Source organism: Heloderma suspectum, chromosome 7 (genome assembly GCF_057233095.1).
Source record: "Heloderma suspectum isolate Gila_16-S chromosome 7, 16-S_ref, whole genome shotgun sequence".
Classification (NCBI taxonomy): domain Eukaryota; kingdom Metazoa; phylum Chordata; class Lepidosauria; order Squamata; family Helodermatidae; genus Heloderma; species Heloderma suspectum.
Window position 1 is genome coordinate 33,220,802 of NC_139464.1, and position 561,758 is coordinate 33,782,559.

The 561,758-nt window shown below is 43.9% G+C and overlaps 5 protein-coding genes across 13 annotated transcripts; 2 read left to right on the forward strand and 3 right to left on the reverse strand.

The window, feature by feature from the left end:
• The first annotated feature begins 34,423 nt into the window (after positions 1 to 34,423).
• On the forward strand, positions 34,424 to 387,687 carry TBXAS1 (thromboxane A synthase 1). 6 transcript variants are annotated; one of them, XM_084809555.1, is made up of 14 exons: positions 34,424 to 34,467; positions 54,866 to 55,063; positions 113,137 to 113,230; positions 147,166 to 147,218; positions 197,915 to 198,011; positions 246,267 to 246,383; positions 268,713 to 268,801; positions 273,300 to 273,448; positions 274,787 to 274,917; positions 299,155 to 299,469; positions 373,844 to 373,932; positions 375,462 to 375,599; positions 376,406 to 376,568; positions 377,036 to 387,687. In XM_084809555.1, the coding sequence occupies exons 2-14, from the start codon at positions 54,966 to 54,968 to the stop codon at positions 377,108 to 377,110; spliced, it is 1,608 nt and encodes a 535-aa protein (XP_084665681.1). In that variant the 5' UTR covers positions 34,424 to 34,467; positions 54,866 to 54,965; the 3' UTR covers positions 377,111 to 387,687. The 6 variants fall into 6 exon arrangements, with proteins under 6 accessions (XP_084665681.1, XP_084665683.1, XP_084665682.1 ...); XM_084809557.1 differs by lacking the exon at positions 34,424 to 34,467 and adding an exon at positions 54,502 to 54,690; XM_084809556.1 differs by lacking the exon at positions 34,424 to 34,467 and adding an exon at positions 54,701 to 54,775.
• LOC146339501 (uncharacterized) lies at positions 322,292 to 339,919 on the reverse strand. Its single transcript, XM_084809561.1, has 2 exons — positions 326,004 to 339,919; positions 322,292 to 325,410 (listed from the first exon to the last, which is right to left on the reverse strand). The coding sequence occupies exon 1, from the start codon at positions 338,249 to 338,251 to the stop codon at positions 337,232 to 337,234; it is 1,020 nt and encodes a 339-aa protein (XP_084665687.1). The 5' UTR covers positions 338,252 to 339,919; the 3' UTR covers positions 322,292 to 325,410; positions 326,004 to 337,231.
• Positions 377,834 to 412,693, reverse strand: LOC146339502 (protein mono-ADP-ribosyltransferase PARP12-like). Of its 3 annotated transcripts, none has more exons than XM_084809554.1 (12): positions 412,425 to 412,693; positions 409,498 to 409,633; positions 405,088 to 405,352; positions 403,835 to 403,936; positions 400,887 to 401,010; positions 396,564 to 396,759; positions 395,113 to 395,233; positions 393,679 to 393,775; positions 391,179 to 391,260; positions 389,079 to 389,209; positions 387,032 to 387,183; positions 377,834 to 386,448 (listed from the first exon to the last, which is right to left on the reverse strand). In XM_084809554.1, the coding sequence occupies exons 1-12, from the start codon at positions 412,577 to 412,579 to the stop codon at positions 386,189 to 386,191; spliced, it is 1,821 nt and encodes a 606-aa protein (XP_084665680.1). In that variant the 5' UTR covers positions 412,580 to 412,693; the 3' UTR covers positions 377,834 to 386,188. The 3 variants fall into 3 exon arrangements, 2 of the variants coding, with proteins under 2 accessions (XP_084665680.1, XP_084665679.1); XM_084809553.1 differs by having other exon boundaries at positions 412,248 to 412,693; XR_014784258.1 differs by having other exon boundaries at positions 387,032 to 387,179; positions 389,079 to 391,260; positions 412,248 to 412,693.
• A 7,676-nt stretch (positions 412,694 to 420,369) lies between these two features.
• LOC146339503 (uncharacterized) lies at positions 420,370 to 427,970 on the reverse strand. Of its 2 annotated transcripts, none has more exons than XR_014784259.1 (2): positions 427,606 to 427,970; positions 420,370 to 422,484 (listed from the first exon to the last, which is right to left on the reverse strand). XR_014784259.1 is itself a non-coding variant. In XM_084809562.1 (2 exons), exons 1-2 carry the CDS (start codon positions 424,153 to 424,155, stop codon positions 422,472 to 422,474), a joined length of 1,152 nt encoding a protein of 383 aa, XP_084665688.1. In that variant the 5' UTR covers positions 424,156 to 424,412; the 3' UTR covers positions 420,370 to 422,471. The 2 variants fall into 2 exon arrangements, 1 of the variants encoding a protein (XP_084665688.1); XM_084809562.1 differs by lacking the exon at positions 427,606 to 427,970 and adding an exon at positions 423,017 to 424,412.
• A 31,260-nt stretch (positions 427,971 to 459,230) lies between these two features.
• Positions 459,231 to 469,673, forward strand: SPIC (Spi-C transcription factor). Its single transcript, XM_084809563.1, has 7 exons — positions 459,231 to 459,258; positions 460,732 to 460,783; positions 464,838 to 464,931; positions 465,850 to 465,959; positions 466,493 to 466,601; positions 468,051 to 468,460; positions 469,416 to 469,673. The coding sequence occupies exons 2-7, from the start codon at positions 460,781 to 460,783 to the stop codon at positions 469,443 to 469,445; spliced, it is 756 nt and encodes a 251-aa protein (XP_084665689.1). The 5' UTR covers positions 459,231 to 459,258; positions 460,732 to 460,780; the 3' UTR covers positions 469,446 to 469,673.
• Positions 469,674 to 561,758: the final 92,085 nt, after the last annotated feature.

Consider the following 561,758-nt stretch of genomic DNA (forward strand, 5'->3'; position numbering starts at 1 on the left):
GTTTTGAGATTATGCACACAAATGGCATAGCGGGCATAATTTTAGAAGAGTCATTCCTGCCTGTTTAATTGATGAAATGTTGCCACCATAATAATAATAATAATAATAGCACTGTACTAAGTTTAGAAAACAGTAACATAATCCCTCCCTGAAGGCTTACAATCTACTAGAAATGATACAAGAGGGATGGTGAAGTAATAGCAAAATGTATTATAAATAAATAGCAAAATTTATTATGAATAAATAATTATTCATAATTTACATAATAAGATTTTGAAAGGCAGAAGATTTTTAAAGGCACACCCCCTTCCAGAAGTGTGCTACCTGGCAACCGAGGCCAGGTAGCAGCAGATGCTTTGGTCCCGAGGGAGCAGGGCAGCTCCTCACCTAGACAGCTGGCCTAGAAGCAGCTCCTGTAACATCGTTACTAACATAGTCTTTAGAGTGCTTCATATACATCATCTCAGTAACCCATACAACAATCCTGCAAGGCAGGCCAGCATTATAATCCCCATACTGCAGAAGGGGAGCTGAGGGAGAGTGGCTTGCCTTTGGGACACCAAGTGAGTTCACAATGAGATTTGTGCAGGCTGGGTATTCAAGGCATTGCATTCAGTAGTTCTGCTTCTACCTCACAGGTAGATGTCAGGTGGTGGTGCTGTTGTTCCTATGCCATTTGTCCTGCTGGATTCCACAAGGTGCAATGTTATCTCCCAAACCATGCCTGTTTCCTGCCGCCCCATCATCTACCACCTCTGTCTCCTCTAGCTGGCGTACGGGGGGGGGGGGGGAGTTTGTAGAGGAGCCGCTGCATCAGATCCAGATGAGGCAATGGATTTCAGGCATTGCCAAATATGCTTGAAAGAGTTTCCCAAGTGGTAAATGTGTTGCAGCAAAAAGAATGAAGAGCGTTGTGGCACCTTAAAGGCTAACAAACGTATTATACCATAATAAGCTATTGACTACTTGGTCTCTAGTCCACAAAAGTTTAGCCATAATATATTTGATAGCCTTTAAGATAGGCGTGGGCAGCATTGGAGGCTCTGGGAAGTTACTTCAAACCCACCTACCCTGGAACTCCCCAAGGGCTGCACCACAACCATGTGCTGCTGAATTTCAGCAGATGCAGCAGTGAAACAACTGGCAATTTGCTGCTGAATTTTGGTGGCAAACCACGACAGTGGCCTAAAAGGGCCAAAATTAGTGGTGGGCTGAAAGAAGGCACGCTTTTAAAACAAGGTGATACATTTTTAAAGATGTGTTTTTTAGAATTGTATGGCTGTTCTTATATATCTAAAAAAATATATACCAAGAAAAGCAAACCAAATATATTAAAAGACGGAGGGCAGGAGGTGTGTGTGTGTGTGTGTGTGTGTGCGCGTGAGGGAGGGAGGGAGGGAGGCAGGCAGAGAGAGAGAGATGATTGTGTCATGGATGAGTCCCCAGTGGAAGCCAGATTTGTCTCCAATCACTGTGACCTGCCCTATGACTTCACGCTGAAATCATTATGATTTCCTGACTTATACTTCCAGCAGGCATTTTGTTAATCTCATAACTCTCTGCTTCTATGATAACTGGAAGCCAATTGTTTGTCTAGATAATCAGTATTTTATATTTAGCTCTTACTTCAAGACACCTTCTGGTTCCTGAAACCTGCTTAGATCAAGAGTAGTAGGGGAGATCTTCACTGTTGCAATGAGAATTTAGCATGTCATGTGAGATGGCTGGGAACGGTGAGAAGCAAATTGAAGCTCTCTTCAGATCAACATTTCTGTGGAGCTGTTATCAGTGAATTTCTCCTCATTACTGCTAGAGGACTAGCCTTCATCCACGCCAGAAGTGTTTTGAGGGCACAATCCTAAGCGTGCCTGGCTAGGGCATGCCGAGAGTTGTAGGACTTTCTTCTGTCTAAAGATGCATAGGATTACACCTTAAATCAATGAAAAGATGATACATTTTAGAGACTTAGTTTTTAGGTTTTTATAGCTGTTCTTATATATCTTTCTATTTATCTCTTCCTGTGCTGTTTGTGGTTTTGTATAATTATTTGTATTGTGTTTTATTCTTTTTTACTATTTCCATTGGATTTTGTTCTTTTAGCTGTTTGTAATCCGCCCCAAGATGATTGACCCAGAAGCTATTTGCGATACTGTCTATTCTTGGGGAAGGCAACATGGTGCCCACAGGCACCAATGCTTCCCCTGACATCTTTCTCAGTGCCCACCAAGATGTCTTGTGGCTCCTGTTTTAAAACACACATGCATACATTTTTCTGTGAAATAGGCTTCCATTGTTGCTGAAAACTGTGGGTTCAAAGGAGTTGTTTAGTGTGTTGGGGCTCAGACCCCACCTCTGCCTTGTTCCCAGTTTTCTAGGCAGGTTGCTTGTCCTTTGTCATGTCTCTTATGGCAGCCATTTTGTGGTAGTGCCCAGGACAGTTTATCAAATTGCCAAATGTGCCCATGCCCCCAAAATGGTTGCCTGCCCCTTGTCCAGTTAATTTCTATCCTAAGGAAAACTTACACACTCAAAATTCTCAACATAGTGGGGCATAGCACTTGAGGAACATGCCATTGTAACTTTTTTTTTTTAATAAAGGGCTATATGTCCAAACATGTTTAAACATCATGTGCTTCCAGGTGGACAACTCCTAGTGCTACCAATAAAAAGGCATTATGGAGCTATTCTGTGTTTCCCTGTTCAGTAGATTTTTGTGGTAAGGAGTGGGTGGAGGGGGAATGGAAGAAGTGGGTGGGAAACACAGGAAGGTTACAAATGGAAATTGCCATCGACAGAGGCATACAGGTGGTTAAAGAGGCTTTTGTGTGTAATGTGGTCTCATTACATGTTCAGCTGAAAAAGAGAAGATGTACCTTTAGTTCCACACTTCATCTGTTTACTGGAAACAACGATCAGTGTTTCTTGCAACAAGTGTAAATTTGCAGAGGTAAGCTTACCTTAGGTAAGCTTAGAAAATAAGGAAATAAAGACAAATAAACAAATTATAAAGGATTATAATGGGGAAGGAGAGTGTCAGTGTGGACATAGTGTTAGACTGAACGATTTGTCCACTGCTGCATTAAGATAAGTATAGAGTAGCCATTGTATAGATATACAAGTGAAAAACATGTTTAAGGGAGTAATCCTATGGCCTCTAGATGGCCATAGGATATCTGGTTTTCCGGAAAACCGACCCTCCCCACTTCTGAACTGCCTCAGAGGAGCATAGAGCGGCTGAAAAGGGGCATTCCCGGAGGGTGTTCTGGGGCGGGGAGGGCGGAAATGCCTGTATGACACATCCAGTGTGTCATAGAGCAGCCTTCTCCCCCACTCAGCTCTCCCGAAAATGCAAGGCAGGAGAGGCACGGAAGGAACGATCCCCTCCATGCTTCTCCTGCCCTACATTGGATAGGCAGTCGTCTCTGAGTTCGGAGGCGGCCGCCTACCTGAGTAGGATTGTGCCCTAAATCACTAACATAGAACAGATCTCTAAAAGCGTTTTGCAAATAAATAAGGAGATCTTTCCTACTAAATATACGCAAGCTTTTTATTTAAATGATCCCTGCAGTTACAGCCTGGATCATTTAATGAAAATGGAGTTATTACACACAAGTATCAAGGGAGCCTATTTTATTTGCATCAGAGAGTCTCATATTTTTAAACAATGATTCATCTGCCATTTCAGTTTCTGTCCTCATAACGCAATCAGCACACAAAATAGTTACTGTTGTACTGAATGCATTGATTGTGATTTTCCCAGGCGGAGGAATGACTGCTGTGCATTTGGCTTGCAAGTGCCAGCATAGCCAGCTGTTGTGGACTGATAGCCAGTGCTAACCCTCTACAGTTTACATGAATAAATAGCAAGGAACATGGGGAATGATACGCAACAGCCTAAGCTACTTTCAGGGAGGACAGAAGCAGCCCAGGTTTAGCCGTCCTTTCAGGCAGGAGTTTAGGAGACAGTGGAACTGGATGGTCTAATTCAGTGAAACAAAGCCACCCATCCCACATCTGACTGGCTGATCACACCTATCTGCACAGAGAAGAATGGGCCCATAAGTTGTCCTGCATCTTTGAACATGATTACCTGTGACACTGAAATGCCGTGTGTTTGTGTGGGGGGGTGACTTAATGGGAAAGCTTTAACACAGGGATTGGCAACCTGCACCCCCAGGGCTGCATATGCCCATCAACCTAATTTCAAAAGCCTTCTGCAAGCAATCAGTTCAAAGGACTGGCAAGAGCAATTTGTCCCTCCCCTGGCAGCCCCTGGGTAGGGAGGAAGAGGGAGAGAGAGTGGGAGAGAAAAGGGGGTGTTGGAAAGAGAGAGAGAGAGAGAGAGAGAGAAGGGCTGGCTCTAACTAACTCCTTTGCTATCACCCTGCCCACTGCTGGCTTCAACCCCACCCACTGCTGGCATGCGGCCCCCAACAGATTCCCCCAAGGGAATGCAGCCCTTGACAGAGAAAAGGTACCACCATGTGCCTGGTCAGCAATCTAGAAAATTATGATAGACAGTAACCTGAAAGAACATCTTTCAGCCTGAGGACCACTTGGAGAAGCTCTTGGAGGCCACATTCCAGTGGTGGGTGGGGTTGAAGGCAACCAAAATACCCCAAATACCAGCCTATTTTAGCTTAAAGTTCTTACTGCCAATACCTAATCCTTAGGAGACACATTTCAACCTTTTAGAATGGGAAAAATGTGCAAAACTGGGAAACCACCAAACCATCAGTGGTTGGGGGAAAGGGGAAGAGGTGTGGCTTCTGGGGAACCCCAGAAGGTCAGGTCTGGCCCCCAGGCTTGAGGTTGTGTACCCCTGTGTACAGCATATAATCCTCATAGAGAGCCATAAAATGAGCTTGGAAAAAAGGAGGGTAAGGGGAGACATGATAGAGGTGTATAAAATTATGCAATGTGTGGAGAATGTGGATAGGGAGACATTTTTCTCCCTCTCTCATAATACTAGAATCCAATGGGGTCATCCCATGAAGCTGATTGGTGGGAGATTCAGGACAGATAAAAGGAAGTCCTTCGCACAGCGCATAGTTAAACTATGGAATTTGCTGTCACAGGATGTAGCGATAGCCACCAATTCCGATGGCTTTAAAAGGGGGTTAGACAAATTCCTGGAGGAAAAGGCTACTAGTTTTGATGGCTATGTGCTACCTCCAGTACCAGAGGCAATGAGCCTATGGACATCAGTTGCTGGGGAACATGGGTGGGAGGGTGCTGTTGCGCTCATGCCTTGCTTGTGGGTTCCTGGTTGACAGCTGGTTGGCCACTGCATGAATAGAATGCTGGACTAGACGGACCCTTGGTCTGATCCACCATGGCTCTTCTTATGTTCTTATGAACATTCTACCATTCATCCCCCTGCTGCATGATATCACTACAACATCGGTCACTCCTGCTCTCTGTCCATAACGTACCATAATCTGGATGACATAAGTGGTTATAAGCATAAGGCATAGAGGACCTGCCTGAGTGCACAGATGGGACTAGACAATCTTAACCAGTTACATCCCATATGAATCTAATCCCCCATACATATATAACCACTGAATCCGGCACCAAAATCAGGATGGAAGTTTCTGTGTTCGGCTGGCTTAAAACCAGACTCCATTAAATATTCCATGCCACAACTGGAAAAAATGATTTGAAATTAGGGTCATTTATATTTCCGTGTGTTTTAATTTGTGTAATACAGGGATAGGGAACATGTGGCCCTCCAGATGTTGTTGGACTTCAGCTCCCATCATTCCTCACCATTGGGTATGCTGGCTAGGGCTGACGGGAGTTGCAGTCCAGCAGCATCTGGAGGGCTACTCATTCCCCACACCTGGTCTAACACTTGTACAGGAAATGAAAACCGCTGCTGTCAGAAATGCTGCTAAGTTTGCAGCCCATTTTTAAGAGAGGCCAACACAACAAAAATTGTTTTAGCAGGTCATTAAAATGCAGTAACAGACTTTTATTGATCTCTGGGCTTTTGTTTTAACCTGGCTCCTTTGTTCATTTTGTGCAGTTTGAACACAAAAGATCCCCCCTACCTCTTCTACTCGGTTATATGGTCATACTATCAACCCACCTGGTGCAGTTCATTCCCATACACACGCACACACACAAATGAAAAATACAAAAACTACAGTAGTTTTATAGGTTCTACTTGTGTAGAACCTATAAAAACACATAAATCCCCCCAGTACTGACAACACAAATACAAGAGGTAAAATTCACCGTAAGTCCTACTTAGAGTAGACCTATTAAAATGAATGGGACTTGACTAACTTAAGTTCCATTAATTTTAATGGGTCTCCTCTAAGTAGAATTTATGTTGGATTTCACCCAAGATAATCAGCAACAGCAAGATTACCAATCTGTGGTTAAAATGAGAAAGAAAGCAAAGCACAAGCAAAGGGTCAGAGAGATTAGCACAACATAAGATCAAATTCTGAACTTGATTTTGCCATGTCAGTGAAACAAGCTGGACTTACATGGCACTTATATGGCAGTCCTGTCATCCTGCTATGTTCGATGGCCTCTATGCAACGCTAAGGCTGGCATAATGTAATCTGATGCTCGGCCAGCAGCAAAGTCATAATAGATGCAGAAATGTATCAACGCAGCATCACAAATCAACACTCACACAGTGTCCCTGCTGGTAACCCTGTCTGCATCCACCTGTTGAGGGAGATAATGTAGCCATTAGGACAATACTCACCCATCCTATGAAGGGGGTTGCAGTGGAACTTTGTCTGCAGTTGTCTGCAATACATAAACAGATACTGTTTGCCTTGGCTTGGACACTACAAGGAAGAATATATCATGAATGTTGGGCTAGTAGTACCATAGGTGGAGTAGAGTGTTTGGTGCCTGCCAACAAAGGTGACCTCGCTCGCCAGTCTTTCACCATCGCATGGTGGACATTTACCTGCATTGGCCTGGTTCGCCCACAACACTAATCCAGGTTTATTTAACCCATGGTTTGTTGCCCTACCCAGGGGTTGTCTGGCAGATGATCAAAGTTTGTTTGCTCAGTCCCTGGGTTGTTTCCCTCCTCCTTCACTTACTCCCTCCCTGTATCCCAAATGCCTTTGTGGCTCTGTAGTAGTAGTGGCATGTAGAGTGGCTGGGATTTTTGACCACTCTTGCCTGACGTCTCTGAAGCCTGGCAAAACAACCCATGAACTAGGGCTGTGCATGGACCCCCTGATCTGACTCGGAGGCAGCTCCGGGGCTTCGAAGGTGGGCCCAATTTGTTTTGGGCTGATTCAAGGGCCCCCTGACCTGCTTCAGCCCACAAAGCCAAAGCAGGATTCGGACATCCGAATCCTGCTTCACCTCCACCCCTGCAACGTGCCGCCCAGCCCTCAGCTCCTTACCTAGGCCCTTCGGCTTGTTCCGGGGTGGGGGCACCACTGCCACTGCTGCCACTGCCACTCTCTGGACACATGCCAGCAGCTGTCTTGTTGTTCCAGGGGATGGGGGAGCCATGTTTAAAATGACTACTCCCTGTATTTCTGGAAATACAGGGAGTTGCCATTTAAAAAATGGTTCCCCCCCTCCAGAACAACAAGACTGCTGCTGGCACATGTCCATAGGACCCAGGTAAGGAACTGGGGGCTGGGTGGCAGCGGTGGTGTCGGTACAGCGGCTGGGCTTCTGGATGTGCTGAAGTGCACTGAAGCGCTTCAGAGTGACCCAATCCACTTCAGGCTGCTTCCTACCCCCTCCACCTCACCTTGGAGGCTTTCCCATTTTGACTCGGAGCTTGGGCTTCGTGCCGAAACGGTACACAGCCCTACCATGAACAACCGTGGCTCTGGGTTTGCACATAAGAACAACACATGGTTTAAACAACCCAGAGCTCACAACCCAACAATAAACCATGGGTTGTTCTCTTTATGGGTTGTTTTGGCCATGTTCACACATCATGACAACCCAGAATTCAACAACCCATACTATGGGTTAACATTATGTGCGAACCAGGCCATTGAGGGGTTTGTGGCCAATATGGGCATATACCCTCTTTGCAACCTGCAGACGTACTTTGTGTTGGCAGGTTAGAGACACTGCTACAATCTGTGGAGGAAGAGAGAACTGGTAAACCAGCACATGATTTCCCTAATATTTGAAGGAGGGAGGGAAGACATTTTGTGGAGATGAATATAAAATGTAAATGTAATAAACAATGTAATAAAATGCAAATAAACTATACTGTAGACCTACTTTTGGGCTACTCTGTATGTGTACTTTGAGTTTTATAGAGTGTTGTGGAGTCCCACTTTGATGTAAGGGCTCTTCCTCCTTTGCTTTCCTCGGTGGGCTGCCTTTTTCTTGCAGCCATAGTTGTACTAGTGGAGTTGAGATTCTTGGTGGGTAATTTTTACATGTCTTATGCTGACTCAGACAGTTGGTCCATCTAGCCCAATATTGTCTACACCAGAGCTGTTGGACCTCTTTCAGCCGGGGGCGGGGGTGTTTTCCATTCTGGGGAAGCTCTTGAGAACCATGTTGCAACCGTGGGCAGGGCTGAAGGGAAACAGGGCAGGGCCGAAATAGCAAAAATAAGAGAGCATATCCCTAGGAGAAGCATTTCAGCCTTTTAGAATGGGGAAAAACTGCACAAAAGCTAGGACACCACCAAATAATAGGTGGTTGGGGGAAAGGGTTAGGGGTACTGAGAAGACAAGCTGTGACTGGCATTCTCCATGGGAGTCTGAGACTAGCTTTGCCTCAGAGGGCACAACTCTTGGCATATGCTAGCCAGGTGCATGTATCCACGCGCCAATGCCTTCTGTTCTGTTGGACGAGGGCTCGGTTCATCATCAGTGGGTGGCCCTTGCCACTGGTATATAAGATCAGGTTTTCCTGGCTTTGTCTTAGATATCCCAGTTGTCTTGCTATTATGTATTCTGGGGTGGGGGGTGAGGGGGCACTGTGGGTTAGCTATTATTTTGAACCTTGGCGGCTCCTGTAGAGTTGGGAGTAGCAGCAGTGGGTGGAGCTTCTGCTAGTTCTGCAGTTCTGTGTGTGATAAATAACGGACAGTTGTGTTTGAGGCCTGCTGAGTCTTACAGTCATTCTCTCTACCTATGCAACACTTGCCACGATTGTAGCAGAATTAGCAAGAATCCTATCCTCCCTTGCAGCTGTGAGGGCAGAGAGGGAGTATGTGAGTGGGTGATCATCTGAAGCTGTCTATTTAGTTCAATGGGAGTGTTTTAACTTACATCACCTCTTTTGCAGGTGTAACATTACGCTATTGCCAGGGGCAAGAATGAGACCCAAGTGTGCTGCACAGGATTGTCCTAAGGTCTATTCTTTCCTTGCCGTGCTCTTGCTCTGCTCACTTTTTCCCCTTATGAGGTTGAACTCCATAGCTGTAAGGGTTACGCCAACAGTAGTGTCCCACTGGCGCAATATTGCAACACTAGTGCCTTTCTGTTTCAGCTGGAATAGTGCTGTGCTCTGTTCTGCCAGCATAAGATAATTGTTTTGCTAGGGTGAAATCCTTTGTCCTCTTACTAGAAAGTAAGTTGAGGAGAACATACATAGTCATACAGGCTGTTAGTTTTTGCAAACCTGGGAGGCTTTTCAGAGAAGGTTGAAGTACTTGCCTGTCTTCTAATTTTGGCAATTGCTTCATTTAATACTAAATTTTAACTGTTGCTTCATTTAATATTATTGAGGGCTTAGATTCATTGGTTCATTCTCTCTCTCGCATGCACACACACACACATTTTATATATAACTATAGGAAAAGCAACTAAACAGCATTGCAATCAGGCAGACCTGTGGCAAAACACTTTAATTATGATGGCCAGTCTTTCAGGCACGACAATATTTCCAGTAGGACAACCATCTAGTCCAACCATCTAATCCAACAATCCTTGAAACAAGGGAAAACTTTTGGATTTATAGGCTGAACACAGTAACTCCAAATGGCCTGACTTGGTGGATAACAGCACCTCCTGTATTTTTCTTGCAATCTGGGAATTCCATCCACAGCATGAACATTCTATAACTGTTACCCTGGAGGTCTGTGTTTCACCTCTTATACCATTACTGATGAAGACAGAAGCCAAAACGTTTGATAGAAACTAAAGAATATATATCCCTGTTTTGACAATTGCTCTGTGTGTGTGTGTGTGTGTGTGTGTGTGTGTACGTGTGTATACATGCACGCATACACATTTTCTAGTGCAATCAAATTGAAATTTTCAAAAAAATGCTTATCAGATAATGGAATTCTAACTGTGGTCAAATCATTTAAACATTAAGGGCCACGATTTAATTGGAAGTAATTATAGTCTTGTCTGAAGTATAATTATAAAGTATTCTTTCCCTTGACATTTCCACTGCAAAAATGAAAAATAATATGTCAGAATCACGCCATTCCAAGTGCGTGATTTCAATCTGTCTTCAAACAATAACAGAGGCCAAGTGTCAGAGAAGGAAGAAAGTCAGGGAAATCCTTTGAAAATAATTTCAGAAGAGAAGATGGTATAAAGGAGTTTGTTATATATACAAGAAAAAACAGGGCAATTTCTATTTCTCAGAGCTTACTAAAAAAGTCCTCCAAAATAAAACAGGAGGAACGGCAGACGAACTCGTATGGCCTTCCTACAGAATTTGGTTTTGTGCAGTTAAGCACTTTTGTTACTCATTGGTTGTGCATAGACCAACCAATGGACTTTCACTGAGTTTGTGTTTCTCTTATGGGTATGACATGTGAAGACTCGTGCAATCCATTTACTGGACAAAAGCAGGAGACATGGGTGAGGTCTTCTCCACAGTCTGGAATTGATAAATGATCTGGAATTAGGAGCGAGAAGTGAAGTGGTCAAGTTTGCCAATGACACCAAATTATTTAGGGTGGTTAAAACAAAAAGGGATTGTGAGGAGCTCCAAAAGGATCTCTCCAAACTGGGAGAATGGGCATAAAAATGGCAAATGTGGTTCAATGTCAGCAAATGTAAAGTGATACATGTTGATGCAAAAAAAAAAAACCAACTTCAAGTATAAGCTGATGGGATCTGAGCTAACGGTGATTGACCAAGAAAGAGTTCTTAGGGTTGTGGTGGGCAGCTCGATAAAAATGTCAACCCAGCATGCTGCTGCTGTGAAAAAGACAAACTCCATGTTAGGCATAATTAGGAAAGGAACTGAGAACAAAACTGCCAATATCATACTGCCCTGATACAAATCTATGGTGTGACCACACTTAAAATACTATGTACAGCTCTGGTCACTGCAACTAAAAAAAAGAGAAAGATATTGTATAGTTGGAAAAAGGGCAGAAAAGGACAACTAAAATGATCAAGGAGTGGAGCAACTCCCCTATGAGGAAAGGTTATGACAGCTAGGATTGTTTAGCTTGGAGAAAAGGAGAGTGAGGGGGCACATGACAGAGGTGTACAAAATTATGCATGATATGGAGAAAGTGGATAGGGAGACATTTTTCTCCCACTCTCATAATACTAGAACGCAGAGTCATCCCATGAAGCTGATTGGTGGGAGATTCAGGACAGATAGAAGGAAGTACTTCTTCGCACAGCACATATTTAAACAATGGAATTCATTTCCACAAGATGTGGTGATGGCCACCCATTTAACCTGCTTTAAAAGGGAGTTAGACAAATTCCTGGAGGAAAAGGCTATAGATGGCTACAAACCCTGATGGCTATATGCTACTTCCTGTATCAGAGGCAGGATGCCTATGTACACCAGTTGCTGGGGAACATGGACAGGAGAATGTTGTTGCATTCATGTCCTGCTTGTGGGTTTCCCGTGGGCAGCTGGTTGGTCACCGGCATTTAACTGTTTTTTTTAAAAATATCATCATATGGTTATTTAACTGTTCCAATTGTATTTTTTTAACGGCATGCTTGTATATTGGTATTTGTAAGTCATTTTGAGCACCTGTGTTTAAAAGTGGTATAGATAAAATGTGATTTTTAAAAACAACAACAAACAAATAAACCAGTCTGATCAGTTATTAAAACTATATGTGCCAGGCCTATCACAATAACTGATACTCAGGATAATTCAGCTCAGTAACCTAACGGAGTTTCATGGGCTAGAACAGATATTTCTGAAAGATAGAAGTTTCTGGGTGCCCTTCCAACACACTTGAGAATGACTGATAAACAGCAAAGCTCTACAAACTTTATTTATTTATTTATTTATTTATTTATTTATTAGCATTAATACTCTGTCCTTCAACAGGTTCCTAAGGTGGCTTACAAGAAGTTAAAGTACAGTAAAACAATTAATTTTTTTAAAACATCACAGTATAAAAGAGCATTATAGAAGCAAGCAACAGAAATAAAAACAAACACCAAGCATCATAAGAACAATGCACAGAGGATGAAAATGTCTGGGAAAATATAAAAGGTCTTTCCCCAATTCTCAGTGTACCTTGAGAAAAACTATGATAGTTCAACTGGTTTATGCTCGTAAACATAGATGTGCTCTTACAGTGAGCACTTAAAAAAAAACTTTGCTGTAAAAGTATCCCTCTCCTTCCTCCACTGTAAAGGTAACATGATATGCCTCAGAACATGTGGGAAGAGCCCAAATTATAGTTCCTCCTCCTCATCCTCCGATGATGTGAAGAGCAGCTGTAATGTGGGCTTATCCCACACTGTAGTTGTGAAAGGGGTGATGAATTACGTTGGGATGCCAATTATTTGTCTGGTATCAGTGGTGCCATTAGGGCAGAACTTTGGGGCAGATGTCCAGGTCCCGCAAATGCAGCAGGGCTGGCTGACTACACTTGTTGAAGTAAGTGAATTAATACACATTATTTATCACCTAAAGAGGACTGCTGGTTTGGGAGGGAAGAATCTCATGGTAACAACATGCTCAAGCAATACTAATCTTGTTATTCATTTGATAAGCCACAGCTCTTTTAAGCAACAACATACGGTCTAAGTGTTCTGTGGGATCCATTTTGTATAGTTATGGGCATATTTTACTTGGAAACAAAAACTATGTAAGAGCAATCCAGAGCTGTACTTAGCCAAAGGTCGGGGAAAACTGTTCCAGCATGCTGCAGGGAGGGCAAAGAGGGATGGGGGGAATGTGCTAGACAAATGAGGACCAATGAATACTGGAAAATACACAACAGAGAAGATACTCAGCCATAAACAATGTGTGTGGGGTTTTCGTTACTGTTCGAGAACACTGAACTGACGGAGAGGTTTCTGAAATTGTGTTAAGGAAACGGTTCTGTACTTAAGTAAGGACAAGGTTGCTACTTGCTAGAAGGGAAGGGAGAATGAGAGGATGCAACCAAAACTTGCATTCCTAAAAGCTGCAATCCTGTGTACTCACTTAACTGAGAATAAAGCCTATTGAACTCAAGTGGGGCTTACTTCTGAGTAGGCATGTATAGGATTGCACCGTAAGTAAAATCTAGCTATCCATTTAGTTAAAATATTTGTAGCCCACCTTTCCTTAAGAGTTCCAGGCAGCTAACAAATTTGAACTCAATAGAAGCATCATAGATAAACATTACAAAAAAACTAAAAGACAAAAGCAGTACCATAAAACCATAGGGTGTTTCCAGACGGAGGATTCCTAGTACTATCAATTAGAAGGCATTGTACATGTATTCCAAGTTTTTTTCCTTAACGGATTTTCTGTGGTAAGAAAAAAGGTGGAAGAAGCAAAAAGATGGAAGAAGATAGGAAAACACAGGAGGGTTACAAGTGGAAGAATCAAAAAGATGGAAGAAGATAGGAAAACACAGGAGGGTTACAAGTGGAAGATGTTGTCTGGAGCCTGTGAAGGAGGCATGGTGATGGCGCCATAAAAGCCTCATCTGGAAGCACCCGTAGACACAATACAAGGTGCATGATTAAGAACTCCCATGTTTTCCTAATGAAACTACAAAAGGCATCAGATGCACCATTAGCAAGACATGATTAAAAGAGGGCTGGCAAACATATATTTCAAAGGCTTTTAGTGTCAGACTGAGAATTAAGCTGAGAGTCTGTGTTAGTGGTTAGAGTGTGGGATTGGGACTCTGGAGAATCGGGTTCAAGTCTCCACTCGGCCATGAAGCTCACTTTAGCGCACTCAAGACCACAGAACACTTTAGGCCATTCATTGGCTAAATTCACACACAGCAGTTATATCGTTACCATACCGTTATCATAACTATTGGTACACATGGCACCAGTGGGCACCAATAGTTATGATAATGGTATAACTGCTATGTGTAGATTAATCCACAGCGTAACCTACCTCACAGGGATGTTATGAGGATAAAAGGGAGAGGAGGAGGATTATATATGCTGCCTTCAGCTCCATGGAGGAAAAGCCAGGATATAAATGTAACAAACGAACAAACAAAGGCGGTAAGGGAGGGAGCGAGATGACCCTCCCTTAGAAGACAGTTCTAGAGCCAGGGTGTAACTATTGAGGAGGCCCTCTCCCTAGTCCTGGCTGAACAGGCCAGCTGGATAGATGGAACTTATATGAAGGCTGCCGGTAATGAACTTAGGAAGCAGGTGGTTTCATACTGGGAAAGGTGATCCTTCAGATGTTCTGGTACTAAGCCATAAAGGACTTTCAAGATCATCACCAAAATTTTGGAATGGGCCATGAAACTACTGTGGCAAGGAGAAGCAAGATTTTATGTATTTATTTAATTTATATCCCACCTTTCTATAAAAAAAAAAATGGCGCTCAAGGCAACTAACAATAAAATACAGATTAAAAACAAAATCTTAATTAAAACGTAAGAACAAACACATTTATAAAATGCAATTAAAATACACAATAAAAGAAATAAGCAGGACCCATCAACTTATAACCTCCTTCAGCAACAAATCAGCTTAAAAGGAAGAGTTTTGCCATTTTTAAATGTGGGCAGAAAAGAGCTGCCTGGCCCGAATGAGGGGATCTGAACGTGGCTGTTGTTTCTTAACCGGGGAAAGAGGAATACCATTTGCTAACAGGGCCTGTTCATCTTGCGGGTCTCTGCTCCCACCTGCTCTATCTGTGCAGTTCATTGTAAAAAGCACAGTAGCTGGTCTCAGGTACTTTTGTCTCTCAAGCAAATTTGCTTTGCAAAGGTGCCTCTGGAACTTCCTGTCACTGGGGCTGTGGGGAGTGTGAAACACAACCATCCCTGAAGGAGGCTGATTAAGATGTCATGATCAGAGCTCCATTTCGTAGAAGCCATTGGAGTGATTTCTTGAAGGCTATTATTGAAGGCAAAAAAAAGGAAGAGAAAAGTGGGGCTGCAGTAGCTCAAGGTAATTTGCCTCATTTTGGCAGCAGATCTGCATGGCTGCCTATCAGAATTCATCCCACATTTAACTGCCTTTTCCAATCAGCAGCAACATTATTTACAGTAATGAGGCTGCTGGGGGGTATGGGGATAGAGGAAAAGGTTATGTGGTTGTGTCCATTTGTTTTATGTCTCTCTGCTTGGCAACAGGCTTTTACTTCAAGCAGTGCTTTGTTATCAGAGGTGCGCATGCAAATTCTGTGCTCTCCTGTCTTGTGGAAAGGGTTTTTTATGTATGTCTGTGTCACTGCAAAGCAGCTTGTAATGACTCAAGTTCATGCATTGTGGCCTAATTAAGTCCGCTCAGATCTATAAAGCTTTTAGCTGACCTGCAACCAGCTGTACGGTGCATTTTGAGTCTGGAAGCAACAGGCATTAAACTGGAAAGCTTCAAAATCTGCTGGGTCTAATTTTTAATCACTGGCAACACGAAGGTAAATATAGCTTTAGAGAGCACACGGGGGACTGTGTTAAGAGGATGTCAGGGTGCTGTGAGGAAACTTTCTAGTCTGATAAATAAGGACGCCAGGTTTTAATTTCAAAATACTTGTCCCCTAGATATAAAAAAAAGGGGGGGGTGTTTGAGAAGGAAGGTCAGGAAAGCCATAACAAAGCTTGGATGAATCTGGTGCAGTGCTACTGAGGTATAGATTTGCAATCCTTGCTCCACAACCTCAACATTTTTGTTCAGAATCCTCACATGGGGAAGGCGGGAAGAGAAAATCCATCCTGGGTTCATCCTGCACCCACTCGTTTTTCTCTCAGGCTGGAACAGTGACCCCAGACATATCAGTTGCCCCACATACCTAATGTAGTTGTATAGGGGACTGTGGGATTCCCCTCTTCTCTTTTCTCTCCATCTTACAAGAAACAACCAACCAAACAAAATCTCTTCCTCTTCTTCCTCTGTAGTTTCCCATGTTTTGAATTTTAGATTGTAAGCCCCTCGGAGCAGGGAGCTAACGTCTTGTATTCTGCTTTTTTTATATAAAGTATTTTTATTCCACTCGGCAGCCAAAAAGGCTCCTTGAGCACCTTCCATGCAATCAGTAAAACAAGACAGTCCTTGGTCACAGGCTTACAGCCTAAGAAGACACGACATAAGAAAAAAGGAATGGGGAGGGAAGAGGAAAAAAAACCTAAGCCAATGGGGCTCATGGAATGGCCCTGCTTCCTGTCTCATATCACCTTATACACCTTGATGGAATGGCTGTGGGTTCTATATAATAATAATAGTAGCAGTAGTAGTTTTGTTGTTGTTGTTATTATTAGTAGAAACTACTCCTCCAATTACAGGAAGAAGCAGAACTTTCATTAAATGGGACTTACTGCTGAGTAAACATATAGGAACGCTGTTACCTTTCCCGCTGAGGCGGTACCTATTTATCTACTTGCAATTTCTTGCTTTCGAACTGCTAGGTTGGCAGAAGCTGGGACTGAAGACGGGAGCTCACTCCCTCACGCAGCACTCGACCTTCCAGTCTGCAGTTCAGCGTCTTTAACCACTAAGCCACCGCGGCCCTTAATACGTAACAGCGTTCCGTGCACCTCGGTGTTCAGTCATGCCGGCCACATGACCACGGAAGCGTCTTCGGACAGCGCTGGCTCTTCGGCTTAGAAACGGGGATGAGCACCGCACCCTAGAGTCGGACACGACTGGTTGGGGACACCTTTACCTTTACCTTACCTTAAACATATAGGAAGATCTTGCTGGAAACTATAGCATTGTGTGGAACCACCCTTTTAATTCCACTTCCAGCCAACAACAGAAAAGGTATGGCTCAGCTGCAATAAAGGGTTGTAGTGTTGAAGCAAACTTTGAAATAGTCATAATTCTGATCATATTCTCCAGGAAAAAAAGTCACCTGGTCCTCGTGATATGTTGATTAGTTGAATTATAAACTGAACAAGAACTCACTGAAATCACTACGATCTTTAAAATAAATAATTTAGATTTGATTTTAAAAATAAGAAACATTTTGGCATATGTGGGGGTGTGGGGAGAGATTGCCTTTTCCTTGTTTATAAACCTAAAATGTTTCAGAAATATTGGATGTGCAAAAACTGGCACAAGACACAGAGGAAAAACTTCACAATCCCTCTTTTTAGTTCAGTTATGGGGAGAGGAACAATTCTTTTCTTTCTCTCTTAGCTCAGAATAACTTCATCTGCAATTATGGATAGAAGCTGATTATAAGCCTGCAAAGAAAATATAAACACAATCACTTTAAGCATTTGCAAATGAAAAAGTGCTCTATAAAGTGTCTGGGTGATCTTCTTACTTATCCTTAAAGCTATTTCATCTGCCAGAAACTGTCCACCGAAAAGACTTCAAGCACATTTTACTACACTAATACTTGATTGTTATGTAAGGCCACTCGGTTAAGGATATTAACAGAGCAATCCTATTCTCAAATTATGCCAGTTGAGGAGCCATAGCGGGGCTTCTGTTCAGGTACTAACTGTTGATGGGCATCTGTTCTAATGTTTCTTTGTCTTTAAATTGGAATTGGACAGCCTTCAAGCACAGGGCAACTTTGAACAGAGCCTGTCAAATAGAGGAGTGGCCTCTGTAAAAGGCACATGGCCACCCTCAGCCTCTGCTAGGTTCTAAAGAGTTGGATACACCATTGAACTGACTAGAAGCCCCACCCATGTAACTGTCACCTGCTGCTTGGTTTCCTGGTAGCCATTTTCAGGGTTTGGCTATTTACCTTGGGCCTGCCACAGCATTAAAAACCAGCAGCAGCACCTTGACCACCTGGGCTGAGGTAAGAACGGCTGCCATCTTGTTCCCCGGGCCCTTTCTGCTGCTTCATGCTGATATGGAGAGGAAGATTCAGCAGCCTGTGGCCCACTGGAAGAGAAGTTCCAGTTCTTTAACTGTTGCCTTTAACTGTTTCTGGGAGTTGCACTATCAGGGGTGGAACAGGGATACACAGGTGAGAGCTGGCAGTCACGTCTGAGGAGTCTTCAGCAAGAGGGAAGGCTAATTAATTTTGTCCTTCTAACTAGCAAGTGGTCCTGATTTTGCACAGGTTGTAATAGCCCTTCCTTCAATGAACTGAAGCCTTCAAGCAAACTTCCAGAGCTCTCAGAGCTGGACGTATTGTGCCTGCCCTGTCCAAGTGAATCCATGTCTGCTGACACCCCAAGGCGCAGCCCCTGTTATAGTACACCCTTATTGCCCCCTGAGGGAGGGGTGTGTCCATTCGATTCCCCTGGGGGTGAGGGGGGAGGAAGCCAACTGTCTCCCCTGGCTTCAAACTGTATTGGCTGCAAAGCTGTGTGCTGGTTAGGAACTCTCCCCCAGTGGCTGAAGATGTACTGCAAGCTTCAGCCACATGGATACATTAATTAGGATGCTATCCTAACTAGATAGGTGGCTGCCTCTGGCCTCGGAGGCGACCGCCGATCCAAAGCAAGGCAGGAGAAGCGTGGGGGGATCGTTCCCTCCGCACCTCTCCTGCCTTGCTGTTTTTCGCTAGACAGCCGTTTTCAGCTGTCTAGTGGCGGGGGGCCCGACCGGGAGAGGAAACTGCCGTACGACACATTGGATATGTTGTACGCACAGCTCTGCTCTCCCCGCCCTGGAACACCCCCCCCCCCCCGGAATGCCTCTTTTCAGTCGCTCCACACTCCTCTTGGGAGCATGGAGGATAGGGCTTCTCCACGCTGCCTCAGAGGCAGCGCGGACGGGCAGGGACAGTTTTCAGGGAGCCGACTTCAGAGCACGGGCTCCGAGGTCAGTTCCCGGAAAAGAGCATATCCTATGGCCCTCTGTTTTGTTGTTTATTCGTTCAGTGGCTTCTGACTCTTCGTGACTTCATGGACCAGCCCATGCCAGAGCTTCCTGTCAGCCGTCACCACCCCCAGCTCCCCCAAGGTCGAGTCTGTCACCTCCAGAATATCATCCATCCATCTTGCCCTTGGTCGGCCCCTCTTCCTTTTGCCTTCCACCTCTTCCTTTTGCCCTCTAGACAGTGTCTAATGGCCATAGGATTGCTCCCTAAGTGTATTTTAAAAACCATATAACCCTGTGTTGCATACCTCTAGCATCCCCTTAATATGCATTTCAAGTATTAGGTGTCTAGGTTTCATGATCTTGACACTATGGTCATGAGACTGATACAAATCCTCTTATTATTATAGATTACTTGTTACAAGTTGCTTTGGAGGCCTGTATCAGTGAAAAGATCAGATAAAAATATTATAAAACAAACAGGCAACAACTAGTAGGAAGGAAGCTGGAAGCAGACAATCTACTGTCTCCCCTCAGCAACAAGTTACCCATACTGAGGGAGAGCAGTGCGGTGGAGCTATAAAACAAGCAACAGCAAAGGATTGGCTCTCCTGGATCATGTAACTCCTGCAACAAGAGAATTCTGATTGGTGCTGTATACTGTGAAATGTTGGTTTGAAATGACTGCAGTTTGTTCTCTGACCTACCCATCCATTTTTGTAAATTGCCTTAGTTGGTTCCAGAAAGATGGTATAGCAATGCAATGCATGCATGCATGCATAAATACATAAATAAATACACCCTGCAGATTCAGGGAGGAGAGAATCAGCACGTGACCTGTACAGTTCCCAGTTTCATCACTGCAGTAGCTGACACCCATATCCAAATGCAACGCCTTAGCCACTAAACCACACTAATGGTGAGGCTACCTGTGCAAACAGAGAGTGAGGTGCTGAGAAAGAAACTGGCATTATAACTTCTTACAGCCAATGTTCACTTTGGAAAACTACAGAAAAGGACAAACGTAGGAAAGCAGCACGCAAAGAAAAAGGCTGGGACATTGCATCTCTTCTTTAGCTTCCACTCTTAGTCTGGCTCTAGTTCTGCCAAACATGCTTGCTCTATTAGGTTCGCAAGTGTTATTTACTGGAAAAGCAATTAAAAAAAAAACCCAACCCCTCCTCCTATCTTAACTCCAGGCACCGTTGGAGGATCGTAAACACATGCTAAACTTAGCTCGACCTGATAACCACAAAGAGGAAAAGCTTCCTACTCCACCCAGTGTTGCAGTTAAGTGCCTGGCCCCTTCACCCCACTTCTTCCCATTAGGGAAAGCCTGGGAAAATGGACAAGCCAATGTTGGAATTCTGTTAAAACAGAAAGCAAATGCCAGTGCTACAAGACAAGGGAGAGTTTTCTAGGCTCTCCAGTAAAAGTAAAACACACACACACACACACACACACACACACACCATGCACACAAACCTGATTCACACGTGATGACCACCCAGAGTGTGGGTTGTTGCCTTACCCAGAGTTTACCCATGATTTGTCTGCAAAATGATCGCACAACGCGCAGGTAGTATTTTTTTTAAAACCCTGACTTATTTGATTCTCTCCTCCTTTGCCTGCTTCTTCCCTGTATCCCAAAAGCCTTTGTGGCGCTGTAGTACTGGTATGTAGATCAGCTGGGTTTTTTGTTCGCTCTTAGCTGCTGCCTCTGTAGCCTGGTGAAATAACCCATGAACAACCCATGTCATCACATGTGATGACAACTCTTAGTTAAAACAACCCAAAAGCAAACCATGGATTCTCTTCCTGAGTTGTTCATGGTTAGCAACCCATAGTTAACCCATAGCTCCAGGTTCTCACATAATGACAACCCAGGATTCAACAGCCTATACTCAACCCATAGACCTGGTTCACATGTAATGATTACTGGATAATAGGAACAACTCTGCATGCTTCCAAACACTAGGGGGTAGTAGAGAATGCGCTGTGGCTTGATCACTTCCTATTTCCTTCTCTGTCCCCTTCTTCCTCTTTCTTCCTTTGCCTCTGCAACAAGGAACACCATGTGGCTCTCTCCCTGTAGGAAGCAAGTAACCTGTCTCATGCCTTCACTAACTCACACTCAAGCACCCAGCTTTAGGGGGTGTTTGTAGTTAAACAGTGCAAGATGGCCTTCTCTGACAAAGTGTATAAAAGTAGTAATAAAGTAAGGGTGCAATCCTATGGCCGCTAGACTAGGGATGTCAGAGAATTCCGGTGCGGATTCCAGTGAGGCCGGATTCTTTAGAATCCAGTGCCCCGGAATCCGTGGCAGAACGGCCTCCCACCCCCCGCCACCCCACAGAATCCCCCTGGGACGGAACTTACCTGGAGAGGATCCGGCGGTGGCCGGGCTGCTGCGGCCACCATTTGCGTCCTTGCAAGCAGCCGTGATAGGCTACGTAAGTATTTATGTAGCCTATCACGGCATACAGGAGGGACACAAATGGCGGCCGCTACTCCATTTGCGTCCCTGCTCTTTGCCGTGATAGGCTACATAAGTATTTATGTAGCCTATCATGGTAAAGACAGACATGCAAATGGTGTAGCGGCCGCCATTTATGTCCCTCCTGTATGCCGTGATAGGCTACATAAATACTTACGTAGCCTATCACGGCTGCTTGCAAGGATGCAAATGACGGCCGCCTTTTGTGGTCACAGCAGCTCGGCCGCGGCTGGAACTCCGGCTGCGGCTGGCCCTGGCCCGCGGCTCCACGGAGCCGCTGCAGAGCGGAGCCAGCTGGAGAGGATTCCGGGGAGAGGGACGGAGCGCCTCCCCCCCCACCGCAGATGCCCCGGTGTGGAGCCAGGTGAGTATTTCGTACATCCCTACACTAGACAGCGTCTAGACAGCCATAGGATTTTTTGGTTTCTGGGAAACAAGCTCAGAGCCAGCCCCTTCCCCTGCCATCTCATAGGAGGCACAGTTCATCCCTGACTCCGCACTCATAAGAGCAGCATGGAGTGGCCAGAAAGAGGGCATTCCTGGGGGTGGGGAGGGGAGAAGAGCATGGAAGCGCTGTCCCCCTCCCGACATGCTCTAGGTAGTCAGCCAAAATCGGCCATCTAGCTCAAATGCAGGGCGGCCAGAGCATGGAGGAGAAGATCCCCTCAACATTCTGCCCGCCCTGCATTGGATAGTTCACCGCCTCCAAGTTTGGAGGCAGCCAACTATCCCCATAGGATTGCACCCTCCGTTAATTTGAACTTCTTTTAAACTAGCTCAAGCCTCTGTTTATTGCCTTCAATACTAAGTGCTGTGTTGCCACACTTTCTTTGAATAAAGCAGCTCTGCTATAAGTCATATCAGACTTTCCAACAATGACAACCCATTAAAACATCAAATTTAAATTAAAAACCAATGGGTGCGCATGAGTGGGCCCACTGGTTGTAGTGTGCCCACCTCTTCTGCTTTACTGCACGACCCATGATTGGCTCCTTTGTAGGTTGTGCAGCATGATGTGTAAACCCAGAGTGCTGGGTTGTTTAGGGATTAAACAACCTAGTGGTTAACCCATGATTGGTGAACCCAGGGCATCTGGGTTCACATGTCACACTGCACAACCTACAAGGAGCCAATTGTTGGTTGTTCTGGAAAGTGGAACAGGCGGGCGGACTGCAGGCGGTGTGCCTGCTTGTGCACAAGGTTGTCATTAGGTGCGAACAGCTCCACTCTCTGGGTTGTCATTATGTGCGAAACACTTCGCATTCATTATTGGAGCAATCAAGCCCTTGGCATTAGTATAAATTATGGCTAGGAACTCTCAGGAGAAATTAGTTGCCCTTTCTGACGGCTGTCCTAGTCCTAAGCAATGAATTTCTGTATCAATTCCTATTTTGATTCTTGGATACTAATTAATTATATGTACGTATATCCCACCTTTCCTCTGACAAGCTCAAGGTGGCATACTCTGTCTTTTGTATGCACCCCCACTCCATTGTATTCTCATAACAACCCTGTGAGATAGGTTAGTCTGAGAGATAGTGACTCACCCAAGATAATAGAGCTTTATGGATGAAGGGGGATTTGAACCCAGTTCTCCCCTTTCTTAGTCTGATCCTCTAACCAATATACCACACTGGCTCTAAAGGAACACAGCATCTCAGTGGGTTCTACCATGTATTTTATCTCAAACCAATAAGGAGCCCACTGTTTTACTAGCCTGGGATTCCAATAGGGCATATTTGATACTTTGCAGACCTCTTCTCCATCTTTCCAAAATGTAGCTGTGCTATTCAAATCTCAGGTGAAATGGGAAATGTTGTTTAAATAAGAAGCCAGTCTTTCTAACTGCTTCCAGTATCACCAGTTTCTTATGGCTTCCTGCATGTGAGCTTCAGAGATGGAAAACCCAATAGCCAATTTGTTAGCATCGGATTAAATGTGTTACATTTATCCTGGCAAAGAAATTAACTTGATCACACAGACAAATACATTTCAGGGCACAATCCTATGCATGTTTAGGCAGAAAAAAGTCCTACAACGCCCAGCATGCCCCAGCCCCTAAAGGACTGTGTTTGCTCGCTTTTTTGACGACTGCATTTTCTTACTTATGAAAGTCTTGTGGGAGGGTATTTGAAAAGTCCTTTCCCTAACTGCTTTCTACTCTGGAATCTAATCCTTTACACTTAGCTCAATACGTCATCATTCTACTCTTTGATTTTCTACTGCACCCACTTGCACTGCAGAAGGGGCAAGCCACTGAAATTTACACTTGTCTTTTTAGCATGGAGTATAAACTTACCAAAAAATCAGGCTCTTCAATATTCTCTTCCATTACTTTATGGTCTCAAGGGCAACCTTAAAGTGCACAAGTGCCTATCTCAAGGAGCGCCTCCAGCAACACCAGACAGGCCGCTTAACAAGATCTGCCTCAGATGGCCTTCTCTCTTTCCCATCAGCCAGGACAGCTAGGCTGATGAGGACGAGGGAGAGGGCCTTCTCTGTGGTGGCCCCCACTCTGTGGAACTCCCTCCCTAGGGGACTCCGCCACGCACTGAAAACTTGGTTAATCAGGCAGGCATTTGGGGTGGGTTAGGGTATTTTTAAATCATGTTTTAATGTATAATTTTACTGTTTTAAATTGTACCATTGTACATGGCCCAGAGTGGCCGGGTGATCGGCCAGATGGGCGATTAAGAAATTTAATAAATAAACAAACAAACAAGGGACCAGCACTTTTAAATTTTTTGTTTGATTTTCCACTGAATTATTGTAACGTACTTTTTTCAGAGTTTTGGCCAGCTGGTTATAGGCTGATTCCTGAAAATAAGGATGAAGACAAAATTGAGAGTTTAAGGTTTATGAGAGACAACACAATACAAGCAGAGGTTATTCTGACATTGCAACTCAAGTCAAGACAGGCATGTTGTATCACATCCAGGAAATTGTTGTGAAAGATTGTAATTCTTGGAATTGTAGGTCTTTTTTCCCTGTCTAAATAGAACTCTCCAGATGTTTTGGGCTTCAGTCTCAGTTGGCATGGCCAATGGTCAGGAAAGCTGGGAGTTGTAGTCCAAAACATCTGGAGGGGACCAGGTTGAGGAAGGCTTCTTTAAGCACTGAACAATTTTTTTCTTCATTGTCTTTCTCAATGCATCATGCATTTTGCATAAAGTGAATGTGTGGAAACTTAATGGGTGGGGCATCTGTTGTTGATCCTGGACAGATCACTATCTGAATAAGACTGGGCTTATTGCAGCAACAATTAAGGCAGTCCAGCTTATCGATCAAATGGTTTCTGGATAGTTTTGAGGGATTCTCAACGCTGATCTGGTCAGCTGACCTGTCAAAACCTTGACTGACTCCTGGAATAGGGTGTTATCATTGGTGATTGACATGATAGCTCTTGGGGGTTCTTACCTGACTGCTAGAGTTTGGTCCTCTTCAGGGTGTAATAAGGGGTTGAGGGCAACGAGTCAGCAGGGATGATGGCTTCAGCACAGCTGGAGGAATACTTGTGGTGAATCTGATCAAACACAGCATAGAGCTCACTTGAAGGCCTATTCCCAGGTAGTGATGGAAGTGAATAAATCTTATTTTTCCACCATTGTTGTTGTCACCATACAGTTTTGTCCAGCTGAAATTTTCCATGTGATTAAAGGGCTTTTACATTCTGGCCCCCATTCTCTGGAAATGTTAGATTTCTTGGAAAGTCACTATGAACATTTTGCAGAGGTTGTGTATGCATGAGTGTGTGTTCACACACATAACTTCTCTCGCAACCATTCTGACGTTGATCTCACCATTGTTTCAGAGTTAATAGCAGAGGCATCCAGGGCTACCTTCTAGCCAGATTGTATTGGATAAGTTTCATTTACTAATTATTGAAATTAGGAACAGGATACTTGGCTCTGGTCACTCTACATGTCTGCTTAACTGATGCCCATCCTAACTAGTACTGAAGAACCAGGAGAAACTGCTGCCCTGTTCGTTATATGTAATCAAACAATCAGCTGTCATTAATGGATGCGATTCCAGTTACTTCAAAAGAGACCTCTGCTAAAATAGCCTGGGGAGCATCTTCTATATGACAACAACCCTTTTGGTATTTGAAGACTGCTATCATGTTTCTACTCAGTCTTACGTATGTATTTTCGATTTTGTCTTTCTGCCAAAAAATGACACTTCAGGTGGTTCTCTTCTCCAGGCTGAATGTACCCAGTTCCTTCAACCTTACCCCTCCTCTGCTGTTGCTCCCCATCAACAGAGGCATACTTTTTCATACTCCACACCATCTTTTCTGCCCTCCTCTGAACCCATTCCAACTTGTCTACATCTTTCTTAAAGGGCAGTACCCACATGAGATCTCCATGTGGAATAAAGTGAACCCGTTACTTCTTGTAGCATAGAAATGATGGTTCTGATAATGCAATCTAAAATTGCATTAGCCTTTTTTGCAGCCACATCAGACTGCTGGCTCAGGTTCACATTCTGATCTACTACAGTCCTGAGATCCTTTTCATTTGTACTAATGCCAAGCCAAGTGTTCCTTCTCCTATGTCTTTGCATTTCATGATTATTATTGTAATTATTTTCCCTAAATGCAGATCTTTGCATTTGTCTGTTGAATTTCATTGTCTTCGTTTCAGCAGGACATCCCTGAAGGAGGCCCTTTGACAATTCGTGGAACTGGCTGGCCTTGTTTTTCCACTTCTTTGCTTTCACTGCCTGTTCACTTGTCATCTGCAGGATAGCCTCTTATGAATCACCAAAAAAGAGGAAATGCATCACCAAAAAGAGGACAACAATTTGCATAAAATTTGCATATGCTAGTTTATATGTATAATAACTGTTATAATTTAAATAGAAATACAGTACGTCTCACCATAGTGTGGAAGATTGTGACCAGGTGTCCCGTGTGCCTACCTGTTCAATCTGCTGTTCAGGTGCTTGCTGATGGACAACAGTTCTTATGGTGGGTTACCTTTAAATCAGATTTGGACAGGACAGCCCTTCAAGCAGAGGATGCCTAGAGGACTGTCCCCTGTAAAAGAGGGCACATGGCCACTCTAGCTCTGTAAGCAAGAGATCAGTGAAAGGGAAGCCGCAGCCTTCACTTGCATTGCCTTCTTCCTCTGAGCAGCAGGGCCCGAAAGAAGAGGCCAAGTGAATGGTCAGTGGTGATTGCAGTGAAGAGGAGATGAGTCCCTGGTTCAGTCCCTGCCAACTCCAGATAGGGCTGGAAAAATCCCTCCCTGAAACCCTGGAGAGCAGCCGCCAGTCAGTATCGACAATACTGGGCTAGATGGACCAGGGGGCTGACTCCATACAAGGCAGTTTCCTATGTTCCAGCTTGGTGGGGCACTGAGGACATTTAGCTGAGGGACCCCCCCCCTCACCAAAAAAAACCCACCTGGAGCCAGCACTGCCTTCTGTCAAGAGCCTCCTTACCTAGGTTCCGTGTTGCCATTGACAGTAGCAGACCTCCACAGGAAAGAAGGGATGAAAAAGATCCTGAGAAGGGCACAGGAAATTGGGACTTTGCCTTATGCAGGTCGAGAAAGAGAGCACAGATACAAGATGGCCTAGTGAAACACCAAAGCTGTGGCAGGCAAGGGACTTAAAACTTAAGAGAAAGGACTCTGCTGGATCACACTGAAGATCTATCTAGTCCAGCATCTGGTTTCTCACAGAGGCCAACCAGATGCTGAAAGGATATAATAGCAATAGCCCTCTGCGGTTGTTCCCCAGAGTCAATAGTATTCAGAGTCAATAGGGTGGACACTTATGAATTGCCAAAAAAGAGGACAAAAAGGAGCCTACTTTGCATAACATTTAAAAAAAAAGGTAAAGGTAAAGGTGTCCCCAACCAGTCGTGTCCGGCTCTAGGGTGCGGTGCTCATCCCCGTTTCTAAGCCGAAGAGCCAGCGCTGTCCGAAGACGCTTCCGTGGTCATGTGGCCGGCATGACTGAACACCGAGGTGCACGGAACGCTGTTACCTTTCCCGCCGAGGCGGTGCCTATTTATCTACTTGCAATTTCTTGCTTTCGAACTGCTAGGTTGGCAGGAGCTGGGACTGAAGACGGGAGCTCACTCCGTCACGCAGCACTCGGGTCTCGAACTGCTGACCTTCCAGTCTGCAGTTCAGCGTCTTAACCACTAAGCCACCGCGGCCACCGCTGCATAACATTTACACAAGCTTATTTAGATGTTTAGACACACATTTAGAAATAGCTATTATAATTTGAATGGAAATACAGTATACCTCACCATAGCGAGGAAGACCCATGTGCTTTGCTGAGTCTGCTGTCCAGGTGTTGTTGATGGGCACCTTCAAGGCCCAGCTCTTCCTTCTGATGCTCCTTTATTTTTAAATTGGACTCAGACTGGACAGCCCATCAAACACAGGACTGTCCTCTGTAAAAGCCATGCCACTGCCTCTGTTCCCAGAGGCAGTATATAGCCATCATGACTAGTAGCCATCGATTATCTGGGGAGGAGCCAAAGCTGAGCAGTAGAGCAGATGCATTGCATGTCGAAGGTCCTGGATTCAAATCCTATCATCTCCATTTAAAAGGATTGGGTAGCAAGTGATGGAAAAGATCTTATTCAGCCGGAGACCCTGGAGAGCTGTTGCTAGTTAGAGCAGGTAGTACGGGGCTAGATGAACAAAAAGTCTGTCCTGGTAAAAGAACTCTCCCTATGTACCTGTGAACTCCTGCCAAGCAGATCAAATCTTATTGACTTCCCTGCAACCGTGTTCCAAGGTTTGCTGACTGGATTGTGGGCTATAGAGACTGGGCAGGATGGAGGTGGCAAGCTCAGCCCTTAAGTCAAGCTGCCTTCTCATTAGGCCAATATCACAAGAGTTCTTTGTTCTCCCATATCCCACGTTCCCCACTCTGCCCTGCCCAATGTAGACAGATACTTTTTAATGTGTTGGAAAAATACTGCTGTCCACAAAAATAAGTGTATTTGACTACATCTCCTGTTAATATTCCTCCCACCCTCACTGCTTGGGTAAGGTTTAATAACATCTGCTGTCTGCACATAATCAAGATGAAAAGCTTTCATCACAACGTAAAAATATCAACCAATTCCAGTGTGCTATTTCAACCAGTCATTTCGAATTCATTCCCCAGCTTTTGCATTTAAAGGCATCAATTCCATATTTTTCTACATTGGTCTAGTTACAAAACCTATTAATATTCTACATTCAGAAGAAAGATAAATGAGACCTATCTTTGCTTTTTCAAAACAAAAACAAACAAAGGCCGGTGCAAATCCTCTCATGTTTTACAGTACAGGGATGAACTTCACTCCTTGTGGCTAATCTTTGCTAAGGTTTCAGTTTCTCCATAGATCTGTACAGAAGTGCAGTTCGGGCATAACAGAGAAGTTGTTCAACCAGCAGTCACAAGGGTAATTTATATATATAAATATATATATTTATATTTATAACTTGCCACAGTGAGTTGTTTAGACAATGGTGCCCTTTTCCTTCTACCAAAGCAGCTTGGATAAGCTGCAACACAAGAGATAGGTGATTGGATGTGTGTCCTCCGCTCCCCCACCCCCAGCTAAGCCATTAGGTTACAACATAATTTACATTTGAAAAATAAATATTTAAAAGGGAATACAACAGAAATTGAAACAAAGAATCTCACTTTCACACACTCGTGAATCAATTAGTTTGGGGTCCCTTGCATGCAGATGTTGTTTTGGTCCGAACCCTCCAATATTTTATTCTTGCCGACATTAGTTTTTTTAATACCCCATAAAAACCTATAAACTATGCCATCACTTATTGTCTACTCAGCAGATGGGGGAAACAACTATGTCAACAGGATTTGGAGAGTGTGGTTTGGGTTGCAGGCTTTTCTTTGCTGTATCGCAGTAATCTGATGAAACTATATGGATATTATTTTACAAGTCTGTTCCTGTTTCATAGATCTGATGTTTAAGGTTCTCTTTTCTTTCATTTTTCTTAACCAATATAATTTCCGATTTTCCAAATAAAAATGCATAAAAAGACAGCCAAGGAGCAGTTAAATCAATATGCAAGGCTGGTTAGCTGTGTGTTGTCCTCAGATGTATTGACTATTATTAAGCAAATGAGAGACACTGGTGCATTTTTCCATCTGAAAAGCTCCCATTCACCTTGGTGGCCATAACACAGGGTAAGACCTTAATTGAAAATGGTTAAGGTCAGAATGGGTAAAACACAAAACAGCTGCTTTTATTTATTCATTTAATTTTAAATGGGAAGGGGGAGAAAAGCTCTATATTTCCCACCCTCGGGGATTTCATCATCTTAATAAGCCCCCACAACACAGTTTATTTATTTGTTTGTTTGTATAAAGGAGTTCCCACTAAAAAGACACAAAGTGTGTAAACCTTAAAACAATCAAGCTAAAGCAGCCTTCCCCAACCTGGTGCCCTCCAGATGTGTTGGACCATGTTGACTGGGGATGAAGGGAGTTGTACTCCAACAGGGGAAGGCTCACCTATAGCATACATATCAACTTCAGTATACAGCAACAGCAAAAGGTAAGTTAAATTAGGTTGCGCCTACATAGGGAGCACTTTGGTTCACACAAGATGCATGTTCAGCATTTCTTGACTGTGGCATGAGCTGCAGGTACGAATTCACTATCCAAGCATAATCTCAACAATAGATGAGCAGTGGCAGTAGTTGAAAGGAGGAAGAGGACAGATGGACAGCATTTGCATTAGGCTACCTTGGCCCACTTAAGGAGGCTTGACGCAGCTTGACTTATTGCTGGCTCAGGTCAGCCACCACCACCCCATGGTGGCAGAGGCATGCTCAACTCTCATTGCAACAGCAAAGGATGCCCCCTACTGCAAGTGTCCTAAGTAGTTTTCAGGAATCAGTAGGTGTCTTGAGGTGAGAACTAAATATAAAATACTGGCTATCAGGACAAACAGTTGGCTTCCAGTTTTCTTAGTTATGGGATTAATGCCCACTGGAAGTATAAGTCAAGAAATCATCACGATCTCACAGTGGAGTCATGGGGCAGGTCACAGTGATCGGAGAGAAACGTGTCTCCCATCGAGGACTCATTTGTGAAGCAGTCATCTTGTCCCCACAGCCTCTCTGTCTTTAATGTATTTGGTTTGCTTTTCTTGGTATTTTTAGATTGTATTTTGTTGTTTTAAAATGTTGTTTATATCACTTTGAGTGCCTCCTCTGGAAGGGAGCAGAAATGTTGTTAATTTACAAACTAAGATAAATAAATTATAGGTATAAAGGACTTGGGATTCTTCCTGGTGCCCTTTTACATTGTTGCATTAGGAGGATTAAATTCAGAGAGGAGCATCAGATTCTCTGTATGTAAGTGAGCAATCTCTTGAAAAGAAAGGGCAGGTACTACCTTTCAAAGACAAGGAAATGCAAAGCATCATGGCCTGTTCAGATGATCAGCTTATTGTGGAACAAATGTGCAACTGTTGCAGTGTTCTTTCCTGCAACATCTTTCCCAAAGCAAATGCTTCCTTTTCAGGGATACATCAAAGAGTCTTATGTGTACAGGGGCCACTTAACACACTATAAGAAAAGAGGAAATGCATCACCAAAACAGAGGATAAAGGATGATAAATTTGCATAAAATTTGCATTTGCTGATTTATAGATATATATTCAAATTTAGAAATAATTACTATAACTTAAATAGAAATAAAATAAATTTCACCATAGCGGGAAAGGGTGTGATCAGGCAACCTGTGTTGCCTTGCTCATTCTGCTGTCCAGGGCCAGATCTACACGTTGTGTCGTACCAATACAATCCCATCATGGTGACGTTATATCCCTCTTGCGCATTTATACTTCACAGTGCGCACAGTGACATATGCTCATTGGATAATATGCAATAAAAAGCATGAAGTAATGCTAAAAAAGCAGTATATGGAATGTGTCGTGTGCTCCAACAATACCAATAAAAAGCACTAGGATAGATCTTGCCCAGGTGCTGTTGATGGGCAACATCAAGGCCTCTAAGCTCTCCCTACTCATCATTCTTTATCTTTAAATTGGATTTGGACCAGTACTAGAGAGGTTACACCATGTACTTGAAGGACTACCTGTCTCCATAGATGTTACCCGTTACATTAAGATCTTCAGGTAACAATCCTATGCCCCCCAGACAGTGTTGGTGGGGGTGGGGTGAGGAAATTGGATAGTTCCGTTTCCTGGCTCTGACCTTGGAGACAGGAAACTACCCTCCCCTTCCCCCTTGTAGCCGGCATGGAGAGAACTGAGCTGGCTACCTCCCTGCACTCGAGAAACAGAGCACAGAGATGGGAAAAGGCATTCAGGGGGGAGACTGGGGTGGCTGTGATATGATGTATCCTATGGCCACCCCAGCCTCCTTCCCACCCCCTCCAAGGTGCCTCCACTAGATGGGCAAAATCACCTGTCTAATAGAAATGCAGGGTGGGTGGAGCGTGGGAGGATTGCACCTTTGGTGGGGGGTTTCCTGCAGCTTTTCTCATCACCTGAGAGGAAGTAGATTGTTTCCAAAGATAGGGCCTTCTCAGTGGTGGGACCCCAGTGGTGGAATGCTCTCCCCAGAGAGGTTTTGCTTAGCACCCACTTTATTGTCCTTTTGGCACCTGACAAAGACATTTTCTATTTTCCCAAGGTCTTTGGATGCAATTTGAATCCTGCTGATTGTTTTATGCTGCTTTAATAATTGTGTGTAGGACCTCAGTGGCTTAGTGGTTAAGACGCTGAACTGCAGACTGGAAGGTCGGCAGGTCAGCAGTTCGAGACCCGAGTGCTGCGTGACGGAGTGAGCTCCCGTCTTCAGTCCCAGCTTCTGCCAACCTAGCAGTTCGAAAGCAAGAAATTGCAAGTAGATAAATAGGTACCGCCTTGGCGGGAAAGGTAACAGCGTTCCGTGCACCTCGGTGTTCAGTCATGCCAGCCACATGACCACGGAAGTGTCTTCGGACAGCGCTGGCTCTTCGGCTTAGAAACGGGGATGAGCACCGCACCCTAGAGTCGGACACGACTGGTTGGGGACACCTTTACCTTTACCTTTTTAATAATTGTGTGGCTTTTAGCATTTTTGGTGTGTGTGTGTGTGTGTGTGTGACATTTTAACATTTAAAGTGTAATTGTTCCCTTCTTTTTGTAAACTGCCCTGGGAACATGATTGAAGTACTGGCTTTTGGCACAAGTGGAACTCACATGTGAAGGTCCTTTATGTTAAGTACTCAAGGAATGAAATAGGTAACTGGGGTGCCAATAGAAGAGCACTAAAGTGAGGCTAGGATGGTTAAAAAGACACAGGTTTATCAGTGCTGGCTCCAAATTTGAAGGGGCCCTTGACAAATGAGCCCTTTCCTATGTGAGTGTGTTCCTAGGCATGGATGTACCTGGCAGCAGCAGTGGGCAGCTATGAGCTGCTATTTTATATTTCCCACAAGGCCCTGGAGCTATGCTACACTGGCAGGCATTGTGGGGAACTTAAAATGGTGGCTTATGGATTCAGGGTCCTGGAATGGAGGCTCCAGGTCAGGAGTCAGTGCCGGTGGACTCTGCTACGATGTTGGTGCTCAGGCCTGGCTTTGCTACACAAGTGCAGGTTTTGCGGAAGGCTTTATGTAGTAACTGTTTGTTCTCATGAACATGTGAGAGTAGGGTGTCCAGTTACGGATAGGCAAAAAAGAGGACAAGAGGGTAGATAGGGCTGCATAAAAATTGCATATGCTGATTTATCTATAGAGACGCAGATTTGGACAAAAGGACTATAATTTAAATAGAAATACAATGCATCTCACCATAGTGGGGAAGATGTGCCCCGATAACCTGGTTGCCTGCTGGCTCTGTAACGAGGCGCTAACTGTTGATGGGCAACTTCAAGACCCCTAATCCCCCTTCTTATGGTCCTTTATCTTTAAATCTGACTCGGACTGGACGGCTCTTCCAATAGAGGACACCTTCCAACAGAGGACTGACCTCTGACAGACCACCCTACATGAAAATCCAACATCTCTTTTGCTTACCCCATTGCCTTTTGGTCACCCTACATGAGAGCAATATATTAATTACATACATCGGATACTTTAAAAATGGAAATGGCATTGACTCCTAATGTTAACGAATAGGAAGCTAAAATATAAGGTCATGTGGTTATGCTTAAACTGACTAATTATGGAAGAGTAGAAGAAGGAAGACAAAACCAGAATAGGTTCTTACTAGTTTGGAAACCTTTTAATGAGTATTGGCAAAGGAAGGTGCCTGCTTCTAATCACATAACTCATTTATTTTAATTATTATAGTAGAAAAGTATATTTTGTATTAAGGCAGGTGTATGCATTGTTGTGTACTTTATTTAAGAATACAAAATAATAAAATGACTTAAAATAAGTGAGTTTTTTTTTTTAATGGACGGAGGTTGAGAGTTTTTTAAAAACCAAATAAAGTGCAAAGAAAATATTATAAAATTCCAGCACAATTGAGACATTATTTTTGAACTGTAAAAATACATGCAAAATATAATTGCAGTCTCCCTTACCCATGCACGGATGCAATCTGGTTTTGTTTTTTAACAAAACGTAGTAACGTATGATATTTTCCTCCTTTTATTTCCTACAGAGTGTGGCAATGCTAGCACTACAACTCCCACAATCCATTGTGCACCGAGGGAAGAAATTTTTTTTCCACAAAGCATGCTAGGAACAGTAGTTCCAGCGTTTTCTTGCTCTTTAGCCTCGCGTTACGGTTAATTTCGAAACACCTGTCCCTCATCAGAGAAAGCTTTTTCTGAAAAAGAGAACCCAGAAACCATCCCACTTTCTTCGCCACTCCTTCTGAGCATGCAAATAATGCATTTCCTAGTCGAGGACCAGACAACCAGGAACTTATGGACGAAACGTGGTGCAGCTTTCAAGGTAAAGGAGCTTTTGGAGGCTTGATGAATTAAGGAGTCTTGCATTGGAAGGCGTCGGATTAAGGAGCCAGTTGGTGTTCTGTTCGTTCAGTGGGATACAAAATTAACGATATATTTCAGTGGGGGAGGGGGGTTTAGAGAGTTTAATGCCTTCTTTTTTTATGGGAACACGTGGAAGAGGTCCTCCAGGGATGCCCTGTGTCCAGTAGCTGGAAGAAAGAGGGGGAAAGGGGGGGCTCCACCCACTTCTAAATCACTTAATAAGTAGGACAAGAGCAAAACTATCCAAAAATGATGATTATGGTTGCAGCACTTTGTCCTGGAGAGTGAATGAAGTTGAGTTAAAGCTGCGTGATGTAGGCTTATTCTGTTGTTTTCAAAAAATGATTTGCTTTCCCTTGTGGTTGGTTTGCTATGCTTCTAAATTAAATTGATAATTATAATAATTATTGAGCCAATGTGGTGTAGTGGTTAGGGTCATGGACTGGGGCTCTGGAGATCTGGGTTCAAGTTCCCACCTGGCCGTGAAGCTCACTGGGTGACTTTGGGCCAGTCACTAACTCTCAGCCTAACCTACCTCACAGGGTTGTTATGAGGATAAAATGGAGAGGATGGTGATTATGTAAGCTGCCTTGATTTCTATGCAAGAGGAAAAAAGCAGGATATAAATTTAATAGTAAGTAATACTAATAAGGACACGTTTGCTTTAATGGTAGGTTACTTGTGCTCCTGGCTGAGCGCTGTACTGTTGATATGTAGTGTCTGAAGAGGGAGGAAAGGAGAAGAGAAAGCGTAACTTCTGCAAACTTTCTGTTTTTGTTTCTTTGCCACCTGGGGACAGGTTGAGGTTGTTTATCTCTTGGGGGACTTCTCATGTTACTTTTGCAACCAGACCCAGTGATGAGGTTCGCATGATGAAGCACCCTACAGTTTGTTTCATGTGGGTCGTTGGGGAGCAAGTGAGTGTGTTGGCTCTCAACCACTCGCCCGCCCCCAGTGCGCGAAACAACTCAGGGACACCCCATCTGTGGGTTGTTCTCCCTGACATCTAAACCCAGGACTCTGGACTGTTTTTTCTTCAACAACCCAGAGCCTGTCTGTGGTCTGTTCTTGGGTTGTCTCATCCCGAGAACCGGATCAGTGTGATGTACTGGCTAGCGAATGTTGGATTAGGACCTGGGAGACCTGAGGTTGTATCTCCACTTAGCCATAAAGCTCACTGGATCGCCTTGGTCCACTTAATATCTCTCAGCCTAACCCACCTAACAGGGTTGTTGTGTAGACTTTAAAAAAAAAAAAGATGGGAGGGGAAGACTGTCCTGAGTTGCTTGGTGGAAGGGTGAGATGAAAATGTAATAAATAATACTGCTCCATAGTATTGTTCCAGTTTTTGGGAGGGGTGATCTTGGCATTTGGAGGGGTTGCAGCAAGAGTTCCTCCCACATGGCCCTAGGCTTCTTCTCATTTTACCTTTGGCGTTGCACTGGTTCCCACACCATGAAGATAACACAGGAAGGGGTACTCTTTCATTTATTTATTTATATTATTACATTTCTATACCACCCCATAGCTGAAGCTCTCTGGGCCGTTCACAAAAATTAAAAACCATTAAAAACACATTATGTAAAGTGTAAAACCATTTACATAAAAACATATAAACAGACAGCACACACACAGAGACAATATATATCTAAAAACAATTTTAAACTATCAGCCAAAGAGTCCAGGACCTGATAAAACTCATCGTATGCTGCCAAATGCCTGAGAAGAGGATAGTTTTAACCTGGTGCTGAAAAGATAACAGTGTTGGGGTCAGGTGGGCTTCGCTGGAGAGTATTCTGTAACTGGAGGTCCACCACCGAGAAGGTCCTCTCCCTTGTTGCCACCCTCAGAGCTTCCCTTGGAGGAGGCACCTGGAGGAGGGCCTTATATGCTGAACGTAGTATACGAGTCAGTTCATGCCAGGAGAGGTGCTCCATTGGGTATTTATTTATTTAAAACATTTCTATCCCTCCCTATATCATTAAGATCTCAGGGCGGCATAATTAGGACACGAGTGTAACAGCACCTGCTTTATGCTGCAGCGGTATTTGTGATGGTTACACTGCTGTTTCACCCTTGCCTCCCACAACATATGCATAAAGTGAAGGAACCTAGGAAGTTTCCTTTGGCAACAGCTCTCCAAGGTTTCATCCAGACAACCTTCCCAGCCCTGTCTGAAGATGCTGGAGACTGAACTTAGCACCTTTTGCATGGAAAGCATGTTTTCTTCCACTGACTTTTCCTCCATGATGTTCTGTTTATGGGTGCGTATGAGCAAGCGCAGTGGGAGGCTGGTGGCTCCAATGTCAGTGGGGTGATGAATCCGCTCCGGGTTTCAGTCAGAACTCTAAAGGAGCTATCCAAGGTGCCCTTTGGATAGCTCCTTTGGAGTTCTGACTGAAACCCAGAGCGGATCTACCGCCCCACTGACATCAGAGCCACCAGCCTCCCACTGAGCAAGTGTGAATGCGAGGCATGTATTTGTCCTTAAACATGCATGTACACACACATCTGAGAGTCCTGGTGCCCTGTTTTTAAGTGTTTTAAGTGACCCTGTCTATCTTTCATATTTTATAACAGCCTTCCCCAGCCTGATGCCCTCCAGATATGTTGGAATACAATGTCCATCACCCCCAGTCAGCATGGCCAGGTTGGGGAAGGCTACTTCACATGTTTGCTGCTGGAAAATAGTGATATGTGCATATGGTGAGCGCAATTGCTGTATAGAGTGCAGAGCTACTCTCAGAGTAAATTGCTAATGGCTGGCTGGGGTATGCTGGGAGTTGTATGACTTTTTTAAAAATATGCATAGGGTTTGCACCCAAAAGGGGTGATGTTTTCACATTCTGTCCTGATTATCTCACTAAAGACTTAGAGGAAGGGGAGAAAAAGCCCATTTGGGGTTATAAATGAATAGATGACAAAACGACTCTGCTGGTATTACGGATTCTTCCTTTTTCCCTTGGGGCTGGCAAAATTAGGGAAGGAGCAGGATTGTACAGGCTTGTAGTATGCTTTTAAAGGCCTCTGGCGTGGGAAGGAAAGAACATGATGAAAAGGACTCAGTGCAACCAGTGGCTAATAAAATTGCCAGCTAGTAGCTACCCACCCACCCTCCCAGGCAGCAGGGCTCCCATGCTTTTAACTGTTGCCCGACAAGCAGAAATTTAGTAGATGAAGATTTTCCTGTCATTCCACCTCCATGTCAACTGTGTGTGAGGCGGCTTTTAAAAGGTAAGAGCTCTGCTAGGGAAAAACATAGAGAGTTGCAACTTTAGAGGGTTATCCGGAAATTAGTGAATGGATGATCCATCCTAGTTTTGAGTTCTTGTGCAAATCCTTCATCACATTGCCTTTCAAAGACAATAGCGTGATATAAATGTGCTTGATGGGCGACTGGATGGAAGGTATTCAGCTGTCTTTGAAGGCAAACCAAAAAAGAATGCGTCCCAGTAATGAGGGAAAACACAGCCGTCCAAGAACTAAATTAAAATGGAGGTGAAAATTTGTTAAAGAAGTAATATAAAAGGTAATAGGGGATGGCATGATATTAACACCCAAGCTACTTCTCTTTAATTTAAGTTACACTAGAGGCTGTGTAAGAAGAACACTAGGTTTTACAGCCCAGTCCTATGCATATGTACTCAGAAGTAAGTCCCACTCAGTGGGACCCAAGAAAGTTTATGTATAGGTCTGCAGCCTTGGAAACGAACATTTTAATAGTGACAAAAATGGTTGCACCCCGCCCCCTGAAAAGTAGCAAAATACCTTTGTTTAGAGATTGGCTTCAGAAGGATTGGTACGTTATGTTAATGACTAATACTCCAGCAATTTCTCATAGCCATTTAAAACCATTCAGAAATTTTTGGAGGACTAGAACTTATTTATCAGTTATATGGAACAAGAAGTATATAAAAGATCCATGTTTGAAGGCAGCAATCTGTTGATGTTACTTTTGTGTACTAACTTAAAAGTTGATATTTAAGTAAATAATTCAAAATAAGTTTTGTTTATTTTTTCTTAAGTTAATGTTGCTTTTTTTACAAGGTTGTTTTAACAAATCAGTGGAGGTGAAAGATTCACAAAATGGTAGGGCATTCTTGGGGATCTCTTTGCTGGTATTTGCCAAAAATAAGAGTCACACAGTAAAAGAAGGTGGAGCCTGTAAAACAAGAAAGTAACTTTTTAACAAATTAAGAGAGCAATCCTATGGTCCCTGTGAGAGCATCCCAGGGACTATAGGATGGGTCATAAAACCCCTCCGCGACTGGAGACAGTGCTCCGACCTCAGAAGGGGGAGTTGGAGATCTGACCTCAGACTCCTCCGCATCGCCGATGGTGCAGAGAGAATCGTGCCGGCTGCCTCTCCAAGTTCAGAAAAGCAACCTTGGAGCATCAGGAAAGGGGGTGTTCCAGTGGGCAGGGAAGGGAGGAGACGGAGAGGCCAGGATAAGAGTTATCCTGAGCCGCTTCCAGCTTCCTTCCATTCCCCCTCTGAAGCAGCCTCACTAGATGGGCTGAAAAGCTCGTCTACTGAAAATACAAGAGATCAGAGAACAGGGAGGCGAAGATCACTTCCATCGTTCCTCCTGCCCTGCTGGCTTCAGCCCAGCAGGGCATACGAAGCTCAGAAGCTCCCGAGTTCAGGGCTTCCGAGAGTGAGGGTCCTAAGAGTCAGAAAATATGTGCATAAAGGAAGGTGGAATTGTGTCCCTTGTTACCATGCATGCCATAGTAGGTTCCTGTTGCACTTGCACAGCATACAGTCCATACAGCAATTACGAATGCAATGTATGTGCTTTCTTGGGGAAGGGCTGATATTTTCCAAGGTACAAAATATAGTGCATTCAGTTGTGGGGAAGTGCAGTTATCACAACAAGGAAAGTGTTTATCCTGAAAGGGAAAATACCTTCCAGACTGCTTGCAAGGAATGGGTAACAGCTGTGTATTTAGTGTGTTTCAAAAAAAAGCGTGTCTGAAAAACACTGGTTTGAAGGCGTACAATTGGGATAAGAGAAATGGTCCCACCCCCTCCCTTGCTCTGTGCATCAGAATCTGTGGCCAGAAGCATTGGCTTCATGTTGCTTTACATTAAGGCCGGCCCTGATCAGTGCAAGGTCACCAAAGTCCCTAAGGGCTGAATTAACACACACATTATAAGAAGTACCAATTGCAACTATCTAGTAACCATTGGTCCAGGGTGAGATGTGTTCTAACTGATGACAGAAATGATAATGGGAGCAACTTTACTTGCTTCACGCTAAGCAAATGTATGAGATCTGAAACCACAGCATAGTGTTTATTGTGTTCAAAAATGCTTTGACAGTTCTGATAGCTTAATTATTTTTGGTATTAAACAGCAGGCGAATGTAAAATAAGATTTGTGTGGGAAGTAGATAAAATTGGTATGAAATAACTCAAATACACTGAAGTAGTAGCACCAAGGCGGCAACAGCAGTCATAAATAATAGTAATATGTGGCTAATGTTTGTATACAAAGTTTGGGTGTTTTACTATTTGTGCCTTTTCAGGCATAAGCCTATGCCAGCTTGTTCCATGTGCCAAAAAAGGTAGTTTTTTTGATGTTAGGCTATTTCCTTCAAGGAGACCTATTAAGCAGAAGATGGACAATGTACATTGGAGTCAGAGTGCCCTTTGGTGCATGAACATACATCTGGCACTCTACATAAGGTGACTGAGGTGCCATGCCATGGTAGCAAATAGCTGAGTGTGGTTTCATGCGGCAAGTTGCTTCTTACAGCTTCTACATGCATTGAGATGGTTCACACATAAAGGCAATTCCTGGGTTATTTAACCTAGCAATTGCCATGCCCGAGTGGGAGTCAGCTAGCGGGCTGCCTCCTGTGTGCTTGCCACTTCTGCTTTAAATCAACAACCCAGGAATGCCCAATTCCAGGGTTGTTAACTGTGACATCCGAACACAGGAAATCTGGGTTGTTTATGGGTTAAGCAACCCAGTGTTCTTGGGTTGCTGGTTGAAAGTGGAAGTGATGAGTGTGCGGGAGGCAGCAGTGTGCTTGCTCGCTCCTGCTCAGCTGTGGCAATTCCTAGGTTAAATAACCCAGGAACCGGGGTTACATGAGAACCAGGTCAGTGACTGAGGTAGAAGAGCCTTGGACATTATCTTTTCAAACTGCAGGTGAGGGGTGTATCATATTTTTGAATGCTTCCCAATGGGAACATGTATTCACTGCAAGTACAAACTAGCACATTGGGGAGTAAGTTATGCTAAACCTTTCTTCTAGGGTGCTAATTTGCTACGCACAAGGATTTTATTTTTATTTTTATTGGGGGGAGGATAACTCCAGCCTGCCCTCCCCTCTCCTGATTTGAATTCTGTTTCTTCATTCTGTGTAATGTGTAGTTTGCTGTGTGTATGAGGTCATCATTTCTGGAGCCTCAGTCTGTGAACAGCTGTGCTAGATTAGACCAGAGGCCTGTATAGTCCAGTGTTCTGTTGCCACAGATGCCTATGGGAAGCCCACGACCAGGGCAACAGTACCCTCCCACTTGTGTTCTCCAGCAACTGGTGCTGAGAGTCACACTGCGTCTGATCTTAGAGGAACTATATAGCCATCATGACTAGTAGCCACTGGTAGCTCCATGAATTTGTCTAATCCCCTCTTAAAGCCATCTGAGAGGGTGGCCATCACTACATCTTGCGGTAGCGAATTCCAGAGTTTAACTATGCACCGAGCAAAGAACTGTTTCCTTTTATTTGTCCTGACTCTCTCACCAATCACGTTCATGGGATTCTTTGTCTGTTATTGGAGTACTATGAGAGAGAGAGAGAGAGAGAGAGAGAGAGAGAGAGAGAAGCTTCTCCCTATCTACTTCCTCCATGCTATGCATAATTTTATACACCTCTTTCAGTTGCCCTCCACCCACCTTTTTTCTAAGCTGAAACACACCAAACATTGTCGAAAAAGATTTTAAATGGTATCAGGGTGCCTATTGATTCACTTTATGCTTATTACCACACCTTTTAAATGGGCAAAGGTGAACCTATACAAACAGCACAATTCTGTGAAGGTCTACCCAGAAATAAGGCCAATGGGTAAATTATTCCCGGGTAAGTGTGTATAGGATTGCAGCCTACCTCTGTGTGTCAGATGCTGATCCCAGTGGCTTTTTTCAAAAAGAGGGAAAAAATTAGAGTAGTGGATTTTTGGATGCAGCTGGAAGCAGTGACATTTACCATATGCCTGTAAGATAAACACAGGGCTTGTCCTTGAAGTCAGTACACTGGTAAAAACTCCAGCACCAGGTGACTGGAGAATGAATTCATCATCTCCCTCTGCAGCTCTGTGCACGTAAGAAACATCTTTTCATTGTTGAAAGACAACAGGACACAGCTTAACTGCCAAGGGACACATGGACAAGCCCCATTTACCTGTTCATATACCTGTTGCCTACAGGGGATTCTCATTCAAGGCTTATGTTAACTGCATGGCTCTGAATATGATAGTTGATGGGAAAAATGCATGTTTGAGTTTTTATCAGCTAAGCTAGCCTTTCCCAACCTGGTGCCCTCCAGAGGTGCTGGAGTGGAATTTAAATCATTCCCAGCCAGCAGGGCCATTTGGCTGTATACAACATTTCAATGGATCTAGTTTAAGTAGGACTAACGTTGGATACAACCCTATATTTCAGAGCTGGGTAATCTATGGCCTCCAGATGTTTTGGCCCACAACTCCCATTGTCTCTCACCATTGGCTATGCTGGCTAGGGCTGATGGGAGTTGTAAGCCAAAGCATCTGGAGGGCCACAAGTTGCCCACCCCTTCTATATTTGTAACAAAAATGAGAGACATTGCTAGTCCTTGGTGTCCAGGATAAGAAAGATCCAATATCAGTGGGTGTCCAAATTTTTATTTTAAGAGCAGAATTTTTAAAAGCTCAGTAGCAGAGCATATACTCTGCATGCAGAAGATCCCAGGTTAAACTGCTGGCATCTCCAGTTGAAAGGACCAGGTAGCAGGAGATGGGGAAAGACCTTTCTGTACCAGTCAAACAGAAAGGTCCAAATTAGAAAAGAGGGCAAATGTGTGGCTGCCAATTGAAAAAGGCAATTGTGCGTGTAGCTCCCCTTCCGTAACATCTAGGGCAACACACTCTGCTGGAACTCTAGGAGACAGGAGCAAGAATCTGAGCTGAAAGGGTAGATGTAGAGCAACAGAGGGCGAGAGAGAAGTTTCATCTAGAACAGTTGTAGGCATACTAAAGAAACATTCAAAAATTTCACAAATAAGAACATAAGAATCCTACTAGATTAAACCAAAGATCTATGTAGTCCAGTATCCTGCTTCCCATGTTGGCTAATCAGATACCTCCTGCTAATCAGATACCTTCTTGCTTCCCAACACATTTTATTCAGGGACATGCTGTCTTGAAACTTGGATATTATCCTAGAGTGGTGGGCCATAGGTTACCCTAGTCATTAGACCATAGCTCAGATGCTTTGCATGCCGAAGGCCTCTGGTTCAGTCCCTAGTAAAAAGGTAAAGGTGTCCCCAACCAATCGTGTCCGACTCTAGGGGGTGGTGCTCATCTCCATTTCTAAGCCGAAGAGCCAGCACTGTCCGAAAATGCTTCCGTGGTCATGTGGCCGGCATGACTGAACACCGAGGTGCACGGAACACTGTTACCTTTCCCGCCGAGGCGGTACCTATTTATCTACTTGCAATTTCTTGCTTTCGAACTGCTAGATTGGCAGAAGCTAGGACTGAAGACGGGAGCTCACTCCGTCACGCAGCACTCGGTTCTCGAACTGCTGACCTGCTGACGTTCCGGTCTGCAATTCAGCGTCTTAACCACTAAGCCACCGCGGCCCCTCAGTCCCTAGTATCTCCAGTTAAAAGGATTAGGTAACAGGTGATGGGGAAAGACCTTTCTGTACCTGGAGAGCCACTGCCAGTCAGAATAGACCCATGATCTTCCCTGCAAGGCCCGTGGGCTGCTGGTGGCTCACCAGAGCTCAGGTGGCGGAGCGGGAGGAGTGGCGAACTGCACACTCCTCCCAACGGGAGGACCAGCCGCCATGCTCTCTCCCTTTGTGGAAGGAGGGGTGTCCCTGGACACTGCCTGACACTGAGAAAGGACCCCTTGGAGCCAGGCATTTGTGGGTGGTCACCTCTCTGAAGAGCTGTGCTGGCCTCACCTTTTCAGAGAGCTCAGCTGCACTTCAGAATGCGGAGCAGCAGTGCAGTAAGTAGGGAGGAGAGAGAGGCAGATGCAGAAGGAGAGGAGGGAGACAGGACTGACTGGGCAGCCAGGGGGAAAGATGAACATGGAGGGAGGGGGAGACAGATGTGACTGGAAGGTGGACGGGGGAAGGAGGGAGACAGAAGCAAGGGAGGGGGGAAGAGCAACTCTCACGCTGATTTTGGGTTTTTTTTTGCCAAAGTGGCTCCCACTATTGAAAAATAATGAAGACCACTGGAGTGGGCAATACTGGGCTAGATGGACAAATAGTCTGGTATAAGACAACTTATTTAGTGCACATGTCTGCTTTCTTTGCCTATAAGACAAGGATGTGGGGGGCGGGGCGGATCTAATGGTTCCACAAAAAGGAGTGTACAGGGTCAGAAAGCAGAACCTGCACCTCCTCCCTGCTGTACCTCCCTTTACTCCATTATGTACTCCATTGCTTTAAGCAGTGTCCTCCCAGCCCAGTTCACTTCTGGTACTGGAGAGCCTAGCTGAGAGAAAGATTTATCTCTGTCATTCAATGTTGGCGCACAATTATTCTTACTCTTTTTCTTATTTGCAGGTTATAAAAATGGAATGAAAGCTTTTCAAAAGCACATTTGTATTGCAAAAAATTGATTGAATTGTCTCACAAACACACTTTAGTCACTGTTTAACTTGCCTAGCTGCTCAAGATCTGCTTTGACTGACAATTGCGACTGCTATAATTCTGAGTTGGCTTTTGCAGTCTGTTATTGAACTTTAGGGTATTGTATTGTTAAACAAGTAGTGCCCAAGGACCCACGCTCATCGCATTAGAAGACAATGCAGCAGCTCCAGCTTTGTGTTGATTATGTAGAAATATATCCCTCTAATGCAAGCAAATTTGACATTTACCAGCGCATTGCTGTTTTCATGCTGTGACTGCCATACACCAACGACACAAAAACAAGATGAAAAGTTTGTTTTTCTCTTTTGAACCCTTGTCTTCCACCTGTGGAACATGCCAACAAGACAGCAGTCCTAGGTATAGTACTATGGTGTAAAGAGTAATATAGACATCTAGAGGTGTCGAAGCAGAGATATGTCAATCATACCTTGTAAACATGTATACTGGAAAACCGAAGCTGAATTTATGGCAACATTGTCTTTTTTCTCCTAGTGCTGCTGTAGTTAAATGTGTATTGGTGTTTAGCTCTGTTTATAAAGCTGTGTTTTCCAAGGTTTACAATGATCTTTAAATGTCAGCCTGCTGGTCTTGATTTGTAATATGTCACGGGGGCGATTCACATACAGGTTTATTCCTATTGATGTCATTGCAAAAGAGGTGAATTGGTGTAACAGCATTGCTTGAACAAAATAACAGCAAGCGGTATAAACTTAGCATGCTCCTATTTTTCCTACAGGTTTAATTGGAGTTATAGACCTTATCTAAGGGAGCACATTGATATAGTTTGCTCCTTTTTGTATTCTCAAGCCCTTGTTGAAATGGTCTGAGCCCAACACATGAGGGTGGTGGTTAAACTTGAATTTTTAAAGTGAGAAGCTTGTTTATTTGAAGTAACTCCTGTGTGAAAAATGGGGAAGTAACCAAGTTGGAGAAAAGGCTACTTTTGAACAACTTTTGAGACATAAAACAGCCCCTTCTGTGAAAATGAGGTGGTACAATCATGGCACAAGGACTTTACTACCTCAAAAATAAGTCTGCAAATCAGCTTCTAGTCATGGATACCCATAGCTAATAGTTTATTTAAGCATCTGTATCCCGCCTTTGCTGCAAGGAGTGCAAGTTGGCATGCATATGGTTATCTTGGGACTAAACTAGACATGATGTTACATGCATCTTTGCATTTAAGGTGCAATGGATGTTTTGTTTAAGTAAACAGCCGAGATGGGTGATGTATCAGGGATTTCAGCTGGCAGGGAGGGGGAGTTTAACCCATTCCTCTGCCTGCTACAGTCCTGAGGAAGATTCCTCTTCTGAAGATGCTTTTTGCATTGGGAGGAAATCCACCATTGGTGCCATATTGGCTTCAGAAGAGGGACTTTCCTCAAAGGAGGAGAGGGTTTGGTTTCCCCTCCACCCCTGGTGTGACCCTGGCAATTATCAGCTCTGACAGCTGATGTTTACATAAAAACACACATTTAATACTGTGCCTAGTTTGGCCCAGTAAAACAGCCTTCCCCAATGTAGTGCCCTCCAGATGTGTTTGGATTACAGTGTCCATCATCCCTGACAGTATGGAATGCTGGCTGGAGATGATGGGAGCTGTAGTTTAAGATAGCTGGAGGGTGCCACACTGGGGAAGACTGCCTTTATCAACATTGGGGAAGAAACTGAAAAGAGGGGAGGTGAGAGTTCAGATAGAATTCTGGCAGGCTTTATCCAAGAGCCTTGGGCCTGGTGCCCTCCAGATCTTTTTGACTATAACTCCCAGAATTCCTGACTGTTGGCCGTGCTGCCTGGGGCTGGTGAGAGTTGAAGTCCAAAACTTCTGGAGGGCACCAGGTTGTCCTTGGGGATGAGTGTGGATTGCCATCAGGTTTATGGCTCCGACACGCTCACAGCAATCAGCACATGAGGGGTGTGTATGTGTGCGCCAGTTCTCAGAAATGAGACTTCTGTGAGCACTGAGCCAGTGGAGTTTTTTTCCTTTTACTAGTGAGCAGAGAGGAGAAGGAAGAGATCTCAAGCTGCTGCCCTTCTTGCCCCTAAAAAGGAGGGCTGTCAGGAGCCCCCCGCCCCCAAGCAACTTGTCTGAAGCCAGGGTTGTTGTTAGAGAAGAGCTCACCTGGGCACGGGCCCTGGATCTTTTTTTGAGCTGTGCCCTGGATCTTTTGAACTGTCCTAATTGGCATTTTTTTGTACATTTTCCCATTGATTTGCATTGGAAAACAGAAACGGCCATAACTTTTTTAGTTTGTGTGATAAATACATGAAATTTGGAGACCTGGTAACCCCTGATGGAACTGATTGAATGTGCCCAATTTCAGGCAGTTAGGTCTGGTGGCTTTTGTGTTAGTCACAGGCAAAATTTGCTTTTTTCAAGAAGATCTGTCACAGCAAAGAGCTATATGTTTTTTGTGCTTCCACATATGTGCATGGAATTTGGGGACCTGGCAGCCTCTATGGAGCTGACTGAGCCTGCCAAGGTTCAGACAGTTAGGTCCAGTGGCTTTTGTGCTAGCCATGCGTAAAGTTTCCTTTTCTCAAAGATTAAAACAAAAAGTAAAATATGTCAAAGCACAAAGGGGATTAGAGATCCTAATCAGAAGATGTGAGGTGCAAAAAACCTCTCTCCCCCTACTTTTCTGCTCTTACATGCCCACTGTTGGAAGCTTTCTTGCAATTAAATTTTGAAGAGAGAGAAGGAAGGGAAGAAAGAGCTCCATGTGAAATACTGGTATTTCACACAGCATCTGATTTTACTGCCCCAAGCTGGAACCATTGGCTTCTGCAGAAATTTAGTAGCTTCAGTACAGCAAAGGATCCAATCAGTTCTCTGGAGCACCCACCCTCCCTGTTTCCCTCACATCGCCCTTCTCTTCCCCTTACCTTTGCAACTGTGGGGCTCTGGAGAGACCGGGCTGGCTAGCTGAGCTCTTGCAACAGCCCCTCATCCAGGAAAGGTTGAGGCTGGGGAGAAGGGGCACAAGGTAGGGGTGCGTATTTTCGCCTCAAGCCACAAGACATGTTGGGCCAGGGCTGTAACCTTTCCTCCAAGGGGAGTTACTCCAGCCCCTTGATTACTTTGGTTGCCCATTTCTGGACCCTTTTCCAAGGGTGTGGTGAGCAGAATTGTACACAGTATTCCAAGTGTGTTTGCCCCATACATTTGTATAAGGGCACTGTAACACTGGCGACTTTATTTATAATATCAGGCAGTAGGGCTGGGCAAGATGTCTGCCAGAGACCTAGGAGAGCTGTTGCTGGTCAGAGCAGGCAGTACTGGGTTGAATGGACCAAATAGTCTGGCACCATATAAAGCAACTTCCTATTTCCATTCTGCCAGTGTTAGCGTTATCTTACATGGCTCCTGAGGATCCTACGGGATCAAAGAGTGCTGGCCAATTTCAGGCCAGGGACATAATACAGAAGCTGTAAAGATCGAAGCTGACTTCAAGAAAACCTTCCTGGTTACAGATGGGGATGGGCTTGTCTGATGCAATTTTCCTGTCTTGAGGTTTAACAGGGTTGCTTTCTGGACAGCCTTAAAGTGGCAGAGCATTTATTGATCCAGACTAGCACTGGCATTATTAATACAACAGTGTGTGTGTGTGTGTGTGTGTGTGAGAGAGAGAGAGAGAGAGACAGAGACAGTGTGTGTGTGTGTGTGTGTGTGTGTGTGAGAGAGAGAGAGAGAGTGTGTGTGTGTGTGTGTGTGTGTGTGTGCAGAGCTGGTGAACTGGTTAACCCTTTTCCCTAGTCTGTGGAGGATGCTGGAAAGGTAGTTAATGTAGTAGCATAGCACAGGGAACAAAACGTGATTTGGTTATAGCAGAGCCCAGTCTTCTTAGAATTAAACTCTTTGTGTTACTGATCTTATATTTCTTTTATGATAAAAGTAGAAAATGCAATAGAGAGATATTGGAGAAACTGTTAGTGTTAAATAAAAGCTATTACCTTGGGATAAACCATATTTTCTTCCATTCCTTTTATAGTTATGGGAATACAAGGCGCAGAATGCCTGTTCCTTAGAGTTGCTAGAGAAAATATAGAAACCTAATTCTTAAGAAATACGGTAAAAATACATAACTTTGTAAAAGAAGTCTTTAAAAAGCTGCCGCCACCTGAATGTCTAGTGCATGTTTTGGTATATGGCCTGCAAGCCAGCTGTGACAGCTAGTAGGATTTTAATGGAACGGTGTACTTTGTTCTCCCAAGGTGATGGTTAAAAGTGTACGGTGGCTTATTGTCATGGTGCTCAGACTTCTTCGAGTTTGGTGCAGACATTACTTTCCCAAGCAAATAATTACTCAATCTACAGGCATGTGCAGTATCATGTAATGTTAGAGGAGGGGAAGAACTGGAGAAGTGAACTTCTGTGGCTTCTCTCTATAGATGAAACAACTTAGTCTAAGAGATGGTCTCCTTAAGAGCTCCCATTTTTTCCATCAGGTGTCCAACCTGTTCCACTCCCCCGTCCCTCTTGTCTTAAGCAAGCACCAGCACACAGGCAAACAATCCCCCTCCTGATTGATCTGTCTGCTAGGAGGAGCTTTGCATCATCATCTTTCAGTTCTCACCTTCTTTGATTTTTGGAAGGTGCCTATTCTGCACTGGCCAGGCTGCATCTGGAGTGCTGATGCACAACATTTTAAAAAGGACATTGACAAAGTGGAGTGCATCCAAAAGAGAGTGACCAAGATGGTGAGGGATCTGGAAAGGCAAGCCCTATGAAGAATGGATAAAAGAGCTGGGTATGTTTAGCCAGGAGATGAAGAGGTGTGTATGTGATAGCTGTGTTCAAATATTGCAAGGGCTGTCACACAGAAGATGGAGCAGGCTTGTTCTCTTTTGCTCCTGAGGGCAGGTCTAGAACCAATGGGTGGAAATGGCAGGGAAGCAGATTTTGGAACAGTCTCCTTCTGGAGGTGGCTGGATGGCCATCCCTCAGGAATACTGTCACTGTATCCTGCATTGTAGATTCTGCTTTGAACTCAACGGTTGGACTAGATCAGGGGCTCCCAAAGCAGATCCTGTCGGGACCTCCAACGGTGTCCATGAAGCTCTCCACTTAAAAACATTATTTTAAATAAAAAACTTGAAGCACATTAGGGTGCCAGGTTCTCCTTCCTCTTCCTGCACCTGCCGCAGATCAGCTGTGGGTAGGCAAGCATTGAAGCAAAGAATTGATTCCTGGCCCCATCCAATCTTCTTCTACCTAGGGGTGGACGAAAGTCCCTTACCTGTCCTCAAAGGTTGTTCGCTGTGGGGGGGAGGCGCTTCGCTGCTTCCCCCGCGAAGTTCAGGCCGGGGGGGAAGGCTTCTCGCCTCGCCCCGGCCGAAATTCAGGCCGGGGGGGAGGCTTCCCGCCTTGCCCGGCCGCGAGGCTTCCCGCCTTGCCCGGCCGCGAACTCAAAAGTTTTAAAAAAACAAACAAACCCTGATAGGCTACGTGACGATTAACGTAGCCTATCATGGCTAGATTTGCAAAGTCAGCCGTGATAGGCTACGTCAGTCGTCACGTAGCTTATCACGGGTGACTTAAAAAAAAAAAAAAAAGCGCGTACGCTAATGGCGGACCCCATAGGGAGCCGCCATTCGCGTTCCTTATTTGGTCGCTGTAGTCTACGTAAATCTTTACGTAGACTACAGCGACCAAATAAGGAATGGGAATGGCGGCTCCCTATGGGGGCCACCATTATCCGTACGCGCTTTTTTTTTTTTAAGTCACCCGTGATAGGCTACGTGACGATTGACGTAGCCTATCACGGCTGACTTTGCAAATCTAGCCGTGATAGGCTACGTTAATCGTCACGTAGCCTATCAGGGGGCGTTTGTTTGTTTTTTTCTTTAATTGGAATGGCGGCGGCGGCAGCCGGTCGAAAGACCGGCTGCCGCTCCCGCCCCGCTCGAACACCCGCCGAACCGCCGGCCGGACCCGCCGCCGGGAGGGACATTCGGCGAAGGTAAGTCCCGTCCCGGGGGGGGGGTGCGGGGTGCGGGGGGGTGCGGAGGATTTCTCCCTGAAACTTGTTCAGGGGGCCGAACACGTTGGCGCTCGGCCCCCCGAAGTTTCGGGGAGAAATTCTCTGCCATCCCTACTTCTACCCACACAGACCTTTCCCCTTTGGTCTCTTTCCCTGTATTCCCAGTCTCTAGCCTCTCTTTTTCTCCCCCTTCCCTTCTTCTTTCCCTCTCTTTCTGGCCTCTAGCCTTGTGCTTTCTCTCCCCTCTACCCCTTTGCCTTGCTATTTCCCCCTCCCTCCCTGTCTCTAGTCTTGCTGTTACTCTCACCACCACCTCTTTAGCTTACCTTTGACTTTCCAGGCCCTCACAGCAGCCATTATGTGACTAGCGCCATCCTTCATGGGAGCCATTTTGTGGTGGTGCCCACAGCAGTTTCTCAAATTCCCAAATGTGTCCATGGATCCAAAAAGATTGGGGACCCCTGGACTAGATGACCTCCAAGGTACCTTCCAAATCTATGATTCCGTGGAAATATATATGATAGTACACAGGCAATCTCGGGTGTCAAAACCTTGCCCTAGGCCACCTGATGATGGGAATATTTCCTGCCATTGGATCAGGTCTGGAAGCCCCTTCCCACTTCTTACTCCTGATCAGTGGATCAAACTCCCCTTCAGAGCCTTTCCTGAGTCCACAAGATTCAAAAGTGGTGTTTTTTGCGATGAAAAAGTTCCAGCTTTGGACATCCTAAATGAAAGTATGAATTACTGGATCTACTAGTCACTAGTTTTAATGTCTAGGATTGGTTAAAGCATCTTCTTATTTTGTTTAAGATTATGCTTATCTGATCTTCTCTTACTACACATTTACTCCCAGTTTTTCTCCCCCTTTTAATCCTAAATAAACCTTCCTTAATTTGAATTTTGGGTTTGATTGTTAGACTTCTTAAGATCAAGGGAATTTTGTCTCGCCTGCTAGACTGCTCATTCATGCTACAGGCTGAGACCAAGGATGGGCTTCATGTGTCTCACAGTGATTAAGGAATTTCAACTGGCTGTTACTCCCACTCTGGTTGAAAGATAACTTGGATCCCTGGGGCACCTTCTGTCTAAAGGGCTAGCCTAGCTTTTCTCAACCTGGTGCCCTCTATGTGTGTTGGACTGCAACACCCATTGTTGAACACCAACAGATCTGGAGGGCACCAAGTTGGGGAAGGGTGATGAATAGCTAATTAAACACAGAGAGGCGGCAGTGGTATTTCTGCTAAGGAAGTTGGGAATCTTTGGAGCTGGGAGCTAGCTGTGACTCAGGAGTGCTTTTAATCCACTAACTATGGGGCACCCTCCCATACACTTCTTGAATATTACTTAATTTCTATCTTCCTGATGATGGGGAATTGGTTGTATGAACTGACTCCATTAAAAAGTAGTGACCCAGTTTGCTAACAACACATGGTTAGCAAACCATGGGTTGTTGAAAATGCAGTGGGAGCAAGTGTGAGTTCTGGTTCCTGCGTGTCCACCTGCTTCCACTGCAATAAACAACCCAAGGATGCCCTGCCCTGCCCCTGCACACTAGACAGCCAGTGTGGCGTAGTGGCAAGAGTGTTGGACTGGGAGCTGGGAGATCCGGGTTCTAGTCGCCACTCAGCCATGGAAGCTCACTGGGTGACTTTGGGCCAGTCACAGACTCTCAGCCCAACCCACCTCACAGGGTTGTTGTTGTGAGGATAAAATGGAGAGGAGGATGATAATGTAAGCCGCCTTGGGTTCCTTGCAAGAGGAAAAAAGGTGGGGCATAAATGAAATAAATAGATAGATAGATAGATAGATAGATAGATAGATAGTTTTTTACCTGATGTCTGAACCTGGAACACTTGAGTTGTTGGGTGACAACCCAACCAGGAAACCATGCATTCAGACTGGGTTGTTCGTCCCTCAACAACCCAGAGTTCCAGGTTTGGATATCATGTAAATAGCTGAGAGACAGAGCATCGCTCAGTTGTTTATTGCAGCAGGAACCAGCTCGCACTCCCTCTGCATTTGCAGCAACCCACAGTTTGTTAACCGTGGGTTGTTAATGTTGTGTGAACTAGCTCACTGTGTACAAAGTGACATGATGAAAGTACCATCTGTGATGGTAGCCTCTTCACATGTACAAATTGTTTCTGGATACTTTGGTCATCAAGTGATAAAGATGTATCTGCTAACCATACTTGATGTTGCAGTGCCCGCGTCAGTTGTCCATTTGTGTGAGCAGCTATTTCTGCAGATGTGACAGCTGCAGTAACATCTGTGGAGTGGATGCTTCTCATCTTACCTTTTTGTGCTAGGAATATTCAGTATGCGACTACAAAATACACACAAGAGGACATTGCTGTTCACATGCATCTTTCAAAGGAATACCTGCAGTTGGGATTAGTTGCTTGGAACACTTCCTGTGTGCATCACAATTTGTTGTTAATCAGTAGTGCCACAAAAAGGCCACCATTGATTAGATGCAAAGGTCATGGCAGCATGGAGACCTCCAAAGTACATAAATCCTTTTGGTATCAAAGCCTTGAAGTGTAACCCAAACTTGGGGCCAAATGAGATGTTAATTTTGTGAAAGCAATTACCATGCAGGTTTTTAAATGTACATAGCTGTTAAGAACATAAGAGCCATGGTAGATCTGAGCAAAAGCCTGTCTAGTCCAACGTTCTGTTCCCACAGTGGCCAACCCAGATGTTCCAGTGGGAAGCTCACAAGTAGGATAAGAGTACAATAGCAACTTCTCCTTCCAAATAGCTGTTGCAGGAGTTGAGTAGTTGTAAGCAGGATCAGGACCATGGCATTGGGGTGGCAAATTTAACTCTTTCCTTCACATGCTGCAGTCCAGATGAAAATTGCCCCTGCCCCCTGAAGCCGCTACTGGCCCCAGGATGGAAGCTCCTATTGGCACCAATGGGCCCTTTCCTGCTAGGAGTAATAACAGCTTTTGGGGGGCGGGGGTATGGATTTTCATCCTTATCTATCATGATCCTGATTCTGTTTCCCTGCCCAATACTGCAGCTGCTGTCTACCTTTAAAAATGGTGCACATTAATTACTTTTATGCAGTTAACATCCCTCCTAGGATTGGCCCTTATAGAAGGCCATTTTAGGCTGTGGAGTAATTTATCAAGTCTGTAGGTGTTGTACTTTATGAACGAAATGAGTGAAGAATCCAGTAGGTTCTGTAATAGACTATGGACGATGGCTTTGGGGAGCTTTCCTGAGCCTGGTGCCCTCCAAATGTGTAGGACTGCAACTCCCATCATTCTCAGCTAGGATGGCCAATGGCCATATGGCCATCCTGGCTGGGAGTTACCATTCTATACATCTGGAGGCCCACAGGTTAGGGTAAGCTGGTCTTGGGCATCTATGTCTGAAAAATCCACAACAATTGGAGGGTCATAGCTCAGTGGTAGAACACGAGCTTTGAATGCCAAAAGATTCCAATTCAGTCACCCAGTGTGTCCAGTTAAAAAGGCTCTTGGGTAGAAAGTGGTTGGGAAAGTGGTTGGCAACCTGCTGCTAGTCAAAGTACACAGTACTGAATTAGATGGACCAGTGGACCACAACTGCCCAATTTTCAGGGGCTGAAAAAAGAGAAGAAAATAACCCCCATTTGCGTACTCCCGAAGCACCGTAAAAAGAATAATAAAATGATGGAGAATGAAGAGGAGTGGTGATCGGAGCAGAGACAAGGTGGGTTCTGCCACAAAGGACACTGGGATATGTGCCAGAGCTGGCAGGAGGACTGAGGAGGAAGGAGGGGGAGAGTAAGCCATGGTAAGCCTGTTAATTTGTTGGGTGTACTGTGAGTTGTTCAGCAAACAACCAACCCACCATGGATTATTTGCAGGGTGGCTTAGCATGACATGTGAACCCACTCAATACAACACACCTTCATATGCTCGCTTGCCACCTAATCAGATGCCAAAGATTGTATTGCCATGCAGACTTATTTATTCTTCCTTTATTTCCAGAGATGAACCTTATTAAGGCATATTAACAGATTTGTGAAGAGGGAAACGTACCTTCTCACTGCCTGCCTGATGCTTAATCTATGGTAGCACATTTCTAGGGCTGTCTGTCTAGCAACATTCATATTAATCAGCTCTACTGTCCCAAAGTCTTCATATTGCCTAGGATGTTTTCTATTAAATAGAGATAAAGAAGTGTCATCAATTCTTTGCCCACTGCCCTCTGGGCTTTTAAATCTATATCACCTAAGAGAGGATAGCTCGTTCTTATCTTTTATTCAACCCTTGCTGCAAAACCTGTGGGCCAGCTCTGATATCTCAAGCAGCAGCTATGTAAATATTTATTGATGCTGCAGTCATTAAAGGGGGAGAGCTTTGCTTTGGCCTCCTGATGCAGGAAACCTTTAATTCTGCCTTTGTAAGGCAGCGAAAACAGGAAAAATTGGTGTGTTTGGGTTTGGAGTGTGTTTGACGTAGCCTGACTTCCTTGGTTTCTTTTTTCTTGCAGATTGCCATCTGTATAACGGTTGGAAGTCTTTCCTCTCCTAACCAAAGAGACTTCCCTCTCTTTTTGCCCACTCTACCAGCCTATACTCCAATAAAAGAAAATGAGGCTTACAGATGTCTTGAGGCTTGGCTTTGTGGAAATTAAGGTTCCAGCAGCAACAGTGACCTTCCTGGTTGTCCTTTTGGTCCTACTTTATTGGTAAGTGAGATGTACAATACTTCCAGTATGAGTACATTTTTCAGGCAGCATGAGTTCAGCATTGATTAGTTTCCAAAGTAAAGTTGCAATCCTAAAGACAGTTTTTGTTTGAAATTTCCAGTGACTTCACTGGTAATGCCAACTTAGGGTAACGTTCCATCCATTTGACGAAGTGTATTTGAGCCCGCAAAAGCTTATGCCATAATATACATTTTAGTCTCTTCGGTGACATAAGACTCTTTGTTTTGAATTGGATCTCTTTTATGTATTTACTGGATGTTACATCTTCTTTGAAGAAGATGGCAGTTCTCACTTCTAATGGGAATTAGAAACAGTAAATGTGTGGCTGCAAGAATTAATCAGCGTGATCAGTTGATTGCTTGTTTTAAAATGTGGCAATCGAATTTTAATTAGATCTTTCCTCTGTGAATTGGTTTCAGTGCCAATGGCTGGTGTAAACCATCTTCGTACATCTGAGTCAAACAAGTTGTTCAAGAGGATTTCCATAACAATAGGTTGTTTGTGTGTCTCACTGAGAGAAGCTGTTAGTATAATTAAGTATTTTGATGTGCTGTAATATTGACACCAATGAATAGGTGAAAAACTAGACAGTGGATCGACTTAAAAATATTTAACTGGCTCATCAGCCTAAATAAAGCAAAGTATATTGGAAACTCATACTATGCTTATTTATTTATTTATTTATTTATTTATTACATTTATATCCCGCCTTTTTTCCTCCAAGGAACTCAAGGTGGAGTACATAATCCTCCTCCTCCTCCTCCATTTTATCCTCACAACAACAACCCTGTGAGGTAGGCTGGGCTGAGAGTATGTGACTGGCCCAAAGTCACCCAGTGAGCTTCCATGGCCGAGTGGGGACTAGAACCCAGATCTCCCGACTCCCAGTCCAGCACTCTAGCCACTACACCATGCTGGCTCTCAGAAAATCATGTTCTTGATACTTGTTAAATTGGATAATCAAAACACGCTTTTATTAAAGGATATAGCTTGCCCCCACTACCACCAAAAGAAGAATCTCCATAGGTCTATTATATTTATGCTGAACAATTTGATTTTATATATTATTTGGGTGAGAATCAGCTGTGTTCTTGGGCTCTAATCCACTGGCAGTGTAAAGTTACCTATGAGGGGTTTGGAAATAACATGCTGAAACAAAAGCAGATTTGAGCAGTATCAGTGCAATGGGTGTAATCATTGGTGTGATCCTGGTGGCAGGATGTGCGCTTATATCAGGAGCAGCATGTTAGTCCTGGTGCATCCTGTATGACATGATTCCTCTTTTAATGGATACATTCCTTTGTGGGATGGTTCGCTCTGACAGAAGTGAGGACACAGCCACAGGTTCAAACTCAGGACCAAGCCACATGTTACTTCAGGAGATCTGTGGTCTCCAATGGTTTTTATCAAAGGCTAAATTGGATTGGGACCATAGTTGTAAATACATATAGGCCCATGCCCTAGTCATCTCTCAATGAGATTATTGGAAACTTCTCTCTGGTCTTCTGTTGCCTCACCTTAGTTTCCCTCACATCAGTCCAGGAAACCATAATCTCTCCTGCCACTCTTTAAATTCCTGTACTGGCTTCCTGTCTGATCATGGATCCAGTCCAAGCTCCTCAACTTTACCTTCAAAGTCATTCATGGCTCCCCCTGCCACCTCTCTGTTCTTACCATGCTACATCTGTGCCTGGGCTCTTTGCTCTTCCTGCTTTGCTACCCTCCACCATCAAAAGGCCTCCTGTGCCCTCAAAAGATTCCCTTTCTCTCCCTTGCTGCCCTGTATGCTTGGATTCACCTCCCAGTGATGCCACCTCTCTCTCTCACTTCCTTCAAATCCCTCCTCAAAGCCTAACTTCAGCCCAACCTCCTAGTTGCCATGCTTTACTGCAGGCTTCCTCCACCTGGTACCCAGCCATGTGGGCTGGGGAAGGTGGAAGTTGTAGTCCAACACACCAGATTAGGGAAGGCTGCCTTGCTGCGGCTCTCTTGGCAACTAAACTTGAACAGATGCAACTGAAACAACTGCATATTGCTTCCATTTACTTCCTCTGTTTTCCCTGTGTTGAATTTTAGATTGTAAGCTTCTCAGGGCAGGGACCTGTCTTCTTGTACTTGGTGATGCACTGTGGGCACTAGCGCTGTATAAGTAAATACTAATACTAAGAATACTTCAATGGGAGGAAAATATCTTGTCAGCTTCCTTGAAATGCTCACTTATGTTCTCAAATGCTTAGAAAGCTCTATTTTTTTTTTTCCACAAGGTACATCCATATGACGCTTACTTTGAGGATCTGGTGTACAGTACTTAATTACCCACAAAACTGGAAGCATGGTTGTAGGACCAGTATAGATAGTGCCCCTGAGGCTATTTCCCCACCCTGAATGACTGAAGACAGTGTAATATTCAAGGGCCACTGCGCCATAGTAGTTAAAAGTGTCAGAATGGGACTAGGACAACCTTGGTTCAGATTCCTACATGGACACAAAGCTCATTGGATGAACTTGGACCAGTCATTCTGTCTCTCAGCTTAACCTACCTTGCAGGGTTGTTGTGAGGATAAAATGGTTGTGAGGGACAACCATGTGTGCTACTCTGAGCTTCTTAGTGGTAGGGTGGGATAACAATCTGATAAATAATAAAGGGGCACATATCAGGTTTTTTGGTAATGTTGCAAAGGATTCTGAAGCACAATTTTCAGGTAAAGTGCATCAGCCACCAATGAAGCAGCATGCATGCAAGATAATTAAAAAGTTGTGGTCCAGCAACATCTCTGACCTTGCAGAGGATGCTGGAATGCAACCTCAGACTTCCCAGTGCTTCATTTTGCTGCTGGAAAAATATGACATCCCACAGATAAGGGTGCCATTAAGTATGAAGAGCAACAAGGTTTTCAGGGGAGGTGCTCAGCGTGGTTTTAAATATCCGTACTAGGATGATAAGGTTAAATTGCAGGACCCCCCCCCCATATTTTAAGAGTGTGTGTTGTGGTTACCTTTCTGTACCTCATAACTGTAGTAATGTTAATTACTTAAGTTAAATAGTCAGCTCTGTATAAGGAAAATGGGATTCCCAGTGGATTGAAACATGGGGGTGAGGCACCCCTTTCCTAAATGGTACCTCTGCCTACGCATTTGCTTTTGCATGAACTCTTTCTGGATATAGATGTCCTGGGGAAGAGGTAGATCATAGAATAGTCATAGAATAGTAGGGTTGGAGGGGGCCTACAAAGCCATCGATCTTCAAGGCTGATCTGTGGGTGGAGAAGTAATGGCATGGACATGCCTAGGGCAGAAGTAGCCAGAAGATAGATCTCCAGAAGTTTTGGATTTCAACTTCCAAAAGCCCCTGCCAGCATGGCCAATGGTCAGGAATACTAGGAGCTGAAGTCCCAAACATCTGGAGAACTACTTTCTGCTCATCCGCGGCCTGGGGGGTCTGCTTTAGTACACTGTGCTTAAGCCGGGCACTTTTGTTGGTGTCACTTTAAACCTTTCCTAAATTCAGATCATGTTGAGCCATTTTCAAGAAAACGGAAAGACTCTAGCTACTTGGTTAATTATGGAATGGGACTAATGGCTTGACCCTGCTGGTCCTTTTCAGAAAATGTGGAGCAGTCAATTGAGAAGTCCCCACTAGCCTGAAAGCATTTGCTCCGTGATTTCCCAAACTTCATCCAGAGCTGATTTTGTATTTACTTTAAAAAGTAGCTTAATTGAGGCTTTAATGAGGTTTTAATGAGAAAGTGTGAGGTTTGCAAAACTTTAATATCTTAGGATGGCAGATGCTGTGGTTCATTGTGCAGAGTATTATTAGTATAAATAATAGTGGGTTTTTTTAATCTTGAGTTGCATATTGAGTCAAGTCTCCCATGCTTGCCTGTGGGTGTGCATATTCCTTTTGCAGCTTTCCTGTTGCTGCCTGTGAATGTGTTGATAAAATTAATGCAGGAACTTACCATCCTTTTTAAGGTTTAATGTACCATAAGCTTGGCATTATGAAGGAACTGTCGCAGTTTTGAGATATCTTGGTTCAAAGTGGGTCTTCACTGGCTTGTCCAAACAAACCTGAGTGTTAGAAATCTGGAAATAGAGGGGTAGGTGTCTGTATATACATGTGTGGGACATAATTCAACTGCATTGTTTCAGGATTCTGAGCTGGGTATTTATGATGCTTGTCTGGAGTTATTATCTCACAGTTATGTTTGGGATGAAGTTCCCCTCATCATTTTTAGCTCATCTTTCAGCCCATGTGCAGGATTAGCCCCATTCCCTTATCTGATCCTGTAAAAAATCTGTGCAAAAGTCAACTTTGGAAGTTGGAATAAGCTAACATCTTGTAGTAGACTATAACTACAGGAGTACTTGACCTAGACAACCTGCTGTGCTTCTTTCCAGTATGAAAATAAACAGTGGGCAGCGGTGTGACATGTCTCCATGGTCTTTGAGAGATTAGCACAAATGGAGCTCGTCCTTAAATGGCTTCTTTGTTAGGCACATGTCATGGAATGATGCACTCTCCTTCATGTGCTAGCTGGTAGAAGGATTTGCGAAAAACAACGATTACGTGCTTGGGCTAATGCTGGTAGCAAAACATTTGCGTCACTTGGCCCGCATAGATAACATTCATGCCTACAGTATGAGCAACATGCTGGACTGATTGTGTATGTGTGTTTTGTGAACTGTTTAGGCATAGAACTTGAGACTCTTCCCTATCCTTTCTCTTTTCTTTCTTTCTTTCTTTCTTTCTTTCTTTCTTTCTTTTTTTTTTTTTGTTAAAGGAAGGTTCTAGTATATCTTCCTACTTAGAAGGTAGAAAATATGCAGCTAATGGCACAGAAGTGTAGGGCTAAATACCTGTCTACAAAAATGAAAGGCGCTTGTCTCTACTTTGGCAAAAGGCAATAAATGCCCACCTACCCTTTACCACCAGTTTTTCCCCTAAACTACACTGAGAGGCTATGGGGGAATGGACCATAGCTGAGTACTAGAGGGACATGCTTTGCCTGCAGAATGCCCCATCCTTACCACCTCCAGCTAAGAGGGTCAAGTAGCAGGTAATGGGAAACATCTCTACTTGAGACATCGAGGAGTTGTTGCCCGTCCCAATAGGCAATACTGGGCTGGATGGACATAGTCTGTCCTAAGGCAGTTTCCTGAGCTCATCACTAAGAAGCTATCCTCACTCCGGGTAGGTTCCCAGCTGCCCTTGTACACAAACTGTTATCACACTAATTTTGCAGGAATTGGGCTGTGAGAGACAACCATTACCAACATGATCCGAAACATCATTATTATTGTTGTTGTTGTTGTTGTTACCAGCGTAAAGCCCATGTTGTCATGGGTGCTAGTATACAGTTTATTGCTTTTTAGCCAATCGGGCTGTCCGCACACAAAACAAATAGAATTCTCACATCAACCCAAAAGGGAGACCAAAGTACAAATTATTAATAAAATAACTAACAAGAGCAAGTTAAAAACATTTTAAAATCCTAAAACAATATCTGCCAGAATATTATTACCATGTTTACGGATTTAGTTTTTTTATAACAGTCAATGACTTTCGCCTCTCCAGGGCTCGACTGACAAACTTAGCAGTCCTATATGATGTATAATGATCTGTTCCAGCTAATAATAATCGAGTTATACTTGCACCAGAAGTATCCTCAAGCACAGCTAATAGGGGCTCAAGATATTGCTTCCTCAAATCGATATACAATGGGCATTCTGCTAAAAAGTGTACCATGTCCTCTACCTTGGGGCAACCAGCTGGGCAATCTGCACTCATGCCATGATGGATCCTATAACGTGCCTTCACCTCCATCAATTGGAGTGAGTTCAGTCAACACCTAGTCATGAGCCATCTCAATTCATGTGAGGTGATGGAAATCAAATACGGGGGAGCCTTCCCCGGAGAGGTCATGATGCTTTTATAGATCTTGTTAGAGCGACTTTCAGCAGCAACAGCCATTGTTGTTTGAATATCAACATCCTGTAACCTCTTTGAAATCTCATCCCTAGCTCTATCATAGCCCCTCGCAAGCAAATATGATTGTGAAAAGCCCAACTCAGAGATAGATGTGGTTATCTTGTCTGCCCATGAGCCCCTTCCCATAGCTTCATGTGCTAATAAGACCAAGGGGGAGGCCAGCTGGAACACTATCTTTAACCAGAAGAAAGTGGCAGCTTTTTGAACAAGCATTCCCACTGAGTGACAAGCTGTTTCTAGTCGGACAATGGCCTTAGACGTGGATCTGGGAACCCCGAGTACTCTGGATAGACATTTATGCTGCACTGACTCCAATGAAGCAATGTCAGCATGGGTCCAGGCAGGTGCCCCATATAATATTTGTGGAAGTAATTTGCCCTTGTATAGCTCTATTAAAGGGGCCACCATCTTACCACCTGGTCCAGCAGCAAAACGAAGAATGGCATTACTAGTTACATTAGTTGTCAGGGCTATTGCATTCAAGTGCTCCGACCAAGATCCTGAACTTTGAAATGTCACTCCTAGGTATTTATATTTGTTGACCTGATCAAGCAGGTGGTTATCCAGCTGCCATCGGTATTTCTTCCTCCTTTTGCCAAAGACTAAGATTTTAGTTTTTTCGTAGTTGACCTGAAGGGCTTCTCTCACACAATATGAGCTTAGGGCTCTTAAAAGCCTACGCATCCCCACCTGGGTATATGACAGGAGAACAGCATCATCTGCATATAATAACACTGAAATATTCCTGTCTTTTAAAAGAGGTGGGAAGAAGTCTGGATTAGATAAGTAGGGAACCATATCATTAAGATATAGATTGAATAAAAGAGGTGCAAGCAAACATCCCTGGTGCACTCCTTTGTTAACAATAATGGGGCCTGAAAGATCACCTGAAGACTCTCTCACACGCAAGATAGAATTTTCATACAGCCCCTGTATTCTCCTGAGCAATTTATAATCCACATTTAAAAGTGTAAGCTTCTGCCAAAGGCGAGGTCTAGATATAGAATCAAAGGCTGCTCGAAGGTCTACAAATGCAGCAAAAAGTGAGTGATAAGGGGGAGATGTATATTTCCCAGCCAAATATTTTAGTAGAAAACAATGGTCTACTGTAGATCTGCCACATCGGAAGCCTGCTTGTTCTTCAACAAGGAGATTCTCCCTGAGCACCATGGGTGCTAGTAGTCCTGCTCCTTTCCTGCTTTTTTGCACCCCAGTCCCCTCACCACAGAGGGGCTGATGAATAATGCAAACGTGGCTTGTGCACAGTGAATCCCCCCTCCAAAATTGCATGTGGCGCAGCCCCGTCCCCTCCCTTGCACACCGCGATTGGCCGCCTCTGTCTTCTTCCCCCTCCATGCTGGCAGCGATAGCCTAACTGTACAGCTGCGCCCAGCGCCCACCTTTGCATCACACTGATTGGCTGAGCAGGGCTGTCCTTCATCCTGCTGGTGGAGGGGTTGTCCTGCCTGTTTGGCATAGAGGAAATTAATTGCTATTAAAACCTGAGCTTTGAACTTGTGCAGAAAATGTTGAAAGATCAAACGTCTGCACTGCTCAAGCTTCAGTGTAAAACAAAAATGAGCAAAATTGATCTGATAGGTCTCGAGTAATAAGCCTTACACTACCACATTCTTATATCAGATTATTATTATTTTGTATATTATTGTTCCAGGGCTAAGCACTGATGCTCATAACATGCCATTGGATTGAACCATTTTTCAGCTTGGTGGCTCCCCTGTAACTCAAAAGAGCACCATCACAACAGATCTTTTCCAGATGTTTGAGAGAGATGTCCTAATACAGGCTTCCCCAACCTGGTACCCTCCAGATGTGTTGGGCTACAACTTTGAATGGGCATGCTGGCTGGAGAATGATGGGAGATGTATTATAACACATCTGGAGGGCAGCAGTTTGGGGAAGGTTCAGTGTTCTTTCAAGAGTACACATTGCTTTTGCATGGTGTGAACAAAACTAGTGATAATTAACATATTCAGAATGGATTGATTTCCTTTCCTAAAACCATGACTTGGTTCCCATGATGCGATAAGCCACAGTAGGTTATCACTCTTGTTTGTTTCAGAGTGGCTTCTCATGATGTTCGAACCTGGTGTGGTTTCTTCCATGTGGTCTGTTAACCGTGCACAAGCCACCCTAAACACCCATGGTTTCTTGTTGGATTATTCGGGGTGGCTTGTTGTGACATGTGAACCCAGCATGATGGCTTGTGAGTGGCTTTTCCCAAGCTGCAACAAAGCCACCTGGCAAGAGCGGTGAAAAATATGGCCACTCCTCCCCATGTCACTATGCTGCCTCCCTCCTCCCTTGTCAGTGCCATCCACCCCTCCATTGTTACAGAAATGACACTTGGGAATGTCTGTAACTCGTTCACAACCTCTTAAAAAAGTTAATTCTCAGTGCTTTGGAAGTATGGAAATGGATTTGGTTTTTTTAAACTTGTCTGTCATGCGGAAGTGCACATATTTGTCTGTCCGCTATTTACTTTCTTTTGTCTTATCAGCAGTACCGATCAGTATCTCCTCTGTACCTGTTGAAATCCCACTTGTCAATTTTATCCTTTCACTGTATTAAGTCTTGAACTGACACCTGTCAGTTTCCTCCCCCACTTCAGGGCTTCCCTTGACTCTTAACTCTGAAAGTGGCGGCTGAATGAGACAGAGCTAGCTGTTGGGGTGAGTGGGTGTAATTACTGTGGGAACATGGGTGTAATTACTGTGGGAGTATGGGTATACTTACTGTACAAATAGCTTCAGGGGGCTTTTTTGTCCGCAAGTGTGCACTTGCGAACAACAAGAAGAAAAATGAACCCATTTGTACAGAAAAGGGATCGCGATCGGGGCGGGAAGCTGGAAAAGTTTCCTTTTGTAGGGACGAAGATGGTTGTGTTGCAAAGGACACTAGGATATGTGGAGGGAGGAGGCTGGAGGACTAAGGGGAAAGCAAGCCATGGCAAGCTGCAGAGTCCCCAATTGTCTGTTGGGAGTAACACGGGTTAGCGAGCGAAATCACCTTACTCATCATGGCTTATTTTCAGGGTGGCTTACCATAACGTGCAAACTTGCCAAATATATAACCGTCTCCTCATGGGGAAAGGAAAGGTGACTTCTTATGGGCAAAAGGGTCTGTCTACATACTGTAAACCAGCAGTTTTGGTCAGGATCTGTTGGTGCCCAGACTCCAGACCTGACAAGACTTCCTCGAAATAGAATCCTGCAGTTGTTGTCCATGCCCCCCATGCATAGACAGATATCCTAGGGAGCCAACACCCCTTGAATGACAGACTCAGGTGCCTCTGAAGGCAGGAGCATCCTTTGAAAGGCCTTTGAAGAGGATCTTCAAAGGACTGGTGAGGTAGAGAATGATCCTTTAGATACCTGGGTTATATATGTCTGGATGCACCCTCTGTTTGTTAGATTGTAAACCCTGATCAAAACAAGTCTCAGAACTAGTTCAGGGCTTCTCAGACTTCGTGGTTTTTAGATTCCAACCGGCAGTGTTTGGTGCAGGAATAAGAAGGTATTTTAAACCAGAAATACCTGGTTCATTATCTCAGCTCATTAGCTCATAACAAAGTCATAGATCTGAACCTGTTAACAGAACTACTGCTATTTAAAGAAATTGAGTCCTCCTTTTTAATGCTTGCTAATAGGTTGTTTCTTTTATAAAAGATCCCTCCTACCCCTCCCCCAAATTCCACTGGTATATCTTTTCACATGTTCTTTGCAAACCCCTCTTCTGTTCCTTCCCCTCTGCATCTTACTCCAGCTTGCTTGTTCCTTAGCTGCTGCTGCATCTCTGAGCAGAGAGCCCTGTGCCATGGCAACATTTTAATATTTTGAGCGGAGATTTTTTTTTTAAAAAAATCTTATTCCATCTATAAACAAAATAAATCAACAGATGGGGCCCTCGAGACCCATTTCTCTGTAGCCATTTTCCTCCAGCTGTTCTCTGTTCCGTGCAGTTTGTACCGCAAACGTATAAAATAAGTCAGCCTACCTGCTTGGGTGTGTTGAGCATAGGTTTCCTCAAGACAGCAGCGCTGTCATAAACATTGTGGGGTTTTACAATGTGGGTAATAATAAGATTACTAATAGCGCTGAGATGTTTGCTTATTTAATAGCCTATCATTTAGCAAGGAGAGAATGTCTTGCTGTCACAGCCACTGACGTTTTGCTGGGAATAGCATTGGTTATTTAAACCTTTTTTTTGTGGGAGGGAAAGTGGTAGAGGGAAAATAGGAGCAGGTGTTTTAGGGAAATATTTTATGTTGTAAAGGCTTGGAGGGAAAGCAGACTGAACTGTCATGTATTGCAATTCCTCTTGTCCATGCAGACATGTTAATCTAGACTTGTATTTCTTTGTTTTTTTAAAAAAAGATTACTCATAGACTGCCTTATTTCATTGGGTTTGGGTAGATGATGTCAGTTTTCTATAAAAGAGTATATGCAGGACCCTCAAGGACTTACAACATAAGTAGTAGCAATATTGTGAAAGGAATAAAAGAAGGGAATAAAGGACAGACGAAATATACTGTCTTTTTGTTGTTAAAGACAGGTCAGTTAGTTCTTCATATAATTGTGAAGATGCTTGAGCCATGGCAACAGAATGGGAGGAAGGGAGGAACTAAGCCCAGCAATTCCACCAGGAGGTGTAATGATAGCATTTTTTTTGTTTTTTCTTTCCCTTTGCTGAATTTCCCACTGGGCAGTTGGTTATGGTGGGGAAGGGGATAATTTAAGCTTCAGTTAAGCCAGTATCTGAGAGACTGCATTCTCCCATACAAGCCTGCTCAGGTTTTTAAAGATCCTTAGGAGAGGCCCATCTTTCTCGCCAACATCTGAAGCGTGTTTCGCAGGAACTCAAGATGGCTTCTCCCTGGAATGCCTGGCTAAAATGGCCTCTTCCAACCAGCAGTCCTAGTACTGCAGAGAGCAAGGAGCTAGCCCCACTCTGCTTGATAACCAGCACTGAGGGCCAAACTAAATGTTCCCTTAAGCACTCATAGTGGAGCTATGCATGCTACTTTTATTTATTCTCCTGCAAGCACGTGCAGCCCCAATTTGGAATCAGTGGAGGTTTCTTTTTCTTTTGTTAGCCCCACCACAGGAGGGTGGAATTCCAGGACAGAAATAGGTGGTGGTGAGTGGGGAGAAGTTTAAACCCTCCTCTGCTCAAGTGCCATGGCCCTGATCTGAATTGCGGGTGCGCATGCTTGCTGGAGAGTAAATAAAAGTAGCATGCATAGCTCTACTATGAGTGCTTAAAGGAACTTTTACTTTTGCCCAGTTCTCCAGGGTTCCTTGGAGAACATGGTGTGGAGAAAGCAGCTTGTGTTTGTAGGTTGGAATCTGGTTTCGTTTGGGGGCAGCGTAGCAATAGGAAAAACTAGTGTGGGCCAGAATAAAGCAAAATAAGATAAAATCGTTCTTATTTTATAGAAGAGCTCTGTGTATTTTGGGTGTTTGAGGCCTTTCCATATCTGGCCTAAGGCATGCCAGGTATTTTAAAACCTGACAGTCAGGGAGATTTGTCATTGAGGCTTTACTAGTGTCAGATTATATATATACAGGATGAAATAAGACAAATTCCACCTAGGTTTAACTCCCTACACATCATGACTTCCCAGGTGTTACTTTAGTTATGAGACAATGACTGCTTTATGGCTCAAGAATTTTGGATTCTCTACTGACCCGAAATTTTGATGTCAAACGTATTTTTTCTGCTTAACAATGTTGATCATAATATGTTAGTATATGAGCTAAATTAACAGAATTCCTTTATAAAAGGGGGAAGTATACAATTTCTTGAAAACTATTTGCAACAGTTATGTAAAAAGCAGGGTCTGTTGTATCTTGTAACTGATGTCACCAAAATTCACCCATGTATGATGGCTGGATATGGCTTGCATCCCGTTTCTGAAGGTTTGTAAAAGAAACAATCTAGACTTTATTAATGTGGCTCACTTTTGACTCAGTATATGAATGATTGGAATAAATTTAGTTTTGCTATCTGGTAAAAACATTGCTGGGGTGAGTTTGTGAGGAAGGTTGTTGCATTTTGTGTTAGCTGAGTACAGTTGCCCTCTCTTTTCATTTTAGACGAGTCATCCTGGTAGTTAAATAATGCAGGTAGCGCCACAAGGTACATGGCATTGTACAAAGTTAACACGAGGAAAAAAGGCAGACCCCTGCCTTGAGGAGCTTACAATCTAAAATTTGACAATGGGACAACCAAAAGTGGGAAGCGAAGGAAGGGGAAGGTGATGTGAGCTTAATGAAGGATGAATGTGTGCAGATGCAGTGACACATGCTTAGGCGTCCTTTATAAAGATATGAAGCTGCCTGGTCCTATGCCGGTCAATTTCAGCAGCTGATCTATGTTGTATCAGGTTTTTTTCCAGCGCTGCTCCTTTTGAGACGCCAGGAATTGAACCTGGAACTTTGTGTGGTCAAGGGGGAGGTACCACAGTTCAGAGGGAGAGCACCTGCTTTGATTGTGGAAGATCCCAGCTTCAGTCTCTGGCATCTCAAGTTAAAAGAGATGCCACCAGCCAAACTAGACAGTAATGGGCTAAATGGTCCAATGGTCTGAATCCATATAAGAGAGCTTCATACGTACTCTCAGCTATGGGCCCTGGTGACTGGAGTTTAGGGCTAAGGGTTTAAGCTATCCTGTAATAAACATGGTTGCAACCCCTGCAATTGCAACATCGGTTATTCAGCAAAAACTCTTGTTTTGGGTCTATTGGATGCCGCAACGTCCCTTTAATAAGGGTTTGTCTAACTCAGCAGATTGTTGGAGGTTCAATACAGTTAATGCTTCTCTTAACCATATGGTTTGGAAATGCCTTTTGGGAGGAAGTTTTTATATGGATAAACTTTGCACTGGAACAGTCTTTCATATTTGCTGATGTACAGGTTCTCTTAAATTATTTACCTGCTTCCTGGAAGTTAACACATGGTCAGTGTAAATGGATTCTTTGTGCCCTTTTGACAGGCAAAAGATTCATACTACAACATTGGAAGGATACATTCTGAACCTCCTATAATATAATGGATTGAGGGCCTAACAACGCTATCAAAATTTGAACGGGTGGTACTCATGAATGGACCCATGTATGGGTACTTGGTCTGTTTTTCCTGAAGTGTATATATAATTAACTCTCTCTATAATGTTGTTGCCAATTGAAATTGATAAATTTAATGTATGTGGTTTCTCTCTCTCTCTCTCTCTCTCTATATATATATATATATATAGTATATCTCCTTATTTTTTCTCCCTTATTTTAACGGTCTGTTTTGTTGAAATTTACAATAAAAACATCAAAATCTTGGTTGCAACCCCATGACTGAGTGTCACCTGGACAGCTAAGTTTGCTCTTATGGATCTTCACCCCAGCCGCAATGTGGGATCTAGTGCCCAACATTTGCTAGATCTGTCTAGCTTGTCTCCTGTTTCGTTACCATGTTGCATCATCACAGGAATTACTACTGTAAACATTGATAGGTCTTTGCAGAGTTGTATTGAGCTGTCTTGTCCCACTGGATATTTCCATGCTCTCTATGATGCTGTTGCTGCTTTTTAAAGCTGTACTTCTGATACCTAGTTATTTAACCTTGGAGAAGCAGTTAGACTTGCCAAAGTTGTTGTATGGAGCAGAAAATGGTGTGTTGTGTGGCATAGTGGTGGTACAGCAAACTCCAGTTGTGATTTGGAGGAGTAGAGAAAGGGCTGTGAAACTTTGGGGAGATGGGTATTGGCACAATAATTTGGCGAATATGGACGAACAGAATCTGTTGCTATAACCTAGGAGACCAGGAAAGGTAATAGAGAAAAGATTACAGGCTATGGAAAGTAACGGGACACTATTTGTACTGGTGTGTAAAATTCCAGAGCAAATGGAAATGAATTTGTAGGGCAAGGAGAGAGCAGTATTTATTTATTACTTTTATATCCCATCTTTTTTCCTCCTTAAGGAACCCAAGGAGTTGGGAGACCATGTGTTGTAAGTGGATGTAGATGGGGGGTGGTAAGAAAGATGGCTGGAGAGTTCTTGGGGAATGGAAGCAAATATTGGCAGCATTCTTTGATCATTTCCTAACCCTTGGGTCTTGAAGTTGATCACCATGGGGAATGGGATAACTTGCAATGAAAGTCACTGTGATAGGTGGAAATACCTGTAATGAACCTATTAGGATACAGATTGTGTAACTTTCTGTTCCTATCATATTGGAAGGGGGAATAGATGTAGATCAGGGTTGGCAAGGTGGCGCCTGGGGGCACCCTGGCCCTTGCCAAGACCCCCAACAGCACCCACTGAGACCTCTTTGCACTCGCTTCCCTTGTGCACCAGATCTACCAGCTTCCTTCTTACTCTTTAGGGCTTCGGTGGTGGTGCAGAGATGAGGTAGGCTGTGTGTGTGTGTGGGAATCACAATTAGGGGTTGGGGGAAGGTGTGCATCCCCCCCCCCCGAAAATAGAGATTCCAGGTGGGGGAAGGTGAAAATGGAATGATTCCAGGTGGCAGGGGGCAGCATGGGGGGGAATAGAGATTCCAGGCCAGTGGGGGCAAGAATTCCCCTCTCCAAGTACAAATATGCCCATGGACTGAAAAATATTACAAATGTGCCCTTGGCACTGAAAATGTTGCTTACCCCTGATGTAGATTGTATACATTGGTAAATTATGATGGAATCCATCTGGAAGGGAAATAACTATATCTAAATGAAAGATTGCGCTAATTTAAGATTGGCCAATTTGTGAAGAGCAGGCTGAGCCATTCATGGCATTTTCTCTGGGAATTGCCTAAAACTGACAAAGCTTCTAATAAAGATATTGGGCAGAAATGTTTTCTTTCTCTCTCTCTTTCTCTCTCTGTGCCTGTGCACGTGTGTGTGCGTGCGTGTGTGTGCGTGTGTGTGTGTATTTCAAACCTCCCACATATTTTAAAAATGCTATTCTGAAGACAATTGGGAACAAAAATAAAATTATAACACTTCCTTCCTTGGCACTGAAGAGCTGCTTTTTATGAAATGTCTAAACAGTGAAGACTGTATCTAGTTGCAAAAGCGATCCAAGGGCAACAAGGAACGGAAGGTCAAACAATAATAAAACGAAGGAGGGGAAATTATAGCCTTTCTTCTGTTTTTGTGATGTGCTCCTTGGCAGCTGTGAAGGTTCTGTGCTTAAAGAATTTGTCACACAACTACTTGTGATTTGTACTTTAAGGAAAGCAAGGGACCATGAGGCTCATTGGTAGCCGCTGACAGAGGCATCTTGCTGAGGTCTCCCCCCCGCTTCCAAACAAGGGTCTTTAAGATGCAGTCAAATATTGATAAGTATTTATAGACATCTTGATCACTCCAAAGTGTTACCTACATGTGTGGCTGAGTGGGCAGCACAAGGTTCTCCCTCTACTTTGATTTATTTATTTGTTTATGGATTACATCCCGCCTTTTCCTCCAAGGAGTCCAAGGTGGCAGGCTGGAAGACTGAACAGGAGCACTCCACACTGCCTTATTTTGCTGCACGTCATACTTGCAGACCTATGATGTCAACATATGTGGAATCTCAACTGTATGTACTGTAAATATAAACATATTTATTTATTAGTTATATTTCTATACCACCTTTTCCTCCAAGGAGCCCAAGGCAGTGGACGTAATCCTCTTCCTCTCCATTTTATTCTCTAAACAACCCTGTGAGATAGTTTAGGCTGAGAGTCAGTGACTGGCCCAAAGTCACCCAGTGAGCTTCATGGCCAAGTGAGGACTAGTACTTGAGTCTCCCGAGTCCCAGTCCAACACTCTAACCACTATACCACATTGGCTCTCCAGTATGGTGGAGCCCTCTCCTGGACTGGTATGGCTAGCAAGCAGAGTGGTGTGGCATGTTCTTTTCTACCCCTTAATAGAATGTATCTATGCTTGGAGAATGTAAGCTGTATCCTTATTTTATATAACCTGATGCTAGGGTGGATGTGTCCCGTACTTTACAGAGGGAAGTCTTCTATTTGAAGGGCTTTCAGAGGACGCTTCTCTATCTGAAGGTGTCTTCTATTTGACAGGATGTTGAGTCCCAGTCTGGTTTAAAGAACTGTCAGAAGTATGACCAGTGGTTGCTCATAAACTGTTAGCACCTAGATGGCAGGCTAAGCAGGCACATAGGTTGTCTGGTCACTATGGTGAAATGTGGGCCATCAATCAGGGATGGCCCATGAACCACATGCAGCCCCCACTGCCCCTCAGTCTGGACACTGATGCCTGCCACCACCAAAATTTGCAGCAGTAAGCCCCCTCCCCTGCAGTAAACACACATTTAACTTGAGAGCAAGCCAAATTTGGCCTTTATGTTGCTCCCTTGTGGTGTGCCAGCAAAATTTTGTGGCAAACCACTGATTTTTCCCCACTGCTGCCACTGAAATTGGTGGTGACGGGTGTGGCCCGCAGGGAGGTCCCAGGCTGCCAGACCCACCAACGTTGCAGCAAAGTTGCAAATCTAAATGATAGTAATTCTAAATGTGCATCTATACATAAATAATCACCCTATACAGATTTTATGCAAATCCAGATCCTCTTTTTTGACTGTGTTTCCTCTTTTTGGGGTGATGTGCAAGCGCAGACCTATGCCCAACTCAAGCTGTGCTCATTGCTAGAAACAACAAGTAAGCCACCTTTGAATGGCAGCTTTCAGCTGGATGATGCTATATTGTTGATTGGCAAATGCCACTAATAATGACCTGGCTGTCATTCCCAGCAGAATTTCCAACAAGAAAAACTGGTGTAAATTCGGCAGCATTTTCTTTCCAAGCAAACAAAAATGACTGCTCCCTCTGCTCCAAAACCCACTCATTTCCCTTAATGTGCCACTCATTCCTTTCTACCCAAAATTGCATACACACAGTTAAATTACAGGCCTGCCTATAAATGGGCCTTGCCACTTTATGCTTGTGCAAATCCTAAAAGTGCTAGCATGAGCGTTGTTGTGATTGTCTGTGCCAGTCCAGGCACCTGAGCCAATCCTCTGTTGTTAACTGGCTTGACGTTTTGCATAGTGCTGTTTGCAAACAAAAGTTGTTTTCCTAGAAATTCTGGTTAACCGCATATAACTTCGGCATTGCGCTATGGCTGAGGCTGGGTGTCACAAGTCACGCAACCAGATAAAATGGTGGGATACATTCACTCAGCTGGTTTTGTTGTTTTCTTTGTTTTTTGGCCTTTCTTCCAGCCATCGCTTGATGACATCCACATGGAACTGAACTATGGAAGAGTCCAATATATGCTTTCAAACTGTGGGCTAATCTTTTTAGCGCTGGCTGAACTCCTGTTGCCGCGTGAGCTGGATTGATCTGCATTTCTTTTTTTGTCCGGAGAGAACTGTGTTTGAATATATTGGTGCATAAGGATCCCTATTTGAAAGTAGTGCCCTCGGATTGTTTTCTACGGAGCAGTGACTTTGTCAAGAGAATCGGATGAATTCAAAACATCCTGTTTTCCTACAAATGTGCTCAGTGATAATGAGGAAAGAACATTCCATACCAATTATGGTGTTTCAGTCGAATTGTTTTCAAAGAGCATATTTTTCGCAGTCTTGTGTGTTATCTTCAGTTTCCTGTAAATGCAGACATATGCATGTGTATGCATGTTTGTCCAGAAGAAAGCCGCACTAAATCCAGTGGCACTTGCTCTCCATTAAATGTTCACAGCATTGTAGGTGTAAGGAAATATCTCCTGCACAACTTTTCCTTCCAATAAATGGGAGCTGAACAGACCACAGGCTGGTTATGTGTTCCCATTCACGACAAAGAATATTAAAAACAAAAATGACACGCAGTGGCTTCTTCCAGTGTTGAGGTATTGCTGCAGAGGAGAGGATAGGCTTGCTAACTGTTTTGTGGTGAGGCTGTTGTGCCTTTAACAGCCTTGTGAGAAGCAGAAATTCCACAGGGGATGCTTTTCCCACTCTGAAAATGCAGATACTAGCCAACACTAAGGGGGGCTACGTGGTTTCGCTTTTATTTTATTTATTTAAAACCTTTATATACTGTGCTTCTATCAATTACATTTTTATTCCTTCAGTCATTTACTCTTGTTTATGTCTAGATTTACAGCCCATTTTCTGGCTATTTCCCCAATGCAGCTTTCATCATTTACAAAAATTGGCTAGATTGGTATTTTTGCAGCAGGAGTTGTGCGGTATGGGGGTTTAGAACTTCCAACAAACGTAAAAAATAGTTTAAAAACTTTGTTTTAAGTTTCAAAAGTAATGGCAAGGGAATACTATTATTGGGGCCTACTAAATGGTCATAAAGATGTGAGCAGCCTTTGATGTTCAAACTTTCAAATGCATCTTGAGATCTTTTTGCACCAAGCTGAGGGGAAAAAGAAAGGAAGCTGCAGCAACTGAGATGAGATATGCTCCCTTACCTCCAGAAACAGCACAAACATTTTCACCTCATTCTCCCCCCACTCTTTTGTTTCCTGAAGTCACCCAGACTTAATATTAGATTGTGAACCCTTTGAGGACAGGGAGGAATATTGTAGAACTTGTTTTAACCTCCCGCTCCCCCCCAGCTCCCAAACCAATGGGTTAGGTCAGAGGACAAATACTGTATATTATCTTCATCAGGCAGGTAGGTCTTGTGCTAGGTTGAGCAACAATTGAAGTGGTTTAAACAATTCTGGAACAGTCAACGAATCATAAGAATTGGTAAAGTATTTTGGTTGGTATAAGGAAGAGGAAATGTTGGTATAAGTTGACTGTGTAGCATGTTGTTTATTTATTTATTTATTTACTTGACACCCCCTCCTTTCTACCCAAAAATGGCACTCAAGGCGGCGCTCTGTTGAAGATCCCTTTTTCCTTTGGAAAATTTAACGTTTAAGATAAATGACACTATGCACAATAAACACAAATAATATCTTCTGGTTAGCTATTCTGAATACAGTCTTGTAGAAAAGTGGGACAACTGTCTATTAAGGGAGCAATCCTATGGCCCCTGGACAGTCTGGGGAGCCATAGGATAGTTTGGATTCCTGGATCTGAGGCTGGAGTCCACGCTCCTACTTCAGAGCCAGAAATCTGAGCTCCCTGCCCCTCCCCCTTGCCCTTGTCGCCAGGTCAGAGAGTACTGCACTGGCTGCCTCCCTGAGGTCACAAAGGCAATTTTGGAGAGGAGGGAAAGGGGGTGTGCGGCTGACTGGGGAGACCAGCTTATGTTGTATCCTCAGGCCTCCCCAGCCTGCTTCCCTCCCACTCTACAGAGCCCCAGTTAGATGGGCAAAAAAGCCCATCTAGCCAAAATGCAGAGCAGGAGGGGTGTGGAGGCTGAGATGGCCTCCGCCGCGCCTCCCCCTCTGCATTGGATGGCTGTAAGCCCTCGAGATCAGACGCCTACAGCCATCCCGATAGGATTGCACCCTAAATTAATAAACTATTGTGGCCAGCTAGGTGCTTGATGACTGCCCTTTTTTTGTGGTTCTTGTTGGGAAGCAAAACCAGGAAGCTTATCCTGCTGAAGGTGGGACACCATACCTGATTGGTGAGCTGCATTCAGCTTGACAGTTCACAAGCTATGCAGGGCTGTCTTAAGTCATCTTTCTGCCTTTCCTCCCCATCAGTAAAATGTGAATACCTTCTAGAAAAGCGTCTTGTGAGGATGAAGATAAAAGCTCAGAGAAGCCATAGCTTAGTGATAGAGCACATGCTTTCTAAGCGGAAGGTCCCTCGGCAACTCCAGTTAAAGGGTACCTTTCCCTGTTGGCAGGGGCATTGCTAGGCACTTCAGAGATTTGGGGCCTAGACCCATAGGACTCAAATCCACACAATATTTGCATATGCTAATGTATATCTATATATGTACATTTAAAAATAATTATTAGGATTTATTTAAATTTCACGGAAGGCAAAGCCAATGAACTTCTCATCCAAATCACTTCAAATAAAATTGATTAATTTGTACACTGCTGCAGATCATTCCAAATCAGTAGTCCTGCTTGAATTACAATTAATTTTCAATCTCTCGCTGTCCCTTCTCCACTTCTCTTTCCCTCTTCCACTTCTCCCTCTTTCATTCTTTTAGGAAAAGTGCTCCACACTACATGCAAGTAAGCTTGAACTGCTTAATTGCTATGCAGGGGTGATGGGGGTGGTAGTGTTCCAGCATGTAGGGAAGGTAGGGTTAACCCTTCCTTCCCGAGCTACAATCCCCCTAAAAATTGCTCCCTGCATGGCAGTTAAGATGAGGAAAAAATCCTCCATTGGCATCAATGGGCACTCAGAGCTTTTGGGAATACATCCGGGGCCCAGGGAAATAGACTTGGGGCCAGGCGCCGGCAATGCCCCAGCCTGCCAGCGATGAAAAGCAAACCCCTCTGTCTGATATCCTGGAGAGCAGCTGCTAATAAAAGTACATCAGCCCTCTCCAATCTGATGCCCTCCAGATGCTTTGAACTAAAACTGTCACCATCCCTGACCATTGACCATGTTGGGTGAGGCTGATGGAAGTTGTAGTCCAAAACATCTGGAGGGCACAAGGATGGGGAAGGCTGGAGTAGACAATACATGGAGTGATGGACAAATAAACTGACATGGAATAAGACAGTTTCCTCTATTCTTAACCCATTTAAAGACATCTTACCTGATTAATCATTTGAGTTGTTATAGCTTAATTCAGGGGTCTCTGACCTTTGGGGGCTGGTGGGCACATTTGGAATTTTGAGAGAATGTCATGAGTACTCTCTCAAAATGATTGTCATCAGGCGAGGGCTCGCCCATTCACAAAAATGGCTACCGTGGTGGGCGTCACCGGTCACAAAATGCCCATTTTCCCAGAAGCCAAACTGGTAAGGCTAAAAGAAAAGTAACTTGCCCAAGAACCTAAGTACAAGGCAGAGGGTGGGGTGTGATTCCTAAAACACAGATCCATTCTTTTGATTCCGCAATTTTCTGCTTCATTACCTATTTCACAGAAGGCAAAATAGTGATGCTCAGAGGAACACAGATGCTCGCACATGCGTACACATAGCACTACACAGGCAAAACAGCTCCTCTCTCTCCTCACTATCCCCTTAGACTGTTCCCTACCATTCCCCAGCTTATTTTTGGAAACAATGATGATGCTAGAGGCTGGTACTTCACTTTGCAGCATGCTAGCCTCCCAGTTAAAAACAAATTAAAAATAAATCAAAAATAAATCAGGAGGGCAGGGAGACAGGTGGATACCAATGCAGGTGTCTGCAGGCACATTGTTGCCCACGTCTGCCACATTGGGGACCTCATGATTAATGGAATAAATCTGCATTAAAAGCTGTGTGAAAAAGAAGAGTTTTGAAGGGAACAGCATGCTCTGTTGGTTTTAAGATGATCTACATCCACATCTTGGAAGAGGTATTTTTTCCAGTGTGATGGAGGAGTCCTGCCCCTTCTAAGATGGCATCAGCTGCCCTCAGCTTTTGTGAAGTGTTTATTTTTTAAAACACTGCTACCCACTTAATTGAGGCATTTCATTTTTTAATTGAACAAAAGGTTTTTAATTGGTTCATATACACAACAAAGGGTTGCCACCCTGGCAATAATGCAGTTGTAAGGTTGGCAGTGATTGCTAAACATTGTTGCATGATTCCAAACATGGAATGGGATCTTAGCAGGGCTTATGTAGGTAAAGTGGGGTAGTGGAAAAGAAGAAGAGGAGGAGGCATCATTTTTGACATCTTTCATGTTTTCATCCTTCAGAGCACTATAAATGCAAAATGTTCTTGAAGAGAAACCTTTCGAAATCAAAGAAAGGGCAGGTTCTTTTTAAGGCGCCTGTTGTAGATAAAAATGTTATATAAACGCTCTTAAATAGCTAACGCTAATCTGTCCTGTCACATTGTATAGCTTTTGCTTAGAATGGAAATCTTTGACTCTTGTAATGTAGAGTTGAGGAAAAAGCTGTGGACTCATAAAGTGTGCTTTGTATGTACCGCTTTTATAGGTAGGCCATGCATCAACTCCATTGTCTACTTAAGGCATAGAGGAAAGTAGAGACGTTGCTGTAATTGGCCAGGTTTTATTTCCAACATGGATACTCTCCATCATTTTTGTGCAGGCAAGTATCCTGAACCATATGTCTGATCCAGGTTAATTGCCATTGTGCAGGGAAAGTTGGGAACTGGAGGCAAAAACTCTTGTGCGTGCTACATTCTATGTCACATGTAGCATGCAGCTATGTACAGGGGATTATTTGTTTGCAGGGTGTACTGGGGGTGAGGGGATTTCTGTCCCACTTGCAGCGGGGAGGGGAAGAATAAGCCTCCCTGTGTACTCTGATCCGGATAAGAAATCAACCTCCCTGTGCCTCTAATTAATTACAGAAAAAACAAGATGGGGCTGAATGCTCTGCATTAAGCATAATGTGTAGTTTGGTTGGAGAGAGAAAAAAATTGATGCAGTTGGATGTGCGACCTCTTGCGGAGATTTATGTACAGAGGCTCTAAAGGAGGAGAAGTGAAATCAACAATCTCTACGCCCCCCACCCCTGAGAATTCTCCAGTTTCGATTTTAATCTGTGATGGAAAAAATTGGGATATTGTATAGCCCACCATTTCTTTTTAGGTGACCTTTCTGAGGCCCTGTAGTTTGTATCCAAGCCTGAGGTTGGAGAATTTCACCGGCATCTCTGATTTCAAAGGATTTGGGCTGATCCATACATCATGATAAGCCACGCTGAAAACAAGCCATGGTGGGTTGGTTAATCTCCTGCTAAGTCACGCTGCTCCTGACAGATGATTAGGTGCCTGCTGGCTTGCCATGGTTTGTTTCCCTCTTCATCCTCCCGCCCACTCCCAGCACATTTCCCAGGGGCCTTTGCAGCACAACTCATCTATTGTCCTGCTGTGATGAGTTTCCCCCTCTCCCCTTGTGAAGCACCTCTGTTGACATACATATACCATAACTTCAGAGTGGAGGGGGGTGGGGCTTGCCTTACTTTTTAGGATAAGATCGATGAGGGTTTTATTTATTTTCTTTCTTTAACACTTACAAAAACAAACCCTCCTCAGCTCGTCCTCACTGCCCATTCCTCTTCCTACCACAGTTATGCCTGTAAGCAAGATTGCATTTCAGCATGAAACCTGGAGTAGGGAAAGCCCCCTCCCAAATCAAATGAAACAAACAAGGATGACAACCCACCGTGGGTTGTCGTGTCATGTGAACCAGGTCTGTGCCTATGAGAGCTCACGTGATGATGAACATAACCCCACCAAATAAAAATAGAATAAATATTTCACAAAAATAAAACCCCACTTTTATTTTTTTGAAGTTTTAGCTTAATAATTGCCTTTCCTTTACAAAATGTGTTTTAATGTTATTAGTGGGTGTGCAGTTCCTTGCTGTGTGCATTCATAGAATCATAGAATAGTAGGGTTGGAAGGGGCTTACAAGGCCATCAAGTCCAACCCCTTGCTCAGTGCAGGAATCCAAGTCAGAGCATCCCTGACAGATGGCTGTCCAGCCTCATCTTGAATGCCTCCAGTGTGGGAGAGCCCACTACCTCCCTAGGTAATTGGTTCCATTGTCGTATTGCTCTAACAGTCAGGAAGTTTTTCCTGATGTTCAGCCGGAATCTGGATTCCTGTAACTTGAGCCCATTATTCCCTGTCCTGCACTCGGGAGTGATCGAGAAGAGTTCCTGGCCTTCCTCTCTGTGACATTCTTTCAAGGACTTGAAGAGCGCTGTCATATCTCCCCTCAGTCTTCTCTTCTCAAGGCTAAACATGCCCAGTTCTTTCAGTCTCTCTTCATAGGGCTTTGTTTCCAGTCCCCTGAACATCTCTGTTGCCCTCCTCTGAACCCTCTCCAGTTTGTCTGCTTCCTTCTTAAAGTGTGGTGCCCAGAACTGGACACAGTACTCCAGATGAGGCCTAACCAGTGCTGAGTAGAGGGGAACTAGTACTTCCCGTGATTTGGAAGCTATGCTTCTATGAATGCAGCCCAAAATAGCATTTGACTTTTTTGCAGCCACATCACATTGTTGGCTCACCTTCAGCTTGTGATCTACAACAATTCCAAGATCCTTCTTGCTTGTAGTATTGTTGAGCCAAGTATCCCCCATCTTGTAACTGTGCATTTGGTTTCTTTTTCCTAGGTGCAGAACTTGGCATTTATCCCTATTAAATGTCATTCTGTTGTTTTCTGCCCAGCGCTCCAGTCTATCCAGATCACTTTGAATTTTGTTTCTGTCTTCCAAAGTATTAGCTATCCCACCCAATTTTGTGTCATCTGTAAATTTGATCAGCATTCCCTGCACCTCCTCCTCCAAGTCATTAATAAAAATGTTGAAGAGCACTGGGCCCAGGACTGAGCCCTGCGCTCCCCACTCGTTACCTCTCCCCAGTTTGAGAAGGTCCCATTGATAAGCACTCTTTGAGTCCGATTCTGTAGCCAACTGTGGATCCACCGGATCGTTGTTTCATCTAGCCCACTTCGAGCTAGTTTGCTCATCAGGATATCATTCTGCATCATACACAAATTGATTCTGGCAAAATAATATTGAAAAGTTCTACTGACTTTAAGCCATTTCACATAGGGATGGGGGAGAAATTCGCTCAGTTTGCATTTTAATACGAACTTATCTAATTTCGCACTTTCAAACCACTGTGCAAACCAAAACTCGGTTATCCTTTGAAATCCACACTTCTCCATATTATGCAATGGAACACACCAGTCAAAAAATGCATACAAAAATGCGTACATCTAGGGAAATAACACAAAAATGCATTATATTAGGATGCAAATATTATTTGCTTGCACAAAATCTGCATATTAGGTCAAAATGCATACAAAAATGCACGTATTAGGAGAAAAACATTTACGAATGTTCATGCAAACTTACATAAATTCTCAAAAGTTTGGAATTAACTGAATTTAAGATTAAATTATTTAAATTTAAAATATTTATTGGCTGCCTTTCAGGGCAAAAGCCCTCCCAAGGCAGCTTACAGAAGAAACCATAGAGAGAATGAGAAATTGACAGATTCATCCATTCCTAGTTTCACATGTTGCACAGCAACAATCCCCCGTAGACCACTCAACGAACACTCAACACAGCCAGTTTTGGCTGTTAGATGAGTGTGCCCTGCTCCTGGCACTCCAGGTGGAGTCAACGGTGAGTGCCTGTTATCAGCTTCAGCTGATATGCCAGCTGTTCCCATTCCCGGAACATGTGGACCTGGTAACAGTGGTACACATGCTGGTAACCTCTAGGCTTGTTTTCTGTAATGCGCTGTACTTGGGGCTGCCTGTATATTTAATTCGGAAACTTCAGCTGGTACAAAATATGGCAGCCTGGTTGGTCTTGGGGACATCCTGTGGAGAACATATTACACCAGTTTTAAAATCTTTACACTGGTTGCCAATTTGTTTCTGAGCAAAATATAAAGTGCTGGTTCTTACCTTTAAGGCCTTACATGGTCTAGATCCAAGGTACCTTAGGAACGCCTTCTCCCCTACGGCCCAGTCTGCCACCTAAGATCCTCTGCGGGCTTTTTGCTGTGGCTGCCTAATGTGAGATTGGCAGCCACACACAAGAGGACCTTTTCTTTTGCCTCCCCTCAGTTGTGGAATGACCTGTCAGCTGAAATGCGCCTGCTGACCGCTTTGAAGGTTTTAAAGCAGGCATTAAAGATGCTATTATTCTGGCAGGCCTTCCCTTTTTAGAACTCTTATTCCTTTTACTGACTTTTGTATACTGTTTTTAAGCTGTGTTGTTTTAAACTGTGTTGTTTTATTGTTGGATTTTTTAAAAAAAATGTTTTTAGTTCAAAGTTGTTTTAGTTATTGGTTATTTAGTTATGGAGGGAGCAATCCTATGGCCGCTAGTGAGCAGCTAGATGGCCATAGGATACATCGGTTTCGAGGAACCGACCTCGGAGCCCACGCTCCGAGGTCAGTTCCCTGAGAACTGACCTTCCCCCCTCCCGCGCTGCCTCATAGGCAGCGTGGAACGGCTCCATGCTCTGCACTCGGAAGAGGCGTGCGGAGCGGCAAGAACGGGGCGTTCTGGGGCGGGGAAAGTGGAAATGCTGGTATGACACATCTTATGTGTCATCCAGCAGCCGCTTCCCTTGCTCCGCCTTTCTGTGGCTAGACAGCCGAAATCAGCCTCTGAGTTCAGAGGCGGCCGCCTATCCTGGTAGGACTGTGCCCTTAGTTACTGTTTCTGGTGGTTCCACATGGAGCCAAGGCCTGGTTGGAGTCCACCAGGAAAAGAGCCTTCAGTGTGGTGTCCCCCTTCCTGTGAAATTCCCTGCCTTTAGAGGTCAGGCAGGCACTTGGTTCCTTCTGGCGCCTCCTGAAGACGTTACTTCGAGATGCCTTCCTTGCGTGACCAGCCACGGTTTATTAAATTCCACCTTATTGGGATTTGTCTTTTTTAAAAAATGTTTTAACTCTTTTAACATGGTGTTGTATTCTTTTACCTTATAGTTCACTGCTCTGAAGTCTTCTGATGTGGAGTCGTATATAAATGGTGTAAACAAACAAACAAATGTTGTTCATATATATTGTCTGCATGCTTTTAAGGAAATGGTTTTAAAACTTTGTATATTGTATTTTAAGGTTTTAATTTTTGTAAACTGCTCAGAGACCTTTGGCTATGGGGCAGTATAGAAATGTAATTAATAATAATAATATGCGTTTTTCAAAAACACGCACACTTTTTGGAGTGTTCAGTTTTTAGGTTGTATCCTTTTGAATCTGCATTTTTTTAAATAAAATGTATTTTAATGATACCTTTTTGCTACATTTCTCCTCTTCCCATTTTTAAAAACATAAATATATAACTTTCTTGAATTTAAATACTGCTTTTCTACTTGTTTAGGTTACTCCTTCCAATATTTTTTTTCATGCATTCATTTTGTAACATATGTATATATTTTTTAATAAAAACATTTTACAGCACACCCCTGTGCATGCCTCGTCAAAAGTAAGCCAATGCGGCTTACTCCCAGCTTTGTGTGTATAGGATTGCAGCCTTAATTGTTTTTGCCAAACACTTACATTCTTTTTTCTTTTCCTCTTATTTTTGATATAGTTTTATTTTGCTTTTTTGAAAAACCTTCTCTAAAACTTTTTAATCGTTAAAACTTCTTAAGCGGTAGAAATATAGTAATTCTTCAGAATTTTTACACTCATTTTCATGTATTCTTTTTCCTTTTCCTTTAAGAAAAGTTCCTGCTGAGTTCTTCTAAAGCTGCCTTCCCCAACCTGGTGTCCTCCAGATGTGTTGGACTACAGCTCCCAGCACCTCAGGCAGCTGGCTGGGGATACTGGGAGTTGTAGTACAACACATTTGGAGGGCACCAGGTTGGGGAAGGCTCTTCTAAAGCCTCTACAGGCTATTCTCAAATATAAGATAATGGGCTATCACTTTTTTATAGTATTCATCCTCAGTTTTGTATATGTCCATCATTTTGGCAAACTTTTTTCACCTGCACACAACCCCTCAAGCTCTGCAGTTTGCATAATACCAGTCTTTCTGTTTATGAAAAAACCCACACATCCTGATGGTTCTATTTTTCATTTTTTTTCAACAGATACAAATTAGAAGAACTCTAATACATAATAAAAGGTTATGTTTTTCTGCCTAAATTTGTTGGTGTGCCATTCCTGCAAAGAACTTTATATTCTGAAATGATAGGCTGACCCCTATGGAATACAAATGTCTCAGGTTCCCAAGTTTGCGTTTCCCTTGTAGCACTAATTTGGGGGCGGGGAGCACTTTCTGGAGAGACCTGGCAGACAGGAAGGTGCTCAACTCTTCCTCCACCTGCCAGATCTCATCTGTAAACACCCTCCTCCCTCCCCCTGGGCAATTTTTAATTATTTTCCACCCATTTCACTGTAAGTTAGCCTGGCCAGAAGGGAAACAGTTTCAGAAGGGGCTTGCAGGGAACAAATATAGGAAGCTGTCATATACTGGGGGTGCTTCTAGACAGAAAGCTCCTAGTGCTACAAATGTAATGGCGATGGCCACCTATTCTGCTGTTTCCCCCTTAATTATTTTTTTAATAGTAAGAAAAAAGAGAAGAAGAAACAGAAAAGCATGGTATGGTTTGGTTAGAAATGGAAGCCATCATTTGGATCCCTTCATAAAAGTCTTTGTTTTGAGGCAGGACAGTTGGAGGATAAAAACCTCCTCTGGAAGTACTCCTCACTGGTATTTACCCATTCTGCCCAGTGTTTTCTTCTGTGACTGGCAGCATCTTTCTAGGTTCTCAGTAGAGGCTTTTTTCAATACCTGCTACCTGAGAGCCTTTGAATGGGAGATGCCAGGTATATTTTACTTAACTGTTTTTTTTAAGGTTCCAATATAAGACAGTGTTCTTTCAAGGCAGCCTGCAGACATAATGCAAGAAATCACAATTTTAAAAAAATCTTGCAAAAACCAGACTCACCAGCAAACAATAACCTCCTTAACATACTCTTCAGCCTGGCATAAAAAAATAACCATCGAATTCCAGCTGGAGAACTTTCTGCATTCAAAGCATGTGCATTACTGCTGACCCAGGATCATTTCCCTCTTCCCATTTTTTAATGGAAGCCCTTTTTCTCCTTGCTTACTTGGACTTGTCTGAGGTTAAAACCTGGGCATTCTTATAGCCAGACTTATGGCTCTAGACTAGCAAGCCTGATGCTGTTCAGCAGGAAATCAGTAAGTGCAGGCAAGTTTAAGCACTCCTCCCTCCTGCTGATCACCTGAAAATGCCCCCCTCCCCATTCCTGTTCTTTCTTTCTTTCTTTCTTTCTTTCTTTCTTTCTTTCTTTCATTTCTATACCGCCCAATAGCCGAAGCTCTCTGGGCGGTTCACAAAAACTAAAACCAAACAACACACAATAAAACAATTTAAAATATATAGAACATTAAAACCACAATATAACAATACAACCACAATAAAACCTAGCAGCAGGGCAGGAGTTTAAAATACAGATTTAAAACAGCAAAGATAAAAATTTGCAGAAGTAGGACTGCGGGCTGCTTGTTCGTCAGTTTAACTTCTATTTCCTTTCTAACTGCTCACATAATCAAATTCCAAGAAGCAAACGTGATGGTATGGCCCAAATGTTCTGTTCTTTTTTTTTTTTTTTTAGGCCTTATTTGCACATTCTTTTATCTATAGTATTGCATCAGCCTAGAAATGGTCAAGCAAATGCCATACATTGCAGCATAGCCCAGGCTGCTAGCTGATACATTGCTCATTGGACTTGAGAAACTCTCGTCCCTAGTTGAGCATCAAGAGGCAAACCTGAATCTTGACATTTAGCCCAAGCTGTCAGACTATATGCTGGAGAAGTCAGAAAAAGAAAAGGAAATATTTCCCACAGCTTTGTTGAGGCTAGAAGTACAAATGCCAAATGACTGGGCTGAGAATGGGAATAAGAAGAGCATGTTTGAAATTCTTAAAAGAATTGCATCAAAGGGTACATCTTAATTGCTATGGTACAGGTATGCAAGAAAAGTTGCACAGGGTGAACATTTTCATTTTGACACAACTCGCACATATTTACTCTGGTTTTGTGCTCTTCTGTTCTAGAAATTAACCAGGCCCATAATGATGGAATTTTGGTTGGGTTGGCAATTCTATTGGCCTTTCATAACCACCAGAAAACCTTGGGAAATTGGGTGCACCATTCTAGGGGAGCATTCAGCAACTAGGCTCCTTCTGCCACCATTCTAGATGCTTTTAAGCATCCCCAAGTGGTACATAGCCATCTATTTCTATCCTTTAACTCAAGTACCTGTCTGTAAGAATATACCTTAAACTGGTAATTCCCAAGGCTGCATGAATGAATGGTTTGATTCTATATAAGCCAGCTTCTGATGTCCCTATGCCTCCATGAAACTCACAATCAGAGCTTGAAGGCCACTGGGAGACAGGACGCTGGACTAGATGGACCTCTGGTGTGATCCTACAGGGTTCATCATGTTCAGGTCTCTTGTGGCATATAGCTTGGGAATCGCAGTTGTGAAGCCATGTTAAACCAGTGGCTGTCATACCTTGTGGCAACAAGTTCAATGAATTAATTACATGCTGTACGAGAAGTGCGTTCTTTTTGTCTGTCTTGAATTGGCTGCCAATCAATTTAATTGGGTGACTCTGAGCTCTACTACAGATGACTAGTGTGCCAAGATAATTAATTAATTAATTAATTAATTAATGGAAGGGCCCTGTGAAACCTAAGTGCCATCTACAGTAGGGACTGCTTGCTGCCTCTCTGTATGATTGACTTCTCTGGCCTTACCTCCCTTTCCAAGACTGGCTGCTGTTTTGGGCTTGCCTCCCTTTCTAGTCAGCCTCTACAGGAGGTGAGCTGTATTTGGAAGAACTGAATGCCCAAACCACAGCAGTGATGCATCAGAATTGCCTGTCTTCAGAGTTTTCCTGGCAACTGGCCAGGACACCTCCCCCCCAACGAGTCTAGCTGCCTCCTGTACCGTTTTAAAAGCTTGGTAAGCAGGAGAAATAAACTGTGTGCCCCTGCCAAATGAGATGGGGTGGGTGGCTACTAAGGAAAATGCCTTTTCAGTGGTGGCACCTTGTTGTGGAAAGACCTCCCCAGAGAAGCTTGACTGGTGCCTACGTTGTGGTCTTTTCAGCGCTTGGTGAAGACCTTTCTATTCTTGCAGGCTTTTTAGTCCTTTAATTCTTAAACATTGTGTTAGCCCTTTTAAGATCCTTTTTAAGGATCTAAAACTTTTTAAGGTTTTACATATGTTTTATTAGGTTCTCATATCTTATGGTTTTCAGCTTTATTTTGTGAATCTCCCAAAGATGGTTGGCTATTGGGGAATACAGAAATTTCAGAAATAAATAAATCTGCTAAAGCTTTTCACAGCACGTAGAGAAGCATTATGAACTATCTGTGTGTGCAGGTCAGATTCCTGCTAAACAGGATTGAAGCTGATGATAAAAATGGGAAACCTTACCTTAGGGGCTTTTTGTCACATCTCTGTATGAGTCAGTGGTCTTGCTGCATTCTAGTCAGGAGCCATATGTAGAACAGTAACTCATGCAGAAAAATGGTGTGTGTTTGTGTGTGTGTGTGTGTGTGTGTGTATTCCTCTGAGGGTAGGTAGTTCTTGCTCCTGAACATGCCACAAGTAAACCTTTTTTGGGATGTAAGAGTGAAGTGTGCCTCCAATATTAATTGTGAAATTAATTTTTTTTTTTATCAGATGTCAGAAGTTTGGGAATGCTGGCTGACCTGGCCATGGTAAAAACTTCCAGAAGGCTAGCCATCTTAGTCTGTTGCAGGAAAAACAGCAAAGACTCTTCTAGCATCTTATTCTCACAGGCTTTTAAAACTCTGTATATCTGTGTTGTAATGGTGTGTTATAGGGCAGTTCTAACTGATTTTTTTTTAAATCTCTGCATTTTGTTGCTTGTTTGCTTGTAGCCTCTGCTTCTTTTTAAACTGATTGTTTTATTATAGTGCTGCTCTTTTGAATTTTTGTGTGTGGATTTTACTTGTGCCATTGCTTTTTTCATGTATAAAGATACATTTTATGCATCTGATGAAATGGAACATAGTCCACTAAGGCTTATGCTATAATACATGTTTTAGTCTTTAAGGCACTACAAGACTGTGGTTATTATTACCTTTTTTAAATAAGACGTTAAGCAGGGTCAGCCCTGGTTAGTACTTGGATGGGAGACCGCCTGGGAATCAGGCTTCCTGCATTGGACAGGGGGTTGGACTTGATGAACTTGATGACCCTTCCAACCCTATGATTCTATGATCCTAGCATTAAAGATAAATAATGGGCTTCATGTCAGATATACAGGGCCATATCAGCCAGTGTTGGAAATGGGACGTACCTTTGGTCTGATCCACAAGGGCTCTCTTAATCTGTTCTTTCCACCTGCCCTTTTGAATAGGCTTTAAAATTTATTTTCAGTTGCAAACATTGGCCCGGCCCACCCCCACCCCCGCCTCTCCATCCCTGTTTTGCCAGTTGTAGTTTGTAATGGTCTGTTTGTGCAGCAGGTTTTGCCGTGCAAGTTTCTTTCATTCTGCCTCTCTGGTCAAAGCCAGCACAGCAAACTACGTGTGGAAAACATCCAGCAATCTATTCTGAGATAATAGTGTCTGCTTGCTGCTGTATGTATAAATGCATTATTTGCATTGTGTAAATGCAGAGAGAGAGAAAAAACATTTTAGCAAATATATATTTTTAAATTTCCCATTATACCACATTGGTTGTGTTGGTTTTTGAGCGTCGCTTTAAAAATAGCCTCTTTGGTCCTTTTGTGGTGGTCACTTCTCAAGAAATATTGGATGTGCTGGGAGCTCTGGACTGGTGCCATATTTATTACACATGTACTGTAATACACAGCGGCACCTGTGAGTTACATAAAAGGCCTCATTCATATGAAAGTCTTGTGTTTGTGCTCCTCATGGAGGCCAAGAACAAGTTCAAACTGTAAAGGAGAGAAATATTGAACCAGTGGCAAGAAAGAGAATGATTTCTGAACACCAGTAAATTTCTCTCTCTCAAGTACAAAGTCCCTTGATTTTCAGTGACCTTGTTTACACGTAACCACAACTCATGGCTTAATTAACCCACCGTTTGTTGAATCGTCAATTGTCATTACATCAGAATCCAGAACTGTGAGCTAACTGTGGGTTGTTAACCATGAACAACCCATGAAAAGAACCCATGGATTGTTGTTGGGTTGTGAACTGGGGGTTGTTCAGACCGTTATGTCCAAACCCAGAATTGTGTTTTTTGTGTGTGGATTGTTCCATCAGGCAACAGAAGTGGATCTTTGGCATCTCAAAGGCTTCTGGGATACGGGCTGAGAGCCAGTGAGGGGGGCAGAACAAAACACTGCATGAATTGGAAAAACAACCCACAGTATGGTCACTCGTCTGGCAGCTGATTTGTGGGTTAACTCAATAAGCCATGAGTTATTTAAGCCATGGTTTGTCGTTAACATGTGAGCAGGGTCGGTGTGTGTAAAGTTTGGCTGTGTCCATTCACCCTTTTCATCCTTGGTTAGTCCAGGGCACTTACATGCATCTTTTGGACCAGCTTTCCCTAACCTGCTGCCCTCCAGCTGTTTTGGACTTCAATCCCCATCAGCCCCAGCCAGCATGGCCAATGGTCAGGAATGCTGGGAGCTGTAGTTCAAAACATCTGCAGGGCACCAGGTTGGGGAAGCCAGATTTAAACAGGAAGTTATCTTATGGGCCATCTAGTCCAGTACTGTCTCCTTCGACTGGCAGTGGCGCGCCAGGGAGTGGCCTTTGCCAGCCCTGCTACTTGAGAAACATGGACTATTCTGTAGGCAAAGCATGTGCTTGACCACTAAGTTGACTTGCAAACCCAGAAGGTTTTGAAGATGAGGTGTTTGCTAAGGCTCGGCTCTGGAATATCTTTTGAGTGGCAGGCCTCAGCCCTGGACTGATGAAGCAATTCTAAATCAGGGTGACTCTGAAGAGCATGTTGCTATTGCTACTTTAGACATTACAGCTTGTCACCACACATCTGGGATGAGGAGGAAGAGCTTCCAAGTAGAATTGAGCCCTGGCATTCTCTCTCTTCCCCCTCTTTAAAAAAAAAGAAAAGAAAAAGATAATACTGGGCAGATTAGTAAATGGCACAATAGAATTGCTCTGAGTTGAGATTCGTGTTTTTGCCTTGCTGTTTATGAACTTGTGAGAAAAATGTCTGCCCGATTACAGAGCTGTTTACGGAAACATGACACGAGGATGGAATCATTATACCCATCACCAGTTATTTTTATTTACCTTGATACGTGTCAGTTACATGGCACTGTTTGATTGGCAAAAGCACTCAAGAAGTTCTCTTATGGCACCCTTGCATAACATTCTGTAGGCCTATATTTTCGCTCTCCCTTTTCCACACACCAAGCACACACACACACAGTCTCTCTGTCTGGTGGATGGGAAGCAAATGCTGTACAAGAGAAGCACCTTCTATTGTGAGATGAAAGGCACAGCCTTGGTGACAGCAGAAGCTCTTACAGGGGGTTAGACCTTTATTGTACAACCTATTTTGGCCTGTTTATGGCGAAGAGAGTATGGCAGGTTTGGTTGGCTCTCTTCCACCACGCTGAAGTCAGTGCTTGTGGAAAATGTTAATATCTACCTGAGCCTTTACTATCTCAAATATTTACTAGGGAGTAGGCCGCATTGAACACCATGGGTTTATTTCCATGCAGTCGTGCATAGGATTGTGTTGTAAGGCTGAAGGCTTAGTTGAGGAAGTACCATAGTGGAAAAGCTGATGCTCTGCGTGCAGAAGCCCCAGGTTCAATTCTTGACATCTCCACTTAGAAGTATCAGGTAACCATACCTGATTGCTGATGGCAAAGACTTGTGCCTGAGACCCTGCAAGTCAGAGTAGACAGTAGATCAGAGTTGTAGAAGCTCAGGCACGTGGGCCAAATCCAGCTTACTTGGGGCCCCTATTTATTTCATTTCATTTCATTTCTATACCGCCCAATAGCCGAAGCTCTCTGGGCAGTTCACAAAAATTGAACCCAAAAAGCACAGGATAGAACTATATAAAATATAAAAGCATTAAAACCACAACATAACGGACTTCCGGTTGGAACCAGCGTCGCCCTCGCAGCAGCCTGCAGAGCCTCGGCGGGATGCTATCTCAAACAGCTTTTTAAAAGGTTGAAAAACCTTTTCATCTCCCCCCAGAATTAAAAGGGGGGGCAAGGCAGCAGCTGGATGAGATCTTGGAGAAAAGTACTCTCCGCAAAGAAGCGGGGGGGGGGGGGCTGGATTCCGACACTACCCTCCCAGAGCGTAAACATCGCAAAAAGCTGTTCTGAAACTCCTATCTAATAGGAGAAAACAGGGCTGATGTGTTCCATTGTAATATATGGATTGAGAAATATCAACAACATCTGAGGGATGGTTTAAGAAATATCAACGATATTTGAGAATATCTGAGGACCTGCAAGCTTTGTTTGAAGAGAAGCATGGCTACAGCGAGGAGAAAGAAAGGAATTGCATCACCGCCCACTCCCCCCCTGTACCTCCATTGACAAAGGCTCCGAGAACCGAAGATATAGGGGAATTATTTACTTTGATAAAAACTTTATCTTCACAATTTGCTGAGTAATCTAAGAGGTTGGATTCCATCCAAAATTCCATCACCACCCTGCAAGGAGCTGTGGATTTAATTAACACTTCTTGGCAAAAAATGGAGGTGAAGATTAACGAGCTGCAAGATAGGCTGACAATGAACGAAACTATGACAAGTTTTTTTCAAAAATTTCTCTGCCAGAATTTCCCAGCTGGAGGCCTTCACACACAGATCCAATGTACATATTATTGGTATTAAAAATCTGCCTAGAGATGTAAATTTGCCTACCTTTGTAGACAAGTTTTTGCATGAGATACTCCCTGTGCCATCTGATTATGTATTTGATATTGAGCAGGCATTTTGTGTGCCAAATGCGAAAGGGACTGGCTATACGATTATAGTCCAATTTGCAAGAATCTCCACAAAGAATTATATCCTGCGTTTGGCAAGAGAGGGTGGAAATCTTTTTTGGAAACAAGATAAAGTTATGTTATTTCCGGGTTACATCAAAGAGGTGGCTGATAAAAGAAGGCAGTTCATCAAGGCGAAAAATATGGCAAAACAAATGAACTTATAATATCACTTAAAATATCCGGCTACATTTTGCATTGTTTCTGAAGGTCAGATGAAGAAGTTCCTAAATCATGAAATGGCGGAGGCATGGCTCAACGTAAAAATGCATGAGACTTGTGTTCCAGCTCCATGAACTGGAATCTTTAAACAAGTTTTGTTAATTGTTTATGTTTAGTCTGCATGATTCAGGCTAGGTCAGAGATAACTGATTATACATACATTCGTTTGCTCTCTTTCATTCTTTTTTATTTTTCTTTAAATTCTCGTTATGATATGCTGTATTTAAATATATTGTTTGAGGGTGTATTGTGCACACTCATTTATATATCTAGTATAAAATATATTACTGACTGTTGTAAGGTTGCTTTCAAGCTTTATTATTATGTAACATTATAATTTCATCTCTGTTTTTGCTGTTATTATTATTATTACTATTATTATCATTACCAGAAGACTACTAAGTAAGATTTTTGGTTGGTTAAACTGTTAAGCTTTATTATTACTATTATATTCTAACATAAGGGCAATATATGGTTGCTGGGAATGAATTGTAGGCTTCCTTCCTTGCTATAAGACTGATGATGTGATATTGAAATGTAAGGTTGATTATCAAATTGTAATATTGCTAATGTTATAGGTATAGTTTCTAAATTAGAATGGGATCTGAAGCCCGTATGTATTGGAGTTTAAATTTAACCCTTCAAAAAAGAAGGGGAAAAAATCCCCCCCTTTTTTCCTCTTTTTCCTTTTTTCTTCTTTCCTTTCTTCTTCTTTTCGGTATTGTTGTGTCCTCCTAAGAATACTGTATTGTTAGGGAATTGTAGTTATTGATCAGGTTGTTGGTATTGTTTATTTCATTTATAAAGACAAAAATAAATAAAAAGTATTCTCAAAAACAAACAAACCACAACATAACAATACAAGCAGAATAAAACCTAGCAGCAATGCAGAGATTTAAAATACAGATTTTAAACACCAAAGCTAAAAGACTAGGAAGCTAAAATGCCTGGGAGAATAAAAAGGTCTTCACCTGGCACTGGAAGGAATGCAACATAGGTGCCAGGCGAACCGCAGTAGGGACCTCATTCCACAGCTGGGGTGCCACAGCAGAAATGGCCCTCTTCCTGGTAGCCACCCGCCTCACTTCCTTTGGCAGGGGCTCATGGAGAAGGACTGCTGAGGATGATCTAAGGGTCCCAGCAGGCACATATGGGAGGAGGCAATCCTTCAGATAACCTGGCCCCACGCTGTTAAGAGCTTTGAATGTTAATACCAGCACTTTGAATCGGGCCTGGAAATGAACTGGCAGCCAGTGCAGCTGGAAAAGTATCTGGTCCCTTCAGAGTTTCCTGGATGACCATGCCTCCTTCTCCCCAACCACCAATCATTTGGTGGTTTCACAGCTTTCCCCCCTATTCTAAAATGCCTCTCCTAAGGCAGTAAGAGCTTCAAGCTAATATATGCCTTTGGCCCCGCCCCTTTTGCCTTCAGCTCTGCCCACCCTTGGAATGCGGCCCCTGAGAGCTTCTCTGAAATCTAATTCAGCCTCAGGCTGAAAGAGGGTCTGCATCCCTGCAGTAGATCAGCGGTCCGCAACCTTTTTTGCACCACGGACCGGGGGGGGGGGAGGTTTCGTGGACAGACTTCCGGCTGCTGGGATGCAAATGGCGTCCGCATAGCGGCCTCCATTTGCGTCCCTGTTCTTTGCAGTAATAGGCTACGTAAAGATTTACGTAGATTTACATAGCCTATTACTTGAAGAACAGGGACGCAAATGGCATCCGCTATGCGGATGCCATTTGTGTCCCAGCGGCCGGAAGTCTGCCGGCGGCCGGGGCCGGCCAGCAACTCTGTGGACTCACCGTGGAGCGGAGCAGGCCGGGACCGGCGAGGATTCCAGGGGGGAGGGACGGATCGCCTCCCCCCCCCCGTGGACCCAAGGTAAGGGGGTTTCACACACCCCTTCGCGGCCTGGTTCCTAATAGGCCACAGACCGGTCCCAGTCCGTGGCCTGGGGGTTGGGGACCCCTGCAGTAGATGATCAAGCAGCCTGCCCTGATATAAGGTAGCTTTCTGTGCATTAAGTGTGTGTCTTGACAATGCACAACTGATCATAGCCGCCTTGAGCACCATTTTTTGGTAGAAAGGTAGGATATAAATGTAAAAAACAAATAATCCCATACGACTTTACATATTTCTTTATTTTGCCCTTTGTGCTGTGCAGATTATCATTACATTGAATCTCGCCCCCCCCCCCCTCTAAGTTACAGATCATCAAAATGTTTTGAGCTCTGGGAAATTTTTAAGGCAGCTGGATGCTTATCTCTGTATAGGTCCATTCTCCAAGGAGAGACACTCAGTTAATTACATAAGAGACAAGCACCTCCCCTCCCAGCTGATCTGTTCCATACTATAGCGTATTTGTCTACTGACCTCACCCTGGAACACTGAGGAATTTCTGTTCATTATTCAAGATTGCAAGGATTGTTATACAAAGAAAATTACACAAAGGGCACTGGGACAGCTTCGAAGTAATTCAAATGTACATGGTATTTAAACTAGAAAAATTGATACTGTCCTAGGGACAAAAAACTGTAAAACTGGAGTGAGGAAAGAAATATCGCTGGATGTCTATTGAGACAAGTTCTCCAGTGCACCTGTAATGCTGCTTTGAAAAATCTGGAGCTCTTCAAATGCCAGGATCAGCCTTAAAGGAGGGGCTACTTTTAATCCAAGCATGAAAGCCCCAAGTCAGCACAACATAACCAGACACTTGTTCATGTTATCCTGCTGATCTGCATATTGGAAAGATTTTAAGAGGTCGTAGGTATACTGCTGACTTGTTAGCCTGAAGAGTTTTGTTCTTAAACCTGGATAAACTAAATATAGATCATGCAAATGTTCTCTGAAGATTAGCTGCAACTGCTTCATTTACACAGGGTGAAACTCTTTCACCATTCTACAGCATGAAACTTTTGCACTGTTTTATGTAAATTAGCATATTGCAATGTACAGTATATTCTTCAGCTTTGTGTAATTTGAACATTTCCAGATATGTTTAAATAGTACCTTTTAATTTTTAACGTGGCTTTGCTAATTAGTCTGCAAAAGTTACTAGTCCACAGACATTTTTACTAACGCAGCTATGTTAGTTATTTAAAGCGTTGGTATTCAACTGGTGGGTTGGACCGTACAATATAGTGGCTAAGTGTTAGAGCTGGTGCAACCTTTGAGACTCAGGTTCAAATCCACACTCAGCTATGGAGCTCACTGGATGACCTTGCTCCACTCTGCTGTTCCCCCTCCCCTGTTACAAAGATGCACACTGATGCCTCAGGGTTATTCATGCGTGGGAGGCACTAGTCAACAACACAGAGAAACAACCCTCACAATGTCACACAAACCAGTATATACCTCCACTCCCTACGTAATGTTCCACACACAATGCACAACCAGGCATGGTGTGCACATATAGTCCATAGTGCCTTTTCCTGCAGTTGTGGGCTGTTAATGGGGAACCCTGATGCACCTCAGGATAGGGGTTTGGGTGCTCCTGCAGGAACAATGTGCACACAATTTCCATAATACCATCCACAACAAGTTCATGTTTATGTCTTTATGAGGGGAATAAGCTGGGAGAGGATGGGGAGCCACATAGAAAAGGAAAAATGGAACCTACCACAGGGAGCAGGAATTGGAGCCTGAGTAACATCGTCTTGCCATTAAGTAACCAGAGTCTGTCCTTGGATTAGGGGTTGTCAGGGCCAAACTAGACATGTGGGGCAATCACATGTATCTTAAGCATATATTTGTGCTGTTCACTTATCAAGTAAGGGTGAGTGGGTTAATGAGACCCTACTTCTTACACAGAAAGAGCACACGGGGGACAGGAGGAGAGTGAAACCGTACTACTCCTCACTCCGTAGCTTTAAGCTAGGGGAGGGCAGCTTGTGGTCCTCAAGAAGTTTTGGCCTACAACTCATATCATCCCTCATTATTGGATATGCTGGCTAAGGCTGATGGGAGTTGTGGCCCTCCAGATGTTTTGGCTCTACTATCTTCTGATGTTGGAGTCAGGTTGGGGAAAATGTATTTATTAAATTTATTAATCGCCCATCTGGCTGGTCACCCAGCCACTCTGGGCGATGTACAATAATAAAAACAGTTTAAAACAATGAAATTCTACATTAAAAACATTTCTAAAAATACCCTAACCTACCCCAAATGCCTGCCTGAACAACCACGTTTTTAATGTGTGGGGGAAGCTCATTAAAGAGGGGGCATGGTGGAGTTCTCTAGGGAGGGAGTTCCACAGAGTGGGGGCCACCACAGAGAAGGCCCTAAAAGCTGCAGAGTACAGAGCAATAAGATGGTGATGATTTGTATACCATTTAATAAAATCTCTAAGGTCTTCTCTACACAAGCGTTTTGTAACACGATTGTCATTCTTCAGGCATGATATTTTCCAGGTTGTTTACATGATGTATTTCTCCTCCAGTGTTCATCCTGTGCCCTCTGTGTGGTTTTCCTGTGTTTTCTCTGAATGGGAGAAGTGTGGTATTTTCTGCAGTTCCAGAATGATACCATGACTGCCTGCACTTGTACTTCTGCGATTGCATTAGACCTGCGCTGTGTGGGTGTGATGTCAGCAGTGATGAGGCGGTCCACCTCCTCCCCCATCAGCCACTTCGGCTGCGGCTGCCTCTGCTTTACAATGGGATTGGGAGATCGCTCCGCTCTGCAGTTGCTGTCCAGAAAAGTTTTAACCCCTTTCCACTCAGTCCCCATGTACACCCAAATGAGAAAAGTGTAACTTGCTTGGGGGTGGGAGTGCAGAAGAAGAGCTAACTTCCAAAGTTGCGAAAGTACCGTGGATACATGCAACCTTTTTCAGCTGCTTCCTCCTCCTTTCAGCGCTTTATAATGGGATGGGAGGGGGGGGGGATCGTAACTAAGGCTTTGGTCCACTCTGCATTTGCTGCCCAGAGAAGTTTAACCCCTTTCCACTCAATCCCCATGTAAACATTAATGAGAAAAGGGTAATTGCTTGCTTGCAAGGGGTGGGGGAAGCAGACTTCCAAAGTTGCAAGAGTACTGTGGATTCTATTTAAAAATGGCCAGGGTAGGGATCAGAAAAGGGGAGGCAAGGAAGTTGAAATGGAAAAGTTCGTGCCAAGAGGGGGAAGGGGCTACCCCAGAGGGAGTGGACAGAGGCAGTACAAGGCTGCTGATATCCGATAACATCCTGCCAGGCTCCACCCACCAGTGTAAATGGCAGGTCGCATTAGGCATTATGCATTTAAAGAAAAACCAGTTGCGTAAAGAACCGATCTTGTTCCTGCAAAGAATCTGGGAGGAGAAGGTGCGGTAAAGGTGCGGGATAAAAACCTCATGTAGAAGTGTCCTAAGTTGGGGAAAGGGGCTGGGTTTTACTTCATCTCCTTTTTGTGTGAAGAGATGTGGCAAAATGTGTTTCAGATGCACATCGTTTCTCTGCACATCTAGTTTGGCCCTTGGAGCCTATTGCCGTGTTTTTAGAACTTGGCCTCTGGCCTTTTATTGTGTGGTAATGCTGCCCTGAATGGCTACTTTTTAACATTTTGGAGAGAGAGATTTATTCCTGAGTTGACACAGGGTACGTCGCCTATAATATGTGAAACTCCAGACAAGCATGTTTCTTTTTATGATGCCTCAGCTACTTGTGTCATAGGCCTGGTCACATGCTCGGTAGAAGAAGGTGGTAGTAAAATGACTACACCACTTCAAGTTGCAGGTGTTTTTGAATGCTGCCCATGTTTTTTAAAAAAGGGAGGGAACCTAAACCTAACCTCACTGCAAGTAACTCTGGTTGCCATAGCACATTGGAAGAAAGAAGTTCAAGCCCAGCCTACACACTGCAGTGGGGGATTATATTAAAAAAAACCCCGACAGATCGCCTCCCTCCTGGGCGGATTCCCCACCGGACCAGAAGGTAGGGAATCCGTTCATCCCTAGCTGTAACTGATCAGTACCTCCCACAAAGCTGCTCTGAGGCCCTTAGGAGAGGGATGAGATAGAAATATAATAAAGAAATGGTGGCTGTGAGAGTAGGGAATCTTGGTGTTCACTACTGTCCATCCTTTGCCAATTCAGTGGTCTGTCAGACTATATTTGATCTCCAACACTGGTACTTTAACAGAGCTATACCCAATTACCCTTTGTACTGGTTTATTATCGTCACCAGCTGCAGCTTGCTCACAAAACAAAACAATGGGGAACAACAGTAACTTCAGATGATGAATGTGTATTTCATAAGGGGCCACTGAGTCATCTCTCCGGTTTGTTGTTCTGTTTCATAGACCAGGTGCCTGTAAGTGAGAAAAAGCTCAGCCTTGTACTTGCCAATAGGCCAGCAGCCATAACTGAAAAAAGAAACTGCTTTTTGTCTGCCCTCCTAGGTGGAAAGCATTTTGGCTAATGTGATTTCCTCATTGGAAATTCCTGTTTTCCATTATGAGAGACGTTTTGGGCCCCATCTACATGGGAGATTTACTCTGGAGCTACTGCGCCTCACAGTATCTCATGGCACATGACATATGCCCCTCTCCGCAGCAAGCAAGGTTTTTCCTGCTGTAAAAGTTGCATTTTCAGAAAGATTTCCCCTTTAACGTGGCTTCTGTGTGGTTCTGTTTGAATGTGCCCTGTATCTCTGAAGTAAATGTGTGTTAATGTGCATGGCTAGGGGTGTGGCTGTGCCTTGATGTTGCGTTACCATAAGTGGGCTGTTCTTTTCTTTTTCCTGCTCAGTCCTCTGCTCCTCTGCTTTCCGCATTTGCAGCTTCGCATAATGGTGGCTGCACCTTCAGCGAGGTTCAGCGAGCAACAGCTGTAGCGTTTGTATGTCCACCCCTTTGCAGCTTGTGTTCGCTGTTTATCATTTCCCAAGAGTTCTTCCTATGACTTGACCTAAGTTGACCACCCCCTGTCAGGAGATCGAAGATTTCTATTTAAACGCTACAGCTCACTGCAGCCGTCATCATGCGAGGCTGCTGTGAAGGGGTAAGGGGGGGGGGCGGGAATAAAAAAATGTTTTGCCTCCAGTGAAGGGTGGACTCTTCAGAGGAAAGAAGTTAACCCCTTCTTCATCGAGTCCAACCCCCACTGACCAAGAAGGTTTTTGCATTGACTAGGAAGTAAATCACATTGTTTTCCACTACACTTACTCAGAATAGAAGAGAGGGTTTGGAACTGGAACGTACATTCGGGATGACTTTAAAAAAAAAATCAGTGTGGGTAGCCTCTTTTAAGACATGTCTACTCAGAAGTAAATCACACTGACTTCAATTGCACCTACTCCCCCTCTCATGAGACACCTTTCATCAACACTGCAGACCGGGGAGAGCCACACAGAATTGCCGAGCACGGCAGCTTCCTGGGAGGAGACTGAGCCACTGAAAGGTCGCTCAGCGCCTGCGCTTCCCCGAGGAGATTCAGCTGGCAATGGCAATGGAGTTGCACTGCTGCGATCTTTTGACATGCCGCTACATTGGAGGGAGGAGGGGCGGATGCACTTTTCCTTTAATTTGAGAGTGGTGGGAGGGGATGGCTGTAGGAGAAGAGAGAGGATGGTGGAAAGAAAGAAATGCAGCTCAGATCGGATCCTTTCAGCTACATTTACTGCCTGCACGGTATGCCCAATTGTATTGTTGGAAGCTACCTGCTCCTGCTTTAAAACCCAGCAAATCCAGCCTAATACACACATACACGATGCATCACTTATCTGGAGGAGCATACCTGTGTATACAGGGTTGTGGGTTGTGGATTGCTTTGCCTTTAATCTCCGCTTATCTGGAGGAGCGTACCTGTGTACAGGGTGGAAGGGGTTGCTTTGCCTTTTGTTTTTGCATCTACTCAGAAGTAAATCACATTGTCTTACTCAGCACTGGAGAGAGGGAATGGGGATTGCAAATTGTTTTGGGGATAGTTTTTTACTCTCTGCTCACCCACTGCACTGCACCTACACAGTCGATGACGTTCTGTTCTACTCGTGGGATTCCACCCACCCAACCCTGAACTAATGCAGTTTCAGGTGCTGCTTGCCCCATTAACACAAGTTTTTTCCCCAATGTATACACCACGTTAATGGCACCATGTGCCATGGTTGAAACAAATTCGCATTCAGGAAAATCTGGCTTTAAACAGAATCGTGTCATAAAGCATCTCTGTGTAGATGGGGCCTAGGAGAGTGGGGAAAAGGAAAATGCCTTGGTAAGACAGAAGGGGCCAGTCCTTATCCAAGAAAGAGGATTTGGGTAAACTAAACACAAACAACAAAACACTGCTGTCTCTATTTCACTAGGGCTGGGCCAAAAGTTTCCTAGTTCACTTTTTTTGGCTCAAAAGTGGTGCCACCCTACCCTCCTCATTCACTTGTTTTGTCCTTTGTCTTGGCTTCTTCAGCGTTGTGACAGCAGTGGCTGTGCTTCCTACACCTGCTTGGTCACATTTTTTAAAAACTCTCCCGTCTGTACACACAATGCCAGATTAAGGGCAGGAAACATTACCCTCACTCTGATTTGGCTTCAGGTGTTATCACATTTTAATTTTATTTATTTATTTAAAACATTTCTATCCTGCCCTATATCATTAAGATCTCAGGGCAGCGTACAGATAAAATAAATTTAAACAGTATAAAACAATAATGTAAACACCTAAAACATATTAAACTATTAAAGAAACTAATACCATTTAAAATCTAAAACAATAAAACAGTTAAAACAATGTGCTAGGGAATGCATTTAGCCCTCAAAGGCTTTGGTAAAAAGCCATGTTTTTACTTGGCGCCGAAACGAGACCAATGTCTGTTCCAGTCGGGCCTCCAAGGGGAGGACATTCCACAACCGGGGTGCCATAGCAGAGAAGACCCTCTCCCACATCCCACCATAGTGTATGTCTCGTACTGGTAGGATGCAGAGGAGTGCCCCTCCAACAGATCTCAGTTCTTGGGCAGGCTATATACATAGAGAGATGCTCCCTCAAATATCAAGGTCCCAAGCTGCTTAGGGATTTAAATGTCATCACCAAAACCTTGAATTCAGACTGGAAGTGTATTGGCAGCCAGTGCAATTCCTTTAAAACTGGTGTTGTATGGTTTTTATGAGGTGTTCCAGTCAGCAGTCTAGCTGCTGCATATTGCACTAGCTGCAACTTCCAAGTCGTCTTCAAAGGCAGCCCCACGTAAAGTGCATTGCAGAAGTCTAATCGGGAAGTTACCAGCTCATGTTCTACTGTGGCTAGGTTATCCCTGTCCAGGAAAGGCCGTAGCTGGCGGATCAGCCGAAGCTGGCCCCAAGTACTCCGGGCCACGGGGTCCACCTGGGGTTCCAGTGACAGGGATGGATCTAGGAGTACTCCCAAGTTACGCACCTGCTCCTTCAGGGGGAGTGCAACCCCATCCAGGACAGGTCGTTTACCCAATTCCCAGACTCAGGAACCATCAATCCACAGAGCTTCCATCTTGACAGGATTTAACTTCAGTTTATTGGCCCTCATCCAGCCCATAATAGCCTCCAGGCACTGGTCCAGCACCTTCACCGCCTCAGCCGACTCCGATGACAAGGAGAAATAGAGCTGAGTATCATCAGCGTACTGGTGACACCCCACCCCAAAACTCCTAATGACCTCTCCCAAGGGCTTCATATAGATGTTGAACAGCATGGGGGATAGAATAGAACCCTGTGGCACCCCACAACTTAATAGCCATGGGGTAGAACAGTAATCCCCCAATACCACTCTCTGGAATTGTCCCTGCAGGTAGGAGTGGAACCACTGTAATACAGTGCCCCCAACTCCCATCCTGCAGAGCCGATCCAGTAAGACACCATGATCAATGGTGTCAAAAGCCTCTCAGAGATCCAGGAAGATCAACAGGGCAGCACTCCCCCTGTCTTTCACCCAGAGTAGGTCATCAGTCAGAGCATCCAAGGCCGTTTCAGTGCTGAACCCTGGCCTGAAACCAGATTGAAATGGGTCCAGATAATCAGTTTCCTCCAAGAACGCCTGAAGCTGCCCAGCCTCCACAAGCTCAAGCACCAAAAGGGGATACTGGCAATGGGGCGATAGTTCTCACACACCTCTGGGTCCAGTTAACCAGTTAACCGGGTGGGTTTCTCCTTGACACAAGGTAAAAGGGCTGAAGCTTTGGGATTCAGTGAGGACAACTGGCGAAAGCTGAGGCAGACGTCCTCGGGTTATTTTTCAGCTTCAGCATGTAGTAACAGAAAAACCTGGCGACAGGAACATCACAGCCATAAACAACATGTGGATGTTGGGGGTGGGGCCAGGAACCACAGCCAGGCGGAACAGCCCTGCTCCATCCCCCATGCATTAGCCCTGTGTGTGGAGGGCACGCCTGAATAGGGCTATAGTGCCTTATTGTTCATGCGCATACAACTTAGATGCGTGTGCACCAGATTCAAGAAGAATCTTAACTTCTAGAGATTTGGAGGATGGCAAGAACTATAATTCTAGGGCATGTCGCATACACTAACACATTTTTGAAAGAAAAGACACCTCAAAATCTCACTCTAAAGTAACATAGAAATAAAATAGGGTCAGATACCAGAAAAAAGGGACAGTTGAGGCATTTATAGGAGTCAGACTGGATGACCTTTCAGTCCCTTCAGATTCTCTGGTGTTCAGGCACTGGCATTGTTCCTAGAATGCACCCATATCTTTCCAAAGCAACGTAAAACTGATTCATGGCGGGAATGATTGGGGCCTAGGCTATCATGTCATTGTTTCTGAGAAATGCCAGGACAGCATTTCTTCACTGTCAGATTGATGTAAAGCACACTGAACTATGTGCAAATGTGCACCAGAAATGGGGAAACCACTAGCAATAGACTCTCTGGCTTTCTCAACCATGTTTTAGATAAGGAGTTTACTTGCCATGCTTTGTCAATTGTTTAGTATGAGAGAGAACAGGGCCGGTGTAAGAATGGAGCAGCTTCATTCAAATTAGTGCTTTTCTAAGGAGAAAAGAACCTTTCTATGTGCAGTATAGATAATACAGATGGTGTCACATGAGAAGATGCAGAGTAATATCCATCAAATAATCATTGCAAAATGGAAGTCCAGTGCTGTGATGGAAAAGTACTCCTCTTCAATAAGCTATAATGTATTTTAAAAGAAAATTTCCTGTGCAGGGGAGGAATGGCTGGAACAGACGTGAAGGGAAGATATGCTGGCATTGTACGGAAGACAGAAATAACCCAGGCAGAATAAGCCAAAGGATGTTGTCACTTTGAAGTGATAGTCAGTGTTTTTAAAAGCCTATTCTAGGAACTGCAGGGTGATCTTTTGCTCTGTTCAGTGGAGTTCTGCTAGAAACTAGCCATGCTGCACAACTCTACCTACACGTTCTACTTCAAGAACAACCAAGAGTCCTGTGGCACCTTAAAGAGTAATGAATTTATTCTGGCATAAGCTGGCAGGCATCGATGGGCTTTTCTACACAAGGCGTTTATCGTGAGCTTGTCATTCACTCTTCATGGTTGCTCACGGGTTCTTTAGGCGACAATGTGACCCTCCAGTTTCACTTCTGTGTCTAACCAGCACTTTCAGTGAGGTTTTTTAGAGCAGGGAAAATGTGGCATTTACTTGTGGACATGAGAAAAAGTGGGTTTTCTTCTTGTGTATTTGCATTATTCCGCTGTACCACAGTCCTACCTAGAGGTTATGGAGCAGAAAAGCAGGAAAGGAAATGCTCCTCGTGTAGTGCTCAGATCTGCAACGAAACCAAAAGTAGATATAGCAGATGAACAGCCTTGTGTAGAAAAGCTCAGTGGAAGCTTATGCCATAATACATTTGTTAGAACTTAAGGTGACACAAGATTCTTTAATATTGTTGCTGCAATAGACTAACACAGCTATTCTCTGGAAATTCTACTTCAGGTGTCTGAGCCTATATAGATGACCAAACATTCCTGGGTAGCTTGATAGTTTGTATCATCCTGCCAAATGGAACAGAGGCTTTTTTGTTTGTTTTTTAGCACACATGGTACAGAGCAGATGATAAAATAAAATGGTGATAAAATGGTCATCTGTACCTCCACACATAGAGGAAAATGTACCTCTGCATAATTGTTGCAAACCAGTAAGGCAAGGATGGGGCCCTCCAGATGTTCTTGGACCTCAACTCCCTTTATCCCTCACCATTGGCTATGCTGGCTAGGGCTGATGGGAGCTGCAGTCCGAGAGCGTATGAGGGGCTACATGTTCCCCACCCCAGCCCTAAGTTGACAAGTCTTATGAAAGTTCTCCTTTACAATGGTTTATCTTCCATATGCCTCCAGTGCTAGGCTGTGTCTCATTGGCTTGTATCTAAATGAATGTTTCTAGGAGCACCAGTTAAGGGAAGGGATGTTGTACTGCAGGGTCTTGATCCAAATCAGGCTCCCTTTGCTTCACTAGTCCCTTGACACACTCACATGGTCATCTGTTTGGTCCCACCCATGTGGTCTGGCCCCAGACATGGGCCATTTCAACTGGGGATGGAGGTTCTTAGGAGACACGGCCAGGGCTTGGTTCACAGAGTGTTTGAAGGAGCGGAACTTAGGGCACAATCCTATGCACGTTTAGACAGAATAAAAGGCCTACAACCATGCTAGCTGGGGCATGCTGGGAGCTGTAGGACATTTTTTCTGTCTAAACATGCATAGGGTTGTGCCCTTGGTGTTTCACTGGGAGAGAGAACTGGTGGCTGCTCCTGATAGTAGGATGGCTGGCAAATGTCATGACCCTTCTGCTTCTACAGAACATCCCCACTGAGGAATTTTGGAAGCAGACCTATAATGCATATTTATTAGATACAAAGTTGGAACATGACAGCAGCTAATGCATGTAGTGAGAAGATAGATACTGTACTTGTTATAAGGGTGTTTATGATCAAATTAATAGGATACCAACAGCAGCGTTACTTCTTCCATGGGTGGGCCTGAGGGGAAACTCTGACTGAGTGTGATAAGCCCAACAGAATGATGCCTCTTGTTCAGTTTCCTGACAGGCTGGCACCAGAGGCATCCTTCTGTCTGTGTGTTTGTGGTGGTGGTGGTGGTGGTGGGTATTGTATAAGGAGAATTGTCCCTAAGGAAGGGTTAAATACCCAAACTCGTTAGTCTTGCCATAAGGAACTGTTTTCCTGGCATCTAATTAAAGTTTCCTCCCCTCCACTTTTCAGTGCTCTTCTCCTACGCCCTTTGCTTCTTTGTGGCTGCTCTCATGCTACCTGAAAATATATTTGAAGGCAATTGCTTGTACTGCTTATGTTGGTGATGTGGTTACTCCCCACAGTAGTGTCCTTACCCTCAGGATGTGCAGCACAGACTTGAGAAGTAACCATGTCATCAGCCTAGCCACGTGAACCACTTCCTTCAAAAGTTACCGCTGCTGGCATGACAACAGCCACGTCACAGCAGCTACCACATCTCAACCAGCCCAGTGTGAATTGAGTACTATCATGGCAAGATGCAGGGCCTTTACATTCATTGCCCCAAGGTTATGGGATTATCTTCTTCCTGAGATACACAATTCCTCCTCCTGTAGGCCTTCCAATAAGAGCGTGCATGCACTTCTCTTCCACAACACGCATTGCTTCCACTTGGCTGTTCCTTTAGTTGAGTAGCTCTTTGTTTTTATTATTTATTTATTTATTTATTTATTTATTTCATTTCTATACTGCCCAATAGCCGAAGCTCTCTGGGCGGTTCACAAAAATTAAAACCAAACAACACACAGTAAAACAATTTAAAATATATAGAACATTAAAACCACACTATAACAATACAACCACAATAAAACCTAGCAGCAGTGCAGGAGTTTAAAATACAGATTTAAAACAGCAAAGATAAAAATTTAGAAAGCTAAAATGCTAAAATGCCTGGGAAAATAAAAAGGTCTTCACCTGGCGCCGAAAGGAATACAATGTAGGCGCCAGGCGAACCTCACAAGGGAGCTCATTCCAGAGCCAGGGTGCCACAGCAGAAGAAGACCTCCTCCTAGTAGCCACCCGCCTCACTTCCTTTGGCAGGGGCTCACGGAGAAGGGCCGCTGATGATGATCTTAAGGTCCGGGCAGGCACATATGGGAGGAGGCGATCCTTCAGGTAACCTGGCCCCAAGCCATTAAGGGCTTTGAATGTTAACACCAGCACTTTGAATCTGGCCCGGAAATGGACTGGCAGCCAGTGCAGCTGGAAAAGTACTGGCATAATATGAGCTCGCAGGCCAGTCCCTGTTAACAATCTTGCTGCCCTATTTTGGACCAGCTGAAGTTCCCGGACCATTTTCACAGGCAGCCCCATGTATAACGCATTGCAGTAATCCAGACGAGAAGTTATCAGAGCATGGATAACTGTAGCTAGGCTATCTCTGTCCAGATAAGGGCGTAGTTGGTATACCAGCCTAAGCTGTTAAAAAGTGCTCTGTGCCACTGAGTTCACCTGTGCCTCAAGTGACAGTTCTGGATCAAAGAGCACCCCCAAACTACAAACCTGATCCTTTAGGGGGAGTGCAACCCCCTCCAGAACAGGTTGAATATCACCTAGCCGGGCAGATGAACCACCAACTAACAGTACCTCCGTCTTGTCTGGATTGAGTTTCAGTTTATTAGCCCTCATCCAGTCCATTACCGTATCATTTTTAACTGATGCTGCTCTTCTGTCTTCTCGCTAACTGTTGACTTTGTCTTGATCTATTTTTAATCCATTACTGTAAGCCGCCTTGAGTGCTGGAAAGACTGCTAATGAATGTTATTTATGCTAATAAATAATAAATATTAGGATATTCATGTATATAAAAGCAGAGGTGTGCACAGATGGACACCGACTTGTAAATGTGTGAGATATTAGACATACGAATGATCAAGCGCCTGAGCATTTGTGTGCATGAGAGAGAATGTACAAATACAATCTTGTTATGGCTCCCTGAGCAGTTTAATATTTGCAGTTGGAGCTTCATTGAGGCCATAACTTATTCCCTGTCCATGTGTTAAAGAGGGATACCTTCATCACCCTCGCTACCTCTGCTCTTTCTAAGGGATGGAAGGATACAGCCCCACTGTACTTGCTGTAATGCAAAGAATATTATTCAATCATACTACAGGGGCAGGTGCTTCCTTCTGTTTATGTGTGTGTGTTTTGATGTATTCAGATCGGAATGCATTCATCCTATTGACATGTAGAAATGGCTGAAGATATATCTAGGAGCACTCGTTCTACATTTGCAAAGGGGGATCGCAATGCTAGCATATGAACATGCATAATAATTAGGATGTCTAATTAAGCTGAAACATCATGTCCTTTTAATTATACAATTAAGATGTCGAATTACATAATTAAGGCATGTAATTACATGATGAAAAAATGTTTTGAAATTTTGTACTGCTTAGTGAAATTGCATTTTAAACTTTAAAAAAGCCCCAAACAAAAAAAATCACCTTTCAGTACGTAATGCATTTCATTTGCTCCTTACTAAAGCAAAAGCCTGTATGGCTAAAGTAACAACATATCCTAAAATTAACCAGGGAGAAATCGTACTAGGCATTTACTTCTGGAGGTATGATGGAAAGATTATTTTTATGTTTTAGGTATTGGACTGGGATTCTGGGAGGTCCAGGTTACATGACTAGTTCTGTCATAGATTCCTAGTTTGCATATGAGTATGTTCCTAATAGAGGAGATGTCCTCTATAAATTATGGTGATTTGGCTGGCACAAGACTCTGTATCATTTTTGATAGCTGAAGACTCCAACTTTGCCAGTGCATACAACAGTTTAACATTCCTGAAGTTACTTTAATATTTAGAGAATGAGATCTATTTCAGTTAAACTATGCAGACGTTTGCAAGTCCAATGTCAAATGTGGTTTCTTCATTGTAAAAATAAGATGTAGTTGGGCATTAATAGTTCACAAATTCTTTGGGGTTTGTTGCCAGACCTCACAGTAATGGTTAGCGCATTTTGGTTTACTCACTACCATACTGCTTACTGCTGTGCTCTTGTTTCACTTAATATACAGCAACCAAGTGTATCTGTTTTCCTCTGTCAAAGATCATAGGATGTGTCAAACTCTATTTTTGGATTTGATATTATTTAGCACCTCGTACATTTCTGGCACAATATAAATGAATGTTTTGATATTCCCAGTCCCAAAGGCTCTGGTGGTTGAGAACACATTCATTAAAACACATACTAAGCAGAGCAAGGGAAACTTAGCAAAAGTTGACCCCATTGTCTCTGACCCCATTAAAAGAAATAGTTACCTCTATAGTTTGTATGTGCTACATTTCCTTATTTCATAAGGCTTTGACATGAGATGTGGCCTAGAAACAACCAAATATTATTGCTGTCTGATGGGTGATGCTAGTCTTGAAACAAAAATTGGTGGTCCCAGTTGGGATGTTTAGTAAGCTTATGATCTATTATAGACATAGCCATGGCTCATGTAAAGGTACAATTACTGGCCGTACTTACTAGCTTGCAGCCAAGAGAAGGCAGGCTCTGTGCATATTGTAAAAACTGAAGATTTTTTTGGTCTAGTTTGCTTTTGATTAGACATGATAATAGATATCCTGCCACTAGGATACCTACTTAGCTAGGGCTAAGTCTGGTTTTTCTAGTGTAGCCTTCCCCAAACCGGTGCCCTCCAGATGTTTTGGACTTCAACTCCCATCAGCCCCAGCCAGCATGGCCAGGAACGCTGGGAGTTGTTGTGCAAAACACCAGGAGGGCACCAGGTTGGGGAATGTTGTTCTAGTGATTTGGAGGAATTGTTACTTTCTCACACTCCCTTGAAATTCCACTAAGTAAAAGCATAATATTTTATTATTATTAATAATAAATAATTATAATATTATTATTCTCCAAAGGAGATGTTACAAAACATACATTCTGCCCTATTCAGTAACATCAGCCAGTGCAATGTTACATGGGGGCGAGCTCAAGATTTCACTTTTCAGTTCTTCATGTTGTGCCTTATTTTAATTTGCTGATTAGTAGCTGAGCAATCATTTAGTCAGCACATCAGGCATAGCTGCAATATGCAGTGACAGTATTTTGGCACTTTCACTGTTGAAACTTGAGGGTTTGTACCATAGCTGCTTCTTACAGTATTTGAAGGACAACATGAGGATGATGATAATAATAATTATTATAAATGATGAAACAAATGACTTGTCTTTTGTGCTCCTTTCCTTTCAAAAGCTAAATTATTATTTCAGTGTGCATCTTTCACATCAGTGCATCTTTCTGTTCTCTCTGATTTATATTGATGTAGAGTTAGATTGAAGTTTCTAGTCCTTATAGCTCTGAAGAAAGGCTATAAAATTACTCCTATGTATGTACAGCGACAATTAAATTTATATAGCTGCCCATCAACAAACAGCCTTTGGGCAGCTTACAGAGCAAAAAACAAAACAGATAACATATTAAAAAATACAATGTACAATAATTAAAAACAGAAAACCATACCTACGCAGCATAAAACTTTCCTTCTAGTTGGAGACAGAATAAAATATTTAGCAGCTCGGATACTACTACTAGTCAGTACTACTGGGGAAGAGCAGAGGGAATTTCCAAGTAGCGCCAGAAAGAGTGAAGCGGCTGGGCCAAAGCCGAAAGGACACTCAGCTGTGGATGTGTCTGGTGGTGAAAAGAAAGTCCGATGCTGTAAAAAAACAATATTGTTTAGGAACCTGGAATGTAAGATCAATGAATCAAAGTAAGCTGGAGGTGGTCAAACATGAGATGGCAAGACTGAACATCGACATCTTGGGAATCAGCGAACTCAAATGGACAAGCATGGGCGAATTTAATTCAGGTGACCATTATATCTACTACTGTGGGCAAGGATCCCTTAGAAGAAATGGAGTAGCACTCATAGTCAACAAAAGGGTGGGAAAAGCAGTACTGGGGTACAATCTGAAAAATGATAGAATGATCTCAGTACGAATCCAAGCAAACCATTCAACATCACAGTAATTCTAGTCTATGCCCCAACCACTGAGGCCGAAGAAGCTGAGGTTGATGGGTTCTATGAAGACCTACAACACCTTCTAGAACTAACACCAAAAAAAGATGTCCTCTTCATCATAGGGGATTGGAATGCTAAAGTAGGAAGTCAAGAAATCACCGGGATAACAGGCAAGCATGGCCCTGGTGTACAAAATGAAGCAGGACAAAGGCTAATAGAGTTTTGCCAAGAGAACATGCTGATCATAGCAAACACTCTTTTCCAACAGCACAAGAGGCGACTCTACACATGGACATCACCAGATGGTCAATATCGAAATCAGATTATGTCCTTTGCAGCCAAAGATGGAGAAGCTCTATACAGTCAGTAAAAACAAGACCTGGAGCTGACTGTGGCTCAGATCATGAGCTGCTTCTTGCAAAATTTCGGCTTAAATTGAAGAATGTAGGGGAAACCACTAAACTGTTCAGGTATGACCTAAATCATATCCCTTATGAATATACAGTGGAGGTGAGGAATAGATTTCAGGGATTAGACCTGATAGACAGAGTGCCTGAGGAACTATGGACGGAGGTCTGTAACATTGTTCAGGAGGCAGCAACTCAATCCATCCCCAAGAAAAAGAAATGCAAGAAAGCCAAGTGGCTGTCTGATGAGGCTTTACAAGTAGCTGAGGAAAGAAGGGAAGTGAAAAGCAAGGGAGAAAGGGGAAGATCTATCCAACTGAATGCAGAGTTCCAGAGAATAGCAAGGAGAGACAAGAAGGCCTTCTTAAATGAACAATGCAAAGAAATCGAGGAAAACAACAGAATGGGAAAGACTAGAGATCTCTTCAAGAAAATTGGAGTTCTCAAGGGAACGTTTTGTGCAAAGACGGGCATGATAAAGGACAAAGAAGGCAGGGACCTAACAGAAGCAGATGAGATTAAGAAGAGGTGGCAAGAATACACAGAAGAACTATACAGGGAAGATCTGAATGTCCCTGATAGCCATGATAGTGCGGTCACTGAACTTGAGCCAGACATCCTAGAGAGTGAAGTCAAGTGGACCTTAGGAAGCATTACTAACAACGAAGCTAGCTGCAATACTGCAGATGACAGTATTCCAGCTGAGCTATTTAAGATCCTAAAAGATGATGCTGTTAAAGTGCTGCACTCAATATGCCAACAAATTTGGAACACTCAACAATGGCCACAAGACTGGAAAAGGTCAGTTTACATTCCATTTCCAAAGAAGGGCAATGCCAAAGAGTGTTCAAACTACCGTACAATTGCGCTCATTTCACATGCCAGCAAGGTATGCTCAAAATCCTACAAGCTAGGCTTCAGCAAGATGTGAACCGAGAACTACCGGAAGTACAAGCTGGGTTTCGAAGAGGCAGAGAAACTAGAGATCAAATTGCCAACATTTGCTGGATCATGGAGAAAGCAAGAGAATTCCAGAAAAACGTCTATTTCTGCTTCATTGACTATGCTAAAGCCTTTGATTGTGTGGATCACAACAAACCCTGGAAAATTCTGAAAGAGATGGGAGTACCAGACCACCTTACCTGTCTCCTGAGAAACCTGTACGAGGGTCAAGAAGCAACAGTGAGAACCGGACATGGAACAACCGATTGGTTCAAAATTGGGAAAGGAGTACGACAAGGCCATATATTGTCGCCCTGCTTATTTAACTTATATGCAGAGTACATCATGAGAAACACTGGGTTGGATGAATCACAGGTCAGAATTAAGCTTGCCGGGAGAATTATCAACAACTTCAGATACGCAGACGATACCACCCTAATGGCAGAAAGCAAAGAGGATCTCAAGAGCCTCTTGTTGAGGGTGAAAGAGGAGAGTGCAAAAGCTGGTTTGAAACTCAACATTAACAAAACTAAGATCATGGCATCTGGCCCCATCACTTCATGGCATATAGAAGGGGAAGAAATGGAAGCAGTGACAGATTTTATTTTCTTGGGCTCCAAGATCACCGCAGACGGTGACTGTAGCCATGAAATTAAAAGACGCTTGCTCCTTGGGAGTAAAGCTATGGCAAACCTAGACAGCATAGTAAGAAGCAGAGACATCACCTTGCCAACAAAGGTTCGTATAATCAAAGCTATGGTTTTCCCAGTAGTAACGCGTGGCTGTGAGAGCTGGACTATAAGGAAGGCTGAGCGCCGAAGAATCGATGCTTTCGAACTGTGGTGCTGGAGAAGACTCTTACGAGTCCCCTGGACTGCAAGGAGGTCAAATCAGTCCATCCTAAAGGAAATCAACCCTGAGTGCTCATTGGAAGGACAGATACTGAAGCTGAAGCTCAAATATTTTGGCCACCTAATGCGAAGAGAAAACTCCCTGGAAAAGACCCTGATGCTGGGAAAGATTGAAGGCAAAAGGAGAAGGGGACGGCAGAGGATGAGATGGCTAGATAGCATCACCGATGCAATGAATATGGACTTGAGCACACTCTGGGAGAGAGTGGAGGACAGGAAGGCCTGGTGTGCTATGGTCCATGGGGTCACAAAGAGTCGGACATGACTTAATGACTGAACAACAACAAGGTATATATGGGAGAAGGTGATCTTTCAGGTAATCTGGTCCCAAGCTTTCAAGGACTTTATAAGTTAAAACCAGCATTTTAAATTGAACCTTGAACTAGAATGCTGGAGCAACCAAATGTTGTGATCCTAAGGGACCAGAGGAAGCTGAAACACATCAGTGATGGGATTCCCAAACACCCCCACATTCACAAATATTATCAATTTCAGTCTCATCTGAGTTTAATTTTTAGTTTTCCTGCATCTAATAATCACACGTAGCTAGATGCCAAAATAACACTGATGTCATAGGACCAAGGGCAAAGGGCAAGATATGTAGGAGGGGAAGGCTATCCTGGGTGAGATGGCTATCAATGGCTACCAGTCCTGATGGTGATATGCTACCTCTAGTATCAGAGGCAGCATGCCTATTTACACCAGTTGCTGGGGAACGTGGGCGGGAGGGTGCTGTTGCACTCATGTCCTGCTTGTGGGTTTCCTGTGGGCAGCTGGTTGGCCACTGTGTGAACAGAATGCTGGACTGGGTGGGCCCTTGGTTTGATCCAGCAGGGCTCTTCTTATGTTCTTATGGGACTGTGTATTATCAATGAAATGGTAGTACTGGATTCTGCATCTCCTATGAACTTATTTACTGGCATCCTGCATGTCAGTCAGGAAGAAGGACAATATAGAACCTTGTGTATACCATATAGTTGTCTGAATAATTATTAGATCCTACAGTTGAGTCACTGACGCCTCCTCAACAGACTCAAAGGCAGCAGAATGATCTAATAGGAATCCCACATTGATCACTATATGGAAATCATTTATCAAAGCCATGAGCATAGTCTAAGTCAGTGTTTTTCACTGCAAGGACTGAGGGCCACTGGTGGCTCCGAATCACCTCTTGTGTGGCTTTCTGTCTCTCTCTATCTCTCACTCACTCTCTCTCTCTTTTTGCAGTAGCTGCTCACTCTCAGCAGGGGCTCTCTAGTTTTGCCTTGTTGTTTGCCTTAGCAGTGGACCAGCTGCTGTGATCTGGGCTATCAGAGGAGGCTTCAGGGGTGGGGAGTCAGGAGACCTGCCATTCTTCAGCTGTAAGGGGTGGCTGGGTGGTGGTGACAGGAGAGGAGAATGCAGGAGTAATCAGCCAATTAGCTGTGGAAGGGGAGGAGCCCAAGAGGCAAAGAGCAGTGTGATAGGCTGGTTGCAGTGCGGTACCACCCAGGTGCTGATGGTGGAGGGGGAATTGAATGTACGGGCAAGAAAGAGAGCAACATGCACCTACACTGACAGATTTTGCAGTACCGAGTAGAGCAGAGCACGCTTTTAGTGACGAGAAAAAGATCCATGCCAGTCCAAGAATCCAATGAGTCTGTCGGAATTTGCCTGCCTGGTGACTGAGTGATAAGCTCTTGCTTGGATGAAGTAGAGAGGGGTGGGGAGGCATGGCCCTCAGTGGTGGTGGTGCCGGAACGAAAGTGGCTCCAGCTTGAAAATAGTCAAAATGGGTTAAGTGATCCATGACTGCTAGAGGTCTAAGCAACTGATTTTATCCAGGTGTATTTGGAACTTGAGTGCTGGCACTTGGTCCCAGACTTTTGTTTTGAAATAAGTTGATACCAAGCCTGGGAATCAACATCCAGTGTAAGGTTGCTGACAGATGCCTGCACAGTCTTCTACTGCAGACATCCCAAGGGAAGGGATTTCACACTATTGCTCTACCTCTTGTATTCCAGAGCTCTCCCACTCTTAGTCCCGGGGTTCCCCCGACCCCATTTAACTAAAAGAGTGGCTTGGTGCTAACCATTTTCCTTTGTTATTTTGCAGGTACTCCACCTCTGCATTCTCCAGGCTGGAAAAGGTGGGCATCCGCCATCCTCCACCTTTGCCTTTCATTGGAAACCTGCTATACTTTCACAAGGTTAGATGTTTTTTGAATGGTTTCTATTCAAGTATGATGTAAAGAAAATGGATGCATATCTCTACCAACTTCCTGCCTTTTGACCATGTTGCAGATAAAAGTAACATGAGTCCACGGGATAGGGATTGAAAGTTTTCAAGTTCACAATGATCTTATTTTGTTTAGCTCCAAATCTGGTTAAAAACAACTACTCTTGGAATCCTAGAAATCAGTTTTCATTGAGGATTCTAACCACTGCAGTTATACAGAGACAGATGGAAGTTTGCAGGCTGTGTGTTCCAAATGCTGAGAAGAAACCGAAAAGACTTGGGATGGGACTTCCAATGGTTAGAAGCCAGATTCCTACAAGTCACACACTTCCCTTGTAGGTCTTGCAGCCTTAGTGCTTCTGCACTAACATGTTAGTTAAGCTTTATTCCTATTTTTTTAAATTCCTGGCCCATTGGTCTGTGTCCCACCTAAAAAAAGGTATACTATTAAGGCTCATTGCTCTAATTTGCAACATTTATTCTGATTGCAAGACCTTGATTTCATAGATGTGGAAGGGGTTAAATTCTCAGGCTTCAACTTAAAGCCTGGCATTCTGATCTTATTTCTATGGGGGTAAAAAGTGCTTTATATTCTTTTAATTCCCAACAAACCCTTGTAGTAGGTTACACTACCTTCAGTGCCTGATAATTAGCCCTATTCAAAAGTTACACTGAATGTATACAGGTGGGTGTGGTGGGGAGAAGCGAGACCAAGCGCACTATCCCTGTTACCAGCCTCCACACATTCAGTTTAATGTCAGCATAGAGCCTGCACACGTACACCTACAGATCTCTCAGTCTAGCATTGATGTTGGAACAGGGCTATCACTTCATACTAGCTCAGTTTAGTTAATTTCACACAAATGTGCATCCATGAAAAAGAACTCCAAAGAGTTCAAAAAAGAGATGAACGGTCTGTATAAGCTCTGTGTATTTCTTTTACAATTTGCGTCCTGCTTTAGAGCTAAAGCTTTCAAAGCAGCGTACCGATAAACATCATATAAGGGAAGGGCCATGGTTCAGTGGTAGAACGCATGCTGTGATGCACATCCCAAGCATCTTCAGGTACAGCTAGGAAAGACGGCTGTCTAAAGCCCTGGAGATCCACTGCCGATGGGTGTACAGTAGACAATACTGAGCTGGGTGGACCAAAAGCCTGGGTTGGTATAAGGCATCTTGCTCTGTTCCTAGCCACCACGGCACATGAGGCAGTAATGTGGCAGACCACCCCCCTCCTGCCCCTAGATCTCAAAAATATAAAATATCAATTGGCTTTATCAGGATAACTTCCATGTAAACCCATTAGCTGATGCTTATAGAGAGTCTCCAACAGTCCTCAGTCACAAAGATTTAAAGTCTCATGAAGAATGGCCCAGATGTTCATCCTCCATATAGGCAGACATTTGACCATAGTCAGATTCCAGTGTCAAGCTTATACGTGCATTAAAGTCTCCACGTAATACAAGATCCGCACCAGGATAACATACGTCCAGAATAAGATGCAGACTATGCCATTCATTTGCTGGAGGTATGTAAAGACTGATACAAATCACCCTTCTCACTTTGAATCAACTAATTCTGAAAATATTGGCTTGTGTCATAGAACCATGGAAGTGAGTGGGCAGGATGTTGCATTTAGACTGAGGTTCCATCCTCCCTCACCCATGAAGCTCACTGGGTAACAACTCGCCTGTCAATGCATCTGTTAGACCTACCTCGCAGGATTGCTGTGAGCTTCAGTGCAGGAGGTGCATGTATACCACTCTGAGGAAGGGTAGGATCAAAATGGTAATAAATAAAAAATGGATAATAAAACCACCAACATTACAATCAAAACAAAACTATAGAGCCATCTGTGCAAAACATGTTATCTAAAAGATGCAACACAGCACACTGACTAGGAAAATCCTGCCTCGAAAGCCATATTGGAGCCACCAGCCTCAGAATTGGTCTTTTGAACACCACAGGCAGAGCAATCCTATAGGTGGGATGGAGAGAGCCAAAGGACCTGTCTTATCCAAGTCCTGTCAGGCTTATGCAAAAGAGAAGGATTTTCCTATTTTCCTTTTCCATTCCCTCCCCACACTTAAACCAGGGGTGTCCCTCCAGATGTTTTCACCTAGAACTCCCATCAGCTTTAGCCAGCATAGCCAATAGTGAGGGATGATGGGAACTGTAGGCCAAAACATGGCCACAGGTTGCCGACCCTTTCCTTAAACAGTTTCCCTCCCATTGACTGCAATGGGTGGGGAATGAACCATGCCACCTCCAGACCTGGTGTAGTTCTTCTCTTGTTCCAGGGACATGGAAGGATCTTGGATCCTGCAGATTTTGCTCTCTGACATCAGAGTTCTGGACCTTTCTGCAGCTTCCTGGAGGAGGCTTGTCAAGGTCAAATCTCCCCTTCTAAGGGTTGGTTGAGGCCGGTGGCTTCGATGTCAATGGGGCAGTGAATCTGCCTCAGGTTTCAGTCGGAACCAGTTAGAACTCTGAAGGAGCTATCCAAAATGCTGAATTGAGCCCCCAAATAGGTTCAGCACCTTGGATAACTCCTTTAGAGTTCTGACTGGTTCTGACTGATACTTGGAGTGGATTCACTGCCCCACTGACATCGGAGCCACCAGCCTCCACTGGTGAGGGTGAACCTCTCTCTCCACCCTCAGAGGGGGTGATTCAAAAAATCCTGTGACCCCTGGGGTCCCCTCTAAGGGACCATAAACATGCAACCTAAATATGTGCCCCATAAATGTAGATTGCGAGTGCTGCAAAACTGTGGCTTGTGGTGATTGCACGTGAGTGGCTCGCCGTAGGCAAGGAGCCAATGTGTGCAGGAATTTCAAGTGACCCACATGTGCAGAGATGCCCTTTGTTCGATTTGACTTGATGAATGAAATTATTACACTGTAAAGTGCCCGTCAAGTGGCTTTTGGGTCTTTCTGCATCTACACATTATCATATGTTTTCCTACATTCTCCACAGTAAGCCTTTCCTCCTCTCCTCTCTCTCCCCCTCCTCCTTTATTTTATTTTATTTTATTTTATTTTATTTTATTAGCCAGGCTGTTGACAGGCTGCATGCCGCTTCCCTGCCTTGAATTTTAATGGAGACATCACTCTTTCTTTAGCCTCTCCCAGAGTGGACAGGATATTCTTTGTTTGCTCTGTTTATTCCTGTCTGGCCTACTTGTAGCTCCTGTGCTGCTGCTTCTGAGTGGCCCACTTCGGTTGAATGGAAAATGGGGCTGTTGTCGGGAGTGGGGGAGGAGAATGGGTGAGCTTTGTCTTATTTAGTTTTTGGTCTGGCTGGGCTGAACTGTTTTATAGCTGTTGGGAAGATGGAAGGGGTGAGAGGCGGGGCAGGAAAGATAAAGAAAATGCCTACCCCTTCCTCGCTCCACATCTGCCAAAAAACACCCTTTGATAAGGGAGTAAAGACAAACAAAATGCAAAGCGGTATGGAGCAATTGAAATCAACCCTGGCATAATTTTGGAACTAGAATGCTAACGCTTCCATGTTCAAGGGACAAGAAGCTGTGGAAACTGGATACTAGAAACAGTAAACGGAATAGGTCTGTAAAGAAGCAAATTGTGAGCTGAAGGGGAAGAAGTGGAGAACATATTGTCTGCGTTCCCAGTTTTAATTACAGAATACAAAGAGAGTAAAATGCCCATATGTGGTTTGGTGTTGCTTTTGCAGAGACGGACAGAATGGAAGTGAGGGGAGAGTACTTATTTGCCACTTGTTCTGATATTTACATGGAAACTTGGAAACAGCAAACTGTAAAGCTCTCGTCTCCCCCATTTGGGGGAGAGCATGCACTAAAGCTTCATAACCTTTGCAAAATTGTGTGAATCAACAGAGTCACTAGACAATTCATTCTTGCTACATTGCCATATCTGTCTGTCTGTCTATCTATCTAGTCATCATATATAAATTAATGTTTCTAATTTATATATAGGGGAGGAGAATGTACCTAAATTCTAACAAAATCTTCTCGGCCAGCTTGGTTGGAAGATGAGTGTTTCAACAGTTGTTCTTTGTGTACTGTTAGCAACATGAGAGATCTAAATACCCACCATTTTGATGTCTTTCATTAGCAGATGTTTATCAGACTTCATAGTGAGGCTCCACTTGTGAATACAAATTCAACTGGTGGATACAACTCTGAAAAAAGATTTTCAGTGTCGAAAAGTGGGGGTGATTCGCACTTAAAAATCACAGATTCTTTAGGGGGGAATTTTGGAGGGATGAATATGAGACACACCTAACAGGCACACTCTGCATAATTACCTAGAATAACTGCTACCAGGAGTCTGCTTTCATGAAGTAAAATATAACTGTCCAGTCAGTCATATTAGGCCAACTCCCAGGTATTTTGAGACTGATGCTGTCTTACATCCCTTTGGTTGTGAACACACAAATTTTTAAAAGTGCATATCACAATACCACATGCTCTTCTGGCGATTCTGAAATCTTACACTGTGTTTTCTCCCTTGTCTCTCCAGTTCTGTCTGCAAGAGCAGCCCCTCTCAGCCAATGCTGTCAGTTTTAACTGGGAAACAATTTTACTTCCCCTCTGATTTCTGTGATGGCCAAACTTCACACAGCACTAGTACCCATCAGGAAGTTAATGAAGTGTGTAACAGAAACATCCTTCCAAAGGATGTCCATGATGCTCTTTGGAAGAGAGAAGCAAGATGACTAGTATATTTAATACCACCCAATGTGTAATAGTCATGGTTTAATTTAGTAATCATTAGCATGGCAATTTGCTTTTGTAAAGTGCTTTATTATAACCCTAACTGCATTGATTCTCAACAATGCCCTGAAAAGAGGCCTTCACTGCTCTTTTACAAATGGACATTCTGCACCTCGAATTGAAGGCCTCTCAAATCCTAGTCCAGTTCTCTGAGAACACTGGCTTTCTCTAGTTGACTGTGAATGCATGGATCTTTCCTTTCCCGCAGTTGACTATGGGATCAGGGCTCTCCATCTTTTCGAGGGCCATCTTTTGGAGGGCCATGCTGGGTCAGACCAAAGGCCTATCTAGTTAGCATTCTGTTCACACCATGGCCAACCAGTAGCCTGTAGGAAGCTCACAAGTAGGACATGAGTGAAATGGTACCCTCTTGCTTATGTCACCCAGCAACTGGTATACAGAGGCATAGTGCCTCTGATACTGGAGGAAATAAATAGCCATCAGGACTAGTAGCCACTGATAGTCTTCTCCTCCATGATTTTGTCTAATCCTCTTTTAAAGCCATCCAAATTAGTGGCCATCGCTACATCTTGTGGGAATGAATTCCATAGTTTAACTATGTGCTGTGTTAAGAAGTCTTTCCTTTTACCTGTCCTGAATCTTCCATCAATAAGCTTCATGGGATGACCCCAGGTTCTAGTACTATGAGAGAGGGGAAAAATTGTCTCCCTATCCACATTCTCCACACCTTTCATAATTTTGTACACCTCTGTCATCTTGAAGAATTGTTCCATCTCTGCTTCAAACTCTGTCGCAACTTCACGATGTGCATCCTTAACGCACACCCATCAAAATTGTAATGTGTGAAGTGGCCCTCAGGAGCAAGCAGAGAAATATTCTTCGATCATATAAACTAATATTGAACTTAAATGTCTGAATGCCAATCCTTAAGTAGTTGAAATGGCACCAACCACACACAAGGGGGGAAGCATCCACATACTCTGGAGAAACCCCGAGGTTTGCAGAAGTACAAAAAATCTTTAGGAAAAAACCCAGTATCCTGAAGAAGGGCATGGCTGACTGGCTGGCATCCTGAACAGGAGCACTCCACAGTGCAACATATTGTTGTGGGTGCAACAGATATCCTGAATTAGTCAAGCCAGACAGATACCTCTTTTGTACCAGCCCACTTAAAGGAGAAATTGCCCTGTGAATGAACATAGTGGAGTATGTTAAAGAGATGCCTTGAACATTTTAATCAGTTAATAGAAACAGAATGATAAAGGAGTCTGATATATATATATTTTAATGTTTATGTCAGTGGCTGCAGAAATATTGACTTGGCTGAACTGCCCCAGGGCAGATAAATATATTGGGACAGGCAAGTGGCTGGGCAGAATACTAATAGCCTGGCAGCACAGAAAGGAACTACTTGTAACAAGTTGCCTAGACTGAAGGAGTGCAGCCTAATTGAGAGCTTTATGTCAGGCAGACTAATAGGATTGGCCCTTGGGTGTCACTTGATTCCTCAGGCCAGGAGGATTCTGGGAAGTTTCACAAGCATCCCAGGTTAAATTACCTCCTTTTCCCTCCTTCAGTCACTGGTTCAGAGAGGAGGAAACTACTGCTATATCCAGAGGGTTCCCAGTTTGATTTCTGCAGTGCCTGACACCAAACTGCTCTGACTGTACTTGTGAAACTTGGTAGGTCCAACACAAGTTTTTCAAAATTAGGACACCTTTTTTTAGAAAAGCATCCCAAATAGCAGTCATACAGCTAAAATTACTGTCAACCTTGATTTGCTGTTGAGTACAGTCTTTATCTGTCAGCCAACAAATTTAGCTGAGGCTTAACTTCATTAGTGATGCCTAAACACATTAACCATATGCTCCTCGGCATATGGGTAAATACATATCAATTTATTTTCATTAGTGTTTTATTGCGAGAGGTGGGACTGAGCTAGGTGCTCCTGGCTTTACTGAAGTTGCTGTCACCAGGTTGGCTCTGAAGAACAAGAGATTAAGTGCTGCTACTCACACTCATTAAGACTGCCATGTGGAGACCTGTGGAAACTGTCTCTGCATGATGGCTGCCCACACCGCAAGGCATTTTGTGTGTACTGCCTAGCCAGGTGTATCCTAGGAAGCTGCCTTCTACTAGGTGAGGCTGTTTGTCCATCTAGCTTTAGCACCGTCTGTTCTAACTAGCTGTGGCTTTCTGGGGTCTCTGGTAGAGGTCTTTTTCATCACCTAAGTTTGGCCCGACAAGCTGCTTTTAATTGTGGATTGTTTGGGGTAATTGTTTTAACGACAGGAACATTTTTAATTTTTTATGTTTTTCAAAAAATATTTTATTTATTTATTTATTTGTGGCATTTATATACCTCTGAATGTAATAAAATTTCTCAATAGGTTGACTAGTTTGAGTGACTCCTTTTGAGCAGCAATGTGAAACTGGGATATAAATATTTGTATTAACAGCAGCATCAACAACACATCTGGACAAAGCGCATGGACAGACAAAGCCCATGTATGTGTGTGTGTGTGGATCCCATGCAGATGTTATTCTGGATGTGCATGGGGTGAGGCCAGAGCATGTGTGTTACTTGCTCTGTATATGTGTTTCAGTTCACACCAAAGCTACGTATGTCTGCACAGTCCACACATGGAGGCAGGTTTAGGTGGCTTCCACTTGGCAGCTTCAGTGTATGCAGTGGCCCTGTGTGAGCAGCAACTACCCAAACCTGCACTATTCAGCTAGGTCAGGCCTCTTTACTTGCCTGTGATATTATGAGATGTTTTCTTTCTCCGTCAAAAAAGTGAGAACCTCATCTATTACCTTTCCTGTAATGCACTCAGAGGCTGACGGGCATCCTATGCTGAGTGGGAGGAAGGCGGAGGTGGTCTTTGCCTCTGCGCTTCTCCCATTCTGCATTTTTGCTGTCAAGGGCTCCTTGGAGGCCTCTCTCAGTCTAATCCAGTAGCCAAGTCCAGACACAGACAAAGGGATTCTTTTCAAAGCTTTATTCTTCTTTTACAACTTAACAACTCTACAGGTAGCAACTAGATCTGAGCAGCAGAGTACCTATGCCCTAAGTTGGAACAGTTGGTCCCCATTTGAAAGGGAATTACTGGCAGACCCCTGAACTTAAGGACTAGGGAGAGTCCCTCCCCTTTTCCCTTGGATCCTCTGGGCGCAGCCGTTGTTTGCGCGCCAACCGGGCACTACGCCTCCTTTCTGTGCCCTCCATTTGGTGCCGCTCTCTGCGTCGGCGTCACACGTCCATCAAGTCTGCTTCCTGCGCTCGGTCACTCCCTGGACTGCTATCTAATCTAGGAATGCTGGTGGGAGGAATCTCCGTCAGCTGTGGGCCCTGGGAAAGAGGAGCGGGCTCCTCTCCCAGAAGCGACTGCTCTTCCTCAGAATCAGAACTACTCTGGGATTCTATGAGCTCAGTGTCCACCCTGACATTTGCTAGATGAGTGTTTTTGCCTGTCTAGCTAGGGCTCTGCAGAGGGGCGGGGGAGGAGGCAGAGTAGAGCTGCTTCCCCTCCCACAGAACCATCCCCTTTCCCTCTTCTCTGAGGCAGCTTTTGTGAGCTCAGAGAGGCAGCCAGTTCAGTTCTCTCCATGCTGGCTGAGGGGGGGAGGAGGAGGGGAGGGAGCGCGGACTCCTGGGTCTGAGATCTGAGCGCTCTCTCCAGCCTCGGATCCGGGAATCCAAACTATCCTATGCCACCCCCCTGACACTGTCTAGGGACCATAGGGTTGCTCTCTTACCTTCATAACTATAGTGCTAGCCAGTGAAGCATTATTAGGCCCACAGACACGTGAGCATGATAGTAGCTAAGGGTGCTTCCACACAGAGGGCTCCTAGTACTAGCAGTCAGAAGGCATTATTCTATCTTTTTCTCCTTAATGGATTTCTTCCATTAAGAAAAAAAATGGAAAAAGTGGTGAGAAAATGGGAGGGTCATGAGTAGAAGCTGTCAATGACTGGAAACCCCCCCCCCCCCCCGCTCCAATATACACCTCCGTGAATGATGCAGGATGTTGACACCACAAAGGCCTCATTTGGAAGCACTCTTAAATGTTATTGTGAGGAATGTGGACTGGATCAATAGATTTAATGCTGGCTCCAGTTTTTAGAGGGCCTTTGGGCAAGACATCCTCATTTGATCCCCTCTCTCAGCGTGTCTACCTTCTCACTGCCACCAGCTGCTATTACTCCTTGTCCTCTTTCTCATCATTGCCACCATTTGCTTGCTTGCTTGACAGGCAGTGGCATCTGCTGCTGCTCCGTCTGACAACCACCACTGACTCGGCCAGAGCAAGAGGCAGGTGAACAAGCAGGTTGCAGTGGTGAAAAGGAAGAGCAAGTCCAGGAGGCTCTTGTCACTGGGCCCCTGCCAGGGTACAGGCCCTCAGCAGATGCCCAACCATGCCTACCCTTGACACAGGCCCTGAATAAATTGATTGATGATTACTAATTAGAACCTGTGTAGCCTATAAATGCATACTGTAGTTCAACATTTCAATAACCAGACTTGTGGCTCAAGTGGGGTTTTTTGTCTTTCTTTCCTTACTATTCACTTACAACAAACATAGTGAAGAGAACTGTCTGTTCATTGTTGAAATGGTGTCACACTTGAGCAGGGTGTGCCTGCAGTGGCAGGCAAGCTGTGTTGCACAGGAAGAATATCTTCATAACAAAGAAGACAGGAGGGTAGTTCATAATGGAGTGGCATGGATCACAGGTAGAGTGACCTTTCTATCAGAGGCCATCACCTTAATAAAGAGCTCATGGGCAGAATGAATTAAGGCATACATAGATTCTCATATTTGGATTTATTTACATTTTTCATCACTCCTTTTTATGTTCTCTGTTCCCACCTACGTGACCTCCATAAATATGGAACCTCACTTTTATGACACTTAATTTCTGGAAGAGGGGATAAAACAGGGAGAGACCGGAATATGCAATTACACTGACCCCATGAATGTCTCCCCAAGGTAGAAAAAAGCAGGCTCTGCTGCAGAGCCACAAACAGGGCAGTCTATGTGTTCCTGCAGAATTGGTATACGCTGGTCTAATTAAGAGTACAATTCAGTTTGGCACAAATTATTCAATTAGTATATCTTTTGTATTTCCGCTTCATTTCTCTTTATGCCCCATTTACATGCATATCCCCACCAAAGGAGTCCCTGATGTTGCTTTTTGTCTATTGCAGAGTCCCCAAAATACAGGTCTGGTATGTATGGACCCATGTTTTCTGCTGAAGGCTGCTCAGAGCCTATCAAGTAGATGTGTGTTTATGAAAGGGCTGTGTTTTCAGGCATCACAAAATCAGTCAAGATCATCTTTGTCTTAATCACGTTGGTAATTAAGTTAACCGAATTTGTGCTTAAAAAAAAAAAAAGTAACTGAGTCTGGGTGGGGAAATGGGGGGGGGGGTGTTCTAAATGCTGACAAGCCTAGCAGGTCTTTAAGAGTATTCCAAATGCCACATTAACATTTGTGCAGGTTCAGCAGGATAAAGAAGAGTGAAGGGAAAGGCTAGGAGGAATCATATGTTGGTAAGCACTGAGCTTGTCAGGAATGATTCTGAGTGTGTGGAGATAGCAGCTCAGATTCAGATTGGGAACAGCCAGAACTGGGGGAGGTTTCCTCCCTAGTGAGCTTAGATATGGATAGGCGTTCTTCTCAGGAATTTAGCTTGCAGATGGCTCGAACTGAAGGCCCTCCCCTTTCCTCCCCCATGAGAACCCAGGTCTTGGAGGAGGAGGAGAGCACGGGGTGTGAACTGAAGGATGTTAGAGTCCAGCACAGAGTGAAGCAGGAAAAGTTAGAGACAGAGCTCAGACATTCCACCCGGTTGGCTGTGTGTGATAGCTTACATAGGGGGGCACAACTGTAAGGGAGGAGCATTCCCCCCTAAGTTATTCTGGCTGGCAAGTTCTTGTTCAAACCTCCGGCAGCGTCTCTGATTTCCACTTGGCTCCTCTATTGATATTTGTAATTATGTGGAGTAGCTGTTTTCCTTTGTAGTCTGACAGTCTCTGAGGATTTGCATTTGTAAGGAACCTGGTAGCTAACTAATAAAGTAGTGAGCCTGAAGCCTGGTGCCTTTGGAGTGTGTGATTGCAAACGGAGAGGACCAAGGGACCTGACAGAGCTTCAGTCACAGAGGACTGGAAAGAATGTTATAGGTTCAACCTGCTCAGCATCACAGGCAAATTAGACTAGGCCAGGGGTACGCAATCTTTATGGGCAGTAGGCATATTTGGCAATTTGAGAAACTCCCAGGGAACTACCACAAAATGGCTGCTATAGGAGGCATGGCAAAGAACAAGTAACCTGCCCAGAAGATGGAGTACAAGACAGAAGTGGGGTCTGAGCTCCAACACACTAAACAGCCCCTTTTGAACCCACAGTTTTGAACATCAACAGAAATGTATTTCATAGCAATCCCAGCTCCTGGTAATAAAATGTGTTAATTTTTTTAAGTGGGAGGTAAGGCCCCTTGGCAGGCATCAAGAAATGTGTCTAGAGGTGCATTGGTGCCCATGGGCACCATGTTGCCCACCCCTTGGCAAGGCTGACAGTGAGCAGAATAATTTGAGCAACACTCACCATGTCAGAAGAAGTGTGCTCCTCCAGAATCTGCTCCTTGTTCTGGTATGGTTGTCTGCTCATGTGGACTGTGTGTGCACCCAGAATCCTCTGTGATGTTGCAATGGAATCTAGGCAATCATTTAGTCAACTTGAGGATGACTGTGCCTTGTCCCTCAACTATATTTCTATAGCTAGGACAATACAAAACAAACAAAACACCTGGGAATAAGCGAGGGTCAAAGAAAATAACAAGCCAGAGTACTGATTGAGTCTTGGAACACATCACAAGAGAATCGCATAGCAGACTGTGTTTTGTTCTGTGATCCTCCACCCCTTCCCTTGTATGCCTGGGTTAACAGAACACTGGTTGGTTTGTGAAACCAGAGTTTGGTGTGACACACGAATCATCAAACTGTGGTTTGAGTGATCTTTGCAGACCAGGATGAAACCATAATAACAAACCCAGTTTGGAGGGGTTACTCCAACTGCAGTTGCCAGTTTCTGTTATGCCAGCCATTCACGTGGAGGAAGGAAGGGGAAGGAGGACAGCGCACATAGTTTGGAAGAATGAAGAATGTGACATCAAAGCTTTTTTGATGATATGAAAAAGGAGCATTTGGGACCTTGTGCTTAAGTATTTAATTTTAAAACATATACCTCATTTATAGTTTGAATAGAGCTCTCTTGGAGGCTCACAACGTATTAAAACTATTGCAGAAATAATATCACAATGTTTGATACAGAAATTAAATTGCATATAAAAACATAGAAATTACAAACCATAATAGACCATTTAACAGCAGCAGCAAACACATCAAACCCGTCTGAAATATTACAGCTTTCAACAAACTTCTAAAGCTTGAGTGGACAACTTGTGGCCCTTCAGATGTTTGGGCCTACCTCACCATTGGCTGTGCTGGGTAGGGCTGATGATAGTTGTAGGTTAAAACATCTGGATGACCACAAGTTGCCCTTTTCTGAAGGAATAAGAGAGTGAGCTTCATGGGTCTCCTGGTGAAGGGTCTTCCTTAATGGGGATATCAATTCCAAAGGGGCCCTTCTCCTGCTGCTTACCAGCCTAGCACTGAGAACAGGGCTCCACCTTAGCACATGGGTTGTGGGGTGTGGAGCTCTTATACCAGAGAAGTGATTCCCTCAGGTATCTTATTCATGCTTCAAATCCATTTGACTCAAGAGTATGAGTTTTGCGTATGTTTATTTCACTGTTTATTTGCTTAGTTTTAATGGAATTTTCAAAGCCTTGGATTGCAAAATATACGGTTGGCCTTCCTGAGGAGCTATGAATATTTGCTAGGGAAGGTGCAAGCCCCTCTTTGAGCTCAACATCCTCAGTCTAGCTGTTGAGGGTGTCACCATCCATCCACAAGATGATATGGGAAGCATGCTTCTCTCCAAGCCAGTAAGGGACCAAGTTCACAACATGTAGCCTTTTTGGGTGGTGGCAGTGAGCTGACTTCCCAACAAAGCTCTATTACAGAGAGAACTGGAACATGCGTATCGAAAAGAAGAGTGGCTGATCTCTCACGTTAATGAGGTTAGTATGAAATTAGGCTCATTATGGGAAGCAACTAACCATTGCTTTGGACAGAAGGTTGAAAAAGCCGACTCTTGCAAGTCTGTAATCAAAATGGATGTAGGAGGTGCAACAACAGCCGCATTGATGACAGCTCCATAAAATCCCTCATGGGGAAGCTGCCACATGTATCTGTCTGGAATGAAAGATAATGATAAAGCCATTTCGACATATGAAATGCCAGCTCCTTGGAGTCAGTCCTCACTAAAGCATGCATTCTATCTGTTCCTATTTATTAGGGAAACAGTCCCTATTTTCTGCTGCTTTGTCCTGGGTAAATCAGTGCCCCCGTTTTGTCTGTTTTTGCCTTATGAGACTGCATTGTTAAAACTCTTAATGTGAGTTGCTAGACTTCTCATCTCCCTCCCCCAGGCCTCTAACAGTTCAATTTTGGAGTGGATGCAGCTTGACTTTAGTGTCAGTACCTGTACATGAACACTAAAAGCACCATGCAGTGCGCAGCCTGCCACGTCTCACACCACAGCTGCTGAATTGTATTTTGACACTGTTCATAACCTGTGGTTGGACAACAATATTTTTCTAGTATAACTTTAACCAAAGGAACAAACATTGTCCTGGCTTAAATTGGTGGAAGGCAGCCAATAGCAGACTAAATCAATACAGCATACAGAAGATGGAGAATGGCCACTGTTAATAATGTGGTTGTCGCTGTCAGTACTTCTTGCATTTAATTTCCTTCTGAGTTCACTGTTTACAATGTCCTCACCACCACATGTACAGTATATATACCTGAAACTCTTGATAATGCTCCATGCATTTGATGAAATAGGCTGTAGTCCACAAAAGCTTATGCCAGAATAGATTTGTTAGTCTTTAAGGTGCCACAAGATTCTGCATTGTTTGTGTGTGTGTAATAATTGAGAGGGGGGACTTGGCAAGTCAGTGGCAACCACTGAGAGATTGTATTATATTCAGCGGTACATATATGCCACAAATGAATACATAATAAATAATAATAATCTTTGAATTGTGCTGCTGCAAACGTGTTCTTTTTTTTTGCCTGTGAAATTTTGGAGGACACACTGAAAATGAGGATGAGGATGATGGGTCATCAAAGGCCACTCCCCAAAGGGGCTTGCAGTCTAAAACGCAAGACAGGGTGACATGAGACCAAGGAAGCAGTTCTAATGGTTACACAGGGGAAGAATATATTTTTATTCCTATTACATGTACTTAGGCTTCATTATAGTATGACAGGGGGTCCCAACCTTTTTGGACCCATGGGCACATTTGTGAATTTGAGAGACTGCTGTGGGCACCACCACAAAATGGCTCCTACAGTGGATGTGGCTAGACTCATAATGGCTGCCGTGGGGGCCTGGCTAGTCAAGATTGAGCTAAAGATGTGGGCGGGGAGAGAAATAGCAAGGCTATTGGCTGGAAGGGAGGGGGAAATAGCACTGCTGGGCCCTTGGTCTGATCCAGCATGCTCCTGTTCTGTTCCTAAGGCAAAGGGGTAGAGGGGAGAGAAAGAGAAAGAGCAAGGCTAGAAGCTAGAAAGGGAGTGAGAGAAGACTACCCTACGTTTTCCAAGGTTTTCCTTAAAACACTTTTTAAAGAAGTGGGCAGGGAAGGGAGAGCTTCGTGGGTGCTGTTAGAGGTCCCTGAGGGCACTGTGGCATCTGCAGGCACTGTGTTGGGGACCGCTATAGTATGGTATGGCAAATAACAACAGGTCACAAAAGCTTCACAGCAAAGGTGGATGTATTAGGAGGGACCTGAAGGAAGCAAGAGAAGTGGATGTTACACTGGTGTTCTGGGAGGCAATTCCTGACATGGTGCAGCAATGGAAAAAATGGTAAAACTGAGTCGTTTGAGGGAGGAAGAGCCCTTGGGACAGCTGAGAGTGTTGGTGCTGGAGTGAAAGTCAAGCATAGGGTGATATCAAGGTATAAGAGCTGGGAGAAGTGTGTGTGTGGCGGGGGGAGGCAGCAGGCAGATGTCGGTCTTGTCGGTCGGTCCTGTGGCTCCTGAACCACTGGAGCATTCTAAGGCCTCCTGTGAGGCCTTGGCAAGGCACTTTGCAGATAAAATTTATCAGATTAGGTGTGTTACTCTGCACGCTGTGGATACAGTTAGTGAGCAAGAGGCGGCCTGTGGCAAACCGGTTTTGTGGGATTGGTTCCAGCTTCTTCCTCCTGATGAAGTGGACAAGGTGCTTTCATCTGTAATGCCGACCACCTGCTTACTTGATCCTTGCCCATCTTGGCTCATTATGGGCTGCAGAGAGAGACTGGGTGAGGGGATCAGGGCGGTGGTGAACGCCACCCTTGAGGAGGGAGTGATGCCATCAGCCCTCAAGGAGGCAGTGATAAGACCGCTCTTAAAGAAGCCCTCCTTGGATCCTCAAGTTCTGAACAACTTTCACCCAGTCTTGAATCTGCCATTTTTGGGCAAGGTGATTGAGCGGGTGGTGGTGATGCAGTTGAAGGCACACTTGGAAGAAACTGATTATCTAGACCCATTTCAGTCGGGCTTCAGGCTTGGGCATGGGACAGAAACGGCCTTGGTCGCCTGGGTAGATGATATGAGGAGGGCTCTGGATAGGGGTGAATGCTCCTTCCTTGTTCTCCTCGACCTCTCAGCAGCTTTGATACCGTTGACCACGGTATCCTCCTGGACTGCCTGGAGGGGTTGGGCATTGGAGACACCGTATTGCGGTGGTTCCGGTCCTTCCTCTCCGGCAGGTACCAGAGGGTAGCACTGGGAGAGGAGGTTTCGGACCCATGGCCACTCACTTGTGGGGTGCCACAGGGTTCCATCCTCTCCCTGATGCTATTTAATATCTATGTGAAGCCGCTGGGGGCTATCATCAGGAGGTTTGGGGTGCGGTGTCATCAGTATGCGGATGACATGCAGCTCTACCTCTCGTTCAAATCTTCACCAAGGTTGGCCGTAGAATCCCTGTCCAAATGTCTGGAGACGGTGAGTGGCTGGATGGGGAGGAATAAGCTGAAGTTGAACCCTGACAAGACTGAGGTACTTTTGGTGGGAGACAAGAGGAGGCTGGGGGATGTTGACCTGGTGTTGAATGGGGTACGGCTACCCTTGAAAGACCAGGTCCGCAGCCTGGGGGTCATTTTAGACTCCCAGCTGTCCATGGAGGCTCAGGTGTCAGCTGCGAGCCAGACAGCACTGTATCAACTCCATCTGATATGGCGGCTGCGCCCCTGCCTTCCCGACCATCTGCTCCCATCGGTAGTACATGCCCTGGTCTCTTCTCGTTTAGACTACTGTAATGCGCTCTATGTGGGGTTACCCTTGAAGACGGTTCGGAAGCTGCAGCTGGTACAGAACGCGGCGACTCGCCTGATTAAAGGCAGCCGCCGGCGAGATCACATCACTCCAGTGCTGAAGGAGTTGCACTGGTTACCAGTTGTTTTCTGGGCCAAATTCAAGGTGTTGGTTTTTACCTTTAAAACCCTATATGGTTCCGGCCCAGCCTATCTCAAGGAGCGCCTCCAGCAACACCAGACAGGCCGCTTAACAAGATCAGCCTCGGATGGCCTTCTCTCTGTCCCATCAGCCAGGACAGCTAGACTGGTGGGAACGAGGGAGAGGGCCTTTTCTGTGGTGGCCCCTACTCTGTGGAACTCCCTCCCTAGGGAACTCCGCCATGCCCCCTCTTTAATGAGCTTCCGTCGTGCATTAAAAACGTGGTTGTTCAGGCAGGCATTTGGGGTGGGTTAGGGTATTTTAGAAAATGTTTTTATTGTAGAATTTTATTGTTTTAAACTGTTTTATTGTACGTTGTACATCGACCAGAGTGGCTGGGTGACCAGCCAGATGGGCGATTAATAAATTTAATAATAATAAATAAATAAATAGATAAATAAATGTGGCCATGATGGACTTTGAAGGTAAGGATAGGGAGCTTGTGCTGGATCTGAGAGTGGACAGGAACTCAATGTAGGGATTAAAGAGGGACATCACATGGCCAGAGTGATGAGAAAGGTGAATGATTTTGACAGAAGAGTTCTGGCCAGAGGTGATGAGCTGGGCTGAGAGGAGAAGGTCTCAGTAGTCAAGGTGAGAGATGACCAGGGCATGAGCTAAATTGGAGCAGGGAGGTTTAGAATTAATTATGGGTTGTGGTCCATAAGTGCAGTGCCACACCCATGCAAGTAGGGCTGCCCCGCTGAAAGAAAGGGGAGGAGAAAGTAGTGGGTGCCCCATGCACGTATGGTGCATCACAGCCACGGTCCTCTTCCATGGAAGCCAGTAGCTGGCTCAAGAGTCTAAGCCAGCGGCGGCCGACCATTTTGGCAAGTGTGCCAAAAGTGAAGCCGTAATATCAGAAAGTGCCCTTGTACTACATAAACACTTCCGCGTATGTCGGTATTGTTTTCCCTCTCGTTGACTGGGTTGGAGATCATAGCAGCATACAAGGCAGCACAGGAAAGGCAGGAAGAAGTTCAGATCTGACCTGATGCTGTGACAAGGCCTCTGGGCTGCTCTGATTTCTGTCCAGTTGTGGGATGGACCATAGATCAGTGTCAGAGCAGACACGTTGCATGCAGAAGGTCCCAGGTTCAATCCCATTTTTGGGAAAAGAAGAAAATAAAAGGGAGCAGGGAGCAATTGTTGGGAAAAATGGCTGCCTGAAGGCCTGGAGAGTTGCCGCCTGTCAGAGTGGAGACAATTCTGGGCTAGATGGACAGATGGTCTGCCTGGAACAAGGCAGTTTCCTATGCTAGAAACACCCTCTGCTTCTTGTGTCACTGTGCTACCAGTTGGCCACCCATGTTCTTAATCTGTTTGATTGGAATTCTCTTTTCTTTTTGCACATGTGTGGAGAGACATCTGGACACGGGCTGGCAATTTTAGTTAAAGCCCTAGTAATCAGAAAAAAATGTGGGCACAGCTTCTAGTGATAGGATGTCTTTCCTTAGCACAGCCACCAGACTTCTTTATCCCCCACCCCCCAAAAAATCTCAGTCTTAGGGTACAATAAGTCCTACATGCTGGCTGGGAAATGCTGGGAGTTGTAGGACATTTCTGTCTTAGCATGCATGGGACTTTGCCCTAAGTCTCCACTGCCATTGTTCTCCCACCTTACAACTTTTTAATTAGTCCCCAGATCTCATCCTATATTTCCAGCTTTCTCTCCCTCCCCAATGCAAATTTCCAAATGTTCCCCTCGCATTCTAAATTATACAAACTGCCCAAACATTATGGGAATGTGTGACAATATTTAGGTAGAAGTGCCCGTTCACAGAAATGTATTCAAAATGCATGATGTTTAGCCCAGCGCTACCCATTGCTTGAGCAGTTGTTTCTCAACCAAGGGATACCCAGATGTGCAATCTTCAGGTGTTGCCTGATATGAGTGGGATGTTAGCAAGGTGATGTTAGGAAGGGTAAAAGACACTAAGTAAAACTTCAGTGAATATTTAGAACTGGAGGTCAAACGACACAATCAATTTGAGTTTCTTTCTTTCAACCAGTTTAGAATTTGTATATGAAGGACTGATAGAAGTTTTAACCAAATCTCAAGGGAGTAAATTGGAAAATAGCTGCATGTGTTATGAATAAGTCATGCCAAACCAACCTAATGGCAGAGTGGTATGGCCTAGCATGACTTTTCCTCTATATGTTTATAAAATATGTCTATGTAATAAAAAATACTTGGGGCTCCATTGGGGTAACCTGCCATCCAGGTTACCAGTCAGGTCCGCACCTGTAGCTTCAGGTGCTCCTAGACCATTCACTTGGCCTTTCCATCATCCCATCTGTAAATAGATAAGGATATTCCAGGACTGAATCAGAGACCACCTAAAGATTTGCTAAACTAGGTGTAAGGGTGTGTTGACTGGCAATTGACAACTCTGAGGGACAGTTCGGACATCACAATAAACCCTGACTTAATGTGATGTGGATGAGCCTCAGTGAATTTCAGACTCGATCGGAAGCTTTTGCTTCAGTTTTTGATTAACCAGTTTAGCACTATGACTCTGAACTGTGATTAATCTTAACTATAGTTTGTTGAAATAAGCCAGCTTCATAACCCTTGGTTTGAAGATGCCTTGTTTCACGCAAACATAGTTAAGGTTACCCACAGTTTGCTGAGTTCGGACAACACAATTAATCAAAAATGGAAGCAAAAGCTTCTGTCTCCTCCTTGTGGCTATGCTGGAGGAGGAAAGGAGGGGAGTGTGTACCCAAACCTTTTTGAGGTCTGCTGAGGTTTCAGCTTGTAGCAAACTGCTCGGAGGATCAGTATATCCTCCTCTTTACCTTCAAAACTGATTGGCAGAAATTACTTTGAATGCATAATGTGAATTGGTCTATGGTTCTGACTGTTCACTGGATTTATGGATTACATGAGAACTGTGAGTAAATTGCTATGTACTGCATGGGTATATATCAGGTAGCATCCAATGCCGTCTATGAATAAGTTATTATTTCAGTGTAATTTTGGGGAACTCTTCTCCTGGTTTGAATATTCTATAAAACTGAATTTGTGCTGTTGTTGCATGTCAAAAACCCTTGCTAGATAGTTTTTAGTTTCCTTTTTACATTAACATAATTTAAAGTAAAGCATAAAAATGAAAGCACGAGTCTTTGACCTTTTAAAATTATCCTAAAATAGCTTCTAAATTGTCTAAGGATCATTGGCCCTTAGACAAACTATCCTAAAATAGCTCGCTAAATTGTCTTATTGAGAGCAAAATTACGCATAAATGCATGTGCATGCACAGTTCTGATGCAGTGTTTTTGATTATCAGTCAAGGAAGCAAGATTATTATATTACATGTTGTGGAAAGACCACAGTGTGGTAATTATTCCAAAAGGCTTTCCACAAAGCATGGCTATTTATGCAAACATTATTCTGATATTGATTGTTACTTTGGAAATGATAGAATCAGTATGTAGTTACTGAACTGATGTTGTAAAAATGTATTACTAGCACATTTCAGTATAGAGTAAGAGTTATCAAATGTATTAACAGGTTTTAGTTGACACATGGCAAAATCTTGGAGGCATTAGATTACAATACATCTCTTCTATTTTTATTGCATCCTGACCCATAACATTAAAATGTTTGCTGAAAAAGCAACTTTTAATTGAAACAAACAATTAAAAATGCCCCTTATGCAGGAAATTCTTTTACATCATTGTTTGAGCCTGTTCTTACTTATGCTTCCTTCTTTTTTCTTAGGGCGTAAGGGTAGCAGAGTGTACTGAGACAAAAAGTCAAATTAACTGGTTCTTTGTGGTATATGACCTTTTGTGGACACACACAGGCCCCACTAGCCCTCTTCATGGGTGCAGTGTATAAAGAGGAATCATGCACAGAATGGGGGGCTGTGGGGCCCCACCCCTAAGATCCAAGCATGGACATCTTAAAGGGAAAGCCTACATGCACAAGCTTTCCAGATATGACTTGGGATCAGGCTACCTGAAAGACCACATTCTCCCATACGAGTATGCCTGGGTTTTAAGATTTTCTGGAGAGGCCCTTCTCTCAGTACCACTGCCATCAGAAGCATGTTTGGTGGGAGCGTGAGAGGGGGCCTTCTTAATGACTGCTTCCAGCCTCTGGAACTCCCTGCCAAGGGAGGCTAGCTTGGCTCCCTCTCTGTTGTCCTCCTGTGGGCAGGCAAGGTAGATATTATTCAGGCAGGCCTTTGGCAGATAAGCTGGTCTATTGCTAAAGGGGGGTTTAATTGGTTGGTGCTGTTTGTTTCTTTTATTATTGCGTTTTTAATTGTGTTGTTAATTTATTTGTGTTTCTACTATGTTTTACTGAAGATTTTGTTAATCTGGATTTTATTGTTAGCTGTCTTGGGTGCCATTTTGTTTTTGTGGGGGTGAGGGGTGGGCAGAAAGGCAAACTAGAAATTAAATGAAATAAATAACAATGTAGAAAGTCTATATGTGTAGAGTCCTATGTGCATAGGCTCTCCCTTGCAAAAGTTCGAACCTAACACGTGGATGTTGGGAGTGGGACCAGAGGTGTAGGCCTGCAGCCCCATTCTGTGCATGATTCCCCTTCACATGATGTACACATGAAGGAAGCCTTTGACAAGTTTTTGCCCTGAGACCCGTTTTCACTATTTGGGTTGAGTATGTGAAATCATAATGAAGAGGGTACCTCTGAACTTGTGCAGTCTGTGTTGCTTCTACCATTGAACAGCCACGTACTGGCTCAGTTCGCACATCACAACAGCAATTCCGGAGTTGTTTAACCCAAGGATTGCGAGGACGAGTGGCGCAGTTGTTGGTTTAACTCTGAGTTGTTGAATCCATAAACAGCCCAGAGTTTCTGGGTTCACATGTCATGAAACAACCCAAGAAAGGGACATTCCTGGGTTGTTAATTAAAAGCAGAAGTGGTGGGCACATGCCTTGCACACTCCTCTTGTCCCTACAGTTCCTGGGTTAAACAATCCAGGAATTACATTGTGACTTGCAAACCAGCCCACTTTCTATATAGGATCAAGAAGACAAAGCTGCTGCTAGGTATTAGGGGCATCCTGGCAAAGTGGGCCCTCCAACCCTCTGCAGTCCTCCATCCCAGTGCCTCCACCCCACCATAGTGCAGCCCTTCCATCTAGCTGACTTACCAGAAGATTACAGTGGGTAGAGGCTGCACTGTTGCTACCTGTTGCAGGTGGCTATGAGTCACCACTTATTTTGATATTCCCACCATGCTCCATTATGGTGTTACTGTAAGGCACTGTGGGAACACTGACATTGACTGGGTTCGCACAACATGACAACCCACCATGGGCAGCCAGCCATGGTGGGTTCTCATGTCACATGAACCCAGCACATTCTCTGCAGGGTAACTTAATTTTCACAAACAAGCCACCCTGAGAACCTGTCAGGGTGGAAACTGAGCCAATAGAGCCCCAGAGCAGTTCTGATTCTGAGGAGGAACAGCAATCCGTGGGAGAGGAGCTCGCTCATCTCTCACAAGCACAGCAGCTGGCAGAGATTCCTCCTGCCAGCATTCCTGGGAGAGATAGTGACCCTGGCAGTGAGAGAGCACTGGAGGGGGGCTTGCTGGATGCTCGGCACAGACGCAGAGAGCAACGACAGATGGAGGGCGCGGAAAGGAGGCGTAGCACTCGTTTGGCACACAAACAACGGTCGCATCCTGAGGACCCAAGGGAAAGAGGGAGGATCTCTCCCTAGCCCATAAGTTCAGGGTCTTCCCGTGATTCTCCTTCAAACGGGGACCAACTGCCTTACCTGGAACTTAGGCTACTCTGCTATCTATCCCCAGTGCTGTTCCTTGCTTTGGCGCTAGCAACTAGTATTCTGAAAGAGTCATAAAATAATAAAGGAATAAAGTCTTGGAAAGAATTCCTCGTCATCTGTGTCTTGAGTTGGCTATTGGTGGGGACTGCAAGAGGCAGCTAGGGCCCTCCTGACAGAACCCATGGCTTGTTGTAGGGTTGTTCATACCCATAGTGGGTTGCTGTGGCATCCAAACCCGGGAGAGTAATTTTATCATAGAATGCCGGGATTGGCTACAGAGCTGCTTGGCAAAAGCAGCAAAAAAGCCCATGCCATTCTTTGCGATCTTGCAAGTGCTGACTGTAGCCTCCCTCACCAGCGACTGCCCCTCCATCGATGCCCAAGCGGCACTTTGGAGGGACCATCACTCATTCACAACCTTAAAAAAAAATTGGGGGTGCTTTGGGGGTATGCAAATGTGTTTGTAATTTTTTTTAAATTCCCCCATTCTTTCAGAAGTGTGCAGGAGCTCACTTTCACCTGTGAGATATGCGAAGCCTTGGCTTGTCAATTTCTTTGTATGTTTCAGCTGTCAAAGGGAGCTCCAAAGTGAAGTAGGTAACATACAAGGAAATTGACAAGCAAGGCTGCATATAGGCTAATTTGCACACAGTTGCAAAGGACTGGAGGGGAAATAATAGTAAGAAAAAAGAGGGACCCAGCAGTGCAATTCAGAAGACCGAAAATGGGGGGAAAAGGCAAATGGAATAAGTGCACCAAAAGAGGGGAGGGGACACATTCACGATATCTTCCCCTTGGCAATGTAATCCTCTTGCTTTTAAGTGTTGAACTGACACATCCCAGTGCCCTCCTCCCATTCAGTTCTTCTCCAAGTCTCCAGCAAGTCCAGAAAGAGGACTAACTGCAGTTTGGTGTTACATCCAAACCAGACCAAATTGTGGTTACTTTAAACTATGGTTTATTAAAACAAGCGGAGATCTGGTTTCTGTTTCTCTTCCTGTCTTGCTTCAGTAAACCATAGTTTAAACTGACTGCAGTTCCCAGTTCAGTTGTGAGGATAAATTGCAGTTATTTTAAACCAGGAAGTGGATGCTTCCAATCTCCTTTTCATGGCCATGCTGGAAGAGAGGGAACGAGGAGCAATGTAAGCTGGAGGCTCTCTTGGGCTTGTTCACGTACCGCTAAACCAGGGTGGGCAACTTGTGGCCCTCCAGATGTTTTGGCCTACAGATGTTTTGGCCTGTGAGCTGTAGCCAGCATAGTCGATGGTGAGGTATCATGGGAGTTGTAGGCCAAGAATCTGGAAAGCCGTAAGTTGCCCACCCCTGCACTAAACTATGGCTGATGTCTAAGTGGGCTGAACAATTTGTCTAACAATATTAGGCAGCTCCTTATGTTCTTCGTACATTCATATATTCCATGCAGGTTTGAGCTCTGACTGTTCTTTTTGAAATTAACCACTGTAATGCAACAGCTTCTCTCACCAGATGCAATCAGACTGCCTTTGTGATCTTGCAGTAAGAGGATACATAAATAGCTCTCTGTTTAGCTATGCTTTACCCTGTAAAATGTCATATACATTGATGGTTGGATTCCCATCAAAGGGAAGCCCTCTGGATTTGTTTCCATGAGTAATACCTTTGACCAGAGTTCTCAAACTCCATTGGAGTGAGCCTCACCAAAGCTCAAAGCTAACTCTTTTTGCCACTCCCCCAATGTAACATGAAAGCATAATATGGTATTTACTGAATTACTGGTAGATCTCCAAAAGGAGGAAGTTTCATAATACCACGTCAGCTACTGAAAATGTTTCACACACTGTGTCCTGGCATCCTTTTTTTAAACCAGCCTTCCCCAACATGGTACCTTCCAAACATTTTTGACTTTAACTCCTATCAGCCCCAACTAGCACGGCCAGTGGTCAGGAATGCTGGGAGTTATACTCCCAAACACCTGGAGGGAATCAAGTTGGGGAAGGCTGTTTTAAACATTGTTTAATTTGTTTAATTATCTGATTTGATTCTGTTCCCTATTGTATCCCAACAAATGGATTGCAATTCTCTTAAAGGCAGTCGTACCCCCCACCTGTGGTGCTGGTGGAGGGGAATGTAACACTTTCCCTGCACTGTTTTCAATATTACTTTTGTTCCCCCATCCCACCCCAGCTGCTAGTTCCCCATTAAAGAATACATACATGTACCTGTTTGTTTTCCTTAATGCAGGGGTGGGCCCTCCAGATGTTTTAGCCTACAACTCCCATCATCTCTCACTCTTGGCTATGCTAGCTAGGTCTGATGGGAGTTGTAGGCCAAAATAGCTGGAGGGCCACAAGTTGCCCATCCCTGCCCTAATGGGATGTATAGCAGCTGGTGGGGTGGGGTTATTTGATTTGGGAAAATGGGATGGGATGAAGTCAAATTTAACCCAAGCCAGAGGCCCAAGCCAGTTCCTCCCCCAGCTCAGCATGGCTGCTTCTGAAAGAAATTTAAAAGTGACAGAAATCAGATAGGACTGTAGAACTCTTTGGTGAAATGGAGGCATACTCCTGGGCAGTGGTGAGGTGCAGAACTCAGAGATAGGAAGCAACAGTATTTGGGATGGGAGGCAGGATGAAGGTGGAAAGCATTTAATGATACTGAAAAGGCTACTCAACGTTGACCCAATTTGCCAGGGTATTCTAATTGGTATTTGGAAGAGAGAGAGAGCGAACAAACGAACACCACCACCTAAATTATTTCAGTCCTTGGGAGTTCTACGGAAGGCTAGATGAGAAATTTGAGGAGCCTCTTTTCAACAAAGTAATTTGCATTCACCCTCCGGACTGTTGAGACAGCACTGATGCCAGGCTCCTCCTCATATATCAACCTGTTCCTTGCAGTTTCTTCTCAAGCTGCTGCTGCTGCTGGACTTTTCTTGCTGTTTCCATTCACTTCCCATGACTCCTCCATTGTTAGGACAGGAGTCTGCTTTCACTTCTTCAGCAATTCTCTCCCTCCCTGCAGTGTGGAATCGTGCTGCACCATATGATGTTAGTAGATTTTTTTTCTTCATTTAGTAATCATGTCTGTCTGTCTTCCTCTCTCTCTCTCTCTCTCTCTCCCCCCCCTCTACCTCCCTCTGCCCATTCCCATTCCTTTGTCTCTACCATTCCCTATTTTCTTATTTTTCTTATTTTTCTGACGTTAAAGTTAGAAATGTTCTATTCCACTTCTTCTAAGGGACATTTGCCAAGGAAATTAGCTAAAGCCTACATGCTTAGCACCCCTAATTCATTTTCAGAGCGTATTAGTTCTAGTTTACAAATATATACGTAAGAACATAAGAGGAGCCCTGTTGCATCACACCCAGGACACAACTAGTTCAGCATCCTGTTTTCAACAGTGGCCAACCAGATGATGTTGTACCCTGATGTGGGCTTCCCAGAAGCAACAGCCCTCCTCTGATGTGTGCCGTCCTCTTTCCTCAACAAATGGTTTTGTTATCCCCCTCCCAATTCTCCAAGCGGTGAGAACTCCAGGGAAGCAAGGGGTGTGCATGTGAGCGCACGTACGCACGCACGCACGCAGACGCACACACGATGAACATAGGTGGCGATTCACAGTTTATTCACAGCATAAACAGTCCTTGAGGCTTCTCAAGGTGGCTTGTTTGAGAAGAGCAAGCCACACTGCATGGTTAACAAGCCACCCTGCAGAAAATGTCCGGGGTTCAGACAACACACTAGCCCACGGTTCAACGAACAACCCACACTTAGGGAGCAATCCTATGGCTGTTAGTCAGCTGCTAGACGACCATAGGATATGTTGGTTTCTGGGAGAACCGACCTTACCTCCCTCTTGCGCTGCCTCACAGGCAGCTCAGAATGGCCCCACGCTCCATGCTCAGAAGACGAGCATGGAGTGGTGAAAACAGGGCGTTCTGGGGTGGGGAAGGCAGAAATGCCGGCACGACACATCCTGTGTCCTCCGGCAGCCACATCCCCGCTCCACCTTCCTGCGGCTAGACAGCCAAAATTGGCTGTCTAGCCGCAAATGCAGGGCTGCTGAAGTGCGGAGGGGATGATCCCCTCTGTGCTTCTCCTGCCCTGCATTGGATAGGCAGTCGCCGCTGAGTTTGGAGGCGGCCGCCTATCCCCATAGGATTGTGCCCTTAACCACTGAGCGTGGGTTAGCATGTTGTGCAAACCCAGGCAATGACTTGCTCCCTGATCCAGGGAGAATGGTCAGATATAACCTGACCAGTAGATCATATAAGAGTATGGGGGTGCTTCCAGACAAGGCTTTTATTGTGCAATCGCCCTGCCTCATTCACAGCATTTTACTGGGAGTCCAGATGTTGTCATCTTCCACTCATAGCCCTCCCATGTTTTCCTACTGCTTCTTCTGTTTTCTAACCAGAAAAAATCAGTTGAGGAAGGAAGGGCGGAATAGTTGTACAGTGCCTTTTCAGGGGTAGCACTAGCGGCCCTCCATCTGGATGCATCCCTCTGAAATAAGGAATATCCATTTTAAGGAAGGTTATAGTTCAGAGCTCTGGGTAAGTCAAACAGAGAAACTCCACATATGGGCTACTGTATGCATTGTTTTTTATCAGTTGTTGAGGTTGATGCTGTGGTTCGTGAGGGCAACAGATGGTTGGTGATATATCGGGTTTCCCAGCTTTCAGATGAGGCAATATTGCTAAAGCAAAGGTGATGTTTAGCTTAGAAAGCTGGCTTAACTGAGATATTTGAGTGATTATACAGGAATGGGAGAACTAATCGATTATTTTGCCCCTCAGGAAATGCCTCAGTGCTTTCCAAATATTGATCTTTGCAAAATCATCAGCTGCCATACTGCAGAACATGCACTGAGATTCAAACTCGTTTATATATATATTTCCTCTTCCTTACAAAAGAAGAACCTGCATTTTCCCCACAGTATCGTTTAGCATTTTCACGTTAACAGTGTTGCCTGAATTCAAGGATGATTAGCTTTTGTATGTTTTATTGTGACTGTGTTTCTTAAATGTGAAATGTTTAGCATGTTTTCCCACACACATATAACAAGGAGGAGGAATAATTTGTAAAAACCACAGCAACAGGAGCTGCAGTGAGAAAGACATTCTGTATGTTCTTACAAAAGAAAATATTTTGCACAGTGTCTTAGTTTGCCAATTCAAGGAGGTAGAATAGAATACCGTATAACAAGAGATGGTTAAAAAGTCTTGGGTAAGGTTATGATTAATTACATTTATAGTTATGCACATTAAGGTAAGGGTAATTGAACTGCAGGCTGAACATTTAAGCAATGGGGAATTTTTCCTGGCACAGCCCATGTGAGTGTCAATACTTTTTCCTGCAATGCTGTTTGTTTGAGGTTTCACTGACACAGACACTTCTAGGAGAACAATAAACATGAACTTCTGGTGGGCCACCATGTACAAAATCATTTGTTTCTATCATGCAAGAATAGTTGCATTAGGAAATCTGTAGAAAACCTGATACCTATTTCTATTAGGACAGGGGAGAGTGACCTCTAGCCTGCAGGCCTAATCTGCCCCATGGAAGTGCTCAATCCATCCCACAGATGGCTGGCTTGGCATTCTCCATGGGCCCCTAATGATCAAGATTTCAGATGAACCAGGGGGGAAAAGAATCCTAGCTATAAGTTTGGCCAGGTTGCTGGTATGCTTTGAGTAAATGTCAGTAGCACCATTTCAGTTGTGTATCCAGGTTACTGAGCGTGATCGTCGGTGCATAAGACTGTAGAGTACTTGTGTGCGGTCCTTGCCCTCCAAAAGGCATGACTCAAATCTAAAAGGCATGTCACAAAAGGAAAAGGGATTGGGAGGGAGGAGGAAGGAAAAAGCAAACTCGGTCACTAGTTCTTAGTTACAAAGTTCTTACAAATGTTATTTCTGGCAGGGAGGAGAGAAGCAAGCTGTCTTCACCTGCCCCCTCTCTGCCTGATGGATGGGGCCAGGGTGATGTTTGCCTTTACCATGGTTCTTCCTGGGAGGAAGGGGGAGCAGGGGGGCCATGGTTACCATGGTTCTTCCTGGGAGGAAGGGGGAGCAGGGGGCCCTTGGTCTGATGGCAGAGGCCAGTACATGCTGCCTTTCAGCTCCGCAGTCCCAGGGCACCCATCAGTTGGAGCAGCGGAGGCTGGTGGCTCCGATGACTGTGGGGTAGTGAGTCCACTCCAGGTTTCAGTCAGAACTCTAAGGAGCTATCCAAGGTGGACACTTTTAGAGTTCTGACTGAAGCCCCACTGACATTGGAGCCACCAGCCTCCACTGAGTTGCAGCTGAGCCAGCGTGGCATGTTGGATAGAGAGTTGGCTTTGGGTGTGAGAGACTCAGGTTTAAACCTGCCTTCAGCCATGAAGGCTGGTCTTGGGCTAGTCAGTCTCCCTCAGCTTAACTCTCCTGAGAGGGCCGTTCTAAAGGTAAAGTGGCATAAGCATCGTTAAGCACTTCATGCACCGAAAAGGGTGGCAGTCATTTTTCTAACACCGAGTGGGGAAGGTGGGTGAAAGAAAACTCCACCCAGTTCCCATTCTTTGATCATGATACAAAGCAAATTTAAATGTGCTGCTTTTAATGGGCCTCAGAATGTACGAGAGGGATTCCTTGCTTAAAAGTTCCCCACCCCAGTTCCACCTCCAGTTTTTTAAGGGCCTTTGGGAAAGACATCCCTCAATGGGCCCCCTCCCTCAGTGAGTCTATCTTCTCACTGCCATTGTCACCAGCTGCTATTGCTCCTCATCCTCTTTCTCATGTTTCCTGTTATTTGCTTGCTTGACCGGCAGAGAGCCAGTGAGCGAGTAGGCAGTGGTATCTACTGCTTCTCCTTCTCATCACCACTGTTAGCTGAGCTAGAAGCAAGTGAACAAGCAGGTTGCAGTGGTGAAGAGTAAGAACAGCTCCGGGGGATCTTGTCAGTGGGAACCATTGTCCCTCAGCAGTTGCCCAACCATACCTACCTTTAACGCCAGTCCTGCCCCCATCAAAGCATCCTGTGTGTGAAATGCTAAAGGGTCAAATAAAATGTCCTTCAGAGATGATTCAGACTGATGAGAAGCCTGCGCCAGCATGTTTGAACTTACTCATACTGGGGAGGAGGGTGGGGTGAGCTCTATTGCACATATCTGTACCTTTCCCTCATTGAGACGAGAAATAAATACTGAAGACTTTTTCATAGCATTTGTCTCTTGGATACACATGACTATTTTATCACACACTTCTGTGGTAAAACCTTCCTTATCCTGTGGTAAAAGATGATGATCATGCTCCTGTTAGTTTCGCCAGCTGCGTGAGATGTCTTGTTTTGTGGAAGTATGTAGAAACTGTGGGAGGCCCTCCTTAACCACCCTCCCTGCTCACTGGTGACCCAGGCGCAACAAGGGTGTGTTTGTGAAAAAGCTGGAGGAAAATACATCTCTATGTGTGGTTCATGGATCTGAGGACAATGGAGGAAGGTGAAGTACATAGACTTTTGATTGTGGAGGAATTACTCAAAGTGGAAACGTGACCAAGATGCTAAAAAATGTTACTGTAATCTATCTTGGTGTTGCCACCTCTACAGCTTGAAACCATTCTGACTGGTTTTGCTTGGATTGGGTGGCTTTTGTTTGGCCTCAGTCTAAAATGTGTGTGCATTTACAGCACAATCCTATGAGTTTCTAATGTGAAAAATAAGTCCCATTGAGTTCAGTGGGCTTACTCCCAGGTGTGGGTATAGGATTACAACTTAATTGTTTCCCCAGTGGCACTTAGGGGCATATGTCTGAGCCCACACAGTCACCACCCCTCCAACAACTGCCAGAGATAGCAGTAGATAATGGGGGCGGGGGGTGCGCAGAGGACGGTGGGAAACAGGAGTGACGTCTGCAAGAAGAATTTCTGGGGAAATAAAGTTGGCATGGCTGGAGCCTCAGAGGAATGAATGTAGGCCATAGCCATAGATTGCAACTTTAGCTAGTCAGATGAAGCAAATGCTGCTACTTGAGAGCAAAGAACCATGATATTGCACCAAAATATTCCCCTCTTTTCTATAAAAATCTTGAAAAGGTACAAAATAATTTACAGTTTGCTTGGTTTTAGTCAGGGTAATTTTTTAAAATTGTCTAATGAGAACACATTGTGCTAATTTTCATATGCAGATTCAATTAGCATTTAGTTAATTAGCCTTTACAAATGAGGATTAACTTAATTACATAACACTAACCTCTCAATAACTCTAAAGGGTAGGAAGGCTGCTTTTATTAAATTCAGAAGGCCTATATGCGTGTGTAAAAATCTGAAATGGCATACACATAAATTAAAGAATATTACCCACAGAGGACAGCTATTAGAGATGATGATCAAAGGAAACAAACTATGTACATGGCTTTAAAGAAAGAGAGAGGGTCTTGGATACAAATTCACACACACAACTGTCTGCTGGCTTCCAGAGTGATTTCTGCTTTATGGTAGGTTTACTTAATTAAAGGGCTGCCAGAAATGGTGTGTTTGTGTGTCTGTCTCTGCTTGTGTTATGTATAACGTGAAGGTAATATGTATTTATTTATGTTTACAATAGGGGCTGGCATCAAAGGTAGGCATGGGCAGGCACCTGTCAAGAGCCCACACCCAGCAGGCACCCACTGGCAAGAGTCCCCTGGAGTTGCTCCTCCTCTTCATCATTTCAACCTGCTTGTTTATCAGCCTTTCACTCTGGCCCAGACAACAGTGGTGGTGAGAAGGAGGAGCAGTAGATGCTACAGCCTACTTGCTCACTACCACTCTGCCTATCAAGTAAGCAAGTGGTAACAATGATGAGAAAGAGGATGAGGAGCAATAGCAAGTGGTAGCAATGGTGGTGAGAACATAGTCTCCCTGAGGGAGGGGACAATTGAGTGTGTCTTGGCCCAGGGCCCTCAAAAGCCCGGAGCCAGCACTGTTTACAATACAGTTGAGATGCCATGTGTATTGACATTAAATGGGATGTGCAACAAAATATTGCAGTGTGGAGTGCTCCTGTTCAGTCTTCCACCCACACGCCGTGCCCTTCCCAAGATTTTGAGGCTGCAGCGCATGTGCCATTTTGAATATGCATCCATGCTTGGGGGTTGTCATTCATGCAAACCTGGCATGGTTTGTTTAACTCTTGCTTAACCCACATTTGCTGGGTTTGCATGACACAGCAGCCCTTGAGTGAGGGTTGGATATGTAATGTGGCACCCACAGGCACCGCAGCTTGTCGTGGCTCTTCTTATGTTGTTAGGCTGCCTGGCGTAGATAGCTCTGTCCTCTAACACCGCACTGTCTCTCCCTGACCCCCAGCATCTACTGCCCAAAGTGGCCACCTCACTCTACCTAATGGTAGGGCCAGCCCAAGCATTTGCTATAAAAATCCACAGGAAGCCATATTATTCCTTCCCAAGGTAATTGCCACAAAGTCAGCAATGCATTATGTGCCTACTGCATGGCATGAAACCAGTGCTTGGCGGGGCCCATTTTGCAAGCCTGGATTGCTTACAAAGTGAAAATCAGGTGTTGGAAACATATCCCAGCTGTTCTTGAGATGCCATTTGCATGGAGAATGCAATGCGTAAACTGGCCCACCCTCAGATACAAGCACAGTAATCAGGTTGCAATTTCTGGGTTCATAACAGTGGGGGGAGCCACAACAGCTCTATCAAGCTATCTCAGTCAATGACATTGGGCCAGTTCGCATGTAATGGCAAGCCACCGTGGGTCAATTTCCCCCGTGGGACTTGTCGTTGCATCCCAGCTGACATTTTTAAAATGCAAGCCACAGGGAGGTGGGGCACTGTGGCTTTTCGTTACATGCTAACTTGGCCAGGGTGAGTTGTTGGGTTAGTTAACAGACCACCCACAACCCTAAAACAAGCCATGGGTTCTGTTCAATCACAGGCTCATGCACCAGTCCCTATGGCTCTGCCTGCGTTGCATGAAGCCAACTTTTTTTTATCATGGCAACTGGCCCTCCATTTCCATTTGTTCTTAAGAAAATATTTATTTAGAAAATGTTTATCCTGAGTTTCTTGCAGTAACGCAATGGCTTACAATGAGTAATGAATGCATCATCATGCAAATAAAGCGTTCCTTTGGTAAACGAATGCTTTGAAATTCTTTGCTGACTCTCAGTGTATCTTCCTAGTGCATTTATTTTCCTTTCAGTGACTCTGCTGCCAGCTTTATCAAGCTGCTGTTTCAGTGCCTCTGGAGATTCAAATTCCAGCTTTGACAATTTCATCTGAATATCTTGTGGGGTTTTTGGAAATCACAAATACCATGAGAAACACCTTTGTATTACGAAATGCTTCAGGAAAATAAATTGCAGCAGATGAATGAAACGCCTCAGAGGTTCTTAAACTTTGTTGTACTTCGGGACTCAGCTTGCTTTTTTGACAATTGCATTTTCTTACCTATGAGTGTCACATGGGAGGATATTTGAAAAGCCTCTTGCCTGACTGCTTCCTACTCTGGAACCTCATCCTTTATACTTGACTCAATACATCATCATCCTACTCTTTGATTTTCCACTGTACCCACTTGCACTGCAGAAGGGGCAAGCCACTTTCCAGTTTAAGTACTGAAACTTAAACTTAAAAGTGGCTTGTCTTTTTAGCACTTTAAAAACAACTGGCTCTTCAGTATTCTCCATTACTTTATAGTCTCAAGGATTACCTTAAAGTGTATAAGGGACCAGTATTTTTCATTTATTTGTTTGGTTTTCCACTGAATTATTGTAAGGTACTTTTTTCAAAGTTTTGGCCAGCTGGTTAGGGGCTGATTACAATAAATAAGTCTGAAGACAAAATTGAGAGTTTAAAGTTTAAAGAGTTTAAATAATACAAGATACAATACAATACAATCAGAGGTTATTTTGACATTGCAGTTTAGGTCAAGACAGGCATGTTGTATCTCATCCAGGAAACTACATGAAAGACTGTAATTCCAATACCAATAAATATGATTCCGAAACAGGTCATATCTCTGTACCATATAGTAAGTCTGGTCTTAACCAGTTAAAGTAATGCTCTGAAATTCACTCACTGTAAGAATACAGTATAAAAAGAAAAATACCATAATAACCTCCAAGTGAAATGTTTAACACTTCCCAAGACAACCTTTTTCAGTGTTTCCTCCTCTCCCAATGGATAGATAGCTTTGTAGCCAAAGCTCTTGCACTGTTAAGACTTCTGGGTTCAAAACTATCATTTCTCAGTGTTTCAGAAAGTGGACAAGTTTATGCTGAAATGGTTGTGGGGAAGTGTGTGGGATATGTGTCAACACAGCCCTAGTTATCGTGCAACTACTGACTTTTCCATCCATAGTGGCCAGAGCGAGAAAGTATGTCCTAGTCCGTCCAAACTGGAGAAGCAGGATGTCAGTTAGGAAAAGCCTGCAGGCCTCAGTGCACAAGCAGCCTAAGCAATTATCTGGGGTACCAATATTTCTGGATGCTCAAATGAAGCAATGTGCAATCTGAGAGTCGCACTCCAGTACCCCTTGCAGTGTCACTGGGACACAGTTATTAGATCATGCAGTGCAGGTACTTGGCATGGTACAATGTCATAGGGTGGGTGGGGGGCTGCTTACAGAGGCCACTCAGGGGAGAACATATATGGAAATGTGACTATAAGAACATTCTTCTGATTTGGGAGCAGAGGCAACTTTGGTTTCTGAATGACCGTTAGTCAAATAATGGGTCGTTTAGAGCCAGAAGTGCAAAGAATCAGCTATAATACTGTGACATCTGTTTATGTCCATACAGGGCTTTTGGGAAAACCACAACAAACTGATACATGAATATGGACCTGCTTGTGGGTAAGATGCTGTGACTTTCATTCACTTTTTCCTTGTTGTTGCTTTTCCTGTTTTCTAGCTGGCTTAGTTGCATGGATTTAGTACTGAATTCTGGCATGTTCCCAGCACCATTGATGACCATATTGGCCTCCTCCAGATGTTTTGGACTAACCACCCCACCAGCCCCCACCAGCATGGTCAGGGTTGATGGGAGTTGTAGTCCAAAATGTCTGCAGTGACTCAGGTTGGGGAAGGCTGATTTAGAATGTACAGCAAGGCAATATGCCGTAAGAACTGGGATTATTAAGCAATGTTTGAATCCAGACGTTTTCCAGAGGCAAGGGGAATTCAGATCTGTGTTTTAAAAACTGCATCTTTGCCACTTTCAAATGTGGAATGTCTCTTTGGCTACAAGTAGGGCAAATTGAACCCTTTGCTTGGCAATGTCATCCATTTACTCACAGGTATTTAGGTATCCTTGTGTGATACTGTTGTACTAGTAAGAGGCCTGTGAAATGTCATGGGTGAAGGGGGGGGGTTACTTATTTATTTCTCAAATTTATATACCACTTTCCACTGAGCTGGCAAAGCGTGAACATAAAATGTAATGCCATCAAAACAACAATAAAATCTAACAATAAAACAACACAGTAACAAGTTAATCAGTAAAACCGCACAGTCTGCTGTGTGCTACAGACCGTAGCTGGCTGGGTCAGACTGCAGGCAAATCCCTTGTGAAGAGATGGATCCTGAGAAGATGTCTAAACGTCAGAACTGTGGGGGCCTGTCTAATGATAGTTGGTAAAGTGTTCCAGAGGGGGGTGCCGGTTGGGGTGAAGAGAGGGTTCCAAATGCCCCGCCTCAGCCTTTTCTAATCCATTCTTTTGCCCCACGCCTCCTCAGTCTAGCACTCATATCACATATCCAGGAAAATATTCCTGGCACTCTTCCTATCCACCCAGACACCTCTCCCCCTGCCCCACTCCCTTATCTTTCTCTTCCCCAAGTACTTTATTTTTCCCTGCAGGAATGAATGGCAGCCATTCATTTATGTAGGAAAAAAAATTAAATGATGCATTCTGGGGTACAGTTAGAGAACTAATAATCTTTCCTCCTCCCCGATGACCCCAGTAATTAAGAATCAAGCCTGCTCCTTTCTGCATAGCCCCATCCTGGGTTCCGTTTTTTGGTCACACTATAGGTTGTGACAATGATTGCTTGGAATGGGCTTGAGAGAGGGAGGGAGGGAGAGATGTAATATCCCTAATATGCAGAATGCAGTTGCCTGAGTTTTTTGGGGATGGTGGAGGTGAGGTGGTCAGATCATAAAATGCATATACTGTGCCAGCTGCACTAGTTACCAGTGTGTTTCCGAGCCCAGTTCAAAGTGCTGGTTTTGACATTTAAAGCTTTAAATGGTTTAGGACCAAATTACTAGAAGGACCGCCTTCATCCATATCAGCCTGCCTGCACTTTAAGATCAGCAACAGTGAGGGCAGTTAAATGGGCAAGTACATGACAGAGGGCCTTTTCTGTAGTGGCCCCACACCTCTGGAATGGGTTGCCATCTGGGATCCATCAGGTCCCACCATTACAGGCTTTTAGGAAGGCCCTGAAGACTGACTTGTTCACACTGCCTTCCCCTGATTATGGTTTTTTGAATTGTCCTGTTTGTAGCTGCAGTTGTTTTGTAGATTTTAGTATTGTCTAGGCTGGATATTTTATTGCTGGTGTTTGTTGCATTTATGAATTTTTGTTGTTTTATCTCTGTATTGTTTTTTACTATGTGGGATTTTGTTGTTGTAAGCCGCCTTGGGGAAGTTCCTGCCCTGAACGGCAGGCTAGAAATATTTTAAATAAATAAAATAATATTAAAATGCTTTACCAAAGAGGGTGTTTTGCTCAAGGAACTGGAGATGGAAAGCGTGGTATAAGCTATGCTCAGCAGTGCAAGCCATCATTGGTAAAAGTGATGAGATCTGCTTAAAATCTGATAAGATTTTGACCACATCTGCTGGTATTTTGTCTTACCTCTCTCTGACCTGCAGATTTCTGCTCTGTATTAGACTTGTCATGTCCTTACTGAATGCTTAAAACCTTATTGAATGCTTAAAACCAGAAAAACAAGATGGAGCATTTACCCCTCCTTCTAAGAAGGTAATATTCAAATGTCATGCATAGATTTATGTTTCTAGCAAGGGAGATTATTTAATTTCAAAGCTATATACTGGAGTTTATTCCAGTCCGTAACCTGAAGTCGAAACAAACTTAGTGTCCTGCAAAGCCTCTCCAGCTAATCTTAATTAACTTGAACAGCTGAAGCCCTACAAAAAACTGAAAGGGTGAAGACAGACATAATGGGTCTTATCCAATGTAATGCTAGTGGGAAAAGCACAAGAGGGGTCGTTGTTCTACTAGCAGTTACACAAATGCTAATGGAACAACTAGCACAAGCAATATGTAGGTTATTTTGGCGTGGTGTGTTTTCCAGTTTTCCGGTGGAGGATTGGAGGTCTTTTGCCTGTGTGTTGGTGCTTTCTCTTTCCCTGAGCATCACCAGTTTGCCTTCTGTGAAATGGGCATTTTGTTGTGCTTTGTGGGGGCAAATATGCGATTACAAACTGTGGGTTCAAAAGAGTAGTTTTGTGCTTTGGAGCTCAGACCCCACCTCTGCCTTGCTCTTGGGTTCTTAGGCAAGTTCCTTTTCTTTTACTCTCACCAGTTTTTCTCCTTAGAAATGGGTGTTTTGTGACGGGCCACACCCACCATGACAACCATTTTGTGTATGGACACAAAAGTCCCTCTGCATGGCATCCATTTTGTGAGAATGCTTATGACACTCTCTCAAAATTCCAAATATGCCCAGCAACCCAAAAAAGTTTGGGACCCCTGACCTAGGGTAATCAAGTTGTAATGAGTTGCAAAAGTGCTTGCACAATAGCGTGCACAAGCAGAATCAAAGCATTAGATTTGACACTTGTGAGAGAATGAAAACAGAGTTTCAGCAAATGGTAGATGCTTTGTGCTAGCAGAGTGTCACCACTGAGTACAATCCAATATAAAGAAAGCTCACAGTACATCCCTGAGCCACAGGATGAGCTTAGCTTCCTCCTGGCTTCACAGCTGAAGTGACAGATATGCACGCTGACAAGTTTAATACTGGCTCAGCTGTTAGTCTTTTTGTTGTTGTTTGTTTGTTGTATTTATATCTCACTGACTGGGTTCAGACAATCACGGGGGTAAAAGAAACCATTGTGGCTTCTCCCACCAGCCCCACATGTTCTGTGCATGCGACTGCAACTTGGATAATTACCTGCAATGCAGCGTGGGTTGCCATGTCATCCAATCCCACACTGGTGTGTGTCAGGGTGGCTTATTACCCATGCTACAACCCATGGCTTGTAATAGGGTTGTGGCATAGGTGATCGTCCAAACATCCCCACTCTTTCTTCACGGAGCTGAGGGTGGCATACATGATTCTTCCTGAACTGCCCTCAGGTGAGGTTGAGAGGCAAGTTAGGCTGAGAGATTGTGACTGGCCTAAGGACACTCAACAGTCCTCATGGCTGAGTGGGGACTTTAATCTGGGTCTCCCCAGTCCTAATACGACAATAAGACCACTATAACACATTGACCTGGTTCGCACACAACAACAACCCCTTGGATTAAAAACCGATGGGTTGTCGTGCACAAGCCGTTTCACTCCCAGCAGCGCGCCCACCTCTTCCACTTTACCACACAACCCACGATTGGCTCCTTCGTAGGTTGTGCAGCATGACGTGTGAACCTGGACCACTGGTTTATTTAGGGCTAAACAACCCAGCGGTTAACCCATGGTTTGTTTTTAAATCGATGGCTTGTTGTTATGTGCAAACAGCCCTGTTGGCTCATTATGCAGTCTTACCCCTTACCCCGCGCTCCAGGTGAGCTGTCCCATTTTCTTTCATTTGTTGAAAGCACTGTATGAATGTCCTTGTGCTTATCGTTCCATTTACCACCTTATTATTTAAAAAAAGATTTTTTAAAATGAAGTGGAGAAGTGTTCTGAGTATTTGGCACTGCAGGGGGGAGTTTCTTGGTAACATCATGAAGTTGGGTAGCAGCGGTGTGGTGGAGCCTGGGCTCACAGGGTCGAAGTGCAAGGATTCTTTGATTCTCAGGGACAATGATGTTATTTGCCACCCCCACCCAAACTTCCCTGTTCCCTCTGAAGTTTGCTGTGATCCTCACAGTACCTGGGGGAAATGAATTTTCCCAGCAACAAAATATTGTTCTAAGCTATCCCTGTTGTAATGCAAAGTATTCTGGGGTGGCTCGTTCTTCAATGGGCAAATAAGATCCATTAGCTTTACAAAAGTCCTGCTCCTGGTGGAGATGAAAACTGCTAGAATTGGTTTGTTGATATGGATCAACATAGCTGCATGCATTTTTGGACTCCCCTTGGAGGCATGGGTGTGGGGACTGTCATGATGCTCTCACGCACTTCAAAATTGACCACTACTGACTTGGACTGAACACAGTAAGGGCATTTCCATAAAAATGTTACATTTTCCTTAACCCTAATTTCAAGTGGCAACGCACTGTTTCCTCAAGATATACATTAAGAACATAAGAAGAGCCATGCTAGATCAGAACAAGAGTTCATCTAGTCCAGCATTCTGTTCACACAGTGGCCAACCAGCTGTTGACCAGGAACCTACAAGCAGGACCTGAGCGCAACAGCACCCGCCCACCCATGTTCCCCAGCAACTGGTGTACATAGGCTCACTGCCTCTGGTACTGCAGGTAGCACATAGCCATCAAGACTAGTAGCCACTGATAGCCACTGATGTTACTTACCTTAGGGTGCAATTTTATGCACATTTAGACAGAAAAAAAGTTCTGCTTGGCTGGCTGGAAGGATGCTGGGAGTTGTAGGACTTTTTTCTGTCTAAACATGCATGGGATTGCACCCTTAACCTCTGGAGTAGATTGTGTGAGGACCTATGGTATATAAGAAGCTCACCTCTTTGAAAAGCTTATTTGACTCATCCTAACTTCTAGTAGCTGTGTTTGGTATTTTGATTTACCACATTTCAGAGGTGGGTGGGGGTGACGGATTTTGTATGAGCCCTAGCCAGCATCACCCATAGACAGGGATTATGAGAATTGTAGTCCAAAACCTCTGGAAGGCACCAGGTTGCCTATCCCTGCTTTAGATAAAACTGTTTTATTTAGAACAAAATAAAACACAATGTTAATAGGTAAGACTCAAAAGCAAAAGAGAGGGAGAAGGGGTAATATTGCCAGCCATAATACTGGTGGTCCTCAAGCTAAGGAAAGCAGAGTAGGATGTTATATAATGAATTAGACGGGGTGGAGGGAAGCAATGATCACAATTTGACTTTGCATGTGGGAAATTCTCACTCAAATTCTCATGGTCATTGGAATTTGCATGAAGCGTTCTGACAATCATAACACTGGTTTTGAATGTGATATTTTAATTTTAAGTTCTGAGTACATTTTCATTTTTAAGGGTATATTTCATGATTTCACGAGCTTGTGCATGTCACTGTGAGATGACGGAGCTTGCGTTTAAGCCCGTTTTAAAAAACACTCAAATGTCATATCTCTATGATCTTGAATACCAAACATTCCCAAGAAGTACACGTGTAATCATTTTAAGCCTTTTCTTGTGACAAAAAGAGACATGCTAATTATTTTAAGTGCAATTTCCTAGGTATTGCAATGTTTTAATTAGTATTGAAATGTTGGGAAAGAAATTCTCACTCACTTTAATAGGTTATCTTTCTGTTATCTCAGTTCAATTATTATGATATTAAGGATTTTACATAAATATAATAAAAAGCCTCAATATTTGAATTTATTCAAAATCTTAGCTTCTTGTTGTTCACCCTTTATTATTTTGCCCATGCCACCTAGTTTTTACAGGAAGCTTCCATGTTTGGGGTCTTCTTCAAGTCCCTGTTTCTGGAATCCCAAAGCTGTAACGCCTGATCTGTTTTCCATCCTCATCTTTTTTCAAAAGAGTGGATTGATAGCTCTTTGTTTGGCTTGTGAAAGGTTTTGAACACCCTACTCCATTACAATCATTTCCTCTATTTCTGAAGGTCAGAGGTGAGTGTTGGTTCTTATGTAGCCAAAATGGCACCATCCACACATAAGATGAGGTATCATCAGTGGAGGTTGGTGGCTCTGATGTCAGTGGGTGGTGAATCCACTCCGAGTTGCAGTCAGAACCAGTCAGAACTCTAAAGGAGCTATCCTAGGTGCAAACACCTTGGATAGCTCCTTTAGAGGTCTGACTGGTTCTGACTGCAGCCCGGAGCAGTTTCACCACCCTCTGACGTCGGAGCCATTAGGCTCCACTGGGTATCAACAGGCTTGGAGGAGAAACACAAGGTCTGCAGAAGTACAAAAAATCTTTAGGGGGAAAAAAACCCCAAAAGAGAAGGAAAGCCCTCCAAACAGCCCAGTGAGGACTGAGTGTCCATGGAATGCTGGGTGAGCATTGTGGAGGGGAAAAAAAACCAGAAAGCCGGAGTAGGACAGGTGTCCCCAGTGCGGTGGGTGCCATAGAGCTCATGGCAGCTCCAGTGGCACCCAGAAAGCTCTTCACTCCCTGCCCCCTTCAAAAAAAAAGTTAAATTGAAAAACTGAAAAACGTTCGTGTACCAGGTTCTCCATCCTGTTCCTGAACCTGCCACTGATCAGCTGTTTAAGGGGCAGGAAGAGAAAGCAAGGCAAAGGGGTGGACTAGGGTCTAGGAAGGGAGAGAAAGAAGAAGGCTAGGGATGGGGAAGGGAGAGAAATAGCGAGGAAAGGGGTTGGAGGAAAGAAATAGTGAGGCTAGAGCTAGGAGGAGAGAGAGAGGAAAAGGTCTGTGTGGATGGAAGAAGATTGGGTGGGCCAGGAAGCAACTCTTCCATTTCCCCCTCCCTCCCAGACTCTAGCCTTGCTATTTCTCCCCCCCCCCCGCCGCCTCTTGATTAGCCAGGCCCCCACAGCAGCCATTATTGACAAGGCACATCCTGCATGGGAGCCATTTTGTGGTGGTGCCAACAGCAGTTTCTCAAATTCCCAAATGTGCCCACAGGTCCAAAAAGGTTAGGGACCCCTGGGGTAGGAGGAGGAATGCAGTGGAATATCCTGGAAGAGGGCGTGCCTGAGGGACTGGAACAGTGAACAGGAGCACTCCATACCGCGACATTTTGTTGCAGGTCCCATTTGTTACTGATGATTTTCATTAATTTTGCTTACGTCAGTGCCACAAGTCTCCTCACTCTCCTGAACATTTCTGAGATTTGGTTGTACTTACACAGAAACAATTCAGAGACTTCACACATTCCGTTTTCAGGTGAGTACAGCTAAGATTCTTAAGTGTGCACCTAAAAATGTAAACTATGAAAAGGAACGTAGGAAGCTGCCTTATACCAGGCCAGATTATTTGTCCATCTAGCTTAGTATTGCCCACTCCCAGGGGTGGGCAACTTGAGGCCCTCCAGATGTTTTGGCCTACAGCTCCCATCAGCTCTAGCCAGCATAGCCAATGTGAAGGAGGTTGAGAATTGTGGGGCAAACATCTGGAGGGCCACAAGTTGCCCACCCCTAGTCTGAATGGCAGTGGCTCTCCAGATTCTTAGGCAGAAGTCTTGCTCAGTGTTTGATTTCCTCTGTTGCCTTTTTACATTATTCACAAAATAGAATTTTAAAATTTAATATTTCTCTGAGTGATACAAAAATGTGTTGACTTGATAAAAGCTTTCTTCTCCTTACCAGTATATTGTCTGTTGGTATAGACACTTCCCCCGAAGAAATCACCTGCGTTTATTGTCACTCTTCATTCATTAGAACATTGGATTTGGATGAGGCTGTATGGAGAAAGTGCTTTATACTCTTGCTTTAGTTTACTCAAACTCAGCCCACCAGATTGCTTTTGAAGTTTGATTGTTGCTCACCATTAAGCAATGAGGCAGGACTCAAAATGTAGGGGTTATTCTTAAAAAACACATGAGCACCAACTATTGGAACCATGAACAGTGATGTGATGTGCATAGTAACTGCAAAATAATTAGTTTTTAATAAGAAATCTGTTATTCCCTCTCGGCCTTGTTAACATATGTACCCCTTAGAGGACTTAAGGAGGCCATAGTGTCCTACTTTTCAGAGGACGGTCCTCTATTTGAAGCTGTCCTTTGTTTGAAGGGCTACCTAGTCCAAGTCTGGTTTAAAGAAGGGAGAGTTCAGGGGCTTTGAAGTTGCCTGTCAACAATTAACACCTGGACAGGACACCTGCTGGTCACAATAGTTCCCAGGATGGTGAGATGGATGGTATTTCTATTTAAATTAGAGTAATTATTTCTAAATTAGCATGTGCAAATGTTATGCAAATCTGTGTCATCTTTTGCCCTCTTTTTTTGTTATGCATTTCCTCTTTTTGTTCATGCATAGGTGGCCACCTTAATACTCACCCTGACACATAATAGCTTTGCTGTTACTGTGGCAATGTAATTAGGTGTGTGACCCAATTAAAATACATTTTAATCAACTTAGTTTTAATCAGTCAGTTGAAGTGATTAAATTGGCATATCACTAGCATTATACTTCTGAAGAAAATAATACTTCCTTTGTTTTTAGTGCCCCTGTGCCACAGCAGGTGTGAATCTTAGAAGCAGCATTCACTTCTGAGTGAGAGTGATGTGGCAATGCCTTTTCTAAGATGTTACCTACTCTTACAAATAAATAACTTTTTAAAATGTGATGCCTGATTACTCAGGTTGCATTTTTAGTTGATTTTAGCAGTTTTTCATTGATTATTCTAACTCAGAGCTGGGCAGATCTCCAGTTGTTTGGGACTTCAACTCCCATAAGTCCCTGTGAGCATGGCTAATGGTCAAGAATGCTAGGAGATGAAGGCCCAAACATTTCGAGATCTACCTTCTGAGCACCGTTGTTTATCTGATTAATCGAATAAAGGTTGCAGCCCTACTTGTAATGCATGTTTTTTTAATTATTATTATTGCAAATGGCACCACGTTTGGTAAACACACTCACTCTTCTGTACCATGGACCAAGCATGACAAAGAAAAGCGTGGGGTAGGTAATAAAGCGAGAGTTAGGGGTGATCTATTTGTTGGAAACAATCATCAACTGTGACATTGTTCCATCTTTGTGAGGTGAATCTTTGACGCTGGCATTCAGTGTGGAGAATAAACCTCACACTGGCTAACAAATTGGTTGACGTGGCTCAGTCCAAAGTGTCTCTAAATGGATCTGGGTAGTTTAGACAAAGTACAAAACAGCAGCAGTCTCAAATGGAATAAGCACATAATACAAGTGAATTGTTTAAAAGAGAAGTATAAGCAAATGAATCATTCCAGCTGGGCACTAATTAGTAAAAAGCTTTTTCTACATGGGGAATGCCTGCACACAGCAAAGCCGAATCTCTGATCGAAATGCCAACTTGTGGAGTGCCCCTCCAGCTGGCACTTCTGTTGGGGGCGGCTTCAGTGTGCAGTTAAGCCAAGTCCCTGAGTCACTGGGAAGGATGCAGGGCACAGTAAGGGTACCCCTGCTGTTATCTCTGATCAGTGACTGGAGATAACAGGAGGGATTCCCCTTAGTGTGTTGCTCACCCTTTGATTGGGAGGGGGAGCGTAGCACAGGGGAATCCCCGCTGTTATTTCCGATCACTTATCAGAGGAAACATCAATGATTCCTCTCCTTGCTAGCCCCCAGGGTGCAGGGCAAGGGAGGGAGCCTCAGCAGGCCAGAAGGGAAACCTCTGTGGGCCAGAGGTTTCCCATCTCTGCATTAAAGGCACTTTTTGGAAGCATTGGATTGAGAATAATCTGTTGTTCTTGTCCTAGTTGTCTGGAAAATATTTATTTATTTATATAAAGTATTTGTAGGCTGCCTTTTAGAGTCAAGCTGTTCCATAGAAATACATAATATAAAATCAGTAACAAATTTACAACCATAAAACAACATAAGAATACAATTAATAAGTAACAAGAACAGCTATAACACAAATCACACGCAACGTTCTGCTCAGTAGAAAGAGTAAAAAAAATCAAATAAATAATTAAAACTATGCAGCGTCAGATATACAGCACCCCAATAAGATATTTTTTCAAGAACAGGCAGTTGTAAACAACTGTGTATTTAGGGCCTCCATAAAAGCCTGGAACTAGAGGGGCTTTACATTTTTCCACTGGTACAGTGTTCCACAGATATGAGACCACTGCTGAGAAGGCCCTTATCTCTTATGTCTGCCCACCTGCTTGTTCTCAGGTAACTTTGTTCCAGACCATTTAGGGCTTTAAAGGTTAAGGCCAACATTTTAAATTGGTCATATCAGTTCAAGAGTTCCCTGGGATGGCTGGATAGAAATGAGATGTAGAGCTGCATGTCATCAGCAAATTGATGTCACTTCACCCCAAACCTCTGGATACTTTCCCCAGAAATTTCATGTAGATGTTAAAAAATATGGGGAACAAGATGGAACCTTGAGGCACCTCATAACCAAAGAGCATGAAGTAGAACAAAAGTCCCTCAGCACCACTTTTGAGACCAATCCTGCGGGAAGGACTGGAACCATCCCAATACTGTGCCTCCTAAGCTCAACCCAGATAGTCAGTCTAGAAGGATGTCATGGTCAATGGTATTGAAAGCCACTGAGAGGTCCAGGAGAACCAATAGGGTTGCACTTCCCTCACTCTTCCCCAGCATAACCCTTCCACTGGGGTGACCAAGGGTCTTTCTGTCCCAAAACTGGGCCTGAAACCAGATTTGAATGGATCAAAATAATCAGCATCATCTAACAGTGCCTGGAGCTGAGAAGCCACCACGTTCTCCAGCACTGTCCCCAAGAATGGAAGGTTAGAAACTGCTGGGTGGTAATTATCCCAAACCATTGGATCCAAACTTAGTTTCTTTAATAGAGGCCTTACCACTGCACACTTCACCCATCTCCAACGCATATACCTACAGCCCAGCCCTGGCAGGTTTCAATAACCAGAAGGAGTAAGGAGCAAGAAAACGTGTGGTAGGCTTCAATCCTCCAAGCAGTTTGTCCACATCCTTAGGTTGCCTAAGATGAAAAATATCTATAACAATATGAGTAAACAGTGCTCTAGCCCCAAGGAACCCAGACTCTGTCAAAACTATGGCATCTAAGTTGGCACAAATGTGAGCATCTTTATCCGTAAAATGCACAGCAATTTGGTCATAATGGTCCTTCAAGGATTCTGATTCTTGCAAAACAAGAGCCTTTAGCAAGGAGACCCTTCACCATCCCAAAATTCTCCACTGGATAACATTGAGCAGACATAGCGGTGGTGGAGAAGTAGAAGTCTTCACCACCATCACCACCACAGTGTAAGATCATAAATAGATTCTCACCTGTGTTTGATTGTACTTGTTATGAGTCTTCTGCCATTTGCATTTGAATCATTGGCCCTGACATTTCAGCACAATCAGCTCCTCAGAATACAGAGGAGCTGACATAGCTCCAAGACTGGGTTGAGGACCTTTCGGAGTGATCATATTGATAGCCCAGGTCACTCCCTCATTCCAAGCGGAGAAAGACCTCTGCAGAAGCACCAGCTAAACCTGCAGCTTCAAACAATTTGACCTTTTATGAACTGAGTTTAACCTCCTGATCACACCAAGCTGGCAATAGATTCAGTTGGAATGCTTTCTTAAATCTAAATTTGGCCTAGAGGCTCGTGGGGCGTCTGAGACTTCCTCTTGCCTTTCTTTGATTCAGTCCTCTGAACCAGTTTTGAGGCATTCTGCAATAATTTATAGTTTTAAAAAGAACCAAACCAATCCTACGTTTGATAACGTTTGCCACTGCTCAAATTAAGCACTCTACTTTAAAAAGGTAACTGGGCTATGCTAGATCTGCATTCATTTTAAAAATGTGTTTGTATGGTACATTTCTCCATTCTGGAATTATTGAGTGTGGTAATTGTTGGTGCAGTCAAGAATTCAGTGCTCCCCCCCCCCCCATATGTTTTGGAGATGCACCAAAGCAGCACGGTTTTGGCATGACAGAAGAGCTAGTATTCACTTAAATTGTTTGCTTCCTTACCATTTTCATTTAACAATTTAATCCTAGGATGTAAACCTTCTTTCAGTGCACTTTCCAAACTTAAAGTATTCTGGATCCACAGGGCTGCATTAGAAACTAAAAGGATCATTTTACAGCATGAAATCTCATATCCTGCTCTCAGTGAACCAGTGAACCAATCTCACTGTTAAGAAAAAAAAAATGCAGTGTAGGAGGGACACCCCCCCCCCCGATAGCTTCTCTTTCTTATAGCAGGATTTTCTATATCTCTTTGAGCAGTCATACACCAATACTTAACTGTCTCTTGAAGCTTGGTTTCTATTGTTGCCATGCCTTCCCCACTTACCTAACCCCCTTCTTCCTTTTCTTAGGTCTCTAGCCTTTTCTCTTTTCTTCATTTTCCTAATTTCCTGTTTTTTTTGTGTTGTTTTGCAGCCTCCTAGGTTTCTTTCTTTCTTGTTTAGTCAATGGATTGGGGTGGGAAGACTGGGGATGGTAGAAATTTACTTTGATAGTTGAAATCTAGAGAAGTCAATAAAAAGGCTTAATGATCATAAGCCCTGCAACACCATGAGGAGGTTTTCAAACATCCTGTAATATTGTCAATCTTAATTCATTAAGGGTGGTAGCGAGGGTGTGTGTGTGATAACTGGGCACACAGACATTGGAGAGGGGCACAAAACAAGACAAACCTAAATACTGGTAGTTTTAGAGTTATTTAACCTGCTCAATATGTTCATCAAATAAATAAATGAGTGCCATGTGCTTGTCAATTATCCCCATTGTTTTCACACTCACTGACAAGAACCCTGACCTCTTTGTGACTGTGATCCTGGGTGCATTGGGAACTATTTTTTAAAAATTGCTTCTATACTTCATTTCAATCAGCATGTGGGTATGGACAAAACAGTCTATTCTGGTTTTTGTCACTTTCATGTGTGTTACATATAACCCTGTTCTGTCCCACTTCCATGTTATTCTGTGAATGTTTTTAAATCCACATGAAAATGTGCATTTAAATATGTATTGTTAGACATATTTTCCCTCAAACTGTCCATTTCTAAACATATATTCTCTCAAACTATGCATTTGAAATAGTATTTTAATAAGTTTTTTGAGTGGAGCACCATGTTGGAACATTCTGGAAGTGCAACATACCATGAATAACTGAGTATTGATCCATTAATTGGTCCAGGAGGTGTGGATCAGGTCAGTTTGCATCAGAATTTGTAAATTTCAAATTCCTCAAGCATCCCTACCACCATGTATAGTTTTGTGTTCCACCATCAGGAATGCATAAGAAGTACCTTTTCATTTGTCCCATGGGGTGCTCCTTCAAACTGTATCTGCTGTACAAATGGTCATTTCCAAAGAAGAGATCACCCATAGCTCTTGGAATATAAACAAATGTTCTAGCTGGTGCCTGATTATCCAGTATCTAGTTTAGCAGAGGTTTGGTGTTTGTAGCATTTTGAAATATGGCTGCTAATCCTCCCATCATGTCCTTATTCTTGCTGAAAAAATGAACAGGTCTAGTCTAATTTATATATTGACCTACATTTCTGCACAAGTACTCAAGGTGGTTTGCATAAAATAAATACAGTTTAATATCTTATAATTCAAGAGACACGATACAAAAGGGGGAAAATGTTACGCAGTGAAATTACATGATTATTAGGTGGAGTGGCCACTGCCAGAGACAGTTCTAGGAGGAGAGGAGCCAAGTGGCTTTTGGTCCCACCCGAGGTGATAGAGGGGGCCTTGCTGTCTCAACTCTCCTTCTGATGCAGCCAGGTGCAATGGCTGCTGCTGGAGACTTCTGGGGGAGGGGAGGAGCCAGTTGGCATTGGAAGGAGCCAGATGGCCTTGCTGCTTCAGCTCTCCCCAGTGGTGTAGTGGTACATTTTGAAGTGCAGGCACTCATCATGATGTTCTCCCATAGCCACGTCTCCAAGGAGATTCCAAAAATGCAGGCAGATCTGTTGATCCGTATTGACAAACCAGTTCTAGCACTTTTCATCTCTGTTAGGAGCAGGTCTTTAGTAACACTTTGCATTATAACAGAGAACAATATATTGTTCACCAAGGACGGCCCAAGACATTTAGCTGCCAGAGGCGGAGGCCAAGATGGCGCCCCGTCCCATTCCATGTACAAAAGCCAACTGAACTGGCAGTTGAATCTTCCTTCAACATTGATGATCGGACACCATCCTTCATTGCACCTGAAGGCAGCAGGCTAACTTAGGAAGGACACTGCAGGCCACATGGCACACAGGCCTTTCCCTCAACATCTTGCTGCTGCCTCCCAGCATCTGCTGCCTGAGGCAACTCCTTCACTCTGCCTAATGGTAGGGCCAGTCCTGTTGTTCATGAAGAAAATTCACACGCACACCCCCAGCTACTGGAAGGATTGCAGCTAGGCTCAGAGGGAACTGGAAAGTCTGATGGAGGTGGCAGATGAGGTCAGCATCCCTGCTAATAAAACAAAGTGCTGGTGCTGAGTTCTTGTGAGTCCTGGCTCCACTACACCATTGCCTCTCCCTTTGAGGAAGCTGAGATTGCTTTTGGATTGGCATCCCTGTGATAAGCCTATCCCCACCCCACCCGGCCACAGTTTAGTAGAAATCAGCATGTGAATCTTCCATATTCAATACTGAGTTTCCCTATCCTCACTTAACATCATCATCAGCCACTGGCAGTTGAGGGGGAAATTCACCACATAGTGGGTGAATAAATAGTGTAGTCTGAGGGTGGGAAACTCACCGTGGGGAGGCTGATTACTGCAGGAAGGGTCTTGTCCATGCCAGTTCAATACTGAACATTTTGAAATCTTGAATTTTGGGGAGCAGAATAAATTATACAAACTAATAGAATGCAAGCAGATGCATTTGCATTTCATCTTTTTTATTCTTGGCACACAAGTTGGACCTCTTGGCTTTTGTAGAACACAGAGAGCCTTGTATACATGTGGTATTATCATGCCTGGAAAATGACTTGAACGTCATCCGCCATCACTCAACAACTCTCCCACCCTATTTTCTGATGGTATTGAATCTTATGAATGCAGGTAATGAATGCTATGTGGAAGCATCATATGTATGACTGACTTCAAGGGGTTTGACCTGACGGTCTTGGAGGAGATACACCATTTTACTCATTCCAGATCGAAAACTGCTTCCAAATGAATATAAAGAGCAAAGAGCTTTATCACTCCCCCCCCCCCCCCGTGATGAATACGTATCTTTGGAAATGGAGCCGTCATTATTATTTTTTTCCTAAGGTCACTTGAATCATTTGACTGATACCATCACAATTTGTTTTCTTTTTGTGTGAACCAGTTTCCTTGACAACAGGATGTCAAATCAACTTTTCAGCTTTAATCAAGTCAAAACAATATATTCCGTCTATTCTGAAAGCCCTCAAGTCTTAGAGAATTATATTTCAACCAAGGTTCTGTAGGTCACAGTAGTAGCCCCCCACCCAATAACCTTCAGTTCTCATTGTGTGTGTGTGTGTGTTTTAAATCATATCTGTATTGATATATGGAGGGTCCAAACAGAGAGAAGGAAAGAAATTCACTGTTCAGCTCAGTAAAGAAAAATGAATTCATGTAACTGCATCAAAACATATGGCGAGGAAACATAGCTTAGTGATTGATCACATGCTTTGCATGCAGAAAGCCCCAAGTTCAGTCTTCGGCATCTCCAGTCAAAAGGATCAGGTAGCAGGTGATGGGAAAGATCTCTGCTTAAGATCCAAAAGAGCTGTGGCCAGTCAGAGTAACCAAAACGGACGGTAGATGGACAGTGCTAGCTCCAGGTTTTTGAGGGCCCTTGGGAAAGACACCCTCAGTGGGCCCCCTCCCTCAGTGAGTCTGCCTTCTCACGCCATTGTCACCATCTGCTGTTGCTCCTCCTCCTCTTTTTCATCATTGCTATACCATTTACTTGCTTGACAGGTAGCCAGTAAGCAAGTAGGCTGTGGCATCGGCAGCTCCTCTTTCTCAATACCATCATTGTCTGGGTCAGAGCAAGAGGCAGGTGAACAAGCAGGTTGCAGTGGTGAGGAGGAGGAAGAACAACTTCAGGGGGTTCTTCTCAGTGGGCCATCCTTACTCTTGCTGCTGGCCCTGAAGGTGGACAGATAGTCTCAGCTGTTTTAAGGCTGCTTCCTTTGCTCATCATGAAGAAGCTATCCCCATTGTAACCAGGCTCCCACTTGCCATTGCACATGAGGAGTTATTGCACTACTCTTGCAGGAGTGGGGCTGTGAGTGACTCTGCTTGAGACCCTGGAGATACGCTGTCAGAATAAGGCTCAGTTAGCAATACTGGGCTGGAAGAACAAAGAGCCTAATCTGGATGAGGCATTCTCCTGGGTATATGCGATTCTGTCCTTCTTAAGAAATTATTTTAATGTTTAGATCTGTAAACTAAATCCAGCCCTCCCAGGGTCCCAGTCCAGCCCTCCACAATTCTCCAGATGGTTACGCATCTGTCCCTCAACCACCGATCATTATTTATTTATTTATTACATTTCTATACTGCCCAATAGCCAAAGCTCTCTGGGCGGTTGACATTAAAAAACATTAAAAATGCAGTATACAGGTATTAAAAGCCATTTACATAAGAAACACACAAACAGACAATATACACAAAAGAACATATATCTAAAACAACTTCAAACAAGCAATTTCAAAACAAACAACCATAACTATAAGACATTCCAGGATTGATTAAAACTTATCATATGCTGCCAAATGCCTGGGAGAAGAGAAAGGTCTTAATCTGGTGCCAAAAAGATAACAACGTTGGCGCCAGGCAGGCCTCGTCGGGGAGATCATTCCATAATTTGGGGGCCACCACTGAGAAGGCCCTCTCCTTTGTTGACGTCTTCCAAACTGGTTTCCCAGCTTTTGTGCAGTCTTTCACCATTCTACAAGGTTAAAATGCCTCTCCTGGCAGCAAGAGCTTTAAGTTACAATATGGTGGTATTTTTTGTATTTTGATCCCTCCCCCTTTGCCTTTAGCCTGAACCACCACTGGAATGCAACCCCCCCCCCCGAGAACTTCTCCAAAATGGGGTTCAGCCCTTGGGCTGAAATAAATAAATAATTCTAATATAGGTCCCTGAATCTCTCTCTCTCTCTCTCTCTCTCTGTGTGTAGAATTAATTTTCTAAAACACGCAGAGTGATTCTTTTTTCTCTTGATTACAGTATAGCTAGCAATTTTCCCCTGCCCATGAAAAAATGATCCCCCTTTTTTCAAAAGCATGTCTTTGAAGGTAGAATTTTGTTTGTGGCTTCATGGCCAATCAGGCTTGTGCAGGTTGTGGGTTAGTGTCATCTGTAGATTTGGGACCAGCCAGTAGCAGGGTTAGAACATCAGAACATAAGAAGAGCCCTGCTGGATCAGACCAAGGGTCCATCTAGTCCAGCATTCTGTTCACACAGTGGCCAACCAGCAGTAGACCAGGAACCCACAAGCAGGACCTGAGCGCAACTGCACCCTCCTAACCATGTTCCCCAGCAACTGGTGTACATAGGCTCACTGCCTCTGATACTGCAGGTAGCACATAGTCATCAAGACTAGTAGCCCTCTATAGCGTTTTCCTCCAGGAATTTGTCCAACCCCCTTTTAAAGCCATCAAAATGGGTGGCCATCACTACATCCTCGGGTAGCGAATTCCGTAGTTTAACTATGTGCTGTGTGAAAAAGTCCTTCCTTTTATCTGTCCTGAATCTCCCACCAATCAGCTTCATGGGATGACCCCAGGTTCTAATATTTTGAGAGAGGAAGAAAAACATCTCCCTATCCATTCTCCACACTGTGCACAGTTTTGTATACCTCTATCATGTCTCCCCTTACCCTCCTTTTTTCCAAGCTAAACAATCCCAGCTGTTGTAACCTTCCCTCATAGGGGAGATGCTCCAGCCCCTTGGCCTTTAGTTGGCCTTTTCTGCACTTTTTTCAGCTCTAGAATACCCTTTTTTGGGTGTGGTGACCAGAACTATACACATTATTCCAAGTGTAGTCGCACCATAGATTTGTATAAGGACAGTATGGTTTTGGTAGTTTTATTGACAATTTCTAATTATTCCTATCATGGAGTTTGCCTTTTTTACAGCAGCTGCATGCTGGGTTGATATTTTCATCAAGCTGTCTACCACAACCCCAAGATCTCTTTCTTGGTCAGTCACCGCTAGCTCAGATCCCATCAGGTTATACTTGAAGTCTGGATTTTTTGCCTCAACGTGATTCACTTTGCACTTGCTTACATTGAACTGCATTTGCCATTTAGATGCCCATTCTCCCAGTTTGGAGAGATCCTTTTGGAGCTCTTCACAGTCCCTTTTTGTTTTAATCACCCTAAATAATTTGGTGTCATTGGCAAACTTGGCCACTTCACTGCTCACTCCTAATTCCAGATCATTTATGAACAGGTTGAAAAGCATTGATCCTAATACAGATCCATGTGGGACCCCACTGTTTACTTCTCTCTATTGGGAGAATTTGCAGTTTATTCCTACTCCCTGCTTTCTATTCTTTAACCAGTTACTGATCCATAAGACGACCTGTCCTCTTACTCCATGACTACTATGTTTGTTCAGGAGTCTTTGGTGAGGGACTTTATCAAAAGTCTTTTGGAAGTCCAAGTAAACACTGTCTACCGGATCACCCCTGTCTGCAAGTTTATTGACATTCTCAAAGAGCTCTAAAACAGCGGTCCCCAACCTTTTTGGCACCAGGGACCGGTTTTGTGGAGGACAATTTTTCCACGGACCGGGGGGGTCAATTTGTGTCCGTGTTCTTTGCAGTAATAGGCTATGTAAAGATTTACGTAGCCTATTACTTGAAGAACAGGGACGCAAATAGCATCCGCTACGGACGCCGTTTGCTTCCCAGCGGCCGGAAGTCTGCTAGCGGCCGGAGCTGGCTGGCAGCTTCGCAGACTTGCTGCGGAGCAGAGCCAGCCAGGGCCAGTGAGGATTCGGGGGGGGGGGGGACGGATCACCTCCCCCCCCCTGCAGAGCCCCGCGGATCCAAGGTAAGGGGGTTTCCCACACTCCTACGCTCACCTCCTGCTGTATGGCCCAGTTCTTAACAGGCCACAGACCGGTACCAGTCCATGGTCCGAGGGTTGGGGAACCCTGCTCTAAAACATTAGTGAGACAGGACTTACCTTTGCGGAAACCATGTTGATTCTTTTTCAGCAGGACTTGTTCTTCTATATGCTTACTAATTTTATCTTTAATAATGCCTTCAACCAATTTATCCAGAACAGAAGTTAAGCTAATGGGCCTGTAATTTCCCAGATCACCCCTGGATCTCTTTTTGAAAATTAAAAGACGCTTGCTCCTTGGGAGGAAAGCTATGGCAAACCTAGACAGCATAGTAAGAAGCAGAGATATCACCTTGCTGACAAAGGTTCATATAATCAAAGCTATGGTTTTCCCAGTAGCAACGTATGGCTGTGAGAGCTGGACTATAAGGAAGGCTGAGCGCTGAAGAATTGACGCTTTCGAACTGTGGTGCTGGAGAAGACGCTTACGAGTCCTCTGGACCGCAAGGAGGTCAAATCAGTCCATCCTAAAGGAAATCAACCCTGACTGCTCATTGGAAGGACAGATACTGGAGCTGAAGCTCAAATATTTTGGCCACCTAATGCGAAGAGAAAAGTCACTGGAAAAGACCCTGATGCTGGGAAAGATTGAAGGCAAAAGGAGAAGGGGACGGCAGAGGATGAGATGGCTAGATAGCATCACCAATGCAATGAATATGGACTTGAGCACACTCTGGGAGAGAGCAGAGGACAGGAAGGCCTGGCGTGCTATGGTCCATGGCGTCACGAAGAGTTGGACACGACTGAATGACTGAACAACAACAAGCCATTTTCAAGTCCTCTGGTATAGAGGCTGATCTTAGGGACATGTTGCATATTTTGGTTAGAGGATCAGCAATTTCCTATTTGAGTTCTTTGAGAACTCTAGGATGTATACCATCTGGGCCCGGTGATTTATTTGCTTTGAGTTTATTAATAAGGTTGAGAACCTTACGTCTTTTGTCACCACTATTTGCCTCAGTTTCTCAGACTGCCTTCCTGAAAACATCAGTTCAGGCACAGATATCTGTCCTATATCTTCTGCAGTGAAGGCAGATGAAAAGAATTCATTTAGCTTCTCTGCAATGGCCTCATCCTCCTTCAGTATCCCTTTAACTCCATTGTCATCCAGCGGTCCAATTGCCTTCCTAGCTGGTTTTCTGCTTCTGATATATTTAAAGAATTCTTTATTGTTGGCCTTGATATTATTAGCAGTATGATCTTCAAAATGCTTTTTTGCCTCTCTTACTGTCTGCCTGCGTCACCTTTCTGCAAGCTTGTGCTCCCTTTTGTTTTCCTCAGTTGGGCAAGATTTCCATTTTCTGAAGGAAGCTCTCTTTTCTCTACTAGCTTCCTTGATGCTGCTCATTAACCATGCTGGCGACCTCTTGGACTTGGTACTACCTTTCCTAGCCCATGGTATACATTTTAGCTGGGCTTCTATTATTGTGGTTTTGAGTAATCTCCAAACATTTTGAAAGGATTTAATCCTCTTGACTCACCCTTTTAACTTCCTTTTCACCAGTTCCCCCATTTTAGAGAAGTTTCTTTTTTTGAAATCAAATATGACTGTGTTGGACTTCCTGGCCAATTTTCCACTTAAATCTTAAATTATTAAATCTGATAGAGCTGTGGCCACTGTTTCCAATTGGTTCAACAACATTTACATCTCATACTCGGTCCTGGGTGCCACCACTTAGGATTAAATCCAAGGTTGCCTCCCCCTGGTTGGTTCCATGATCAACTGTTCTAGGGCACAATCGTTTAGGGCATCGAGAAATTTAACCTCTTTGTCATGACTGGAACATGCATTTATCCAGTCATTGTGGGGGTAATTGAAGTCACCCATCATCAAACACTTCCTTGTTTGGAGGCTTCCCTGTTTTCCATCTCAAGATCGCTCTGAGCATTCTTGTCTGGGGATGATAGCATGTTCCTAGCACTTAATTAGTTTTGGAGCCTGGTATTGTCACCCACAGTGCTTCTGTGGAAGAGCCTACCCCTTTTAGGTGTTCTACTCAGCTCGACACTATGCCCTCTTTGACATACAGGGCAACGTCTCCCCCAGTACGCTGTTCCTTGTCCTTCCTGTAGAGTTTATATCCAGAGATGACTGTATCCCATTGGTTCTCCCAGCTCCACCAGGTTTCTGTAATGCCCACTATATCCAGGTTCTCCTTTAAAACCAAGCACTCCAACTCTCCCATTTTGGCTTGGAGGCTTCTAGCATTTGCATTGAAACACCTATACACGGTGCGCATCTTTTCCTATTTTTTGAGACGTTGGCCCCTTTGATTGGGGGTTACATTCTACCATGTACTCCTGGCCTATTTCCTTTTCGTCTACATTTGGGCAATCAAAAACATTTTCATCTTCATCCCTTTGGGATGATTTAACCCAAACTGGGTGCTTCTCAGCTCCTGTCAGCTTTCCCCCAGGGTTTAGTTTAAAAGCTGCTCTGCCACCCTTTTTATGTTTAGCGCCAGCAGTCTGGTTTCATTTTGGTTCAAGTGGAGCCCGTCCCTCTTGTACAGGCCCGGCTTGTCCCAAAATGTTCCCCACTGCCTAACATACCTGAACCCCTCCTCCCTGCACCACCATCTCATCCACACATTGAGACTCCTCAGCTTTGCCTGTCTAGCTGGCCCTGCGCATGGAACAGGTAGCAATCAGAGAAAGCCACCTTGGTGGCCCTGGATTTCAACCTCCTACGTAGCAACCTAAATTTGGCTTCCAGGAACTCCTGACTACATTTCCCCACATTGTGGGTACCAACATGGACCACGACCACTGACTCCACCCCAGCACTATCTACTAGGCTATCTAGAAGGCGTGTGATATCTGCAGCCTTCACACCAGGCAGGCAATTCACCATGTGATCTACACACCCATCACAAACTCAGCTGTTTATGTGTCTAATGATCGAATCTCCCACTCCCACAAGCGCTCCTCCCCCAGAGGCACATCCTCAGTCGGAGAGGATATTTGTTCATCTACCAAGGAATGGATCCCTTCTAAGGGATCATTTCCCTCTTCCTCAGAATGATGCCCTCCTCCCCCAAGACCTGCATTCTCTGTGACAGCAGAGGAGCTGTCACCCTGGGAGTTAGACACACCTAATAGGTCCCTGAAGGTCTCATCCACCAACCTCTCTGCCTCTCTTGGCAACCTCTCCAGGTAAGCAACCTTGGCCTTAATGGAATAAACTCGTTCCTTGGGAGCCAGGAGCTCATTACACCGAGCACACACCCACAACTTCTGTCCAGCAGGCAGATAGTCATACATGTGGCACTCAGTGCAATACACTGGATAGCCCCCGCCCCCCTGCTGGCTTTCTACCTTCATAACTTTTTTTTTTTTTAATTTGGGTGTGTTTTCCCTGTAAAACTTCGTTGTTTACTACGAGAAGGCGGGGAAATTATTTACAGCTATTTATTTACAGTTACTTCCTATGAGTAGGGAGAGAAGAGTTCACCACCCTAGCTTCCTCACCCTGCTGCTAAACTTGCACAGTTGCTTAACTCGCTTGTTTGCTGATGCTTTGTCCTTGGGGCTGAGATGCTTCATCCTTGGGGCTCCTCGTGCTCGGAGAGCTGGCTCCCTCGCAAGCGTGCCTCCTTATAGAGAAGCTTTGAAGGTTAGCTTTGAAGTGGACCCTCCCAGTGGGTTGCTAATTACAAAAAGCAAATAGGGCAGGGAAGGATTAACTACCTATCAGAACATTAATTTTTCTTAATGTTCACAGTTACTGAGTATTTACCCATTTGGAAGGGACTGAGAGGGCAGCTGGACAGCCATCTGTCAGGGATGCTCTGACTTGGATTCCTGCATTGAGCAGGGGGTTGGACTCGATGGTCGTATAGGCCCCTTCCAACCCTACTATTCTATGATTCTGTGATTCTAATTGGAATGCAACAGATCTCAGAAGTCTGCTCTTTCCTGTAAAACAGGGGTGAGCGATATGCAGGCTGCATGTGGCCCCCCTGGCCTTTAGTGCAGCCACCCTGCAACCATTATAGTGCTGTTAAAACTTAGTGGTACAGTGGCAGCAATGCAATCGGCGATGTGATGGAGACTGGACAAATGTAGCTTTAAAATGAGCTAAATTTGTCTCTTTTCGGCCTCTGTTGTGCTGCTGAAATCTGGTGGCAAACCAATTCATTCGCTGCTGTGCCACCATCACAGTGCCTGAGGTGCAGCCCTGTGGGCAGGTCTGGGGTGTAGAAACTGGCCTCCAGAGTCCCTGAAATTGCCTACCCTGCTCATCAGCCTACTCTCTTGGAAGTCTCAGGTCTGGTTTTTAATTTATAGACAGCAGAGGTCTCAAGTGTGACAAAAAATAAGCTTCTCCACTATGGAGCTCTGCCACGAATCTTGATGGTGAATGGAAAATGTCAAATGTGGTTGTCCTGTTGTTGCTAGGCTACGTAGACGCGTTCAAGGTGCAGCACCTAGGGTGCTCATGTGTCCTACTTTACAGAAGACAGTTCTTTATTTGAAGGGCTGTCTGCTCTAAGTCTGGTTTAAAGATAAAGGGCCACAAGAAGAAAGAGCAGGGGTCATGAAGTTGCCCATCACCTAGACAGCAGACTGAGCAGGCACCTGGATCACCTGGTGATAGGCTTTCCCACTCTGGAGAGAGAGATGGTATTTATATGTAAATTACAGTAATTATTTCAAAATTTGCATCTGTCTATAATATATGGAAATTATATGCAAATCTCTCACCTCTTTCTTTGGTTATTTATTTATTTATTTGTTTGTTTATTTATTTATTTTATTGACAATATTTGTATACTGCTCCATATCCAAAACAGATTTTGGAGGGGTGAAAAGAGTAAGAAACAGTAAAAGAATAAAAACATTAAAACACCACCATTAAAATCATGTTTTAAAAAACACTGAATGCCAGTAGATACTGTGACTGGTCAGTTAAGGAATGCCTCCTGGAAAAGTGCCCTCGTGGACTCTGATCGGCCCATAGGTCCATGTGGAACCACCAGGAGCATGCTCTCCGATGCCCTCTGTGGCTGGGCAGGTTGGTAAGGGAGAAAGTGCCCTCTCAGGTATCCTGGTCCCAAGTTGTTTAGGGTTTTGTACACTAGTACTAAACCCTGGCCCGGTAGCGGTTAGGCAGCCTGTGCAGTTCCCTCAGCAAAGGAGTTACATGCTGATGCATTTCCTCTTTTGGGACAATGTGTAAGAGGTCACCCTGGGGGCACAGCACTCAAAATTTAAAATCTACTTAGGAGGTCCTGCTTGAAATACCTTATCTGATTGGAGTCCAGCTTTGCCTCCATCAGATACAGGGCCTTTCCTGTCATGACCCCAATACTTTTGAATGCCCTCCTGCTGGAGGCCCAAGCAGCTCTCACTCTGTCAACCTTTTTGAAGCAGGTTAAGACCTTCCTTTGCTTTTGTACTTTCAGAAACAGCCTGTGTACATGCTTTTCTTTATTCTGCTCTTTGTGTATTTATTGAGTTTTGCTTTTATGGAATTTTCGGTTTTTAATTGTTTATGGTATTTCATGCTCCCTTATGATTTGATTGTTGTGATTTTATACTGTACACTGCTTTGGAAATTTTACATTGAAACTGATATAAAAATATTGTAAATAAATAATGACACCCTACTGTGTGAGAAATATAAAGGTAGCACAATAGGATCTAATAATCTTTAAATAATCAGCGGCTTGACCTTCTGAAAAGTGAAATGCACAGTTTTTAAGCTGAAAGGAACAATATAGAGTCTACACTATAGACAGTCACTTTTCTCCTTTAGTCTCCCAAATTGTTTCTCAAAATGCAACGTAGTCTGGCTGTTCTTCATGTTAATGTTTGTTGCTAGGAAAAAAAAGTTTCTTTTAACATCTGTTGTGAATTGGGAATTTGAAAAACTAATTTCTGCATTGTAATATCCATGTTGAGCTGAATACAGTAATTTCAACTGACTTTTTTAGAAATAGCATTTCATATTTTTCTGCTGTATGTCATGACTATTTTATGGAGTTTACTTTTTGTGCTCATATATAAGATTTAGATTTCCTCCTTCCCCTCTCCAATCCCTTGATCTTATTGGTCCAGAATTCTTTTCTTTGCAGCAGCATTATAATAGTAGTAAATATAGGGCAATGTCCTCCTGTTCTATGACCTTTGCTACACTAGGCTGTTAATCATTGTATCTACTTTCCGTTTCGTCACAGAACTGAGATCTGAGCTCTACACAACGAACTTTTCCTTTCCTGCTTTTCCATAACATAACCTCTAGTTGGCACTGTGCTATAGCAGAATAGCACAAATACACAAATAGGAAAATACCTTTTCGTTTGCCATCAGAAATAATACCCGATTTTCCTTGCTCTAAAAATACCTGGGAAAGTGCTCTTTAAAAATGGAAGTGAAACTGGAGGATCATGGCATTGTCTAAAAAACTGGAAACAACCGTGAAATCACCAGTATGCAAAAATGCCTCATGTAGAAAAGCTCTATCTCTTTTTGTTGGGATAGGAAGAAGAAATCTCCTTTTAGGATTATGACTGGATCCTTTGAACATGGCCCTTTGTGCTGGTGTTTAGTCTGAGCCTTAGCTTTATTTAGCGCAGCAGCACCCATTAACACTGCTGTCCCCGTGTTTTCCCTTCCCCTGGGGGCAAGCAAACTGAAGCCCAACGATAAAGAAGATGCAACAGACGCATGCCAAGAGTTGGGATGTGAAACGTGAATGCAGTGATGATGTACAAAACTCTAAATGATCTGGGCCCAACACACCTAAGAGACATCCTCTACCAAGGCTCTGTGATGACCCTAAGATCAATTTAGATCCTGCCCTTTTAGTACCTGTGCACCACTCAGAGTGGATCACAATAATTTAAAACCACACCACACTATAAAATCATGCATTTATTAAAAATACAATAAAAAACAAAGTCAGGGACCATCGATAACCCCCTCTCCCCAGTGCCACAGCTCCAGTCAAATTCAGCACCTTTCCCCATGTCTGCTTTTAAGTCTACATTGTGACTATATTGGCTCCTAGTTTTGCAGTTCTTTGGATCTCACACTTATCCTTTAAAGGGCCACAGGACTGTCTTTTTACCACTAAATGAGTTTCAAGCAGAGTCTTGTGTCGAGGTTCCCTGAAGACTGAGCCATAATCCCTCCATCTTCTGCTTTCTCTCACCCTGCAGATGACCTTAATAATCTAGCTTTAAAGGTTTTTTTTTTTTTTTAAGTATATGTATTAGCTTTACAGAATCTCTGTGTACAGAGGCAGCATGTTCTGAGTATCAGATGCCAGGGACAAAATGGGGATTGTTCACCTTTGTGCCCTTCCTGTGAACTTCCAGAGATGTCTGGCAGGCCACTGTTGCGAACAAAATGCTGGACCTGGGTTTGATCCAGCAAAGCACTTCTTACATTCATATATTCTGCTCCGTATTTATTGCTCTTTTATTATCTATCCCAGCTTTCCCCAACCTTGTGCCCTCCAGATGTGTTGGACTACAACTTACATCATCCCCCCACTAGGACATTGATTCATTTAAAATAATTATACCCTGCCTTTCTGCTTGGCAACAGGCCTTACATACTTCCTCCCAAATATGTGTGCACAGGATTGCAGCCTTACTCCATGTTTAGAGGTGAGGCAGAAATCATATTTGAGGCCCAGTTGCTCTGTTTATATAAAGTTTGGGAATATTTATTTATTAATTAAATTTCTTAATCGCCCATCTGGCCAGTCACCTGGCCACTCTGTGCGATGTACAACAATACAACAGTTTTGAAACAATAAAATTCTCCATTATAACAAAATATTTCTAAAAATACCCTAACCCACCCCAAATGCCTGCCTGAACAACCACGTTTTTAATGCACGGTCGAAGCTCATTAAAGAAGGGGCATGGTGGAGTTCCCTAGGGAGGGAGTTCCACAGAGTGGGGGCCACCACAGAGAAAGCCCTCTCCCTCGTTCTCACCAGCCTAGCTGTCCTGGCTGATGGGACAGAGAGAAGGCCATCCGAGGCTGATCTTGTTGAGCAGCCTGTCTGGTGTTGCTGGAGGTGCTCCTTGAGATAGGCTGGCCTGGAACCACACAGGGTTTTAAAGGTCAAAACCAACACCTTGAATATAGCCCAGAAAACAACTGGTGACCAGTGCAACTCCTTCAGCACCGGAGAGATGTGATCACGCCAGCGGCTGCCTTTAATCAGGTGAGCTGCTGTGTTCTGTACCAGCTGCAGCTTCTGAACCATCTTCAAGGGTAACCCCACGTAGAGCGCATTACAATAGTCTAGACGAGAGGAGACCAGGGCATGTACTACTGATGGGAGCAGATGGTCGGGAAGGCAGATGGTCGCAGCCGCCATATTAGATGGAGTTGGTACAGCTCTGTCCGGCTCACAGCTGATACCTGAGCCTCCATGGACAGCTGGGAGTCTAAAATGACCCCCAGGCTGCAGACCTGGTCTTTCAAGGGTAGCCGTACCCTATTCTTCACCAGGTCAACATCCCCCAACCTCCTCTTGTCTCCCACCAAAAGTACCTCGGTCTTGACAGGGTTCAGCTTCAGCTTATTTCTCCCCATCCAGCCACTCACCATCTCCAGACATTTGGACAGGGATTCTACGGCCAATCTTGGTGAAGATTTGAACGAGAGGTAGAGCTGCATGTCATCTGCATATTGATGACACCGCACCCCAAACCTCCTGATGATAGCCCCCAGCGGCTTTACATAGATGTTAAATAGCATCGGAGAGAGGACAGAACCCCGCAGCACCCCACAAGTGAGCAGCCACAGGTCCGAAACCTCCTCTCCCAGTGCTACCCTCTGGTACCTGCCGGAGAGGAAGGACCGGAACCACCATAATACAGTGTCGCCAATGCCCAACCCCTCCAGGAGGTCCAGGAGGATACCGTGGTCAATGGCATCAAAAGCTGCTGAGAGGTCGAGGGGAACAAGGAAGGAGCATTCACCCCTATCCAAAGCCTTCCTCATATCATCCACCAAGACAACCAAGGCCGTTTCTGTCCCATGCCCAGGCCTGAAGCCCGATTGAAATCGATCTAGATAATCAACTTCTTCCAAGTGTGCCTTCAACTGCATCTCCACCACCCGCTCAATCACCTTGCCCAAAAATGGCAGATTCAAAACTGGGCAAAAGTTGTTCAGGACTTGGGGATCCAAGGAGGGCTTTTTAAAAAGCAGTCTTATCACTGCCTCCTTGAGGGCTGATGGCATCACTCCCTCCACCGCCACCCTGATCCCCTCACCCAGCCTCTCTCTGCAGCTCATAATGAGCCAAGATGGGCAAGGATCAAGTAAGCCTGCGGTTGGCCTTACAGATGAAAGCACCTTGTCCACTTCATCAGAAGGAAGAAGCTGGAACGGATCCCACAAAATCAGGTTGCCACAGACCACCTCTCACTCGCTAACTATATCCACGGCACACAGAGTAACACTCCTAATTAGATCAAATTTATCCGCAAAGTGCCTTGCCAAAGCCTCACAGGAGACCTTACAATGCTGCAGCGGTTCCAGAGCAACTGGACCGACCAGGCTCCGGACTACTTGGAACAGCCTCCTGGGGCAGCACTCCGCAGATGCGATAGAGGCAGCATTGTATTCCTTTTTTGCTGCCTTCATCGCCATGTGATAGGCTGAAGATACAGCTCTAGCTCGTGTCCAATCGTCTTCAGAGCAAGACTTCTGCCACCGGAACTCTAGCCGTCTCACCTCCTGTTTCAGGGCTCATAACCACGGACTGAACCATGGTGCAGTCCGAGCCCTGTTCGGGGGGAGAGGGTGTTTCGGAGCCACCCGATCTAATGCCCCAGTGATTGCAGCATTCCACCCACCCACCAGGGTCTCGACCGAGTGGCCGTTTGTACGCTCCGGAAAATCCCCAAGCGCGTTCAGGAATCCATTCAGATCCATAAGACGCCTGGGGCGGACCATTTTAATGGGTCCTCCACCCCTGCGGAGGGATTGTGGAACCAAGAAGTCCAATGTCACCAGATAGTGATCTGACCATGACAAGGAGGTGGTGGATATACCCCCGACTTCCTGATCACTCCCCGCTTCTCCAGAAATAAATACAAGGTCTAGTGTATGACCGGCTACATGGGTGAGCCAAGTCAGAATAGGGTACAGCTCCCAGGAAGCTATGGTCTCCATGAAGTCCCGAGCTGCCCCCATGAGGACAGCCTCTGAATGTACATTGAAGTCCCCCAACACCAATAAGTTAGGGGACTGCACACGCACATCAGAGACCACCTCAAGCACCTCAGTCAGGGAGTCAGTCATGTAGCGGGGTGAGCGGAACACGAGCAGAATCCCCAGACTGCTGTTCGGGCCCAACCTCCAGTACATGCACTCAGCAACCTTGGTCTCCTGGAGAGGGGGTCCGGTGAAGACCAAGGACTCCCGGTAGATAACAGCCACTCCCCCTCCTTGATCCCCAGCCCTCGGCTGCTGTGCATACTAAAATCTGGCTGGGCACATGGCTCCAGAGTTGGAGCAGCAGCCTCAACCAGCCAGGTCTCCGTAATACATGCCAGGTCTGCACCCTCATCCCGGATCATGTAATGGATGACAGATGTTTTCTGGGTAACAGACCTGGCATTGCAGAGCAGCAAACGAAGGCCAGAAGGTGGAGTCAAGCCTCCCCCATTCATCCTTTAGCTCTGGACAGGCCTGGAACAGGGGACAGATATTACACATCTCTCCCTTGTTCCCCTTACCTGGCATGGCCTGCCCCTAGCACTCCGCCAACGCCTGCCGCCCTGCCTCGGTATAGTCTGGCCCCCAACACTCCCCCCACTGCCTCCATCAGGTGGACACATGCCCCCTCACTCCCGCCTATCAGGCAGGCTACCCACCCCTAAAACACAACAGAATCCCCCCCAAACCCACCCCCCACCAACAATTAAACAAACAAAAAAAAAACATCCCCCTTACAAATACTGCCAGGCAGAAGTCCACAGAGAGAGCAGTGGTGGTGGTGGCAGCAGGCGAGCCCCCTTCCCTGGATGGTGGCTGCTTTTGCAGATACTGGCTCTCCCCAATGTTTGATCATTTGTAAGAGCCTAGAGGAGCTGTTCTGGATTAGACCAAAGTCCTATCTAGATCATCATTCTGTCCCCACAGTGGCCAGTCAGATGCCCCAATGGGAAGCCCACAAGCAGGACATGAGTGTAATACCATTCTCCCATTTATGTTCCCCAGCAATTGGTACCAAGGGGCATGCTGCCTCTGATACTGGAAATAATATATCGCCATCATGACTAGTAGCTGTTGATAGTGTTATCTTCCATGAACACGGAGGAGAAAGCAGGAGAGAGACATTTGTCTTGTAAGCAAGCATAGCTAATGTAGGGTTTATATTTACACTACAAACTAACTGCAACAAGAAGCATACGTGAAAACAGCTTTCAGGTTTCTTCCACAGTGGGTATCCTAGAGATAATTCAAACAAAAACAAAAAAACTTACAGTAAAAACAGCTAGGATATCATCTGATACTGTATTGAAAACTGCTGTTTACTATGATTGATCTATCCTGCAATTAGATGGAGTCACTGTATCTTCTCCCTTCACATCTTTGCCTACATAGAAAAAATAGTTCTTTGTAATAAAAGTGTAGTGTGCTTTCTAATAAAGCTGCCAAAATGGGTGGGGCCATGTCATGCTGGACTTAGACAGGAGACTAACCATGTGACCAAAGTAGGGCTACAAAGTTTTGATTTTCAAAAATACTGACTCCCTGAGTAGGGCCAGGGTTTACCAAGGCAGGGTTAGAGCCAAGATGTAATCTGATGGGTTGGATGGCTGAGATGGAACTCGCTAGATTCTGGAGTTTGCTGGCTTTCCAGATCCCAATACTGGTCACCCAATGCAACACAATTTAACTGGTCAGACCAGTAAAATATAGGCTAGTTGGCCTTCCGATAACAAGGGGTGACATTGTTTGAAACAGGAAACATCTTCAACAAATTAGAAACAAATAAACATTTTATGTGAGAGAGTGAAACAAACTGAAAATTCAGAGAACAGTGGTCTCTTGATCACTCCCAGCTGTGGCCCTTTTGTAGTTTGTCTTGGGACTGGCTATATAATAGTGGTTTCTTCCAGAAAACAGCAAGGGAGTTTGTACAGTTTAGAATTACGTGTAAACAGGCTGCATATGAGAGACACTGTTCTCCCTATGTCACTATTTCTCAAACTTGGGAGGCTCGGGGTTAAGCGAACACATGCGCTAGGGGAGTGCGCAGGGCAAATGCAAACCATTTTGCATGTCTTTTTTGCAGCATTAAGAACAGGAACAGTGTGTATGTATGTGTGTGGGGGGAGCAGCCCAATGGGTATGGAAGCAGCAATGTGTGTAGCCCAGACTTCCCCTAACCAGTACCCTCCAGATCTTTCAGACAACAATTCCCAGCATTCCTGACCATTGGCCATCTTAGCTGGGGCTGATGGGAGTTGAAGTCCAAAACATCTGGAGGGTACTAGGTTGGGGAAGACAGGTGTAGCCCTTCTCACATGTTCTATAAATGAAGACACTTAAGTGATGGAGGGGAAGCAGGATCATACCTCCTGTCCCTACGTCCACATGTTTATTGTTCTTTTTATTAATCATTGTACAAATTGTACATGTGTACACTCTGTATGGGCATACAGTGTAGTTGTGTGCAAGTGCACTAATGTGAATTGGTAAATGAATGAAATTCTTGTAGAAAAGATCCACTTCTGTCAAAGAATGGACAACAAAACAAAGGCCGCCTGACAATCTGCGAAACACAGCCGGAAGGGATTTAATAAAATTCATACATCCCTACCCATGTCTCCCATTTACATTGCCAAAAAGGCATGCAGTTTCCTCCCCCCACCTCCACTCCACACAGCCATCCTCATAACACTGGGCGGTAGACTAGACTGAGAGAACATGACTGGCCAATGATGAGCTTTGTGGCTGAATGGAGATTTGAACCCAGGTGTCCCCAGTCTCCATCCAGCAGTCAACCCATCATACCACACTGGCTCTGTTCACAAACGAACAATATACGTGTGGAATTTGGGGGGTGAGGATAGTGTGTGGGCTCCCACTCTGTGAGTCTCTATGAGTTCATTGTGCACTATACTATGTGAAAAGGCCGTGGTGGGGGGGGGGGATGAGAACACAGGGAGTGGAGCATCTGAGAGGGTATCCCTGTTAAGGTTTCTCAGAGTGGGGAGTTTGCACAGAAGATTTAGGAAGTGTAAGAAGGAAAAGTACAACCTGATAACATTTGGGAAGACTCTGTGCTGCATACCACCAGTTTCACAGAAACACTCAAGACTCAAGGAATGTCTGCTGCAACATCACAGGAAGGTCAGTCAGGCAAACACTATGTTTTTAAAAATGCAGACAAAACAAACTCCAGTCCAGCTGAGTGAAAATGTCACAGCTGAGGCATGGGTAATAAAACGTGGGCAAATACAATGGCAGCTTGGTGGGAAAAGCATTTAGAAATGCTCTGCTTGCCAGTGTTTGCCAAGATAAAGTACTGCAGACGGTTTCATTCTCTCCCCGAGCAGGAGAGATGACCTCATATCTTATTAGGATCACGTTCCTATTCAATTGGAGTAGTAGAGAAGTACAATCCTATTAACAGCTTTCATTGTGTATTAATGAAATGGAATACTGATTCAGCTAATCAGCAGCAGCAGCAATATATGACATATGCTCATGGATGTAGTTCTCATAATCAAGTTAACCTGTTAGAATAAAAACAAGCCAAAATAATCTTGGGATACTAGGACTTCATCAACTGAACAACATGTCATTGGTTGTGGTGGTATATTTCCTAATCCTATCCCAACCAATGTTTTTCAGCTATGTCCGTGAGGTGATTAAACAGTAATTTGACAGTCCCTCAGAGCAAATTCAGATGACCAAATTGGCATATTGAGATTCTGGTGGTCCAATTCATACATTGTTCTGGCATTATACATGCTGCTGGGGGCAAGTCTTGATCTCCTGAAGCCTCCTGCATCACATATAGGGCTTTTCCACACCAACCTTTTTATCCCACAACTTTACCAGGGCTTCTGCTTCCGGATTCTTTGCAGGATTAAGATCGGCTCCTTCACACACACTTCCTCTTTTTTTTCTCTCTCCAGGGATTGCCTTTATCTGCAAGTTCTATGTGGTTCATAATATAGCCACTAGATGGCACTGCTGTTATAGTGCAACTCCGTCATTGCACACTTAGATTCAAACCGCCATTTTTTAATAGCTCATTATCACCGTTGCAAATAAAGCCATGAAAATGGTCACAAAGCACAGGAGAGGTCCTGGAGAGTGATGATGTCATGTAAAGGACCCGCAAATGCTGCAAGTAACCAATCTCGATCACAGGATAAAAGCCCTGTGTGGAGATGTCCTTAGAACCTTGAATGGGAAAAGGGATGGATGGATCCCATGATTAGGACTATTATTATAGGCATAGGTTTTACATGCAGCAATGCAGAAATTATAGGAGCCTTGGAAGCCAGTTTATTCCCCCGCCCCCCGAGTATATATTTATTGACAGTAGAATTTATATATACATTAATACAATAAATGTTATAATTACTTCCAGTATTCTTCATTAACATTTAAAAATATGTAAATAATAATGCTAATAATAACAATAGCAAATGATAATAAATTAACTTAATTTAAATGAATAAGAAGCTTAACAGGACAGAGTTCACTTGATAATGAGTGAGACTGAACTGCATTCTGTACCTTACTGTTCCAATAACAAATTTTAAAAACTTGGTTTCTCCATAAATTGATAATTTTGTTGTCTCCCCTCTCTGTAGATTTGGTCATATAGGCAATATCCCATATTTTTATACACCACTCATCAATACAGGGTGGATTAAGCTTCTTCCATCTAAAACGTGTAGCCAAATGTGTCACCATTAATAAAGGTATCACCATTTCTATATATTCTGAGGGTATTATGCCTTTTACATATCCTAATGTAGTAACCAGACCGTATTCTCCCTTATGAGCCTACTCGTGCCCTGAGATCTTCAGGGGAAGCCCTTCTTGCCATCCCGCCATCATCACAGGCACGCCTGGTGGGAACGCGGGAGAGGGCCTTCTCGGTGGCTGCCCTAAGGCTCTGGAACTCCCTTCCCAGTGTTCCTCTTTAGTTTCCTCTGTGAAAAGAGTAAAAGCGGCAAGAAGAGGAGTGAGATCAAGGAAAGATAATGGAAGGCTCAGATACGGGGAGAAGGAGGGAGGAGGGGGAAGGGGGTAGGGGGAAAGGAAGCAGGTGAAAAAGGGAGTCGTAGTGATCCTGCATTTAAAACAGAAGCAGAAAGCCCCATTTTAAATGCAGGATTTTAGGCTGGTGTAGAGATGCCCTATATCAGTCAAAGCTGCAATTCTACATGTAGTTTGCAGTGGAAGAGGAATGACTGAGTAGCATTAAGCGCCCTCAGTGTGAAAGCACCCGTGAATTAGCAACTTTAGCAGGCCAGGCATTCACTTGCTGACTCTTAAGATTAGCAATTTATTAAAGGTCCTTCTAGAAAGACTACTTTGAGAGAAACTATACAGATAGCGTTTACTGAGGTTTTGCTTTTAGTAGCGTCCTGTCCTTAAACAGGACAGAAGAGAACAGGTCCTGTCCTGTCCTCTTCTCAGTACCTTTGTGCAGTTCACAATAAGGATAGTTTTGGGACAGTATGGGAATATGGAATGGCAGAGACTCTCCTTTTTACAGCTGAGGAGACAGCACATTCAGTCTGGAGTACAAGAAGAGAATGATGCAGTGATAGCTGTGCCAATGCATATAGTGTATGGAATAGTGGAGAGTGACATTTAAAGCAGAGAATTGAAAGAATAGTTTCCCATGTATAATCTCATGTAAAGCTGTTGCAGCCTTGTGTGTGTTTTTATAAGGAAGGAAAGCAACAGTAGAGATGGATGGGTGGGGCTATTTTTGGTATACTTTATTCAATCATCACAGTTTGTACAGTTTTGGTACACACTTGACATCTAATATATGAATGCTATTAAGTGAAAGTGGTGAATCATGGCAGCACATATACTACCAAATGATCATCTATCCATAGAAAACATAGCAATCATATGCATACTTTGGAGTAAGTCCCACTGAACTCAGTGGGACTTAACTGTAGAGTAAACACCTATGGAATGTGCATAATGCTGCAGAACATTTGTGATTAATATTTTATATGGCTGTTGCTTTCTGCTAGTGAAACCTGTTCATGTTCATTAGCCAGGCTGTTCCAAAATGAGGGGCAAATTTTGTGTGTGTGTGTGCACGCACGTGCATATGCTAAATAGTATGCCCCTTGCCCCTTGCTTCAACTTGCAGTTCTAACTATTTTAATTTGTTCTAAATCCTAATCTCTGTTCCTGAGATAGCTGCTGCTGAAATGCTGGATGCATTCGCTGACACAACAAATAAGTGAGAAGGGCTGAAGGGTATGTTAAATCCTCCTAAAAAAGTAAATGGGTCTTCTGGATGGCATGTTGCCATTGGTGCAATTAGGGGAGAAAACCCTTGAATGAGTTAATAATAACTGTCAAAATGCAGAAATTGTTGTGTCCCTTTGAAGTCTTTTGAGGCTACTGAGTTATGGCTTTTTCTGTTGGCCCATTGTTGGGTCTGCTGAGTAGATTATGGCCCAAGCAGCACTTGATGGACATCCATACATTTTCACACATTAATCTGCTACTAAAAGGCAATGCCTTCCTTTTTTGTAATGCAGTTTCCCCAGCACCTGACAGACATGGAGCTGATTGGCTCCTGAAATGTCAGGAAATATGAATACCTCATCCAACTAATGATAAATAGGCTAGCAAACCATTAACAAACAACAGAAGAACTAATGGAAGGTTTCTGTGGAATTGTCTAGGCCAAACAGTATGACTAAGGCCTTATTACAACAGGACATCACCATGTGAGAAGCACTTGTCTGTATTGGTCAGGTCTGGGCTGTCAGGTCTGGGCTGTGGGCAGCACTCTTGAATTAAGCCAGGAGCTAGGAACCAGAAACCGTGGGACAAGCCAATTGTCAGGGCTGATGGACAAAACTGAGGCAGGACTGAGGAATAACCAAGGATCCAGGATCACACTAGAGCTCAGGAAAACTGTGTTGCCCCTGGAACAGGAAGCCATTCATACTTGACATTCCTGTCGAGAAGGATCCAGTGACTAGCCTGCATGGGTAGAGTCAATTCAGGACTGGATGGTTCTTCCCTGAGAAGGCTGCCACCTGCAGTTCAGTGATTTACCACATGGAGCAACCACACAGAGATCCAGCACTTTTTGATAGTGTAGCAAACCGCTACCAAGTTGTAGAAAAAGCAAAATTACTCTATAAGCATCTGTATTTCTGGACAACTCAGTGGTTCTACATATTAAGGGCCAAACTAGATGTGACAGAGCAGCTGTTCATGTGTCAGTCCCTTTCATATATTAAGTAAGATTGAGGGATCTATTATTTACTTTAAAAGGATGGGAATGAAACCTGCCCCTTCCTACACCTTGCCTTGCTGTGATTTGTTGCTTTCTAAGCAGTTTTCCCCCAGTTTGGTTCTAATACTGGAAGTGAAATGGGTTGGGAGAAGATTGCGTAAAGCAAGAGTACAGTAAAGCAAGACAGGAGAAGGGACACCTTTCACTTACCTCCCTCCACCATCCCCAGTCTCCTTTTCATGTGAAGAATAGACCCTTCCATCTGTCTTTAGACGTGAACGAGGCATATGTGTGATAAAATACACGTGGCTGCTCTGTCCTGAGTTACTGTCATAATAACCAGTTAAAAGGGGCTGAGTTCTCGATATGCATGCATATCCCTTCACTTTAAAAAGGATGTGACCAACCTGTGTTGCTTAACATTTCTATAATTGTGATATATACAAAAAATAGTAATGGTCTTTAAAAAAAAATACTTCTTTTTCAGGCCTCAGATCTTGCAAAGAATCTTGCTCTTTTTCCCCCCACTTCCCTGCTTTCTGAAATCTGAATTGGTACTTCTGCTTATAAAATAATTTTAGAAATCTACGAGATAATACAAATACTGATATAAAAATAAGAATGCAACTGTGCTGTGGAGGGAAAAGATGCACACAAAGACCTCGGGTTCAGAACTGGTGTCTCTAAAGACCGCATCTGTGCTGTGTGTTGCTGTTTAGTCACATACCATGTTGTGCCAAGGAGTCAATATGGTGCACTGAAAGTGGATGTAGGCTGTGTTCATGGTAGATCAATTTGCTGACCTCTGAAATAATTAGGCAAGTGGTGATGGCCTGATGTCTATTTTTAAATGAGTAAACATGTGTTTTACTTTCTCCATGTTTCACCTACCTGCTGTGAATGTCTAAAACATGTCTAAAAATAGGGGAGAGGATGGCCTAGCTTATTCTTCTGTTTTCTTCAGAAATGAATGGTGCTTAAGAAAGTAGCACTTCCCTTCAGTGTGCTTATTTCCTACTGTCTTTTAAAAGTCCCCCTCCCCTTTTCTCAGTATGTTTTCTTTTTCTCTTAGCCAGGTAAAAGATAGCATTTTCTTTTGCATTTGGTTTTTCAGATGATCTCTGCTTGGCTGTAACAGGCATTGGTCTAAGAACAAAACAAAGCCTTGTTTTAAATCCCCTCAATGCCCCCTCCCCTCCCCTCCCCTCTTTTCTTTTTATTATGATTCATGCAACATGTTTGAAATGCATAGAACTGATAACAGGCAGATCAAAGCCTTCTGCAAGTTGATGGCCTGGCTATAAACAGAGTGAATGGAGCACAGGTGTTTTCCCACACAGATGCCATGTTGAACAAAAATGTTCCTTTATGTACTTTTGTCCTCTAAAGCGAGGCAAAATTTGAATAGAGACCATCCTGGTGTGTTAATGCACATTGTTAAAGATTTAACATCTAATGTAGCATTAATGAATGATAGGAGTCATTAGAAAGGCCAGAATTACAGCTTTGCGCAGGTGACTCTCAATTAAACCCAAAAGAGATTTTTTTTTAAATTGTGATTATTTCCAAAGTGGCCAATGACATTTATGCATTAAAGAGATGAAACATTATATAAAAACATCCAAAACATTGCAAAATATTCAAAAGAGAGTTTGCGTAATGCAGTTAAGAGGCTGACCTGTGAATTAGGAAACTCCAGTTCAGATCTTATCACGGACCCACAGGGAAGCCTTTGACAAACCATTTCTCTCAACCTCAGTCCCCCATTTGCAATATACTGACCTACTTTACAGGGTTGAAGGATTACTACAATAAAGATCACTAAGCTAATGTAAGTGAACTGTTTTGAAAACACAAAGGTTTTATATAAATGATCACTATAATCATATCCACCAGATTATGCTGCTGTGGAACAATGTAGAAACTGAAATTTGTAATCCAGGGTAGTCCCTTTGTAGCCCAAACTATTCTATGCACAGAAATAATAACGTTGTGGTTTGGAAAATGATGAATGAGCACAAGTTGGATGGATGCTTATTTAAAATGTATAGACTAGAAATTTCAAGCAGCGAAAGCAGTACATCATTATGGAGGTGGACAGCTTATTTGGCAATAAAAGACACCTTGGATAAATTAACTGGAGAATGACAACTCATTAGCAGACATATAATTAAAAAATATCTAATAATTTGCATCAATAGGTGCCAGGCTATAGTTGGTGGATATGCTACACTTTTAAGGTGTGACTTATCATGAGCCACAGTATTTGACTCCATTTATTGTGTAGTGTTGCATTTCAAGAAAACAATTCCTGGGAGGTGTGATATTTCCATTCAACTGGCTGGGGTGAGCAAAGCTCTACAGTACCCTAATGTTTACTGTGTAAACTCCAATGTTCAAATAAATGAGAACACATGCCAAAGGTAAAACATGCAACAAAAGAAGATATCTATACACATATTGATCATTTTACTTCATTTTTGTTTTTTGTTCTTTTAGACATACTGCCAAAATATTTCCAAGGTTTTGAATATAGTGTTTTAATGAAAGCTGATATTCATAGAGCTCTCTTACCAGATTCCCTGGGACACCAAAAACAACAACCAACCTTAGTCTCTACACAGAACAGACAGTTGTTGCTGTGTTGGTCCCAGACAATAACAGATAAAAATAGTTAAGGTACTTTACCGCTTTGGGGTATAGAGTGCTTAACCTTCCTGTTTATCCAAAACAGTTTAGAAAACAGTTAGCAAAACAGAAAGGTAGCAAGTTCTCTAGACAATGGCTTAACTGAAGAATCTTGCCTCAGATTCTTTGGTTATTATAAGGGTGTTCACGCCCCTGCCCCCCAGTGTGAGGAGGTTGCAGGGCTGTGTAAGTTAGATTAGCAGTGTACACATGTACAGCTCTTTCATGCAAGGGGGGATTGTGGGTAGGGGTGCAGTGGAGCCAGGGCTCAAAGGGCCCTGCCACACACGCCCTCCCTTCAGGCTTCCCTGTTCCTTCTGAGTTTAGGTGCAATCCTCACATTAGCTGAAAATTATTTTCCCCCCAGGAACAAAATACTGTTGTGAGCTATCCTTGTCGTAATGCAAAGTATTTTAGGGTGGCTATGTCTTGAATGGGTAATTAAGACCCATTAACTTTACAAAATACCTGTAAAGGACACATATCAGAGAAAGAGAGAGAGAGAGAGAGAGAGAGAGAGAGATGGATGGATTAACACACCTGCCTGCTTTTTGGATTTTCCTTGGGGGTGTGGCAGTGGGGGCTCTCATGATGAGCACTTGCACTTCAAAATTTACTACTACACCACTGATTCTAGGCCAATCAGAACCCTGCCTTGCATGGACAAGCTCTATGTATGTATGTTGGTATGCACATAGAGCCCCTTCTCATGTGTGCCGAGCACATGTATAGCAGAGGGTGTGACTGCTGGGCATGTCAGCAGCAGGTTCAGGGCTAGACTCATCAGGTGTTTTTTGAATGTGTGAAGGGGGTAATTTGACTCCCCTCCCTTATGAGATCTGTAACAGTTTTGTTGGTCAGTGTGCTTCATGTTGATTGGGTTTTCCTTGTTCTGAGGATAGTGCTTGGATAGTTTGAAAGGGGTTTGAGGAGACTGTAGGAGCAAATAGTATTTTCAGAGATGAAAAACACCCCTTTCCCCTTCTCAAATTACTCTATATAGGTGCAACATCCTTGGGGGGCAGGGGAGGTTCCATATTACCAGTTCGTTGTTGTTTATTCGGTCAGTCGCTTCCGACTCTTCGTGACTTCATGGACCAGCCCACGCTAGAGCTTCCTGTCAGCCGTCGCCACCCCCAGCTCCCACAAGGTGGAGTCCGTCACCTCCAGAATATCATCCATCCAACTTGCCCTTAGTCGGCCCCTCTTCCTTTTGCCTTCCACTTTCCCTAGCATCAGCGTCTTCTCCAGGGTATCCTGTCTTCTCATTATGTGGCCAGAGTACTTCAGTTTTGCCTTTCATATCATTCCCTCAAGTGAGCAGTCTGGCTTTATTTCCTGGAGTATGGACTGGTTTGATCTTCTTGCAGTCCAAGGCACTCTCAGAATTTTCCTCCAGCACCACAGTTCAAAAGCATCTATCTTCCTTCACTCAGCTTTCCTTATGGTCCAGCTCTCGCAGCCATAGGTTACTACGGGGAAGACCATTGCTTTAACTATGCGGACCTTTGTTGTCAGGGTGATGTCTCTGCTCTTCACTATTTTATCAAGATTTGTCATTGCTGTCCTCCCAAGAAGTAAACGTCTTCTGATTTCCTGGCTGCAGTCAGCGTCTGCAGTAATCTTTGCGCCTAGAAAGACAAAGTCTGTCACTGCCTCCACGTTTTCTCCCTCTATTTGCCAGTTATCAATCAAGCTGGTTGCCATAATCTCGGTTTTTTTTTTGAGGTTTAACTGCAACCCAGCTTTTGCACTTTCTTCTTTCACCTTCGTCATAAGGTTCCTCAGCTCCTCCTCGCTTTCAGCCATCAAAGTGGTATCATCTGCATTTTGGAGATTGTTAATGTTTCTTCCAGCGATTTTAACTCTAGCCTTGGCTTCATCAAGCCCAGCACGTCGCATGATGTGTTCTGCGTACAGTTGAATAGGTAGGGTGAGAGTATACAACCCTGCCATACTCCTTTCCCAATCTTAAACCAGTCCATTGTTCCGTGGTCTGTTCTTACCGTTGCTACTTGGTCGTTATACAGATTCCTCAGGAGGCAGACAAGATGACTTGGTATCCCCATACCACCAAGAACTTGCCACAATTTGTTATGATCCACACAGTCAAAGGCTTTAGAATAGTCAATAAAACAGAAATAGATGTTTTTCTGAAACTCCCTGGCTTTCTCCATTATCCAGCGGATATTGGCCATTTGGTCTCTAGTTCCTCTGCCTTTTCTAAACCCAGCTTGTACATCTGGCAATTCTTGTTCCATAAATTGCTGGAGTCTACCTTGCAAGATCTTGAGCATTACCTTACTGGCATGTGAAATAAGTGCCACTGTTCAATAGTTGGAACATTCTTTGGTGCTTCCCTTTTTTGGTATGGGGATATAAATTGATTTTTTCCAATCTGTTGGCCATTCTTGTGTTTTCCAAATTTGCTGGCATATGGCATGCATCACCTTGACAGCATCATCTTGCAAGATTTCAAACAGTTCAGCTGGGATACCGTCATCTCCTGCTGCCTTGTTATTAGCTGTAGTTCTTAAAGCCCATTCAACCTCACTCTTCAGGATGTCTGAACATGGTGAAGCAATCTAGTTAAGAATTTGAAGAGGGGGAAAAGTGAATGATACTTATTTGAAATCACAGGAAATAAATATATGAATACCTGAGGTTTACTGGTGATATTCTGGGTTTTACTGGTTATTTTATTCCACAGTCTCCAGAAGCTCACTGACCACACCGTCAAATCTATCCCCGATATTATTATCCTTCCTATACAGATCTTCCGTATATTCTTGCCACCTTTTCTTGATCTCTTCTGCTTCTGTTAGGTCCTTGCCATCTTTGTTTTTGATCATACCCATTTTTGCCTGGAATTTACCTCCGATGTTTCTAATTTTCTGGAAGAGGTCTCTTGTCCTTCCTATTCTATTATCTTCTTCCACTTCCACACATTGCTTGTTAAAAAACAATTCCTTATCTCTTCTGGCTAACCTCTGGAATTTTGCATTTAATTGGGCATATCTCCCCCTATCACTGTTGCCTTTTGCTTTCCTTCTTTCTCGGGCTGCTTCCAGTGTCTCAGCAGACAGCCATCTTGCCTTCTTGGTTTTCTTTTTCTTTGGGACGTTTTTTGTTGCCACCTCCTGAACAATGTTGTGAACTTCTGTCCATAGTTCTTCCGGGACCCTATCTACTAAATCTAGTCCCTTAAATCTATTCTTCACCTCCACTGCATATTCATCAGGAATATCAGTGAGCTCATATCTAACTGATCTGTGGGTCTTCCCTATTCTCTTTAGTCTGATTCTAAAGTGTGCAATAAGAAGTTTGTGATCTGAACTACAATCAGCTCCAGGTCTTGTTTTTACCAACTGCATAGATGTCTGCCACCTTTGGCTACAAAGATGTAGACAATCTGATTTTGGTATCGACCGTCTGGTGAAGTCCATGTATAAAGTCGTCCCTTAGGTTGATGGAAGAGAGTGTTTGTTATGCACAGTGAGTTGTCTTGGCAAAATTCTATCAGCCTATGTCCTGCTTCATTTTGTTCTCCCAGACCATGCTTGCCTGTAATTCCAGGTGTCGTTTGACTACCCACCTTAGCATTCCAGTCTCCTGTAATGAAAATAACATCTTTTTTTGGCATACTATCCAGTAGGTGCTGCAGATCCTCATAGAACTGATCTACTTCTGCTTCTTCAGCATCTGTGGCTGGGGTGTATATTTGGATCACTGTGATGTTAAATGGTTTACCCTGAATTCGAATTGAGATCATTCTGTCATTTTTTGGATTGTATCCAAGCACTACTTTAGCCACTTTATTATTAATTATGAAGGCTATTCCATTTCTTCTGTGGTCCTCTTGTCCACAGTAGTAGATCTGGTGGTCATCTGATATGAAGTGGCCCATTCCAGTCCATTTCAGTTCACTGACACCCAAAATGTCTATATTTAATCTTGACATCTCCCCAATAACCACATCATATTACCAGTAGGCCTTATTATATTTCTTGGATGAAAATGTGCCTGTTTACCTCCTTCTATGAAGAGAGTCCAAACTGAACATAAATGGATTGTGAAAAGCCGAATTATAGCAAACAGAATTGCTGCACAAGAATAACTGGTTTGCTAAAAAAAAAAGAAGAAAAAAAGTTTAAATTGGAAATATTAATAAAATGAGATTTCCTCAATTATCCAGTAATCCAACATAATATTTTGCCTGAAGGCTTCTTATCTCTCAAACATTAAAACATACATATTCTTTTCAGTAACATACCTTTTAATATTTCACAGATGATAATTCCCATACCATGGTGTGTGTCCTCCATCCCCCCCATTTCACATTGCTGAAGACCTTCTATGTCTTCTGTATGCTGGATTCATTTACTGTGCCAGTTTAAAAGCCAAGAGTTTGTTTGATCCTTTGGTTAAAAGCCAAACTAGAAAAACATAATTGTCCTGCAATAGGTTATCAACAGTTACCTCAGAAGCTGCAGTGCCCAGATGTGGTTGGCTTAGGGTACATTCACATGTTAGAGACAAGAAACCACACTCCCTACTCCAAGGATTAAGTTCAGGAGATCCTGAGAAGGGAGTGGATCTCTAAAGAATGACAAAAGTAACAACTCACATTAAAAAAAGAAAAAATAAGAATGTTTACCAAATGTTAAAAATATGGATACATTTCTCAGGGAGAAGCATATAGACAATATTTAAAGGAGACTCATAGCACCTTTTTGGTAGAATCCGTGGTAAATTCCTTCTCCCATCTTGGGAGAAAAGGAGGGTAAGGGGAGACATTATGCATGGTGTGGGGAATGTAGATAGGGAGACATTTTTCTCCCTCTCTCAAAATGCTAGAATCCTATGAAGCTGATTGGTGGGAGATTCAGGACAGATAAAAGGAAGGACTTCTTCAAACAGCGCCTAGTTAAACTATGGAATTCACTACCACAGGAGGTAGTGATGGCAACCAGTTTGGATGGCTTTAAAAGAAGGTTGGACAAATTCCTGGAGGAAAAGGCTATCAATAGCTACTAGTCCTGATGGCTATGTGCTACCTCCAGTACCAGAGGCAATGAGCCTATGTACACCAGTTGCTGGGAACATGGGTGGGAGGTTGCTGTGGCGCTCATGCCCTGCTTGTGGGTTCCCAGTTGACAGCTAGTTCGCCACTGTGTGAACAGAATGCTAGACTAGGTGGACCCCTGGTCTGATCCAGCGTGGCTGTACTTATGTTCTTATGTTTTTGTTGTTGTTCAGTTGTGTCCGACTCTTCGTGATCCCATGGACCATAGCCTAGCTATGATGGAGGCTTGGCTATGGGGATGAGAGAAAGGGCCTTCTCTGTGGCTGCACCTAAACTGTGGAACTCTTTGCCTGCAGAGGCTTCATTGGTTCTCTTATGGTATTTTGCCCTATAGCAAAAACATTCCTGTTTAGACAGGTTTTTGTTTTACTGGATAGGTATGTTTTTATCCAATATCTCTGTTTTATCTGCTGCACTTGTCTCTGTTTTATGCTGTTGTAGGGGTTTGTTTGTGGGGGTTGTGTTTGTTTGGAATTTTGCTGTTTTTCATGGTTGGTTTTAATTGTTGTTAGCTGCCTTGAGTGATACATAAGCACTAGAAGGGCAGGATATAATGTTTCATATAAATAAAATCAGAACAGTATCAGATGTTGGGATTAAGTCGATCAAATAGTGTTTGGGAGTTTCTTGAGCCTGTGACCTAGGCAGGCTGAAGTAAACAAGATCAAGCCTTAGCATCCTTAAGGGAAACAGCATACATTGTCTAACACACAGGGTCTTTCTCCACCTCTTTTACTCACAAGAAAGCATACACAAACCTTACGGTGTATCCCAGCAACCTGGTTTGTGGGAACAAAACCTCTTTGGCTCCCTCCAGAGGTGAAGTGAAAGAACTGAGAGGAGCTTGACAGCTGTGATGCAAATTTTCATAGGTCCTGCTCTCACCTTTTAGATAAATGGGGAAAACTGAAGGTTTCTGTGCCTCCTAGATGTATAACTCGGCCTAACTCTGTTGCTACTAGTATATATTACAACCATTTGTATATCATCTAAGCTAAGGCAATCTCTGCTTCCCCCTAAAATGACAGTTAATTTGAGAGAATTATCTTTCTTGGGGTAAGCTACAGTGCTGCAGACCTCAGTAGCCTTGTATCTGGTACTAACAGGGTGCCAGTAAGGAAGATGGCCAGGACCATTGCCCCCTCTACCCATCCCTCCTTGTGTTTCAGACTACATGTGATTATACCTCAGGAGCATCTATGTATATGGCCAGCTTATTGATTCTATACATGGAATGCCAGTGAGGTGCAGTGGTTAGAGCAGCCTTCTCCAACTTGGTGCCCTCCAGATGTGTTGGACTCCAACTCTCACAGTGGCTGGCTTGGTCATGATGGGAGTTGGAGTCCAACACTTCTGGAGGGCACCAGGTTGAGGAAGTTTGGGTTAGAGTATGACGCCAGAATTGGGGAGATCCAGGTTCAAATCTCCATTCAGCCATAAAGATCTCTGGGTGTCCTTGGGCCAGTCACACTGTCCCTCATCTATCTCACAAAACTTGTTGTTAGGGTAAAATGAGCAGCCAAAACATTGCTGGAGATCCTTGGAGGAAGGGCAGGATATTATAAATAAATGAAACCTATTGATCAGAGCAGGAGCGGGTTGGGTGATATGATCCCTTTCTGCTGACTGGAAACAAAAACGGGTGTACACATAAAACTTTTGAATGGTACTTTATCATTTTGAACATGGTGAAGCAATCTAGTTAAGAATTTGAAGAGGGGGAAAAGTGAATGATACTTATTTGAAATCACAGGAAATAAATATATGAATACCTGAGGTTTACTGGTGATATTCTGGGTTTTACTGGTTATTTTATTCCACATTCTCCAAAAGCCACAGTCATCACTTCACCTGGATTTCCCCCCCACCCACTTCTCTTGATTTCCCAGTTGAGGGTAGGGAAAATGTACTAAAAGCACTGAGTGAGAAACTAGGGAAGAACCATTGAGGAAGCAGCCATTGCTGGAGGTGAAGGAAAGTGCTTGGTATCTTATGTTTCTTTTCCCTCCATACATCTTTTCTTAAATGCAGATTGAGAACATAGAGGCAGCTGTGAACCTCACATAAAAGCAATTTCAGTGGCTTCCCCTGCATATTTTTAATTCATTTGTGCTTTAGTGGATTTTTTCGATGTTCAACCTTATTCTCCCTCCCTCAGCACCTCCCTCTTAAATAAATGAATTCATCATGACATTGGAAGGTCCTATGATTCATTACAACAGAATAGCTTTTAACTTCATTGTAAACTGACAGTGTCCTCAGAAAGACCTGTTATGGATGATGAGAGGAGATGTGCAACCAATTTGTTCATTCTAATACATTTTGATCCAAATATGATTCAGGCTTGCATAACGACGTTTGTTTTATGTTGTCTTTAAAGTTTATTCCATCTCTCTGAAATACTGCTAAGAGACCATCTCTTACAGCTGAAACTTTCCAGGCCCTAATGCAAGACAACATCAGGGCCTGGATTAATTTTCAGAATTTCCTTAGCAAGTTTCACATATCCCTAATTGTAGTCTTGTTAGAATTTGGTGTGTTTGTGTGGTTTTGATGTCTTTGTTTGGCAGAGTCCTTAGTATGTTTGACCATGTGGTGAGCTACTCTAAACCTGTTGGCATACTTTTCAGTCCTCAGATCTGAAAATCAGCAACATGGCTCTTTGAAATCAGAGATATAATGAGGAATATCAAAGCTTTAAATGAATGCCTTATTTTGTGTCCCTAGGCAGGGAGGAAGGGAACAATGATACTTTTTCTCTCTCCCCTCCCTCGCCATTTAATCCTTCTTCAGATGTGGACAACATGATGTCCTCCAGATGTTTTGGACTACAACTCCCATAATTCCTGATTTGTCCATGCTGAGTAGGGTTTATGGGAATTGTAATCCAAAACACCTGGAGGGAACCAGGTTGTCTAACCCTAAAGGGGAAGGTAGATGGGATGCTCCCAAGGGGCTGTGGAGTCCCAGAGTAAAAAATAGCACAACTCTATGGAAATGGTGGGAAAAGCAAGACAGGAATTATCTTTCCTGAGGTTTAAAAAAAAAAGAAAAAAGTGGGCATTCATGGTAGCAGCAATCGCAGTGCTCAGCATACCACTGCTCAAGACCCGGGTCTCCTTTTTCTCACAGCGTTAGATTTTGCTGCATTCTAATAGCTGAATAGTAGGCTAGTGGCTTCCTTGCTCACTTACTGCTACCTCTAGTCATGAAATCCCAAGTGTTCTCCTGTCCTGAGGTGACTAATGAATGGGGATTTTCTCTCATGTATGAATTACTGGCTCATAAGATAGCCTCCCTCTAACAGCTGTTATCACTACCTTGAAGGACAAATAGCTCTGGGATCTTTCATTCAGTGCAGACTGAAGCATATAGGTAGGATGGTCACACATACATTGCCAAAAAAGGAAATGCATTACCAACAAAGAGGACAAAAGAGGACACCAATTTGTATAAAATGTGCACGTGCAAATGTATATGTATGGGTTCAAATGTATAAATAAGAACTATAATTTAAATAGAAATATGGTACATCTCACCATAGAAGACTGACCAGGTGAGTCAGTCTGCTCAGTCTGCTTTCCAGGTGCTAGCTGTGGGTGGGCAAGTTCAAGCCCCTTGCTCTCCCTCCTTGTAGTTTCTTTAACTGTAAATAACACTTGGATTGGACATCCCATCAAGTAGAGGTCTGTCCTCTGCCAGCACTCCAAAATAAGAGGACTGTCCTGTAAAATAGGTATTTTACTTGCCATCCTACATATAGGCCTCACTGGTCTCACTGTATCTTCTCTCCATTCAGTAGCAGCTGGTTCAGTTCTGGCCCATGTTTAAAGCAGCTGAGCTCTACTTCCCATACTGTGGCGAGGAGGGCTGCTTTTCTCTTCCTTAGCAATGCCTTGTGTGCTTCTAGTTTAGGGACTGAGTTCTCAGTTCTGGAACATGAGGGCCAAGCTGCATGTTATAGTTCCCCCGTGTGTGTGTGTGGGGCAAAATGTTTTCATGCTGTTATGGCTTCATGCAGGGGCCATGTCTGTTCAGGGAGATGGTGTTCAACTTGTTTTGGATAGGGTTATACTCTCCCTAAAGCAAGGGTTCCCAACCTTTTTGGACCCTTGGTCACATATGGGAATTTGCGAAACTGCTCTGGGTACCACCACAAAATGGCTCCCATGGCGGATATGACTAGTCACATAATGGCTACAGCGGGGGCCTGGCTAGTCAAGAGGTAAGGTGGAGAGAAATAGGGAGGCCAGAGTCTGGGAGGGAAGGGGAAATGGAAAGCGTTGCTGCCTGGCCCGCCCAATCTTCTTCCATCCATGCAAACCATTTCCCTTTGCATTCTCTCTCTCTTTTAACAGCCTTTAGACTTGCGTTCTCTTTCCCCCAACCCCTTTCCTTGCTATTTCTCTCCCTTCCCCATCCCCAGCCTTCTTTCTCTCCCTTCCTGTCCCCTAGCCTTGCTTTTTCTCTCTCACTCAGCCCTTTATCTCTCCTCTCCCAGCCTCTAGTCTTGCCACTTCTCTCCCCTCTACCCCTTTCCCTTGCTTTCTTTTCCTGCCTACTGAACAGCTGATCAGCAGCAGGTTCAGGAAAAGGAAGGTGACACTGGCATCCTAACATTTTTCAGTGTTTTATTACAAAAGTTCTTGAAGGCAGGGAGTGAAGAGCTTTGCAGGTGCCATGTTGGGGACCCCCTGCCCTAAAGGATCAAGTTCTCAGTTTGGAGGTGCTCTTAGATTCAGTGCTGTCACAATAGCTGCTCAAGTTACCTCAGTGGCCCAGAACACATTTCACCAGTGTAGGCTGGTGGACTAATGACAACCTCTCCTGGATAGAGACAGTCTCGTCAGAGCTATCTATGTTTTGGTAGCCACCCCTTTTGACTACTCTAATGAGTTTTGTGTGGAGCAGCTCCTGAAGGCAGTCTGGAAACTGCAGTTAATACAAAATGTTGCTGCTACAGTACTAACTGGGACCGCTGGGCAGGAGCACACCTCACCAGTGTTGAGAGAACTCCACTGGCTCCCAATCCATTTTCGAGCTCAATTCAAAGTGCTGGTTCTTGCCTACAAAGCCCTATATGGCTTGGTATCCAAGTACCAGAAAGAACATCTGCTTCCACATCTATCTGCTCATGCACTGAGGTCATCTTTTGGTGCTTCTTTTGGGTGAGTTAATTGGGCAGCAACTAGGGAGAGGCCCTTTTCGGCTGAGGTGCCCCATTGTTGGAACTTTCTCATCAGGGAAACATACCTGTCACCCACACTGTTAATCTTTTTGGCACTAGGCAAAGACCTTTTAATTCCCCCAGACTTTTAAAAATGATTGAGCTGTTTGTTATGCTCTTTTTAATTGTTCTTTTTGTTTATTTTTACTTGATGTTTTGTGAACTGCCCCAAAAACTAATGTTGAATGTGGCATAGAAATGGTTTTTAAATAAATAATTGTGTAGCATCACTTATCGCATTGTTTCTCAACATCACACAGTTCAGATGATCCAGCAACCCATGGTTAACAAACCATGGGTTGTTTGTAAGTGTGCGGGAGCAACCTAGATGCTGGCTTCTGACCGTTTGCCCACTTCTGCTTCGCTAAACAACCCAAGAACACCCCGTTCCTGTATTTTTCACTGTGGTATCCGAAACCAGAACTCTAATGTTAGAACTCTGGGTTGTTTCTCCCTCAACAACCCAGAGTTCTGGGTACGGATGTCACAGCAAACAACCCAGGAACAGGGTTGTTTAGCAAAGCAGGAGGAGGCAAGTGGGAGTCCGCACTCTCGCTTGGTCTCAACCACACACAAACAACAGTGGTTAATAAACCGTGGGTTGTTCAGATGTCCAAACCAGGTCAGTGTTTTCATGGTTGCCCTGCATATTCCTGGCAGCGGTTGGCATGGAGGTTCTTCATGTAAGGCAGTGGATCCATATGATAAACAGTACCCCCCCCCCCGGCTATGGGCTCTATATAGTACCATTGTTGCACAGAATTGTTCTTCGATGGCCTTTGTGTGTATGCTATATCCATTAGACTGTGACAGAGAGTGTTATTGGTAATTTGGAGCAGAGATAAATGTCAAGGAAATAGTGTAGCATGTGAATAATATTTTTTTTATTTAGGCCAATTGAGAACCCTGTAGTTGAGTAACTCAGATTAAGAATCTCAGTAAATGTATATTTCTGTTATGAGGGTGGACTTGCTGAAATGGAAGATAGTTTTTCCAGACAGACAGCCAAACACCTTTTCTGTTCACTGTTAATATTATCGTTCATTTCATGTACAGGTATTATATTGGCCGTCGAATGTACATGGTGGTTTCGGAGCCAGATATGATCAAACATATCTTAGAGGATGACTTCAGAAACTTTAGTAACAGAATGGTAAGTAACTAGATCAACGTTTGTTGTTGTTCATGAGGGAACAATAAGAAAGCAGAAAAGTACATTTTGTCATTTTCAGTATTTAGTGATTTTCAGAGTATGAGGAAGACCTCTCCAGAGAGATGTAAGCATCTCTGACATTCCCCCCCAACCCCCTTGTGGCATGGATGATCACTCCAAAGCTGGTACTGTGTAGTGGCTAAGACTAGTTAGAGCAATCAGTCGGGCAATCCTTCATTCAAATTTTTCCTCAGCCACACTCTGGGTTCTCCCAGGGCCAAACTAGGCATTCAGTTGTATGAATGGCTTTTAAAAGTAAATGGCAGACACAGGAAGGAGGGTGGCTGAACCATATTAGGAACCGTGTGTGTGTGTGGGGGGGGGAGTAGGAGGACCTTAAACCTTTCCCTCGTTGTGGTCCTGATCCAGATTGCAACCCCATCCCTGCTATTTGCATTGGGGAATAAAAATTGCCTATTACAGCAATGGGAACTCCCCTCTTCCCCCAAAGTTCCGATTGCTGTAATAGGCAGTTTTTATTCCCAAATAACAAATAAAAGGCAGCCCCCAGTTGGGCAATCTGGATCAAGACCAAAGTGGGGAGTGGGGGTGCAAAAGGTTGAAGTCTCTTACCTCTGCCAGGGTCCCAGTCTGTATCCACCCCCCACACACATACACACTTGCAGTTTAATTTTTTAAGCCGTTCATGCAATTGCTAATTGTGTGTAATCTTATTTACTTTGGCCCTCAAGCAAGTCAATACCTTTCAGCTCTGTTCAGTCCCATCTTCAGTATGGTGATAATAATAACTGATCTATTTTACAGGGCTATTGAAATAAGGATCATTTAGATAATGTATGTGGAGCACTTTGACCATTCAAACAGTGTCATATAAATGCTAAAGTATGATATTAGTGCCCTAGTCTTCCCAGTCAATACTGTTTAGACAGGTTGCACGATCTATTAGCAATGGTCAGTGCAGGTGATTTTGAGGGGCAGCCCCTGTTTGTTTTCATCCATTTGCTTTCTGCAAATGTGATAAAGTCCTGCTCCTGCCATTTTTCTTTATTTTTCTGTAAGATTGCCAGCTGTCCTGATTTTGACAGGGCAGGAAGCACATTGTGTACCCCAGAGTCAGTTGCTACATTCTCTGCTCTGAAGCAGTTTGCATGTTCTAGGAAGGCTCAGAGCCTTTCTGCTGAGTTGGCAGCAGAAAGTGTCACTGGCTGAAACTCTGAGCCTCTGCCTGCCTCCCTGCCTCAACAATCAATAACATTTAAAACTGTCTTTGACATTGACTCTGAATCTTTGTCACCGTCACCTAACTCAGGCTTGCTCCCTACGGCATTTCAGTCCATAACAAAATGCCCTGAATTTGCCTGGACCCAAGAAATAGCATTTCTAGAATGGGCAGCTCTCTGTGGTTTCTACATCTTGCTTTGCTTCATCATCCCCTTCAGTATAATTTTAATTGTGTCCTGAATTGGGCAGCTTCTTTATTTATTTGATTTATTACCTTTGTATGCCATCCTTCCTCCAAGGTGCTCGTGTGTGTGTGTGTGTGTGTGTGTGTGTGTGGTGGGGTGGTGGTTATACCATTTTATAATTCTAGCAACCCTGGAACGTAGACTAGGTTGAAAGATGATCACTGGTTTAAGGTACCATAGCAAACATCAAATAGTTTGTCCTGTAATGGTAATGAATAAGATACCAGCAATGATTCAAAAAGTATAGTTCAAATTGTTCTTGAAAGATTACTCCTATTTACTAAATATTGGGAAGAAAAAATTCCTCAAGATGATATCTGTCATCAACTTTGGCAATGTTATACAGACGTGGGTTTGTTTTTGTTTGCTGCTATATATTTATTGAGTTTTTGTCAATGAGGTGTACTGCTGTTCCATTTTATATTCTTTTACGTGTATACAATTTCATTTTTTAAATTTTGGAACAGATTAATGTTTTTTATCATTAATAAACACTGAAATGAATAAATAAATAAAAGGAAGAACTAGATTCAAGTATATTTATAAATAAAAAGAAGACATACCCTTGAAGTATCATGACTGAACAGAGATTTGAATGACCCCGTTCTCCCCAGATTAAGCAATGCTCTAATTATTACACCACGCTATTCAGGCCCAGCAGAGACATATTACCAGCAGACTTTCTCTCTGCCCCCACCCCATTTGCTCTTGGCTACTCTAGGGGAGGCTCAAACATGTTCTACATTAATTAGCAGAGGCTCATTATAACACAATTGACAACCCTTGTAGTATTAACAAAGCATGCTTTAAGAATCAGTTTTCTTAAAACTTTTTTGAAGTTGATACTCTCTTTCTGTATAACCAGTTTTTTATGGGTCCCCCTCACATTTACAACTCCTAAACCAGTTCCTTGAAATAAATACCTAGATGCTTAGGAAGACCATGCATGCCTTAGGGTGAAATTCCATCTCTGACCAGCTACCCATCTCTACATGATCCTTCCTCGTTTCCAGTCTTGGCACACTTTGCTGGTGTCTACATATACAGCATTAGGTTCAGTCATTGACACCCTTTTTTCTCTCTCTATGTCTTGCTTCTGAATTTTAATTACTTAATTAACTAGGACTTCTATCCCTATCCATCCAATGATTTGGGATGGGGTGCAATATTAAAATGCACATGAAAACATGTGTTTTTTAAAAAACAAGTTGTTGGGTTTTTTTAACCGTGGCCACTTCCCAGTTAAATATCTAGAAGAACTTTGCAATGCTTTTGAAAGAAGCTTTCTTGCCCTACATCAAGGGCAATGAAGAGAAGAAGCCACTTGCTCAGTGGTTTCCCCCAAACTCAGTGCTATAGCTGTTGGCCAGAACAAGGACAGAGCTGCAGCAATAGCGATGGTGTTTCCCCCTCCTCAGCATGGGGCAAGGTAGTTAAGTAAGGATGAAGACAGATATAAGATATGTAGGACACTGTGGAAGCACATTCACTTCATTCAGTGGAAACGTGATGGTTCTTCAGGTCTGCAGCAAAAGCATGGCATCACCTGCTCCTTCCACTACTAATCCCTACCAGTTTGCAGTTGTTTTAAAAATATTTCAAGTTTTAAAAAAGAAATTGCTGATCCAGGGCAAACTGGATGATACATGAAATGTATTCATGCAATCTGTGTTTTAAAACTTAAATAGCATAACTGGGACTTTGGTGCATGGGGAGGAGGGACTTAATCCTCCCCAGCGCCACTGCAAGCATGATGAAAATCCACCCCCTGCTGTAAATTGCTACTTGTCCCAGGAGGGGAAGTTGCCATTCCCAGTTCTAAAGGGTGGGGGTGGCAGCAGCGGCTGCTTCTTTTCTTTTCTTTTTAAGAAATGTGAAATGCATTCCTGTATTTCACATAGTTTTACCTCCGGTGTTCAACTTAATAGATTCTGTCAGCCTTCGGAAGCAAAGCTCACACAGTGGGTGAAGAACCCACCATGACTTCTTTGTAAATATTATGTCTGTCTCAACCTAAATTAGCCCTGCAAGACTGCTCTTCTCTCCCTGCTTGTGTTGGACCCAGTTGGAGGAGACACACGATTCCAGATGAAAAAGAAGTAGACTCCAGTACATGGGCCAGTTGTAACGCCTGAATTGGATAAAACACCTAAGGAGGAGAAAAGGGGAGCAAGATTAATTAAGCCAAAATCTTTTCCGTTGACTGAAGGTGAGATAGACGACAGGAGGGAAGGTCTCCACAGAAGAGGATGCAGCACCCCAGTAGTCTACAAAGTGCAGTGTGAGCACATCAAGTGGGGCATGGAGTTTAGGGTAGAGATAAGATCTTGAGGCAGGTGGTAGCGTCCTTCCTCCCCGGCTAAGACCTGGGCCGGCTGAATGCTCCCTAGCATCGGAATCCCACTGATACACATTGGATTTGTGTGAGTGACTGCATCCTTACTTAACCCATAATCCCAAAGTGATTTGGGAAGAAAGGAGTTGAGAAAAGAGACCAAGAACTACTGCAGTGCTTTCTTATGTTTCCTGTGCTTGGCTTCAGAAGGGGATTGGTATGGGATTACTACTACAGTCCACAGATCTTTGTGTGCCGCAGCTGTGTGTGCACATGGTTAAGAACAGATGAAGCTGCCTTTATATTGTGTCAGGGCATTGGTCCATCTAGCCTAGTGTGATGTACTCTGATTGGCAAAGCTTGCTAGGGTCTCTAGCAGAGGTCTTTCCCATCACTAGCTATTTGATCCTATTAAGCTGGAGATGCTAGGGATTGAACATGGGATCTTCTGCATGCACTGTACCACAGAGCATGATCCCTCACCATATGGCCCACCGTGTGCAAAGATTGTTTACTTGTGGAACTGATTGATGGTGCTGGGTTAGTAGGAGGGCCCAGAAGACAGTGTAAATATAGAAAGGGAGGGGGCTAAGTTCAGGCAGTCTGGAAAACACTAAAGTAGCCTAAATGAGAAAAAGATAGTTTGGCCATGTCATCTGGGGATGATGGGAGTTGCAGTTCAACACATCTGGACAGCAACAGGTTGGGGAAGGCTGACTAGTCTCTTGCAATATGGTATTGCCTCCCATTTATCACTGTTCAGCAACTGCAGCTTGGAGAATGGCAGAACCCTATACAATTGATTCATAGAAATGCCAACAAAAATGCAACTATTAGTCTGCAAACATAATTGTGTGAGAGACAGAGAATGATATGGGAGAACCAAACACATTCTAGCCAGTAAGTAGAAGCCGTTATATGTGGCTTTTATAAATGTGCAGATAAAGCTTTTAGGTGAGAAGGTTTATATTTTTGAAAATCACTCCAAATAAACAAGTCCTTTTGCTGCTCTTATTTAGAGATTCTGTTTGTGGGTGTAGAAGTTATTGTGCAAGAATAAAACATCTCTATATTGCTTTCCCCCACCCCACCCCACCCCACACTATGCTGATGAAACTGAGAGAATAACGCATTGGGATTTGGGGAGCAAATGCTGACCACATAGCTCTGATAATGCAGCTTGTTCCCAAGCTGGAACATCCCTGCTGTTCTTATGCCAGGACTTTTTCCAGGAGACATTGAGGACAGCTTCTGTTGTTACAGTTTTTAAAAGTGGTCACATCATCTACCTGATTTTTATACCACCCCTCCTTCAAGGAACTCAGGGAGGCACACATTGCCTCCTGATATCCTCACAACACCTGTGACATACGTTAGGCTGAGAGTTAGGTTGCCCATGTGTCCTACTTTATGACAGTCCCCTATTTGAAGGGCTGTCATAGGACAGTTCTCTGTTTGACGGTGTCCTATGTTTGAAAGGTTTAAAGAACCATCCGAAGGGAGAGCCGAGGCCTTGAAGTGGCCCATCAACAGTTAGCACCCAGACAGCAGAGTGAACAGGCTCACGGTCTTCCCCACAACGGTGATATGTATTGTATTTATGTTTAAATCATAGTAATATGATTACTATGACAATTTTAAGCAGATCTATAGTCTATTTTGTACTCTTTTCTGGTGATGCATTTTCTCCCTTTTGGCGATGTACAAGTGCCCACCTTACAGAGTTTTAGTTCAGTTTTGTTTGGAATTATATTTTATCACATGGATTTAGCTAAAACAGCCTTTCCCAGGCTTAGACCCCCAGATTTTGTTTGACTACAGCTCCCATCAACCCCAGCCAGCATGGCAAATGATGATCAGGGACTAGTGGAGTTGTAGTCCAGCAACACCTGGAGACCCAAGGTTGGGATAGGCCGATATAGACAAGACGCAAAAATCCATGCAAACACGTTAGAGGTTTAATTTCTAGAGACCCTGGGAAACATGATAAATCCTAAGCAAATCACACTAACAAAATTTTAACAAGGTATCCCCCAAAGGCAAAAATGGGGATAAAAGAGGGGCAGCAATTTACCAAGTACAGGAACTATTAAAACAGGTATGGTCTCTGGTAGATAGCAACAGTTGGAGTGTTATGCAGCCATCCTCAGGAAGTAAGTTGTGTGTGTGTTGAGGGGGTGGGGGGAGATAGGATGTGGTGTGTAGAGGGTTACGAAAAGGATTTGGGTGGGGTGGGGGTGGCCAGGATGTTCAAGGCGGGGGATGCCAGCTGGAACTGTCTGACCTTTCCCTGGGCAGAAAATGCCCTGGACGTTGAGCAAGTATATCTTGAAAAAGATATTAAAAAGGTTGTTTTCAAAGAAACTTGAGATTTTTGTTTACAAGTGGGTTATTAATAATCAGATGAAAATTCAATAAACCTTGCTAAAAGGTTTGTATGTTTTATTTTTTATCAAAGCTGTCTGTAATCTGGTGTCAAGTCTTGGTGTGTTCATGAGAAGAATGACCTTAATCTGTTAAATGTGCACTTGCCAGAATACCTTGCTTGCTGGAAGGTATTCAGAAGAAATCAGTTTAGTTTAATCTGATGAGAGGGCTCTTGGAAGATTCTAATTGGTTTACTACCTGGGAGAGCAATTCAGTGGTTAAAAAAAGGGACAAGAAAAACCCTTGTGGAGCAAAGTTATAGAGCTTAACCCAGTATTTTCCTGGATACATTTTGCAGAATGCATCTAAATAATACTGAAGAACAATTTCTGCATCAAATTGGATATCAGAAGCCTTTTTTCAATATTACAAGGTTGAAATACTTGAATAATTGCACAAGGATAACTAGCTACATGGAAAATGTCTAGTATTTTATTCATTTATTTAAATTAATTTATTTCCCATAAAGGGATGCCCAAGGAGGTTAACAAAGAAAATTATGCAATTTTAAAACTCCTTCATACAATTAAAATATAATCATAAAAATAATAATAGAAGACAAGCAGATAAAAAACACACACACATCAACTAGACAAATTTAGAAATGCTTGCTGGAATGAGGAGACCATGACAATCAGTGGGGAAAAGAAGTTCCTTTTCCCCGTCCTGCATATGCTGCTTGCGCACCCACTATTTCCCTAATTATGCTCGCCATGGTGCAAGTTGCCATGTCATCTGAACCCAGCAAGGTGCACAGCAGAGGTGGCTTCCAAACCACCCCACAACCCATGGCTTGTTGTATGGGTTATGGGGTGATTTGTAACCTCACCAGGTTTGGATGACATGGCAGCCCACACCGTGGCAAGGGTAATTAGGGAAATGGCAAACATATGAGAAGCCACCATGACTTCTTTTCTTCCTCTGATCGTCCAAACTCAGTCACTGAAAATTTATCAGAGAGGGTGCCTCCTATAAGAGAGGGTGCCTCCAGGACACAAAGTCCCGCAAATTGGGCACCATCACAGGGAAGGCTCCCTCTCACATTCCCTCCAACTGTGCCTCCAATAAAGGTTGGATATGTAGAAGAGCCTTCTCAGCCAAACTTAGGGGGTGGAAAAGTTCATACAGTAGGAAGTAATCCTTTAGGAATTCCGGGCCCAGACCATTTAGGATTGATGCATAGTATCATAAGGAAAAACGGTACTAGGACTAGGGAACTAGCAGCTTCTGCAAGCGGTAAGTGGCTAATGTAGATGTCAGCTCTGGAGCAACAGATCTAAGCAATGAGCTTGCCTAATCTGCTGTTTACTTGAGTAATAATTCTACTGTATGAGCATTTTCCCCTGTTTGTAGTCCTTATCCTGCAGGAACTGTTACTTTGGTTGTCCCTGCCTTCAGCTATCAGTCTGGAATCCCTATGTGAATTGATAGGAAGTAATCTGTTAGTGTCCATCCCAAAGAAAAAGAAATGCAAGAAAGCAAAGCGGCTGGCTGATGAGGCTTTACAAGTAGCTGAGGGAAGAAGGGAAGCAAAAAGCAAGGGAGAAAGGGGAAGATATACCCAACTGAATGCAGAGTTCCAGAGAATAGCAAGGAGAGACAAGAAGGCCTTCTTAAATGAACAATGCAAAGAAATCAAGGGAAACAACAGAATGGGAAAGACTAGAGATCTCTTCAAGAAAATCGGAGATCTCAAGGGAACGTTTTGTGCAAAGACGGGCATGATCAAGGACCAAGAAGGCAGGGACCTCACAGAAGCGGATGAGATTAAGAAGAGGTGGAAAGAATACACAGAAGAACTATACAGGAAAGATCTTAATGTCCCTGATAGCCATGACAGTGTGGTCACTGAACTTGAGCCGGACACCCTTGAGAGTGAAGTCAAATGGGCCTTAGGAAGCATTAGTAACAACAAAGCTAGCGGAGATGACAGTCTTCCAGCTGAGCTATTTAAAATCCTAAAAGATGATGCTGTTAAAGTGCTGCACTCAATATGCCAACAAATTTGGAACACACAACAATGGCCGCAAGACTGGAAAAGGTCAGTTTACATTCCAATTCCAAAGAAGGGCAACGCCAAAGAGGGTTCAAACTACCGCACAGTTATGCTCATTTCACATGCCAGCAAGGTATGCTCAAAATCCTACAAGCTAGGCTTCAACAGTATGTGAACCGAGAACTACCGGAAGTACAGGCTGGGTTTCGAAGAGGCCGAGAAACTAGAGATCAAATCGCCAACATTCACTGGATCATGGAGAAAGCAAGAGAATTCCAGAAAAACGTCTATTTCTGCTTCATTGACTACGCTAAAGCCTTTGATTGTGTGGATCACAACAAACTCTGGCAAATTATTAAAGAGATGGGAGTACAAGACCACCTTACCTGTCTCCTGAGAAACCTGTACAAGGGTCAAGAAGCAACCGTGAGAACCGGACATGGAACAACCGATTGGTTCCAAACTGGGAAAGGAGTATGACAAGGCTGTATATTGTCGCCCTGCTTATTTAATTTATATGCAGATTACATCATGAGTAACGCTGGGTTGGATGAATCAGAGGTCGGAATTAAGCTTGCTGGGAGAATTATCAACAACCTCAGATAGGCAGACAATACCACCCTAATGGCAGAAAGCGAAGAGGATCTAAAGAGCCTCTTGTTGAGGGTGAAAGTGGAGAGTGCAAAAGCTGGTTTGAAACTCAACATTAACAAAACTAAGATCATGGCATCTGGCCCCATCACTTCCTGGTATATCGAAGGGGAAGAAATGGAAGCAGTCACAGATATTTTTTCCTTGGGCTCCAAGATCACCGCAGACGGTGACTGTAGCCATGAAATTAAAAGACGCTTGCTCCTTGGGAGGAAAGCTATGGCCAACCTAGACAGCATAGTAAGAAGCAGAGACATCACCTTGCTGACAAAGGTCCATCTAATCAAAGCTATGGTTTTCCCAGTAGTAACATATGGCTGTGAGAGCTGGACTATATGGAAGGCTGAGTGCCGAAGAATTGATGCTTTCGAACTGTGGTGCTGGAGAAGACTCTTACGAGTCCCCTGGACTGCAAGGAGGTCAGATCAGTCAATCCTAAAGGAAATCAACCCTGAGTGCTCATTGCAAGGACAGTTACTGAAGCTGAAGCTCAAATATTTTGGCCACCTAATGAGAAGAGAAAAGTCACTGGAAAAGACCCTGATGCTGGGAAAGATTGAAGGCAAAAGGAGAAAGGGACGGCAGATGGCTAGATAGCATCTCCGATGCAATGAACATGAATTTGAGCACACTCCGGGAGAGAGCGGAGGACAGGAAAGCCTGGCGTGCTATGGTCCACGGGGTCATGCAGAGTCGGACATGACTTAACGACTGAACAACAAATCTGTTAGTGAAGTGGCTTTCTGCCATGGAACCTTTTACATTGCAGAGGATTCTGGATGGACACACACAGTAGGTAGGGTGATGGTCGGGCCTGTTGGGACTCACCCACTATTACCTGCATGAACCACGGGTGGTTCCCAGAACTCTTCTCTGCAGCTGCACATTGCATGTAAAGATAGATGATTACCACTTAGCAGGTAAACTGAGCCAAACTTTCTTAAAAGTAGTGTTTTTGGCTTAAATGTAGGGACTGGGGGAGTGGGGAAAGATTTCCAAATATTCCTACCAAGAGTGAAAGCAGGAAACATTGCTTTCTGCTCCTTCCATCACTCTGATTTGACTTCAAGATAGTACAGAGTAATGGCAAAAGAAGGAAGCAGCACTTTCTGTCTGGATGGAAGGAACTTGGGGGTATGGGGGAGGCAAGGAGCAGCAGTCAGGAGAGTAAATACCAGCAGGAGTAAGTAGAATGAACACTTGGATCCTGTTTGCAATCCCCTAATTTTGAGATGTCCTCCTCCATTTTGCGGCCTGGAAATAGGGTTAGGAAGGTGAGGGGTGGCATTTCAGCTAAGCTCTGTTTTCAGCGAATCTTGTCCTATGGTACTGGTGTTCTATTTAGGAACCCCTGAAAAGCCTCTAAGGAATCTCAGTTTGCAAGGTCACTGCATTAGTGTCACAAAGAATCAAGTCCACAGATGCTGGCTAAGTAGATTTCATTTACTGATTTATTTAAAATATTTGTAACCTGTATTTTGACTAAATGTCTGCAAGGCAGCTTATAAGACACAGTAAAAATAATCCAAATTCATGATATTTAAAAACACACTAGAAATTATTTTAAACACCCTATAAATACTAATTAGCAGCAACATTAATCGTAGCAGCAGAATTGAGAGGAAGCTAATCAGGACTAGGGATGGGGGAGAAATCTGTTCAGTTCTCATTTTAATGTGAACTTACCTAATTAGCATTCTCCAAACCAATTCACAAACCAAAACATCGTCATTGTTTGGTATTCATAGTTCTAGGAATTTTGCAATGGAGGTTTTTGATTTAAAAAAACAACACATAGAGAAATGGATATATTAGGTGAAAGCACACACTAACATACATATATTAATGAAAATAATGTTCAAAAAAGCATTATTGGGGGAAATTGCTTGCGAACAATGTGTATATTAGGGAAAATTTCAGACAAAATCTGTACATTAGGAGAAATGCGCACAAAAATATGTAAAAATGTTCACATACCAATGCAGAAACAAAATGGAATGAACACAAGATCAGGAAAAGATAGAAATGATAGAAACTGACAGATTTGGCCATCTCTAATCAGGACAATCCAAACAACTTCATGAACAGGGCCGCCTTGGTTTGACATCTAAAAACCAATAAGGAAGGAGTGATAAGATCTTCCCTAAAAAATGTGTAGAATTTTTGTTGGTCCTAGTAAAGATATTGCCCAACTGTGGATTTTGGATGTTATTTTTCCGTAGGGAAGGAGTTCCACAGGTTTGGTGCCCCTGCCACTCCAGAGAAGGTCCTGTCCTGTATTACCTTCATATTTCAGACAGAGGTGGCGGCGAGGCGCACAAAGTAGCGCCTCTGAGTTACATGCGAGTAGGTTCACATTGGAACAAGAGGTCCTTTTGCTGCATCTGAGTTGATATTTTGAGTGCTTGAGCATGGTAATAGATGTGATTGGCAGAACTGAGGCTGCCATTAACACCTTATAAAATGAGGAGGTGGAGGGTAATTTAAAGCTCACTATATTTGGTGAGGAGGGAGGTAAATCCTCCCCTCACCATGCTTTTACTCCCACTTCCCAAACAGCTTTCTCTATTTTTCTCCCAGTCTGATTTTGAGAGTAACCCCTGCTAGGAGAAAAACAGCTATTTAAAAAGAGGATTTGGATGTAAAAGCAATCTGGTGTGGGCTAGAATTCAGCTTTAAACCATACCCCTCCTTTATAGGGAATGGGTTGGAATATGTTGCCATCATGTTTACTTGTGCTTGGATTTTGCCAGATCTTCAAGGAAATCGCTTTTGAATGTTCTTTAAAAGTGTTTAGGCTTTCCTCCTACTCTTTTATGGTGATTTTTGGAGCTGCTATTAATACTTTTAGTGCAGTATTTGCAGCAGGAACAAGAGCAGGCTGTGGATCCAAACTGCAGTGAGGTTCCCTGCTGACATATCCACTTCATAAAGGCAACCAAATATAGCAAACCCAGTGTTAATTTCCTGTGGGGCTAAATATATTTCATTTTTACCAGTATAATCACTAGGTAGGCAGTAATGACTTCATATTTTTCCACTTAATATACACTTGGCTAAACAGAATGCGGGTCCCATATTTTTATTTTATGTTAATTAATGTAGACTTGAGCCTTGAAACACATCCAGGTCTTGGGGACAAAGTAAGAATTAGTACATAGCCCTCATTCCAACAAAGCAAGGCATTGATTTTAATTTAGATTAACACAAACATTTGCTGTAAATCATAACTGGCTATTCAAACCTAGTTCACTTGTTACTGGTTCGTGTTCTGTGCAAATGTTTTAATGTTCAGAGCATGGAATTTTCTTTGTGTGCATGTGTTTAGTTACCACAGACTGTTCCATTTATGATTCCTGCTGCTTAAAGAATTCATATGATAAAAGATGAGAGGTATAACTAGCATAGCTTGTTTCCGATTCCCTCCCTGTCTTGCAGCCATGGACTAATCCAAACCAGTTTTCTAGTTATCCTAGCCAGTGTTAGTTTTCAGACTTTTTACAGCTAATTGAACTCATAACTAAATAACTCATGGCCAAGCTAAACATAATATGGAAGGTTTGTTAAATAGAATCTCCACCTGTAGTTTTGTAATATCAAGTGTACCTATGTGGGGCAGGGGGCCCCATTCAGATTGGAACTGTGATTTTAAGAAAGGTGGTTTAACCCTTTTCCCTGCATGATTTTCCCCATGACCTCTGCCAACTGCTAGTTTTCCTCATGGAGCAAAACATATCATATAGGGCTGCAAAACCTCTTTGGCCCCAAGGGGCACATGCAGTGACTATTTAGAGGGTTGAGAGATGCATGCACACACACATACATATATACACACGTATAAGAGGAATCTCTATGGGGAACGCTGGGGAAGGGAGTGGAGAACCAGGGAAATAGATGGCAGGGGTGTGCATTTAAATTGGCGGTGGCCCAGTGGGATGCAGTTAAAGGCCTTGGAGGACTGCAGGTTATGCACCCCTGTTGTATGTAGTCTTGATTTGAATTCACACACAAAGACCCAAACCCACACAACCCAGCAGCAGACTTAGTCCCGTAACGTATGATTGGGGGACATGATCCAGTAAAATTAGTCGCAGCTAAATCCTGCTGAAAGCAAATGAATGAGAGATGTCTTTGTATGTTTACTTGGAAGGCCACCTCAATGTGTTCAATGGGTTTTACTCCTAATAAGTAAGTGAGCATAGGACTGCAGACCTACTTGCACATGAATACCATTGCTTTCACTTGGACATAGATTGTGCCCAATGTGTTTAACTTTGGCCAGATTCTGCCCCCAGTTATGTGCAAAATTAAGCCAAGTTTCTAGGACAATTCAAGTTCCACAAAACAGGAGAACGCAAACCTGAGTAATTCTTGCCCTAATTGCCAGTATCCTTAACTTTGCACCGTGACAGGAGGTAGTAAAAGGGAACTTTCCCATAAACTATTTATTAATTGGACACCAGCATTAAATTTCAGTTATGATTAAATAAAATCCTAGTTTTAAAGTGCCTGATTTATTTTCAGCTCTGCCACCCCCAGAATATTAATTACATGAATGTTAAGCAGAATTAAGTATACATCTTTACAACTGGTAGTAGTGATTCTAGGCTGTGCTTATACAGTATAAAATAATGATCTAATAATGTATTACAGAAAGCAGGACAGGTTTCCAGGTAACACATTTTTTTCTCAAAGGCCCCAGCTCTTGAAACATTGCTGAGAGGTTCCACAACCATCTTTCCCCCTTAAAATTAACAACAGACTTCAGAATATGGGAGAGACTATAGCTCAGTAGTGGAGCACTTGCTTTTGCATGCAAAAGATCCCAGGTTCCATCCCTGGCATCTCCCAGTTAAAAAAGACTGGGTAGCAAGTGGTGGGAAAGACCTCTGCCTAAAAGGCTGGAGAGCCACTGCCGGTCATAATAGGCAATACAGGGGTAGATGGACAAATAAGTCTGACCTGGCAAACACATCTTCCTGTGTAAGTTTTTAAAAGTATTTTTGAATAATATGACTATTTCAAATACAGTTAAGATTTTTGTAACTTTTCTTGTTTTTATATATGTATACAAATGAGAACAATTCCATTCACATCACTGTTACGTAAGAGATCATATAAGAATATGGGCAGAATCATTCTTATCGGACTTCCCCCTTTTTCTCCCTTCCTCCCACTCCCCCTTTTCCTATGCAAAGCTAACTTATTATTCATGTTAATAATATACTCCTTAATACTCCTCCAAAAAGTCTAATTTCCAGATCTGATTATATTTCTCCATATAGTCATTGGTGGAGACGCTAGGTACTTATTGGTCTTATGAGGGCCCCACTTAGACAGCCATATGTATTATTTCACTTGTGAAGCACACAGTTAACATTTCTCTACCCCGCTCCATGCTTTCAAAATGCTTCTATATTTCTGACATGTTAGAACAACAACAAAACTGTTTGCCAACCCCTCTATTTTGCAGTTTTGCATTTGAAACCCACTTAATCCATAGCACCATCATGACTACATGAATAAAATGGCATTTGTTTCTGCACCTGCCACTGTCTGACTGGTCATTTGGAGGGGAGAGGAGGAGGGGCCGGGATGCGGGGCCATGGCCCTAGCTGCACCATCTCGATCATGCCATCAATCCAGATATCCGTTGTTCAGTGAAAAAGCATCCTTCTAAGCAAATAACACCAATTTGGGGGGCCTCTAGGGCTTCTCTCCATTACAATCTTTTCTGATGTACGTTGAGACCCCATATCGCTGGAATATATCCTAGTGACAGTACCTTAACTATTTAATATAGATTTATGTGAAAAATATATTAATTGCACATTTGTCATTTTTTTCCATAATGAGAGTTGCCAAAGGTTATCATCTTTCAGACTGGAAATCATTTCTCAATTATTTTTATTTATTTAGATATGTATATACTGCCCTTCAGTCACTCTTCCAGGGTCGTTGTCATTGTAAAGGCTACACATTTATGTTGGCCCAGTCTAATGATCTGTTGTGCTAAGACAGCACCACAGAAGACTGCAAGAAGGCAGCCTGTCCCCTTGAATAACCAGTTTAACTACCTGAACTATTTCACTAGTTCTCCCTCTTTACCCCACCATAACTCTTGGACTATAAGTTAACAGGCTGTAGATGTGTAAGCAAAATGGAGCTAAGCTCAAGGCTGTTCCATACTTTACATTTTTAGAAACGTGCGCTTAAAAACATGCACTGTGAATTCAGTACATTCAACATACAAGTACACTTGCCAGAGAGCCAGGATTGGCTGCTCCTTCCAGTGAAAGATACATTCATGGCAGACCCAGATTTTCTGCCATATAATGTGTGAAATGGCCCTCTAAGTAAGGAATTTTTAAATGTTTTATATGGGTTTATAATTATTATAGTAATTTATTATTTCTATCCTGCTCTTGAACTGATGTCCTTAGAGCAGCTAACATCATAAATTAAAAACAGTAATCATAAAGTACAATATAAATAAACAATTAATTAAAAGCAATAATAGAAAACAGTAAAATTGGGCAGCAGCAACTGAAAGCTTGCCAAAATAAAAATATCTCCAGCTTCTGGTGCAAAGGTCTCAAAGAGGGGACCTGACAGATCTTGATTGAAAGAGTATTCCAGAGCCATGGCATTGCTACAGAAAAGGTCTTGTCCTCCCGCCCCACTGCTGTAGAAACCAGTACATGCCTGTGCTGCTTCTTTGCTTGCAAACTTTCATTGAGCTTGTCTTTGGTGACAGGAGGCTAGCTTTCCCTGAGAGGGAAAGCAGTGTTGTTAAGCCGGCATTTTCTTTGTGGAACTCCTGACTTCATTCCCAGGGTGCGTGCGTTGCAACAATATATAATAAACCTTCATTGAGCAAACAGATGACTAGAATGGTATGTGAGAATCTTACAAACATATTAGATGGCAAGTTTTTTGGAACAGTAGCTGAGGAATGCTTTGAAAGCAGGTAATATAATATTTGAAATATAATCCAAAGAAGTAAACTTCTTCAGTAACAGCAAAACAATATTGTAGTCCAGTGTGCTGTTGGAATCCTGTTTCCTTCACACACCCTGCTTACATATGAGATGGTTGGGTAAAACTTTGTAACAATAGCAGTATCTCATTTGTTTTTCTGGAAATGCTCTTACAACTGTTTCCTTTGCCTTCTCTTTAAGGGAGAGTCAAGCGGATGCCAGCGACATTTGCAAAGGTTTTGGAGTCAGTTCTCTTTTTCTGTAGGGGCTGCTTTTTCACTCCAATGTTTTGTTTTCTGAAGATAGCTGGGTAGCTCATGGATCCCAGTTGCAGCAATACTACATTAATTAATCCAAAATAATTGCTATATAATCTACAAACTGTTGTTGATTATGATGCCCACTTTACCCATAAGCATGCATTGAAAGGGCAGGAAGAAATCCACCCTTTTGCCACTCCAATTGTGAGTACCACAGGCTATTTAAAGCGTACCAAGGGTTAACCAACTCTCCTGAAACCATACTTCTGCTGTATCCCATATTTACGTGTTAGGCAAATACAGTCAGGGCCAGAAATATTGGAACAAGGATAACTGTTTTGGCAGGTGGCCTCTGTACACCACCACATTGAAGTTGAAAGGAAACACACCCAGATGGGAGCGAAGTCAGGACTTTCAGCTGTAATTCAAGGGGTTTGACAAAAGTGGGGCACTAACCATTCAGGAAGTACAGCCAGTGGCATACACACACACTCATCATTGATGGCTCATAAGTAATGGAACGAATGGCTGACAAGCAGCTGCATGGCCAGGTGTGGCCTGTTTCCTGGGTACCCCATGACCAATCAAGCAGATAAAAGGCCTGGAGGTGGTTCTGAGTGTGACATTTGCATTTGGTAGCTGTTCACTGGAACCCCCAACATGAGGTCCAAAGAGGTGTCCATGTGAGTGAAGGAGGCCATCATTAGGCTGAGGAAACAAAATAAACCCATCGGAGAGATAGCAAAAACAGTGGGAGTGGCCAACATAACAGTTTGGAACATCCTGAAAAAGAAGGAATTAACTGGCAAGCTCAGCAACAGCAAAAGGCCTGGAAGACCATGGAAGACAGCTAATGTGGATGACTGCAGAATTCTGCTCATGGTGAAGAAGAACCCTTTCACAACATCTAGCCAGGTCAAGAACGCTCTTGAGGAGGTAGGCATGTCATTGTCAACATCTACAGTCAAGAGACGGCTTTATGAATGTAAATACAGAGGCTTCACAACAAGGTGCAAACCACTGGTAACACTCAAGAACAGAAAGGCCAGATTAGCCTTTGCCAGCAAACACCTAAAAAAGCCTGCCTAGTTCTGGAATAAGATTCTTTGGACTGATGAGACCAAGGTTAACTTGTACCAGAATGATGGGAAAAGAAAAGTATGGGGAAGGAAAGGAACAGCTCATGATCCAAAGCATACCACATCATCTGTCAAACATGGTGGAGGCAGTGTTATGGCATGGGGATGTATGGCTGCCAATGGAACTGGGTCACTGGTGTTTATTGATGACCTGACTGCTGATGAAAGCAGCAGGATGAATTCTGAAGTGTACAGGGCTATACTTTCTGCTCAGATTCAGCCGAATGCTGCCAAAGTGATAGGACGCTGCTTCATATTACAGATGGATAATGACCCAAAACATACAGCAAAAACTACCCAAGAGTTTCTCAAGGCAAAGAAGTGGGATGTTCTTCAATGGCCAAGTCAGTCACCTGATCTCAACCCAATAGAGCATGTTTTTCACTTCCTGAAGACAAGATTGAAGGCAGAAAGACCCACAAACAAGCAGCGGCTGAAGGTAGCTGCAGTAAAGGCCTGGCAAAGCATCTCAAGGGAGGAAACTCAGCATTTGGTCATGTCCATGGGTTCCAGACTTCAGGCAGTCATTGACTGCAAAGGATTTTCATCCAGGTATTAAAGGCGATCCTTAAGTTTGAAATGATGTTGGTTTGTTCCATTACTTATGAGCCACCAACGATGGGTGTGTGTGTATGCCACCGGCTGTCCTTCCTGAATGGTTAATGCCCCACTTTTGTCAAACCCCTTGAATTACAGCTGAAAGTCCTGACTTTGCTCCCATCTGGGTGTGTTTCCTTTCAACTTCAATGTGGTGGTGTACAGAGGCCAACTGCCAAAACAGTTATCCTTGTTCCAGTATTTCTGGCCCTGACTGTATATTCCATTTATTGTAGGCTTATAATATAATAAACATTTATTACCTCTCTTACTTCAAATCTCTCCCCCAAACCCACCTTTTCCCATGAAGCCTATGGCACAACCTCATACAGTGGAAGCCTATGCATATTTACTTGGAAGTAAGTCCAACAGCAGTTCGAAACCCGAGTGCTGCGTGACGGAGTGAGCTCCTGTCTTCAGTCCCAGCTTCTGCCAACCTAGCAGTTCGAAAGCAAGAAATTGCAAGTAGATAAATAGGTACTGCCTCGGCGGAAAAGGTAACAGCGTTCCGTGCACCTCGGTGTTCAGTCATGCCGGCCACATGACCACGGAAGCGTCTTCGGACAGCACTGGCTCTTCGGCTTAGAAATGGGGATGAGCACCGCACATTAGAGTCGGACACGACTGGTTGGGGACACCTTTACCTTTTTAAGTCCCACACAGTTCAATGTGGTTTACTTCCTACTAAGACTGCAGCCCTACCCACCTACCTTCTCAGTGGACATGTATAGGATTGCACTGTAAATATGTTTAGGGCTGCAACCTTAGTCCCCCTTACATTAAATATGTAAACACAATAGATGAAATAAATAGGTATAGGTGAAATAAATGCATCTTCTTCCATTGTTTACTTTTGTTTTCATTTTCCTCCCCTTCTTCCATTGTCTCCCCTGTGTCAAATTTTAGACTGTAAGCTCTGTAGAGGAGGAACCAGGCCTCTTGTACTTTGTGAAACATCATGCACTTTGATGACTCTATATGCCTAGTTATTTTTATGTACTTATAAAGCTCATTTCTCTCTTCTCTATAAAGTACTTGAAGCAAGTATAATACAAAAAATAATCGAAACAACATATCTGCTTAAAATGAAAACCACAATTAGCAGCAATAAAATGACAGTTTAAAATCCAGCTGAACTCAGACATCCAGCTTGCACTATTTTCAAAAGGTTATTTTTTTAATGTTTTAACTTGCCAACAAAGTGTATCAGGGCAGAGCCTGGGTGTACTCTTCTCAGGATAGCAAGTTCCAAAGGGAGGGTGTCGCAACCCAGAAAGCCCTGCCCTATGCCCTCATAGTCATTATTTCAGTAAAGGCGGTTCTGTAGAGCAAGGCAAAGCTGCTGTTCTGATGCGATGGGACGGTGCATATAGGATAGGATGCTATTTCTGCCAGCTCTTCTGAGCCTTCATGTGCCCACAATAACACCCAGTATTTTTCCTGTACTGCACTGAATGTTATTGTCAAGTGATTAGAGTGCCTGGCTGTGATATTTGGCTGTGGTTTAGGATTGCCTTGTATGAAAGTATTGGCTGGAGAAGCTGTATCATCATGTAGTGGGCATATCATGGGAGCCAACTGGTCTTCCCTCTCCCAAGAACAGGAAGAAATGCCTTGATGTTAAAATATTTTTGGCTGCACCACGGTCATTACTATGAGAATGTCAGCAAGTTAGGAAACACTTATTCAAACAAAGGCTCATAACCAGACTTCTGAGGCAAACCCTGGATAGAAAAGCACTTTAATTATGTGCTTAAGTCCCATTAGTTTCAGTAGGGCATGAAGATTTGTTTAAAGCTAAGCATGTACAGTTGAACCTCATTTGTCTGAATGGCCTGGAGGACATCCAAAACATCTGGATAATCAGAGGCTTTGGAGTACTGTTTACATTGCCCTATGGTCTCAAGAGAGACATCTAGTGAACTTGAACAAGAACTTTCTAGTTGGGATTTTGGAGTTCCTGCAAATTGCAGTTTGCTGATATGGCTGCATTTACTTATTTTGTAAATTAGTATTTAGCATTCATTTAGCACCAGCAGTGTTCTAGGTACTGTAGAGAACTTGCGACATGGCTCCAATCCAAAAAACCTGCAATTAACGTTAGATCAGCCTCCCCCAACCTGGCGCACTCCAGATGTGTTGGACGACAACTCCTCCCATCTCCAACCAGCATGTCTGTTGACTGGGGGTGATGGGTGTTGTAGTTCAGCACATCTGGAGGGCACCAGGTCGGGGAAGCCTGCATTAGATGGACAAGATAATTGTGGGACAGGGATTGGAAAGACAAATTGAACGGAAAAATTCATGTGTCCCCTTCTAAATTGGCACTGCAAGCATTTTGCAAGTCTTGGAAAGATACAGCACTAATTTGTCTCCTTCAGGCTGTTCTGAATGGAAATATGATCCATTTAAACCAATGGTACTTACAGCTAATCTATATATTACTTTATCCCTCTTGGAAGCTGCTACCTCATGGGGTATTTCATCACTTTTCTGTAATGTTTACTGTGGTTTGCCACATGGATTCTCTGGATCGCATGGAGAATTTCCACACAAGTGATGGACACTTCTTAGAACATTCAGCACTGGTGAGCAGCCTCCCTATACGGTCAGAAGGAATCTTATGGTAAGCCCATGCTAGATTTTATCGCAGGGCGAGGAGAGCCACCCTGTGGAAGCAGGTTGCCACAGAGATAAGGTAATGTATAGACTGGCCCTTACATCCAAATAAAGAATAATTTGGGGGCCATTTCACACATAACATATTTAGGTGTGAGCCTAATATTTTTAAAGTGTACACCTACAAATTTAAAACGTGAATTTGAAAAACAGGTCTAACAGATTCATTCACCAAATGGCTGGGATTGATTGTACCTCCCTTTTGAGTATAAAGTCAGTGTCAAATCCAGCTTTGTTGCTGTGTAATTTGTGAAATAACTCTGGGTATTAGAGAGCTTTGGTCTTACCAGCAAAGATGCCCCATATTTTCCTGGGCCTGTATTGCCTTATGAAGCATCTGAGCCCTACTGCATTGCTAGAGGAATCCTCCTGTGAATTGACCCATGCCTGTTTGTTGCTTACATCAGTAGCTGGCAGAATGGGTTAAACCAGCCTTCCTGGACCTGGTGGCCTCCAGATGTGTCTGACTTCAACAGAGTCAGTCTCAGATACTTCATAAAGCCATATAGAAATGGTGGGTCATCTTTGCTGGTCCCAAGCACTCCATCCTCCCCATCTGAATTTGGGCCCTAAAGACCAAAAAAAAAAAAGGGTGCATGGAGGGGAAATTGTAAGCAAGCACCATTTGTGACATTGCACAACATCATTACTGATGATGTTTGGTTTAAGTTACTTAACTGATTACTTCAGTTAAGGCATCAGCCTTAACTTCCCATTTCTTGGCTTTGTGGAGGTTGAGCCAACATGAGATACCCTTAACTCTGGTCTTAAACCAGCAGGTTTTTTGATCACTGAATTCTTTCAGAATCTGTACTAATAGTAGCATTTAAAATCAGTGCTACTGTGTCTTCTTGCCTTACATGGCTGTTTACAGAGGATAAATTCATTAATCTTCTCCTTTCAGGGCAAACAGAGATTGCCCAAATGCAAAAGTTGACTGGATGCAGTTAAAAATCTGTTGGTATTTTTCTGCATGAGAAAATAACCTAGTCAGTGGGGTGGCTTTGGAAGGGTTCCCCCATTCAAAGTGGAAACCTTTATTTGACATTTAGCTTTTATTGTGTGTCTGCTGTTTGCCTTGCTTTCTCAAAAGTGTTTGCTCTGCAGGTGGGTTGCGATCTTTAAAGTCTCGTCCAGGGTGCATTTACTGAAGAGGCCACCCCATACGATACGTTTATTGATTGTTATGGCAGCTAAGAGCTACGGAGCCAGCTGTTTAAGAACAGCATCAGGATAGCTTTAGCAAAGGTCCTGTGCTTATGGGTGCCTGTTGAGCTGGTGGCTTAGTGCAGCTGGGAAAAGGGGGTGAGGATTCTCAGAGCTGAAACCTGTAGCAGCTGTGCTTGTGGTGGCAGGTTTGTTTTTAATTAACATAATGTGGATCAGCTCTTTCTTTTGGTGGTGAATAGAACATTGTCTTCCCCATACACCATTAGCAGAAGCTGGAGGTTTGCTTGTCATCACTTAACCCACATAGAGCAGGTTTGTGCTGGCTGAGCACCTCTTACAGCAATAATTCCCAAACAATCTGACTAAACCGTGACAATTCCTAGCAGTGGTGCAGCAAGGTAATTTTAGAGCCTAAGAAAAGTATCTCCACCTCTGCCTTGTATGCAGTTTCCCAGCCAAGTTACTTGTCTCTGAGCCTCATTAGTTTCTTCTCTGCGAAATGGGTGTTGGAGCAGAAAACGATGGGTTCAAACAAGTAGTTTTTTGTTTTGGAGTTCAGACCTCACTTCTGTCTTCAATTTGAGGTTTTTAAAATCTGCTGTTTAAAAATACTTAGGTTTTATCCACCATGAGGTCGCTGCAGCGAGCAGCCAGCCCCAGTAGGCCCTGGTATGCCCATGCCAGCCCAGGTGCTGACTCTGGGCTTGTTTGCCACTGCCCCCATCACCTGCTGCTCTCTAACAGGGTCCAGACAGGGTCTGGACTGTGAGGGCCTGGATTTCAGTGCCAAAGTCCAGCTCTAGCTACACCACTGACTCCGAGTGTGCTACAACATATAAATTAATTAAATAATGAAAGACTCCTGTGAGCCCAGGACCCCTCACAAAGGAGGCTGCCCACTTATATGAGTCACTCCTCTGGTCTTCCAATCAGCCTCCAGTGAAGACAGGTATTTCAACAGATCTCCTACGCCAAATGTTAGTGGATCACTCCTGATGCAGAATTACCTGTGCTCCAAAGAAGCTGCCTGCCGTCTGTCTGCATGACGTGCATTATTGCTTTGAGCTTTCCTCCTTCCAAAGAAATTCAGGGCTAGGATCAATAGTAAATCGTGCTTCAATAAAGATTTATTTACACAACCTGTTTCAAAAGCAAAACAAATTGCAACACACCAATTCTTAGATGCCGTCAAAGTCATCTTACAATAGCTCACGAAAAATCATTAGTTTGTCAATCTCAGAACCAAACTAAATGTTCCTTTAGGCACACATAATGGAGCTATATGTGTTACTTTTGTTTACTCTCCTGCAAGCACACGTGCCCTCAATTTGGATTGGAACCATGCTGCTTTGGGAGAGGAGGGTTTAAGCTCCCCTCACACCTGTTTTCATCTTGAAGTTCCACATGCATCCCTGCCGGGGGCAGGGGATAATTTTTAAAACATAAAAAAAAATCTCAATTGGAATCAATGGAGGCTTTTCTTTTTCTCCAACCCTCCCATAGCGTGTGTGTGGAATTTGGGGCTGAAAACAGATGGTGGTGAGGAAGCTTAAGCCCTTTTCTCTGGAAGCGCCATGGTCCCGATCCAAATTGGGGCTGCATGTACTTGCAGGAGAGTAAGGACAAGTAGCATGGGTCCACTATATGTGCTTAAAGAGACCACCCAGCTGTGAGCCCTGCAGGACCTGGACCCTGCTTCTCTGCCTGGCTCTTTCCACCAGGCCTGGGAGGGCAGGGCCCCAACCTGGCTCCAGCTGTAAAGGCTGCCTACTGCTGGAAGTGCCAGGAACCACCTAGTTGTGAGTGATTCAGGACCTGGACCCTGTTCCTTTTGTGTTTGGGAGGAAGGATATTGGGCCAATTGAGGGCACCTGAGGTGGGAGTCAATCAGTGTAGTTTTGTTTTGTTTGATTTTTGTTTAACTAGGGGGTGGGTTTTTTGGGGGGGTTGTATTTTTAAGGGTGGGTTACCTGCCTGATAGGCAGAAGCAAGGAGGCATATGTCCACCTGACGGAGGCAGTGGGGGGAGTGTTGGGGGCCAGACTATACCGAGGCAGGGCGGCAGGCGTTGGCGGAGTGCTAGGGGCAGGCCATGCCAGGTAAGGGGAACAAGGGAGAGATGTGTAATATCTGTCCCTTGTTCCAGGCCTGTCCAGAGCCAAAGGATGGCTGGGGAAGGCGTGACTCCACCTTCTGGCCTTCGTTTGCTGCTCTGCAATGCCAGGTCTGTTACCCAGAAAACATCTGTCATCCATTACATGATCCGGGATGAGGGTGCAGACCTGGCATGTATTACGGAGACCTGGCTGGCTGAGGCTGCTGCTCCAACTCTGGCAGCCATGTGCCCAGCCGGATTTTAGTATGCACAGCAGCCGAGGGCTGGGGATCAAGGAGGGGGAGTGGCTGTTATCTACCGGGAGTCCTTGATGTTCACTGGACCCCCTCTCCAGGAGACCAAGGTTGCTGAGTGCATGTACTGGAGGTTGGGCCCGAACAGCAGTCTGGCGATTCTGCTCGTGTTCCGCTCACCCCGCTGCATGACTGACTCCCTGACCGAGGTGCTTGAGGTGGTCTCTGATGTGCGTGTGCAGTCCCCTAACTTATTGGTGTTGGGGGACTTCAATGTACATTCAGAGGCTGTCCTCATGGGGGCAGCTCGGGACTTCATGGAGACCATGGCTTCCTGGGAGCTGTACCCTATTCTGACTGGGCCCACCCATGTAGCTGGTCATGCACTCAAACTTTTGTTTGTTTCTGGAGAAGTGGGGAGTGATCTGGAAGTTGGGGGTATATCCCCCCCCATCATGGTCAAATCACTCTCTGGTGACGCTGGACTTCTTGGTTCCACAACCCCTTCGCAGGGGTGGAGGACCTATTAAAATGGTCTGCCCCTGGTGTCTTATAGATCCAAATGGATTCCTGAACGCGCTTGGGGATTTTCTGGAGCACGCAAACGGCCACTCGGTCGAGACCCTGGTGGGTGGGTTGGGTGGAATGCTGCAATCACTGGGGCATTAGATCAGGTGGCTCCGAAACGCCCTCTCCCCCTGAACAGGGTTCGAACTGCACCATGGTTCAGTCCGTGGTTATGAGCCCTGAAACAGGAGGTGAGACGGCTAGAGTTCCGGTGGCAGAAGTCTTGCTCTGAAGACGATTGGACACGAGCTAGAGCTGTATCTTCAGCCTATCACATGGCGATAAAGGCAGCAAAAAAGGAATACAATGCTGCCTCTATTGTGTCTGCAGAGTGCTGTCTCAGGAGGCTGTTCCAAGTGATCTGGACCCTGGTCGGTCCAGTTGCCCCGGAACCGCTGGAGCATTCTAAGGCCTCCTGTGAGGCCTTGGCAAGGCACTTTGTGGATAAAATTGATCAGATCAGGAGTGTTATTCCGTGCACTGTGGATACAGTTAGCGAGCGAGAGGCGGTCTGTGGCAACCTGGTTTTGTGGGATTTGTTCCGGCTTCTTCCTTCTGATGAAGTGGACAAGGCACTTTCATCTGTAAAGCCAACCACCTGCTTACTTGATCCTTGCCCATCTTGGCTCATTATGAGCTGCAGAGAGAGGCTGGGTGAGGGGATCAGGGCAGTGGTGAACGCCTCCCTTGAGGAGGAAGTGATGCCATCAGCCTCAAGGAGGCAGTGATAAGACCGCTCTTAAAGAAGCCCTCCTTGGATCCCCAAGTTTTGAACAACTTTCACCCAGTCTCGAATCTGCCATTTTTGGGCAAGATCATTGAGTGGGTGGTGGCAATGCAGTTGAAGGCACACTTGGAAGAAGTTGATTATCTAGATCCATCTTAATCGGGCTTCAGGCCTGGGCATGGGACAGAAACGGCCTTGGTCGCCTTGGTGGATGATATGAGGAGGGCTTTGGATAGAGGAGAATGCTCCTTCCTTCCTCAACCTCTCAGTGGCTTTTGATACTATTGACCACGGTCTCCTCCTGGACCGCCTGGAGAGGATGGGCATTGGAAACATCATATTACGGTGGTTCCAGTCCTTCGTCTCTGGCAGGTACCAGAGGGTAGCACTGGGAGAGGAGGTGTCGGACCCGTGTCCGCTCACGTGTGGGGTGCCAAAGGGTTCCATCCTCTCCCTGATGCTATTTAACATCTATGTGAAGACGCTGGGGGCTATCATCAGGAGGTTTGGGGTGCGGTGTCATCAATATGCAGATGACACACATCCGCATATTCCTCTTGTTCAAATCTTCACCAGGGTTGGCTGTAGAATCCTTGTCTAAATGTCTGGAGACAGTGAGTGGCTGGATGGGGAGGAATAAGCTGAACCCTGTCAAAACCAAGGTACTTTTGGTGGGAGACAAGAGGAGGCTGGGGGATGTTGACCTGGTGCTGAATGGGGTACGTCTACCCTTGAAAGACCAGGTCCGCAGCCTGGGGGTCATTTTAGACTCCCAGCTGTCAATGGAGGCTCAGGTGTCAGCTGCGAGCCAGACAGCATTGTATCAACTCCATCTGATACGGCGGCTGCGCCTCTACCTTCCCGACCATCTTCTCCCATCGGTAGTACATGCCCTGGTCTCCTGTCGTCTAGACTACTGTAATGCGCTCTATGTGGGGTTATCCTTGAAGATGGTCTGGAAGCTGCAGCTGGTGCAGAACATGGTGGCTCGCCCTATTAAAGGCAGCTGCTGGCGTGATCACATCACTCTGGTGCTGAAGGAGTTGCACTAGCTACCAGTTGTTTTCTGGGCCAAATTCAAGGTGTTGGTTTTTACCTTTAAAACCCTATATGGTTCCGGCCCAGCCTACCTCAAGGAGCGCCTCCAGCAACACCAGACAGGCCGCTTAACAAGATCAGCCTTGGATGGCCTCCCCTCTGCCCCATGTTGTAAGATGCCTGACTCCCCTACACCAGTCTCATTGGAGATTGTATCTTAGGCAGTTCCTTTAACTTAAACCAAACAAATACTTGGGGAAACTATAAATTATTCATGTCCTGCATAGTTTGGGCCTTAGATCCATGAGTAGGGAGTGAACGCAAGTAGAGTTAAAAAGTGACCGCTGTGAACAGGGTAGTTATGGCTACAGCAGGAGTAGGCAACCTGGTGTCGTCCAGATGTTTTAGACTATAGCTTCCCTAAGCCTCACCCAGCATGGCCAATGGCCAGGGATACTGGGAATTGTAGTCCAAAACATCTAGAGGGCACCAGGGTGCCTACCTCTAAGCTACAGTCTTTAGAGGTGCAAAAGTGGGAGCGCATCCAAAATAGATCCATGAATGGAAGAAACACATTGTTCCAGTATCTTGAGACGTTTCTCTTATAGTCTTTAGAGACCGGAATTCCCCCGTCTCAGTTCTAGGACGAAGTATAGCCAGTGTTGTGAATACCTAAAAAAACCCACAAAAGTACAAAGCAAGGGTCTTCAAACTTTTGGGTCAATGGGCACATTTGGAATCTTGAGCCAGTGTCATGGGTGCTGTCACAATGTGGCCATAGGCCTTGACCATTCATAAACTGACTGTCATGGTGGGCACATCCAGTCAGAAAACACTCATTTCCCAGAAGACAAGCTGGTGAGACTAAAAGAAAAGTCACTTGCCTAAGAGCCCAAGTACAAGGCAGAGGAGGGATCTGAGCTACAAAACATAAAACCATTCTGTTGAACCCAAATAAAGAAGGCACTGACTGGAGTGCAACACTTCACTTCGCAGCAGGCCAGCCTTACCTTTAAAAAAACCATTTAAATTTTAAAACATCTTATGAAGTAAAAGTAAAAATCAGGAGAGGGAGGGAGCCTGGCAGCCACTGAAAGAGGTGTCTGCAGGACATTGCCCATGGAGACTCCAGCTATATAAAATAGCATAAAGATATTTTTTCTGAAGGTAAAATACTTTTTCAGTTCTAACCAAGCAATGTTACATCGATGCCTGCTAATAATTGTGCTCAAGAACATCAGATGGATTAAATACTGAATAGCGCTAATAATAGTGGCTGGCAGTTTGTGCAAATCTCCCTTTCAGTGGCAAGTCAGATCAAGTACAAGTTAGATCAGAAATACTTGGATGCAGCTGCACAAAATTACACTGCATTTTGAAATTGAGCAAGCCTGTGAACTACCAGCTCCTAAGAAATGATCAGAATTAGTCAATAACAAAACAAAGTAGATGGGGGTTTGTCTTTGTGTGTGTGCAGGCAAGACATTAACAGGGACTAGCAGACGGAACTTACCTTAAAAATGAGAACATCATGATTAGAAACAGTGTTCATATATAGTGTACGATTTGCTTAAAATAGTTTCAGGATTAATCCCCCCTTTCTTTTATAAGAACAGAAGCAGACCATTTGGGGACTGACGTTACAGGCAAGGAGACAGATTATGGCTTAAGGATCAGACTGTGCAACAAGATACAAAGACACCAAGTTAAAAACAATTAACATTAAGTTATAGATTTGGCAGATGAGCTTAGACAGTTTGACCCTCTTCACACGAGGCTTTTATCATGCACTCATGGTCACTCACAGAAGTTTGCAGGTCCTTTTCACAGCGTCATCAACCTACGGTGCCTCTCCTGTCATTTTTAAGCTTTATTCCTCCTTTTTTTTAAGTCGCCGAAACTGCAGTAATAAATATAAACTGCCATCAAAGAGGTGGTGTGTTTCCGGAATCACGCAGTATTGCAGCACCGTATACTGGCTGTATAAATGAAACGTATGGAACTTGCCTACAAAGGAAACGGCAAAAAAAGTGGGAGAAGTGCATGTATCATATAGTAATCCCACAAAGACTCTGGAAAAAGAAGCTCTGGAAAGGGTGTGGGATTTTTGCTTCATGTAGAGATCCTCTTTGTGCTGTTATTGCAATGATGATGTGATACCTTACATATTTGCAAAGGCAAAAAGAGACAGGTCACTATATATACTAGACAGTGGAGAAGATAATTGAAGGAGAGAGAGAGGAAGGGAGGGAGGGAAGAACATGGGCCAAATGTAAGCACTTACACTTTTGTTTACTGTTGGGAATGAGGATTAAGAGGACAAACCAAAAGCCATTCAGAAAAGGTAGGTTCTGAGAGATTTGAAGGAAGGGAGGGAGGTGGTTCATGTTCCAGGGAAGGAGATCCATGCTTAAGGGCCAGCACAGGAGAATGAGCAGAGTTGTTTAACAGAGCAGGAGATCTTCGAGTGACTGCGAGTGTTAAGAGCTGTATTTCATCTGCAGAAGAACTCCCAAGGCCCCATCTACACAGGGATGCTTTCCAATGTGATTCAGTTAAAACCGCATTTTCATAACATCGGATTTGCTCCTCCTGTGGCACATGCAGCCAAGTAGAGTGGTGTATACAAAAAAAAAAAAACACCGCTTTTGCGTGGCAGACGAGAAACGGCATTAGTTCAGGCATATGTGGGTGGAGTCTCACGGTATCAACAAGCGTCCTTTTTAAAAAACGCAGCTCTGTGCTGAGTTAAGTGCAGTGGAAGTCAATGGGAATTACTTCTGAATAGATATGTTTAGCAGGCTGTTTTCAGTGCAGAAGTGGAGATTCGAAAGAACAGAAGTCATCAGCAAGCACAGGCTCATTTGGGGGAAAACAAAGCACGTTAAAGTCAATAACATTATGCAAGAAGCTGCGTTCCTCCGGAAAAGCAGAGATTCAAAGCATCGGGCTTCCCAACCCCTCTTTCGGTTCCATGCTGAGTAAGTGCAGTGGAAGTCAATGGGAATTACTTCGTAGTGGACATGTTTAGTGGGTTGTTTTCAGGGCAGAAGTGGAGATTTCAAAAGAAGTCATTCCACAGCAGTGTGCTGATGTTAAGGCTCATTTGGGGGAAAACAAAACCTGATCACCTCTTAAAGTCATTAACGATATGTGAAGGTCCGCTCCTGTGCATCTTTCCCCTCCCAACCAGACAAATTAAACTTCCAGTAACCCCCTCTTTGGCCAGGAAGGAGGGGATAAGCCACAGGAAACTGCTTGTAGTGGCAAGCAGCTGCCATCTCTTTCTCTCTCCCCTTCTTCCTTCCATCCACTCCTGGAGTACTTCCTGTTGCTGCTGCTCCTCTCAAGGAAGTTTCCTTCCTCCAGTCTACACCTCCGCATGGTGCAGCAGCCTGACTCGCACCCCTTCTCTGCCTCCGCCCACCTCCGGGACCAGGACCCCACCAAGCACCACCACCACCAGGAGCCCCGCCGCCACAGCCAGGCCGCCAGGGAGGTGGTGGAGAGGGCAGACAGCGGCAGAATGCGGGCTCCTTCCAATGTCCCTTCGCTGCCTTTTTGCTCACTTTCTCACCATCGTTCCCCGCCACTGCGTCCTGCTGCGTCATTAAAGTTATGCAAAGGCTCCCTCCCTCCCTCCACTGCACATACTGCTCAGTATGTTCAGTGGAAGTCAGTGGGAATTACATCTGAGTAGACATGTTTAGCAAGCTGTTTTTAAGGCTCATTTAGGGAAAACAAAGCACAATCGTTCACTGGTGCACACCTCCAGAAAAGCAAGGTTTAATACAATTGGCTTCCCACCCCTGCTCTCTGCTTATTGTTCTTAAATGCAGTAGAAGTCAATGGGAATTATATTGGAGGAGACATGTTTAGTGGGATGTTAAGGTTCATTTAGGAAAAACAAAGCACGCTCATTTGCTGGTCCACTCCTCTGGAAAAGTGCTTATGATGCAACTTTCCCTTCCTCCTATTAGCGCTGTTCTCCCCATCTGACCAAAGGCAGTATCCAGCACGACAGGAAAATCCATCACAAAACAACTTTGCAAAAATGCAGGTTTTCTGGCATGAAAAAGTGCAGGTGCTGTGGGGAGGGGGGAATGTCATGTGCCACGATCATTTGGGAGGCACAGTAGAACTGGGGTAAATCCCCCGTGTATATAGGGCCCAAAATTCAACATGTAAAGAAAGGTTCTAATCTTGTTCTTAGGTAAATTCTGCCACATGACTGCTAAGTTAGGCATCTTGCTGATATAGCTACAAGGACTGGAATGAGGAATCTGAGGTAAAGGAGCAGATGATGTAGGCTTCTTCTACATGAGGCATTTATTGTGTGCTCGTGATTGGTCACTTATGGAGGCTTGTGGGTCCTATACACAATGTCGTCATCCTCCAGGGCACCTTCTGCTCTTTGCAATCCTTATTGTGTTGTTTTTCATGACGACGAAGGTCCAGCAGTTTCCCTCCTCCTGCTATGAACCACAGTAAATCTATGGTGTAGTGATGAAATTGTGCTTTATCACAAATAATACTACAGTGCCATCTAGTGGCTTTATAATGAAACATATAGAACTTGCCAAGAAAGAAAATAAAAGGGAAAAACACATGGAAAGGAGCCGATCGTGATCCCGCAAGGAATCTGGAAGCAGAAGCTCTGGTAAAGTTGCGAGATTTTAGCCTGGTGTGGAAATGCTCGTAGTGGAATGTGGCAAGGGTCCCAAGAGACTGAGAAATAGAAGAAGCAGTAGGGGCTAAGGTGAAGAAAAGTAAGAGAAAGCCAAGGACATTAAAGATAGATAGCACCCAATAACCCACTCAACAATAGGCCATGTGAGCTTAGGAAAGCAGCCTTATACCGAGTCAGATCATTGGTCTGTCTAGCTCAGTATTGTTTACACTGACTGGCAGCAGGGCTCCAGGATTTCAAACAGGAGTCCAGCCCTACCTGGAGATGCCAGGGATTGAACCTGGAAACTTCTGTATGAAAATCATGTGCTCTGCCACTGAACTATGGGCTGTCCCCAAAAGACCATCTCTGTCACCACATTTCCATTTGATGGATAGCTCCTTATTGCAGGGGTGGGAAGCCAATTGTCTCCTGTTTTGTTTTTGGTCTCTGTAAATTTAAATTTTAGGAAAATAAAATTTAAAAATTTCACAGCCTGCCTTGTCAAGTGCCCCTGTTGTTTGTAGAGATCACAGTCTAGGCATCCTGAAATGATGAACTTTGCAGAATTAATCAATACTGGTTTGAGGTGTTAATGTTGGAAAGCATTTTTTAAAGTTAGCTAGATTTTCAGTTTGTCTGTGTTATCTCAATAATACATTGCAAAGAGAACTATATATAAATGTCCCAATTAAAATAATTTTTGAGGCAAGTACAATGATGAATTTCACTTCAGAAGACTTTAGCACAAAATTTTAGCACAAAACTTAACTGAGCCTTGTAGTCACCTTTCTTAGGTGTTCCAAAAAAGCACCCCTTTATATAATGGCTCCCTATTTTAAGAGCCAGGTGTCTTTGTATTTCCTTGCTTCTGCCAAAAGTGATAGCAATAAAAATAATTTGTGAAGTTGTTCTTTCACTTAAAAATACTTAATGATGCAGGATACATAACTTGTTCCCTTAAATTTGTATTTGAGCAAATGCTTGAGTGCTTATCCTGAGCAGGGTTTAGACCAGGGATAGGAAATCTGCAGCCCTCCAGATGTCATTGGATTCCAAATCGCGTCAGCCCCAGCCAGCATGGCCAGTGGTAAGAAATGATGGGAGTTGGAGCCCAGTAACATTCGGGGGACAACCCCTGGTTTAGACTATTTAGATATACAGATTAAGCACTTTGCTAGTACACATTCCTCACTCTTAAGATGGTATAGAACCCAGTTCTGCACATTATCTAGTTTTATGTAGTTTCGTTATTCTTTTCTCTGATTTCTTTATCAGGTAAATGTGCATGTGGCTTCAAGTTGAAGGGAGGTGGGGAGGGGGCACACAGAGACTGTTTAACCCTTTCGTTTCCAGCCATTTCTGTCCCTCTTGCTGCTTTTCTCATTGAGATATAAAATATACAAGGGCCTTTTCTGTGTTGGCACCCTGGTTGTGGAATGCCCACTCCATCCAGATTTGCCTGTTGCTGTAATGCCTATCTTCTTTTACATCAGACTAAGTCTGTCCTGTTTCTGCAAACTTTTAATGAAATCTGAGGCTGATGTGCTGTAACTTGTTTTGTTTTTGGTCTCTGTACTTCTGCTTATTCGATATTTTAAAAAATCATTCTTAGTTGCTTTATTTCTGTCTGTTGTTGGTATTTTAGCTGCCTTGAAGGCTCTGATGATGGAAAGGTGGGATAGAAATCTCCTAAATAAATAACAGTAGATTAATATGAGAGTTTTTTCCCTACTACAATGTTCATTTTTTCAACCAGCTTATGCTAAGATTCCCCACAGAGCCTGACTACTCAGCCACAGCACACTGGAAACATCCTGGGGCACATGGATATGGCTGGATTTTAAAACTTTACCTTCAAAGTTGGATTAAGTCACTACCTCAAAACACTAGAAAGGTGTGCTGCCCTCATATGATCATGTGAATTTTCTGGCTTAGGGAGAGATAAAGCCATGAGAGGAGGGACATGATTATTTGGGTAACTTCCAGTTTTGTGATGTGATTTTTTTCATGCTCCTTTAGGGGAAGTGGATGGCACACATTTTAAAGAAAGTCACTGAGCAACTGGCTAGTCAATAAATCAGCCCGACATAGTAACCATTACTCTTCCAAGAAGGGTTATTACTTTCCTTCAACGGTAGCTCATCTGGTTTCCTCTTCAGTGTGACATTTATTCACTACATATGTTCCCCATTGGAAATGTTGTGCAAAAACATGCATCGTAATTGTTTTCTCATTGTAGGAGGTGTTTGCCATTAGAAAGAATGAGGAGACTACTTGGTGGACTAGCCTAACTTTTTCCCGAGTGTTACCTGTTTTAACCTGTTGCAGCAAAAACAACAAAGAGTCTTGGGGCTTCTTAAAGAATATACAAATTTATTATGGCATAAGCTTTTGTAGACTACACTCCACTTCATAAGGTAATTCACACTGTCTGTACTTTCAGCATTTCATTTCTGTCTGACCTCACTGTTTACTGTTGTCCCCCCGACCCCGACCATATGTATATATACTTGTACCTCTGATGCATCTGCTGAAGTAGACTGTAATTCACAAAAATGTATGCCATAATTAGTCTTTAAGGGGCCACAAGACTCTTTGTTGTTTTAGCATACTGTTGTCACCAATGCAGACCTCTTATGACAAGGAGTTGGGGTATAACTCTTTCCTATATTTGTTGCATTTGGGGCCTGAAGAGATCCAGTCCATTTTACCATAGCACTGAGGATTACTTCTTCCTATCAGAGAAGGAACATGGAAGAAGGACAAATGTCTCTGTTTATAAGAATTTAAAGGTTGGAAGCTGAATGGCTGAAGGCTATGAGTTGAGAGATTGAGAATAATTGCAAGACAGCTGATTGATCATGAGCATGGTAAAATGGACAAACTGAACATCAATACTGCAAGAAAAGAGCTGGCTAATAACAAGGGTTGTCTGCATGAATCCAACTTTACCAGCAACAGTGCTGATTAGCATCATGAATGTGGTGTAGTCCTTGTGGGCAGCAACCTATTTTTACAAAACATTGAGACTCCAGTGGAATTACCTGCAAGGATTATCTCACTCCCATTATCAACTGTTGGAGGCCCAGTTGTAACTCTCCTTGCAGAGAATTTTACAGAGGGTCCAGATGATGTCATCTTCCATTTGTAACCCTCCCATGTTTTCCCACTGCTTCTGTCTTTTCTCTTACTACAGTAAATCCATTAAAGAGAAAGAGATGGAATAGCTGCACAATGCCTTTGGACTGTTAGTGCTAGGAGCCATCCGTCTGGAAGCACCCATAGGCAAACATCAGGTTTACAATGCCCTGATACACTTGAATGTATACCATCAAATGAAAAGGAGTTTCTCCTTGGTGATTTTAATCCAAGACTAGGACCAGACCACAATTCATGGTCAATATACAGTATATTGGCTGTCAGGGCATGAGCCAGATCAACAAGAATGGCCAAGGATATGGGTTTTGTCTGTGGTGGTGCCAAGGTTCTCACATAGTGCTAAACCATAGTTGAGCACTATGTACACAAGCAGAAAGGAACCTGTGCAAAGTGCTGGACTTGAGCACTTCTCCTTCCCTTCTCCTCCTCCCACATGGCCAAGAGGAGGAATAAACTAGCTTTCTGTTTCACTTTGCCCAGTTACTGGCTTCTTGAGATGTGCAAATCAGGAATCATTATTTAAAAAAAAAAAAAAACCCACTCTAATTTGTTAAACAAGCCAGCTATCAAGACAGGGTTTGAGGCTGAATTGTTTAGCAATTGACTAGAGTTTATTTCAAACCAGGATTCCCAGTTCATATGTAAAAACAAGCCAGAAAGAGTTCGAAGTTAAAATGGTTTATTATTCCTCCTGCCTGTGTGGAAGACGGAAAGGGGAGGGCGGAACCGACAAGCCTGAGGTTAAGCTTGGATTCTTTTCTGCTCATTCACATACTGTTAAACCATGCTTAGTGTTATGTGCAAGCCCTCCCAGTAGAATGGCTTCCAAAAAGACGTTTTCCTGGTCCTATCACTGCTGACTTTTCAGCAGGCAGCTAAGACATACCTTTTACATTGCCATTAAAAGTCATAGTCATATGCTTATCATAAATCTAGAAATACTCCTTCTGAGACAGTGAAAAAGTTAGGCTCTCTCTGATCTATAATGATTTAAGAGACTCTGGCATCCACAGAGGTAAACTCTAGTAAGAATATCCAGCATCACTGAATCTGTGTTGGCATGCAAACCTATGGTAAACAACAGTTCCTATAGCTCCAGAACTATTGACTAAGAAGCAGAATATTAGTCAGGGCTGGCCCTATCATTAGGCAAAGTGAGGCAGTTGCTTCAGGTGGCAAATGCAAGGAGGCAGCAGCAAGGTGTTAGAGGAGAGAGTTGTGTGTGCTGTGCAGCCTGCTGTCTACAGGTGCAGTGGAGAATGCAGTCTCCTTGCCAGCGTTGACAAAAGATTCAAATGCCAGCCCACTCTGATTTTGTACATGGAATCTTGTACTTTGTCTCAGACAGCAAAATGCATTGGGCTAATTGTGGCATCAGTCATTGTTATTCAAATTTATGCATTGCTTCCCACCACAAAAAGCAGTCTTGAAGTGGCTTACACACACAATACAGAAATTTGTCATTAATATAACAGGAAAGCAACAGCAGCAACAATAACCCCCAAATCAATCCAAACCATAATCAGCAGAATAGTACAAATACAAATAAATACCATAAAAACGTAATCTAAAACAATACGGAAAAGTGTTCATCTACAAATGCACAAAATGTTCCCCCATTGACAGCCTATAATGAACACCACAAAATCAGCCCACAACAGTTGGGCTATAGCTACTGTCCAAATGCCTGGGAAAATAAGTACGTCTTTGCCTGGCACCAGGCGAGCTCCCTTGGAGAAAGCATACCATAAACACGGGTCTATCACAGAAAAGGCCTGTTCCCAAACTGATACCCCCTGAGCTTCTCTCAGAGGGGGCACACAGAGAAGGGGCTCTGAAGCTGATCTCAGGATAGGTTTAAATGGGGAGGGCAGTCCTTGAAGTATTGGCATCCCAAGCCATGTAGGGCTTTATAGGTTAAAACCACCACTTTCACTTTGGCCCAGAAATGAATTGGCAACCTGTGCAGGTGAGCCAGGACTGGGCTTATGTGTTCATGTTGCCTAGTCCCAGTCAACAAGCTCCTGTCCCAGTTATGTCCTTTCTACAGAACTTTGCAGATCTGACACCAGAAGCAAGGCCTGCCAATCATGGGATTTTTCTCTTCTGCTAGGCAATAGTAATAGAAATAAAACCAGGCCATGCAATGGGATACTGCAAATCCATCATCCTGAGGAAACAGATGAATGACATAGAGCAGCAAGAAAAGCCAACATCTTCCTGACTCAGCAAATAGAGGCTGAGGTACCTTCCACATGCATTGAGAAGTGACAAAAGTACCGAGGAGGCAGGAGGGTTTTCATCTAACCTGACTTTAAACCAAAACTTTTTTGAAGCATTAGACTCTGCTAATTAGGTACTGTGACTCCCATTAAATTTAACTCAGCTGAAACCTGGACACCTTTTGAATTCTTAAGTATGAATTTAAAAGGATAGGCAACCTCCTTTGAAAATCTTGGCATTGTAATTTATAATTCTCAACTCATTTTTCCTCTCTATTAGTGTCAGCATTTTACCCAGCCTAGTATAGCTTATTTAATTTTTAAGTTATGTTTTTAAATTAGTTTATATATTTTATGGTACTTGCTACCATTATTAGCAGCATGTGAGTTCAATGGAAGTGAGTTTTAAAATCCTGAAATTATTTTTCTTTACATCAAAACAAAACCTTTTATTTTTAGCCTTAAAATTGATAATCTTTTTTTGGCCTAGTTAAATCTATTCATCATAATAACACACTGATTAAAAATAAGCTGTACCTGAAGAATTGCTTTCATTTAGACCCAGGGTAAACAAAACCTGCGGCCTGCAGGCCACATGTGGCCCTTGACTGCGGGTTGTGTGGCTGTGATCCACTTTTCCCCACAGTGCAGTTGATGAGCTAGACTGTGGACAAAAGATGGCTGGGACAGCAATCCAGATTGGGGTCACTGGGGGCAGGGAAGAGGCTTTTGTCAGCTCTAAGCAGAGAAAACCTGTTTTTATCTCTGATCTGTGATCGCACTGCTCAGCTACAACCAGTGAGTGGCAGCTGAAAGGGGGATCAGGGTAGCTTGCATATCAGGGTTCGCTAACAGGTGGCAAGAATGAACCGAGGGCTGAAATGGAAAATGCAGCTACCCTCATGGTACACCTGCAGAACATTTATTACTGGGTGCAGACTGATGACATCAGGGGTTCATGTGACCTCTAAAGATTACTGAGCAGGCAGGCCATGATGACGTTTTCATTTCCTGATATGGCCTGACTTCTGATCCTTTACTGCCCTTCTGTCAGTACTGCTACCATCAGAGGCATGTTTGGTAAGGACACTAAATAAGGCCTTCTCAGTGGCTGCTCCCAGGCTTAGGAACTCCCTGCTGAGAGAAGCTAGGCTGGCTCCCTCTCTGTTGTCCTTCCACCAGCAGCCAAAGACATTTTTTAAAATTCAAACAGGCCTTTGGCATGTAAGCTGGTCTGTTGCATTGGGCACTGTTTTTTTATTTTTTAGTTTTGTTGTTGTGTTTTTTAAATTATGTTTTTAAGCCTCCATGGAAAAGGTGGGTTTTAAAGAGGGATTTGAAGGAAGAGAGGCAGCATCCCATAGGGAGGCAATGCTAGGCAACTGAAGCAACAAGGGAGAAAGGGCAACATTATATGAGGAAGCAGAACACCTTCAGATGTCCAAGACAGTGGTGTAGTGGTGCCAGGGCTTGCAAGGATTCAGCTCTGGCACTTTCTGATTAGCAGGGACACTGATGTCATCTGCCACACCCCTCAGAATTCCCTGTTCCCCACTGAGCTTAGCTGAAATCCTCACAGTAGTTGGGGGGAAATGAATTTTCCCAGCTACAATAGACAGTTTTGAGCTATCCCTGTTTAAATGCAAAGTACTTGGGGGTGGCTTGGTCTTGAATGGGCAATTAAGACCCATCTGCTTTACAAAACACCTGCTCTTGGTGGAGAGGAAAACTGATAGAACCTGTTTGTTCATATGGATGAACACAGCTGTCTGAATTTTTGGGCTCTCCTTGGGGGCGTGTCTATGGGAACTGTCATGATGAGTGCCTGCACTTGAAAATTTACTACTGCACTACTGGCCCAAGGGATATTTCCATTGCCATACCCACATCTCCTGATACTGCCATTGGGTCACTTTTAGCAATATCCGCCCACTACAGTATCCTCAACTCCCTTACCCCACCAAAGTTATGCTTTGTTATAAGCCTCTTTATTGCCACTGGTGGCAGTAGCATTAGAGTGCTTCCAGAAGTCAAGCGCTGGCATTGTTTTAAACCAGCACCACCTTAAATCACTCCAGCCATTCTTTGTGAATCAAAGCATGTTAACTCACCTTGCCGTAGGGTTATCAATGTTATAACCTTTTTTTCCATTAGACATGTTAGCAATGTCTAATGGAAAAAGAAGTGTGATGTGATGACTTCTGAGCACAGTGATGTCACAGACCTGGTTCGCATGTAATGGCAATTCCTGGGTTATTTAACAAAATATTAAATAACCCAGGAATTGGTGTGGCCATTAGGGAATGAGCTACTTCCTGCCTGCTTGCCACCTTCTGGTTTCCGAAACAACCCAGGAATGCCTGGGTTGTTGTCATGACATGTGGACCTAGCATTCTGGGTTGTTTAGGGTTAAACAATCCAGAGTTTTAACTTAACAACAAATCATGAGTTAAAACTCTGGGTTGCTTGTTCCTAAATGGGTTTGCAGATCATGACAACAACCTAGGAATGGGGGGTTTCTGGGTTGTTTCAGAAAGTAGAAGAGGGTGAGCAGATAGGAGCCAATGCACTTGCTTGCTCAAGCTCAGGACATTGTTAACCATGGGTTGTCTGATCGTACAAACTGGGCCAATCAGTGACAAGCTGATCAGGAATTTTAGGTTTTCCTAACACCTAAACCCACTGCGGTCACCCAGTACACCACACTGATTATATTTTTAATTGATAAAGTATGCCATTTTTAAAATCCAAAATATGGTTTGCTGCTTTTGTTTTGCAAAGGAAATGTGGGTTACAAATAAAGAAAATGAAATGAAAAGTGTTTATTCGCTGCAGTAGCAAACATCTCCTAGTTCTTCTTTTCGAACATCTTTTACAAAGGCAAATGTGTGAAGCTGTTTGGATGCCTGCCTCTTTGTAGCATTGCTATAATAATAAGGGGCCATCTCTATGGAATGCATTAAATAACTATTTAGCAATCTCTCTAATAGTGAACTCAGGTGGTGAGTACTGATAACTATGTAGGCCAAACTGAGAAACAATAGGAAGGTATCACCATGCTCAGTGAAAGCCTGAAGTTGGCAGGAGTGTAAAACAATCTTTTTAGAAAGATAACCTAAGAGGGCAGCCACCCCTAAAATAGCAAGGACTGAGCATGCTCCGTAACCCTGAGAGGGTGGGGAATGGAATGGATTGGCATATCTTGGAGAAGGGAATGGCTGGCTGGCTTCCTCCTAGTAGAACGGAGGATGCACTGCAGCATTTTATTGCAAGACCTTTACAGCACCAAGGCACATTAGAAAAGTACAAGAGGATGGGTCCCTGTCTCAAGGAGTGTGTGATCTAAAATTTGACACAGAGGGCAACAGATGAAGGAGATGGAGGCAGGAGTAAACAGGAGAAAAAAATGTGTTTATTTTTGTACATAGAATCATAGAACAGTGGGGTTGGAAGGGGCCTACAAGGCCATCGAGTCCAACCCCTACTCAATGCAGGAATCCAAGTCAGAGCATCCCTGACAGATGGCTGTCCAGCCTCATCTTGAATGCCTCCAGTGTGGGAGAGCCCACCATCTCCCGAGGTCATTGGTTCCATTGTCGTATTGCTCTAACAGTCAGGAAGTTTTTCCTGATGTTCAGCCAGAATCTGGCTTCCTGGAACTTGAGCCCATTATTCCGTGTCCTGCACTCTGGGATGATCGAGAAGAGATCCTGGCCTTCCTCTCTGTGACAACCTTTCAAGTTCTTGAAGAGTGCTATCATATCTCCCCTCAGTCTTCTCTTCTCAAGGCTAAACATGCCCAGTTCTTTCAGTCTCTCTTCATAGGGCATTGTTTCCAGTCCCCTGATCATCTTTGTTGCCCTCCTCTGAACCCTCTCTGGCTTGTCTGCATCCTTCTTAAAGTGCGGTGCCCAGAACTGATGAGGCCTAACCAGTGCTGAGCAGAGGGGAACTAGTACTTCCTGGGATTTGGGAGCTGTGCTTCCATTAATGCAGCCCAAAATAGCATTTGCCTTTTTTGCAGCCACATCACATTGTTGGCTCACCTTCAGCTTGTGATCTACAACAATTCCAAGATCCTTCTCGCTTGTAGTGTTGTTGAGCCATGTATCCCCCATCTTGTAACTGTGCATTTGGTTTCTTTTTTCTAGGTGCAGAACTTGGCATTTATCCCTATTAAATTTCATTCTGTTGTTTTCTGCCCAGCGCTCCAGTCTATCAAGATCTCTTTGAATTTTGTTTCTGTCTCCCAAAGTATTAGCTATCCCGCCCAATTTTGTGTCATCTGCAAATCTGATCACCATTCCCTGCACCGCCACCTCCAAGCCATAAATAAAAATGTTGAAGAGTCCGATTCTGTAGCCAACTGGATCCACCGGATCGTTGTTTCATCTAGCCCATTTTGAGCCAGTTTGCTCATCAGGATATCATGGGGCACTTCATTGAAAGCTTTGCGAAGGCGAGGTATATTATGCCTACAGCATTCCCACAGCCCACAAGGGAGGTTACTTGATCAAAAATGGGATCAGATTAGTCTGTACATATACTTAGGGTGAGTTAAAGTAGCATATGGAGACGTAAAGAGTTGTGCCAAAGGCTTCACAGAGGGCTCCTTCACACAGAGCTTTTATCCTATAATTGAGATTGTTCCTTCATGGAAGTTTGTGGGCTCTTTACATGACACCCTGGTCATTCAAGGCGTGTCCTGCACTAAATGCCCTTTGTTCTGTTTTTAAATAGATCGCAAATAATGAGCTATCAAATTACCCCGTTGTGTTCCACTTGAGTTTCCTCCGTGAAAAGAGTTAAAGTGGCAAGAAGAGGAGCGGGATCAATGAAAGATAATGGAAGACCCAGATATGGGGAGAAGGGGGTGGGGGAAAAGGAAGCAGGTGGAAAAGGGAGTTGTTGAGATCCTGCATTTAAAACAGAAGCAGAAAGCCCCATTTTAAATGCAGGATTTTAGGCTGGTGTAAAGATGCCCAGAGAAGGTGGGTTTTACGGATGAAAATGAACAGTTGTTGAATATTCAGGTGATAAGAGTCAGAATATTCACCTGATTGCATTTGACTTGAAAGAAGGTGCAGGGGAAGAGGAGGGGGAGATGTGGCAGAGCACCTGCTCTGATAATTTGCAGTTGCTTTCATGGGATCAAGAATTCTGACTTGCAGCATTTACTACTTCGTTTCTCTGTGCAAAAGGAAATGCTTCATCCTTCACTGAGACACTTCTGGCTCATCCCTGTACTGAAGTCAATTTTGTACTTGTTGCGTGGAGCTATAGTACAGATTATGCAAGTAGCAGCAAAAGTGTTTGTGGAGAAGATAAGGCAAGCTTCATAAGCATAGTATTTGGTGCAGTGTCAGTTCTGTGGTTTTTTGCCCAACAGAAGCTTGGTTCAGGTCTAGCCTGGCAGAGACATCAATAATTTTAGGAGCAGCAGTGAAGCACATTTGAGGATCCCTTGCAGAGAATGCTTGCATGCAAGGGCGTCGTTAGAGGAGGGACCACCTGGGTACAGGCCCCAGATCTTTTGAGCTGTCCTAATTGCTTTTTTTTTTTTTTACATTTTCCCATTGACTTGCATTGGAAAACAAAAATGGCTATAATTTTTTTAGTTTGTATGATACATACATGAAATTTGGCAGCTTGGTAGCCCGCATGGAACTGATTGAATATCCCAAATGTCAGGCAGTTAGGTCTAGTGGCTTTTATGCTAGTCACAGGTAAAATTTGCTATTTTCAAGAAGATCTGTCAAAGCAAAGAGCTATAATTTCTTTGTGCTTCCATATATGTGCATTGAATTTGGGGACCTGGCAGCCCCCATAGACCTGGCTGAGCCTGCCAAATTTCAGACAGTTAGGCCTAGTGGCTTTTGTGTTAGCCACAGGAAAATCTGCTTTTTTCAAGAAAATGTGTCAAAGCAAAGAGCTATAATTTCTTTGTTCTTCCACATAAGTGTATGGAATTTGGAAACTTGGCAGCCCCCATGGAGTTGATGGAACCTGCCAAATTTCAGGAGGTTATGTCCAGTGACTTTTGTGCTAGTCACAGGTAAAGTTTGGTATTTTCAAGAAAATGTGTCAAAGCAAAGAGCTATAATTTCTTTGTTCTTCCACATAAGTGTATGGAATTTGGAAACTTGGCAGCCCCCATGGAGTTGATGGAACCTGCCAAATTTCAGGAGGTTATGTCCAGTGACTTTTGTGCTAGTCACAGGTAAAGTTTGGTATTTTCAAGAAAATGTGTCAAAGCAAAGAGCTATATATGTATATAATTTTTTTTGTGCTTCCACATATGTGCATGGAATTTGGGGACCTGGCAGCCCCTATAGAGATGACTGAACCTGCCAACATTCAGACAGTTAGGTCTAGTGGCTTTTGTGCTAGCCATAGGTAAAATTTGCTTTTTCCAAGAAAATCTGTCAAAGTACAGAGCTGTAATTTTTTTGTGCTTCCACATACATTCATGGAATTTGGGGAACTAGCAGGCCCTATGGAGCTGACTGAACCTACCAGATTTCAGACAGTTAGTGTCTGAAATTTGGTAGTGGCTTTTGTGCTAGCCATGCGTAAAATTTCCTTTTCTCAAAGTCTAAAACAAAAAGTAAAAACTGTCAAGTCACCCAGGGGATTAGAGATCCTAATCAGAAGGTGTTTAAGGTGACCATTAGGTGGTCACTCTTTCTTTCTTAATTGATTGATTGATTGATTGATTGAATTTCTTAATCGCCCATCTGGCCAGTCACCCAGCCACTCTGGGCGATGTACAATAATACAACAGTTTAAAACAATAAAATTCCACATTAAAACATATTTCTAAAAATACCACCCCAAATGCCTGCATGAACAAATCTATCCCACAATCCCTAATCTCTGGTGTAGGGTTTTTTTTTGAGATGCAAAAAACCTCTCTCTCCCCTACTTTTCTTTTCTACTCTTAAATGCCCACTGTTGGGAGCTTGCCTGCAATGAAATTTTGAAGAGGGAGAAGGAAGGGAAGAAAGAGCTCCATGTGAAATACTGGTATTTCACCCAGCATCTGATTTTACTGCCCCAGACTGGAACCATTGGCTTCTGCAGAAGTAGCTTCGGTACAGCAAAGGATCCAATCAGCCTCCACAAACTTCTTTCTCCCCTCCACTTTAATTTCTCCTAAATAGCTGTAGGACTCAAATAATCCCAAAGGGAGGGTTAGGACTATGTGGCATCATGATCGAGAAACTGCTGGGGCTTTTAAATAGGTTTTACAGTTTTAAAAAAGCTAGAAAAAGCCCTCAGCCACCTCACCTCATAAAGTTCATTTAAGTACATGCAGTGCTTGCAAACCCTGCACAGCCTCCTAAATTCCTCTGAAGTACTATTTCTCTGAAAGGAGCCACTTGGCTTAAGGAAGTCTCTCTACCCCCCACCCCCGCACACATTTCCAGTCACCATTCTTCTTTTCTTGTTCCCTCCCCTATCCTGTTAGTTCGTTCTCTCTCTCTCTCTCTCTCTCTCTCTCTCTCTCTTCTTTATTCCACCCAGAGCATATCTTGTGGAATTCTTAAAGAGAATTCTTTTGGGTGGGCAAGAGAAGTTCTGAACTGTATTTGACTTTATACAAACAGACAAGAGGGCTGGTTTTCTCCTTTTCCTTACTCAAGTCTTTGAGAAGAGTGGGTTCACATGGTTGCAGAGAAACAAATCTGAGGCTGTTTTGTTTGTCTGTTGCCATTATCTAGCAATGGGAAGGGCTGTAGCTCAGTGGCAGAGCACATGCTTGGCATGCAGAAGGTCCCGGGTTCAATCCCCAGCATCTCCAGGTAGGGCTAGGAAAGAATCCTGCCTGAAACCCTGGAGAGCTGCTGTGCCTGTCAGTGTCAACAATACTGGGCTAGATGGACCCATGGTCTGACTCAGTATAAGGCAGCTTCCTGTGTTCCTATAAACAGAAATCTTTAATAAAAAATAAATAGGAGTTTTTGGTTTGTTTTTTTAAGTGGAGGGGAGATAAATATTGCTAATTTATGCAATCCTATGTATGCCTACTCAGGAGCCCTATTATGTTTAATGAGGCAAGAAAATGTGCATAGGATTCCAGCACAGCTCCCTCCTTTTGCACGGAGGTTTGCACCTTGATGTTCTGCATGTTTACTCAGAAATAAGTCCTGAGTTGTGAGCTTGGTACTACAAGCTTCATACAGTGCCTACTCAATTCTGTCTAATGAATTGCCTACCCTTTCAGCTCAGTCCTATGCATGTTTTGTCATTTGTGGGTTTGGGGTTGTTGTTTTTTTGCATGAACTCTAGCTTCAGTGGTGAGGAAAAGGCACTAGTACATGCTCAGAGTTTCTCCATAACTTTGCCCTAGTTTTGAAAACAGACTCATTGGCTGCATCCTGGTGAAGTCTTGGCACAAATGAAGTTATGGGGAGGAAGATACAATGAGAGCTTGTGCATAACAAGGAGGAGGTAGAGAGGAGTTGCACGAAACAAGACATCTGTTTTTATGAAGAGTTGCTGGAGAATGGTAGGATGAGGAGGGATGGCTGCATGGAGGGGAATAGAATTGGTAGGGGAAGAATGTAAGTGCTCTGTGGTGAAAGAAAAACATTCTGCACATGCTCAGAGGCACTCTATATTTAAGAACATAAGAAGAGCCGTGCTGCATCAGCCCAAGGTCCATCTAGTCCAGCATTCTGTTCACACAGTGGCCAACCAGATGCCTATAGGAAATCCACAAGCAGGACATGAGTGCAAAAGCGACTTCCCACCCCTGCTGTTAACGTTGGTGAAATGGAAATAAATTCTAGTAATTCTAAATTTGCATGCATGTATATCCTTCAGAAACTTCGCAGGTTTCTTGCCTGGGGGACACCACAGGGGACCTGTGCATTTTCACACAAATTTACCAAAAACTATTGGGGAAGGGGTGAATGGAAGGGAAAGCAAATCACTCCCTCCCCCAAATTGGAGAACTCCCCTTCCACATGAACTGCTGCACCTATCCTTCTGAAACTTTGTTGGTTTCTTACTTAGGGACAACTGTAGGCTGTCTGTAACTTTCAGAATAATGGGCCACAAGGAACATAGGGAGATAAGTATATCCTCTTTTGGAGACCTCAAATGTCAAGGCCACCCTTGCACAAAAACCCTTGTGGCTAGTATTCTGAAATTTGGCAGACAGGATCTCCTCTGATGGGGCCATGAATCCTGAATTTTTTATCCAATTCTTCCAAGGAATTAAAATGTTATTGGCAGTTCCCTTTAAAAGAAAATAAAAATATAAACCCTGCACCTATTTTTCTGACATTGGGCAGGTGTAATCTCCTTCTAGGGGGCTACTATGCCTGAAATTATCATCCAGTTCCGACCAAGATAAAAAAGTTACAGTTTGTTTTTTCATTTCCCATGGTAGTCAACAGGAAGCATAAAGACTCATTTTTCCAAACCTTGACTCAGGTTTGGTGCTGAGCTGAAGTGGTCCGACTACAAATTGGCCCGAGCAGAAGCGGGATGTTTTCCAAAATGCTGAATCGGGGTCTGAGTTGAAGTGGGGTGGGGGGGTCACTGCACACTTCTTATGTATGTATGTATGTAATCTATACACACACGCAAGCACACTGCGTGCATACACACCACACACACACACACGCATTAGATGTGCGCTTAGACTCGTGTGTGTGTGTGTGTGTGTGTGTGTGTATGTATATATGAAAATGTGTGTTATGGGCCTGTGCCGCGCATCTTTTAAGAACCTAGTAACGCCCAGGCTTGAGTGAATTTACTAGATCACATGTAAGCATGATATGAGATCTGTGCCATAGCTTTATCTGTGCTGTAGGTTTTCCCTGCAAAGGATTCTGGGGTGCACTTCTTAGCAAAGCAGCTTCTTAGGGTGGCAAAAAGTCCTTAGCTCAGTTTAGGCTTAGCTTCATATCCAATTAAAGAAACAGCTTCAAAGACTGTTTTCACAAGCCTTCAGTTCCTGCATTTGAGTGTGAAACCTAGAATGTTCATCTATTTAAAGCGGGCTCTCTCCCACTTTCTAATTTCCCTTAACAATGTTCACAAGTTATGCATTCCAGATTAAAACATGTTTATCACTTATGAAAAGTGCCTAAAAAGTTGAAGTGAAAATTTTTCTGGCTGATTTAAGCCACAATCGGCATTCTCTGTGTCTGTGCCTACTTTATGTTCAGTTATGTCTATGGAATCATAGAGACAGAAGTATTCTGTTCACAAGTGAGACCTGCAAGAAAAGGATGTAGTGTGGAGTGTTCCTCTTCTGAGTTCCAGCCAGGTGGCTAGCCAGCCATGCTATTTTCGAGAATATTCCATTCCAATCCCTGCCATCTCCACAAGTCAGCATTCTGTTGGCTACTGAGCATGCTCAGCCCTTATTGAACAGTGGGGGGAGGGGCTTCAGGGTCTCATTTTTGGTACTTCTGCAAACCTTGAGGTTCCCACCATCATGCTGATACATCCTTCTTGTATATGGATGATGCTATTTTGGCTTCATAAGGCTCTGTACCTTCTCAGTAGCTGTAAAGCCAACAGGCTCATAGGCTTTGCATGCCTAATAATTCCCCCAGTAATGTTATAATGGTCAATAAATGAGCCTTTGTGTAAGTTACACACTTCTATGACATTTTTGAGTCCATGATCTTTCATGGGCAACTAGAGTAGCCCATGTGTCCTACTTTACAAGGACAAGCCTCTACTTGAAGCCCTTCGAAGGGCTGTCCAGTCCAAGTTCATTTTAAAGATAAAGAACCATTAAAAGGGAAAGCAGAGGCCTTGAAGTTGCCCATTAAAAGTGCCTGGACAGCAGACTGAGCAGGCATACAGGTGACCTGGTCAATGTCTTCCCCCATATGGTGAGATTATTGTATTTGTATTTAAAGTATGGTAATTGTTTATACATTTGCAGCAGTAAATTAATATAAGAAAATTTTATGCAAAGCAGTGCTCCCCTTTTGCCCCCCCCTTTTTAGAGAGGAGGAGTGTAGATGCAAATTTAGAAATAATTACTTTAAATAGAGGTACAGTACATCTCCCCAATGGTGCAGAAAAGTCTGAGCAAGTGACCTGTGTGCCTGCTCAGTCTGCTGTCCAGGTGCTAACTGCAGATGGGCATGCTAAAGGCCCCTGGGCTTTTCCTTCTCCCAGTTACCTTTAAACTGGAATTGGACTGGACAGCCCTTTAAATACAGGACTGTCCTTTGGTGGCCCTTCATATAAAGGACTGCCCAAGTAGGACAAATGGCTATCCTAGTTCAGTGCCAGTGAAATCACACCCACAAAGAAACCATAGTCCTGATAGCTATGTGCTACCTCCAGTACCAGAGGCACTGAGCCTATGTACACCAGTTGCTGGGGAACATGGGTGGGAGGGTGCTGTTGTGCTCATGCCCTGCTTGTGGGTCCCTGGTCGACAGCTGATTGGCCACTGTGTGAACAGAATGCTGGACTAGATGGACCGCATGGCTCTTCTTGTGTTCTTACGTTCATTATTGGATCAACATAAGCTGTGCTAGTAGCTGCTTGATTGGCAAAGGAGTGTCCCTGGAAAAGATGCACCTGCCTTTTTCTAGGACCTTTTCTGCACTTCTAGTATCATGCTACAGCTTGAACCAAGAGTGTGGGAGGCTGCCCTGAAGACACCCTCTAAGAATACTGGAATTTGAATGTTGTCATTAACATCGTTTTAAATTATTTAACTGCTTTTTATATTTCTGGTAATCGTTACATTGCTATTAAAAGTGGTGGATTTTTTGTTTTTTTTAAATATATGTCTATCTTTATATTCAATTAGACTCCAGACTTGGTTTCTAAGCCATTTGCAGACAGCATTCTCATCCTGCGTGATGAGAGATGGAAAGATGTCCGAAGCCTGTTGACCCCAGCCTTCAGTACTGCAAAGATGAAAGAGGTAAGATGCCAGAAGCAGGTGTTGCAATTCTATGTACAAGAACCTTTTCTTTTTCTTTGTGCTGGATGTTTCCCAAGTGTGTGATGTTTAAATGACTGCGTAATGAATGAATGTCAGTCATCCAAACTGCCAAACTGTTAATGCCTCACTGGTTTGCCTATGTAAAGTCATTGCTCCTTTGGGGAGAAGGTTTTCCAGTATATCAGACTGGTTATCAGAGAGGAACTGTGAGTTTTCTTTTATCAATGCCACTGCGAAGTGCTATTTGTCCGTGCTGTTACAGAACGCAGCAAACTTTGGATCTTGAGATCTCTATGAGTTGCCAGAAAGAACAAATGTTACGTCAATAACAACCATTCTCTGGACAGATTACAACAATAGGGAGAGCAATCCTATGACCCCTAGACAGCATCTCAGGGTGACAGAATAGTTCAGATTCCTGGATCTGAGGTTGGAGTCAGTGCTCCGACCTCAGACCCAGGGCTCAGAGCTCCCCAACCCCTCCCCCTTGCAGTCAGCATGGAGAGAACCATACCGGCTGCCTCTCTGAGGTCGCAAAGGTGACCTTGGAGGGAAGGTAAAGGGGGCATTCCCATGGGAGGGGAGGAGACTTGGGGGGGCTGGCTTACATGGAATCCTCTGGCCTCTCCAACCTCCTTCCCTCCCCCTCCCTGATGCCTCAGCTAGATGGGCAAAAAAGCCCATCTAGCTGAAATGCAGAGCAGAAGGAGCGAGGAGGCAAAGCTCGCCTCTGCCAGTCCTCCCACTCTGCATTGGATGGCCATAAGCCTCTGAGTTCAGGTTATGGCCATCCCCGTAGGATTGTACCCTATACAATATAAACGCTTAAAAGAATAAAATAGAATACAGTTAGTTAAAAGAATAAGATACAATGCAGTACAACATAGCAAATAGCACAGGGTATATAAAACAGCTGTAAAATCTAAAAACCCAATCTCTAGAACAGAGGTCATCAACCTGGTGCCCATCAGGATCCCTGTGTGTGCCCTCCAGGCCCCCTGTTGCCCCCCCCAACTTCCAATGCTACATCTGCCACTGCTTCTGCCTCCCATTACACTCAGCAGCTAGGAAGCAGGAAGTTGGCAGATTGGGAGATGGGGGTGAGTGGGGCAGAACAATGGGGGTGAGGAGGGGGTTGGCGGGGGAGCAGAAGCAGCAGGGTGGGAATAAGAAAGGAGAGGCAGCGTGGGAAAGGAGAGGCAGTGGGGAAAGAAACCCCAAGCAGGAAGGAAGGGCAGGAGGAGGAAGGTGAGGTAATAAAAGTGGGAATTCTAGAAGGGGGCACAAGAAAAGTGGGAGTCATGGAAGAGGGGCAAGAAAATGTGCCAACAGGCCTGAAAAAATGGTTGCATGTGCCTGCAGGCCTGAAAAGGTTGCCTACCCATCCTCTGGGTGAAAACAAAGATCTTTGCCTGGTGATGAAAAGATAACCATATAGGTGTCAGGTGAGCCTCCTTAGGGAGGGCATCTCTGTACAATGGCAGGCCTCCATCTAGTGCATGTGTAGGATTACAATTTATTTCTTCAGAGTAGCACAGTAGCTTGAGATGCTGTATATTGATATAGTTCCTTTGGCCTCCTATGTATTTTATTTACACCAACTCTGGATCTGGTTTCTCACCTTCTGCTAATAGGAAATATTCCTTTCTTGCAAGAGTGGAGTCACCTGGGGCGGGGGGAGAATGGTAATTAATGTTTACTTTCATGAGTAACTTGGCCCTTAACTATTGCCTGCCACAGGAAAAGACCTTTGCTCTCTCCCAAACAGATCATTGCAGACCTAATCTCTCCAAGTTATAGTGCATGCACCTCTGAGAGAGAGAATTTCTGTGTGTTCTTCTTATTCCATATTCTGATAGCAAGACATTTCTGGAATATAATGCAGTTGCAAGACAAATTATTCAGGCTGGACAGAAGTTGCCTCAGCACTCTGCTGATGTTTTTTTCTTTACATTTTTCAAGCAGTTGGAGACCGAATTTATGCTGTGATAAACTTTCAGCCCATTGATGCTTTGTCTCTTAATTAAAAAACACAGTGATGTCTCAATTGTTTCAAATTCATCTCAGAAGGAAACATAATAATTCTTTTCCTTTATAATTTTATGTTTAAAAAGTAAACACATTCCATACTCCAGTGCCCATTCTTTGGTTGTAAAAATTTTCCACTAGGCAGAAGTCTATGTTGTTTTGACATGTTGCTGTCAAAATCCACAGTAGCATCTAAATGTGTCTGGCTCCTTTAGCTCTATAGACAGCTGTTGCTTAGCAACACCAGCTGTCACCTCCTTATTATGGTAAATTCTAATTGGCCAGAAGCCTGGCAAGGACTGTTGATTAATCAGAACTGACAAGATCATTGGTTATGCACCTAGACAATTGACTCTTTTCCTGGTTTGGTAGCAAATTTCATAAATCCTTGGGTTTTTGAGAGGAAAAAGCAATACGTTCAAATGCCTGTTGTGGGGGGTGGAAGGAGAGAGTTTTGCATTGCCTTGGCAGAAATTAATCTCCCTTACTGTGGGTCATCAGCTCAGGGCAAATCCTTGCCTTGACTTTTCCTCTGTTAAACCTAACAAAAAAAGATAAAGCCCCCGGTATGTATAGAGCAACCCCTGCTGGCATGAGCTGGATGCATTTTAGTAGCACAAATGGCTACTGGACATTGTGCTTTGCAAGGATGGATGTCTGTGTTTCCAGAGTTAATTATTTAAGGGGAGAAGAAGACAATACACACTGTTGCATCTCATGCTCTTTGGCTGTGATGGAGCTGTACCAAATGCTAGGGAGAAAAGAGATCAGAGGCTCAATTGCAAAAGGTTTCCTTTTTTAAAAAAAGCCCACCACCACTACCACAAATAGACTTGTGGCACTTTAAAGACTAACACATTTATTGTGGCATAAGCTTTTGTGGACTAGAGGCCGCTTCATCAGATGCAACATAGACTTTAGTCCATGATAGCTTATGCTATAATAAATCTGTTAGTCTTTAAGGTTCTACAAGATCTTTTGCTGTTTTTGCTGTGACAGACTAACACGGCTACCCCACTGGAAATTGTATATTTTTAGTTATAGTAGCAGCTCTACTCTTAGCTCCCTGTTTTAAATTCAACATCTTAAGACTGTTAACAGGAGGCTATATAGATACTAGCAAATGGGGCTTTCTCCCACCCTCATTCTGCTCTAAATTTAACAAGTGAGAGTGGGGAAGCCAAAACAGTCATTCCAGAACACGTGGAAGGATATTTGATGTACCCTTCTTTTTTCCCTCAGAAGAATACCATTCCCAGTATAGGAAGTTTCCACAAGTAACCACTGCAGAACATATGGATGATATTGGCATGTCTGCACTGTAGCGTTACAACCCAAAGGACCTTTGGAAGCTATCCTGAAAATGTTTCTTACAGCAATTTTTCCTTTCTCTTTTTGGTGTATTCCCTCTCCCTTTTTAACATTTTCTAAAGCAGCTTTAAACAATGTCTTTTTCTTCTTCTTTTTGATAAGGCTAATGTTTCATTTAACAGCCCTTTTAAATTCATTTAATATTACTGACTCTATTTAATTTGTGAGGCATTTGTTCTTGAAAAGGTTTTGTTTAAAAATATTGTCCTATATGCTAATAGCAAACTCACACTCTGAGTGCCGATCTTTATGTAGCCAGAATGGCACTATCTGTACACAAAAGGGAGATATCAGCGGGAAACACCAAAGTTTGCAGAAGGACAGCAAAAAGTTAGGGGGGAAAGAAGCAAAACACACAACAGCCCAAGAAGGACTGATCATGCTCAGTGGTCATGTCTCTTGAGGGGCAGGGGGAAAGAAAACAGGCAAAGGGGGAATGGAATTGACTATCTTGAAACAAAGTGTGGCTGGCTGGCACACTGGGCAGGAGTGGTTATTAAATTTGAAATGATCTAGGAGAGCAGTTGAATGTTTCCTGTTCAGCTGAACCTACAAACTCAGTCTTTTGAGGTCTGCGTTTATCAGTACACCGGCTGCCATTTTTTGCTTGGGAAGCACAACAGACTCTCTTCATAGGGAAGTTGTGGTTAAGGTTTAAGGCAGGGTCAGTAACCCGCAGGACATATACAGCCCATCTGGCTGTTTTTGCAGCCCCTCCTCACCCTCACCCTGCTGCTGCTGAATTTGCAGCAGTGATGGCGACAAAAAAGATGTGATTTTCCTTTAAAATGAAGCACAATTTTGTTTCTCTTAAAGGAGAATTGCTGCTTTTTTGCTGCTGTCATTCCATCACTGAATTTTGGTAACAAAATTGGTGATGTGGCAACAGTGACAGCACTGATGGATGTGGCCCCAGTGAGTTATGGGGGGGTGGATAATTGGCCCCCGACCTCTGGAAGTTGGCCACCCCTGGTTTAAGGAGATTTAACTTCTCTCATTTGCTTTGGTCTAACCACTATTCAGTTTAGAAGTCAAACCAGAATTTCTCCCAAGAAATCAATATTCACTCATTGCTCTAGTCATCTATCCCTCTTCTTTTTTGATCCCCTTGCTATTAGTTCTATGCTCAGAGCTTGCTGTGGGACAAGCCAAAAGTCAGGGCCAAAGGGCAAGTCAGGGTCAAGGAGCAAACCAGGTGTCAGGACCAATGAATAGCGAAGAATTCAGGAATATAACAGAGCACAGGAAGACCATGTTATTCAAATAAGGCTCTCTGGAACAGGAAACCCTTTATATTCCTTCCTGCCCAGGAGGGTCCAATGGTTAGCCTTGGTGGGCGGAGTCAGTATGGAAGGTTCTTCACTGAGAAGCTGCCACCTGCAGTTCAGTGTTTTGCTATCACCATGGGAGCTACGCACAGGTCCAGTAGATACAGGAATTCATCTGCTTCCTAATTCATTCTTTCCCCAAGAGGTACTTGCTTCTTGGCTACATAAAGTCTGGCAATAGGACAAAAAATATGCTGCCCTGCATTGTGGTGCTCTCTGGATTGCTTTTTTTCACTATGTTATATTGCTGTAATACATTGTGCAACCCCAGGCTGTTGTTGTAGAACCGGACTAGGCAGACTGGAAGAATTCCAGTGGATGCATGAATAAATGCTACAACTCCGTTCCAAGCACCTTAATAGCTAACTGTGTGGAGTTTAGAGTTCTATGCTAAAATTCCCCAAATTCTGTCAACCAAATGTACCCATGAATTTTGTTTATGCTCTCCGCTCTTGGTCTTTCCAATCTTGCCAGCTGTCTTCAGAAGTCATACGCCTGATCTGACACACTCATTGCTGCACATTTTCAGAATAGACTCATCTGTGGAATGATTTTGGCATGAACAAAGAAAAGCTGGCGAGAGGGGGTTATTCCGTGAGCATACACTCTATGTAATCCTCATAAGATGATTTGGTCTAAAACTGATTTTCAAGAGTTCTGTTGTTGTTTTCTTCCTTCTCTAACCCTTCTGTTCTTGGTGGGGGCGGGTGTGGGTGGGATAAAGCAACTTGCTTGGCCCTCACATTATGTGAACCAGCCTAATCTAGCTTTTTACAATAGAAACCAACAGAGACCATGTTGCCAGGGGGTAGAATCTTCTGTGGACATAGGGGAGAAATTTTGTTTAGAGACTGAGGTTGGCAGAACCAAAAGGCCCTGATCTTGCTCCCCCCACCCCACCCCGCCCGCTTCAAAAGGGAAGGGGCATGCTGTTACTAGGAAATCTACAAAGTATACTCGTGGAATTTTACTTGGTTTGCTGTTAAAACACGAGTACTGGAAACAGCCAAGCATGGAAAGTTTCAACTAGAAAGGTTACAGTTTGACAATATGGGGGAATCGAAAGCAGTGGGTTACGTGAAAAAGTTAAGCAACCTTCATAACAGGAACTGTTAGGCTTGCTGACTTTGCAAAACAAAACATATTTATGGATCTTACAAACTTTCCCAAGGCTTCTAAGGTATCTGAAAATAGGTTTATGAAGAGATATTTTAAGAGTGTTTATTTTTTTGATAGATTTATACACCACCTTATCAATAAAATTATTTCAAGGCTGCAAACTAGATTCCTGTGACAAAACACCCAACCTAAAAACATAAATACAAATATATAAGCAATAAAACAATATAAAAAAAGAATAAAAGGCAATCCAGGTTGCATTCCTAAGAGCAGCAGGTAGATAAAAATAACATGAGTTCTGAGTGAAAGGAGCTGGAGAAATAAAATTGTTTTACCTGGCACCTAATACGAGGCCGGGGGTACCAGGCACACCATCCTGGGGAGGGCATTCTAAAGTTAGGGCACCACTATGGCATCAGAATCCATAGGAATGGTTGTGTTTGTGTGTGGGGGAAGAGAATATATACACAAATATAATATATAAATACAAAATATGTAAATAGAAATCTATACACATAAAACAAGCATTTAATATGGGGGTGGGGGAACACATTTTCTTACTTCCTTCAAGTCGCTTTGCTATTCTCTCTCTTCAAAATATTGAACTGTCTCTAAAAACATTTTATATCATCCAATGTTAAAGGGGATTTCTTCTCTTCAAACATGACATTAAATAAAAAGATATAAGCCTATACAGCAACCGCTGAAGGTCATCAACATAGTCCAAACAATGACACAAATTTAATGTTCTTTACTTCAAGCATGCTAATAAACCAAAAGGCATGAGCCCAAACAGTGAGATGGATTAACATTCTTCATCTTCTGTAAAACAATACAAAACAAAAGACGCCAACATACCAGGAGACTGGATAACAACAATGGACAACAGGGTTGTGACATGCATAACTGTTAACTCCCCCTTTCCTCCAGCAAAATGTGTATAACAACACTGGACTATTTTGCAGGGCTGACGTAACCCACACTCGCCCAGCTATACCCTGTAAATATGCTTCTAATAATGATGGCAGGTTAATTTTTTAAATGACTATAAACTCAGGGAGAAAAAAAAACTATTTTTGGTATGAAATAAGACCTGCGTTAGAAAGATCATGAACTCCTGTCTTTGCTGCTACCTTTTCTATTGGGGTATACACACCACTGCCCAGTCATAGCTAGACTAAATTTCTGGATTTCTGAATTGTTTAGAAATCAGTTCTGCACCAGGGAAGGCTTAAGAAAAAGGCTTACAGTGAACCACAAAGTTCCTTTCCAGACAACGGAAGTGTCATTCTAGCCTTTTGTTTATCTATATGGCTAGCTTTGCTTTCCTAAATGTCAGCCTCATCTATGCCTTAATTCATTGGCTAAAAACACTGGAAGGTGGGAGCAGGCTGGTGTCTTACAAAATGAATGGGCAGAATTGTGCCTGCACATTTCACCTTGTATCTCAGGTTCTACGAGGGCTAGAGACTTTTTTTTAATGAAAACTGAGCATATGGGAACAACGGCTGAGTCTGAGTGGATGGGAGGCACCCTTGCCCCACTACAGACACCCATGCACTACAGAGGAGGCCTGTTTCCTGGACACCACCAGAGCAGAATAATTATAATAAAAGATCACTTTTCCTAAGTCCTCAAAGCCCGTTACATATTTTATCATTGTCTTCCTTATAACTACCATGTAAGTTAAGCCATGTTATTATCCTCATGTCACAAATTAGGGCTGAGAGCCTAAGGCTGAGAGATTGTGGCTTACCTAAGACCACACAATGCACCCCCCCAAAACACACACACACACAACCCTGGTAACATAAACAAGATATTAATTGTTAGATTAACATCCAAGTGCAACCCACAATGTATTACTAAGATATCACAATTTCACAAATTGTTAATAATATTCATGAAAGGAGGTGGAGTCGGCTTGCAACCAAGCTGGCTGCCTAATCCCTGAGCTCTGTACCCACACCACAAAATAATAAAAACCGCAAATAGCATGCCTGCAAAAGCCTAAAATGAATACTCTGTGAGGAAATGTATCAGGGAATATCACAGAATAAAAACGTAGATCTTACCTCCTAGTTTGATGCAAAAAACACAGCTTCAAATTCAGGCCTAGATGAAGAGGAAGAAGGGTCTATGAAGGACACAAAAAGCACCTCACATGACGAAAGAAGGTATGGCCCCCCTACAAATAGTAAGTACTTAAATACAAAATCTCTGTGAGGAATGGGTTGAAGCACTACAGCCTCTTGAAGGAAAAATAGACGGAGTTGCTGCCAGACTTGATACAAATGGGAACACATCTAATGAAGCAATGGAATCGGGGTTAGAAAACAGGAGGGCTAATACTAGGCATGAAAAAACTCATGAAGAGCTGCAGCAACATATTGAGTCTTTGGAAAGCTACAGGTGCAGACCCAGTATCCGTTTCAGGGGGATAGCAGAATTGGGGGAAGGCTGAGATGCAGCTGGCTTCCTAGTTACCCGTCTGTCAGAAGTAATACCTGAGCTCAAAATATCCCAAAGAGATATAGAGAAGGGGCATAGGGTGTCAGGCAGTTATCCACTGAAAAGCAGTAAATCATGGGACCTATTGATCTGCTTTGCAAACCTGGAAACGAAGGCCTCAATTTTATCTCATGCCTGCACTGGCCACAAGTTTTATTATAATCAATCTGACATAGTGCTCTTCCAAGATATCAGCCCAGCAACTCTTCAGAAGTATAGAGCCTTCTGATACTGCACAGCACAGCTGCGAAAAAGTGGAATAACATACCGCTGCGGTATGTTAATATCCTTAATACCCTTTAATATCACAGTGTGGCTTGACAATACAACTACAGTAATAACTACCCATTGAAAGGCAAAAGAGTTCTTGATCCACATGTATGTAGGTCCCGGAGAAGATCAGCCACTAAACAAAGAGGATGGACCCTATGGTCCACAAGAAAAAAGAAACAACCCCTTGGAAAAATAAGTCTGGCAAGAAATAAAATTGTCATAGAGGCTATGCAAGTCTTCAGGATTGTCAAATAGGCTGTGGAAACCCTTAAAAGTTATAGCTAACTCTTGTTTTTGAATACTATAATTAACATATGCATTAAGGGGATGCTGTGTATGGGATGCATTATGGCTGTTATGCCCTCCAATAACCAGATATTATGGAGATGCAACCAGAAACAAATCAAATTAATAAAATACTATCTCAGGCAAATATTAAAAAGATGTCGGTCGAACAGCAAACTCACTTAAACCAGGATATTACAGATGAAGAAATAAAAAAAAGGTCATCAAAAAATTATTAATCACCTGGGACTGATGGCTTTATAGGAGCCATCAACAATTATTGGGGTGGGGGGTGGGACGGGACACAGGGATACCTGTGGAGACTAAAGAACTAAAATATTTAAAAGTAATTATAGCAGTTGACCTGTCAAAAGTGATAAAATTAATGACCAACCAGTAACTAAATACATTAAACAAAAATTGAACCAACGGTCCAAATTGAACTTAAAATGGTTGGAAAAAATTATGTTGATTAAAATGAAATTATTGCCAAAACTTTTTACAGAATATGGCATCTATTTATTGAATTTGTTGATTCTGAGAAGAATACATGACAACCTCCTAAGACACAAGGCATAATCTAGTAGAGTGATGAGTAATAGGTTTATCAGTTACTCTTGCTTGTACCAAATAGAGATCCTGAGTGATGAGAAAGCTTATAAAGAATTTGACTCACATGCAGTGTACTTAAATGTGTTACTGTTACTTTGAAAAATCCAGTAAAAAAGAAATAATAATAACATTCATGAAACATTAATAATATTCATAAATTCAGCTGCAGAACATTAAAACATACACACATTTCAATACACAAAAGCTTATTCAGGAGCAATGCTGTTGGCAGTTAAGTGTATAATAGAGGCATAGTTCAAAATATTCAGGGCAGAGTAAATGTATATCTTCTGTGGCAGAATGAAGTAGGGATGAGGTGGAAGAATGGACTGCATCATTTCAAATAGCAAGTGGGGGATATCATTATTGACTGCTCTCCTATGTAAAGAAGAAGAAAAGACCCTCCCTGCAAGCAGAAAACATGCAGAGCAGACTGAGGGCAAGATAGAACCCATCTCCCTGCTATACCAGTTTTCTTTGGATGGAGAGCTTCTTACATGGGAGAGCATTTAATAATGGTATCCCACCTCACCTGCAGTCTGCGGTGGTATAGTTCACTCTGTCCCCATCAGGACTTCACCACCTCATTCTGAGTGATGTATAGACCAGCCCCAATAGATTTGGAATGTCACAGTATCTCCTAAGGATAGGGACTTGTATCACCCTTCCCTAAAGTCAAATTCTTCTCCAAGCTGCTATATAAACACTGGTTCCATAGGTCCCTCCCTGTGGGAGGGAATGAAAATTAAATTAGCTGAAGTCTGAGAAGTAAATATGCCTGTAGGTCCTTAACTAACAGTGCAATCCTATAATGTCTACTTAGCAAGTCACACTGAGTTCAATGGAGCTTATTCCCAGGTTAGCGGTTTTAAGATTACAGCGTAATTCCTTCCTCAGTGGCATTGTTAGGGCCAGATTTAGGGGCATATGTCCAGGGCCCCACAGCCCCCCACCCCACCCCATGATCTCCAGAGATAGCAGATAATGAGGGATGTAGCACAGGAGGAAAATGTGGGGGGTGTCAGCACCCAGCATTTCCCCTCTAGGGAAATCAAGTTGGGGCCACGGCTGGAGCCACAGTTGGTGCTTCACTAGGCAATACCCCCAGTCGCACAGGGAAAAAAGAAAATGGAAGCCCTTCTCAAAGCTGGCAAGCTTATGGAGAGGAGGACAGCAGAGTGGCAAGGGACAGGGAGAACACAGTGGAACAGCTAGGGAGGTGCAGTGGTGGAAATAGACTGGTAGGAGTGGAAGAGTCAGGGAGATGCGGTGGTGGAGAAACTGGTAGCAGTGGCAGACTGGCCAGAGGAACCTGGCAACACTCCTGTCTACCCCCCCCCCCACCGCCACGACCAAAGAGAGTTAGCCCCTCGGGCCTCTAAGTGTACTTGAGAATTATAGCCTGTCTATTTCCAGTGCAAAAAGGAATCTGGATTGTTATTGTCATTATGTAGTGAGGTGCTTTACATTCAGATAAAATGTACTGTAATATTTCACAATGTCCTCGTAAGTGTTTGCCAACATATTTTAAGCCCCTCCCTGGTGAAAATAAGGCAAGGAAGTGTGTTAGGAATAAATGTTTGATTACACTGAACCAAACTAAAGGGAAGCTTTATTTAGTTGTTTTGGGACAGAAGAGAAGAATGCAACTAGGTACATCCTGCATTTTAGGATCTTTGTCAGGTTTGATAAATAACTTTGCTCCCTCTTTCAGCTGACACCATCCAAAGCCTACTGATTTTTATTGCTCCTGATCGTGCTGCTGTGCTCTTGTCGCCTCCTCCTCTCTCTCAGTCTCTCCCTCCCTCCCTCCCTCCCTCCCTCTCTCTCTCTCTCTCTCTCTCTCTGTGTGTGTGTATGTAGCCCAGTGTTCCCCAACCTGGTACTCTCCAGATGTGTTGAACTAAAACTCCCATCATTCCCAGTGCTGCAGTCCAACACATCTGGAGGGCACCAGATTGGGGAGGGCTGGTACAGCCCTACCCATCCCACTCCTTCAAGAACATTTTAAGTGAAGGTATATAGCGAACTTTTGCATGGTCCTAAACACTTGGACGGCGATGGTTACGGAGCTAAACTTGCGATGTATTAACTGTAAAGACGAAATCCTTTAAAGAAAAATGCACACATTTGGATCTACCAGAGCAGATTCAAATGTAGAAGACCGTGAGCAGAAAAGTTAGGAATGCTGTGGACGATTTGTTTTGCATGCTGGAGGGGAGGGCACATTTGGAAATTTGTCATCATTAGCCAGACGCTCTGACCCAGAGAACTGCTGATGATTTGCATAGCGTAGGACGATGTTCAAATTACTTCACAGATCATTTTGTTACCTTTCCGCCCCATTTGTCGGAGTGGTGAGAAGTTCTAGGTGTGCAGTGCATACCCAAGTTTGGCTAGGAAGGAGGTCACTGGAGACTTACGGTGTTCTGTATTGTTTTCAAACATGCAGGCTGAGCATAGATTGAGGCAGACAACTTAAAGCAGGGGTGGGTGGGGACATAGGAGAAATTTGGTTCAGTCCATTTTTTATCAGGATTTACTCAGTTCCAGACTGAACATGAACTTGAACACAATCTGCAGTCAAAGTCTGTACATTTACGAGCTTGCAATGAGGCTTGTGGACCAAAAAAAAATGTGTTTGACACCACATATACATTTAAGAAGTGCACATGAGAAAATGCATACTTCTCAAAAATGCACAAAAATACATTTTAATCAGTGGTGGAAGAATGCATGCACGTCAAAGTTGCACACAATTCATGTGTACATTTGGAAAAATATGCACGAAAATACGTAAACGTTTTCATGCAAAAAGAAAAAAAAATTCAAGGATTGAAATCTGATGCAGGCATGAGATGGAATGAGCTTCCAAGTGGAAAGTGGAGAACTTTGACAAACTTGAGTTTGGATTGTATGCCCATCCCTAGGGCTGGGGAACCACTTCCAGCCCGAGGGCCAAATTCAGTTTTGGAGAAGCTCTCAGGGGCCACATTCCAGCATGGGGTGTGACCAAAACACCACCAATATCAGCTTCCTGTAACTTAAGGCTCTTACTGCTGGTAATTAAGCCTTAGGAGAGGCACTTCAGCCTTTTAGAATGGGGCAGGGGGAGCCACGGGAAACCACTGAACAATTGGTGGTGGAGGAAGGGGGTGAGGCCAGGGAAAAGGGATATAGCTATCTGGAGAATCCCAGAGGGCCAGATTGGGACCCCAGGTAGGCCAGATTTGGCTCACAGGCCTGAGGTTTTGCACCCCAGTTATATAGATTTCTACCCTGTATTAAGGGTATTCACCTTCCCAAGGTGCTGTCCTGAGCAAGGAAATTGGACCAAAGAGCTCAAGGAGAGCCCAGCAAACGTCTGGCGGAAGACTCGAGCTCATCTACAGGCAGTTCCTGATTCAGCAGTTGCAACTGGGTCTGCAATCTCAGTGGCTACACCTAGGTCACAAATAAACCTGGCTCCCAAGTAAACCCTTCCAAGTAAAACCTGGACGAAAGGGCCTCCTGGCAGCCAGGCAAGCCCCTCCAATGGCAACTCAGTGCATCCTGACTGGCTCAGGACACCAGTATTCTGGTGAGCTGTGGAATCAGGAAGAGAGCAAAGAACCAACAGGGCTCAGGATGGGGTTGGAGGGTTTTGGGGGGACCTCAGGTGGGGCATCCTTGCAGCAGGACTGCTCAGGTTGTCCTCTGTGGTAGTGGAGGGAATCCCCATCCTCCTCCTCTGAAGAGGTCTCCCCTGGGCTTGGGTCATCTGGAAGCCTGACAGGTGCCTTACAAAGCAATTGGTAAAAACAACTATATAATAAAATCATACATTATTAAAACTAAAAAACAAAACAGCATAATTAAGGAACATGTAAAATAGCAGCAGATAAAACCATTATTAAAAAAAAACAGCATAATAAAATTTCTTGAAAGCAGCCAGGAAAAAGAATGTTTTTAAGATACTTTTCAATGCCAGCAAAGAGGAGGGCCATATCTTCCTAGGGAGAATATTGCAAAGATGGGGTGCCACAGCAGACAAGGCTGTGTTCCTAATACTCATCAATCAGATAGTTTTCACTGGTGGACCAGAGAACAGGGCCTCAGAAACTAATACTGTGTGAACTGCCCAGAGAGCTTCAGCTATTGGGCGGTATAGAAATGAAATAAATACATACATACATACATACATACTGCGGCAGAATGAGCGTGTCTGAACACCCAGCTCCTACAAGCATTCCTGTTGTGCCTTCTCTACCAATTGACGCTTCCAGACCATCCTTAAGGACAGCCCACATAGAGTGCATTACAGTATTCCAGACTGGATGTAACCAATGCATCACTGTAGAAAAGTCTGTCTTCTCTAGATAAGGTCATAGTTGGCAAACTAGTCAACACTGGTAAAAAGCTCCCCTGGCTACCAATGACACTGGTGCGTCCATAGAAAGCATAGAGTCTAGGACCGCTCCCAAACTGTGTACCTGGCCCTTCAGGGGAAGAACAACTCCATCCAGGATCAGCTGCAAACCATCATCCAGATTGGCAGGTTTCTTGACCCACAACATGTCCAACTTGTACTGCGGTATTTAGATTGGGGGGGGGGGGCAGATCCCAGGAACTCTCAATAACCCTAGAGTTCTCCACCTGGAGAATAGGGTCCTCCCAATTATTTGGCAGGCTGATAAAGGTTTTGTTCCTTCTCTAGGAATGATGATGCCAGGGTGGTGATTGTGAACAACAGATAGATTGTGGGCATGGTGGAACCACTGAGACAAATCACTCTTGTTTTTTATAGGCTTTAGAATCATGGAGATGTAATGCTTCTGACTGCTTAACCAAAAGGCCAAAACAGACATTAATTTAAATCTGTATCTAGCAGCTTCATCTCTGATTTTTGTTTTATTGTTTTATTTCATTTTTATGCTAGAGTTGGACCAGAGTCCCTGATCTGGATCAGGACCCAAACATAGGAAATACTGGGTCTTTTGAGATCTGAATTGGGGGCCCTGTACCTACTCTAGAATAAAAATGAAAGAAATTATAGCTGCTAGATACGGGCTTAAACTAATGACCCAGTTCTCATGTAATGGCAAATTGTGGGTTAATTAACCCATAATTTGTCATAATGAGCAGGAGAGAGCTAGTGCACTGAGTGGGCGTGTTGGCCACTTCCGCTTTTAGTCAACAACCTACATTCAGCTGGGTTGTGGGTTGTTGAGCATGACATGGCAAACAACCCAGTGATTGTTGTTTGTTGTTGGGTTAACTGTTGGGTTGTTTAGCCCCTAAACAACCCAGTGCTCCGGATTTGCACATTATACTCACCAACCTATGACCCAGCTGATTGTAGGTTATTGAGTAAAAGCAGAAGTGAGGAGCAGCACACTCACTCCACTAGTGCGTGGCAAATCAAGCATTAATTAACCCACAATTTGCTATTATGTGCGAACGTCTGTTTTGGCCCACTACTGTAAACAACGCTCCCTCCTACTTGCTTCTGCCATGTAAATTGCCCTTCCTGAGCCTAGCCACGGTTAACTATTATGTCAGCGATTAAATTAACTGTGGTTAGAGCTAACCTGGTTCCGAAGTCACTATGGTTAGGCCTGGTAAGTAAATTGAGGCTCCAGGAAGGAGGGCATATGGAGTGACTGGGGGTAAAGACCATGTGATCCTGTGTCCTGTTCCCATGGTTAAGAGATTGGGTGGCCACTCATGAATTACCAAAAAAGAGGAAACAAATTACCAAAAAAGAGGAAATGCATCACCAAAAAAGAGGACACCAATTTGCATAAAACTTGCATATGCTAATGTATATGTATAAATGTAGACATAATTACTGTAATTTAAATAGAAATACAGTAAATCTCACCATAGTGTGCAAGATTGTGGCCAGGTGACCTGTGTGCTTGCCTGTTCATTCCAATGACTAGGTGCTAACACACCACGTTGGCTGCCTCCTGAACTGCACGGGGAAGGGTTTATCAGAAGCCATGAAGGCCCACCTTTGAAATATTACATGGGGACATTCTGTTGGTCACAAGATGACCAGCAAGGCCTCCTCTGAAGCTCTTAAAGGTCAGTTCAGTATATATAGGGGAAGATGATCTGCTAGGTATCCTCATCCCAAGTTTTTTTTAGGGCTTTTTATGCCAACAACATAACTTTGAAGATGGCTCAGTAGCTATAGGCAGCCAGTGCAGTTCTTTTAATACAGGTGTTATATAAACATAGCTGGATGCTATGAGCAGCCTAGCTGCTGCATTCTGCACTAGTATCCGAACCAAATACAAGGGCAGCCCCACATAGAGCACATTACAGTACTCTGATCAAGATCACTGCAGCTAGGCTGTTGTGAGGATTTAGCTTTTTTGTCTTTTTCCAGGACAGGGCACATTGGATTTTGTCCGTGCTCACTTTAGATACCCCTATTTTTGCTAGGCAGCTGCTAATTTACACTAATGTAGGTAAGCCCTCCCAAGGCATTCTTTTGAGATTGCAAAGATGGCTTCATGGCAAGCTGGTATGACCCACTAGAATCACATTGTTGAAAACAGGTAAAGAAATACAACCCTCTTTTTCTGGTATAAACTGGGGAGATATATGCAAATTTCTAGCTCTTATGGCTGATAAGGAAGATGTTTCCTCGAAGGTGAGCCTTCATGGCTTCTGATAAACCCTTCCCTGTGCAGTTCAGGAGGCAGTCTGGAGTGATGTTTCCAATCCAGGTATGCAGTTCTGAGAACAAACCCCAAAGCTAGTATTTTTATTCTGGTTTAAATAATCCAGAATAAAAAAAAGATCATTTGGGGAAGACAAATTTTGTAGGTAACAGTTTAAGAATTAACAAGAATATTTGTGCTCTTCTAATCAAATACTCTTGTTAATTTTTAAACTGGTGCCTACAACATTTTTATTTGTTGGCATTACAGAGAGGCATAAACAAGCACTCCCAAGAAATGCACATATGCAGTATGAAGTGCCAATGCATGTACTGGCAGGATTATGCCGCAGTGTTTCTGATACCAGGAGACTCTGCAGTCTTGTTTGGCAGATCTGAGTGAACCTCAGTGCCGAGATAGTAGTGACATGAGATAACTGGCGGATCAAATATTTGCAGTGAACATATTGCTTATGTTTTATTTCATTATGTCATAAACAACCAATCCAATCCCCAGAAGCTGAGATCATTTTCCCATCATGGCCAGGTTATGTGGCTGCTGCTGCATACTGTTAGGCAAAATCTGACAACTAAAATGGGAAATACACACTAAGTTTCAATGATATCATTTTTGGACCATCCTCTGTTAGTAACAGCATGTGAGCTTTCCATCCTTTAAAGAACAAGATGATTCTGGGAAGTTTGATATCCCCTACCATCTTTTTTTTAAAAAGCAAATTATTACTGTTTCCTGTCCTGGAAACAAGCCTGACTGCTAGTGATTCCTGAGCTGTCAAGGAACATGATTGAATAAAGTATCTGTGCCAGGTGGACATGACTGGCAGATGAAAGGGGCTGATTATGGAAGCATTTAAAAGGGGTCAACTGGAACAGAGCCAGGACAAGGATAACTGAAACAAAAGAAAAGCAGAAAGCTAGCAGCATGCTACTGTGTGTGACAGGCACATTAAAAGAATAGGGAAGGAGCAGAATAATTTCAGTAGTGAGGTAATCTCACATCCACAAGGACCAAAGGAAGTGGAAACCTGTGGTTTTGTGTACAATTAATTAGTTAAGGGACACATTAACTCTTCTAAAGGCATGTAAAATGAGTGCATAAAGGGGGAGGGGATTGCACCCGCTATCCCCTCCCCCTGACCTCCATACGTTGATTGGGTCTGTGTCTACAGAACCTACATGCATGTAACTTGTACATGCATAGTCTCCTTAGCATGATTGGGGACCCTGCTTTTTGTACAGCTCCCAAACTGGTGTACCTTTGTGCTCACAGAACTGATCCATGGGTGGAAGATGGGGTAGAGACAATGGGTGTGATCCTTCTCCCCTTCCGTGTTAAGAACATAATAAGAGCCCTGCTGGATGAGACCAAACTAGTCCAGCACCCTGTTTCTCACAATCATCAACTCTGAGAAGTCCACAAGCGGGGCATGAGGGCAAGACCTCCCTCTCACTGTTTCGCAGCAACTGGTAGATCAGAGGCTGACTGTGAACGTGGGGGTAGCATGTAGCCATCATGACTTGAAGCCACTGATAACCTTATTTATCCTCTATGAATTTGTCTAATTCCCTTTTAAAGCCATCTGACCTAGAGGCCATCACATGTGGCAGGGAATTCCAAACTTCAATTTGTTATTCTACGTGAAGAAGTACTCATTATATATGCTGGTAGTAGAAGTGGTGGTGGTGGTGGTGGGAATAGTATTTTGAAGCACACACAGTTTTAACTGAGTTTTCAGAAAAATCAAGGAACATCACAACGTCATGGGAATTCAGTGAGATCAGCCACCCATCATTACAATATATGAGTATTCGTATGTTCTATTGCTTACATATGGATCCGTTCATGTTGTATTCTTTGAACCCAGTAAATCTTTCCATGAGAAGGTCTAAAAAGAGCTATTCTGTCTTAACTGTCAGACAGCAAAAGCTTGGCTTAATTGGAGGAATTTGCAGCTCCTCCTTTTGAAATTGTTAGAATTTAAGCTATGCAAATAAAGCTTTGGGGGATATCCATTTCAGTTTCCAGATATTTCAAGTGAAGACCCTGAAGGCTAGCTATTGGCAAAAACAAGTAAACTTAGCACATGTCCCCCAGAAGGTAGTAGGTAAATTAGCACTGATGTGGCCAGGTGAGTCTTTGGTGTAGGCTTAAAGACTCACCTGCTTGCTTGGGGTAGCCCAGCAGTTGCTCCGAGGTGAGAACACAAGTGGCAGTCTGCTCTCGCTTTCATGCATTGATCTCCCTCTCTCTGCCTCCTCAAAGGAGACACTGAGCTGCGCGTGCACTTGTCTTTTTGTTGCTCAACCCAGGATGGTCCTGTGGCAAGTGCACATAGGGCTCAGAATCTCCCTGCCACATGGGAAACTGGCCAAGTGTGCCCTGATCTCAGCAGCCTCAAAAAGGCAATGCTGAGGCTTTGATCCCTCCTTCCACTTTTGTTGTTGTTGTTCAGTCGTTCAGTCGTGTCCGACTCTTCGTGACCCCATGGACCATAGCACGCCAGGCCTTCCTGTCCTGCGCTCTCTCCCGGAGTGTGCTCAAGTTCATATTCATTGCATCGGTGATGCTATCTAGCCATCTCATCCTCTGCCGTCCCCTTCTCCTTTTGCCTTCAGTCTTTCCCAGCATCAGGGTCTTTTCCAGAGAGTTTTCTCTTCGCATTAGGTGGCCAAAATATTTCAGCTTCAGCTTCAGTATCTGTCCTTGCAATGAGCACTCAGGGTTGATTTCCTTTAGGATGGACTGATTTGACCTCCTTGCAGTCCAGGGGACTCGTAAGAGTCTTCTCCAGCACCACAGTTCGAAAGCATCCATTCTTCGGCGCTCAGCCTTCCTTATAGTCCAGCTCTCACAGCCATACATTACTACTGGGAAAACCATAGCTTTGATTAGACGGACCTTTGTTGGCAAGGTGATGTCTCTGCTTCTTACTATGCTGTCTAGGTTTGTCATAGCTTTCCTCCCAAGGAGCAAGCGTCTTTTAATTTCATGGCTACAGTCACCGTCTGCGGTGATCTTGGAGCCCAAGAAAGTAAAATCTGTCACTGCTTCCATTTCTTCCCCTTCTGTATGCCAGGAAGTGATGGGGCCAGATGCCATGATCTTCATTTTTTTAATGTTGAGTTTCAAACCAGCTTTTGCACTCTCCTCTTTCACCCTCAACAAGAGGCTCTTGAGATCCTCTTCGCTTTCTGCCATTAGGGTGGTATCGTCTGCATATCGGAGGTTGTTGATAATTCTCCCAGTGATCTTAATTCCGACCTGTGATTCATCCAACCCGGCGTTTCTCATGATGTACTCTGCATATAAGTTAAATAAGCAGGGCGACAATATGCAGTCTTGTTGTACTCCTTTCCCAATTTTGAACCAATCGGTTGTTCCATGTCTGGTTCTTACTGTTGCTTCTTGACCCTCGTACAGGTTTCTCAGGAGACAGGTAAGGTGGTCTGGTACTCCCATCACTTTAAGAATTTACCACAGTTCGTTGTGATCCACACAATCAAAGGCTTTAGCGTAGTCAATGAAGCAGAAATAGACGTTTTTCTGGAATTCTCTTGCGTTCTCCATGATCCAGCGAATGTTGGCGATTTGATCTCTAGCTCCTCTGCCTCTTCGAAACCCAGCTTGTACTTCCGGTAGTTCTTGGTTCGCATACTGCTGAAGCCTAGCTTGTAGGATTTTGAGCATCACCTTGCTGGCATGTGAAATGAGCGCAATTGTATGGTAGTTTGAACACTCTTTGGCGTTGCCCTTCTTTGGAATTGGAATGTAAACTGACCTTTTCCAGTCTTGTGGCCACTGTTGAGTGTTCCAAATTTGTTGGCATATTGTGTGCAGCACTTTAACAGCATCATCTTTTAGGATCTTAAATAGCTCGGCTGGAATACTGTCATCTCCGCTAGCTTTGTTGTTAGTAATGCTTCCTAAGGCCCACTTGACTTCACTCTTGAGGATGTCCGGCTCAAGTTCAGTGACCGCACTATCATAGCTATCAGGGACATTAAGATCTTTCCTGTATAGTTCTTCTGTGTATTCTTTCCACCTCTTCTTAATCTCATCTGCTTCTATTAGGTCCCTGCCTTCTTTGTCCTTTATCATGCCCGTCTTTGCACAAAACGTTCCCTTGAGATCTCCAATTTTCTTGAAGAGATCTCTAGTCTTTCCCATTCTGTTGTTTTCCTCGATTTCTTTGCATTGTTCATTTAAGAAGGCCTTCTTGTCTCTCCTTGCTGTTCTCTGGAAATCTGCATTCAGTTGGATATATCTTCCCCTTTCTCCCTTGATTTTCACTTCCCTTCTTTCCTCAGCTACTTGTAAAGCCTCATCAGACAGCCACTTGGCTTTCTTGCATTTCTTTTTCTTTGGGATGGATTTCGTTGCTGCCTCCTGAACAGTGTTACGGACCTCCGTCCATAGTTCCTCAGGCACTCTGTCTATCAGGTCTAATCCCTGAAATCTATTCCTCACCTCCACTGTATATTCATAAGGGATATGATTTAGGTCATACCTGAATGGTTTAGTGCTTTTCCCTACGTTCTTCAATTTAAGCCAAAATTTTGCAACAAGAAGCTCATGATCTGAGCCACAGTCAGCTCCAGGTCTTGTTTTTACTGACTGTATAGAGCTTCTCCATCTTTGGCTGCAAAGGACATAATCAATCTGATTTCGATATTGACCATCTGGTGATGTCCATGTGTACAGTCGTCTCTTGTGCTGTTGGAAAAGAGTGTTTGCTATGATCAGCGTGTTCTCTTGGCAAAACTCTATTAGCCTTTGTCCTGCTTCATTTTGTACACCAAGGCCATGCCTGCCTGTTATCCCAATGATTTCTTGACTTCCTACTTTAGCATTCCAATCCCCTATGATGAAGAGGACATCTTTTTTTGGTGTTAGTTCTAGAAGGTGTTGTAGGTCTTCATAGAACGGATCAACCTCAGCTTCTTCGGCCTCAGTGGTTGGGGCATAGACTTGAATTACTGTGATGTTGAATGGTTTGCCTTGGATTCGTACTGAGATCATTCTATCGTTTTTAAGATTGTACCCCAGTACTGCTTTTCCCACCCTTTTGTTGACTATGAGTGCTACTCCATTTCTTCTAAGGGATTCTTGCCCACAGTAGTAGATATGATGGTCACCTGAATTAAATTCACCCATGCCTGTCCATTTTAGTTCGCTGATTCCCAAGATGTCGATGTTCAATCTTGCCATCTCATGTTTGACCACCTCCAGCTTACCTTGATTCATTGATCTGACATTCCAGGTTCCTAAACAATATTGTTCTTTACAGCATCGGATTTTCTTTTCACCACCAGACACATCCACAGCTGAGTGTCCTTTTGGCTTTGGTCCAGCCGCTTCACTCTTTCTGGCGCTACTTGGAAATACCCTCTGCTCTTCCCCAGTAGTATATTGGACACCTTCCGACCTGAGGGGCTCATCTTCCGGCGTCATCTCTTTTAGCCTTGTGATATGTTCCATGGGGTTTTCTTGGCAAGAATACTGGAGTGGGTTGCCATTTCCTTCTGCAGTGGACCACATTTTGTCAGAACTCTCTGCCATGACCTGTCCGTCTTGGGTGGCCCTGCACGGCATAGCTTATGGCTTCCCTGAGTTACGCAAGCCCCTTCATCACAACAAGGCAGTGATCCATGAAGGGGCTCCTTCCACTAGGCAAGTCTTAACGTGAACAAAGCTAGCCCTAGCTGTGCCCTGATATAGAACTTGGATGAGGAAAAAATAATTCTTCATTGTTGTTGCAGCTTCCTGCTCATGGCAAATGGATTGTGCAAAGTGGCAGGTTCCATTTGTCACAAATGTATCAAACTCTTCTTTCAACCAAGAGCAGGGAGCAGCCGCCACAGGACAAGATAGCAGAGAGACCATGTACTCTGGCAATCAGTGTGCAAAAGAGCATGTAGAACTGAAATGTACATACGTGTGTGTGTGTGTGTGTGTGTGTGTGTGAAACTTAGCTTTCTTCCCTGAAAAGATGACTTTATCCACTGATCAGAAGCTCTTGAGAGCCCTTACCTCCTGCAGTATATAATTAATGTGGAAAAATCTATTGCATTTAAAAAATTATGTCATGTGCATGTGCTCCTTTTTAGATGACTCCGCTAATCAACCAAGCATGTGACATCCTGCTGAGTAACTTAAAGGTCTATGCAGATTCTGGCACAGCTTTTGACATCCAAAGGTACTTTAATAAATTAGAAATCAGAGAAGTTTTTACAGGTTGCCACGGTATCCTAAATATGCAATTATTTCACAAATTGAGTTTTTAATTTTTCTCTCTCACCTGTTGTGGATTCCGTCACTTTCAAAGGAACATATATTTCCTCCATTTGTTTTATTACAGTAGCTTATTTAACAGCAGCAATTACATACAAAAATAATGCTAGCTGAGTATCCAGTCTTTGTAGCTGTCTGTTAATGAAGTTTAACAGCTGGAAAGGAAAAAAAGGATGTTTTCAGTGGCGGAATTCACACATCACTGATAAGCCATGGTTTATTGTGATGGAAATGAGCCTAAGTGAGTCTCAGGCTCATGCACTCCCCTCTCCTCTAGCACAGCTGTGAGGAGGAGATTGGAAACTTTTGCTTCCATTTTTTATTAACTACAGTTTAGCATCATGGTTAATCATAAATATGATTTGTTGAAACAAACCAGATTCATTAAGCAGTGGTCTGTTTCTTTGCTTAAAGCAGGAGTAGTCAACTTGGCACCCTCCAGATGTTTTTGATTACAATCCCCTTGAACCACAGTCAGCATGATTAATGGTCAAGGATTATGGAAGTTGTAGTCCAAAACATCTGGAGGGCATCAGGTTGCCTCCAGGTTGCCTTGGAGGCAGCGCGGAAGTGGGGAGAGGTCGGTTTTCTGGGAACTGACCTCAGAATGCAGAGTCCGAGGTCGGCTCCTGGAAAACAGCATATCCTATGGCTGTCTAGCCGCTGTCTAGCAGCCATAGGATTGCTCCCTTACATGCTGCTTTTCCACCAGTCAGTGGTCTTCCAATCAATACACAAATCAATACAGCTCACAATCAATACACAATAATATACAAAAATAAAACCCAAAATACAAATCAATTTATAACATTACATAACATCCATAATAAAGCAGAAACTATAACAAAACTAACAGGGAATCATAAACAATACATATCAGGAATCACTTTTCTTCCTGTGTACATCCTATCTAGCACCATTCCAAGAGAGTAGTGAAACATAACTAGGGCCTACAGGTAAACAGGATGACAGAGATTATAATTTCACAGTAGATGAAAACATGCTTGCTTGGGAAAATCCTATACTGACAATTGTTGGTTTGCCCTCCTTTAATTCAAGACAGGCTTTCAAATATAGGGGGCAAGAATGGGGGTGCAGTCCAGAAGGAATTTTATTCTCTTGCCAAGGATTTTTGAGATTGAAGGAGGTATTGCGGCACCGTAGCTCATGATGTTCATACTTCCTCTCCTCAAACTAGCTGATGCTCTTGGAGGTAGGGAGTTTGCTGTGTGGCAACCCTCCATCATGCCTGGATGCACACACTCTTTTTTCTCCTGCGCCTTTATGTGTTATGACTTGTCTTAGACTGTAAGCCTGCAGCTAGGGACTTAGGTGCCTAACAAGTCATATATGCTCATTTCTTTGCCCTACTATTACTTCTGATTAAACAGGGCTTGCAGGATTTTGAAGCACTATAAAAAAGCATGAACAGGATAGTGGGATATGAGTGCTACAGGAAACAATGCCTCCATCATACCAACACTATGGTGAAATTTTCTGTCTGCATGCATAGTTTGACACAAAGAAAGCTACCAATAGAATCTGTTGCAGTCAACAAGATCAAAACCTAGTGGACATAACCAAGGATTAGAGAACAAACCAGTTTGTGGTTTATAGACCTTTGGTGGCCCTTGTGGCATTTGTACAGACGATTTACACATATGTTCTGGGTTATTAAGTTTTAATAACTTAACAAGGAGAGATCTCATTCTAAGTACAAAGTTCCCTATTCAGTACTGAATAGGCTATTCAGCTGACAGGTACACAGGCCTGCTGAGCTTCTAAGAAGAAACTCCTGCGTTCTCCAATCAGCACATATTTATACTTTTTGTGTAGATATTACTTCAGAACTAATATTATCTACTGTCCCATAAATTAGGGCTCACAGTCTTAATTATTTCATTATTATTAAACATTCTTTAAAAATTAAAACATACATAAAAGGCAAACATGTATACCTTTCAGGCTAGATAAGATCAGTTTTGAATTATACCTTTGAAAAGATAATTCCTTACTCAAAATTTGCCAGTTAAACTTGAGTCTATAAATTTTTCTAGACATCTGTCTATCAAGCTTTTTGATGTGTATACCTTACACAATATTTTTTGCTCATTAATTGATACGCGAAAACTTTGAAGTACACTTTTGACCTGGAATAATACAGTCTCACACCTCAAATAACTTTTTGGCCCAAATGATAGGGCTTTAAATCTGCATTTTTTCTTTGGATACCATCCAGGTCATCTTGACCATTATTTTGATGCTAGCTACCCAGACATCATGGTGAACTTGCTTGTGTCTTCTCTATTGGTATCAGTTACTTACCTTCTATACAACATGATTAATTGCCTGGAGCTTGCAGCTCCAAGACAGGACAGCTTTTGCTTTTTTGTCAGGGGGAAATAGTCACTTTCTTCAGTAATCATTTTCAGCACATTGAGAACTGTGCCACCAACGTTTTGTGGTAGATCCATGACACCACCACTTTCGTTTGGCTCTACCGCCCTTTGTCTTTGGCCTTGCCCACCACTGGAATGTGGCCCCTGATAGCTTTTCCAAGATGGAATTCAGCCCTGAGGCTGAAAGAGGTTCCGCATCCCTGTCTTAGAAGGACAAGAGATCTTAGAAGAGGAGATCTTGATTAGATATTAAAGTGTTAACTGGACCATATGGCCTAGTAAAATAATTAATTGTTCTCATATATTTATTTTTATTTCCTTATTCAAATATTTACACCCTGTTCTTGGGGTCCAAAAAGGCTCTACAAAGGCATCATCATCATCATCATCAAAGTGATTTGCATATATTATCTGAGGTTGCTTCCACACTAGAGCCCCATTGCACTGCAGATAGGGATGCTGGGGAAATTCGAGATGGACTATAATGAACTCGGATTTCTAAGAATCTGACCTGTGGAATCTGCTGTGGAACAAGACACACAAGGCTGTGTGGAATCTGTGGGCTTTCAGATTTTTTTTTACTTTCCCGAAATTTGTGCATATTTATTCATAGGAAAGTACACATGTTTCTGCTGAGGAATAGTTGAATGGAATGGGGACAATACGTTAAATGTTACGTACTAAGGTAAATTATATAAATTCTTACAAAACCTCTTATGCAATTATTTGTGTACTTTTCCGTATGATGAAAAAGAAATCGCATCCGTCTGTGAGCAGACGATGGAACAAAAGGCATCTCACAATCCATGAACCACAGATGGAGCGGATTTTGCACATTCCATACATCCCTAACTGCAGAGGCATCTCCCCCCAGCCACCGCCCCATAATTCACTTAATTATGGAATTACGTTCATTCTACACAGCACTTAATATAGTGCTATATTGTCAAGCAATGCCATTTCCCATGGTCAAGATCCTTCTGTAATATTTACTCACAAATAAGTCCCATTCAACAAAGGCCTTTGTTAATTAAATTATTCCTGTTTAGAGGACCTGCCTCTTCTATTGCTTTCTGTTGATCATGGCTGTGGGATTATTATAGCCACTTGATAGTGTCTTGAATATCCCTCTTAATAGTTCCAGCATCGGTTTCTCTTCCTGCACATTATTTTTTCTTTTTTCATTTTTATAGCAAAGTAGGGCTATTTTAATGTTTAAAAAATGAAAAAGAAACATGTTAACAATTTCAGTTTCCAGCTGCTTTTAGATAGCATGGGCTAGTTGTTTAGCACTAGTTCCCAATAAGCTAGTATGAATATTGGCTAAATCTGAACTCCATTTTTCTAGATCAACACTGACATCGTGCTATTTGGTGGGAGTTAGGAGTGGGAAAGGCAACCAAGTGAATTCTGTTAACTAGATCCTGTTTCACATATGCATGTGCCTAATTTGATTTCTGTACACTCAGTTCTGTATACCGGATGGCTGGCAGCTGAATATGTTAACTGGTTCCATTGTAAAACATGCAATATGAGGTCCGATGAAAGTTTTATCCCTGTATTATATCTACAATACAGGGCCCATTCACAAATGCAGTTATCACTTGATGTAGCAAGTGAAGAACACTTTTGTGTGAACCAGCCCTGGAACTTTTTGAAAACTATGATTCAGATAATGGGGAATTTATTGTATTTAGAACCATTCAGAAGAAGGCATTGTCTTCCATTTTGTAGTTTAAAAGTACAGTGAAGTATAAATATTGTTCATAATCAGCTGCAGAGGAAACTGCGCATACATTTGCATGTTGTTATAAATATCTCTTGACACCATGAAAGGAGTTTTTAAAAGGCTTAATATATAAAAACTCAAAACCTCTTAAATAGACTGACTCAGATGTCTGCAGAAATAGAAATCCCAAGATAATTGTGCAACAAATGCAGGAACAGAAATGTATAATGATAGAAAAGGCAGTTTTAATAGCAACATTCTTGAATTTGATATAGGAATTATGGTTGCTTCACTCTGGACGTTGTTGCTAGTGTGGCTTTTGGTACCAACGTAGACTCCCAGAAGAACCCCAATGACACTTTTGTTAAGAACTCAAGAAGATTTTTTGACCTTTCATTATTTGGACCCATCTTCATCTTAGTTGGTAAGTATACCATCACATTGTTGACTGTATATAGCCTAATTGTACCTAAACCTTTCCTTAAGCAATAGTATGTTCCAAACTGAAAGGTGTTCTTGGTGGGATTTTTTGGAATGCAGTCTGTAGGCTAAGCCGACCTACTCACACGATTTCTTGAAGGTGACCTGCAGCCACAGTTGTTTTCCATACAGATGTATTACTTCCTGCAAATTCTTCCCTGCAGTCACTGATTCCTTGATTCCTTGAATGTATAGATTTTGTGTGTTCCACTCTGATAAGGATGCCAAGTATGGGAGCTGTTATATATGCATTGGACTTTGGATGAGACCACGAAAAATTTGCCAGAAGTAAAATTTGGAGGTTCTGTCCCAAAACAAATATCTGTGAAATTTCAAGGACAGCCAAAAAGAGTTTCGATCAGACTCATGGAATTCTTCAGTGGAGCTCCATGCATGACTCTATCTCTGGATTTTGCCTAAAGCAAATTTTGTAGGTTTCTCCTCAGGGTGCCCCCTGAAAGGCACATATATCTAGAACATATTTCATTGTTTATAACAGTAGCCACTCAGTGTGTAAAACTGGAATTCATTGTTCTCTACTTTGATTTAAGGTAGTAACCATTTTACTATAGGAACCATTGATCAAGGCTCATATTTGTGCAGTGAACACAACTAAGGCTTTATGAATATTACGCAGCAGGGTAGTTGCTACAAAGGAAAAGTACTTCAGGGCAAATTCCTCATATGAAAAAGCCTTTAGTGACCTTCTACTTCATGGTTCACTTACTTAAAGGGTACATTTACACACAACTTTCCTGAAGCCATGAGACAAATCTCATGATCGCCTCAGGAGTCTGTAAATATAGTTTGGTGCAGTTAGTCTCTTTGGAGAAGGATATGCTAACATAAATAAGGCATTCAGTGAGGCAACCTGGTTTCCAAAGCAAGGCAGGGTGATGAAAATGGAATTAATGCAGCCTCCCAATCACATTTTCAGAGCCACCTTGTCATGCAATTTGGCTTGTACAATTTATTTTTAAATAAGCCTCATGAGGAATTAAATTCATTGCTGCACTGCTGTAGAGTCCTGAAGTCACACTAAAAAAATTATTTCTAGACAATGTTGTAAATTAAAGCAGCCTCTGAGAAAGCATTTTAGAATGAAGTGCTTTCCCAATAACCCGAGTTTAGAAAGCATGTGAGAACCTCTCATCAAAAGCGACAACGTAAGAGAAATTAGTAATGTAGACATTTCTCAATAAAGGAGAGAAAAAGCATAAAGTTTGGGTTTGGAGATGATTGCATAAATTGCTAATGTTGCTTTTTCAAAACTCTCTTGAAGTTGCTTTTCCATTCATAATGATCCCATTGCTTCGGATTTTGCCAAATAAGAAGCGAGATGAGGTGAATGGATTTTTGATCAATGCCATTAAGAACATGATTGCTTTGAGAGACCAGCAAGACCCACATGAGGTAAGATATTTTTTGTGTTGGGAAGATCCCTGCTAGACCATACCAAAGGTCCTTTAATAGAGTCATGCTGGATCAGGCCAAGGTCCATCTAGTCCAGCATTCTGTTCACACAGTGGCCAACCAGATGCCCCAATGGGAAGCTCGCAAGTAGCACATGTCTGCAATAGCACTCTCCCAGTCATGTTCCCCAGCAACTGGTATACAGAGGCGTACTGACTCTGATACCGTAGATAGCATATAGACATCAGGACTAGTAGTCATTGATAACCTTTGAAATTCAGCATCCTGTAACCAACAATGGACAGCCAGATGCTCCTGGAAAGCCCATAAGCAAGGCACACATTTCCTAATTTTGGTCCCCAGCATCTTGATATTCAGAGGCATACTGTCTTTGCTAACTGTAGGAATTATGCCAAAACTGGCACTCTCCCCAATTCTGAACAGTTCAGCTGATAGTTTTGAACTTGACTTCTACATGTTTTTGCACTTCTTGATGTTCGTTGCAAGTGGAACTGTGAAAAGGGTACAAGGAAGTTTGCTTTTCTGGTGACTGTGTGTTCTCATTAAAACAAGTATTGAAAATTGCACTTAGAACTTAATCTTGCAAAATTTCCAACCCAGTTATTCCATCCACTTAAAACCTTGACATTTCTTCAAGCATCCATTTTTTTAAACACTGAATGCTTTTGTTTTGTTTTTTGTTTTTTGCTTTTAACTCTTCTCCCCATGTGCTCCCTTATTATATTTATTATTCTCATGTCACTATCACCCTTGATCATACCCTTGATGCCTGAATCGCCATCCTTGAACTCTTTTGAGCTGTACCTTATTTCCTCCAGTCCACAGCTAAAAACCCATCTGTCAAGCCTTTAGTTCAGGGGTGCAGAACCTCAGGCTTGGGGGCCAAATCCAGCCCTCTTGGGGTCCCAATCTGACCTTCCAGGGGTTCTCCAGTGGGCTACGTCCCTTTCACAGGCCCCACGTCCTTTCCCGCCAATCACCAATCGCTTTGTGGTTTCCCAGCTTTGGTGCAGTTTTTCCCCATTCTAAAACGTTGACATGCCTCTCCCGAGGCTTAGTGACTGGCAATAAGAGCTTTAAGCTAAAATATGCTGGTATTTTTGGTGTTTCGGCCCCACCCCTTTGGCCCTGCCTGGACTGTGCCCTGCCAGAGTTTCTCCGAAATGGAATTTGGCCCTTGGGCTGAAAGAGGTTCAATACCCCTGCTTTAGCTTAACCCCTCAGTACTCATCCCCAGCTGAAATGGAGCCTAAAGACATATATTATCTTCATCTGTGCATATTCAGGATTTGATCATCTCACTCACCCCTCTTCCTACTGTATGAGAGCAGCCAGGCTCTGGTGAATGGAGTGAGCCTGAAACTGGAGCTACAGATAGAGGAAAGCCAGTGGGCATTCTAGGCTCAGACTAGCCACTGGGCACAGTAGCAGAGAAAGCCTCTGCCCCCCTTCCAGCTCTGAGCTGTTAGGGGACAAGGGCTTGTCTTCTGCTGCCACCACCACCACCCCACACACAACATCAATCTTAGATTTGGAAAGAGGAGCAGATTTTCCCTTGACTTTCTGCTGCGTTTGACCCCTCAGGGACAATACCCTGCCCCATGTGGGAGGGCTCCTGGTGGAGCCAGGCAGGAAGGCTAGCCTAAACTTGTCCACTCCTGTGAATATTCATCTCTTGTTGGGGATCATTAGGAAAGGAATTGAACATAAAACTACAAATACTGTAATGCCTTTATACAAATCTATGGTGCAGCCACATTTGGAATACTCTGTACATTTCTGGTCACTGCACCTCAAAAAGGATTTTGTAGATCTGGAAAAGGTGCAAAAAAAGGCAAACAAAATGATCAAGGGACTGGAGCAATTCCTCTAGGAGAAAATGTTCTCCTTGGGGAATAGGAGAACAAAAAGGTGAGTAAAGGGGGACATGATAGAGGTATATAAAATTATGCATGGTGTAGAAAACGTGGATAAGGAAATGCTTTTCTCCCTTTTTCATAATACTAGAACTCGGGATCATCCAATCAAAGTGAATAGTGGGAGATTCAGGACAGATAAAAAGAACTACTTCTTTGCACATCACATAGTGAAACTATGGAATTCAAACCACAAGATGTAATGATGGCAGCCAACGTAGCTTTAAAGGCTGTGGTGGGGGTGGGGGGTAGTCAGATTCGAGAAAAATAAGGCTGTCAATGGCTACTAGTCATGATGATTTATTTATTACATTTCTATACTGCCCCATGGCTGAGGCTCTCTGGGCGGTTTCCAAAGATTAAACACATTTAAAAACAGTATGCAAAGTTTAAAACGGTTTACATAAAACAAACAAACAAACAAACAAACAGTATACATGAGGACAACATATATCTAAACCAACATTGAGCAATCAGCCATAACCATACCCATAACACAAATACAAGACCAATTAAAATCTCGTATATGTTGTCAAATGCCTGAGCAAAGAGATAGGTCTTAACCTGGCACCAGAAAGATAACAGTCCTGGCGCCAGGCAGGCCTTGTCAGGGAGATCATTTCACAGTTGGGAGGTGGCTATATATATATATATATATATATATATATATATATATGAGATGGCTATATAGTACCTCCAATATCAGAGGCAGTATGCTTCTCAGTACCAGTTGCTTGGGAACAACGTGAGCAGGGGGGTGCAAGGAATTCTTGCTCATTCCTACCCAAGAGCTTGCCCTTTCCTGCCTCTCTAGTCCAAGTGGCTAGCTCCACCCTCATCCTTTCATAAGAGGGCAGAATGGGCCAGCTACACCCAAGACCACCAGGTTTTTGCATGTGGCAGCAAGGGTAAGGATTTTCTCTGTTCCTCCCTGGACCCTGAAGAGACCATGGTAAGATATGTGCAGGTCCCTGTGGGGTGGGGGAGGGGCATGACATTTAGTGCTGTGCCACTGGTGCGGTGTACATTGATGGCACTAAAATAAATAGATGATACCTCCTTGGCTTTCCTCCTTCATTCTCTCTAGCAGCCATGCCTAACCTCATCTTTCCTGTGATTCACTGCCTTGTCACATGCCATCCTTGTGTTTCCTTTTAACCAGCCCTCTGAATTTTGCTAGCTTTGACCTGTGAAATATTATTCAGCTCTTGACTGGTATGGTGGGAAAAGCTTTCAGGCATCCTTATTCAGGCAACATTCTATGAAGCTGAATAACAGTTTTTAACCAACAGCACCCAGCACTTTTCATTTGCGAAAGTATGAGACAAATGCCTTTGTAGGTCACTTTCTGTGAGACCGATATCAGAAGCGCAGTCCCTTCTGAACTGCAAAGTAGGCTTCTTCCGTGAGATCCAGAAGGGACTAGAGTGAAGATCAGCAAACAGACACATTCAGGTGATGCAGAACTACAGCACAATTCCATGCTCCACTGTGAGATCAATACGACAAAAATCAAATCTAACAGAATTGCCATGTTTGTGATTGCCTAAAATTATAGAGAATCATGAAGTTGGAAGAGACAAAAACATTGTCCAAGGTTTAGGAACAGCACCTGTGAAAATAACCTTATACATCATAATGTATTTTCTATTTTTAAATTAACAAACAAAACAAAACAAGAGAACTTCAAATCTACAAATTGAATTTGGATACAAATGCCAAAGTAAATAGCCAAAGTCAAATGCAAGATTCAGATATGAGCTGAACTGATTCATTTCAGCTGCTTCTGTCTTTTCCCAAGGTAATATAAGTTTACTAATCAGTGAGTGCCAGAACTGCAGAAATGGAAAATGAAAATATAATTAATTTGTTCAAATACCGGAATAAAAATGGCTTTACAGCCAGTCTAAAAGTGGGAAGGGAGGGTATTTCAGAACCTAACTGGACTATTGGCCTGACCTAGTATAAGTGATTTTTTTAAAAAATCCTTAAAACACAAATAAGTATTCCTAAATCATCATCATACTCATACTCAGCTTTTTAGGGCTCCTGTAAAGTATTTTTTTTAACAAACATTTGCTTAAGCCTCATGGCAGATAATAAAAAAGGATTGCCAGATAAGGGCTGTCATAAATTTTAAATGAGTTTCATAAAAGCTACAACCAAATGTAAACCAGCCCAAACAGGGAATTTCTAAAACATACAATACCTCCACAGTTTTCCCATTGCTTCCTATCATAAAAACTGTCATGTGGATTAATAATTCAGTGTTCTTGGATCAGGCCTGGAGGAACATTGGCCGCAATGTCATTTCCATCTGAGTGGTTTTTTAAACGCAAAAAAAAAAAAATAAAAATTGAGCTATATGTCTACTTGCTGTGTAAAATCACCAGAACATGTAGGTGAGAACTTAGTTTAATTGGCTCTTTTGCTGTGACTCTGTATAAGAGGAAAAAGTCTTAATGGCACCCAAAGACAAAAAAAAACAACAACTACCAAGACACTTATTGGAGCACAAGGTTTCAGGGGAAACAAAATGCCTATGAATTATGTTAAAAAAAAAAAAAGTCTTGCTATTAATTACAGTTCAGGTTTGGAGTGGCTTTTCCCACCAATCCCTTTTCCGGGATTGTTGTCCATCTATCTCCTCTCTTGCCTACTGTGGCAGCGTGCCTGAAGTCTTGCTCCTTTTAGCAGGCCAGGAAAGGGAGTGGATGATAGGAAAGGAGTATGAGGGGAAATAGCAGCTGCCTTGTCCCCTACTGCAGCAGAGCATTTAAAGGCATAGGTTTGGGCTGCAACCCTAAATATTTCTCAAATCCAAACAGGGAAGGCCTTTTTCTATCACATCGGATTAAAAAATAAATAAATTATATATTCTCTTATTCTGCCTGGAATACGCTCCCCTGAAACGCGTGTAACTTGAATTAAAAGTGTATCAATTAAAGGCCAGCCTTGCCAAGCCTGTTAGATAAACAAGAAGTCACAACTAATATCACCAGGAGAGATTCCAGAGAACGTTCTGTGGCTTTAATGAACATAGAAATGTGAGTAATTGTTTTTATGCTGCAAACCTTCATTAATTTCTTAATGAATACTGCAACGTTTATAAGCCTGCTCCAAAAATCTTGTCTTATTTTGTGGTGGTTTCAGGCTGCAATCTTATGCACACTTACCTTCAGAGAGGGAGAAAATGCTGCGTTTTCTCCAGTGGGGCCTACAATGTCGTTCAGCGAGGGTGTGTAATTTAACTGAGGAAATGGGGGGCGGTGGGGGGCAGAGCTTTAAATCCCCAACACAGCTCTTCTCATCAAAATCAGAGCCCCCATTGCTGCCTTTAAGTAAAAATTTAAAAGTATATTTAATTTATTGTTACGCTTTTAGCCTATCCTTTCTCTAGGAAGCTCCGGGTTGCATGTGTGGCCCTTTCCCTACGCGATTTTCTTTATCCTCACAGCAATCCTGTGGGGTGGGTTAGATTACGGGAAAATAATGATTGGCCCAAGGTGAGCTTCATCGTTGAATAGGGATTTGAACCCAGATCTTCCCAGTTCTAGTCTGGCAGACTAACCACTGCACCACACTGAATCTTACACTGAGATATTTGAGCACTGATCTTCTGTAGCATGTGTAGTTTAACCTTCACTACCCATTGCCAGTTCATATTAGGCTTGTTGCAGTGAAACCTATTCTGTGTGCACTGACTATTGATCTGCATGTTGCAGGGTCCATGAATTATATGACAAATAACATACCAGCTTGTTTGTTGTGTTTTGTCCCAGCTATTTTGGATGCGGAAGTACAATTTGCTGTCTTGAAAAAATAAGTATCAATGAAGGTATTCTTTATGGATCCAGTGAAATTGGTGCTCAGGAGTGGCATATTTTCAAGTAACTGTCTGAAGCTTTTCACCCTTAAATTATGCCCAGACGTAACTGCTGAAGCCCCTTACACAGCCTGGTTGTAATGTCTTCCAACCCTTCTGTAAAGTTGGATACCCTGTACCTAAGCTTGTTTCCTAAACCCTTTCCCCCTGTTCTTTACATTTCGAATAGAGTAGAATGAAGTTCAAACCACAACTTATGTTTTAAATCTATGCTTCACTATGCATAAATGTATGTGTATTTTTTATGTGTGTCTATGTCTTCCCACCACATCCTACACACACAATACAGCTGATAAGAGATTATAGACTTGTCACAAGATTCCTTTTATTTAAAAAATAAACCCACTTAGATTTATTTGCGTCAGAGCGCTACAAAGAATGTACTACTGTACTCTTTATTAAAAATAAATTCATTATTGTCAAATTTTCATCCTGTTTACAGTATATAAACACACACACACACCACATCAGCCAGCTGCAGGCATTAGAAAACAAAGCAAGTTCCATGCCAAGCCAAATCGCAAAACAAGCATTTTGGAAAGAGCCTGAGCTAAAACACAAGACATTGAAACATGGCCTGAAGTTTAATAAACTTGAAGCCTAGGGAGTAAATTCCAGAGCTGAGAAAGTGCTGCCCTCAACCTCAGTTATGTGCAAATCTAGAGCCTGTCAGTTCAAACACTATAGCAATTTTCAGTATCTGCACTTGAAATAGGCAGCGAGGGAGATTAAATGCTAAAAAGACAGAATTGGGGTGAATTCAGAGGTACCAGCAATGAACAGCAATGAACGTGGATTTAAGCTATGAAGTGAGCTCTGTTCCCTTTGCCTTCAGTTCTATAAAAGATGCACGTACCACCTGTGGATCAAAACGTAATCGCCTATTCCTGTTAGTTCCTCTGCTCATGCCTCAGTTCAATCACTATGAAGCCATGTATGTCTGCCTCTTGATTTCTTACATTTATAACCCTAACACTTCAGCCAAGGAGCTCAGCACACATTTAAACTGCTCAGCTACACTGTGAGATGGATTAGGATGAGAGGGAAATGACTTCCTCAAGGCCATCCAATGAGCTTCACAACTGAGTCAGGATTTGAACTTAACTTTCCTTTATGTGAACGAAAAACAATCTAACCACTGAACTCACAGTCCAGCCAGATTTAAGCATGCTTAAATCACACTGAAATCAGTGAGAAATAAGCAAGACGTTTAGCCCTCGTTGAATTCAGTAAGACCTAAATTTGCTTGGGTGAGACATCACAGGTGGTTCTTTGCCCGTGGCTCTGTGTAAAGGAAAAAGGAGAAGCTTCCACCTGAATAATTTGATCTATCATTGTGACCTCCTACAGATACATTTTAAGTATAGTCCTAGTGGTGATGTCTCATTAATCATAGTATTTCTTGGTCATACTACTGAATGCCTGTACTGACATTGTAATAAAAAAAATGAACATTCAGGCCTAGAAATTGAAGGTTCATTTGTTAAAAGGGCATTCAGTACTTTCAATTAAAGATAGATATCAGAATTCAGTTTCAAGAAAGAACTTGAAACTGACACTCAATATGTTTGACCTTGGAGAGAAGAATTGTGTTGCATCATGTGCTCAAGTTTCATACTCCTATACATTATTGGATACTTATGAACTTAGAAATGAGGATTTAAAGAATGATTATTAATGCGGTTGAATATGCCTTGCTCGGTATGGTCTGTATTCATTCTTCCAATGTGTAACACAAAGCTTGCTATTTCCATGAAGAATTGCTTCTCAGAATGACCAGACAGTGTTTAAAAAGACTAATGAGCAGGAAAGACGTGGCCCAGAGCAGCTATGTCGCAAACTATAATGGAAGGTGTCTGTCTTAGACAGACAGGAAAGGACTCCTACCTACAGCACCACAGAGTTAGGCTTTTATCCTCTTGCAAAACTACGTTGAGCAAGAGCCCTTCACATAATAACTACGATAGCAACACCAGTTGGTTTTGTGATAGATGCTTTATTGTGCAAAAAAAGGAAAAATAATATATAATATATAACGAGCATCTATCCTGCTGACATATCTCTCGGTTTGCTGCTGGTGTAGCATTTTTCCGCAACTCAATTATTCTGTAGCTAAGCAAAGCTGAATAGACTATGAAATGCAGGTGTCTTTTTGCAATGAGGAAAACTTTTGGTTCAGTCTTCCAGATATGAAGCCTTCCCCACCCACCCTGGCCTACCTACCTACCTATCACATTTGTATCCCACCTTGTTTCCAAAAGAGCTCAAAATGTCCTATGTGGCTGTTGCTCATCTTATCTTCACACAACCCTGTGAGGCTGGGAGACAGCTGAATCTGTTTGCTTGAGAAAGCTGTTGATATTGAACTGATTTCATTAATGTTTACACCTGACCATAATTGATCTTCTCTCCCCTATCACCCCTCTCATACCTATGAATTTTGGGGCCTTCTCAAATGTAACAGTCAGTAGTGTGGTGGCAAATTCAGAAGTGCAGGTTCCCTTCATAGCCACACCCCTCACAGCCACGCCCCCTCACAGCCATGCCCCCTTCTAAGATAATTCAACCTTGTACAATTATACAATAAAAATGAGCTTTCATTCACTTACTTTATCTCTAAGCTGTAATTTCTCCCAATTATGTTTGTTCAATGCAAATCAGTGCTATGCCTGTTTACTCAGAAGTCTCATTGAGTTCAGTGGGTTTACTCCCATGTAAGTGTGTGTAGGATTGCAATCTTCATCGTACTTCTCATCCCTGGTATGTGTAATATAATGATCCAGAACCATTCTCCAGCAGTGCCAACCACTTGCCTCCGGGAAGCTCACAAACAGGGCAAGATGGCGAAAGCCATCCCCTTCTGCTGGAACCCAGGATCTTGTGGCAATCAGAGGTACCCGGCTTCTGATGATCAGGGGTACTATCCTGCTTCCCAGTAGCACTGCTTGCACCAAGGATAGTTAACAGGAAAAACAAAATCTCACCCTCTCCTCCACGACATATTCTTATCATACAATGAGTGCAAGTGATTTACAAAAGCAAACAATTAACAAACAGAATTCCCTGACACAAAGATGTGGAGATGGCCACTCTCATTGGCAGCTTTTACTCATGTAGGATGGTTCCATCAGCAGCTATTGGCCATGTTGAACCTCCATGCGCAGAGGCGGTATACCTCTGGAGACCAATCACTGTGGTCAAACCACAGGGAATGTTGGACTTGTCTAAGTATGCATTGGATTGTACCTTTAATAGAAGGACTGGAGGCTGGGTCAGAGACTCAGGCAGAAAAATCCCCTTTCAATTGACTTGTTCACAGATTGCTAAAGTGGAAACATCTGAATATTTCCTCCCCATGGTTTATTTATTATTATTTAATTTATATTCCACTTTTCCACCAAAAATGGCACTCAGTACAGCTGATAATAAAATACAGATTAAAAATAAAATATTAATTAAAACAGAACATAAAAATAAATACATTTAAAACAAAACACTGCAAAAAAATAAACAGCATTTAAAAAAATAAACAGCATAAAATTCTGCATTTTAAAGAGCTAGCAAACAATAGTATTTAAGCTGCAATCTTATATACACTTACCTAGGAGTAAGTCCCATTGATTAATTGGGGCTTACTTCTGAATAGATATGTAAAGCACAGCTTAGAAGCAAAGCAAAGCAATTCTAGCACCTCCTCTCAGTCTACCACTTCATTCTGCCTAATAGCTCTACACAGTAGGGAGAGGATGATGATGATTTGAGGTAGTGCTGCGCTGCCCATACAAAAAGGGCTATATCACACATTGCACACATAGACACACACCATCCTCCTCCCAAAAGTGATCTTGCCCACCGATCTGAGAAGCTCAGTCCCCTTCCTGCTTCCTAGGTCACTTCTACTTCACCTTCTTTTCCTCCTCCTCCAGCCGCCGCAGAGCGGGCTCTCCCTGCTGGGCTGCAGCCACTTCCCCTAAAGCTCTACTGCCTCCCGCAGAAGCTGGCTCTGGAGGCCATGATCTTCACTCGGGGAAGGAAGGCATGCTTGGCACACTCACACTCACACAGCCACAGCTGCCACTGCCCAGCGTGTCACCGGACGAACTCAGCTGAATGCAACCAGGCGGCGGCAGTGCCACCCCCACCTCCCCTCCTCACGCCCCTGCCTCCCTCTCTCTCTTGGGAGGCTCCAGCCAAGGGGGGAAAACAAAAGCAGGGCCAACAGCCAGCATATGCGGTAGCTCCCTTCCTTGCTGGCTCACCGCTGGGAAAGTGGAGGGGAGCCAGCTGGGACCCATCTGCAAAAATAGTACTGAGTTGAAGACCCAGTGTGACCTGTCATGACTGCAAGCCTGGTAACAGTGCTTCCTTCCCATCCTTCATTCACAGCAATTTTTGCTGATTTTGCTCTCAGGTCCTCTAATAAGTGTGTCAGGCCTCAGCAGGATTTTACTCTTGGTTTCTGGCGCTGAGATAGGGGTGTGGTCCAGGAGGGCAAGGACAAGGCTAAAACAAGCAGAACAGGGTCTGAGGGGCCAGAGGCAGGAACGTAGTCCAAACAGACATGGTTGAGGCCAGAGCAAGCAGGTCACAGTCTGAAGGGCCAGAAGCATGGGTGTATGTCAAACATCCAAATAACAGAGGAGGCAAGGCGAGACATCAGAAGTCTGTTGTTGCATGTTAGTCAGACAGATAGGCCAGCTCTGATGACAGGACTTTATAGGCCTAGATGAGCTGGTATTGGACGTGTGGTTAGATGATGATTACTGCATGCTAGGTGGCATCCTTACACCGCCGTACATAGCCAGGTATGCAGAAGGTAAAGCACTCAGTCCTGGCTGCTCGTTGTTCCAGGTCAAGATTCCCCCTTGCACCTTACTGAGGGCTTCCAATTTAACCTGGCTATTATCCTTGTTTTTTCAGGAAGTTTGGTGTTATTGTTGTTGTCTGTTCTCTGGTATCCAGTACAGCTGGTTGAGCGTTGAACCTTCTGAAGGTTTGCAAACATGAAGCACTCACTGATCATATGAATTAAACCAGGAAAGAAAAGTATTCGATTTTTTTTTCATAAATATGGGACAAAAAATGTAGCTCTCCCTTCCTTCCTTCCTTCCTTCCTTCCTTCCTTCCTTCCTTCCTTCCTTCCACTGACACACTTCTCAGTTCTTCAGAGATTTTTTTCAAATTCTTCAAACAGCGTCAGAACAAACCATTGAGAGCCAGTGTGGTGTAGTGGCAAGAGTGTTGGACTGGGAGCTGGGAGATCCAGGTTCTAGTCCCCACTCGGCCATGGAAGCTCACTGGGTGACTTTGGGCCAGTCACACACTCTCAGCCCAACCTACCTCACAGGGTTGTTGTTGTGAGGATAAAATGGAGAGGAGGAGGATAATGTAAGCCGCCTTGGGTTCCTTGCAAGAGAAAAAAAGGCGGGGTATAAATGCAATAATAAATAAATAAATAAATAAATTAAAACCAGGGTTCAGTGAAAGCTAAGGGCACTGTTCAAAACAGTGGAACTTCAGCACATCAGTTAAAGTGCTTACATCCAAATTGATTTTATTTAATTTTGTCTGGTTGTGCCCTAAGGCTAGACTCGAATCATAGTTTGAAAGAGTATAATATTGTTTCCCATGGTGTGCACACTCCTTTGTCCCACTGTCATCTCTGTTCTGAAAAAAGCTATCTGTCTCCAGCTTTAGAAGGGTCTTCTAATAGCATCCACTGTCCAGCCCAATCCTAAGAAGAAAACCAAAACATTTGGACATTTAGACGTCTGAATTCATAGGGATGGGTTTCCATGATTATGGGACTACATAAATATGAATTTCGGATTTTAGAACCAAGTAATGCAAGTCAAACTATATGTGACACTAAAGTTCCATAGATGGAGAACTTTTCCTTATAGAAAAAAAGCTGATGCAGTGGATGAGAGATTCAAAGTGGCACCATGGTGTGGAGAGAGGTTTTGAACCCTTCTTTAATTGTGCCATTTCCCCACTGAACTCCCATCCCCATCTCTTAAAATTACCAAATCTATTCCCATAATGCTTACCAGTATAGGCAAATAGCTGCTATGGGGAGGGCAATTTTCATGGCAAAGTAGCCACAGTTCTGATCTGGATCAGCCCCCTCGCCCCATACACTGCGTTTTGTAAGAGCAAAAAGGCATTGGTTGGGTTCACACAATCAGTGGGGAAAAACCATGCAGTAAAGATTGTCTTCCCTGGCCCCTTGCATGCCTGGCATTTGCTTAATTACCCGTGCTGCATCACGGGATGCTGTGTCTTCTGAACCCGGCGCACAGTGTGGTAGGGGTAGCTTCTAATCCACCCCACAACCCACGGCTTGTAGTAGGGGTTGTGGGGTGGGCTAAAAGCCACCCCCACTGTGCTGCATGCCAGGTTCAGATAACACAGCAAGCAGTGACATGGTGTGGGTAATTAAGCAAATGACAGGCATGTGAGCAGTACATGTAGGGGCAAGGGAAACAACCCAAGGTGCGTGGCTTCCCCCTGCAATTGTGCAAACCCAGCCATTGAGAGTTCCCGTCATGGAACTCCCATACCACAACTATTTTAACTCCCTAATCAACAGCTTATAAAGTTCTTTGATGTTGACCTTGTTGAGATAATCATATCTTGGCTTAATTATTAAGATAGGAATGACTCTTGTGCCTGCATGTGCAGCCCTTTTTTTTTCTTTCCTTCTTGGCACAGTGCCATTAAAGCCAGAACTCTTCAATTAACCATAGTTTCCTGTTTTGTCAGAACTGGGAAACTATGGTTACCAGATTTGAAACAGGCCAGGATCTTAAACCATATTTTGAAGTTGGTTAAAACAGAGGTAGGCAGCTTGATTCTCACAGGCACTAATGTACCCCAGGACTTCTTTCTTGGCACCTGTCAAGGTGCTCTACCCTTCCCACTTTTTTATTAACACATTTTCTTATTGGCAGCTGGGATCACTTCTAAGCAAAGCGAGGGCCTCCAGCTGCTGCCATCTTCATTTCCAATGAATGCCTCTGGCTGCATGATGGGGGCTCAGAGACATACTTGGGAAATGAAAGCAGCGGGCAGCTGCACACCAATGCTTTCCTCTGCTGCTCGCCCAGCCACCAAGAAAAAGAAGGGGAAAATTTTAAAAAGGCACTGAAAATTGTGGGTTCAAAGGAGTTGTTTAGTGTGTTGTGGCTCCCTTGTACACAGTCGTTTGGGCAGGTTACTTGTCCTTTGTGACTAGCCGTGCCTCCCATGGCAGCCATTTTGTGGTGGTGCCCATAACATTCTCTCAAATTGCTAAATGTGCCCACAGGCCCCAAAACATTGCCTACCCCAGGTTGAAGATCTTGGCTTGTTCCAAGACTGGTAACCTAGTTTCCTAGTTTGGATGTAATGGGAAACTATGGTTAACCGTAGACTCCAGATTTATGCCGAGGAGGGAAGGGGCATCATGTGCAGGCACAAGCCTCTTTCATATCTCAGTTTATTAAGCTCTGAGATACAATAATCTGAACTGGGCTGTTGGCAGTTCTTCTTCGTGGTCTCTGTGCATCACACATATGGGCTCTGTGCCTGCACGGAGCCTCAATTCGGGAAACTTTTAAAGGAAATTTTGGCAGGAACCCTTCCCCCACCGTCCAGTGCACATATTCCTAGTGGGTACCCACCTCCTCCCTCAGTTCTCTTCGACCTCCGTTGCATGCACCTTGTGGGGAACTTCTCTCTCTTTGTCTCTGGCAAAGTGACCTTAAAATATATAAAAAATGCTGAGTTTTTATTCAATCTTTTTCTCTTCTATCGTTTTTCTGTCTTTTTAGTTTTAAATTTTTTTGTTGTTCTGTTTGTGTCTCGCGCAATTGCCCTCACAGGCCTATGGCCCCTCGGGCGCCCTTCAAGAAGTGCACCTGTTGTGGGGCAGACACAGTCTTTGTCTTTTTTGCTTAGGGGAAGGGCATATTGTAGAAACCCTCCATCACTGCAATACCTTCTCTAAGCAAGCGAGGAAAAATCGCTTTGATCTTAAAGCCGCTTTGTGGAAAAAGACGTTAGAGTTGTTGAGGGCCCTAGCAAAATGGCGGAGGCTGTTGCTACTCAGCCGGTGATATAGGGGTCCAAATCCCCTGAACACTGTGCTTCACTGGGCACCTAAGACCCCCTCAACACCGGGTCAGTCTTTGGCATTGACATTGGCAAAAAGACTTTCAAAAAAAGCAAAGGTTTCGAAAAAGTCTGCCCTGTCAGCTTCTGAACGTAAGAAAACGAAGTCGGGCAAAGAAGTTTCTGACACCACTCTGGACCGAGTGAAAGCAATTCATTCAGAATTGTCACCTTGGGGGCATTTGTTACCACCAAAGGGCACACCGGTTCGAGATGAGTCTCCTGCTCCCATCCCGACAACACCTTGGGATCGACACATGGGAGTATAGACCTCAACGGCACAGCTGCCCATACCGACGTTGCCGCTTCTGTTGTCTCCTCTTCAGATGGTGTCGACAACACAGACGGAACCCCGTTTAACATCTACATCAGAGGGTGAGATTAGGGACCGTTCCCCTTTTCAGCCCCCTCCAGGTCTGCCTCAGCCGAGGCAGGAACTGTATGAACCAGGATGGGATAGGCGTCCATGTTCGCCTGAATCTGCATATTCCATGGCATTTTACCATAGGTCTTATGAATCGAGCAGACGTCATTGGTACCGAGATCACTCTAGGTCACCGCATTCTGAATGGGACAGACCTCAGTATCACTATCTTTCTTTATGACCAAGACAATGGGTTGAGAATGGTGACAGTGGGAGGCACTATTCTCCCTTGATGGAGCACCCGAGATGAGAAGAGAGGCGTCCTCGTCATAAGCCGTCTGCTACTGTATCGATGGCTTCAAAAGAGCCTTTACCGCCTTTGGCAGAATTGGTGCAGCCCTTTCCACAGGTTGGTCTGCCTCCTCCTGTGCATAGATCTCCTTTGATTTGACCTCTGGCACCAGAACAACAGGATCTAGTCCAAACCTTGTTTCAACCGGTGCTGCCTCCGACAGCTACAGTACCTCAACCAGCTTCTAAGTCACCACCACGTGTGTCGGAGACCGAGGGCTATGAGTCAGACTCATCTCGGTCGTCCAGACCATTGTATACTCTGGGGGGAACCAACAAATCCATTTCCCCCTTGGAGTTTTTGGGTCAATTTGCTGACCAGGTTCTTAGAACAGCACGAGCCCTGGGACTTGAAACTCAGCAAGTGGCACCTTCAGTCCAGGATCCTGTATTCGACATCATAAATATAAACGCACAAAGGCCGGTGGCTATTTTGTTGCTTCCTATTCTCAACAACACCATAAAACAATCATGGAATACCTTTTCCACTGTACCACTGGTATCGAAGCGGTTGGAGGGTATGTACCATCTGCAGGACTCTAATGCATAATATTTATTCAAGTACCCTGCACCTAACTCTGTGGTGGTGGAAGCTGCACAGGGCAGGTCAAAGAAAGCACATTCATCTCCCACCGATAAAGAGGGACAAATTTATTTATTTATTAATTAAATTTCTTAATCGCCCATCTGGCAGGTCACCTGGCCACTCTGGGCAGTGTACAATAATACAAACAGTTTAAAAACAATAACATTTCACATTAAAACATCATTTTCTAAAATTTCCCTAACCCACCCCAAATGCCTGCCTGAAGAACCAAGTTTTCAACGCGTGGCAGAAGCTCATTAAAGAGGGGGCATGGCGGAGTTCCCTAGGGAGGGAGTTCCACAGAGTGGGGGCCACCACAGAAAAGGCCCTCTCCCTCATCCTCACCAGCCTAGCTGTCCTGGCTGATGGGACAGGGAGAAGGCCATCTGAGGCTGATCTTTTCGAGTGGCCTGTTTGGTGTTGCTGGAGGCACTCCCTGAGATAGGCTGGGCCAGAACCATATAGGGTTTTAAAGGGCAAAACCAACACCTTGAATTTGGCCCAGAAAACAACTGGTAGCCAGTGCAACTCCTTCAGCACTGGAGTGATGTGATCACACCAGAGGCTGCCTTTAATCAGGCGAGCCGCCGCGTTCTGCACCAGCTTGATTTACTCGGCAGGAGACTTTACTCATCTGTTTCAATGGGTCTGAAAATCGCTAACTATCAAGTGGCTATGTTGGGTTACCAATTCCTCCTGTGGGATAAAGTGGGCAAGCTCCTAGATTTTTTGCCAGATGATAAAAAGGAGCTGGGTCGCCTTTTTCGAACTGAAGCTTTCAAATTATCGAGGCAGCAGATAAATACATCTCGCCATCAAACAGAGTATAACTCAAAGGTTCTGGTAAGCTCAATCGCTCTTAGATGCCATGCTTGGCTTCGATCCTCTGGCCTCTCGCAGGAAACAAGGGCGACAATAGAAGATTTACCATTTGACAGGCTGGGTCTCTTTAACTCTAAAACAGATGAATTGCTGGACACAGTTCAAAAGGCTTGGACTACAGCCCACTGGATGGGGTTCTTACCGCAACAACAGCACCAGCAACAACACCCTCAGTATTGACACTGGTACCAATCTTCTGCTCCTCGTTACCAACCATACAACACTGGAGTAGGTCAACAGCATCCACAGCCTAGCTGACAAGGAAGCCCCTTTCACCTTTCCAGATCCCGTGATTACTGTAGGAAACCAGACAACAGAGGTAAACGTTGTAAACTGCCAGTTCATCCTCTCAACCTTCAGACTTTGTTGTTTGAAACGCGCTTGGCGTGCTACCGTCATGCGTGGTGCCACATCACAACGGATGCTTGGGTGTTGACTGTAGTCTGAGAAGGTTATCGGATCGAATTCGACACCATCCCTCCACTTGGTACCGTGAAGGTTACCGCTCTGTCTATACCTCTTCTTGCAGAGGTTTGGATGCTTCTGGACAAAGGAGCAATCCAACTCGTACCAACCAACCAACTGATGGATGGGTTTTACTTCCGGTACTTCACGGTACCGAAAAGTGATGGTGGCCTTCGACCAGTAATGGACTCGAGGCAGATAACAGTTACATCTCACCTCAAAAATTCCGCATGGTTACACTGGCATCTATTCTTCCCCCTCCTCTCCTGAGGAGACTGGTTTGCCTCTATTGACCTCAAAGACGCTTACTTCCATATTGCAATAGAGTGTTCCCATCAGCTTTACCTGTGCTTCGCCATCGGTACTAATGCTTACCAATTCAGGCTTCTCCCCTTTGGCCTTGCCACCACTCCAAGGGTCTTCACCAAGTGCATGGCAGCCATATGTGCCCATCTTCGATTGAGAGGCATAGAAATCTACCTTTACATTGACGACTGGCTCCTGGTAGCTTCAATGAGGTTGCAACTTGTATGGCCTATAGAGGTGACTTGCAGTCTCCTCAACTCTTTAGGTCTATACATCAATGTGGAGAAATCTCAACTGACCCCTACTCAGAGGATAACATTCATAGGGGCACTGTTGAACTCAGAAGTGGGAAGAGCTTTCCTGCCAGTCACCAGGGTTGAGACATTAGTCGCCTTTGCCTCAAACATATTGGACAGCAAGTTTATGTCAGCATACAAGATTCAACGGTTGCTGGGCTTCATGGCAGCAGTAGTCGTGGGGTATGCACGGTTACGGATGAGGACCTTACAAGTTGGTTTATCCGTCATTTGAACAATGAGTTGGACACTCACTGAGTATGGCTAACGCTTCCACCACCAGTCAGGGACGCGCTGCAATGGTGGTTAGTACCGACCAATTTAAATCAAGTCCTACCTTTCCTCACTCCTTCTCCATCTGTGGTTCTAACGACTGATGCCTCCCTTTTGGGATGGGGAGCACATTGCCGAACTCTGACAGTGCATGGCAAATGGTCTCCCAGCAAAGCCATTTTCCACATAAATGTTCTGGAGCTAAGGGCGGTGTTTAAAGCACTGCACACTTTCGAGTTGGACTTGACGGGCAGGACAGTTCAGATAGCATCGGACAACACAACTGTGGTTGCATATTTGAACAAAGAAGGAGGAACCAGGTCACTGCAACTCGTGGCTCTAACACTCCAGATATTCGATTGGTGCATACCATGTCAAATAGCATTAGTGGTGATTGACATAGCAGGTGTGGACAATGTTCTTGCCGATCAGCTCAACTGAAATATGCTATTATCCCATGAGTAGGAAATGGACAGGATGGTTCTGTGCAGCCTCTTCCAGCAGTGGGGAATGCCACAGATCTATCTATTTGCAACACCAAACAATGCAATCTGTCATCGTTTCTGCACCAGAGCGGGACAGGGCAGGACTTCCATGGGAGATGCCTTTGTTTTTGCTTGGGTCAGGATTCTGTTTTACATTTTTCCTCCCTTCCCACTTATGACTCTGGTTCTGGAAAAAATTGCGAAGGACAGTATGGCTTGCATCCTGATAGCCCCATGGTGGCCACATCAGCCTTGGTTTGCTCCTCTGATGCAGATGGCCCAAGGTCAATACCAGCGGCTACCATTGGCTCTGTCTCTCCTCACCAGGGAGTGTGGTTGGATTCGACACCCAGATCTGTCCACTCCTCGCATGACAGCTTGGAGAATCAGGTGACTGACAGTCCTGTGATTCCCCATGGGGTGCAGAGGATACTTGACGCTGTGCGTAAACCATCTACGCAATGTTCTTATTCAAAAAAATGGGCTACTTTTGTGGCATTTGCTCGACAGCAGTCCTTCCATCCCAGACAATGCTCATTGCATCACGTCCTGCATTTCCTTGTTTTGCTTTTTGAGAAAGGACTCGAACTTTCCTCTCTTAGGGTTTACTTATCAGCTGTTTCAGCATTTCACCCTCCAGTTGAGGGTTTTTCAGTTTTTTCACATCCGACTGCAGAAAAGTTCTTGAAGGGGATTAGGAATTTAGTGCCTCCACTAGACTCTACGGTACCGAGCTGGAGTCTATTGGTTGTGCTAAAAGCATTTTCTACGAAACCATTTGAGCCTCTCGCTACTGTGGACTTGCGCTTACTTGCTTGGAAGGTGGCATTTCTGGTCGCTATAACATCTGCATGATGTGCTAGTGAGCTCTGTGTGCTCAGGGTCGACCAGTCATATCTTCAATTTCATCGAGATAAGGTGGTGCTTCGACCTGACCCAGTTTTTCTTCCAAGGTTGTTTCGGAGTTTCATTTAAATCAGGACGTTGTGTTACTGGCTTTCTTTGCCTCCCCATCTACTCCTTCAGAATCGACCTGCACACACTTGATGTGCGTTGTGCCTTGGCCTTTTACAAGGCGAGGACTGAACAATTCCGACTGTCGCCTTGTCTTTTTGTCTATTATGACAGTAAGCGGAAGGGTCAACCTCTGTCCGTGCAACAGCTTTCTTCCTGCATTATCCAGACTGTTGAGCTTTCGTATGAGTTGACTGGACTCAAGCTTTCTGCCCCAATCAGAGCTCATTCCACTCATGCTATAGCGACATCTGTCTCGTTCGACAGAGGGGTTTCTATTCCTGAGCAATGTTGTGCAGCTAAATGGTCGACACTGTCCACCTTTGTCAAGCATTACAGATTGGACATTTGGGCGAGAGCCGACTGTGCCTTTGGTCGTGCCGTCCTTTCATCAATATTGTAGTAGGACACCAACCCACTGCTTTTGTAGGTAAGCTTGTTATTCGCCCATATGTGTGATGCACAGAGACCACAAAGAAGAAAGACCGGTTGCCACCTGTAACTGTAGTTCTTTGAGTGGTCATGTGTGCATTCACACAACCCACCCACCATCCCCACTTCAGTGTCATACTCGAGTTCAGTGTTGGGTACCAAAGTGCACACTTCTCTTGCTTACGAGGCTGCAATGTCAGTCTCAATGAACTGAGGGAGGAGGTGGGAACCCGCTAAGAATATGCACACTGGACGGTGCGGGAAGGGTTCCTGCCAAAATTTCCTCAGCTTTAGAAGTTTCCCGAATCGAGGCTCCGCGCAGGCACGGAGCCCATATGTATGAATGCACAGATGACTACTCGAAGAACTACAGTTACAGGTGGCAACCTGTCTTTATTGCCACATGGCTTCAGAAATAGTGGTCTTGCACATTGCTATGCGGATTTTGCAAGAGATATTGCTAGTGGATCATGCCTTCTTTTTTGTAAAATGAAAACAACTGTAGAAACACAATTCCTTGATATTGCTCAGGTATTGTTAGAGTGTTATCCTGCCATCACAGGACACAATAATATGGCACTGCTTACTTCATCACCATGGCATATCCATGCAGGATGTTTGGAAATAATGCAGTTCCTCTGGGGAATTTTTTTTGCAGGGCTTGGGAATGGCCAACACAATGAATTCCCCACAATTTAAATGTAAAGACAACAATTGGCTGTGGTGACCTGCAAGTAACTTATTGGATGTCTTTTTTCTTCTAACACTTAGCTAACTGCAAAGCCAAAGCACAGTATGTTAAATATTCCTCCTCCTTTATTTTTCACTATTCCCATGTCAATGATCTGATGAAGTCTTTTGACATATATCATGAACTATTCCGTTTGTGCTCTTATTTCATTTGCCCTTTGCCTCTGCCTTCACCCCTCCCTCCATTTTATTTCCTTTCATGGCTCCAGGAATAGAATTTAAAAGATCTCCCTTGATCGTAAAAAAATAGTAATGCAGATTAAATTATTTTAAAGAAGCATTCTGGCGTTGTTTTTCCTTTCCAGTCTGTAGCATCTCAGAGCGTGGACACTTCTGCATCTCTTTTTCTGCTCGGTCAGATTATGCTGGTATTTGAGGAATTGAAAATATATGTGATACCATAATACAGTTAACCCTAGGTTGCAAAACAGACAACCCAGAGTTAAACAACCTAGAGTTAACCCAACAACAAACCATGGGTTAACTGCATTGTTTAACCCTTAACCGCTAAACAACCCAGAGTTTCTGGGTTTGCACATCATGAAACTCCGGAATGGGGTGTTCCTGTGTTGCTCACTCACCCACTCCTGCGCATTCACAGACACCCCATGGTTAGATCATGCAAACTTCGTCTATATGTCCAAACCAACTTTAATAGAGTGATGTCAAGTAGAGTTTTGGTGAAAGTCACCATTTTCAAGGATGTATATTCCACACTTTAGGAACTCTTCAGTACGAAAAATGGATGATGCGTTCTGTTGCAGTCCATGGCAAAAATATGAGGTGACACCTTTGTAGTACACGTAGAATATCAGGAACATTTGAAGCAATAGCCAGGATCTAAGAGTCAAACTATCTGTTACACTATTTATTTATTTATTTATTTATTTATTAAATTTATTAATCGCCCATCTGACTGGTCACCCAGCCACTCTGGGCGATGTACAACCCACCATAAACAATTTAAAACAGTAAAATTTTACCATAAATTTTTTTTTAAAAAAAAATACCCTAACCCACCCCAAATGCCTGCCTGAACAACCACGTTTTTAATGCACGACGGAAGCTCATTAAAGAGGGGGCATGACGGAGTTCCCTAGGGAGGGAGTTCCACAGAGTGGGGGCCACCACAGAGAAGGCCCTCTCCCTCGTCCCCACCAGTCTAGCTGTCCTGGCTGATGGGACAGAGAGAAGGCCATCCGAGGCTGATCTTGTTAAGCGGCCTGTCTGGTGTTGCTGGAGGCGCTCCTTAAGATAGGCTGGGCCGGAACCATATAGGGTTTTAAAGGTCAAAACGAACACCTTGAATTTGGCCCGGAAAACAACTGGTAACCAGTGCAACTCCTTCAGCACTGGAGTGATGTGATCTCGCCGGCGGCTGCCTTTAATCAGGCGAGCCGCCGCGTTCTGTACCAGCTGCAGTTTCCGAACCGTCTTCAAGGGTAACCCCACGTAGAGCGCATTACAGTAGTCTAAACGAGAGGAGACCAGGGCATGTACTACCGATGGGAGCAGATGGTCGGGAAGGTAGGGGCGCAGCCGCCGTATCAGATGGAGTTGATACAGCGCTGTCCGGCTCACAGCTGACACCTGAGCCTCCATGGACAGCTGGGAGTCCAAAATGACCCCCAGGCTGCGGACCTGGTCTTTCAAGGGTAGCTGTACCCCATTCAACACCAGGTCAACATCCCCCAGCTTCCTCTTGTCTCCCACCAAAAGTACCTCGGTCTTGTCAGGGTTGAGCTTCAGCTTATTCCTCCCCATCCAGCCACTCACCGTCTCCAGACATTTGGACAGGGATTCTACGGCCAACCTTAGTGAAGATTTGAATGAGAGGTAGAGCTGAGTGTCATCCGCATATTGATGACACTGCACCCCAAACCTCCTGATGATAGCCCCCAGTGGCTTCACATAGATGTTAAATAGCATCGGGGAGAGGATGGAACCCTGTGGCACCCCACAAGTAAGTGGCCACAGGTCCGAAACCTCCTCTCCCAGTGCTACCCTCTGGTACCTGCCAGAGAGGAAGGACTGGAACCACCGCAATACAGTGTTTCCAATGCCCAACCCCTCCAGGCGGTCCAGGAGGATACCGTGGTCAACAGTATCAAAAGCCGCTGAGAGGTCGAGGAGAACAAGGAAGGAGCATTCACCCCTATCCAGAGCCCTCCTCATATCATCCACCAAGGCGACCAAGGCCGTTTCTGTCCCATGCCCAGGCCTGAAGCCCGACTGAAATGGGTCTAGATAATCAGTTTCTTCAAAGTGTGCCTTCAACTGCACCGCCACCACCCGCTCAATCACCTTGCCCAAAAATGGCAGATTTGAGACTGGGCGAAAGTTGTTCAGAACTTGAGGATCCAAGGAGGGCTTCTTTAAGAGCGGTCTTATCACTGCCTCCTTGAGGCTGATGGCATCACTCCCTCCTCAAGGGAGGCGTTCACCACCGCCTTGATCCCCTCACCCAGTCTCTCTCTGCAGCTCATAATGAGCCAAGATGGGCAAGGATCAAGTAAGCAGGTGGTTGGCCTTACAGATGAAAGCACCTTGTCCACTTCATCAGGAGGAAGAAGCTGGAACCGATCCCACAAAACCGGTTTGCCACAGGCCACCTCTTGCTCACTAACTGTATCCACAGTGTGCAGAGTAACACACCTAATCTGATCAATTTTATCTGCAAAGTGCCTTGCCAAAGCCTCACAGGAGGCCTTAGAATGCTCCAGTGGTTCCGGAGCCACAGGACCGACCAGGCTCCGGACCACTTGGAACAGCCTCCTGGGGCAGCACTCTGCAGACGCGATGGAGGCAGCATAATATTCCTTTTTACTAATCACATAGCGTGTAGCTGAGGCTTATCTTTTGTTTTGTTTTTTACTCTAGTGTAGCCCCAATCCAGATCTGAACCACCATGCTCCATGAGGGGAGGATTAAACCTTCCTCCAACACTGTTTTTTTCCTGAAACCTGCCCTGCAGCAGGCTGAAGAAAAGTAAAGGCTCTGTTGGTGGGGGTGGTCTTTTCTGAGGGCTTGGTGTGGGTGATGAATGCAAAGTGTGAAGGAGGAGCTCTATGTGTAAATTCTGGGCATAGGTTCCTAACCTGTACAGATGCCAATGAGTGCTAATGTGTTAACCAGTGGTGGCAGTGCTTTGGCATTGAGACATCCCTCTTCACGGTTCTGATTGGCCAGTGAAGAGTATGCCTTGAATGGCTTGACTGGGTTAGAGCCTGGGCAGGAGGAAGGCCTCTGCATATTCTGTATGCCCCATGCCCTTTGTATAGGACTAGAAATCCCAGGTGTGATATATATCAGCCTTCCCCAACCCAGTGCTCTCCAGATGTTTTAGACTACAACTCCCAGCATTCCTGACCATTGACAGTACTGGCTGGGGCTGATGGGAGTTGAAGTCCAAAACATCTGGAGGGCAGCAGGTTCAAGAAGGCTGGTGTATACCAAAAAGGACAGCCTGTGTGCATCTAATTTACTGCCCTTTTACTTGACATACCTTGCCTGGGTAATGTGGAAGTTTCATGAGTCAAAGCTTTAGCAAAGCTTTAGCAATACTTAAAATGGCAGCATGAGAACCACTGGGGAGCGGACTGTTTAATCCTTTGCCTTTCTTCTGCGTACCTGCTCAAAATTGCCTTCAGCTGCTGTTCTTCCCATGGGAGAAGAGATACAAGGTCCCTGTATCTTTTCCCCGCAGGTGGGAAAGAAGCAGGAGGAGAGGGATTTGCGAGAACAAACAGAAGAAAGGGAAAGCATTAAGCAGCCCCGCCCCCGCCCTCCAACTAGTCCTCTGCTCTCCATTTCAGGCTGCCTGGGCTGCTTTTCAAAAATAGAAAACTGGCCATTCGATTCTGAATAGAGGGAAAATACCATCCAGCCTATATGATAAAGGCCAGCATGGGAGTAATCATCAAGCAGTGCCTAAAATAAGGCTTGTCCCTTGTTCTAGAAAAGACATTTCATGCAGCTGTGTCAGAGCAAATGTCTGTCCACATGCTCCTTCACTTATTGTTCACTTACTAACTCCTTTCACTATACATTTTACAGAGACGCAGGGACTTCCTCCAATTGATGCTTGATGCCCGAAGCTCTGCTAATGACACTATCATGGAACATTTTGACATGGTCAACCAAGCTGACCCTTGCACCCAGAAAAGCAAGACAGCTGCCAGCAAAGGCCTACCTAAGAAGCAGCAGAAAGTGTTGAGTGATGATGAGATAGCTGGCCAGGCCTCCTTATTCCTGATTGCTGGCTACGAAACCACCAACAGCACCCTTTCCTTTGCCACTTACCTGTTAGCTGTCAATCCTAAGTGCCAGGAAAAGCTGCTGCAAGAGGTAGATGAATTCTTTTCCAAACATGTAAGTAGACAAGCTGCTTGCTTTTAAGCTTTCATACATAAAGGGGGTGGGGTGGGTGGAAGGGAGGGATTCTTCAGCCAGAGAGAGTAGAATGTACTTGACAAAGTCAACTGCAGCAGATTATCTAAAACAGGAATTATAAACTCAGTGTGACAGCTAATAAAATGCAGATGCGAGTCAAAATCAAGCACTGACCAAAGCTGTCTGTCCTATCTGGGCCCATATTCCATATATGCTGTGAACTTTTACATAAAAGGAAGTGACGTGACTAGTGGCCTCTTCACCTTCTTAGGTACCCTCAGCCCAAATGAATCAGTGACTGGTGTACTTCTGGGTGGCTTGTGATATGGAGGGTCTATCTCACTGTTGGGGACAATGCTTTTTATAATTTCATGGGCTAGTGACAACTCTCTGTTGAGTACCTTTATTCTGACATAGGTACATAGGAAAATGACTTATACCAAGTCAGACCACTGATGCGTCTAGCCAGTATTGTCGACACTGAGTCGCATCAGCAATCCAGCCCTACTTGGAAATGCCAGGGGCTGAACCTTTTGCATGCATCACGTGTGCTCTACCACAATGTGCTCCACAATCCTTCCCCTAGTAGTGCAGCCAAGGATGGACCTTGTGGACACAATCCTTCAGGACAAAATGGCAGCTGAATAAAGTTCAAAGCAAGATCCACAGGTAAGGCAACATATATTGAAACATGCAAGGTGTATCACAGTTGATCATAAAATTAAATAGAAAAGAAGCCTTTCATGAGTGCTTTAACTGTGCACTGTCTCCTTAAGTACAACCCGATCTCAGTCCCTCCCTCCCCCCTCACTTTTCCCTTGAACTAGGAGAAAACCCTGCTGCAGGCCCGTGTTTCAAGCCCTGTCCAAAAGCTGTATTTAACCCTGTTTAAAATAGAGGTGTTAGCTATTAATGCCTGTGTAGAGCTTGAATCCAGTAGTCATAAGAACATAAGAAGAGCCATGCTGGATCAGACCAAGGATCCATCTAGTCCAGCCTTCTGTTCACACAGTGGCCAACCAGCTGTTGACCTGGAACCCACAAGCAGGACACAAGTGCAGCAGCACCCTCCCACCCATGTTCCCCAGCAACTGGTGTACATAGGCATACTGCCTCTGATACTAGAGGCAGCATATAGCCATCAGAGCTAGTAGCCATTGATAGTAGTTAACAAGAAACACTGGTATCGCAAAAGGAATTGGATTTGCGAGGGTGGGGGGCAGCTTTCTTACCTTCTCCTCTAGTACTTTTAAGTCAACGTACCAGGATAAAATACCAAAAGTGATAGTGGCAAGGTAGAGCAGTCAAGCAGCTCCTATTTCCTGCAGAGCCATCATCACCAAAATGTTGCTTTTGCCCTCTTACTTTGCTAACTCTGTTCACTTCAGAGCCTGGGTTACTTCATGGTCCATTCTAAATTGTCTAGACTCAATCCTCTTAACCCCAAATCAGTCCAGATATTTATTTGAATTTCAATCTCAGTGCTGGATACTAACATGGCTTGCATTTCAGTGAATTAATATATGGAATTGAGCAGTAAACTTATTCCTGTTTGGGACCAGAGCCAAAATTCAGACCAGTAGGAGAATGCTCACTGCATGAGATCCACAGCTAGTCATAGACTGCATTCACATGATCAGGGGATAAGAGAAGCCATCGTGGCTTCTCCCCCTGCCCCTGCACATGCCAGTCATTTACATAATTACTCTTGCTGCAGCTCAGGTTGGCATGTAGTCCCAGCCTCCGACCCCCTGCCATGCCGCACTGGGTTTGGATGACACACCAACCCTCTCTGCAGCACGGGTAATTATCTGAACAACTGGCACGCACACGGCACGTGCAAGGGCGGAGGGAGAAGCCATGATGGCTTCTTCTACCCTGCTATCATACGCACCTGGCCTGTTGACAGGACCACTAAAACTACCCGCTATTTCAGCCTTCCTGAAACTAATGTCCGGATATTTTGGACTATAATTCCCATTGTCCCTGATTATTGCCCATGCTGGCTGGGGCTGATTGGAGGTATAGTCTAACTAAAGCATCTGGAGGGCGCCAGGTTGGGGAAGGCTTTTCTATTTGAACTTGGGAAATAATTCAAGAACTAGGAAGGTAGGGACGAAGTCAGTCCATTGTTCTGTCTTGCTCAGTATAGTTTTCTACAACTGGTAGTGGCTCTCCAGGGTTTCAGGCAGGAGTCTTTTCCAGCCCTACCTGGAGATGCCAGAGATTGAACCTGGGACCTTTTGCATGCAAAACATAGAATCATAGAATATGTGCTCTGCCACTGAGCTACAGCCTTTACCTTTGTACTAATCTAATGATTTAAATGAAATACAACCTCTGGGAACTGGAAGCAATTTATACAGATCCCTACATTTTTCCCCCATGGGAAGAAAAGCAGCTTGGAGGGTTGTTGAGTGGGAAACAGCCCAGGGGGGAAAAGCTAATTTTCCACTCAAATTTACATCCTCCTGTGGACACTTCTCATGTATAAATTATATCTCTATTTCTATCTATCATCCATCTATTCTATCTATCTATCTATCTATCTATCTATCTATCTATCTATCTATCTATCTATTCTATCTGTCTGTCTATCTATCTATCTATCTATCTATCTATCTATCTATCTATCTATCTATCACTGTTGCATATCATGTAGTGCTTGGCCATAAATTCATGATGTTACTGGGAAAAGAGAAAGAAAATTGTAATTTTACTCAGCTTGGACTAGTGGAAAAAAAAGGCTAGGGCTGGAAGCTTTAGTCCTGGGTGGGGAACCATTTTTGGATTCAGGGCTAAACTGGGTCCAGGTTGGGACCTCAGGGGCTGCATACCAGCAGTAGGCAGGGTCACAGGCCAAGTGATGAGAGAGGAGTCTGCAAATGGAAGATAGGTTCCTGCGCCGAGAGACGGATAAGCCCTTTCCCATTGGTCAGTGCTGAGGCAGGGGAAAAAGTTTATCTCCAATCTGCAGCAGATCAGCAATAAGCCAGTGCTGAGGAAGGGAAAGGGGATTATGTCTGATCTGCTGTGGATCAGAGATAAGCCCATTCCCCTCTCTCAGTGCTCTGGCTGAGGAAAGGGGTGGGCCTGGAGGAAGAAGCTTAGCCACCTGGATGGGGCACCCCCATGGACCATATTCACCCCGCAGGCTGGAGGTTCCCCATGCTGGCTTTCTTCTGTTTAAACTGTTAGAAAATTCAGGTTTTACTCCAATAGTAAAATTATTAATATATTAATTAATTATTAATTGATTTTATTATGTTAAATATAATAAATATTAATTAATTATAAAAGATTAGATCAGAGCCATGCCACCTAGGGGCATACCACTTTGCCTGGTAAAATATCCCCACAGGCAAGCCCTTTGATAAATTCATCACACAATCCACTCTTTATATAGCTTCCCACATTCCAGTCTTTATGTAATGTGTCGTGGTGGCTGGTGTCCACAAAAGTAAGGGACAGCACGGTGCATGTTCCCTCATGGCTTTAATACCACAGGTATTGTGTCTGAAAGAATATTCCTTAAAGAATAGCACTTTCCCTTCCACATAGTTCTCAGCCAACAACGAAAGGCAGCAGTATTTGTTTTGGTGCATCAGCTCACCTAATCAAATATTTTATATTTTAAGCTGTTTTTATGCAGTGAATCCCCATAGCAGAATAAGCTGCTTTCCCCTAGCATTAGAGAAAATGCAAGTGATAGTTGCAGAGACACTGCTGTCAAGAAACTACCCACAACAATTTGCATGTATTTGGTGCCTTTCATGAAATCTCTCAAGGCACTTTACACTCAGAAGTTGGCAACTACAGAGACTAAGCTTTGCTAAGCAAATATGCTGACAGAGAAGGCTTGCATTTATCAAGAGAGAGTGCAAGATAAATAGAATTGGAAAAAGAATTCCACAGGTGAAAGATGCTATGGCACATCCAACGCGCCCACACACACACTTACTGAAAACAACTGCAGCCAGTGGAAATCATTTTGCTGTCAACGTTGTTAAAAAATAAAATAATAATTGAGCCATTTTGATTTCTTTATTTGTGCAAGAGAAGTATGTTTCAGAACCGCTGGTGCCAGCAAGAGGTTTTGTAACTTAAAAATAAAGGAATCCTTTCACAGGGTAAACAAATGTCAGTCTCTACTTTCCTAGCGATATCACTGGTTAGCCGCATTTAAATATTTGCCTCTATCTCTGGGAAGGTTTACATTTCAGGGCTGAAGATTGCCAGAACTGGAGAAGAAAAGTGTCTCTCCTAAGTCCCCCTCTAGTCTTATTGGCAGGAGGAAAGTATATTCTGGCTGTTGGGATGAATAGTGAAGTCTCAGAGATGGGTTTTGACTGGCAGATATTTCTACTGTTACCTTCCTATCACCTTGCACAGTTGTACACCTTCCATAGTATTTGCTCTTTCCAGTGTTATCCAAACCAGTTTACCCCACTTAGAAAACAAAAGGCTTGTGTGAATTCAGTAATGCTCCATCCAAGAAAATGCATGCTCACTATAAAAAATTACTGAGTCAGGGAGAGTATTGCAAAAGTATAAAGGCATATTTGTAGGTTGATTCTATACATGCTTACATATGTTCCACTATGCTCAGTGGGCTTATGCATAAGTAAATATAAAAACATATTTCTAGCCTGATCCTGTGCATATTTCTGTAGACATTTATCCCACTATATTCAGTGGTGCTTAGTAAATATGCGTAAGGTTCCAGCTTTGTTTTCTTAAATGACTGTACAATTCTCTCAGATTTCTAGGAAGTGTGGGAAATTAGATATTTTAAGATATACCAGTCTTCCTCAACCTTGAACTCCCCAGATTTGTTGGATTTCAACTCTCATCAGTCCCAACCAGCATGGCCAACAGTCAGGAATGCTGGAATTCATAGTTCAAGACATCTGGAGGGCACCAGGTTGGGGAAAGCTGCTTTATACTCTCCGTCTGGAGGAGTGATATATACATTTTCATTTTCTGACTTTTTTTTTTTTTTAGCAATCAGAGTATCTTGGATTACACGTGTACAAATTGTAAACTTTTCAGGTGGTGTAGAAATACCTTAGACCTTTTGAAGTGTGCTTTGAGTCTCCCATTTTGAGGGAGATAAATTCAAATGCCCCATTTTCAGATTATCCTAGTAGTTGGGATGTTTCAGCTCTCTAAGTCATACAGACATATCCTAACACTGTTGTTACCCACATATGAGTTAGTGAGAAAATTAATCTGTCAGTCTGGCCAGAGCATTTTTACTTAAGTATCATTGGCATTATCCAGTGGTGTCATTCTGCAAACTCAAATAGTGCTAGTGGAGAGCCTCTGAAACTTTCCGTTTTACAAGCAGTCGCCCATTACGCTTGCACAATGGGTTGTGCAAGCAGTTGCGCTACCGTTGCTCAACCGGTTGCACAAGAGTTATGCACAACCTGTTGCACAAATGTAACTTCAGTTGGATTCTCCTCTTTTACATAGTTTGGAACCTAGTTTCCGCTAGTGCAACGTCATTTGCGCTGACATAATTCCACAGTTGGATACTACCTTATAAATGCACAGCTGTCCTGTAAAATGTTAACTAGAATAAATATTGGAAGGCTGAAAATTTTCTGCAGAAGCTGAATGCTAAGTTTGAATATTAGTTATTTCCTGCTTAAGAGAAGGTCCCTCTAATCCTGCCCAGGCTCAATTAATCATCACATTCCTTGGGGACAAAGAGGGTTGTTCAGCTGTGTTAGTGTAGTCTGTTTCGTGTATCACCATCAATCCCTCTTATTCTGAGGTGTCATCTTCATAGGTGTTGGGAAAAGGTGGAGCAAGAAATCATATTACAATAGCTCCTTTTCTGGCAAACATATTTGTGGGCATTTGAGATTTCAGAGGAACAGGTGTCCCTTATTTGAGTGGAATCTTTCTTAAAAGAAAGGAGAGATAGCACATTCCACTAGTAAGTACTCACACATATGTGCATGTCTCTGTGTGTGAGTGAGTGAGTGAAAGAGAGTGAAGAAGTGAGAGCATGCACACATGAATAAGGAAAGAAAGAGTGCTCAGTAACTAAAAAACCAACTCCTAAATTATGCACGTTCGACTTACAAGGTCTGAATGCTGATGAGTTGAGAATGCTTGTCTAATTTATTAAGAAATATTAAATCCCCAGGAGCAATCGGTGATGGAATTAAACTCCTATTTAATGTTGCTGTAGCTTAAAAAATGATCTGAGTTGTTACCAGTGTTAGGTCAGAATGGAATTTTTCCTCCAGGTATGTACATAAATTAGGGGGGCATTAATGGAAATCAACCAGTCCATTTATTTGTCAATAACTATGCAAAGTGAAAACTGAATGACCGATGCCAAAAGCATAGAAACTCATTTGTACGTGATGGTTATGTAAAGCAGAGCCTTTAGTGAACTGAACTTCTTTTGACTTCACTTTTCTTCTGTGCCCCACCCCACCCTCTCTGGCTGATGGTACTTAAGTATTTAAAGTGTGTGTGTGTCTAACATTTTATTCATGCAATTACACTCAACAGCAGGAAGCATTTGTAATGCATGTTTCATCTAAAATGTTGAATTGAATACAGGAGATAATTATAGCTCAGTATTTGTGGGATTCTTTTTATTTGGGAGGGATGATCTTTGTGTGTTGATTTCTCAGATACAAAAGGTTTCAGATGGAATTATTTATGGGTCCACCTAAGTTGGTGGGTTAATGAGCTTTAGAATTGCACCACAATCTCCAATACAAATGTGGTTGGTTGAGCAACTTCATTTAAAATGGTCCTTTTAAAGGTGTATATACACAATCATCTGTGCATGTGATAGCCATAAGAAAAATACTTGAAAAACCTGTGCATGCTAGAAACTGGACCTTGCACTTAGCAGTGGGGTGCATATGATTGTGTGTGTGTGTGTGTGCACGCACGCCACCGTGCTCAGGTTTTTCCTGTGGTCATCCTGCACCCAGTTCATGTTGGATCCTGCTCTTCTTGTTCGCACTACACTTCCTTGACTTTGAAAACTCTTTTTCTTCTTCCCTGTTCCTGTTCATTCAGGTACCTAATCCTCTCTCCATACCTGCCCCACCCATCTGTACTGCCTTCTGAGGACTGACTTTATCCTGCCTCTCTGACCAGTCATATTACTTTGTCCTTCAGTGAGGTGACTTGGCCCAGCCCTTCAGAGGGAAAGGCCTAGGATCCTTCCACGGCTTGTCAAACAGGAGATGTTAAAAACAAAGTGAAATTTAAGTTGGAATAACACTCTAAGCTTAACTATTCTTTTATCCACTTAAATCAAGCTATTAAAATATGCCTCTTGCTTGCAGAGCATGTTTATCATACAGCACCTTGATAACGTATACAAAGTGAATCATAGATACTGAAGGATCTAACTGACGGTGGGTGGGTTAGTTCTGTGGTTATGCCAGGGCAATGTAAAGGCCAAAGGTGAAATATTTTAACACGATGCTGCCACGTTCCAGGGACAGAGTTTCTTTTTTGCAGGTCCACTTTTGAACAAAAGATTAATTTTGTTTTCTCCTCCTTGATGTGGGTGAAAACTATATAAGAGGGCTTTAGAAAATTTACTTATTTTTTGTCCCAAATCTTTTCATTCTCTAATTAACAAAATCAAGCTTGCTTTTTTGGCAGACTGTTATCTGTGTGGAAAAGAAAAAAAGGATGTTTTAAAACAAAACAAAACCCCCTCTGTACAGCTAGAGTAATTAGGCAATTGATCATGGGAGTAATTGGATTTGTGCAAAGCAACCTTGTGTTTCACATGTTTGTATTTCTCCTAGATGGGTGTGAAAACACATCTGCATTGATTAAGAAATATCTCTAGTGTTTTCTGCAATATCCATTAACCAGAGTAGTCCTGTTCAAAGTAACTGCTCTTTCCAGTGGCTTTTCATCTGCTTTCTTCCTGTTTCAGGGTTGTATCCAGTGTTAGTCATACTTAGGGTACACCCATTGAATTAATAAGTTAGACTAACACTGGATACAATCCTCAGCTTCCAAGTTCTAAAATCCAAAACTAAAGTCCTTATTTATTTATTGTTGTTGTTATTATTGTTGTTGTTGTTGTTTTCTGTGCAGTCCCATGTATAGGTTCTGCATATGCACAGATCTACATTTGGAACACTCTGGAGATAGGCAATGAAAGCACTTTGGGGGAGACATGCCCCCAGGGGCTCATTTATTATACCGCTCTCCAGGCTGCAGTGAAATTCCCACAGTCACTTACAGTCAAAATAGTAAAAACACAATAATTTCACCAACATCATAAAAATACATTAATTAAAAACACCAGAAAACAGCATTAAAAACAGGAGTATTAAGAGCAGATTAAAAACCAGAATTAAAAGGCCTGGGAAAATAAAAAGGTCTTTACCAGGCACCAGAAAAACGCCAACCAGGTGAGCCTCTCTGGGGAGGGAGTTTCTGAGATCGGGCACCACCACTGGGAACTCCCTTTCTCCAGTCATCACCCACCTCCCCTCAGAAGGTGGGGACACTCAGAGAAGGGCCTCCAAAGATGATTTCGGTGTTTGGGCAAGTTCCTGTAGAAATAGGTGTGTATGTGTTAGATATTTGGTTAATGATACAAGTTCCCTTTCCCCACAAGAAGGGATATTCATTTAAGGTGCAATCGTATGCATGTTTAAACAGAAAAAAGTCCTACAACTCTCTGCATTCCCTTAGCTTGCAGTCCTATGCATCTTTAGACAGAAAGAAAATCCTACAACTCCCAGCATCCCTTTAGCTAGCCACGCTGGCTGGGCATGCTTGGAACTGTAGGACTTTTTTCAGTCTAAACATACATAGGATTGTGCCCTTAATATATTAAATCTGTTGCTGTGTTTCAAAAGGAAGATTGCAAAGGGATAGCACAACCTACTCATGCTGTCAACTAGCGGAAATTCTTACGTTAATTTTTTTAATTCCAGAGGTGGGGTCCAGAGCACTTCCCTTCTTGAAAGATTTAAAACCAAAACCAAAATTAATTATCATTTCAGTTCTCCATACTACATAGATATTTGTTAAAAGTTGATTAATGATTAGGTTTATGAGGCCCAACTTAATCTAAAGCCTGTTGGCTCTTTTTTTTTTTTTACCCTTATCTCCAAATTGTCTTCATGAACGTCACTGTTTTGTTAAGTTAATATTTTTGTTTTGTAATGTGGAAGTTGATGAATAATTCCCTTTGTTTTCTTGACCAGTTTCCACAGATCTCAGTATTTTCTACAGATTTCCCTCCATTTACAGTGCAATCCTATACACACTTACTGGAATAAGTACCATTGAACTCAACAGGGCTTACTTCTGAGTAGACATGTATAAGATTGCACTGTTAGTGAGCCTCATTTTGTAAGATTTGGGGCAATGGTGGGGGGAGCCCCTTCTTTGTTATGGAAATAATAATTTTATCAACTCCTTCATCTCCTCTCCCCAAAATGAATAGCTTACTAATGTGTGATGATAATTGTGCAGAAAACCTGTTACAGTAACGCTGTAGTGTCACTACAAACTGACTGGGAAATTGGTGCCTTGTGTCTGAAATTGCATGTTGCAGTTACTAGGCATCATTTCAGATTAGTTCTACCTGTATCATGGGCAGCTCACAAGGTGCCACATCACTGAGTTGGGGAGTGGAGGATGGGGGTGAGGGAGGCCTACCACAACTAGAAACTAAGGCAGAAAATACAATTAAGGAACAAACTGAAATAAAACAACAAAGAAGCTGTCTTTGAGTGTTCGAGTCCAGAAGTGTCATCGAATGCTGGTGTCACTATGACATATCGTGTCTGTGCATTTTAAAATACAATGTATAATTTTCAGGATGTGCAGGAAGGTGAAGTAAAGCACCTAAGTAACTTAGACACTTTTCCTGGCTCTGTATGTGTGGAATATGTTTCTGTCTATCTCTCTGTCTGTCTGTCTATAATATATCAACATAGGAAGATGGGAAACTGCCTTATCATGAGTCAGACCATTTGTCCACCTATCCCAGTCTTGTTGACGCTGACTGGCAGTGGCCCTCCACAAAGTTTTAGGCAGGAGCTTTTCCAGTTTTGCCTGGACACGTCAGGGATTTTATCCTGGGACCTTCTGCATGCAAAGCATGTACTGTACCACTGAGCTAGAGCTATAAATAGTTATGGGACCCAGCTACCAAGACACACTGAAAGGCATGAAGAGAAGGAGCACACCAGGAGAGGGGAGCTAACTAGAGCTGCAACAGGATGGAAAGTCTGGTGCGATCCAGTCAAAGTCCAATAAGCCAGGGGAGAGGCTGCCAGGCTCTGAAGCTCCACGTTCCAGTTTGGGGGAACCAGATGTGCCAAGTATTTAAGGTTGGACCTGCCTATGAGTGTCTCTAGAGAGCAGAAGGGGAAGAAAAAGCAGGAACTCAGCAGTACAAGAAAAAGACAAGAGGAAGCCAGTGTAGTTTATTAGGCTCAGCATGTTTCAAATTAGAATCTTCGGGGCACCCTTAAACACCCAACCAATCTCTTTAGTCTCCAATGATTCTGTTGCAAAGTAGTTCTTTGAGGTACAATCAGGATAGTCTTTTTAAACCCAGGGAGGGGGATCCATAAAAAGACTACCTTGGTTGTACCTCTAAGGACCATTTTGCTACAGAGTTACTGGTGACTCAAGATTAAAATGGGATGTATTTAAGAGTACTCCTGAAGATCTTAATTTAAAACATGTTGGGCCTAATAAAGTACACTTCTGTGCACCTAGAGGTTTTCTCTTCCCTTTTCCCAGAGAGCAGAAGGTATCTTTTCTCCTACAGGTGCTAAGCATTACATTTTCCACACGATTTGCACTTTTTCTCCTTAATCCTTCCATTTTGACTGAAGTCTAATTACATGTTGCCTACCTCTTAAGTATCAGTTTTAACAATAAGGCATTTTTCACACACTCTTCTAACACTTAATGTGTCTCACTATGTATTGTAAGTTGGATGCAATTCAAGAACAGACGATGGGGTGCCTGGCTGTTTTCACACAGGCTGTCTTCAGAGGACACATTTATCTTTTGGCAAAGCAATGGTAATTACCGCTGTCATGATCCACAGACTAGTGGGTAACTGTAACCTGGAGGACTTTAAAATGGAATTAAATACATTCATGGAGGAGGGGGCTATCAATGGCTACTAGTCACGATGGCTATGTATTACCTCTGGTATCAGAGGCAGTATGCCTATGTATCCCAGTTGCTGGGGAATACAAGCAGGAAGCTGCTGTTGCACATGTCCTACTTGGAGGCTTCTCTTTGAAGCATCTGGTTGGTCATTCTGTAAACAGAATGCACAGAATCATAGGGGAGTTGCTGTAGCCCTTTGATCATTTTGGTTGCCCTTTTCTGCACCTTTTCCAGCTCTATGCTGTCCTTTTTTAGATGTGATGACCAGAATGGTACATGGTATTCCAAGTTTGGTTGTAAAGGGATTATGATATTGATAGTTTGAGTTTTCAGTTCCTTACTCTCTCTATGTGTGCATACACACACAGGCACACACAGACACACTATATATATATGGAGCTTTTCATCTGTGTGCATTAGTGTATGTCATAAATACTCCTTTTTAGTTAACTCCCCGCAACAGAAATAAAGTGTTTGCACACTGAGACCTTTGGGAACAGAGATGGATATTGATGAACATAGAATACACCAGATCCTGAGTCCACAAGATAAGCTAGGGTATAAATATAATAAATTAATATATAATATTCCAATAAAGAAGTAGTACATGAATGTAAAATATGATATGAATCCAAAGTATTTTGCAAAAGCAATCTCATATCCTTATGCATATTGGTATATAACGCTGTCACATGGTCCCTGTCTGTTTTCACATAGCATGTCTTCAGGTGAGACAGTTACCTTTTTCAAAAGCAATTACCTTGCTGTGGCCTGTTTGTTCATGGTAATTTGTTTATGTATCAATTTAATCAGATGATAATATCACCAAGGTCAAGCTAATTTTTTTTCTTGAGTAAAACTGTAAATGTGATCAATACATGTGCAGAGATCTGTTTCACCTATGTTCGCAGTGCGGTGGAAATTAAAATGACAAGAACTACAGATAATTCATCTCTCTCTCTCTCTCAGAGAATCAGGGCCGATATCAGAGGCTGACATTATTGGGCAGCTGCTGAGGCCCACACCACAGCAGCGAGTCCTCTGGCAACCTCTGGGGCCCTTTCTTCATCGCTGATCTTCCTTGCTATGGCTGCCTGTTCACCCTCCCTCTGTGAGGGTGCAAGCAGCAACAAGAGCAAGGAGGAGGAGGAGGAGAAGCCTCCATTTGCCTAGCCCTCTCCCTCTGGATGGTGGGCACAGGCCTGGCGTCAGTACCTGGCATCCTAGGACTGCCCAATAGGGCCCACCAGCACCGTTGCGTGCCCCTCACCTTCCACATTGGGCATATGGGTCCGGCAGCCTCCATTTTAATTTTCTCAACACCCCAGAATAGCAATACACTAGGTGCTTTGGAGCATTGTGGGAAATTAAAATAGCATCTTCTAGACCCTGAGTGTTGGAGTGCTGCTGCCTCTGCCAACTAAGCCTGAGAGGGCTCATCACTCTAAGAAGGGAACTTTGCCCAAGACCCCTCAAGCCTGGTGCCGGCCCTAGTGGTGTAAAGTAGGCCCAGAGGGAAAGCACAAGAAAATGGACAGTTGTGATGGTGGAAAGAAGGTGGACCCGCTCAGGTAGGTCTGACAGTGTCTTGCCCCCCACCCCCAAATTTGGAATCAGCACTGCATGGAGTAAGGTGGAAGTGGAGGAGTGGTAGTCCAATTTAGGCATTAAAATTACATCACAGTGGTGTCGATCCTCTTTCAGCCCAAGGGCCAAATTAAATTTCAGAGAAGCTCTTGGCTAGCCTTCTCCAACCTGGTGCCTTCCAGATGTTTTGGACTACAATGCCCAGAATTCCTGACCATTGGCCATGCTGGCTGGGGCTGATGGGAGTTGGGGTCCAGTACATCTAGAGGGCACCAGGTTGGGGAAGGCTGCTTTGGAGGCCCATTCCAGTGGTGAGCAGGGCCAAAACTACCAGCCTATTTTAGCGTAAAGCTCTTACTGCCAGCAACTAAGACTTAGGAGAGGCATTTCAACCACTTAGAATGGGGAAATAAACTGCACAAAAGCTGGGAAGCCACCAAATGACAGGCGGTTGAGGGGAACGGATGGGGCCAGGTGAAGGAGGCGTGGCCTTCTGCGGAATCCTGAAGGGCTGAACTGGAATCCAGCCTGCAGGCCTGAGTTTTGGCATCCCTGCCTTACGATAATAGCTGATTCCATCAATTAAGAGCCTTTTCAGATGATCATATTTCAGTGCGATAAATGGTTAGTTATATATTTTATAAAGCCAGATCCAGGCATCTTTCTTCTAAGTTTTATTTCTACTGTAGTACAGTACCTGACATGTTTGTCCTTGCCTTGCATTTATTAAAAGATTGCCTTTGGCCGGCTGTTGACAATTTTCTAAAACCCTTTAAAGCATCCAAACGAAAAACAGAAGTACGGTACTGCTGGGTATTCCCAAAACATCACTTGTCAAATGTAGGCCCTGTGGTGGTAGGGATGGCAGAAAACCAGTGTTAAACTATCGGTGTGAACGTACTTGCACATTCATTAAATTGCAGTGGCAGTGCAGTTCAGTGGCCACCTACATTTAACTGGTTCCATTAACTTTGCCAACACTATCCTGGAGGGATTAGTCTTCAAACTCCTCCCTTAACCTATCAGTTGGAGGTGCAACAGACTTTGCTCATGCAAAGTCCCTTTGATGATGATGTTGATGGTGATATTCATTATGAATAAAGCATCTTAAAAATCATAATGACGGTAGGGCAGGAAAGAGGAACCCCCATCCTTACCAGAAAACATTGTGGGGTGGACAGTGGAGGCATTTCTGTCAGAGCACCATGGAAGTACTTGTTTGCTGACTGGCTAGCTGCCCTTACTGACTGCAGGCCTTTGCAAGTAGGGATGGAAGAACTGGGGACGCGCAAGCTCGCTGAAATTCTTGAACTTCACTTCAAAGCTTGGTTCAGTTCAGCTCACTCCTGTTCTAGTTCACAACCTGTTTTTTCAGTTCGTTCATTTGAACGAACAGGAAAAGCGCTCATTTTTCAAAAGTGCACAGTTCCCTCCCACTGACTAGAGCATGAAAATACGAGTGTTTAAAAGTGGTGTTTTTTAAAGTGTGCATTTTTTAAAGTGTTTTTTTTTAAAAAAAAATGTGAATGCAGGTTCAGGAATTTGCAAACGTTTTCAGAGAACATGCACTCCCATTTGCATTTAGGGGCATTTTTGAGTGATTTGTGAACTGAAATTATTTTTTTTGTACATCCCTACTTGCAAGGTGCTGACTGCAGTGCCCTCTGCCTCCACTGCCACCTTCTGATGGTTCCTGGTAGGGATCACAGGCATATTAGAGGAATAAGAAGCCCTCTTTGGAGAAGGAGTATAGAAAGAGCATATGCAGTGGCCATGAAATGGCAGAATGGTTTGTATACTTCTGCCTGTTGATCTCGTATATACTACTTTTGAATGGGGAAGCAGAGGGGATCTGGAAGCGAGGAACCAGAAACCAGGAGTTGTGCCAGGAAGCCAGAGCCAAGGAACTCATCCTTGGAGTTGGAGTCAAGGGGCCCATGGAAATGTAGCAGAGCCAGGAAGACCATTGTTGCTCAGGCAAAGTCCCAGCCCAAACAGGAAGCCTTTTATATAGCCCTTCCTGTATAGGAGACAGCTTCAGCTATTGAGCATTATAGAAATGCAATGCATACATACATACCGAAAGTCAATATATGCATACATATATACACCAGTGCTGATGAAGACTTCACTGCCACGAAGATGCTCTAAGGGCGCAATCCTATGCATGTTTAGAGAGAAAAAAAAGTCTACAATTCCCAGCGTTCCCCAGCCAGACTTCTTTCTGTCTAAACTTGCATAGGATTGTGCCCTGAACTACCATTTTAGTAGCTCACACCACATGGGGCAGCTGTATAGAGAGCCAAAGTTTCCTGGTTCTAGCCCTGGTGGTTCCTGACACGACCCAGCTTTTTTCCTGTTGTGCTAATTTTGTACTTCAGGGAGTTTTTGGTTTGTTGTTTTTGTTTTAAAAAACAAAAATGGTATCTCGCCTGAAGTTTGAAGTGGAACAACCCATTCTAACCCATCATTCTGCTGCATATGTAGACTAGGGCTTTCTTCACAGAGATTGCTCCTTCACGGAAGTTTGTGGGCTCTTCACATGACTCTGTGATCATCCAAGGTGTCTCTTGCACTAAATGCCCTTTGTTCCATTTTTAAATAGGTCACAAATAATGAGCTATCAAATTACCCCGTTACGTTCTGCTTGAGTACCCTCTGTGAAAAGAGGAAAAGCAGCAAGAAGAGGAGCAAGATCAATGAAAGATATGGAAGACTCAGAGACAGGGAGAAGGAGGGGGAAAGGGGAGGGGGGAAAGGAAGAGGGTGAAAAAGGGAGTCGTTGTGATCCTGCATTTGAAATGGAAGCAGAAAGCCCCGTTTTAAATGCAAGATTTTAGGCTGGTGTAGAGATGCCCTAGGCTTTAGTAACTCCTAAGTCCATAGGATCAGTCCTTAACATTTCTGCCAATTGTCTCTTGACTCCAGCGACTCCAGCATTCCCAAGTTATTTATGTGCCTAAGAATCTGTGCTAGGAGATCCTATGGGTAAAAAAGCTTTGTGAATAAAATAACAGATGTTATTAGCATTATTATAAATCCTTCATCTCTTATGGCAGGTGCGGAAACAGAACATTTTGCCATCACTGTAGATGGTCCCAAGACATTTAACAAATTGTTATAACAATTTTGTCTTCTGTGAATATTTCAAATTGTTAAATATTTAAACATCCATTTAATAGGAAGACTGTATCTGTTGCAGGGAGAAGAGTAGAGTTGAGCAACAGAAAAATGCCATTCCCTCTTGTAGGAAATGCCATTCTTTCCATAGCTTCTCTAATGCTATTCACTTGCTGATACCATAAAGATGCAAAATGTTAAATGGTCAAGCTAGATATTGTATAGCAAATAAGTGTACCAGTCTCCCAATTATTTTTATTCATGAGATGCAGTCGTGAGAGGCTGAGAGTTTAAGCAGAGCAATGGCTGGGAAGGAGGGATGTATGGGGAGGGAGCTGTTTTTCTGCTCAAAAATTTCCCCTCCTCCCCAGTTGCTTTTCCACTTATGGGAGAAAGATATGAGTACACTGCTGTGGTTTTAAAGTTTATTTAATGTATTTATTTATTACCCTTATATCAAGCTTTTTTTCCTCTTGCAAGGAACCCAAGGTGGCGTACATGATCTTCCTCCTCTCCATTTTATCCTCACAACCACCCTGTGAGGTAGGTTAGGCTCAGAGTCAGTGACTGGCCCAAAGTCACCCACCGAGCTTCATGGCTGAGTGGGAACTAGAACCCGGGTCTCCTGAGTCCCAGCCCAATACTCTAACCACTATACCACACTGGCTCTCAACTGTTACACATGTCTGCCATGTAATGTTTACTCTAGACATGTAAAGAATGCTTACTCTTTTGTCTTTTTAAACTGTATGGTTTTGACATGGGTAATGACTTATTGGGCTGCTGAACAGCTCACCACACATTCACTATACCCTTTGCAGTGGGCACCATTTTTGTCCCTATTTATTTTTTTAATCTGTCTTTTAAGTTGCGCTAAAATAGTGTGTGTGTGTGTGTGTGTGTGTGTGAATGATGGTGAGGGGGGGGACTTTCCCATCAGTACTCTTTTAACACGGTGGTTAATGGTGGAAGTGACCAGAAAGGCTTCTTTCCAAGGTTTTTAAAATTAGCATTCTAGACATATAGTGTTATAGAAGGACCGCGGTGGCTTAGGGGTTAAGACGCTGAACTGCAGACTGGAAGGTCGGCAGGTCAGCAGTTCGAGACCCGAGTGCTGCGTGATGGAGTGAGCTCCCGTCTTCAGTCCCAGCTTCTGCCAACCTAGCAGTTCGAAAGCAAGACATTGCAAGTAGATAAATAGGTACCGCCTCAGCGGGAAAGGTAACAGTGTTCTGTGCACCTCGGTGTTCAGTCATGCCGGCCACATGACCACGGAAGCGTCTTCGGACAGCGCTGGCTCTTCGGCTTAGAAACGGGGATGAGCACTGCACCCTAGAGTCGGACACGACTGGTTGGGGACACCTTTACCTTTTTATAGCACTTATACCCCTATAATGCTAATTTTAAAACTCACTTTAAGAAAAAGCTTTTCTGATCCTCACCACTGGCAGTATTTGGAAAGGGGTCACCCCACATTATTTTTGAAATGTATATATTGCATGATAGCTTTCACACGACATTATATGATGTTTTACTATTTTAATTTTTTTAATACCCAGAGAAGTACCTTAGTGTTACTTCTAAGACTGATTAGAAATAAATAAACAGGTGATACAAATGATGGCCACTGCAAAGGTTATACTGAATATATGCTGAGCTATCATTGTTTAGCTGCTCAGTAGGCCACTGCCCATGTCAAAACCACACCTTTTAATGGAAGACTAAAGGCAAGGGCATCTACACCTGTAAAGTTGTACTCTTCCGCCCTTCTCAAAAAAGTCAGACTTTCTCTACTAAGAAAAAAGAAGGAAGCAGCACAGGGAAAACTTGGGAGAATGAGAAATGGATGACATCATAAAACGTGAGTGAAACAGCCATGGTGATTCCACAATAAATCCTCGTCTGGAAGCAGCCTCTGTCAGGCTGTAGCAACTGTTGTGAATGAAATGCTACCTGAGAGCTGTGGCAGCCCTTCTCCTTCTGTTCATTATAATGTGCTTTACTGTGCACTAGCCTGTCCTGTCCTGGCTTTTGAAGTCAGGTGTGCTGATAATTGACTATCACAGTTTCTCTTTTTGAAAGAAAATATTTACGCTCACAAGGGTGCTGTTGCTTGTGGGTTTCCCATGTTGGCCACTGTGTGAACAGACTGCTAGACTAGATGGACACTTGGTCTGATCCAGCATGGCTCTTCTTATGTTCTTAAGGGAATTGGATGTACTTACTGTAGCAGGAGTGCAGAACCTCAGGTCCCGCAGGCCAAATCTGGCTCTCCTGGGATCCCAAACCTGTCTTCGGCATTCTTCAGATGGCTACTTCCTTTCCCTTGACCACTGATTGTTTGGTGGTTTCCTGACTTTTGCATGATTTCTTCCCTATTCTAAAAGGTTGAAATGTCTCTCCAACTTAAAGGCAGTAGGGGCTTAAAGCTAAAGTGGCCTGCCATTTTGTGTCCTTTAGTGTGCATTTACATGCATTTGCACTACAGTCAAGATGCATCCACCCCCTCACTCAGAATTAACTTCTACACACCCAGCAAGGAGGGGATGTAAACTGTAAGGCATGTGTGTGCACACCAATGTTCTTTTTTAAAAACCAGAATCCCAAATGTCTTCCTGAAAAGCAAAACATGAACCAGGTTTTACCAGTGACCAGTACTGGGAAGTTGCGACTGTTCCTGGTAAAAAGGGACTGATGGAATGTATATGAACCAGTGCTAAGCAAATGCTGTGCATTCAAATAATTTACTTCCTTTCTTAGCGCACTTTGTGCTTTTGCAGCACTGTTCTCTAAAAGTGCAATGTAACTGAACTCTACTGACATCTCTTCCTGATGGGTCTTGAGTTAGGAACAGATCATTGGCAAGCACACATACATGCATGCATGCATACCCACACGTGCGCGCACACACACAACCCCTTGTTAGAAGAGTTGCCAGAAAAGCCAACTCTGTTTACAGTCTGGTACCACTGAAAAATCCACCCTTTCTGCTTTCAGCAATTTGGTTCCCAGACGTTGTTAATTAACCACATAATCATATGTATGTTTTAGAAGTGTGGGGATATCTGATGGCTTTCTCTGCTTCACTCTGAGTTGGTTACCTGTTGGAAAGCTACCCTTCACAGTAGAGGAGCTGTCATTTGTACCTGTTTTTTTTTTTTAAACAAACAAACAAACAAAACATTCAACATTTAGAGCTCAAGTGATAGAATGACAGCCCTGGGGATTTAAAGCTCTCCCCCTCCCCTTCAGAACGTAAGAGAGAAATCAGTGGAGCTTGAATTTCTTCCATGATGTCAGGAACCAGAATATACAAGCATTCTTGCTAGGACTAAGACAGGAGTTAAGACTCTGGAGGAGCTAAGTCATACTTTGTGCATCCACACTGCAACATGCATGGGACTGCGGCTGGATGCATGTGGCATTCAGACAGTGCAACTAGTGCAGAATGCAACAGCCAGATTGTAAGCTGGGGCTGGCCACAGCAAACATATTATGCCAGTATTAAAAATCTTGGCCTTTAAGGCTGCAACTGTATGCCCGCTAACCTAGGAGTAAACTCCACTGAACTTTATAGGACTTCTGAATAAACAATCATAAACAAATTGGGGCTGAGATATCTAAAACTGCGGTGGGCCTAAGGTAGATTGAGACCTACTAGTAAATCTTAAAGTGATTAGCAGTACATTGGCAAGGGTTTTTGACTCCCAATTCTTTAATGACAAGAAGAACAAAATGTCTCCCAACTCACCCACCCACCCTAAATTATACTGCTGAAATTGAGAAAGGTTTGGGTAATCAGGAGTAGATTTGTATGTGGCAGAACGGTGAGCTCCATTCAGTTCTGGTCCTCAGAACAAATTCCTGGGCTCAGAATTCTTTCATTCTGAGTTTAGTTATTTTGAACCAGGCTCCGTTTGCTGAATCTTGGGGTTCTGGTAAAAAAAACAAAGCTGATCCCACAAGCCTGCAGTCTGTGTATCCCTATAGGAGCTGATTCATAGATGTGGATCTCCCAGCAGTAATCTGCAGTGGTACAGTCACAGAAAAGCTGTACAGTTTGACTTTGCTGATCATATAAGCCAGGGGTGGGCAACTTGTGGGCCTCTAGATGTTTTTGCCTACAACTCCCATCAGCCCCAGCCAGCATAGCCAGTGGTGAGGGATGATGGGAGTTGTAGGCCAGAACATCTGGAGGGCCACAAGTTCCCCTCCCCTGATATAAACTAATCCTCATTCTTAGGGCCCCTTTCCTTCTGTCATTAACTACATGGCATGGCATCCCCTCAGAGTAGAGCTACTGGAACTGTGAAGGTAACATCAGTAGATCCTGGGCCAAGTGGGAGGAGCTCATAGCACATCACCTCACATCATGCCAGCATGGCTCCTCCCAAAGACTCAGGGGTGGGAGGAAACTGATACTGGAAGGAGCTGCACAATGAACTCCTGCCGTTACCTTTGCTGCACAGAAAAGAAGCTATGCTGCAGTTGCTCCTACACCACATAGATGTCAGAAGTGGCCTTTAAAACCCAAAGGGATTGTCAGAGGAGAACAAAGTAGCTGTAGCTTGGAAATTGTAGAACATCCTCATAGGTGGCCTTACAGAGGAGCAAGAGGCGTACCCATCTTGGAACCTGTATTCATTGTTGTTCCGTGTAAGTCGTGTTCAAAGAACAGGTTTGCCTCATACAAACTTCTCTATGCCCTCCTAGCTCATTGTTGTCTGTGCTGACTAGCAGTGGCTTTCCAGGAGGGGGTCTTTCTTAGCCTTACCAGGAGATGCCAGGGATCGAACCTGGGACCTTCTCCATGTGAAGCAAGTGCTCTGCCACTGAGACATGGCTCCATACCACTTCCTGTGCATGTACAATCTCCCACTACCTAAACTGATTGCAAAGCAACTGCCCCAGTGCACTAATGAAGCATATAATGTGTCGTCGTTCATGTCCTCCCTACAGGGAGCTCAGAGTGGTATTTTAGCCTCACAATAACCCTGTGAATTGATATGGGCAACGGCAGGTGGTGGTGGTGTTAAAGTAGCAAAACTCGAATGGGGACAGGAGAGAAGTTGTGCGCTATATGCCTATGGCAAAAAGAGTGACAAGTACAATTGGCTTCCCAGAGTTCACTTCTGGATATTTAGCTATTACAGGGCAAACTCCCAAGAGCAGTGCTAACCTGCCTGGAAGCAGGTAGGCTGCTGTGATCAAAGAAACACATTTGCTCGCCCTTCTGTGTAGTCAGAGATAAATGAACACGTATGACACCGTAACATATGAGTAGCTTCTTGGACTGAGAACAGCTACTCTGAAAATGCATCTGGGACCAACTTAGAGGAGTGTGGGAAGGAATATGAGCAGATTTTGGCTGACTAGATCAGAACAAAGTTGATGATGTTGTGGAGTTAACGTGGGGGAGCCATGTTCTTGGGGTACATGTTTAAGTTTGCAGGATATGTCCCGGGAAACAAACCGATGCCAGTGCACTCTGATGCTCTGTTTCCACAAGAGCTACAGAATAAAAGGCTGTGCTTATTGCTGTACACATTTGGAACGCCAAACCAATGAACTTCACTTTAATGGCAATGTGTACATTGGTCTCACTTTGCCTTTGAATGCTACCGCCCACGACCGTAATACCAGCATTGAACTGAGACATGGGAGTGAGTGAAGCAGGAAGGGCGGGGTGTGTGGAGAGTATTTGGCAAAAGGGAGAATTTAATTTAGAAAAAGGAAAATACAGCAAGCCCTTTCAGGTGCTGCTGTTTGATGCTATTTAGAACAGTCACTCATCTCTCTCCGAATAAATAGTAATGACTGTTTCCCGCAACTCCACTGTGAACCGTATTCACTCCATGCAGGGAAGCACAAAATAAAGCCACATGCAACTCACACAAGATGATGGCTCTTGTAATATTCAGCAGTCAGGCCTGGTTAGAAGCATTTCATTATCTCAGAATTACGAGGGAGCTTCCTGCTGTTGCCAGGGCTTGTTTATCCCTCTGCTCCATCCTCCCTTTTTCTTTGCCTTTCTGTGAAATGCCACGCTTATTGATTCTGAGCAGAGTTGCAAGGTCAGATTGCGGACATCTGCCCTTAAAACTATGATTATTTCATTGTTTTATTATAATCCTTTTGATTTAATACAAACCTGACTGGGAATTGTTTTTCAAATCTTTCCTCCCCCACCCACACCACCTCCTTTCTCTTAGTTTATACTGAAATAACTGGCAGACGAGGTATTCCTTTGAACATCAAGGCTCTGTGTTTTAATTAAGATCTGTTTTGCCCTCTCACTGGGCCTAATGCTACAAAAGATCTCAGGTTCAATCCATGGCATCTCCAGTCAAAAGAATCAAGTAGCGAGGTTTGTTTGTTTGTTTGTTTATTATTCATTATTGTTCATTCATACCGTGTCTTTTTTCCTCTTGGACGGAACCCAAGGCAGTTTACTTTGTCCTCCTCCTCTCCATTTTATCCCTGTGAGGTAAGTTAGGCTGAGAGTCAGTGATTGGCCCAAAGTCACCTAGTCAGCATCATAGCTGAGTGGGGACAATAACCCAGTTCTCCCAAGGCCCAGTCCAGCACTCTAACCACTACACCACACTGGCTCTCAAATATTATTAGTATTATTGTTGCACCTTCAGTGTGCATGGTGCTTTACAGAGTACAAGAGGACTGGTCCCTGCCTCGAGGAGCTTGCAATCTAAAATTTTACATGGGGGAAATAACAGAGGAAGGGGAAGGTAGTGGAGGCTGGGGTAAACAGGGAAGCAATGTGTGTATCTCCCCCCCCCCCAGTTCTATGTGCATAGATTCGGTTACAGGCTGCATTGTTGCAGGGTATGAGAACTATGGTGCTTTGCCTGAAGCATGGATAAGATTTGAAGGACATCAGAGATGTGGCAGCATGCAGGTGTTCTGTTTTGAGAGTCAAGCAAGGGAGAAAGGGCAGGGTCTTTTGAAGGAGTGAAAAACCTTTGATTGGTGGAGGATGATGGCCCTGGAGGAGCAACAATCAAGAGGTCTGCCTGAGATCAAGACCTCTGCCAGAGACGCTGAAGATCCTTAACACTCAGATGATGCTGGACAAATATTCTAACCTGGTATATGTAGTTTGCAATAGTGGCCAACCAGATGCCTCTGGAGGCTTCAAACAGAGCATAAAGGTGATGGCTATCCCTATTTTTGTCCCTGATATTCAGTATTCAGAAGCAGACTGTTTCTGTATATGTCTAATACCTGGTTCCCCTCGGATCAAGGCCAGCGTCAAGGGTAGGCATGTTTGGGCACATGCTGAGGGCCCCAGTAGGGGCCCACTGACATAGCTCCCCCTGGAGTTGCTCCTCTTCTTCAGTAGTGCAATCTGTTTTACACTTGCCTCTCGCTCAGGTTGATACAAGAAAGGAGGAGCAGTAGATGCCACAGCCGACTTACTCACTGGCTCTCTGCCTATACCCAAAGAAGTGGTAGAAATGATGAGAAAGAGAGTGAGGAGGAATAGCAGCTGGTGACCATGGCAGTGAGAAGGTAGACTCACTGAGAGACGGGGGCCATTAAGGGTGTCTTGCCCAAAGGCCCTCAAAAATCTGGAACTGGCACTACCCCAGATGTTTTGGGGCTATAACTCCCATCACCCATGACAATTTGTCATGCCGGCAGGGGCTGATGGGAGCTGTAGTCCAAAATATCTGGAGAGCACCAGGTTGGGGAAGGCTGAAGCCATCTACGCTAGTGGCCATCACCACATTTTGGTATTTGTGAGTTCCATAAACTGGTGGTGTGTTGTGTGATAAATACTTTTCTCAATTACAAACCTGCAGGCATTCAACTTCTTTGGGGGGATGTCAAGTTCTTGGGATTCCAAAATCCCAGGTTGGGAGAGAAAGAAGAAAAAAAAAATCCCTCTCACAACACTATTTGTAATTTTATAAACTCTACTATTTCCTCCCACCCAGTTATCCCTTTTCTAGATTAAAAAGCCCCAAACTCTTTAGCCTTTCATTGCAGGGAAACTTCCAGTCTCCGGATCATTTTAGTTGTTACTTTTTTTGCTACCTTTTCCTATATTTTCCCTTTGAAATGGGACGCTGGCTCAAAGAGTTCCACATACGGGTCCCAGCACTGACATGATCCTTCTACTGGCAGTACAACCCCTGTTGGTTTATTTATTTATACTACTTTTATACCGCTTAATATCCTTAGAGCACAATGCTGGCTGGGGAATGCTGGGAGTTGTAGCACTTCTTTTCTGTCTAAACATGCATAGGATTGCATCCTACGTAATCTAAGTGGTTCACAACACACACACACACACCACAGTTTAAAAGCAATATAATAACAGTGAATAATCAAAACTGTGTTTGATCTCACAGCACAGTACTCGTTACCTTTAGTGCTGCCTGTGCAGCTCCTCTCTTCTCTGGCAGGGGTGGGAAAGGGGTCCCCTCCTGACTACTGTAAGGCATTCAGTGGGTCATTTTGAACCACATTTGGTTATGGCCTCTAAATAGGAAGGGAGAGAAGATAACCTTTCTAGAATGGAGGTGGTGCTGTTGCACATGTCCTACTTGTGATTTTCCTGTGGGCAGCTGGTTGGCCACTGTGTGGACAGAATGCTGGACTGTATGGACCCTTGGTCTGATCCAGCATGGCCCTTTCTGTCCTTCTTCACTTGCATTTCAGTCGCAGCAGAGGAACGTGTTGCTCCCCTTAGAGCCTTTCTACACGAGGCTTTTATTGTGTGCTTGTAATTCCTCACTCACAGTAGTTTGCTGGTCCTTCACATGACGTCATCGTCTTCCAGAGCCTCTCCCATGCTTTGCAACCATTATTATGTCCCACCCCTTTTTTTTCAATGGCGTTACAGAAGCCTTGTGAGTTTCTGCAATTCTGCTATACCACAGTGCCACCAAGTGGGTGTGTAATGGAACATATAGAAAGACACAAAAAGAACCCCCCAGGAAAAAGACGTGTATAAAGGAGCAGAGCTTAATCCCACAAAGAATCTGGAAGCAAAGCCTCAGTAAAAGTGCGGGTTAAAAGTGTCCTGCAGAAAAGCCCTTACTGCATGCAAAGTTGAGCCATGTGCCAGATGGTCTTTGGAATGGCTTCATTTTCTTCTAAAACCTTGAAGCCAGAGCTTTAAGTTCAGCCATGAAGAATGGCCTGACCCAGTGCTGGGCAACTTGTGGCCTTCCAGATGTTTTGGCTTACAATTCCCATCATCCTTCACCACTGGCTATGCTGGCTAGGGGTGATGGGAGTTGTAGGCCAAACGTTTGGAGGGCCACAAGTTGCTCACCCCTGATATAAACTTACCCTTATAGCCTAACCAAAGAGGAAAGCTGTCTCCCATCCTTGCTTGCGCGCCTGCTTGCGCTCTCTCTCTCTCTCTCTCTCTCTCTCATCTAGACTAGGCACAGTTTGGTGTGGCTAATCTACTTCCTTCCACCTTTCAGTCAAGACTGAATGAAGACAGGAACATTTTTATTGTACAGAGCAGCTGCCAAGCTATCTGATTTTGCTGTTACAAAAATATTTAATTCTGTTATATTTGTGCTTTCATAAATAATTGTGTTTAACATTAAGTAGAATTAGCTTACAAGGTGTGTGCTGCTAGCAAAAAAAAGAAAGGACAGAGACGCTTACCTCTGTTCCTTTCCAGAGCTTACCTTCGTATTAAGACAAGCAAGATAAGCTTTGCATGGGATTTGATAAGCCATTAAAATCAAAGCAACGCACAATAAGACCCCAAGCCAAGCAAGAAGAAAAGCTCAGTCAGTCCTTAGTATGACAGTACAAAGTGTCTGAAACATTTCATTTGTTTTTACATTTGACAGTTATTCTAATTGCCAGCGCAGTTGAACTTATTGAGCCTCCAAATCAAGTCTTAAGATATATCTGCATATCATTAATTATTCGGAGCCTTTCTACATGAGACTTTTATTGTGCGCTTGTGATTCTTCACTCACAGTAGTTTGCGGATCCTTTACATGACATCTTCATCTTCCAGAGCCCCTCTCGTGCTTTGAAACCATTATCGCATTTTATTCCCTAAGGAGGAATAGTATAGTATTTTTCTCAATGTACAGTTCTGCTATACCACAGCAACACCTAGTGGTTGTGTAATAGAACAAATAGAAAGGCAGGGAAAGACCCCCCCCCCCCCCCCCCGGAAATAAACATGCATAAAGGAGCTGCTCTAAAAGCCTCATATAGAAAAGCTCTTGATGAAAGCTTGTGATAGTTGAGGAAAGGGCATGCCAATGGGGATATGATGACCTGTGGAGTCATGTGAGCAGGAATAATGAGAAACAGACATTTATATTTCTCCCACTAACAAATAGAGGCCCTTTCAGACCTGATTTCCCAAACAGTTACAGTTTTTTCTCTACATCCTGAGGGCTAGAAACTTCTTGTTTTTTTAAATAAGGAGGCCAAGATTCTCTTGATGCCAAATTCCATTTCAGATATTGGATTCCATGCTTACACAATTACCAGCTGAGAAAACCCTGTAGAAAGCTGTAGAATGTCCTAAACATTTGGATAATTCAAAGTTTGAATAAATGGGAACCCTAATTAAAAGATATGCAGCATTCCTGGAGGGCACACAACACATTCAGATCATATAGTGAGTTTGCAAGTACCTGAAGTAGGGTAAAAGAGGTTTCTGCTGTATTAACATCAGAAAAGAGGCATGTCATAAATCTGTAACTGCATGCCGGGCTGCGCTGGGTTTATTCCTCATAGCTGCTGTAAAGAAATCTTGTTCAGCTTTTCAAGGCTTCTGTGCTAGGTAAACAGTTGAGAGTTTTCCCCCTATAGAGATGAGCACCTTCATCCCCACTGTTTTTCAGATGGAAATAAAAACACACCATAACCGAAATTTGCTTTCCTTAAGGAGATTGGTGTGCCCCTTTCTGAGAAGTGGATTGCACTTGATTTGTGAAGAAGGGGCCCGAGAATTAAATGAAAAGAGATGTTGCTGTTTCCTAAGGGAAAATTGATATATATAAAGTCACACACATGCACACACAGTTAACCGGGTTTGTGTTTTATGTTAGTTCTATAAAAAAGAAAAGTATTCTCTTTGCTGTAGTCAACTGTTGTTTTTTTTCTCCCCCCCCTTTTTTTTTATTTTATTAAAAAAGGCCTTTTAGTTCCCAAGGTGACTGCAAGCGGGTTTATAGTTTCCTGTGCCTCAATTTTACACAGCAATAGAAATGATACACATATATAGGCAGCGCTTTAGGCAGAGCCTTTTAAGTTTGAAAAGAGAGTGTTTTATGCTTTAAAAATGTCAAGATTAATACAAAGATGCAAAAAAGCAGGACTTCCATTAACTCTTCTCACCAGCCCCAACCTCCCCACTCCTGTCCATTAGTTCTTTATTGGGGTCCCCCCATCACATAAGGCATTGTTTGCAATATATTACTTTCACCTTGTAAATTACATTTTGTTCCCCCCCCCTTTTTTTTTTCTTTTGGTCTTAAAAACAAATTAAAAACTTGAGGAGTATAAGGGGAAGGGCTCTACCTTAGCCATCTTGCTGATATTTTAGTTTTCTATATGAATGGAAGGTATTTGGGGAGGGGGGTCCTTTGGGTTTTTTTTTTTTTTAACATTGGGAGCATTCAGACATGCAATGCTCTGAGCTGGTAGACTCCCAAGAGTTCTGTACCACATGACATTCTGAATGGGTGATTTGGCTTAAAGTTTGAACAGAAATTTTAAGTGAGGCACTGCATGCAGGAAAAGCTATTTCTGTCTTCTTTTGAACAGATCTTGGTTTGATTCCAGTTAAAATTGGGGTGATTCCACACTTTATAAGGTAAATGCAATTGCTACATATACATTGGAGCTTCTTGCAGTTCATCTGTAAACTGAGATGCAAGACCCTCTTATTAAAATACTGTACACATGTCTGAGAACCATGTCCCAGTAAAGGTTCTCCAATGTGTGGCTATTTAAAGGTGTTGTTCGTTGTCCACACTTTACATGTTTGCTACAGAAAACACTGTTGTGTACACACAACAGCCGTGCACCACATAAAGCGTGGAGCTGCCCTTACACACTTTATGGCAGGAACATAACGTGAATTCTGGGGTTATCTTCAGAGTTTGAAAAAAAATAGGTACTGAAAAGAGAGCACAGGTATATGTTTGTTAGTTATGGCTCCTGGATGACTTTCCTTTGTTAGGCTAATAGGCTGGGATAGTTGCTTGCTGTTTCCTCTACAAGAGATAAATATCAAGAGATGGTCTTCTGATAGCTGGAGGTCTCTCTTGAGTGTTTTGTTTTGAGAAGGAGAAAGCTACCAGAGCTTGGAAAAAGCAATACCCTTCCAGTGGAGGGTGTGTGTGTTTGTGTGTGTGTGTGAGAGAGAGAGAGGGAGGGAGGGAGACAGAGACAGGAAGACAGGTTTTGGAAAAGACAGAATAAGAGAGAGCTGAAAATTGGCTAAAGCCACCTTAGAAGTGTATGTGGAGATAGCAGGTGTGCTGTCTTGCAGGGTTCCTCTTTGTCTCTAGTTATGCTCCGCTTGTTTATTTGTAAGTGAACAAATATTAGGAAAAAGTGCCACAAGCCTCCAGTGCTGTGTTGTCCAAAAGGACCCATTCCCAGGTGGCACCGCCTTTGAAACTTATCACATCCTGGGGAGGTGGAGAACACATACCAGTATGTAAGCATGCTGAGAACTGAGCATATCTGAAAAAAGAAGTGTGTTGTGGTATATACAATTTCAGGCAACAGAAACATTATTCACAGTTCATGCCTTCAAAAGTCTAAATATGAACCATGCTCTCTCTCTCTATGGCAACTTTATTTAAAAAAACAAAGGCACTATGACAACTGGGCAAATGCGCACATCCTGGCTGGGTTATTAATACTTGATGTGGCCTCAAGGAGTCCGAGTGACCCTGGTTTCTGGATTAAGTGGTCACAATCCCAAATTGAGGTCAGAGGAAGGCACAGTTAGAAAAACAAGGGGAGAAGTGGGAGGTGGGGGGAGGAAAAGCCACTGGCACCACAAAGTAGCGTAGACAAGCTGTCAGTCGCCTGTTCAAAGACTGGTTCCAATGACCTTTTAATTCCTTTGTGAAATGAAAGCAGACATTCCAGCAAGCTCTGTGCCTTGCTGCCTCAGCAAAGAGGAGCTGTTTATATTATCTGAGGATGGGCTTTTGCTGTTACACAAACAAAATACTCCCCATAGTTTTCTGCCTTCCTTCATTCTGCAGCCATTTCGTCCACCCGGGTCCCATGTTTGAATGTTGCAAACAGTTTTGATTTTATCATGTATCAAGTAGCAACAATTCCCACCCCCACCCCCACCCCTGCCATAACATTGCTAGTTCCTGGCGAGATAAAGCACATACAAATAGAGACCTAAAGTGCTTGGGGGGCGGGGGGGAAAGCCTCCTGTTTTTGTTACCATAATCTCATGATTTGAGTGGGTTGTCTTGAGTATCAAATGCCTAGGAATTTTGCTACAGTAGAATTCTCCATGCCCAGAACTTTGACCTTGGGGCAGCCTGACCTTGTGGTTTGCATAAGGCGGCTAATGCTCTTCCTTTACTTGCACCAGTGAGTGTAAGGGAATGATCTTCACTATTTTTCAAGAGGGAGCCACTTTGGTTCCAGGTATTGCTGCTGAGGCCACACTCAGCAGTCTCTCTCTCCTCTGTGCATTCCATTTTCTCTCCACCTTCAGCAGCTGTGCAGTGCATCACTGCAGCTAGTCAATCATGTTGCTCTTTGCCTCCCCCCCCCCGCTAATTGGCTGAATGCTCCTGTGTTCGCCTCTCGATGTTAGGGTGGAAACTGAGCTGATAGAACCCTAGAGCAGTTCTGATTCTGAGGAAGATCAGCAATCCGTGGGAGAGGAGCCAGCTCATCCCTCACAGGCACAGCAGCTGGCAGAGATTCCTCCTGCCGGCATTCCTGAGATAGATAGTGAGCCTAGTAGTGAGAGAGTGCGGGAGGGGGGCTTTCTAGATGCTCGACGCAGACGCAGGGAGCGACGAGCGATGGAGGGCACGGAAAGGAGGCATAGTGCCCGTTTGGCGCGCAAGAAACAGCTGCGTCCCGTGGACCCAAGGGAAAGAGGGAGGATCTCTACCTAGTCCATAAATTCAGGATCTACAAGTGATTCTCCTTCAAACAGGGACCAACTGCCTACCTGGAGCATAGGCTACTCCGCTGTTCATTGCTTAGTCGCTGGTGATAGCATCTGAAAGAGTCATTAAGTTGTAAAAGGATTAAAGCCTGGAAAAGAATCCTTTCATCTGTGTCTTGACTTGGCTATTGGAGTGTGCTGAAAGAGGCCACTAGAGCACTCCTGACACTCTGCCCCCTCCCCCAGTCACCTTATAGCAGATGAGCAGCAGGTCTCCTGACTCCCCATCCCCAAAGTCTCCTCCAGTAGCCCTGATCACAGCAGCCAGCCCACCTCTAAAGCTAGCAACAAGGCACAGCTAGAAAGCCCCTGCTAAGAGTGAGCAATTACTGCAAAAAAGAGTGAGTGAAGGTGAGAGAGAGGCGGAGATTGGAAGCCACCACTGGCCCACGTACCTTGCGGTGAAGTACGCTGGTGTAAGGTAAGGTGACACAATGGGCAAGTTTGGATGATATGGCTCTGATCGCTCCCCTGTACATGGTGGGAAGTCAGAGCACACCTTACCTCCCCACTCAGCCAGCCCACCTGCCCCACCTCTGTCACCAGCTATCCACATGGAGCACGATGTTCAAATACGGCCTCTGTATGTAAAATTCAGTGTGCAGGTCACATAGCCAATTTCCTAATCTGAACCTAAGTGCACTGGATTTTGGTGCATAGGATCTATCTGAACAATAATCCCCCGTTTGGCTTGCCGGTGGCATCAGAGATTGAGCCGGCATGCTGGGCAGGCAGAGAGGTAAGATAAAATAAGGAATGAGGGGGGAAAGAGCGCCAAACATGGAAAATATACTCCACCAGTAGCAAATCAATAGTAATTGCATGACTCTTCTGCAAAGCATGTCCTCATACCTGGAAGCTTTCCTTTCAACTACGTAGGAAAAGCACCAGTCATCATGTAGCAATGGCACTTCTGTGTTGATGGCAAGACTTACAAGCCAATCTTATGCTTGTTCACTCAGTAGTAAATCCCACCAAGTTCAGCAGAGGTTACTTCCAAATGAGCCTTCATAGGATCGCAGCTATAGCCTATTCTCCACCCTTCCTTGCCAACTCCAGACCATGACTGGTGAGAGTAGCAGGTGAGCTCTGGCAATGTCAATCGCGAGTGCGGCAAGAGGAGGTAGAAGATTTGAGGTCAACCTGGTGAATAGATATTAGGAATTCAGAGGCTCTTCCGAGACAGCTGGTATGGCTCAGAAAAGCAGGAGAAAAGCACATGGCAGCTTGGGGGCCCCATTCCCTTCCATCCAACCAGCAATTGTTTGGTGGTTTGTGCCCATTTCCTCCCATTCTAAAAAGCCTCAAATGCCTCTGCTACGACTTAGTTGCTGGCAGTAAGAGCTTTAAGCTAAGATATGCTGGTATGTTTATTTTCACCCCGCCCCTTTTGCCCTTGGCCCTGCCCACCACTGGAATGCGACCCCCAAAAGCTCCCCTGAAATAGAATTCAGCCCTTGGGCTGAAAGCAGTTCTGCACCTCTGCTTTAGCCGCTCTGTAGCTTCAACCCTTCTTTCAGGGAAGTGGCTAAAGTGCATCATCAGCACACGCACCTAGGAATTTCGTATCTGCCTCAGCGCCATTACATCCCTTCCTTCTGAGCTGGCCTTGTTAGCTTCTGACAATTGGATTGTAGAACCACTGGGAGACGATGAGTGGTATGGCTCTCACAAGGCAACACAGCCATGTTTTTCTGTGTACCCACCAGTATTTTCAAGTTCTTTTATGGTTGAGGCAAAGGCAAAATGTTGGCTTTCTCTTGGCAGGTTGCTGGGCATAAGGGGCTGGGAGAAATGTCACCCCAGTATTCTTTGACATTGTTTGGGGTTGCTTGAGGAGGCTCAGCCTGGTCCCATGCAGAAGGACAAGTATACAGGGCTGGTGAGAAGGTCTATCCAGCTCTTGCCTCGTGGGTCATGCTCACACCACCTACACGGGATGGGATTCAGTGATATAACTTACTTTGCCACACTAAAATGAGTGCCGCACAATGGGAACTGAGGTACCTTAATCAGGCGCTAGGTATGAATACACCCAGTCAAAGAACTGCATCTCCCCTGGCACAGCTCCTCACCCGTGGGTGCAGCACTACAGGGAAATCCTGTTTTTATTAGATTTGGCAGTGGAATCCACCCTGTTAAGGCTGGTATTCATCCTGGCCAGGGCACATCCCTTTTGTTTCGTTTTGCTTAAAAATACTATATAAACCCAGGGCTCTGGTACCCATTGTTCCAGTAGTTCGAATGCCATTCCTGTTGGCTCTCAGACCCTTGCTCCCTTGCTGAAATCTCTTTGCTGAAATGGAACCTGGGGCTTTGCCAACCCTCATCCCCTGGTTCTGGCAGCCTGAGCCTCACTTTTGCTGAAGTGGGAGACTTACCCAAGGCCCCTTTCCCCAACAACAGCTGCAGGAGCTTCCCTCAGCTTTGCCTTTCAGATGCTCCAATGGGATCCCTAAAAAAGTATATTTCGAATTTTGTCCTGTCATCAGGCAGTCCTTTCCCTACAAACTGTAGCTTCCACCTCTTTTGCCCACTTTCCAGTTGTGTGATTGTGTGGGTGCTTGGAAAGGCTTGTTCAATCTTTGGACCCATCTTTTTTTCAGAAGGCTAACCCCAGAAGTGCAGCCCTTCCCTGGTGTGTCAGTGGATGGGATTGTGGCCAGGCTCCCTTTCGGTTCTCCCTTCTCTTCTCCCATTTCAAGTAGTCTTTTCTTCTTACTGAAGAATTCTACGGGATTTCGATAAGATAGAAGTAGTTCACAATAAAGTTCTGGAAGAAGACAAGAAGCCAGGCCTGTGTGTTTGTGTTAAATTAGCTTTCCTTGTAGTTCTACCCACTCCTTTGTGTCACTGCGATCCAGCTAGCCACTGGGTTACGCACATGTCTTAAACAAACTGCTACATAACTCTTTTCCTCTCTTGATTTTGAAATTCTTTTCCATCTCTTTCTGTCTTCCAAGTTGGATGGTCTTTATTTGGTCCTCTGCTTCATATGTTTAGTGTGCATAGGATTGTCGGTTACATATGAGCTAATCAATTCCCTGTTGGAGGTCATATAGCAATATTTGTGACTTAGCTGTCTTATTACAGGCCAGCTAATTCCCAAAGTGATCATTGTGTACATTTTGATTGTTGTGTAACCAATAAACCAGCATCTTTAGAAGTAGAACCTGTGTGTGTGTATAACAAATTTGCTAGAACGCACTATTACCAAGGTTAAAATTTCTTTTTTGACACATGGATCTCATATCCTGTGTAGGATTAAACACATATCTTTTTAATCTCATTGGCACCACCTCTTCATAATATTTGTTAAGGGCCTTATATTTTTAAGAAAAGTTAGGATTAAATTAAATAAACTCTATTTTCTGGACCGCAATTAACATAAAAGGAAGTATTTTTATTATTGTTTATAATAATGTTCTAGCCTTCATATTTGCATTGTTGGCAGTATGACCCCACTATAATGGTTCAAATCCAAAATTAAAGACCCCAATAATCTAATGCTTCCTTTAAAAATACACACACATGTGCACAAAATACAGTGATTTAAAAGAAGGAGGGGAACACTCCATGGCTTTTGTTTCAGGGCTGGCAATAGTGGGATTTTTATCTTGGTGTTGTGTGACAAGTAGGAAAAGGATTTTGGGTATTAGCCAGGCCTAATATCATAAAGCTAGATGTTTTTAATCAAAAGAGACTTAAGGAAGAATTGGAATGCATAATCCCAATAACAATGCACTCTTAAATGCTGAATGGTTTGTCTGGAAGAGATGCACAGCTGTAGTGGAAGAATGACATGCAGGGAAAGGCTTGGGCCTAGAATCCAAAACCCAAGAGAGGTCAGGAGAGGTTGAGTAGTTCACATTAAAAATATCATTTCCAGTCTGAGGAAGAAGATGCCCCAAAGTCTTTGGGGTGTTTTAGTTTAGCAAGAAAGACAAATAAAGAGGGAACATGATGTTTATAAAATTATGCAAGGGATAGAGCAGGACTGGTACTACCACCTGGCTTCCTTAGGCAGCTGCCAAGAACAGTCCCCCGCCCCATGGGGCCCACTCCTGATGGGCCCCTGTCCTAGACAGCTGGGCCTGCAAGCCATCTGTCATTTTAATTACCCAGAATGCACTCGGACTAGCTTTTACTCCTAGGCATTTGGTGAGATTAAAATGCTGACACCTGCTGCTCCCTGCCAGCAGGTAAGCTCACTGAGGGCACGAGCTTACCCATGTAAGAGGAGACCCACCAGAGGGCACTTTGCCAGGAGCCCCCTCAAACCTGAAGCTGACCCTGAGGTGGAGAAACTGGACTGAGAGATTTTTCTTCTCCTCCTCCTCCTCTCTTTTTATGATAATGAACTTGGGGGTCATCCAGTGACACTGACTGGCAGAGGATTCAGGACATACAAAAACAAGTACTTCCTCACACAATGACTGGATTTGCACAACACACTAACCCACACTCAGTGGTTAAGTGTGGGTTGTTGCTGAACCGTGAGTTGTTGTTGAACCGTGGGTTAGTGTGATGTCTGAATGAAGTATGTTTTCCACATGGTGGCTTGTTAACCATGCAGTGTGGCTTGTTATCAGCCCTGAACAACCCAACAACAAACCAAGGGTTCTCAAGGTGGCTTGTTCAAGAAAAATAAGCTACACTGCACAGTTAACAAGCCACCCTGCAGAAAACATGCTGTGTTCAGACAACATGCAACCCATGGTTAGCGTGTTGTGTGAACTCAGTCAATGTATAATTTCACTGCCAGAGGATATGTTGATGGGCACTGGCTTAGGACAAAATGATGTGTTACACAGGAGATCTGTGATTGGGGCACCTCTCATAATTGATTGATTTTAAAAACTATTGCAGGGGCCCTCAATTTGGATCAGGGCCAAAGTCTGCAGGGTAGGGGATTTGACCCTTTCCTCCCAGCCCCAAACCAAATCCCCCCCCCCCCCGAGAAAGCCAATGAAGAGAAAACATTCAGGCACAAGATTTGCTAGTGAGGCCCTAGTCTAGGTACCTTCCTTTAAGGAGGGAAGATTTTCATCTATTATAAGCAAGGTCTTTTTCTGTGATGGCCCCAGCATTGTGGAAACTTCTCTCTTGGGAAGCAGTATGTGTCCTTCCATGGTCTGCTTTCAAAGATAAGCAAGATCACTTTTATTTAAGCGTGTGGAGATTCTCACTATGTCAGTTTTACTTTTTTGTTTTTATTAGCAGAGTCGTTTTTTGTTGTTTATTCGGTCAGTCGCTTTTCGACTCTTCGTGACTTCATGGACCATCCCACGCCAGAGCTTCCTGTCGGCTGTCGCCACCGGTTTTATTCCCTGCTTTTAATGAGTTGTCTTCATTTGCATTTTTGTTGTAAACTACCCTGTGAATAATTTTCTCATGAAAGCTGGTCTATAAATGCTATAAAATAAATAAAATTCTCCTCACATGACTGAAGTGCTAATTTCTGACAGTTGATGTGATGAGCAGAACACAAGTTGGCAATGCGTATGACTGGCTTGGGTTTTATAGCAGCATGTTGTTGTTGCTTTAAAACCCTACCAGTACTAAAATACACTAAAGGTGCAATCCTGTCGGGATAGTTGGCCACTTCTGAACTCAGAGGCGGCTGACTAGCCAATGCAGGGCAGGTGGAGCATGGAGGGGATCCTCGCCTTCGCGCCCCAGCCACCCTGCATTTGCGACTAGACAGCCGATTTCGGCCGCACGGCGCATGGGAAGCATTGTAACAATGCTTCCGCATTGTCTTTCCTGCCCCCGGGAGCGCCCCCTTTTCACCCACTCCATGCTGCGGTTATGAGCACGGAGATGGGGAAGAACCATGCTACCTATGAGGCAATGGGGGAGGAGGTGGGGAGTGTGGTTTCTGGCTCTGAGCTCAGTTCCCAGAAGCTGAAAAATCCTATGGCCGTCTAGGCACTGTCTAGTGGCCATAGGATTGCTCTCTACGCATCTTGTTTGGCATGAATGGAGCGCATATTACAAACTAGAGAGCCAGTGTGGTGTAGTGGTGAGAATGTTGGGCTGGGAGCCGGGAGATCCGGGTTCTAGTCCCCACTTGGCCGTGGAAGCTCACTGGGTGACTTTGGGCCAGTCACAGACTCTCAGCCCAACCTACTTCACAGAGTTGTTGTGAGGATAACATGGAGAGGAGGATAATGTAAACTGCCTTGGGTTCCTCGCAAGAGGAAAAAAGGTGGGATATAGATGCAATGGAAGGAAGGAAGGAAGGAAGGAAGGAAGGAAGGAAGGAAGGAAGGAAGGAAGGATATTTGGTAATGCTAATTAATATATAGCACAGAGGTTAAGAACCTCTTTAAGCCTGAGGGCCAGATTCAAGTTTGGAGAGGCTCTCAGAGGCCACATTCCATGGTGGGCAAGGCCAAAGGCAAAGGAGTCGGGGGCCATGGGGCCAAAAGTACAAAGAAGACCAGCATATTTTAGCTTGAAACTCCTCCTGCCAGTAACTAAGTCCTTGTTTTTCAGTCGTTCAGTTGTGTCCAACTCTTCGTGACCCCATGGACCATAGCACGCCAGGCCTTCCTGTCCCCCGCTCTCTCCCAGAGAGTGCTCAAGTCCATATTCATTGCATTGGTGATGCTATCTAGCCATCTCATCCTCTGCCATCCCCTTCTCCTTTTGCCTTCAATCTTTCCCAGCATCAGGGTCTTTTCCAGTGACTTTTCTCTTTGCATTAGGTGGCCAAAATATTTGAGCTTCAGCTTCAGTATCCGTCCTTCCAATGAGCAGTCAGGGTTGATTTCCTTTAGGATGGACTGATTTGACCTCCTTGCAGTCCAGGGGACTCGTAAGAGTCTTCTCCAGCACCACAGTTCGAAAGCATCAATTCTTCAGCGTTCAGCCTTCCTTATAGTCCAGCTCTCACAGCCACGCGTTGCTACTGGGATAACCATAGCTTGGATTATATGGACCTCTGTCGGCAAGGTGATGTCTCTGCTTCTTACTATGCTGTCTACGTTTGCCATAGCTTTCCTCCCAAGGAGCAAGCGTCTTTTAATTTCATGGCTACAGTCACTGTCTGCAATGATCTTGGAGCCCAAGAAAATAAAATCTGTCACTGCTTCCATTTCTTCCCCTTCGATATGCCAGGAAGTGATGGGGCCAGATGCCATGATCTTAGTCTTTTTAATGTTAAGTTTCAAACCAGCTTTTGCACTCTCCTCTTTCACCCTCAACAAGAGGCTCTTTAGATCCTCTTCACTTTCTGCCATTACGGTGGTATCATCTACGTATCTGAGGTTGTTGATAATTCCCCCAACTATCTTAATTCCGACCTGTAATTCATCCAACCTGGTGTTTCTCATGATGTACTCTGCATATAAGTTAAATAAGCAGGGCAACAATATGCAGCCTTGTCGTACTCCTTTCCCAATTTTGAACCACTCGGTTGTTCCATGTCCAGTTCTTACTGTTGCTTCTTGACACTTGTACAGGTTTCTCAGGAGACAGGTAAGGTGGTCTGATACTCCCATCTCTTTAAGAATTTACCACAGTTTGTTGTGATCCACACAATCAAAGGCTTTGATGTAGTCAATGAAGCAGAAATAGACGTTTTTCTGGAATTCTCTTGCTTTCTCAACATCCAGTGAATGTTGGCAATTTGATCTCTAGTTCCTCTGCCTCTTTGAAACCCAGCTTGTACTTCCGGTAGTTCTCGGTTCACATACTGCTGAAGCCTAGCTTGTAGGATTTTGAGCATAACCTTGAAATGAGCGCAATTGTATGGTAGTTTGAACACTCTTTGGCATTGCCTTTCTTTGGAATTGGAATGTAAACTGACCTTTTCCAGTCTTGTGGCCACTGTTTAGTGTTCCAAATTTGTTGGCATATTGAATGCAGCACTTTAACAGCATCATCTTTTAGGATTTTAAATAGCTCAGCTGGAAGACTGTCATCTCCACTAGCTTTGTTGTTAGTAATGCTTCCTAAGGCCCACTTGACTTCACTCTTTAGGATGTCTGGCTCAAGTTCAGTGACCGCACTATCATGGCTACCAGGGACATTCAGATCTTTCCTGTATAGTTCTTCTGTGTATTCTTTCCACCTCTTCTTAATCTCATCTGCTTCTATTAGGTCCCTGCCTTCTTTGTCCGTCTTTGCACAAAACATTCCCTTGAGATCTCTGATTTTCTTGAAAAGATCTCTAGTCTTTCCCATTCTATTGTTTTCCTCGATTTCTTTGCATTGTTCATTTAAGAAGGCCTTCTTGTTTCTCCTTGCTATTCTCTGGAACTCTGCATTCAGTTGGATATATCTTCCCCTTTCTCCCTTGCTTTTCGCTTCCCTTCTTTCCTCAGCTACTTGTAAAGCCTCATCAGACAGCCACTTTGCTTTCTTGCATTTCCTTTTCTTTGGGATGGATTGAGTTGCTGCCTCCTGAACAATGTTACGGACCTCTGTCCATAGTTCCTCAGGCACTCTGTCTATCAGGTCTAATCCCTGAAATCTATTCCTCACCTCCACTGTATATTCATAAGGGATATGATTTAGGTCATACCTGAATGGTTTAGTGCTTTCCCCTATGTTCTTCAATTTAAGCCGAAATTTTGCAAAAAGCAGCTCATGATCTGAGCCACAGTCAGCTCCAGGTCTTGTTTTTACTGACTGTATAGAGCTTCTCCATCTTTGGCTGCAAAGGACATAATCTGTTTTCGATATTGACCATCTGGTGATGTCCATGTGTAGAGTCGCCTCTTGTGCTGTTGGAAAAGCATGTTTGCTATGATCAGCGTGTTCTCTTGGCAAAACTCTATTAGCCTTTGTCCTGCTTCATTTTGTACACCAAGGCCATGCTTGCCTGTTATCCCGGTGATTTCTTGACTTCCTACTTTAGCATTCCAATCCCCTATGATGAAAAGGACATCTTTTTTTGGTGTTAGTTCTAGAAGGTGTTGTAGTCTTCATAGAACCGATCAACCTCAACTTCTTCGGCCTCAGTAGTTGGGGCATAGACTTGAATTACTGTGATGTTGAATGGTTTGCCTTGGATTCGTACTGATATCATTAACTAAGCCCTAGGAGAGTCATTTCAACCTTTTAGAATGAGTGTGTGTGGGGGGAGCTGCACAAAAGCCAGAAAACCACCAATCAATCAGTGTTCATGAGAAAGGATGTGGGACCAGGGGAAGGGGGCATGCCCAAATGGGGAACCACAGAGGCATGGATTAGGACCCCTGGAGGGCCAGATATGACCCCTGGGTCTGAGGTTTCCCCACCTCTGTCATAGCAGATAGTGGCCATGTTTGTCAAGTCTACACAGAGTAGTCTACCTAGGTGTAGGCTTGATGCTGATTGGTGAATTGGGTTGGTGAAATGCATCTGCTGTTTGTTCCCATATTGGAAGTTTCAACCAGCATCCATAGGCAGCAGCTGGAGCCCAAGTGCCCCAGGCATGACCCGCTGGTACTGATGCCTACCTTGGCCCCACCAGTGCTGATGCCTACTTTGACCTTCTTACCCACCAGTTTCCCTGGCTACAGTCTGATCTGGCAACAGAAGCTGGTTCTGGAATGCTGCCCAGCATTTTGAATTACCCACAATGCCCTAGAAAACCAGATGTAGCATTCTGAGGCATTGTGGGAAATTTAAAAGGCAGGGGCCTTCCCAGACCCTGCCTCAGCTGCCAGGTGAGCCCGTGGACGTGTTTGTGTGTGTGTGTGTGGAGGGGCACAGACTGGCACCTTTCTGCAGGCCCCCTCAAACAATCATGATCAAGTAGAGAAAAGCTGGATACAAATAGCCCATAGATAAAAGCAAGCAGTCAGCAAGGAGTGATTAGGCTCAGAGGCAGGGAAAGCAGAATCAAGTGGGCCTGGGCTGAAGAAAGGACACAGGCCTGGTCCCAGGTCAGGAATATCCATGATCAGAGCCAGCCTGATTCAGGAAATGTACATACGTTTCCAAGCGGCCTGGAAAGCTGAGTTAGAGAAAACAATCAGAGCCTAAGACTATTTGGTTATACTACTTGCTGGCAGTGGTGTAGTGGAGCCAGGACTCACAAGGATGCAGCAGCAGCGCTTTTTTTATCAGCAAGGACACTGACACCATCTGCCACCCCACCCCACCCCACCTTTTCTGTTCCCTCATTTCCCAATCCTCACAGTAGCTGGGGGGAATTGAGTTTTCTCAGCAAAGATATATCATTCCCAGTTGTAACGCAAAGTATTTTGGGGTGGCTTAGTCTTGAATGGGCAATTAAGACCCATTAGATTTACAAGAGACCTGCTCCTGGCAGAGATGAAAAGTACCCATCTGGATTTTTCATTCTTCTTGGGCGTGTCGCATGTGGCTATGGAGACTCTAATGATGAGTGACTGCACTTAAATATTTACCACTACACCGCTGCTTGCTGGCCTTTCTGTGCTAGCAGAGGGGTGGAAGCTCAACCCCTGGATTGAGGTTCTGGACCCCAGATCCATATTTCTTTTGGGATGCTCTTTAGACAAGGGACTGAGGGCTTTGGACAATTTGTACTAAGGAACCGAGGGCTAATATGTGTGAAACGTGCTATGATAAAGAGATTTTCCCCACATCAATTCCACAGGACAAATACATTTAGGTCACAAAACCGGGTTGCAAGGTTGGCACCCTTGGGGACACTGTGTGGTTATGGCCTAGAGTCAGACTATTTTGGACAAAATTATGTCCAATGCATCCCAAACTTGCAGCCTCATAGTTGGGTCTCATGACTTTCCTGCAATGTTTGCATCTGTTTCCATGGAGTTTGCTTCCCCACTGCCTCAGTAACCTGTTGACTGTTCTTTAAATAAAAATCAAATCCTGTCGTAGAAAAGCCCCATCTCGCCCCATGGAAAATCAGGCTGTCAAATAAGAATTGTGCGTTTCTGAGTTGTTTTAGGGTTAAGTTACAGCTGTTCTATTTGCTGAACATAAATTCTTCCTTCCCTTGACATCCTGTTTGAGGTCCCCCTAAATTTCCCATTATGCCTGCTTTCTGTGTCATCAGTTCTCTGAACAATAGATATGACAGATTACAGCTGGCATAAAATAATAATAATAATAATAATAATAATAATAATAATAATAATACACACTGCTCCTTTTTCCTTCTTGCATGCTTTAGCTGAATGTTGCTCAGTTAAATGAAGGAAGTTACTTTGAGCAGGAAGCTTAAATGTGCTCAGACAGTTGTCATTTTCTTTTCTTTTGGGGTAATCAAAGTTGGCTTCCTGCCAAGGCAGTGTAATTAAAATTATTCTTCATAGCGAGAGAAAAACAGATACAAAAGGGAGGGTTCCTGTCTCAAAGTACAGGAAACACAAACAGCTATAAGTCACCCACTGCATACATGCGCTAATGGCAGGCTTTCTGGGATATTCTAAAAGGGGATGATGATTGCAACCTTGAATAACTACTATATGGAAGTGGGTGGGATGGGAAGGGTTTCTGTTGTTGTTGCTTGTTTTAAAATTAAATCATCATTGAAAAAATTAAGCAAATGTGTCCTGTTCCCAGCTGTATTCCCTAAATTACAGGGTTTCAAAAATTACATATGGTTACTCATACACCACCATTACGTTAATCCACCAGGATGTAAAGATATTTTTAAAAGTCCTGCCTGATATGAAATTAATCTTCCAGGGTTCTGAATGCCTGCAACTCCCACTGAAAGCAAATGGAAAGTATATGCGCTCAGTAACCTTTTCAAGATGAGGATTTCAACTTCAAAGGAGGAGTGTTGCGGGCTTCCCTGCAAAAGTGTCGTCCTGGCTGATTTGGATGAGGACAGACATACTAGGAGATTTCCAACCATTTTAACACTCATTAGAACTGCATGCCAAAGGAGGAAGAGTCTCTCTTTAAGGCATTTGCACATACTGCACGGACAAAGCAAACTCTGTCAGTCATGATAGGAATGATAGGAACATGGGAACCTGCCGTATGCCGAGTTGGACCATTTGTCTGTCTAACTCAGTACTGTCTACACCAGGGGAGACGAGCCTCTTTAAAGTCGAGGACTGCATTACCTGGGGGCTGGCGTGGGGCTGGCGTGGGGCTGAGCAGGGCCAAAGCTAACAGTGGGCAGGGACACCCCATTCTCACCCATCCCCTCCCCATTTGCACATATGTACATGCAGTGTACACTACAGTGACAGGCAGCAGTTCTCCACGGTTGCAGGCAAGGATCTTTCCTAGCCCTATCTGGAGATGCCAGGGACTGAACTGGGTGGGACCTTCCGCAGTAGTTAGTCCCATTAATTCAGGCTGATTGGGATTAGGACAGCCCACTGTACACTGATGCTGGTGATCATTTATAGGGGAACAGGCCATAAATAAAGGTAATAAGACCTCCAGTGAGAGAAAGTGGGAGGTGCAGCTTGTTCAATAGAATAAATAATGCTTGAACAGTATTAAAAGTTGCCTTGTTTGTGCAGGATTCTTTCCTGAGCTACAGTCAGGGCCAGAAATATTGGAGCAAGGATAACTGTTTTGGCAGGTGGCCTCTGTACACCACCACATTGAAGTTGAAAGGAAACACACCTAGATTGGAGCGAAGTCAGGACTTTCAGCTGTAATTCAAGGGGTTTGACAAAAGTGGGGCACTAACCATTCAGGAAGGACAGCCAGTGGCATACACACACCCCCATTGTTGGTGGCTCGTAATGGAACGAATGGCTGACAAGCAGCTGCGTGGCCAGGTGTGGCCAGTTTCCTGGGTACCCCATGACCAATCAAGCAGATAAAAGGCCTGGAGGTGGTTCTGAGTGTTACATTTTCATTTGGTAGCTGTTCACTGGAACTCCCAACATGAGGTCCAAAGAGGTGTCCATGCGAGTGAAGGAGGCCATCATTAGGCTGAGGAAACAACATAAACCCATCAGACAGATAGCAAAAACAGTGGGAGTGGCCAACACAACAGTTTGGAACATCCTGAAAAAGAAGGAATTAAGTGGCAAGCTCAGCAACAGCAAAGGGCCTGGAAGACCACGGAAGACAACTAACGTGGATGACCGCAGAATTCTGCTCATGGTGAAGAGGAATCCTTTCACAACATGTAGCCAGCTCAAGAACGCTCTTGAGGAGGTAGGCATGTCATTGTCAACATCTACAGTCAAGAGACGGCTTTATGAATGTAAATACAGAGGCTTCACAACAAGGTGCAAACCACTGGTAACGCTCAAGAACAGACAGGCCAGATTAGCCTTTGCCAGCAAACACCTAAAAAAGCCTGCCCAGTTCTGGAATAAGATTCTTTGGACTGATGAAACCAAGATGAACTTGTACCAGAATGATGGGAAGAGAAAAGTATGGAGAAGGAAAGGAACAGCTCATGATCCAAAGCATACCACATCATCTGTCAAACATGGTGGAGGCAGTGCTATGGCATGGGCATGTATGGCTGCCAATGGAACCGGGTCACTGGTGTTTATTGATGACCTGACTGCTGATCAAAGCAGCAGGATGAATTCTGACGTGTATAGGGCTATACTTTCTGCTCAGATTCAGCTGAATGCTGCCAAAGTAATAGGACGCTGCTTCATATTGCAGATGGATAATGACCCAAAACATACAGCAAAAGCTACCCAAGAGTTTCTGAAGGCAAAGAAGTGGGATGTTCTTCAATGGCCAAGTCAGTCACCTGATCTCAGCCCAGTAGAGCATGCTTTTCATTTACTGAAGACAAGACTGAAGGCAGAAAGGCCCACAAACAAGCAGCAGCTGATGGCAGCTGCAGTAAAGGCCTGGCAAAGCATCTCAACGGAGGAAACTCAGCATGTAGTCATGTCCATGGGTTCCAGACTTCAGGCAGTCATTGACTGCAAAGGATTTTCATCCAGGTATTCAAGGCGATCCTTAAATTTGAAATGCTGTTGGTTTGTTCCATTACTTATGAGCCACCAACGATGGCTGTGTGTGCAGGCCACTGGCTGTCCTTCCTGAATGGCTAGTGCCCCACTTTTGTCAAACCCCTTGAGTTACAGCTGAAAGTCCTGACTTCGCTCCCATCTGGGTGTGTTTCCTTTCAACTTCAATGTGGTGGTGTACAGAGGCCAACTGCCAAAACAGTTATCCTTGCTCCAATATTTCTGGCCCTGACTGTATATGTGAATCTATCTATCTATCTATCTATCTATCTATCTATCTATCTATCTATCTATCTATCTATCATCTATCTATCTATCTATCTATCGATAGGACAGTACCTTATAATGGGTCAGACCATTGGTCTATCTAGCCCAGTAATGTCAACACTGACTGCCAGCAGTTCTCCAGGGTTTCAGGCAGGATTCTTTCCTAGCCCTACCTGGAGATGTCGGGGATTGAACGAGGGACTGTCTGCATGCAAAGCACGTGCTCTGCCACTGAGCTGCAGACCTCCCATTGAGTGATGGCCCCTCCCAACATTTGTATTCTACCTTTCCTCCAAGCAGCACCGGGCAGTATATGTGCTATCTGCATCCAGCCCCTCTCCCTGACTTTTCCCTGAACCCACTGATTTACAATGACAATACAGACAGCACGTGTTCAGTAGGGAAATCTTTATGACCACCATCAGTTTGCTTCAGCCCATTGCTGCACATGAAGAAGATCTCTGGATTGAGGGCGAGGATGTTTCCTACATGAGGCTGTTAATCAACTATTAATCTCCTGTATCTACTTTTGGTTTCGTTGTAGAATTGACATCCAAGCATTACACAAAGAGAATTTCCTTTCTTGCTTGTCCACTACATAACCTCTAGGTGGCACTGCAGTATAGCAGAATAGCACAAGTACACAAGAGGAAATCGCTTTTTCTTTTGCTTTCACAATTAAATGCCACATTTTCCCTGCTCTAAAAAAACTTGCCAAAAGTGCTTGTTAGACACAGAAGTGAAACTGGAGGGTCTAAACAGCCTGTAAACAACTGTGAGTAGGGAATAATGAGCGCAGAATAAATACCTCATGTAGAAAAGCCCTAGAAAAGCTCAAGGGGTCCTACACTTACATCCCCCTGGATAAGTGCTGTCCGCTGTTTTCCTTTCCAGGTTTTCCTTTCCACCATCTTTGAGGAAGGAGATTCAAAACCAGGTTGTCCCATTGATCGGCTTATGCCTCCCTCAGCAGCTTGTCCCATTGATCAGCTAATTACAAGGTTCTTCCTAATGTTTATTTGTCTATCATTTTTATTGTCACTCCCCAAAGAGCAAAGTGTTCAGAATTTCAAAATCCAGCACAGACTTGCAAAGCAGAAAGACCCACAAAAGGCAAACAGAACTCTGCCAGCCCAGTAGGTTGATAGGAAAAGTAAGCTTTCAACATACACCCAGCAAACTGGTCCTCATAGTAAGAAACTAGGAGTAGAACTGGTTTGGAATTGATACAAATGATGTGGCAGGGGAAAGTGTCAGTACCCATTATTCTAACGAGATGAGACCCATTTTATTCAGTGGAGGCTGGTCATGCCAATATCAGTGGGGCAGTGAATCTGCTCCAGGTTTCAGTCAGAACTCTAAAGGAGCAGATTCACAGCCCCACTGATGTCAGAGCCACCAGCTTCCACTAATTTTATTACAGGTGAACATTTTAGAAAGCTTGTGAATAAGAAAATGTTCCTGCATTGCTTTTCAGGCTGAGGAAATTATTTAGGCATAAATATCCCATTGTTCAAGGTAGTTATCTTTATCAGTTCTCCAAGGACATTTGCTTCATGCTGTCATTTCCTATTGAACCAACCACCAGAGAGAAGCAGGAAATTCTGCTTTCTTCTGGGGTTCAGCTGATGGATCAGTTAAAAAAAAAAAAACACGTCTTGGTAGTTTCAGTTGGGTTTTTTGTTTGTTTTGTTTTTTACTATAGTTCCTTCATTCTCTTCTATCCTCTTATTTCAGTACTCTGGACACTAAACCCTTTGTGTGGGGATCCTGCACCTCTAGTTTATTGACCTTCTGGTACTTAAACGTTATTAAGAGTTGACAAAAGGGCCCGTGTGCTCTTTCATTTCCCATTGAGCAGTGGCTGCCGTATGGTATTGGCAGCCTTGTCTCATGCCTGGCCGGCGCTCCAGGAGTATGAGCCATCTTTCAATTGGAGCAAGGATGTTGATGCTGATAAAGAACACTGGGCCTCCAGTTGTTACTGTGGCAACACCCGTTCCGTTGAGCACCTAGCCAGTGTGTGTGTGTCAGAAGTCTGCCTGCCTGCTTTAATAGGAAATGCATGTTGGGAGTGGTGGTGGTATTGAGCAGAAATGTGGCAGAGCTTCCCAGTAATAGTAGATTTTGTGACAGTACAAATGCTGCATTTTCTTGGCAGTTCCCTGTGTCTTGGTAATTGGTGGCAGCTCTAGATTTTAGGGGGCTCTTGGGCAAGATGCCCACAGTGGGGGCCTTCCTCCCTAAGTTCACCTCCTAATTGCCAATATTATCACTGCTCATTCACTTGCTGTTCTCCCTGTGGGCCCAACTTGCACCCAGAGGGAGGGGGTAAGGCCAACGGAGGCCGCTTCTTGTCTTTGCTGTTGTCTCTCCTCACATGCTCTGAGAAGGCCTAGGAACAGGCAGCAACAGCAAGGAGGAGGAGCAGGGCCAGAGGGGTCCATGGGTTGTCTGCGAGCCCTCTGCTGAGGAGGGGGCTTAGCTAGTGCCCAACGATGCCAACTTCTGATGCTGACCCAAATGGATACTGCTGGGTGGGTGTCATGAAGGAACATGCGATAATAACTGCTGAAATATGGGGAAGTGCATATGCAAAAACTACAGCCAATGAGAAAAGTGACATCATCATTAAAGTTATTGTTATAGGCAGCAATCTTGCAGACAGGCTGGTTATGGATTTAAGCAGGCTGTGTGCAGGATGAGAGCGCTATAGCTATTTTAATTTCATTGACTCAACTTTCCTTTAAAAACTCCTTTTTTATTTATGTATTTATTTTATTTAAGCAGCCTGTGTGCAGCATGCTAGCCATAGCTATTCTCATTGACTGAACTAAAACTAAAAAACAAAAGTTGCTGTGTTTGTTTGTGTGTCTTGAGGCCCAGATGGGATTAAACTATAAATGCATTCTGCAGTCTGCTCCGGTACATAGCAGCAACAGAGCATACTTTCTCCAGGGCAAGAATTGTAGCCACAGCAAAAGGGTACATCTCCTCCTCTTGCCCTGATACTGCACAAAGGCCTCCTGTGCTGAGCAAGCCTTCAGGACCACTGCTCTGGCATTTGGTGAAATTCCCATGCACTACAGAAGGGGCTTTTTGGTGAGACAGGACCCCTACCCCTCCACCCACCCCACTCCCACAGGCCTCTGTGTTCTGTCAAAAGGCCCATTACAGTAACCCTCCTGCCATCTGTCCAGCATTGGTGCAATTCCGACATTGGCCAAACAATGCTGTAAGGTAGGTTTGGGATTTCTGATCGTTTGGACGAAACAGAGGCAGCCACGTTTCTGTGCAGTAGTATGCCGCTTTGCCTGTTACGGTACAAGCTTCTGTGGCAAATGTGGTTCCTAGCAGGACAAGCCTCAAGGGTAGGTATGGTCAGGCACCTGCCAAGGGCCCACGCTGACAAGAGTCCCCTAGACGTGCCCCTCCCCTTCACCATTGCAGCTTGCTTCTTCACCTGCCTCTTGTAGCAATGCTGAGAAAGAGCAGGAGCAGGTGACAATGGCGGTGAGAACAGAGGCTCACTGAGGGAGGGGGCCCATTGACAGTGTCTTGTTCAAGTGTCCTCAAAAATCTGGGGTCAGCACTGGTGCCTAGTGTGTACATTTAACAACAGCGATGATCACTTGCACATCCTTTCAGAGATTGTAATAACAACATACCCATTGCTGAAGGCTCTTGTCTGCTTGCTGTGTACTATATTTATTTATGAATTTATTTACAATACTTAAGCCTTCCTCAACCCCAGGCCTATAATAATGAGGGTGAAAGAAAAAGTTAACTTCGATTTCTAATCCTACTCAGGAGGCAGTGGCACAATAAACACATTAGAGAAGCAAGGAGGCCTTTAAAACCTTCAATTACACCTAGGCCCCTCATCCACTCATCTCTGGAGATTCCCCCCCCCTTTTTTTCCTCCAAGAGATCATAACAACTCATTCTGTGTCCTCCTCGCCTTATTTATTTTCTTCCCAGTGCCTGCTCATCATGAAGGAAGCCTCAAGGGAGCGTGAGTGGAAAAATCTCTGCTTTAAAAAAGAGTCAGTCATTTTTATGGCTGGGTGGGGAGGGGTTAAGTCTGTTTTGGGTTTTTGGTATGAGCAGCTGATGTGTATCCGGGGCGGGGAATAGACAGATGACAATGAAATGGAAGAATAAGCATAGTAGCTGAGGCTGGCAAAAAGAGATAGTGTCTTATTACTGCTATTATATTACTAGGGAGTCCTCCCTAGGGAACTCCGCCATGCCCCCTCTTTAATGAACTTCCTCTGCGCATTAAAAACATGGTTGTTCAGGCAGGCATTTGGGGTGGGTTAGGGTATTTTTAGAAAATGATGTTTTTATTGTACAATTTTATTGTTTTAAACTGTCCTATTACATACCTTGTACATCGCCCAGAGTGGCTGGGTGACCAGCCAGATGGGCGATTAATAAATCAAATGAATGAATGAATGAATGAATGAATGAATAAATAAATAAAATATTACACTAGTGCTTCCATACAGGTCACCTGTAGCATTGGTCTTCAGATAGTGGGTTGGATCACACCCTGGCTAAGGGCGCAGTCCTATGCATGTTTAGACAGAAAAAAAATTGATCTGGTTTTCTCAACTGGGCAGGAAGATGGTGCTCTGAAAGTGGAGGAATTAACATCTGACCCTTTGTCATGGTCAGATCACTTCGTGCTGAGATTTAGGCTCTTGGCAGCCTTTCCCCTCTGCAAGGGTGGGGGACCTATTAAAATGGTCTGCCCCCAGAGGCTAATGGATTCTGATGGATTCCAGAGGGCTCTGGGGGGTTTTCCTGCTGGTATGGCTGGTGCTCCTGGCGAAGCCCAGGTCACTCTGTGGAATGCAGAGATGACTCAGGTGGTTGACATGATGGCACCCAAGCGCCCTCTCTCTCTGAGCAGAGCTCAGATAGCTCATAGAATCATAGTGGGTATACACCCGAGCTGAGGGCAATGAAGCAAGAGGGGAGATGGCTAGAACGCAGGTGGAGGAAAACTCGTGTTGAGTCTGACCAAACACAGGTTAGAGCTCATTATCAAGCCTACTCTATGGTAGTGAGGGTGGCAAAGAGACAGTTCTTTTCCACCAGCATTGCATCTTCTTAGTGTTGTCCAGTTGAGCTTTTCCGAGTGGTTTGCGGCCAGTTACATTCTGGGCTAAGGAGAGAGACTTTGGAACTCTTGGTTGCACGCTGTGACGAATTTGCACGGCACTTTGAAGATAAAGTCGCTCAGATTCGTCATGAATTGAACACCACAATTAATGCAGTTCCATTGGTAGAGGCATCCAGAGCACCGTCTGGTCCAGTTTTATTGGATGAGTTTCAGTTATTGAGGCCTGAGGATGTGGACAAGGTGCTTGGCCATGTCTGATCAACCACTTGTGTGCTTGACCCTTGCCCTTCATGGCTTATTACATCAAACAAGGAGGGGATGTCTGGCTGAGTCCAGGAGGTTGTAAATTCCTTCTTGAGAGAGTGGTTCCCACCTCTTTAAAAGAGGCAGCAATTAGACCATTCCTGAAAAAGCCTAACCTGGACCCGGAGGATGTCAACAATTATAGGCTAGTGGCCAACATCCCCTTCCTGGGTAAGGTGCTTGAGCAGGTGGTTGCAGGACAGGTCCAGGCTCTCTTGAAACAGATTATTTAGATCCATTTCAATCGGGCTTCAGGTCTGGTTTTGGAGCAGAAACTGCCTTGGTTGCCCTGTGGGATGACCTCTGCCGGGAGAGGGACGGGGGAGTGCGACCCTGTTGATTCTCCTGGACCTCTCAGCGGCTTTCAATACCATCGACCATGGTATCCTTCTGGATAGGTTGTCTGGGTTGGGAGTTGGAGGCACTGCACTGCAGTGTTTCTGCTCCTACTTAGATGGCTGATTCCAGAGGGTGGTGCTGGGGGATTATTGCTTTGTGCCATGGCAATTGTGCCATGCGGTTCCACGGGGCTCTATTTTATCCCCCATGCTGTTTAACATCTACATGAAACCGCTGGGGGAGGTTATCCAGAGGTGTGGGCTGAAGTGCCATCAATATGCAGATGACACCCAGCTCTACCTCTCTTTCTCATCAAACCCAGGTGAGGTAGTGGCTGTTCTGAATCAGTGCCTGGGCATGGTAATAGACTGGATGAGGGCTAATAAACTGAAACTCTATCCAGACAAGACAGAGGTACTGTTAGTTGGTGGTTTGTCTGCCCAGCTAGGTGATATTCAACCTGTTCTGGAGGGGGTTGCACTCCCCCTAAAGGATTAGGTTCCTAGTTTGGGGGTGGTCTTGGACCCAGAACTGTCACTTGAGGCACAGGTGAACTCAGTGGCACGGAGCACTTTTGATCAGCTTAGGCTGGTATACCAACTACATCCTTATCTGGACAGAGATAGCCTAGCTACAGTTATCCATGCTCTGATAACTTCTTGTCTGGATTACTGCAATGCGTTATATGTGGGGCTGCCTTTGAAAATGGTCCAGAAACTTCAGCTGGTCCAAAATAGGGCAGCAAGATTGTTAACAGGGACTGGCCAACAAGCTCATATTACGCCAGTACTTTTCCAGCTGCACTGGCTGCCAGTCCATTTCCGGGCCTGATGCAAAGTGCTGGTATTAACATTAAAAGCTCTAAACGGCTCGGGGCCAGGTTATCTGAAAGATCACCTTCTCCCATATGTGCCTGCCTGGACCTTAAGATCATCCTCAGCGGCCCTCCTCTGTGAGCCCCTGCCAAAGGAAGTGAGGTGGGTGGTTACTAGGAGGAGGGCCTTTTCTGCTGTGGCACCCCAGCTGTGGAATGAGCTCCCTAGTAAGGTTTGCCTGACACCTACATTGTCTTCCTTCCAGCGCCAGGTGAAGACTTTTTTATTTTCCCAGGCATTTTAGCATTTTAGCTTTCTAGACTTTTAGCTTTGCTGTTTTAAATCTGTATTTTAAATCTCTGCATTGCTGCCAAGTTTTACTCCGGTTTTATTCTGGTTGTATTGTTATATTGTGGTTTTAATGTTTTTATATTTTATATTGTTTTACTGTGTGCTTTTTGGTTTTAATTTTTGTGAACCGCCCAGAGAGCTTTGGCTATTGGGCGGTATAGAAATGAAGTAAATCAATCAATCAATCCTAAAACTCCCAGCATTCTCCAGGGTCCATTTCTAAACAGGGGAGGTTCTGTTTTGCCATCATGACCAATAACTGTTGATAGACAATTTGAGTGATGGCACATGCCCTCTTCATACTGGATCACATGTAATAAAGCTTCAGATCAGGAGCACACTAGAACAATCATAGCCTAGATGTGTGTCCCAGCACTTTGCAAGAGGAGGCAGCTCCATTGACCAAAATTCAAGAATTATCTCTAGGACTTAGCAAATATCTTCCATGTGCTTAGTTCAGGCAAGGGCATATCTAAGGCTTGTACAGGCAATACTTTTTTTATGGGCCCTGGAAATTGCTTCCTCCTTAGTACTGCAGTGGTATTAGCCTCTTCTTGCAATAATAATGCAATGACTGGACAAAGGTAATAGAGAAGAGTAATAGCTGTGCTGGGGTGGGGAAGGAGAAGCCTATTTGCTTCAAAAGGAAGATATATATTCTATTTCTGGAGAAGGACAACACTCATGCTTTAAAAAAAATGTTTGAATTGGTTGGTTGGTTTGCTTTTTAAAAAGGGAAAGGATCTTGAGATGATGGAACATTACTGTAGGAGTGGGTAGCTTTGCACTGTGCTGAGATACTTGAGCTCTCCTCTCTGCTACTGAAATAAGAATTAGTAAATCATAAGTAAATAGTAAGAACCGTAAGAAAGAGAAGGTATGTATAGTGGGTGGAATGCAACAACGTAAAATTTATGGTTGCTATTTACTTTTCTCCTTCATGCCCTCATTCCTTTATTGTATTGAGCCAAACTCATTAAGATGACAACTGTGTCTCCAACTTCTTTCCTTTCCTATGGTATATCTTCATTTTGAATGTAAGATATTTTCTCTAGTTTTTTAAGCCAACTCTTCTAATGAGCCAACACATTATTGCGACTTGTAATGCACTGCTTCTGAACACGACCATTGAGAGTGTGTGTGTGTGTGAATGCCCATCTGTCTGTCTGTCTATCTGAATAAGCAGCTTTCGAACTCTTACAGTGCCATAGGCATCTCTTTGTTTGAAACAACCCTAAATAAACAAGCCTAAAAATACTGTTCAATGTTCCACAGTAGAATCCCACACAAGCAGTGAGTGATTATACTGTGTGCTCTCTAGAGAAAAACCCTTTGGGTTTTTTCTTCATGCTCACAACACTAAAGAAATAATAAGCACCCTTCATCAGTCTGATGGGCTCTATTTATATATCAAGTCAGGAAGAAGGGGGAGAGGTTGAAGAGCTCTTTTTTCTGATTTAGGATTTTGACTTTTTAATTAAATTTCCTCTCTCACAATCACCCAGCTGTCTGGGTTTGAGCCACAGATAAGTGGGGCTAGACCTAGGTCCAACAGCAATAACGGGAGCAGGAATTTTGTTGGGGGGAAGGGGAGATGAAGTACCTAGCCGAAGAAAAACGCTGTGTGTGTGTGTGTGTGTGTGTGTGTGTGTGAGAGAGAGAGAGAGAGAGAGAGAGAGAGAAAGAGAAACACAATTTTCTTAACTTGGAAGGCTTCCTTGTCAAGGTCAATGCTGGATTAAACTACATAAGAGATTAATACTGAACAACATTCTGGGCCTTCATATTTTTTCTGACTCCCATGTCCCACATCCTGCTTTGTCTGTATGCAAAAAGACGCAAACGTACTTAGGGCCACTTCAGAGGTGCTTCAGAAGTGATGGGAGAGGCAGGATGAATTACCCGTACTTTATGCCTCCACGCTTACAGGTTACATCAGAAAGGGTACATCTTCCTGATGTAGTTCTGCTACTGCGTTGGAAGAATGCAGATTTTCCCACAGGGAATATGTGCATCTCCTCCTTTCTGATTCCTATAGAATCTATAGTATATATTCGTCCCTTCCCTTTACATAGGACTTGGAAATATGGAGAGATGAAACACGAGTCATAGAATCATAGAATAGTATGGTTGGAAGCGGCCTATAAGACCATCGAGTCCAACCCCCTGCTCAATGCAGGAATCCAAGTCAAAGCATCCCTGACAAGTGGGTGTAAAGCTTAATCTTGAATGCCTCCAGTGTGGGAGAGCCCACTACCTCCCTAGGGAATTGGTTCCATTGTCGTATTGCTCTAACAGTCAGGAAGTTTTTCCTGATGTTCATCTGGAATCTGGCTTCTTGTAACTTGAGCCCATTATTCCATGTCCTGCACTCTGGGATGATTGAGAAGAGATTCTGGCCTTCCTCTCTGTGACAACCTTTTAAGTACTTGAAGAGCGCTATCATATCTCCCCTCAGTCTTCTCTTCTCAAGGCTAAACATGCCTATTTCCTTCCGTCTCTCCTCACAGACCTTTGTTTCCAGTCCCCTGGTCATCTTTGTTGCCCTCCTCTGAACCCTCTCCAGTTTGTCTGCCTCCTTCTTAAAGTATGGTGCCCAGAACTGGACACAGTATGAGGCCTAACCAGTGCTGAGTAGAGGGGAACTAGTACTTCACGTGATTTGGAAGCTATACTTCTATTAATGCAGGCCAAAATACCATTTGCCTTTTTTGCAGCCACATCACATTGCTGGCTCATATTCAGCTTGTGATCTACAATTCCAAGAACCTTCTCGCTTATAGTATTGTTGAGCCAAGTATCCCCTATCTTGTAACTGTGCATTTGGTTTCTTTTTCCTAGGTGCAGGAACTTGGCATTTTTCCCTATTCAATTTCACTCTGTTGTTTTCCTCCCAGTGCTCTAATCTATCAAGATCACTTTGAATTTTGTTTCTGTCTTCCAGGGTATTAGCTATGCCGCCCAATTTTGTGTCATCTGCAAACTTGATCAGCATTCCCTGCACCTCCTTCTCCAAGTCATTAATAAAAATGTTGAAGAGCACTGGGCCCGGGACTGAGCCCTGCAGTACCCTGCTCGTTACCTCTCCTGAGTTTGAGAAGATCCCATTGATAAGCACTCCTTGAATCTGATTCTGTAGCCAACTGTGGATCCACCAGATTGTTGTTTCATCTAGCCCACTTTGAGCTAGTTTGCTTATCAGGATATCATGGGACACTTTGTCGAAAGCTTTGCTGAAGGCGAGGTATATTATGTCCACAGCATTCCCACAGTCCACAAGGGAGGTTACCTGATCAAAGAATAAGATCAGATTAGTCTGGGAGGATTTGTTCTTGACAAATCCATGTTGGCTTCGAGTAATCACTGCATTGTGTTCAAGGTGCTTCCAGATGGATTGCTTTATAATCTGCTCCAGAATTTTCCCAGAGATTGATGTCAGATTGACTGGTCTGTAGTTCCCATGTTCCTCCTTTTGGCCCTTTTTGAAGATAGGGACAACATTAGCCTTCCTCCAATCATCTGGCACTTCACCCGTCCTCCCTGATTTCTCAAAGGTAATAGACAGCGGTTCTGAGAGTTCTTTTTCCAGTTCCTTTATTACTCTAGGATGCAGTTTATCCGGCCCTGGAGATTTGAACTCATTCAAAGTAATTAGGTGTTCCGTGACCATATGCCTATTGATCCCAAGCTGCAATCCTGCCCCTTCAGCCTGTACTTCGCCTTTGCCAGGGGGTCATAGATCCTCTTTTGGGAGAAGACTGAGCCAAAGTAGGAATTAAGCACTTCTGCCTTTCCTTTGTCATCTGTTATCATTTTGCCATCCTTATTTACCAGTTGAACCACCACTTCTTTCCTCTGTCTTTTATTATGTATGCAACTGAAGAAAGCCTTTTTGTTGCTTTTAGCATCCCTCGCTGACCTCATCTCATTCTCAGTTTTAGCCTTCCTGATGCCATCTCTGCAATTCTATGCTACCTGCCTGTACTCTTCCTTTGTAGCTTGGCCTTCCTTCCACTATGTGTCCTTGTTTTCAGGTCATCTTCACATCTTTTTGTGAAGCCACATTGGCTTCTTCTGTTGTCTTCCACTTTTTTTCTTGTTGGAATTGTTTGTAATATTGCCTTCAGAATTTCCTTTTTTAAAAACTCCCACCCATCTTGGACTCCTTTTTTCATTGGAGTTGCTTGCCATGGGACCTTACTTATCATTGTTCGGAGTTTATTAAAATTGGCTTTCCTAAAATCCAGGGTACACGTTTGGCCTTACTTGGCTTTTGCTTCTTTTAGAACCAAGAACTCAAGTATAACATGGTCACTTTCCCGCAGAGTTCCTGTAACTGCTATTTTATCCACTAAGTCATCTCTGTTGGTTAGGATCAAGTCAAGGATAGAAGATCCTCTAGTTCCTTCCTCCACTTACTGTAGGAGGAAGTTATCAGCAACACAAGTCAGGAATTTCTTGGAGGGCCCATGCCTTGCAGCATTTGTCTCCCAACAAATATCAGGAAAATTGAAGTCCCCCATTACTACTATATCATGCTTCCTTGAAACATTGGCAATTTGCTTTTCAAAAGTTTCATCCTTTTGGTGGTATCTTCTCCTTGATTGGGTGGCCAGTAGTAGACTCCGGCCACCATGTTCCTTTTATTTTCTGCTCCATTTATTTTAACCCAGATGCTTTCGATGGGGTTACCAAGCTCATCCTCCTGTATTTCTGTGCAGAAATATGTATTTTTAACATATAGTGCAACTCCACCTCCCTTTCTGTTCCTCCTGTTCTTTTTGAACAAGTTATACCCTTCAATTGCTGTATTCCAGTCATGGGAGTCATCTCACCAAGTTTCAGTTACACCTATCAAGTCATAACTTCCCCCCTGTATTAAGAGTTCAAATTCGTTCTGTTTGTTTCCCATACTCTGGGCGTTATTATATAGACGTCGAGGACCATGTGCTTTATAGTCTGGCTTTCTTCCTACATGTTTCTGAAAACTATTATTGGGCGCTATTAGAGCTGTTCTCTCTGTTTTGGTGCATGAGCCTTCATCCATTGTTACCCCCAACTTTACATCTTCCTCCCCCGTAGGATTCAGTTTAAAGCCCTCCTGATGAAGTTCTTCACACTATGGCCAAACACATTCTTCCCAGCCTTTGTGAGATGTAACCCATCCCTTGGCAACCGTCTATTTCCAGGAAGTATAGCCCGTGGTCCCAGAATCCAAATCTCTCACATTGGCACCACCTTCGTAGCCAGTTATTCACCTGGAGTATTTTTCTTTCCCTCTCTATCCCTCTTCTAACTACAGGAAGGATGGATGAGAAAGGGGCCCCAAAGTTATTGAGTTTCCTTCCCAAAGCTTCAAAGTCTGATGCTGATTTCTTCGTAGCGCTGCTTGTTAGTATCATTTGTTCCCACATGGATGAGAAGAAAGGGATATCTGTCAGAAGGCTTTATGAATGTAGGCAACCCTTCAGTCACATCTCTAATCTGTCCTCCTGGGAGAGAGCATACCTGTCGAGTCCGTGGGTATTCGTGACATCCTTGGGTTTTGATCCCACACAGCATGGAGACACCCACTACCACTCTTCTCTTCTTCTTGTTGAAGGCCTTGGTTTCATTGCCTCTGCTTGACTGACCTTCAGCCTCTTGCTTGCTGTCATGTATGTTCCCCTGTAATTCTTCCTCTGCAGGCTGTCCTCCAGTCTCATCCTCAAGTACCTGGAAACGGTTCCCTAGTTCCAGTGCTTCCACTGGTGTAGAGCGGCTTCTAGTTCTTCTGCTCCTCTCACCCATGTCCAAGGAATATCCTCTACTTCATTTTTCCTCACCTCAGCATTTTCCTCTTCTGCCTCAGCTTGCTGTTGCTCTTCTAGCTTCTGTTCTTCACTTTGCTGCTGTAGTTCCACCTTTCTGTCCAAGAACTCTTCATGTTCTCTTATTCCCTGGAGGATCGCCACTCGCCACTCCAGTCCTCTTTTTCTTTCAACAGTGTATTTCCTCTCACTTTCTGAAGAATGTACAGAGTAGCAGAGAGAGGAGGGTGGTGGTGGTGGCCTTTCCATGTTCTACCCCTGCAATCTGCCATGAGACAAGATTTGGCAATTCTGCTCCTTATGCTTCCAAGGCAACAAGTTAGTTTAAATTTCCCTATAACTAGGTATGCAGAGTGCTGCCATCCTTCCATCCATTACATTACCGGTCTAGTCAGTCAAATCACATTCTGACAGATAAAGGGGCTGATAAAACAGCAAGCCTGGTAATGTCTGATTGATTGATTTCACTTATCGCCTGCCTTTCTTTCTTCATGGAACTTGAAAGCTATCAAGGATGTTGAAGAGATAACACTGTGAATGGGCTCTCTTAGTGGGCCCCTCCTAAAATATTTCCAGTTACCTCAAGACTAGTACCATTCATATTGTTGTTGTTGTTCAGTCGTTCAGTCGTGTCCGACTCTTCGTGACCCCATGGACCATAGCACGCCAGGCCTTCCTGTCCTGCGCTCTCTCCCGGAGCGTGCTCAAGTTCATATTCATTGCATCCGTGATGCTATCTAGCCATCTCATCCTCTGCCGTCCCCTTCTCCTTTTGCCTTCAGTCTTTCCCAGCATCAGGGTCTTTTCCAGGGAGTTTTCTCTTCGCATTAGGTGGCCAAAATATTGGAGCTTCAGCTTCAGTATCTGTCCTTCCAATGAGCAGTCAGGGTTGATTTCCTTTAGGATGGACTGATTTGACCTCCTTGCAGTCCAGGGGACTCGTAAGAGTCTTCTCCAGCACCACAGTTCGAAACCATCAATTCTTCGGCGCTCAGCTTTCCTTATAGTCCAGCTCTCACAGCCATACATTACTACTGGGAAAACCATAGCTTTGATTACACGGACCTTTGTCGGCAAGGTGATGTCTCTGCTTCTTACTATGCTGTCTAGGTTGGCCATAGCTTTCCTCCCAAGGAGCAAGCGTCTTTTAATTTCATGGCTACAGTCACCGTCTGTGGTGATCTTGGAGCCCAAGAAAGTAAAATCTGTCACTGCTTCCATTTCTTCCCCTTCTATATGCCAGGAAGTGATAGGGCCAGATGACATGATCTTAGTTTTTTTAATGTTGAGTTTCAAACCAGCTTTTGCACTCTCCTCTTTCACCCTCAACAAGAGGCTCTTTAGATCCTCTTGGTTTTCTGCCATTAGGGTGGTATCGTCTGCATATCGGAGGTTGTTGATAATTCTCCCGGCAATCTTAATTCCGACCTCTGATTCATCCAACCCGGCATTTCTCATGATGTACTCTGCATATAAGTTAAATAAGCAGGGCGACAATATGCAGCCTTGTCGTACTCCTTTCCCAATTTTGAACCAATCGGTTGTTCCATGTCTGGTTCTTACTGTTGCTTCTTGACCCTCGTACAGGTTTCTCAGGAGACAGGTAAGGTGGTCTGGTACTCCCATCACTTTCAGAATTTGCCACAGTTTGTTGTGATCCACACAATCAAAGGCTTTAGCGTAGTCAATGAAGCAGAAATAGACGTTTTTCTGGAATTCTCTTGCTTTCTCCATGATGCAGCGAATGTTGGCGATTTGATCTCTAGTTCCTCTGCCTCTTCGAAACCCAGCTTGTACTTCCGGTAGTTCTCGGTTCGCATACTGCTGAAGCCTAGCTTGTAGGATTTTGAGCATCACCTTGCTGGCATGTGAAATGAGCGCAATTGTGCGGTAGTTTGAACACTCTTTGGCGTTGCCCTTCTTTGGAATTGGAATGTAAACTGACCTTTTCCAGTCTTGTGGCCACTGTTGAGTGTTCCAGATTTGTTGGCATATTGAATGCAGCACTTTAACAGCATCATCTTTTAGGATTTTAAATAGCTCGGCTGGAATACTGTCATCTCCGCTAGCTTTGTTGTTACTAATGCTTCCTAAGGCCCACTTGACTTCACTCTCGAGGATGTCCGGCTCAAGTTCAGTAACTGTACTATCATGGCTATCAGGGACATTCAGATCTTTCCTGTATAGTTCTTCTGTGTATTCTTGCCACCTCTTCTTAATCTCATCTGCTTCTGTTAGGTCCCTGCCTTCTTTGTCCTTTATCATGCCCGTCTTTGCACAAAACGTTCCCTTGAGATCTCCAATTTTCTTGAAGAGATCTCTAGTCTTTCCCATTCTGTTGTTTTCCTCGATTTCTTTGCATTGTTCATTTAAGAAGGCCTTCTTGTCTCTCCTTGCGATTCTCTGGAACTCTGCATTCAGTTGGGTATATCTTCCCCTTTCTCCCTTGCTTTTCGCTTCCCTTCTTTCGTGAGCTACTTGTAAAGCCTCATCAGAGAGCCACTTGGCTTTCTTGCATTTCTTTTTCTTTGAGACGGATTTCGTTGCTGCCTCCTGAACAATGTTACGGACCTCCGTCCATAGTTCCTCAGGCACTCTGTCTATCAGGTCTAATCCCTGAAATCTATTCCTCACCTCCACTGTATATTCATCAGGGATATGATTTAGGTCATACCTGAACGGTTTAGTGGTTTTCCCGACGTTCTTCAATTTAAGCCGAAATTTTGCAAGAAGCAGCTCATGATCTGAGCCACAGTCAGCTCCAGGTCTTGTTTTTACTGACTGTATGGAGCTTCTCCATCTTTGGCTGCAAAGGACATAATCAATCTGATTTCGATATTGACCATCTGGTGACGTCCATGTGTAGAGTCGCCTCTTGTGCTGTTGGAAAAGAGTGTTTGCTATGATCAGCATGTTCTCTTGGCAAAACTCTATTAGCTTTTGTCCTGCTTCATTTTGTACACCAAGGCCATGCCTGCCTGTTATCCCGGTGATTTCTTGACTTCCTACTTTAGCATTCCAATCCCCTATGATGAAGAGGACATCTTTTGTTGGTGTTAGTTCTAGAAGGTGTTGTAGGTCTTCATAGAACCGATCAACCTCAGCTTCCTCGGCCTCAGTGGTTGGGGCATAGACTTGAATTACTGTGATGTTGAATGGTTTGCCTTGGATTCGTACTGAGATCATTCTATCATTTTTAAGATTGTACCCCAGTACTGCTTTTCCCACCCTTTTGTTGACTATGAGTGCTACTCCATTTCTTCTAAGGGATTCTTGCCCACAATAGTAGATATGATGGTCACCTGAATTAAATTCGCCCATGCCTGTCCATTTGAGTTCGCTGATTCCCAAGATGTCGATGTTCAATCTTGCCATCTCATGTTTGACCACCTCCAGCTTACCTTGATTCATTGATCTGACATTCCAGGTTCCTAAACAATATTGTTCTTTACAGCATCGGATTTTCTTTTCACCGCCAGACACATCCACAGCTGAGTGTCCTTTCGGATTTGGCCCAGCCGCTTCACTCTTTCTGGCGCTACTTGGAAATACCCTCTGCTCTTCCCCAGTAGCATATTGGACACCTTCCGACCTGAGGGGCTCATCTTCCGGCGTCATCTCTTTTAGCCTTGTGATACGTTCCATGGGGTTTTCTTGGCAAGAATACTGGAGTGGGTTGCCATTTCCTTCTCCAGTGGACCACATTTTGTCAGAACTCTCTGCCATGACCTGTCCGTCTTGGGTGGCCCTGCACGGCATAGCTTATGGCTTCACTGAGTTACGCAAGCCCCTTCGCCACAACAAGGCAGTGATCCATGAAGGGGACCATTCATATAGGAAAGTCTTAATGTTTGAAAGGGTTCTTACAGTCATTTTGAGGCTCAGTAAGCCCAGTATTCCAAAGGCATTTTCCCCAGGAATGGGCAGAAGGTAGATTTGGATCTACCTGTAGATCTCTGGGCAATTAATAGATTTCTGACTCGTTTGTTTACAAATTGTCTAACAATAGCAGCAACAAAATGACTCCCCCACCCCCAAAATTATATTGCTGAAATCAAGAAAGCTTGGGTTAACCAGGATGTTTGTGTGGAAGGACCCTGAGCTCCATTTTAATTCTGGCATTCAAAACAAAATCCTGAGCTCTGAATTCTTTAATTTTAAGTGTATGCTTTTTGCACCAGGCTCTGGTTGATGGATTTTGGGGTTCCAGCAAAAAATGAAGTAGATTCATCTGCCCACTCCTGCTATATATACAGGAAATGTTTGCTCCCTTCCTAAAGGTCTATCACCCATTTATTTTAAGAATGTCCCTGGAACTATGATAAAATTGTGATAAAATACGAACACACACATTCACAGAGTTCTGCCAAGATATTTGGACCCTAGAATGTATCCACTGATGGCTGAAAAATCCAGTCTGTTTCTCCACAATTACTTTTTTGTAAGTTCTGAAAAGATGCCGTTGTCAGCATTTTCTCCCCTGGTATATGGGATTATGAAATTTTAATTATTATGTTTTCATTCTATCTAAAAGTGCTTTATTGTGACCAGTAGGATTAAAGGCCAGAGGACAGGTTTGCTCTAGGAGGTAAACAAAATCAGGATAATGTTTCCTGCATAACTCTTTTTAGACACCTCTTTTCTTCTCCTAGGGTGGTAAAGGTTTCCATGGTTCTGATATAGTTACAGTGTAATTAGAGCTAACCAGCTGCCTGTGAAATAACCAAGTGTGTTTATCTATGCAATCGGAAACAAGGCATTGTAAAGAGTAAATCATAAACAGATGGGCAGGCTGTCCTGTGGGGCTTGAAAAGGGGAGAGAAAGGTGGGAGGGGGAAAGCTTTAGCAAGGTGGGCACAAGACATGGATCTTGCGGTCTTGCTGAGATCCAATATAACATTTTACACCATGGTTATCTAAAAGTGTTCTGCCATACTACCTGTCTCCCATAAACAATATTGAGTAGAATGTGTTGTGTCTGTCCATGATCTAGTTGTGAAGACAGGCCCTTTACCTGACATTTTCTCACACATGCAACATTAGAATCACTCTAGCAGTCATGCTGTAGCTGCAAAGTGTTATGTTAGAACCACCCCTAAACTGAATTATGAAATGGATTACTAAAGCCATCCAAATCACCATGGGCATGGGCATGGTCACAGACAGAACTGTGCTTTTACTTTGGGAGCTGAAGTTTATGTGGCCAGCCCTCTGGAAAGTCAGCTATCTCTCTGTATAATAGCTTTATGCCATTCCCTCTTTCTCCAAGCTCAGAGCTGCATGCATGGTTCTCCTCTCTAGGGATGTGCGAAACCTCCTCACCTGGAGTCTGTGGGGGTCCACGGGGGTGGGGGGCGATCTGTCCCTACCCCCCGGAATCCTTGCTGGCTGGCTCCGCTCCGCGGCAAGTCCGCAGAGCTGCTGGCCAGCTCTGGCTGCTGGTGGACTTCTGGCTGCTGGGACGCAAATGGCGCCCAGCATAGCGGACGCCATTTGTGTCCCTGCTCTTTGCTGTGATAGGCTATGTAAATCTTTACGTAGCCTATCACGGCAAAGAGCAGGGACGCAAATGGCATAGCGGACGCCATTTGCATCTAGAAGAGGCTGGAGGCTGGTAGGGTGGCCATTTGTGAATTGCCCAAAAAGAAGACATGCATCACCAAAAAGAGGGCACCAATCTGCATAAAATGCACATATGCTAATTTATATGTGCACATGCAAATTTAGAAATAATTATAATTTAAATAGAAATATAGTACATGGTGTGGAAGACTGTGACCAAGTGACATGTGTGCCTTGCTCAGTCTGCTGTCCAGGTGCTGTTGATGGGCAACTTCAAGGCCCAGCTCTTCCTTCTGGTGGTTCTTTACCTTTATACTGGACTTATACTAGACAGCCCTTCAAATAGAGGACTGCCCTTTGTAAAAGAGGACAAATGGCCACTCTAGGCTGTATTGTACTTAAGGCCATGGTCCATTCAGCATTCCTGAACACAACAGACCGTCCCACTCATACCTTGCTGCACCGCTTTCTGTCCTGCACAATAATGATGCCGTAACACCCTCCCATGCAACTTATATAGCAGCGGTGGCTACCTGTAGAATCAAAGCCATGTTTAGCATCATCTTGCACTGCTTGCTGGTACGACAGTAGAAGCTGCAGTATTGGCAACATTCTCGACACCTTACCCTCCATGCTCTTTTGGTTAGTCCAGATAGGTGTGGGATTGGACTTTCAAAGTTATTTAAAATGAATAAACCCTCCGTTCCCCTTCAAAGCCAGACTCCCCAGTGAGGGTGCACATTCCCGCATTCTGCGCGGATGTGATGGGCCTTTTCCCTTCCTGCCACCGCCTGCGTAGCATACAAAGCCAGGGAGATGAAAAAAGGTTGAAAGGGAACTCTGCTCAGAATCCACATGATCGCCTTTGTTGTGGAGGGGTGAGGGGATGAAAATTTGCACGGGTGCTGATGCCTTTTAATATAAACACAAACTTGAGGAAATGAACATTTGATTAAACTAAACACATGGGCCTTTTATATCCACAGACCTTAATTTAAAGCGCTGTCACCTCCGTGCTGCAACTGCCAGCTGGAGGAGAAATGATTTAAATTTATCGTCTGACTTCTAAGTGATACCACAAACGTCTGCTGAGATTGGGCGGGGGGGTGGGGAGAAGGAGAAAGGAGGTTAGAACATTACGTATTTTAAAACATCTGCAATAAATACTACTGGATATTTCCATGGCAAGCAAGATCAAGTCCCAAATAAAATCACAATGCAAAAATGGTGTGAGACTTTGCTGCTGTGATGCTCTAAGGTAGAGGTGGGGAACTTCAGGCCTGGGGGCCAAATCTGGCTTGACCAGGAGTCAAATCCAGCCATCCAGAGCTTCCCAGATGGCAACAGCCCCTTCTCCCCAACCACCAATTGTTTGATGGTTTTCCAGCTTTTGTGCAGATCCTCACTCCATTCTAAAAGGTTGAAATACCTCTGTTAAGGCTTAGTTACTGGCCGTAAGAACTTTTGAGTTACAATATGCTGGTATTTGTTGTATTTTTGGCCCCGCCCTTTTGCCTTTGGCCCCACCCCTTTTGCTTTTGGCCTGCCCCCTTTGCCTTCTGCACTGTGGCCCCCAAGACCTCAGAAATTGAATTCAGACTTTGAGCTGGAAGACGTTTCTCACACCTGCTCTATGGACAGATTGATCCTGGTTTGTTTGTTCCATTTCTGAGTCACCCATAGCTGAAGCTCTCAAGGCAACATATAATAAAAACAAATAAAATTAAACCAATAATAAATATAATAACATCACTTCAAAACAAAACAAAAAGATAAAAAGCAGCAGTAAAGGCAACATTTTAAAAGCAGAAGATAAATACCAAGGCAGCGGCATGGAGGTGAATTTGAAAAAATAATGTAAGGAGTAAAACAAGCAGCAAGCTAAAAGTTTAAAGATTTTTAAAGGACCTGACAGAATAAAAAGGTATTTGCTTGGCATTGGGCAGTTAGCAATGTCGGCACTAGGTGGACCTCTCTAGGGAGAGTATTCTTCAGTTTGGGAGCCATCACAGAAAAGTCCATTTTGTCCTCAAATGTCCGGCAAAGAAGTCACACCGTACCACCAAGAGGTCTACCAAAACATCCTCCATTAGGACATGGAGCTGCTTGTAGGGTTTTTACCATTTTAATACCTTCTCTTTGCCTCCCTCCCTATGGGATACTTTGCCATTTAGAGTTTTACTATCCCCCCTCCCCCCTACAGGGGCCGCGGTGGCTTAGTGGTTAAGACGCTGAACTGCAGACTGGAAGGTCGGCAGGTCAGCAGTTCAAGCCCCGACAGAGTGAGCTCCCGTCCTCAGCCCCAGGTTCTGCCAACCTAGCAGTTCGAAAGCAAGAAATTGCAAGTAGATAAATAGGTACCGCCTCGGCGGGAAAGGTAACAGCGTTCCGTGCACCTCGGTGTTCAGTCATGCCGGCCACATGACCACGGAAGCGTCTTCGGACAGCGCTGGCTCTTCGGCTTAGAAACGGGGATGAGCACCGCACCCTAGAGCCGGACACGACTGGTTGGGGACACCTTTACCTTTTACTCCCCCCTACAGCCCCCTGTACACCCTCTAAATCTGCTTCAGAAGGTTGGAGGATCCACCAGAGTGGATTTAAGGAGGAGTCAGGAGGCTGCAGGGGGAAGGAGAAAGTCTGACCTGCTTACGCAACATTGCATTCCGCCCATAATTGCAATTTGTCTGTTGCCAGTGTCATTTTGATAGGAAGAACAGATGATTCCAACGCCATAAGGACAGTATACCGCTTTGTGTCTTGTACTGAAATCCCGAGGTCCAGATCCTGGACCAGCCTCACGTGGTCGAACATACACAAAATGTAGCATGTGATACAGGGGTTACGCATGGAGGACCCTAAGTGCATACGCTCCATCTTTCCCCCTTTTGGTGTGGGAGAAGAATTGCACACATTGGGCCTCACGTAACATGTGCACCTGCCCCACATGTTACGTTATATGAGGGGTGAAGGGGAGGGACACCCCTCCCCACTGCTCCGCCACCATGAGAAGAAGATTGCTGACCTGGTAAGTGCAAGACTGTTTCCTTATTTAGTTCGCTTGACCACCATAAGTGGCTACATCATGAATGAAAATGGCTGTTCTAGCACCCAGCACAACTTGCACCTTGGCAATGCCAGGGACTGGAGATTCTTCTGAGCTAGAAAAGGGCGAACCCATCCCTTTTTCATAGACGTTAGATGCAGTGGAGGCTGGTGGCTCTGATTTTGAGATCAGAGTTTTAGTAAGAACCAAGAGAAGTATAAAGGTGCTGAACCCTATCCCCAAAATGGGTCCAGCACCTTGGATAGCTCCTTTAGACCTCTCTTGTTTCTGACCCAGAATGCAATCCCAGCCCCACCGAAATCAGGGCCCCCAGCCCCCACTGGTTAGATTATTATCAAACAGACTTGGATCCCAACCCAGAGAGCTTGTGCTTACCCTGCCTCCCCCCCGCCCCGAATACAGGAGCTTAAGTTTGCCATGACTAACTTGCCCATTTATTTCAATGAACATTCTCTTATGTGGAAAGTATTTCACGACCTTTATCATTAACTTAAGTTGCAGCTCAATTTCATGAACATTAAGGATGTTAAACCAAAGCTGATGTCAGCATGGGAAATGTTCTAGACCAGCCTTCGCCAAGCTGATGCCCTCCGATGTTTTGGATGTCAACTCCCATCAGCCCCAGCCAGCATGGCCAATGGTCAGGAATCCTGGGAGTTGTAGTCTAAAACATCTGGAGGGCACCAGGTTGGGGAAGGCTGTCTTAAACTGTTAAATTTCCTTAAGAATCTCTGTTGGGTCCCATAAATCTGATCACTGGCTTAGAAATAAAAAGATCTGGAAAGTAAAACAAGGAATCCAGCTTTTTCTTTACTGAGGAATGTTGGATGGGTGGATGTGCATACAACTGGGTTTTTAAGAAGGGGGCGAGAACCCTGTGAAGACGCTGATGATGGAGAAGGGGCAATAGGACAGGACACTCCTGTTTTAGTATGAAACCGTGGAACATGTTGTATTGGAGTGTCGTTTTTATAATGATATCAGGACCCATTTTATACTGTTACTTATTTTGCTGCCTGGAAATACAGTTGGGTTTTACGTTTCATATTTGTTGATAGGCAGAAATAAGGCAGAAATAGAACAAAGAGCCAAATATTTTGCTCCAGCTATTAAGATGAGATTGCAGTTAATTAATGGCTGATAGTAACAGTTGTTGGGGGTATAAATGGTACGGGCAGTGTGTATAATGTAGGGATGGCGGAGAATTTCTCCATGAATCTTCGGGAGGCCGAGCGCCGAGGCATTCGGTCCCCTGAAAGTGTTGGGGAAATTATCCGCCGGCCCCCCGCCCCCCCCCGGGATGTGGCCAAATTACCGTGGCCAAATGTCACTCTCGGCAGCGGGTCGCGGCGGCGGTGGCGGACGGTCTCCTGACCGGCTGCCACCGCCGCCATCACAAAATAAAAAAGTAAAAAACAAAAACAAAAACACACACCCGTGATAGGCTACGTGACGATTTACGTAGCCTACCACGGCTAAATTTCCAAAGTCAGCTGTGATAGGCTACGTAAATGGTCACGTAGCCTATCACGGGGTTTTTTGTTTTGTTTTTTCCACTTTTTCTTTCGCGGCCAGGGAGACGGGGCGCTTCTCCCTGGCCTGAATTTTGGCGAGGCGGGGCACCCCCCTGCCTGAATTTCGGCTGGGCGAGGCGGGGCGCCTCCCCCCCCCCGCCTGAACTTCGGGGGGAGAAGCGAAGCACCTCCCCCCCCTGCAAATCACCCCTGCGAAAAGGTAAGTGATTTTCGTACATCCCTAGTATAATGTAAAGTTGGTTGCTGATTACGTTGCGTATGTATATATGTTTCGTTTTCAGTTAATTTCTTTGGAATCATAGAATAGTAGGGTTGGAAGGGGCCTACAAGGCCATTGAGTCCAACCCCCTGCTCAGTGCAGGCATAGGATTTGTTGTATTACATATTCTGTTTAGCTTATCCTTTACATCTTAATTTATCCTTGTTTTATTGTTTTGCTCTCATAACTCTTGTTATCTACTAATATGTGGAAAGATCTATGGACTAAATAAACACTTTTGGTTGGTTGGTTTTACCCAAACAAACAGAAGGGATGTCATAATGGAGTTACTGCCTGTTTAATGTAACTTTAATGAACTTACAAACAAACAGAGCAATCCTGCAGGGTCAGGAGAGGGAGAATTCATGGTAGAAGAACCACTACTTCCAAAGACTTGCTATGGCTCACAACAGCCAGGGTGCGTTGGGAGGGTTTGGGATCCTGGGGATTTGAACATCTCCCTCGATTTGCTCCAAACGTGCCCCTTCCCCTCACACCACACCACCAACAGAGCAGCAGTGGCAGAGGAGAGACAGCAGCAGAAGTTTCCATTGGGACAACAGTGAGGCCTCTGGAAACAGAACTCCTTCACTGCCCATGGAAAGGGAAGTCTGCTAGATACTATGGCCCCAGTGTCACCCTTCAACAGTTTTTTAAAAACACACAAAAATGAGCAATGCAGATGTACTCCGGAACTGACCTTTCTTTTGCTTGCCCAAGCATTTTCATTTTTTACTTTTGCAGAGCCCCATCCCTCTTGAAAATGTAGAATTATGGAATCTTTGTAATTTTATCTCATGTGTACGCATACACATGTTGCAGCACTCCTGGGACTAATGCTTCAGAATATAGGTGGAGTAGTGCATGATTCATTGCTTCCATGTATAAAACAAAACAAGATGAAAAGCTCTCCATAAAGAAAAGTGGCACGTCAGAGAGAAAGCTAGGCTGGAATCCTTCTCCCCAACACACCACATTTTCTGTGAGTAGGGAGCTTTTAAAACTGGAAAGAAATCCAGCATGCAATAAGCCACCTGTGTTCTAAAATGGTACAGTCTGAGGAGGACCATAGCAGGTGCATTTTCCTGAATATTTAAATGCCAGTCACATTATCAGTTTTCCACACTACCACCACATGATTGGGTGCTGTTTACCACCTCCATGCTCAATGAATCTCAAGCCTCTACTTTTTAAACAGGACTAGCAAGGTAAGCTGGAGGTGGTCAAACATGAGATGGCAAGATTGAACATCGACATCTTGGGAATCAGCGAACTAAAATGGACAGGCATGGGCGAATTTAATTCAGGTGACCATCATATCTACTATTGTGGGCAAGAATCCCTTAGAAGAAATGGAGTAGCACTCATAGTCAACAAAAGGGTGGGAAAAGCAGTACTGGGGTACAATCTTAAAAACGATAGAATGATCTCAGTACCAATCCAAGGCAAACCATTCAACATCACAGTAATTCAAGTCTATGCCCCAACCACTGAGGCCGAAGAGCTGAGGTTGATCGGTACTGTGAAGACCTACAACACCTTCTAGAACTAACACCAAAAAAAGATGTCCTCTTCATCATAGGGGATTGGAATGCTAAAGTAGGAAATCAAGAAATCACAGGGATAACAGGCAGGCATGGCCTGGGTGTACAAAATGAAGCAGGACAAAAGCTAATAAGAGTTTTGCCAAGAGAACACGCTGATCATAGCAAACACTCTTTTCCAACAGCACAAGAGACGACTGTACACATGGACATCACCAGATGGTCAATATCGAAATCAGATTGATTATGTCCTTTGCAGTCAAAGATGGAGAAGCTCTATACAGTCAGTAAAAACAAGACCTGGAGCTGACTGTGGCTCAGATCATGAGCTGCTTCTTGCAAAATTTCGGCTTAAATTGAAGAACGTAGGGAAAACCACTAAACCATTCAGATATGACCTAAATCATATCCCTTATGAATATACAGTGGAGGTGAGGAATAGATTTCAGGGATTAGACCTGATAGACAGAGTGCCTGAGGAACTATGGACGGAGGTCCGTTACACTGTTCAGGAGGCAGCAACGAAATCCATCCCAAAGAAAAAGAAATGCAAGAAAGCCAAGTGGCTGTCTGATGAGGCTTTACAAGTAGCTGAGGAAAGAAGGGAAGCGAAAAGCAAGGGAGAAAGGGGAAGATATATCCAACTGAATGCAGATTTCCAGAGAATAGCAAGGAGAGACAAGAAGGCCTTCTTAAATGAACAATGCAAAGAAATCGAGGAAAACAACAGAATGGGAAAAACTAGAGATCTCTTCAAGAAAATTGGAGATCTCAAGGGAACGTTTTGTGCAAAGACGGGCATGATAAAGGACAAAGAAGGCAGGGACCTAACAGAAGCAGATGAGATTAAGAAAAGGTGGCAAGAGTACACAGAAGAACTATACAGGAAAGTTCTTAATGTCCCTGATAGCCATGATAGTGCAGTCATTGAACATCCTCAAGAGTGAAGTCAAGTGGGCCTTAGGATGCATTACTAACAAAAAAGCTAGCGGAGATGACAGCATTCCAGCTGAGCTATTTAAAATCCTAAAAGATGATGCTGTTAAAGTGCTGAACTCAATATGCCAACAAATCTGGAACACTCAACAGTGGCCACAAGACTGGAAAAGGTCAGTTTACATTCCAATTCCAAAGAAGGGCAACGCCAAAGAGGGTTCAAACTACCATACAATTGCGCTCATTTCACATGCCAGCAAGGTGATGCTCAAAATCCTACAAGCTAGGCTTCAGCAGTATGTGAACCAAGAATTACCAGAAGTACACACGGGGTTTCGAAGAGGCAGAGGAACTAGAGATCAAATCGCCAACATTCGCTGCATCATGGAGAAAGCAAGAGAATTCCAGAAAAACGTCTATTTCTGCTTCATTGACTACGCTAAAGCCTTTGATTGTGTGGATCACAACAAACTGTGGCAAATTCTTAAAGTGATGGGAGTACCAGACCACCTTACCTGTCTCCTGAGAAACCTGTACGAGGGTCAAGAAGCAACAGTAAGAACGAGACATGGAACAACCGAGTGGTTCAAAATTGGGAAAGGAGTACGACAAGGCTGCATATTGTCACCCTGCTTATTTAATTTATATGCAGAGTACATCATGAGAAACGCCGGGTTGGATGAATCACAGGTCGGAATTAAGATCACTGGGAGAATTATCAACAACCTCCGATATGCAGACGATACCACCCTAATGGCAGAAAGTGAAGAGGATCTCAAGAGCCTCTTGTTGAGGGTGAAAGAGGAGAGTGCAAAAGCTGGTTTGAAACTCAACATTAAAAAAACTAAGATCATGGCATCTGGCCCCATCACGTCCTGGCATATCGAAGGGGAAGAAATGGAAGCAGTGACAGATTTTACTTTCTTGGGCTCCAAGATCACCGCAGACGGTGACTGTAGCCATGAAATTAAAAGACGCTTGCTCCTTGGGAGGAAAGCTATGGCCAACCTAGACAGCATAGTAAGAAGCAGAGACATCACCTTGCAGACAACGGTCCGTCTAATCAAAGCTATGGTTTTCCCAGTAGTAATGTATGGCTGTGAGAGCTGGACTATAAGGAAGGCTGAGCGCCGAAGAATTGATGCTTTTGAACTGTGGTGCTGGAGAAGACTCTTACGAGTCCCCTGGACTGCAAGGCGGTCAAATCAGTCCATCCTAAAGGAAATCAACCCTGACTGCTCATTGCAAGGACAGATACTGAAGCTGAAGCTCAAATATTTTGGCCACCTAATGCGAAGAGAAAACTCTCTGGAAAAGACCCCGATGCTGGGAAAGACTGAAGGCAAAAGGAGAAGGGGACGACAGAGGATGAGATGGCTAGATAGCATCACCGATGCAATGAATATGAACTTGAGCACACTCTGGGAGAGAGCGCAGGACAGGAAGGCCTGGCGTGCTATGGTCCATGGTGTCACGAAGAGTCGGACACAACTGAACGACTGAACAACAAGCACATGTGATCTTATCCAACGTCTGCATTGCTCTGCTGGTTTGGGGAAGTACACTATGAATCATGATTCATAGGAACCTCCCCAGAGCCTCCAAAAACACAAAACCTGGTTGAGGAAACCAACCTGCAAAAGATTTGTGTGAATCTTGCCCAGGGTTGCTGCCCTGCCTGTAACCCTTGCGTTTATCAATAAGGTTATTGCAAACGCTTGCAGCGAAGCACTGCTAGTATTGCCCAACATTATCAAGTTTCCTTGACCTCTGTTGGCCTGGGCATGAAACAGAGATGGATCTAGTTTTGTTAGTGGATTATCCTGCTCCTAGAAGCTGGCAAAGGTCAGACATCCAGGCTTCATTCTTTGATGTCTTGGTGGACTTTGATCTGCGTGATCAAGAAATGTTGCTGGCGTTTTTGGTGACTCTGACTGAAGTAAATAGGGATGCATTTCAGAGAGAGGAAAGAGGTCAGTGCTGATCCTAAATATTCTCCCGTACATTGCTGGACTATGTGACAGAGAGAGAGAACGAACCAACCATTGGGCTGGATTTGCAGATGATGCACGGCCTTTGCATATTCTGAGGTTCACTTTGCAAGTTTGTCATAGCGGTACTAGGAGTAAGAGACTCAGGCTGAAAAAACCCTCTGCCATTATGCCTACTGGATGTCCTTAAGCCAGTCACCCTCTCTCAGCCTCACGATGTTGTTACAAGGATAAAATGGGACCGGGTGGGGTGGGGTAGATAAAAAATATAATAAAATAAATGAAGGGAAGCAGTCATAGGGGATGCACAAATGGCTTGCCCATTCTCCCCGTGCTCCAGGGTATTGGATGAATAACTTGCATGTCAAAGGATGTGCGTTCAGGAGTGTGTACTCTTGAGGTGGGCACAACACAGTATGTGGAGGAAAGATGCACAAGATCACGATTCATGCATCCTTGATCATTGCTTCCTTTATACATGTGAAGAAGCCCATGTGAAGAAGCCATTGCCTGATGGAGTCCGCAGCCTCTCAGTCCCTATGTTTACCACGACCCATTCCTGACCCTGGTGGCACACACAAAAAAGCAAGAAGCCATATATGCCAGAGTCGGCTTTGCCATCCCTTCTCTCCCAGAATCAGGCACCATTTCTTCTCTGCACTTTTTGTTGAGAAATAACGTGTGAAAAACAATCAATAAAATATGCAAGAAAGCCAAAGTCAGAAGTGAAGAAAGGACTATCTGGTTCCTGTGATTAAGCCCCCCCGCCCTAGCAGATATTTATAGAATGTTTGGCTTAACTGAGCATAAAGTGTCTTGTAGCAGTATGTCAGTTTTTAGGCTAGCCTGTTTGAATTCAAAGTATTCTGCTTCATTCACCAAGGTCTTACATGTAGTTTTGCTGCCCTCACCTGGTAAGACTCAATAACCATTTTACTGTTGCAGCAATTTTCCTAGACCAGAACTTGATAAAAGGACATTATGCTTATGCCTTTGGGCCTTTCCCAGTGGCGAAAGTGGGCAGGAATAGATCAGTATGAATTGCTAGAAAAACATGATGCAGTTCTTTGGGGGCAGAAATGTGCCACCCATATTTTTTTCTAATTTTCAAGCATGAGTAATTTTCATGATTAATTTTCAAGCACTGGAGTTCTGGCCAGAGAGTGCCTAAGACATTTTAGTGCTCAAGGAGGAAAATCCAGATGATACTCATAGGACACAAAGAACAATAGGACAGCTTTGTTTCTTCCAGCAGGGAAGATTCCCTGGCAGGAATTCTATTCAAAATGCTCCCACTGGTGCTTAGGGCTGGGAGGTGGTGATCTTCACCATTTCACCCCCACCCCACTGCAACCTCCCGCACCACCTCCCCCCATTGCTAAGGAGGGCTCCCCCAATCTGATTCCGTACCAGATTTGAGGGGCACAGGAGACTGCAGAGGGAGGAGGGAATCAGCAAATATAATGTTCCCCCATTTCCATCAGCAGTTTCTGCTGTTGGATCAGAACTCTACCACAATGGGTAGGTTGTCCGCTGGAGGCAGGTTTCAGATCATCTTGGAAAGGAAAGGTTCCTCCTGTGCAAGCACCGGGTCATTGCTGACCCCTAGAGGGACGCCTGCTTACGCTGGGATTTTCATAGCAGACTATAGCGGGGTGGTTTGCCATTGCCTTCCCCAGTCATGACTACCTTTCCCCCAGCAAGCTGGGTACTCATTTTACTGACCTCGGAAGGATGGAGGGCTGAGTCGACCTGAGCCGGCTACCTGAGACCCAGCTTCTGCTGGGACTGAACTCAGGTCATGGGGAGAGTTTCAGTTGCAATACTGCCACCTACCACTCTGCGCACATTATTTATCACATTTGTAGCCTGGCCTTCATTTAGTGAGATTAATCCATCACAGACTAGGTGGTGGTGGTGGGTTAACCCCATTTTATATTCACAACAACCCCAAGAGGTAGGATAGACAGTGACTTGCCTAAAGTCATCCAGTGAGCCTCATGGTTGAAAGACGGCTCAGACTCGGGTCTCCCTAGTCTAAATGCAACATTTTCACCACTAGGCCACACTGAATCGATATTTCATTAAGGTTTTGTGGTCTAAATATATTTCAGTGATCAGAGACAGCCCTGCTCCATGTTTCATAACTATATATTGTGTGGCAGGTAGTGGAGTAGGCAAATCGGGTCTACTGGGTGGTGGTACCCAGACATTTGAAGTATTTGCCCACAGGGAACCTATCTGGCTTCCTCCCTTTTGATTTCCAGGTTTCAAGTAAAAACTGTAGTTTTTAGATGTGCATTTCAATAAGGTACTCCATGATAATTTGAAATAATCTTAGGGGTAGTTTTTGCAGCTGTTACTTGCTACTTGTTTTGTTTCTGTTGTTTCTATGCTGTTTCATTGTGCTTGACGAATGACTTACTCACTTTGAGAGTCCTGTCAAGAGACAGAAAAGTGGGACATCAGTCTCTCAGTATAAATCACAATTACATAACATTATCTCACTTTTGCCCCACCTTGTCCCCTACCCAGGATGTTCCTGACTACCAAAACATACATGAACTCCCCTACCTGGATATGGTGATAGCAGAGACGCTGCGCATGTATCCGCCGGCATTCAGGTTAGTAGAAACAGTCGAAATCTCTGCTTCAAAGGCAGATTTTCTTTCTGATACATTCTATTCACACCAATACACACTATGAATATGGCTCTTCCTTCAATCTGGCAGAGTTGCTAGATTGTTGATGTTTTTATTTGATTTCTGTGTTGCCTTTTGATCCAAAAGGCTCTCCATCAGAAGGGTGTATGTGCAAAGGCAGGTAAACATCCAAGATGAACCTAAGAAAGGGAGAAACATCTCAGGATGCTGGAACTAAGTTTTATTTGGGAAAAGCCCAAAGCGCATCCTGAGATGTCTCTCTCTCTCTTGGGTCATCCATCTGAAGGTATTGCTCTGAGATTGGTCTAATGGATGCAGCAGCAGAGAGAAGGCACAAAGCACTGAGAAGGAACTATCTAGCATCTCATAGTCCTTCAAAACAGGCCCTGGGGACAGCTGCCAGCCCCTTTGGGCCCTATAGGACTGTGTAGCAGCAAGCTTTAGTGAGATAATGGTTTATTTTATTTTAAAAATACCTTCCATGCCTTTCTACCAGCAGATGTCCCAGGCTGCTTACATCTGACATAAAACAATACAAAGATAAAACTTTCAAAACAGATAAAAACAAAACAACCTGAAAATATCAACGATTAAAAATAGAAGAGGCAGGACCATATTATCTTATCTCAAGAAACATGGGAAACCAGGACAGTTTTAACTTGGCACCTGAAGGACAGCAATGTTGGTGCCAGTCAGTTGTGGCTGGGAAAGGACTAGAGGCATAGTCGTTGGGGAGGAGGGAGCATTGAAGGCAGCAGCTCCTGAAGCAGGGCCTCAGCTGTGGATCTCAGCATGGGGAAAAGGCAATTATTCTGAGTTCTTACCTGAGAACGTTTGTCTCAGCCCAATTATAATCAGTACTTTCAGTTGTGCCTGGAAATAAAACTGGAAGCCAATCAAGGTATTTTAAGTACTATCAAAATTCTAGCAGGTCTCAGCAAGCAACCTGGCTGCCATATTCTGGAAACATGCTCCCTAAGCTTGGACTATTTTCTGTTCAGTAATCCTAGCCATATTTTCAATATGGCTAGGCAACCTTTTTAGGCTGCTGGGCACATTTGGCAATTTGAGAACCTGTCCTGGGCACCACCACAAAATGGCTGCTATGGAAAGTGTGATGAAGGACAAGCAACCTATTCAAAAGATGGAGTACAAGGTAGAAGTGGGGCCTGAGCCCCAACACAGCGAACAATTCCTGTGAACTCACAGTTTTCAGCACAAACACAAACCTATTTCACAGCAATCCCAGGTGCTGGTAAGAAAATGTGTTAATTTTTTAAAAGAACAGTGGGAGTGGTAGGACACCTTGGCAGGCACCAAGAAGGGGGCCCAGGGCACATTGGTGCCCATGGACACAATGTTTCCTACCCCTTTTCTGCACTCATACACCAGCCAAGCCTTGATGGTTTACATGCAAAGCCTTCTTCACGCACTCCTTCCCTCTGCTGTTGTCTTTTTATTTCTTAAGTATGCACCTATTGCTCTCGTAGATTCACCCGGGAAGCAGCAAAAGACTGCTTAGTGTTGAAACAACGTATACCTGCTGGTGCCATCATGGAAATTGCTGTTGGAAACCTCCATTACAATCCAACCATCTGGCCAGAACCTGAGAAGTTTATTCCCGAGAGGTATGTGGGCTGCTGCTTTTCCTTTCTTCACCCCAATCAAATCAAATGCTATTTCCCACATGGCAAAGAAAGAAAGTAAGAATGAAAGAAAAGTTGATTCGTGAAGTAGAGACAGAAATAATTAACTCAGTAGGCCTTGGTTTCTCCACTAATTCGGTAAGGTCTAGATGACGGTACCCTCTTGTGTTCACCAGACTGCAGCCATATTCAGCTGGACAGTTATTTTGATTGTACAGCCCTGTAATGCCACCTTGAGTGCCATTTTTGGGTAGATAGGTGAGGTATAAATCAAATCAATCAAATAATGCATTTTACTCCTTTCTCCTGCATTATTCTCATTGAGATACAGCTCACACGTTCTTGCTGTGACACAGCCATCCATGCAACAGCTTGCACTATAATATGGACAGCTCGTCATCACATTGTATTTTTGCATGGCATGGAAATATGCCAAATGGTTTTTCACACTGTTGCCTTCGCTAGCAGTGGCTGAATTACGGATCCTTAAAAGACTATCCCATGTGCTAGCCAGACACCATGTCCTTGCCCAGAAAGGTATTTCCCCCCACACACACGTGTTAGGCTTCCTTGCCGTAATGCTTTTTCTCAAGATGGATGTTCCACTACTCCTCTCACTTTGTTGAAACTGGCAGGAATGGCTACATGGCATACATATCGCCGCTGGGTGCTATCTACCATTGCCTCCACAATCTTCTGAACTCTAAAGATGCATGTTTGCCATGGACCTATTAATCTTTCCAAAGAAAGCCCGTTACTCGTGTTGCTTTTTAATCTTCTTGCCTCAGGTTTACAGTGGAAGCCAAGAAGAAGCGCCACCCCTTCTCCTATCTCCCCTTTGGGGCAGGCCCTCGAGGCTGCATTGGTGTGCGGCTGGCTTTGATGGAAGTAAAGATAACATTAATAAGAGCTTTGCAGAAGTTCAGGTTCAAAACCTGCCCCGAGACCCAGGTTTGTACCTGTGCTGCTTCTTGGAGAGGCATTTCCCTTCTTAGGGCACTAACATAGAAGGGAACTTTTCAAACATAGCTCCTGAGAAATGGAATTCTGTTTAGTTTGTCTTTAGCACAATTATCTGGGCCTCTAGCCAATATTTGGAAGGGGAAACTTCTGGCCCGGTGGTTTTCATGCTTTCTGCCTTCATGGAAACCTTTTCCACACAGATGTGGCTAGTGGGCCTCTGTGCATCTGGCATGGGCAAAGGATGCATATTGCAAAGGATTCTGGGAAGGAGAGGTAATGATCCAGAATGCGCTAGCTCTGTTGTATCTCACTGTTCCCCACATTCACTGAGAGTGGCCCCTAGAACACATCCAGCATAAACCTGGAATGTTAATATCCCTTGACAACTACACTCACTTTCTAAGGAGAGCATTATGTGACTTGCTTCATGTTCTGTTTCTGCACCCTCTGTCCAGATCCCTTTGCAGTTGAAATCTTGCGGCACGCTAGGACCACAGAACGGAGTTTACATCAAGCTGATTTCTCGATAGAGCAGAATCACCACTCAGTGTGCCTTCTGAAGAAAAGATGGCTTGTTGTGTGATACATTACTGCTGTGCTGAAAACATGCTGGACTAGGCTTTCTCTTTCTACATGTATCCTGCCTCGAAAAGAATAGAGGCTTTAGGGAGCAGACACATTGGAATTACTGTTCCCAAATCTAGCTATGCCAGGAAATATTTGTGTGCTTTAAGGATTAAAACAAGACAAATTTAGGGATACAAGTGGGTCCTATTTCAAACTCTGTCCTTGAGAGCCAGTTCATACATGCAAAGACGCAGCACAAGAGTTCATATCCCAAGTTATTTTCCTGGTGTCTTAGCCAACATAAAGCCAGAATTCTCCAGTTCAAAATGGGGAACTCTGGCTTAATACAAGCCAAGATCTCTGGGCTGAAGCTAGCACATAAGGGAGGAGTGCTTGGCCCTAATGCTTGTTCCCAGCTTCATAAACCATGGTTTATGAAGCTGGGAACAACCATGGTTTATGAAGACTCAAATGCTCATCCAAACCAAACCAAAAAGAGACCCTGGAGCTCCAGTTAGCTTCTAGGGTTACTTATACTGCAAGCATCTGAATTGGCTGTAGAGAAAACTGTAGAGAAGCTGTAGACAGACCATTGACAGCGACATCTGCTCCTTTAGTTTTGGATCAACAACACAAACTCAGATCTATTTGAACAATCCCATGCCCACTGGCATATTTTGAGTAACTTTACCCAAGTTAAGCTGCAATTCTACCCAAGCTTACCTATAAGTAAGTCCCATTGAACTCAGTGGGGCTGTTTCTGAGCAGATATGTATAGTTTATCAACAGAGTGGCTTATGCTCTGTTCTAAAATAAGGCGGGAGGGAACCACAGGTGAGTTCTGTGACCTGTATAAATAATGTAAATCAAGCACATTTCTGAAATGTAGTTCCTACCATCCATGGAAAACACTATTCAGGGTGCTTGAGGCCCATGCCCCAGCTGCTGGAACTCCTGTACAGATATCTCCTGTTGTATCTGAAATTTCACCAGGTATTTCCTACAGATGTTCAAGTCTATCTTTGTAGGTTTACTTTGTTACAAGAAATCTGAGGATGCTGAATTCTGCAACCCTAGCACTATTTCTGCAGTGGAGTCAGAGACAAAAAGAGAGGCAAAACCTCAGGTACTCAGAAATAAACATATATTAAAATGTATTATATGCTTGGTGTGTTTTGAAACCAATCTTCTGGGGCGGGGGGGGGAAGGAATCTTGATCAAACTAATAGTAACAGCAAGAACAAAGGACATTCTCAAAGTGAATTGTTTTAGCTGTTGCTGTTAAGATAAATCATGCTTTTTGCCTTGAAAATTATTTTTTAAACATCTCAGGCGTATTACATGTCATTTTTCATTTCCACACCGCAATCTGAGGCCTTGCCTGTCCTTTTGGCTTTTCAGCTTTTTCATGCAGTTCCTTTTCCTCTTCTGTCACTCTCAGATCACAACCAGCCTTGCTTATAGAGAGCTAACAGCCAAAAATGTGGATGGTTTTCTTGAAACTGTGTATACAATTTTGCCCTGCAGATCTCCCCCTCCTAGGCCAGGCCATCCTCCAAGGGAGAAATCCACTTCAGATGCCAACTTCCAGCCCCTGTGGAAACCTTTGCTGCCCTTCCCTCTCCACCGTCAGAGCGTCAGTGTCGATAGAGACAAAAGCGGGGTGGGATGTCATGGACAGCCACATGCCCAACATGGTGGGAAATGTAATGGTTCCAATGGGAGGGAAATCGCAAAAAAAATGAAATGGAACAGTACCATTTCTCTTCTTCCGCGAACCTGGCAGGGCTCTGGATTAGACATTTCCTCCACCTTTGCATCTGCCCACCTCCACTGGTAGGATGCTCTGTAAAGGACTTAGACCAGCAGGTACAGAAACTTCAATGGGCTTCTGGCTTTTTTTGCATGCACTCTGTCAGAACGCATATGAAGCTGTCTTGTAGCAAGTCAGAAAAATGGTCCATCTAACCTAGCACTGCATGTCTCCTCCAACTAGCAGCAGCCCTCCAGTGTTTCAGGCAGAGGTCTCTTGCAGCCATGCCACCAGGGATCCTTTAACAGATGCCAGGGACTGAGTCTGGGATCTTATGTAAGCAAGACATGTGCTCTACCACTGACCTATGGCCCCTCCTCAGTAACAGACAACTTCATTATACTGAAGTCCTGGGATTGGAACTTGTTAAGGCTGCAGCCCCAAACGCTTTCCCTCAGATGTCATTTGTATAGCAATCAACTGGAACTCACCTTCCAGGTAAAACGAAGGTGTGTTTGTTTACTCAAGTGTTGCCTAGTGAAAAGCAGAGAAATGCAACAAATATATCTGTATAACATGTCCACAGTGCTTGAGATTCAGGATTGTATCCTCCATACTGGTTACTGAACAGACTCATGCTGGTGCTGGTAGTGCTGCTAAAGACATAAATCTACAACAGTGCAATTAAATGCACGATAAAACATCCTAGAGTCCAGCAGTCATTTGGAACAGTACAACACAATTGGGATTTTCCATAATGCTGAAAGTGTAAATTACAATAACCGGGACTTGCGTTTCCCTTATGAAGACAGAGCCCTAAATAGGGGATTCAGAACGCTCCAGTGGTCAAGTCTTGGGGCCAAACTGGACATGAGGGGAAGCCACATGTATATAATGCTTTCCATGATTCTATAAAGGGATGGGGGGGATGTCAGTGTCTACTTAAGTCTCCCCCAGTCTAGTTCCCCATATATTGTATGGACTGCAACTCCCATTATTCACAGCCAGCATGGCCAACACATTTATATGGCGTCAGGTTGGGGAACAGTGATTTACATTAAAGAAAAAAAGTGTAAACAGGTGAGGTGAACAATATCCTCCTATACCTGAACTCACCCCATTCTTTTGCTTTAGGCACTTCTCTCCTTGTCCAGGTCACTCCTGGTAACATGGCCAGCCTGGGATGGAGAGAACAGGTTCTGTCACCAGCTGCAGGAGGTCAGACAGCATAGGTTAAACTCCCTTCACCTGTATGGTCCCTTTTGATGTTTGTTATCAGACATTCCTCCCAGCCCTCTTTGATACATGAACTGGACAGACATGTGGTTTAATACATATCGTTTGGCTCGTATATGATCAGCCACAAACTCTGGCTGTCATTGGCCAAGTCATCTCTGATCCACCACATCCCGTTGTACCAAGGTTCATAGTTAAAGTAAAAGAACTGCGTGTGCACATGATGAAACAATATAGAAATTACAAATACCAACACAACACCACAGGTTAAAAAATACTTTTGTTTTAGGTTTAGCAATCTAGTTTGCAACTTTACCATCACATAAAATCTCAGAGCGGACAAGGGGGCAAAAATATTGATGTTTTTAGGATCTGCATTGTTTGGCTGCAGTTTGCTCAACATCAGAGCACATCAGATGCTCACACAAGCATTGGTGGTAACTGTCAGAAAGCAGAACTGAAGTTTTTTTGCTATGATTATTATAATGAAGCGTCTTCAGGGAATTCTTGTTTTGTCTCAGCTGAAAGCTGTGCTTTTTAAAGTAACTAGGGAATGTTGTAATGTGTGGGTGACTAACACAATGCTTTTTGTAACAAACATTTTATACTGCTATTATTGATTACCAGATTTGAAGTGGGAGAGGTTTTTAAAAACTGTTTTAATTCACACGGTTTTTTTACATTTACAAAATAAAGGTAATGTGAAAGACTGCTTGTTTCTAGATCTGAAGTAGTCAATGGCCATGATTCACAGATTGCACCTCTGTTCAGTCTATTCCCATCTCCATCTACCCATGCTTCAGATAGAAGACAAACACAGGCACCACGTGATAGCTGGAAAAAGCAAAGGTAGAACTGTGCTTTCAAGGGCTGCCACTGCTCACACTTATTACCTCATGCCTCCGTTTTTGTCCCAAATGGACTTTGGGAAGTTTAAAGTCAGCCCTTGTTACAGGCAGATGAAATGTGTAATATTCACTGTGTGCTGAAGGATCAAAAACCCAAAATTAGAGTGCTCTTATCTGATATAAGACATTTGTTCTACTTGAAGGTAACGGGCAGTATTGAACGGTGACATTCTGCAAACTCAACTAACGCTAGCGGTGCTCTGCCGAATCTTTCCATGGCGCAAGCACTTGCCCATTACTTTTGCACAACAGATGCAAAGCAGTTGCGCAACAGGTGCGAGCAGCTGTGTAACCGACACAATGAGCAACCGGGTGCACAAGCATAATGCAAAACTGCTTGTGCAACCGTGCTTGCACAAACATGCCTTTAGTTGGACTCTTCTTTTTCGTATCGTTCAGAATGTAGCGCATCATTTGCACTAGCGGTATGACACAGTTGGATACTGCCCACTGGGCCAAATTACTTACTATATAATTTTGCTGTCTCTGTACAATGCTACTTTATGCTTTGGAGAACACATGAGCCCATTCCAAACCCACACTAGCCATGGTTAGCTTTATTGCCAGTAGAGCAGCACAAAACCAAATCTACAGCAGTTCTTTATCCTCTGTGAGGTTCACAACCAGCTCCAGTAGCATGTGGTTATGTATAACTAGTTGCACCAGAATAAGCATCCTAATGCAAACAATGAAGTGTGGGATGGACACTATTTAATGTTAGGATGCACATGTACTTTACACCCAAAGGTCCCTGATCCAGGGAGAGAGCTGTATTCAAATGCAGCTACTACATGCAGGTTTCCTTCTCTAGACCAGGACATGTGTATCATCTCCCTGTCCAGGCAAGTCACTGGCTTCTCCTCTTTCCAGTCCCTCCACAAAATGTCCTTTCAAGAGAAGCCTTTGCTGACTTTCCCCATAGCCTTGCCACTTTTGTATTTTATTCCAGTTAACCCCACCACCACCACTTTCCTTGCCGCTACTCTTTATTCAAGTACTGTCTTCCTCCTGCAGCCCCGAATCATAACTGTCTAATGCAAACCCCGTGCACAGCAATCTTTTGATGCCAAAATAAAGCTAAGCAGAACTCTGCTGACAGTCAGCTACAGAACATAGACGCAGCAACCATTAAAACGCACATGCACAAGCTTTGTAACTTCAGTCCTTTAATTTACACTTGAGGGAAGACCGCTAAGTTGGGAGAAGAATCATCAACCAGATGAGACCAGGCAGTATCACTTGAGTCTCACAACACTGAAAGGGCTTTACAGCTGTAGCTGAAAAATGGGGCTTCAGCTACAACGTTCTACAGAAATCTGAGGAGCTCAATACAGGACTCAGCCAGTGGAGACTGGTGGCTCCAATTTGGCTGGGGCTATGGATCCATTCCGGGTTTTAGTTAGAGCCAGCCAGACCTCTAATGGAGCCATTCAAGGTGCCAAACCCAAGCATTTTGGGAAATCGGAGCCACCACTGGACCCAGCCCAATACATTCACTGCATTAAAATAGAGCCATTCCTGGTGAATGCACGTTATTGGACTAGTTAGGTTCCTCAGTGCTTTTAGTTAAGTCACTTTCCCGGCCAACTGTATACCCACCAAGCTATAGTGGCGTGACACTCTCCGGCACACCCCGAACTGCCCGCTGTTGTCGCTAGACCACAGGTGCGTGACGACGAGGGATCTAAAACTTTTTCAATTTTTTAAATTTCATTTCTACACCGCCCAACAGCCGAAGCTCTCTGGGAGGGTCACAAAAATTAAAACCAAACAGCACACAAAAAAACAATTTAAAATATATAGAACATTAAAACCACAATATAACAATACAACCACAATAAAACCTAGCAGCAGTGCAGGAGTTTAAGATACAGATTTAAAACAGCAAAGCTAAAAGTCTAGAAAGCTAAAATGCCTGGGAAAATAAAAAGGTCTTCACCTGGCGCCGAAAGGAATACAATGTAGGTGCCAGGCGAACCTCACTAGGGAGCTCATTCCAGAGCCAGGGTGCCACAGCAGAAAGCCCCCCTCCTAGTAGCCACCCACCTCACTTCCTTTGGCAGGGGCTCACGGAGGAGGGCCGCTGACGATGATCTTAAGGTCCGGGCAAGCACATATGGGAGGAGGCGGGTTAAATGTATTAGCATTTAAAGCCCTTCAGATAACCTGGCCCCAAGCCCTTAAGGGCTTTAAATGTTAATACCAGCACTTTGAATCGGGCCCGGAAATGGACCGGCAGCGAGCGCAGCTGAAAAAGTACTGGCGTAATATGAGCTCGCAGGCCAGTCCCTGTTAACAATCTTGCTGCTCTATTTTGGATCAGCTGAAGTTTCTGGACTGTTTTCAAAGGCAGCCCCACATAAAACGCATTGCAGTAATCCAGACGAGAAGTTATCAGAGCATGGATAACTGTAGCTAGACTATCTCTGTCCAGATAAGGGTGTAGTTGGTATACCAGCCTAAGCTGATAAAAAGTGCTCCGTGTCACTGAGTTCACCTGTGCCTCAAGTGACAGTTCTGGGTCCAAGAGCACCCCCAAACTACGAACCTGATCCTTTAGGGGGAGTGCAACCCCCTCCAGAACAGGTTGAATATCACCTAGCTGGGCAGACGAACCACCAACTAACAGTACCTCCGTCTTGTCTGGATTGAGTTTCAGTTTATTGGCCCCCATCCAGTCCATTACCGTGCCCAGGCACCGATTCAGGACAGCCACTGCATCACCCTGGTTTGATGAGAAAGAGAGGTAGAGCTGGGTGTCATCCGCATATTGATGGCACCTCAGCCCACACCTCCGGATAACCTCCCCCAGCGGTTTCATGTAGATGTTAAACAGCATAGGGGATAAAATAGAGCCCGGTGGAACCCCATGGCACAATTGCCATGGCACAGAGCAATAATCCCCCAGCACCACCTTCTGGAATCGGCCATCCAAGTAGGAGCGGAACCACTGTAGTGCAGTGCCTCCAACTCCCAACCCAGACAACCTATCCAGAAGGATACCATGGTCGATGGTATCGAAAGCCGCTGAGAGGTCCAGGAGAATCAACAGGGTCACACTCCCTGTCCCTCTCCCGGCAGAGGTCATCCCACAGGGCGACCAAGGCAGTTTCCATTCCAAAACCAGGCCTGAAGCCCGACTGAAATTGATCTAGATAATCCGTTTCATTCAACAGTGCCTGGAGCTGTCCTACAACCACCGCTCAAGCACCTTGCCCAGGAAGGGGATGTTGGCCACTGGCCTATAGTTGTTAACATCCTCTGGGTCCAGGTTAGGCTTTTTCAGGAATGGTCTAATTACCGCCTCTTTTAAAGCGGCAGGCACCACTCCCTTTCTCAAGAAGGAATTTACAACCTCCTGGACCCAGCCGGACATCCCCTCCTTGTTTGATTTAATAAGCCATGAAGGGCAAGGGTCAAGCACACAAGAGGTCGATTGGACTTGGCCAAGCACCTTGTCCGCATCCTCAGGCCTCAGTAACTGAAACTCATCCAATAAAACTGGACCAGACGGTGCTCTGAACGCCTCTACCAATGGAACTGCATTAATTGTGGTGTCCAATTCATGACGAATCTGAGCGACTTTATCTTCAAAGTGCCTTGCAAACTTATCACAGCGTGCAACTCAGGGTTCCACCATCTCTCTCCCTGGCCCAGAATGTAACAGGCCGCGAACCACTTGGAAAATCTCCACTGGACGACACTGAGAAGATGCAATGCTGGTGGAAAATAACTGTCTCTTTGCCACCCTCACTGCCACAGAGTAGGCTTGATAGTGGGCTCTTACCTGTGTTCGGTCAGACTCAGCACGAGTTTTCCTCCACCTGTGTTCTAGCCGTCTCCCCTCTTGCTACATTGCCCTCAGCTCAGGTGTATACCAAGGAGCTGGCTGGGCTCTGCTCAGAGGGAGAGGGCGCTTGGGCGCAATCGTGTCAACCGCCCGAGTCATCTCTGCATTCCACAGAGCAACCTGGGCTTCACCAGGAGCACCAGTCATACCAGCAGGAAACCCCCCCAGAGCCCTCTGGAATCCATTAATCTCTGGGGGTGGACCATTTTAATAGGTCCCCCACCCTTGCAGAGGGGGAAGGCTGCCAGGAGTCTAAACCTCAGCAGGAAGCCTTTCAACACAGGCTTTAGTTCCCAACTCTAAAATTTTAAAATGCAGGTTGTTCACGATAAAGGCTGTAGACAAATTCAGGAGCCACATTACCAGGAAGGGAAAACCTGGTGAGTACAATTTGACTGTGTCGGGAGAAGAAGAAATCGAAGCTGCTGAAGTAAAATAAAGGGCATGCAACTTCTAGAAGCATCACCAGAGGAAGTTGCCCTTGTGAAGGAAAGTAAGCTGCTCTCTAGAGCAGCCCTCCCCACAACCCAACACCCTCCAACTGTACTGAACTGCAGTGCCCATAGGAACGAAAATGTTGGTGACATATGCACGTAGGGGCAGGGTGAATTGCGGTTTCCTCCCACCCTGGGTTAAATTGCACCAACATTTTCATGTGCCTGAGGTTTATAGGAAGAGGGAGCAACCTCTGGTGCACAAGTTCAGAGCAAGCCATCTCAAAACCATGGATGTGACTAGTCCAACATGAGAGAATTTTAACCCTGTAATATTATAAACTACTGCAATAAAGCAGAGCTCTTTAGAAAAGCATGCTAGAGATTATCAAAAGAAGTAGTCTCTCATGTCACCTCTTGTCTAGCCTTGTTGAGAGACAAGACCATTATCTCCAATTCCTGCTACACACACTGTCTTTTTTTAACGACTATATATTGATGCTGTTAGTTCACTAACAAAAATTAGTCGATCAATCAACTGCAGGCTCACATGATTAATTGACTAGAACTGCTTATGAATAAAACAAATCATTTTTGTTGTTAGATGACATGTAGGTGTATCACAGAGTCATTCAAGCAATGCCACTCCTAAGAAGGCACTTACCTCATAGAGAATTATTATGTTCCTACATTTAAACATTTTTTTAAAATGCTGACCAATTCATTGAGTTACCTTTAATCAATAAAAAGTTTTCTAAAAATAATTTGGTGAAGCACAGCAGCCCTAATATTAAAAGACTCTTAATTTAGTCTTCTGGGAAGTTGTCTACAAGGCAGAGATGAACAACAGTAGGTCCCATCTAACTTCTGTATTTTATCAGGTAGTCAGGATAAATTTGATGCTTCTCAAAAATGACGAAGACTGACGGATTGTGGAGGCTATTCACGCAACTGTTATAGAAAACAGTGTTCTGGCTATCTTTGGCAGGAGGGCGGAGATAGGAAGAGACACCATTGGTGAACTCCCCCACCAAAACTTTGGCCAGAAACATGATCTTGAGGTCAGTATCGCTTCTACTGTAGTTATCAGAATATGATGCATCCCTTGCAAAGTAACTTCCTGTAGAGGGAGAGGGGAAGGAGATGAAAAGAAATAAAGAAAGAGAATAAGGCTTCCTCCTGTAACTCAGCTTCATATAGCAGACTTAATATCAGAAAGGCATCCAACTGATGTTCCTAGAAAATCAACCCCCACACATACACATGAAATGAGGTTCCAGGCAGTCTGCAGGGATACAAGGTATCCTGCTAAATTCAGACACTGAATTCTATTCAGACACTGAATAGAATGAAAATTCTATTTCAGTGTTATCAAGACTTATGATAAGCCCTTTACTGTAGGGCCAAAATGGTGGAATTCTCTTGCTTGTCTCAAGTCAACTATCACACCACACTGCTTTAACGGCCACTGCCCCCTAAGGCTCCAATCTGCAGTCTAATGCACACTTCTTTGTAAGTCATATCCTTCCTTGTAAGCAGCCACTTTGTTGTCCTGAAATTCTGATTGATCTATGTTGACTTCCAAGATAACGTCTATACCAAATTAATGGTATTGATGCAAAGCAAGCATGTCATCTTCAGGCAGTGGTTCATCCCGTTAAATTATTGCACATAAGGAAATAACAGATAACAGAATAAATTACCTTTGCCATAGGCTGTACCATGAACACCACAGATCCTCCAGTCAAAGTTCTGCTGGCAAATCGCATCAACGTGGTTTTGTCTTGTCCCGTGAAATAACTGCCTTTCATCAACATCCTTTCCCTCATTTGCTTTCTTCATTTGTTCCTTCTGCCTATAAAGAAATTCTGTCAGAAATTCTCTGATGAAAAAATGTTGTATTATTTTGATTAAGCAAAATATATTCTGATTAAGCCATCAACGAACAAGGAACCCTGTTCTATTTTGACATGGCTTTGGAGGAAAAAAAAAAAAAGCGGTTGCAACTACTTAGCATATGTAGAAACATACAGGGGGCATCCATGGGAGATCTACTGATTTCTATGATAATTAGACACCAGTCCCACAATTGACAAGTGATCGTTCAGAGCAGGTAACAAAACCAGTTGCAAAGATGACAAAACTCCACACACACATTTGGAGGAAACAAAAATAGTCTGTTACTTTCACTTTTGCTTCTTGGAACCACTGCCTTGTACTGTCCCAACTACTCTAAAAGAAACAAAACTAAAACCTCACACACACCTAGAACTTTACTTGAGAAAAAGCTCATGCACAAAGATCCCAGTGGAAGGAAAGTGACAGTGGAAGCTCCCAAATGTATGTTGGCCTAGTTCACGCTTTCAAGGAAAAATTACGTACAAAATCAACTGCTTGCATGCCCATACACAAACAGCAAATGAAACCAATATTGAAAAAGTACCATACCTAGGCCAAATGAGGTAAGAGCAAGAGGGACCCAGATTGAGCACCATTATCTTCCCTGCCCCCCTCCCCAACCACGGCAAATAGCAGCTGTGGGGATAGACTCGGAGGACAGCAGAAGAAAAGGATTAAATCCCCAGCACAGTGGTGTGCGCTCTCTCTCTCTCTCACGCACGCACGCACATTAAAGAAGTTAAACAATGGCCTGGTTTGCGTGCAATAATCACCAAGGATTCTTTTAAACCCTGGCTTCTCGTGAATGAGCCAGCGCAGCTCAAGTGCTCCCACTTTGGACCTCAAGCCAGAGTTGGAGCCCAGGATTAAACTCCTCCATTGCAAAGCAGGCCAAAGTGTGAGACTTGATGATGGATCTCCTAACATTTGGGGCCAGTTTCCTGGCACAGCTTGCCATGCCATCCAAACCCAGGTGGCATGGCTTGTTGGAAGGGTCAGCAATCCCAAAATAACCCATGGCCTGCTGTTGGGTTACCTGAAGGTTGATGCCCACTCCAAACAAGCAATTAGGGAAATCCGGCTGGCACATGCAACAGCTGCAACAAATCATGGTGGCTTGTTTCAGCCACCATGATCATAAAAACGTAAGATCCGTGCTGGATCAGACCAAGGGTCCATCTAGTCCAGCATTCTGTTCACACAGTGGTCAACCAGCTGCCCACAAGTAACTCACAAGCAGGACATGAGTGCAATAGCACCCTCCTGCCCATGTTCCCCAGCAACTGGTGTACACAGGCTCACTGCCTCTGGTACCTGGAGGTGGCATATTGCCATCAGGACTAGTAGCCATTGACAGCCTTCTCCTCTAGGAATCTGTCTAATCCCCTTTTAAAGCCATCCAAATTGGTGGCCATCACTACCTCTTGTGGTAGTGAATTCCATAGTTTAACTATGTGCTGCGTGAACCAGGCCACTGAATATCTAAATAGCACTGAGGAATCCAAAAGGACTGAATTATACCCACTGAATACACATAGTACTCTCTGGAAAGACTCTTAGATAAATGAAATTGATCTACTTTCAATCATTCATGAAGCATATATTGTCTCTGATTTGCTGCCAATTTCCTCTGATGTTTTTAGTTTGTTTCTTAATTTGTGCATGTATTAGTCTTAAAACTTAATAAAAATGATTTTTAAAAATGGAATCTAACAGGATGGCATGATTGTTTAATCCACTCATGTTTTCAGAAGGCCAGGGATCTCTGTTAGGCAGCAGGACACCTGGCCACACACAAATCAATTGTTAAGAGAAACCAATTACACACCAGAGCAATAGTTTTGCACGTACCACTGATAGACTTCCCAGAGAGCTAGATTCTGGATTCTTTGGATCACCATAATTGTTGCTTTGGGCATTGTGCGCTGAAAGCTAGCCTGGACTTTTCTGTACTCATTGGAACCTGGGAAAAGTGTGATCAACTGCAAGAAAGAAAGGTATAAAAATGCATCATTTCTTGATGGCAGCATTACTCTTGCCGCCATCAAGAAATGGCAGCAAGAGTAATCTGTGCAACAAAAAGGTGATCTATAATAAAGTTAACACATTCTTCCTAGTCTTATTAAGCAAAGCTGGCCAGGGGGTCCCTAGGGTATCCATTGGAGGCCACAGAAAGTCCATGGGCACTGAAGTCACCCCAGCTGAGGAGCAATCCTCCACCCCGTGCTTCAGTCAAGGTGGCTTGAGCTGCACTACACCTTCCCCCATTGTTACCTCCAATTCCTCTCCTTGCCTCCTTCCAGAGCCCTTGGAAGCTTCCATGGGGTGGCGCATGGGGACGGGCCCATGGAGGGAGTTCAAGCCTCTGTAGGCCTGATGAGGAACCATCGCAGGCCTGATTTAGCCCTGCTGTCCTGAGGGTTGCCATCCCTGATCTAAGTATACATGGAGGTGCTGCCAACAGGGCATAGATGGAAGAGTTCATTTTGGTAATACATCTACAGCCAATGAGGAAAGAACTATTCACTTACAAGCTGTGTTATGTGACAACTCTGAATTCCATGTGAAGTCAGAGATCATAACATCACGGAAAAAAGAAAAATGAAGAAGAGCCATGAGCCCACACCACCACCACTTAAACATTTTCAGTCCAGGATAACTAAGAGGATGACTGCGCTCATATGAACTTTGTTCTTTGCTTAGGGCAGCCTTGCCCAAGTTGGCGCCCTGCAGCTGCACTGAGACTACAGCTCCCATCACCCCAACCTAGCTGGGGAATATGGGAATTATAGTCTCAACACATCTGCAGGAAACCAGCCTGGGCAAGGCTAGCTTAGGTCATTGGACAGGACACTGAGTTCCCTATGTTTCCGAGGCTAAGATAGAAACAAGAAGCAGAGCCATCTGCCCCTTCTTGGTGGGGATCCCTGCCTAACAAATCCGACCAAGCTATCTTTCTCCTGGCTTTTTGGAGATTGGCAAAACATTTCTATTCTTTGAAGGGGTAAACTAGTTGTTGCTGCCATTGCTGGGTATCTATCTGTTCTCTTCCACTGGTTTTCTGGTTGAGTGGTGATTTTCCACTGCACATTTTTATTGGATGGTTTGGACTTTTTAAATTGTATTACTTTATACAAGCCACGTTGGATGACGAGGTAGGGTAGAAATGAAGGAAATAAACAATTGAAATATACATCTCCCACTAATGCACCTTGCCAGAAAAACAAATTATGGGTCTAAAATAAAATATTCACATTGAAATGAATTGTTAAAATCTGAATAATTGTAGAATACAGAATCCTTGTCTGCCAAAGAGAGAATGTCAATATCTGCACACAACACTGCGACTTGGTCTTTCACGTTGATCGCATCCAGACATCCTGTATAGCAGGGTTCCCCAACCAGTTTGGATCAGTGGACGCATTTGGGGGCTTGATATAGAGTGCCATGGGTGGTCTCACAAAATGGCGCCATGGGGGTGCCCATTGATAAAATGGCTCCCATGGTGGACACAGCTGGTCACAAAACACTCATTTCCCAGAAGGCAAATTATTGAGACTAAAAACAAAGTAATTTGTCCAAGACCGAAGTACAAGACAGAGATGGAATCTGAACTCCAAAACACAAAACCACTATCTTGAACCCAAATAAAGATGGCGCTGGAGGGCAGCCCTTCATTTTGCAGCTTGTCAGCCTCACCATTTAAAATAATTTTTAAAATCTTAAGAAATTAAATAAACATCAGGAGGAGCAGGAAGCAAGGCAGGCATCAGCAGAGGTCTCCAGGAGCACAGTGGTGCCCATGGGCCCCACGCTGGAAACCCCAACGGTACGGTGCATGGACAAAAAACACACACACAGGAACCTTCTTATCAAAGAGAGCTGCAGCACTGGGGAGTGTGACGATATAGGGCCAACGTGACTGTACACACACACTTCAGAGCATCCTACCGCATGTCCCAATTCTGGTAATTGTGACCGGTCCCAGTGCGCTGGAATGTGCGAAGAGCCTCCCTTCGACTGCTCAGCCCCTCTTGGCGATTAGGAGAGATCAGATAACAATCATCACCAGTTACATATAATATTAAGAAAAAAGCGTTTAGCAGTTGATCATTGCGCAAAGTGAAGAACACAGATTAAGATAAGCAGGGATCATGAGTCCTATTCAGCAAAAGCGATTTCGTAATATACTTCAGCACGCAAGAATTCTGCCCTGCCTGTTGTCTAATCATGTGCTCAAAACCATGATCAACGACTAGTTTTCCAGGAAGCCACTTTGAGAAGCAAGTGATAATAGGGGCCAGAACTCCCACCTCCATACCCAAAGGGAAACTACAGCTGCAGATATTGGTTTCTCTACAACTCTTTTTCTCCAGAGCCCCACGGGGGACAGAATTTTGCCAAGGGGCCTCCAGTTGCTGACCTCTAACTTAAAAGAAAGTCTCACAGAACTATAGGAAAGAAGTTAAAAGATAAATTACCGGGGGGAGGGGCACACCTGACCCCTTCCATACTACACTGTTGTGACAGCCTCCTTGACTAATTTTGTTAGAAGGTTATGGGGGTGGGGTCCTGGCTATAATTGGGCCAGATCAGGGGAAGAGCTTAAGGGTTTCATTAAGGGCCCCCACTTTTTTGCCCCATAAATTTGAGCACAGCTAAAAAAAAAACAACAGTCAGCAGGGCAGCTGGTATTCAAAGCATGAGCATGGCTCATTTCCCTTGGCCCTGAAAACCCACAGACATTTCGGAGTGGGCACTGAGTACTACAACATTCTGTGCAGTTCTAGAAGAATATTGTGTGTATTAAGTAAAGCACCACTGCCTGAAAGTTAGCAGAACTTTCTGAGACCAAGAATGGCTATCCTGCTGGAAGCTTTTGTGACACGCACATATTTCTGTCATGGGACAATTTCCAGAGGGGTAGCTGTGCTAGCCTGCATCTGATGAAGTGGACAGTGTCCACGAAAACTTATGCCAGAATAAAATTGTTAAATCTTTAAGGTTCCACAAGACTCTGTTGTTTTATCATGGGGTTCAAGAAGACGAGTATGATGAAGAACTGCCCTTCAGTGTCTATTTCTTTAAAGCTAAAGACCAGGATGCTGCCATAACCCACTTAGAATGCCACACATATTTCCTGGGGCTTTCAGATCTGCAAAACATGAAGACTTTTCATGCATCAAGTCTGCCAGAGGTGGCTAAAGCTATCTCCTTTTTAATTAACATTTCTCTCTTCCATCTCCGAGGCCCGGAAGGTGAGAAGAGGCTCTTCCTGCTAATGAGGCACTCCTCTGATTGGCGAAACCTGCTGGATAGTCCCCCCTGCCAAACATAATAGTGCCCACCCTCTGGAACCGCCCCCCCCCCCCCAGCAGTTCGGAGGCAGAAAACGTGGCATGTTTCAAACGCTTCCTGAAAAGACACTTGTTCACCCAGGCTTTCCTTGGCTTGTAATTGATTGTAATTACTCTTACTGTTCCATCTTACTGCTCCTTGTATTGCTCTGTACTAGTATTGTAATTCCAATTGTTTTTAATAATCTATTTTACATGTGATTTTAATATTTATATGTGAACTGCTTAGGGATTTTATTATATTAAGCGGTATAGAAGTATCACAAATAAATATAAATAATAATAAAATGGAATATGGTTCTTTAAGTCCTTTGTCATTCTAGTCTCTCTGATCTCCTCCTTCTCTGACCACCCAAAGATGCTGTGTGTGTTGAAACTCTCCAGGTGACATCTGGCATTGTATTTTACCTCAGAAGAGTTTCACGTAGTTTAGCAGGCTTTTTACCATTTGTTTATTTTCAAGTACCCACTCCGCTCTCCCTTTCTGTTTCTTACTATATTTCTTTAATAAAGATCTTCTTTCAGTTGGGACCTGGGGTTTGAGCATGAGGTTGTGGCACTTCCAGGAGAGGCTTCTCTCCCCACCTGCCTCTGCCACTCAGGCCCATTGGTGCTTAAGGGGAAGCAAGGGGAAAGCAGGCTGCCTGCTCAGTTATGGGAGGTTTCAGCTGGTTGCTACCTTACCACAGGTGGGTAAGTGGCTTGTGGTTCTAGGGTCCCCCTACCCAGGACTAGCAGGAAAAGGGGGAGGGGGTGGCAACACACTACCAAATGGATTGAAGTGTGCACAACTGTGCTGCCTCAAAAGGCAGCTGTGGCATGGCAAACTGTTACAATGACAATTCCTTATAGTAAGATTCATACTTCTGGACTCAAACTGCAAAGTGCTGGATTAACCTTTAAAACCCTGAACAGTCTAGGCCTGGAGTAACTGGGGAAAAGTCACCTCCCATATGGATACTCCCCACCCCCAGTGATGGAGAGAGCAATCCTATGGTTGCTGGGAGAGGGTCCCAGGGACCAGAGGATTGCTCAGAAAAACCCTTCCAAGGCCTCGGAAAGGGGAGGAAACTATACACACATCCATCACCAACCTAGTTTTCTTCTTCTCTACTTCTTTTGGAGACACAAATTTAGGTCGCCTACGAATGCTTCGTTTTGTATGGAACTGCAGGTTTTTCTGTTTCATGGCTGAAAAAGACAAACAACCAGAAAAATACAATGGTACTTACATCTAAAACATGCAGTTTTTGCATTCAAAAACTCTTCTGCTAACAAAGCCATCAAAGGTGCCAGGCTTATACTCTTTCTCAGACATCTAAATAACACTGCTTTCCAATTTATACCTTGAAGCTGAGGAGAGAACCAGAACCAGAAACGTCTGGAGATTGCATCCTTTCCACAAAATCTGTACAAGTCCTATGTCTAAGAAAATCCATCCCCAGTTGATGTTATTTGTGAAGATGGTTAGTTTAGCCCCAGTCCAAAAGCAGAGGTGAACCTAATTAATAAAAGGGCCAAGTGGGCATGGAAAAAAGGCCTATTTGGCTTCTGAATCTGCTTCTGATCTAGAAGGAGGATCTCTGAGGTCCTTACTATATCTATACCTAATAAATCATCTAAACACTCCGAAGAGACAGTCTCATAAATAGTCCAAAGTATACTCTTCCCATTGTGCATGTTTTGCATGCAGAAGATTCCACCATCTCGTTAAAAAGGACCCAGGTAGCATGGCTGGGGAAGACTAAAGCTTGGAGAGATGTTGCCGGTCTCAGTAGACCAGGGACGGGGAACCTGAGGCCCGCCAACCAAATCCAGCCCTCCTGTGTTCCCCAGATAGACATGCCCCCTTCCTTTGGCCCCACCTCCTTCCTGTCGATTGTTCCTGTCGACTGTCGATTGTTTGGTGGTTTCCTGGCTTTTGTGCAGTTTTTTCCCCCATTCTAAAAGATTGAAATGCCTCTCCTAAGGCTTCACTATTGAAATAGGAGCTTTAAGCTAAAATATGCTGGTGTTTTGGCTCTGCCCTGTTTTGCCTTTAGCCCTGCCCACCACTGGAATGCAGCCCCCAAAAAGCTTCTCCAAAACTGAAACTTCTCCAAAACTGGTTTCAGCCAAAACCCCTGGCTGAAAGGGGTTTCCCACTCCTGTAGTAGGCAATACTGGACTAGAGAGAACAGTTAGGATCAGAATAAGGGAGCATGATGTGATGTAAACCAGTGTGGTGTAGTGGCAAGAGTGTTGGACTGGGACTTGGGAGATCCGGGTTCTAGTCCCCACTCGGCCATGGAAGCTCACTGGGTGACTTTGGGCCAGTCACAGACTCTCAGCCCAACCCACCTCACAGGGTTGTTGTTGTGAGGATAAAATGGAGAGGAGGAGGATAATGTAAGCCGCCTTGGGTTCCTTGCAAGAGGAAAAAAGGCGGGGTATAAATGCAATAAATAAATAAATAAATAAATAAATAAAACCTTTAACAGGTGCTGTTTCAGCACTTTTCAGTTCGTTCAAGAACACTACAAACCTACCTTTGAAATCAATCTCATATTTGTGTTTCCCAGCTGTGAACTTGAGTGTTGGAGATGTTTCAGACTGGTATACCTTCTCCAAGTCGAGGCTGGACACCGTCGCAGCAGCGTGGTCGGCATCCTGCCAGCACAGAACCAAACAAGACACATTTGCACATCGCTTTAAAAAGGAGCTCGTTTTAAAAACTTTCCTTGGTGAACGCTTATGGTCTACACAAGTTGAGAGGTGTGGCATATACTGGAATTGAAAGAAAGGAATATTTGCAATTAAACATGCAATGGATTTAGGCTGTAACTAAATTGTCCAGAACTTTATAGAAACAAGGGATGTTAGTTAGTGGACAAAATGATGTTCCTCCATTAAGAAGAAAGTAGTAAATTCAGTAAAGTAATAAATATTCATAATTTGAGGACAGGGAACATGGTGGAAATCAGGTAATTACAGGACATAAAATAGGAGTACCAGGTAGTCCATATGGGCTCCATGCTTGATCCTGGCAAGACACACGATGACATCCCCTGGATTCTAGTGCCTGTGATTACTTGCTAGACCGTGAGGCCAGCAGAGAGCCCACAGCAATAAATACAATTGATGACATTGTGTCGTTTATCATGCTTAACCTCAAAGGTCAGATATTTTTTCCCATGGTTCTCTATTTCACAGAGAAAAAGAGCTTTTAATTCAGTATTATAAGAACTAATATTTAACTTTGAGAACTGGTGCCTGAGTTTGCTTTTGGTCCTTTTCCATCCCCTTTCACCTTTGTGTCATGTCTTTTAGATTGTAAGCCTCCAGGCAGGGACTGTCTTGTTTTATTGATTGTATATAAGCCACGTTGGGAGCCTTTTCAGCTGAAGATCAGGGTAAAAATGGTAAGAATACTAATAATGCTAATAATAACGCTCAAGATTCTGTTTTGAGAGAGAAGTCCCAGCTTTAGCATGTTTGTATTAAATTCAGTTTCCTTTTAAATAAAATTATTTTTAAAAAGAGACTTACAATAATTGCATTTCCTTTTTTTTTTTTTTAACTGAAGTCCCACTTAACTAAAATGACTTACATTTGTGGATCTTTCCAGCATCGATTACATTTCCCACTCTTTTTAAAACTTGGGCTGAACCTGGCTTTATTCGGCTGTTGCCATTTTAAAAATCGTTTCTACTTTTTATTTGTTGTTATTGATTTTATTGTTTATTTTTGGAGGGGGAACAACAATTGAAGGGCAGCCGTTTTCAAAATAAATATGGCCCACAGCTCTCATGCAGCTCCGATTCATTTCAGCGAACATTGGGCAGGCAAATGCCACCGTGAGTTGTGCACCCTGTTAATTAATTAGTGGGAGAAGAATGCCAACTGAATGTTCAGCTTCAAGTGCTAAACTATCTACAGCACTTTACAATATACAAAGGGGCAACACAACTGCATTTATTTTCAGTGCAGTATTACTTACTGGAACTCCATATTCATTCCACACATTACATTCATCTTTCCAATACCAGATCCAATCAGTTGTGAGAATATAGTGAGGGGGCTTGGTCACAGAGGATGCCGTGGAGAGGCGTCTAAGTTTGGCAGAGCCGTAAGTCATTTTGGAGAAATCGATGTCTACACGGCTAGTGCCTTTCCCAGCACTGCTGTAGGAAATTCTGCAGACAATTGGGTTTAAAGGGGGGGGGGGTTAGCTCACTTGAACATTTTCCGAAGTTCTAGACACACGAGTCTTAATAATGCTAAGATTTGCCATTTTGTACAAATATGAGAATCTATTATCTCACACCTAACCAAGACTGCTTCTTAACATAAAATCCATTTTAAAATAGCACTGTATTAAAAAGTTGCTGGTGAATGTTTTCTGCATGAAAAGGGAGCTTTCGGGAGGCTGACATGTTCCCCAAAGCACAGATTTTTCATGCCTGCCTACCAACCCAATTGCTCCTGCTTCAGCACTGTGAAAGGAGGAAGGAGGTTGCCCAAACTCCCAGCCGCTTAGGCAGGGACAGATTGCTTGGGCTGAACACCAACCCAGCAAGGTAGGCTGCCACCACCCCTTCTGTCCAACTCAGCCTGAGACAGGGGACTCTCAGACCTTTTAGGACACCCCTAAGGCTTATGAAATAGGGGGCCAAACTAGCACCCTCTATTTTCAAGGCTTAGGCCCGACACCTGAAACAGCAGCATTAACCACGAGGATTTACTACAGAACCAATTTAGAATAAAGCACATGGACAACCAGCTAGCTACAAGAGATAGCAAGTTTACTGGGGAAGGAAGTGGGAATGAAAGATACACAAGTACCAGTCAAACATTTGGAAATCATACTTCAAGGCAAAAATAACAAAGCCACCTAAACCTGTATCTAAGCACGGGTCTTCAAACAGGACAGGGCCCAGACAGAAATACTTGGGAGTCTAAAGCAAAGGCAAGATAAAGACGAAGACCACAGGTAGCAGTAACCCCACTGGTTATACGCTTAAACGCCAGGCAACTCTATGGTGATCCCTGTTAGCCAAGCACAGGCTGGCTGGAATAGTTTTCTCAGGCCCCTAAAGGGAGGCAAGGGTTCCCACAGGAATGTAACTGAGATCACTCAGTCTATTTAACTGGGCCCTGTTCTGACCTTGGGGCTGGAGCCATCATGAGATAACACACACACAGATGGCTTACCCACTACACGCAGCCCCAGCTTTTGCAAAATGGGAACTTACAGACTGCTAGAACAAAGAAAATAGAGTTCTTGACAAGCGCCATTTTTTTTTTCAAACTGGCCTTCTTCCTAAGAATAGTGATAGCATCATGTAGCCAATCAAATCTAACTATGTAATGATGTTGTTGAGGGCAAGTGAAACTAATTTAGAATGAGGTGCCTTCACTCAGAAATTGTTTCATCTGACAGCAATGACAAATCTGATTGGCTACTTGCTGACACCACTGTTTCTACGATGAAGGTGGTAGATTTTTACAAAGAAATGGTGCTGATGCAACAGCCCAACGGGGCTACGAAGTTCACTCCTGAATACTGAAGGAAAATGTCCTAATGCAAAAAGCTCATTTTAAAGCTAACACAGCAAGTGGACAACCCACTGTCATCAAATAAGGTGCAATCCTATGCATGTTTAGATAGAAAAAGTCCCACAGCTCCCAGCATTCCCCAGCCAGCATGGCTGGATGAGGAATGCTGAGAGTTGTAGGATTTTCTTCTGTCTAAACACACATAGGATTGTGCCCTAAATAAACGTATCAATGTAGCCCAAGCAAGACCCAAGTGCAATGACTTGTATCGCTCCCCATAATTCAGCCGTAGGACAAATGCTTTGCATGCAAAAGGTCCCAGGTTTAATCCCCGGCGTCTCCAGGCAAGGCTGGAAAAGACTCCTGTCTGAAACCCTGGAGAGTTGCTTCTAGGCGGTGTCGACTAAGCTAGATTGCTCCAATGGTCTGACCAAGTATCAGGCAGTTCCTATGGTCCCTTCCCATTTTGAACCCTTCTATTAATGATGAGCACCCATTTACGCAAGGTCTTTGCTTCAATTAATTCCCTGACCACTACACCCTGCCACTGATCTCCTGTTTTTGCACAACCTGAAGAGGGTGGAGAGAAGATCGGAGCAGCTTGGAAAGAGAGAAATCCATCCTCCCTGAACATCCAAGTCTGAGCACCTAGGGTTTTAATCTCTTTCTGACAGGTATCTGTGGAAGGCAGGCAAAAAGAGAAAACTGCTTGGGGCTCAGTCTCTGCCTCCCTATTTCAAGTGGGAGGGGAGACAAGAAGGGATCAGTCACTGTGGGGTCCAGACAGCAGCCACCCAGAGAAGCCACAGTTAAGTTGTTCTGCTGCGAAGTTACCGGTGGCCGCCAAAGGGGACTCATTTAAGACTGCAGATTTTACGCACAGGAAGATTGTGTTATACTCCCATTTCTTTCTTTTCTCAGTTCAATTCAATTCAGTAAATTCAGATCATATCCTATGAAGTCTTATGACACAGTGTGATTTTGTTTTTTTCCATTTCCTCATATTGTTTTCCCTATATTTTCTTATATCCACATATATTCCCCTTAGATAATTAAGTTTATATCTTGCTTTTAATATCTTATCACTTTTTATTAATCTCTCTCTCTTTCTCGTTTAAGTCAGCCTTTACTTGATTTCTGTCAATAAAGGTTGCTTCCCTCTATAACTTCTCTACCCATTCATAGCAGATAACTTGTAGACCTCAGATGCCACAGTGAACTTTTATGATCCCTACTCATCAGAACTGAAATGTTGTTATTGTAATAAAATGTAAAGCCTGACCCTCTAATGTATCCCCAACCTGTAAATATACAGAATGTGCCATTACTTCCAAAACAATTAAGTGTCAAATTGTAAATATCCCGAAAAGGAAGATTGCTGTATCAACTATCCAATGTGCTGTTCATATGAAATGTCCTTGGGAGCATGAATGATGAATGGTTTTATTTACAGGAAGGCCGTATGGCGGTACCGAGGTGTGTGCAAAGAGGATTGCTAAAGTGCCAGCTTCAGGAAAGATGGAAGAGGGACAACAAAAGGGGGCATCAGCAGATGTTGCAATAACAAAGAACGTTTTATGGTGGTTAAACCAGCCTTGAGAGATGTTGGGGAGTCATCAGGATGTTGTTAATCTCTCAAATGGCAACAATCAAGGCAGGGGCGCAGTGACTGGCCTGTACATGTGCACATGCTACAGGTTCCCTCATCTGGACTTACACATAATCCCAATTTACCCGGCCAGTAATTGGTTGTGTGAATGTATGTGTTGGGTAGAAATCCTAGATGGGAGATTACTGACTGGTACTTAGACAGAGGTTTGGACAACTTTGTACTGTCATATGTGCAATTTCAGATAGTTGTACAGCCTGCTGTTGTGAAGCTGTTGTGAATATTGTTGTTAAGAGCAATACGACAATGGAACCAATTACCTAGGGAGGTGGTGGGCTCTCCCACACTGGAGGCCTTCAAGACGAGGCTGGACAGCCATCTGTCAGGGATGCTCTGACTTGGATTCCTGCACTGAGCAGGGGGTTGGACTGGATGGCCTTGTAGGCCCCTTCCAACCCTACTATTCTATGATTCTATGAAGCCAGCAGCTGGGGGACATCTGTACATCCAGCAGGGGCTAACTGCACAATTAGTCAATTTCACTGCTTTTGGGAATTGTCTGGCAAGGGTTAACTGGATATTAGTCACTTGTTCAGCAACTGTGTTTGTATCTGCTGGATTGGTTTTCCCTTTCAATAAATCCTTCCTTTCTTTTCTTTAAGCCTTGTGTGTGTTTCCTGTCTCCACTCCCTAAGATTCTGGGTTCCTTCAACCTGATCAACTGAGGGTACATCACAAGGTTAATTAAATAGCCCTCTTATCGCTTACAACAGCCCTTCAGTCTCCACATTTGCAAGTCACATTTTATCATCTTGAGAGCTAGAACCTCTTTTTTCCTACCCCAAATCAACGGCTGGAACTTTCATGGATCTAAGATCTTAAGGACTGCACAAAATTTGCTTAAAAGACCACATGCACCTCTTAGTCCTCTGTCTCCAGTATGAAGACTGAGCCAATCTGAAATGTTTCCTGGAACTTTATATCAAGGCCTTGCGAATTACTACAGCAGTTGAATCAGAAAAAGCAGACAAAAGAAAGTAATCAAGTGTAATCCACCTGCTAAATACCAACATTTAAAGGAGCAAATGCCAGCAAGGGATCTGCATCAGTGCAATTCAAAGTCAAATAACAGCATATGATTAAATACATCCATACCTTTTATTTAATGGGTCACAGTAGTCTTGTTCAATTTTCTCCATATTATTCAGATCTTTCCACAGGGTACCATCGAGTATTTGCCATTTATATGGCAAATGGAAGTGAACTCTAATACATTTATCTGGATAAATCAAACCAAAGTGCGTTAGATCCCTGATATACTAAAAATGGCTTTAAAATTAGAAACACTAAAGAGCCAGGGCTAATGAAATTGCTACATATACAGGGTGTGGTGCCAAAGATAAAACATTTCCTGGAGACCTGCATTACATTTCTAGGCCTGTTATTGCCCCATCAGCTTGGTTCACGCATACACCACTTGACTTTTTGCCGCTTGGCTGCTCAGCACTTGTTGACTTACAGTTGTGTGTTAGGAACAAATTCCATTGAAAAGTACTGTGTTGAGTTGACACGGGGTGATATTGAAGTTACACTTGCAGCAATTATTCCACAAGAGCTCATGCTCACATGCAAAGTTATTGCTTTAATGAAAGACACAGACAGCAACGTTGCCTTAGCAAAAGGAGCATCCAGGTACAACATAAATTTCTAGACAAAAGTGTGCAACTTTTTTTCTATCAAGGGCCACATTCCCTTGGAGTTAATTTCGTGGGGGCCGCATGCCAGCAATGGGAGGGGCCAAAGGCAGAAGTGGCACTCTCTTTCTCTCTCTCAAGATCATCACTGCACGCTCTTTCTCTTAAGGATCTTGAGAGTTTTCATCACCACCCCCTCCCACACATACACAACCAGCCCTACTCTAACCCTTTCCTCTCACTCTCCCCCCTTTTCTCTCTTCCTGCAACCCCATCTTTATCTCCCCACCCCCCCCACACAAAGATTTGTCACCATATACTTCCCTCCCCTCGAGGCCCAGCTGGAGACCGTGGTGGCTAGAGTGTCCTTCAGAAAGACACTCCAGCTACTGCACTCTGCAGTCAGTCCTCCGAGCTCCTTGCCTCTCACTGTTCTTGCTTCTTCTCCTTGCACCCACTAGACTATGCCCCCAACTTGGCCAGTATTATATTTTTCATGTTCTTCCATAGCTTCGTTATGGGCACCTGGCTAGAGGTTGTGAACTTATTGATCTCATCACTACTTTCAGAACAACTCCACCTCCCTGACAGTTTAATTTTTATTTACTTACTAACTGTATTTATATACCACCTTTTACTGAAGCACTCAAGGTGGTTTGATTTAAAATAATAGATTACGATCCAAGGGACAAGATACAAAAGGAAAAAGGAACCAGACAGGAAGAGGAAGATAAGCTGGTATCTTCAGGTCAATCTGGCCCATTTCATGTATGAAGTTGGTCTACATACACAGCATCCAATCCTTGCAAGCCTCTCCAGATATTTTCCAAGGAAGTGACCAACCACACCATGGATGCCTGCGTGAGTTGGATTTTGTGCTTGTATGCTGACTTTGGACATTCTGTTCCCCCATTGCGAGGACAAGCTGCACCCTTTCCCCACTCTACATAACGGGCCAAGTCTGCCCAAAGATATTGCCCAAACCTCATTGTGGGTTATATCATCACTATGTAGAATGGTCAAAGCAGAAGACAGTTCTGGGAGATGTCCTGCTGTCTCACCTCTACTTCTGAAGAAGCCAGGTGAAATTGTTGCTGATGGCACCATATTCTAAATGTGGGCTTGCCAGTATCAAGAATATTAATGCTTCCGTATCTGTGCTGGAAATCTTCACAGCATGTCTGCAGAAACCAAATATGCCCACTCTGCAGTGAATCAAATGAGCATCTCAGACATCTTGTGATCAATTTAACAGCCAGCCATTCCACCAGAGGCTGCTAGAGAGTAGTTATGTTGATGTCTATAAGGGGATGACATGGTGCATTTTTCCCTTTTAAATTTGCTTTAAGAACTTCTTTTAGATGAAAAGCAACCAAGAAACACATGCCTAATAAATGAACCAGATAAGAAACAGGACAGCAAGAGAGCTGAAAAATGATAGAGCAAAGACTCTGTCAGGAATGGGTGGTGTGTCAGGGTCCCAGAGCCCATGGAGTCCCAGAGTAGTTCTGATTCTGAGGAAGAGCAGTCGCTCCTGGGAGAGGAGCGCGCTCCTCTTTCCCAGGGCCCACAGCTGACGGAGATTCCTCCCACCAGCATTCCTAGATTAGATAGCAGTCCAGGGAGTGACCGAGCGCGGGAAGTAGACTTGGTGGACGTGCGACGCCGACGCAGAGAGCGGCACCAAATGGAGGGCGCAGAAAGGAGGCGTAGTGCCCGGTTGGCGCACAAACAACGGCTGCGCCCAGAGGATCCAAGGGAAAAGGGGAGGGACTCTCCCTAGTCCTTAAGTTCAGGGGTCTGCCAGTGATTCCCTTTCAAACAGGGACCAACTGTTCCAACTTAGGGCATAGGTGCTCTGCTGCTCATATCTAGTTGCTAACAGTAGAGTTGTTAAGTTGTAAAAGAGGAATAAAGCTTTGAAAGGAATCCCTTTGTCTGTGTCTGGACTTGGCTACTGGATTAGACTGAGAGAGGCCTCCAAGAAGCCCTTGACATGGTGTTACTATAATCCTCATCAGACATTCATGTTAGTGGAATTTCCACGACATGTTGTGCTAGTACGAGAGACACCAGGGTCTGTCTAGAAATTAAAGGACAGGATAAAGTAAAGAGATAAATGCAGCGTTACCTTCTTCCAAGAGCAGCTAGTGCAAGTAGGGGCAAATGAAAGGAGACAAGTAAGCCAGCAGATTTTATATAAATGGATCTAAGCTAAATAGAACCTACAGCTTATGTCACAGCTTCTTTGTGATTACGCTAACAGATCAATTTTGTGATGTCTGAAAGTACATGCCAATAAAGGTGGGAGCAAGAGACAGTGGTATACAGTTAAATATGCAAGAGAGAGGAAAGGCTTGATATGGCTAATGGAAGAGATCCAATACCGTCCCCTACTCCCCAACTTACCTTGGAAGCTACAACTTTTCCTAATGTGGTATAAACAAATCATATCTGATTCCTCGCTGATGTTTGTGGTTGGTGGTACCTGGCCACTGCTCTCTCTTCTTTCTGAGGACGAAGGAAAACACACTCTGGTAAGGCAGTGTCAGTCTAGGACTTGTGAGACCCAGGTTCAAATCCCCATTGAGCCATGAAGCTCACTGTGTAACCTTGAGCCAGTAGTCACTATCCCTCAGCCTAACAGGGACGTTGAGAGGATAAAGTGGAGGGATGTGGAGAACTATGTACTCTCCTTGGAGGAAACACAAAACACCAATGCAGTAAAATAACTAAACGGTTCCTTCTAATAGTCCTATTAATTTGGCCAACTACTTAATTTTATAGTGTTTGGCTTTTAACACTATAAGCCAGGTGTTTAAAAGGTTCCCAGGAGATGTGACAGCAGCATAGTAAACAGGCAGCAACATCCCTTGCCTACTAGCACTTTACTGCTTGAGCTGCCCTAAACAGCTTTTAGTCCTAGCATTCAAGAAGATGAAGCAATGTATGAGAGAATGTAAGTGAATATTCAGTGGTCCTTCTCCGGGAGCCCTGCCACAGGGAGTAAAGTGGGGTGGCTACCAGGAAGAGGGCCTTTTCTGCTGTGACACCCTGGTTGTGGAATGAGCTCTCCAGAGAGGCTCGCCTGGCACCTACGTTGTGCTCTTTCCAGCACCATTTTTGTATTTTCCCAGGCATTTTAGTCTTTTAACTCTGATGTTTTAAATCTGTTATTGTATTTTAAACCTCTGCATTACTGCTAGGTTTTATTGTGGTTTGTACTTTATATTGTAGTTTTAAGCTTTTACATTTTATATTCTATTTTATGATGCATTTTGTGGTTTTAATTGCTGTGAACCACCCAGAGTTTCAGCTTTTGGGCGGTATAAAAATGTAAGAAAGAAAGAAATTTAGAGAGAGAAAAGAGGAACAGGTTCATGGGTCCAATCTCCTACCCAAATAAGTAGTGGGTCAGATGGACCTGCTGTTTCATTTGAAATGTTTTCTACCCCTATCTTAGAAAGCCATCAAGACAGCTCTTGAAACTGTCTACGGAGTAGTAGTTACAGACATGCTCCTCATCTCCTCTACTGGGCAAAGTCTACCAGAAAAGAAAAGGATACCTCCTCTGTTCCTGGAGCACACAGGAGGGTAGTTGCTAATGTGCTAACCAGATGGATTGCTCCCATAATGTTTTAAAAGAGGACAACATACTCTACCTTTGGACGGTGATGTTGTGCTATTTTTGATGTCATATACATTCCTGTAGATCATGGTAATTCTACCAATCAGGGCCTGGCTCATTCCTCGCTTCTCCAGTTTTTCATAACAGTCCAGATTAAAAATGTCATGTGAGCGTCTGCAGTTGCTTCCAAATCTGCATTCTCCCTGGAGGTAGTACTGGCATATGTGCAGTTTGATGCAGATTTTCTTAAAGTTACAAGACCCATAGGGTCCCTCCCCTTTGTTATAGTATGTACATATCTGGGAGAGAAAGGGGAAAAAAGACAGATACTTGAACACATTTAAAGCAAATAGATACTATTCTAGTCTTGTCTCTATCCAAGAAAATATGTAAACGTAGGTCTAGTAATGCCTAAATGTCTGCAAGGGAACATATGTTTTAAGAGCAGCATGAATCTTCAGTATCCAGGGTGGTGGTGGAAGCTTTGGAGTGCTTGGATCCCATGAGGAATTTGACTTTCTAAAACTGCATGGGGCTCCTTTCTGTGCCTTGGATTAGATGATATTCAGTAGTCATGGGCAAGACCATATATGTCATTACTACCTGGCTGTAGTCACCTGGTATGCAAACAAATTACAATTCAGTTGCCTGCAGGATGGAACTTAAGGAGTGGTGTTCAATTACATCAGTATCATTTGGTCACAAATATGAGCCCTATGAGGAAACAAGCTTCAGAATTTTTTCCTTGTGGTCATGCATACTCTAAAATCATAGAATAGTAGGGTTGGAAGGGGCCTATAAGGCCATCGAGTCCAACCCCCTGCTCAATGAAGGAATCCAAGTCAGAGCATCCCTGACAGATGGCTGTCCAGCCTCGTCTTGAATGCCTCCAGTGTGGGAGAGCCCACCACCTCCCCAGGGAATTGGTTCCATTGTCATATTGCGCTAACAGTCAGGACGTTTTTCCTGATGTTCAGCCGGAATCTGGCTTCCTGTAACTTGAGCCCATTGTTCCGTGTCCTGCACTCTGGGATAATCGAGAAGAGTTCCTGGCCTTCCTCTCTGTGACAACCTTTCAAGTACTTGAAGAGCGCTATCATAGTTCCCCTCAGTCTTCTCTTCTGAAGGCTAAACTTGCCCAGTTCTTTCAGTCTCTCTTCATAGGGCTTTGTTTCCAGTCCCCTGATCATCTTTGTTGCCCTCCTCTGAACCCTCTCCAGCTTGTCTGCATCCTTCATAAAGTGCGGTGCCCAGAACTGGACACAGTACTCCAGATCAGGCCTAACCAGTTGACTGAACAGGTAACACCCAAACACAGCAGAAGTTCAGTTACAGAAGACTAGGCACTAAAACAAAACAAAACTATATATAAAAATGATAAACCTAAATACCCAGAGGGCATAATCCTATGGTCCCTGGGCAAGCGTCCCAGGGACTATAGAATTGTTCTGAGTCCCCCTTCCAAGGTTGGACACAGTGCCCCCCCTCCCCCACAGCCAGTACAGAGAGAACTGTGCCAGCTGCTCTCCAAGGTCAGAAAATCAACCTCAAAGAGAGGGAAAGGGTGACACTCCACTGGATGAGAAGGGGAGGAGACTGGAGAGCCCAGGATACGAGTTATCCTGAGACCCTTCCAGCCTCCTCCCCTCCCCTTCCAAAGCGCCCTTGCTAGATGGGCTGAAAATCCCATCTATCAAAATCTGCAGGGTGGGAGGACAGGGAGGTGCAAGATTCCCTCCGCCACTCCTCCCACCCTACACTGGAAGACAGGATGCCTCTGGGTTTGGGGGCTTCCAATCACCGAGGGCACAATCATATTGACTGTGCCCTTATTAGATTTTAGAACACAAATCTAAAAATGCTGTTGAACCAGCATGTCTAATGTTATCCAAAGAGCCCTCCTGTAGAAACCACAGAATGGATCCCCCTCACTACTTTTGAGCAAGTGTTATGCAGAGATGCCTCAGGTCTATTGATCTTTACTTTAAATTCCAATATTCTTCCTCCACTTCTCTTACTTTCTCACCAAAAGAATAAGGATGCACCTGAATGCACACTGCAATTTGTCTCAAAAGCTTTAGACAAATAACAAAGTACAAGATAAAACAACAAGAACTACTACACTGTGGTCTCTAACAAGGTGCCTGTGGGTACCAGTATGCCCATGGGCATCTCTCTGGGTGCCCTTCAGGCTCCCTGCCACTCCTGATTTTAATTTTAAGCTTTTTTTTTAAAGTATTATTTTTTAACTGGGAGGCTGCCATGCTGCAAACTGAAGTGCTACCCTCCAACACCATCTTTATTTGGGCTCAAAAGAATGGTTTTGTGTTTTAGACCCCCATTTCTGCCTTATACTCATGTTCTTGGGCAAGTTGTTGTTGTTGTTGTTGTTACTGTTCTCACCAGTTTGCCTTCTGGAAAATGAGTGTTTTGTGACCAGCTGTGCTCACCATGGCAGCTATTTTATGAATGGGCAACCCCTGTGGCTGTCATTTTGTGAGAGCACCCATGACATTTAGCAAAATTCCAAGTATGTCCACTGACTCAAAAAGTTGGGGACTCCAGCAATAATGGTTCATCTTAGCCAGCCCGCTCTCTCTAACAGTTGCCAGTGTGATCGCCTGGGAAGCCCACAAGCAGTGCAAGATGGCAACAACAGTGATCTCGTGTAGTTTGACCTCAGCACCAGGCACATACTGCCCCTAGTTAGGGGAGGTTCCAATCTCAGTTATTACTGCTGATAAACATTGGCAGACCCCTTTCCACTTGCGGCAGTTAATGCTTTTGCTTTATTAAAAGTATGCAACATGTTTAGGGCGCAATCCTTTGCATGTTTAGACAGAGAAAAGTCCTACAACTCCCAGCATGCCCCAGCCAGCATGGCTCGGTGGACAATGCTGGGAGTTGTAGGACTTTTTTCTATCTAAATATGCATAGGATTGAGCCCTAAGTTGCTTAAATAGCAACAGCCAATTGCCTGTAGCATGTAAGCATCACCTCTGAGTGATCAGGCAGGAAAGCTTTACCAAACATGCTTCCCCTTCCCTCCCCTCTTAGACCAAAAATGACTACCAGAGACATGTCAGCTGATAACTTCCTCATTTGCAGTAACATGTGAACAACACTTGTCATAACGCTTTCAAGAACAGAAGGTACACACAACCCCATCTGGTTATTAAGATCTGCAGGAGGCCCTCTCGGGGACACCATTACCTGCACAGGGCCATTTCTCAGGCATGCGTAAAGGGGATTTCCTCCTGTGTCATTCCCAAACTGTGGAATATGCCCTCCCTACAATTGGCTCTCACTCTCTTGACTTTTAGAAAGGGCATAAAGACACATCTTTCTAATTTAGCCTTTTAAATTATGCCGTTTAATGTTTTATTGTTTTTAATGTTCTTGCTTCTTCCTGCTTTTTTTTAATTGCTGTGCACCATCTTGACGCCTCTTTAGCAAATAAGGTGGTATATATGTTAAGAAATAAATAAAGACAGGTTTCATCACATTCTTGGAGTGTGTTAGGTAACTATGACCCCTTATATCTGTACCAACCACAAAGCACATTCACTGAACCAAGCAAGAAGTGCATTCCAATCTTTCAGCTGTAAATACAATGAGTTAGAGCCAGACTTTGAGTAGACTGGTAATAATCCATGGGGATTAAGTTAGTACTGAATAACAGGTCCCATTGATATCAACAGGTCTACTCAGACTGTCTGAATCCAACCCAACATGTTTTTGCTCATTCATAGTAATGGCAATGGGTGGCTCCAGTCCTTTTCTGTGCTGAAGCTTACAACAGACTACTAGACTAACACATTGCAGGTACAAGTATTAGAAACTTTAGCAGAAATAAGGTGGAAATTTTCCCAAAACGGAATGCTTTCCATTTCTTCATTTTTCTGTGAACAATCTTCCATCTCATAAGTCCATTAGCAACAATGAATGGGTGCCAATTGCAAATACAAGACTGTGACAGTTTCAAAGTCAGCTGCGCTGATCCAAAACAAATAAATCCAAAATCTACAGTTGACCAATCTAAAATCCAGTTGGGCAATCCCTTTATAAGGACCAACCAAAATTCCACAACAATGCATGCAGGCTTTTGAGTTCTCTAGAACTCTTCATCAGGCTAAGTGAAACAAAAAGCAGGGGATGGCGTAAGAAACAGAAAAGCCCCATAATTTGGCTTTTCTAAACTGTAATCTCAACTGCAGACATCATGGCCACAACATATGGCCAACTATTTCGAATTTTCCAATGCAAAATTTCCAGAAAATGCACATCACTCAACTGCAGTTTAAAACAAACACAAGTGCAGTCTGTACTTCTCACAGCTCTAGCCAATTTCTTTGGCTATATAGGAGATGTGCCGAAGTTCTGTCCACCAGTTTTCATGAGATCTGTTTAAAATAAAGCATCAATCAAGTGTGGCAGTCCTCACCTCAGGCAAGAGTGAAGTATCATTCTGAAGCAGCAGCTGACATAACTCATCAGAGCTTAAGGTATCCAGTCGATGCTCTTTTAGGACAGAGAGGTTATGGGGTGAATGAAAGTCATGGATGAACTTGCATTGTTTCCTGAAAGTTTTGAAAACATTAAATATCCTTAAAATTGTATTCTGTTTTTGCTATCAAATATAAATTAGTGGATAGCTACCCATAGATAAAATAGACATACAGCATGATTCTATGCAAGTTTACTTAAAAATAAATCTCACTAAGTTTAATGGGGCTTACTTTCAGGTAAGTGCACATCAGATTGCAGCCTCAGCAAATGACTGATTCACACGTAACGACAACAGAGAGTACAGGCTGAGTATGGGTTGCTGATGAATCGTGGGTTGTTATGTGTGAACCCTGCACTATGGTTTACCTATGGGTTTGTCAACCACGAACAACCCAGAGTTCACAACCCAAAAACAAACTATGGCTTCTCTTCCTGGGTTGTGGTTAACAACCCATAGGTAAACCATAGTGCAGGGTTCACACACAACAACGCACAATTCAATGATAACCAATGCTCAACTCACACTCTAGGTTGTAGTTACATGTGAACCAGGTCAGTGTCTTCCAACAGGATTTTGGACAATAAAAATAAAAATTTGCACATTGTAAAACAATCCAGTTTGTTAATCATGCATTATTTTGAAGAAGTGGGAGTGAGTGAGCATGCTGGCTCCCACATTCCTGTTGCACTAAACAACCCAGGGATCCTGGGTTACAAATCTGGGTTGTTCCCCCCCACACACACACACCCTGTTGTTGTTGTTGTTCAGTCATGTCCAACTCTTCGTGACCCCGTGGACCATAGCATGCCTGGCCTTCCTGTCCACCGCTCTCTCACGGAGCGTGCTCAAGTTCATATTCATTGCATCGGTGATGCTATCTAGCCATCTCATCCTCTGCCGTCCCCTTCTCCTTTTGCCTTCAGTCTTTCCCAGCATCAGGGTCTTTTCCAGAGAGTTTTCTCTTCGCATTAGGTGGCCAAAATATTTCAGCTTCAGTATCTGTCTTTCCAATGAGCACTCAGGGTTGATTTCCTTTAGGATGGACTGATTTGACCTCCTTGTAGTCCAGGGGACTCGTAAGAGTCTTCTCCAGCACCACAGTTCGAAAGCATCGATTCTTCGGCGCTCAGCCTTCCTTATAGTCCAGCTCTCACGGCCATACATTACTACTGGGAAAACCACAGCTTTGATTAGACGGACCTTTGTTGGCAAGGTGATGTCTCTGCTTCTTACTATGCTGTCTAGGTTTGCCATAGCTTTCCTCCCAAGGAGCAAGCGTCTTTTAATTTCATGGCTACAGTCACCATCTGCGGTGATCTTGGAGCCCAAGAAAGTAAAATCTCACCCTACAACAACCCAAATTCTGGGTTTGCATCTCACCCAGCATCCTTGGGTTGTTTAGTGCAGTGGCTGGGCCCATATGTGCTCTATGTTCTTTAAAAGCCCAGTTTCTCAAGTTTCATCATAATGAAGTTTCTTAAATCAAAAAAAGATTGGGAAAAGGGAAATGCTGGATTAGGACCACACAGATGAATGGAGAATGAAGGGAGGCTCCCATGAATTCATAGTTATGTCTTAAAATTCCCAAGGGAAGGCCTAATGAAACAGAACCAGGCAGAAAGAAGGTGGCAGTTCTACTACGCCACCTTCAACATTCAGTCAACACAACCAGGGGAAGAATGCAGATTGGAAAGGGATATTTAGGACAGAAAAACAGCGGAACAACAACAACAAGGCATAACAAGCTTCCATTTGAAAAAACTCCCCCCCCCCCCCAATTCTAGCAAACAAGCCCAGATACAGTTTTATTATGAAAAGTTTTGGAGAGGCCATTAAATTGCTTTGTAAGATGGAAACAAAACTTCTTTTCAAGTTATTTTGGCAAAAATATGTTGATCTCTACAAAAAGTTCTCAATTCAACCACATTGCAAATGCTGGCAAAATGCAATAGAGATAACACTTTCGTTTTTATTTTTTAAAACTGTCTATGATGATCAGCTATATCCACTCGGAACGAAGAATCAACCAGTACTGGAAATACGAATTCCCTTTCTATCCCCGCCCCAACTTGAAGACAATGAAGCGGCGGGGGCGGGTGATCAACTCCCAATGCGCAAAGCCCCTCCCCGAATTCCCGGATAGTGAACCCGGGATTGGAATATCTTCTGCACAAACATAAATCCAGCGGTTTGGCATTTCTAAAGCCCGATCCTAGCCATTCCAAGTGCGCTCCAACCGAGTTCAACGGGAGAAGTAATCTCCAAGTCATCATTACGAAGGAGATCGGAGGCGAGCGGGGCACAACCCCAGGGGCCTATTTTCCCGGAAATAGCCCCCCCCCCCCGCAGCCCAGTTCAATGGGACTTAGGCAAACGTGCATAAAGCCTCAATACATTTAGCGCGGAGTAAACCCTATTGTATTCCGGGCTCGGGGAGTGCCGAAGAGATCACCTTTTGCTGGAAGAAGCGAAGGATTAAAGCCGCCTTCCCCAACACAGCGTCCTCCAGATATCTCGGACTACAACTCCTATCGCCCCCAGCCAGCACGCCTGCGAACGACGGGGGGTTGTAGTCCAAGCCGTCTGGAGGGCGCCCGGTTGGGGGAGGCTGCATTACAGGGTGTGCCACTGATCAGGGTTGCGCTGCCCCCTTTCCGGGCCGAAGGGGCGGGGAGGGGGCTCACCTCGTGCCCTCATGCCGGCACTCGCCGTAAACGAAGAACCGGCAGAGATGGAGCTGCCGGCACGACCCCTCGCACTTTCCCTTGCCGTGTTCCGGGCACAGCCGCGCCTGGGTGGCGGCCACCACGACCCGGTCCCCATCGCTCCCGGCCTCCTCCTCTCGGGTCGCCAACACGAACCTCCCCGCGTCCTGCAATATCGAGGCCAGCAGCTCCGGTACGTCCTGCAGGGCCAGCAGCCGACAGAGCTTTTTCTTGGCCAGGCAGCCGCCCGACGCGCACAGCTCCTTGTGGGCTCGGCGGGCCAGGAGCTCGCCGGTGTAGTGGTCCATCATGGCTTCGTGGCTCTCGGGGCAAGCGCCGCCGCCGCCCAGCCCTCTCCGCCAGGAAGCCCTGTCCTCGCGCCCCGCCGCGCTGCAGCCCCCCTCGCGCAGCCCCGACAGAAGACCACCTCCCTCCCAATTCCCGCCTTCCAAGACAGCGCCGCCCTGCGCCTTCCTCGGGGCGTCTTTCTCTGCCTCTGGTTCTCTCTCGCCTCAAGGAGAAACGAAACCGAAAGCGAGACCTTCCCTGAGCACTGATCAAACGGCGCCGCCCGCCTGCCTGGCTAGGTGTCTGTGGCTGTAATCCTACCGTACAGCCATACCTGGGAAGAAGTAAACCCCGCCGAGTTCAACAGGACTTACTTCTACGTAGACCCGCACCAGCCAGCTTCACAACGTCATTCGCAATGGTTCTAGCCACCTGGAACAGTTTGATCTCACTGGCATGGTCCACATGAACACTGCAGCCCGCCCTGGGTTGTGGTGCGCGCTGGTGGCCACTGTGAATACTCAAGCCGCAGTGACTGCCTGTGGCAGCTTATTGTGACAAGCAAACCCAGCAAAGATGGGTTGTTCCCGTGGTTAACAAACCACCCACAGCCCATGGGCTGTCTTTGGCTTGTAGGTCGTTTGTTGTCTGCCACCCCCATAACCTTTACCACCATTTTCTTATTCCAAAATTCCCAAGAGCAGTGTGACATCACAGGTGTTGTGAGAAATCAAAATGGTGGCTTCCAGCCCGCTACTGGCAGCTGCCATTTAGATTTCCCCATAATGCCCCCAAGTGATGCTATGTCAGGGATATTGTGGAAATTAAAGTAGTGACTGTAGAGGGCCATAGGGTTTTCCAGTTTACTGGCTCCAAGTTTGTAGACAGCACTTGGAGCCTGCACTCCCTTTTCCTTCATACCCAGCCCAGTTCTTTCCACTGCAACGCTCTCTCCGTGCTCGTAAATGGAACGTGGAGAGAGTGAAAAGGGGGTGTTCCCAGGATGGGGAGGGGAGGGGACTGCATAAGCTTTGTTATGAAGCTTCCTATGCACTGTGCAGCCTCCCCCCCACCCCGCAACGTGCCCTAACTAAACAGCCAAAATCGGCTGTCTAGCTACAAAAGCAGGGCTGGCAGGGCATGGAGGAGAGGATCCCCTCCATGTGCCGCCTGCCCTGCATAGGATAGTCGGCCACCTCTGACTTTGGAAGCAGCCAGCTATCCCGATAGGATTGCACCCAAAAGCCAGTTCACAAAGCACATTTTAAATATATGCATGCAGTCTAAATCTTGTATGTGCTTAGAGTGCTAGAAGGCCCACTGGAGGGCCTCAAAACTTGAGCCAGCCCTGGTCCGTAATACTTAAAATGTATATGATTTTTTGATTGTTCAAAATAGTTCACATGTAATCAACAGCCTTCTAATGTAGGTCATTATTATTCCCATGTAGCAGAGACTTGTCCCTTGGACAGTGGATCAGTTCAGATGAACTTCTAAATTATTAGTTTAGGTATTTGGAATTGGAAACAAGTCTTGTGCACTCCCTCCTACCCTCACAATGCTCTGATTCCCTCCTTCAGTTCCTGGTTTGATCAACCCAAGTCTGGCAAATGATGGTTTGTACAAACAGTAGTTTACTTGCAAACCAGAATGAGAAACCCAGTTCAAACCATTGTTTCAAATTCTGGTTTGGAGACACACTATGATTTGTGCAAATCACCATTTACCTGATCCAAGTGCCATGGCAAATTATGCTTATTTATTTTATTTATTTATTGCATTTATATCCTGCCTTTTTTCTTCTTGCAAGGAATCCAAGGCGGCTTACATTATCCTCCTCCTCAAACCATGAAGGGAATGAGAGAATCTGAATGCAAGGCTAGTTTCTGATTCACCAAACCACAATTTGGAAGCTTGTCTGAACCAATCCAGTGCCTTACCCAAGCAACCCAGTACATTTCATGGCTGAGACTTGAGTTTTGAACTGGTAACTCCTACATCCAAACAATGGCTGGGTTCAAAGAGAATGCAAAATAGGTTTAGCTAAACCATTCTTCGTTTGTCTGAATACAATCCAGCCAACAAACCAGGATCTGAAACCGCAGTTTGAACTTTGATTTGCTGTTATGTCTGAATTCACAATCCATTGATAAACCAGTTAGTGTTATTGTTCCACCTCCAAGAAGCTGCTGCACCATGGAGACACGAGCAAATTTATAAAACTAAATGCTAAGCACACGGGAAGCAAAAGCAAACAAGCAGCTCCAACTTTATCTGATTATTGATTGATTACTTGATTTGATTTGTACCCCACCAAACAATGGCAGTCAAGGCAACTTAGGGCACAATCCTATGGCCGCTAGTCAGCAGCTAGACAGCCATAGGATAGCTATAGGAGAGCCCGCCCTCCGAGGTCAGTTCCTGGAAAACTGACCCCACCCCCTCCTACACTGCCTCGTAGGCAGCACGGATTGGCCCAGCACTCCGCACTCAGAAGAGCAGTGCAGAGCGGGGAAAACAGGGCATTCCCAGGGGCAGGCCAGGGTTGGAAGTGCTGATACGACACATCCTGTGTGTCATCTGGCTGCCACTTCCTGCGCTCCAAGGTCCTGTGGCTAGACAGCCGCAAAAGCAGGGTAGGGGGAGCGAGGAGTAGATCCGCTCCTCACCACTCCTCCCACCCTGCACTGGATAGGCGGTCGTCCCCAGGTTCGGAGGCAACCATCGATCCACATAGGATTGCTCCCTTACATTAAAATATAATAAAAACATAATTACAGAATTACAAACAAAATAAAAGAGTACACCACCCAACAGACCTACTTACAGGCCAAATGCCTTCTTGAATAAAGCAGTTTTTGCCTGCCAGCAGGACAGCAGAAAGGAGACAAACTCAGCCTCCCTTGGGAGGAAGTTCCACAGCCTGGCAGTGGCCACTGAAAAGGCCCTCTCTAGGGTCACCACCAAACGTGGCTCTGAAGGTGGCAGTCTCAAAAGATGGGCCTCTCCAGAAGATCTTCAGAACCAGGCAGGCTCATATGGGAGAAGGCGGTCTTTCAAATAGCCTGGTCCCAAGCTGTATAGGGCTTTATAGGTCATAAGCAGCACTTCAAATTCCGCCCAGAAACAGACCAGTACCCAGTGAAGCTGCTGTAACATGGGAGTCACATGCTCCCTGTAATGGTCCCAGTCAACACTTGCCACAGCATTCTGGACCAGCTGAAATAACAGTTTTCAAAGGTAGCCCCACTTAGAGCGCATTAAAGTAGTCCAAACAGGGTAACTACAGCATGTGTGACTGTGGCCAGAAGTTCAAAATACAGTGCAGGTTCTTAATTACTGTTAGCACAAGCAATGGTTTGTATGATGCCTGAACCCAGCCAATACTTCTGTCAGCTACACCAGATTGTAGAGTGGCCATGTGTCCTAATTTACAGAGGACAGTTCTCTCTTTCAAGGGTTGTCATAGGACACGCCTCTATTTGAAGATATCCTCTATAGAGATGTGAAGGACTGGAAAAATACCCATAAAATTTCAGAACTCCCCCCACCACACACACACACACACACACACACACACACAATTCCCCCCACCGAGACCTTCCCCCACCCCCCAAAGAAAAATTGGAAAAATTGAACAATTTTGAATTATGAAATATTTTCCTTTAGAATTACAAATAAGATGTTTAAGACAAGGTGTTCATATATCACTACGTGGCCATTACTCCACCAAACTGATTTCTAAAACTATGTAATTGGAAGACGTGAAGCCATACAGTAGTGTTTTTATTTAATCCTCTCTGTAAGATACCCAGCATAGTTATTTCTTCCATCCATTATTAAAATGATTGGTCTAACGTATTCTTTACTGATAGACATTTAGGGATATTCCCTCTCATGTGGTTTCCCAACATGTGACTAGAATCACTATATCATAATATGTGAAGAAAACATGTATCCTTGACAATTTGGGTTTCGTTTTATAGAATCCAGTGTTTCTGGGCTTGTTCTGGTCCATGAATGTAGTTTTAAAACCCACATGTGTAGGGAACACTGTGGGTTATTCTGCCACTGCACTACATGTGACAGAATAAAGTGTGGGCTCGCCTACATATGCTTCTTTTACAAAAAACAAACCCCTCATCGCTGTAGTAAAAATGTAACCTAAAAGCCATTGTATGTGTCTTAAGCAGCACGTAGTACTGTAAGAGCTGCGCATGCCTGGAATGAGCAGACAGTAACCCTAAGATAAGGTTGCCAAGCAAACCGCTGGCAACCAATCAAAAGTAACACGCTGGCTGAGGAATGCAAGCTGAGGTGATAAAACTGTAGCGTGGAGGTTGCCCAGGGTCGACTCTGCTTTGAGCGTGAGCTCCTCTGTCGAACTGTTTGCAAACAATAAAATCGAGTTGGACCCAGCCTGAAGTTGACTCTCCTCTTTGGGGCAAATTGGACCAGCCTCCAGGGGGCGAAACTAGCATTTTGTGCAACAAACTGGCGAGCAGTCAGGAGTCCCTTGGACCACCCTGGGGTCAAACGACAGAACCGGCAAAGGTGCCTGTGGGGCGCGCCGGACCGCCTTTGAGGTCTGCCACGGCACCAGAGAACGGGGGTCGGGACACCCAGGAGGTTAAAGGCGTGGACTCCATTGATTGAGTCAACCAGGCTGAATGGGTCTGAAGAGACGGCACTAGGGTGCTGGGCAGAGTAAGTACTTGATTTCCCTTCTGTCTTTCTGTTTGAGTTGCCTTCGGAGCGTCTGAGGTTTGTCAGACTCTGTGTGAACGTCGGAGGTTTGTCAGGCTCCGTGTAAGTGTCGGAGGTTTGTCAGGCTCCGTGTATGGTTTCAAATAGAGGTAGGCACAATGGGGGCGGGTAGCTCCCGTTTAGAAAGCTCTGCCACTCCCTTGGGATGCATGCTAAAGAACTTTAGCAAAGTCAAGCGTCTGAGGTTTGTCAGACTCCGTGTACTAAGATGTCGAAAGGCAAGCTGGTTACACTCTGTCAATTGGAATGGCCAGCATTTGGAATTAGTTGGCCAGACATAGGATCCTTTGGTGTAAATCTTGTAAATGCTGTATATAAAAATGTGGTGAATAATGGGCAATGGGATCAATTCGCCTATATTGATGGTTGGTTGAATTGGTGCGGAAAGAATCCCCCTTAGTTACAGAAGTGTAAATGTGTAAATGTGTTACTGGCAAAGGACCACAGGGGCAAGAGACCCCGGGTGGTGTCTGAATCAAGTAGTAAGAGATAAATTTGCCTCAGGGAAGGTGAGGTTATCAGCATTTGGATGAGTGCCAACCAAAATCCACTGAAGGCGAGAAAAGGTTGAATATAAAGTTCAATATTGTAAAGTCATGATGGTATGCTCCGAGGTGAAGCCCAAAGCCCCTGTTCTCCCTGATTCAAGCCCCACAGAAGGAGCTTGAAGACTGGGAGACCCTGCCCAAGGTGCCCTGAGCTCCCCCCCGGTCTGATTCGGTCTGTTAGGTTGGGAGGAGAGGTTGTTGGGGGAGGGAGGGGGCCCTCCAGAGACAGTTTGTCTGCCACCGTATCCAAGTTTGTTAGAAGAAGCAAAAGCAGTTAAAAAGGTTGCAACTTCTGAAGAAAGAGATTTGTTTGACAACTTAAAGACTGTGGCAAAATCAAGAAATAAAGACAGAGCAAGTTCTTAAAATATCAGGGTCTGTGTAAGCTTATCTCTGTCAGCCTGCTCAGAGCAGAGCCAAGGGGGACTTGCCTAACCCCCCTTCGCCGTGGCTGGTTTAGCCTTAGCAAGCAGAGAGGCTGGAAGGTGTCTGTGAGGACCTGACAAAAGAGTGAGATTTGCAAAAAAAAAAAAAAAAAAAAGAAAAGCATCACAGCTGGAAAGCTGAGCAGCACTGCTCTGTTCTTATCTGTGGCGGAATCTAGAAGAGATGTAAGGTTACACCTTCCCCATTCGAACTGATGAAGAGACACAGAGCTTTTGTTAAAAACATCCCTTCTTTATGGCCCAAAGCCTTCTTTGTTAGAGGCACTCTGCACATGGACTGGAACTTTAGACAGTTAAAGACTTGCCATAAAAAGTACTGTGAGGCTTGTCATAGCCTTAAACTCCCATTGTTGTAGATTGTGTGTTTGTTTGTGATCAGCTCAGTGTACAGTTTGATTTGTGATTTCAACACTCAGATAAAAAGCTGCATTTGACTGAAAGAACAGGGTATATTTAGCCTTGAGAAGAGAAGACTGAGAGGAGATCTGATAGCACTCTTCAAGTACTTAAAAGGTTGTCCCAGAGAGGAAGGCCAGGATCTCTTCTCAATCATCCCAGAGTGCAGGACACGGAATAATGGGCTCAAGTGACAGGAAGCTGGATTCCAGCTGAACATCAGGAGAAACATCCTAACTGTTAGAGCAATACGACAATGGAACCAATTACCTGGGGAGGTGGTGGGCTCTCCCACCCTGGAGGCATTCAAGACGAGGCTGGACAGCCATCTGTCAGGGATGCTCTGATTTAAATTCCTGCACTGGGCAAGGGGTTGGACTCGATGGCCTTGTAAGCCCCTTCCAACCCTACTATTCTATGATTCTATGATTTCCAAGGCTTTGATTTCATTTACCCTAATGAAGCATACAGATACAAATTTCTAGAGATTCATAGACTAGAAAGGAAACAGCCTTCAAAAAGTTCAAAGAGAAACTACGAAAGTTAGTTTCCCTTTAAAAAGGGGGGCAGCAAATTCTCTTAACTTAAGAGGTGAGAGAGAGAGTCCCCCACTCTCCCGTGATACTTCTAAGCCCAGCTGTGTTTCTGAAGCCTAAGAAAGTTCCTGCCCCATGTGTTCCAGCTCTTTCTCAAAATCTGAACTGTTCTGACGTTCCATTTGCTCAGAGGCAAACCTGACACTCTGCCAAAACTCATGCAGTGTGGAGTTGCCGATGCAAAAATGGTGGCTTGGAACTCTTTCCACATATGAGAACGCCCTTCCCTTGATTTTGATGGGCCCTGACCATGCAGTCAGAGGAGCAGTATAATGGGTAGATCTGCTCCACCATGCCCTACTATACAAAACAAATGTTTTCCAGTCATGGTGTTAGATTTTAATGATATGAAAAAGGTATAAAAGAAGGCAGAAGAAAGTAGCAGACAAAAAGGCTTAAAAAAGAAAGAAAGCTTATCCCAAATGTGTGTCGTTGAAGATCTAAGCAAGCGAGTCTCTGTCGAAGCAATGGCAAACAGCCTAACTTGCAGAGAAAACAAAGAGTTAAAAATGGTGCATGGCACAGAGAATTTGAAACATGATTTGCAGAACAGGCAAGCCAAAAGATAAGTGTGCCTGTTACAAGAGGGAGGCTATAGTAGCCATAAAAAGGGGTGAAGCCCCCGTATGAAGCTTTAACAAAAATATTACCCACTGGAAGTGGACAATTAAAATAAAAAAGGCTTTTCTTAAATTGAAGCAAGCCTTAATATCACCGCCTGCTTTAGCCTTATCAGACCCCAGATCATGAAGTTTTTAGAGCTATGGTGCACATGAGAGCACATAAAAAAGTGCCATTCCTGGAAAAAGGAAAAGGCAATGCTGGCAGCCACCATGGGCGGAGATATAAACAGCAGCTTGAGAGCACAGAAGCGACCAGAGGGGGGGGGGGGGCAGAAAAGGAAAGGGCCGACCGGGGCTCAATAAATGTGCGTATTGCTGAGAGAAGAGACATTGGAAGAAAGATTGTCCAGAGCTGAAAGAAAAAAGAGACTCACCCTTGTTAGATAAAAAGTCCTTGCTTTCGGTTTAGAAGAAAAGAATGCCAGGCAGGCAGCAGTGGATCCAACACTATTTTATTGAACGTTTTGCAAAACGGGTGCAGAGCAGTCTGGACCCCGAGACACGTGTGCAAAAGCCTTTTATATCATATCGCTTCTATTGTTCTCACCAGTAACCAATGAAAGAGTTAGTACATCGGCTCACTAAGTTAATATCCAATAAACAGTCACTATCAGCTTACCAAGCCGTTAGTCATGAGTGCGTCAGTATGATTCCCTTTTTGCTCCGCCTATATTTTCCCGCCACTCGGGTTCTTACATAACTTGAGACGCCAATGGTTATGGAGTCTCCTTTTTCTAACAATTCCCTCCTTTAAGTCTTTATTCACGTCTTAAAGCATTTAAAATGGAGTTTCTTTATCAGCACAATAAAGCAAGAGCATCTGTTTTGACAGAGCGGTTTCAATTAACCGCTGGGATAAGCCTCTAGCGCAGGGGATAATGCAACAACCAAATAACACTAAAACTCCTATCATCACTACAAGCGAAATAAGGATTGAGGCTGCTAGGTGTTTCCATTTTCCAAACCATCTCTCCAACCAGTCAGTCACGGGGTTGTTAATCCCTGAATTCTCGGCTAATTCTTCAGACAAGGCGGTGAGACCCTGCAAAGCCCTTGTTACCGTGCCATCTGGGGCAGTGTTGTTAGGGATGAAGGTGCAACACCGTCCACCTAGCATGACACAAACCCCTCCTTTTTCTGCTAACATCATATCAAGAACACGCCGATTTTCCCAAGCCATTTGGCTGGTGGCATCTAGCTGCTCAGCCAATCCTTTTACAGCATCTCAAGTATAGTTTATAAACCTCTGCTGATTATAATAAACGTAATTGATCCAATCTACATTTTTGTTAATGGTCACCCACCAAAACAGGGTAGATTCAAATCCTGCAGAAATTTGATTTCTTCCTTTGAACTCATCTGGCACTCCCCTTGGTACTCCTATGGAGTCAATATATATTTGATCATCAAAAGGGGTTACTGATCGTTTCTGCCGGGGTTGGCCAGTCTTCTCTGCTGGATGGTATGCAATTGAAAAGGGGACTGCCAACTGAACTAACCCACAAGCTCCGGACCAATTGGAGGGCAATACCTCATACAACTCTAGGCCACCACAATACCACCAGAGATCAGCTCGTGGGATTGAAAGGGAATTATTCCTAAAGCGGGTAGAATTAACACATCTTACTTTACTCGTCAGGTTCCCTATACGCCCCTCTGTGTCTGCAAGGTTTCGGTGTATGCATCCGGTATGGTTTCTTCTTTGCAGGAAGACTGTGGAAGGTCTGACACGATCCTTTGATTTGAGTGGGGGGTATAATTTATTGAGGGTTTGGCATTCCTCCTCTCCCCATGCATCAGGGTGTTGGAACAAACGGATCACGCAGGTGAGGAGGGAGGGAGTGTCCCATCCCAGTGGAAAGGGCAGCACCTTTGCCACAGATCTCCCTGTGGCACAAACAAAACAGTCAGACTTATTTAAAGACTTGGCTGTATACTTTATCCACTCTAACCACACATTATCAGTTTCCTCTGTTATTGGGATCCCTAACCTGGTTCTCCAGGGACGCCTCTCTTTCTCAGGGATCTGTACCAGAAGTGGTCTGAGGGGTGTTGGTGTGACATTTTGGGGTTTTATCTTAAAGCTGTCAAGCCCAAGTCCTTGAGGTATCACCATCCACGTTAATATTTCTTTAACCAACATTACCAACACCACCCACAATACTTGCTTCATATTACAAGTTTTTTGTAATTCGAACCCGAGCTTTTCCCAGATGTTGTGACTTGTATATTACAGGCGATTGTGGCTCCTGGATGGCTTCTTCGCCTGTGTCCTTGGCAGCTTCCAGAGGGGTGCCAGGGAGCAAAGGACCGTTGCCTGTGTCCTCCTGTTCTTTCCAAGTGACAGAAGGAAGCGAGGGTCGCTTAAATGGCTTTATCCGGCTGCAATGTGTCCATTTACTAGAACCCACAAGCTTTACACACGAGTGGCTGGTTGGTCCCACCAAATAAGGCCCCTCCCACCCTTCCTTTAAAGCTTCTTTATTCCACTTTTTCAGCAACACCTCGTCTCCCGTCTGGAAGAGATGGATAGGTGCATCTAACGGCAGTCTCTGAAACGGAACGGAATAAGCTCGTAGCTGTGAAAGAACAGACTGTAGAGAAGTCAACTGATCCCTTAGCATCTGATCACCCACCTCCCACTTGACTTCCTCCCTCCTTCCGCAGTGTACCCGAGGCGGGAACCCAAACATCAGTTCAAAGGGGGACAATTTTATGTCCTTTCTTGGCATCCTTCGAAGCTTCGTTAAAGCTATTGGCAGAGCCTCAACCCAAGTGAGCTTCACCCCTCGTTGGAGTTTGGTTAAAGTCTCCTTGAGGCTCGGATTGATTCTTTCAACCTGTCCACTTGCCTGGGGCCTCCAGGGGCAATGTAAATGCCACTCTATTCCCAGAGCTTGTGCCAGCCCCCGTGTAATAACTGAGGTGAAATGTGAGCCCTGATCGGACTCTATAACTTCGGGCAGGGAGAACCGGGGCACCACCTCCTGTAACAATTTAGCAACAACAGTTTTAGCTTGGCAGTTCCTACATGGAAACGCCTCTACCCACCCTGTCATTTGACATACTATTACAAGCAAATACCTGTAACCCCTACATGGTGGCATCTCAGCAAAATCAATCTGCGCCCTCTGGAAAGGATAGTAGGCCCATGGTCGCCCTCCTTTTGGAGGAGGGGGTGCCCTGGGAGGGTTGGTTTTCTGGCAGACTTCACAGGTTGCGGCTAGTCGGTGGGCGCATACAGTTAAGCCAGGGGAGACAAACAGCCTCTTGCAATAGTCGATCATGGCTGATGCTCCAGGGTGTCCAAGAGAATGGTGAACTTGCTCTAGAACAACCCTCTGCAGGGTCTGTGGAAGAAGCAGTCTTCCATCTGTCATCTGGATCCATCCGTCATCACAGGGACTTATTCCGTGTTCTTGTGCCATTCGTAACTCAGCAGGGGAGTATGTGGGGCGCTCTTTTCTTTTGGGTAGAATGATGAATGTTCCTTGGATTCCCTCTCTGGCTGCTCTTTTTGCGGCCTCATCTGCCTTCTGATTTCCCTGTCTCCATTTTTCCTCTTTTTCTTTCCCATGGGCTCGGACGTGGACAACAGCTACTTGTGAGGGTAGCTGGAGGGCATCCAGAAGATCCACTATTAGGCCACCATTAGCCACTGGAGATCCGTTTGCTGTAAGGAATCCCCTCTCTTTCCACAGTTGCCCATGAGCATGCACAACGGCGAAGGCATTTTTGCTATCGGTATAAATATTTACTCGCTTTCCCTTGCTGGCTTGCAGGGCTCTTGTCAGGGCTACCAGTTCAGCGGATTGGGCGGAGAAATGAGGAGGCAGCCTTTCCTCACGCACACTCTCCTCTAGAGTAACGACGGCCGCGCCTGTGTAGCGCCTTCCATCCAGCATATAGCTAGATCCATCTACAAACAGATCTCTGGCTCCCTCTATTGGTTCATCCTCAAGGTCCGGTCGGCCTTTGGTGTCCAGGTCTAATACTTCAAGGCAGTCATGATCTGGGAGTCCTGATCCGTTTGTGCCCAGTAATGTTGGCAGCAGTGTGGCGATATTAAAGCTGGAGCAAGCCTTAAAAGTGAGGTTTTCGTTTGTTAGTAAACCTATTTCATATCGGGAATGCCGGGCTGGGTTGAGAAATTTGCTTCCTCCTCCTGATCCCAAAATTTGTGGCACTCCATGCGGCACCCAAATTTCAATGGGTCCTCCCATTGTCAATTTCTCCGCTTCAGCGCAAACCAGAGCCGTTGCCGCTACTGCCCTCAGGCAACTTGGCCATCCTCGCGCTACGACATCTAGGACCTTGGAGTAATATCCCACTGGTCTCCAAGAGGGCCCTTTTCGCTGGCAAAGCACTCCCGAAGCTATGCCCTTATTTTCATGCACATAAAGTCTAAATGGCCGGCTGGGATTTGGTATGGCTAGAGCAGGTGGTGACACAAGAGCAGCTTTAAGACTGAGAAAAGACTTATTCATTTCCTTAGTCCATTTCCATTTATCCAGTCTATCTTTCTGCAGCGCCTCATACAGCGGCCGCGCTGTCTCCCCATAGTTTGCTATCCATAGTCGGCAGAATCCGGTCAACCCCAGGTAGGCCCTCAATTCGCGGGGGGACTTAGGGACAGGAGTGTCACGGATGACTTCAACTCTTTCTTGCCCTAGGCTCCGAGTCCCCTTAGTTATGTGGTAGCCTAGGAATTTTACAGTTGGTTGGGCCAACTGTACTTTTTCTTTTGACACTTTATACCCCCCCCCCTGCTAGATAGTTGAGGAGGGAAACCGTCCCACTCAGGCACGCATTCTTGGCCTTGGCTGAAATCAGGAGGTCGTCACAGTACTGGAGGAGATGCACCTCTGAGTGCTGCTGGACCCAGGGTTCGAGATCCTTTTGGAGCTGCTGGCCAAAGACCACCGGTGAGAGATTCAGCCCCTGAGGGATGACTGTCCATGCTAATTGAACTTTTGACCCCCCCCCTGGGCTTTCCCATTCAAAGGCGAACAAAGGCCTTGAATCAGGGTGGAGGGGGATGCTGAAAAAGGCGTCTTTTAGGTCTATGACAGTGAACCAGGCGTGCTCTTCCGGAATTCCTACAAGGAGGGTGTGTGGGTTGGGGACCACAGGATGGGGGGCCTCGATCTGCTGATTAATGAGCCGGAGGTCTTGCACTAAGCGGTAGCCCTTGCCCCCCCCTCCCCTTTTTGGCACAGCGATGATGGGCGTGTTATGGGAGACATTATCTCAATGAGCCGGCCTTCTTCTCGGAGCTTTGTTATTACTGGTTGTAGGCCCTCCTTTCCTTGGCGGGAAAGGGGATACTGTTTCACATGAACAGGCCTTGCTCCCTCCTTGAGGGGAATTTTGTATGGTGCTGCCGACTTGGCATGAGAGGCCCCTCCAATCCCGGCCCAAGCTAGAGGGTTGACTCTGTTTTCTATTAAGCTCCAGTCCTCGGTGGCCTCTGGGATGGATTCTTCTGCAACCTTCAAAAGGGCCATTTGGTAGTTACTACTCTGCTGTTTAGGGAGCCGTATCTCCATCCTTCCGTCAGGAGTAAAAGCAATCTCAATTTGGAGTTGAGTCAATAAGTCCCTCCCTAGCAATGCCACCGGACAGGAGGGGGTACAGACAAATGCATGTTCTAGGTGTGTTTTCCCAACCTTGGTGAACAGGGGACGAGAGAGGGGCACTTGAGTTGCCCTTCCCTCGACCCCCATTATGGTGGTGAACCCCCCACCTCCCGTTGGGGGCTCACTGAGGGGGAGGACGGACAGGGCGGCCCCTGTGTCCACAAGGGCTTTATAGGAGTGGCCCCCAACCTTTATTTTGACCATGGGGTCCCGTCTTGCCTCAGAGACGGCTAAGAGGGGGCCGGGCCCCGGTCTGTCCTAATCTCTTTCCTGTTCATACAGAACTCTCTGCGCTTCTCCCGTATTTTCCCCTCTCTCTTTCTGCTTCAAAGCCTCACAGTCACGCTTCCAGTGCCCCATTTTCTTACAAAAGGCACATTGATCTTTCCCCAGGGGAGATCCTTTCCTTCCCCCTTTCCTCCCCTTCCTAGCTCCCTCCTTGTCAGGTTTAAGAACCGCAGCAAGGAGCTTGGCCTGCCTCTTGTCTTTTTCTTTTCCTTCTTCTTCTTCTCGCCTCTCATAAACCTTTTGAGCTACTTCAACTAAAACTCCTAAGTCAGCTGCCAACCCTCCTTCAACTTTTTGCAACTTCTTTCTGATGTCCTGGCAGCTATTTCCCACGAACTGAGTCGTGAGGATCCTTAAATTATTTGGATCATTCAAGTCAATGTCAGTATATTTAGCGAAGGCTTCCCTCAGCCTTTGGAGGAACACAGCAGGAGGTTCGTTTTTGTCTTGCTTTAGAGTCAGGACTTTTTGCAAATTGGGGGCCCTTCTCGCGGCTTGCTTCATGCCTGCTAAAATGAGTCGAAAATAGTCAGCATGTAAGCGTCTATGTGCCGCTGTGGCCACCCCCCAATTGGGTCGCCCTGTGGGCAGAACCTCCACCGTCTCCTCCTCAGTTGCTTGGGGATTTTCCTCCCTATACTTGGCTCGTGCCCCTGCAAGGATGGTTGGCTTTTGGCTGAGAAAACAGGTGTTCAATAGCATTTGTGTATCGTCCCATGTGGGGTTGTGAGTAAGCCTCACATTCTCCATCAGAGACAGGAGTGGCCCGGGATCCTCTTCAAAGGAGGGGTTAAATTGTTTCCAATTATACAAATCAGATGTTGTGAATGGGACATAAACAAACATCGTCCCTTGAGGATGTTGGGCGGTAGGGTCGGGGACTTCTCTGATGGGGAAGGTGAACTTCACCGGTGGTTGGGGGTCCTTTTGCAGGTTGTAGTTAGGTCCCCCTTTTGCCTCTCTCTGTAGGACCTCCAATTTTTCCTCTAGGGAATATAGACGATCTTGGAGAGTGTCCTGGCGTTCAACTAGAGGGGTGGGGTCCTCCGGTACTATTTCATGAGAGGGGTCCTTCTCGGGGGCATCTAACCGCTGGGCGGGCCCCTCAGGAGAGGGTGGTGGTTGCAACGAGCGCCCTGCGACGGCTGTCCCGTAGGGAGGAGGAAGCAGTAGGTCCTCCGGTGCCGTGGCCACGACCCTGGGTGGTCCTTCTTTTGGTGGTTTCCTTTTGACCACCATGGGAAGGGCAAGGGACATGCATTTAACAACCCACGGAGCAGGCCTGCCGCCAAGGGGCACACAAGTTGCCCACGAATCAATATAAGGGAACTGGTCCCAACTTCCCCTCTGTGCTACTATTGTTCGCACATCAGATACCAAGGTTGGGTCAAAAGACCCCTCGGGTGGCCATTTGGGTTCTAATATTGGCCATTCCCGGGTGCAAAAAAAGACAAGACGATCCTTTGTCATCTTAGTTCCATAATCCTGCTTAAAATGTGACCAATTGCGCAAACAACACTCCAAGGGCGTATGGGACTTCTTCGCAGACTTAGATTGGGACCCGCCCATGACGGTGGGAATTTCAGTCAGCAATTCTTGCGCTTCGCCCTCCTCTGACCTAGCCCGTCTCCGGGGTAAGGAAATGCAGATCGGGGCTCCTCACTCGCTTCGCCCATAGGCGTCTCACACAATCACAAACACACCACCGTCCCGCGTTTATCCCCTGATGTAAGCTGTTTCACTTACCCCAAAAGCCTCTTCTGTCCCGCCCGCAGCTGCGTCCAGCTGCTTTATTGATCCACTGCCGGTGCCTAAAAGGAGTGATCACGTCTCCCTCTTCCTCTGGCGTTGGTCCCCAGGCACTTCTGCCGCCACCGTCGTGAGGAGAAGGCAGTATAAAACAACCGCCTGTGGCCACTTCTCCTCCGCGGCCCCTCGGCTCAGCGCGAAGGGGACGCGCCCCGAAGCAGGATCCGAGTCACAGCACCAAATTGTTAGATAAAAAGTCCTTGCTTTCGGTTTAGAAGAAAAGAATGCCAGGCAGGCAGCAGTGGATCCAACACTATTTTATTGAACGTTTTGCAAAACGGGTGCAGAGCAGTCTGGACCCCAAGACACGTGTGCAAAAGCCTTTTATATCATATCGCTTCTATTGTTCTCACCAGTAACCAATGAAAGAGTTAGTACATCGGCTCACTAAGTTAATATCCAATAAACAGTCACTATCAGCTTACCAAGCCGTTAGTCATGAGTGCGTCAGTATGATTCCCTTTTTGCTCCGCCTATATTTTCCCGCCACTCGGGCTCTTACGTAACTTGAGACGCCAATGGTTATGGAGTCTCCTTTTTCTAACACCCTGAAGGCTGCCAAATGCTGGCAGGGTCCTCCAGTGGGGGGGAGTCTAGCTGAAGGGCCACCACCCTATGAACAAATGCTCGGGAGAATCCCAAGGTAAAAGTAAGGGTTGGTGGCGAGGACTGTAAAGCCCTAGTAGATACTGGAGCCACATTTTCTATGATCCCTGTGAAGCCCCCAGGCAAGAGAAAGTGGAAAGCATGTAACTATAAAAGAAATTAAAGGGGAAAAAAAACAAACTAAATTGCCCATGTGTAAGCCCCTCCTCACGAAGACTGGAAATAACATACTGGAACATGCCTTTGTAGTTTCATCTGCATACCTGGTTGCCCTCTTGGGGCGGGACTTGTTAACAAAACTGCAAGCTAAAATCTTCTTCAGTGATAATCAGATTGTAGTACAGCTGCCAGCAATGCAGGGCTCAAATTATCGAATGGCCCTTCAAGCAATCAAGATTGTGTCAGAGGCCAAAGGGACTGAGATTTTAGAGAATGTTGATCCATGTGTGTGGGCAGACAGAACCCCTGCCCGACCAAATGCATAACACAAATTAAAATCTTCTTTAAAAAGGGAGAGCCCTGTGTGCGTAAGGCAGTATCCTCTGAAAAAAGCCACCTGTGCAGGCTTGAAGCCGCTCATTGAGAAGTTCAAAAATTATGGTTAGTTAATAAAGGGATCATCCCCCTTTAACACCCCGATTTTGAGTGCGCCCGAGGCAGATAGCACCTCCTTCAGGTTAGACCAAGACCTGAGAACAGTGGCTGACTGCCCTTTGTGCCTCAAAAATGATTCAAAGATGTTTGAGCCCCCAGCTCAAATGAGAAGTCGCCCATGCGCTTACTATCCTTTTCAGAAATTTCAAATTGACTTTTCAGAGTTGCCCCAGACTCATGGCTATCGGTACCCGCTAGTAATGATAAAAGCAATTGACTGCACCGCTCAGACAGTAGCCAAGATCCTGTTAAAAAGTAATCCCTAAGCTCTTGTTACCTAAAGAGAGTGAATCAAATCAGGGGCCCCATTTTGTTGGACAAGTGACGCAAGTAGTGGCCCAGGCATAACAAACTAACTAGAAGCTACACCCCCCTTGGAAACCTTAATCTACAAGTCAAGTTGAGAAGATGAACCGCACCTTAAAGACAATGCTCATTAAAATTTGTTTAAAGATTAAGTTGAAAGGCCACAGGCCTTGCCCATCACCTTGACTCGAGTATGGTGCGCCCCCAAGGGAAGTATTAAATTGACACCTTTTAAACGTTCCATAAGCGCCCACCTCGGATATTACCTGTGGCTGATAGCTTAAATGTGAATTTAAAAGTAAAAGTTTTAAGATTCAAGGTTATGTTACTGCTTTGCAGTCTGTTTTGTTTTCACAGGTTTGCGACACCGCACCAATCCTGGCCTTTAGATGCTCCAGTGCATAATCTCAATCCCAGCGATTGGGTGCTAATCCAGTCCTAGAAAGATGAACCACCTACCAAGAAGCAGAAGGGTCCATTTCAGATCCTACTTACCACTCCCATTGCTATGAAAGTCGCCAAAGAAAAGAAGTGGATTCATCACACTGAATAAAGGCATCACCTGCACCAGAGAGGGTCACACCGGAAGCTGACCCACCTGAAGGTCACCGTTGGAATAATGAACCCCTGAAAGGACTCAAGTAGCTCTACAGAAAGAGGGTGCTCTCGTTTCAAGGGTTCCTGATGAACGGAACAAAACTGAGTTCCAAAAGTTCAAAAAAAAAGTGTTTTTGTTGTCAACATTCTAGTAGCTAGAACAAAGGCGTCCCAGGCCTCACTTGCTGTTTAGAGGAAACCATCAATGCCACAGCAATAATAGTTTGCGCCTTTAAGTGCGTAGTCCACCGCAGGACCAAAGAGAGTATAGATTTGAGAAAAGCCTTTTGAGGGGGGAATTGTAGTAAAAATGTAACCTAAAAGCCATTGTATGTGTCTTAAGCAGCACGTAGTACTGTAAGAGCTGCGCATGCCTGGAATGAGCAGACAGTAACCCTAAGATAAGGTTGCCAAGCAAACCGCTGGCAACCAATCAAAAGTAACACGCTGGCTGAGGAATGCAAGCTGAGGTGATAAAACTGTAGCGCGGAGGTTGCCCAGGGTCGACTCTGCTTTGAGCGTGAGCTCCTCTGTCGAACTGTTTGCAAACAATAAAATCGAGTTGGACCCAGCCTGAAGTTGACTCTCCTCTTTGGGGCAAATTGGACCAGCCTCCAGGGGGCGAAACTAGCATTTTGTGCAACATCGCTACGGTTTTTAACAAATTTCCCAGTTAGAACTCACGGTTAGAATGCACTGCCTCAGCTATAAAATCTTTAACCACTACCACCAAAATAAACTCTTTATATCTAAGAGGAACTCAGTAGCCTGGTTCCTATAATTTGACTCCACTACTAGAGACAATCTTTCAGAGTGAACAAAAGTATAGATGTTTATTAAGGGGAATTATTTACAAAAGAGAACAACATGTCACTCTTCAAATAATAGGCTGAGATTACTTAAAGGTTCTTAAACATGCTTGGTTACTATCTCCAATAGGTAAGAGAGTTTTCTCCAGCTAACAAGCTCTCAATAGCTTTTCCTCCAGACTAGATTTTCCTTCAAACTAGATTTCCCTAAACTGCATCCCAACTAATTCCTCTCAAACAGGAATGGATCCTGTACACCAGTCTTTCTCTGCCTCCAGCCCCTCCTGTTTCTTCTGGCTAGGATGATTCAGATGTTTCTGGTGACACATGAAGTACAAACCTAAAATGTATTATATATAACTTGGTTTGCTCATAACATTTTGGTATATTAAGGGCATAATCCTTTGCATGTTTAGACACAGAAAAGGCCTACAACTCCCAGCATTCCCCAGCCAGCATGGCTGGCTGGGGAATGCTGGTAGTTATAGGCCTTTTCTGTGTCTAAACATGCATAGGATTGTGCCTTAAATTTAAAAAGGAAAGAAAAAACAAATGCAGCCGTGTTGACCACAGGAAAAAATCCAAATAGACCCTGTTTAGACGTAGCAGCATTTGGCAACAATTTGTGGGTATGTCCAGTGGATGTCCAGTGCTGCTGATGGTGAACAAACATATATGTGGTGATCCTTCCATAATTTGTTCTTCGGTTAACACACAGCATTCATAGGTTGTTGCTGGAAAATGGAAGCGGCTTGTACAGTGCGCATCCCTGTAATTCATGGGCTAATTAACCCACTAATTACCGCTGAATGCCGCCATTTGTCTGAACAGGGTCAATGTATAATGCCTTTGTTAGGTCAGTTCAAAGCTCATGAAAATGCGCTGGCTTTTGAGATCTCCAGATCTCTTCATCAGGCAAGATGTTACAAAAAGCGGGTGGGGTGGGGGAAATAAGGGAGTAAAAAAGGGTTGACTAGATGTTGTACACGGGATGTCTGCATAGTCAGAGTCTTAAGATAATAAACGAGAAGAGGTTGCAGACATTCAAATTGGGATCTGCCAGGTGATGTGATGGGTTTCAGTGCCGTTAGGACCACAGGGGAGAAGGAAGTTGCAGACAATTTCAGATCTTCCATTTTTTAAAATCTAAAATCCTAAACTGGATTATGTATGTAAGATTTTGTTACAGAAGAGAAAAATGGCTTGGTTGGTATACCCACTCCAGAACATGGGCTAGTATGCTAGTTCTAATACACCTAACCAAGGGATAGTGGGTGTGTTTGTATAATCACAGGGGCCAATGGCCACAATGGCAAAGCCACATTACAGAAAGCATTAGGGAAACAATCCCCCCGCCCCGACCGCACAACCATGCCGGGCAACATGATTCATCTACCCTCTCCAAGGCACACACCCCTCCAGGGTCCTCCTGGCCCGGCAGCTGTGCATTCCAGCAGCCAACGTGGCGGAAAAGGGACCCCAGTGGCCGTGCCAGCTGTTGCATGGTGATCTCAGCCATAGAGATCTGCTGAGCAGACCAGTGGCAGCGTTTCTGGCCACTCTAGGCTCCTGTCTCTGTGCTCAGTCCATTACCCGGCTTGCTCTCCACATGACACAGTATGCCATGGCGGAGCCCTTTACCCTACTGCAGAGCACGGGTTATAAGGATGGGTTATTAACCCATTGTGGGCGGGGACCCCCATCATGACACATTACTCCCTCATGGGTCACTCCCAGAACTTACCCACCATGGCTTAATGTGTCATATGAACCCAGCCACTGATCATAATGGGCTGTGAGATAGGTTGGATCTATCCCAAATAGATAAATCTAGGAGGAAAGGAATGGAAATAAAGCAGGAACGGCTATAACTACCTGCCTTTCAGAGAAAGGAGGACCCGAAGGACTTCATTTCCTGGTTGGTTGCCAATAGTGGGCACAGACTACCCTTGGGTTGCTCAGTTTTAGTGTCAAATTCAAAAATGGGGCATAAACCTCAAGCTGTTCTGGCCTTGTTGACAATAGGGCTCCTCCATGTTGTCCACAGACATCCAAAAGAAAGGTTTTGGCTAGGATAGAAAATGCTGGGGAAACTGAAGGGAGGCGAAGTATTTATTAGGGATCCTGCAGCCACCACAACTTGGTTAAAAATAGATTTTGATGGAGTTCCCAATAAGTTTCAGAACTATGTGTTCAGCTGAAGACTTTTTGGTAGCCACTACCTAGTACCCTGACGATACCACCCTAATGGCAGAAAGCGAAGAGGATCTAAAGAGCCTCTTGTTGAGGGTGAAAGAGGAGAGTGCAAAAGCTGGTTTGAAACTCAACATTAAAAAAACGAAGATCATGGCATCTGGCCCCATCACTTCCTGGCATATAGAAGGGGAAGAAATGGAAGCAGTGACAGATTTTACTTTCTTGGGCTCCAAGATCACCGCAGACGGTGACTGTAGCCCTGAAATTAAAAGACGCTTGCTCCTTGGGAGGAAAGCTATGGCCAACCTAGACAGCATAGTAAGAAGCAGAGACATCACCTTGCCGACAAAGGTCCGTCTAATCAAAGCTATGGTTTTCCCAGTAGTAATTTATGGCTGTGAGAGCTAGACTATAAGGAAGGCTGAGCGCCGAAGAATTGATGCTTTCGAACTGTGGTGCTGGAGAAGACTCTTACGAGTCCCCTGGACTGCAAGGAGGTTAAATCAGTCCATCCTAAAGGAAATCAACCCTGAGTGCTCATTGGAAGGACAGATACTGAAGCTGAAGCTCCAATATTTTGGCCACCTAATGCGAAGAGAAAACTCCCTGGAAAAGACCCTGATGCTGGGAAAGACTGAAGGCAAAAGGAGAAGGGGACGGCAGAGGATGAGATGGCTAGATAGCATCACCAATGCAATGAATATGAACTTGAGCACGCTCCAGGAGAGAGTGCAGGACAGGAAGGCCTGGCGTGCTATGGTCCATGGGGTCACGAAGAGTCGGACATGACTGAACAACAACAACAACAACAACAACAACAACAACAACAACCTAGTACCCTGTGCTCACTTCTTGGCCAGCTCCGTGGGACTCCAAGGGCTTTTCTGCATGAGGCTTTTAACCCACCTTTACCAAGGCCTCTGCTTCCAGATTCTTTGAGTGATTAGTGTCTGCTCCCTTTTCTTTCTCCACCTTTCTATATGTTCCATTACACAACCACTAGGTGGTACTGTGGTATAGTAGAATTGCACAAATACACTAAGGTTAAATGCCACCATTCAGGATATACCAGACTTTCCTTGTTAGAAGAAAAAATTCTAAAATGATTGCAAAGCATAAGAGAGGACCGGGAGGATGACAACATTCCGTAAAGCACTTGCAAACTACCATGAGTGAGGAATCACGAGCGCACAATAAATGCCTCATGTAGAAAGGCTCCCAGACAGCAATTTCTAAGCTGAGAATGTATGCTATAGTCCTCATATAGTGTTCCTCAGCTATGCTTTTAAACACACCAGCTTATCCCTGGCAGGATCAACACATATATGTCGCTTTTAAACCAGCAGCAGCACCAGACATCCTTTCAAAAAGACAGTGATGCAGCCAAGTTCAAAATTTTTGTTTTTCTGAACTTCATATTCTTGTGCTCAAATATGTACTTTTTGAGAAAACGCTAAGCTACAAACCTATATACCAGGGGTCAGCAACTTGTGGCCCTGCAGATGTTTTCTTAAAACTTCCAACAGCCCTAGCCAGCATGGCCAATGGTGAGGGATGATGGGAGTTGTAGGCCAAAACATGCAGAGGGCCAAATGTTCCCCCCTCTATTTATACTTTCATATAAAACTCACTGGAACTTACATCTGAGTAAATGTGCACCTTACACACAGTTACCTGGGAGTAGTGACACTGGACACAATCACTATAGTACCAAGCTGCACAGGTGTCTTTTATACAAGTGATGCAAACACTTGAGTAAATCTACAATTAACACATAATTGAGCACACAAATTAATCAATTACAGCTAGCAGCCCTAAGGAGGTATAACAACATAGGTAGCAAGCCAGTAGTGTTTTGACTCTCACTTCTGTAGCTGAGGCCTAACCACGCAGATGTGAATGCTTAAACACAATGCAAATCCCAGTGAAGTGGGGGGGAAATTGCAACAGCAGAAGCCTAGTTTTAGTGAACTATTAATGTTTCTAAAGGACTGATTTCTTCTCACACCCCAGAGCAAGCAAACAAATATCCTTTGTGTCACACAGAATATAAATTGAGGCAGCTCTCTTTATGGATTTTTAAATGTTTGGCTAAGAACACAACAACATTTGATAACAATTTGAACTATCATTGCAGTCAAGGCCAAAGGCTGTTCTTCTTGGGATAAAACCATCTGTATCTAAGAAAAACCTGCTCCAACTCTCTCCATTACTAACTTAAGGCCCATTGATTTCAATACATCTCTTTTAAGTAGGAGTGCCATTGGATCCAACCCTCTTGGTTAGCATGCATTGCTAATGTTGTCTTTTTCAAATATATCTCTGTCCAAAGGAACAAAACATTATCTAAGAGATGTATACCCTGTTTTCCAATGCAAATGCACAGCTCAGAGCAGCTTACAATTAAACTTTAGCACAACTTAATAAAAATATAAAAAGCAAACCCCATATAATATAGAAATACAAAATGCAAAGGCAGGCCCTGCAGATAAAAAAAGCCCCAAGACAAAGGTTCACCATAACAAACATCATCTGCCCAGCAAAACAAAAGCTTGCCAGAACAGGAAAGTGCTCACACATCAGCCAAAAGTGGCAAGACGGGGGCCAAGGGAGACTCATGAGATAGACTGTTCCATAGCCACTGAGACAGCTCTTCCCTTTATCTCAGCCAACTGTGCCTCCGCAGTAGGTAGGACTCAGAATTTGTATCCGAAGAAGTAGGCAGGCTGATATGGAAGGAGTATCAGCTACTCTCTTGGCTTTTAAATCAGCAAAGGATAGGCTAATTAAGAATAAATGAATACAGTTGGTTTGATCCAAACTTAGGTGGGTGCAACTGGGCTGCCTGAAGTGGATTTCCTGCTCCTTCCTTGTTAACATTCCTCACTTCTAGGTGGCTGCATGACACTTGACCTTTCCTCAAGGCTAGATGGTATGTAATCCAACCACTTTAGCTCTAGTTGCTCCTTCCTTTTAAAAGGACCCTCAACCTTAGCAAAGTGACAGCAGCTTGGAACTGTGTAATCATCTCTAGATTTTTCTCTTCCTCTTCTTTGAAGCACTACAGCTGTTTAGACTGCAGGTCAAAATGACCTTGTTGAAGCAAAATCTTTTACAGAACTGCTTGCTAATCCTGCTTCTGTGTTGCTTTTCTTTGGTTTGTCTGGTATTTGGTTTTGTTGTTGGTGGATTGCTTGTAGTTTAACTTAAAATAGTGTAGAATATTTTATTGTTAGATATTTCTGTGGTAGTCCTATATCTGTGGAATGTCCTCCATAGGGAAATACATATAGCTCCATTCAGTTGACCTTTAGGAGAGCTTCAAGGACAGTTGGCATTTGGGTGATTTTATGGTGCTGTGTTTTAATGGCTGTTTTACCTTTTTTTAATGTTGTGATTTTGCTATTTTATTGCTGTTCCAATAATTTGTAATCTTATTATATTGATTATTCCTTAAATCAACTTAAAGGCAGTTTTAAAATCTGGTAAGGGTGCAATTCTGTGCGTGTTTAGACAGAAAACAGTCCTACAATTCCCAGGGGAGTTGTAGGACTTTTTTCTGTCTAGACATGTGTAGGAGTGTGCCTTAAGGGTCCAATACTAAGAGATCGGCTCTGGGTACTCAGAAGCCTCCAAACTCAGAAGTTTACCAGTATCCTGTGCAGAGTAGGAGGTCTGCATTTAAGCTAGATGGGCATTCTTGCCTATCTAGTGGAGGTTTGGGGGAAGGGAAGGAAGGAGACTGGGATGGCCATAGGATTTATCAAATGGCTGCCCCCTGGGTTCCCTCCTCACCCCACCCCTGAAAACTCTCCCTTACCCCATCTCTGTGCTCTGTTTTCTGAGCACGGGGTGGGGGTAGCCAACATGGTTTTCTCTGTGCAAGCTACAAGAGGGAGGGGACAGGGAGTGTGGTTTCCTGGCCCTGAACTCAGAGCCCTGTTTCTAACCTTGGAGCCAAGAAACTGAACACTCCTATGCCCTCCCATGCTGTCTGGTGGGCATAGGATTGCTCTCTAAATAAATAAAACTATTTTGATTGCAATCTGTTTTGAGGATCACTTGGGATGGAAGGCTTGGAATAGAAATATATTTATAAATGAATACATTATTTTTCACAAGTAAGCCACTCAGAGAACCCATTACTTGTTTTAGCGTTGTTACCTATGGTGGCTTGTTATGTTGTCCGAACCTGGCAGGGTGACTTCATCATGGAACAGCTACAGAGCCAGTCAGCCAGAGTAGCAAAAATCAAAGTAGGGACCAAGGAAACAAGGAGTTCTGTTGCAAAGGCGCCTGGGATACAAGCTAGTGGGGGGGATGAGGGGGGCAACAAGCTATGGCAAGCCTGATCATCTGTCACCTTAGTAAGCGAACAACCAATCCATGGTGGCTTATTCATAGGGTGGCTTAGCGTGATGTGTGAACCCTCCCTATGAGGCACACAGCCTCTGAGACAGAGGGCAAACCTTGAATTAAAATCCTAGTTCGCTCTTGTAAAATCATTGTGCCCTGCATTCTCTGATTCTTTTAGAGTCTGGAACAAGACTGAGAGTCTAAATTATACTATTATTGCAGGGGGTGGGGTGACTTCAAGGGGCATCTCCACTTATGTAGTTCATCTCCCATGAAGTCTATCTTCAGAGTCCAGAATCAGGCAAATGCACCAAAATCATAATGGAACAGTAACCTCTATTCAGAACATAATGGGCGAACAAGAGTCAAACACTGAGAGAGAGAGAGAGAGAGAGAGAGAGACGTCCAGAGAGATTCAGTCATGTGTATTTCTTCAAGATACACTCACCTATACTGCATGTGCCCTGTTTTTTTTTTTTGGAAATAACTGATTTTGCTTTCTTGGACTTGTTGGAAGACTAACCCACATCTCCTAAAACAAGATAGGATGTCTTATTATAAAATGCAGATACCAAATATTAATGATAAAGAATTTGAAAATGTAAATAACTAAAAAGGAGTAATTGTATTAAAAGCAAGATGCAGGTTCACAATGAATTCTGGGTAACTGGCATAAAAAAAATAATGGTCAAGTTGACCTGGACAGTATCCAAAGAGAACATGCTGAGTTAAAGCCCTATTACTTGGGCCAGAAAGTCATCTGAGTAACGAACAGGTGTGAGACTGTATTATTCCAGATCAAAAGTGTACTTAAAAGTTTTTGCTTATCAGTTAATGAGCAAAAAATATTGTGTAAGGTATACACATCAAAAAGCTTGATATACAGATGTCTAGAACAATTTCGGGTGCAATCCTAAGTAGATAGGCGGCTGCCTCCAACCTCGGAGGCAACTGCCTATCCAAAGCAAGGCAGGAGATGCAGGGAGGGATCAACCCCTCTTTGCCACTCCTGCCTTGCTCCTTTTTGCTAGTCAGCTGTTTTCGGCTATCTAGCAGCGGGGGGGGGGGCGACTGGGAGAGGAAGCTGCTGAATGACATGTAGGATGTACTGTATGTGCAGCTCCACTCTCCCTGCCCCGGAATGCCCCCAGCCCCAATCCTTTTCAGTTGCTCTGCGCTCCTCTTGCGAGCGCGGAGGATGGGGCTTCTCCACACTGCCTCTGAGGTGGCGCAGACAAGGGGGGCGGCTGGTTTTCCGGGAGCCAACCTCAGAGCACGGGCTCCAAGTTCGGTTCCTGGAAATGAGCAGCGGTTCCCAGAAATTGCTCTAAAAGAGCAGTCCTGTGGCCCGCTAGACACTGTCTAGAGGGCCATAGGATTTTTCAGTTCCCTGAAACCATGCTCCTCTCTCCCTCCCCCTCGTAGCCAGCACCGTTCTCCCTGCACTGGCTGCTTCTCCATGCTTGCAAACAGAGGGCAGAGAGGGTGAAAAGGGGGTGGTCCCGGGGGCGGGCTGGGGAGGAGACCGCAGAAGCCTCTTTACAAGTCTTCCAAGTGCCTTGCAGCCTCTCCACCTCCCGCTCCAATGTCCCCAGCTAGATGCAAGCAATTGCCTGTCTAGTCAGAAATGCCAGAGCACGGAGGAGAGTATCCCAAGTTTGGAGGCTGGTGATTATCTTTATAGGATTGCACCCTTATAAACTTAAGTTTAATCTGCAAATTTTGAGTAAGGAGTTACCTTCTCCAAGGTATAATTCAAAATCGATCTTATCTAGCCTGAAATGTGTATGTGTAAGCCTTTAATGTATGTTCTAATTTTAAGGATGTTTAATAACAATGAAATAATTAAAACCATGAGACCTAATTTATGGGACAGTAGATAATATTAGTTATGAGGTATAAAAAAGATATAAATATGTGCTAATTGTAGAATACGGGAGCTTATTTATTTATTGCATTTATACCCCACCTTTTTTCCTCTTGGAAGGAACCCAAGGCGGCTTACATTATCCTCCTCCTCTCCATTTTAGCCTCACAACAACAACCCTGTGAGGTGAGTTGGGCTGAGAGTCTGTGACTGGCCCAAAGTCACCCAGTGAGCTTCCATGGCCGAATGGGGACTAGAACCCGGATCTCCCAGCTCCTAGTCCAACACGCTTGCCCCTACAACACACTGGCTTATTAGGATAGGCTAGTCAGGCCTGGGCAATGCATATGAACTTGAGCACACTCCGGGAAAGAGCGGAGGACAGGAAGGCCTGGCGTGCTATGGCCCATAGGGTCACGAAGAGTAGGACACGACTTAACGACTGAACAACAAGTCAGGCCTGTGTCTGAACAGCCTGTTCAGTATTGAATGGGGAACTTGGTACTAAGAATGAGATTACCTCTTTAAGCAATTAGGACTAGAAGTCTAAGAATGAAAAATGTTTTTATGTAATTTTATACTAGTTATACTTTGATGTGATGTTGCAAGCATATTTCTAATAAAAATGAATCGAAAAGATTTTCCTTTACTAATTCTTGTTAGCCCCAAACCAAAATTGAATCCACCTAAAACATTTTTTGTTTGAAGTCTATTGATCAGCTATGGGTAGTTAACTAGCAGCCAAAGGCTTCCTAAATACTGGAACTATAGATTGATAACACTCAGCAAAGACCAAATCCATAACAATGTCAGGCTTTTCCCAGCCTGGAACCCTCCTGATGTTTTTGGACTACAACTCCCACAATCCCCAGGAAGCATGCCCCATTTATAGTACAACACATCTGGAGGGCAACAAGTTGTTTAAAAGCCGACCTAAGTGAAATTTCAAAATCTGTATTTGGGCAGTACCTTTATTAGGCCAAGAAAAGTTCCCCAAATAGTGTGCAAGCTTTCTCCAGAACTCTCAATCAGGCAAGATGGTAAACAAGGCACCAAAACCAAAACAAAAATGGGTGGGGTTGGGGAGTGGCTTATACTCAAGCTATGGAGTGAAACCCCTTCATGGTTCACTGGCTTGTTGTGGCGAAGGGGCTTGCGTAACTCAGTGAAGCCATAAGCTATGCCGTGCAGGGCCACCCAAGACGGACAGGTCATGGCAGAGAGTTCTAACAAAATGTGGTCCACTGGAGAAGGAAATGGCAACCCATTCCACTATTCTTGCCAAGAAAACCCCATGGAACGTATCACAAGGCTAAAAGATATGACACCGGAAGATGAGCCCCTCAGGTCGGAAGGTGTCCAATATACTACTGGGGAACAGCAGAGGGTATTTCCAAGTAGCGCCAGAAAGAGTGAAGCGGCTGGGCCAAAGCCGAAAGGACACTCAGCTGTGGATGTGTCTGGTGGTGAAAAGAAAATCCGATGCTATAAAGAACAATATTGTTTAGGAACCTGGAATGTCAGATCAATGAATCAAGGTAAGCTGGAGGTGGTCAAACATGAGATGGCAAGATTGAACATCGACATCTTGGGAATCAGCGAACTAAAATGGACAGGCATGGGCGAATTTAATTCAGGTGACCATCATATCTACTACTGTGGGCAAGAATCCCTTAGAAGAAATGGAGTAGCACTCATAGTCAACAAAAGGGTGGGAAAAGCTGTACTGGGGTACAATCTTAAAAATGATAGAATGATCTCAGTACGAATCCAAGGCAAACCATTCAACATCACAGTAATTCAAGTCTATGCCCCAACCACTGAGGCCGAAGAAGCTGAGGTTGATGGGTTCTGTGAAGACCTACAACACCTTCTAGAACTAACACCAAAAAAAGATGTCCTCTTCATCATAGGGGATTGGAATGCTAAAGCAGGAAGTCAAGAAATCACTGGGATAACAGGCAGGCATGGCCTTGGTGTACAAAATGAAGCAGGACAAAAGCTAATAGAGTTTTGCCAAGAGAACATGCTGATCATAGCAAGCACTCTTTTCCAACAGCACAAGAGACGACTGTACACATGGACATCACCAGATGGTCAATATCGAAATCAGATTGATTATGTCCTTTGCAGCCAAAGATGGAGAAGCTCCATACAGTCAGTAAAAACAAGACCTGGAGCTGACTGTGGCTCAGATCATGAGCTGTTTCTTCCAAAATTTTGGCTTAAATTGAAGAATGTAGGGAAAACCACTAAACCATTCAAGTATGACCTAAATCATATCCCTTATGAATATACAGTGGAGGTGACGAATAGATTGAAGGGATTAGACCTGATAGAGTGCCTGAGGAACTATGGACAGAGGTCCGTAACATTGTTCAGGAGGCAGCAACTCAATCCATCCCAAAGAAAAAGAAATGCAAGAAAGCAAAGTGGCTGTCTGATGAGGCTTTACAAGTAGCTGAGGAAAGAAGGGAAGGGAAAAGCAAGGGAGAAAGGGGAAGATCTATCCAACTGAATGCAGAGTTCCAGAGAATAGCAAGGAGAGACAAGAAGGCCTTCTTAAATTAACAATGCAAAGAAATTGAGGAAAACAATAGAATGGGAAAGACTAGAGATCTTTTCAAGAAAATCAGAGATCTCAAGGGAATGTTTTGTGCAAAGACAGGCATGATAAAGGACAAAGAAGGCAGGGACCTAACAGAAGCAGATGAGAGTAAGAAGAGGTGGAAAGAATACACAGAAGAACTATACAGGAAAGATCTGAATGTCCCTGGTAGCCATGATAGTGTGGTCACTGAACTTGAGCCAGACATCCTAAAGAGTGAAGTCAAGTGGGCCTTAGGAAGCATTACTAACAACAAAGCTAGTGGAGATGACAGTCTTCCAGCTGAGCTATTTAAAATCCTAAAAGATGATGCTGTTAAAGTGCTGCACTCAATATGCCAACAAATTTGGAACACTCAACAGTGGCCACAAGACTGGAAAAGGTCAGTTTACATTCCAATTCCAAAGAAAGGCAATGCCAAAGAGTGTTCAAACTACCATACAATTGCGCTCATTTCAAGGTTATGCTCAAAATCCTACAAGCTAGGCTTCAGCAGTATGTGAACTGAGAACTACCGGAAGTACAAGCTGGGTTTCAAAGAGGCAGAGGAACTAGAGATCAAATTGCCAACATTCACTGCATCATGGAGAAAGCAAGAGAATTCCAGAAAAACGTCTATTTCTGCTTCATTGACTACGCTAAAGCCTTTGATTGTGTGGATCACAACAATCTCTGGCAAATTCTTAAAGTGATGGGAGTACCAGACCACCTTACCTGTCTCCTGAGAAACCTGTACGAGGGTCAAGAAGCAACAGTAAGAACCAGACATGGAACAACCGAGTGGTTCAAAATTGGGAAAGGAGTACGACAAGGCTGCATATTGTCACCCTGCTTATTTAACTTATATGCAGAGTACATCATGAGAAATGCTGGGTTGGATGAATCAGAGGTCAGAATTAAGATTGCTGGGAGAATTATCAACAACCTCCGATATGCAGACGATATCACCCTAATGGCAGAAAGCGAAGAGGATCTCAAGAGCCTCTTGTTGAGGGTGAAAGAGGAGAGTGCAAAAGCTGGTTTGAAACTCAACATTAAAAAAACGAAGATCATGGCATCTGGCCCTATCACTTCCTGGCATATAGAAGGGGAAGAAATGGAAGCAGGGACAAATGTTATTTTATTGGGCTCCAAGATCACCGCAGACGGTGACTGTAGCCATGAAATTAAAAGACGCTTGCTCCTTGGGAGGAAAGCTATGGCCAACCTAGACAGCATAGTAAGAAGCAGAGACATCACCTTGCCAACAAAGGTCCGTCTAATCAAAGCTATGGTTTTCCCAGTAGTACTGTATGGCTTGAGAGCTGGACTATAAGGAAGGCTGAGCGCCGAAGAATTGATGCTTTCGAACTGTGGTGCTGGAGAAGACTCTTATGAGTCCCCTGGACTGCAAGGAGGTTAAATCAGTCCATCCTAAAGGAAATCAACCCTGAGTGCTCATTGCAAGGACAGATACTGAAGCTGAAGCTCAAATATTTTGGCCACCTAATGTGAAGAGAAAACTCTCTGGAAAAGACCCTGATGCTGGGAAAGACTGAAGGCAAAAGGAGAAGGGGATGGCGGAGGATGAGATGGCTAGATAGCATCACCAATGCAATGAATATGAACTTGAGCACGCTCCGGGAGAGAGCGCAGGACAGGAAGGCCTGGTGTGCTATGGTCCATGGGGTCACGAAGAGTCGGACACGACTGAACAACAAATGAAGTGAAAGACATCAACTCGCTTGTCCAAAATCGGAAGCAATGCTGCAGAAAGGCCAGATGGTGGAGCCGGTGTCTTTTCTGAGGAAGTCACAGCTTTTCTGGCAAATTGACTGATGAGATGTTTGCCATTCAGAATAGCAATATTTGTATCTTCTTCCTTCCTTTTCTCAGATAAGACTGTGGGGGGACAGGACATAGCAACTTTGTCCTCAAACAGGGTTTTGTTTGGAATAGCAGTGCCATTTAAACTCAGCATTGTGAATAATGCTCTCCTGTTATGCCAAGTGGCTCTTGCCTGAAGCTTTGATAAAGCCAAGCAATTGATGGGGCAAATTAAAACTAATTAACAGGCAATTGGCCACAGAACAAAGTCCTTTGTTCAGGATCTGGAATATGCCTTGGGGCATACTCACCTCTTGTCCAGATCAGTAGCGTTTAACCTTTTCAGGCCTGAAAAACCAACTTTTAGTCCAAAGGGGCATCTGGGACCTTAATTTTTTAACTTTATATTTGCATGCTGGCAGTGCTGGTGTTGCAATTCACCTTAGGTCAGGCAGCTATCCAGTAGTGGGTCCCTGCCCAGCAGACCATGAATCTAGACCAGAGGCTCCCGAACTTCTAATAAGGGAAGTACACTGCAATTAAAATTGAAGACAAGCTTCATTCTTGTACCCACAAAGATTTAATTTTTACAGCTCAGTCCCATGCAGAAGTAAGACCCATTGAATTAAGTTGAGCTTACTACTTCCAAGTAAGTGTGCATAGGATTCCAGCCTTAAGGAATATGAATTACCAAGCCCTGAAGAAGCCTACCCCTGTGTTTCAATGTGAGCCAATGGTAAGTCTGTTTCTTCAAAACAAATAGTATTATGGCTCCTCAAAGTCTAAAAGATTTAAAAAGCAGACTTTTTCATTCCAATAAATAATAAAAAGAAAACTCTACTGGTCTATAAATTGTTCCTCTGTTAATCTCTCTTCTCTAGCTCTTATAATGTTAGGCAATCCTAGACAGTGGCCAGATGGCCATAGGATAAGCTGTTTTCCGGGAACCAACCTCGCAGCTGGCGCTCCGAGGTTGGTTCCTGGAAAACACCTCTTTCCACTTCTGCACTGCCTTGGAGGCAGCGCAGAACAGCTCCATCCTCTGTTCTCACAAAAGGAGGAGCATGGAGGGGCCAAAAAGGGGTGTGGCGGGGGGCGAGGAGGGTGTAGCTGCGTGTACGACACATCCAGTGTGTTGTACAGCAACCTCCTTCCCTGCTCCATGCTCCTGTGGCTAGACAGCCGCAATCGGCTGTCTAGCCAAAAAAGCAGGGCAGGGGAAGTGCAGAGGACATGATTCCCTCCATGCCCTGCTTAGGATAGGTGGTCGCCTCCGAGTTCGGAGGAAGCCGCCTATCTCGATAGTATTGCGCCCTTAACCATACTGGCCATAACCCAGACCCTGAGACACCAATCATTAATTGAAGGTGGGTTAACCTTCTATCAATTCTTCTGGCTAAAACTGATTGTCATTTTAGCTGCTGCTAAGAGGTGAATCGCAATGAATATGAACTTGAGCACGCTCCGGGAGAGAGCGGAGGACAGGAAGGCCTGCTGTGCTATGGTCCATGGGGTCACGAAGAGTCAGACACGACTGAACGACTGAACAACAAGAAAGAGATGAATCACCATTTCAATATTCTCCAAAGCAACTATGCCCTCAAGATATCCAGAAAGAACTACTAATGGATCCTTAGGGAGTACATATCCCAAAAGTAAACTGATCTCATTCAACACTGAGGACCAAAATCTTATAATTATTGGACAGGTCCAAAAGATATGCAAAATGTTTGCTCTCCCAGAGCCACACCTCCAACATTTATCCTCAGTGTATGTATGTAGATCTTATTAAGTCTAGTTGGTGTTAAGTCCCACCTAAACATGTCCTAAAAACGTTCCTTGATGTTCATGCATATTGTACTTTTGGGGTTGATCTTCTGGTCCATATTGCTTCCTAAATCCTTCTGTGTTTTTTTATTGGAACTTGAAGGTCCGCTAAGTGGAGACAAGTGCAAAATCAGCAAAGGTTGGCCAAAAGAAAATTTCCAAACCCAAATCCATGTCACCATAATACCTTTATTAGGCCAGCTCCAAGGTAACAAAATACTGTGCAAGTTTTCAGGTTCTACAGAATTCTTCAACAGGTAAGATAGTAAACATCCCATCTAAAATTATCTGCAACTTCGGTAATATAAAAACTGGTGTAGTTTCTCTCTACTTCTGTTTTCCACCTACCAGGCGACTTCCCATAGCTTTTTAGTAATAGCTGGACTTCATATATTAAAATGGGGGAATCAGGCATTTTTGTTCTTCCAATAGCCCTTGGGAGGGTCCCAGGTGTAATCTGAAACTATTCCTGTACCTGATTGGGTCTAATTTGAATGTCTACAGCCTTCTTCCATGGTCCATCTTAAGACTATAACCAAATTATTTGACTTGAACATCAGCCACTTCTCCCCCTTCCCCGTGCCCACTGTGTTTACCTTCTTGCCTGATTATGAGTTCTGGAGAACCCAAAGTCTTTCACAATGTTTTATTTTCCCAGGCATTTTAGCATTTTAGCTTTCTAGACTTTTAGCTTTGCTATTTTAAATCTGTATTTTAAATCCCTGCATTGCTGCTAGGTTTCATTCTGGTTGTATTGTTATACTATGGTTTTAATGTTTTATATATTTTATATTGTTTTATTGTGTGCTCTTTGGTTTTAATTTTTGTGAACTGCCCAGAGAGCTTCAGCTATTGGGTGGTATAGAAATGAAATAAATAAATAAATAAAATAAAATAAATAAACAATGTTTTACAATCTTTGATTGGCTTAATAAAGATATTACAGTGATATAGATTTTGGACATTTTCCTTTGGAAGTAAAAAAATAGTGGCTCAGGGAAGACATATACCTAGCAGAATTAAGGAACAGGGTACCTCTGAGCACAAGGCTCAGACCAAGAATTTGTTTTCAGTATCAGAATGGATTTTGCCATCCTTTGACAAAAACATTAAAGAAAAAAAATCACTTCTGGTTTCCCCCCACCCATTTTCTTCATTTCAGCAGCCCAGCTTAGAGTGGGAGAGACTTCTTGTCGTTGCTGGTGTTAAACAACTGGGATTCGGAAACCACTGCAGATCTGCAAATCACCCAGAGATCTACCAGCATATCCTAATCTACCTTCTGGCCACTGTTGCTCTGGTCCTAGGGTGGCCATGTGTCCTACTTTACAGAGGAAAGTCTTCTATCCGAAGGGCTGTCAGATGACCATCTTCTGTTTGAAGGTGTCCTCTATTTGAAGCGCAGTCTGTTACAAGTTTGGTTAAAAGATAAAGAATCATAAGAAGGGAGAGCATGTAATTTTATACAAATGTATGCCCTCTTTGGTCTTTTTTTGGTGATGCATTTCCTCTTTTTTGCCTTACATAACTGGTCACCCTATTTAATCCCTAATGCTGCAATGTATTTGCTAGTCTTTGAGGTGCCATGAACCTCTTTGTTATTTTTGTCCTGAGAGGGGCTCTTGGAGCAAAATCCAGGGCAATGACTCATACAAGAGGCAGCCTCCTTTGAGAGCAGGTAATTCTGCTGAGTCATCCATATCAAGAATGATTGACCGTTCCAATTATACCCAGTGTAGATCTATGGAAAAAATGTCATGTTGCTTCCAGACGCTTGTTGCAAGGATCCAAGGGGAGACCAATCAAGCATGCAGAGATGTTACGACCACATCTTTGCCTGCTGTGTGTTTGGGGGTTTGGCTCTGGCTTTTTAATTAATTTCTCGCAGCACCCAAGGAGATAATTTGTGGCAGCAGCACACTAGTTAACAAATACCCTATTTAGGAACTACAGATCTAGAAATACTTCATGCAATCAAGCACATCATAAATGGCAATAATATAAATCTTTAAAACCTTTGCATTCCTTAAAACAAAGCTCAAATTCAGAGAGAACAATACCACTCCAAATGAAAAAGAACATTTCTTATTTTTTTTATTACATTTTTAATCCATTCAATAGCAATGGTTCTCTGGGTGGATTGCAAAAAGCCAAAAAAATAAAATAAAATGCAAAACAACAAACAGCTCAGTAATAAAGATAAAATATATATAAAACAGCCATAATGTCTAGAATCTAAACTCTAAAACCTAAAAGACTAAAGGTGCAATCCTATGCACGTTTAGACAGAAAAAAGGCCTACTACTCCCAGCATGCCCTAGCCAGCCAGGGCATGCTTTTTTCTGTCTAAACATGCATAGGATTGTACCCGCAGGGTACAACCCTATTGGGTTACTGCCCATTAGAAGGAAGCCTTCTATCTCGGGGGCTTCTGAGTATCCGAAGCTCTGCCAAACTGCTGCTGGAAGGGAGAGAAGAGCAACAGAGGCCATTTTTGCCTCTCTGTCCTTTTTTTCTTTTTCTCCTAGATGAGCTCTGAGCCTGTCTAGAGCAGTCAGCTGCTGGAGGCAGAGCAGGGCTTGAGAGGCGATAGGATTTTTCATATCCTGGCCTCTCCACTCCCCACCTCACCCACTGGATGCCCCCCTTTTGACCTCTACAAGGTCATCCAAGGCCACTTTTGCAACCTCAAAGTAAGTGGGGGGATTGGATCTTTAAGTCCCCCTCCCAAAGTCATAGCAGTGTCTACAGCTTCAGGAGGGGGAATCAAAAAAATGCTATGGTCTCTGAGATGCTCTGCAGCGCCCATGGGATTGCACACTTAGGACGCAATCCTATGCATGTTTAGGCAGAAAATGCCCATTTTAAGATGGTGCTTGTCACCTGCAATTTTTATAAGTATAGGTATAGCTCTTCTTTAAATTTGAGATTGCAGTTAATCCAGAGAAAATAATCTTGTGCACACACTGGACAGGTATTGGCAACTGAACATCCTGGAGCATAACAAATGCTAGTGATGCTTTAAAATCAGAGGAATCCTGAGCCACATCTTATGGTCCTGCCCAATTATCACTCCCTTCTGGCATGAGGTAATGAAAGATATGAGTTTTGTACCCACACAGGAGTGGATTTCTCTGCTTATAATTTGTTGAAATACTCACTTAATCTGTGACATGGATAACTGGAAAGGGGCACAGACTTTGGATTCTACGGGCACCCATGTTGGCCAAGTATGCTGTCTTACGGAGCTGGAAGTCCCCATCTACACCACACATAGAATGATGAACAGAGGAACTCTTAGCCTTGGCTGCAAAAGAGGAAGTCGTAGTTAACAGACTAGAGACAAGAAAAGAATATGTAAGTATTTGGTCCACATTCCTGGAACCATTTGATAGTAATTTTGATCTGTGTGGGGATGTAAAAACTGTTACTTAGATGTCACACTCCTTGTTTCCTTCTGCTTGCCCTCCCTTCCCCTTGTCACCTGTGTGTTTTGGGTTTTTTTTTGGAAGTTTGTGTGTGTGGGTGAACTATATGTTGTAGATGCTGTTTTCTAATAACCAGGGAGGGTTATTGTTGAGGATGGGAGGGGTAATTTTAGGGAGGCGTGGGGAGGTTGGGGATTTTGATTGGTGTTATTAGCTGGCTAATACAGAGAAATAACAACTTCATGTAAAAACTTAAAGGAGCACCTTTAAGTCAATCACTTGAGGAACAACTTTCAATCCATTTTTTAAATTGTTTGTTTCAATCAGTCAATTAGGGTGCAATCCTATGCACACTGAGACAGAACAAAGTCTTATGCTCAGAGTTGTAGGACATTTTTTCTGTCTCAACGTGCATAGGATTGCACCCTTAACCGACTGAACGCTGCAGCAATAATGATATTGTCATGTTGATAAAATGGAAAGGTTAAAACTGTACCTGTGGACAAAGACTAGGAAGAAAGAATGTGAGCATATTGTTAAAATGGAATACAATCTGAACTGTTTAAGAACAGCCAGCAACACGTTTCTCAGGTTGGAATGCAAGAGTACCTACCATTTCTTCACTGACCATATGCTCTTGTGCTCTAGGAAAAGCAGGGCACCAGCAAAACAGATTACAGGCTACTGTGCAAGTAACATACATATTAACATATTATCACAAGCTGGTATGTCCATGCAATGGACACAGCATTGGGCCATTAGTAATATAGATTTCCTGGCCTGCAACTGTGAGCTGTGAGGCGGCCACTTTCAATTTTTCCATGTGCTGGTTGATGCCCATGATGAGGTGGTTGTCCCAAGGGCTTGACGTCTGCAGCCTCAAGTGAAGACTTGTACTTGCAAATGTGCAATCACAGATCACAGAATTCCTTATCTCAGATCCAATGTGTTTAAGCACAGTTCGTTCATGCGTGTAATTGGGTGTAATCAGTTGCTGAGCAAACAAGCAATGGATCAAATTAGGTAAATTAAGGTGCTGCAGGTAGCTACAAGGGACATGTTGAATGTTCTCCCCAGGGAGGCTTGCCTGACACCTACCCTGATGTCATTTGGGCTCCAGGCAAAGGCTCCCCACCCCAGGCTTCTTAATCCTCATATATTGCTTTTATGTTGCTTCATGTTTCATGTTATATCATTCTACTGGCCACTTTTATACCTCTCTTTTGTATCGTGGTGTTCTAATGTTTTTGTTTTCATGGTTTTGTTTATTGTAATTTTAACGTTTTGTAAACCGCCCTAGGAATATGTTGAAATGTAAGGAATAAATAAAATAATATTTTTGTGAACAGGTTCTGGGTTGCAGGGAAATAGGTACAGTAACTACACAATCCTATGCATGTTTACTCAGAAGTCCCACTGTTTTCAGTGGGACTTATGCCTTTGTAAGCATGTTTAGGGTTGCATCCTAAAACTATTTCTTAAAAGTATTTGGCAGGGAATCCCACCAGGAATTGTTGAAATGCACTACAATTGCAATTCTGTAGCCATTTACCTGGGAACAAACCTTATTGAACTCAATAGGACTTACATCTGAAGGAACATCTATAGGGCTGCACCGTAAGACTGCAATCCTAGGCACATTTCTGGGAGTAAGCCTATTGAACACAGTGAGACTTACATCTCAGTAAATATGCATACAATTCTACTGCAAAGCTCCCTCGTTCTCCATGCAGATTTATCTGAAATTTAAGTGCACGTGCTCTTTACGTAGCGCCAAAAATTTCATTAAATGAAGTGCTTCATCCGAGTAACTAGTGGAAAGCATTTTTTAAAAATTGATTAGTGATTAACCCCAAATATGCTTGGCTAGGTGCATTTTTTGTTTATGAAATGATGCTCTCAGCATCTTTGAAGACAAGTCAAGCACTTTGTTGGATTTTGGTATGTGTCGATCTCTTCCTCGTTGTTGCGGTTTTCAAGTGTTCCCTTCTCAATGGGACTTCCCAACAGAGGGTATTGCCTTGGGTTATGTGGGGCCAAAGAAGCAGTTGTCTGAGAACTACTGCTGAGTGGGATTTGTCCTTGAAAGGGGGTGCACTGTTGCATTAGGGTGATGTATATGTGTGTGCATGTATGCACATTGTGTGTGTTGGATGCCTCCAACCCATGCGCTGCTACAGCAGCTCCAAAGCCATCCTTGGACCCACATGCAGGTCCTTCTCGGACCCACATGTATTATCCTTTGCACCAGTGTAGAAGAATGGGAAGGTCAGGCTAAGGAGAAGTGATGAAGGAGCTGATCTTGCAGTGCTCAAAAAACAATATTTTTTTTAAAAAAAGAAAGCACAGAGTTTGGCACTTGCGTTAGCAACAGATCAATTTGCAGTTTCCAATTATATGAATTAGGGCTGGTTAAAGAAATCATAGTTGATGCGTCATACAGGTTTTAAGGTGCAGTCCTATTCATGTTTAGACCAAAGAAAAGCCCTACAGCTCCCAGCTTGAGCAGTTGGTGAGTGAGTATTATTATTTTATTTATTGCATTTATATCCTGCCTTTTTTCCTCCTTAAGGAACCCAAGGCAGCATACATAGTCCTCCTCTGCCTCCATTTTATCCTCACAACAACAACCCTGTGAGGTGGGTTGGGCTCAGAGTCTGTGACTGGCCCAAAGTCACCCAGTGAGCTTCCATGGCTGAGCGGGGACAAGAACCTGGATCTCCCGAGTCCCATTCCAACACTCTCACGTAAGCGCAGACTGCACAACAACATTATGACATTTCTTTTTAAAATTATTTTTATTCATTTATTTTAACTTATCTTAGTATACATCTTATTATAAATCAACTTATTATAAATTAGTTGATTTATTATCAACTATGGGTAGTAGCCAATGTTAGTCTTACATAAAGTAGACCAGTTGAAATGAATGAGACTTGAGTTAGTCATGACTAACTTGTCCCATTCATTTCAATGGGTCTACTCTATGTAGGTCTAAACTTGGATACTATCCATTGTGACATTTCTGAATGGGGTTATTGTAAATATAAAAAGCAGAAGAGAGACATATTTAATTGAATGTAGTTTTTTAGATTGATTTGTAGATATGGAAAATTCATGGAAGGAAACAAGACTGGACGGCTTTTGTATTTCATATTCAGAAGATATGGAATTCCTATCTACATAGTTATTAGGTTTTTAATTGTATGAGGCAAGGACGGATACAAACCAATGGGGAAAGGCACTCAGTTGGGTATGGAAGTTGCACATTGTGAATCTTACAAATGCGAAAAGAGATTTGGACTGGTTGACAATCAGCATCATCAAACAATAATGATGATGTAGTATTTCTAATGCTTCTTTAAAATTCTCAAGGCACACAGTGCCCAGAATTAATTACAAAACCTGGTCTGCAGGCGTAGAATCCAGGTGAAGAGACATATACGTAAAAGGAAGAAGGGTGTGAGGAAAGACAATAGAGTGGGAGAAACACTAACAGTGTAATTCTGTAAATTTCTACTCAGAAGTAAGTTTTCCTACATTAAAATCTGAATGAATTAGAGAAAGCCTGGGAAAACGGATGCTGGAAACTTTTTTAAGAATGGAAGGAACTGAATTACATGAATATCTGGAGGTCAGGAATTTCAAAGACAAGGTGCTGCCAAAGAAAATGGATGGAGGAATGAGACAACAGATATTATGGGCCACATGCCAGTGGTGAGGGGCCAGGAGCCAAAAGTGGGTACTAAATGTGGGTGGAGCCAGAGCCACTCCACGCCCACTCTCTTTAGGCACAATCCTATGAATGTTTAGACAAACAAGTCCGACAACTCCTGACATTGGGAAAGTGGGGAGTTGTAGGACTTTTGTTCTCTCTCAACATGCTTAGGATTGCACCCTTTATCATACACCCATTCACATTCCCCATCCATTCAACACTCTCTCCCCTCCCTCCTCTCTCTTTCTCTTTCTCTCTCTATATCTGTTTATTAAGAGAATAGTATCAAAAGGACTTAAGAGTTCTAGCAGGTGTATAAAGAAAGAAGAAAGATAAACAAGGGCAATTTTTTTAAAATGAACACAATATAAGAAAGGAAGTTAGTGTAAACAGAAAAGAATAAAGATGGCCTCCTCAAATAATTTGTATTTGTGGAAGTTTGTTTTTAGAACAGAGAGGCCATAGAAAATTAGTCCTTTACCTCATGATGTGTGTTAACCCATATTCTAATGTCAGTGCTGGCCCCAGGTTTTTGAGGGCCCTTGGGCAAGGCACCCTCAATGGGCCCCCTCCCTCAGTGAGCCTAACTTCTCACCAATATTGTCACTAACTGCTATTTCTCCTCATCTTCTTTCTCATAATTGCTACCAGTTGCTTGCCCGACAGACAGACAGTCAGTGAGCAAGTAGGTAGTGGCGTCTACTGCTCCTCCTTCTCACCACTGTCTGGGCTAGAGTGACAAACAGGTGGAAGAATTGGTTGCAATGGTGAAGAGGAGGAGTAACTCCAGGGCACCCTTGTCAATGGGCCCCTGCTGGGATGTGGCCCCTCAGAAGGTGCCCAACCATGCCTACCCTTCACTGGCAACTGGAGCCTTTCCCAACCTTGGGTTCCCAGCTGTTCTTTGACTACAACCACCATAACTCCCAGCCAGCATGGCCAATGGTCAGGGATGGTGGGAATTGTAGTCTAATAGCATCTGAGAACCCAAAGTTGGGAAAGGCTGCCCTACTGTAAAGAAGTCTAAGTGCTGGTTGCAGGTTTCTGAGGGCCCTTCCTCCTTGCATGGTTGCCAAGTGGTCTTCCTTCTTTATTATTGTTACCACCTGCTTGCTTGCCAAGTAGAGAGCCACTGAGCAAAGAGGTAGTGGCATCTACTGCCCGTCCTTCCTTCATAAGCACCACTGTTGTCTGTGCCAGAGCAAGAGGAGGGTGAACAAGCAGGTTGCATTAGTGAAGAGGAGGAGCAAGTCCACTTAAAAATGGAGGGAAAGAACCCAAAACAATTGAATGAACATGCTCAGTGGGCACAGAATGCTGACTACCTGTTGTGGAGGAAATGGGAAACAAGTTGGGGAGGGGGGAATGGAAAGAAGTATCCTGGAAGAGGCCATGGCTGGCTGGAACCCTGAACAGGAGCACTCCATACTGCAACATTTTGTTGCAGTTCCCACTTGTAATACTAACAAGATTGAGTTATACCCTGCCTTTTTACACTAGCAAGTACTTAAGGTGGTTTTGGACAATTCTGAGCTGCATATCCACCGCTGTCCATATGGGAAGGGTCTCCTCAAACACACACACTACTATGCACCCAGATGGTCATGTGAGAATGCCCTCTGTTTCTGTGGTCATTGGAAGAAAAGAGTCGCTTACAAAAGATGGTACATTTTTTAAAAATCCAATAAAACATTCATTACAAAAAGTTTACACATGATCCAGCTGAAGCTGAGGACTTTTAACACTCCCACAGGTGAGCTAAGCATGTGTTGCATTTAGCATAGAATTAAATAGGCATTAAACTAAATGTGCTTAACTTTGACTTCACCATGCCTTGTGTTTCTCACACTAGAGGCTAGACCAAGGGTCCCCAACCTTTTTGAACCCGGGGGCACATTTGGGGATTTGAGACCATGCTGTGGGCCCCACCACAAAATGTCTAATCAGTGGGTTGCCACTTTGGCGTCTACCTTTTGCATCTATGGTACTTGCTTTTGCTTTGTGTCTACTGGACATCGCAACATTTCTTTAACAAGGGATTGTCTAATTCAGCGAATTGCAGGCAGTGCAATACAGCTAATGCTTCTTTTAAACATACATTTTGGCAACGTCCGGTAGTTGCTTCTTGTGTGGGGAGGTTATTACACAGAAAAAAATTGTACTGAACAGTCTTTAATATTCACTGATGTACATGCTCTTTTAAATTATTTAACTGCTTTGTGGAAATTAATGAATGGCCAGCATCAATGGATTCTCTGTGCCCATTTGACAGCTAAGAGACTGATGCTACAACCCTGAAAGGATAAACACTCATTTCCTATAATGCAATGCATAGAGAACCTTACACCACTTTCAATATTTGAAAAGGTGGCACATAGACATCACCTTCAAGTGGATACTTTTTCGGATATTTGGTCCACTTAAGTTGCACCCCATGTATAATTGCTAGAACGTTGTATGCATTTCATACAAATCCATGTATGTATATTAAAAATTTGGAAAAAATTAAAAATAATTTTAAAAATGGGGGCCTGCAGGCACCACATTAGGCGCCCATGGGAACTGTACTGTACTGGGGACCTCTGAACTATATAGCCCAGGTCTAATGACTTACTGAGCAGACTGGCAGATGAACAGGAAATTTGCTGCTTAGTCGTCTTCTTTTCTTCTTCATGGATCACTGCCTTGTTGTGGCGAAGGGGCTTGCGTAACTCAGTGAGGCTGTAAGCTATGCCGTGCAGGGCCACCCAAGACGGACAGGTCATGGTGGAGAGTTCTGACAAAAGTGGTCCACTGGAGAAGGAAATGGCAACCCACTCCAGTATTCCTGCCAAGAGAACCCCATGGAACGGTCGCGAAGAGTCGGACACGACTTAATGACTGAACAACAACATCTTCGTTTCCAAATCCCATGCCGAGTCATCATCATGCCCCACAATTTAAAAAGGACTCTTTAATTTTGGGGTCATTGGAAGTGTGTGGCTCATTCCTGCCTACACATTTGAGGGTGGGGAACACAGTTCTGACAGCAGGAGAGATGCACCCTGATCACTGCTACGTTGGTCAAGAGACCTGGAATAGCTGATCCCATAAATTTTTAAAAATTGGGAACCAAGCCCATAGAAATTAATAGACTGAGTCAAGATCAATGACTGGTGATACAATGTTTCTGCTGTGTGCATCCTATTTGCTAGACCTATAGCTGTTGCATGTTCCTAGCTCTCCCTAAACCAGGGATGGGGAACCTTTTTCAGCCCAAGAGCTGCATTCCAGTGGTGGATGAGGCTAAAAAACCAAAAATACCAGGAAGTTTTATCTGGCCCTTAATGCCAGTAACTGAACCTTAGGAGAGGCTTGTCAACCTTTTAGAATGGAGGACTGCAAAAGCTGGGAAACCACCAAATAACCAGTGGTCAGCGGGGAAGGGAGCTGTGACAAGGGAAAGGGGGCATGGTGAGGGAAAGGAGTATGGCCAACTGTTTTCCCAGGTGGCAATGCCCCTTGCCCCCTTTATGATTGACTCCTACAGTCGACACTCAACCTTTCCTGTGGTTATAATTTATGAGACAGTGTGGTGTAGTGGTGAGAGTGTTGGACTGGGAGCCAGGAGATCTGGGTTCTAGTCACCACTCAGCCATAGAAGCTCACTGGGTGACTTTGGGCCAGTCACAGACTCTCAGCCCAACATACCTCGCAAGGTTGTAGTTGTGAGGATAAAATGGAGAGGAAGAGGATAATGTAAGCCGCCTTGGGTTCCTTGCAAGAGGAAAAAGAGCGGGATATAAATGTAATAAAATAAAATATTATTTAGGCACACAAAAGCTGTGATGTGGAAGCAGATTCAAAGTTAATGTGCCGCAGGTTTTCTATTCATTTTGGGATATTGTTTTGCACTGAATCCCCCCTTTCCTGATGAGCAGGAGATTAGAGGACACTGCTGCAGTTAGACTCATTTTAGACTCTGGGCTTAATGGTCTTACAGGAACCCCCATTAGATGGTGATTACTTGAAAATGAGGTAAGCCAGCCCTGCATTTGGGGGCCCTCCTGTTGAGTGGGCCCTGGGCCTTTGCCTCAAAGTCCTACCCTGAATGTACCATGATTACTGGACCTTTTACAAAATCAGTTTCCTTTTGAAGAGTGGTAGCATCTTTTGTACTAAACTGTTTTATTTACAAATATACAGCTCGAACGAGTAGTGAACGAATAGCTGGCCTCAAAGCAACGCAAATCTTAGGGAGACAGTAGCTAAGCCTCCCCCCCCGAGTTTCGTTGCCATCCCCTAGAACAGGGTTCCCCAACCTGCTGCCCTCCATATGTTTGGGGCTACAACTTCCAGCATTGGCCATGCTGGCTGGGACTGATGGGAGCTGAAGTCCAAAATATCTGGAGGTTACCAGTTTGGGGAAGGCTGCCCCAGAATATCACACTTCTTCCTCTGGCTATATTCAAATAGCTCTTTTCTAGTGTTTTCAGCAAGTACACTTTGAGCACAGATGACTGAGCAATTTCACAGTTTAACTGCACAATGCAGAGATGACAACTTTCAGAGGAGGAGTAGGATCAGTCTGTTACAGAAGACACAAGAAGCGTCTTGTAACCCCTTAAAAGAGTGATAGATTTACTGAAGCGTTAAGCTTTCATGGACAAGAGACCCCACTTCATCAGATGTATGAAATGTAATTCTTAGTTGGCATATATATCTCAATCTGTATCTACCCACACAGATGTATATAGAGAAAAAAAATCTAAATAGTGATTTCAAAAGACCATGAAATGCAAGAGTTACAGTAACATTTAGGCCGCAATCCTATGCCCATCTTTCTAGGAGTAAGACCCACTGAACACAGTGGGACTTATTTCTGAGTAAACATGCATAGGGTTGCCCTGTTGCATGTAAACATGCATAGGGTTGCCCTGATGCATGTAGGCTCTGCTCATTTAATGCATGTAGGCTCTGCAGTTCAATCTGTACACTGCAAAAAGGGAGGGCACAGGTTGTGTGTTCAGTGCCTACATATATTGGGGTGTACATACGGAGGCCTCTGCATGCACGCACACCCACACAGCCCCATCATTTGTAGTCTGCTTGAACATTTTGGCATGGCTATAGCCTTGTAACATAAAAATAAGTTGCAGTCTAACACTATACATGTCTACTCAGAAGTAATCCCCATTTAGTTCTGTGGTACTTATGCCGTAATAAGTTATTTTAGGATTGCAGGCTTAGGGCGCAAACCTGTGGTCACTAGACAGCGGCTAGACACCCATAGGATTTTTTGTTTTCTGGGAACCGAGCTTGGAGCCCACGCTCCAAGGTTGGTTCACAGAAAACTGCCTCCCTGCCCCCTCCGCTGCCACCTCGTAGTGGCACAGTTCGTCCCTGGCTCCATGCTCGTAAGAGCAGCGTGTAGTGGGGGGAAAGGGGGTGATCCTCGGGCAGGGGAGGGTGGAAGTGCCATTACTCCACTTCCTATGCACTGTCCAGCTTCCCGCACCCTGCTCTGAGGTGCCCTGGCTAGACAACCAAAATCAGCCATCTAGCTGCAAATGCAGGGTGGCCAGAGCTGGGAGGAGAAGTTCCTTTCTGCTCTCCGCCCACCCTGCATTGGCTAGTCGGTTGCCTCTGAGTTCAGAGGCGGCTGACTATACCCAAAGGTTTGCGCCCTTTGAGTGCAATCCTAAATTTAGACAGAAAAATGTCCGGCATTCCAGCCAGCAATGTAGGGTTTTTTTCTGTTTAAATATGCTTAGGGTTGCACCCTTATTCATCTTCTATGGGTCTCTATGTTCCTACAGTAGTCCTACAAAGAAGCTAGCTTGTGAATGTGATGGCCTTCTGATTTTACAAGTAAGTGGTAAAAAAATGCTACTGTGGAACATGACTTTAGCATTCTTATGCAATGTGTTAAGAAATGGTGTTAAAAAAAGCGACAGCTGCTGGCATTTCCTCATGTTTACTACCACTGAGGGTTCAAAACCCCTTTCACTTTTCTGCTTGCTACAGTTAGAAAGTTCTTCCCAGCATTGCCGCCATCTTTTCCTGGCCCTGCTCCTGTGTCTCACAGAAACAAACATTAAACATGTTTAGGGCTTAATCCTATGCATGTTTAGACACAAAAAAGTTCTGACTCCCAGCCAGCGTGGCTGGCTGGGACATGCTGACAATTGTAGGGCTTTTTTCTGTCTAAACATATATAGGATTAAGCCCTTAACGTTTCAGTCATTTTAACAGGAGAGAGTCAAGCATGTACTTAATTCTCCCGTTGAAATGGATGGACTTTAAAAGGTCTAACTTTGGCTAGATCATGCCCCCAGAAAAGTAGCAGATGAAGCTTTTCCTGGGTTGAAGGCAAGCGATGGGAAAAACTTCATCTGCATAATTTCACTTTGTCTGGTTGATGCTGTTAAAGGCACAGGAGTTGGCTAGTAGAACAACTGGTGACTTTAGGACTTCCTAATGCTTCACTTAAATCCTCTTTCCTGCAGTTTTAAACCACTGCTTCTCATTCTTTCCAATAAAAGCACCAACACTCTTCTATATAAATATCTATATTTGCCCTTTCTCTCTACCATTAAGGGACTTTCTTCTTCTCTCTGCTTTTTCCCTTTGTCCGTGAAAAGGCGGCAATTTTTTTAAATAAAAAAGCTAAGGTTGCAATGTGCTGCATCTTTTATTTTAATGAGAAATCCCCAAAGATAGTACTTCCCCAAAACTTACTACTTAATGCAACCCCACTGCTGGTAGGAATTCATATTCTCCTGTGCTGACTTAAAGCAGGTTCTGTGTTTCAAGCCAGCGTCCTTTCCTAGGTAAGTGTTTGCAGGCTACTCAGTTCAAGATTTAGCTATTTCGCTGTCTACCATTGGTCAGCTTCCATCCAGAGCTGCTGCTGCTGCTGCCAAGGAAGGACATCCGGGAGGGAGAGACTGGCAGCTGTGCTCTGGGCCAACTCCAGATTTGAAGGATCTGGAGTAAAGGCTCCTCTGGTGGGCACAGCTAGGTACAATAGCAATACCTTAAGCAGCACGAGAACAGTGGTGGCTGGATCTAACCACCCTTTTAATCTCTCACAGTGTCGACAACAGAGGTGTGTTGGACTGCAACTCCCATGTTGGCTGGGGGATGGTGGGAGTTGTAGTCCAGGAGAGCACCAAGTTGGAAAAGGCTGTTCTAGAAGGTATTCTTCTTTGGCCTGACTGACCAATTTGGAGAATGACTCCAAATGCACTTACAAATCGTCATGGATTATGGCCACAATCTAGAGCAGCCTTCCCCAACCAGGTGCCCTCCAAATATGTTGGACTACAATTCCCAGGTCCCCTAGCCAGCTGGCTGGGGATGCTGGGAGTTGTGATCCAACACATCTGGAGGCCATGGTTGGGGAAGGCTGAATTTGAGAGTTAAAGATATGGGCATACCCAATGGGATGTCTGGTTTTATCTCTTGAAACGGCAGAATCCTGCCCCCTCCCGAGTCCATCACACAATATGCTTTTGAAACTCCTCCATGTTTTTAAAGTATTTTGCTCTGAGTAGTAGGAGTCCTCGAAAGCCCCAAAGGGTACATGCAGCTATTTATCACAGTTTAACACATTTACGTTTATCACATTTACCACAATTGTGGCCAATAAAATCAAAATATATCTCTAATAAACTTTTTTTTTACTTCATTCCTTCTTTCCTAGTATTTAAATATATAATTCCCCTATATTAGGGGCGTGATCCTGATCTGTACCTCATGGTGAAAGATTAACTTTCAGTGGACCATGATGAAACTTTAATAATGAAAAACTCTCACTTTAGTTTTTAGATCATTAAAAAAAATTGCACTAAACCTCTTTTCTTAATTTAGATGGTATTGCACAATTACTTTTATAACTTTTTTTTAAGGATAAGCCCAAAAGTGTTTTAGTGCTAATTAAAAGATTGGTTAAAAGATTAAAAGAACATGGTGTTAAGATTATGCAGACTGGTAAGGCAGCATGTTTTTTTTACATCAGTTTTTAAAGTTAGTATTTCATTTAAACATTACTCTGTTAATATTTCTATAATTTTTAAAAATATAGGTGAAAAAGCATAGTATAAAACAGGTTAAAAAAATAAACACGCTGATAAAATCAGACTGGAAAGATATGAAGGTATGTAGGCATGTAGTGATTGGTAATAGTTTCTAAATGCATTTGTTTATATTCCTCCCCTTCGACCTTTCTCTCTCTCCCACTTCTCCATCTCCCCTCTGTTGACTTCCACATTGTCTCTTTTGGACTGTATGCTCCTTGGTAGAAGCAACCTGATATCACATAATCCTGAAGATCTGGTATTGTTTTTAATAATGGTAAGTTTGCAAATCATGGATTTCCTTCATTCAGAAGAGCTTCCAATTTTTGCCGATTAATTCTAGATAAAGTCAGTTTAGAGCACAATCTTATCAGGATGGCCGTAAGCTTCCAAACTTACAGGCTTAACGGCCATCCAATGCAGAGTGAGAGAAACGACGGAGGTGATCTTCTCCTCCGTGCTCCTCCGGCTCTGCATTTTGGCTAGGTGGGCCTTTTCACCCATCTAGCTGGGTTGTGTTGGAGTGGGAGGTGTGGCAGATCAGGCAAATCTTTCATATTTGCATTGTCTTATCCCTGCTGTTCAATTTGGATTTTTTTAAATTAATATTTTATTGTGAATTTTTACAAAACAAAACAAACTGAAAACATTACAAAACCTAAAAAAAAGACTGAAATAAAAATAAAACAACAACAACATATTCAAAATCATCCATTTCTAACATTACAATATTTGAAAAAAATAAAAAAGTTACACATAAACTTCAGTAAAAGTAGACCAAATATCTGCATATAAGTCCATTTGCAAGTTACACCTGTATGCCACTCTTTCAAAAGTTGCTAGTGTTGTTAAGTCTTCAATCCATTGCATTATAGGCAATGAGCTTTTATCTTTCCAATACTGTAGTATCAGTCTTTTAGCAACCAAATGGGTGTGAAAAATCCATTTACGCTGACCATGTGTTACGTTCCAAGAAACAGGTAAGTAATTTAAGTGAACATTTACATCAGTAAATATTAAAGAGCTTTCCAATACAAAATTTATCCATACAATGACTTCCTCCCAAAAGGAGGCAGCCATTGGGCATTTCCAAAACATATGAATAAAAGAAGCAAATTCTATAATCAAGTGCCTCCAAGAGAATTCTGGAATTAAAAAAGAGATCCCAGTGCCTAATACAACCCAGTATAGCCTTCTGACCCAGGAGTAATTAAGGGGTCTCATTTCTGAGGTTTGCCAGATGGGAGGCAGTAGTACCAGGCCATTAGAGATAGATCATTAGCACCCTTTGCTGATTAGAAAGGAATCCAGGTAAAGAGGTGCCAATGTTAAATTTAGGGTTATGACTTTCATTTTGGAGGGTTAAAGAGGGTACCATAAAACAAATAGCTACATAATGAGGCCAGATAGGCCATCAGATAAGTTACTAAAAAAGTTTCATTCCATATTGTAAAAATAATGAAATATGTATAAGATAACAAGCTTACAAGACAGGATGACATCAAAGAAATATTTTTTGTCTCAAAAACACATCTGCAACATGTCAAAGAAGGCTAAAATGATTGTAGAAGTATGTTGAGTGCATTAATCTCTGGATATGAAGCTTCAACATTCGATAATCTTATTTAGACATATATGAAGAATTAAAGCAGAAATATTTTCTTTGGAAATCTTAGATAAGAAATATAAACTGTAGTATGAACGTATTTTATAGTATCCAAAAAGTATATAGAGGAGACTCAGAACACGCAACAGTGGGCGCTATACTTTTGGATCAGCTTCCCCCAACTTGTTGCCTGTAGAATCAAGCTGGTAAGCTTGATACTGATTATCACTGAGAACTGGCAAATGTACTTGACTCTGCTTAGAAGCCTTGTTTAGAATGATGTTAGATGTTTCATGGCTTTGAATTTATGTGTGCATAATCTCTTGTATTAGTACTGTTATGCTAATACTTTGTAGTAAAAGGGACAAAAAGACAAATCTTGTCTGAAAGAGTGTTTCTGAAGAAATAGAATTCTGTATTACCTATATAAAGAGTGAAGTACTGAGCTGGCTCTAGGTGGTATCTGGTTTTAAGGGAAATCTGACTATATACGCAGTAGACAGGCAATCAGTGGTTGCCAATGTACTGACAATTTAGTTTGAGAGAATCTCTGAACCAGGGCATATGCCACGGAGGGGAGGAGGCTGGGGAGGCCTGGGGATACGTCGTAAGCCAGCCTTCCCAGTCCCCTCCCCTCCACGCCCACTGGCACGCCCCCTTCCTCTCTGAGGTCACTTTTGTAACATGGAAATCCACATGGAACTGGCATGGAACAGACTTGGAGGTGGGAAAAGGTGAAAATCTGCAGAAACGTGACAGATTTGCCCAACCTGAGATAAGACTGGAGAGTCATTGGTTCCCAGATGGCTGGTCCCGTTGGTTTAGGCTGAGGGAAAAGTAGATGAGACCCCATTGGTAATTAATTGCTTATTGTATGAATGCTATTCTAAAAAATAAATAGCAGGTGTGCTGCCCTCCCTCCCCGATCTGGATCAGGACCCTGGTGGGGAGCAAGAGGTTAAAGCTTCTTTCCCTGCCAGGGTCCCAAAGTTCCACTCTGTGGAACTCCCTCCCTAGGGAACTCCGTCATGCCCCCTCTTTAATGAGCTTCCGTCGTGCATTAAAAACATGGTTGTTCAGGCAGGCATTTGGGGTGGGTTAGGGTATTTAAAAAAAAAAAAATTATGGTAAAATTTTATTGTTTTAAATTGTTTTATGGTGGGTTGTACATCGCCCAGAGTGGCTGGGTGACCAGTCAGATGGGCGATTAATAAATTTAATAAATAAATAATAAATAAATAAAGTAGATTGCCCCTCACCCCTGATGGCTGCTATTTACATTTTTAAAAGTCATTCATGCAATTGCTGTTTCAGTGAATGGTGCCTCACCTAGTTTGGCTGTGAATCTGTGATACTCTAACCCAAGCTTTCCCAAACTGGTGCCCACCAGGTGTTTTGGAGTACAACTCCTAGCATGACCCAGCCAGCATGGCTGACCAGGGCATACTAGGAGTTGTAGACTAACACATCTGGTGGGTGCCAGGTTGGGAAAGGCTGCTGTAACCACTACTGCACTTGGGGATACAGAAGTTTCTTAGGGTTGGAATATAGATGTTTGGTGTTGGTTGAGATGTCTGTGTCATGTCCAAAGCTGCTCTCAGAAGCTCCTCACTAGAGATGGATAAATCTGTCACTTTCGGTTTCTCTCATTTCCTCCCCAATCTTAAATTCGGTTCATCACAAACACTGAGAATATGTGTGTGTGTGTGTGTGTGTGTGTATCCATGAAAATTTGTACTGAGCTTTGTGCTCCTTTCTTCAAATACATGCATTTTTGTATGCAATTTTGCATAATGTACACAATTTTTAGCAAGCATTTTTCCTAATATTACACATTTTAATATTATTTTCATGAATATATGCATTTTAACATTATTTTCACAAATATACGCATTTTGAGTGCACTTTCCCTAATATATTTGTATGCATTATTTGATTAGAGAACTCCATTGCGAAATTCAGAGAAGTACAAACTTTTAAGGAGAACTGAGTTTCAGTTCATGTATTAAGAACATAAGAACATAAGAAGAGCCCTGCTGGATCAGACCAAAGGTCCATCTAGTCCAGCATTCCGTTCACACAGTGGCCAACCAGCTGTCAGCCGGGAACACTCAAACAGGGCATGAGCGTAACAGCACCCTCCCACCTATGTTCCCCAGCAATCGGTGTACGTAGGCTCACTGCCTCTGGGACTGGAGGTAGCACATAGCCATCAGGACTAGTAACCATTGATAGCCCTTTCCTCCAGGAATTTGTCCAACACCCTTTTAAAGCCATCCATCCAAATTGGTGGCCATCACTACATCCTGTGGTAGTGAATTCCATAGTTTAACTATTGATTGAAAAGTGTGAAATTGGGGAAAATTGTATTAAAATGCGAACCAAACGAATTTCTCCCCCATTCCTACTCCTCACTGGGGCATTTAGTAAGGGGGAGAAGGTGCAGTGGTTGCACCTCCCTGGACAGCTATGCCTAGTGTGAGGGATGATATGCTCTCCCCCATCCTTAGGCAGCTGGCTTTTTTGATCCAGCAAGCCTTGTGGTTTTTGGATCAGAGCAAGTCTGGCAACAAATAAATGAATACTTTGGAAATACATTTTGGTGTTGTCCACACAATTGCGTTTGATCAATTTTCCATTATTTAAGAATGTATTTCATCTTTTCCTCCTTGCTGTTGATTCATTTCAACCACAAAAATAGAAATAAAGACGTCTATTGTTGCAGAGTTTTACAGACCAAGACTTGTTAGGACAAGCTCTTGAAGATGCCTTGGAGGTGTTACAGCAACATTCTGATGGTGACTTTAATTATGTGCCAGGTAAAAAGAAAACAAGCAGCTCCATTCCAGTTTTAATTATGTAAAGTTTCCAATTATTTCCAAATGTCAGAATATACATCAGTGTGGTGCTTAGACAATCCCCCACTTCATCCCAAATCTGATATGTTCAGCAAAGAAATGTCTGGTAAATTCCAGACAATATCATCCTCCACTTACTTATAACCCTCTTGTGTTTTCCCACCACTTCTTCTATCCTTTTTTCTTACCTAAAAATGTCTGTTAAGGAGGGAAAGATGGAAGAGATCCACAATGCCTTTTCATTATTAGTGCTAGGAGCTAGCTGGCTGGAAGTACCCTGACTATGAATAAAAACTGTAAGTTCTCCTATATAGAAAAAAAATGTATTGGCAAGGAGAAATTCAAAGTGTGGTCCACTTTTCTGCCCACTTTCCTTTTCAAATTATGGTTCCCCACATCCCTGATTTTTAGGAGCATTTTTTGGAGCATTTTCTCTTCTACATTTTGGGCTTCTTCACATGGAGCTTTTATCCTGTTATTAAGATTGGTTACTCACAGACTTTTGTGGGTCCTTTAGATGATGTTATTAACCTCCAGGGCATCTCCTGGACTAAATGATCTTTATTCCATTTTTAAATAGATCACAGATAATGAGCTATCAAATTATTGCACTTGAATTCCACTTGAGTTCCCTCTGTGGAAAAGGAAAGGCGGCAATAAGAGGAGCTAGACCACAGCACCATCTAGTGGCTGTATAATGAAATGTATGGAAGACTCAGATAAGGGGGAAAGCAGAGGGGAAGAAAGTGTATGTAAAGGGAGTTCGGGGTGATCGTGCGTTTAAAATAGAAGCAGAAAGCCCCATTTTAAATGCGGGATTTTATGCTGGTGTAGAGATACACTTTGCTTCCTCACGTTTTCTGTTTTCCCCCTCTGAAGAAGGCTATAAAAACTGTCTGAATTACCATCACCAGTCTCTCCAAGCAAGTCCAAGTTACTTGGCAGAGTCTTCCACAGAAAAAAACATATATAACTGGAGGAATACAATCGTAAGTGAAATGCAGTAGTAAAGTAGAACAATGCTTTTTTTTTTAAGCATTATGTTGCTCTGATAGCATACATCTTACTAAGAAATTAAGTTTGAAAAATATTGCCACATTATATATATTGGGCAACCTATGGTGACTCCATTATTTGAAACCTATGCTAGGGAAATCTTATCACTGGTAATCACAGAAGTCTCACTAAACATGTAATCCTATGCACGCTAACTTGGGAGTAAGCCCCATTATTCTCATTAGGACTTATTTCCCAGTAAGTTTTCTTAGGATTGTAGTATTAGTAGTACATAAAGCATCATAATCTAAAGCCCACTTATCCTAAGAAATCAAGTTAATAGCTAATAGACACACAGAAAGATTTGCATGATCTCCCCCTTGTTATACACACAAAAAGAAAAAGATCAGTATTTATGTAATCAGTAATTGTCAACCCTACTTTGTGACTATGGAATTCTACAAGACAGGTTATAACTTAACTTCCTTTCATGTTTCCTCACACTGCTGTCGTCCACTTCTGCAAGTATACCGAAGCAGACTTGTATCTGGATGGATCTGTCTACCATACCCTGCAGCCTATTCCAGAAAGCCAAGGGATGTGTATTACACCTCTACAGCAAAAAGGCGGGAAAGGTTTGTGAAAATCTTGATACTTACATGTGTATGCTGCCTTGATTCCTAGGAACATTTTGGAATGCATTAGCCTTTTCTGTTACTGCTGCATTCATTGGTATTGAGGAAAATGTATTAACATTGAATTTTTAGATCTACCAGAGTCTTCCAGAGACTCATTTCTATTCTGTGGTGTATTGTATGCTTACTCTGTTAGGCACTCCCTGTTTGCTTCTCATAGATTTAAATTGTTCTTTTTTTTTCTTGATTCTTTGTTTTGTCTTTGTCTTTGTTTCCATTGTCCATCCTCACTTGTGTGAACATGCTTATATTTCACACAAACTCCTTTGCCCACCCTCCACAGAAATCCAGTTAGAAGAACCCATGTTTTTCTCCTTGGGAGTCCTATCAGAAAGATTCTTGTGGACAATGATATGGTAGAATGGGAAAACTCCATGGCTTTTTGGAGAAAACATTATTAAGCAAGAAACAGCCATTTCTTAAAGCTCCTATTCCTGGCTGTTACCAGGAGGGGAAAATACTTGTGGAGTTTTCCATTTAGCCATTTTGTTTCCCACATGCATTTTGTCGCTGGTATCATTCCAAAAGCACTCTTAAGGGAGACAGCATTTATATTGAGACTACAGCAGAAAAACTGGATTAACATTTACTTCCTTTCCCAGGGAATCCTGGGAACTATAAATCTGTGAGGGAAACTTGGGAGTCCTAACAAAGAATGCTCAATTCTTTCATCAGCCCTTTCAGACCCAGGATCTTTTAACCCAAACATACATTGGGGGATCTGCTTCTTCTTCTTTTTTTACCATATGTGTAGGGTGGCAGTGTTACTCTTGCAGCCCACCTTATGTCAGGCTGTCACCCAGTAGTTGGTCTTGACCCACTGATTGAATTAAAGCAGGGGTGTCAAACTGTATCCTGGGGGGGGGGGATAACTCCGCATCAAGCCCTCTGTGGGCCAAATGACACAAGGGGTGGTGTCACATCCCTGATGTCAGAGGGCGGGACTACTGCCCTGATGTCATCCAGTGCCTGGCCAGAGTGCTTTCTGAGGCAGTTTCACTTAGCACACCAGTTGGGTGGGCACAATGTGCTGTGCTAAGGAGAATCCCTGCTGTTATTTCCGATCAGTGGAGATAACAGTAGAGATTCTTTTTCTGACCAAGGGGCTTCTGGGAGGGACCTCCCCAAAGGCCCTGTAGGCTGAATGAGCCAGCTAGCCAGGCAAAATTTGGCCCATGGCCTGGAGGTTCCCCATACTGCCTTAAACCAATGGTTAAGCATTGCACATAACCAGTCCTCAACCAAACTGCTGATACATTTTTGTACTGTTGACACAACTTTCATAAAAAAGTAGAGCTGTGCTTTAATTATTGAAATTTCAAAATAGATTCCATTATAAACAGATGCCATTTAGAGCTTGCTTTGTGCTTTTTTCCCACTTCCTGATAGGCAGGAAAAAGCTGCGCCTATTTGAATATCTTCACGAATCTCTCCAAAACCCAGACATGGCAAACTGCATCCAGTGGATAGATAAGCCCAATGGTGTCTTCCAGTTTGTTTCCAAAAACAAGGAGAAATTGGCAGAACTGTGGGGGAAAAGCAAAGGAAACCGGAAGACCATGACTTACCAGAAAATGGCCAGAGCTCTGAGGAATTATGGAAGAACGGGGGAAATAATTAAAATCCGAAGGAAGCTGACCTATCAGTTTGGTGCTGTGGTTTTGCAAAGGCTTTCTCCAGCCTATTTTCTGGGGAAAGATGTCGATCAATATGCCCAAGATGATCAAGAGTGCCAGTATGCAGATGATTGGCTTTCTTATCATTATTACATGTATGACAAGGGCCATGAACTCCAGCAGGTTAGCAACAATACAAATTCATTCTGCTATGGTTCTTAGTAAGAGAAGCTTTGAAAGCCATCCCCTCTACTTCAGTAAACATATTATTTCTCTTTTGAGATGTCTCCTTATACATCCACATACAGATTTATATGGAACTATTAACTCTCTAGTAATCTGAAAACATAAGCATGTTTTCAGCATCACATAACTTTTCTTCAGGCTAAGCTGGAATGGTCACAGAAGATGCTTACATCTGCAAGCCCACACAAACACTCCTGGGAGTAAGCCCCACTGAACTCAAACAGGCTTACTTCTGAATAGACGTGTCTAAGATTGCACTGCAAGGCTGCAGTCCGATATACACTTAACTAGGGGCATCTCTACACCAGCCTAAAATCCCACATTTAAAATGGGGCTTTCTGCATCCATTTTAAATGCAGGATCACAATGACTCCCTTTTTCACATGGTACCTTTTCCCCCTCCCCTTTCCCCCTCCTTCTCCCTGTCTCTGATTCTTCCATATCTTTCATTGATCTCACTCCTCCTCTTGCCGCTTTTCCTCTTTTCCCAGAGAGGACTCAAGCGAAACACAACAGAGTAATTTGATAGCTCATTATCTGAGATCTATTTAAAACGGAACAAAGGGCATTTAGTGCAAGAGATGCCTTGGAGGGTCACGGCACCATCTAAAGAGCCTGCAAATTTCCATGAAGGAGCAATCTCAATCACAGGATAAAAGCTCTGTGTGAAGAAAGCCTAGGGGTCAGTCACACTGAACTCAGTTTAATGTCTGTTTCTGAGTAGACATGTATAGGATTGCACTGTAAAGCTCCTAAAGTAAAAAAAGAAAAGAAAAAAACTGGGAGATCAAAAAGACATGGAAGAAGCTATTGTAAGGACATCTTGATTTCAACAGTACTGATTAAGTAGCGAGTCCCATTTATTTCAATGACACTTTTTTCCCATTAACAGCACCATCTTAATCAGCTTATTCAGAAGTAAGGCCCATGCAGTTGGATCCCTAATAAGTGGACTCAGGATTCCAGCCTTAATGGTAAGGTTTGAGGGCATGTTATATGCACAACTGCAAATGTTAAGGTTTCTGAACTTCCAGCATGGCTGTTCTTATGCATAAAACGTTATCAAAAATTACTGTGGCTTTTGTATTCAATTAATTCTGCACTTCATTTAAATCTTACTGCGTGTATCAAATTAAATATCACTTTGTGTAATAGGCTTGTTTCAGAGTCTTTATCAGCCCACCAAAGAAATCAACACTCACATTATATGGGGGCTTTTCTTTTCATACTAATATTCAACAACATCCAGCAGGTACAAAAAACTACATAAGAAAAACTGGGTATGAATATGGCAGCTGAAAATCCTCAGAACATTTGCTTTCATTTAAATAATAATTAGATAGTGGAAAATAAGCTAAGAATATCAGTATCCTGTTAAACGTCCTAAAAGTTGGGGGGGGGGAAGGACCCTTAAAGTAGTATAGCACCAAGATAAAGTGTACATAAAACTATTTTTAAAATAGAAAATATATAGAAAAGCAATATAAAACGGGTATATTCTCATATACAGAAAACTACATGAATGCCAACAAAGACCATACACATTATGCAGAATTGTTCAGTGCTTTCCAGACTCACAAAATCATGCTGTGCTGAAAACAGATATATTTGCATTGAGCAATATTGTACATTACACATTTCTCCCCAGGTAAACATGAACCTCCTGCATGATGGGTGGGTGATCAGCTTAACCATTTCATAGAAACTTATCCACTAGCATATAGCTTGCACACAAACCAATATAATATAACGCCCTGCAATGTTAACATCTTTGCAGTACGTTGAACCTTGATAGAGAGCTGTTATGCAACAGTAAGTATTGACTTCCAGTCTCCATGCTTCTCCATCACATCCAACATGGGACTTCCATATTTCTCCCTTATGGTGAGACGTGCAAGCTGTTCCTACATCAGGAGCATGTGAAGGCAACCTGAGGGACATGGTGTAGAGATGTAGAAGCACAGAGACACATTTCCTGGGTCCCTCATCCATCCCTTTGTCTGTTTCCCAATCATTTCCAAGGCCAACTTTCAGCATAAACTACATGTGAAATTTACAGACCTGAGTCTTCAAACTTCCCAATTACATCTAAAGTAAGAGGCAGAGTGCAATGTAAAGTGACAAAGGGATGTGCGGGTAAGAGATGCTGAACTCCCCCGCACCTGCTCCTCATTAGGCAGATTGAGTTGGCTGTCTCAGGCAGCAGATGCTCAGGGACAGGGAGTGGTGGCAAAGTGTTGGAGGACAGAATTGTGTGTGGCACGTGGCCTGCCCTATGTCTCCTAAATTAGCCCCAAGGTATGATGGAGGATGCTTTCCCATCATTAGTGCTGAAGTAAGATTCACAATGCCGGGCTGGTTGGCTTCTATACTTGGAATGGGGGGGGGGGGGCTGCCATCTTGTTCTTTGCCTCAGACAGCAAAATCTCTTGGGCCAGCCCCATTTCCCTCCACAGTCCTTTCCCCCTCATGTGCTTTTCTCACAGTTGAACCCCCTACTCTTATCAGACAGAGCCTAGCTGGGGAGCAAAGGACTTTGGGGGATGGATTCTGAGTGCAAGAGAGGTGTGTGTGTGTGGGGGGGGTTTCACCTCTTCTGCTTCTGTTTCACCTGTTGGCAGTTTAAATCACATTTTCACTCTGCCTCTCCCTCTTTTAGATGTGATTGGAAAAGACTGATCCACATTTGAACCTTATCTGCCTATGTCATACATAGTTCGGTCCATAATGGAGACCAGCATGGAGGTCCAATTAAATTTCCCCAGATCAGTGAGGCTGGTAAGGGGCCAGGAAGAAAGCACAACCAGGGCAGAACAGGCACCTGGTGGCTTCTTCGCATGCCACACTGTCTCTTCCTGGGACCTCCCTCACCAGGCAGTAGGGTGGCCGCTTACTCATTGCCAAAAAAAGAGAGGATATTTGCATGAAATTTGCATATGTTAATTTATGTGTATAGATGCAAAATTAGAAATAAATAATTTAAATAGAAATGCAGTACATCTCACCATAGTGGGGATGACTGTGACCAGGTGACCTCTGTATTCCTGCTCAATATGCGATCCAAGTTCAAACTATCAATGGGCGACTTCAAGGCCTCTGCTTTTCCTTCTTATGGTTCCTTACCTTTAAACTGGACTTGGATTTCAGATAGAAAGCAGCTCCATATAGAAGACTGTCTTCTGACAGCTCTTCAGATAGTAGGCTGTCCTAAAGTAGGCTACATGGCTACTGTACTGGACAGTTGGTGGTATTCAGCCCTGTGGTGAGGGAGGCCTGTTCCTCCCCACAGGACAGGTGGTGATAGTTGGCCCAGTCGTGAGGGAGCAGACATTTGGGAGTTTTCTTTGCCTTCTTTCCCAGTGCCACATGTGTCTGTCTAGTTTACATCTCTCCAAACAAGCAAAATAATATCATGGCTCCTTCCAGTCCGTCTCCTCCTAACAAAATTGGAAGTACATTTCTGCATGTGACACAGGATCAGCATTTGGAAGGGTGGCAGGCCTGTGTGTGTTCCCCCCTCCCCTGTATTTCATGCTACATGTAATTATTCCATAGGAGCAACTGGATTTCTGGTTGTTATAAGCTATAAATAAACTGGTAGAATAAATGCCCTAAAAATGCAATGCACTTTTTTCTTTTTCTTTTTGAAATTGAAAGTTATATATCCAAGAGCAGGCCTTTGATCCTTGCCGCAAATCGTTTCTCCACTACTGAAATGTCTTTGCCCTGCTCCTGCTGAAATCTAAGATGGTGCTCCTTATGTAGAGGCTTGTTTAAATACTCCAGTGGCACCATAAACTGTGTCATCACAGGTTATGATTATTAGAGAGACTTGAGCCTAGCAAATGATGAGTGGTACAGAATTAGAAAAGGGATTTGCAAGTAAAGTAATATCACACTGTATATGGATGAAATTACTGCGAGTTGGTATCGGATGACTCTTGCAGTGAATCGCGGAAGATGTAGCAACCAGATTCATAACATAATACAGCCTGTCTCAAGAGGTTTAGTTTTTTTAAAGCCTCTAAAATTATGCCACATGATCAACAAGTCAGCACAGTAATTAGAGATTGGGCAGTTGAGCTTTCACCGAATTTCCCTCAATCCTGTTCTGTTTAGTGTATGAGTAGAACATATATTTAGATGCATTTAACTTCCCATATCTGCAGTTACTGAATTTGAAAATAAGCAAATGGTCTGAAATTCCCTCAAACAGTGGTTTCAAGACTTTGATTTGAATGCCAAAACTCAACTTCAGCATAAATATTTCTAAAAGGATATATTTATGTATAAATGGTTACAAAAATATCAGTCACATTTTTACTATATAATTTTCGCTGATAATTGGTTCAATGCAGACTTAGCAATACTTAGAGTATACCAACGGAAATAAAGTTAGCCATGACTAACCTAAGTCCCATTGTTTTCAGAGCGTCTGCTCTCCAAGTACAACAGCCTGGATCCAACCCAAAGTTTTTGTAGAATTCATATTCATTTCAATTGCAAAAAGAGTGCATTTTTAGGGAATTTATTCTGACATTTTCTTTGTAGCTTTTCTCCCCATCTTGATAAGTCTGGGCAAACCCATCAGTAGCCGAGGTTGCCTGGGAGCAGGGATTCCTCCGCCCTCACCCCCCACTAACAATTAGTTATTTCACATGCAAAACTAGGATTTCAGGGATTTGAAACTTCACTTTCTTTACACAAAACCAATAAGTTGAACCAGAAATGTATGACAAACTTGGATTTTTCTGTGGAAGTTAAGTTCTATACCACAAAAATAGTTTTCTTTAGATTTGTGTTTGTGTGTGCAAAATTTAATGATATATGGTAATTTGAATTGACTTGAAGATACATTATGGGCTTCTTCACACGGAGCTTTTGTCCTGCTACTGAGATTGCTCACTCACAGAAGTTTGCAGGCCCTTTAGATGATGTCGTGAACCTCCAGGGCATCTCCTGCACTAAATGACCTTTATTCCATTTTTAAATAGATTGGAGATAATGAGCTATCAAATTACCCCGTTTGTGTTCTGCTTGAGTTAGATCAATGAAACATATGGCAGACTCAGATAAGGGGGAGAAGGAGGGGGTAAGGGGAGGGGGAAAAGGAAGCACGTGTAAAGGGAGTCTGTCGTGGTCCTGCATTTAAAACAGAAGCAGAAAGCCTGGTTAGGCTGGTGTAGAGATGCTCTTTGGCTCTACCTCTGCACTGTGATGATCCTGTTGACTAAAATTAATGAAGTAACATCTGGGAGAACAATGCATATATGCTCCCATTTCCCAGTGCTTTGGTCCCTGGCTGTATTCTGCTGGACTCTTTGCCAAACGACCTGTGTGCAAGCGGATATAAAAGCAACTAAGGAGACAATCCTATGCATGTTTAGACAGAAAAAGTCCTACAATTCCCAGCATTGGCTGGGGCGTGCTGGGAGTTGTAGGACGTTTTTCTGTCTAAACATGCATAGGATTGTGCCCTTAGAAGCTCTTCTGTTTGAAACATGCTACAGCTAGGATCTCTAAACATATCCAGACAGCCTGAACACAGTGGGATAGTTGTCTACCACTATCATGGATTCCCCAAAGGAATTTTGGAAACTACAGACTGATGACAGTCCTGGGAATTCTCTCTTAGGGATTCCTATCACCACCCCAAATTACAATGCCTATGGTTCCTTGGGAACACGGAATGACCACTAAGCCAACTGAAGTCTGTAATATGCATCCCATACCTCTGCTTTGACTGCGGTACTACAAGGAACATTTTCACGCATGAGGCGTAATTCAGCTTTGAGCTTTGTCATTAAGCTGGAAGTGAGCCATTTGTAATGTGAATGAACATTCTGCTCAGTGGATGTCTTCCATTTTTTCATTATAAGTTTATTCCACCCTTCTTCCAAGGGACTGAGGGTTCTTCTATCATCCACACAACAACCCTGTGGAGGAGGTTAGCATGAGAAAATGGTGACTGACCCATGGTTTCCCAGGGAGCTTCATGGGAGTGGGGATTTGAGTCCATACCACACTGGCTCTTGTTTGCATTGCAGTGCAATCCTGTACACGTCTACTCAAAGTTAAATCCCATACCCGGACACTAAGATCATTCTCTGAGGCCCTTGTCTAGATATACCTGCCAAAGGAGGCCTGAGAGGTGGCTACTAGAAAGAAGGCCTTTTCTGTGTTAGCACCACCCTGGTTATGGAACACACTCCGCAGAGATGCTCACCTGATGCCTACATTATATATATTGTCTCTTCAGCAGCATAACAGGTGAAGACCTACTTATTTTCTTAAACTTTTCAATTTTTGTTTTAAGTACTTTTAGAACTATTGTACATACTGATGTTATTCTCTACTGTTGGTTTTTTTCTGTTTTAGATTTCATTTCCATGTTGTATTTTTGTATTTTATGGTTTAAATTTTTTACTTGTCAAACTCCCCAGAGAACTTTTCTTATTGGGCATTATCTAAATATTGAACATCAGTAAATAAGGGTGCAATCCTATGCATGTTTACAAACACACTCACACAAAATCCTACAATTCCCAGCATTCCCCAGTAAGAATGGCTAGTTGGGGAATGCTGGAAGTTGTAGGACTTTTTTTCTGTCTAAACATGCAAAGGATTGTGCCCTAAATGAACAAATAAACAGACTCCCAGATAGGTGGGTATAGAATTGCAACCTCAGACAAAACACTTTAAATCCTGGGCTGGATCTAGTTTTAGGTGGGATGGTCAACATGGATTTCTTTGCCCCCTCCTCTCCATAACATCCCTACCAGACCCTGGGCTGTGGTGCAGGGGAGATTCCCCAAAATCAGGTAGAGACACCTTCTGTGAACTCCACTCTGGTCATGGAAGATGGCTCCGCCCGATTTTCAAGGTTCCCCCCTTCCCTTGGTCCACAACCTGCCTACCCCATTCAGTAGGGTCCCACGACGACCCTCTGAGTAGCATTTGGGGGAGCTGAAGGGGCTGCCGTGAAGAGTGGGGTGTGGAAGTCTGCTTCCACCAGCCCAGTTGCATGCTACAGAAGCTAGATCCAACCCCTTATGCATAAACACCCCATTAACTGTATTTGGACAGCAACAACTAATAATAGCTTTTGGACATATAGCAAGTGAGTGACAGGTACATTCCACTGGTGACGCTTCTTTGTAATGCCCAAAGGCAAAAATCTTGCACAAGGGAGTTGCTGCCCCATCTGAACCTTGCACATAACCTTGCAGGAGTTTCCCTTTTGACATCAAAAAGAAATGATGCCAGACAGCTTTCCGACATGAGGCTGTTAATCCACTGCATCTATTTTCAGTTTCGTCACAGAACTCTGATCTGAGCACTACGTGAGTTCTCTTTCCTGCTTTTCTGCTACATAACCTCTAGGTGGCACTGTGCTATAGCAGAATAGTGCAAATACACAAGTGGAAACAGCATTTTCTTTCGCTTTCTTTAAGTAATACCACATTTTCCCTGCTCTAAAAAAACCTTGCCAAAGTGCAGTTTAAAGACAAGTGAAACTGAAGGGTCATGACACTGTCTAAAGAACCCATAAACAGCTGTTAGTGCAGAATGATGAGCGCACAATAAATGCTTCATGTAGAAAAGCTCACAGTTGCTTGAGTGACCCATGTCTTTGACTGGCAGTGCTTCTTACAAACATGCAAAGCAGCATCCAGTCCACTGCAGCTGGAGAAGAAACTCCACATTCCTAAACCTTTACCCCCCAAGAAAAGGTGGGCAGAAGGTTATCAGTACTGAGTCAGCAGAGGCACCCTCAGGCTGGACTATTATACTTGGACAGATGTAGCGTGTCCACACTGGAGTAGCAGTGATGATGTTGTGCAGCTCCTAACACAGAGGTGAGAGCACTAGTTGTGTTGTGTGCTCTTTCACCAGCACTTGGGTCTTTAGAACAGATGCCATGTAATAACAAGCTGAGCCAGGGCTTTTCCATACGAGACTGTTAAGCGGCTATGTCTACTTTTGGTTTTATTTCTATAAGCCCAGGCTTTTTTTATTGATGTAATGTTTCTAGATACCACAAGGTGGCACTATACATCAACCTTGTTTCCAAGAAAATTTGGTTTGATTTGGATCTAAAGGGCCAAATTAGACATGGCATGAAATGCACCTTTTCCATTTAACTTGCGGTTTTTTAAAATGCATCTTGCATCAGGGATCATTAGCAGCTGCAAGCACATAACCAATAGTCTTGCTATATTTTTTCACATAACTATAAATTATGATGAGCACTCGCACCTCTGTGGCAGGGTGCTCAGCCTTTTAAAGATTGTAACAATTAATCTCACTGTTACCAAAGCTGTCTGGATCCCCATATTTTTGCTGGGCAGCCTCAGAGGGAGAGGTGAGGCAGCAAGGCCCCCTACATCGGCTCAGCTGGGACCGGCTGCTATTTGCCCCCCCGCTTCCAGGAATTGTCATCTGTCAGCAGGCCTGGCAGCAGGGGACAGCACCATCAGGCACTTGCCAACAGGGCTCACCATCCTGTGACCTCCCTCCCCTCACTTTAAGGCAGGTGGGCACCAGTAGTAGGGGGTAGTTTGTAGTGTGCAAACTCCGCTGCTGGCCCCAACCCTTTTCATCCTCCCGCTCTATCTCTGGGCCCTCAAGTGTTTCTCCAGAGCTGTGCCACGCAGCAGTCACAAGGCATTGCGGGGAAGTTGAACTGTCAGAGCCAGGAGCAGTTTACCGGCTACACTGGCTTTCTTGTTGCTGCTGGCACCTGCCTGCCTCAAGGCAAGGGGGGAGGAGCAGAGCTTTGCCAGCTGCTGCTCTGCTGCCACAGGCTGGAGGGGCTTTGCCACCTCTGCTGCCACCACCCCAGGAAGGGATTTGCCAGTGCTGCTGCTGCCCCCCTGGGAAAGGCTTAGTTGCTGTCCCCAGGGGGTGTTTGGTCAGCCCCACCACTGAGGTGTCCATCCAGAGGGGCTGCTGAGGACTTCACCAAACCTAGCATCCCACCTGCCTGCAGGGGAGTGAGATGTGAGACATCATGGTCCGCTCTATCGGCTCAGCTAGGACCAAGTGGCATTTGGCTCCTCTACTCCCAGAACTAACTTTCTTTCCTGCACTGACTATTCCACCTGGCTGGACTCCTGAACAGGAGTCCTCCACACCACAATATTTTTTTTCCCAGGTTCCACTTGTAAGGTCTTAATGGCTGAGGTCACAAGTTTTTCCAAAAGGACATCTGATTGTGACAGCTCATTATGTAACAGAGACATGTATTTCCTCTTCCCTGCTCTCACTTTTCTTTTTCTGTCATATCTCTCTGTTCGAAAGCCATTATTATGACATGTACACACTCAGATGTGGAGAAAGAACATTCAGCTCCACCTGGCAGGTGCCTGGGAATGCAGACTCTGGCCTCATCCATGAGCCAGAGAACCAAGGCTAGGTGAGCATGGGATGCTGACTGACTTTGGGCAGGGATGGAAAAAGGCATGGGAGGAGGACTGTAATAGAGTATCAGTTTCAGTCTGTTTCCTGTCTCCTAGCTGAGCAGAGCTGCTCCAGCTGGTCTAGGGGCTATGGAAGCAAGCAAGCTCTCAGAGAGTGAGCGACCAGAGCGAGCGAACAGGGGGAGCGAACAGGAATTCAGTGGGGGAGGTCAAGGGAGAAGCCCCTAACAATTTTTTTAAAAATTATTTTTCTTGTAACACACACCTCCATACCAGTGGGATTCTGTTGTGAATTGGGGACAAAGCACAAGCTATTCCAGTACAATCAAAAAGCTAGGAACATAAAGGAAATAGAGTCTATGGAAGGAAAAGACTCTCCAGTGGTGGTGACCTGCAAGGTCTGTGCAAGGTCTGTTTTCTTGCCTGAGGTCAACATGGCCTACATGAGTAACAAGTGAAGGTTGATTACACTGTTGGAAGAAAAAGTAAGAAAACTGGAGTGGTGAATGTCAACCCTCCAGGGAATAAGAGAACATGAACAGTTCTTGGACAGGACAGTGGAAATACAGCAGCAAAGTGAAATACTGAAGCTAGAAGGGCAACAGCGAGCTGAGGCAGAAGAGCAAAATGCTGAGATGAGGAAAAATGAAGTAGAGGATTCTCCTTGGAAAAGGGTGACAGAAGCAGAAGAACTAGAGGTCACTCTGCACCAGTAGAAGCAGTGGAACTATGGAACTGTTTTCAAGTACTTGAGGATGAGACTGGAGGACAGCCTGCAAAGGATGAATTACAGGGGACCCTGCATAAGAGCGAGCAAGAGGATGAAGGTCAGTCAAGCAGAGGCAATGATACCAAGGCCTACAACAACAAGAAGAGAAGGGTACTAGTTGTGGGGGACTCCTTGCTGCATGGGATTGAAACCCAAGTATGTTGCGAAGACCCATGGACTCACCAGGTATGCTGTCTCCCAGGAGAATGGATTAGAGATGTGACTGAAGGGTTGCCTACACTCATAAAACCCATTGACAGGAACCCCTTTCTTTTCATCCATGTGGGAACAAATTATACCTCCAAGCAGAACTACGAAGAAATCACATCAGACTTTGAAGCTTTTGGGAAGGAAACTCAAGAACTTTGGGGCCCAGATAGTTTTCTCATCAGGAAGGGAAAGAAAAATACTCCGGGTGAATGACTGGCTACGAATGTGGTGCTGATGCGAGAGATTTGGATTCTGGGACCATGGGCTATACTTCCTGGAAGATGGACTGTTGGCAAGGGATAGGTTGCAAATCACAAAGGCTGGGAAGAATGTGTTTGGCCACAGCATGAAGAACTTCATCAGGAGGGCTTTAAACTGAATCCTACAGGGGAGGGAGGCATAAAGTTGGGGGTAACAATGGACGAAGGCTCATGCACCACAATGGAGAGAACAGCTCTAATAACGCCCAATAATAGGCTTCAAAACATGTAGGAGGAAAGCCAGACTATAAAGCACATGGTCTTCAATGTCTATATACTAATGCCAAGAGTATGAGAAACAAACAGAACGAACTGGAACTCTTAATGCAGGAGGGAAATTGTGACTTGATAGGTGAAAGTGAAACTTGGTGGGATGACTCCCATGACTGGAATACAGCAGTTGAAGGATATAACTTGTTCAAAAAGAACAGAAGGAACAGAAAAGGAGGTGGAGTTGCACTATATGTTAAAAATACATATCTTTGCACAGAAATACAAGAGGATGAGCTTGGTAGCCCCATCGAGAGCATCTGGGTTAAAATAAACAGAGCAAAGAATAAAGCGTACGTGGTGGTCAGAGTCTACTACCGGCCACCCAATCAAGGAGAAGATGAAGATGAAACCTTTGAAAAGCAAGCTGCCAATGTTTCAAGGAAGCAAGATGTAGTAGTAATGGGGGACTTCAATTTCACCGATATTTGTTGGGAGACAAATTCTGCAAAATATGGCCCCTCCAAGAAATTCCTGACTTGTGTAGCTAATAACTTCCTCCTACAGAAAGTGGAGGAAGGAACTACAGAATTGGCTATCCTTGACTAGATCCTAACCAACAGAGATGACTTAATGGATAAAGTAACCGTTATGGGAATTCTGGGGGAAAGTGACCAAGTTATACTTGAGTTCTTGCTTCTAAAGGAAGCAAAAGCCAAGTGTAGCCAAACCTGTACCCTGGATTTTAGGAAAGCCGATTTTAATAAACTCAGAACAATGATAAGTAAGGTCCCATGGCAAGTGACTCTAATGAGAAAAGGAGTCCAAGATGGGTGGAAGTTTTTAAAAAAGGAAATTCTAAATTGTAATTCACAATTACAAACAATTCCAACAAGAAAAAAAAAAGTCGGAAGACAGAAGAAGCCAATGTGGCTTCACAAAAAGCTTGGAGGTGACCTGAAAACAAAAAAGCACACATATAGGAAGTGGAAGGGAGGCCAAGCTACACAGGAAGCATACAGACAGGTAGCACAGACTTGCAGGGATGGCGTCAGGAAGGCTAAAGCTGAGAACGACCTGAGGTTAGTGAGGGATGCTAAAAGCAACAAAAAAGCTTTCTTCAGATACGTGCATAGTGAAAGACAGAGGAAATAAATGGTGGTTCAACTATTAAATAAGGATGTCAAAATGACAACAGATAACAAAGAAAAGGCAGAAGTGCTCAATTCCTACTTTGGCTCAGTCTTCTCCCAAAAAAGGGTCTATGGCCCCCCTGGCAAAGGCGAAGTACAGGCTGAAGGGGCAAGATTACAGCTTGAGATCAATAGGCATATGGTCAAGGAACACCTAATTACTTTGAATGAGTTCAAATGTCCAGGGCCAGATGAACTGTATCCTTGAGTAATAAAGGAACTGGCAGAAGAACTCTCAGAACCATTGTCTATTATCTTTGAGAAATCAGGGAGGACAGGTGAAGCGCCAGAAGACTGGAGGAGGGCTAATATTGTCCCTATCTTCAAAAAGGAGGAACCTGGGAACTACAGACCAGTTAGTCTGACATCAATCCCTGGGAATATTCTGGAGCAGATTATAAAGCAGTCAATCTGCATGCCCCTTGATAACAATGCAGTGATTTCTTGAAGCCAACATGGATTTGTCAAGAACAAATGATGAATGTGATCTCATTTTTGGATCAGGTAACCTCCCTTGTGGACCGTGGGAATGCTGTGGACATAATATACCTCGCCTTCAGCAAAGCTTTCAACAAAGTGCCCCATGATATCCTGATCAGCAAACTAGCTCAAAGTGGGCTAGATGAAACAACGATCAGGTGGATCCACAGTTGGCTACAGAATCGGACTCAAAGAGTGCTTATCAATAGGATCTTCTCAAACTAGGGAGAGGTAACGAGCGGGGTACCTCGGGACTCAGTCCTGGGCCCAGTGCTCGTCAACATTTTTATTTATGACTTGGAGGAGGAGGTGCAGGGAATGCTGATCAAATTTGCAGATGACACAAAACTGGGTGGGATACCTAATACCTCGGAAGACAGAAACAATATTCAAAGTGATCTTGACAGACTGGAGCGCTGAGCAGAAAATGACAGAATGAAATTGAATAGGGATAAATGCCAAGTCCTGCACCTAGGAAAAAGAAACCAATGCACTGTTACAAGATGGGGGATACTTGGCTCAACAACACGACAAGTGAGAAGGATCTTGGAACTGTTGTAGATCACAAGCTGAATATGAGCCAACAATGTGATGTGGCTGCAAAAAAGGCAAATGCTGTTTTGGGCTGCATTAAAAGAAGCATAGCTTCCAAATCACGGGAAGTACTACTTCCCCTCTACTCATTACTGGCTGGGCCTCATCTGGAGTACTGTGTCCAGTTCTGGGCACTGCACTTTAAGAAGGATGCAGACAAACTGGAGAGGGTTCAGAGGAGGGCAACAAAGATAATCAGGGGACTGGAAACAAAGCCCAATGAGGAGAGAACGAAAGAACTGGGCATGTTTAGCCTTAAGAAGAGAAGACTGAGGGGAGAGATGATAGCGCTCTTCAAGTACTTGAAAGGTTGTCACAGAGAGGAAGGCCAGCATCTCTTCTTGATCATCTCAGAGAGTGCAGGACATGGAATAATGGGCTCAAGTTACAGGAAGCCAGATTCCAGCTGAACATCAGGTAAAGCTTCCTGACTGTTAGAGCAATACGACACTGGAACCAATTCCCTAGGGAGGTGGTGGGCTCTCCCACACTGGAGGCATTCAAGATGAAGCTGGACACCCACTTGTCAGGGATGCTTTGACTTGGATTCCTGCATTGAGCAGGGGGTTGGACTCGATGGTCTTATAGGCCCCTTCCAACCCTACTATTCTATGATCCTGAATGGGAGCACTCCAGACTTTTGTTGCAAGTCCCCCTTGTATGGCCAATATTTTTCATGAGGGAACAGAGCTATTTTATTAGGAATTTGTGCAAGAACAGCCTCTGTTACTACAGTGGATTAGAAGATGAACCTCAGTGCGACTGGACCATATTAGCAAGATGTCATCAGCACACAGAGTATAAATTGGTGGGTGGAAAAAGAGATCCCCTTGGAAATTACAGAGTCACATGACACAAGCTTAGGGCTGAAAAACAATGAAGACAGAAGAGAAAAGACAACGGGTCACAGGTCCCTCTATTTCCAAAGATCAGTGTGGATCATTATGTAGCCAAAGTGGCACCCATCCCCACACAAGAAGGAGGTATCCGCAGGCTCAGAGGAGCCCCAAGGCTGGTGAAAGTACAATAAAATTTAGGGGAAAAATGTGTGTCTGGATGGGGGAAAGGGGACACACACTACAAAAACAGCTCAGTGAGGGATGAGCATCCTCATTGACCACAGAATGCTGGCTGACTGTTGGGTGGGGGTACATAAAACTGAGTGGGAAGGGAATAAAATGGGGTATCCAGGAGAAGGGCAGCACTGAGGACTGAGGGCTCTTCTACACGAGGCATTTATCGTGCACTTGTCATTCCTTGCTCACGGTTGTTTATGAGTTCTTTAGACGATGTTGTGACCCTCCAGATTCACTTCTGTGTCTAACCAGCACTTTTGGCGAGTTTTTTTAGAGCAAGGAAATTGCAGCACATAATTGTAAAAGTGAAAGAAAGCAGGATTTCGTCTTGTGTGTTGTGCTATTCCGCTATACCACTGTGTCACCTAGAGGTTATGTCGTGAAAAAGCAGGAAAGGAAATGCTGCTCCTGTAATGCTTGGATCTCAGTTCTGCAATGAAACTGAAAGTGGATGCAGCGGATTAGCAGCTGATGATCAGCCTCATGTAGAAAAGCTCTGACTGAGTTGAACACTGAACGTGTTGCAAGTCCCACTCCAACTGCGAACTCAATTCTCCAAGCGCAGGTTCTTAGGCAGCCAAACCAGCAGCCATCCACACAGAAGAGGTAGGTATCAGTAGGCTTGGGGAAATCCAAGGTTTCTAGAAATTCAAACAATCTTTATTTAAGAGCAAATATTCTGGGGGACACCCACCCCAAAACAGCGCCATGCGCTCCATGGCCATAGAAGGCCGGCTGACTGTTGTATGGAATCCAATTGCAGGATTCCTGAACAAGAGCACTCCACACCAGGTCCCACTTGTAAACTCTTAATGGCTGAGGACACAAGCGTCTTCAAAATGGCATCTGATCGTGACATCTCATTTTGCTACAGTGGGAACTGCTTCCAGGTGGAAGATTCCAAGCACTACTAATAAAAAGGCATTTTGCAGCTATTCCGCCTTTCCCGCCAAGACTGGATTGTTTTTAATGGTTAGAAAAAAGACGGAAGAAGTAGTGGGAAGACATGAGAGGGTTACAAATTGAAGATGTCATTGTCTGGACCCCCCTGTCAAATTCCGTGAATGAGGCAGGGTGGTTGCAGAATAAAAGCCTCATTTAGAAGCACCCTGAGATGCCCAAAACTCTTTTCAAAGAAGTTATGAGGTACTGATAAGATAAATCCTTGATGCGTAGATCAGAATTCAATGCAAAGATAAAAAGACAATTCTGTGGAGAAAACAAGAACAACTTAACATTGTGATGACCCCAACTAAGACAGCAATCCTACGTCACCTAGACAGCATCTGGGGGAGATAGGGTTTTCAGTTTCCCAGCTCCAAGCTCATAGATCGCATTACGAGCTTGGAGCCAGGAAACCGTGCTTCCCTCCCCCACCCCCCTTGTAGCCACCACCTCCGTGCTCGTAACATGGAACATGGAGGGGGTGAAAACGGGGCATTCCTGGGGGCAGGGATGGGAGGAGACCATGGAAGCTGTTTTAGACAGCTTCCTATGTGGTCTCCAGCCCCGTTCCCACCCCCTCCCCGAAGCTGGACTTAGACATGCGAAAATGCATGTCTAAGGCAAAGGGCAGGGTGGCTGCAGCACAGAGGGAATCCTCTCCTTCATGCTGCTTCTGCCCTGCATTGGGTAGGCGGTCACCTCCGACTTCAGGGGAGGTCAGAGGCACCCTTCTGTCTCTATAGGATTGTGCCCTAAATGCATGTCTTCACCATGCAATAAAATATATTCTTTAAACTGTGAGACTTCCAGTATCCCTAGGGTTTCCTTTCATTATTATTATGCGTTGTGAGTTTGGGGGAATCCTGGGAATTATAGGACTTGTTCTGCCATAGGATTGTGCCCCAATGCTGCTTTCATAATATCAATAATAATTCAGTGATTATCCTTAGGAAAATGTAATTCAGCTCATCATGTGATCCATTCAGTCCTGGAACCCTTAGTTAGAGTAACTAAACTTTATCCTAGATTATTCATTTGATTTGTATCCTTCCTTTTCACCAAGAAAGTGGTGCTCAAGGTGGCTAACAGTCGTAGGAAATAAACTTTTTAAAACTTGGTTAAAACAATAATAAAACAAAAACATGAAAAACACAGTTAAAACACACAGCAATAACAGCATACAAACAGCATCCAACTGAACAGACTAGCTTACCTGCCAAAGACCTGCTTGAATAAAAACACCTTTGCCTGCTGGTGGAAGGACAGCAGAGAGGGAACCAACCTAGCCTCCCTCAGCAGGGAGTTCCACAGCCTGGGAGAGGTTACCAAGAAGGCCCTCGTTCACGTTGCCTCCGAAGTATTTCTGAAGGCAGTGGTACCAAAAGAAGAGGCTTCCCCAAAGAGCTTAAAACCTGGGCAGGCTTGTATAGGAAAAGGTAGCCTGGTCCCAACCCATATAGGGCTTTATATGTCATAACTAGCATTTTGAATTGTACCTGGAAGTGAAGCTGTTGTAACAAGGAAGTCACGTGCTCCCTATAACTGGCCCCTGTCAGCAGGGTGGACACAACTTTCTGGACCAGCTGAAGTTTTTGAACAGTTTTCAAAGGCACGTAGAGCATGTTTCAGTAGTCCAAACAGGATATAACAAAGGCATGTGTGACCATGGCCAGATCAGGCATCGCTAAGAACAGGCGCATTTGGAACACTAGCGTCTGCTGTGGAAACATACTTGTGGCCACCACCGAAACCCAGGCCAAGGTTCAGGGCCAAGTCCAGGAGTACACCCAAACTGCAAGCCAAGTCTTCAGGGGAGTGTAACCCTATCCAGCACAGGCTGAGTCTTAATTCCCTTTCAGCTAACCAGGAGCTCCTCTGTCTTGTCCTGTTTAAGCTTCACTTTATTCACTCTCATCCAGTCCATTACATCAGACACTAATTTAGAACTAGAACAGCTTCCTTGCATTTAGATGGAGAGTCAGAGTTGGGTATCATTAGTGTACCGGTGTCAAGGGCTCCTTGGAGGCCTCTCTCAGTCTAATCCAGTAGCCAAGTCCAGACACAGACAAATGGATTCTTTTCAAAGCTTTATTCCTCTTTTACAACTTAACAACTCTACCATTAGCAACTAGATATGAGCAGCAGAGTACCTATGCCCTAAGTTGGAACAGTTGGTCCCCGTTTGAAAGGGAATTACTGGCAGACCCCTGAACTTAAGGACTAGGGAGAGTCCCTCCCCTTTTCCCTTGGATCCTCTGGGCGCAGCCATTGTTTGCGCGCCAAATGGGCACTACGCCTCCTTTCTGCGCCCTCCATTTGGCGCCGCTCTCTGCATTGGCGTCGCGCGTCCATCAAGTCTGCTTCCCGCGCTCTGTCACTCCCAGGACTGCTATCTAAGCTAGGAATGCTGGTGGGAGGAATCTCCGTCAGCTGTTGGCCCTGGGAAAGAGGAGCGCACTCCTCTCCCAGGAGTGACCGCTCTTCCTCAGAATCAGAACTACTCTGGGATTCTATGGGCTCAGTGTCCACCCTGACAACTGGTGGCACCAAAGCCCAAAACTCCAGACAACCCCACCCAGTGGTTTCTTGTGTATATTAAATAGCATAGGGGATAAGATGCAACCCTGAGGGACACCACAAGCCAACAGCCATGGTGTTGAACAGGAATCCCCCAGCACCATCTTCTGAAATCACCCCTCCAAGAAGGACTGGAGTTCCCATCCAACAATGCCTCCCAATCCCATCTCAGACAGATGCCTCAGAAAGATACCATGGTTGATGGTACTGAAAGCCCTGAGATGTTCAGCAGAGGACAGAAACACAGTCTTAGGACTGGTTAAGACTGGTTCACAGGTTGACACTGGTTAAGACTGGTTCACAGGTTGACACAAAAATATGTGAGTGGGAATGCCCAATCTGTCAGCAGGACTCTTATACAGCCAATGACAGTATGAAGGTCATAATCAGTTCAAGATGAAATTACTGTGTGGATGAATGCAGCTGGTTTCCAGGTCTGCTATTCCATTTAAAGGCAGTTTGGAACTGAGAATATTGACTGACTGCATTTACAGAGAGTGAATGCCTGTAGGGCGAATTTACATGCTGGCCTGCAAATGATCAACAGGTGCACTGGAACCCCAAGGGTGTGATGTCTGTGCTTGTATCCTGTAGGTTTGAATGCCACTGCCACATTTTTAATATGTGAACCAGTACTTAGTTCAGGAGAAATCAACAATCTGCAAAAATAAATCTCAACTGGCTACACGTTGTCATTATTGCACATTGATTTCTTTTCATAGAAATTGTTCTGACTGCCACTCCAGTGTAGTTTGTTTAATTTCTCATGAGTTTTCTTTGGACCCTGGACAGTAATTCACTGAATGGTTGCCCTGAAAACTGGTGATAAAAGCAACACCTAATTAATCAGTGGCAGGTGCTGTTATTACTGAGTAGTCAGCAAACACAGGATGGTCAAGGTAAACTGTAGTGTAACATTAAGCTTGGCTGGCAGATTTCCAAGTCATCTAGCGGCAAGATAGTAAGAGGCGAGGATTGGAGCTACATCAGAGGCAACGTGAAACATTTCTGTATGCCTGTTGCAGAAGAGAAGAAAACTTCATAGGAAAATGGAATGAGCTAACTAGATAATTTCTGGAAGATTTTTCCCCTCCTTTCCCACACCCACAAATTCCATCCCACCTCAAAAGATTTGTGACAGAGGATGTTTTCAGATAAGGCTTTTATTGTGTAATCACTCTGCCTCATTCACAGAGTTTTATTGGGGGCAGAGATGTCACCTTTTTCCATTTGTAATGAGTGATGCCACTAAATTTCATAATTAGTTGGCTTGTTCATCACAACCTGTCCGTTCATAATGCTCGCCTATGCAGCAAGCCTGGATCGAAGTATTATGAATTTGCTATTACGTTCGGAACGGATTGCGAATTTTCAAGCATGGACAGTACAGTAATAGACAAGTTCCCCTAACCCTAAATTTTCAGTTGTCCTACCATCTAGACCCCACAAGAACTTACTTGAAGGAGTCTCTTTAGCTGCTTCCCTCATCATCGTTGCTGCCACTGCTCTGACTCGAAGGAGGAGGAGGATGCTCCGCGTCCATCTTCATACCAGTGACGGTGAATAAACATCACTTGACATCATCATGCAGGCAGGCCATGTGAAAACAACCAAACAGAAAGGGGGCACTTAATGTGGTGAAGCATGACGTCATGCTGCACAGCACGATTCCAAACTGCAGCTTCCAAGATGCACCTTCATACTGCGCATGTGCAAAAACTTGTATACACAGAATGAGATTTCATATTAAAAGAGAATTCTCATCCGAGCTCACATGAACAAATTGGTTATTTTCTGAGTAAATAAGGAATTCACTCAGGGTAAATTCACCCATCACTATTTGTAACCTTCCCGCAACTTCTTCCGTATTTTTTTCTTACCACAAAAAATCAATTAAGGGGGGAAAGACTGAATTGCTACACAATGGCTTTTACTTGGTAGTGGTAGGAGCCCTCTGTCTGGAAGCACACTGATTTTCTTGAACTTGCAATTATTTTTATGCCAGACAAGAAAGTAACAAAAGAAACTGGGCATTTTGAAGAACATTTAGGCTGCATACAGACATGCATGAAAACAGGAAAGGTTGTGGGCTGGGAGACATGGAGGACAGGGGAATGTGGTCCTTGATAACAACTTGACCCCCCCCCCCAATGGTTCACGCTTTCCACCTTTTCCCAGCTATGGCTGTGTGGCCAGCCCCATTTACCCAGGAAGCAAAGGCAGCAGGAGTACAGTTCTGGAAGGACTTATTTCAGTGTGGCACAGAGGGAACAGTGGAGCTATCAAAGAGAACTCAGAGTGGTAGGTGGTGGTGCCTACTTTGAGGTTGCTTTGCCAGTGCTACACAAAGACCTTTTTATTTTCCCAGGAATTTAATTTACATGGTGCTTTAACAGTGTTTTAGCTCTCTAACGTTTTCTTCAATGTTTAAAAATGATTTAATGCTGTGCAGTTGTGTTCCTCTGCTCTTTGTTTTTAAAGCAGTCTTTTGTTTTATAGTGGATTCTATAGCTGTGTTTTATTTCCTGCAATTTATTGTACTTTTATTCCAACCGTGATTATTTTAATTTGTTCTTGTTTTTATCTTGTAAGCTGCCGAGAGAAATTCCTGTTATGGGGCAGCCTATAAACAGAATGTATGTATGTACAATGTATGGACAAGGTTTTAATGTGCAACCGCCCTGCCTCATTCATGGAATTTTACCAGGGTGGGGAGAGGGGTCCAGACAACAGTGTCTCCCACATTTTCCCACCATTTAATCCATCTCTTTTCTTAGGGAAGAAAAGATGGAATAGCTGCGCAATGCTTTCTGATTGTTAGTGCTAGGAGCCCTGTGTCTGGAAGCACCCTATGCATGTATGCATAAATAAATTCAAGTGGACCTTCAGCTTCTACAAAGAGAAAAGTTGATGCAATCCTGCTTGTAGTAAGGACCTGGGAAGAAAGTTCTATCTGGCAAGGGGAAGAGCCAAATGGCTGCGACTTAGCTATGACGATGCTTTAGCGGCAGGGGCACATGCTGCTATTTGCATCACCACCGTTAATTCATTACTACTGGACTAATCTGCAAAGCTCTAAAGCCACAATGTGTGTTGCTACAAGCTCTTGCCTTCTGCTGCTAGCTCACACTCAGCTTAGAAGGACTCATGGCTCTCCTTCTCACCCCCAGCTGCGGGTTACATACTTCCCCTAGTACAGGCAGCTTGTCCCAAGTATCTGATGCCAACATAGCTACAATTCCAGATGAGCTCCCACTTTATGGAACACCTGCCACCAGAGCTCAAACGGATGACGTCAAGAGCTTATTGGTAGGAGCCTGAGCTCCAAAACTACTGCCTGTGTAGCTGTGCTCAGGAAGAGCCAAAATTTGGTATAAGGTTTGTAGGGGGGAGGACTCTCCAATTTTGCAATCAGATTATTCAGACTGTACAACGTGAAGGCCACAATAGAAGCAAATAGTATAATGAGAGACACATAATTAGTTGGAAGGTATGTGCATAACCTGTGTACAATAGCATGGCTCTGGAAGACAAAGACTTGATCTGCCAGCTAAAGCTTTTAGAACTGGATTTCTCCTTGGTAGGAAAACATTCCCAACTATCTGTTACAGAGAAAGAACATTTTCCTTGATAATAAAGAAAAGGATATAACCAGGGATGTAACATCAGTGCCCCTGTAGCAAATAATATAACATCTGTGGAGTAATCTTAGAACCACTTCTCACATTCCATTTTTTAGATGTAAAAGATGTTCTGAGTAGAGACCCAAACGTGTAAATGCTGCAGTCTAACAAAATGTGTGCGGAGAAAGCCAAGGCTTTCTTCACATGGAGCTTTTATCCTGCGGTGGAGATTGCTCCCTCACTGAAGTTTGAGGGCTCTTTACATGATGCCGTGACCCTCCTGCACTAAATGCCCTTTGTTCTGTTTTTAAATAGATCACAGATAATGAGCTATCAAATTGCCCCGTTGTGTTCTGGTTGAGTTCCCTCCGTGAAGAGTTAAAGCAGCAAGAAGAGGAGCGAGATCAATGAAAGATAATGGAAGACTCAGATACGGGGAGAAGGAGGGGGAAGGGGGAGGGGAAAAGGAAGCACGTGAAAAAGGGAGTTGTTGTGATTCTGCATTTAAAACGGAAGCAGAAAGCCCTGTTTCAAATGCAGGATTTTAGGCTTGATGTAGAGATGCCCCAAGACTGTTTATGTATAACCCTTTTTGAAAAGCTGGGACAGCTGTTTGGTACTGAAAGGGGAATGAGAAGGACTGAATCCTGAATTGGCAGGATTTTAGTTTATTAAAAAGGTCTGTGCAAACTCAGCTCTGCTTATTGAACTGAGGGTGGGAGGAGGGGCTACATGCACATGCATACGCTCACACACACACATGCGCGCGCGCACACACACACACACGTTTTTGCATACAGTTCCTTCCAGCCAAGGATATGCACTGGTTCAGATGGATATGTATATATGTGCTATGTTGTAGTTTATTCGGTCAGTCGCTTCCGACTCTTCATGACTTCATGGACCAGCCCATGCCAGAGCTTCCTGTCGGCTGTTGCCATCCCCAGCTCCCCCAAGCTCGAGTCCATCACCTCCAGAATATCATCCATCCATCTTGCCCTTGGTTGGCCCCTCTTCCTTTTGCCTTCCACCTTCCCTAGCATCAGCATCTTCTCCAGGGTATCCTGTCTTCTCATGATGTGGCCAAAGTACTTCAGTTTTGCCTTTAATATCCTTCCCTCAAGTGAACAGTCTGGCTTTATTTCCTGGAGTATGGACTGGTTTGATCTTCTTGCAGTCCAAGGCACTCTCAGAATTTTCCTCCAGCACCACAGTTCAAAAGCATCTATCTTCCTTTGCTCAGCCTTCCTTATGGTCCAGCTCTCGCAGCCATAGGTTACTATGGGGAATACCATTGCTTTAACTATGCGGACCTTTGTTGTCAGTGTGATGTCTCTGCTCTTCACTATTTTATCAAGATTTGTCATTGTTGTCCTCCCAAGAAGTAAATGTCTTCTGATTTCCTGGCTGCAGTCAGCGTCTGCAGTAATCTGCGCCTAGAAAGACAAAGTCTGTCACTGCCTCCACATTTTCTCCCTCTATTTGCCAGTTATCAATCAAGCTGGTTGCCATAATCTTGGTTTTTTTGAGGTTTAACTGCAACCCAGCTTTTGCACTTTCTTCTTTCACCTTCATCATAAGGTTCCTCAGATCCTCCTCGCTTTCAGCCATCAAAGTGGTATCATCTGCATATCTGAGATTGTTAATGTGTCTTCCAGCGATTTTAACTCCAGCCTTGGCTTCATCAAGCCCAGCACGTCGCATGATGTGTTCTGCGTACAGGTTGAATAGGTAGGGTGAGAGTATACAACCCTGCCGTACTCCTTTCCCAATCTTAAACCAGTCCGTTGTTCCGTGGTCTGTTCTTACCGTTGCTACTTGGTCGTTATACAGATTCCTCAGGAGGCAGACAAGATGACTTGGTATCCCCATACCACCAAGAACTTGCCACAATTTGTTATGATCCACACAGTCAAAGGCTTTAGAATAGTCAATAAAACAGAAATAGATGTTTTTCTGAAACTCCCTGGCTTTCTCCATTATCCAGCGGATATTGGCAATTTGGTCTCTAGTTCCTCTGCCTTTTCTAAACCCAGCTTGTACATCTGGCAATTCTCATTCCATGAATTGCTGGAGTCTACCTTGCAAGATCTTCAGCATTACCTTACTGGCATGTGAAATAAGTGCCACTGTTCGATAGTTGGAACATTCTTTGGTGCTTCCCTTTTTTGGTATGGGGATATAAGTTGATTTTTTCCAATCTGTTGGCCATTCTTGTGTTTTCCAAATTTGCTGGCATATGGCATGCATCACCTTGACAGCATCATTTTGCAAGATTTTAAACAGTTCAGCTGGGATATTGTTGTCTCCTGCTGCCTTGTTATTATCAATGCTTCTTAAGGCCCATTCCACCTCACTCTTCAGGATGTCTGGCTCTAGCTCACTGACCACACCGTCAAATCTATCCCCGATATTATTATCCTTCCTATACAGATCTTCCGTATATTCTTGCCACGTTTTCTTGATCTCTTCTGCTTCTGTTAGGTCCTTGCCATCTTTGTTTTTGATCATACCCATTTTTGCCTGGAATTTACCTCCGATGTTTCTAATTTTCTGGAAGAGGTCCTTCCTATTCTGTTATCTTCTTCCACTTCCACACATTGCTTGTTTAAAAATAATTCCTTATCTCTTCTGGCTAACCTCTGGAATTTTGCATTTAATTGGGCATATCTCCCCCTATCACTGTTGCCTTTCGCTTTCCTTCTTTCTCGGGCTGCTTCCAGTGTCTCAGCAGACAGCCATCTTGCCTTCTTGGTTTTCTTTTTCTTTGGGACTTTTTTGTTGCCGCCTCCTGAACAATGTTGTGAACTTCTGTCCATAGTTCTTCCGGGACCCTATCTACTAAATCTAGTCCCTTAAATCTATTCTTCACCTCCACTGCATATTCATCAGGAATATTCGTGAGCTCATATCTAACTGATCTGTGGGTCTTCCCTATTCTCTTTAGTCTGATTCTAAAGTGTGCAATAAGAAGTTCGTGATCTGAACTACAATCAGCTCCAGGTCTTGTTTTTACCGACTGCATAGATGTCTGCCACGTTTGGCTACAAAGGATGTAGTTAATCTGATTTCGGTGTCGACCATCTGGTGAAGTCCATGTATAAAGTCGTCTCTTAGGTTGTTGGAAGAGAGTGTTTGTTATGCACAGTGAGTTGTCTTGGCAAAATTCTATCAGCCTACGTCCTGCTTCATTTTGTTCTCCCAGACCATGCTTGCCTGTAATTCCAGGTGTCGTTTGACTACCCACCTTAGCATTCCAGTCTCCTGTAATGAAAATAACATCTTTTTTTGGCATACTATCCAGTAGGTGCTGCAGATCCTCATAGAACTGATCTACTTCGGCTTCTTCAGCATCTGTGGTTGGGGCGTATATTTGGATCACTGTGATGTTAAATGGCTTACCCTGAATTCGAATTGAGATCATTCTGTCATTTTTTGAATTGTATCCAAGCACTGCTTTAGCCACTTTATTATTAATTATGAAGGCTACTCCATTTCTTCTGTGGTCCTCTTGTCCACAGTAGTAGATCTGGTGGTCATTTGATGTGAAGTGGCCCATTCCAGTCCATTTCAGTTCACTGACACCCAGAATGTCTATATTTAATCTTGACATCTCCCCAGTAACCACATCCAATTTGCCCTGGCTCATAGATCTTACATTCCAGGTTCCTATGGTGTGTTGATCTTTAGAACAGCGGATTTGTTGTTCACCACCCGCACCATTGGCTGCTAGCTGTCCTTTCGGCTTTGAGCTAGCTGCGTCATCACATCTGGGGCTAGTTGAACTTATCCTCTGTTCCTCCCCAGTAGCATTTTGACCATCTTCCGACCTGGGAGTTCCATCTTCTGATGGTATACCGACATATCTCTGGTTGTACTGATCCATATAGTTTACATGGCAAGAATACTGGGATGGGTTGCCATTTCCTTCCCCAGGGATCGTATTTAGTCTGACCTCTCTTCCATGACCTTCCCGTCTTGGGTGTCCCTTCACGGTTTAGCTCATGACGTCACTGAGGTGCTCAAGCTCCAGCACCACAACAAGGTAACGATCTCCTTTGCTGGAGATATATGTGCTATAGCTGTATTCATAAAAATTTAACTGCTAAAATAACTGAAGTTAAGGCCAGACTAAGACATTTTGGTGCCTGAGGTTGAGCAGCAAATATACCCCAACCACCCCCAGTCAAGAGTGGCGCATAGTACCCAAGGCTGGTCAAGTTCCTTTGGCACCTGAGACAGAAAATCCAACAAATACCTGTCCCCCTCCCTGGTGGTAAAAATGCAATAATTAATTTCTAACTAACAATTTATTACAAATTATTTTTTGCCCTTTCATGACAACTAGAACCAGCTGCCTGAGGTAGGTTTGCCCTTATTAAGATTTTCCTCCTACTTACTTGGGCTGCAATCTTCTACTCATTTACCTGGGAGTAAGCCACTTGAACTCAAGGGACTTACTTCTGAGTAGACATGTATAAGATCATGTTGTAATTAACATTCCAGAATTCATCAGGTTTGAGCAAGATGCATTTCCCTTACAGCAGTGCATCATGAATGAGAAATGTATCTTTTAAAATGGAACATAAAGCAAGCTATAAGAACCAAGTTCTATGAGGAGTGCAATGTGAGACCAGCAATACTTTCACGCAGGCAAAGCATCCCCATTTGTTCAGCCACTTGTGTATCCACATGAGTGATGATAACTTAGGAAAGTTCTTCACATTTCTAAACTCACACAGTGACTATCATGTTATTTCTCTCCTTATCCCAATCCCCTCCTGCCTTCCTCTGTTCTTATACTGTGTATACGTGCTTGGAACATTCAGCACATTTTGATTGTGAAGGTCTATCTTTTAAACCTTTCATAATGCAAAACATAAAACCGGCTCATACATCAGGCTGGGTAATTCCTGGATTGTTTAACTCAGGAATTGCGAGAGGAGCAGCGCACACAAGCTGCGGGTACGTGCTCCACTCCTCTCACATTTCCTGGGTTGAACAACCCAGGAATTGCCCAGTGTGACATGCAAACTGGGTCATAGTCACAGCTTCTGGCAAATGTAGGTGGAATACATTGACGGACACACCTTTGTTGGAAACCACACACATGTTCCGTGCCTTGTGCGAAGCCAGATTCTCAAGATTTTGCCCTAGGTAAGACATTTAACTTCTGGATTTAATTTTCTGGAGTACATTTCTGTAATGCATTGATGAGATGAGAGGGTTTCCCCTGTTCTGTTCTGTTCCTTTCTTGCAGGAGTGCAGCACCTGTGGGCCAAAAGTGGACCTCCAGGCCTCTCAGACCAGACCTCACTCTCCCGAGGCCATGCCCCCTCACCAGCCCTGCTCCAGGTAACAGATATTATTTACTCCATCCTGCTCTGTCCCCCAACGACAAAGCCAATGGAGGGAACCTTGCATAAGTTGAGGAGTGAGAATGCCTGGATGTAAATGGCTTTTTTCCACTGTTTAAGGCTGGTCCTACTATTAGAGTGAGGCAGTCACCTCAGGTGGCAGATGCTGGGAGGTGGCAACAAGGTGGTGGAGGAGAGAGTTGTGTGCCACATGGCTTGCTCTGCACCCCATAAGCTAGCCTGCTGTCTTCAAGTGCAGACCACTGCTGTTCCATCACCAGTGTTGAAGAAAGATGCAACTGCCAGTCCAGCTGGCTTCTGTACATGGCATGAGGGGGGGGGGGCATCTTTTTCTTCACCTCAGGCAGCAAAATATCAAGTTGGCCCTGCTCCTGTTGCATACTGAACAAACATAAGAGTCACACCTGTAACCCTGCTCACCTCTGGCTCTGATCCTGCCCATTCCTGGAATGTGGAACGCAATGCGTTTTGGCCAAGATAATGACTACCTTAACTGGAAAAAAGGTTTCCCACCCCTGATTTACCTTTTTCTCTGGTTTGATTTACTCTGAGTTCCACTTCTCTAGAATTTTAGTTTCACTTTGGGAATCTCTAACATTATTTCTAGAATTGGAGGTTTCTGACCTTCAGTTTATTTGCATATTTCCCTCACCTCTGCCGTAATGAAGCACACATAGAATCAGAGAATTGGAAGGGGCCATTTAGGTCATCAAATCAAACACCCTGCTCAGTGCCAGAATCTAGTTTAAATCACCCCTGACAGATCATAGAATCATAGAATAGTACGGCTGGAAGGGGCCTATAAGACCATGGAGTCCAACCCCCTGCTCAATGCAGGAATCCTAGTCAGAGCATCCCTGACAGATGGCTGTCCAGCCTCATCTTGAATGCCTCCAGTGTGGGAGAGCCCCCTACCTCCCTAGGGAATGGGTTCCAGTGTCTTATTGCTCTAACAGTCAGGAAGTTTTTCCTGATGTTCAGCTGGAATCTGGCTTCCTGTAACTTGAGCCCATTATTCCATGTCCTGCACTCTGGGATGATCGAGAAGAGATGCTGGCCTTCCTCTCTGTGACAACCTTTCAAGTACTTGAAGAGCACTATCATATCTCCCCTCAGTCTTCTCTTCTCAAGGCTAAACATGCCCGGTTCTTTCAGTCTCTCTTCATAGGGCTTTGCTTCCAGTCCCCTGATTATCTTTGTTGCCCTCCTCTGAACCCTCTCCAGTTTGTCTGCATCCTTCTTAAAGTGCAGTGCCCAGAACTGGACACAGTACTCCAGATGAGGCCTAACCAGTGCTGAGTAGAGGGGAACTAGTACTTCCCGGGATTCGGGATTTGGAAGATATGTTTCTATTAATGCAGCCCAAAACAGCATTTGCCTTTTTTGCAGCCACATCACATTGTTGGCTCATATTCAGCTTGTGATCTACAATAATTCCAAGATCTTTCTCGCTTGTAGTGTTGTTGAGCCAAGTATCCCCCATCTTGTAACTGTGCATTTGGTTTTTTTTTCCTAGGTGCAGGACTTGGCATTTATCCCTATTCAATTTCATTCTGTTGTTTTCTGCCCAGCGCTCCAGTCTATCAAGATCACTTTGAGTATTGTTTCTGTCTTCCGAGGTATTAGGTATCCCACCCAGTTTTGTGTCATCTGCAAATTTGATCAGCATTCCCTGCACCTCCTCCTCCAAGTCATAAATAAAAATGTTGACGAGCACTGGGCCCAGGACTGAGCCCTGCAGTATCCCGCTCATTACCTCTCCCTAGCTGGAGAAGATCCCATTGATAAGCACTCTTTGAGTCCAGTTCTGTAGCCAACTGTGGATCCACCTGATCGTTGTTTCATCTAGCCCACTTTGAGCTAGTTTGCTGATCAGGATATCATGGGGCACTTTGTCAAAAGCATTGCTGAAGGCGAGGTATATTATGTCCACAGAATTCCCACAATCCACAAGGGAGGTTACTGATCAAAAATGAGATCAGATTTGTCTGGCAGGATTTGTTCTTGACAAATCCATGTTGGCTTTGAGTAATCACTGCATTGTTTTCAAGGTGCTTGCGGATTGACTGCTTTATAATCTGCTCCAGAATTTTCCTAGGGATTGATGCCAGACTGACTGGTCTGTAGTTCCCAGGTTCCTCCTTTTAGCCCTTTTTGAAGATAGGGACAACATTAGCCCTCCTCCAGTCTTCTGGCACTTCACCCGTCCTCCCTGATTTCTCAAAGATAATAGACAGTGGTTCTGAGAGTTCTTCTACCAGTTCCTTTATTACTCGAGGATACAGTTCATCTGGCCCTGGAGATTTGAACTCATTCAAAGTAATTATGTGTTCCTTGACCATATGTCTATCAATCTCAAGCTGTAATCCTGCCCCTTCAGCCTGTACTTTTCCTTTGCCGAGGGGTGGGGGTGGGGTCATAGACCCTCTTTTGGGAGAAGACTGAGCCAAAGTAGGAATTGAGCACTTCTGCCTTTTCTTTGTTATCTGTTGTCATTTTGACATCCTTATTTAATAGTTGAACCACCATTCCTTTCCTCTGTCTTTTACTATGCACGTATCTGAAGAAAGCCTTTTTGTTGCTTTTAGCATCCCTCACTAACCTCAGCTCGTTCTCAGCTTTAGCATTCCTGACGCCATCCCTGCTATGTGCTACCTGCCTGTACTCTTCCTTTGTAGCTTGGCCTTCCTTCCACTTCCTATATGTGTGCTTTTTTGTTTTCAGGTAATCTCTAAGGTTTTTGTGAAGCCACATTGGCTTTTTCTGTTGTCTTCCACCTTTTTTTTCTTGTTGAAATTGTTTGTAATTGTGCCTTTAGAATTTCCTTTTTTAAAAAAACTCCCACCCATCTTGGACTCCTTTTCTCATTAGAGTCACTTGCCATGGGACCTTACTTATCATTGTTCTGAGTTTATTAAGATCGGCTTTCCTAAAATTCAGGGCTTTAATAATGCCAACAATTAGGAGCCCACCACCTCCCTAGGCATTTGGTCCCATTGTTTGACTGCTCTGACCATTAGGAAGTTTTTCCTGATGTTCAGACAAAAAAATCCTGATGTTCAACATGTGGATTGACAAGAGACTGCAAAGAAGCCATCTTGATGTGATCATATGTAGGATTACATCCAGTTTCTTTTTGTGCAGTGTTTTATGGGTGGTCACATATGCTTTTGTGCATTGGTAAAACACACAAAAAGGATCAAAGCAGTTTCAAAACCAACAAAGTTAATCTTGATACAACCATACATACGATCATTTCAGGTGCGGTGTTTTATCAGTGCACATGTATAATATAGCAGGAATGGACATGAATGGACTGAAGGAACTGGGAGCTGCAATGCACTCTCCATGTGCAGTGCCCTGTATTAAATCACTAATAGATTCCAGACCCGTTAATTCAGAACTCCAGGGGAAAACTCTGATGAGGACATTTTTTGAAAGCAGGAAGCTCCCAGGAAGGCAGGAAGCTCCATTCTTCTTCTACGAGAGATAATCATATAGTATAGTCTACCCTGCTCCCTCATTTCTCTCCACACGATTGAGATTGTGTATTGAAAGATAGTAGGGCTATGTGAATGCTCTTCTTGGCCCCTCACCAAAGCTATCCACAAGTTGGGGGCAAGATCTGAAGGGCGGGGGAAGCCTGCAGAACGTGTGTAAGCTGCCTCCCTGAGCTGGAACTCTGCACGCTTATTATTAAACAATTATTTATTAATATAAAACAATTATTAAATATGATTATTATTGTTATCCAAACATAATTCTTGCATTATTTGTGCTCAGCATTTTTGTATCTCACATATTTATTAGACAAAATGCTTTGTATTGTAACCTTCATCGCTTTTGCCCATGTCAGCCTGCCCACACTTTAAGATCAGCAAGAGACGCTCTTCTCATTTGCTCCCCTGTGAAAGCCGTTAGGTGAGTGACCACATTTATTTATTTATTTATTTATTTATTTATTTATTTCTATACTGCCCAATAGCCTAAGCTCCCTGGGCGGTTCACAAAAACTAAAACCACAAAGTTTTTTATATTAGACATGATATACTGTATAATAAAATTCCTGTTTGTATAGAAATGTGTACATTCATATATAGATTTAGAAATGACACTATCTAAAATATAGATAGTATAAATATATTAGTGATTTGTTATTATTTCTTATACTTTTTAATTTCCTTCCTTTTTTATTATTATTACTATCATTATTATGAGACTTTGATTAGTAATATTTTTGGCTGGTTAAATTGTTAAGCTTTACTATTATACGTTAACTGAAGGGCAATATATGGTTTAGTGGAAATGAATTGTAGGCTTGCTCCCTTGCTATAAGACTGATGATATGATACTGAAATGTAAGGTTGATTATCTATGCTGTACTGAATTGTAATATTGGCAATGTTATAGGTATAACTTTTAAGTAGAATTATATTTGAAGTTTGTGTGTAATGGAGTTTAAATTTAATCCTTTTAAGTAACTTTTTTATATTTTTTCTTTTTCTTTCTCGCTTTCTTCTTCCTTTTCCTTCTTCTGTATTTTTTTTCTTTTTCGTTATTGCTGTGTCCTCCTAAGAATACCGTATTGTTGGAAACTGTAGATAATGACTAGGTTGTTGGTACTGTTTATTTCATTTATAAAGATAAAAAATAGAATAAAAAGTATTTAAAAAAAATTAAAACCACAAAGTACACCATAAAACAATAGAAAATATAAAAGTTTGAAAGTACAGTATAAAAGTATAACCAGAATAAAACCTAGCAGCAATGCAGAGATTTCAAATACAGATTTAAAACAGCAGAGCTAAAAGACCAGAGTGCTAAAATGCTGGGAAAATACAAAGATCTTCACCTGGCACCGAAAGGAGTACAACGTGGGTGCCAGGTGATCCTCTCTAGGGAGCTCATTCCACAGTCTGGATGCCACAGCAGAAAAGGTTCTCTTCCTGTTACCAACCTGCCTCACTTCCTTTGGCAGGGGCTCCCAGAGAAGGACCTTCTCTGCAGTGGCCCCAGACTTCTGGAATAAGTTTGGGGGTCTGCCATGCTCCATCATTGCAGGCTTTTAAGAGGCCTTGAAAATATATTTTACTCTGACCTTCTCCTGATATGAATGATTTTGTTGCTGTTTTATTGCTGGTTTGGTTGTTCATTTTTATTGCTGTTTTTATTGTGTTCTTACTGTTTTTATTGTGTTTTTTATCACTCTTAATATCGTATTGGGTTTATGTGTTTTATTGCTGTATGCCGCCTTGAGAGGGCTTCTGCCCTGAAAGGCAGCCAAGAAACATTTTAAATAAATAATACATTTTGGTCTAAGTAATTAAAGAGGAAAATAGATGCTTTTATACATGTATTTAGCTCCTCTCAGAAGCGCAGCTGGTCTCCTTGCATTTAAAAATGTATGTACGGCAGGGGCGTGGTCATGGCCGCAACCTCTCCCACTGCCCTACATTTGTTTTGACACACATCTGCCATGTGTCTCTGAGCATACAGATGCTTGTCTGTTGGAAACTTTGCCAAAACAGGGACCCCAGTCATTGGTAGAGCTGCCCGCATGCATGTGCTTGGATGCATGTAGGCATGGTGCAGACATGTGTCAGAAAGCACGTAGGGCATAGGTGGACGCTGTAGCTCCACATGTGTTCATTGGACATGTGGGCCTCAGCTTCACTTCTCTAAGAGACAATTGTTTGCACACCAATTCCTACCCCTTGTGTTGAAATTTTGCTTTTGTTTCCACATGAATCCAGCCTTCCAAAGATGACATGTTTTGCCCTGTTGCTATGGCCAAGAATGCGATCATAAAATTGCCTAACCACCACACTGAGAAATGGCCTGTCAACGCTTTCTGATGTTGGAGGCCATGGTACTGGTGCAGCAGCCTCCAACAACTGCAGCATTTCCCTCCTTATATACTTGCACAGTTTTAAAGATGATATGCCAGTTGGTACAAATACACTTATTGATTACCAGTCTCATCTTGTTCCCTTGTGCTCTTTCAAACCTTTTCCTCCTATGCCATCAAACTAGACAAGAGGCAATGGTGTGAATAGGTCTGAATAGCAATTTGATCTGCAGATGTTATCAGGTGATCGGGTTTAGCTCCATGCCATGAAAAACTTCGCCTGCTGATTTCTCCATACCAAACCTCTTTTAAAGGGACAGGAATAGGCCAGGCTGGTCTCTCTCTACCTGCCAGTCGGCAAGCATGCTTACATAAGACAGAAACAATTTAGGGAATTGCTTGCTTCGTCATGTAATCAAACAATCCTGCATTGTATGTACCAGTTCACAGTGTTTGACTTATATCTCCACTTGTTGCTTATTTGGGGTAAAAAGGAAAATACCTATGAACTAGATCCAAAGAACCACATTAATTCCATAGGCCAAAGATAGCTTTGGACTTGTGCCCTTCAAACTGTTGCACCCCCCTATGCCAATGGCATTATGTGAGGAGAGCTGCCCCTCAAAAGGAAAAAGTCAACATTTACCAGCCCTTAGGGGTACCTAAAGTAGCTCTTTGGATCCTACCCCATCAGTCATAAGAAGAGAAGAAGCATTTTGGTGGATCAAACCAAGTAAAGCGGGCTTCACATTTGAGGAGATCTTCAGCAATGTGCCCTCTAAAGGGTACCCCTATACCTAGGGGGACCCCTGGTGATTTATAGGGTGGCTTACCTTGTAGTACATTGTGGTTTTATTCTTTTTCTTTTTTAAAGGAGTAGCAGAAAGCTTCTTTGGCAGCAGCCTCCCAGCGGGTGCTGTTTTGTTTCTTCCACAGTACCCCAGATGTTGCATTGGTCCAGGGCACCATTCCCCAACTTTGTGGTCCTCCAGATATTTTGGACTACAAACCCCAGCATTCCTGATCATGGGTCATGCTAGCCGGGACCGATGGGAGTTGAAGTCCAAAACGTCTGGAAAGCACCAGGTTGAGAAAGGCTGAGCCAGGGCAACGTGGGTGGTGGTGTATGGAATGGCAGCCGGCACATACCCATGGCAGCCACCATTTTGTTTTTCCCATCCTGCCCTGGAGTGATACAACAGCCAGGGCACTGTGCAAAAAGTAAATTAGCTTGACATCAGGAGGTGGCAGTAATAGGGCCTTTAGGCCTTGCTTCGCCATAAAACCTCCAGAAGAAGAAGAGTTAATTAGTGGTTACCAGCCCAATACAGTGGGCTCTGCTGAGTCTTGAGCCCCAGTTGCTGTCTGAGGAACTGTTTCCTGACACTGGAAACAGTTTCCTGACACTGGAAACATGGACATTTTGCCTGAGGCAAAAAGTCCATGTAGTCCAGCATCCTGCTTCCCTCTGGTGGCCCACAGATGTCTTCGGGGAGATCACAAGCAGGCTTGAAGGCAATAGTTTACTGCCAGTCCTGCTCTCACTCCCTGGAAATGGGTATTCAGACGTGTTTGAATCTGGAAATTGGATATAGTCATTATCATCATGTCCTTACAACAGAGGAGTTCTGGTAAAACCTTATTCAGGACATTGAAACCGAAAGATAATTGGCTCCTTGTTGTTCTGCTTGCTTAGCCAGGTATTTGCTACAATGTCACCTTCACTACACTGCCCTGGCGATGACTTTAGTTGTTTCTGATCCATAGCCAAGGTTGTGCGTGATGCACATTGCTTTTACAATCCAAACTGCCCACATGCTGGAGAGGGAACAACGCACGCTCCCTGCCACAAGACTTCAGATTACATTTTGGCTGGGTCTCCTCTAACATTCTGCATGGAAACCCTTTGAAGCTTTTCTGGTGCTGATCTGCCGGCTACACTCCATCAGGGGGTTGACTACCAGCTGTAAAGCTGGGCATCACTTTGTAATCTAACCTGTTTCTCGCTGTCTTCGTCCTGCTTTGAGCAGAAAGACATGATGAGAACAGTCATACAGTACGGCATATGGGGCACACTATAGGTGGGGGAAATTACATAATTGAATTATGTAATTTGAATGCTCCCCACATTAAAAAAAGGAGAAGACAACAAGCCTTGTAGTATGTCAGGGAGAACAGTTATCTAAATTCAGAAGCGACCTTCTCATTTCTAGGGTTTCAGAGTGCTCTCCTTGAATTGCTTCTGCTCAGTTTCCCCATTTCCAGATTCTCTTAAAATAGCTAAGAAAGAGAAGGACTATGTTAACTTTCTGAGTCAAGACCATGAGATGATTTTTTCTGATGGACAGAAAGCAGAATTTCACTAAATTTGGATTTTCTCACTACAGTAATGAAAACTTCCACACCTGGTGGAATGTTCTCTTCTGTGCAACACATGAGGGTAATCTCTCAGGGTTTAACTAGGAGCTAATTGACACTGCTGTGTGCCTCTTTGCCCCTTTTCTTCCTTGCAACACCTAGGACTAAGAGCTTTTCTAGATGAGGCTTTTACTGTGTGCTCATCATCATTCCTCACTCATGGTTGTTTACAGGTGCTTTAGATGATGTCGTGACACTCCAGTTTTGTTTTGTTTTGTTTTTTTCAGAGCATTGGGGTGGAGCATGTTGGAGTGGGGAAAATCCAGTATTTTTTTTGCCATCTTGAAACAAAGCACAAGTCCCCACCAGTGCAGTTCTGTTATTCTGCTACAGCACCACCTAGAGGTTATGTAGCAGAAAATACGGAAAGGCAGGAAAGGAAAATAACTTCATGTAGAGCTACAATCTTAATTCTCTAATGAAACCAGAAGTAGAAACAGCAGGTGAAACAGCCTTGTCTAGAAATGCTCTAAGTAAATACATCTCATGATGTAATGTCATTATGCTGTTTACCGCCTTGCCCTCACAGCCAACAGCAAATGATGTGAGGGCAGGATACTGAACAATAGTGTAATGACATCACATAATTCATTGTGTTTACCTAGATATTTTAAGGAATAAGGGGAGAGATACACAGAAGCATGGCAGCTTGTATCTGTCTTAACGTTTCCATGTCTTCGGTAAAATCAGTGATTGTGTGAAACTTTGCAATTGTTTGTTTTCTGGTTTACAGAGTCTTCCACCTCTGCTTGTGCAACTTGCTTCTGACAGTAAACAAGACCAATCTGCTTAAGTCTTGTTGACAGATGGACAGGAGCCTATCAATCTGAGCCAATGTTTGAATCCTCCAGACTAGCATCTAAGGTTTCTGTGATCTAGCCAAGAGCGCCTGGCAGCAATTAAGTGGCAGGGCCGAGGGGAACAGGGCTCCTGAGAGACCTTTTGGAGCTGGCAGCAGACAAGCTTATATGTTTCATAACCGTGGCCATAATGCCATCTCACCTACCCTCTAAACTGCTGGACAGAAGAGGCAGTCAGACCAAATCCATCTAATAAAGAGGACAGCAGCTACTTCTCTCTCTGTCTTGGTTGGACCACTGGGCAGAGGAACAGTGTGAGTAAAGGTAAATTTTGAAGAGCAGGAGATTGCCATGACAGTCACTGTGTGTATATAACACAGAGAGACGTTCACGCACACGCACACACCAAAGAGCAGCAGTACATAGCACCATACCCAATTTATTAGGATCAGCATGACTGAAATTTATTTATTTATTTATTTATTTATTTCATTTATATCTTGCCTTTTTTCCTCCAAGGAACTCAAGGCAGCATACATTATCCTCCTCCTCTCCATTTCATCCTCACAACAACAACCCTGTGAGGTAGGTTGGGCTGAGAGTCTGTGACTGGCCCAAAGTCACCCAATGGGCTTCCATGGCTGAGTGGGGACTAGAACCCGGATCTCCCGACTCCCAGTCCAGTACTCTAGCCACTACACCACACTGGCTCCCTAAATCCTGTGTGTAGTTACTTGGGAGTAAACTTTATTGAACATAGAAAGCAATTTATGGCCCCTAGACAGGAGCGGGGGGGGGGAGGCATAGAATAGTTCAGATTCCTGGATCCAAGACCAGAGACAGCACTTCAGCCTCGGACCCAGGAATCCGAGCTCCCCTCCCCCTTGCAGTCATCGCACAGAGAACCACGCTGGCTGCCTCTCTGAGGTTGCAAAGGCGGTCTCGGAAGGAAGGGAAAGGGGGCGTGCCAGTGGGAGGGGAGGGGCCTGAGGAAGCGGGGATATGAGCTCTCCCCAGCCTCCTTCCCTTCCCCTCCCTGACACCTCAGTTAGACAGGCAAACATGCCCATCTAGCTGAAATACAGAGCAGGAGGAGTACGGAGGCAAAGATTGCCTCTGTGTGCCTCCTGCTCTGCAAAGGATTCCTGTCAGCCTCTGAGTTAACAAAAGATCTTCAGTCAGCTGATACACATACTGAAATAGTTAGAAATGCACACCATCTTGCAAAGCAGTGTTACCATTTAAACTGTTAGCATGAAGTAGGAATCCCATTGAAGAAAAGGGAAAAAAAATCCAGCTTCTGCTTAATTGTTTTCCTAATTCTCTGATTTCCTATATAGCTTGTGAATCTCTCACAAACAAAAGCAAAACTTGAAAGCCCTGTTATCACCTCATTCCTTTGCCAGAGTGAGGAGGATTTGTCAATTACCCTGGTGCACCAGCAGATGATGTCACTGCTCCTGCTCTGCAAGATTTCCTGGAGTTGTGTTCCCCCGCATCCCTCATCTACTAAATGCAAGGGTAGCCCAAAATTTTTTCTGCATGCTTCAGAAGACCCAGGTCTGGCTCTCTGACTCCTCTTCCCTTTGCTCCATTTAATAACACATACCCCAAATTGCATTCTTATACATGGGAATAACTACCATTACTTAATGAATGGTACATCAGATGAAGTGAACTCTGGCCCATGAAAGCTTATGCCCCAATAAATAAAGATGATTAATCTTTAAGGTGCCACACATGATTTTTTTCCTTGCAGCGACTGACTAAACATGTTACCCACCTTAAGCATGCCACCTGTTTCTTATTTCAAGGAACATTCCTTTATTTATGAACATGCAAAAAGCAACTTCAATTTAATACATTACAAGGCCTCCATAGTTAAATAAAATACTGTTGATTTTTTTGATACTCCATTTTCTTACAGTTCCGCAATGGGTTTCTTGTGGGTCAGAAGAATTGGACAAGTGGGGGAAAGTTACCCTTTTGCCACTTCTTAATTATGCTTGATCTGGACTGCCACCGCCTTTCCTGAAAAAGACTCCTGTTACTAGATTTTTAACAGTTGCTGGGTGGCCAGAAATTCAACAGGTAAGTAGCATCACATTAACATTTGGAGTAATTTTTGGCTACTGTTGTAGTATCTTGCTCTTGCATATTTAATAGAGAACCACAGACAGGAAGCTTCTGCCAGCAAAATCATTAGGGAGTTCTGGTGTGAACATGTGAACATGCCTCCCATCCAGGAAGGATTTTATTGCAGAACTTTATCTGAATCCAGACCACAAGTACATTGGAAAAAAAGACTTGAAATCAATGGATGGAGCCAGCTAAAGTGTAAACATTTGGTTTTCTATGGATTGGGAGTGTCTTTGCCTGCCTTTTCATTAACTATGAATTAAAACACGAACAACAGTCTTGTGCTAGACCATGCACATTCTGAGAACAGCTTTGATCCTGTTGAGATTTCAGCAATATTTAATTTCCTATCCACATGTAGCTTTTCCCTTTAAATAACTCAAAACTGTGACTGGAAATTAAACTATCACCACTACCCAGTCCCCTTATCCATGTTGCCCATTGAATATAGTACACCAGTATAAAAGGCTTTGGAGCCCAAAATACCTGTACACCTGCAATCCAGTTGTTGTTGTTGTTCAGTCGTTCAGTCGTGTCCGACTCTTCGTGACCCCATGGACCATAGCACGCCAGGCCTTCCTGTCCTGCGCTCTCTCCCGGAGCGTGCTCAAGTTCATATTCATTGCATCCGTGATGCTATCTAGCCATCTCATCCTCTGCCGTCCCCTTCTCCATTTGCCTTCAGTCTTTCCCAGCATCAGGGTCTTTTCCAGGGAGTTTTCTCTTCGCATTAGGTGGCCAAAATATTGGAGCTTCAGCTTCATTATCTGTCCTTCCAATGAGCACTCAGGGTTGATTTCCTTTAGGATGGACTGATTTGACCTCCTTGCAGTCCAGGGGACTCGTAAGAGTCTTCTCCAGCACCACAGTTCGAAAGCATCGATTCTTCGGCGCTCAGCCTTCCTTATAGTCCAGCTCTCACAGCCATACATTACTACTGGGAAAACCATAGCTTTGATTAGACGGACCTTTGTCGGCAAGGTGATGTCTCTGCTTCTTACTATGCTGTCTAGGTTGGCCATAGCTTTCCTCCCCAGGAGCAAGCGTCTTTTAATTTCATGGCTACAGTCACCGTCTGCGGTGATCTTGGAGCCCAAGAAAGTAAAATCTGTCACTGCTTCCATTTCTTCCCCTTCTATATGCCAGGAAGTGATGGGGCCAGATGCCATGATCTTCGTTTTTTTAATGTTGAGTTTCAAACCAGCTTTTGCACTCTCCTCTTTCACCCTCAACAAGAGGCTCTTGAGATCCTCTTCGCTTTCTGCCATTAGGGTGGTATCGTCTGCATATCGGAGGTTGTTGATAATTCTCCTGGCAATCTTAATTCCGACCTCTGATTCATCCAACCTGGCATTTCTCATGATGTACTCCGCATATAAGTTAAATAAGCAGGGCGACAATATGCAGCCTTGTCGTACTCCTTTCCCAATTTTGAACCAATCGGTTGTTCCATGTCTGGTTCTTACTGTTGCTTCTTGACCCTCGTACAGGTTTCTCAGGAGACAGGTAAGGTGGTCTGGTACTCCCATCACTTTAAGAATTTGCCACAGTTTGTTATGATCCACACAATCAAAGGCTTTAGCGTAGTCAATGAAGCAGAAATAGATGTTTTTCTGGAATTCTCTTGCTTTCTCCATGATGCAGCGAATGTTGGCGATTTGATCTCTAGTTCCTCTGCCTCTTCTAAACCCAGCTTGTACTTCCGGTAGTTCTCGGTTTGCATACTGCTGAAGCCTAGCTTGTAGGATTTTGAGCATCACCTTGCTGGCATGTGAAATGAGCGCAATTGTGCGGTAGTTTGAACACTCTTTGGCGTTGCCCTTCTTTGGAATTGGAATGTAAACTGACCTTTTCCAGTCTTGCGGCCACTGTTGAGTGTTCCAGATTTGTTGGCATATTGAATGCAGCACTTTAACAGCATCATCTTTTAGGATTTTAAATAGCTTGGCTGGAATACTGTCATCTCCGCTAGCTTTGTTGTTACTAATGCTTCCTAAGGCCCACTTGACTTCACTCTCGAGGATGTCCGGCTCAAGTTCAGTGACCGCACTATCATGGCTATCAAGGACATTCAGATCTTTCCTGTATAGTTCTTCTGTGTATTCTTGCCACCTCTTCTTAATCTCATCTGCTTCTGTTAGGTCCCTGCCTTCTTTGTCCTTTATCATGCCCGTCTTTGCACAAAACGTTCCCTTGAGATCTCCAATTTTCTTGAAGAGATCTCTAGTCTTTCCCATTCTGTTGTTTTCCTCGATTTCTTTGCATTGTTCATTTAAGAAGGCCTTCTTGTCTCTCCTTGCTATTCTCTGGAACGCTGCATTCAGTTGGGTATATCTTCCCCTTTCTCCCTTGCTTTTCGCTTCCCTTCTTTCGTGAGCTACTTGTAAAGCCTCATCAGACAGCCACTTTGCTTTCTTGCATTTCTTTTTCTTTGGGATGGATTTCGTTGCTGCCTCCTGAACAATGTTACGGACCTCCGTCCATAGTTCCTCAGGCACTCTGTCTATCAGGTCTAATCCCTGAAATCTATTCCTCACCTCCACTGTATATTCATAAGGGATATGATTTAGGTCATACCTGAGTGGTTTAGTGGTTTTCCCGACGTTCTTCAATTTAAGCCAAAATTTTGCAAGAAGCAGCTCATGATCTGAGCCACAGTCAGCTCCAGGTCTTGTTTTTACTGACTGTATGGAGCTTCTCCATCTTTGGCTGCAAAGGACATAATCAATCTGATTTCGATATTGACCATCTGGTGACGTCCATGTGTAGAGTCGCCTCTTGTGCTGTTGGAAAAGAGTGTTTGCTATGATCAGCATGTTCTCTTGGCAAAACTCTATTAGCTTTTGTCCTGCTTCATTTTGTACACCAAGGCCATGCCTGCCTGTTATCCCGGTGATTTCTTGACTTCCAACTTTAGCATTCCAATCCCCTATGATGAAGAGGACATCTTTTTTTGGTGTTAGTTCTAGAAGGTGTTGTAGGTCTTCATAGAACCCATCAACCTCAGCTTCTTCGGCCTCAGTGGTTGGGGCATAGACTTGAATTACTGTGATGTTGAATGGTTTGCCTTGGATTCGTACTGAGATCATTCTATCATTTTTAAGATTGTACCCCAGTACTGCTTTTCCCACCCTTTTGTTGACTATGAGTGCTACTCCATTTCTTCTAAGGGATTCTTGCCCACAATACTGAAGCTCAATCCAGATGCTCTGTGCATGTGGGGCCCATCAGATGATAAAGATAGTATTCATCTGGACAGGATGGGTTACACACATCTGTAAAGGTCAGGTTCACAGCTACGGAGGAATGCTTCAAGACTCAACTTTGCTTAAGTGGCGTCAATAGTATGATATCCCTTTTGCCAACTTTGTCTGGAGCACCAGCTGCATGCCTTTCTAGATTGTGATGATCTGGGCATGGTCATCCATGCTTCCATTATTGCAATGCTTTATCTATGGGGCTGCCCTTGAAAAGTGCTCAGAAAAGTCAGGTAGTTAACTGGGACACACCATGGTAGATCTCTAACTCCGATGTTTAAAGATCTGCACAGCACTGCAGCTGTGGCAAATAGCCATGGCAGAAAAATTGGCACACCAACTGAAATTAGCTAAAGGCAAAGGCAAAATATCTGATTTTTATACAATGTAGCATGATTTTATTTCACATACAAATCAAGGACATATGCAGCAACACTTGTCCAAGCCTTTCATCAGATTATGGAAAGGAGAGTAAATAAAATTGCTCTTATGAAGAGCCATAAAGAAAATCTCCAAGCAACCAATGGATTCCACCCCATATTTTTGCTTGTAAAGGGAAAAAATATGTTAAATGTACTACCCCTTATCAATAACAACACTTAAATCTGATGTAATTTTTGTTTGTTTGTCTTTGTAGTTGGAAAATCAAAATTAAAAAAAAGATCTGCGCTGGTTACCAGTTTGTTTCAGGGCACAATTCAAAATGCTGCTATAGATCATAAATGGTCTGGGATCTAGCAGGGTATCTGAAGTGTTAAGACTATAGGAAGAACCACACTGGCCTGTCTAATTCAGCATTCTGTCCCTGCAGTGGCCAACCAGATGTCCCTATGGGAAACCCACAAGTAGCATATGAGTGCAATACCACCCTCCCGCCCATGCTCCCCAGCAACTGCTGTACATAGGCATATTGCCCCGGATACTGGAGGTAGCATATAGCCATCATGACTAATAGCCATGGATAGCTTTATTCTCCATAAATTTGCCTAATCCCCGTTTAAAGTCATCCAACTTGGCAGTCATCATTACATCTTGTGGTAGCAAATTCCATTGTGGTCGTGAGTTCCGTAGTTTAGCTATGTGCGGTGTAAAGAAGTGCTTCCTTTTATCTGTCCTGAATCTGTAAAAGAGTACACCTGGCCACCCTACCTCTTCCAGTGCCTTACCTCCCATTGAACCTCTGCTTCTCTTTTGTTTGATCATCACAGTATGGACATGTAAAGCTGCCTTATACTGAATCATATGGGACCACTGATACTTCTAGCCTCGGAGTGGGCAACCTGCTGCCCTCCAGACACTCTTGGGCTCCATCCGCTATCAGTCCTAGCCACCACGGCCAATGATCAAGGATGGCAGGAGCTGAAAACAATATCTGGAGGACCACAGATAGCCCAGCCCTGTTTTAGACCAATACTGTCTACTCCGTCTGGCAGCATCTCTCTCCAAAGTCTCAGGCTGGACTTTCCCATCACTTGCCATGATCCTTTTAACTGGAGATGCCAAGGACTGAACTTGGGACTGTCTGTGTATAAGGCATGTGCTTTGCCGCTGACCTATGGTGCCTCCACTACTATGGCAATGGCAGTCCAACACATCTGGAGGTTACCAGGTAGGGCAGGCTAATCTAACCCATCGGCTACTCCCCAAACTCCTGCTGGGTGGATTTTTACCAGCAGGTCTTGTCCTGTACTTCTCACAAAGAACTGGGCAATGTGCATTTGAGAATTCTGTGATCGTTGGATATGTAAAATTAGGGAGAGGCACCAGAGAGAGGAGTTTCCAGTCCTCAAAGCTATGGAAATAAGCTTGGAAGTATGTGGGCAATATGTGTTGAAATTTCAGATGTCAGGGGACCAGGCCCAGCTCAATCTAACCTAACTTGCTGCCTGAGCAAGAAGCTGCCACCTGCAGCTTCCTTCCCTGCTGTGGGGAGTTTGCCTGAAGTCTCACGAGACCGGCTGACATCTCACAAGACTTCAGTCGACCTCTCACAAGACCCTGGGAGAGCTCTCAGACTTTAGGCAGGTCTCGTGAGACTTTGGGCAAGCAGAGATGCATTCCAGAAGGGTGGTTGGCTGTTCCAGAGAGCCTCACTGGCCCCTCTCTTGCTGCAGCAAATGGTACGGTGGGAGAGCGGCTGGCGGGCCTCTCAAAAGCACCCGCTGAAGGTGACCCCTGCTGGTGAGGGATGGGGAGTGATGCAATTTGCTGCTCTTCTCTCTCTGCCACCTGAATTGTTTGTCTCAGTCTGTCTAATGAGAAGGACAGCCTTGCAGGGGACAGATGGGGCTGAGCAGGTTTTGCAGGAAGCAGAACTTTGGTACCCTGTGTAGTTCTTTGCTCCTTCCCAGGACTTGTAGAAGCCAATTAAATCATGAAAATTACATAAATATGTGCTAATATATTTGGTCCCATAGGAATCTGTCCACAAGATCTACAGCCTTTTCCGGGTGCCTGCACCTTCAGAATAAAGGTAGGTATCTCCTAGGTATAGGGCCTTTTGTGTGGTGGCTCCCAGATTGTAGACCACCTCCTCAGGGATATTTGTTAGGATCCTCCTACATTATGATGTTTCAGGCACCAACAAAAGAAACCCCTTCTGATTTGCCGAAGCTTTCAGTGGCATTTGATGGGTTTTATTCATGATTTATCTGTTGTTTGGCCATTGTTTCTCGTTTTCATTGCAATGGATAGTGCTCTCTGTCATCTGTTGTAAGCTGCCTTGAGGGCAATATTTGTGGAAAGTGCAATATCAACTAATAATATACATGTTTTGTATCATTTTCACCATAGAAAAATCGAGTTGGATGGGGACTCAAAGGTAATCTCATTCATTCGCTACTGGGCCAGGTTTAAGGTTTTGGTACTAGTGTACAAAGCCCCAAACAACTTGGGACCAGGATACCTGAGAGAGCGCCTTCATAGAACAGTAGGGTTGGAAGGGGCCTACAAGGCCATCGAGTCCAACCCCCTTCTTTCTTACCAACCTGCCTGGTCACTGTCATCAGAGGGCATCTACCTGGTGGTTCCATGTGGACCTCTGGCTCGATTGGAGTCCTCCTGGAGAAGAGGCTTCAGTGTGGCGACCCCCTTTCTTTGGAACTCCCTGCCCCTGGAGGGCAGGCAGGCAGGCGGGCGGGCAGGCAGGCACCAACATGTGTTGCTTCCAACGCCTCCTCAAACCAGTTATCTTCCAGGAAGCATTCCTTAAATGACCAGCCACAGTTTTTATTGGTATTCTGTTTTTAATAATTTTAATATAGTGCTTTAATCTTTTATCTTTTTTACTATTGTGTAAAAAACTTATTGTGTTCACCACTTTGGAATCTGGATGGGGAGTGGTATTCAAATGGTGAAAATGAATGAATGAATGAATGAATGAATAAATAAATGCCAGTGCAGGAAAAGGAAATAAGCTTCTACAGCATCCGTGACAGATGGCCATCCAGGTTCTGCTTAAGTGCCACCAGCGACGGAGAATCCACAGCCTTCCCAAGCACTCTGTTTCACCGTTGAACAGCTCATACCATCAGGAAGTTCTTCCTAATCTTCTTCCTAATGGCATTGTGCAGAATTTGTGCTACCCTCATTCTTCTTCTTGATTTTTGTCTCTCGACACAGTTCCTCTCTAGGACATTGTTGGTGGTAGTGCTCAATAAATGTTAAATGGGAGCAGTAAATAAAGAGACAGTTTGAGAAGCAATGTTCTATGACACATGTCCAACGGGAAGCCCAGAGGCCTCTCAGATAACATGTTGTGGCAATCCAAAGCTAGCTATGGCATGGTTTACTCCCGCAGGATCTTCAGCAAGGTTTGCTATTACAAGTGAGACCTTGACAACCCTAACAGCAGTATAGGCTATTTTGGGCAGAGCCATTCTCATAATACTTTTGTTTGGAGGAATTATGGCTACTTCCCACTGGGGATGTGATTTGATAGTGGGTATTTATCATAGGCAGACGTCAATGCTTCCATTCTCATGGCTAAAATGTGCTGCTCAATAGTTGCAAAAGAAAATCTCCTGGGGGCAGATGATATGATTAATGAACTTCTAGAAAGTAAGATGAAGCTACTAGAATGTAAGGATTCATAGCTGTGTTTAAAAGAGTGTTTAGCCCGGCATATAGTTAGTTCTCTAGAATAACACATCCTCCAAACAGTTTGATTGGAAAAGTCAGTGGTTGGAATTAAATCTGGGGGTGTCAGGTCCAGGTCGTGAGAGGTTTTGCTCTATCTTTCAGACAGTAGAGCATGTCCCCCCTCCCTTGCAATGCTGCAGTGATGGCTAGGGTCCAAGGATGGGGGCACAGGGGGCAGAAAGGAAGGGTGCACTTTACCCAGGCCTGGAGATCTAAGGTGACCCAGCCCAGGCTGCAACCCCATTACCATGAGGGAGAAAGATGAGGCCAAATTGTAGATCATGCTTGAGGATATGAATGGAAACTTATTTCCCTGTATCTATGTAACTATTGTTCAGATAGCGTGAGATTTGCTGGAGCCGATCAGAAACAGTGAACTTTTTTACTCTAGGCTGTTAATCAGCTGTTGATCTGCTGTATCTACTTTCAGTTTCGTCTCAGAATTGAGATCCCAGCACTATATGAGGAACATTTCCTTTCCTGTTCTCCACTACATAACCTCTGGGTGGCACAGTGGAATAGCGCAAATACACATGAGGAAATTTCGCCTTCTTTCGCTTTCATAGATAAATGCCACATTTTCCCTGCTTTAAAAAAACTCACCAAAAGTGCTGGTTAGACATAGAAGTGAAACTGGAGGGTTACATCATCTAAAGAACCCATCAACAACCATAAGTAGGGAATGATGAATGCATGATAAATGCCTCATGTAGAGTAGCCCTGTGTTAGAGTACAACAAGCAGAATTTTGAATAGTGAGTTGCTACCCCAGGCCCTTCTCTAGTACAGTGAAAGTGCCATTAAAAAGAACTTGTCGTTTGAGAGACAGAGAGATTTGTGTCTCCTTAATGTGAGAAATTCTCTAAAGCACTACCAGTTCCAGAGTTCCTTGTGCATGAGCAGGAGGAAGGAACAGCTGGTAGGAGGGACAAAACTCCATTATAATCAGGGACACTGATCCCGGGCACAGTGGGAGTCTGTGCTATTGGTAGGATTTACAAGCCCAAAATATATGTGGATAAATAGTTCACACAGACACCATACTACCATGACTTACTATAAATAAATATCATGAGACTATGTATAGGATGGGATTATGGTGTGTGTGTGGGAGGGGGCCTGTGTTGCAACTTTGCATGCCCTCCACCCAAAAAATTATGCTTGGGTCCGGTGATAGGGGAAAACCAAAAAAGAACAATTTCCCCCTTCTTTGCACTCTTAAAAGTTCAGGAGCCTTTTCATCATTTGGATCTAGCAACCCTAAATTAGACAGAGAATTTCAGTGCAATCCTATGCATGTTTACTTAGAAGTAAGTCCCATTGTATCCATTGGGGCTAATTCCTTAGTACATGTGTTTAGGATTGCAGCTTTAAACTGCAATCCTAGCCAGGTTTACTTGGAAGTAAGTTATAGTTAAATAAATGGGACTTGCTTCCAAGTAAATATATTTAAGGTGTGGGCTAACAAATTCAATTCACATGATGGTTCTTTGAGGTTTGGGTTCATTATCACAATGAGGACTTCTCCTCCAAGATGCCTGGTAAAACTGTGGGATTGCACATATGAGACATATAAGAAATGGCTCAGTAGTCCTCCACATGCTTTGTACACAAAAAGTCCCAGATTCAATCACTGGTCTCTATAGGTAAAGCAGGGAAAGACTCCTCTCTGGAACCTTTGAGAGCTGCTGCCAATCAGTGTAGACAGTGATTGAAGCTAGAATGGTCTGACTCTGAATAACAGCCTTCCCCAACCTGGTGCCCTCCAGATGAGTTGGACGACAAGTCCCATAATCCCCCAGCCAGAATTCTGCCTGAGACCCCGAAGAGCCACTGCCAGTCAAAGTAGAACAGGATTTGGGAATTTGAGGCCCTCCAGATGTTGTTCGACTATAGCTCCCATCATTCCTGCTGACTGGGGCTGATGGGAGCAGGAGTCCAACATCTGGAGAGCCACAGGTTCCCCAGTCCTGGAGTAGACAATACTGGGCTAGATGGACCAGTGGTCTAACTCAGTATAAGTCTCAGTATCATATGTCCATAGATGGCCAAGTTTTAATATACATTGCTTTGAGAATGTAAGGTTCTCAAGAATGCAGCATATCAGTTTCACAAGTATCTAAATAAAATGTCTTGGGACTGTTTATGGTAAACTCAGTAGTGAGGGTAACACTCTGCACATACCCAGGGGTACTTTTCTGTATTGCAGACATGACGGCGTTGGCATCAATAACAAATTCCATGGTTGAAACTGGTGAGCATTAGACAGATGCAACTCTAACCCCCCCACCCCCCCATCTGAGGGACTGAAGGGGAGACAAAGACAGGTCCTTCTTCAGGAGCCTCCACCAAAGGAAGGTGTGTGGCTACTAAGAAGAGGGCTTTTTCTGTTGTGGCACACCGGTTGTAGAATGAGCTTCCCAGAAAGATTGTCCTGGCACCTACATTGCACTCTTTTCAGTACCAGGTGAAGACCTTCTTATTCTCCCAGCCATTTTAGGGCTTCTGTACATTAGGGTTTTATCCTGCAGCTTTACCAGGGCTCCTGCTTCTGGATTCTATGTGTGATTAAGGTCAGCTCATTTACACATGCTGTTTTCTGAGGACTTTCTTTCTCTGCAAGTTCTAGATGTTTCATTTTATGGCCACTAGATGGCGCAGTTGTATAGTGCAATTATGGAAGTTCATGCAGCCGTTACAGTGGATGATCGCACTTCTAGAGAAAATGCTGGACTTTCCCTGAGCTTAAAAAAGCCAGGATAAAGGTCATAAAGCAAGGGAATGGCCCTGGAGGTTGACAACATTGTGTAAAGGACCTGTAAACTTCCATGAGAGACCAATCACAAGCGCACAATAAAAGCCTCATGTAGAGAAGCCCTTAGTTTTCCTGTTTCCTTTGTTTTAAATCTGTTACTGCATTTTAAACTTTTGCACTGCTGCTAGGTTTTATTTTGGCTTTTATTTTTATTTTGTACTGTAGTTTTAAAATTTTAAACTCTTATATTGTATTTTATCATGTTGTGTTTTATGGTTTTAATGATTGTGAACTGCCCAGAATACTTCACATATTGGGCAGTATAGAAATGTAATGAATAAAATAAATAATTAAATAATTAAGGAAGCAAGGATTTCACCCATGCCATATAAAACCTTAATATCCTGTGACTGAAAAATGGGGTACTCAGAAATAGTTTGGGGGAACTCCCACTACTCCTTGCTACCACTTGGTGCCATCTCTGCCTCTGGATCGAAGTTTAGCCTTGTCTTAAAAGTTTTTATGAGGAATCTTAGCATGGCTCAGGTCTTAGAACATTTCCTATAGGTATTCTTCACTGGTCCACACAGAAGTGCATGCTTAAAAAGGGAGGAGGCAGGGATCTTGCTACTTCAGTTGGGAAATTGGATTTTGCACAGAGGTCTGCATCAAACCTTTAGAAAAAATGGAGAACTCACCCCCCACGCCCATTTAGGTATGATCCACGGGAGGTTGCTATTTTGGGGGATGTAGTCACTTGGGATTCTTAGACAGTGAGCTAGTTTCTTGTGACCCTGCAGCTGGAATGAGAAGTTTGCTGGTACAATTACCTTAAAATCAGCAGGAAGGAGAACAGCTGGTTTCTTCCAAGATTTAGGTTTTAATGACATAATGTAAGCATCACCTTGCTGACTAAGTACGTTACAAAGTGTGGGGGAGAGAAGAAGCAGAAGTAGGGTTGTACTCTGATCAAAGCCTTAGCTGGTAACATGTGTAGATTCAATTAGAGTTTTTTTCTCTTAAAACGGCAAGATACACAAACTATGGCCAGAATTTACACATAGCTAAGCACTTTATGACTGCAATTTGCACAAATTACACTAATTATGTCCATAATTTGCCCAAGATACACAAACGGCAGCCACAATTTCTGTATCTTGCCATTTTAAGAGAAAAAAATAAAGCTGAAATCTGCAAGCCAAGCTGGGGGCTCCAAGGAAATCCGTTGAGCCCCAAGAGGGTTGGATTTCCCCACGACGGAAATTTCCTTGCTTCCAAGAAGCCAGTGAAGGCTTGAGTGGTGGTGGGAGGGGCAGAGTAAACAGCAGAGATCTTGAGCACATGAAAGGAATCCAGCAACTTGCTGGAAAACTGGTGCTGGGGGTGGAGGGAGAAGGGGACTCTCTGCATGTCACTCATGAGCCAACCACCAGTAATGCCCAAGGGGAGGGAACGGGGCAGGAACCAGGGAGGAATTTTTGCTATAGCTTCAGCACATGTAATGAATCATAGCAGAAAAGGATTAGTCTTTCTGAGCAGCTTCCCACCCCCTGTGAAAAGGTTAAACACAGAACATGGCAAGACGGGGACACTGGTATAAAGGAGCATGACTCAATCCCACAGTGAAACTGGATGAGGGAAGCAGCGGGACTTCTGTGGATTTCTGCCCCTGTGTGATGGTGCCCTAAGCTTGGATTTAAGAGAAGAGCCAAGTTTTCCTACGCATATGCAACAATTGTATGATTTAACAGTTTGAAAAGGAAATACATGTACCTTTTATTAAGAAGGAACTCCAAAAATTTACCATAACATGAAATCTTGGGGGCTGGAAGGAAGGAACCCAAAGATTGTCAAGGCAGTCCCACTTCTTCAAACCAAGCTTCTACACAAAAACCCTCTAATTAATACTTCTCACTATTTGTACTCAGACATACACATGTTTTCTATCTTAAACTTAACATGAAGGATGTGCACATATTGCAGCAGGGACGAACCTCTTTCAGACTGAGGGTCAAATTTAGTTTTGGAGAAGCTGTTGGGGGCCACATTCCAGTGGTGGGCAGAGCCAAAGGGAAGGGGTGGGACAATTTTTTTAAAATACCAGCAAATTTTAGCTTAAAGCTCTTAATGCCAATGGCTAAGGTTTTGGAGAGGCATTTCAACCATTTAGAAAGGGGGGAAAACTGTGCAAAAGCCAGGAAGCCACCAAACGATCAGTTGTTGGGGGAAAAGGGGCCATGGGAACTCCAGAGGGCTGGATGGGACTAGGCAAGCAGAATTTGGCCCATGGGTCTGAGGGTCAACATAGAGAAATAGGCCTGTGAGGATGCTAAACCTATGATGGCTGAAGCACCTTAGGATTTGGCCTAAATCCCCTACACCAGTGAGAACAGCACCACCGGGAACCCTAATTTGTCATAACATCAAGGATAAGGCAGTGGCACGTTATGCCGGTGAAAGCTGGCTGCCGGCTTGCTCCGACCATAGGATTGCTCTGCCTGTTAAGCAAAATGAGAGGCAGAAGCCTCTGGCACATGGCCTGAGGGTACATCATACAGCCACCTGCTGACGGAAGAGTCTTCTGTAAAAGACTTCTGCAGGAAATTCATCAATAAATTCTAGTTTGGGCCAGTTCTGGTTGTTCAGTTGCTTGCTGTAATTTAAGGCGAGAACCTTTTGTGCACAAGTTTTTCTGAACTTCTCTTTCCTAAGGCTAGTTCGCACACATTCAAAAATTAGCCTTTTCCACATGCAACCATATTCCCTGCGTAGTGTCGTGTATTGTGTGAGTCAGCACTGTCTGCATTCAGTCTACAGAGATTCCCATGACTGCAGCAGTATGGGAATCACACAGAGAAGCAAGCTGCTTTATGGCTGTGAGAGATCTGGCCCCTAAGGTCCTCTCAAGTGGCTATGAATGCTAAAGGGCATATCTAAACTGCAGATTTAAACTGGCTATTAATATTTTCTCTTCTCAAGAAACCATCAGAACCACAGTTGCTGATTACTCCATGTCAGACCAATGGTAATTCCTAAAACCATGCTTCATCATTTTGAACCTAAGGGAGCCTGGATTTCTGCATAAAGAATTTCTTAAGGAATTGTATACAGCCACAAAGTTATGAGTAACACGTAACTGGCAGTCTCCAAAGCAACCAGCTAAACAGCAGTGGACTGATGAAATTTGAGAGACTATAATTATGTATAAACTTACAAAACAAGGACAGCAAAATTAAAATCCTAATTTTAAGAAAGATATGGCACCGTGGTTTCCATTTATTTTCTATGTGGAAGCCCTTCAGACTTTTGATCAAATTCCAACCAAGTACAGTTGCCTATATTTTTTCTGACTAACACATGCACACGCACACACGTGCACACACACTCATGTATGCTATATAACTTGTATTTTCATACTTTCATTAGATAGTGAGCTTCTACCTATATTTTACTCTGTAATATTTTACAGGGTATTTTACTCTGGCTGTTATAACTAGTGAGTTTCTTTACTTCTTTAATGATCTTGTTATATTATTTGATATGTTCTTTTTCAGTTGCCTTTATTTTATTTAACTTTCTTTCAAAATAAAATAAAATTTCATGTTAGAACAACAACAAAAAGAACCAATTGCATGGCAGGAGGGGTGTGAGGGGTGGGTAGTAACTTTGGCTGTGTGTTTGGACTGGTAATGGTGTGGCCTCTCATGCTGAGCACAATTTACAGTGTCTTGCATAAGTAGTCACACACACCCCTTTGACTTTTCTACATTTCGTTGTGTTACAACCTGGAATTAAAATGGCTTTAATTAAGATTTCTTGTCACTGATTTACACAAAATAGTCTGTAATGTCAAAGTGGGGGAAAAAATCTACATATTTTACAAAACGATTTACAAATAAAAAACCTGAAAGGTCTGGATTGCATAAGTATTTATCCCCTTTGCTGTGACACCCCTAAATAAGATCTGGTGCAATCAGGGAGATTCAGAAGTCACATAATTAGTTGAATGGAGTTCAGCTGTGTGCAATTCAAGTGTCCCATGATCTCAGATTAGATACACCTGTTTCTGGAAGGCCCCAGAGTTTGTTGGAGAACATAACTAAACAAACAGCATCATGAAGACCAAAGAGCTATCAAAACAAGTCTGGGATAAAGTTCTAGAGAAGCACCAATCAGGGTTGAGTTATTTAAAAAAACCCAAAGGATGAACATCCCCCAGAGCACTGTTAAATCCATTATGACAAAATGGAAAGAATATGGCACAACCACAACTCTGCCTAGAGAAGGCCATCCACCAGACCTCAGTGACCAGGTAAGGAGGGCATTAGTCGGAGAAGCAACCAAGAGGCTAGGGATGTACGAAAGTCACTTACCTTTTCGCAGCTTGGCTTCGCGGTGGGGGGGAGGTGCTTCGCTTTCCCCCCTGAAGTTCAGGCGAAGGGGGGGAGGCTTCCCGCCTCGCCCAGCTGAAATTCAGGCCGGGGAGAAGCGCCCCGTCTCCCCGGCCGCGAAACAAAAAGTAAAAAAAAAAAGACCCCGTGATAGGCTACGTGACGATTTACGTAGCCTATCACGGCTAGATTTCCAAAGTCAGCCGTGATAGGCTACATAAATCGTCACGTAGCCTATCACGGGTGACTTTGGGGGGGGGGAAGCACGTACGCAAATGGCGGTGGCCCATGGGCGCCGCCATTTGCGTTCCTTATTTTGGCACGTCTAATCTACGTAAAGATTTACGTAGACTACGGCGAAAATAAGGGCAACGCAAATAGCGTGCCCTTATTTTCGCCGTAGTCTACGTAAATCCTTATGTAGACTAGATGTGCCAAAATAAGGAACGCAAATGGCGGCGCCCATGGGCCGCCGCCATTTGCATACGCGCTTTTTTTTTTTTTCAAAGTCACCCGTGATAGGCTACGTGACGATTTACGTAGCCTATCACGGCTGACTTTGGAAATCTAGCCGTGATAGGCTACGTAAATCGTTACGTAGCCTATACACGGGTGTTTTTTTTTTTTTTACTTTAGTTTTTTTTTTTTTTTGCAATGGCGGCGGCGGCAGCCGGTCGGGAGACCGGCCGCCGCCCCCACCCGCGACGAAACACCGCCAAACCGCCGCCGGGACCCGCTGCCAGGAGGGACATTCACCAAAGGTAAGTCCCGTCCCGGGGGGTGGCGGGGGGGTGGCGGAGAATTTCACCGCCAATTTCAGGGGGCTGAATGCGTTGGCGCTCGGCCCCCCGAAGATTCGGGGAGAAATTCTCCGCCATCCCTAGAAGAGGCTAATGGTAACTCTATAGGAGCTAGAGAGATCCACAACTGGGATGGGAGAAACCGTCCATGGGACAATAATCACCTGAATACTCCACAAAGCTGGGCTTTATGGAAGAGTGGCAAGAAGGAAGCCATTGCTGAAAAAACCCCATATCATATCCCATTTGGATTTTGCCAAAAGGCATGTAGGAGACAGAGCAAACATGTGGGAAAAGACATGTTTGGTCTGATGAGACCAAAACTGAACTTTTTGGCCTTACTGCAAAATGCTATGTGTGGTGCAAAGCCAACAGTGCTCATCACCCTGAGAACACTATCCCCACGGTGAAGCATGGTGGTGGCAGCATCATGTTGTGGGAATGCTTTGCATCAGCAGGGATTGAGAAACTGGTCAGAATTGAGGGCAAGATGGATGGAGCCAAATACAAAGCAATTCTAGAGGAAAACCTGTTTCAGTCTGCAAGCAACCTGGGACTGGGGTGACGTTCACCTTCTAGTAAGACAATGACCATAAAAACATACAGCCAAAGTTACACTGGACTGGAGTGGTTTAAAAACAAGAACCTGAATGTCTTAGAATGGCCTGGTTAAAGCCCAGACCTCAATGCAACTGAGAATCTGTGGCAAGACTTGAAATTTGCTGTTCATCAACAGTCCCCATCCAACCTGACAGAGCTTGAGCAATTTTGCCAAGAAGAATGGGCAAGAATTACAGGATCCAGATACACAAAGCTGGTAGAGACTTATACCCAAAGACTCACAGCTGTAATTGCTGCCAAAGGTGCTTCTGCCAAGTATTGACTCAGGGGCATGAATTCTTATGCAACCAACAAATGCCAGTTTGCTTTTGTTTAATTTTTGTGCCACAATAAAAACATGTTGCACCTTCAAATTGTTAAGTATGTTGTGTAAATCAAATGGTAAAAATGCCAATTAAATCCATTTTAATTCCAGGTTGTAACAATAAAATGTGGAAAAGTCAAAGGGAGGTGAATATTTATGCAAGGCACTGTAAATAAACCTTTTATGAAAGAAACATCACAAGTCTCCAGTGTCCTTCTGAGGACACTGAACTCTGAGTAAGTGCTGGAGCTCCTGAAATTTCTCACCTCTCAGAAGTGGTGTGCAGAAGCGTAAAAATAGGATCACTTGCTCAGTCCCCATTAACAATCTTGCTGCCCTATTTTGGACCAGCTGAAGTTCCCGGGCCATTTTCAAAGTCAGCCCTTTATAAAATGCATTGCAGTTATCCAGATGAGAGGTTACCAGAGCATGGAGAACTGTAGCTAGGCTATCTCTGTCAGATAGGATCACAGTTTGTATATCAGCTTAAGCTGATGAAAGGTGCTCCATACCACCGAGTCCACCTGTGCCTCTAGTGACAATGCTGGATCCAAGAGTCCCCTCCCCAAACTACAACCCTGATCCTTTAGGGGGGTGCAACCCACTCCAGAATAGGTTGAATATCACTTAGCCAGGCAGATGAACCATCCACTAATAGTACCTCCGTCTTGTCTCAATTGAGTTTCAGTTTATTGGCCCTCATCCAGTCCATTCCCATGCCCAGACAGTGGTTCAGAAGAACAGCCACTGCCTCACCTAGATTTGATGAAAAGGAGAGATCGAACTGGGTGTCATCTGCATATTGATGACACCTCAGCCCACACCTCCAGATAACCTCCCCCAGCGGTTTCAGGTAGATGTTGAACAGCAGGGGGGATAGAATAGTGCCCTGTGGCACCCCAAGGCATAACTGCCAAGGTACAGAGCAAAAGCCCCCCAGCACCACCTTCTGGAATCAGTAATCCAAGTAGGAGTGGAACCACTGCAATGCACTGCCTCCAACTCCCAGCCCAGATAGTCTATCCAGAAGGAAACCATTGCTTATAAAAGAAATGAAAGCCCTTGGTCCCTCTAGCCTAATTGTGTCTCCTCCAGGAATGGGGAACAGGTGGCTCTCCAGATGTTGTTAGACAGCAACTCCCATAATCCCTCACTATTGGCTATGCTTGCTAGGACTGATGGGAGTTGCAGTCCAACAACTCCTGGAAGGCCACCCGTTCCCCACCCTCGGTCTACTCTGACTGGTCAAGGCTCTCTGAGCACTCTCTTTCCCTGCTATACCACTGAAGATATTTTAAACTGGAAATGCCAAGGATTGAACCTGGAATCTTCTGTATACACTGTACCATTGAGGTATAAGCCACTCCACATGATCAGCTTATCACAAGCTGCAAGCCAATATACATCAGCTTTTCCACACAACAACCACGTGCCTAGATGGTTGTGAGATGAGGCTGTACAGGCAAGCTCAACTGAAAGTATGTGTATTGTTCCCAAATACCTTTCAATTTAAAAAGATTACCAGTGTTTTGCTGCTTCTCTTTCTGGTGACAGAGCCAGAGGGCAGAGGGACTGAAAAGTACATATTTAATGCAATACTCTAGCCATAAACCTTATTCTCTCACTCAATCTGAGGCAGTGGGGGGGGGTTGTTAGCATCATAGGAATACTGTGGGGGCATGTGCTTTTGGCCAAGAATAGCGCTGCACAGTTCAACAGAAATAGAGAGAGAGAGGGAGAGAGACCTTTTTAAAACCTATCAGATTTCTACAATGTCAGGCGAAGCAGTCAGTTAAGTTCTGTGCACCACTATCACTTTCCCCATGGTTGGCTCAACATTACATTAGGAATAAAGGATAATTTTAGCAAATGTCACATAATTTACAGGAATATCCTTTGACCAAGATTGTCCAGACTAAGAGTCCAGGGTTATGGTATTCTAACTTTCTCTATCTTGGCAAGTCCTTGAGCTAGGTTTTCAGAAAAGGTGAATAGTCTTACTCACTGACTATTGGTGCCCAAAGATCTGTCAAGACAGCGTAGGTGTCTAGATTTATTTAAGTGACAAACATGATTGTTGAATTTTGGAATATCTTGGATCTCTTTATTAAAAGACGCATAGATTTCATTTGGGCCACAAGCTACTAAGAAGTGGGAGCTTCCATTCATTTCAAATGTGGCTTGTACAGAAAACTTGCCAGTTAGCTGAAGGGAGCAGTGCTCAGAACTGGGAAGAGAGAAAGCCAGTCTGAAAGAACCCTTCTGGAGTGAGACCTGGAATCTAGAGTTGGTGGCTGTGGAGATCAGAAGGCTGGCCTGTGAGGTGGTGATACTTCAGTCAGACAGCAGAGCCCAGCGCAAGGAGGATTCAGTCAGAGGTCTGACAAGAAGGAGATTCAGGAAGTGGTCCCTGATACAGTATCTTTGGCTTTCTTCATGCGGAACTTTTATCCTGCGATTGAGATTGCTCCTTCATGGACGTCTGCGGGCTCTTTAGATGACGCCGTGATCATTCATGGCATCTCCTGCACTAAATGCCCTTTGTTCCATTTTTAAATAGATCGCAGATCATGAGCTATCAAATTACCCCGTTGTGTCCCGCTTGAGTTCCCTCTGTGAAAAGAGGAAAAGCAGCAAGAAGAGGAGCGAGATCAGTGAAAGATATGGAAGACTCAGATACGGGGAGAAGGAGGGGGAAAGGGGAGGGGCAAAAGGAAGCATGTGAAAAAGGGAGTCATCATGATCCTGCGTTTAAAACGGAAGCAGAAAACCCCGTTTTAAATGTAGGATTTTAGGCTGATGTAGAGATGCCCATTATCTCAGAAGCCAGAGGCAGCAGGAAGGGCTGAAGGAAGGCAGAGGAAGACTGCTGTACAGCATCCATTTCTGGCTGACAAGGATTGGCTGGGGTGGAGTTTAGAAATTGGATCTAGGGGGAAAGCTATTGAGAGCTTGTTCTCAGGAAAGACTCTCTTGTTAGGTACGGTAACCATGGGTATTTAGGTACATTTAAGTATTCCCATCCTATAAATAGAATAACATTTTGTAGTTCATACTGTAGCGTTGGTGCCCATCTCACACCTAAGCCTATTATACCAAACTACTAGGGGTTTTTTTTAGATATTCTAGAGAATTAGTGGCACTGGAAAAGGAGTGACTTTTGGAACTCTGAGTTATAGTGGCAGTGAGTTCCTTAGGCTTTGAAATAAAAACGTTGCTAAAAAATAAAGAAACCATATAGGTAGGATCATTTTCCCCACAGCTGGTATTAACCTTTAAAGCCCTAAATGGCTTGGGGCCAGGTAACCTGAAGAAGTGTTTCCTCCCAGACTCTAAGGTCATATTTCTGATTTCTTCTTCCATTGTCTTCCACTGAATGTGGTGAGGCAGGTAGCTACTACTACTTTTGTGAACTGCCCAGAGAGCTTCGACTGTTGGGTGGTATAGAAATTAAATTAAATTAATTAATTAAACAAACACACACACACTAAGGAGAGGTCCTTTTCATTGGTGATGCCCTGAGGAATGCCCTCTCCAGGCTTTTTAGAAATTGTTCTATGTTTCTTAGATCTTTTACACTGCTGTTATCTTCCGTTGCTGATTTTATTCTGTGCTGTTTTACTCTGTTTTAGATTCTACGTGGTGTTCTGTTTTATAGTTTTAACCTTTATTGCAAATTGCCCAAATAATTTTGGTTATTGGGCAGTATAGAAGCGTAGTAGCCAACTATCTAACTAACTGACTATTTAAATAGAAGGGTAGAAATAGGAGTGAAAGGCCTGCAATTAGTGCAATGTTCATGCATACAACATTCCAGAAGGTTATCTTTATGCATGATCACCATATATGGAGGTAATCACCCATCAAATTACTTCTCTTCCAACACCTGTCTGACCAAATTATCCCTTTCATATTTCTGTATTTCTTGGGTATGAAATGCCGCTACCCATAATCCTGTGATTTAATTATATCATATCATTACTTAATGAGAAACTATTCCAGGCACGTTTTTTAATCTAAATTTTCCACAATTTTGCCCTTTCTTCCAGGTTTTAATGTATGTTTGGCTTTCACAGACATGCCTGAGATAGTACCATCTTACTGATTATAGAAATTACTCCTTTTGATGTTTCTGCTTTTTGTAAGAAAAATTATCCAAGTGTGGTCAAGCTTCAGTTCACTTTGTTAAATATGTGTTTATCTCTAAGAAAAAGCTTTAAAATGCTTTAAAACATACAGGACATGATTGTTACTGTTTTCCAGTGTTGTAATTTTCATTTTCCTATAATCGATTACTCAGTGAGTATGTATAATGTCAACAAAACTGTCCATTCCTGGAATTTCCACTTCCTGAAATATTCCTTTGTGAAATACTGGTCAAATAATGGATGAAGTCCAAAAGCAGGTAAGAAGACACGGGGGAGATAAAATTCTCCTCCATTTCCCCTATACTCTTATAGTGTAGTTACTGAATTTGTTATTAATTAAAATTCTTTGATTTCTAATGCACAACATGGTGTACTCTCTTTACCCACAGAGAGTTGCTTCAAACTCTTTGGTACTTCCCTGTTGATTTCATGTACCCTATGTTCTGGTATATATCTTGTAAAACAAATAAACAATCAAACCCCAAAACAGCTGGTCTGGATATACCAATTGAAAAGTGCTAATGAAAATGCAGTTGCCAGTAGATGGCACCCAGTCTCCCTACTTATCCAGCTGATACTCTTAAAATAATACTGCTGCAGCAACCCCAAATGGATTGTTGAGCTTATCATAACAAACCAGTGACCACACTATGCACAAATGCCACCCAGCCTCATTTGGGCTTATCGTGGGCTTGTATTGTTATGGTTCCAGACTGCTAATACCCTTAAGCCTCAGGCTCTAACTTGAGCAGGAAGGGTTTATTTTTGGAAGAAGAATCTTTCCCACTGATGAGTGCCTATAATTCCAACAAAAGTCCTGTTTGGAAAAGCAGATATGCTGTGCTGCACTGTTTGGTCTAAAAAGAGCATCACTCTCATGGCTTATGAAAGAAGGCTCTGTAGAATCACTCTTTGGCAGTGAGAACTATTGCAGCATCACCATCACATGCTCCAGCTGCATACGTGGTTCTGCTCTGTCTGTAAAATTGGTTTCAAAGAAGTATGGACCAATTAACTGATCTCCACCCTGCTTCCCATAACAATGGATTATTTTGCACAAGTGTTGCCTCTATCCACCCTAGGGTTTTAGTTTCCCCCCAGCATCAGCATCATGGAAAATCTGACACTCTTATAGCCCAACCTTGTCAATCTTTACTCAGAAGCAAGTCCCACTGATTTCAGTGGAACTTACTCCCATGCAATTGCACTCTAGGATTGCAGCATGCTTAAGCCACTTAATGTACACCAGCTCTCAGTGTGCTATGCCACTAGAAGTAATCTAACACTTAGTAGAGCTTTTGTCTTGCCCAGTTTCCCACGTCTCTCCATAACGTCAAGGAATTCACTAGCAGAAAGCCAGATCGTATTTTTCACAGATTGTATGTAACTATGCATATTTCTAGATCTTCAGGATTGTAAAGCGATCCCCATCTGGAGCTAAAGGTAAAAAAACACACCCTTGTATATACATACACACCCATTTAAAAAGTGCAAGTTCATTATTTTTATGAGTGTGGGTGTGTGTATATTGCTGCGAGTTGGACTAGATGACCCCCAAGTTCCTTTCCAACTCATTGATTCTATGACTGTAAGATGGCGTGGACTGCTAAAGTGGTCAAATTGGTTGGACAGGTCTGGCTGGGCTGATTTGTTAGTTAAATTCAGGTGATTTCATGGGAACTAAGATGGCACAATGAATCAATGAATCAAGGTAAGTTGGAGGTGGTCAAACATGAGATGGCAAGTTTGAACATCGACATCTTGGGAATCAGCGAACTAAAATGGACAGGCATGGGCGAATTTAATTCAGGTGACCATCATATCTACTACTGTGGGCAAGAATCCCTTAGAAGAAATGGAGTAGCACTCATAGTCAACAAAAGGGTGGGAAAAGCAGTTGTTGTTGTTGTTGTTCAGTCGTTCAGTCGTGTCCGACTCTTCGTGACCCCATGGACCATAGCACGCCAGGCCTTCCTGTCCTGCGCTCTCTCCCGGAGCGTGCTCAAGTTCATATTCATTGCATCCGTGATGCTATCTAGCCATCTCATCCTCTGCCGTCCCCTTCTCCATTTGCCTTCAGTCTTTCCCAGCATCAGGGTCTTTTCCAGGGAGTTTTCTCTTCGCATTAGGTGGCCAAAATATTGGAGCTTCAGCTTCAGTATCTGTCCTTCCAATGAGCACTCAGGGTTGATTTCCTTTAGGATGGACTGATTTGACCTCCTTGCAGTCCAGGGGACTCGTAAGAGTCTTCTCCAGCACCACAGTTCGAAAGCATCAATTCTTCGGCGCTCAGCCTTCCTTATAGTCCAGCTCTCACAGCCATACATTACTACTGGGAAAACCATAGCTTTGATTAGACGGACCTTTGTCGGCAAGGTGATGTCTCTGCTTCTTACTATGCTGTCTAGGTTGGCCATAGCTTTCCTCCCAAGGAGCAAACGTCTTTTAATTTCATGGCTACAGTCACCGTCTGCGGTGATCTTGGAGCCCAAGAAAGTAAAATCTGTCACTGCTTCCATTTCTTCCCCTTCTATATGCCAGGAAGTGATGGGGCCAGATGCCATGATCTTCGTTTTTTTAATGTTGAGTTTCAAACCAGCTTTTGCACTCTCCTCTTTCACCCTCAACAAGAGGCTCTTGAGATCCTCTTCGCTTTCTGCCATTAGGGTGGTATCGTCTGCATATCGGAGGTTGTTGATAATTCTCCCAGCAATCTTAATTCCGACCTCTGATTCATCCAACCCGGCATTTCTCATGATGTACTCTGCATATAAGTTAAATAAGCAGGGTGACAATATGCAGCCTTGTCGTACTCCTTTCCCAATTTTGAACCAATCGGTTGTTCCATGTCTGGTTCTTACTGTTGCTTCTTGACCCTCGTACAGGTTTCTCAGGAGACAGGTAAGGTGGTCTGGTACTCCCATCACTTTAAGAATTTGCCAGAGTTTGTTGTGATCCACACAATCAAAGGCTTTAGCGTAGTCAATGAAGCAGAAATAGATGTTTTTCTGGAATTCTCTTGCTTTCTCCATGATGCAGCGAATGTTGGCGATTTGATCTCTAGTTCCTCTGCCTCTTCGAAACCCAGCTTGTATTTCCGGTAGTTCTCGGTTTGCATACTGCTGAAGCCTAGCTTGTAGGATTTTGAGCATCACCTTGCTGGCATGTGAAATGAGCGCAATTGTGCGGTAGTTTGAACACTCTTTGGCGTTGCCCTTCTTTGGAATTGGAATGTAAACTGACCTTTTCCAGTCTTGTGGCCACTGTTGATTGTTCCAGATTTGTTGGCATATTGAATGCAGCACTTTAACAGCATCATCTTTTAGGATTTTAAATAGCTCGGCTGGAATACTGTCATCTCCGCTAGCTTTGTTGTTACTAATGCTTCCTAAGGCCCACTTGACTTCACTCTCGAGGATGTCCGGCTCAAGTTCAGTGACCGCACTATCATGGCTATCAGGGACATTCAGATCTTTCCTGTATAGTTCTTCTGTGTATTCTTGCCACCTCTTCTTAATCTCACCTGCTTCTGTTAGGTCCCTGCCTTCTTTGTCCTTTATCATGCCCGTCTTTGCACAAAACGTTCCCTTGAGATCTCCAATTTTCTTGAAGAGATCTCTAGTCTTTCCCATTCTGTTGTTTTCCTCGATTTCTTTGCATTGTTCATTTAAGAAGGCCTTCTTGTCTCTCCTTGCTATTCTCTGGAACTCTGCATTCAGTTGGATATATCTTCCCCTTTCTCCCTTGCTTTTCGCTTCCCTTCTTTCGTGAGCTACTTGTAAAGCCTCATCAGACAGCCACTTTGCTTTCTTGCATTTCTTTTTCTTTGGGATGGATTTCGTTGCTGCCTCCTGAACAATGTTACGGACCTCCATCCATAGTTCCTCAGGCACTCTGTCTATCAGGTCTAATCCCTGAAATCTATTCCTCACCTCCACTGTATATTCATCAGGATATGATTTAGGTCATACCTGAACGGTTTAGTGGTTTTCCCGACGTTCTTCAATTTAAGCCGAAATTTTGCAAGAAGCAGCTCATGATCTGAGCCACAGTCAGCTCCAGGTCTTGTTTTTACTGACTGTATGGAGCTTCTCCATCTTTGGCTGCAAAGGACATAATCAATCTGATTTCAATATTGACCATCTGGTGACGTCCATGTGTAGAGTCGCCTCTTGTGCTGTTGGAAAAGAGTGTTTGCTATGATCAGCATGTTCTCTTGGCAAAACTCTATTAGCCTTTGTCCTGCTTCATTTTGTACACCAAGGCCATGCCTGCCTGTTATCCCAGTGATTTCTTGACTTCCTACTTTAGCATTCCAATCCCCTATGATGAAGAGGACATCTTTTTTTGGTGTTAGTTCTAGAAGGTGTTGTAGGTCTTCATAGAACCCATCAACCTCAGCTTCTTCGGCCTCAGTGGTTGGGGCATAGACTTGAATTACTGTGATGTTGAATGGTTTGCCTTGGATTCGTACTGAGATCATTCTATCATTTTTAAGATTGTAGCCCAGTACTGCTTTTCCCACCCTTTTGTTGACTATGAGTGCTACTCCATTTCTTCTAAGGGATTCTTGCCCACAATAGTAGATATGATGGTCACCTGAATTAAATTCGCCCATGCCTGTCCATTTGAGTTCGCTGATTCCCAAGATGTCGATGTTCAATCTTGCCATCTCATGTTTGACTACCTCCAGCTTACCTTGATTCATTGATCTGACATTCCAGGTTCCTAAACAATATTGTTCTTTACAGCATCGGATTTTCTTTTCACCACCAGACACATCCACAGCTGAGTGTCCTTTCGGCTTTGGCCCAGCCGCTTCACTCTTTCTGGCGCTACTTGGAAATACCCTCTGCTCTTCCCCAGTAGCATATTGGACACCTTCCGACCTGAGGGGCTCATCTTCTGGCGTCATATCTTTTAGCCTTGTGATACGTTCCATGGGGTTTTCTTGGCGAGAATACTGGAGTGGGTTGCCATTTCCTTCTCCAGTGGACCACATTTTGTCAGAACTCTCTGCCATGACCTGTCCGTCTTGGGTGGCCCTGCACGGCATAGCTTATGGCTTCACTGAGTTACGCAAGCCCCTTCGCCACAACAAGGCAGTGATCCATGAAGGCGAAAAGCAGTACTGGGGTACAATCTTAAAAACGATAGAATGATCTCAGTACGAATCCAAGGCAAACCATTCAACATCACAGTAATTCAAGTCTATGCCCCAACCACTGAGGCCGAAGAAGCTGAGGTTGATTGGTTCTATGAAGACCTACAACACCTTCTAGAACTAACACCAAAAAAGATGTCCTCTTCATCATAGGGGATTGGAATGCTAAAGTAGGAAATCAAGAAATCACCGGGATAACAGGCAGGCATGGCCTGGGTGTACAAAATGAAGCAGGACAAAAGCTAACAGAGTTTTGCCAAGATCTAAAGAGCCTCTTGTTGAGGGTGAAAGAGGAGAGTGCAAAAGCTGGTTTGAAACTCAACATTAAAAAAACGAAGATCATGGCATCTGGCCCCATCACTTCCTGGCATATAGAAGGGGAAGAAATGGAAGCAGTGACAGATTTTACTTTCTTGGGCTCCAAGATCACCGCAGATGGTGACTGTAGCCATGAAATTAAAAGATGCTTGCTCCTTGGGAGGAAAGCTATGGCAAACCTAGACAGCATAGTAAGAAGCAGAGACATCACCTTGCCGACAAAGGTTGTTGTTGTTGTTCAGTCGTTCAGTCGTGTCCGACTCTTCGTGACCCCATGGACCATAGCACGCCAGGCCTTCCTGTCCTGCGCTCTCTCCCGGAGCGTGCTCAAGTTCATATTCATTGCATCCGTGATGCTATCTAGCCATCTCATCCTCTGCTGTCCCCTTCTCCTTTTGCCTTCAGTCTTTCCCAGCATCAGGGTCTTTTCCAGGGAGTTTTCTCTTCGCATTAGGTGGCCAAAATATTGGAGCTTCAGCTTCATTATCTGTCCTTCCAATGAGCACTCAGGGTTGATTTCCTTTAGGATGGACTGATTTGACCTCCTTGCAGTCCAGGGGACTCGTAAAAGGTCCGTCTAATCAAAGCTATGGTTTTCCCTGTAGTAATGTATGGCTGTGAGAGCTGGACTATAAGGAAGGCTGAGTGCTGAAGAATTGATGCTTTCGAACTGTGGTGCTGGAGAAGACCCTGGACTGCAAGGAGGTCAAATCAGTCCATCCTAAAGGAAATCAACCCTGACTGCTCACTGGAAGGACAGATACTGAAGCTGAAGCTCAAATATTTTGGCCACCTAATGTGAAGAGAAAACTCCCTGGAAAAGACCCTGATGCTGGGAAAGATTGAAGGCAAAAGTAGAAGGGGATGGCAGAGGATGAGATGGCTAGATAGCATCACCGATGCAATGAATATGAACTTGAGCACACTCCGGGAGAGAGCGCAGGACAGAAAGGCCTGGCGTGCTATGGTGCATGGGGTCACGAAGAGTCGGACACGACTGAACGACTGAACAACAACAAAGATGGCACAAGAAGGCAAAAGTGATGGGTGGAGATTACTCATCCATATTACCTGCTCTAGCCAGGAGGAAGGGGCAACCTAGTTCTGTGTGTAAGAAGGAAATAAAAGGAGAGAATGCAGTCTGAGTCAAGACAGAGTCAGAGAGCTGAGATTTTGGGTGCTAAACATTTAACAGCATTTTGGAGTATTGACTGTTTCCTGATGTGAGAGCAGTGGATTTTGACTATTTGTTGGAGGGTTTAAGCTGTGCCTCCACTGATGCTCCTCAGCCTGTGTATTTGTAAATAAAATAAACCCCACGAACTCCAATAACCCTCCACTGAACTCCTTCCAAAGGAAATCAAACCGAGGTAAGTACAGCATCCCTAAAACATTTTACTGTACATGTAACAGTATGTAAGTGAGTATATATATTGATTAAAACAGTGGACTAAATAAAAAAATAATGCATTTAACCTTGTATTTATTCATGTTGCTTTTTCTCAGTGTCATTCCTTGAGATATTGAAGAAGTGCTTCAGCACTTTTGAGATAATATTTGTCTTATTTGTATAGCAGCCACCCAATGACAAGTTCTTAAATCGCTGATTCATGTAAAATGATCTCTTGAGGATATCAAGGAGAATTTGTTTCTGACCTTGGACATTTAGTTGGACACATTTTGGATAGCAATGAGATGTTTGTCATTTGAGTCTCAAGTAGCCTCAGTGGCATGGAGTGCCTTCAACCAACTTCAGTTGGTGGCCCTATCTGGACTGGGATAGCCTGGCTTCAGTCGTCTATGCTCTGGTAACCTCCAAGTTAGATTATTGCAATGCACTCTACGTGGGGCTGCTTTTGAAGACAGTTTGGAAGCTGCAGCTTGTGCAAAATGCGGCAGCTAGACTGATAACAGGGACCAGAAGGTCTGAACATATAAGACCAATTCTGGCCTGCTTGCACTGGCTGCCTATATGCTTCTGAGCCCAATTCAAAGTGCTGGTTTTGACCTATAGAGCCCTACACAGCTTGGGACCACAGTACCTGACAGAACACCTTTCCCAGCATGAACCGACCCATACACTACGCTCTGCATCCAAGGCCCTCCTCCGGAAGCCTCCTCCAAGGGAGGCTCAGAGGGCGGCAACAAGGGAGAGGGCCTTTTTGGTGGTGGCTTCCCATTTGTGGAATAATCTCCCTGATGAGGCCCACCTGGCACCAACATCGTCGTCTTTTCGGTGCCAGGTTAAAACTGCCCTCTTCTCTCAGGCAGTTGGCAAGGTATAACGAGTCTCTGATTGTCTCTGGCTGATTGTTTTAAATTGTTTTAGATATATGTTGTGTTTTTGTGTGTTATTTGTTTTATGTCATTATGTCAATGTTTTTTATATTTTATATAATGGTTTTTAAAAGTTTTTAATTTTTGTGAACTGCCCAGAGAGATTAGGCTATGGGGCGGTATAGAAATATAATAAATGAAATGTTTCCACCACCACTGATTGCCAACTTGCCAGTAAGTCATGAAGGGCCATTTGTGTTAACTCACATGGCAAACTGGGGATGCAGACAGAGGACTCCTAGTGCTACCAATGATGAGGCAGCGTGCAGCTATGTGCAGTCTACTTTTCTCCTTAATGGATTTTCTGTAGTATGAAAAAAGACAAAAGAAGTAGTGGGAAAACACAGGATGGTTATGAGAGGAAGACAATGTCATCTGGACTCCTTGTAAAGTTCTGCGAATGAAGCAGAGTTGGGGCAATAAAAGCCTCATCGGGGGGGGGGGGGTCTCCACGACAATGAAAGGAGAAGCAAATGGAGGATTATCCAGATTTTTTCATCGGCTTTGGTGCTCTTGTGTCCACACGGGCTCCATCACCAAGGGTACCGCACCAGTATAAGTTGCTTCACAGAAGATACTTCCGGGGGTGGGGGGAAGAGTGACTGTCATCTGATTGGCAGGGGCTGCTCAACCAATAAGAGAGCCCCCCTCCAGCCCCCCCTTTCTCCTTCGATAAAATCCTGGGAGGTTTCCTCCAGTGTCTTGCCAAAAATCACTCTCCTTCTCTCCCCCCACCCTGCCGCTCCCTCATCAAGTACTTCCTTAAACCAAAAATAATCACAGGAACACAGTGTTCCCCCTGCCTTGAAGTTGCCGAAGCTGTGAACAATCTCCTTCTCTCTCCCCGCCCCCCCCCGCATTACTTCCTTCCTTAAATAAACAATAATTATAGGAACAGTATTGTCACTGCCCTGCTGCGATCAATCAATGCTTCGAAGCTTTGTCAATTAAAGATCTCTAAATGCATTATTTTGATTCATGGGAATTTCTGTAACTTTGGGAATGTGCATTTCGGGAACAAGCCTCATTGACCACAATGGGAGTTACTTCTGAGTAAACACACATATGTTTGTCCTGGGAAAGACAGGGAGGGGAAACCAGCCCCCTTTCTAACCCAATGCTGTGCAGGAACAAAAGTGTGAATTAGCTGGTGGAGACACCCCCCTGGAAGCACCTTATGTGTATTCATTGATGAACTGATATTAAGTAGTAGATCCCAAGGAAGAATTCAGGGATGGCTTAAGAATGTCTCTAACTTTACAAGGAACATCTCAGGTTTAAAAGTAAACAGTATCTTGGAACGCAACATAGAGTTACTTTTCATTAACAGAATACAAAGCACCTGGTCATGTATTTGGACTTCAGCCAAACTGTTTTACAAAGCCCCCAAAATGAATACTTTCAAACTGCATTCTCCCTGATGTGCCTTATGGCTACAAATGGGATTAAGCAGGAAAGCAAAATCATACTTATTAATTATCCTTTGTTCTTTTCTTTTTCCTTTTGCGATATGAACTTCCCATGGATCCTACTGTGTTACTTTTGAATTATTTGTAAAGACTAATGGAAGGAAGTGATTTTGAATTTGTGTGCAAGAATTTATACTGCGGTAAGATGGAGGAATAAGGAACCTCCTTTGATTGATGAATGTCATAAAATATGGCAATAGCAGAAATGATTACATTAACAAAACCTGGTAAGAATGAGGAACGGATAAATTTGTACAAATCCATCTTGTTTGTTCAGTTTTGGAATAAGAGGCATCACTTTATACAGGTTTAATTATTTGATTGTTGTGTATTTTAATGGGTTTAACATATTTTTATTACCCAAGCTCCCTTCCTAAAAGCTCCTACTTTTGTTGATTGATTTATTGTTTAGATTTATACAATGCCCTTCAAATATATAATCAGGATGGGTTACAATAAAATATTTTAAACACCATCATATAACCAGTAAAAATAAGTTTAAAAACACCAACTCTATGAAAACAGCACCCAAAGATAAAACATATATCAATGAAAGTTAAAAAGCTAACTTTTGATTCTTTTTAGACCTATCCATCCATGAATGTATTTATTTTATTTTATTTATTTATTTCATTTCAATACCTCCCAATAGCCGAAGCCCATGAATAATATCATGTTCTTTCCAACTTGACTAACTCTTGTCTGTTCATCACGGGCAAAATATCACAGCATTTAAAGATGCAGAGATGACTGCTTTCTCTCATTCCTGCTGGCTTGTTTGCCTCTCCTTGCGAGACCAGCTGTCGACCCCTGTGGTGAGCGCTCCCATGTGCAAAGATCCACTGTGAGAAATAAAATCCTAGGACTGTTACGACTCCCCTAGACATGTGCTGCTTATATAGTAATTTCACTGTTTGGATGGTTGTCAGACAGAAAGTATAGTCATCAAATGGTGTTTATTTGTCAGACAAATGCAGTCCATTACCAGCTTATTTGTACTGGAAGAAAAAAAAATAGGAGTGGTTTTTCATCTGTAATATTTTGTATCCATGAGATGTCTTATTCCTATGGTTGCAAACACTGGTGTGAATTAAAAAATGCTGTTGTACACGTGGAAACCACCCTCCCCTGCAGCATCTAAGGCAGGGGTGTAGAACTTCAGGCCCGGGGTCCAAATCTCACTCACCTGGTGTCTCAGTCTGGTCCCCCGGGGTTCCACACATGGCCACACCCCTGTCCTTAGCCCCACCCCTTTCCCTAACCACCAATCGTGTGGTAGTATTCCAGCTTTTATGTAGTTTTTCACCATTCTAAAAGGCTGAAATGCCTCTCCTGAGGCTTAGTTGCTGGCAGGAAGAGCTGTATGCTTAAATATGCTGGTATTTTTGCCCCTGCCTCTTTTTCCTTCAGCCCTGCCCACCACTGGAATGTGGACCCTGACAGCTTCTCTGAAATGGCATTTGGCCCTTGGTCTGAAAGAGGTTCAACCTCTATGGGAGGGCCCACAGCTCAGTGTGATAGAGCACATGCTTGGCATGCAGAAAGTTCCAGGTTCGATCCCTGGCTTCTCCAGGTTAGGGCCAGGAAAGAATCCTGCCTGCCACCCTGGAGAGCTGCTGCCAGCCAGTGTTGACAATACTGGGCTAGATGGGCCAATGGTCTGACTCAGTATAAGGCAGATTCCTACGTTCCTAACACCCCTGTCTTAAGGGCAAGGGGGCCGTCCAGAACAGCTGCAGCAGGTAGGTGGGAAATGGTGAAAACCGGGTGCCCACCTCACATGACTGGAAGTGTCCACACATGCAAAACCACCACCGCTGAAACCAGGGAGCAAGCCAATGTCTTGATATGTCATTCATGCAAGGTCAATACTATGGGCACAATCACTCAATTCAGAAAATATATGAATCCCTGGAATACATATTTTGATTCTATGAAGGAAGCCCAACCTTAACCAAAGCTTCTAAGCAGAACTCTCTCATTGAAATCAATGGAACTGAAAAGCACCCTATTTTGGCTGAATAGTACTCATTTTTGTTTATTGTATATGGTTTGTCTATATAAGGCCTGCCCTGAAGAATCAAAAGGCCAAATATAAATATTTTAAATAAAAGTTAAAATACTTGGGTGAATATCTTTCATAAGGACTAGTGCACAGAATAGCATAACGTCCTCAGCAATTACAATTTTCTTTTTCATTTTTTATCATGAAATTTTATTTTGGTAACCTAGGTATACCAAATATACTTGGTACACCTTATACCGAGTCACACCATCTAGCCCAGGATCGTCGACATGGACTGGCAGAGGATCTCCAGAGTTTCAGGGAAGATCTCCTGGCCCTACCTGGAGCAGCCAGGGATTGAACCTGGGACCTTCCACGTGCAAAGCAAGTGCTCTATCACTAAGCTACAGCCCCTCCCCAAACTGTGGGGCTAGTGGAACTTCCATTTGCAGGCCACTGAGAGCCTGAGGATTAATTCTCCCCATATGGGTTTCTAGAGCCCAAATTAGAATCTTTCGGAGCTGTGCACAAATGGCCTCTCAATTCTCCACCTTATTTGTAGACAGAGAAATTGGGAGGACAAAGGTAGGAAGGTCCTGAGTAGGTATTCCTTCTGAAGTATAATGGGCCATTTCAATCCCAGCAGAAGCTGGGTCTCGGGTAGCCGGCTTAGGTCGACTCAGCCTTCCATCCTTCCGAGGTCGGTAAAATGAGGACCCAGCTTGCTGGGGGAAAGGTAGTCACGACTGGGGAAGGCAATGGCAAACCACCCCGCTACAGTCTGCCACAAAAACGCTAGCGCAAGCGGCGTCCCTCTAGGGGTCAGTAATGACCCGGTGCTTGCACAGGAGGAACCTTTCCTTTATAGGGACCATGGTGGCTTAGTGGTTAAGACGCCAAACTGCAGACCGGAAGGTCGGCAGGACAGCAGTTCAAGACCCGAGTGCTGCGTGACGGAGTGAGCTCCCATCTTCAGTCCCAGCTCCTGCCAACCTAGCAGTTCGAAAGAAAGAAATTGCAAGTAGATAAATAGGTACCACTTTGGCGGGAAAGGTAACAGCATTCCGTGCACCTCGGTGTTCAGTCATGCCAGCCACATGACCACGGAAGTGTCTTCGGACAGTGCTGGCTCTTCGGCTTAGAAATGGAGATGAGCACCACACCCTAGAGTCGGACACGACTGGTTGGGGACACCTTTACCTTTTTAATATAGGTTTGGACATCACACTAACAGCCTATGAACATTTATGCAAACTGGAAGCTGCTCGCATGCACAAATTAACCCACAATTTGTTGCCATGACATGCAAACTAGATCAATGGCTACTAGTAATGATGGCTATATATTAACTACAGTTTTGGAGGCAGTTTGCCTCTGTATACCAATTGCTGGGAAACATGAGTGGGAGGGTGCTATTGTGCTTATGTCCTACTTGTGGGTTTCCCACTTGCAGCTAATTGGCCATTGTGTGAACAGAAAGCCGGACTAGATAGGTCATTGGTCTGATTCAGCATGGGTCTTCTTACATTCTTATTCAGCTTTTGTGAGGGCATGAATGTACATTTAATTAAATAAACGTACATGCAGCGCAGCACTTTAAGAAATAAAGATGAACAACCAAATCTCCTAGGCCACCTGTTGGAGCCCTAGAACAGGGCCACAGGTAGTCCATTGAAACAGTTCTAGGAATCGCCATGTATAAGAAGAGTGTATTTGAAAAAGGGCAGTAGCTGAATAAAAAGACAGTGAAGTGCTTCAGACACACAACTCAGGAAATTAATGAAAAGGCAGAGATAATGTGCAGTGCAATCCAATGCATATTTACTCTTGAGTAAGTCAATGGACTTACTGTTAATGAAATGTGCATAGGATTGCAGCCTTAACAGCCTCCCCTCCCCCTAACAGCATAGTTAAAGGCTAAAGAGAACTGTAGGTTTTCTAAAGGATGTCTACAAAGGTCAAAAGATTAATTGGGATGGATGAAGTGTGGCTTAGGGCTTGCCATAAATTTAGTAACCACCCTACCAGCATTGGGCCATAAGTAGTTTAGCTCCCACCCTGGGTGGCAACAGTTTTATAATAACAGCAAGCGCAATAGCTGAAGAGAACTGTGCAGAGTGTCAAAAGAATATCCACAGAGACCAGATGTATCAAGAGATTAATTGGGGTCGATGGATGGATATTTTGGAGTCCATATTTGGTGGCTTAAGGAGGTCTTAAAATGTTCGGTCAATAATGTGCTTAAGAAGCGATATAATGATGGGATACAAAACCCTAAGGGGGATAAAAAAGGATCTGCTTATGAACCTGTTCCCTTTACATTACAAGGGTAAAAGGCAAGGTCGCGTGCTAAATTAGGGAAGGAGGAGTATCAAGTTGGATACTAGAAGGATCCTTTTGATCCAAAGAATGTAGGGCATGTCATATGGAACTGCCTGTACAAAACAACAGAGACTTGTAGAGTTATAGCATGTTAATAGCTAAAGCTATGGCTATAGTGTGTCAGGTGAAGACAGATGTAGCAATCTGGTCTGAAGTGGCTTGAATACACATTCGCTGCCTTGTAAACACAGAATGTGGGTTCCTTCCAATTGCTGCCACAACACTTAAAATGTTAACTGCTTCCCCCACACACATTCACTCATGTAAAGTGGGGCTGGTACCCCTTTCAGTAGGGTGACAGATGGTTTTAGAAGGGGATTAGACAAATTCATGGAAGAGAAGGTCTATTGGCCATGACAGTTAAATGGAACCTCCACATTCCTGCAGGCCTATACACACTTACCTGGAAGTAAGTCCCATTGAACCCAGTGGGGTTTTCTTCAGAATAGGCATGGATAGGATTGCGCTGTTAATAACACCAGTTTGATGGGGGAGCAACAGCTCAGGAGGCTTCCTGCTTATGGGCTTCCCAGGGGCATCTAGTTGGCCACGGTGGGAAACAGAATGCTGGACTAGATGGACTAGTCCCCCCATCATCTCCAGTCAGCATAGCCAATGAACATGCTAGCTGGGGGTGATGGGGGTTGTAGTGCAACACATCTGGAGGGCACCAGGTTGAGGAAGGTTGGCCTAGATGAATCTTGGGTTTGATCCTGCCAAACACTTATGTTGTAGGACCAAAAATATGATGTTCTTGCAGTTCTGTGGTCGTGCGAGGCCACACTTTAATTCAGAGTAGGCAGGGAGGAAGCCAAACAAGATGTGATACTAAATGCATTGTTTTAAGTTGTGTCACTGGGTTTTTTTAAAATAGTTAATAGCCACCGTGGGATGTATGCGTGATTTTCATCAAGACCATGGGCAGGCGGTTAACTCTTTTCTGCCCTGCTTCAGTCTCAACCAAAATTGTCCCTCACACACAGTTGCTATTAGCTCAGAGGGGAGGCTCCCATTGGTGCCAATGGGAACTTCTCCCCCGAGGCTAATAGCAGCTGTGTGTGTATGTGTGTGTGATTTCTGCTGAGACCACAGTGGAGGAGCAAAAGGTTTAAACAAACAAACAAAAAACCTCCCCACAGTTCTGATGAAAATTGCCCTTCAAACACAACTGGCTATTAACTATAAAACTCCCCAAAGACGCAACTTCAAGTGACGCATTTAGCATCATGTCTGGGTTGGCCCTTGGAAAACTCAACAGAATAAATAAAGGCTAGCAAAGATCATGTTTTATTGCAAAGGTGACATAAACAAAGCTCACTGAGTGAGCATGACTCATAGTATTACTGAGGAAAGTTATTAGAAGTAATCTGGACACAATCTGCATTCCTGCCCTTTTGGTTCCTGGGATGGCACGGATAAGGAGTGTTGCACAAACAACATATTCCTTTCCAGAGGACAAAAGTGAGGTCTCCCAACAGTGACCTCTACTTGACACATGAATACTCCTGGAAAAAAAGGACTCCAGCTTTTTAAAAATATTTGCTTAGTCTGTCTAGTCCAGCCTTTCTCAGCCTTAGTCCCCAAATGTTGTTGGACTACAGCTCCCATCATCTGCAGCCATTGGCCATGTTGGCTGGGGTGATGGGAGTTGTAAGAACATAAGAAGAGCCATGCCGGATCAGACCAAGGTCCATCTAGTACAGCATTCTGTTCACACAATGGCCAACCAGCTGCCTGTGGGAAGCCCACAAGTAGGACATGAGTGCAACAGTACCCTCTCGCTTGTAGTCCAACAACATCTGGAGACCCAAGGTTGGGAAAGGCTGATCTAGACATTATATCACCATGGGGATTGGCATCTCAAAGTTCTCATGCAATCCACATCATTGGCAGTTGCTGAGGGTAGGAGCCAGAAAAACCTATTACTTGATGGCCCTAACTTAGCCAGCAGATAGATGATACACGCAAGAGTGGGGTGGGAAAACCACTGTGGGAATGGTAATCCCTGTGATAAATGTTACATCTAGGCCACATGATATGACTCATTAATGCTGTGTACAGGATGTGTCTGTCTGTCTGTCTGTTTCTCTCTCTCTCTCTCTCTCTCTCTATTTCAGAGAACTGAAGTTGGTGCCATGTAACCATTGTTGCCCTGGGTTTTTCTGCTCCGCTCCAGTTAAACATTGTTGAAGCACTGTTAAAAATACAAATACAAAACTAGTTTGACTAAAGAGCATAGCAGGAGGGAGGGAAATGGACACAGATATTGCAGGTAGCAATGGCTCTATTGTGCTTCCTCCAGGTCTCTAAACAAACTATCATCTATATACAGCCTTGGATTGCCAAACATCCAGGAAAGAAAACTCCCGAGTGGCACCGTGCATAGTACTTCATATTAACTTTTGCAGAATAAACTAGGCCAGGGCCCCCCAGCATGGCATTCGCGGGCACCATAGCACCTGTGAGCACCTCCAAGGGCACAATTGAAGCTCTCCACTCTCTGCCCCCTTCAAAAGAAAAAGTTTAATAAAACATTGGAAAATGTTAGGGTAGTTTTCTTTCTCTCCCTTTCTAGCCTCACTATTTTTATCCCCCCCGTTAGCTCACTGTTTCTCCTCCTCTTAGCCTCTAGCCTTGCTCTTTCTCTGTCCCTTTGCCTTCCTGTTTCCACCTCCCTCCCAGCCTCTAGCCTCACTATTTCTCTCCCCCCCCCGCAACCACTTCTTTAGCTCCCTTTTGACTAGCCAGGTTCCCATGGCAGCCACTGTGTGACTATCCACATCTTCTGTGGGAGCCATTTTGTGGTGGTGCCCACAGGAGTTTCTCAAATTCCTAAATGTGCCCACAGGTCCAGAAAGGTTGGGGACCCCTAAACTATTGGCTATTGGCTACATCAAATATGAACTTGTTGCCCCCTCTATTCCTGTGGGTTCAGACCATAGCACAAAATGTCCTTGTCCTGTTAATCTCACAACAATCCTGTGTGATGATGCATCAATATTATTCCTATTTTACAGAGATGAAATGAAAATGGGAGTCATAGAATCACAGAATCATAGATCATAGAATAGTAGGGTTGGAACGGGCCTATAAGACCATCGAGTCCAAACCCCTGCTCAATGCAGGAATCCAAGTCAAAGTATCCCTGACAGATGGCTGTCCAGCTTCATCTTGAGTCTATGAGATACTTTCCTTAGGTTGCCCAATGAACATATGGCCATCTATATTGAATTTCTTATTTTCACTCACCATTCAAAGCCAGTCAACATAACGAGAGATGTGGTGCATTTACAGATTGAATGGCTGAAAATTTATATATATATATTTTCATGCACCCAACTTGCAACTCAACTCAGGAAAGGATCTGGAGGGAATTGGCAGAACTGCAGTAAGGGTTGCATTAAAAATGAGATGCATGCTGCAGTAATCACACATAATCCAATAGAGATATACCAGATTTATAAATTTAAAATCATAGAATCATAGAATAGTAGGGTTGGAAGGGCCTACAAGACCATCAAGTCCAACCCCCAGGAGGATAATTTAATAATTTTGTTCTGTTTAAGAGGAAGACAGTAGAAGCAGTAGCTTCAATCACCATACTGAAATTGTTACTGGGGAGAAACATGGCCAAGAAAAGTTATTCCTTGATGGCCCTGACTCACCAAGTGGAGAGATGATACATGCAATGGTGGGATGGCAAAACCACCATGGGAATGGTACTCCCTGTGATAAGCTGCCTTGAGTGCCAATTTTGGTAGAAAGGCGGGGCACAAGTTAAATAAATAAATACAGATATATATATCAGGTTTGTTCCGTGTATGCAGCTGTTTATAACAAGCATGTTATATAGTTCCTTGAAACTGTTATGGTGCAATGCTATGCATGTTTAATCCCATGCTTGCTGGGGAATGCTGGGATTTGTAGGACACTTTTTCTGTCTAAGCATGCATAGAATTGTACCCTTAGTTGGTCACACAGGCCTTCTGGTGTCATGTACCCTCCTACCTTCTAGAGGGTGCCCACATTCGGTTGCTTTACTTTCTGCCATATAAACTAAACGCACTTACTCATGTTTTTTGCCCCCACACCAATGGTGTCTCTGAATGTAACTCCTTCACCTCCCTGTCCCTTCTGACTAAAGTCCCATTACCTCCAACTGGATGAAAAAGTAAATATTGCTCATCTTAGTGAAGGGCCCTTCACTTGCAGAGTGTAATTGAAGTCTGCCATATTCTTATGCTCCAACAACAAGGATGAATATTTCACTTCCCTGACCATAGCAAAAACATTCTGATGCTCTTATTAGCCAACAGAGCACTAAATATAGTTAAGTAGTATTGTGTGTTCACGATTAGATTATCTGGGTTATCTCCATTCCATGAGGTAGAGAGGAAGACAACTGTATATATACAGTTTATAACAGACCTTGCATCTCTGAAAGCCCGTTGATAGTCTGGCAATCTGCTTTATTCCCCAGTTTGTGTGCAGATCTGATGCTTCTGAATTTAGAAAGTTATAGCTGTTCTGCTCAGCCGCATGAAATGCAGCAGAGATTCTTTCCTAAAGCCAAGAGGGCAGTGGCTGCAAACAACAGATGTAAGCAGAGCTCCCATAACTGTCAATTTTCGGAGGGTTTGCATTGAGAGGAGAGGAGGCGCTGTTTTGATTGATATTTCAATGCTGTATATAAAGCAGAAGAATTCTTCTCTCCCTCTGCTTGTCATATTGGTCCGTATGCTCTCCACGGGACTTGTGGCTAGTTGCTGTTGTATCAGGCACATATTGGGAATAAAGAGGGACTGAAACAATGCCGGAACCCACGAAAAAGGCTGGTAAGCTTAAACATATCCCATCTATAATTATTTAAAAAATGCAAAGCACTCATTGTGGAAAGGGCTTGCAGATGAACAGAGATCAAAGAAGACAACCCTTTAACACTGTATCCTTAATACACCAAATTTTCTGCTAATTGAGATAGGCAAAGATATTCCATTAACTGATATACAATCATTTGAAACAATAGTTGAATGGCTTAGTGATGAAAGTTAAAAAATTCTGCTTAACTGGAGAATGATAGTTTTGGGTTGCATGCAAGATTATTATTAATAATAATGATAATACTTAGTATTTTATATTACTGCTACTATTAGTTTAATTTTCTGAAATCTCCCTTCCTAAATGGCCTTGAGCCTGAAACATAGGATAACATTTCTTTGAGTTTTCTTCAAAATGTGCATAAATCTTTATTACTGCAAATGAATCTCAACTGTATGGTAATAGGAAGAGCAGGTTTGTAACTCAGTGTTACTCTTTGCCTTGGATGATTGATAGATAACTCTATCCTCTTTACCTTACTCACTGTGTATCAAATTCTGAGACTATTTTTGTGCCAAGACGGAGATGCTGCCGTTATTGTTGGCCTGAGCCTGAACTTTGGAGAAGGACTGCTGTCCTTCCTCAGCGAAGCTCTTACAAAATTGCAACGCATTTAGGAACATTTAGTCCAGCACCTGACAGTGGGAAGATTATCTGGAGTTAAACCTTTCTTAACAGTTTGGTCTTAAAAAACGTATTGCGAAAGAGTTTCCTCAGCTTTCACAGACCAATAGCTGTGTATTTTACCAATAGCTCAAGTATTCTACTGTTCATATAGTCTGCATTCCTGGAATAATGTCTCCAGTCCTATCCACAATGGCCCCAGACAACAGATGCTCTCCCTTTGCTTTATGGTATTCTTTTAGAATACTCATATCACCACTTACAGACCAGTCCCATGCAAGCTTACTTGGATGTCCTATTAAGTTCAATATGACTTATTCCTAGGTAAGTGGGCATATGATGGCAGCTTTAACCTTCTTATTCTAAATTAAGCCTGCCCAGTTCTTTCACCCTCTCATATACTTACTCCACATCATTTTAGCTGTAATCCTCTTTGGGCCAGTACACGCAAAACGGCTTTCAGATATTGATTTCAGTGTGGAAAAAATGTTATATACACTGTCACATATGAAAATCCACAATAAAATAGCAAAATTAACACCATTTGGTGGTGATGCAATTGTTGTCCTAAAATCGCTCCTCACATGAGATCACATAACTTTTTTTCATGGAAGTGATATTTGCATAGATAAATTTGCCTTATGTGAATAATCCCTTACTCTCGGGATGCTGAAAAAAACGTTGTTATGCTAGGAAGTTAACAACATTTTTCCCTTGATGTGTCTTCAGTGTACTGTGTTTGCCAATGCCATCATGCTTGGAGTATAAATCACTTCCATATTTGGGATCTGGCAAGGATATGTCCTCAGGGCATATTGGATGGTGGCTCTGTGGGGTTTTCACCTTGTCTGTTGGCATGTGGCATGGATGTCTTGAGAGTTTTACAGGGTATGCTTCACTAAATCTATTCCTTGTCCAATTGGTGCCTCTGAATATTGGACTGTGCTTCTCTGAATATTGGACTTTTGCTTGCACTCTATCCTGTGGATAATGTTATCTATTCTAGGGGTAGGCAACTTGGTGCCCTCAAGATGTTTTTGGACTACAACTCTGATAAGCCCCAGCTAGCATGGGCCATGGTCAGGGATTATGGGAGTTGTAGTCCCACATATCTGGTAGGGCCCAGGTTGCTTACCCTGATATAATTTGTTTGGGGTGATGCTTATGGAAGACTTTGCTTGACACAGGACACTGGATGAGATAATAATCAGAATCTTTCCAGCCCTAAAACCTATCATGATTTTATTGATAGTAAAATTACCATTTAATGGAGTACTGTGAGACTTAGGCTGCTGTTGTTTCCAAATGCTTCCAATGAAACTTCGTAAACATGATTGAAAGTCCCTTTTTATCATGCATGTTAATTATGCGGCCTGAGATATATTGCAAAGTGTTCATTATTCCCTTCCCCTGCTTTTGCTGTGGTTGTATAGTTAACTTGATGTCCTCTCTATGGTTGAACATTTCCTTGAGCTTTTCTAAGATTGTTCAGACAGGATTGCAAACTTGCACACCATCTACCCTCTGCCCACCCCTGATTTAGGACCTTGAAAGACTACAACACAAATTCTGTAGGGTTTGTGGGAGTACTAGCAAGTTGTTTATTTTTCCATTAAATATTTTCAATTCATGTGTGTATGATTTGATGGAGAATATGTACCACTAAATATTGCTGTTGAGCTATCTAGTTATTAAGTTTTCTGTTCTCAGTAGAAAGAAGAGGCTTCTGTAGGATATAAGGGTTTTAGCACCTCCAAGTGGGATCCAGCACCTTACAGGGCTGCGCTCAAGGCAACTAGTGTTGACAGGCTGAAAGGATCAGTTTGCTTGCTGGCACTGCTCTGTAATGCCAGCGGACAATAATGTATGAAGCGTCCTACCGAAAATAGCTGAACCAAATGTGCATGCACATATGAGAGCCTAATCCTGCACCCAAACTACAGCCAACCTTCCATCTAAAGTATCCTATCTGTAATGCAGATGGTTTACATATAAATCAACTTCAGTTCTATTTGAGATGGTATTAGATTAGATATAAGACTTCTTTTATCTGAATCCATTTTGGATGCAGTATTTAGACAAAGACGTACTTTGGTTGACTGACTAACTTATGGGTTATTTAACTTTGAAGTGAACCAAAGTGTGTACAAGACAATGCTCTCTCTTACCGGTCTCATTCCCTCCCCACACAGTGCTCTTTTATTTTGTTAACTGAACATCATATAACGTGTGTCTTGGATATAAATGAGATTACTTGTGGCTGTAAGCAATGGAACTAGCTTGGAGTATGCTAGAAAGAGAATTTAGAAAATAATGGAGCATACCCCAATCCATCAGCCTCTCAGTAAGTGTAGTGGTACCATTGTGCATGCATAACTTCTCATAGGTTTAAGCCTGCATTAAACCTGAGTTTTAATGGGTACTATGCGGCACTAGTAGCAGTTCACAACACAGGACTCCACAAAAGCAGCACGAAATTTAAATAATGCCATAGATAATGCCATAAATAATGCTTAAGTAACACACATCTAAGAATGCAATGCTATGCAGGTTTAGATAGGAACCAGTCCTACAACTCCCTGGCTGGGGCATGCTGGGAATTGTAGGACTTTTTTCTTTCTAAACATGCACATTAGGATTGCACTCTGATATGCATTTGCTCACAGGCATCAGAAGGTGCACTGGCTGCAACTGAAGATATGGGCACAGTTTTATAGAATTTAATGGATGGGCCCAGTTTCATGGAAGCACGATATCCACCTGGTTGTTTTGAATATTAGGGTTTTCCACATCCTTCTTCTTATCCCTTGGACATTATAGAACCAAGCTCAATTGTCACAGTGGCTTAGGGATATTTTTATTGAGATGCAATCCCAAATGTCTGAGAATGAACATTGTGTATCAAATAAGTTCTATGCTTATTTAACTCCAGTTGATTTACCTAATATCAAAATAAGAATAGCCTGCTCCTGGGTGCAGCTAAATGTCCTTCTTTGGCAGCTTGGGGAGGGTATCTCAAAGGCATACCTAAGAAGGGCAGAGTTTGTTTTTGCAGTACTCTATATATTGAGAATGTCACACCTTTTGTCCTTTAGTGTAATACTTAGAATTAAGTATATCCTTCCTTTGTTCGGTGAAGGGAAGATCCTCTTCTGCAAAATTGTATGTTTTGCTGATTGATTTTAACAAATATGTAACATTTAGAACAGCTAAATTCCCTATTTTAGCCCGGCAGATCCATGCAAGAGCTAAAGCAATGAATGGGGAACAATATTAGGATTTTTTCTTTCTTTCTGGAGCACCACTGGTAGTTGTATGTTATCTGTGTAATTTAGTGTGTAGTGGCCAATAGCTACATTACAATAAAATCGACTATTTGCTTTTGAACATCTTTCCTGCAGTTGGGTAAGACATTTGTTTCTAACTGATATGAGAAACAAAATACATAATGGGCATCTTATGGGAAGGTATTGCTAGTGAGATCTCTGATCCTTTAATGTTAGGTACCATGAATGATTTTGAGAGCAACCAAGCAGTTATGCATGCACTTATGCTAATGAAGTCTGAGTTTGCTTGTCTGAAATCCCCCCACCCACCCTTTTGAAGGACTTCCAAGTTACAGGAAGTAATCCTTCCACTTTCTTCTGCACTAGTCAGACTTCATCTGGCATACGATGACCAGTTCTGGGCGCTGCACTTTAAGAAGGATATAGACAAGTTGGAATGGGCTCAGAGGAGGTATGGTCGGTGGTATGGAAAAAAGTCCTATGAGGAAAGGTTGAAGGAATTAGGAATTTGTAGCCTGGAGAAGAGAAGACCCCGTGGGTTTCTACGTTCACAGAAAAACCCTCAGCCCTACCAGAGCATTTTGCTTCTGTTTCTGTGGCGAAATTAGGACTGGCTCCTTTAGACAACAAATGTGACATGGAATTGAAAACACCCTTTCTCAGCAGCCTTACCAGGGTTTTCTATATTTTTCAATGAAACAGCACCATCTAGTGGCAGAAGTTTTACACTATGCCGGCACGACACACTGGAAATAGTGTGGGGATTTTATATTCCAGTTTATCTCCAATCTTTTTAAAGGTGGGATAGCCGGGGCCGCGGTGGCTTAGTGGTTAAGACGCTGAACTGCAGACTGGAAGGTTGGCTGGCAGGTCAGCAGTTCGAGACCCGAGTGCTGCGTGACGGAGTGAGCTCCCGTCTTCAGTCCCAGCTCCTGCCTACCTAGCAGTTCGAAAGCAAGAAATTGCAAGTAGATAAATAGGTACCGCCTCGGCGGGAAAGGTAACAGCGTTCCGTGCACCTTGGTGTTCAGTCATGCCAGCCACATGACCACGGAAGCGTCTTCGGACAGCGCTGGCTCTTCGGCTTAGAAATGGGGATGAGCACCGCACCCTAGAGTTGGACACGACTGGTTGGGGACACCTTTACCTTTACCTTTAGCCGGGAAAAACCCTGGGAGATGCCCTGGAGGTTGACAATGTCATGTAAAGGACCCACAAACATCCATGAGTGGCCAATCATGAGTGCACGATAAATACCTCCTGTAGAAACAGCCAAAGGGAGGACATGATAACTCTAGGGCAGTTACCTAGAAGAGGGCAAATACTTGTTCTCCTCTGCCTTAGAGGGCTGCACAAGATGTAATAGCCTTAAGTTACAGGAGGGTGCATTTTGGTTGAACATTAGGAGAAACGTCTTGATGGTAAGAGCACTTTAATAATGAGAATGATTACCGAGAGGGCTGGTTTCTCCATTGGTGGAGGTCTTCAAGCAGAGGCAGGATGTCCACCTTTCCTGGGGTTGTTCTAGCTCTGAATTTCCTGCATCAAGCAAGGAGTTGGACTAGTTGGCCCACAAGGCCTCTTCCAGCTCTGTGATTCTGACTTCCTTCTGGGAATGTCTCCTGTTGGAAAAGATATGTCTGAATACAATGGTAAGGCAAAACGTAATAAATATTGTGACAGAGCACAGTATTTCAGATATAAAGATTTATTAACATTTATGTGGGCAGCAGGGCAACCAACAATAGCATCACCCTGGAAAAAAGAATGATCAGATTCTCTTCCAGTTTGGTGAAATAAACTTTGCTCAGTTGCCTTAATGGAAAACCTAACACACCAGGTCAGACAGGTTAGGTCTGAAAATTACAGAGATTTTTTGTAATGAAAATTGGGAAGCTTTTATACATTTTGCAAATAATAATGCTGACATGATGCCTCCATTCTCACATGGGTCATACTGGAAGGATGTTTTGGGATGAATGGAAAAGCATAATCAATATGGTTAACCGGGAAAGGCAGTGAGACACATAACTATTATATGCACATTTGCACCCCTAATTAGTTGTGAAATGTCATTGTTTAATCATATGCAGTCAACCTAGTGATTGATTACTGTTATTTGTTTGTTTATAATGAAGGAATAAGTTTTGTATCTACTTCAGAATGTTGTTGTTGTTGTTATTTTAAAGAAGAAATACTGTGGATAAATCCCTGTACACTCCTAAACAGAAGACGTCAGAGCCATTCTACCACACAATACACATACTGAAATGGTAGAATCCTGGACTGTACTACTGCAGAACAGATGGGTGCTGGGCGTATTTCTGTATGCTCCCTCACACTGTGGGCTCCAGGTTGTGGAAAGCCCTTTGGCAATGCACTCTCAGTGGGCCCCCGTCCTTCAGGGAGTCAACCTTGCAAGTCCCTCATTAAAACATCACCTTGACCCTGAATATAGTAAACTAGCACACTAAGGATAAAGGTTTAACATAGGATTGTCTCTGATGTGCTAGTTTACCACATGTTTTGTTTTTAATGTTGGAAGCTGTTAAAAACTTGATCCACCCATGTGCAGTCTGAAGTGGCATTATCTAGATTTCTACCATGTTAGTGTAGCACCTAGCTCTGCACAATACATGGAAAGGGCCCAAACATGGGGGGATACACTTTGCCAGGGCTCAGAGATCCAGTGGCACTTGGCCCAGGCTGCAATCCCATTACCATGACGGGGGAAACTGAGGCTAAACTGTAGATGATGCTTTAAGATAACCATGGAACACTATTTCCCTTTATCTATGTACCTGTTGTCCAGATCATGTGAGAAGCAGTGTTAGAGCAGAACAAGCAACTTTCTCAACAGTGAGTTGCTAAATTAGACCCATCTATAGATCAGAGAAAGTGTGCTTGGGCAGTTAAACTAGGGACTTGTAATTTAAGAGCCAGCCTTCTGTACATCTGTTAAAGATACACAGAAGCCAGCTTAGGGACTAGTAGTTGCATCCTGCATTTCAGATCCTGCATTGAGCCAGGAGTTAGATGGGATGACCTCCAAGATCTTTTCCAACTCTATTATTCTAGATGTGGTGACCCTCAGGCAGACATATGACTGAGTGAAAAGGCATCTGCTTCTGGCTACTAAACGCCCCATCCACATCTATTTTATCTTTTAAGACTTCAGAAGCAATTGTCTGCAGATAACTGCTTCCTCACCCCCCAGAAATGAAATGGCTAAAAATTTCCCAATTAAAAAAGCAAATCATGACATTTGAGATTATCAGGATTCCAAGACAGCTGCTCAGTTTTATATTTGTGGTTCTTGGATTCTGCTTTATATGCAGAACATCCCAGGTTTAATCTTGCAGATTATAGGAAAGAACTCTGCCTGAAATCCTGGAGGGTTGCTGCCAGTCAGAGTTGACAATACTTGGCTAGAGAATCAAATCATCTAACCCGATCCTTCCAATATTCCAACAAAATAATTGGGTTTGTCTAATGGTTAATCCATAGTGTGGTTTGTTAAAATCTGGCTTGTCATTGTGTCCAAATCCATCCCTGCAAACAAACCATAATTCGTTAACCAACTACAAGCCATAAACAGGAGGCATTTTTTGCTATTGGCTTACAAAGTCTGGCTCGTTTAAACCATCGCTGGTTGTGATGTCTGAACCCAGAACAATGGCTTATCCTGGCTTGTTTGTGCTGCTGTCCACCCTGAAGCAGAGCCACCCTGCATGAGCGGTCTGAAAATGAAACCGGTCTGAAGGTTGGCAAAATGGGTGGGAGAGAATCAAACCAGAAATAGGGAAAATAATCCATGTGTTTTTTTGCTCATCTACAAGACAATTAATGGCTAAAGCCACAAACTATGATTAACATAAGCAATTGCTTAGCATTACGTGGAAACACAGCCAATGAAAGGTATAAGAGCACATCAGTACCTTTCATTTCAATGCAGTCCAGTTTATTGTTTGCTATAATGGCCATTCTTCTATGCAATCATGTCTATGTAGACTTTTGGGGCTGCTTGTCATGTCTTAACATCACAAAGTTAAAAATGCCCTAAATTTTCCCAGACAGTACCTACCACTTTCCAGACAGGGATACAAATAATATCTTTAACCCCCTCTGGCCATTGTATTTAAAGCTTGTCTCTTAAGAGAAGATCACAGAACTTGTCCCTGTGTTGAATTCTATTTGACAGTCTGTCCGCATACTAGATCCATTTGTAGAAAGAAGACCTGAACTCTACTGGGAGACATCTTGTGCTGCCTCCAGTTTATTTTCATGTTCATCTCCCACACTTCCTCCTGTGATATCAGATTAATCTTGACCTTCAACTTCCCACACATCACTTTTTGCTTCACAATCATTTCTCCGTTGTCCGCTTGAAAATATGAATCCCAGTTAAAGGCAACTTAAGTAAACTGCTTCCCATCTAGCTTGTTCACTAAATTAGTTTTTTTTAAGGCCAATGTATACATAAGCATCATTTTTGTTTGCAAATCACAGGATGCTTAGCCCACCTTCCAGAGGTATTTTAAGCACTCCCATGGGCTCGTGCACTTAATGGAGCGTTTATTTTTCATAAGACATGAGACAACTCCTTCCCCTCCCACACACACACACACACCTTGCCATATCACAAACTACATTTGAAACTGCCCTGAGGGTATCTACCACTAGAAAAAATCCAGGCCAAAGCTCATGTGGGTATGCATAATATGGTTGTCCAGTTTGTGGTGTGGTCATAATCCACAATACATTTTATCCTCAGAGTAACCTCCTTGAACCCAAAGTAAGCTGCTGCTGAGTCCTTCTTCTTCTTCTTCTTCTTCTTCTTCTTCTTCTTCTTCTTCTTCTTCTTCTTCTTCTTCTTCTGTCATTTTCTGCAAACATTATGTAGCTGCAGTATGTACTCTTGGGTAACTTAAGTTGTCTATGGCATAAATTAGACATATGCAAAGATAGTTGCCATTTATTCCTATATAATGCTAGACTTAAACTGTGGTACATTCTTATCTCTGATGAGCTTCCTCTAGCCAGTGCTGATAGGTAAAGCATGTAGGGAAATGCAGGACAGATCCAGCCTAAGGAGATGAGACATACAGTGTACCTTTCTGTACACTAGAGGGTGCTCTTTATATGCCAAACCCAACTCACGCTGCTTGCTGCTTCCATGGGATTCAGCTGTTGTGCAGATAACTAACCAGCCAATTCTTTCCCTTCATAATCTCTAAAAATAACAAAGAAAGGTTTCGTGTTTGTGGGCCTTTGATAGGCGAGGAGGAAAATACAAATGACGTTGATTCCCCACAAAATAAGAAGTATAAGAATTGATGATTTGCTACCCTTTAATGACTGATGCCTGCAACCTACCACCTGAATTAACTGCTTCATTCTGTGATATGTATATAGATCCCACCACTTTAGAAGCTAAACTACATATGATGGGGGTAACCTGTGATCATATTTTCTGACTTCATTTCCTTTCACTGAAAGCAGTGGAGCGCAGTTTTCAGAAAAGAAAATATCATTCCTTCCAATCATACCAATTTATCTAGTACAGTTCTGACTTTTTGGTTACCACTACCGGTTAAACTTTTTTGGATTGGTGGGCACATTTGGAATTTTGAGAGCGTGTCATTGGCACTGAGAACCACTCTTTTGAACCCAAATAAAGATGGTGCTGGAGGACAGCACTTTGCTTTGCAGCACGCCAGCCTCCCAGTTAAAATACATTTTTTAAAAAAAATCTTAAGAATGAAATAAAAAGTAAGGGGCAGAAAGCCTAGTGGGCACCAAGAGAGGTGTGTGCAGGCATATTGGTGTCCAGAGGCACTATGTTAGCACTAAAAAGTTTCTGGTTATGAGCTCTGGTTCAAATTACATTTTGTATTTCAGGAATTTAGGGCAGAATCAAGTGCATCTTTAGACAGAAAAAAGTCCTACAACTTCCAGCATTCCCCAGCCAGACATGGTGGCTGGGGAATGCTGGGAATTGTAGGACTTTTTTCTGTCTAAACATGCTAGGATTGTGCCCTTAAATGGCATTACGTTTGGAAATCTCAAAACTATTAATGACTCTCAGAGCTGAGGCACAGAGAATTGGAAGTGGCCTTGAGGACCACCTAAGCCTTCACAACCTGGTGCCCTCCAGATGTGTTGGATTACAGCTCCCATCATCCTCAGCTAGCATAGGCTGATCTAAGCTACCCCCGGAAGCATGGGAACTATGGCAGTTGCAGTCCCACACATCTGGAGGGCACCAGGTTTGGTAAGGCTGAAGTAAACACATGCAGTTTCTTCAGTCCTTTCTAACATCTTATGTTCTAAAATTTCTATCATTTTCAGGCCGGTAGCCAGAACATAAATACAGGTAGCTTAATCTGTTTAAACCCATTGAACTATATTAGTTAAGTACTATTCAGTATTTACTTGTTCTCCCCTCATGCAATTGCCATTGCATGAAGTAAAGAGCAGTGCCACATTTGCTGGCCATGCCCCCACGCATTCCCTCACATCCTACATCTCTTCATGCCCCCACCCTTCTTGCACTGAAGGAGAAGTTCTGAAGCATAGGTTCCTCTTATCGTGTACAGTGTTAGGGTGGAGCCACAGCTCTCAGGGTCAAAGTGCCAGGTCTTTTTGATTAGCAAGGTCATCTGTGTCCCCCCTCAGGCTTCCCTGTTTGCTCTGAGCTTAGCTGCAACCCTCACAGTAGCTGGGGCAGGAGGGTGGGGAATGGATTTTCCCAGTAACAATATAATGGGCCAGTTCACATGATCTCGTATTTAAGCCATGGTGGGTTGCTGTGCGTGTCATGCCAACCTGCACCCGGTAAGGGTAATTATGCCAATTAGGCAGCTCATGACTGGCACCTGTGGGGAGGGAAAATAAGCTACCATGGCTTATTTTCCCTCTGTGATAGTGCCAACCCGTCCAATGACCCAGTTCACACAATCACCACAGCTCACCATGGCTTATTTAACAAATCACCCAGCAAACTTAGAACAGGCCATGAGTTCTGGGTGGTTTGTTAACCACTCCAATGACGCACCCTCCCTGGGTTCAGACATCACGACAAGCTGTGCCCAGCAAGGGTAATTATGTAAATCAGGCTGGCATGTGACTGGCATGTGCAGAGTGGTTAACAAGCCACCGTGGCTTATTAACCACCTCCACGTCATGCAAAACCCTGATTGTGTAGGGTCTTAAATCATGATTAGGTGTAAAGCTGGCTCCCCGCTTTATGGAAGGGGATGGAATGGGGATGGAATGGCAGGGCCAGCAAGTCTAAGCATGTGCAATTGCACAAGTGCAATTGTGTGAGGGGAGAATGACTGAATAGGGCTTTGGTGACTCAGCAATTGGGTAGAATACCACCTGCACAATTTTCCTTATATCTGCACAAGTAGAAGTGCTAGAGACTTATATTATTTAAGAGTGACTTAAAATCCTGGGAAGGGCCTTGACTGGCTCTCTGGGAGCCAGTCTTCCCTTCCCTGTGATTACCTGACACCTGATCAGGTTTGTGGCCATCTTCCCCATTGTGACTGCCTTATGCACAAAACCCAGAAATGTATGTCATTCTCCAGCTGAGGGCTCACCAGTGCCAAAAGGAATGGTGGCGCTATTTTCCAAAATGGAATATACACTTTTGCAGAGATTGTAGGAGAGTCTCTAGACTGAGGATACAAAGTCCGTCTGTTCAAACACCAGCTGACCAGCAATCTCTGCTTGTGAGAACCACTCCAACAATCCACTCACCACAGGTATACTAGCAAAGGGCATATCTACAATACAAACAGGATTAACAGTCTTTTCCTTTTCTCATGAACCCTGGAAACTGTAGTTCTGTGAAGGGGGAGAAATACCTCTAACATCACCTCAGTATGTGTGTGTGCGTGTGTGCGTGTATATGTATATGTATGTATGTATGTATGTATATATATATATATATGTGTGTGTGTGTGTGTGTGTGTGTGTATATATATATATATATATACACACACGCACACACACACACACACACATACACTATCCACACACATCCCTATTAAATAAATAAATGCCCTTCCAGAATACAGAATTGGAACAAAAGCAGCCATGAAGACGTTTTGTGTGTGTTCAGCCAAGTCACTCAGCATCAGTGTGGAATTCACTGCTTACTGTTAGAGTTCAACTTATTTGTCTTGGACCAGATGGCAGCCATTTCCTGATCAATGTGCCTGAATATTTTTTTCATTATTAAGTAGCCATAATTATCAATAATCTCTCTCTCTCTCTCTCTCTCTCTCTCATATTAAAAGGTGATTCACTCTATTTAACTTCTCTTGTTGACTTTTGCATTTGCTGTGCATTGATGAAAAAGTGGCTCTAATTTGTCTGATGGGCAAATAATGGATTCTATCGTCAATGCTTGTGGGCCAGGCATTTGTCCAATGAGGACTGGCTGAGCGGTAAATCATGCACTGGATCCCTTCAAATGAATCTGTACTTTTGGCCAATTCATATAACTAACTTGGTAGATTTAGGCTGCAATTCCATGGGCATTTACCTGGGTGTACCACTGTTCACAGTGGACTTTCTTCTGAGTTAATATGGATGGGATGGGGTTGTGAGAATGTATGTTGATTGGTGTTGGGTGGGTGTCACATGATTTTTTTCACCCCACATCCACCATGGACTCAGCCTACATTCAAGCACATTTGTTTTGAATGTACCGGTTTGATCATGTGAAGTCCGTAATTGATTACCAAAACAGGGCAATTACAAAAGTCAATTGAACTCAAAGAGAGTGCCACTTCATATCTTGAGCAGGTAGTGATAGATGATCAACAACTTGCTAATATTTCTAAGAGAAATGCAAATAGATAAGTTAAGATTAAGTTGTGGCTTAATGCATACTGATTAATAGGATGGCCATGTATCCTACTTCATAGAGGTAAACTATTTGAAGGGTCATCAGGGGACTGTTTGAAGGCATCCTCCTCTATTTGAAGGGTTGTTGGGTCCAAGGCTGATTTAAAGAGAAATAAGCATAAGAAGGGAGAGCAGGGGCCTGGCAGTTGCCCCTCTACAGTCAGCAGCACCTGGACAGCAGACTGAGCTCTGTTCACCTAGCCACAGCCTCCCTCCACATGGTGAGATGTATTGTATTTCTCTTTAAATTATGGTAAGAATCTTTAAATCTGCAAGTATACTTATATTATTTATTTATTTATTATTATTAAATTTATTAATCGCCCATCTGGCTGGTCACCCAGCCACCCTGGGCGGTGTACAACATACAATAAAAACAGTTTAAAACAATAAAATTCTACAATAAAAACATTTTCTAAAATACCCTAACCCACCCCAAACGCCTGCCTGAACAGCCACGTTTTTAATGCATGACGGAAGCTCATTAAAGAGGGGGCATGATGGAGTTCCCTAGGGAGGGAGTTCCACAGAGTGGGGGTCACCACAGGAAAGGCCCTCTCCCTCGTCCCCACCAGTCTAGCTGTCCTGGCTGATGGGACAGAGAGAAGGCCATCCGAGTCTGATCTTGTTAAGCGGCCTGTCTGGTGCTGCTGGAGGCGCTCCTTAAGATAGGCTGGGCCGGAACCATATAGGGTTTTAAAGGTCAAAACCAACACCTTGAATTTGGCCCGGAAAACAACTGGTAACCAGTGCAACTCCTTCAGCACTGGAGTGATGTGATCTCGCCGGTGGCTGCCTTTAATCAGGCGAGCTGCCACGTTCTGTACCAGCTGCAGCTTCCGAACCGTCTTCAAGGGTAACCCCATGTACAGCGCATTACAGTAGTCTAAACGAGAGGAGACCAGGGCATGTACTACCGATAGGAGCAGATGGTCGGGAAGGAAGGGGCGCAGCCGCTGTATCAGATGGAGTTGATACAGCGCTGTCCGGCTCACAGCTGACACCTGAGCCTCCATGGACAGCTGGGAGTCCAAAATGACCCCCAGGCTGCGGACCTGGTCTTTCAAGGGTAGCCGTACCCCATTCAACACCAGGTCAACATCCCCCAGCCTCCTCTTGTCTCCCACCAAAAGTACCTCGGTCTTGTCAGGGTTCAGCTTCAGCCTATTCCTCTCCATCCAGCCACTCACCGTCTCCAGACATTTGGACAGGGATTCTACGGCCAACCTTGGTGAAGATTTAAACGAGAGGTAGAGCTGCGTGTCATCCACATATTGATGACACTGCACCCCAAACTGATGATAGCCCCCAGTGGCTTCACATAGATGTTAAATAGCATCGGGGAGAGGATGGAACCCTGTGGCACCTCACAAGTAAGTGGCCACAGGTCCGAAACCTCCTCTCCCATTGCTACCCTCTGGTACCTGCCGGAGAGGAAGGACCGGAACCACCGCAATACAGTGTCCCCAATGCCCAACCCCTCCAGGCGGTCCAGGAGGATACCGTGGCCAACAGTATCGAAAGCCGCTGAGAGGTCAAGGAGAACAAGGAAGGAGCATTCACCCCTATCCAGAGCCCTCCTCATATCATCTACCAAGGCGACCAAGGCCGTTTCTGTCCCATGCCCAGGCCTGAAGCCTGACTGAAATGGGTCTAGATAATCAGTTTCTTCCAAGTGTGCCTTCAACCGCACTGCCACCACCCGCTCAATCACCTTGCCCAAAAATGGCAGATTTGAGACTGGGCGAAAGTTGTTCAAAACGTGAGGATCCAAGGAGGGCTTCTTTAAGAGCGGTCTTATCACTGCCTCCTTGAGGGCTGATGGCATCACTCCCTCCTCAAGGGAGGCGTTCACCACCGCCTTGATCCCCTCACCCAGTCTCTCTCTCCAGCTCATAATGAGCCAAGATGGGCAAGGATCAAGTAAGCAGGTGGTTGGCCGTACCGATGAAAGCACCTTGTCCACTTCATCAGGAGGAAGAAGCTGGAACCGATCCCACAAAACCGGTTTGCCACAGGCCGCCTCTTGCTCACTAACTGTATCCACAGCGTGCAGAGTAACACACCTAATCTGATCAATTTTATCTGCAAAGTGCCTTGCCAAGGCCTCACAGGAGGCCTTAGAATGCTTCAGTGGTTCTGGAGCCACAGGACCGACCAGGCTCCGGACCACTTGGAACAGCCTCCTGGGACAGCACTCTGCAGACGCGATGGAGGCAGCATAATTTTATGCCAATTTGTGCCCTCTTTTGTCCTCTTTTTTGGTGATGCTTAAGTGGCCACCCGACTTATAAATCAGCAAACAATACATTGTCCTGATAGCCTGGCTCCTTGGGTAAATCTGGGTCCATAATCCTTTCCTTGGCATGAAAGCATTTTTCTATATACATTTAAGTAACAGCTGTCCTTTAACTGTATCAATCTGATGACACTTCTTGATATTCTAGCCTTGTTCTGCTAGTCTTGTGCAAAGCAGCAATGGGTAAACTTCCAGCCTCGCCACATACAATTATCTTGAGCCCAGCTGCCTTTGAAAATGCATAGCCAACAGATATCGTAATAAGGCCTACAGATTTAGGCTGCAATCCTTTACATACTACCAGGTAGTAGGCCCCAATAAACAGAGTCAGACTTACCTCCAAGAAAACGTGCACTGCAAGGTTACTTGCCCAAACATTGCCATGCCTGGCAACCATTGAAAAGGTTACAGAAGGTTGATTAACAAAAATGGCAAAGCAGGAGGAAAATAGCTGGAAGAAATAAATTCTGTTTCCTTGTATAGACATGGCCTCTACCTCTTATATCTGAAAAAGAACCAGTTCTTCTTTTTAAAAAAACTCCTAATGACACGGTTGAAAAGCAGAAAATGGTGGTGTAGCTCTGGCATGATGACACATGTCTTAGTTGCATTTGGACTCCTGGTCCATGGGGTCATGAAGAGTCGGACACGACTTAACGACTGAACAACAACAATGTGCTCTGCATCTGAAAAGTGTTTAGGAACTTTAGCTGGTTCTGAATGCTGTAGTTAGACCATTGAACATAGGGAGCATATAACTCCCTTGTTACAACAGTTTCACTGGCTATACCTCCCCTGCCCCCTTCTGGATGATTTGTGCAAGATTTATTTACAGTGCTTCAGTGGATTTGTGCAAATCTCCCCACAGGTGAAAAAAAAATTGCACAAATCTCCCCAAACGTAGAAAAAATAACATTAAATTTGCACAAATCTTCCCGAGGGTGGAAAAAATTGTTACTGTCTAAGGAAGTGATGAAGTGGAGGAGTAAATTGACTAGTGTCATTTCAAGATGTAATAGAGAGAGGATATCATATGCAAGATCATGAGGAGCGGCCAACAGGGTTTTTCAGAGCTCTTGCCAGGTGGCTCTCTGGCCATTTTAAACAACCCACACTGAAGCAACTCTGCTGGGTTTGGATGTCACAACAAACCAGCCTGAATACAAGCCATCCTAAACAAGCCTTCTACAAAC

What these genes read in the sequence shown, in the direction of transcription:
- TBXAS1 (XM_084809555.1), top strand. Translation starts at nt 54,966, where the DNA reads ATGAGGCTTACAGATGTCTTGAGGCTTGGCTTTGTGGAAATTAAGGTT. An exon ending in GAATATGGACCTGCTTGTGG is followed by an intron (nt 147,219 to 197,914) that starts GTAAGATGCTGT and finishes TTTCATGTACAG; the next exon opens with GTATTATATTGGCCGTCGAA. An exon ending in GAAACTTTAGTAACAGAATG is followed by an intron (nt 198,012 to 246,266) that starts GTAAGTAACTAG and finishes ATATTCAATTAG; the next exon opens with ACTCCAGACTTGGTTTCTAA.
- LOC146339502 (XM_084809553.1), bottom strand. Translation starts at nt 412,579, where the DNA reads ATGATGGACCACTACACCGGCGAGCTCCTGGCCCGCCGAGCCCACAAG. An exon ending in TGTGACCCATTAAATAAAAG is followed by an intron (nt 396,760 to 400,886) that starts GTATGGATGTAT and finishes AATTGTCTGCAG; the next exon opens with AATTTCCTACAGCAGTGCTG. An exon ending in CTCTGGGAAGTCTATCAGTG is followed by an intron (nt 387,184 to 389,078) that starts GTACGTGCAAAA and finishes ATTTCTTTATAG; the next exon opens with GCAGAAGGAACAAATGAAGA.
- LOC146339503 (XM_084809562.1), bottom strand. Translation starts at nt 424,155, where the DNA reads ATGGGAGGACCCATTGAAATTTGGGTGCCGCATGGAGTGCCACAAATT.
- LOC146339501 (XM_084809561.1), bottom strand. Translation starts at nt 338,251, where the DNA reads ATGGACATCACCAGATGGTCAATATCGAAAACAGATTATGTCCTTTGC.
- SPIC (XM_084809563.1), top strand. An exon ending in TGACTTTAATTATGTGCCAG is followed by an intron (nt 464,932 to 465,849) that starts GTAAAAAGAAAA and finishes CCCCCTCTGAAG; the next exon opens with AAGGCTATAAAAACTGTCTG. An exon ending in ATAACTGGAGGAATACAATC is followed by an intron (nt 465,960 to 466,492) that starts GTAAGTGAAATG and finishes CACTTCTGCAAG; the next exon opens with TATACCGAAGCAGACTTGTA.